This window comes from Aspergillus chevalieri, chromosome 1, assembly GCF_016861735.1.
Source record: "Aspergillus chevalieri M1 DNA, chromosome 1, nearly complete sequence".
In the NCBI taxonomy this organism is placed as follows: Eukaryota; Fungi; Ascomycota; class Eurotiomycetes; order Eurotiales; family Aspergillaceae; genus Aspergillus; species Aspergillus chevalieri.
The window spans coordinates 225,874-679,311 of record NC_057362.1 but is presented as its reverse complement, the minus strand read 5'-3'; the positions used below and the strand labels follow the sequence as shown (position 1 = coordinate 679,311).

Genomic DNA, 453,438 nt, shown 5'->3' with positions numbered 1-453,438 from the left:
CACCTTCGAAGAACATGTGCAGCATGTCAAAAAAGTACTGCAAAAACTTGAGGAAGCGAAGCTACGATTGAAGTTGAAGAAGTGCGAATTCCATGTTCAGGAAACCGAGTTCTTAGGACACTGGATCACTACAGAGGGAATCCAGATGGATAAGAACAAAGTTCAAGCAATCTTGGATTGGCCAGAGCTGAAGAACACCAAGGAAGTTCAGCAGTTTACAGGACTTGTGAACTACTACCGACGATTCTTGAAGGACTACTCACAATTCATGACACCACTGTTCAAATTGTTGAAAAAGGGACAAGAGTTTCAATGGGGACCAGAACAACGACAAGCGTTTCAACAAGCCAAAGAAAAAATTGTATCTGCACCAGCACTTGTGCAGTTCGACCCAGAAAAGGAAACCACAATTGAAACCGACGCATCAGACTATGCCATTGGTATGAGGATGACTCAACCAGGACCAGATGGAAAACCACGAGCCGTTGCATTCCACTCACGAAAACTAGTTCAAGCGGAGTTGAACTATGACATCCATGACAAGGAACTGCTAGCCATAGTGGTAGCATTCAAGACTTGGAGAGTTTATTTGGAAGGAGCACAACACACTGTACTTGTGAAAACAGATCACAAGAATCTGACCTTCTTCACAACAACCAAAGAGTTGACCCGAAGACAGGCCAGATGGGCTGAAGTACTATCGCAATACGACTTCAAGATCATCCACTGCAAAGGAAATGAGAATGGACAAGCAGACGCACTCAGTCGACGACCGGACTATGAGATCAAAGACCGAACGATCAATCCAGCGATATTGAAAACCAACGAAGACGGAACCATCAGCTACAACCACCAGGTGTTAGCAGCAACCATGCATACCTCGAACAAACCTTTGGAAAAGAAAATTGTCGAAGAAACACAAAAAGATAAAATGATCCAGGATATGATTGAAAACTCAGCAGAAAACGACAAATTGACCACAGATAACAATGGATTAGTGTACTTGCACAATCTCATCTATGTGCCAAAAAGCATGAGAAATGAGATCATCAGCATGCACCATGACACTCCACTCCACGGACATTTGGGAACAGAGAAAACAGCTGAACAAATCATGAGAAACTACTACTTCCCAAACACGCGAAAAGTTGTTCAAGAATATGTGAAGAACTGTGAAACTTGCATTCGAGATAAGGCAGCAAGACATCAACCCTATGGGAAAATGCAATCCCCGGATGCTCCAACACATCCATGGGAATGGGTTACCATCGACTTCATCACACAGTTACCGACATCACAAGGATATGACTCGATCACAGTCATCACAGATCGAATGACCAAATATATTCATTTGGTGCCAGCCAAAGGAACCATGACCGCAGCAGATATGGCACAGATATTCCTGAAGCATGTCATCACCAACCACGGAATGCCTCAGAAGATCACCTCAGACAGAGACAAACTGTTCACTTCAAAATTCTGGACGACACTCACGAACTTGATGGGTATAGAACACCGACTCACCACAGCCTACCACCCACAAGCAAATGGTCAAACTGAACGAACCAACCAAACGATTGAGCAATACCTACGGCACTACATCAACTATGAACAAGATGATTGGGTTAAATTCCTACCCATGGCACAGTTTGCATACAACAATGCAGAGCACTCAACACTCAAAGTAACGCCATTTTACGCCAATTATGGATACCACCCAGTGCTATATGAAAAGCCACGACCACAAGAGTCCACATCAGAAGCGGCAAATGAGACAGTCCAAAAGCTGAAGAACTTACACCACCAACTGTCAAGAGACATCGATTTCATGAACCTACGAGCGGCTATATATTACGACAAGCACCACGGAGAGGGACCTACCTTGAAGAGGGGGGAGAAAGTATTCCTGCTCCGCAGAAATATCAAAACAAAACGACCAAGTCAAAAGCTCGATCACCAGAAGATTGGACCTTTCACCATTGAAGAAAAAACAGGACCAGTGAACTATCGCTTGAAACTACCAAAATCAATGAAGCGCATACATCCAGTATTTCACATCTCGCTATTGGAACCAGCACCGAAAAACGCCATACCAACGGAAAACATCGAAATCGAAAGCGACGATGATGAATATGAAGTTGAACAAATTCTGGATTACAAGCAAGTCAACGGACGACCATGTTATCTGGTTAAATGGGAAGGATATGATACCTCAGAAAACACATGGGAACCTATCGCGAACTTGACGGGTTGCCACCAGTTGGTGAAGGAATACCACCAGCGACAGCAGAATCGAAATTCTCCCAGAAGGAAGGGGAATTCATCATCTGAGTCAAACTAGGATCATTTGACACAGCGGCAAGCTGAGCAGCTTCTTGTTCATCAACAAGACGCTCAAGCTCTTGAAGATCCTCAGCATTCAATGGATCTCTTTCATTCAACACACCCATAATGTTGGAATCATGATCCAACATCTTCCGACCACGCTCATTTAAGAACTTCCGACGTGTTTTTAGATTTTTCAGCTTTGCAAACAAAACCTCAAGTTGATTTTCGGCCTCATCAATCTGCGCATCCAACATATCACGATCACGATTCAAGGAATCCCATTGAGAATCAGAATGGAATCGGGGTTCACACTTCTTACCCCTGCGGGTACAAGCGGCACAGTTTCGACTCTTTGAATCCATAATACAACAAAAGCCACGCCGTTCACAAAAGGAACAAGGATTGTCAACAGGAACACCTTGCTTGTCAATTTCAGCAGCCTGCTTTTGAAACTCACGATATCGGTTACGAACTGCGGCACGAGACATGATGAGTCATGATAATAAAAGGAAGTTGGGCAGCCAGTGCTTACCTGGGAGATGCCACAGCTTTATGACTTTCGAGGACGAAAGCCTGAAGGAGGGGGAGGTAATGTTACAGACCCCTAAGGCACTAATCTCACGTGATTATGCGGGGAGTCAAGGCAGAATCATTGGACTATAAGCTCTGGTAATAATGCAGGAAGGACAGGGATCATAGGTGATAGTTAACAGGCGCATCACGTGATCAACTACCATATACCATGGCTTGGCATTGGTAGATGGTATACAACTACCACAATCACTACCATCAGAATGGTAGTCCATATGGTATACAAGCGGAGGATATATAAGGACACTCATTCATGCACCTAGTTAGTTCTTCGCGATCAATTCAAGTCTTACAGCATTGGTTACCTTCTAGTTTCTGACTCGTCCGCACTTAACCAACAACCCAGTATACGTACTCGGTTGGCCTTGTTTCTCTACTCGTTACCTTTACCGTTCCTACTTGTTGATTATCTTACGGAGCCTGGAGGGGGCGATATACCCATCAACGACTATTGAACTACGGAGCCTGGAGGGGGCGACATACCCATCAACGCATACGACATACCGAACCGGACCCGGAGGGGCATTGAGCATACGACTACTTGGGAACACTTAAGGTAAGTGTTCAGTCTCGAAATACAACTAACTAGAACCCTAGGTACGACACGAGAGAAGCCAGGTTGTGACACTCTCGTGGCTGCTGGTTTCTGAAGCGGGTAGCTCAGGTTCGGGGAATCGGGAGCCGATAATCCGACTGCACGAGGCTATATGGCGTACAGAAGATGGAGAGTTTAATATACGCCGAAAGGAATAATATTGAAGTCTATGGTAACCACACGTAGAACAAGTGCTTGAGTGCTTAACTATCTAAATACGTGTAAACACCGACCTATATAAAGACCCCCTGGCCTCGGTAATCGGGCCGACTATTTGTCCGATAGATCCTCATCAGTTTCATACACTGCCTCTCACCGCCTACTTTATGCGAACTTGTATCTAACGCCGCTTCAAGGCCAACATCATCCGCAAAAGCAGCACCCGTTATCAATATACACCTTCCCCACAAGATGGACACCCCAGATACTCAGCGCATTGGTCAATTACAACCCATAACACTCCCAGCCTTTGCAGATGACGCGGCATCTCTTGCAGCCCAGCAGAGCTTAGGGGTAGGAGATCCCGCGGATGCAACGCATACATTCCACCCTCTCCAGTCGGACATTGAGAATCTACAGCACCAGCACCGGCATCATCCCCAGAATGCAATTTCTACAGACACCCGGGCTTTCCTGCGACCTCCGCGAACAGGGGAACCTGCTAATAACCTCCTGATAACGGATACCCCGCATCATACTCCGACACAGCAATATCAACAGATTAGAGATAATGATACTGATAACGGTCGATTGGGCCATCTTAATCCCCAGCTCCAGCAGCAGAATGAGTCTAACTTTGCACTTACAGCCGACATGGCAATCAAGCAGACAGACAACGGGAAGGACATGAAATGCATTCCTCATCCGCCTGATCTGGATTCGTGGAGAGAGAGGCTGTTCAATGTAGACGGGACGATTACCCTGAGTGAGGAACAGTATGTCTTCTAACGCCCTAGCACAAAGCACATACCCTGATTGCTTCTGATTTGATGCGTAGATTCTTAACCTACTTCCCTCACATCGACAACGTCTACTCCCACCGCTCTACACAGCGCTACAAGCGCAAGCCTCTCGTCTCGCATTATTGGGACTGTCGACTCAAGGGCCGTCCACCAGGGACACCAAAATCCAACGATCCAAACAAAAAGAAGAGAAAACGCACCGCCCGACAGCGCGATCTCTGTGATGTCAAGATCAAAATCACAGAATACTTTCCCGGCTTCGTCCCGGGATTGACGCCAAATGATATAGACCCATCGTTTCCGTCGGAGTTGTTACCGGGTGTTCATGCGCTGCTTGATCACAGTGGGAATGAGAATGGTAATGATAGGGAGTCGCAGCCATTTGGTATACTCACGCCGAATCCTTCACCACCGGATGGCCATGATGGTTTCGCTGGGGAACGGTTCTTCACGATTCAGCGGGTGAATGGTAATGGCGCGAATGGGAAGAATGATGGCGTTGGAGGCGGTCATCGGCATACGCTGGAAGAGAGCGATCGGGTGAAGAAGAATAGTGTCCAGCGACGGGTTCTGAGTCAGGCGAGGGAGAGAAAGAGATCGAGTCCGGTACGTATTTCGTTTTTCTTTTTGGGTGTCAGTTATCTTGCCCCGGAAGTAGATTTCAATACTGCTCTTGTAGTTCTGTACGGATTCCCAGTCAAGCACAGCATGTTGCAAGCACACGCAAACACAATTCATTCAATTATTCTGATTTCGAAGTTTATGTATACAAGCGGAGTGGAACGCTTTGACGTCACTGCATGGCTTTTTTCCCTCTCCCCGCTTCCCTCCGATCTAACCTTCACACTATGTTCCTGAAACACTTCTGCTTCTTCTCTTTCACAAAAGAATCCCGAATCCCCTTCGGTGCGCTTTGCTTTCTCCTCTACTACCACGTGTACATCCAGTGCCTCTAACCCATCAATCGACGCGAAAGATCAAAACTATGGCTCGCCAACACCAAACGAGCCAAAAGACATACCATACCGAAGCCACCGGTACCGCTGCGCTGACCGCGCTCAATCACAAGAATGAATGCGATTTGAAGTTATTTGGTAGTTGCTTCTGGTGGGTCTAATTGCCTAACCAATTGACGAATTGCGAATCTTCTACTAACAGCGAAATCGATTGCAGTCCATTCGTGCAGCGGGTATGGATCGCATTGGAGTTGAAAGGCATCCCATATCAATATATCGAGATCGATCCATATAAGAAACCGCAGTCGTTGCTCGAGGTGAATCCCCGGGGATTGGTTCCTGCGCTGCGACATGGCGATTGGGGGTGTTATGAGAGTACAGTGTTGATGGAATATGTATGGCTCGCACCGGTCAACTTGAGATCGATTTTCCGTTTTAACATGATATAGCTCGAGGACTTGAATGCCGGCACCCCACTTATGCCGAAAGACGATGCGAAGTTGCGCGCTCAAAGCCGGTTGTGGGCGGACCATGTGAGTTTCCTCTTCCTTGAGGCCCGTTAATAGATATGATTCTGATCACCCAGATCAACCGCCATATCGTTCCCAATTTCTATCGCGTTCTGCAAGAACAAGACCAGGAGCAACAAATCTCGAAAGCCCAGGAATTGCGTGAGGGCTTCACCAAGTTGATTGACGCCGCACATCCCCAAGGGCCATTTTTCTTGGGGCCCCATATCTCATTTGTGGATATTCAAGTCGCGCCTTGGATCCTTCGTCTTCGTCGCGTTCTCAAGCCCTACCGCGGATGGCCGGATCCCGAGGAAGGATCTCGGTGGGCGACTTGGGTCAACGCGATTGAATCGAATGAGCATGTTCGAACGACGACCAGCACAGATGAGCTGTATTTGGACAGCTATGAGCGTTATGCTCGTAAGTTTCCTGGTCGACAAAATCTGGCATCCGTGCACTAACTTTGTTATAGAGAACCGTCCCAATACTTCTCAGGTTGCAAATGCAATCAACTCTGGAAGAGGACTGCCTTGAGGTTCTCCCGGCGTAGCTTTGCCTGTGAATCTCTGGACGCGTTGGGCGTTTGGCGATGTGGGCGGGATTATATGTCGGGATGTGTTCCCGAGACAATTGCAGAAAATAGAATAAACCGTTAGACCATGATGAGCCTTTCCCGTGAATCCTAAGTTGTTTTTGCGCCTCTGGGCCTGAAGCCGCCACGGCCATTGGCATCAGGCCCTCGAGGATGACGATACGGCTGGCGTGGGGACTGCTGTTGGCTACCACCTGCCCGTTCACCGGGAGACTGATTATCCTTTCTCTGTACATAGTTTGAGTTCGACCGAGGAGCATTCCCTGGGTCATAGAATTGTCGCGACTTTGATGATGTTGACGAAGAATCTCTCTTTTCCTTGTTGTTGTCCCTGTTGTTGTCTCTCCCACCACCTCGACTCTTGCCTTTCCCTCGGCCCTCGTTCTGCCTGTTGGGTGGGGTTGCGCTGCGAGGGGTCGAAGTACCGGATGTATTGGCAGACGGACTCCCAAACAACCGCTCTCGGACTTCCTCGTACTTGCGCTGTCTCTCCTCCAGGCTCCGCATTGCAATCGCCTGACGCTCTTCGGGAGTCGGCTCAGGTTGTTTCTTTTTCTCGTCCTCTTCATCGGACTCTTCGACTTTGTCGTCCGCGACCAGAGCCAATCGGGCCATACCGGCTGTCGCTGTATTGGGTGTTGCGGCACTCCGCGAGGCGGAGGCTTGGGGTTTGCGACTGAGGACAGTGACGGTAGGTTTGAATTCTTGTTTCAGGGGGACGTCGGATTGGGCTTCGAGGAAATGGAAGGTCTGAGGTTGTTCTCTGCTATTGGGTTAGAATTGCGATAGACCAGACAAATTGAATGTAGATAGACATGATATAGATGCTCAAAAGAGACGTACGCTTCAGCCCATAATTGGCGGTTGAATTCGGCCTGCTGCGCTCTGCGCTGTGCTTTGGTGACTTTGGACGAGACTTTCTTCTCCGGCGGAGGCTGCTCGTCGAGAGTCTATACCGGTTAGCACTCATGCTTGCGATATAGAAACATATATATATCTTGAAGAAATTAGCAGAAAAGAAGCAAGGTCATACATCTGCCTGCTTTTCCCAATCATCATCCCAAACATTGTGACCGGCAGTGCTCGCGCTCATGATGGCAAAGGCTGAAAAGATGCAAGACGAACAAGAACAAAACCAAAAAGAATGAGTATCGCTGTGAAATTAAAATAGTAGAGTAATTGTCTACCCAAAAATGAATCATCACAGGACCGAAGACTGGGCGTTCAGCAGTGGTGGTCAAGATTTTATGGGGAGTTTCCGTTTCAGTTCGGAATTTGTGAGGTTACTAAGTGGTGGACCGGACCAAGCGCCGAAACAAGCAGTGACTGCGACGACGACTACGACAATAACCAACATCAACATTCTTTTCTATCCAGTGGTTGACACCACCTATCCATCATGCCGACAGGTGAGTGTCTTCATTAATATGGCTTCATTCTGGATTCTACCATCCTCTCTATACGCGCCTTCGCAAGCAGCGTTCTCTTCCCCGCATCATCACCAACCAGGCATCAACTTACCACCAAGCCAGAAACCAAGCACCAGAACCCAAAGACAAAAGGCATAACCAACACTAAACACGATTACAGATTACGACGGTGACTCTCAAATGGCCTCCTCCCCCGAATCCGGAGCCCGCACCCCAACCATGACCAACCCCCCGGGCATCCACTCCTCAGAACTGTCCCCACCAGGGTCCCAACAGATGGAAAGAACAGCAGACCTCGGTGTTTTTGAGAGGAGAAATAGCGCTGCTACGGCACAGGGGAAACAGCAGAAGGTCAAGCCGGGGGAGTGGAAGAGTAAACGGGCGGAAGATGAGGCTCAGCGGGCAATGGAGTTTGTGGTGGATAGGGATTTTAGTTTGAGTGAGTCTCCCTTCCCTGTGCAGCCACATCTATATCTCGGCTTTTGCTTCTGGTGCTGGGGAGTTGGGAGGGGGTTGATGCTAGACGGAGGCTAATACGGAACAGAGGAATTCGGGGACCCGTTTGATGAGAGGGATATGGAGGAGAAACTGCCATGAGATATTACAGCTACTTGGATGGATACCCAGCTACGCACAGGGTAGACTGGCGCAATGAACGGAGGATTGTAACAAATGGGAGCATGGTGACGGCGTTAGTACTTGGTTGTTACTACGGCTTATGAGACATGATATGATTTCGACATGATTCTCTCTCAGACTACGACAGTTCATCCTTGAATATGCATACAGTCAGTTGACTTGACGACTTAGACCTGGATGGTCAGAAGACTGGAAATTCCTGGGGTTCGACTGCTCGTAGATTTGGTCAGCCACAATCGGCTTACAGCGGCCATTCTGTCAACACTATAGACAGGAACCGTTTTTCTTTATATGGCAATTCCTTAGCTGCTAAAACACCATTGAATCATTTTAGACTATTATTCCTTGTATACGAGTGGTGCAATACTGTATGCGAGGTACCACTGAAGGCAGTTGGCACAGCAACGGCGGGCCCAAAAGAAACAAGACCAACAACTCCGGATCTCCAACTCCAACGTCACGTCTTTCACTCGCGACTCTATCTTTTATCAATTGTGTTATTCCGCATCCTCAGTTCTGTTCCTTATGCTATATTATAGTTCATCTGCACTATCATAGTCTGCCCTTTCTCGCAGCATACCACGTCTCAGTCGCGACATTCCTCGCGGTATAAGAAACCATGCGCAATAACGCCGGGCCATCTGCTTTCCTGCCTCCGCAAATATGGTTGGTTTACTTTATTTTATTCTGTTCTATGCCTTGAAGCACATTCCTCAATGGTTATGGTTCTATTTCTGTTCTGGAAGGCAGCAGGCTCAAGAGGGACTGGACTCTGCTTCTCCTAACCCCTATCATCCCATCCTTGCAAACCCAGAACCGAAGTCCTACAGAAGAAAGACAGGCCACAACTGACACCTCGCGTAACCAGCTCAACCCAAAAGCAATCCCAAAGCGAAGACCGATTCCGCTTCACTCCCGTCAAACGCGCCAGCACCCTCCCCCGCCTCTGGGATCGCAAGCCCTCCACTTCCTTCCTGAGCCAACAATCTCGCCCCCGCAAAGTCTGGAAGCGCTTCCGCACATCTTTCAATAGCATGAAGTCGCTTCAGCAGATGCCTGGCGCGGACAGGCCGCTCGAGGAGACTCTGTTGGATACGGAGATTAATGTCTCACGAGGTGCGAGCGTGCTGAGGGGTGTTAAGCGGAGGTGCTTGGGAGTTGATGCTGGAGAGATGGAAGGGAGGGGACGATCGTTTTTGGAAACCAAGTGGGAGGGCGAGGTTCGGAGGAGACGTCAGTTAATTTCCATTTTTACTTGTTTGTTATATTTGTTCTGAGACATGCAATACTGACTTTTTCAGGCAAACTCCCTACGTCCTACACCCCTCCACTGGTGGATGGATCGCAGCCCGAAAGTGACCGCGAGACTGGGCAGGAATCCTCCACGTCAGACATCGAAGCGGACTTAACGCAGGATCCCATCGAGATGGACGAATCCGTGGACATCGAACCAAATTCTCCGATTGCTTTTAATCAGGATACGGCCTATCCTGAAATGCTACATGGAACGTCGAGTTGTCAAGAAGTTGAAAGTGAAGAAAGCGACATTGACGTACAACCCCGCGATGGTCAGTCAACCTTGAATACCGCCAGGGAAGTCAGCAAAGAAATCAGCAAAGGTAGCGAAACTACAATGGATCAGTCTGAACCAGAGAAAGAGACTGCGCCTGCCCAAGAAATCACAAGTGCCCAACAAGAATCAACTCTTGTACGGTCGGCACTTCGAAGCTCACTGGATGGGGAGGATGCTGAATTGCTCAACAACTTCCTAACAAAGGCCAGAGCGAAACGGGCCGCCAAAGCAGCGATGCAAGAGAACGTCGTGGAAGAGGTTACCAAAGAAGAACAGATCCCCGACATGCCAACGCCACGATCCCGTCGAGCTCTGGAAGAGCTGGACACCAATTCCCCAAGCCCGTCCCCGCAGAAAGTCCGCCTGCCATCGCCCAAGAAGCCTGAAAATCCTCCCGCAAGCCCGATTCGCAAGGAGATTGCCAACAACCACGAGGAACAGACTGGCGATGAGAAACAGCAATCAAGCCCGGTCACCCGTCGAAGTACGAGAGTTCGTGTACCGCCACGGACGACTACCACCGCCATTCGCAACACTTTGTCGCTCCGTCGCGCCAAGGGGACAGAGTTCGTCTTCCTTCAGAAGACGGAGGCCCAGGAACTTGCTCTAGCGACACGCAAAAACACGCGACAAAACAAGGGTAGCGCGGTGTTTCCCAAATACGTACTCAAGAATCTGGCGCAGAAGCAATCAAAAGAAGAGTCTCCCAAGCCTGTGCCTAGTGCCAACAAGAAAGGGAATCGAGTATGCTGGAATGACGCACGTCTGGTGGAATTTGAAGATGGGGAAGAGCCACAAGCTGCTCCTGCCGAGCGGGAACCCAGTCATGAGCCCTCCGATGTTGACAGCACACAACCGACCAAGAAGGGCAGCGAGAAGCGGAAGATGACTGGTGGTAGCAGTGGCCGTACTCGATCCCAGCGTGCGCAGAAGGGTAACGAAACCGCACCTTCTACTGGCACCCTGGCTCCACCAAAGACTACTGCAACACCCCCAGCTGGACGTGTGCGAAAACTTGGAGGCTCTGCCACTCCTACAAAGCCTAAACCTGCGTCGTCGCCAGCGAATTCGTCATCCAAGAGTACCACCGACACTCCCGCCGGGAAGCGCAAGAAGTTGACTCCCAAATCGCCCAGCTTGTTATCGCCAGCCAAGAACACCAGCAGCGCCCCCACAACAACGACGCCTGCCAGCAAAGTGCCGAAACCGACTAGCCGGGCATCAACAACGTCCGCAGCGAAGAGCAAGAGCATCTTCAAGGCGAACGCTGGGTCGACGCCAATGCCGAAGCGTGTTCGGGCTCGGGCTTAGTCTCACGACGTGACATCTGTTTTGTTTTTCGTTCTGTACATATTGTGATTGTTTGTTTAATGATTGCACATAGTAAACTCGGTGTTTTGTACATATTTGATGGAATCAGGGTATCTATTGTCTGAGTTCTGTTGTGCTACTAGGAGTTTGTCTGGGTACGATCGTTCCTGATTTCAATTGACTTCCAGTTGATCTTCTCAAGACATTGCATCATGATAAGCCTATACAAGCATGACTATGTCTGTCTAAGCATGAAACGGACACCCACCCGCAAAATTCATCCCCCTCAACCCCTCAAAAATCACCTCCATCTCTTCATGTCCCCTCTTCTCCTGCGCAGCAGGTCCAATCGTCCTCAAATCATACCCAGCCTCTTTATATGGACCATCCCGCGTAGGAACGGCACCATCCCCAAACAGTCGTGCGAACATAGCTTTCAGACCCCATCGGTTTTTGAAAGACGGTTCGATGTACCACGGCTGTGCGATCCAGAGGTTTGTAGTGTATAGACCAGTGGTAGGATCTGGGGATCCGTTGAGGGTACGGACTGCTTTGGATTCGGGGCGTGGGAGGGCGAAGTAGCGGAGGAGGAACTTGCGGGTGGTTATTAATGTCTTCATCATGGCGGTTATAAGGATTCCGGGATCGGCGAAGCTGAGCTCTGTTAGTATGTATGTCCAAGATAAATTCAAAGGAAATGGCGGTACTCACTCCATGCTCACACGAACATGCTCATCTACCTTCGTCGCAATCACCCTCTCAACAACCGGCCTCAAAACCCCCGGCAAATTCCACTGCGCCAACTCCATAAGCCTCCTCCCAATCTTCCTCGTCGACTCCGTCGGCTTCGCAACACTCTTCTCATACTCCACCGTCCATTCACAAAGCTCCCTTGCAAAATGCGCCCCATCCCTCCACCCCGTCCCACATGACTCCAAAAACCGAAAATCAATCTCCATCGCATCCCCTAGCGCCTTATGAAACACCCCGATCGCGCATTTCTCCGTCGCACTCAACACCCGCCATTCGTTCTCGTCCACGGAGCGGAAGATGTCGACGACCGCGGAGCCGAGCGTGTGGAGCATGTCTTCGTCGAGGATCTTGCCTGCTTTGCGGTAGCGCGAGTGGAGGTAGTTCATGCGGGAAATGGCGAGGAGATGCTCGTTTGATCCGGGGTGTCTGTCGTGGACTTCCGTTAGGAGGACTTCGGTGTCTGCGGCGCGTTTAGGGGCGTTGCGTTCATTTAGTTGGCCGGTTGCGGTGAAGAGCTTGGTCATTGTTGGAATTGAGCCGGTCTGTCAATTTTTGTTAGCATTGATTTCTAAGAAGGGTGGTTGTGAAGAGTAGTAACTTTGAGAAGAGAAATCTTCATAGCATTGTGCAGACTATACGGGAACTCGAGTTCTCGTAATTCGCGGACGACCTGGTGCGCTTCTTTAACGGTCATGCTCGAGAGAGGGCGTTTGGGGGTTTGGAATCGGGATTGGATTGCTGTGCATCTTTGGTAGCGGTAGTAGCGGACGAGCATTGCGTATAGAGTGAGGAGGGCTGTGGTGATGGCAATTTTGCCATAGCCATCAATGGGGATGGCTAGTGGGATGGTTTGCATTAGTTGGTTCATTTTGGGATTTGGGTCTAACATTGGAATTCCGGGGTAAGTGAGTGTTTTTTATATGTATGGTTAGCTTGTGATGGGTGGATGTTCTGTTGACCGAGATATTGTAATCTTGGGATCGATTACCGAGGTGTCCTTGGGGCTGCAGTTTAATTGATTATGATGATTTCATATTACGGTTGAAGCTCCTGTGATTATTTATCATGAGGGTTACCATCAACCTCGCCATATGAAATACTCGTAGAAGTGGTTCACGTTCATCGTTGCTTAGGGTTCAGCCGAGCGATACCCCATGTTCATTCCATCAACGAATTTCAAACACAAAATGCCCGTACCGGTTTGTATCCTTATCATCTTCAATATAACCAATATAATAATGACCTGCAATCGCATCCTTCGGTGTCAGCTTCTGCACCTTCCTCTTATGTCCCGCCTGAGTTCTCGTCCGACTGGAACGAGCTGAATCATTGTTGTAGAAGCCCATCATTTCGCGCTCCAGTTCATCAGTGTTAATATCAATTTCAAACTCTTCTTCCGTCTTAGGCAGTTTTGGGAAAAGCGTGTTCCACCGCGAAATCTCCCTCTCGGTACTGCTTATTATCTCCTCGGGTGTCATTGTCCGCTCACTGTCTGGATCTGTCTCGCGTTCGGTGGCAATTTCGCTCGCTTCGTCTAGGAATGTATATTGTGTATCATTCGAGGCGTGATGGCTTGTAGCATTGTTGCTAGCGTCCTGCTGGGGATTGGGTTTGACTGCGTCAGGGGTGGGAATTATCACGAAGCCATCGTCTTCAGCGCTAGCTTCACTCTCGTCATCGTCCTCGAATTCATGGTCGATATATTCAGCTGTGTACAGTTGCGGTGTTATATTCTTCAAGTCGCAGCAATCCCTAAGCCGCGCTGTACCGATACGATGAAACACGCCTTTCTCTTCTGTCGATTCCAGGAGCAGGGAATTAGGAATTGAGTCTGAAAACCCATCGTCACAGCATGTGAAAAGAATTGGAACTAGGAAGGTTTCTCCGCAAGGGGCTTCTGACGTGGACCCAGTCCAGGACTGAACAAGTGTATCCTCCCGTGTAGCACCCTCTGGCCAGACGCTCAGATCGAGCGATATAGGAAGTAAGCGGCCTCGGACGAGAAGTCGCCCGTCTTTCACCTGGCCGAAGGGCATGTCATCCTTTTCAGATAAGCCTTCGATGTCAATAGAGAGGCATTTGACTAGATCCATGACGCCGTTTGTTTCAAGTATGGGGCCTGGTTTTATTCCTCTATCTGTTATACCACCAGGGTATGATGCCCATGACCACGATGGGGCGGTGGACTTTTCAGTTGGCATCTCCTTCAAATGCGATGGGGTCCAGAGCAACTGCCGTGGGAGTTGGACTTCCCAGAGTCCAGCAACATAGCGGAAACTCGTTCTGGTAGACAGTATTTTTGCCAGACCAGCAACGGCTATCAAACGGTCGATCTGTCTTGGATATGCAGCACTGTGATTGACTGCGATGTCGGACCAGTATTTGATGAGAGAGTGCGTTGTCTCAAACTCGCTTTCTCCGTAGCACATTTGCTTCGCTTGTCTTAAGAGATCTGAGTTTTGAGAAAGAGTCTTCCTCCGGAAAGTGAATTTACTACGGCCGTGCATTGCTCTGAGGGAAGACCAGATGTAATCAAGTCCCAACTCCCTCGTCTTTGGTTCATGGAGTAAGTTCACGGAGTACGGGTCCTCCGGTTCTGACCACTTTATCACGCCCTGTCGATCATCGCTCTTTTCATTCGATCTTTCGTCAAGAGTCTTCGAGGTGGTGCATTCCCAAATCAGCTGTCGGTCCATGAAATGCACTAGTCGTGGAGCTAGCAGAGACTCTTGGAAAACCCATTCCTTGGCGTTGGATTTCGATTCTAAGGTCTGTTTTGACCGCTTGGCGTAGCCATCCGTGACAACATCGTAGAAGGTCTCCACAAACTTTTTGGGACGTAGTCGCCCCGATGACCAGCTAACACAGCTGGCCAAGTCGATACTATCCTGTCTCCATTCCCCGTTGATCTTCCGGAGTTCAGCTCGTAAGGTACTCCCGTCGAGGGAGATATTCCTTGCAGTAAAAGCGAAGTCTGTGCCATCGGCGTTGACAGCGCCATCTCTGTTTGCGAGACACTCGTTAAGGTCGATTTCCTGAGGTTCCGAAATGAAGAGAGTTGAGCCCCCGACAAGTCTGAAACTTGAACGATCAGACGGTCCCTCTAAAAGCTCCCTCACGTCCACGCATCTGCATCTCCACTCCCCGGATATGGTTCTTAATTCGGCATAGAGAGTAGTTTCTACCAATTCAACGCTCCGCGCGGTAAAAGCAAAGTCCTTGTCTTTGAGATCGAAGTTTCCGTCTCTATTACCAAGACGGGTATTGAGATCAATCTCTGTCTCGAGAACTTGAGGTGTTGCTTCAGCTACAAACAGTGATGCACCTTCTAATCTGAGTGGTGGAAGATCATCTTGCGATATATTACCCCGGACGGAGATTCGCAGAGGTGTCGCCAAGACAGAATTTCTTATCGTAAACAGTCCTCCATTGGGATCGAGCGAGATATCTGCCGCAATATTGAGATACGAACCCTGATAAACTTCACCCATCACTCCTGCCTGGTCCAGCCAGTCCTTTGGACAGTCCTGAATGATGCATAGAGACTCAGTCCAAAAGTATCGAATTCCCAGTTTTCGAGTCAGTTGGATTGCATCTTGAAAGGCTTGAGGTAAATCCGCGACGGTAATGCGCTGCAAGTACTCGTCGTATGTCGCGGTGGTCAGGGATGGAGGTTCCGAAGTGATACCTCCCCAGCAATGACTGAGGGTCACATATTTTGTATCGAACTTGAGATTCTTTGGGAGACAAAGCTTCACCTCGGGCGCGTCGGGCACATCACCTACGTCCAGGATCCGAGCAAACTGATGATTCAACCGAGGTCCTTCTTCTCTGCTGCATAGGGAATGGTTCCTGTTGCAATTCTCGATCCAGGAAGTGATGGTATTGATCGATGCTGTAGTGGATCCATTCTCTGTCTCTATGACTGATTCTCCTGTCAGAGGAACTTGCTCTGGGAGCACAAGTCAGATAGGTGATCAAAGTTAAAGTGTTGTTCTCGAATTACCAGGAGATATGACTAAATACTCCGAGCAATGCTCTCTCAGCTCTTCGTCTGCTCTCTGTGCAAGGCAGACAGCCATATATGAAACGACCTTCCCATTATCAGACTCATAAACAAGGCGATATCGTATAGAAAATGAGTCAGGGTCGACGTCCGGGCTTAATTGGAAATCGGTAAAAATCTGACTATCTCCCTTGGATGACAAAGCATGGGAAATTCGATGGCAGAAGCCGCATCTTTCCTTGATCGCAGCTTCGAGAGACGCGAAGTTGGGATGCAGGACTTGTAGGTCGTCATCATCAAACCGCTGGCGGAGATGGAACGGCGAGATGGAAATCTTGGGATTTTGAAAGACAGCAGCACAGCGATCACAAAGCATATTCCACTAATATTCACAGAATGGTATAATGAATGTTTGTGATGATGGAAGGTGCCTCCTGGATGAGAGAAATAGCGGTGTTTATGCCGGCCTTTGGAAGTGGGATAACCACGTTAAGATGCGCCTCGCTTCCGCCTCACTGGATGATTCTGATGAACAACAGCCATGATGTGTTGTAATTGCTTCATTTTCGTCCACTAGAATTCGATGATAAGCTAGTATTGCATCTTGAGTGCGTGAAACCCATTTCTGTCATTGATTAGAGGTCGTTCAGCCACACGTGACTGTGCCCAAATTGGTAATGTGTGCCTTATGCCATTTTACCAAATGCGGTTAGACCACCGTCACCTGATATGGCTTTCTGGAATTCTCGAATACGGAGCACACAATTCTGGTCCATAGAGAAAAGCTTCTGCGGAGTATAAAAAGTGGCAAACAGACCAGATTCTGTTGACCCCAATAACCAGATAATGACCGGGGATGTTCCCAACCCGCAACTCCGGAAGCGGGCCGAGGTCTGATTATATTATCGCCGGCGGGCGACTGAACGGTCTTCCATATGATTTTATCGAGCTTTCAAACGGCCAAGAGTCTATAGAGTGATCATGACCACCGAAAACAAACATAATCTTCTGAAGCTCCTGTCCGCACGGTCTTATCTCCCGGTTGATGAGAAACCATCGGCAGCCCGAGACTCGGCAAGTTCTTCGACATCTGCAGTCGAAATTATCACTAGTCCAGAGCAGTCGCATTTATTACCAATGGACTCTACTAGAGTCACTCGTCAACGGCGATCGTCCAGGAATGTGGGGAGACCGAGGTTGGATGCACAGGGCACAGCGGTTTTGTCAGAGGTATGTACGAGGCGCTGGAATACTGAAAGCCGAAAAAAGATAATTACCTGACACCACGCAGAGTCGTCGGAAACAAATTCGACAAGCGCAGAAGACATATCGGCTCAAGAAAGAAGCTGCTTTGCAGAATACTCAGGCACGACTCGCGGAACTAGAGCAAAAGATTAATGGGATATTCGAAGCCTTCTCCGATCTATACGATATCGCGCTTGACTCTGACTTGAAGAGCACTCATCCTGCGCTTTTTGATCATTTTCATGGAGTTAAACGTCTCTTTACTACAGACGTGGGTCGATTTCCTACAAGTTCATCAGGACCCTCAAGTACCAGTCGTCAAGGTAACGCACAAAAATGCGCCACATTAGTACCAGAGGGCGATAGTAGCTGCGGCAGAAGCACTTCTCAACAAAATGTCTTCGGGTATTGTCCACTGCCATCCATAAGCTCCCAGTCTATGGAAACCACTCCGGAGACTGTTTCATTGTCCCCTGATGACCACAACGAAGAAGACAGCCAACCCGATAGCAATAACAGTGCCTGGCAATCTTTCGGGAATTTCATTTACACTTACTGCTTCCAGGAGGCCGAGTTCTCGCGACGTCTTCAACGCTATTGTTTGGAATATGCATTCCGCTTGTTCAGCGACCCACGCTCCCATCCGAATCGCATATATCAAGTCTTCCGCCTGGTCCCTTGCATCCAGAATAAAGCCAAGATGTATCCTTACTTCAAGCGGCTTGTTATGGCTGCCTCTGGGGAGTCATTGGAGATCCAAGCTCTCCCTTTCTACTGCATTGGTGGCGCAGGAACGCACTACCCTTTGTTTGATGACACGGGAAATCCAATCTATCCTCCGAAAATGAGACTTCCAAAGAGGCTACTTGGAGTCTTGCCTGTGGTAAGATGTGCCTCCGATGTTGAATCAAATTGGGATACGGATCGGTTACTCGAGGTTTGCGGGTTCGGTGGTCAGTGGCTTGATTGTCGAGACGTGGAAGGCTTTCTCAGTGCTCGTGGCGTTCAACTCGAAGAATCATCCCTGTTTCCGCGAGTGGAAGGCCTCCTTGAAAGAGAATGCCAGTCTGTTTCAGCTGAACCTTCGCACTCAGAACAATCAACTGCAAGCGGCGGAGACCAATCGGAGCAAAATGAACCAGCAAGCAACATATCATCCCCACCCAAATCACTACATCAATACACCCTGGATATTGAAAGATTCTTTCTCTGTGAGTATCTAGTATTAAACTACAGTTTCTTGCAAAATGCCTGCTGACAATGTCAGATCTCCTCCAAGGAATGGTTATTTTAGGCCGCGTGCCAGGCTTCAGACAAAGTGACGTTGTAGCTGCCTTTAGTGCTTCTCTACAACTACAAGTTTCGTCCTGATAGTGATAACTTCATTCCTGTCCGCAAATATCTACAGATTGTGAATATACAACATATGCAGCAGGCTAGAGCTTCGTCTTGCCTCCCTCCGTGTGCGTTGCATCCCACCATGGCCAACCACACGGCGCATCACGAGCCATACTCCCCTTGAACTCCGGTTCCCTCCTCTGAGAAAAGCTCTTAATACCTTCCTGGCTATCTTTCGACATGAGCATTCCCAGAAAGACCTTCGAGTCCAACAAATGGGTCTCTTCTGCGCTTGACGGGCCTCTATACATCATATCGCGCATAACAGTCGTACTCACGGTGGACGTGTTCTTTGCGATATCCGCAGCAATCTGAAGAGCTCTCTCAACTGTCTTCTCCGGTGAAGGTAACACTTCAGAGAAGAGTTGGTTCAGTGACGGGTCCGACGCCTCATAGCTTTCCCCGGTGGTCACCAAATGCAATGCACGCGAAAGCCCCACGAGCCTGGGCAGGAAATACGAACTGCACGCCTCCATAACGAGTCCACGTCGTGAGAAGGCGAAGCTAATCTTCGCATCGGCACTTGCCACGCGGATTGTCGCTGGGAGTGTCATTGTGATTCCGAACCCAGCCGCGGGGCCGTTGATCGCCATGATGATGGGTTTGTGGCAGTTGTACATTGCCAGCGCGACGCGACCTCCTCTACAGAACATTGCTACGTTAGCCCTCCAACACCACAAATGATGGTAAATCAACATACCCATCCCGATACTCATCCATCATTTTCGAAGGATTCTCCTTCAACTGCTGCAGCAATTTCCCAAACCCGATCCCAAGATCCGCTCCCACGCAAAACCCCTTTCCAGCACCAGTCACCACGACAGCTTTGATTCGATCATCTGCCTTGAAATACTCGTACACGGCGACCAATTCCTCGATCATCTGCGCGGTGACGGCATTGAGTCTCTGTGGTCGGTTGAGGGTGAGGAGGACGACGCTGGTGGGTGTCGGGGATGTTGCAGGGACATGGGAGATTGAGATCTCCTGAAATGGAAGGGCGTGGTAGCTTTCTGGGGGTGCCATTTTGAGAATAAATCAATGTGTTTATAGTAGGTTGATTGTACGATGAATTGTGTAGAATGCGTCTTGTAAAGCTGAGATATGGCTTCTATTAAATCTGAGCCTTCAAGAAGCATATGAAAATCCCCAGATTTTCGCGATAATGTAATCAATGAGCTGCTAGATAGCACAGGGTAGCTATTCTCCTTCTCACGTGTTCAGATATTGTAATCAAGTGGCCTTGGATGTTTAGAGCCGTATCGATGTGGAAGACAGGCTATCTATACAATATTCTCCGGTTAGCACAGGACAGACTTGGATATTGTTAACCGTCTCGCTCAATTCGTTGTGCATAATTTTCTGAGGCTACTGACACTCGACATTGGAACAAGGGATTTTTGGCTAGATTTTGGGGGTAAGCAATGATGCCGTGGGCCGTGATTCGGAGAGATGGGCGGGAGCGAATGCCCGTGGATCAATTCCGTTTCGAAGCCAGGCTTGTCTGATTTTAGTTATGATCATGCTGTTAATCTCTTATTCCATCTTGCGGAACAAGGCGACGGGTCTGCATTCTCTCCAAGGAGCTGGTTGAGGCATAGTCTCATGGCGTCTTCTGACCCTGCCAATTTGCCAATTGCAGCTCCTTAACAAATAACTGAAGGTCATATCAGGTTCGAGTCATTTGCCATGAAGAGACATCTGTCCAATGCTTTCATTATTGCTTCGTGCAGTAACGCACCTGATCAAACATCCATATACTCATATCAAAAGCCAGGACTTTTCCCCTTGGAAGTGACAATGTCCAAACACCACAAGACCACACGCACCTTTCCATGCCTAGATGCCGCAGTAGATCAGTTCGTCCGATTCAGTTATGATTTCGTGGGCACGAGCCTGAACATTCAAAAATTCAGGCCATCTGCTCTTTCAGCTACCTCCATGCTGAATTCTTTTCCGATGATGTTGGGACCGCAGGCTTGTAGATTGCTTTTGGTGACTCTTGCGCATTCAAATGTGGTATGGTTTGACAAATACTTTTCTCAGATATGTAAGTGAGTCGGCGATGTGCGACATCAATTGGAACTGTCTTTGGTCCAAGCCGTCGCACATTAATAATGCTCGAAAATCGGATGGCAGTACAAGCCTAAAGATTCCGGGAATGCTCTGTCCAGTGTTTTGGACAAACGCGTCCTTCGCAGTACCACCTGCATAAGCATCTTGATAAAGTCAGCTCTAGATTCTCGCGGCTCTCCCGTATTGGGAAAGAGACCATACGCTCAGCCACAGCATACTTCTATATCAGATAGCGTGGTTAGGTGCCTTTCATAGTGAACTATATCCCAATTCCACCATTCCATGATGGCTTGAAATCTCCAGGTCCGTGCTTTGAGGTGTACCCATCGAGAGACACTAAGGGGTATGAGATGCTTTTTTAGTATGGCCAAAAAATTGAACGTAGATGATATATTTGAATGTTCCTGCTTAGCTTGATCCGCTGCGCTGTCCACCAAGCAACGGCTGTGCCTTGTTGTTTCGCCATTGCAGCAAATTATGTAGTCTTGTGAGGATATGCAAAAGGTCCTCACAATATCTGCTTCCGCCGTGGCCAGTGAAATTTCACTCTCGCAGAGAAGTGCTCATCGATGAACGTTTGAGGACTTGCTGGATCTCATGTTATATTATGCTGCGTCTTTGCTGACTGTCCTCTCTGGGTCCTTCTGGTATCTTCCATGTAGTATAACCGACCTCCGGGGAGTGCCCTCATGTCACGAACGAGCCTTTCCACCTTTCTTCGAACCCCAGCTGACCGATACATTCGAACTCCTCTTCATTACGACACTTGGAGCGGATCGCCCAGATGATCGGATGGGTGGCCTTCGAAATCGTTACCTCGGCTGTGTTCTTCTCACTTCCCAGATCTAGAAGGACGAAGAGCGCTTTATATAGCTAACAGGTAGATTTGTAGCTGCTTCCTTTAATGCTTAGGAGGATTTTTGATTGTCGTAAACTCCACTGGGTCTGGGGTTTTCGATTGCAGACTTTGGGCTGTTATAGTTGATTCCTGAAATTGCTTTTCAGCACAGAATACCGAGAACAGAGAAGCACGGAAACCCCAAGATATCAAAGCTGTTGCTGGCATATGCTTGATACATGCTGTGTTGTGCTAGCTGACATGTGTCTAGAAATCGAATTGAGTTGATAAAAATACAAGGATGCCAGAAAGATGCAGTGGTGTTTGCCCTAATTCAATGGCCACCGTTAACCGAAGATCGCAACCATGTGACTAGGTGTATCTGGAAGCATGAGGAAATTCGATGCTACCATTCCATTGGTCTAAAAGGAATCCTAAGTATCAGATCTACTTTCACTGCTGGGACATATCGCGAATAGGAAGACGCTTCAACACAACTTCATGGCATCCTAAATACCGATGGCTTTGATACAGCAGCGAAATACAAGTTTCAGCGTAAAAATGACGAAGCAAGTTATTTGGATTTACTTGACGGGACAATGGTCTATGGCAGGAATCAGATCCACGTCTGTGGATGACGCGGTAATCCTGATATGCCAGACAGCTTGTGACTGGCATTCACATGCTGATGTGGATTATCCATATCAACGTGCCAACTGTTAGAATGGGGACTATGAAGAAGCTCACAATCTTATCATGATTGACAGTTACTTCCAGCTACAACGCCTCCGCTATGATACTTACTCAAAGACTGATCTTATCAGCAGCAGATATATGATAATCCCTCCTACCAGAGATTGCTACTCGGTGACATACACCCACGCACAAAACACGTGAAACCAAGGCTCTCTACACTCTGTATAACAAACATGCATTTGTTATCTGATAAGCGATATACCCGACCTTAAAACCACCCGCCCAACCAACCACATCAATCTTCAACCACCATCACCCAATCAATTCCAAAAAATGCATGTAACCCGAAGGTCCAAGCACTAATACATCCAAGAGTATTGATGATCATAGGCCGATGGAGTAAGCCGAAAGCGAACTACTGCACGTATGTCGGAAGAACCCCGTCGGGGAGATGGAACCGTTGAGGGATATACGGGACCTGTGTATGGAGGGCTGCGCAGGTATCTGTAATTGATGTGCACTACTATGTTAGATGTTATGCATTTACTTGTACTTGTCAAGATTGGTGTATATGTACGGTGGGTGTATTATGCCCTGTACGTACTGTACCTAAGTTAGCAGGATGTATCCTGTACGACCACATGTATAGTCTAGCGTATGTACTTGGGATTGATAAGGATGATCTGGGGAAATGGAAACGTGCATTCATCAACTCCGTACGGAGACTGACTCCATACTCCCTCGCATACTACAAACTATGTAGAGAATCAACTACGGAGTACAATCGTTCAAAGAGAATATCCCTCAATACCAGTCCTAACAATTAACTGAAATACATGAAATACTAAATACATCCATCCGTAATGGATATGAAGTAGATTTCTTCCGTAGTCGAACCATGTATGTACATGTAAAATGCCGCATCGGTCCGCATTGAATGCAACATCTGCCTAAGGAGTAGAAAATCAGCATACTTAGTCTGATTTGATTATGATTACCGTTGTCCATTGAACATCGCAATTGACTTTGTCGGCATTTTCCATCTATAGCGCCACAATAAACGAGAGGCAGAAAAATAAATAAAAAAGCGCATTAGACATCCATCATACTCTGCACAAACACAAATAACACAATTATGCCAGGCTAATACCCACTCAACGTCTCATACGTTACCCCTTTTGGCCGCTCGGTGTTTGACCTTAGGGCTTTCCCGGGTGCATTCCGGTTTCTCCCGATTAGTTTTGTCTCGCTTCCCGTTTCGGACTAGTGCGGGGCCCTGGTACCATTACGTCATTGGTAAGCACGAGCCAATGGGGAGCAAATTATTATTGGCACTTGTAATCTAATGGGAGAGATCGGAGTTTGTACGGAGATTTGTTTGTTGTACAGGTCAGGTACGGTGTGACTCGTACTTGTAAGATGGACGCCGAGGTACAGCAGGTACAGGGAAGACTGTCCTCCGACATATTGGTCGGATTTGGAATATGTCCTACGATTGATATGGATGTTTACAAAATGAACATGGTAAAGTAGCCCGTAGTATTTATGCTCGAATCAATCGAGACTATTCATCAGTACATACATCGTGATATCATCTAAGCAGAGAGCTGCTTAGCAGTCTCCTCGGGCCACACATCGTAACCGAAGGTGTCCTTCATGTTGACGAAACGGAAGTGACGGCCCTTGGCGACGGCGTTGACAGCCTCGTAGTCCTCATCCGACAGATTAATGCTCTTGAAGTTGGACTCTATACGGGCAGGGTTACCACTCTTGGGCAGCACGACGTAGCCACGGCGCAGACCCCATGCGATGAGGACCTGGGCGAGAGTATTGCCGCCCTTCTGAGCAATGTCGTTGAGGGTCTTGTTCTCGCTGACACGCTCGCCAGTGGTGGGGACCTGGTTCTGCGAGCCGAGGGGCGAGTAGGCGGCGGGCAGGACGTCGTGGTTGAAGCAGTACTGCACCAGCTCATCGTTGGGGAGGAAGGGGTGGATCTCGATCTGGTTGACCTGAGGCTTCACCTTGGCGAACTTGAAGAGCTTCTCGAAGTCGGAGATGTTCCAGTTCGAGACACCAATGGCGCGGGCCTTGCCGTCTTCGTAGATCTTCTCCATTGCGCGCCAGGTGGGCTCGGGGTTCTCGGTCAGGTCGTGGAGGATAACGTACTATACAACTTAGCTTGAGCTCGAAGACCAGCTGAAAAAAGCTGGGTGAAGCTTACCTTGCCATCAGGGCCAATCTTGGGCTGCTCCTGGGTCTCCTTCTCGGCAGCAATGGGCCAGTGGACGAGGAAGAGGTCAACGTAGTCAAGTTGCAGACGCTTCAGCGAGTTCTCGATGGACCAGATGACATCCTCGTAGCGGTGCAGGTGGTTCCAGACCTTGGTGCACACAAAAATGTCCTCACGCTTGACCGACGAGTTCTCCTTGAGGAAGTCGCGGATAGCATCACCGATCTCCTCCTCGTTCTGGTAGAACCAGGCACAGTCGAGGTGTCTGTAACCAGTGCGAAGGGCGTGGAGAGTGGCATTGTAGGATTCACCCTTGGAGCCCTCGCTGGCGAAGGTACCGAAACCGACACCGGGGATGGTGACGCCGTTGTTGAGCTTGAAGGTCTGTCCAGAAGACATGATGATGGATAGTCGGGGGGACGGATATAAAGATTGAAGAAGATGGGATAGAAGAGAAGACGAAAGAGAAGAGGAAAAGAGAAGGAAGTCTGAAAGAAATAACTAGTGGAGAGAGGGGCCTGATGATGTTTGTCCCTAAAGCAGCACCCCGCACCAGTCCTACGGAGTACTACTACGTCTATTGGTCTGGTTCAGAACTTTGCTTTTTGATTGTCCTACGGTGAACCCAATTGATCAGGTTTGAGTCTTTATAACCATCCATGACTTCTCTCTCAAAGTACTGATTTATCGAAGCTCTGATAACTATAGCTAAGTAGTATAGACAAGCTACTCTGACAGCTACCCCTCCATGTATTCCACTTGTACCGTAATGGTATGATGTATGGTAACATGGCATCACCACCAGTATTACAGCCCCACCCGGTGTCTCCATGACATCATGTCTGCAGCGTTGGCGCAAATGGAGCGAGCGTTGGCTCCACTCGGCCGTCCCTTCGATCGTCATTGGCTCCACCGATCTTAGGATGTCTGTCCTCCTGTCCAATCAAATATAGCCATTTGGGTCCGCTTGAGACCTTCCCGTCCACTCAGCGTGCCGCTTGGCTTCAGAATTGTGGGACCCTGACCAATCAAAAAGCCCAATTGGCGGGCAGTGTACGGTAATAACAATACGATAGAATACCAGGCTCTAGCGAGTAAAAGAATGACGATACGAAAACCCGAGGATGATGAGATGTCGGGGCGGGGCCTTCCTATTGCGGACTAGAGCGGTACGGTACGGATACATCCCAATACACCAAGTTGAGGGCTCGAAAATGAGAGAATAAATATCTCTCGTCGCCGTGTTTTTGTCTTTCTTTCTCTCTTCTTCTCTTCTTCTCTATCTTCATCTTCTCTCTCTCGTCTCTATCCTGCTTTTATACACTTTTTGTCTGGTTCGCTTGTCGGGAAACCGGATCTAGCAAGTGTCGTTGAAGTGATATCATCTACTTCAACCCCCTCCTTATCTTTTCAATCAACTCCTCGTTCTCCTTCAACCCCAATTCCTCTTTCTGAACATCATCTGAAATAGCATCATGTCTGACATCCCTCCCGAAGCTGCTCCTTCTCCCCGGGAACACCGTGGAAGTGGTTCTCTTCCCATTCCCAATGACTCAGGCAACACCGTTGAGATCCCTGCCACCCGCAGCTCTATCAGTGATGCTGCTCAGTACATGCACAACTTGAGCTTCACTCCCTCCACCCGGGACCGTCGGGGTTCTCGTAACTCCTTCGGTACCTCTCTGCCCATCCCGAGATCTCCTCGTGTCTCTCGTCTGTCCTCCGTTGTGACCGCTGGAGAGCCCTCGGTCTCTCGGGACATCCTGGCCTCGCAGGTCCAGGACATGTCCAAGGAGAAGGTGGCGGCTGCTAAGAACATGGCTTTCGCTTTCGACATTGACGGTGTCTTGGCCCATGGCAACGACCCCATCCCCCCGGCCAAGGAAGCCCTTAAGATGCTCAATGGCGACAACGAGCTGGGCATCAAGATTCCCTACATTCTCTTGACCAACGGTGGTGGTAAGACCGAAGAGGCCCGTTGCGAGCAGCTTTCTCAGATCCTCGAGGTCCCCGTCTCGACCGACCAGTTCATCCAGTCCCACACCCCAATGCAGGCATTGGCGGAATACTACGACACTGTCTTGGTCATTGGTGGTGACGGTCAGAACATTCGTCCGGCTGCCGAGAACTACGGTTTCAAGAACGTTGTCCACCCCAAGGATATCCAAGCTTGGGACCCCACCATCTGTCCCTGGAGTCACATCACTGAGGAGGAACGTGCCATTGCCAAGCCCCGCGACTTCTCCAAGCTCAAGTTCGATGCCATTTTGGTCTTCAACGACTCCCGTGACTACCAGCTCGACTTCCAACTCATTGTCGACTTGCTGCTTGCCGAGGACGGTCTGTTGTTGACCCGCGCCAAGGACCCTGTTTCCTCGCGTATTCCCCTCTACTTCTCCCAGGGTGACATGGTCTTCCCCACTGACCACAAGGGTCCGACCCGTCTGACTTTGGGTGCCTTCCGTATCGCTCTGGAGGCTCAGTACAAAGCCCTCACCGGTATCGAGTTGGAGCGTGTCGTCTACGGCAAGCCCGAAAAGGCCACCTACACCTACGCTGATGAGGTCCTCAAGTCCTGGATGGAGCAGATCCACAACGAGAACAAGCTCCCCCAGAACATCTACATGGTTGGTGACAACCCGGCCTCCGACATCATCGGTGGTAACATGTACGGCTGGAACACCTGCTTGGTCCGCACTGGTGTCTTCCAGGGTGGTGAAAACGACCCCAACAACCCGGCCAACTTCGGTGTCTTCGACAATGTTCTGGAGGCCGTCAAGGCTGCCGTCCGCAAGGAACTCGGCCAGGACTTCAAGTTCAAGTGGAACCCCAAGGTCAACCCTGTTCTTCACGGCGACGCTGGCTCTGCGGTGGAGTAGACGGGCGAAAAGTTTACGATTTATGCTTGACACAAAAATCGAAAAATCACTTTCTCTGTTTCATGGCGTTGGGTTTTCTGTTTTCTCCCATTTCAAATGCTAGACAGGTTTCTTTTGCATCCAAAGGGTTTGTGGACTACGATATCCGATGTCTGTCGCGGATCTCTGTGATCTGAACGATCAGACGCATGTTTCTCTTCATGGTTTATGTTTCCTTTTTTGCCTTCTTCATGTGTAGTAGACTGGGTCTATGGACAGATTTGTTTTCCTTCAGCTGGCTTAGAAGAATCAACATCAATTAGATTGCATTGGCTTCTATCAATAGTGCTTTCCCGCATCGAGTCGTGACGCCATGGTCCGGATCCGTCCACTTACGTAGCATCGAAGGAACTACCGAGTAGCATTGACGTTCTGCACCAGATTCTCCGGAGTATATCCGTATTACCATACTTTACCAGCAGTATTCCCGACCGAAATTCGGAATCTTAAGCCTAACTCTCCCGAGTCTCGGTAGGAAGGGGCCACCCCGATCGGGAAATTGCAAACTGTCCTCCGCCGTCGGGGCATTGTCCCCCGTTCGTCTCCGTCGCTGTCACGGAACTACGGAGGGAATCCGGAGATGGCCCGAATGATATGCCGATAGCGATTACTTGAGATACGGGGGTACAGTATGAGGCATTTGAGACACAGATGTCACTCCGCGCAGAATACCCGGGATAGTAAGTAGCACGGTAGCCGGACGACTGTGCTAACCCAGATGCGTCCTCCACCACACCTCCTTCTTCCGCAAAGACTCAAAGATAGCCTCCTTGCCAACCCATCCATGTCCCTCACCAGGGAACTCCACCACCTCCGCTACATTCCCACACTCACGCATCGCGGCCGCCATCATCCGCGCCTGCGCAACAGGGACGACGACATCCTCCGTCCCCTGCAACAGCAGCAGCGGTGCTTTGATATCCTTCGCAAAGTAGCATGGACTGCGCCTCGTCAGTTCTGCCTCCCTCTCTTCCGCCCCCTGCGTCAGCGAGAGAAGCAACCGATCAACATCCTGACTCTCGAACTTATACGAGTCCGCCTGCAACGCGCGCACGTCGCTGATCCCGTAGCTGCTTATCCCCGCCGCCCAGGTATCCGGGTACATGTGCAGCGCGCGCAGGGTGAGATACCCGCCCGCGCTGCCGCCATAGATGCCCACGCGGGATTTATCAATCGTCCCATTTTGGACCAGGTAGTCGACGACGCTGACGGTGTCGGCGACGTCAGCTAAGCCCCAGTGGCCCGAGAAGCGTTCGCGGTATTCGCGGCCGAAGCCGGTGGAGCCGGTGTAGTTTACTGCGGCGACGGCGAAGCCGCGGGTGGTATAGTATTGGGTTTCGAGGTCGAAGGCTGGAGAGGCGTTGCCGTTCGGGCCGCCGTGGACGTAGACTAGGCACGGAGGGGGTATGTTGTTGTTGTTGTGGAAATGTGGGTTGCGAGGAGGGAAGAAGAAGAAATGGACGGAGTTGTTGCGGAGGGGGCCATGGAGTTGGGGTGCGGTGCGGGAGGTTGCGTGGGAGATGTATTCGGGTGGTAGGGTGAATGCGGATGCTGTGGATTTGAGAACGGCTTTTCGGGCTTGCGCCTTTGCGTGTGTATCGGGTGTGAGTGAGATTAGTGCCAGCTCTGGAGGGGAGTCCGCTGATGAGCCGACGATTGCAAACGAGGTTGGCGATACGCGGTAGATTCCGTCAATGTCCAGGTATTGGAGATCCAGATCCTGGAATGATGCTGTTGCTGTGTTGACGAGGACGACCCTACTGGTAGCATGGGTTACGGCGGCTGCTACTATCGTCGATTCGTCGAGCGATGTGTACGTCGAAATTCCGAGGTCCCATTCCGCAATGGCCATTTCTGCCCCCTCAAGGCCCTTGAGCATCAGCGGCCTGACTTGACAATCCTCGTCATCTGGACGGATGGAGTACAGCTGCCAGAACCCCGTCCTGTCACTGGCAAACCATAATGCTCCATCCAAGCCCCATTTCGGCTGCGCAATACTCTCGCTCATAGCTTTACCTGCTATCTTCCTCACATTCGCCAACCCTCCATTGCCGTCCCAATCAGCCAAGTAAAGAACGGTCCCCGTCCATGGCATATCCGGATGCGACCACTGAATCCAGGAGACATATCGTCCCGACAGATTGAATTTGGGATGCGCGTAGAAATCGTCCCCTGCAGCAATCACCTTCTCCTCCCCCGTGTCGGTGTTGATAGCCACCAGGACATTATGGACATCATACGCCTGTGTCTCTGGTGTAGCATTGCGCTGGTCCTCCCGAATAGCAAGCACCCACTGAAACTCTGTAGGATGGTGACAGAAATCCGCATACCGGATATCCTGGTCCGCGGCGTGGACGAGCGTAGCCCCGCTATGGGAGCCATTATCACCGTCAGCCACCGCCGGATCCAACTGGTACACATGATAAGACTTTTCATCTGAGAATGTAATCTTCCCATCAGGCCTGATTGCCATGGAACCACCGCCAAGATCATGCACTCTGGCTTGCGCACTTAATCCCGACTCTTTCGGGAGGATGTTGCGGCTTTTGCCATCGTGGTGCTCGATGATTGTGTACCGGCCATTTTCAGTTGGGAGACATTCAATTGAGTAGATGGTGCCGGTTGATTCCTGTTATGTGTTAGTTTGGTGATGGTCAGATCTGTAAGACTACTGACGTTGACGACTACTTCGTGGAGTGAGACACGGCTGTGTGCTAATTGTTCGGCAGTAAGAGGGCTGGTCCAGTGACCATAGGGGACTTTGGTAGAAGGAGTTTCCATGATTGCCGTTTGCGCTTTTGTTTTGAGGGGCTGGTATCAAAACGGACGAAAGATAAAAGTGAGTCATTGCACTTTCGTATGATTAGTAATCAGTTGGTCAATTGTAATTGACTACTTGTGCCTCCACTTTTTCACCCGCCGCTTTCGCTGTGGGTGCGCCACACCGATAGGATATTCACACCGATAGAATAAAAATCCATCTCATCATACCCATCATCTTTACTATTCAATAGACATCGTCTACCATGCCTACTGAACGCGAAAATATCGAAGAACAAATTAAAAATGCCATTGCCACGTACGAACGCGATAAATCACAAAAAATTCGCCCTCTAGCAGAGGCATTTGATGTGCCTTACCAACGGCTCCTTCGACGCGTCAAAGGGCTACCTGGGCGAAATTCTACCAAGCCAGTTAACTATGCACTTGATAAGCATCAGGAGAATGCACTCAAACACTGGATTGAGCGATTAGATCAAGCTGGAGTGCCTCCAACAGCTAAAAGGATAGAAAAAAGTGCCAACTTGATCCTACAGCGTGCCCATACGGACCCAACTATCCCTCCCAAAAAAGTCAGCAAAGAATGGCCATATCGCTTTCTTGAACGCTTAGGACCTGAATATACACGGCTTAAACAAAGGCCAAGGGATCCAAAGCGCCTACAATCTCAGGATCTTGGGATAATTCAGAACTGGTATGATCGGTTAGAGATCCTCCTTAAACAGTATCAGATCCAGCCCCAGGACCTCTATAATTTCGATGAAATTGGCTTTATGGAGGGCCAGGGCCGTGGAGAAGTGGTAATCACTAAATATCCATCAAGAGCGCAACATCCTGGTGCCTCTTTTTCTCGTGGTTTAATCTCTGTTGTGGAGTGTATTTCTGCAGATGGATCGGTCCTTCCTCCCTGCATCATTCTCCCGGGAAAGGGCCATCTAGAGGACTGGTATACGCATTCAGATATGCCAGGAAACTGGATACTGGGCGTCTCACCAAATGGCTATATATCCGATGAAATAGCCTTTGAATGGATTAAACATTTCGACAAGCATACTAAGCAGCGATGTGTGGGTTTAGACTCTTTTCTTTATTGATCACATAGCAGTCAAGGCTAACTATTTCTTATTTAAATAGGCTGGTGTTTATCGGCTGCTTCTTATGGATAATCATGGATCTCACCTCACGTATGAATTCATTGAATACTGCGAGAAGAATCGGATTCTTCTCTACTCCTTCCCACCACATGCAACCCATTTTTTGCAGCCTTTAGATGGAAAGCCATTTAAACAGTACAAACACTATCATGGGCAGGCTGTCACTGAGGCTGCTATACTTGGATGGAGTGATTTTGAGAAGCGGGAGTTCCTTACAGTACTACCAGGTATTCGGAAGGAGACATTCAAGACCCATACTATCCAATCAGCCTTTAGAGATTGTGGAATCTTCCCTTTTGACCCCTCTCCTGTTATGGACGATCTGGAGAAACAAGCAGAGCCCATTCCAGATCTACAAATATGGGATGGTGACTCTACCTCTAGTGGTTCCGCCCAGAGCTCTCCTAAAACCATCAGGCAACTCCGGAAAGAAATCTCTAAGGCTCGGGCATCCTTGGATAAGATTGATGGTCATCTATCTGCTTTATCACCAGGCTTAAATAGGCGTTTGGAGAGGATATTTAGTGGTGGTCTAACTCAGGCGGAATCCAGTGATCAAACAGCCATGGAGTTGGACCGATATCTCAAAGCTGCAGCACACCAATCTAAGCCAAAATCTCGTCGACAAGTTCCTGGACTTAGCCACTCTGGTGTACTATCAGTGCAGGATGCCAACAGGCGAATTGGTGCCCGAAAGAAGGCAGAAGAAAAGAAGGAAGGGCGGCGACTTGGACAGTCTATTAGGACTTCTTTGGCCACCACTCACCGCAGATATGACCGATTGGAGCTATGGATGATGGGAATTGATGAAAATGCCGACCAGGAAACTATTGATAGTATTTTAAACAAAAACCGATGAATATAACATGTGTTATTAGACATCCATATAAGGGTATATGATATTATTATTCTATCGGTGTGAATATCCTATCGGTGTGGCGCACCCACAGCGAAAGCGGCGGGTGAAAAAGTGGAGGCACAAGTAGTGCCCTACATTTTCGAAGCAAGCTAGCATGATTATCCCATCGAAAGTAGAGTTATACTGTATATCTCAATCTTATTGGCCTTCTTTTATTTTTCCTCTTATTGAATGCAATAGAATGTCGCGCACAATCATCTTAGCCAATGAAACAATGACATCTAAACTCCCAACTGAAGTACTCTTTCATATCTTTTCATTCCTCCCGACGCCCTCTGATTAAGACACTGGTGATTTTGATACGCAATGGCAACCACTTAGATTATTCTTGGATAAATGGTGGCCGACAGGTTCATTTACTCCCATCTTACTCTCCCATCTCAAAACGAGGATCATGATTCTTTGAAACTGGAGCGGCGTCTAAAACAAATGGACCACAAACCACATCGCTGAAAATCCTTCCATTCTTTATCTTTAAATGTGCAAAGTGACACTGAGAGGGGATACTGCATCTCGCTGATCAAAGAAGCAACAAGAAAAGGTAATGTTATTCATCAATTGGCCTTGAGAACTGAAATTCCCCCTTGTGATCAAGGACTATTTGAGACAATTTCACTGGACTCCCACTGACCTCTCTCGACCTAAGTATACATTTGGAATTGGCTTGAGAGCATCAAGGAAGCATTTCAACTTGCCCACACTATAACACTTTCGTCTGAGCCAAGTCACTTGGAGTGGCGATATGCTGAATCTGCTGAGAAGCCTGAGATTCAATCAAAACCGGGTCTACTTAGCAGAAAGGAGCGTATCGTCGAGTATCAGCAACTCAATCATCCTGATAAGTGTGAGCAGTTGCTACCTATTGGTTGCCATCAGAACCTCAAGTCATTGGCTCTACCAGTGCCTGCCGCAGAGCCAGATGTGGCAGATCTCCTATTTCTCTAGCTAGCTCACCTCAAAGGAGTGACATTTTTGTTTATTCATGATACACTCTATGCTGAAAGTTACTCCGCCCCTGTGATTAAGAACCTACTGAGTCTACACTGTGGTCCCCTGAAAGAATTGAACATCCGCCTATTCCTAGAAAGGGACTACCGAACTTAAGCGCATTTCACAAATTATCTTACCTGCATCTTCATGCATCCTCTTTTTTTTAATATGACACCTTTTGATGAATCCTCTAATTAGAAGCACCTCATCTTCAGCGACTTGCCATTGACTTCACCAAACACGAGCCGTTCTCAAGAAAAGTTTCGTGGAGTCAGGAGACTTTGAAGATTTCAGCAACGACAGAGCCAGATTTTTGAAACATTTCATCGTTTCCAGAAAATTAGGAAGTCAGGAACCTCCCTGAGACAGATATTTCTCCGATTCGGGCCCGGTACAATTGCAGAGGATAGTATTCTGTTGGAGCTGTGGTCAGCTGATCTTGTGGAAGAGCTTTATGCAGTAGCAACTTCTTATGAAATCTCTCTGACATACGACAAACCGGTTTATGTTGAGCGTAGAGAACTTCCAAGGAGAGTCTTGGATCGAACCCAGTGCATGATATTTGGCCTACTGCTCGAGCGCCTAACCCAAAATGGAGTACATATTGACATCATTAAAAGCAGGTTGGAGCTTTCTTTTGCAGAAGTTGACTCTGCTATTGAGAGATGCTGGAAAAAAGTATACTTTTTACTACTGTTGATGTTGATATATTCGATATTATTGACTATTTTTCCTGAGCATGATTCATACAGTTGGATCACCGGCGGGATTGACTAATTTGCAATTCTTGTACTGAGTCATTCAGAGTCAAAGATATTATCGCGAATATGGCTTAATCACTTCTACTATAACTTCGCATCCATCTTGCTCGAAATACGTCGCGTGACACCGCGCGATGTGGGGTGCTAGCTTACCTGTGTATTGTGTACTCACTCGCCCCATATATTCTCGCATTACTGAAAAGCTAGTACATACGAACATAGGTATGGAGAACAGGACTTCCCATCTGCTCAGCCGTACTTGTGGAGGAATGCTAGCGCCTGGTAGCTTCTTGCAGCTTCAGTATGGATTATCAAAATGAGCAGAAATCATAGGAAAATGTCACATGTTGTAAAGAGCTGGTACCCACGACATATGAAAAGCGTGATCAAGCAGTTGAGACTGGTTAGTCCTAGCCTTTTGGCATCGTCTAACTACTAGTGTTGATTGAATATCTATGGTCATCATAGCTTCATGAATATCGGCTGCCCTGGGAGACCCTTCGCGACAGCGGATCCTAGATTAGATGAATTTCTGCGGCGGACGACGCCTGGAAATAATTAGACCGAATCCTCTAGTTAATGATATCCGCTCCGCTAGACATGGGTATACCAGATCATGATCAAGTCACCTTTGTTTACAGGTAGGTGATTTTACCCCGTTCTCGAGCCTTATCAACTACCCAAACATAGCGCTCTTGTACTTCTTGTTGCTCTGTATACGCCCTGGATTTACTTTGATCATGGAAGACAATCAACACGGGCAGTTTCCAACATGCAAAAATTGTTTCTCAGCATATCACTGAGAAAATAACGACAACCCTATTTGAACAACAAAGCTCTTCAGGCCGCAATGCTGAATATATCTCATCCTGGGGACTCTTTTTTCGCATATCATATTTGTAGAGGCCATATGCGCTCTGGTCGAGAAAACTCAGACCCATCTGAGTTTCTGAAAAGCCAGAAAGAGACGGTGGAATGTTACAAATACATATTTCTATCTCCATCCATTCTCTGATACCTACTCATTTATATAGGTGCTTCTCTCAGATAGTCGAGACACAAGACATTATGAATCATTTTGATCGAAAGGGTGAGGGAATTGACAGCGTGAAGCTATGCGTTCGTATTATCATCAATCTTCGTTGCTATTCTGGGGACTGATTCACTGATATTGCCCCTCCTAGCCTCATGTATCCCGGTAAGCTACTCTCAGCCTTGGCCATACCAAGATAAATAATTTTTTCTGATAATTTTCGACGTTTCTAATGTTCTCGGCATTAAATCCTAAACACTTTTTCCTTTATTTATTTCTTCTGACGATGATGCTCTAGAAACTTGCAAACTCGCTTCGACCGAGATAAAGCTATACAGTATAGCTTACTGTCTTCTGAAACACTGCGGTTGATTTTAGCATAGATAAAATCTGACCATGTGAAGGGAACCGCCGAATCAATTACATTCAATCAATTTACAAGATGTACAGAGCATTAGGCAATCGAATGTTCCTTTGGTTTCTCATATGATGTCAACTCATTTTGGCTAGCATCAAGGCTATCACTCTTGCTGACTCCGTGTTCCACCAAAACGTCACCATGCATTTTATACGCCTGCTCCATCTTCCAGTAGAAGGGACTCGAGGTGGAAAATAGTGCTTCAATCGATTCCAGGGAGCGGTTACTGGTTTCGGGGTAGACTATAGCTATTATTAGCTCTGGTCCCCAATGTCTCCTGCCGTAGCAAGAACGTACAGAGGTAAATTATAGGGATCCAAATCAAATTGAGACCGGCGAAGAGGAAGTAGGTGCGGCTCTGTGAGTGGTCAGCGTCATCTATGACAGGTTTACTTGCCAAGCTTACCGTCATGGCCTCGAACATAATCGGATTGACCAGAGTGGTCATGCCCACACCAATAGCCCACCCAGTGATGCCGAAGCCATTACCCTGGGCTCGCAAGTCGCTGGGGAATATCTCCGTGGGCACCAAGAATGCCACAGTACCCCAGGTCGCAGCATAACTGTTAGCAGACATCGGGTTAGTATAAAAGGACAGCTGAAATTGAATGTGGTCGACTTACCCGATATTAAACAAGAACAACATGGTAATAGCCCCGGGAGCGTACTGAGCAGCCTTGCCAGGATTATACAATGAGCCCTCGTAGACAGCTCCAGCCTGGCATACAGTTAGAGTTAGTCACCGCAATTACCATGGAAGTAGAGACATACAATTAAATTGACAGCAAATAGCACTGCTGCGCCAACCATGAGACAGACACGGCGACCTAGGCGATCGACTATCTGAGCACTTATGATGGTACCGACGATGCCAACCGTGTTGATACCCCCAGCCAGACCGTTCTGCTTGATGGTGCTGTATCCGGCCTGGTGCAAGAGAACTGGAGAATATGTAGTGACAGCCTGTATTTGACCAAGTTTAGAAATAATAATGAATGAATGTTGACCGGGATGCACCTACCGTAATACCTGTCCAGGAGGCCATGATCTGAAGCCAGGCACACAGCCAAGCTCGTCTGCCCAAATTCGGATGCTGCCTTCCACCCTTCCCGAGTAATATCTTTGCAAATTGGATAGGAGAGCTGCGTTGGCTTTTCTCTGCCAATGTAACAATCTCCAAGTATTCCCGATTAATCTCCTTTGGGCTGGCCCTGTGCTTGCAAATGTGCTCCAAAAGCTCACGCGCCTCTTCTTTCCGACCAACTGAAGCGAGATACCGGGGACTATCTGGCAGCACCTTGATGCAGCAGGCAAGAATCAGGGCCGGGAAGCATTGGAACGCAAGTAATAACCGCCATCGCACGTCCGAGTATCCGTTGTTGATGAAGGCGAGACCAAAGGAGATCCAATATGCGACTGATATTCCCAGGTCTGGAAGGTGTTAGCAAGGCACTCGCAAAAGAAGGGCTTCCGAGTCTGTTTACAGTTGGCAATGAAGACGTATCCCAGAAGCCCGCCACGGTGATCAGCTGAAGAGGTTTCCGACACCAAGACAGGAGTGATGCCGGTTAAGGCTGCACCATCACGAGTTAGAACAAGTAAAACAATCGGCCATCAAATAAATAACTCACCTCCGGTACCAATGCCCGTCACCACTCGAGCACAAATCATAAAGTCCGAATTCTGAGCGGCAGACTGTAATGCGCCGCCGACCAAGGCGAACAATGCGCCCATCAGCAGGCCATTGATTCGACCAACTCGGTCAGCCAACCACCCTCCAGCAAAGCAGCCGAAGATGGCGCCCAGGTAGTAGACACTGACAATTCCGCCCTGGTGTGTGGTGTCTGTCACGGTACCATCCGGCTTCCCAATGCTGACCTCGGTCACGTACTTGGGCGAGGCATTAACGCCGCCCATGACGCCCTGGTCATAGCCTTCGAAGAAGATGGAGATGAGCGAGAAAACATGGATGGTGACATTCAGCTGCCGCGGCGAGAGCCGCTTCCAAAGCGTCGTGTAGCCCATGTTCGTTATTGCTCTGTCCTAGTTTATACATCGGAATTATCGGGGGCTCGCGAATCCTTTATAAGGCGGACATCCGTCCCCCGCCGCTAGGGATGGAGCTCATCCTGGGGAAGCGCGGGGAACAAGATTCAGCTCTTATTCAGCTCTCATTCAGGCGTGTAGCCGTTTAACAGCATTTGCTGAAGTGGCAATGAGGAGGGGACAATAAGCATTTTACCGTTCTCCCGTTTAACCTATGCGACCATTTAGCCCTCTTAGCGTTAAGGCTACTTAGAGAGATCGAATGTATACCGCACTAGCGTGAGTTCCCCGCTGTTCGATCGGCGATGGGACTTCGCCTTCCGTTAAATACGGCCTATTCCTCGCTCACGATTCTCTGCGTGCGATCTTGGTAGAGTCGATGGACCCTCCTGCGTAAATCAAATCATGGTTTCTAACATGGTTAACGGCACTGCCAGCCATTCCTTGGATCTGACCGTCCTTGGTTTGAACAGTGGGACATCGATGGTGAGTGCTCTAGCCTGGTTATCATAGAAAGATGAATCTCATGGTGAATGAAGGATGGCATCGACTGTGCCCTTTGCCGCTTCTGCCAGGAGACTCCCGAGTCGCCGATGCACTTTGAGCTTCTGAGGGTAAATTTTTCTCGTCAGTCTCACAAAACACAACTGACACTGGAAGCAGTACGGAGAGATCCCGCTGGAGCCGGTAATCAAGAAGCGGGTGATGAACATGATCCTGCGCAACCAGACCTCGCCGTCTGAGTTGTCAGAAGTGAACGTCATCCTGGGCGAAACGTTTGCGTTGGCAGTGCACCAGTTCTGCAAGGACTACCACGTCGACATTGACTCGATTGATGTGTTGGGCTCCCACGGCCAGACGATCTGGCTGCTCTCCATGCCCGAGCCAGGCGAGACTCGGAGCGCACTGACGATGGCCGAGGGCTCATTCCTGGCCTCGCGCACCGGTATCACCTCAGTGACGGACTTCCGCGTGAGCGACCAAGCTGCCGGGCGCCAGGGTGCTCCGCTGATTGCCTTTTTTCACGCTAGTGCTGCACCACCCGACCAAGTTGCGCGCCTGCCAGAACATCGGCGGCATAGCCAACGTGTGTTTCATCCCGCCGGACAGCCAAGGCGGCGTGAACGAATGCTACGACTTTGATACTGGCCCAGGCAATGTCTTCATCGATGCCGTGGTGCGCCATTATACCAACGGTGAGCGCGAGTATGACAAAAACGGTGAGATGGGTGCGCGTGGTACAGTCGACCAGGAGCTCGTCGACGACTTCCTGCGCCATCCGTACTTTGCCCTAGATCCGCCCAAAACTACCGGCCGTGAGGTTTTCCGTGACACGCTCGCGCATGACCTTATCACCAAGGCAGAAGCCAAGAGGCTTAGTCCCGACGATGTCGTTGCCACCATCACCCGTGTCACGGCGCAGGCTATTGTGGACCACTACCGTCGCTATGCCCCAAAAGACCTAGAGATTGCCGAGATCTTCATGTGTGGCGGCGGGGCGTATAATCCCAACATCACGGCATTTATCCAGAAGTATTACCCCAACACTCGCATTATGATGCTGGATGATGCCGGTATTCCCGCTGGCGCCAAGGAGGCCATCACCTTCGCCTGGCAAGGTATGGAGGCAGTGGTGGGCCGTTCCATTCCTGTTCCCACACGTGTCGAGACTCGTCAAGAATATGTGCTTGGAAAGGTGTCTCCAGGCAAGAACTACCGCAAGGTCCTGCGCCAAGGTATGCTTTTTGGTGCTGGCCGCGATCATCTCTCCCCAGTAAAGGAACTGGTCAACTATGTCGATGGCAAAGTTTTCAACAACAAGTGGTAAATAGTGGTCTCTGAAGGGGAACTTACCTATGATCATTGCAGTTTTCTTTCATGCAATGGGTTCCAGATGCATGATACTTGGGGTGCTCATGTTGTATATATAACATTGATGAATACACGCAGCCGTCAAATGCTTTTCTGAGTTTAGTCCATCCATCATAATACAGACAAATTCTTCAAATGACATTTAGAGCATTTATACCAGTACCTATTCAAAGCACTGTTTACCCTATTTAATCTGAACAAGCTCTTTTCACCATCAGCCCGTCAGATCACTTTCACGCGAGCATTGCGCACTGAATCGCCGCGTACAAGGCAGGCTCCATCTCGACGCACTTCCCCACGGCGAGCAGCGTCTGCTGTATCTCGTCCTCGGTAATGCCGGAGTCGAGCCGCTCGGGGTCCACGCTCCGAGGGTAGAACTGCTGGTCCGCCGCGTCGCGTGTGGGTAGGATGCCGCCTGGCTTCAGGATCCGTCGTATCTCGGCCAGCAACCTGGAGTGGCAGGTCCGACGGCGGCAAATGCCCAAAGACATGAGAGCAGTAGACGATGTCGAACCTACCGTCGGGATAGGCGAGCCCTTCCAGGATGTTGCCTTGAATATGACAGAGGCTGGCCCCGGAGCACCCCATGACCTGCCTGCCTTATGTATCTATCCTCCTTCTCTTTCACAAGAGTCATCCAAGCACATCGTCTAACCCAGTGGTCCGGTGGTTCATACCAAAATTTCTTGGAGTTTCTTACCTAGTCCTGGGGATGTGATCGATCGACATGTGATCCTGGCAGACTTATTGAAATGTTTGAAGACAAAAGGTGAAATGGTCTGGGACAGAATGCGTTTGTCTCTAACCCCAGGGTACAATCGTACGTGTAACAGCAAATTGCATAGGAAATTATTAAATACACCTGCTTTCATGTTGTGCCTAGTTACATATGCCAATCCTGGACCTCATCACCCAAAAATGAAACTATTCAGACGCCAGAGGCAGAAATCCCTCGGTATTGTAAGAATCCAATGACCATGGCCAATCTGTAAGGAGTTCTGGTGGCAGCTGAAACTGTGACATCTGGTCGAGGCCAGCACCAAGCGAGGTTTCGACGGCGGGGTTGCCCTGTGCATATGCGGACGGGACAGCAGGTTCGGGTTTTGCGTCGATGACTTGCATCGCATTACTTGGTGCAGTAAGATCTAGCGGAAGTGAAGTATGCATGTAGCCATCTATTCGATCAACCTGGGACCGCAGTCGTTCGCCAGTACCGGAGGCACGGTGTAGGCCCGTTTCGAGACGTTGTAAGAGATCTGCCATTTCAAGTCTGTATGCAAGAATGTCAGCTAAAACTCAGGTTACCATTTGGCTACCACTGAATAGGGTTAACATGCAGTAATGTGCGAACTCGTGTGTAGGATGCTTCGGACAAATTCCCTTCCATGACCGAGCCGAGGATGTAGCCAATTCCGCCAAGGTGATGGAGCTGGGGATTATCAGTACATTTTACAGAGAAGCATGAAGACTGCACATACCAAAGGGGAGCTGATCGCTTTCAAGTACTCGACAGGTACATTCGAAAACACGCTGAGCAATTCTCCCGCGACATCTCATTTTCGCTCCACTCCAATTTCCTCCGCAGACAAGAGCACCATCCGAAGAAGTTGTAGCGTCGCCTGAATGTTGGCTGACTGGAACCCGAATAAGTCTTTAGACATGTCTCCTGTAGTGGGCGGCGTCTCGCGAAAATGCGATGGAAGTGCGGAGTACATAGTAAGGACTTGATCCATGACCGCCGGCTCTGACATGGATAACGGATTAAACAGTGGCCACACTTGTGTCGTCCCATTAGCCGAAGAGAAGTGGCGTCTATTGCCATCGACCACGTGCTCGAGAATGCGGTAAAGGTCTGTGGTGAAGTTCCAACCACGCAGCCAGGTCATAGGCTGGCGGGAGACGACGGTCACGTTGCTGGGCGGAAGCGGATTCGATTGCGGTGTTACAGGCGGCACGCCATAGCCGTGGTGCGTGATGAACTCGTCGTCTACTTCGCTGGGATAGCGTACCAAGGAATGGGCCTCACGATATCGAATAACGCCACCCCACACAATGGTCGAATAGATGTCTAGCGTATAAATAGACCAAAACTGCCGTCGTGGTCAGTAATGCGGTAGCAGATAAAGGGTATATTCCGTACAAGTCGCCGCCGCTCCTCCGTCTCAATCGGACTCAAGTCTTTTGGCCAGAGCTTTTCGTCATAAAGGCCATCCATCGAAGTCAAGGTGTGGTATAAGCCGGAATACTTCTGCATATTTCTGATCTGGCCGTTTTGAATGCTGGCGATAGCAAGTATGGCACACGCGCGCATATAATCAATACCCTTGACTGCGACAAGGTCCCGAGGAATCGAGTCTCTAGCAGCTGCAAAGAAAGCCTCTGAGGGTGGATCTATGAGCTCTTCTCGGTGCCACCGATTAGAGTACAACGCACCGTCACGCACCCGACCGGAGACCAAAGAGCAAACAGCCATCACGGAGGCAAAGAGCCCTTGATTGCGGAGATGCTCCTTGCTGTTGACCTGCTCTATGAACGACGGCATGTGAAACAAGGGAAATCTAGAGATGATATATTCAGTCAACGAACTCAGCCAGGAGGATTAGAGATTCATCATACATTGGATAGACGATCTCGAAATAAACCTGGACTAAATTCCTTATTTGCCGGTCACAGGCAATGGCAAAGGCTTTCCAAGAATTGTGCAGCGCCCCGTCATCGTCATCACCTTCGGCTGCTGACCAGCCAGACCAGGGATCACCGGAGATCGATGGACGGTATGAACTGCGAGAAGTCGAAGAGCCGTAGGCTCTTCCACCACTTACAGTCGCTGCTGCCGTATGAATACCATGATTGACTGATGCCCTCACAAACTGAGCGTCACGACCACTCGCCTGAGTGCCAGCCTTGACGCCCCTGCGTTTTGCGGGGCGATCAAAGGTGCACGGCACATCGAAGTCCGCGCAATTTTGACAGCGGCCTAACGGATCCTCTCTTTGACTGCATTTGATGCTGCGTCTGTTGCAAAAGTCGCCTGCATTAGGTTGCCCACGTTAGCGAATGCGGGCTTCATGTCCGGGGTTCACAGAGTAGGCAGCCAGGCTAAATAGTGGATAACTCCAGATCAATCAAATCGAACGTTTGGGGACCTACAGGCCTTAGAGACGCGCTGAAGCTTTCGCGATTTTTGCGACATTCATTAGATCATTCCAGGTTGGGTAGAGCGTGGTTTTTGAGTCAAGGTGCGGGGCTTCGGCAAGTTGCACGGGGTGCGTCGCGGCACGGGTAACCTGTCTAAGCAGCACTTAATTATCTCAACGAGCAAGTGTAAAAGAGGAGTCGCAAGTACGAGAGGTTGCGGAAGCGCATCGAAGCGGGGTGGGCTAACTAAATCAGAAAGTGAAAGCCAAGATATGGCAAAGGTACTCCGGTACCTTGCTGGCGAAGCGAGCATATATAGAGGGAGGAACGTTAGGCATTCTGAACCGAATGGGAAGATCTAATAATAGCCGAGGAATCAAACAGTACAGCTTTCAGCTTTGAACATCGGCCAATAACTTGCCATGTTTACTTTTTCTGGAGGCATAAACTAGTGAACAGACCGCATCTGCAACGACACTAGTCCGAGAGACGTGAGACCGAACAAATCATCCTGCCAAAGATCACTGTGTTATTTGGCTTCGCTTGCCTCGGCCAAGTCAGCCTGATGGTTCTCGCAGCAGGGTCAAGATTCCCGAAAACCATTCATCACGGCGATAGAACCAGCTACAGTGCTTGATCTTCGCCAGCGCCTTGCTAAACCCCAACCCACCAATAAGGAGAAAGAAGGGCTGCAATTGCTGATGGCCCGAATGGCCGAAGTCTTCGAGAATGACACGAGACTGGGCTACTTGCAAGAGGCGACAGTCTTGTCCAAAATCAGCACCGAAACGAGCATGGGACAATTATAACGGCCTTTTCCAATGCAATGATTACGCGCCGAAGACGGCAAAATCATTCATCAAAAGCTTCTGCCTAACTTCGATATCGTTCTCCGTCGAGCCAAATTTGCTCACTACCGAAACTGCAAAGCATGGGCTTGTTCTTGATAGCCTCCGGTGGAGACTGGACCAAACTAGTGGGGATGCAGCGTTGGTGGCCCAATATTATCTGGTGTGCATGATTGCGTGTGTGATTGGCACCATGGTCGACCTCCATATTGCGGGTATTGATCGAGAGCATCTTCGTGGCCCGCTGCTAGCAAAACTGAAGAATTCGAGCGATGACGACAAACCTCGTCTGGCTTAGATCCGGGCTATGCGTACCATGGCTTGCTGAAGATCGACGACAATGAAACAGTGGCAAGCATTCCGCCGTCACAACTGGGCTCTTATTCAAGCCTCGGCAAGACTTGCTGGTGCAGTTGCCACACTGGACCCTCAGAAGATCGTGGATGCCATTCCCAGCATATTTCGAATACTCAAGCTATTTTCGGGAATTGTAAACAGCGGCAAGGAACTTCTTTTGCTGTCCGAGAAAGTCGATGAAGCATTTACGGACGTAGTCAGGTCCGACGCCAAACAGAATACTTGGCGTCTTGTTCTTCGTTACACCAGCATGTTGATCGAGGCAAAGGTAAAATTCTGAAAGATCTCCTTGGAAAGAAGCGCTATGATAGCTATGAAGCCTTCTTTGTGGACTTAGTGCGCAGATCGAACAGTCGTGAGTTACAACTGGATCAACTGCGTCAGCATCGTCAAAGAACGAATACAAACTGCAGTGGATCCACGTAGTTGGGCAAACTATGGGCAGACCTGAATGGATTAACTGCCGGAAGAAATCAAGATTTTCATTTTCACGGCTCACTCGCAGTTGGAAAGAGAAACCTACACTGGACTGAAACTGTTTGGCGAGAAAGTGAAGCACAACATAGAAACGCCTGCAAGCTTACTAGAGGAAGTATGGCACAGCAGCCAGTAAAAGCAATATACGCCGACCTCAAGCTCGCGAGGTATCATGAACAGGACAAGCGCCTGGGAATCATCCAATAATCAAGAGACCCGTTAGGCCTGAGGGAATGCTACATTAACCTTTCAATCATCGAGTCCGGCGGAGCCCGGACTGAAACAAGACCAAGTTCTTTCCGAGATTCAGAATTTCCAATCAAGACGATTGAAGGTTGAAGCACCCAACGCTGAGAAAACCGTGGACTTGGCCAAACTGTTCGATGGCCGGAAAACAGATAACGGAACCTTTGGTGGTAGAAGAAAATCCTTATTCGCGGCCGTGCCGGTGTTGGCAAAACAACGTCGTGCAAACAGATTGCCCACGACTTCGTCTATAATGACATGTGGGCTACACGTTTGGAATAGCGTTGGCTGTGGGAGCTCATGTTCCATATTTACGGCTCAATGAGACGAGCAAGACTTCATTGATACAATGTGAGCGCACTCTACCGGAACACAAAGATAGAGGAGTTCTTCGAAAGCAGCTCATGTCCTCAATTGGGAATACGCTAACCATATGTGGCTAGTCTGTTTCCATAAAAAGGGAGGGATACCAAGCACCCGAGCAAGTTAGCAGCCGATTCAAAACTCGTTCTCTGGGGTGCACCTTTGCACTTTTCTATCGCACTGGTTTTCTTCTTCGGCATTGACAAGCCAGGAGTGTCATGGCCTACGCGCGCAATCTGCAAGAAGCTGAAAATTTTCAGGTAACCAATGACCATGAATATATTGCCGATTGTCCGTGCTATGTATCCATTCTCTGAGAGCCCTAATCCCCCGGCATGGGGAGATTGCCATGAGTCTTGAATTAATTGATCATTCAGGAAATGACCCCCGGATTTTCGGCTCTAGCCGTGGAGAGGAAGTCAATTAGAAATGCAAACATGACAAGCCAGTGGATTTCGATCTCTCACGTAACAGTTTCCTCTGGCGCCGTCTTTTCCGGGCATTATTGAAACTAGCCAGCTTACCCCTCGACATTCAGATGTTTAGTTTCTTGTAACCGAAAAGTAGGATCGGATTTGTCCCAGATCAGTGTCATATCCTAGGTCATCGACTGCTCACTTCAAGAGCAAGGACTCTTGAAGCCTCCGCATCCTCCCCGCTGCACCCCACTAGGCGGGGTGGCAAGAAAAACAACATAATCTCTCGACGCGCATAATTAGGTAAGAGAGCACTCCATACTGCATACTAGCACAGTCTCATCTGCGCGATACAAGGGGTAGCACTCTTCCGTAAAATCCCGACGGAGGTCGGGAGACGCCAGATCAACCTGGTAAATCAGGCGATCCCCCGGCGATAAGGGGGTTATTTAAGAGCTTGGCCAAGATTCCTTGCTCAGTCCAGGAGCGGAGAACTGTGTCCCGTTCATCCCCTTGCAGCAGGGGCTGGGATGTGCATCACGTGACCTTATGGTGTCATGTGACGATCCATGTGATCAGCGACGGCGGCGGGGCAGAGACAGCCGATATTTGCCATTGACTTACATGGGGCAATCATTGGCCAGGGGCTGTATTACCATACGAATAGGGAGTAGTACTTACTTAGTGATGCTGTCCTACTTGTGCCTGTATACCGGTAGAGTAGGGCGATTGCTTGTGCGTAATAGAGGAACTCCTGGAGATCTTGGCTCTTGGCAAACGGAGATCCGCTGCATTACAGCACTATGGTGAATAGCTTAATTTAGAGCTCTCTGCTAGTGGCTTATACTGAATCATGTAAGAGGTAAAAGTCCTCTAACCAAGTTACTAGTCACCGGAGCGTGTAGAACTCTGTTACAGTCTGTCTAGCCTGGGGATAGGCTACAGCTGGTAGACAAGGCAGTAGCATCGTTACATAACTGATCTGTAGGATTCCCAAAACGGTTAGCGCCAAGCGGTGCTGGGTCCGGGGTAAGACACTAACCCAATCCGGGCAAGACAGCTTAGCTTGGCCCCCCATGGACCAAGTAGTAGAAATATTTTCGGTTGAATTGCTGAGCAGATATTCTACTATTATATCAATAGCAGTATACTCTGGTATACTCTGAGTATGTGTAGTATATGCTACTGTATAGTGCAGCTGACAGTTGGCATTATGTCATGGAATGCCACGCCACGGATCTGCTGCAGGAGCGTGATTTGCCGGGGAGATCACGGGATCACGCTGTCATAGTCCAGTATTAGAGGGGAAAAAGCAATATTCACGTTAGACTACCGAATACATGATATGACTGGACGGAACAACTATACAAGTACATACAGGCAGTAGTAGGACTAGTAGAGATCGTTCTCATCTCCGACGCTGTTCCGCCGGACATCGGTACTTGGCCCACGGTTCTCCTCTACTTTCCCTTTAGGCTCTCGCAGTTTCTGCTTTTTTTTTTTTTTTTTGTCTGCATTTCCTGCATTTTCCTCGCTCGTTAAGCGAGTTCTTCGTTCTTTGCACTCGATACTAGGCATAATAGGGAATACTACTATAATAGTCTATGCCTATTGACCTCATCCACCCGTTTCCGTGACTAACACTTTCCGCCGCCCCTCTTCGCCCCGTTCGCTTTTTTTTTTTTTTTTTTTTCCCTCCGGTCCTCGTCTTCTTCTCTTGACCCTCACACCACACACTCTTTTCTCTTCTTTTCTGTATTACTTCTTCTGATCTGCGTACGACAACTGGCAGCACTAATAACAACAACAAACACTCCCACTAAGAATCATCCCACTGCAATATAAAGAGTCGAAGCTCCCCTCCGCTTCGCTCTTTTCCCTCCCACCATGTCTTCCTCCGCCGCCCCCTCCGCCACCGTCGCTCCGGCCTGCGATTCCCACCACCACAAACCCTCCTTTTCCCGCTACACCACCGCGCCCACGGGCTATTCTGCTGCTCAGGAGAGTGTTCCTCACTCTCCCCGAGACGAATCGCCCCAGACCTCCAACTGCTCCTCTCCCGACGGTTCGCGCTCCAGCAGTTGCCGCCGTGACTCGTTTGGCTCTATCAAAGAAGACGTCGACGGTAAGTTTCTGTTGGTGGGCTTACAATTTCAAAAGAAGGAGACTAATGGTTTCCGAAGGCGTTGCGCAGTCCTTTGTCGACACCCACATCGACCACCCTCCGAACGAAGAACCACCCAAACCCAACGTCTCGGAAATGCTCCAGCAAGCCCCTGACTTCTGCTGCCCCTGCGGTGGATTTCTGGGCTGGAAGCAAATTCGCCTGGGTGGGAAGAGTCTGAGCCGGAGTTACAGTGATCTCCGGGCGCTCGGGAACCTGCACACTCGCGGTTGGGCTTGGGAGAACCCTCCCGCCTTGAGTGACGCTCGTCCTTCCTTCTCTAAGGAATTGAAGCCACCGCAGAGGCAGCAGCCCCAGCAATTGCAGCCTGTCCAGCAGTTGGAGCCTCAGGAACCCCAGCCGCCGCGCCGCACATCGGCCTTGGAGAGACTGCCTCCGGAGGTTCTTGGTATGTTTCCCCCCCCTTCAATATGTGTGTTAATTTTTCAGGCTAACGCTTGGCAGATGTGATTATCTCCGAATTGGCGCTGGATATCCCTCCCAATGGCTACACGCCGCGGAACGTCGACTTGGTTGCGTGCCTCTTGACCTCCCGCACGTTGCACGCTGCCACCCTCGGTGTATTGTACCGCAACATGACCTTCCCCCACTCGATTGTCTTTTCCAAGGGTCTCAACCATTTGACTCAGTATCCCGCCCTCGGTACCCTTGTCCGTCGGCTCGACTTCTCCCACTTCACCTCTGTCGGTCTGGGTCGCACCAAGCAGATGAATGCCGAGATTCAGAATCTTACTTCCCGAACCCTGCTGCAATGCTTGAATCTTTTGCCCAACCTCCGGGAATGTTTGCTCCAGGAGCACGTGGAAGGTGACATCAGCGTCGAGATCCTGCAGAAGTTGTTCTTTGGTTTGCCCAACATGAACGCCATCGACTTCTGCGGCTGTTCCACCCAGTCCTTCTCGACCCTTTTCCTTGAGGCCTTGACCACCGCCTCGCCTCTTCCCCCGACTCTGCCCAATTTGAAACGCCTCTCGCTCCATGAGTGCAGCAGTCTGTCGGCGGAAGCTTTCGAGCTCTTGCTTCCCCGCTTGGTCAACGTCACCCACCTGGACCTCACCCACACCCTGGTCACCGAAGAGGCCCTTCTGTCCATCCCGAAAACCGCCCGAATTACCCACCTGAGTTTGTCCCGCTGCACACGTCTACGTGGAAACACCTTGGTCCACTTCCTGACCACCCATCCTGCCGTGCGCGGCTCGCTCGTTTTCTTGAATCTGCTTACGGATGCGACCCGCTACCGCACTCTGGACGAGGATCATCTCCACGCCTTGCTTCCCAAATTGCCGTCTACGCTGCGCTCTTTGAACTTGGGCGGTGCCAAGGTCAGCTCGGAGCATACTCGCTTGCTCCTGCCCTTGACCAAGCATCTGGACGAGCTTGGGTTGAGTTCGGCCGATCTGACCGCCAAAGATCTGAACACCTTCTTTACCCCTCCGTCTCCCCCTCCTCCTTCTCCCTTGACGGGAGAGCAGGATGATCAAATGGCTATTGACCAACCTCCGGCCCCGCCGGCATCGGAATGGGCTCCTCCGTCTCTGGCCTATATGGATCTCAACAAGGTTCCCCAATTGACGATTGGCACCATTTTTAACACCAACGCCTGTTCGTTGCTCTCCCAGCAGAGCTACCCCCTGCAGGTCATTGAATTTGGTGACAAGATCATCGCTCCCTTGCGCGAGCGCACCAAGAACACCAAGTCTTCGTCCGGCTGGATGATCCGTGAACTGGGTCGACGTGGGTGGTACGTCCGTGACCCCGACTCGATGCCCTCCCGCTTATCTGACGACGGGTCTCGCTCCTGGAAAATGGGCGCCCGCTGGTGGGGAATGAGAAAGATCCCCGTTGCCGTCGGAGACGTGGGAGGCATCTATGGACATTACATGTTCAAAAAGTGACTTTTCCTCTCTCTCTCTCTCTCTCTCTCTCTCTTTTTTTTTTTTTTTGTTGTCCTTTAATTTCTGCGAAGGCGTTACTCACGGTACGGATTACTTGATCTCTGCTTCTATTACAGCTATATATACCAATACCCTTGCGTTGTGTTTCGCGTCGACAATGGCGGATATGGTTTTTGCTTTTCAGATGAAGGTTTGATTCGATGCATATGGTTTCGTTTTTATACTATTTCGAGCGGATCATAATGGGAGTCAAGCGTTCAACGGAGGAAACAAGGTATTGTGTTTGTTGGCAATGATTTGGTTGGCTTCAGGATTTCGTGTCTTTTGCTCAGCGTGTGCATAGCGGGCGATATCTCTTTTAACGATATGGTTGTCTTTTTACTCATTTCGTTTTATATGATGGTTCTCTCCGTTGTTTTTCTGTTCTTTATATCGTTTGCGGTTTGGAGTTCCCTGGCGTTTAGCGCAATCGGGTTCGACGGTTCATCTTCCACTATGGGACGTGGATTTGTGATTTAACGATTGTGTATTTCTAAATTAACTATGATATTTCAATCCCTTTTTTTATAATTGACTGTTGATTCATGAGTCTTGCCGCAATCAATCGGGCACCTGAACTTTCAGGTATTAGCGCGTTTTGGGCCCCTAGTGGTCGTTCTTTTCCTTCGCCTTCGTATTCTCTTCCTCGTTCATCTCACTTTGGATATTGAATTGTCGACTATAATTGACTGAGCTCCCTCCTGAACTGTGGGCAGAAATTTGTGAATTGGTAGGCTAATGCTTTCATTATCACTGACGGTGTTAACTGCCATTATGAACTGACTCATTGCTTCCAGCTACGGTGGGAGGATTTCGCGAGCTTGAAGAGTCTCAGTGCTGCTTATCGTAGGTTGAATGAGATATGTCTGTCCCTGCTCTTTGTCAATTGAATGTGCATGGCGAACATAAGCCCCGGTAAATCCCATAGATCGAAGCGAACCCAAGGCCTCTTTCTTCTGTTCGGGAATTGTGCGTGCATGGGAATTGGGGCTTTCAATTACTGGCGTTAGCATTCTTGAGAAGATCCCCGAACTACTTTTTTTTTTTTTTCCCGTAAGCTCCGGCTTAAAGAAAATTGACATATATACATACACTGACAGCTTCATCAACAAGTTGAAGCACCCGGAGGTCTTGGATGTTAAATGATCTGCTCGTTTGGGCGGCGGTACCCTAATGCCTCTGCGTATCTTGCATGCGACTCCCCTGATTTACCCGAAAGATATGAAGCACTGGTGACAGGCCATGCCACTCTGAGAGGACTCAGGCTGGCTTGGTCGTGTTGTAGTCGCGATCGAGAGAAAGAGTTACAGGAATCACATCTCGTCAAGGCCTCTTCCAATCTGCAAGTCCTCAAATTGAGGCAACAAGAGGATGATCCAGTGCGAGAGCAGCTATATCTAGAGCCAGGGGATCAATTCCCAAAGCCGCGGTGAATACAGCTTTTCAACAAGGTCATACCGCCCGAACAGGTGCCCATTTTTAGCTCTTGTGTTCATGGCAGCATCTCCGTCATCTCGCTCTGTTGAACTAAGATCTTGATGGAATTTTACCCGTCTTTGCCGATGCGGTGACGGCACAAGCACAAGGCCTACTTTAGTCTACCGAGCTACGAGCGTCTCAAGGAGGAGGGCCCAGCAAGTCAGTAGCGGCCGCCAAACGTTTCCTTGAACGCATCACAGGCTTGACCACATTCATTTGTTATCACTTTCCGTTCGACATCCTGGAAACGTTTGCACATTATCATCAGGGTTCACTTAAGCGCCTCCATGTCCAATGTAGGAGATGCGGCAGGCAAATACGACCGAATCGGCGGGAGAGATTGCAATACCCAGGTCTTAGATACCCAGAAAATCCCCATGGCGAAGTGCAATGTATATTCAATAAAATTGATAGAGTTGTTGAGTGGTTTCCTCATCTCAACAGTTTGGGCCTCAACCTGCCACGACAACAGGGGTCGGTCTATCATGCATTGTCTTCATTATCGCGCCTCCAAAAGCTACGTCACTTAGTCTTGAATATCCCCTTGACTCCAGCAGAACTCCGGGCGGTCCGGAATCCTGCTTGGGACATGACCGGTCAGCGTATTCGCCAGTCCGATCCCCAGCCCGGTCCTGAGATTTCCGCCGACTTCTGTAAGGGAATATTCAATTACATGTTTGGGGAGCAGGAGAGATTCCTCTACTGAACGGTAGCTGGAATTTGCGCACCTCTAAGAATGCTGGTCATCAAAGTTGGAGAATGGGAGTCGTTCAACTATTATTCGAATCGTGCAAGCAACAACGAATACATGTGGATCTGTCGCAGGCTCACCCTTCGTTCACCAACCGAGCAGGCGTGGTTCGTGCATGGCAAGGTCTCGCTGGAGGTCCTGGTTGAATGTTCTAGTGAATGAGTAGTTTAATGGATATGCTGACCCAATATGGTTCTAACAAGTGTCGTTGAACTGCGCGATGCTATCAGTAGGGTAAGAAGTAATACTTCGGCCACTACAGAACTCCGATAAGTCACGTGCCCGTCGCTACAAAGATCCACCCAAGCTTCCGCCGCGGCGACATTTTCCAGATCCACGACGCCAACCATCTTCCAAAGCCGCTCGGAAAGGCTCATCTCATCTGCCTCTCGTGCCTCTCTCTTTCCCTTGGGGCTTTTTCCCTCCCGATGGGTGGATCCGTCAACGCCGCCCTGGACAGTGGAAGCCGTCGACTTGAACGACGATGGCACCTCCGAGCGGGTCGGCGACGTACAAGAAGAAAGATGGCACCTTGACCATGTCCCAAGACCACCAGTCGGTCTCGTGGATTCCCGCGGCTGGTGGTGCTTCGGGGACCATTACGTTGCCTGTTGGCCATATCACAAGTACGGACATTCTACGTTTGCTTCAAAGAGGAATGAATCCCTTCGAAGGCGAACAAAGCTGACTCTTGCTAGATCTGCAACAGACGCCCGCGAGTAATCCCAAAGTCATGCTGAAGATCTTCGTGCAGCCTCCGAACGCCAGCGTCCCCGAACAATACGTATTTTCCTTCACAGCCGGCGCCAACGCGCGCCCCGAGGCTGACGCCATCAAAGACGCCCTCAGCTCCGCCATCCAAGCCACAAAAACCGCTCCGCAGCCTTCAGGTAGCACACCCACACCCACCCCCGGAGGAACTCCCGCACCACCACCCCGCGATGGCAGCATGTCCGCGGCCATGGCCATGGCGAACGCCGTCTCAGCAGGGACGGGTCGCAACGCCTGGGACGACGACAACCGTCTCAAAGCTGACGCAGAGCTACAGCAGTCGCTGTTACGAGCGGACCCGAATCTCAAGCGGATGTTCTTTGAATCGCTCGACACGAAGCCCGAGTCGTTGACGACGGGCCAGTTTGCGTCGCAGTTCTGGTCGACGCGGTTGCATTTGCTGCGGGCGCATGCGATCGAGCGGGGGCAGCTGCGGGGGTCGTACAATGTGCTTTCAACGCTGAAGCCGCGGACGGAGGAGAATGTGACAAAGCTGAATATTAGCAAGGAGCAGATTCAGTTGATTTTCAGTCAGCATCCGCTTGTGAAGCGGGTGTATGATGAGAATGTGCCCAAGTTGACGGAGCAGCAGTTTTGGTCGAGGTTTTTTCAGAGTCGGTTGTTTAAGAAGTTGCGTGGGGAGCGGGTTTCTGAGAATGATGCTACGGATGCTGTTCTGGACAAGTATCTTTTGGAAGATGAGAATGTTGGGCAGCGCGATGCGCATGTTCCTCAGTTTTTGAATTTGGCGGGTAACGAGGTGAATCATAGCCAGCGACGGGGTAACCGACCGGATTTGGATATGAGACCGTCAGGTGTGGACAAGGTGCCTATTATCCGGACACTGAACAGTCTGAGTGAGAAGATTATGGCTGGTGTTGCGCCGGCAGATCGAGATCCTACGGCCCCGGTAGGCATGGACGAAGAGACGTATAATGAGTTACAGCTACGAGATCTACAAGGCGACGAGGAGCAGGGCCGTGTCTTGTTGAACGTCCGGGACCAAAGCCGGTTCTTCACGCAAGCCAAGGACGCAGCAGAAGAGCAGAGCCGGTTGATCTCACAGCAAGATCCTGAAAAAGTACTCGGCGGTCTCCGCACGCAACTCCAGCAACAACTACCAGACGACGGCACCGCACAACTAGGCCGCCTAGTCCAACCAGACGAGGACGAGGACGAAGACGAAACCCGCTCCCGCCAACAAGTCGGCTCCAAGCCCAACCTCCACCAAGCCTCCGCCCAAATCCTCAGCGCAATCCGCGACCGCCGCGCCCAAACCGAAAGCTCCTCCACAGAAGGCACGTACGGCCTCACACCCCCACTCTATGACCGCCTAACCCTCACCCACGCCACAAGCACCGAGTTCCTGCACCAGTTCTGGCAAGCCTTCCTATCCGGCAACGCAGACCGCGCGGGAGAAGTCGCCTCGCTGGTGGAATCGCTCAACCGCGCACTGCAGCGGATCAAGGCCGTCGCTGCGGACGCGGAAGCTGATCGACAGAAGGAGGTTGAGCGATGGAAGCAGCATGCGAGAGATATGCTGGAGAAGACGGGAAGGAAGAAGAGGTTGAATCTGGCGGGTGTTGCGGGTGGGGAGAAGGTGGTGAATCAGTTGTTGGGGCCGACGATTAGAGCGTTGGAGATGGCTTTGGGGAAGTACAAGGAGGCGTTGGCGGAGGAGATGAAGGATGCGCCCGCGCCTGCATAGTTAGATACATACACGCATTCATAATAATACTTTGTTGTCTGTATTCCATTTCTGTACTCCGCCAAACAAACAAAGATATACCCTGTAGCGCAAATACATACACCCAAACAAGTCCATGAATCGAAACTCAATCTCAAGTCTCTTCAAACGAAGTGCCCCGACATCAACCTCGGCCAACTCAACAATCACCTCCGTGGTGGGCCTGTCAATGCGAAAAACCTCCCCCGCAAACCGCTCAAAATTGTAGAATCAGAAGCAAAATAACACTCGATTCCGTGATCTTCATGGCAGAACGAAGAATCACGAATCACGAATCCACAAATGTCGCCCATTAGTCCACGGCTCCTCTTGATCATCTGCAATGCTGTGGTGGACAATCCATGAACATGATCTCCCCTGGCCCGGTCCTGGAGATGGAGAGAGGGTCGGATATATTTAATGAATCATTACCAGGGGTAACTATTAGATAGCCTAATGTACTCCGTACTGTACGTACGTTTGCACCCATGTTTCCATGCATAAACGCCGCGGCACGTGCACAGTGGACCTCAAGTAGACCACCTCGACCACAACAGAACACCGCACTTGTACATACAACAACCGGCCACGGCCAGGCTTTAATTCCCCCCAGAAAAAAAGACGGACAAAAATGTACACCTCCGGACTAACCAACACCCCCATCACCAAAAACCTGCTAATCTACACAATCGCCTCTTCAATCCTCCTCTCCATCCTCGACTCCAAGCATCTCGCGTCGATCCACGTCTCGCCGCATCTCTGGCAGTACGGGCAATTCTGGCGTGCGGCAGTATGGCAGGTCGCTGGCTTTGCGAACTCGACGGAGGCGCTTTTTGCCGCGGTTCTGGTGTATCATCTGCGTGTTGTTGAGAGAGGGTGGGGGAGACGCAAGCTACTGGTACGTATATGTCAATGGCGGTGATATATATGGTTAAGATGCTAAATGTATGCAACGCAATGCGACAGTCCTTCATCATCTCGACACTACCATATACAACCCTACTGCCGCCTCTCCTCCTAGCCCTCGTCATCCGCCCTTTATCTTTCAACATGATAAACTACCTCCCCTCTGGTCCCGTCTCAACCCTCTTCGCCCTCCTCGCCCAATACCACGCCCTAATCCCCCACACCTACCGTTACCGCATCGGCACCTCCACCACCACAACCGAATCACCAAGCAAAGGGATAACCCTCCTCCTCTCCAACAAAACCACAACGTATCTCCTCGCCTTACAGCTCGCGCTCTCCCAGTTTCCGTATATGCTCCTCCCGTCTGTCACGGGGTGGTTTGTGGGGCTTGCATGGCGCGCGGAGGTACTCCCTGGCGTTAGTGTGAATTGGAGGGTTCCAGCTTGGGCTGTTGGGGAGAGGGAAAGGGTTAGTAGGAGGGGGGAGGAGGGGAGATTTGAGGATTTGAGGAGGAGGTTAGAGGGGGAGGTTGCTGCTGCTGGGGCTGCTTCGGGGGTGGCGAGTGAGAATGGGGATGGTGAGCGCAGACAGAGGCAGAGGGGTAGTCAATGATTCTAATGTAATTGGGTTAGCATCTGGCTATGTGTGTACTTTTATTAGCAGTGTGATTATTTTGGTGGCTGTATACTTGTTTAGCCTGTCAGACACTAAAGGGAATGCCTATTCAGCAATTGGTCCTGTAGCTCAGTCGGTTAGAGCGTGGTGCTAATAACGCCAAGGTCGCGAGTTCGACCCTCGTCGGGACCATTTTTTTGCATTTCATCTTTCTGTCTTTCAAGACAGAAAACACTTTTTCTTTTCTTCTTTTCTTATTTTCACTATCTCTGCGCTGAAATTTATGTTGAAATAGCAATATTCATATAACATTCCGAAATGTACATAAATCAGTCTATCAATATATTGTACCCTACCTGTACGACAACTACCTCCCGCTCCGACTCCGCCGCATGCTATCCTTGCATTCGTTGCAGTACCATTTGACTGGTACCGTTAGCCCACATCCATACAGACACGCAATTGTTACAAGCAAAGGGACTGGCTTACCGTTCTTCCCAGGAGGCTTTGTCATCCCAACACACGACAAATGGAACCACTCCCGCGGACAAGCATCATTATCGCACGCAACCATCTCTCCAAAGCTAACTTCGTTACAGTAGCAATACCGCGGCTCGCCTTCTTCGTCTTCATCGTCGCCCTCGTGCATCGATTCTTCTTCCTCAGATGGCGGAGGCGGTACAACTGCTGCGCCCCCGTTCTTCTTGTGGGACCGTTTGGCGGAAGTAGTGGGTGCAGGGTTTGTACTTCGAGTAGGTCGTACGCGTGGTTGTGCGGGTTCGTAGGATTGGAGGACAGGGGTTGATGTTTTGGAGGATCGGCCTTTGGATCCGGAGTTGGACTGGGGCGGAGCTGGCGACTCGCCTGTTTCCACTGATTCCGCAGGCCTGTCTGAGTCCTCGCGCTTGGTACCTGATACTGGCATCCTGGACGTAGTGCCATTGCCCGCGTCACACTCTGTCTCTCTGCGTTGTACATCCGCACCAACAAGTCCAGGAACAACAGGATCCATCTTGGCAGGTGTATCCCTGGAGCTTGGTTTGGCTTCGATGCCTTTATCTACGGCGAGGCCCGCGTTAGAAAGGGCAAGTTCCAGGGTTGGTCCAGGTCCAGGGAACGTACTGTCAGTCACACGGTTTGATGTGGCAGATGATGGTCTATTCCGTCCATTGACAGACTGCGCACCGTTTTGTGGTGCACGTGAGGATTGTGGTCGACTCGTAGTAGATACAGGACTCGTCTTTCGTGGCGCATTGAAGGTCCCGATGACGGGGGGTGGTTCTAATATAGGAGATTCGGCCGCGGTGATACCAGTAGTGTTCCTGCGACACGTTATTGAATGAAAAGGTGATAGTGGACAAAGAACGTACCTCTTGCGTGCTGCGGCCGTACCTGAGTTAGGAGCTCGCGATCTCTTCTTGGCAAGATCTTGAGCGTCCTTAGAACCGGCTCGCCCAGCAGTGCTACCGGCACCGCTCGCCGTTCGTTCCATTGGAGTACTGGATTCTGCAGGTGTTGGCCGTTCAACCTTCCGACGCTTCGTGGTCGCCGTACTACCGGAGACCGCATTATCTGCCGCATGCTCCCCTGTCGCAGCGCCACTTCGCGCCTTGCTACTATGTCCCTTGCGAGAACCAGAACGGGTGTCATCAAACTCAGAATCCGCGTGACCGCGGCGATGCTTGCGTGCCAGGACTGCTTCCCGTCTTGCCTCACTCCGGGAGAAAGCTTCTGCCTCCGCCAATTCTTTAGCTGCCGCTACTTCGCGACGAGGACGTTCATTGGTAGTGGTCTTTGTAGCGGTATTGCGATTCGAGTAGGCCCAGTGGGTGAGGCTGCCCAGGCGAGACTCATCGCTGATCTCACCCGCGATGAACGGGAAGACTGTGTCAAGACGCGCGACCTGACGATCCAGCTCGTCGTTGGCGTTGGAAATCACATGGTTCTTTTCATCTGCGGTCATCATCAGGTCCGAAAGGGTGTGTCGTACGCGATCAAAAAGGAGACGACGATTTTTGCTTTCCGGCGACTCAGGTGGTTGCGAGGGATCCTGTAGATGCGACTTCTATCAGTTCCATTTTTTTTATCGATATTTTTCTCCTGTAGTGTATAATAGAGATCTACCTGACGCATAACATCCTCGCGGATCACACCCGCGACGATAGGCGCCGGATTGGGAGGATGCTGCACAGCCTGGGACTCCGAAGAGACCTTGAGCAGCTGCAGAAGATTCTCTTCTAGAGCCCATGCCTTCGCATCCACCTCTTTCAGCAACGAATTATGACGCCGGAATTCTCGCGGGAGCGCCGTGATGGCGTCGGTGAAATGGGTGAGAGCAGGATAAAACCCGTGTGGAATGGTGGGCGTCGGAGGAGCGTCACTCATCGAGCCATGACCGTACGCAAACGAGGAGCGGCCAAGAGTCTTGGAGGTTCGCGATGGATTCGTTCGTGTCTGGCGTGCCGATTGACGAGCACTTTGGCTCTGAGGGTTGACGACTGAAGAGATCGCAGCCGACATGGCGAGGAAATTTGACAAGCCAGGATCGAACCTGGCTCGCTACAGACTGTAGAATCAGGAAGGGGTAAAGAGCGAAAAGCTGAGGTAAGCTTGAGAGTATGCTGCAAGACAAGAAAAACGAGAGTAGTTGAGAGAATAAGCATGAGATGAAGCTGAGGAGAAGATACAGTGCGGAGAGAAGAGTCACTTTCCCCTTTGGGATATCAGGTGATATCTTGGTGCTTTTGGTGTGTGATGGATGGTTGATTGGTTGGTGGCCTATCGGCTAAGGCTAACTATAACTACCGGGCAGAAAGCGAGGGCGGTGAGGCACGTGACCCGCTGGGTACTAACACCCCCCCTCGAACGAGCTGAAGCCCGGATCAAAAGCTCTAAATACATAGATGATCGCATACAAAATCAAGCAGATCAACAGAAAACCAAATAACTGACAAAATAGTCGGCCAATAACAGACTCGCTGAAATACCGTGTCAAGAAAATCGAGGATACGTAAAGTTGTTGCTTGCCCATCCTCGAGCACTTCGATCTTTCCTTCATCTATTCTCCATCCGAAGTAGGATGTAGATGAATGCGATCCATATTGATGAGGTGAAGGAAATGTCTATGCTTTGGTGTGCTCTGGATCTTGGTAAGTCCATCAGCTGGATTATCCTGGGATCGTATTCCCTCGACGCTAACCAGGGCCAATGATTGTAGTTCCCGTATATGATGATAGCGTACATCAATGTGTTTCGACCGCTTCGTTCCCTCTGTTGACGCCAACGCCTGGGCGCCTTCGCTATCCGTGTGGAGGAGGATAGGTGGGGATTCTGGGGTAGCCACGTCCATTTCAATACACACGCGGCGAAGCCATAAAGCTTCTTTTGATGCCTCTGATATTGCCATATACTCGGCTTCATTGCTGCTCGTCGCAACGCATGTCTGGCGCTTTGATTGCCAGGATATAGGGGATCCTTCGTACAGGAAGATATACCCCCCAATTGACTTCCGGCCTGAGTTAGGACCAGCCCAGTTAGAGTCCGAGTAACCGATTGGCAAGCAGTTAGTTGTTGATGATGTTGAGGCAGGGCCATAGGTAAGGCCATCATTCATTGTCCCCTTGAGGTAACGCATGATGTGTAAGAGGCCGTTCCAGCATTTCTTCGTTGGTGCAGTGTTGAAGCGGGCTAATGTTCCTGCCGCTTCAGATATATCAGGGCGAGTTTTAACTGCAAGCCATTGCAGTTTACCGGTTCCCCGTTGGTATTCACGGGTGATTATGGATCTATCAGGCTCGTCGTCAACCTCAAATCCTTGGGGTAGAGGTGTTGTTTGATGATTAGCGTTGTCAAGCCCAAATGATTGAATAAGATCCTTGATAAACTCGCGCTGAAGTAAGTTGATATGTCCATTGACGAATTCCACTTCCATGCCAAGGTAGTACGTCATATCGCTAACATCCTTGATTTCCCACTCTTTAGCTAGAGCATCCTTCGTCCATTCAATATCTTCGTCGCGTTCGGCGACGAGCTGAAAATCGTCGACGTGAGTGGTGATATACAGATGTCGACGCTCTTGATGGATGAATAGGCCTGAATCGTACGAACATGTACGAAAGCCTAGGCGATGAAGTGCAGCGGTAAGAGTATCATACCAGATACGTGCGGCCGGAGTCAGGCCATATATCGATTTCTTCAACCGCCATACCAGACCTTCGCCTTGCTCAAACCCATATGGTTGCCGCATATAGATCTCATCTATCAGATTGCCATTCAAAAAGGCTACAGCGACATCGAGTTTTCGCAATCTCCATCCGAATGCAGCGGCTAAAGCAAAAAGTAGCCGGGTAACCGCTGTGGATACCACTGGGGCATATTTGCAGTAGTCATACTGCATATCATCTTTCTCAACCAGGTTACCAAGTATTACCCATCGGGCCTTATAGGACCGTTCATCGTCAGGTGGGTAGTCCTCCTTACTATCATACACCCATTTTCCCGGAAAAATCCGCTTTCCTTTTGGGACATCGCTAATTCGTACCAGCTCAAATATCTCTTTGCTCTGCAGTTTGGAGAATTCACGCTGCATGGCCTTAAGCCATTTATCCTTATCCTTTCGCTCCAAGGCGCGTCTCATAGTTCTCGGGATATCACGAGAAGTGGCGCCGGCGACATAGGCTATGAAGCCTTTGGCAGGACGTATCATGATGCCGTCATTGGGTGGATTGTCGTCTGAATAAGGTCGGGTTGGAGGAGTTGTCTCATTGGTCGAGGAAGCGAGTGAGGTAGGTTGGGGAGTGAATGTTGGATCAGTAAGTGAGATATCCCCTTCATCTACCTTTCCATTTGTAACATGGATTATCGAATCCTTGTCAGTATTCCATACTAACTGATTTGTACTTGATAGATTGGCCAAAAGTAGGCCATATGCTCCGCGTGTATCCATCTTGTCAGTTGGTTTCTCAGTACCATGACGATGATACCATATCTTCGCCCCGAATGGGCGATAATAGGAGATATCCATTGGACGGTTCTCCCACGCCTCAGCGGGTATGTAAAAGGGAGATTTCTTGATATTTTCATTCAAGATATTGCCGTCCGGGGTCGGATCGTTAAAAAGAGGTGTTGAGGTGGGCAAATAATTGGCCTTTTGGGTGGTATCCATCAAGGCCTCTAGCCAAAATCGGCGAGGTAGGCTGGAGGCGTATAAAACTGCCCTTGTTCTTTCCAAAATGATCCGAATTCCTCTCTCGCTGACACCATTTTGCCAGGGTGAGTATGGAGCTGATGGCTCTGTCTTTATGCCTGCCCATTCACGTGGATTCTTGAAGAACTCGCCATCACCGCGCAGGTAGGCTGTTTCGTAACCAAGACGTCGAAGAAAATCCATATGGTTACAGATGTGGTGATTGGGATTCGCACGATTCTCCAAAAGGATAGTCCATCTCATCCGCGTCGCGTCATCGGTTAAAATCATGACATATTTGTATTTGCCATTTGCTGGCGGAACGTCGTCATCTGATGGCAGGCCCAGAGTTTGTCCGCCTCCAAAGATATCAACATGTAGTCGTCGACCGGGGCGTGTGGCCCTAGGGGTAGGACCATTACCCAAACGTCGGGTGGTCTTCGCTCGTCGACAAAAATCACAGGTAGGGAGAAGCTTCTTCCCTTGAATATTGATTCGTCCAACTCGGTGGAGGTATTGCAAATCATGCTGATTCATATGAGATAGGCGATGATGCCATGTCTCAATAGATGCTGGTGGTGGCCGGTTTGGCGTCAAATTACGCGCTTTATTTTCCAGCCGGTCATTTGCATCATTTACAACATTTATCACTCCTTTCTCACTCTCTAGACTATCAAACATGCCTCCAGCTGTTGTCCGAGAAATAAGAAAAGATGATGATTTATCAGGGGTGGTTATCCGGAAACGGTAAGGCTTATCGTCAGTTAATTTGATATGAAAGCCTTGGTCTTCAAGCTGGTTGAAGGATAATAAGCGAGTATGCAAAGTAGGGACATGTCGGGTGTTCTTCAACTCTACCATGCGTTCTCCAATTGGTAGATAAATAGACCCAACTCCTTCAACACGGTGAGTGCTGCCATTAGGTAGCTCAACAGATGATGCCACAGACAATGGCATATAACTGGCAAATACGGCCCTATCACTGTGAATAGTCCATGTGGCTCCAGTATCAAATATCCAATCATCCGATCGCTTTGTTGAACGGACTAGATTGACAACACCAGTTGTGCCTGTAATAGGCTTTGATTGATTATCCTCATTAGGGGACGTGTCATTGGATGGAGGGTTCTCCTTTTCCTTTGGTGGACGGAGTTCTGGGTGTAGTACCCAGCAGCGTTCGACTTTATGATATCCTCGTTTGCAATGAGGACAAAGTTTCGATGTCTTTGATTGGTTGCTGGATGGTTTCTGGGGTGAAGAAGGGTCTGATGAAGCGCCTGTGCTGGGCTGACTCTTCTTGTTCCCCCCCTTGGATGGTTGATTATCTGGTTGGGGTATGTGGCCCCAGGGTTCCTGTCGATAAATTGTGTACGACAGTGGTCTGTAATGGCCGGGTGCGGATGGTGTACGACTCTCCAATTGGTCGATGATCGCGGCCATATCCATCTCATGCAACTGATTCTTTTTCGATAACATGAAAAGATGATCCAGTTGGGTACGCATGAATGAACGCTGATATTCACCCAATAGGACTATGCCAATATCATGGCATATTTCTGAAATTGAATACTCCTGGCGCTCTAACTCAGCAGATATCCTCTGCCATTGTCGCATCATCGCGATATAATCGCCTTGCGGCTTCAAATTCAGGAGTGTCTTCACCAAAAGAAGGCGTTTTTCGGCAGGTGATATGCCGTAGATCGTGTCCAATTTGGACAGAATATCGGACGGTGGCTGTGTATGGTCTGTTTGGACCTGATAGGCGATATCTGGCGTCAAACGGTCTAATATCCGTGTATATAATAGCCGTCTGGAGGTATCAAATCGGGTCCGCTGAAGGGGAGTCGCCTTCAGTACGGAGTCCGGTCGGAGTAGGATGTCTCGGGCATCCAAATAGTCAGCATCAAGCAATATGCCTTTTCGCCAGTCGGAATAATTATCTCGTCCGTGCAATTTCTTGGTCTCTCGCCAGTGTGTCTGGGCGAGCTGTGTCAAACGGCGTTCCTCCCTATCCAGCGTTGATTGACCATCCGATCGCTCAAACATTTTGGACAGCTGATCAACTAGGCGGGAGTCTATAGAGGATGTGGTGGCATTCATCTGTGCCTTGCGGAGCTCTAACATCTCCTCATCCTTCTGCTCAAGTCTGCGCCATAGTTCTGCAATGAGCTCATGGCTAGACCTCTTAGCAGGTCGTCGTTCTTGCGTGGACTGTTCACGTCTTTCGGATGCTTGAGGCCTCTCTGGGGCCTTTGCCCGTTGAAAATCTTGTTCTTGAGGCTGGGGGCTTGATTGGTCCCCCCCTCGAATCGGTGTCGATGGTTCCTCAGAGCGTTCGCCCTGAGTATCCTCTTCAATCGGGAATACACCTGGGGTAGGCGCTGTTTGATCGTCAATATCCATCGAATCTGCCTGTTGATGGCTGGTGGACTGGACGGTTTGAGGGGTAGGCACCTGGGTAACCGGCGCCATCTTGGTCTTCTGGGAAGACATATCGATGCAGAAAGCAGTGAAATCGACTGCTATATGATTTAATCTGCGTTGACGGTGTAGTCGATTCAAATCGATTGGTATCGGGCGATTCGAGATGTATGTGAAGTATACCGATGAAAACGTTTTTCGGGGTCAAAATCGAGCGTACGATAGCAATTGATCCTTATAGGCAAATAGCACAGTCTGATAAGCCAAATAAGAATAATTCACTAAAGGAACCAACACGTATATCAGATAGATAATATCGCTCTTCTCTTTTTCGAGCAAGAGGGCTCATAACCTTTTGGTGTGTGATGGATGGTTGATTGGTTGGTGGCCTATCGGCTAAGGCTAACTATAACTACCGGGCAGAAAGCGAGGGCGGTGAGGCACGTGACCCGCTGGGTACTAACAGGTGCCTTGAAAAAGGGGCAAATAATCCGCTGAGAAAGTAAGTTAACTAGTTATTCTATAGTGACGTCATTTATCAAGCTGTACGTCCTACCAGCTGTACTAGTACGATTATTGAGTGCTATAAAACTGTCGATGAATTGACTATCTGCTTTTGTAGCAACATCCAGCATGTCTAAGGACCCAACGATCTCTTTCGGAGGGCGCTGGAGACTGATGATATTTCCATCCCGGTCATGGTGATACAGGGTACCCCTGTTGGTGGATGTTCACATGACAAGAGAAGGTTGCTATGCTTTGCTGTACAATATACTTAACTGCGTTTTCTATTAGCTTACTGTGTTCAAGATTCCAACTTCCCATCCACATCATGGCGTTGTCTGAGCTCCCCAACGAGCTAATCCTCTATACCGCCAGCTTGTTCGAATATGATGAGCATATCAATGCTCTCATCCAGACAAACAGGCGGATTCCATCCCTGCTGAATCCCTAACAGTATAAGCACAATCTCCGACATTATAAGGCCACAGCCCTGACATGAGCGGCTCGCAAGGGCATGGCTTCGACTTTTCAGACGATGCTTGACGCGGGAACTTCGCCAGGGAACACTTACCATGAAATACCGTGCGAACATGTCTTGGTGCACTTTGGACCCATAATCCACTGCGAATCTTGGTCATATATGCAATGAAAAAAGGGCTTATAGAACTGGCAACCGTCAACGAGGGCCAAGCAATTGCGAGATTTTACTCAGAGTACTTCACCGGCCATTGTTAATAAGACAAGCCAGGTTCATCATTATTACAGTGATTATTTTCAAAGTACATCCCTTCATGAGGCAGCTTACGATGGTAACTCATCAGCGGTCCAGTTCTTACTCCGTGCTGGCGCGAATTCGAACTTGACTGACGAGGAAGGGTACGCCTCACTGAATCATCCCATAATGGATCGAGATAATGATATCGAAGTTGCTCGCCTTTTGGTTAATTACGAAGCTTCTCCTTTTCGAGGAGGATTGACGGATCGCAACCGCTGCGTGACATTTACGGGGAGGCGAACCAAAAGAAATACGAAGTGGTAAAGCTCTTATTACAATACATTGAGAATATATGACCGGCGATGATAGTGATAGTGATCGGAATGTACTTTAAGTTATAGCAGCAGAGTGCACTGCTACTTTCAAACTGATCCTTGACAGAGAAGCCCATGGTGATGCAAAATCTTGGGTCTCCCTTCGAAATATCTACACTGGGTTCGCTTCTGCACGTGCGGAAGCTGCACATGAAGGCAATAAGGATATGGTCTACTTCTTCTCGATCATGGCTTTGATCCTTGGCCGGAACCCTTGAGAACTGTTACGAGCGGGACCTACAGCTCCTCAAGGAAATACTGTGGAAAGGTCACAAAGAGATTGTGAAGGTGCTTATTGACAAGAGCCTTACCCTTGAGAAACTATATCATGAACTTTGGGGATCAGGCCTTATCTCTGCATACGCAGTTTTCGCCGATATTCCACCTCTTGTCTGAAAAAGGCATGTTCGACAAACCTAAACTTGGAGCCAAGGAGGTAAAACGAGCTGTGAGACCAGGGAATATCACATCAATCCAGTTATTGCTGCATCATGGCGTCCCGTTGATCAATTCACATGAGATTTTGGAAGATGCAGCAGACGGAGGACCAGACATGTTCAATTTTCTACGGGCAGAGGGTGCAATTTCCAATCTCGCTGAGGATTAGTTAGAGTCTATGCTCCTGCTTGGCTTATGTGCTATCAATCCGGCGATGGTAGAGCATCTCCTTGACCAAGGCTGTGTTCCACGCCGCCTAATAGCCGAGCATAAGCTACAACCTAAGATGTTACGCTCTGATGACAGAAAATGGCATTATGACGGAAGGGCAACGAAGGGTGATTGGATCCCTTCTTGAGCGAGGTGCCAATCTCTTCTCCAGAGAGTAGCCCATGTGCTAGACAAGTACTGGGGAAATGTGGTAATTACAATGATAAAGATGTCATTCGCCTTATGTTGCAGGGGATGTATGCTTGTAGGGAATCTTGAGAAGCTCCGGAGCAGGCCTTACGCATCATTAATAGATTACCAGATTAGGATTTCCTTCTACCAGGATGATTGTTAGTAAAATTTGCGGAGGACTTTTACCGGCGACAGAAATGTCCTGTTTCGTGAAGGATTGGTCAGCACAAGTTTGTCATTGCTCTACCATTTATTTTTCGGTTATAATGCGTATTGGGATTGTTTACTAGCCATATATCATCCACTCAAATCATTTTCAATATATTAGTGAGCTGTCGTAAGGTAAACTCCAGCGTTACAAAAAGAGCCACATGTATGCCTTCCGCGAGAAGGTAGACACTAATATAATCAGATACATTGACAGCTTGAACAATTTGCTTCAATCCATACGTACCAGTAGCATAGACTGTATCTGATAGTTAAAAGTAACGTGCTTACTAGTTATGATTCTCCTATTCCTTGTAGTGAATGCCACAAAAGAGTAGGCGTGGGTTGACCCCAGTCACATGATCCAAGGGCAACTTACCTTCTCAACTCACCAATAGCGTCCATCATAAAGTCATTGTATGATACAACAAAGAAAATTCCTCATAGTCAGTCAGATGTTCCGAGAAAGTAAGCAGTGGATCGGCTTCGGGCAATTAGGGTTGCCGAGACTCCACCGTACCACCGTTGATATCCGAATTTGATAAGCCGATCTTACCCTGCCCCGCTGTGACTCGGCTTAATCTCACCTCCTCCATCTCGTCTCTACTGCTTCTACCAACAAACAGTACAATATGACTGAGTCAAACATATCGCAGCGAGCCGGCCAGGCCGCCGAATCAGCAAAACAAGTCCCGTGGGATGTTATGTCCGATACATGGTCTCCCACCACAAACCCCAACGGCTATGTCAACGTCGGCGTCGCGGAGAACATGCTGATGCATGATACACTGCTGGAGTATATCAACACAAAACTTAGTCTGCCGGCTAAATACCTCACTTACAACGATGGCGCGACGGGGTCAGATCGGCTCCGACGGGCTATCGCGGGTTTCCTGAATAAGCATTTTCAACCGGCCCATCCTGTGGTTAGCGATCATCTAGCTGTGACGAATGGTGTTTCCTCGGCTATTGAGCATGTCTCATGGGCATTTGCGGATCCGGGCGAGGGAATTCTCCTGGGAAGACCGTACTACGGTACATTTATCCCTGACATGTCGCTCCGGCCAAGTACGGCTGTTATACCCGTTGAGTTTCAAGACTGCGACCCCTTCAGCCTCGAAGCTGTGGATCGATACGAGCAAGCATTGCTCAACTTCCAGAATAAGTCCGGTCGACGAGTTCGCGCGCTGATGCTCTGTCATCCGCATAACCCGCTCGGACGCTGCTACCCCCGCGAGACATTGATTAAGCTGATGCGGCTATGTCAAAAGTATCAGATGCATTTTGTCAGCGATGAGATCTATGCGCTTTCCATGTGGGAAAATACAGTCGACGAGTTGAAGATTCCTCCCGTGCGGTTCGAGTCTGCTCTTTCGATTGACGCTACCGGCATCATCAACCCGGGCCTTGTGCATGTGTTGTGGGGCATGAGCAAGGACTTTGGAGCGAATGGCTTGCGATTGGGCGTGATTATCTCACAGAACAATGCGGACCTTCACATGGCACTAAAGGGTGTAACGTTGTACAGCTATTCCTCCTCTGTCTCGGACCACCTTGCTTCCATTATCTTAGAAGACCATGACTTCACTGGCCGCTACATCCAGCAAAATCGACAGAAACTCTCCGAATCATACGCATTCGCTGTCCAACTACTCAAAAGCAATGGCATCGAGCACGCTGCCGGTGGAAACGCCGCTTTCTTCCTCTGGATTAATCTGGGCCGGAAATATCGCGATGTACACCCGGATGATCCTGAAGACTCCGATGTTAGTGATAAAGTAATGAAAGCTCTTATGAAGAAGAAGGTGTTTGTGTCGAGTGGGGCGTTGTTTGGGTCGGAGCATAGCGGGTGGTTCCGGCTTGTGTTCTCGCAGCCAAGGGAATATATCGAGGAGGCTTTGCGGAGGATTATGTTGGCTATGGAATGATTTTTCTTTTGGGTTTGTTACTGTACAGACTACGGAATGATACATTGCACATAATGTGAATATGTAGCTACGTGCTTGACATTTCATCACGGAGGTTCACAACAGTAAAGGATTCCTAGAAATCCTGGTTCTCGTCAGGACTAACTTTAAACTAAATCCTATGAGACTGAACGTAGCAAGGGCGAATCTAAGCATATCGTTGGCTGTAAAGAATGTCTGAAGGGAAATCCGTGGTTGGCTAAGCTCAGCCAGATGCAATCGGCCGGGATGAGACAAAAACCAAGTCCCCGTTCTCCACGGCTAAGAGTCTTGCCACAGCGCCCTCAACATTAGGATTCCCAGGCTATGCTTGGTTAGTTACTGTCTGATAAAGGCTCTTCATTTCACTGTAGCGGGACAACCAAGGCTCAAAGAACAAGAAGTGGATAAAGTTCTAACTGGTAAATTATTGGTACTGGCGTTACAAATAATATATTTATGGGGTTCAGAAGATTGCGAAATGCCTGTATAATGATGGGCTATACAATGACGCAGAAGAGCTATTTGTACAGGTGACAGAGATGTGGAAGCAAGTGTTGGGGCCAACGCATCCCAAAATTCTAACCAGGATGGCCAATTTGGTATCAACATACTGGAATCAAGGACGATGAGAGGAAGGTGAAGAGCTGGTGATGCAGGTAATGAATATCCGCAGCCAAGTGCTGGGGCCAGACCATCCTAACCAACATTGGGAGCGGCGAACGCATTTCCAGAACACCGATACCGACATATTCCATCAACAACCTCAAAAAAAATATTCCCACCAATACACTGTTCATCCATCCTATCGTATATTGACCATCGGTAATCAGACAGGGAAGGATTATTTCCTACCTCTGCAAATACTTTCTTCACCATGTTGAGGGGCCACCAGTACCTTAGCAAGTGCCTCTTCCTATCATCCCTGAGGTGATCAACGATATTATCCAAGAGCGTGTCCACGAGGTAAAGCCCAAAGGTGTGCCGGGTAGCCCTTGGGAAGAGATTCCAGAATCGCTGTCCAAATTTTTACTAACGCCGTGGAGCAGTTGAGCACAGAAGCGGAATATTGCAAAAAGGGTTGCGCATAATGGGAAGTTCACCAGTAAATCCCTTCGTAACGGTTGTCTTACTCCTGTCCAATGGGTCATTAAATGGCACTGAGTGAACTTGCTCAACATGGGCAACCTGGCCATGACTTGGCTGTCTCAAACGTTAGGTCGATGTAGACTCTGGCCCAAAAGTCATTTGTGGTTTGATAGTGAGAGGAGGTGAGCGTATAAAATAGAGACGTGCTCTTTTAATTGACATCACGCATCGAAACTGTAGATGCCATTGACAGGCCCGTACGCTTGCCTGTACTGGAGGGGTTCTCTCGACTAAGGCCTTGGCCCGTCGCTCTACAAAAATGAGAACTAAAGTTCCCTTTGGGAACTGTACCCAAAAACAGCGGTTGTAGGACCAACTGGCAAAGTTGTTCCAGGAGAGTAATCTTGAAGACCGGAGGATTCAGGTGCCGCAAGGCATTGTATAGGTGCAGCACTGCACAGACATGAAGACCAGGATAAGTACACGTAGTGCTCAAACCAAAGATTGCTAATTTTGAATAATGGAAAATGAGCAAAAATTCATACAAATTCTTCGCACGTGAACGAGGTTACAAGGAGGAAGACTTCGGTGAAGTGAAATGGATATATTCCTACACTATATCGCCTGCCAATCAACTAACGCCATTGTTAATAAATCAACCGCTCGGGTAGAGTTTTGTATCGAAATTACGAAAAAAGAGCTGGCCAAAAAGTGATCACCAGGACTAATTTAGTTCAAAAATTTTCTGGGATGGCACTTTGACCTCGATAACTTCATTCAAACATTGAGCCCTAGGAACACGGTAGATCTGCCCTGGGGAAAGCCTACTTATAAGATTTTCTTTCGGATGAATAAAAAGGACGACGGCACATGTTGCCAGGTGTCAGAACGTCCACGTAGGTCCTAAGTTATAATCGCAGGTGGCAGTGTTTCCAAACTAGTTTAGTATCACAGATGGTAAATTGTCAGGGACAGACATGTATTACGTCACATATTTTGCAGTAAAAGTATCTAGTCATAAAGTTTCGTTGTTTCGTTAGCACAAGAAGCGTACGTCCGTCGTTTAACTCTCGGTCCTAACCGCTTTCCCACCTGCAGCTTTATATCAGCTTCAAACTGACCAAGAAGCTTAGCGATGTCTGTTTCTTGTAGGTATTTGGAAATATTGACCATAGAACTGACTAGTAAACTCACAGGCGCGGTCAACTGATTGAGCGGAAGATGAAGAGAAGACGATAGAAAAAGGTAGAAAGAAGTAACAAATAGCAAAGGAATGAGGACAGTAAATGCCTTGGTAGATATCTCGATTTGTCGTGACACCGGGAAACCTCGCGCTTATTGAGGCAGCTATACGTCGGTATAACCACTACCGTGCTCTGGTTGGCCCTTGTGGTTCGGGAATTCTTCAACAATGTTCCTGTTTAATTGAAGTGGTGTAAAACATCCACTCCTGTCATTGAGGAGACAAGTTCTGATATGGTATTTATCGCTAATGGACGAGAATCTCTGTTTCCCACGCCCTACTAACCGTTACCTCAAGATATTTTTAGGGCAGCCGCCTCACGTGATCCCACGGGTAAAGGATTATCCGCGGTACCTGAAACAAGGGGCGCATCAGCGATAGCACAGATAACGGCATTTCAGTTGATGCTGAGTTCTCCAAAACAAAAAAATGCGGTTTCCATAGTCTTTCTTTCTCACTTCCATTCAAATCCTATCATTTTGTCGCTCTTTCTTCCTTTCTGTCTACAAGTCGCTCATTTGTTCCCACCCCGTACATCCAGTCAGGGGAACCCCCTATATACAACTCCCTGAAACAATCAACCCCCGGCCTCGCCTCCCCCTTTTGCGTCGCATTGCATCGCATCGCGTTACGTCGCACCCATCGCGTCCGTTCTTTTATACCCCGGATATCCTCATCGCGAAGTCAACTGAATCCAGATCATTTCAAAATAAAAACAAAATGACATCATCGGCATTAACACTATTTCCTCGCGACGGCGAGAAGCCCGTCAGTAACTTCACCAAGAGTGGAGTGCCGGGGATTATTATCGGGGTGTGAGTCTGGGCTCCATACTATTTGGCCGCTTAGGCACTATACCTCAATAGTTCAGTTGCTAATCCACTCTTTTGCTTGGTTATAGAGTCGTCTTTATCGCACTATGCATCTGCTGCTTCTTCCTCTACCGCAATCGACGACGAGATGCCCGCGAAGCCAAGTCGGCTCGGACGTGGAATGATGATGGGTATGCATGAGCGATTCACATTGGGATCGGGGACGGGCTGGTCGTGGTTGCTGTTGGGATTGTGTATTGTCTGGGTATAAAACTGTACTATGATGGTTTTGTTTTTGTGCGTTATTTGATGTCTTTCTGGGCTGTCGCTTGCTTTCATGTTCTGTGTTTGGTGTTCTATTCAATGCGCCTGGAGCGATTATGGCTTCGATACCACTCTCGATGGTCCGGATTTACAGTATTTGAAGAATGAATTGCTATAATGGATCTTAAAGACGATCATCTTCAGCCGTTCGTCGATCGATTTACTTTTCAAGCATTCTGCAGCCTTGTCGTTATTCCTGCACTTGTTGAGTAGCAAAAATGCGCATGTTTCCTGCACACATCTATGAGAACTGTCCTCAAATTTGACAATGGAAAGAAGTCAGTAAGAAAGCGTAAAGTGAATTTGACACTCCATCACTATATCCAGGTTTTGAAAGCTAATAAACAGGATTCAAGCAGCCAGTCTTCAGAGCCTAGTGTGTATATCACTGAAAAAGTCTGATTGCTAGACTCAAATGCTGCTGAGCTATGGACCAATTTCAGTGCGTACAGGATAAGAACAGATTTATAATAACAGTCGGGACTGCATCACAGACGCCCCTTGCTCGGCTTAGTCTTAGAATCTCTTGTATCTGGCACTGGAAGACGCGGTAGCGGGAGTCCCAGTTCTCGCGCCACCTCCCTCGCTGCCCAAATACCAGTGACGAAAGCGAGTGCAAGACCGCCAGCATATCCCAAATTGCTGAAACCTCCAGCATCGACGCCAGCGACAAGCAATCCCGGTAATATGGTCTTATCTGCAGTGAGGGCGTGGCCCTGCTTGTCGATGTTTATTCCTCCATAGGTGAACGTAATCCTGTCAGCCATGTCAGTATCCATGGATACTAAACAACGCGAGCTTACATACGATGGTTGCACTTCCATAGCGTAAAACGGACCATCGCCCTCCACTAAAGAGGCTGGGGGCAAGCCGCCCCGGCCAACGGGGACGTCAAGCGCTAGTCCATTTTCTCTTTGGCGAACCACTCTATCGTATTCCTCAATCGTACGCTTGGCGTTCACGCAGTCCACGCCCCATTGTGTCAGTATCTCGATGAGTTCAGCAAGCGTAGACGCGGATCCGACATTGCATCCATGCTCGCGAGCCTTTTGGGGGCGGTCGACATTCCCTGCATTCGGGAATAAAGCAGATACACAGTGTTGAAGGCGGGTTTTCTCGCTAAAGCCCGGAGGAATAACGCGTCAGTGTAAAACCCTAACTTCACATAACTAACGAGAGACTCACTTGAACAGCAGGAAGCCACGTCGATTCTCTTGCTTTGCAAGATATTGGTTGATTATCTCATCGCCAGTTGTCTCATCCGCGAAACGGCGCCCACCCTGATTGAGCAGCAAGCAATATCTACTCTCTGTGGGCTCGTTAGATGTCTGGCAAATTATGCACGGGAAATCGCTACTCACGATATTGTGCTAGCGGAAGATAGTCCTTGGGCCCCACTTCATCTGCTCGGAGAGGAGCAGCCATAAGATGACCGTAGTAGGTATTCATGCCCCTACTTGTTCCTGCTCCTGCTCCGATGGCTAGATTAAACCCATCCCCCACAGAGCCCCTGTTCGAACGCACGAAAATGTTGTCCCCGCCCTGGCCCAGATATTTGGCTGTCAGGCTCGGCGACCCCTGGAAACCACCGGTGGCCAAGACAACTGCCTTGGCCTTGATCTCGTAGTATGATGTGGATCGGCCACTGGATCGCACGCGGCGAATGATAGCACCATTGATGCGAGAGCCTGGAGCGCAAGGGCTGTCCTGCAGTTACAGCGTGCCGGTACTACGCCTTCACATCGCTTTGGTATCGCGGCACTTCTGGGGCAACATCTCATGGCAATCCTACGGGCTAGAGCCGTTAGCCTAAGAGAGTCATCGCGCGCAAGAGAACGCCAGCTTGACTCTACGCATGGTTATAAGCATGGCGTTAGTTGGGGGTCACCTGGATGGCAAGTTACAACGCCACAGATGACACCTCGGAGTCCTCTTGTCTCGGATTTGGACCCGTTTCTGACGCCGGCGATATCGAGTCAAGACGGGTTTGTTGGCGACGGCTTCGCTGACTTTTTCCGGGAAATATTTGGGCCAGGCTTTGGGAATTTCTTTTGAACGAAGCAAGCTCTCCGGTCTATCGTGTTTCCCACATAACTTCGGCATGAAAGAGATCGATTAAGTGTTTAAATTGCTTCGAATATTTCCAAGGACTGACCATACCTCTTTCCGAAGGTGGGCGTGTAATGGGTGCGATGGAGATTCTGGGGATAACGGTCATGTCCCGTAGTGTTAGAATGTGTCCATCTTGTTGGCTATTTATGGAATTGAAAAGAAAATCAAAAGAAGCAGCAGAATAGAAAAATCATGAGACTGTCGAGGATGCGGGACTCGGCGCATGAGACCGACGTAAACCGGTCAATAAAAATAGTGACCGAGGTATGTCGGGGAACTGAGGTCTGGGTAAAAGATCATCCCCCGCTGACATATTTACTAGTGATCGGGCATACATACCCATCTCGACTCGCATTTTCAGATAATCTCAATTGGATCAGAATGTCTAAACCGTTGCCGTCCTCTATCGTCAACGAGTTTGGTATTGCCACGCTATCTCTCGGCAACTGGAGAGAACATCGACTGCAGCCCCGCCTCGAAGCAGCTGCTAAAGCAGGTTATCGATGGATTGACCTTTTTGACGAGTGCTGGGAGAAGTATCTTGAAGAGCATGGCTTGCCAGGGTACCAACTGTGGGAGGCAACACCGGCAAACTTACAAGTTGCCCGCAAGCTCGGCAATCTGGTCAAGTCACTGGGAATGCGCATTGCTTGTACACAACCCTTGCGCAAAATCGAAGGCATCAAAAATCCAGTGGAACGCCGCGCGACGTTAGATTTGGTCGCCAAGCGTTTCCCTTTCATGCGGGCTTTCGACACGGATCTTGTCTTTATGTGCGCTAACATCCGCACCGACAACGGAGTCACGTCTGATCTCAATACTGTTGCAAAGGATCTGGCCGAGCTTGGCGACATGGCAGCGGCATTTTCACAGGCAGACGGCGGGCCAATCTTGAAAATTGGCTACGAGGGCCTTTCCTGGGCCGTACGGAACACCTGGTCGTCCTCATGGGAGGCAGTGCGATTCGCAAATCGTCCCAACGTCGGCCTGATTGTCGACGCGTTCAACATCCTAGCCGTCGAATTCGCGGACCCTCATAACCCCGACGGACATGGGCGGATATTCCCCACTCTCGAGGAGTCCATCCAAGTTCTCACAGCTTCTCTTGCAGCTATGGTCGCGACGGTCCCGGGTGACCGGATTTTCTTCTTCCAATGCAGCGATGCGGAACTCGTAAATCCTGCGACAATCCTTCCGACAGAGCCAGATACACCGGCTCGCCTTCCATGGTCTCGAGGTCATCGTCTCTTCCCGCTCGAACAGTCTCGGGGTGGCTATATACCCGTTGAGTTGGTTGCCGCTGCTGTACTTGCAACCGGGTACCGGGGCCCGATCTCATTGGAGGTCTTTAATCACTCATTGAATCAGCCTGGCGAATGCATTCCAGAAGTTCATGCTACGCGCGGAATATGCGGACTGCATAAGCTTATCGCGGCTGCAACGGCGTTGCCTCCTTTCTGGAGTGGTTGGTTAGAAGCTCGGAAAACTGAAGACATGGTTGTCGGGCGGCTGCGTTCCGATACTTCGCGATTATAATTTATCGTAGAAATCGATAGTTATAGAAATCTGTGGGATATATTATTTTGCATTGGGTGCCAAATGTGCCATATTCCAAAATTCTTGCTGCAGACCCTCCTATTAGAAGTCATTACTTGTTCGGCAATAGCTTGGGAAAAGTGTCATAATTCATCAAAGAAAGTCTTATCGACTATCCAAAGCGGCATCATCGACTTTGTCTGAACCAGGCTTTTCAAATAGATAGATAATCTCCCTCAAATAGTTTCACCAGTAGGCTGTTTGGATTAGGGCTAGCCAATCACTACTAAAGCACTGCAGACTTGGGCATGAAGGCAGAGTACTCACGCCAGGACACATGAAATAGACCAAGACGACGGTTCGATACTGGCAGCCAGTGGCCAACTCCATATCTTCCACCTAACCGTTCGAGTCCCAATACTCGCTTTTATATATCTCAGACGATAGTTTCTGTCAGGCACACAGCCATATATCCCAATCAGATTATGTTGGCTAATTCGCTGTGGATTATTGGGGGCGTTGGGTTGTAGAGTATCATAAACACCGACGTGATAACTTTGATGGGATTGGAAGAGGATCGCCAAAAATAAGCTGACCTACGTATCTATCGCCCATTTCCTTGCGAATATTAAGACAAATACCTCCCGCATCATATGAGATGTTGAAAAGAGTAAACTAGCCCCAGCCCAATCCATTGTTCCCAGATATCACTACATTTCCATCATGTTCATACAATTAAGTTATGTATATGTTCCTCGGTACGGCGCTTTGTAAAAGTTATTCATGATATTCTATGGGAAAAAAAGATATAACTACCAAATGCTTTTCCTTTTGCCGGTCCATCGCTGAAATTGCTGCTTGAATAGTGCTGTCGTGGCTTATCTCCCTTTCCACCAAGCCCAGCAATTCATTAAACTTCACAGTTGGCATGCATTCCACAAACACCTCAATCATTCGATCGCCCGGCAGCATTGTTCTTTTCCTTTCGACTCCCCATTCCACAAAGCAATAAAAGGAACGGGATCGTCCCTAGTAAAATGAACGCCACCAGCGTGAAGGCCCATCCCCGACCCATGGCGTTCAGCATGGGATCAATGGCCGCCGATGCCGCGGCCGAAAAGAAAGACCGCACCATATTATTCGCGGCAGTCGCAGCAGCCGGGTGAGACGTATGCAAATCGACAAGCAGCGTGGAGGTGGAAATGAAGCCACCAGTCTGGCCCATGCCGATGAAGAACAGGAGCACCTCGGGCGCCGCGAGGTGCACCCCGTAGTTGACCACCCAGCCAAATGCCAGCACAGTCAGACTGCCCATGATGACTAGTGGGATGGTGATGGCGCTGCGGGCTTTCTCGACAGGGACCGACTCTTTTTGGGACTGTATTTGTTCGGGGGTGGCGTCTGGGCCGGCGCGTTTGGCGGCGCTGCGCCGGTAGTTCCAGTCCAGGAGACGGCCTGTCACTACGGAGGCTAGGATGGACCCGGTGCCTAGCGTGATGTAGCAGAGGCCGATTTGGAGGATGCTTAGGTTGTACTCCGTGGTATACATCTCCGTGATGGACGAGAGAACGGTCATATTGCCACCCATGATGACTCCCGTGACCAAAAGGACGATGATCGAGTTTGGATGGAACACGATCACAAGCGGTTTCAGCGGGTTAGGGAATCGGAGCTTGTGCTGTGGCTTTTCTGGCAAGTCGCTGCTGTCGGACTGGTTGAGACTCTCCGCGGGAGAGGAAGGCTGCTTGGATGCGTTGTTACGGTAGAAGTAGTGAACGAAGGGCTGGTTCCATGGCTGTGCCGGATACGAACCGTCCCCGACGACATTCCGTGCGGTCTCCGGAAGGAACAAGAGGAGAGGCACCAAGAAAACACCGGATGCGATGGTCAGGAACCAGAAAATCGACTTCCAGCCGAGATACTGGGCGAGTAGACCACCAATGATGGGGCCAATGGCTGGTCCCGAGAAGTTTCCTGCCATAACAATGCCCATGTATGATCCTCGCTCCTCTTTGGTGCTGACATCGGCAACGGTCGCCGCAGACAGCGCCACACTACTGCTGATTCCGGAACTTTGTAGACATCGCAGCACAATCAGGGCGGGGTAATTCTCCTGCAATGCGAGTCCAATGTTTGACGCGATATAAATGACGAAGCAGATGATGTAGGCGGGTCGACGGCCAGTTTGGTCTGCAAAGCTGCCGAGAAACATGGGCGCAATTCCTTGGAAGATCTAGCAGATTACCACCGTTAGTTAACCGCATTCTTTGGTTGATATCCGGGATATGCTTAGCATTTACCATGTAACTGGTGACTGTCAGGTTGATCAAGGACGATGACACACCCAGATCCTGAGCCAACGCATTCAAGGCCGGGAAGTAAATCTGGGCCGACAAAGAGGAAAAAAAACCAGCCCCGGCCGCTGTGAAGACGATGTATTTCTTCTGGAGGTTGCTAAAGGAGCTGTAAGGCCGAGGCACGGCCGAAGACTCCGGGTTCATTGTGGTTGAGGTGGTTTGGGCATGGGGAGAAAAACCGAACACGAAGTGAGAATCAATTGTTTGCAACGAGATAGATACAGCTGTTCTCACCGCCCCTTTTCACTGCTTTCGTTCTCTCAATCGATCTTCCATCATTGCGAGGAAAAGAGAAAGAAAAGAAAACAGCTCGCAAGTTGACGTGAAAAAAACTTGGCAGGCCATGGGATGCTTGTTGATAATGATCGGCCTCAGTTTAGGCTTGCTGTGAGTCCTGAAACCCAAAGGAAGTGAGTGAGCAAGAAAATCATTTCTTCCTAGTGATATGATCATCAGTTCGGCTCGGTAGATAGTTATGGACGGGCCTACGGAGGACGGCGAATGGAGCCAGACAGTAACAATCATCATCCATCAAGGTTAGTCAAGGGTATCCTGTGCCTGTCTATGGAACACTGGTAAATCTGGACCTGCCCCATTGGTGGTATGCACTCGGAGTAGCCTGTCCGCTTCGGTCCACTGATCTACGTTTTCGGTAAGTGAGCTGCGCACGTTAGAGCACTATTCCGAGTACTACTACTCGTTATTCCGATTATCAGATCAGATTGATAATTTGCTCTTCAGCCGATGGTACGCAATTCTGGCGCCGATTGCCAGACTTGCGCCCTGATTTGGACCCTGATTTGCATCCTGATCGTCTGAAGACCGTGGGAGGTTGTGATGACCATTCTGTGCGACCAAATACCGACCTCAATATGCCACCAAAAGCAATTGATTTGCCGCTCGAAGAGAGTGCCATGTTCAGCTTGCAACGAAGGCCTATCAAACCAACCAAGTATCAAATGTATTCAAACTCTTGGGGTATCAATTACACTCAGCGACTGCATCGAAGTACGCTCACCCTGAAGAATCTTCATGAAGTAATGAATATTTGATACGGATCAACAAGGATTGCCACTGTTCCATGTTAATGTACGCAGGACCGCCAATCTGATATTCAGGTCGGCAAGGACCTCTGGCATCATCAAAAACCAGTGAGAATGGATGTAAGACCACATTGAACGCCAGTAAAACCTTCGATCCGGATACAACCGCAAGTATGACTACCAAAACGACACAATGTGAAGTTTCAAAAGTTATGGCGATCCGCACTCACCTGCTATAGTAATGATCTCGCTGAATTACCCTAGCTGATCACGATAATTATTAGGAGGCCGCTATGAGTCCAGATTCAAAAAGAAATTCTCACAATGTACTCATGACCCTGACCCAAGTGGATTGGCATGACATAAACTGAAGAATATTTCATCCGGTATGGTGTGATGAGAAACTTGCGCCAGAATAGGGTTAACAAGGTATTGAGAGTTGCAATTCCAGGACCATCCTGAGATCTTCACAGATCCATTATTCTCCGTGTCGGCAATATTTAACCACCTCATCGCCTCAACTTTCAAGTTATCAAGACAATTCAAGCACATCAAGACCGTTTCTCAAAACAAGAGCTCCCCTCCATATCTGACAGCGGCGACAGCGGACACAAGACAAAATTCGCTCATCATGACTGCTGAAATCTTCGACGCAACCTCATCTGTCACCATCATCGGCGCAGGCCCCTGTGGATGTGCCTTTGCAGCGGACCTGGCCAGCCGTGGGAAATCTGTCATGCTGTACGGCCACCCGGACCATCGTGGTGCAATCCCGATGATCGAAAAGAACGATGGCTGGTTGAATGCAAAGGGGGACGACGTCAATGGAAGATACCAGATCAAGACCACCAGTGATCTGTATCTGGCCATTCGACACTCCCCGTTCCTCGTGTCCACCGTGCCCTCGTACGGCCAGGACACCATCCTGCAGATACTGAGCCAATTCAACCTGCGAAACCACACACTCATCATCAACGTCGGTAACTTCTTCTACCTTGCTGCCCGCCAGAAGGTCAACTGCCATGCCATTCTCGAAACCGACATCTCTCCTTACGCCGTCCGCATCACGGGTGACACCGTCTTCGTCAAGGGCGTCAAGAAGAGCCTGACCATCTGGGCCGAGCCACCAACCACGCAGGCCAAGCGTCATAGCCACCAGGCGGAACTCACCCTCCGCCGACAGATCGAGTCGATCTTCTCGCAGCGCCTGGTGTGGTGCCAGAATCTCCTCCAAGTGGGACTGAACAACATCAACCCGGTCGTGCACTGCCCGGCGGCGCTCATGAATGCGGGCTGGATCGAGGCCACCAAGGGCGATTTCTTCTTCTACGCCCAGGGCATGTCCCCCTCTGTCTCCAAGGTGACAGAGAAAGCGGACCAGGAGCGGGTAGCGATTGGCCGCGCCTACGGTTTCGACCTCGTCGACATTACCACCTACATGAACCAAAACTACCAGCACGATCGAGAATTCCACGACTATCATGATTTTGCCATCGGGTCCGTGATCCACAACAAGACCAAGAGTTCCCCGTCGAGCCTGAAGCATCGCTATCTGCTTGAGGACATCCTCTACGGGATGGTCATCTGGTACGAGCTCGGTCAGAAGTGTGGTCTGGCGTCGCCAACAATCCGGGCACTCATCGAGATGGCATCGGTCGTCAGCGGCTTCGATTACTTCGAGCATGGAAGAACCCTGAAGGCTGCTGGACTGGCTGATGCCACCAAGGAGCAGATTCTGATGGCCTTGGGAGGTCCCTTGGAAAACGCCACCAATGTCCTCGCTCCACTCTCGGGCCCGCTTGTCAACGCCAATGGCAGCACATTGGAGTCGCACGCTCCACTGCAGAAACCCCAAGTCGCTGTGTGAGCTGCACTGTCTCCAAACCAGTTCTGGGATAAATTATTCCGTGTAAAAGAAATGTTCTATACCTGTTGGTTTCTCTAGTATATTTTCTTCTCACTTCTTCCTTTGTTCTTACATGTGTTTCGATTTTCTATAATGATACATTGGTTACCAAATAGATGATTTCTTCACCCAGCCTTCAATGTTTCGACAGAGTAAATTGTACTACCCTTGGTAGCCAAGACAATCACATATTGGTGCTCCAGTATTCGGCAATAGTTAGGTCTCGGCTCGTCAATGCAATGAGCAAAAAAGGCACAGAAGAAAAAAAGGAAGTTGCAGGAAGCTATTAACGACAGAGGAAGCTGCATTTCCCGAATTTTGGATATTGAAGTAATCACGTGCACCTTTCCCTACATAGTATTGCCTGGCTCTGCAGTCAGCCACGAGGGGATTCAGTTCTATAAACTACAAGAATATGTTTATCTCTAATGTCAGTTCCATCATGAATACAACTGATACTGCAACTTATATACTCAGGTGCGGAGGAGCGAAGAAGCCGACCGCTAAACAACTTGGATCAATGTATCGGAACAACCTGAAAAATGTGACGGCTGGTATGGCTATGTGCTCTATGAATCGGCGACTCATAAATCATGAAATCCATGTGAACTGATTTCTCAACATCTGGAAACCATGGCACCTTGTCTATCTTGGCTATTGTATGTCTTTGATGGGAGAAATCAATGTGAACACTAGCATTCACTATAACCTAACTCTGCCTCTGAAGACTTTGTTCAAGTCTAGTCTAAACTCCTCTTCCATACCTTCAACGGCAATGGCCCCGGCAACAGATTTGTCACTTCTACCCGATCCTGGTCCCATTCCGGATGTGGGAGTGCAAATCCATACCGGTGTACAGCGCTAGCAAGCATAATAGTTTGCTCCAAGTAAGTGAGGTTCCGTCCAATGCATGCTTGAGGACCACTGCTGAAAGGCAAAGCCAGCGCTCAGGGATGATTTTCTCAGGTGCTGGAAAGATCCGCTCATCGCGATGTGCAACATAGGATGACATAGATACAGTCGTATCACCGGGGATAAGAGTACCTAGTATAACTGCGCCATCAGGTGGTGTGCGACGAGGTAGATTGTAAGAGAAAGGGGGCGTGAGGCGGAGGCTCTCGTCAAGGCAGGCCCGCAAATAGGGAAGATGCTTCACTTTGTCGTAGGGTGCAACGATAGTGTCCACGTCAAGGGCAGCATCGATTTCTTCCTGCAGGCGGGCAAGACAGGAGGGGCTTCGCAGCAACCAGAACATTACGTTGTTCAGAGCAATTGCGGTGGTCGCAGAACCGGCGTCTAATAGAACGCCTACCTCGGATGCGATTTCTCCCCATTCGAGGCTTCTAGGACTGCCATCCTTGCTATTCATCAAGCATTGGAAGAAGTCGTCTACCTTCCCATCCTCAAATGAACGAGCGAGACGTTTCCTTGCCTGGTGGTTCACGAAGTCATTCCAACCTTGGCTTAACCTCCACAGCTCTCGATAGGAAGGTAATAGGCGGGTTGCGTATTTGCTGTTGAACCAATACCATTTGTCTGCGTAGGCAATACGCGTATGCGCTATCTTGGAAGCATGCAGACAATCCCGGAATTTCACTTCGTATTGTACGTTATCCACAGTCTGGGCGGACACGAGATCGTTCCCAGTCCTAAGCACACCTAGTTTCTCCGAGAGAGCAATATTGGCAATTGCATCGATGGTGAAGAAGTTCGTCCACGTGCGGAAATCAAACGTCAGATCTTTCGGGTCGGGAGGCTGGCAGGATTCTGGTAGTGGCGCAGTGCAATGTTTGTCACAGGCTTCGATAAAATGAGCTACATTTTCAGCCACCTTAAACTCCCAGGCTTGCACGTTCTTCATGGCGAATGCGCCTGCGAGCATCTTCCTCTTCCGCGCATGGTCCTGTTTGTCAATGACATTCCCAAGGTTGAAGTGTAAGCCGGCTTCTGTCTGATAGAAGACATCTTTATAGCACTTGGTGCCGTGCCCGTAAATGTCTCTTATTGCATTTAGGTCACCATAGGAAAGTGAGTTGGGACCGATGCGGATGATTGGGTGCTTCTTGTGCATCTCACTGAGCTTCTTCGATCGGATGCCCCCTCGCCATGTCTCCAAGCACCAACCAAGATTAGAAATTCCGCAAAGAAGATTGTAGTTGGGATAACTTCGCAGACGCTTCGGATCACGGAAATAGTCGAAAAAGGGCTTTATAATAAGGTAGATAAAAAAAAAAAGCTATAAGTGCGAGAAAATACATGCTTGGCATATGCTATTATAGAAATCAGGAAGGATAGCCAATCTCGATATCGTGATGACACTAGAAATTGAACCTGGGGAGAAAAAAATGATTCCTTTTTATTTTCCGCAAATATACAATGAGTTTGATGTTTCTGAGCGGTTATTTAGGTCATATAGTACAAATGTATAGGGAAACAGGATACTTACCCTGTCTTTCTATCGAGGAATGGCATGTTAAAATTAGGAAATACTTCCCGCTAGAAGAGTTGTAGACAACATTCTGTCCACTTTCAGCAAGCTGCGCCGTCGATTACCTTGAATGTTGCAACAATGAAGCATCGCGGTTGCATGAGACATTGGTTATCCTTCTTCCTCTGGCCCTATCAATTGATCTACCATGACAAGGCTGTAGGTCGAGAAGATGCACCTACACGTTTGAGTCTGTTTATGATCTGTTATACTCGTTCTTCCCACCTATAATAGCGGATTCGATTTCCGTGGAAGTCAGCTATTCTGGTCATGCGACAAGCGGGGTTTGCCACGGGATCCATTCTTGGGGAAAGTATTCCCGCTCTGAGGCTCATAAAGAGTAATGGCTTTACCGGCTCTTCCTAAATAGCTCCTCCAGTCCATCGTATTCTTTCGTTTTCGTGTTTCATCAGACGGATACGCTCAAAAGCGTTAGGAGGCAGTCCTATTACACGCATGCCATGCCAAAACATGAAAAAGGCAGATTTTTTCCCTGGTAAGTCGGCCCTAAAGTTTTACATTGCCAAGTCTTCCAGACTGGTCCTTTTCTTTGTCTCGCGTGCTTCCTCGGCCTCTGGACTCTTAGTCCCATACGTCCACCACCCTGACACCGGTTGAATCGAATCTAAGCCGGCCTCCTCCGTTAGGGGGCAAGAAGATACTCATATGGAGTCAGTTCCTAATTAAATCCCCTGGGAAAGCGGTGTGGGCCATCGTGGTCATCTGCTCCATGCAGAATCTGTCCGCTGGAAATCGCATGGATTCCGACCATACCGGCCACGATCTTGGTGTATAGATATCGCCATTATCGTTGACCCTCACAGGAACCGACACCATCCCGCACGGGATTTCTTCCGTGTTGACATGATAGAATAGGATGCCGCCTAACGCACAACTCGCCTTATAGCCTGCAAATGATTCCCAAGTAACGAGGCCGACGGGACCATCCCGATATAAAAGCTGACCATCTTCATTCCAGAAACAAAAGGCGGCGATCCAACCGGAGAGGTAATATGGTCGACTTCTGCCCGTTTCTTGGGCTCATCCGCTCCAGAAATTGATGGCTTCGCGCAAAGATGGATCACAATTGGCCGAAGCAGCTTGGCAAAAGTCGCTGGTTCTTCGCCAAATTGGGGTATCTTGTCCAGCTTGCCCACCATCTACGCCCATTCCTCCTTTCATCGAGCAATGTCATCCATTATGAAATTTTCATATGGTAGACACCTTAGTTTATGAACTTTGATGGACTGGTATTAAGAATTGATATACTAGATATCAAAATCATGCCTATATAATAACAAGGATCAAAATTGAAGCATTGGAAACCCGGTCGCACTTCCATCCGCTATCTGACCGTTGAAATTTCTGCTCAAATCAACTTCTTGGGAAGCACTTAACCTACTGTATCAACTGCAGTGCGGACCACCTTAGGAACAAGACCCTCCGGTCGGACTTCAACGTTTGAGATTACCTCACAGTGCGACAACGCTTGGGTAAGTCCATCCACCTATGGAGAAATACCTTTAGGGTTTGCTCGGTGATTCAACCATTTTTCTTTTGTTCCTCCATCGCCTTTTCTTTGTTTAAATCTCACGAGAGAAGCCCTATCCTCCAAGCCAAGGCGATAAAGGGCGGTGGCGTTAAGCTCATACTTCCTGTAGGAGGCGCTTCCGTCTGGCTTCACGATTTATGCAGTTGCGAAAAGTTGAAGTCCTCGGCCAGGCATTTGGCATAGCGTAGGATACCAAAGTCAATAATCAGTATCTTCGGCCTTTGGCTCAACGCCTGTCGCATTGAGTGACAGAGCATAGCTTTCCTTCCCATCTTCAATTCTGATGGTCAAAAGTGATCTGTAGCAAAATGTTAATTGCAAAGATGCTATACTATTGGGAGCGTCGACAACTCGCGCGGTATTAACACCTTTCGGCATCGATTCAGCTGGAGCGGCGCCAAGATCAGCCATAGTGTACTTTGAGTTTCCAATCTCAATACACGAATTATTGTAGTAGATGGGCCGACCAAAGACGTCGTAGTTGTACTGCTCTTTCTTGAGGTTAAGGGCGGCCCAGTGCGCACTGACATCGTAATCGGCTTAATTGTTGGTCATAACATTCCCAGAGAATGGAAATTCCATGATGACTGTATAATAGCAAACACTATGGACTTTCTTTTGCTCGTCTTAGCCAAGGGATTTGTATGATTTTTCGTCACAAATAGCCAGGGCTGATAAATGGACATAAGGTTCCTTAAAGCAACCGAACACAAGGGCTTTCGATCCTGCTTGTAGTAAATGCCGATCACAATCAACTATACAGATCAAATGAGCTTATTGGATCATTGATGGCTGCGGTCCTGCCGACCAGCATCGACGGCCTGAAGAAATAGATCTTACAGATCCTCCATCATTTGAAGCGTCACTGCCGCTATCCAGATGACAGCCTTCGCTAATATTCACTGGAGGAAGGGACAGCTAAGAAGTTGGACTCGTATATTCAGCCCTTACCATTCCCGCTGCCACGGGAAAATCCAAACCTCAACAGTGTGGCTGCCGGACTGCATTGTCGGCTTCTATCGTGCACTGACTATGTGTTCCTGGACTAAGGCTGCGTAAGTCCTGCATTTCAGCTATGCACATTGGATGATCTTTCAGCTCAGTCGTATCTGCAGAGGTTATCGAAAAGGGGAACATGAGACCAAGAGCCCCGAATACTATAATCATGTGACATGCCTGTGATCATCATTAATCCTAAGCTTTGAAATATTTGTAACAGTGACATCGCTCCAACTGGGATGCGAGGATAGTAAAATTGGTCCTTCGCGGCGATGATCGATCCTTCGATTTGACTACTCAGTACCAACTGACAGAAAAGGAGTGATAAACTCGGCATGAAAAACCACAGCACTGATTTTGAGCGGAGCTACATCACTGCAGTGGCCCTGCATCCAGACAAGAGCCAATCATCATAAGGATTTCTGAGGGTTGAAATCGCGCGGCCCTACACGATGTTGGATGACCGCCAACCCTCTCTATTTTGCACTCACCCTGGCTCACCCTGGTCACGACTAAAAAGCGACCTCACCCTCTAACTCACCCGTGAGGCACCCACCGAACGGTTGACCAAACTTAAGCCGAACGTATTTGCACAGTCAATAGTCAAAAAGCCCTATATCTCAATATTTATCTGAAGCCAAGAATTGGGGCGGGTGCGAACCATAGGGGTGCGGAATCTATAGCTTCAAGCACCAGAGATACAGTGTTGACACCAGGGATGCGATGGAATATCCAAAAATGGAAGCCCTTGCGCTGGTGGTGCCCAGAATCATGCAGGTGAGCGGAGACTCACGGTGGAGGTGAAATGACTTAAAAGTGACGATAAATAGTGAGCGCCCAGGACTCTGATTGTATTCTGTATTCATGCACTCTTCTCCTGCCTTAGATTTTCGTTTCGCTCTCTCTGAAGTGGGTATCGCTAAGGGGAAAACGGGAGTTGGTTATCATAGCCTAGCCAGGCCACCGCATGAGGGAATACACAGCTCGTCGTGGACTCACACCCACTTCTAAATAGCTAATACGTATATCTACTGGACACCTCGTCTACTCGGTCCGACTCAAGCATACAGCATAGATGTAAAATAGGTATCAATAGTTATAACTAACGTATTTCCCAAGCGAGCCGCCACCCCAAGCGAGCCGCCAGAAGCTGTATTCCATATAATATGGCACTTTTCAAGACTTCAATATTCACACCGACAATAGACATATGAGAATATTAGGATGTGAATAGTATATATATTGGGCTAGGAATTGGATCATTATTTTTAATTTTTTTTTCACCATTTTATCTAGCTACTTTGTTGTTGAGATATGGCAGGCTTAAAAGTGCCATTTACATGGTATATAACTGCTGGCGGCTCGCTTGGGGTGGCGGCTCGCTTGGGAAATACGTTAGTTAGTGCTCCGGGACGGCGTATGACATAATCAATCAATCAACCAATCAACACACTAACATCACATGCTCACATTCCTTGGCGGCACAGGCGGCAGGTCTTTAGCATTCATCTCTAATGATCATAATGATCATCTCTCATCTCACTACATTCTATTCCCTGCAAGCTTCTTTCTCAACTGACGTAAAATAATCCTGGATGGAAAACTGACACATATCACTTGCCTCTGTGTAAAAAGGCCGTCAGCAACCTCTCCTCTTACAGTGTTGTTTGGTCAGGCAGGTGCATTTCTTGTTCTTAATTTAGGCAAGTGCACTTCTTTTTCACATCAGGCAGGTGCACTTCTAGTCCTTATCTTCCAATGGCCGCCGCCATCACCAGCTGGGTGCTCAACCCAATTCAATCTTTGACAATGTCTCGACCGCGTACTCGTGAGTTATGGTGCGCTTTATCCGATGGTCTTCAGAAGTCATTTCCTGTGGAATGTGTTGCAGACCAAGATAATATCAACACTCTCAAAAAGAAGATCTGGGAAGAAATCAGGGAAAAAATCAAGAATACCATACCTCACTACAGTGATCTCAAGCTCTACAGCCCTGTGGTGCAACTCAATCATGAAGAGAAGTTCAGGATTGATGATGGTGAATTTCTACGTCCACGCCGAATGATCACGACCAACCCACTCTTCCCCGAAAGCAAGGATCCAGATGTGGATATTGTTGTTGTGATGAGCGGAGATACAACTACACGGAAACGGAAGCATTCTGAATCACAAAGTGGTGAGAGTATCTCATTCTCAATGATCTTTTCATGCTTGGAGTTAACAATCAAACGTCACAGTGAATATACCTCAGACACAGTCCATTGCAGTGGATCCGTTAATATGTCCTCGAGAGCATACAGTGTCCAAACTTGCAGCCATTTTGGATGATGTGAACATAGTCCATGTGCGTGGAACTCCAGCCAGTGGCAAAACATGTCTCTCTCAACTTCTGAGGGACTACTATCACAAAGAGGGAAGAAAGGCTTTCTTGATCACAGACTGGGAAAAACTTGATTCTGAAAATCCTTGGGGCAGTTTTATCGAGCTTGTCAAAAAAAATAATAAAGAACTAGAAGGTGCCTTCACCACTAGTTATACCACAACTTCATTGCAATCAGAACAGGATCTTTCTTGGGTTGTGACATCAGACACTGTGATTCTCGTCGATGAGGCACAGAAGACTTACAGTGATACAGTGCTCTGGAACACGATTTTCAAAGCGAGACAGAAGTCTGTCTGTGCATATGATTTTCGACTATGTCTTTTCTGCTCTTATGGCAGTCCAGGCACAGGCCCAGATCAAACATTCTTCACTCCAGTTACCCTTGCCAACAAACAACGCATCTCATTGACGCCACAAAGCCAGCCAGGCTCACCATCTATAGGCTTATTTTACAGCAACGAAGAGTTCAAGGATGTTGTTTCACGATTGATTAGGTTTCTGTCTAAGCAAAAGCAACAATTCAGTTTTGATGAAGATGCCCTGGACTACATATTTGTGCTATCAGGTGGTCATCCAGGAGCGGTTGAATCCCTAGTCAATGTAATTTTTCAGGTATGTGCCAAATTATTTTTTATTTTGATGTCTCCCTCACCCCCTAATAGTGAGGCATGGTGAAGAGCTTTATCTAAGTTGAGAAGCTAACAGTTTCAGAACTACCGCCATGACATCAAACATGGGATTATTAGAACCTTGACGGAAGATCATGTCATCCGGTTCCTGGAGGACACCGCCAAGGTCTTTGATAAGCTTAGTACAGAGTCGGTTGATCGCTCTTTCCCTCATATAAAGAGGTGCACAAGCAAGATTTCGAACATATTGAACAAAATTACAGAGGAAGGAAGTGTTCCCTTCAATCTGAATGATGCAGACATCAGGTTCTGTTATCAGAATGGTTGGATTCACAGGGTAGCTCTGGATGGTGATGATATTGCAGTTCTGCCATCACGCTTACATGAAAAGTAATTCTCACATGTCCCTATTGTCGTTCTGAACTGACCATCTTAGATACATTGAATATTCGATTGGCATGATATCAAAACCCCTGCCTGCCAGATTTGACTCACTACAGAAATTATGCAAAGAGATTCTCAGCAAATTCTCCATCATGAACTTAAGGAACTCAGCTGAGGGCAAAAAGATGTCAACTGCATCACAACCCAGACCTGTGGAAGCACAGTATCAAGCTGAATTCTACAGGGGATTTGTCCATACAGCAGGGCAAGGTGTACCGATATCCTCTGAATGGTCAAGAACCAGAGATGGTCGAGTGGATTTCTATATTCCAGAAAAGAAATGGGCCATTGAGTTGTTGAGAGATCATATTGAAGTGAATGAGCATATCTCTCGATTCAAGGAGGGTGGAAAATATCATCCCTGGCTGGAGGAGAAAATGGTCAAGGATTGGATCATAATTGACTGTGCGACTTCTTTACCAACCAAAGGTGTGTTCTTACCCAGTGTTTAGTTTAATTTATTTCACTAACAACTTGATAGAGTTCTCGGAGCCTAAGCTGTGGCATGCTGTGTTTGCCAATGATTATTCCGTATTGCAGCTGCATAACCATCAGAAAGCTCTTATGATGTCTGTGCATCTAAAGAATTGACAAGAAGCAGGGATGATATGGCTATCATACTGTTTACTTGCGTCTGTCTTTCTCTGTACTTGCTTTGTTAGCTGTAGCCAACTTTTCAACTAGCAAGCAATCAGATGAATTCACCTGGTTTTCTTTATCTTGCCGCCATGACTTCTTCCTTTCCTTCCTCTCCAGGGCCGATATTCTCGTCTTATGGCCATCTAGTTACGATTGGGAATAGTAGCTCGTTTTATCTACTAGACCGAGCCCGTGACGACCATGGCAATACTCTTAGGTCACAAGTAGTCGATGAAGGTAGATTTATGGACTTGTATCTGGAAGTGAACATGAAAGGTCTGGAGAAAAAAAAATTTACTATCGAAAAGGTGCTTATGCAGTCAACTCCATACACTAGGCCTTTGGGAAATAAAACTAGAGATTATAGAAGATATTATCCATACCTCCATGGTTCCAAAACTAAACCCTGATATGAGGGTTGGCCATGGGAGCTCTCAATCCCTGTGGATCTCAGCCTAGCTCATAGGATAGTCGGCTGTGTCCCTGGGAGCCTCGAGCAAGCTCCTTGGAACCAGATTGATCTCAGAAGCGGACTGGAACTTCAACCGAACTTAATCTAGATTATTTGACATGAGACAAAGACATGGCCACAACTGACCGCCATATTGATGATGCCAGCGCCTGGACAGGGGTAGAGTGGGTGTTTCGCACCGGGTGTGAGTGGCCGTGGAGTATCGCACCCCTCTATAGAGCACCCACGCTAGTCGCGCGAGCGCCAAAAGTTGACACCACCTCGCACCCTTTAGGGGTACTCACCCTACTTTTGACCGTACACAAGCCACATGTTAAGTGCGGCAAACCGTCATTTTTGCCCTTTTTTCGTTGCTGCTCTAAGGGTGATGTCTGGGTGAGCACTAGTTGGGTTCAGGTAATTGGGGTGATGCCTTTAGAGTCGAGGGTGAGCGTTGGGGTGATCAGTTGGTGAGCATGGCCTTGCGAAACCAAACAATATTCTATAATATACTGCCGGTTCTAATAATCCATATACCAGCCATTTGCATCGATGACTGCATGTACGCGGTTAGGTATGCTCTCTGACAGACTAACTAATACCCTATCCTCAATTACATGCCACGCCTCTTGGGCTGCCCGAATCAATAATCTTTTAGATGCCTCTGTATTTGGTGCATACTCTAATTCAGGGTAGAGTTAATAGATCTTTTGCTTCATCAATGCCCAAAGATTCTCAATAGGATTAAGATCTGGTGAATGCGGTGGCCAGACCATGACATTCACGCCTAGTTCATCAAGGACTTCTTGTACAATGCCTGCAGTGTGGACAGGTGCGTTATTATGCATGAAGACTTCGCCAGGCTGGAGTAAATCAGGTAAGAAAGACCGATATAAAATGCTGATTATCCTTGCTGTAACTCCTCCACGCTGAGCATCAGGATGCCCATCAAGAGGGATTAAGCCAGTTCTTATAGAGGCTCCAAAGGCAGCCCAAAACATCTGCTTTATGCCTTTTCCACATGGTTTAGTGTGGACATCACCAAGCCTAATTTGATCCGAGGGTTTTGTGAATGTCCATATCGGTCTTTTCCTGATTCCTCTCTCCACTGTACACTCGTCACTCCATTTAACTTGTGCCCAATCATTTGAAGTAAAAGATTCATACCTCTTTGCCCATTCTAGGCGTTGAGAAGCATGTTGGGGTGTCAATTTGGGCCGACTTAATTGTATCCATTTTCGGAGATTGGATTCACGGAGGAGGTTTTGTAGAGAGCGCCTTTTAACCACATGGTCCACTCCATCTAGTAGTTCCTCATATTTGGTATGAGGATTGGGGGTAACAGTATCATGGATATAATTGCGTTGTTCTTCATTCAGCTTGTGTGGCCTGCCAAAGCGTGATCTTGACTGGTTATTCTCACGTTCACGCTCACGTCGTATGGTTGTTTTGATAGTGTTGACAGGGATCTCCGGGTGTTTATCATGAACTTTCTTCGGACCCCATTTGATAGAGTGTAGCTCACATATTCGGGACCGTATTTGGGGGCTTAATTCCTTTCATTGTGGAGGCATTTTGAGGATAGGCGTATATGGCAATGGCTTGTGGTATGTAGGGAGTCTGATAAGTAGGCGGTGGGCAAAGGCGGCGAATAGGGGGGAGGTTCAAACTTTTTTCTCCCCACTGTAACTGGCCGGTTGGGACAACCGACCACCCAATTAACTAAGTTACTCTTTCCCACATATTTACAATCAGATCCAAACATAGCGAAGGGACATGATGGCTATGAAGGAGAAAGATATATCAGGACACTCATTCATGTACTTAGCTTCTTCGCGATCAATTAAAGTCATTCAGCATTGGTTACCTTCTAGTTTCTGACTCGTCCGCACTTAACGGACAACCCAGTATACATACTCGGTTGGCCTTGCTTCTCTATTCGTTACCTTTATCGCTTCTACTTGTTGGTTATCCTACGGAGCCTGGAGGGGGCGATATACCCATCGACGCATACGACTTACTGAACTGGACCCGGAGGGGCATTGAGCATACGACTATCTGGAGACACTTAGGGTAAGTGTCCTGTCTCGAAATACAATTAACTAGAACCCTAGGTACGATACGAGAGAAGCCAGGTTGTGACAAGCGGTTGCTTATTTTTGATGGCCATTCAAGTACCAAACTGCAGAGTTTGACATTTTCTGCAAAGAGAATGCTATTATCTGTCTTTGTATGCCTCCATATACATCTCATCTTCTTCAACCACTTGATGTTGGTATTTTTTGGCCGCTTAAACGCACGTACGGAAAACTAGTCGAGAGGATGAGATGGTGGCTGGAAATAACCACATTGATAGAGTGGATTTTCTGCATCTATATTCTCCTACACGCGATCAGGTCTTCACTGGAAAGAATATATGCAATGGCTTCGCAGGTGCTGGCCTTAAGCCATTTGATAAAGGCCGGGTTCTTAAAAAGATTACTTTTCAACTTCGTACGCCGACACCACCTCTTATTGAAGTTGAAGGGTCAATTTCCTCTGCTTTGCAAACACCTCAAAATCCACGCCAAACTGATCGCAAGGTTCGGAACCTACAGAGAAGTCTTCAAAAGAAGAGAGCGCTTTCTAGCAGTTTAGTCTCTCATATTCAACTTGAAAAGGCAGTGCAGATGGCAATGAATATGAACCTTCTTCTTTTACAAGAAAACAAGGTTCTGCGCGCTGAAAATGAACGAAAGAAGAAGAAGGTAAGGACACATGATCCTCTAGGGACTGATCTCTTTATATCTGTACAGGAAGGTCGTGAGCGCATTCAGCAGCTGGATACACAGCTTAATGCACAGGTTGATGAGCCTATACCTGTAAGTCATTGGCGCGCTCCACCACGCTGCAGTTGCTGTGGGACTGTTGGACATACTATCAGAAGTTGCCCTAGTAAATAGTTAATCACTTCATCTTTTAAATGGCCTAATTAAATGGTGTTTGTGGTTGAAAAGCTTTAAAAATCATGTTGGTTGCGGCGAAGGTGCGCAACTCGGCCGTGGATCACATTAATGCAACTAGAGAACAAAGAACAGTTAAGGTAGATAGAGCAGCGTACATTTGAAAAAAAAAAAAAAAACTAGCATCAAGTTTTCTTCCTTCCTTATTGACACCGTACATCCGCACCATACACCTGAATATAAATACTTCAGCTAACTGGGGGTATATTTTGCCTGCTATCTACCCCTGCGGGCTCATCCAGCGGTGTTGGATGGAGGTTGCCCTTAACGGCAGATTCAAGTGACGGAGAAAGAAGTGGGTGATTATGCGAGACTGGCAACTGATAATCCATACCAAATTGACTGCAGTTGCCGCACCTCGACGTCGTATTCTGGCATGACATGAAGTATCATTTTGTTGAACTCCGGGAATCTGTACTGCTCGGCTATCGCGGCTCGCTCGAATGCAGGAGGGTAAGCACCCGCATGTGCCCAGTCTATCAAACAAACCTTTCCAGCAGCGTCCAATATCATGTTTCGAGGACTGATGTCCTGATGCACGAGGACGAACTTCTGAAAGTCAAATGAGGGGATATTTTGGGGGGCCTGGTTATAATCTTTGCATATCTTGAGTTTGTGGTTAAACCAAGCTTCCATCTCGGACCCAGAATTGAATGGACCGGCACCATAGTCTGTGAAGAATTTACCCCGACAAGGATCCCCTCCAAGAGGGCCGGCTGTTGGAATCGGAATCGATTGAAGTTGTTTTATTATCGCCGCTGTCTGACAGATCACATCGTCCTTTTGATGTTTGGTGAGATATTTCCAACAATCTCCCAGATTTTGGCCCTTGACATAATCCATGACCAAATAGCCTCGTGTCCCATAGTACTCGAAGGGGTCGTCCACCTGGAATGTGCGGTAGACCCGAGGAACTAGGATTGAGGTCCTCGCTCTGACAAACTCTAGAGCTCTACCCTCACTGGGAAGAACTAAAGGCCCGCATTTTAATACTAGGTCGTGACAAATTTGTAGGACTTTGCTTGAGCCGATTTGGTAGAGCACAGGAGCAGTCTCCCCAAGCCGCACTAATTCCTTGTTCGAAACGCTCTCGATATCAACGCCATCGAGCGGGAATATGTTCGTATCGTCCTTGCTTCGGGCCTGCGAGAATGTTAAAATCGAAAGATTTACCAGCTGAGTAGGAAAGCACATGCATCAATGGTTGGAGTAAATGTTGTATCTCCGGGCCCGTCTGGAGCTCGTGATGGGACGTTCTCATCAAGACCGGGCATTGCGCACTGCAGCGGACGCCTTAAGAGTCAGGTAATGATTCAAGTTTCCCCAGACAGGAACGTAAAACTGATAAATGAAAAAAGAAGATAATACTTTCTTTTTTGTCGTGAGCACTCAAGAAGTGCCTTCATCACGGAGTTTTGTGGGAACTAAGATGGTTCAGTAGTAGTAGTAGTAGTAATAATAGTAGTAGTAATTGCTATTTTATATTTTACGTCGGAAAGGCGGTCGCGTGTTTGATGAAGATCGGATATCGGACCGAATTAGCAGAGAGGTTTTATCGTATGGCGATGAGGCGCTCTTAGTTTCAGCAAGCACTCTCTACAGCAGACTCAATACTACGTACATTCTCTACTGCGCGATACTGTCGCTATAGCTCTCGGCTGTCATATAGGCCTCGTACAGTTATCCGGAGAATCGGCACCGCTGCCCCGAAACTTCCTCGTTTCACGTGTCAAAACAGAACACGTGCCGCCAGGTTCTGAAACGGAACATACGATGGGCGAAGCGGAATCGCCTATCTAGTAGCTAAGCTAATTCTATCATACATACTGGCGAGACTCCCCACGGCGTGGCATATATCATATTAAGTTACCTCAATCTAACTACTTTTGCTAGTGCTTGCGAACCCTAATGTAATAGCATATGATCACAAAGACAGAGATGGCTCAACAAGGAACTTGGAAAGCGATCCCAACAAGGTCAACAAACATACAGGCCACAGAGGAACTGGCGGCTTGACCAGGCAGCTGCAATAGCTCCCAAGCACCTAGCAAGCCGTTATTTTCAACTGAAGTCAGCACATGCAGCTATAGGAACATACCTACATCGGATCCAGGTCCGGGAGGATGCAACCTGTGAAGGATGCGGTATATCAAGGGAGACAATACACCATCTTCTCTTTGAATGTCGGAATGGCGACACCAACGAAACAGGCTCTACAAGGACCTAGAGACTGACGGAGTCTTGAGACCCACCACTGCAGAAGAATATCCACAAGGACGACTCCTAGGAGAGCCCAAAGCTACAAGGGCATTGCTACAATTCCTAGCCAGCACCAGCATAGCTCTACCCCGGGCGCACCTACAGCAGACGGCGGAAAGGGCCCGAAGAGATGACGAATGGGGACTGGGAGCATTGGAGGAAGCAGTTAGAACAGGAGAGGGGTAGCAGGGAGGGTAGCCCAAGGCTGAGAGTCAGCCTAGGCCACACCCATCTTGCTCCAAAACACAAGGAGAGCACGGTGCTCAAAAGCCCTGCGCATACAGGCGGTCTGGGGCGAGGAAAAGGATCGGAAAGATGATAGAAGGGGGCTAACGCCTCAGGAACCTATGGGGACAAGAGACTGTAGAATAGCCACTGACCTCGAGTCCACGAATCATGGTCTACCATAGCTCTAGGGCTCGGTATGGACAATAAACTTGATTAAATAATAATAATATGCTCTCATTATCGGTAATTTAGCAGCTGAGTCATTAAGTTATACTTCCCAATTAGGAGGATTATGCACCAAATGGGCCAAAACGGGCGGCCCAGGGCGGCCCAATGCGGGCACCCTGGGTGGGCGCGGGCGCCCAGTGGCCGCCCTATGGGCTCAAACGGGTGGGCGATGGGCGGGCGGTGCCGAGGTCTAGTAGAAATGTTCTTGAAGCCTTTGATATGAAAGAGCATACTCAGCAAGCATACATGTGGATTGAGGACCAAAGTCGGATCAAAGATGATTTCTGGAATCTTAAACTCATTCCTATTCAATTCTGTCAGCCGACCGGCTCCTAAGGAGCTATGAGAATAAGAACACCTACGCAGCCTTCTTCCCAAGGAACCTCTTCGTGAAATCCGGCTTCAAGAAAATGAATAATCGAGGGTGTCTGCCCTCTGGATCTCAGGTCAGGGTGAGCGCTATGTCCTCTCACCCTATGTCCTGATAGCGAAGGTGGAGGAGTGCCCCTGGACGGCTTGCAGTAATGGCTGCGAGCTGACAGAAGAAAAGGATCTGAATGCGCTGCCAGCCGCAGTCAAATGTCATATCAGTAGTGGTCAGGAGAACGCGTGCAAACTCGGCAACATCTTCAATATACATGTTCTTCTTTGGCCGTCGGTCGAGCTCTAGGCCTTTCTCTTTGGCAACAATGGCGATGACCTACATATTCATTGGTGGCTGTTCCTTATCTGGCCATAACAGAAGGGAATTATATACTCACATCCTGCACCTTGATAATTATATCTTTGCTCAGTCCTGGCGCCGTCTCCTGTTTCAGAACAAGATGCCACAACTTCCAGAATGAGTCAAGCGAGGTCTTGTATCCAATGCCTGGGCAGTGCCGACCATTCTTGCCGCGACGGATATCACACCGCCAGCCAAAAAAATACATACAGGAAACGGACTGTCTCATCTGAGTTTGAGATCCATTGCCGGTGCTGTACCGGGTCGACACTAATATGCCGACAATATCTGCCAAGAAGCCACCGATGAGCTTTCAACATAGCCTAAGGGTCAGGAGAGTTACCTACCTATCCCAGTACATGCGGGTCTCATCGAGTTTCTCCTGAGTGCCATCGCTATACCGCTGCTGTCGAAGCTGGGAGACATTCAAGCTCTTTGCTTGGGCCAAATAGTGTTCAGGAGGCAGCTGGCCCTCATCATCGGAGATATCGTCGCTGGGTTCATCTTCATTCAGGACTGCTTTCCCTTTATCACGACAGAATAGAAAAGGGCTTTGGCTCTTATGCTGATTTACTTATTAGAGGAAGATTTGTTTGTGGCTATGTGCAGATGCCAAGTAGTTCGGTGTCTGAGGTTGGAAAGGACAGCCAATGACCATGGCTGTAGCATCATTAGATTGGAAGGATTTCAAAGGATTGAGATTGCTGGGTGATGTTGCGTGATGGCTCACCCTCATCTATAGCGCACTCACCCTAACTCACCCCTGGTCGCGCGACTGAAAAGCGACATCACCCTCTAACTGAAAGCCATCTCAGTTAATATTGATTAAGCTACCGGCACATACGACCATAGGGTGTGGAAAACAGGGCTTCCCGTCCGCTCAGCCGTACTTAAGCCACACGCCGGCCGGTTAGTAGTTGGGTGGGTGACCACCAGCGAATCCCGGCTGTTGTATGTTTTTAATTTTTTCTAAAGTATTTTTTGCCCTTTCTTATCCTTGCTTAAGGGAGATGGCCGGGTGAGCAGGCAGGACTATGCAAAATCAAACAGTACTTATGAAATAAACCGTGCGGGCAAGACTGCCGACAGAAATCTAATCACACTCACCTCGTTGAGGTCTGTCTAAACGGATATCCTCAGTATCCTTTGAGCTCATCAAGATATGCTTACTCACTGTGACGGTCTTGGCTATGGATTCGGCCTGCGATTGATGACGAGCTGGATTGCTTGGTGGATCTTGACCCAAATGATGAAAGGCGGGGCCGTATTATAGAGCTTTCTCTCCGGTCAGACGAATTAGTAGGTTTCTGAACAAGAAGTGATGGAGATGTGACTGTTCAAGTAATGGATAGGCGTCTCTTTGCAAGCAAACTGAAACTTTGAAATGGTTTGTTCTAGTACTGTATATTGCTTGTCTGCTGTCTGCAAGAAGAAGCCAACCAATACTGCTATGGTTGCATTCAACTGCGATGTGGAGTCTATCTTACCGTCATACCTACCCTTATGTCCTGTACGTTCAGTCACCCTCAAATCCTTCCTTTCCTAAGTCCCTGTATTACATACAAATCTTCACTCTCTTAATACGTCACGGTATGTGCTGCTGGAGTAAACTTGACTCGAAGCTCCGGCTTTTCCCATAGCATAAATGATAATTGATCAATCCAACGCTGAGACTCTGGAGCAAGCTCCATATCGAAATTTCAAATCACCCGTGCGAGGATTAGCCGCATCTCTGCATAAGCTAGGCTATTCCAGACGAGTCAATCGTTTTCTCATAAAAAGCTAACAAAAGGGATATAACATACTTGCGGCCGAGGCAATTCCGGGGCCCTAGACTGAATGGTTGAAGGGCATGTCTTTTGCCCAAGTCAAACTCAGGATTACCCAGAAATCTTTCTGGGATGAAGGAGCTGGGCTTTTTAAAATTAAGCGAAGATCGTTGTGTCGCCAGCATTGGGATTCTGACAAATGTCTGAATGCAGCTTTCACGCATTCAAAGGGCAGCTACAGACCAGACTTCCTTAGCAACGTCCTCAAGCACAGCGTCACTGAAAAGGGGATGACTCTTGATGAGCTGGTCGCGAATTCATACGTGCTGATTATCGCGGGATCAGAGACCACCGCCACCCTGCTGTCTGGGGTGACATATTATATCCTGACCGTACCAGGCGTTTTTGACAAGTTGAAAGCAGAAATTCGAGGTTCGTTTTCGTCCGAGGAGCAGATTACCTGGCCTGCTTTTAACCAACTGAAATATACGCTGGCCGTTTTGAACGAGGGGCCTGCGCATGTATCCGCCTGTTCCGTTCGGTTTTCCGCGTACGATTGAGGGTGAAGGTGACTATATCTGTGGGAAATGGATCCCGGGTGGGGTAAGATCTCACCAAGCAAATGTCTTGAATGTAAATGTACATAGCTAACTTTGGCTTCTGTCAGCTGATCTTGGGCTCTCTTCTCGCTCCGCATTTTTGGGGGAACAATGTATCTCATCAGCCAGTGCCCGCCTGGGATTCGCCTGAGCACATTTGCCCATGCCGCTGTACCAAAGTGGCTAAATATCACCGATACCCAAAAATGATAATCGGACGTATCCAAACAGCCGAACGATTCACCAAAGGCAAGATCACCGATGATATCAAATGTAGTGAAGTTATACCACCGGATCATACCCGCCATCGTGCTACCATTGCCCTTTGTTATTTGTTCGCGCAGTCGTTGAACCAACATGTCGATATAGCCTTCGACACCAGGTTCTTGTTTCTGAAGGCTGCCTTCTGAGAAACCATGGGCCAGAGAACGTCGATAGCGAGCATGGTTGTGATCATCAGTGCGAAGAATGCTCGGCGTGCTATTGGGTCCTACAACGACGTGACGCTGGTCTTTTGGTCTTTGTGGATGCCCAGGACGCAGGCCGTAAACCTCTTTCCATGCTTCTGAGTTTATAATCGTGACTTGATCCGGGCTGATGCGAAGGATTTCGCCGTATTTTTCCTGAAGTTCATGCAATTCCATGGGAAGCTTCCCACGCAACACCATACGGGCAAAGAACACAAACGATGCTGCATACAGCTTTGGGCCTGGAATGGAAGACAGAGGGTGAAAGAAGATGTTGTATATGATCTTCCTGGAATAGTAGCAGATGTACTAATTACTTTTAGTGTCATCAGAGATATCAAGACGGGTAGAGGTCACCAACGAACAACAATAATGTTCCAGGCAGCACAATTTCTGGACGATATCCAAGCACACTATATATACTACTTTCCATGAGTCCGGCTATGATGAATAAGTGTTTAATCATTCGATTTTCATAAACACAAAGGTGGCATTCCGAACATATAAATGTTTGGCACTGAGAAACAACAGGGCGGGTTATCGTATTGTGGTCTCCAAACTAACTGCAGGAAAGAATTTATGACTTTTCGACCTTCTTTGAAAAGCCTGAAAATCTACCGAGACTAGGTTTTGTGATAGTGCTGTGCCCGATGTGACTGTTTAGGCACGGTTTGGGGCATCAACGGCGGCGCGTCCGTTGGCGGACCTCTCATTGATCGATACGGGACAGAATCGCAGGGGCAAAATTATCTCGCTCCATTGCTACGAGGCTTACAGAGACACTGCTTGTGTGTGACCGAGCCAGCTGGTAAGCATGCATGTCCAGATTGCATGGAATCGAGTTAACAGCTTCAACAGTCGGCTCCGATGTGGCTGGATCAACCATGGCCGCAGCTAAAACACCAGATGGCAGCAGTTACGTGCTCAATGGGGAGAAGAAGTGGATTACTCAGGGACGCCGGGCGGATCATGGCTTGGTAGCAGCAAGAACCGGCACAAGCGGTGCCAAAGGAATTTCGGTATTCATTGTGCCTTTGCATACGAAGGGCATTTCAAGACGCAAGATGGAGAACTCAGGAGTAAACTCAAGCGGTACAGTATCTTCTTAAATTTCTAGTTTCGAGAGGAAACAATTGTAACTAATTAGATACATGTGACAGGTTCGACATTTCTAGAATTCGATGAAGTATATGTTCCCTCCGAGAACCTCTTGGGAAAGGAGAGCTTGATTCATGAGCCAAGGCTCATTCAGTAGTGACCGAGCGGTCTTATGTGGGTTAGGACCAATCATCACCATAGACCGAAGCACCCTCAGCAACCTCGCCTTCTCCTCTCCGTTAATACATTCAACCCATCGCTCTAGTCTCGCCAGCGAACGTCCAGTAGGTTCCGGAATCCAAGAATCCAAATCAAATATCTGCTGCACGATTTCCGGCTTCCCGTTCTCCACCAAACCAGGAAGAAATGGACCGAAAAGTGCATCAATCTCTTCGATATGATGCCTAGGCAGGCAGTTACATTAGCCCTACCAGTGAACATGCACACCGCATCTAGGAGCTCCGGAAGCAAGGCACCAAGATTTCAGATACCAACTTCCTTGGCCCAGGGTGCTTGTAAGATGACTTTGAGGCTCGTAAAAGCGTCGGTTGTATTAGCTCCGTGAGGTGCTTTGTTTCTCAGCTCGCCGTTCCCCAGTCACAAAGGACAACGTCGACCTCTAAAAACTCGGATGCGTTGTCGAAGTTGTATTCCCTGAGAGTGTAATTGTGCTTCTCAATATATTGGTCGACTATAATGGGCTATCTGATTTTTATCATGATATTGTCTTGCTTCATGTCTAGAAGCAATTAGTATTCGCACGGCCTTCATGACACAGTATGGATGATTCCCAACGAACGTGCATAGTCCACAGCCAATAATAGTTGCTTCGTGATTCTCTTCATTGTGACATTGGGAATTTTGACCTCCTCAAAGGAAAAGCAAAATCCATTCATATCTTCCGCCATAAGCTCCATCACAAGACGCATATGCCTTTCGTACATGAAGTAGTCGAGGCGAATAGAAACATGCCGGTATCTAGGATGATTCGGGTCACTATCACGGAGGCGCTGCAGAATTTCCAGTTCGAAGATACTGTGTTCGCCGCCGTAGCAATCTTGATCCAGTATCTTAACCGCTGTATAGTATGTTTGGTCTCTTGCTAACCAAACCGTCGAATACCACCCCGAACCGAGTTTCTCGAAGATTCGGTATCTGACATCTAGGACTTCGCCGATGCCCACAGGGTCACCGGTTTCATGACCTCTGTAGGGTGTCATCTTGGGATGGACTTGGGTAATGGCGGTTTAGAAGCAAATCGAAAGGTGCGGCTAACAGCTATAATGTGGGTGAGATACCGCGCGTTTCTTTGCAGCTAGATCTTCGAGATATTGGCGTTCGTGGCTAGTTAGGAGGATTAAGGGGGATCTATGTTCATTGAAGTTATACGTCGGCAAAATATGCAAAACAATTCTTGATTCAATTCAACAAACAAACAATGCTAATTATTTACTCAGTATAACTCATATACAAGTACAACCCCAGCCGTAATCAACCAAAAAACCGCTTACTCAGTGTACTTGCAGCCGTTGGGGTTGGTAGACTCGATAACACGAGAAGCAATACCAACGCAGTTCTCGTTACCAGCAGGGTTATCAACACCAGCGGAAGCCCAGATGCTCCAGGCACCGTCGATGCTGTTGGGGCAAGCGATCAGGCTTTTCCCGCCGAACTGGAGATAGTTCTGCTCGCTGACAGACCAGCCCTTCTGCTCGGCGTTCTTAGGAGGCTGCTGGGCACCAGTGGTGTATCCGATCTTGCCCTGGCCTGTACAGTCTGTTAGCAATCATTCATGTAAAAAGGATGGTATTTATATGGTAAGGACATACCCATGCCGGAGCGGTCGACGTAGAACTTCTGGGGAGTAGCGGACTGGTCGTAGAGGTAGAGTTCACTGTCCTTGATGTAGAAGGTAGCGGTCTGGCCGTCCTCGGGACGAGCGCAGCTGGCGTTCTGGGAAGGAAGGCCAGCGAAGAGGCTACTCTTGGCAGCGTTGAAGCCGCTGTTCTGGACGCCGCTGCCGGAGTGGATGGCGAGGACACCGAAGGGCTTCTGTCCGTCGGTAGGAGCGGCAGAGACCGTGGCGGCGGCCGTGGCGGCGAGGATGACGTTCTTGAGCTGCATTTTGAAGGTTGGGTTGGAAAAGAGGGTTGAATGTAAGATGTGTTTGTAGAGGATTCGAGTTGCTGTTAATAGTGTTGATTTGGATGGGAGATACCAGCCTTATATACTTTCGATCGAGCTACCGGATATTCTATGCACCAAATAGGAAAACGTGAAGCTAACCAAGATCGCATGCTATAATTAGTTATAATTAGCCCAGGGTCCCATTATGGACCCACAATCGAAGGTGGGAGAAACGTCTCCAACTGATTTAGCTCAGCACATAAGGGGTAAATGTATAGCGCCCTATGGAGTTGCTAACCCCGTTGAGAAGTTATCGGAAGTACCCCATACTCAAATCGATGTGATGGCCTGATGATCCCGGGTTATGGTGAGACATTGTCTTGACTCGCGGCGGTCTACCGTTGGCTCCGTTCGAGATATTTCCAGGGTTGTGCCGAGGTACTTCCGTCCTGCATCGGAGCAATCAGGTACTAACGGTGGCTGTGCGTTGTCAAGAATAGGATAAGATACGGAGTACGAACTAGTCTAGGTGAAGATCTGTAATGGATAAATCACGAATTCGGGCTAGTCCGACTGAATATTGAGACATCGGAAGAGCCCTGTAGGGAATACCGAAAATACAGAGGTCAAGGAAATAAAGGCCCGATAATATCATAGCTTCAAGATATCGATTGGGCTGATTTCAACGGAGCTACCCCGAAATATCGAATACCCTGTCGGAACGGTGATAATTCACGCTCTATGCCGAATTGACAACATGCCAGAGAATAACCGTTGTTAGCTGTTGGCAACTTTCACATGACCGTATGTCTCAGGTCTATACTTAATAGTTGCATGCATTGGCCACATACGGTATGCGTGGTCTCAAGTACCCGGAAGACGTGAGGCTGGATAGCCTTTGAGCTCCAATGTCGAGTCTACTCATCTCTTCTTACCTCTATCTGAAGATCCTTCTGCAACTAGAGAGTGGCCCCGTCACTTAGAAAAGGACTTTGGACTTAGAACTTTGTTCAGACATTGCTGTCGACACAACATACCGGATTCAAATAGACAATGGATATTGTGGAGCCAATATGGACTATGTCAAGTTTTCAAATTGTCACGCTGTCTCTATCAACAACTGTTGAGCATAGTATAATCAAATCTTGGCTACAGGATCAGAGACAGGTAACGTATACGGGCAGTATATCACTTCTATTTTTATGCAGCTACCATGCATCTCGGCCTGTTACAGAGGAAGTCCCGTAATAACAGAGCGGCTAGGAAAGTTGCTGTTGGCAAATAAACTCCCAAGATGTGAGACAGCAAGCCGCTTTGCTTCACGAAGCAGCCAAAGACGAAGACAGTAACATAGTAAAAACACACCGCCAGCTACTCATTACACAACAAGAAGAATTGCCACACCAGCATATACAGATAGTTGATTGCTAACAGAGCTAGATCCCCCCCTGGAGAAATAGAGACTCGGCTGAAGTAGGTACAGCGAAAACATCTGGCTGGAGAAATCGATACTCCAGAGGCATTGCATTTACCTATATTATCTTTCCACTGCGTGAGTCAGATAATTGTTTGCTATTTCCGCTATTCTTTTTTTGAGATGGTTCTTGGCGAGCTAATCCGAGTAGAGAACGATCATCAGCGCATTCCACAATGTCTAGCATTCAGACTTTCATCGTAGGTTGCTATTATCAGCAACACCCACTTCTTCTCTTGCACGGGATACAAGAAGCTAGTAATCATGCCTAATACGCTACGTAGTCATAAAAGGTTGCATGTTGGTGCATTTATCGGATATGAATTTATCATCACGAATCATAAATGCTTGCCGGCTGGGAAATGAAACGTTATCACTATCGTCTATCTTGCATATTGCTGCAATAAGGTTTTGGAAGTCTAAGGCTCATTCATGTTAGCAACTGCCCGCAGTATGAGCCACTGTGGATGGCTTCATTGCCATATTTTTTGTGTCTCCGCCTCAGATCTGGTTGACGGGAAATCCTTCATTCTTATAAGTGAGCCCATGAAAGGACAAATGCCTCCAAACAGCCGCCATAATTCGATGGTATCATTTAACTCTGATCGCCTACTAACATGGAGCTGCGGATATGCCGTGTGCTGATATGAAGATCCAGCGTAAGAGACAGCACGAAACGGGTGTCTTTCGGGTATAGAGCTATTTTCAGACCAATCTTCCTCTAGATACCACTTGGTTTCGTCATGTTTCCCTGGGTGTCTCTGAATGAAAAGTATAGTAATTCAGTTTATTCTATCAATGTTGTGAATAAACTGAGCGCATCGGTCACTTCCTCAGAATGATGGCAATTGATAGGTATGGTGCCCAAATCCCGCAGGGGTTGTTGTCATAACTCTCAGCATTTTGGCTCAATGACCAGAGCCGGGTTTTATAGGGCGGCTCGGGAATCGCTATTGCCGTTGCACTTCTGTAAATTCTTGGCTGTACGAGAGCAGCCCACATGGGCAACATTCAGCGGTTGTATTGAGCCACGTCTTGTAGTCCAGATGGTATTTCGTCGGATGAAGACAGAACAATTTCGGGAACCCATGAAACAGACAAAGTAGCAACTTTACCCTTCTGGCGATGAGGGAGGTATGCTGGCAGCGGCAGCAGAATCAAGTGTAAATTACACCACAACCAGCCCACTGGCCAGTCTCACTCCCTGCAAATTGTCACTTGATAGTGGGTTCAATTGCGCCTGGTACAGCGAGCGAAACTGCTACAGACACAGTTGATAGAGGGGCCATAACTTCCGGGTATGCGCGAAAGCGTTGTTGCAATGGGTTCAAATGATGATCGTCTGCAGTTCTAGATCGCACGAGCCTAAAAAAACTCCTTAAACTGCATAATAGTGTTGGCCGCGAAAACTTCTGCTTTTCGTCCCGGAACCTCTTCAATATACTCGGACACACCACTTTCTGCGGTTCTAGGCCTTGTAATTCATATTTGAACAATTTGTTTTGACTTTGCCGTCGTGGTCAGGGGTCAGGTTGCAGAAGCGGATGTATATTGTGCCGCATTTATGTAACTTCCCTACAGAAGTCCGCTGTCAAGGCTGTAGGTCTCCAGTAAGCCTGAGACTTCCATGGCGTCTGTTACAGAGAACGGTTTTCGATGTCCAAGCTTAATGCTTGGTGGAATATTTTCGGTCAACAAGCCCGGTCTTGTCCCAGTTTCTTTTTCCACTGGGTCGTTGTGCAGATAAGCGATACCTTCAGTATAGATCCCAGAGGCTCCCATATACAATAACTATGTAGTATCTGCGAAGGCCATTGCTTCCTTAAACTCGCTTTATATAGTTTGTTTCTTCATATATGTTATTAGTCAGTTGTCATCGCGTACCAATCCCCTAGCTTTGTTGAGAGGTATGCCCTCCGTCCGATATGCATCGTTCATATCCTAACTTAACTGGAGGTGAATATTATTCCTTTCTGCTTGTATGATCTACCTCTGGTACAATACTATACCAGGTAATCAACAGTGAGGAAATTGAATGATGCAAGTGTCGTAAGGAGGCCGATGGCGGGCCTGTTATAAGGCTGAAAAGCGCTTGAAAGGGGAGACTGGGGATTTGGTGTCGCTGAATGAAGCGAATGATTGGTGTGAAAGAATGAGACAGAAGTTTGGCTGGTTTTCATATTGGTATAGAGTCTTTGATTTTAGTTTTCATATTCATAATGCATAGTAGCCTTGATACAAGTCTGCAAGACTGCAATATCAGCCAAGGATTCGATGGGGAGAGTTAGAAATGACTTGAAGAAGTCAATTTTTGTTTATGATAGAAGTTGGGACTATCAGAGGAGGAAATACTGAATAGTGAAAATAAAGGAGCTGAATGCCCTAACCATTACAATCAAGTTACGGGATGACTGAGGTCATTTTGACTCGACATCGTACAACCAACTATACGAAAGAACCAGACCAAGCTACCACCAACAGTCCACACAACATGTAAGAATCCCTCCTCTCCATCCTAACTTCCGAGTCCTGGACATACGACCTAGCCGAACCGTAATCTTAGATTCGAACAAGATGGAACAGGACGGGTAACACCCCTCCCTTCCTGCCTTTCTATATCAGTATACGAACAGCTAAACGAGAACAGATGTACTACTGCAAAGAAGCCCACCTCTGGGTAGCCTCCGAAATCATCTGGAAACCTCTCCCCGCAGCCACCACCACCACCACATATCTGGACAATTCACCGAGACGATAATCAACTCAACGCCATCCCACAACAACCCAACCTCCTATTCCATAACCAAACCCCTACGCTACATCCTCAACACAACCCCACCCCCCACCACTTTCACAACATAGAAATAACCCTAACAACGCGCCGCGCCCCAGACCCTTCCGACCCCGCCGCCAACAACCCCCTCAACAAGTCCTATCTCACCCCCTCTGTCTTCTGCCCGAAACCCTTCACAGTGAGGCTTGGAAAGGGGCTATTCGTAACGTCCGAAGTCGCGCATGCTCCGGGGCGGTATCCTAGCACGCAACTGTACATATTGACCACATTATTCTACAATACGCACCATCTAGGTAGAGGCCAGACAGGCGAACTTATAAACCAAGACCATACTCAGTCATACACATGCAACAAAAAATTAACAAAGGACAATGATAGAAAAAAGTAGACGCTAGCCTAGCTCCCACAAAAAAAGGCGTTTAAGATGTAGTAATCAAACAAATGTACTATAAGTATAATCTTTCAATTGCCTCCTTCACCAAACCCAACATATAGAAAACGGAAAAGAAAAAAGAAAAGGGAAATTGAAAAAGTAATGAACTGAAATGAAATGACAGATAGTAGTGTTATGTTACATTTACTCGCCCTTCAGACGGTCCTGGTGGATGGAGAACGCATCCTCAAGGAATTCCTGCTCTTCCTTGATGTGCACGGACTTGAGACCGGTGGCCACCGATGCGCTAGGGGCACGGCCGGCGTACAGGACGTGGCGGCGGTTGTGATGCTCCGTGGCATTCAGCAGGGTCTCGATACGGGGCTGGGTGAAGCTCCAGGCACCGGCGTTCAGAGGTTCCTCCTGAGCCCAGACGATGTTCTGGGCGTTGGGGTAGCTGTCGAGGTTCTCCTTGAGCTGAGCCCAGGGGAAGGGGTGCAGCTGCTCGATACGGGTGATGGCGGTGTTGCGGATGTTGTTGGCCTCACGGTGCTTGAGCAGTGTGGCGTACACCTGACCAGAGCAGAGGATCACACGTTCGATCTTCTCGGGCTCGTCGATAGCGGTGCCGTGAGCGGGGTCGGGGATGATCCACTGGAAGTGGGAGTCGCCAGTGAACTCGGAGAGCTCAGAGCGAGCAATGGGGTGACGCAGGAGAGACTTGGAGAAGAACATGATCAAAGCTACAAACGTTAGCAAATACACTCCCATAGATCAAAAGACGGGACATACGCTTGCGGAACTGGCGGTGGATCTGGCGACGCAGCATGTGGAACATGTTAGCAGGGCTGGTCATGTAGACAACTTGCATGTTGCAGTCCTGGTGCTGACGGTCGAGCTTGTCCTGAGAGGGGTACACGCGAGGCTCCTCGTTACAGAGCTGTAACCAACGCTCCATTCTGCCCGAAGAGTGCTCAGGACCCTGGCCATCGTAACCGTGAGGCAGCGAAAGGACAAGACCGGAGCGCTGCAGCCACTTCGATTCACCAGCAGCAATGAACTGGTCAATGATACACTGAGCGTTGTTGGCAAAGTCACCGAACTGAGCCTCCCACATGACGAAAGCGTTAGGCGAGGTAAGAGAGTAACCGTATTCGAAACCAAGGCTGCAAGCAATTAGCATATATATCAAACATTAGTGATAAAAATAGACTTACGCTCCAAATTCACTCAGCGAAGAGTTGGAAATAACAAAGCTACCCTGGTTCTCGCTAACGTGCTGCAGAGGGGTGTAAGTAGCCTCGGTAGCCTGATCGTGCAAGACAGCGTGACGCTGGGAGAAAGTACCACGCTCAACATCCTGGCCAGAAACACGGACGTGGTAGCCCTCGTTGACAAGCGAACCAAAAGCAAGAGCCTCAGCAGTAGCCCAGTCAATACCCTTGCCCTCTTCAACAACCTTCTGGCGGTTAGACAAGATACGCTTGAGGTTGCGGTGGAGGGTGAAGCTATCCGGACCGTCGCTGACCACTCTAGCGATGTGCTTCAAAAGCTCAGGCTCGACCGCGGTATCAAGGTGGGGCAGGACCTCGGTGGCCAGCTCCTTGGGTGTCTTGAAGCCGTTCCAGGCGGAAGTGAGCCACTCTTTGCTAGTGGGCTGGTAGTCCTTGCTGCGGTCGAAGCTGTCGTTGAGCATTCCCCAGACCCACTTCTTATGCTCGTCAATGTCCTCCTTGGTGAAGCTACCCTCGGCAATCAGCTTCTCGACGTACTTGTCGATCTGGCTCTTCTGCTCGGCAATTCGCTTGTACATCAAGGGCTGGGTGAACGAAGGCTGGTCGGTCTCGTTGTGACCCTGCTTACGGTAGCAGACAATGTCAATGATGACGTCGCGCTTGAACTCGGCACGCCAGTCAGCGGCAACCTGGCAAATGTAGTTGACGGCCTCGACGTCGTCACCGTTGACGTGGAAGACGGGGGCGTCGATCGACTTGGCGATGTCCGAGCAGTAAGGGGTGGAACGAGCGAAACGGGGGTCAGTGGTGAAACCGATCTGGTTGTTCACAACGATGTGAATGGTACCACCGGTCGAGTAGGCGGGGAGAGAGTGGAAGCCCATAGTCTCGTAGACAACACCCTGAGCAGCGAAAGCAGCGTCACCGTGCAGCAACACGCCCATGGCGCTGTTGAACTCGGTCTCGTCGTTGTTGTAGTGCTGGATAGAGCGGGTCTTTCCGAGCACGACGGGGTCCTCGGCTTCCAAGTGAGAGGGGTTGGCAACCAGGGAGAGCTGGACGCGCTTGCCGGACGGCGTGGGACGCTCGAAGTTCATACCCAAGTGGTACTTGACGTCACCGGATCCCTCATCAGAGGGTTCGGTCGAACCGGCGAATTCGCTGAAGATTGACTCGTTGGGCTTACGGACGACGTTGGAGAGGACGTTGAGCCGACCACGGTGAGGCATACCGATGACAATGTCCTTGATACCGTAGTCAACACTGCGGTCAATCAGGGCCTTCATACCGGGAACAAGAGATTCACAACCCTCAAGACCGAAACGCTTATCGTTGGGGAACTTGGTGGCCAGGAAGGACTCGAAGCTGTGCGACCAGATCAAACGGTCAAGGATGCGGCGCTTGTCATCGACGGAGTACTGGTAACGCTGGGGAACCTCGAAGCGGTCACGGATCCAGTCGCATGGCTTGCGATCGGGAATGTGGATGTACTCGACACCGTAGGAGCCACAGTAGATCTGCTCGCAGGTAGCGACGATCTCGCGCAGGGTCATCTTCTTGCGATCGGGGGTAGAGAAGCGGGGTAAGATACCGGGTCCAAGAGTGAACTCCTGGTCGAGGTCACGCTCAGTGAAACCGTAGTGGTCAAGCTCAAGCTCCTTGGGCTTGCTGTAACCGAAAGCCTCAGCCTCACCACGGATACCAAGAGGGTCGATCTTGGCCTTGTGGTGGCCACGGGCCTGGTAAGCGCGCACCAAAAGCTGAACCTTCAAGTGGTTAGTGACTTCGGGGCTGCCGCTCAAGCCCAAGCCCTCACCGGGCATTTGTTGGGGCACACCACCCGTCGGTGTCGGGACGAGAGTCGGCGGGGGCTGGAAAGCCTGGGAGACGGGCATGTTGCCATCCTCCATGTTCTTGAAGTAGGCCTGCCACGAGATGTGGACGCTGGAAGGATCGTTCTTCCATGCCACGTACATCTCATCGATGTAGTTGGCGGTGTTTCCGGAGAGGAAGGAATCATTCGGGTCCTGTTCACAGCCAGTCAGTCGAATTCCACTTTCTCTTCAACCATATCCCCCTTCCCCCAATCCACATAAAAAACCGCAATAAATCGAGGCAAGGTAAAAGCTCACCACCCCCTTTTCCAAATCCTCCGCGGAGGCAGCATACTGTCTCCGGCCATAACCACCAGCCAAACGGTCCACAACAGCGAGAGGTCTCCTGGTCGCGACACCAAATTTCGAGCCGTTAGAATTCCGGGCAACGTTCGAGGCAAGAGAGAAGGATCTCCGGCAGGATGAGCAGGTCGAGCCGCGAGACAAGCTGCCGCTGGCCGCCTTTACGGCTGTGGTCCGGAGCATTGTGCGGGATTTTTTTTCCGTCACGCGCGGGACGATTGAGAGAGGGGAGAGGGGAGAGAGGAGAGAGCTGGCGGGTAGCTCAGCAATGGAATATCAATAGAAAAATAAAAGAGGAATGTCTATTCAACTGGGAAAGGTTAGCAGGGCTGGCTTGGCTGGCTGAGAGTGCATAGTGGTGTCCCGATGATGTATTCTTGCTGCACGGAGAAAAGGAAGACGGGACGTACGGATGAAAAGAGAAAAACACACAGGTGTCGACTAGAACTGCCGTAGCACCTGCACTCCAACGGGACTCATCAGAGAGCAGAACTCTCTAGTTGTTGAAAAGTAAAGGTAGTGGTTGAGAAACCGGAGGTATAGAGAGGGAGAAGGAAAGTGAGAGGAAGAGATGAAACCGGCTCAATCATTCCCTCAGTGTCTTTGCCGAGATCGACGGCTATGACGGCCGTGGCTGAAACTCCTACACTAGCCACATCCTGACTCAGCCGGATACCGACCCGGTTGTGTCGAGTCCTTACGCACGTTTTACGAATCTCACCGGCTGTGTCACCCCCGACCACAGGCCCGGGATTACAATACCATACACTGCACCGCCACAGTCCGGTTATGCGAATTTCCCGCCACGGGTTTTTGCGGATGAGCACGTGGCCAATCATTGCACGAGGATATATGTATTAGACACTATGCTATATACAGCCATGGACATTCAGAAACAATGATATATCAAGAAAAGATGGCAAAATGAGAACGCTGAAAGCCAAAAATAAAATCGAACATGCAAAATGAAACTCATAAGGTCGTAGAATAGGGCATGCAAATAAGGGTATATACTGTATCCATCCATACAGTAGATACAAAATACCATATTACACCGGGCTGGCCGTCGATGATCCATTCCGTTCGAGTTCCTGAACTGGAGATCCAGTCGCACTGCCGCTTCCGGGCCAGATGACATCGGCTGGGATCGTCGGGATAGTCGGGCTTGCATCGGAAAGCGCCGTGAAACTACCCCGGTTCGACGAGGAATGCGGCTGATGAGCAAGCGGGGGTGGACTGGCACTGCTGCTGCGGAGACTGCCATTGCTTCCACCCCAGGCTCCCCGGCGGAGCCTCATCAGCGCGCTGAGTGACATCTCGTCATCTAAATTGCCCAGATCGACTAACTGTGCCAAGCCGGGACTCGACATGGATGCGTTCGAATGGCCCGGGGCATGTGCCGCTGTCAACGAGATAACCGAGTTGCGCGTACTTCGTTCACTTCGCTCAGTGATGGGGGTCAAACTGGGTTCCCGGAATTTACCCCGGCTGCTGAAGCTGCGGGAGATACCTTCCACCCCGCGAGGACCAAAGTATCCACCGTTAGTGAGCTCCGACTCACCGTTCCCGTGGGCGTGGGCGTAGAATCCAAATTCTTGACCGTAGAACCCATCGTCATCGTTCTCCAATGCTTCTGCATTGGCTGCCGCAATAATGGGATCATCATAAAGTGCGTCACAGTCGTCGTAGTCAAAGTCTTCAAGAACTTCTTCCGAGCCGAATGGCTCGATTGCCTGGCTCAAGCGACTGTTGTCTGATATCAGTCCCGGGTGAGACTCTGCTGTTTGTGCTGTCTGAGCTGCGCTCTCCTGGTCCACAGATCGATCACTCATGCTGTCTGTTCGTTCAAACCGGTCATTACCAGTCGCTGCTTTGGTCAGGGCATTGTGCAATGCCTCAAGGTTGTGCTCGGAGAGTACTCCGCCATGGACCTTGGCAGACCCGGCATCCCGTGCTCGTTCAGAAAGAGAACCAGAAGTCTGGAGCCCTGCTCGATAATTGCTAGCCATACTAGGTGCATGTCCCAATGCCCCTGTGCGACATGCTAGGTTTCCAAGACCTTCTTCTTCAGACGATTCCTCGAGGCGAGCTACTTGCTGTTCTCCGCTGGTGTCAGGGGCCGCTTTTTTCTTGCGGTCATATAGGTGACTCGTCTCGTCATCGAAGATCGATTCGTCGAACTTCTCACCCGCATCACCAACATCCGCATCGAGATCACCAAACTCTCCATCATCAAAGTATAGATCGTCATCGTCCTCCAACACTTGTGATGTTCCAGGGTTCGCTCCAAGAGGCACTGGGCCTGGCCCGGTTGAAGATCTTGCATTCATTTGCTGCTGTCGTTGGTTTATATCATTGTTCCCTGGAGTAGTGTTTTCATAAAGAGAAGGAGAGTGGGAGTGAGAAGGATTCTGCAGCAACTCAGCAGGAACCGGAGCTCCTTGCATGGGGAAAGTAGCCGGATTAGGAGCAACAGGACTAGCAGGGCTGCCAATAATCGGAGACAGCCCAGGAGAGAGCCACGACTTGTTCATCATCATAGTTCCAGATCCAGAAACAAGTTCATCTTCATCGGCATCCGTATTAACACCAGGGATCTTCTCTTCGAGGCCATCCATGTCATCCAGAAGATCTTCATCGAAATCATCATCACTGTATTCCTCATCATCAGATCCATATTTGGCCCTGCGCTCTGCTTCCTTCTCCTTGTGTTTCTCTTCCAAAAGCTTTTCCTGGACCGAAGATTCCATGCCAGTCATGTCAAAACTGAATCTAGATGCGTTGCTCTTCAAATGTCGTGGTAGGCCAGACGGCTGCTGTGGCATTTCGACCACAGTATCCTCTTCTTCGTGAACAGGTGGAAGTTCGCCCTTCTTGACAGAATCGGGTGCAGGCTCGGGATCTAGCACAGCTTCCTCATGAGGTTGTTGTGGTGGCTGCTGAGGCTGTTGCTCTTTCTGTTGTTGTTCAACTGGCTGCTCCTCCTTGTGTTCAGGAATTTTTGATGGCAAATTCCTTGCAAACACAGGGAGTGAATGTTCATTGTCCTGGTGCATTGGGTTCATCAACAAGGGCGACTGTAGATATCCTTTGTTTTCAACCTGCAACGCATTTTGTTCATCCTCAAAATGCTCCGTGAATGCAGGAGGATGCTCGTTGTGTTTGGTCTTCTGCTCGCTCGTCCGGTTCGACGGTTCTGGAGCATGTCCATTCTGAGGCGAATCATTTACACCCACCGCATCCTGCGCAAGGACCGGCGCTGTAGATATATTCCGACGCGGCCGTGGTGCAGAAAAATCATGCACAATATTCCCACGGATTCGGGGGTCGTAGTCATCTGGAATTGCAGGAACGAGATTCGGAACGCCAATTTTCACATCGTCAGCCTTGGAACTGGCCATTCGCGAAGACCGTCTCCGTGCCAGAAGCGACATAGGATTCAGAAGATGAAGCATCGCCTTCCCCGACTTATGATGGTGCTCCGACGATCCATCCCGATCTGCATGTCGGCGGCTATTCGACCTTTCCAGCTTGCTCTCTTTGCGCGAAAGCGTTGTCTTCTCCGCAGGAGAAACATCTGGCGAAGTCTTAATCTGAACATTGGACCGCGACGAACCCGACACAGCCGTCCCCGGTGCTGAAGTAGGCGGTTGTTTCTGCCCATCGCTCGACGACGTATTACCCTTCCCAAACGAGAGCCGAAACGGCGAATTCTGCTTCGACGAGGACGAATCGCTTTCACCGAATTCCGCACGCGGGCCTGGACACGATAGCTGCGAGTTGCTCGAGTGCGCAGTCAGCACCGACGCCGCTCTCTCCCGCTCTTCGGGGCTCGAATGAGGACGGGTCTGTTTCTCGAGCGACGACGATGGCACGGTGAGATTGGTCGCTGACGACGATGGCGCCCTGGAGCTACCCGACGGAGCGACCACATTCAACCTGTCCGCCTGTGTCTGACTTTGTTCCCAATGGTTATTCTCCTCCGAAGCCCGTTGGGCCGTATGCGACCCGGAACCGTCAGATTCGCCAAGGCCCATAGATAAATCCAGCGTATTCGGTATAACCGGGAGCTGGGGAGGATTCTCATTGTACTTCGAGGAGGGGGAGGAAGAAGTGGGCTGTTGCTGGTGTTGCTGCTGCGGCACCGGCGACGCACTCGACCGGCGATGGTCCCGTCGCCAGTAGGAGAAAACGGTAGAGGGGGGCATGGTTGCGGATTAATTGTGCGCGCGCAAGGACACCTATAGGATAGGATGAGTCCGTCGTCACTAATGTTTATTTGTTTATGAGAGAAAAAGCTTGCATGACGTCCTGTGTTCTTTTTTTGCTGTCAACCCGATGGTTGGTTCTGCCGTGGGGCTCTCGCTGGATGATACCAGGTCTCGGAGAAAATGAGATACCAAGGGAATTAACCAATGAGGACCAAAGCAGACACTTGTCTGAGGGTGTTAAAACGATGGGATAGTCGTGTAAATTGTACGGAGTAGTAGAACTAGGACGAAATAGAGCTGAGGAGCAGGAGAGCGAACGACGACCGCCGCTGGAATGTTCTTTCCTAATCAGGCGCCGCAAGCGAATCATCCAAAACGCGTGGCCGTCGCAGAACCAGAGAATATTGTCTTATTTCGGCCAATTGTTAGAAATTATGTTCTTTTTCTGCTGCCTGATGTCATTTAGGGTTAATTTGGGGTTGTCAAGCCAGAATGGAAATCTTGTTATGTACTATGCACAACTTCAATGGTCGTTATATATTTTCTTTCTAAGAATGATTTTGTACAACGCAAGATTAATTATAATTCCTGTACAAGGACATCACCAATATGCTACGCTAAACAAACATGCTCAATGCTCAGACAACATGCATCATTACCACATTACCACAATTCACTCCAAATCAATGCTAAGCTTGAAGGCAACAGACAAAAAGAAAAAGGTGTAAAAGAAAAAAAAAAGACCCTAAATAACACTCTGCCGCCAACGGTCAATCATGTCTCGCTGTGGCAGGTCAGGTGTCGATACTCCAATGGTCGTATGTTGCGGTGCGCCAGAGCCCATGCAGTTCCGGTAAGCCATGTTGGGATGCACCATCCCGTTCCCATACGCATCTTGCAGTGAGTACCCGACATGCTGCGGATGTCCATAATTCGGTGGCATCTGCTGCAGGGACATGCGAGAACCGGCGTAGGCGTGCTGTGCATATGGCAGAGCGGTGTGGTGGCTAGCTGATGACTGTCGCTGAGCAGTGACCGGACGCATGAGTGATATACTTCCCATGCTTCTTCTGTTCCGAGGAATGTTGGCGTATCGGCCAGATTGCGGCTTCTTCCTGTCCTGCTGTCGTAGGCGAGCCCGTATTTGTGCTAAAGTTTCTTCTCCGGATGCCTCCCCGTCTTCTTTTCCGTCTTCTTTAAGCTGGCTGATTTCCGCAAAGATCTCGCTAGCAAAATCACTGTTTCCAGCCGTGATATTCCGGTTCTTCGCTCTTAGACGCTTGAGGCGCTGGGCCAGGGTTTCTTCCTCGTCTCCACTTTCGGGACTAGCATTATTCAGGGTATCGGGAAGATAAACCGTGCTGGCATGTTGCGACAGCCTTGGTGATTGATCAGCCGGTTGCTCGCCCCGTAATCGGGCGCGACGTCTGCTTAGGGGTTCATCTTCTTCCAGCTGTTTCTTTTCCAGGAGACCCAGCGGCCGCGGTTCAGCGGGTATGTATGGCTTCTCGGGGTATAGCATTCCAAGGGGCACGTCTTCATCATCATGACCGTTACCACCGTTGTGAGCATCGTGATGGTCCAAGGCGATGGTAGCAGGCCTTTGTCGTCGGTGCTCACTCTGTACCTGGGCAACTGCGTCAAGCTGGAGCAAAGTTGAACGTAGCCCCGCACGGTCAGCTGCCGGGCGATTTCGGTCTTTGAGCTCATGTTTTCGCACCTCCAACTCTGCCATCAAGGTATTTGGAGGACCCATGTAGTCACGGATATCCTCTTCGCTGTGAACCATTCCAACGGTATCACGTTCTTGTTCACTGGCGTCACTTTGTAAAGCCGTGTTTTCATGTGCCTCTGCCACTTCAGCCTCTGTTGGTTGGGGCAAGTGGCCTTGAGATAAATAACTCGGTGTGGAAGTGCAAGGGCGGTCGTCGGGGCTGGGAGATTTCTTGTGGAATCGGAACAAATTTAGCGAACTGCGCTTTTTCTTCTGTCCTGTCAGGTTTGGAGACGGCATTCTTCGATGCAATTTTCTATGCATCCCGGGACTCGGGTTTGGATGATAAACGGGTGCTGTAACTGGCGCATGCACGGAGTCATCGAGCATCCGGTCTAAAGTAGCAATGGGCGATGATTGTGTTGTGTCTGTTCCACGCGGTGTAGCGAAGCGGTCAGAGAGCCCTGGTGTGGATCGTCTATGACCCAGAAAAACAGAGCTCAGACGATGATGGGCGCGTCGTGTCTCCCGTTGGGGGGCCGGTTTGTCAGACAAGCGTGGAGGGAGCTTCAGCGTTGCAGGGACCGGTGCCGGATAGTAGACCATACTTTCTGCCCGGTACGGCCGAGACCGTTTCGCCATTGGAGGTCTTGCCAAAGAAGCTTGGCGCTCGAGACCATGGCCTTTGTCCTGGGGAACATAATGCACCCCGTCGAAATCCGAGAACAGAATTCTGGCTTGTTGATAGGTATCACCGGAGGCAGCGCTAGATGGACGTTCGATATCGTAATGCCCGGGGTAGTACTGGTGGTCGTACTGGATAGCAGCTGGCGGTTGTAGAATCACAGGGGCGCCCTGTGTCTGAACGTTAGACGATTGTCCTTCATATCCATCTTCTGTCAGCAAAGCCAACTGAGAAGATGGCATACGAGTAGCAGAACGGACGGAGCCACGGGGCGATTGAAGATTGATATTACTGGCAATGGCTGAGTTGGCGACCGAGGCAGTCGAACTGCGCCGCTTCTGTTCCAAATCCATCTTGCGAATCTCACTTGCAATATCCGATGAGCCAGCGCTCATTTGTTCTGCGCTCCTTTCCAACCGCTCGACGTTTCCCAAGTAAGCACCTTGTAATGATTGAAGATCCGGAGTCGGATGGCTGAGCGGCACGGGTTTATCACTGGCGGGGGATCGCAGGGTTGGTTCATCAGGAGAAACGTTACACGACGCTGATCGAGACTGAAACTGGCTTTCATTCGGGCTTGCGGCAGCATTGATGGTCGCCGTGTCAATGGGCGGAGGACCCCGGCGGGAACTATTGGATTCCGGCTCGATAGGTTGCTCATAGTCATCGTCCTCCTCAACCATGTCGTAGCTCGCGGAACTCATTGAGCGAATCATAGAAACCAGATTCCCGACGCTAATATCATCCGCTGCTCTGGCTGGCTCGAGATGATTGCCAGCTCCGAGACTATCTGCATCCGACGGCAATTGTTGAAACCCATGACGTTGTTGCGATAGCGCCGGCGATGAACTGCGAGAGGCATCGGAATCGGAGGCATTCGAAGCTACTTCAGGATCATCCTGTGAGACAGCATTGTAAGTCATCTTGGAAGAGTATGCAGATGGTCGATTTCCAGGTTGTGAAGTCGACTGCTGTTGTTCATTCAAGGCAGCCTGGGGGCCAAGACAGATTAGATAGCCCTCTGAAACGAAGCGCCGCGCAAAAGAAAGAGGGGAGGCCAAGGGATCCGTGACGGATCGCAAGGAAGATGAATCTCACTGGATTCAAAAGAAGAAGGGAAATTTTTCAAGGAAAGAAGGCAAACAGCAAGAAAAAAAGGAAAAATAAAACAAAAGGAAAAAAGCAAGAAACAAGAAGCCTTGGAGACATCCGGAGTAATCCCGTATTGTAACTGTGACAGCTATATTTGGACTGGATCTAGTCAATTTTAGTGTGATATTATTAGCTACAAACCAAATTGGCAGCAAGTGCGTTAGACCATCCTATGGCTGAAGAAGTCAACGTCTAAACCTCCGCGGTGATCGAGTCCACGCATTGTGCGATTGCAGAGCCTCCTGGATCAGTTCTGTATTCCTGCTGGATACTAGTTGAGAGACCCTGTATCGACCTTACCAAAAATACCAACGCTCGATCTAGTGGAGAATTGCGCTAAACTATATCTGGAATAGTGGGTATTTGATAATCCAGCTGTTTGCACAACGATGAAAACATCGATATCCTGCGGAACCCTCGATACACATCGTCTAGCGGCTTCTGTTACTCGCTCACCCAGCTGAGGAAATCTTCAGGGCCCTGGTTTTCGTCCATGAAAGTATAGAAGACTGATACTCTGATTGGATGTGAAAGATGGCGGGCAAGGAAAGAAGAGAATGGTCGACACCGGCCATGTTTACGTTGCCAGCAGCGTTTGCCCTTGTGCGGAATGATCACCTGCTCCCTTATCCTTCGTGCCTTCATGAATTTCCCTCTGGCCTTCAGCTAATGCCGCCCCAGGGCCATGCCGCTGGAGGTACACATCTTGCAGTAATCTCAAATCCTCGATTACTTCATTGCTGATCTGGCCAATGCGCATGCTCCGGCTACCGAGCATTGCAAGTGTTCGACGCATGCCGTTAGATTACCAATGTCAAACTTTGACAGGCTAATTGGCTGTAGTCGAACGCTAAGCCGTTCCAGGTATGGTGGCAGATATCCTGCCGGATGGGCAGCTTTTGCAAGGCATTCGTGAGCTTGGTAGTCCCCTACTCCTATGCAATTGGCCTTCCCCGTCTCTCGATTTCCCGCTGACTGAAATATTTCAAGTATAAGAGTAAGGAATGAAAGCAAAGGATAGGTTGCCATATGCCCGTTGGTAGTTTGAGCAAAGCATAGTTATCTTGTCTGGCGAATTCAGTATATATTTGTTTTGATGATGCTAATTCCACGAAGGGTGGTCAGATATCTGTCAGCTCATGGTTAGATTTATGCTACATTCAACTGTGGTTTAACACTTACTGCCTTCTTGTAGGTCGCAACTATGTGAGCGACATCTGTACTAGACCATTTGCAAGCCCAGCATATATCTCCCGAGGCTTCTCTGGTATTTGATTTGTTCCCTCACGAGGGGGTCTGTTGTAATGCAGAATATGTTGCTCTCGCTTGTTCGATTATTGGTACTAATCAATCAAGTGGAAAATTCAAATCGAGCCCATTTACTCTTTTCAGAAAAAAAGCCAAAATTTCTTAGCACTTTATTGCCTTGGACGTACAATTAAAATGACTGAAGGATGCTGTTTGACGTTGCCAAGAACCAGATCGGGAAAGCACACGGTTCCACGTGACACTACCGAATGTGGTACGCGCTGGCAAAGACAACTCGCGTCTTACGAAGAACCATAAAGCAGCAATCCCAACAAGATAAGCAAGATGTCGTATTACGATGTGGATTCTATTCTAACGGATGCTCAGGTAAGCAATTTTTGAATACTGACTCGGTATATTCTGACCTAACCCCTTCCAGAAATTGCCCTGCACATTTGAGCTCGAAGTCCCCGGGCTTGGCATTCTCGAGGGCAATCCGGGAGAAGATGTATGCTGCAGAAAATGTTCTCCCACGCATTCTCAACTACAGGAACTAATATGATGCCTGTCAGCTCAAACCGGGGACACGAATTGACCTTCCATTATGGCTAGGGGAAATGCTTTCCATCGGGTATGGGTCACACTGCCTTGTGCCGTTCTTGTCTAACTGTCTAACTTGTATGCCAGAGCACGGCTGGGGACGTCTCGACTGGTCAGCCTTGATCTCCCATCTGCATTATCCGAGCGAGTGATGAATGCGCTGAAGGCTGACCCTCGGACTGTGGATTTGCGGGCTCTGGCGCCGCATTTTTACAACTTGAGTGAGCGGATCCTCGAATTGTTTGAGGAAGAGGAGATGGTGGATGTATTGAGTAATGTATGTTTTTGTTGTTTATCTTCTTTCCCGTGTTTATTCTAATACGACAACGCTAACTGAGAACAGACGTTCCGAAAGCGGGCTGCAGAGATCGCTGATCATGCACATAATCCTCGAGGGGCCATGGGGGACGGTGTTGAATTCTTACGTGGTCTTGATGAAACAGAACGTCAATGTATGTCAAAATGTCAAACTGTATCCCCGTTGCACAACCTCGTTGTTCACTGACATGCTGTACTACCGCGCATAGTGTTCCGCATTGCCCACGACAGTGCCAAGCAGATGCGCATTTGGTCCGGCGAGGCAAAAAAGCCAAAGACTTGAGGTTATGAGATATGCATGATGAGTTGATTAGCGGTGCTTAATTGGCGTATATTGGCCGGCTTATTATCGTTAGGAATTACATTTGTTTACTGTCAAGTTTGAATTTGGTCTACGATGGGGATGCCGTCAACTGTACAGCGTATCGCCACGCGTAGAACCAAAATTGAGACTCGGGATTTTCTCAATGTCTTTGCCTTGATCTAATACTGGTTCCAGTACATCAAGCGGGATAGACTCTGGAGCTTATACAAATATATCTCGGATCTTAGAATTGCAGATGATTGCAGACCAATTGCAATACGGAAGCTTTCCTGTGGCCCGAATGGGTCTACTCCCGAGTAAATTCTCAAGTCATGATGAAACAGTGGGCCCTCGTGGGCTAATAGGGTTGGTTGCGAGGGGTTTCCCGAACCGTTCGATATCCCCATATCTCCCGCGCAGAGTACTCGAGTGTACTCCGTATTTGTTCTTATAGCCGTGGCAGAGGATAAAAGAACCGAATGATATACATCGCAGTGGTTATAATAATAACAATAGCACCCCTATTCGCGGAAACCCGGAAACATCACTCATTGAACCGTGGAAGCGCCAGAGTCCAGTTCCATGAGTAGTAGTACCCAACCAATGGGTCTGGTGGATACATTGTCCCATTCTGAACTGTTTCAATCAATTTTGATTGTTCTACTCCGGAGTACTGTGTAGATGTTCTACTACTATATCACCCGATTGGGCGTTGCGGCGATCGCCTATCTATGCCCGACTGCAGGTACATAGAGCAGCTCGGATTGATAGAGCTCAACCGAATACCCCGGAGTACTCTGTACAAACCATGTAGATATACAGAACCGTTGGACATTCACTCCATCACTGCACAGTAGAGTTACGACCCAAATTCCACGTCGCGTGGCAACCAGCAAGCGATTGGTAGCATTCCGTGGATCACGGGGTCCGTTCTCTACTCTGTTTCTTCCCACGATGGATCGACTCTGTTGTCCTTCAATCCACACATTCCCACCGTCTTTTCCGTCCTTCTTTTCCTGCTTTCTCTTTTCCTCCCCTCACTCGATGTGTGTCTCTCTTCTTATCCCCTCCTGGAATTTATCCACTTATCATCACCATAATCATCATTGCCGGAACAATTGACCATCCCATCGTGGGCCCCCCCTCACGTTGTGCAGCCGCAATAGTCATTACTGGCATTCGTTCCTGTCGACTTCACCTCACTTACATGCTGTGCTGTGCCCTCCTTACATTCAACTCGCGTCTTGTCAGCCAGGTAACTACCAAGTGATGTGCTGCTCCTAATTTAGGTCCCCTTGGTGGCCACTATGGACAAAAAACAGAGACACGGCTCCTTCTCGGTGTCTTCCTGTTTAGCCGACCCTTCGCCATACCCATTGCATCACACCTCTCGCTGTCGCAGCGAATCGCTGAAGAATCTTCCAAACGGTGCGTTTCACACTTTTTTTTTTTTTTTCCTTTCACTTTTGCAATTCTGATGGAATTGGCGCGTCTTCTCAATTCAAACGTGTAGCTGACATGCCGTTTGCATAGACACCCCGGAATCTCCTCGACCAGCATCCCTTGTTCGCGTGAAGGGCCAGGAACTCGCCATGCAAACTCCTCCGAAGAAGTCAGGTATGCTCGCAGCCAATTCGACTATATATCCTACCACGCGTGACGGAGTTGACAATCGTTCAGAGATGGTATGGGCCAACGATCAATCGCCCACCAAATCGCCTAGCAAAAGAACACCAGGGAGACCCGGAACTCCAGGAACACCAGGGACGCCTCGCAGAGCTGGTACGTTGGCTTTGGTTCAATGGTGGTCGTACAATGCTGACCACGCATATCGTGCAGGAACCCCGGAAGCCAGCAGCACGCTTGTCAATCCTTCCTCCGCTCTCCTCCAAGACCTGCTTAAAGAACAACGTGCCTGTCGAGGTGTGCGGGCGTCTACAGAAGAAATGGATGCTCAGGTGCCACGAACCCCGGATCGTCCTTCCGCCCGGTCGCGGTCGCAATCCCAGTCCCAATCGCAGTCCCAGGACGATACGAGCGATAAACAGAAGAAGTTCAATTCGGCTTTGTCAGCGGGTCTAAGGCAACCGCGGGAGATGGGTGTCAGGGAAATGGACCAGGTTGGCTGTTCCCCTATTCATGTGGATGGTGTCCAGACTGACCATTATTCCCACAGTACGTGTCCAAGATGAATAAACAAAATTTTGATTTGAAATTGGAAATCTTCCACCGGGCCCAGCAAGTTTCAGCTTTGGAAAAAAGGATGGAACGCATGGAGGAACTGGAAGGGGAGGTGAAACGGATAGGTGCATTGGAAGATGAGCTGCAAGAGCTCCGCCATGCAGAAGAGGACAACCAGCGGCTACGTGAGTCGAACGAGCAATTACGGCAAGAGCTTGACAAACGAGACCAGGCAGTTACAGAGGCAGTTGATCTCATCTGTCAGCTTGAGGCAAAAGTGGCTGAACTGGAGGCAGCAAACCCATCGAGACCGTCCACGGCGCCTAGCGAAGGCACGGATGTTGCAACGCCGAAACAGCCTACCTTTGATAACCTGGAGAGGACGACGCCGAAATGTGTTACGAAGCTGGATCAGCACCGCGATGCGTCTCCCGAACGTCCTCACCTCCAGAGCGCACCGTCCTTCCTTCGTGACGAGAACAGAACACCTGCTTTGCGCGGCCTTTATATCCCCAGTGGCAATCAGTCACAGTCAGCTATGAGCGTAATTACGAAGAGTGAAAGCTTGAACTCCATGAATGAGACCGCAGAGCCTGCTTCCCCAAGACTGAGCGCCCTGAGCGAATGCAGTGACCTCATTCCCGAAGAAGTCCCTGTATTAGAAGAGGAAGCCGATCAACCTGAGAATGGAAGCCGAGGTGAGGAATCAGAAGCAGGCAGTTCTGACACGTTTGGACGGAAGTTCCAGGTTCGCTCGCAGGAAAGAAAACGTGAACACATCAATCAATGGATACGACCGATGCCGGGTGTGTACTCGAACCAGAATGGCTCCCCAAGGCAGAAGAAGCGATCCAATGATTCCATGGATCCCCGCCAGAGAGTAAGAATGGATGGTTTGTTTGGAGGTTCGAGGCTTCCACCTACTCCGGATACAATGAGCACCGCACCGCGGAACAACCGGTCGAATGGTAGTATTCAAGCGGCCAAAGGCCGGAAGCAACAGCTTGACCGGCCGCGTTCTTTTGATGAACTGACATCGCGGAGAAGCTCTGACAATAGTGCGCGGACTGGTAGCATGGGCACCAATATGAGTGACACTTCAGGTCGTGAGTTGCAAGCCATTGAAAGACATGAAACACCTGCAATAGCTCCATTGAATTCCATCTCAACAAAGCACCGTCGCCACGCGTCTTGCCAAGAATCCACTACCTCATGGGATGGCACAGACCATCATGGTGAGAATGAAAACAAGAGCAAGCGACACACAGTAAACCTCCCGTCTTCTTCGCCACAATTAACTCCGCAGGATTGGGTTGAAGCGGCGAACTCGACTCCTGAGGAAAAGGCAGGCTATCACAAGCCCAGCAAATATTACCAGAATAGTGCGTCGATGGGTACTAGATATCCAGCCAAAACCAGCTTTGATGTACGACGGCATAGCATGGATTCCGCCATCCGTCGGTCTACAACGGAGCCCACCTTGGATCCTCATTCCCTTGAATTTGCACCTCATCCTGCAGTGCGACCACCTGCGCCTGCACCAGAACCTGCCCGACGGCGAATCAGTTTCCGGCCGCCGTTCTTTAGCCTCTTTGGAAACTCCCGTCGTCTGCAGCAATCCGCTACCCAGGACTCTAGGAGTAGCGAGGAGCACGCACCGGCTCCTGTTGTACCGAAAGCCCGTACCTCGGGGTTGAAGTCAACACCCAAACTTATCGAATACCGGCCGACATCCAGCCGCGCAGAACTAGGCCCTCCTCTCCCGACATACGCTGACCCTGCCCAGCGTGCTCTCATCCATTCTTCTACAGAATCCAACGTAATGAACAATGGCACTCGACCTATCACTTCTAATAGCAAGGAGCACAAGCGCCGCAGCTCCCTTTCAATCATCGGCTGGATGAAGGGAGCAACCGGCAAAAAGTCCGAACCCAGTTCTCCAATCACACCCACACAATCCAACAACGCAGTGAGAAGCAGGAGATCATCGCTACGAATGACCCCTGACATATCAGACTCTGCCAAAGATATGGCAGCAAATACCAGTACCCATGCTTTCACCGGCAGTCCCAATCCCAATCCCGACGAGGCGGGACGCCGGTTGAGATACATCGAACGGCGCGGTCGTCGAGGTTCGCTGATGAGATGAGCAGTCTCACTCGAACCAAATTGACCGCATACCCATTCTTAATGTCTTCTATTTATTTACCATCTACCCTTAACCTACTTACATTCTGTATTATGCACGCCTTGCGATATGATACCCCTACACCTACGCATGTGATATTTTCCCACGAACTACGATAACGATGGCAAGGCCGAACATGATTATGTACCATTTCATTTCACCATTTACTTGGGTGTACGGAAATTTCTCATTTGTCACTCGTTTCACGTTACAGGCCAGCCCATATGGCTGGATTTACTTATACCCTGCAGGTACGGGGATGTCGATATCGGAGTTCTATGTTTATGTTTTACGTTTCTACGGAGTATGTGTGATGTTTTGTCTTTTTACCTGTTTACTCTATTCGAGGATATGGTACGGTGAGCTGGAGTCGTTTCTTGAAATTCCAGGCGTCATGGATGTTATCAAAATTAGCGTACGGTTTAATGAACCTGGGGAGTTCCGCACATCCTCGTCAATCGATCATGCTTACTCCAATGCGTATGTAGAATTTCAATAAATTGATAGATATACCAGTATCTAACTATGTATGATCCAGTCTAATGTACAAATACAAACCCCATGTTCAAATTGATACAGTAGTCACGCCTGTTCCGTCACTTCATCCCAGTATACTTGCGCCATAGCCAATACCATGCCGTACTCCATTAGATCCACGTATGTTATGTTCAGTATTGCTTTTTGTTCCTGTTGGTGTTGCTGTTGATGTCCACAGCACAGTGCGCTGTATGCGCGCTGTGATTATGCTGTGTTTGCGGTGCAACGACAACGTTGGTTATTGTCGAGTCATATTTCGTGTGTATTATGTTGCATCTTCGTATTTACCAAAAGAGTGATAAAATAAAAGAAAGGACGGTTGCGTTCTCCAAAAACGGCCCTAGATTGTCGATGGCACATTCCGATTGCAGGGGAGTCAGAAATGCGCATGCGGTAAGGGGCGGAAATACAAGAGACAAGTGCTTCCCAGGCACCCTTCATGTCAACCCGTTCCCTCCCCACGCCATTTCTCAATCACCAAAATGTGAACACGACAGGGATCTACACCCGCCTCAAGAACATGGCGAGGCGAAGAAGATCAATACCAATTCCCGGCCTCCCCATCAATACCAATTCGTCCCGGCCTCCCCAAGCCTCTTGCCCTTCGGATTCATATTCAGAACCCGTTGGCCGGGGATGGTATCATCCGTGAGCGCAGACTCGAACGTCCCAGAGATAGTCCTCTTCCCTAATAACTTGAACGAGTCATATCTCTCTCCCTCCCCGTTAATAGCCGCCCATTCCGGGGACGACTTCGGACTCGTCCCATCGCCCAGATCGCACCAGCGCGTGACGACGATGGCGTGTCGGAAGTGTATGCTCTTCGGATTCGCGCGGTCCTCGGTGAGTTTGATCTCAACAAGGTACTCGGAGGGACAATCGGGGCAGCGGCGCATGGGGCGACATTTCCCGCAGAGTGTCGTGATAGCGTTGGGATTGTAAATACGGCCGTGGGCGAGGTCCTTTGCTCTGTGCTCGACGCCCTGCAGGCCTGCTGTGGGCCGTGGTTTGGGGATATGGCTCAGCGCGCATTTGCAGACGTTCATGAGTTCGCCGTCGCGCCAGTGCGCGCACGCAGAGAAGAACGGCCAGTAGTCCTCGCGGGAGTAGAGGAGGAGACGCTGCGAGGAAGGCGGGAGGTCTGGCGGCGCGAAGGTCGAGCTTACAACTCGCATTAGCAGACGGCCTTTGCTGACGAGGTAGCGGGAGTGATGGGACCAGCCGTCGCGTTGCCAGCGGCGGGAGAGGGATTCGACGGTGATGCCGTAGTATGGAGAGAAGCGGTAGGCGCGCATTGCGAGCTGGACGAAGGCGAAGTATAGGGTGCGGCCATGGGTGATTCGGTGACGGGGTGCGGGAAGAGCTGCGTTGCGCGCGTTCGGGCACTCGAAGAGCGGGTTGATAACAGTTGCTGGTTGGAGTTTCTCGCGGCCTTCCTGGGTCCGACGGTGGAATTTCGCACAGGGGAAGCAGAGCAGATGGTGCGGTAGGAAGCGGTCCTGCGAGACGAGGAACTCAGCGCGATACTCGCGGTTCTCGGGATGGTCCAGTTCGATCCAGGGCCCTGGACCGAGTCGATTGAACAAGGTTTTGCTGGCGAAGGCTAAGCTGGCTCTATCGGCGGGATCGAGGTTCTCGGCTACCATGCCCCAGAGAGTCATTGATAGACTGGCTATCAATGGCTCTCCTGGTCGTCGGGGGTCATATTCCCAGTCTTCCGCGTCTTGTTCGTGGTTCCCCGTGCCATGGATTCCGAGCGAGTGTATGATCGTGGTGTAGTCGCGGTTTTCTCCCAATTGCGAGTCGATTTGTCCTGCTGCTGCCCGGTATTTCTCCTGATGAGCCTGCAACGGAGCGAGTTTAGGGACCGGGGGGATATCATTGTCGAGCTTCTGTGCCAGGGCAGTTGAGCGAAGGTCCGGAGTGGATGCGTTAGCCTTGCGGAGGACTCGGCGAGACCTCTTGGGCCGGAGAGCGTTGGCAAAGAAGGCCCGGAAGCCCTGTCTGTCGCCGGGACTTTCGACGGACATTCTCAATACGTAGGATGAGCAATTAGAGAACGAAAGACAGCATCCAAAAAGGAAAGATGAAGTCGCAAGAAATTGAAACAGCGAAAAGGAAAAGGATGGATGGTGTCGATGATCACTCAATACGGTAAGATTACGTGTGGTACCACTGTTACAGAGCCGCGGTTCTCCGGCGCCAGAGAAGTATACAAGTCACTACATCATAGAAAAACAAGAAAGACATGGAGAACAGTAAGAATGGCCAATTCATTCACAACTAGAGACATTATTCAAGCACATTAAACACGCTCAGAAAGTCAATTGCGCCAAAATATACAGTGCTTGTCATGCGCTTACGAGAAGCGCTTCTCAACTGCCTTCCAGTTGACAACGTCCCAGATGGCCTTGAAGTACTCGGCCTTGCGGTTCTGGTATTGGAGGCTGTTACTTGTTAACATACTGTCCATACTATCCAACCATGGTAGACTTACTAGTAGGCGTGCTCCCAGGCGTCAATACCGAGGAGGGGCTGGAACTGGCCAACGACGGGGTCCTGGTTCTGCTGTGTGTCAGCCTTCTAATCCTTCCTCTTATCTTCGTGTCCTTTGGGGCCTTACAGCGTAGGTGCGGACGCTAATCTGACCGGTCTGCTTGTCCTTGACGAGCCAAGCCCAGCCACTGCCCTGGATACCAGCAAGAGCAGTGTTGATCTGTGCCTGGAGCTTGTCGAGACCGCCAAAGGTGTTGTCGATGGCAGTAGCGAGAGCACCCGATGGGGGCTCACCACCACCAGCGCTCTTGGGGGCCAAGTTCTCCCAGAAGAGAGTGTGGTTCAGGTGACCACCACCGTTGAAGTTGATGGCGGGCTTAAGAGCAATCTGAGCGGAAATGTCGCCCTTGTGCTGAGCCTCCTGGAGCTGCTCAACGGCGGCGTTGTAGTTGTTGACATAGGTGTTGTGGTGAGCCTTGTGGTGAAGCTCCATGATCTGACCGGAGATGGCAGGCTCCAGAGCACCATAGTCATCTGCATTGAGTAGACATGTTAGACCGTTGCGTAGACAGAATTGCTATGCCATCACGCCAATCGAGGGGCAAATTAAAAATCCAGTGGGCGCCGAGAACATGAGGATCCATCCCACACAAATGATGGCGGGGAATCACTCTTGTCATGTCCAATGGCCCGGGGATCGAGACAGAACGCAATCATAGAAGAAGAAGAAGCCAATACTTACACGACAGGTCAGGCAGAGTAGCCTTGCCCCGGGCAAAAGTCAAGCCCGCAACCCCAGCTCTGGGAGTAGCCGAAGCTCCGGAGCGGAGGGCAGCGCGGGTAGAGGTGCGGAAGAGAGAAGCAGCCATGATGAATATTTAGGGGTATCTTTTGTGTATATGAAGATATAAGTGTGGGAGATAGGGGGAGAGCAATTGGAAAGAAGAAGAAGGGAAAAGGAAGAACGGAAATAAAAAGCGAGCGAGAGCGACAAGAAAGTAACCGGACGAAAACGTCATTGTTGCTCGGGGCTCGGGCTCATGATTTCTCCGCCTTCCGATGGACCGTTGGCCGATATTGACGACGCGGTTACTAACATGCCAAGGCCTCCACGACTCTTCTACTCTGTATGTTTATCTTGATGCTGCCCTAAAGGTAGCGCTATCTCAGAGCATCCACTGGCCATGGAACCCCCCTCAAACTCGTCTTTTGGCGGCCAAAAACGCAAGATTGCCGACATGAGCTCCGACGAGGACGATGCGCGCCCCGCGACGAGCTTTCGCGGCTTCAAGAGAGCTTCATCTCGATCCGAATCGCCTCCGACATCTGGCTTAGGAGCCCGTCGCAATCCCATGATGCAGGCAGCTACCCCCGCTCCGAGAGGTGGAAATGCCACCGGGGGGTTAAAAGGCGCCAACTCGTTCGCCGCGCGCATGATGGCCAAGATGGGATACAAAGAAGGTCAAGGTCTGGGATCTAGCGGCCAGGGTATTGTCAATCCGATCGAGGCGCAGGCTCGTCCACAGGGTATCGGTTTGGGTGCGGTCCGGGAGAAGACGAAACAAGCTCGAGAGGAGGAAAAGCGGGCCGCAGCCTTGCGGGGAGAAGAAGTGGAAGAAGATAGCTCGGATGAGGAACGGAGACGACGGCAAAAGAAGAAGGAAGCGCGCAAACGAGCAGGGGAACGCAGTGAGACGGGCACCCCGGTTCCACGTGTTGCGAAACCCAAGTTCCGTACTGCTCGAGAAATCGAGGAGGATATGGATGGTCTGGAGGTTCCGAATGTGCTCAAGTCCTTGATTGATGCAACCGGAAAGGAGCAGAAAGTCTTGACCTCAACGGCTGGGTTGATGGCCCAACAGGAGTTTGTGAGCTCAGGCGAAGGGGAGGCTGCGAAGATTGCACGACGGGCCCGACACGATTTGGAAGCCTTCGCCGATGAATGGAAAGGCTTGACAGAACGAAAGAAGTATATTGAGATGGAGGAGGCACAATTAGTGGATCAGCTTGACACAAACCAGCAAAAGATTGATCAATTCACGGAGCTGGTTACAACGGTTGGGCAGCTGGAGATCTTCCAGGACGAGAGCATTGCAGGAAAGTTCGAGGAAGTCACCAGCAAACTCGAAGCATTGCAAGTCAAATACAACGATCACATCGACGAATATCGTCTATCAGAGACGGCGGTAGCCGCAATTCACCCTCTCTTCCGCCAGGCAATGGAAGAGTGGGAACCTTTACAGGACCCAACATTCCTACTATCACATCTACGTCGTCTCCAGCCCTTGTTGTCTCGCAAGGGCGAAGACGAACACAGAACTCGGTCATCAACATCACCCTATGAAACCATGATCTACACTTTATGGCTACCCCGTGTGCGCTCCGCACTTCTCAACGACTGGGATGTATTCGATCCGGGCCCGGCCACGACGCTGGTCGTCTCGTGGAAAGAGGCTCTTCCATCCTTCGTATACGCTAATCTCCTCGACCAACAGATCGTCCCGAAGCTAAGCGGCGGCCTAAAACAATGGAAGCCGCGCAGCAGCAGGCGGCATCCATCATCCGAGCACAGCTCGCGCTTTCCCTGGTGGCTCTTCACATGGCTCCAATACCTCGACGAAAAACACACAAACCCCAAACAACCGACAGGGCTTATGTCCGACGCGAAGCGCAAATTCCGCGTTGTCCTGGACACCTGGGATTTCCGCAAGGGCGTCGTCAGCGGCGTGGAATTATGGAAAGCTGCCCTGGGGCGCGAATTTGACGTCTGCCTGCGCAACCATCTCCTCCCGCGTCTGGGTCACCATCTTCGCGAAAACTTCGAAGTCAACCCGCAAGACCAAGACCTGACACCCCTGGAAGACATCTTCAAATGGAAGGACTGGTTCGCGCCCAACGTACTGGGCCTTCTGCTCGTTGCAGAATTCTTCCCCAAATGGCACTACATCCTCTACATCTGGCTCACCAACGATCCCAACTACGAAGAGGTCGGCGAGTGGTTCTCTTGGTGGCGGTCCCAGATCCCGCGCGAAGTCAATGAGCTCGTCATCGTCGACGACGAATGGAAGAAGGGTCTACAGACCATGGACCTCGCCTCCCGTCTCGGCGATCGCGCCGTTACCGAACTCCCCCCACCAACACAACCATCCGCCGTCCCAGAACCCCAACCTCAAGCCAAACCCACACAACCACCAGCAGAAACCCGCAAGCCCCGCGTGGTCGAGGAAGTCGCCTTCAAGGATATCCTCGAAGGTTGGTGCGCCGAACAAGGCCTCCTTATTATTCCGCTTCGCGAGGCGCATCCGCAAAATGGACAGCCGTTGTTCCGGATTACGGCCAGTGCTACTGGGCGTGGTGGTGTGGTTGCGTTTATTCAGGGTGATGTGGTCTGGGTGCAGAATAAGAAGGCGAAGGAGATCTGGGAGCCGGTTGGGTTGGAGGAAGGCTTAGTTGAGAAGGCAGAGGGGAGGTAATCATTACTTGGTAATAGATGCATATGCGATGGAATGGATGTATTGCATGTATATGGATACTTTGATAGAAATTAAATTAAACGGCCCTTGGCATTTGCTTGAATGAGGCCAATTGTGCTCCAAACATTTTTGTTCAAGTATAAAAAGAAAAACTGTCTGATGCGCTCCATGCAATGCCATCAGCCATAGTAGATCTAGATCATTCAATCGCTCGAAGAGACCTATTCACCTTCCCATCTCTTTATACTTATTTCTCTACCAGGCCCTCTTGTTGAAATTGCCCAAACGCCGTATGACGGCACTAAGATTCTGAAAAAGATTGAGGAATTTGATGCATTGTCAAGTGATATGCCTACCAGGTCGCAGGAAGAGACAAACTGTGATTATGTTGATATCTTTTCCAGCAAAGGTATACGGACAAGTCGGCGCCGCCATTCGTCGTTTTTGGTTCTGCCTTTGGAGTGCCCTTTAAATTCCACCCTAGCTGCAACAATTCGAGTCAGAACTCGAAGCCATTATACAGTACCATTTTAGACACGGAACGGCTTATATGATATTGCAGGTATAAGCATAATTGGCTAGGATGTCAGGCTGTCAGTCACACGGTGAAATCCTGGACTAACGATGTTCTTTTCCAACAGTTATTACACATGGGACTATTTGTTGATACACTTCGCCAAACTCCCTCGAATGCGCCTGTGTTGAGAACAGCAAATGAACCTTTGCTATATAAAAAGGGCAAAGGCATCCTACTTATCTGAATGCATGGTTTTAGATTTTATCATTAACAGTCACCAGGAACGCAGCCAATGAATCCAAGTTAGTGATTTTAAACGCTCAGACACAATGCTTATTTGCCCCGCCAAATTAATCCCTGTCGCTCTCTAATTTAGCCAAGACAGGCCAATCCATAATGATGCCGACAATAGTGACGACAAAGATCGAGAAGCACAGGCCTATGACTTTCGTTCAGCCCAGTCTTTCCAATTCAATTCAATTCCTCATAATGGGTGCTGATACGATGGCAGATCAAATACTAAGCCAAAGCAGCCATTCTTTGGCACCGTTCCTTCCGCTGTGCCAAACGCGCGCAAAGAGCTATGGCACAAGGGGGTTTTCGCAATATATAATCCTCAGCTTATGACTACTCGTTAACAGTTCGATACCTAATCTGTGATCTAGCCAATCCGTGGGTATTCGCCATAGAAACAACAAGAACGCAATACACTCTAGCGATGCTACGATATTCTTCTATATCCCGATGAAGTTCTAATTGACATACATCTGATATCAGATCCAAGCCCGATGCGTCTTACTACGGCACCTTACAAACAAGCAACTTCGTCCAAGACGCCTCCCCCGTCCATAATACCTTTCTGGACACAGGAATGGCAGGCAGAGGTGATTTTTCGCCATAACACACTCTTAAAGACAAATTACCAGTCGCGTCCGTAGCCGACCTCCCAAAACCTACTCTTTCTCTGGCGGTAACCACATGGTGATATGTCAATCATATCTGTCCAAAGGCGACGAAACCGAAGATGCAGGTATACGAGGGTCAAACACATCTTGACATGGTATAATGGATCGTGAGAACATACCACCCAGACAGGTTCCACGAACGGCGTAAAGAAAGAGCAAGGATTGTCCCTACAAACTACCACTATGGGCCAATGGTAGACAACATGACTGACTGTCAGGCCTTTTTTTTTTTTTTTTTTGACGACGCGAAATGGGTAGAAGGATCCCAGAAATCGCCAGTTTTACTAGTTATTGGTCTGCTAAAACCATGAGTAAAAGGAGTTGCGTGTTGCTGTCACGCATGGCTGGCCAAATGGAGATCCCGCATTGGACACCATCATATCGTGAATCCTGGATCTTCGGTGTACTATCATCGCAAGACATACCTTTTGCTAAAAGTTGAGTAAAAGGAATAAACAGAGCCATGCAATTGCATTTAATGCCATGTAATGCAGATACATATGCTATGCGAACTATATACATACATGTGCTTGTACATGCTGCAATGCCAATCAATCAAACTCAAGCCATACTTGGTACATACATACATATGCATCTTTGTGTAAATCACTGCAAGTCACTGCAAAGACAGAGATGGAGAAAAAGAAAAATTCAGGAGCAGAGTAATCATGAATCATGGGATATACGCTATGTGCAAAAAATGGATATCGACTCGCTCAGATGTGGAAATTCGCCGTGAAACGCCAGATGCGACTTTTTGGTATCTTTCTGGTCTCGACCTCTGCAAGAGGGAGTGTTAAATAATAAAAGAGATGAGAAATGAAGAGAGTAGAGAAGGTTGTGACACAGGCACCAGGCTTGTGTTGTGATTTTTCAATGGTGTCGTCGGAAGATGCAGTCGAAAAACCCGCTAATGCGGTGTCGACGCTTCGATTTGGGGGCGGGAGGACTTGACTCTGAAGTTTGTCCATCAAGGCCCCTTGAGGTTGTTGGTTCGGGTTGCGGGACGCGCTGGCTGGCTTTGCGACGAGGTTTCTCGGATGTGGGCTCAGGGTTGGCAAACTTGACCGTATTCTCAGAGTGAGGGTTCCCATTCTTGGCCTGCCCACTACCGTTTGTGATGCTTTCCGACGGAATTGCCTCTAGGCCAGCGACGCCGTCGCGGGAGAGGTCGCTCGGGGGCAAGAAGCTGTGTCGTTGAGGTCGTTTGCTCCCCGAGCTCCGTCGATTGGATCGCTCAATGAATGCAGCGCCAGTGGAGTTCGAACGTTTCGCCAATCTAGCAGAGGCCAACGACTTGAGGCGCTCTGACGACAACGGGACATTGGACATGGACACGCGGTGTTTACGCGGCGGGTTCTCCACTGTCTGACCTTCCTTATCAACCGAAAAGTAATCAGGTGCATGTTTGATGGTAGTTGGTGAAGCATGCCTGGAAACAACAGGTGAGGACATCTTCGAGTTCAACACCAAGGCCGAATCATTGTATCTAAAGTTATGCGACCAACCCTCTCGAAACGCGACCCAGATACTGGTGATGATGATCAGGAGGCGGAGATCATCATCCACAGCGATTAGGTTGCGATCTACTGGAGTGTCGTCAGAACCGTCGCTGATCATGGACATGGCGGATGTGGGGAGACTACTCGGGGCAGCAGTGGGCATTGAGTACTGATCAAAGACCTCGAGGTTGTTGCGGGTCATGCTAGCGAGCACTGGATGGCGGCGTGTGTTGGGGTTGATAACGCTAAAGGTGAATCGCTTGGATTCTGGCTGCACAGGCGAGCCCGGGGGAGCGGATACGCGACGGCTCTTCGATCCACGCGGAACCCACCGCAGTGTTTGGACACCCTGGGCCGTGCGTGCAACGAACTCATAGGCACCGTTGGGGAGGGGTGTTGCTTCCCACGCAGGACCACGATTGAAGCATATTTCCGCTTTTCCTTTGGACAAGTCCTCCTCGTTGAGCAATTGGCAAATGGTTGCGACCACCTCCTGTTGTTCATCATCCTCGCTGTCGTCGCCCTGTGACGTCCTATCTCTTGGATCCGCGTCATACAAGTCGCTTGTGACGATGATCAGGTCATTGGGACCAAGACCGTTCTTTCCGCGAAAGATTGTAGGAAATTTGCGCGCGAGTCGGGGTAGGAAGACGGTGGAGGGGAGGACGTCAAGGATGGGAAGCGGACGGGGAGTATGAGACACCTGCTGGAGCTGCAACAGGAGCTTGGGGCGGATTTTGAAGCATCGATGGTGGGCATGACTGGCGGGGTGGGCCAATTGGTAGGAAGTTTTTGGTCGTAGAGATTTTCTGACAGAATGTGAACGGCCGACACGAGATGCGCGAAAGCCAGTATCGACGACGGAATGCTCGCCGTCGCTGGACAAGACGGATTCGACAGGACTCCGGGTCATGTCGCGCAGGGCAGCACCATGGGTTGCCTGTGGTTCCATTGTCTTATATTTATTGTAGATGGTCCCTAGGCTTGGTAAAGAGGAGAGCGCAGTCAATGGTGAGGAGGCTCTGGTGGGGGGATTCGGAGGGGATTGGGGGCCGACGAGATCGCTCTCGTGGGCAGCGGCGGCATCAGCGGTCAATCCGAGATTAAACAGCATTCCTGGGAATCTGACGACCGCAGGGAGGCGAGCATCGATAGACCAGTTGGTTGAGTGTTGGTTCTTGGTTGTAATATGCGTGGATAGTTGTCACTGGAGCCAGGTCGCAGTGAGATAGGGATAGAGCTAGGAAAGAGAACGAGAGACCGAATAAGGAAGAAATGGAGAGAAAGACAAAGAGAACAACTTCTAAGGCAGTGAAGAGAGGGGAAGATCACGTTTCTGGCTGAGTGAAATGCAAGGAATAGAGCAGATTGCAGGAGGGTAAAAGGAAAAAAGAAAAAGAACGAGAAGGAGAAGCAGAGATGATATACGGAAACCACCCCGTCACACTGTACGAAAAAGAAAGGGCGGTATCCGAGGATCCGTCAGCGGTGACAGCACTCCAGAGACTATATAAAAATGAAGGATTGATAATAAGATAGAAAGTTCGATGCTAAATCTTCGTCGCATTTTCACACATGGAAGCCGATCCGTGGAAATGCAGACCGACTGAAGATCGGCAAGGCTAGTCTTATGTCCGGCACTATTTAATTTCACAATTCACACACCGTATTATTGCTCTTATTCTTCCTGTTTTTGCTTAATTTCTTGAGATATAATATCATTAAATGATATAACATGAGAATCCTGTACAATTGTCCGAACAAAACCTGTTCTGTACTTGTACAAAGTCCAGTTAGTAAGAACAGGCATCATCATAACCTCTTCAGCCCCGTGGGTCAGGTGGTCTTGGCCCCCGTAATTTTCACTGGATTTACCGGTCGCCGGGACGTCCGAAAACGCCGGCGGAGGGTTCCAGTGCCGTGGCGGACTGTCCATGCCCCGACTGCCGAGAGCCATACAGCAGTGGCTATTACTTTGAATCTTAGAAGAAAGATCGCCGACTCGCCGACTTGTTGCACCGGTGAATCACATCCGTGCCAGTATGACAAGTTCCCGTACGGAGGCCGGAGACGAGGCACAAACTGTATCAGCTGAAATTGCTCCGGTACTAGGTTTTACATAGGTAGTAGATCAGGAGTAGATTACGCTAGCTGATTCATAACTGAGTAATGTTCGTATAGCTGTATCCTCCGCGATTGGGCAGTCGGGATCCTCGCGGTCAGTGTTCCGTAGGGCTGAGTCTGACGGGGGATCTGTTGTTCATCAGTCGATACGAATACGATGTCAACCTGCGTACTTGTACAGTATGTACGTAGCATCCTTCATACAGGTATCTACAGTGTACGTTGTTTCACTACCCCATACTCATGATGGAATACCACCTCCTGTCGTCGCTAATGAAACGTTCGCCACGTCTTGGCATCGCCGCTATGCCAGGCTGATTTATGCAGTTATGTACTTATGCACTTATGCACTTATGCACCTCTATGCCGAGGTATCCGACCACTTGGCATACTTATCCCATCCAGACATCACATGATGGGAAATATTTGCGCGCTGACATACTAGTCGGGAGCGCTGATTCATTGCCTCACCACTCTAACTTATGATTTAACTTATGATCATGTCGTCTGTAAAGCAGATCGACCGGCCTTCTCTGCTCAACCCCCTTCGGCCGCTCTGGAGTCTGACGGTCGCGTTTGTCCTGTGGAAATCACTCCTTTTTCTCGTCGTCACCGCTTGTCCTGGCCCTGGCTATGATACGTCCACCTCTCTGTTGCCCTATTTGAATCGGTCCCCAACGCGTCCCGCCGCGGATGTCGGCGTCGGTTCCACGCTCCCCCTCAAGTTCGTTCGTTGGGACCCCATTTACTTTGTCCACATTGTCCAGCATGGCTACGTCTATGAGCAAGAATGGGCTTTCGGCTATGGTTTTACCAGCATCTGGAGATTTGTTGCTTCCTGTATGTCACATATTTTATGTAAAAGGCCCAGTCGCTAAACTTAGGCTTAGTCCTCAATCCTTCCGAGGAAGTCGGCAATGTCGCCCAGGTAGCCTGGACGGGCGTCGGGCTCTCCCACTTGGCCCATTATTTATCCGTCCTGGCCCTCTATAAACTTTCGGCCAACGTTTTTGGTCGCGAGACCTCCACGCAGAGGCTCATTTGCTTCCTGTCAGCGGCTCTGCATATCATCGCCCCGGCCGGGGCGTTTCTGTCTGCGCCTTACCCCGAACCTATTTTTTCGTTTCTCAACATCTTCGGCTTGTATCTCTACTCGTCATCGTTCCTGGACGATGGTGCGGGGAGGAAATTACCTCGGGATGCCAAGCTGCTTGGTGCTGCCGTGTCCTTCGCCGTCGCGACCACTGTCCGTAGCAATGGCATTCTGAGTGGGTTCTTGTTTGCCTATGATGCAATTTGGCAGCTTCGGATGGTACTTCTCCATGGTCTGTCTTGGAATGTGGTCGTGCGTCTAGGTGTTATTGTCTTGGGTGGCTGTGTTGTGGCATTGGGGATGGTCCTCCCCCAGTGGGTTGCTTATACGACGTACTGTACGACTGATAGCAGGCCATGGTGCCAATGGACGTTACCCAGTATATACGGTTGGGTACAGAAACAGTATTGGTAAGTGCCCCTCCATGGCTTATAGTGGGGACGACGCATTGATTCGTATCGACAGGAATGTGGGATTCCTCCGTTACTGGACTGTTTCTAACACTCCTCTTTTCCTACTCGCTGCGCCTATGCTCGTACTGCTTTGTTGCGCGTCTCTGTGGGCGTTGAAGATGCCTTGGGCCGCTATCAAGGAGCGGCCAACGACTGTAATCGATCGAACAATGTCTCCTGAGGACACCGATTCATTGTTGATCCGCCTTGCAGTTCCCCAGGGCCTGCTTGCTTTGATGGCTTTTACAAGCTATCACGTCCAAATCATCAATCGTATCTCTTCTGGCTATCCGCTGTGGTATTGGTATTTGGTATGTTTGGTCGTGGACCATGTGGGAGAGTCACCGTCCGCCGCCAAGTCTAATCGCCTATTTGCCATTGTGCTGCAAGCTATGGTGGTCTATGGGCTTATACAGGCGGTTCTATACGGTTCTTTTCTTCCCCCAGCTTAGTAATGGCTGCAGATAATTTGCGGCTTTATATACTAATGCCATGTCATTATTTCCTTCTTTGTACAATTTTTTATTGTGTCGCGTGTACAGCTGCCTGGGAAAAGGGAAGAGAAAGACACTTGTCCATATAGGATTAATTTATATTAGAATGAACTTCTCAAAAGCTCCTACATCACCCAAGCTGAACTGTTCTCTGTCCTAACTCACAGCTATTATACTCAAAACGTGGTTCCGCCCACTGCCTGACGCTGCCGCCGTTACGGTGAAATTATGTCATCAGCCATCTGAACCACGACGTCCGAGTTCACCCCAGACAACTGCGTGTCTCTGCAAAGATCGGATTAAAGAGCCATCAGGAAGAGTCGTGGCTCATGTTAAACAAACATACTAACTTGAGATACTAGCCGGCGATTATATGATTATTCTGTGTCTGAAATCATTGTTCTTCAAAAGCTCTTATCGGCTAGCTGAGCTATCCAGAATCAAAAAAACACTCCAGATCTGCCCATGCACAGCCTGGCAGTATTCAACTGCCTGGCCTCATATCTAATCGGGATATTTCCTATTACTTGAACTTCTTCCATGCTTGCTGTAAGTGGTTTTCGTCGACTACGCTGTTGGACCGATGTTGAACAGGCCTGGATGTTGCAGTGCGCTGACATCTTCTTCACCAGTGCCTTCCTCGAGAACCCTCCACGACACACCCCCTCCCTCCCACTACCACTCCCTAACCCCATCCTCCCTCGACTCCATAAACTATGGCCAACTCAGGCCCCAAAGCAATACCGACCGCCGAGAACTTCCACAACATGCCACGAGCCACCTCCGCTGAGCAACCGGCGGTGTTAAACGGCAAAGGCGAACCCAAAGCGCGAGTCCGTCCCCGTACCTACCCTTACTTCAAATACCTCCCATACACAACCGAAGATGAGCCCGTACGGGAACGGAACCTCCGCGAGATCCTGGACCATCTCTACATTGCGGTGGAGGCGGGGGATTTCAGTCCCGGCGCTGTCCACTGGACTCGGGAGCTCAGAGCATGGTTGTCGCTGAAGTTTGACCCGACTCGGACGGAGAGGATTAATTTAGTGAAACTGTACTATGAGCTTTCGATGGCGCCGGGGATTGATCCGAATATTGCGGAGCGGTTTGCTAGCATGTTTATGTTTTTGACGAAGTGAGTGGTTGCGTGGTGTTTGGTGTCGCGTATGGCAGGGTGCTAATGATGGATACAGGCGGAAGCACTATTTGAAGCCAGTTAAGGATCTGGTTTTAGATTGGAAGCCTTTGTATAAGGAATTGAAGGCTTTTGTCCTGCCCACCGAATCGGGCCTGGTCCACTCGACTAATCTGAAGCGGAACGTCAAGACCCTGACAAAGCTCTGCGCGTTCATCCAGCTCTATATCGACCCGTGCGAGGTGCCGGCCATGCTAGATGAGTTCCTGCCTCACTACACAACATCGTTCTCTGAGGGTGCCTTTGTAGTGGTGGGGTTGATTAACTTGATGCTTCCTACCTCTCCACCCCCAGCCGACAGGGAAGATCTGCTGCCACATCACTACTTGCCGACATATTTCCATCTTTGGTCGCTTGTGGGACGGTCGAGGACCTTTGATACGACGTTCCTGGACTTTTTCTCCCGGTTGGCTCGGGATTGTTTGTCTGCGGATCACGTCCCGCTCTCCGAGTATGGTCTTTTCACCAAGGAGCAGTCATCGCTGATTTTCACGGCTATTCTGAGATTGCTAGAAATTCCAGTCGGACAGTCGACCTCTCCATACAGCGCTCTTGTGGACATCTCCTCCGGGCTGGGTATCATGCTCGACCGTGACTCCCGCAAGCATCCCGTTGCGCATCACATCGCCCGCTGGGTGGTCATGTCCCTCTCGCCAGCCTGTCTCGAATCAGAGGAGTCTATTTTGTCTCAGCTCGAGGGTCTTATCCAGGCAGTGGAAACCTTCTTCCACCCCTCGAACTCTGGCGGCTGGTCCAAGACCTTGTCCCAATTAGTGTACTACCTCGCAGACTTCTTCGTTATGCGTTGGAACCGGGAGCAGAGTGGAGAGATGGAAATGCCACCTGAGCGTAGGTTGACCGAGCCATTGAAGCGCCGCTTCGTGCTTGCTTTGCGCGATGTGATCTTCATGGGTATCTACTCCAAGAGTAGCACGGCAATGAGCTACTCGCTCTCTACGCTGCAAAGCTTAGCCTATTTGGAACCACACCTTATCTTACCAGGTGCTCTTCAGCGGATCTATCCATCTCTACAGGGTCTCGTGGAGGTGCACCGTACAGCGTCCTCGCTTCGGGCCCTTCAGGTGCTGTCGCGGATCATCACCCGCACCAAGGGATACCGCTGTCATATGACAACACTCTTGGGACTTGCGTTGCCTGGCGTTGATGCCAATGATCTTGAAAAGTCTTTGCATGCTCTTACTTTCATTCAGACTGCTTGTTACAGTATCCCCCTGGCCGATCTGACCCGAGGCAGGGATGATGTCAACTGTAATATGCTGGCGATGCAGTGGATCACCGGAGAGATGGAGCGAATGGAAGAGCAGGGTGTAGAGGTCCAATTGAACTACGACACAGACTTGGACGACGAGACGGAGGAGATGATCCTTCGTTCTTCGACATGTGGGTTTGGTGACTTCATCGTATCCTTCTTGGGTCGTGTCTTTACGCTCTTGGAGAACCTTCCCGATGTGTCTCGAGTGCGAAACGGCTCTCCTGAGGAGAATATTGTGAACACTCTTCCGGCGACCTTTATGCCATTGCTTTCGTCTCTCGAGCCTGAATACTATGATATTGCTCTGACGAAAATCATCGACTTCGCGGCAAACCACGTCATTCACCAGGCGCGGGATGCAATGGCCTTCATTTGTAATGCTGCTTGCAAGGTCAATCCGCAAAAGGCCCTGAAGCGCTTTATCCCCCTGTTGACCCAATCCATTCGAACCGAGATTGATGACAACGGTGCGGGTTCGACCAGAACGACAGGAGCGGATGTCCTTCCCCGTGACCGCGGCTTGGTCTGGAACATCAGCATGCTTAGCATGTGTATCGTCCATGTCGGAGATGCTGTCCTGCCGCATAAGAAGGAACTGTTCGACATTGCTGTCTACATGCAGCAGAAGTGTCGCGGTATCCCAACCGTCCACATCTCGAACTTTATTCATCACCTTCTCCTTAACCTTACTGGTACATACACCACCGACTACAGTCTGTACGAGCCAAGCGTTGTCGCTCAAGGAATTGGCCCTGACCTCTGGAGTTATAAGCAAGACCCCCATGACATGAATGTCAAGTGGCATATCCCGAAGCGCGAGGAGATCGAGTTCGCCGTTGAGCTCTTCCAGAACCAAGCCGAGACGGCACTCAAGCAGCTCACGGCGTTGACGAACGAGACGTCTAGCATCAAGCGTGACGGCACCGGAAAGGATTGGTCTGACGAAGTCACCCGGAACCTGGTGTTGCTGCGTCTTATTCTGTCTGGCATCTCGGTGCTGTTCGACTCTAAGGCGGCATCGACGACGAAGAAAGGTGCAGCGAACGGATCTGCGGTGCCGGACGGTGATGTCGATATGGCAGATGCCGAGAACGCGACGCTGGCCAATGGTGCTGGCGATGAAGACACCGATATCGCTCTTGATAGCTCTGATGATGCAACTATCAGAGAGACCTTCACCTACCCTACTGGTTATCCGTTGCAGGAGGATGATCCCCTGTACACCAGGATCCATGACCTTCGAGAACGCGCCGGTTGGATCTTGCACGACGTGCACCGATTCCTGGCAGACAAGCAAGAGGACGATGTCCCCAGTTTTGGTGCCCTGTACTCGGCTTACCGTTCTTGGTTTGTTGATGTTGGAATTGAAAGGTCTGCCCATGTTTTGGATAGGGTTACTCGTCTTCTGGCTGCGGATATCTATCCCTATAAGATGAGTGGTATTCGCAAGGACTACCCGCGTCCGTTGCTTGCACGGAGATCATATGTGTACCACCTGCAACGTCTACGGCACAACGCTGCTCCTAGACCGCGATCGCGTTTGGATGAAATTCTGCTTTTGGATATTGCCGAGTCTTGTGTTTCTTTGTATACGGAGACTCGCCGCAACGCTCAAAGCGCTGGAGAGTCGGCGCTCAAGGCTGTTTGGGGCTCGCGCCTCCTCGTTATCCCGCCTTTGATTGAAGCGCTGCAGAAGGGTGTTAAGGAGAATGACCATGCACGAATCAAGGGTGCACTGTTCTCCCTGCTTCTTAGCAGCGTTGCGAAAACTGCTGGACGGCATTGGAAGTTTGCGCCTACTTTGATCCGGACCTTCATTGACGCAAGCGCGGTCGATAAGCCATCCGTGCAGCGAATTTGCTCGAGTGCCTTGTTCCAGATCATGGATTACGGCCGCGCTATGGAGCGGATGGCTGTCTTGAATCAGGACATTATCGAAGCGATTGCTCCAAAGGGAGATGTAAGCGAGGAAATCAACAAACTGCGCAAGAACATCAACGGCAAGCGTGTGGCGATTGAGAAGAAGAAGGCCGACTTATCGGAGGAGTTGGTCAACCTGGCACGCGTGTCTCACTGGAAGATTGCTAGCCGTGCAGCTACTATTGTTATTACTATGGGACTTCGATTCGACTACGTTGCCAGTGATAACTTTATAGAGCTGGTCACGCAAGGTTCGATCGACGATCATCCGGGTCTGCGGGGTATGTACTCGCAGGCGCTCATTGCGTTGTTCACGATGATCGATGTTCGCGCTATCTGCAGCCATGACTACCAGAACTACATCTTCGGCCATCAGAACTTCCCCTCTAAGATCCAGGTAGCCACCAAACGTGACGAGAAGAACTGGACCGAGGAGTATCTGGCGAGTTTCGCCAAGCCAGAGGCGGAATACTACATCGATCACGATTTCCCTGGATGGCTCGTGTGGTCGGACAGCATGCCCGCGTACAAGTCGAATGTCGCTCGCGACATTGAATACGACGAGACCGAGTGGAAGGTCCGGTCGTACATGGGCAAGCTCTTTGACCGGGCGTGGTTCCAAAAATTTTTCATGTACTTGAAGCAGGAGCCGCGTGATCCTTCGGCGGATAAGTTCCGTATGCCTTGCGCTATGATGTTGCTTTATGCGTTTGAACTGATGATCCGGGATGGTCTTACCGCTGCTACGTTCGAGGATATCAAGGAGGAGATCGAGGCTGTGTTTGAGGATGGTAGCGATAAACACCAGCACCGGGCTACTTCGGAGATCCTTGGTGCCCTGATTAGCTCCGTCACTGATGGTGGTGTCGAAAAGCGGACGCAAATCTGGGAATATGCGTTCCCTATCGTGCGGAAGATCTTCTCAGAAGGCTTGACCCCTGAGAACTCTGGATACTGGACGACGTTCCTGCATATGATTCTGCAATGCCGGGATCCGCGCAGGGCGTGGCCGTTGGTCGACTGGTTGGCTAGTTTCCGGTTGGATTTGGCAACGAATGCTGCGTTCAAGGAGAGTTCCAAGATCAATATGCTGCATCAGTGCATTATTGATGCGGGATGGCACTTCCAGCTGGAGAAGCCGATCGTGGAGGACTTCCTTGCTCACTTGGACCACCCGTATAAGGGAGTTCGTGAAGCGATGGGTCAGACGTTGGCGACTGTGTACCGCACTAGGTACCACGAGTCGTATCCTGATGTTAAGCATCTTCTTGAAGCGCAGGAGAAGGAGTCGTCTGTTGGCACGTTCCCGTACCTTCCTGACGAGAACTTTAACAAGATGTTGCGCAGTATTTTCAGTCAAATCGAGCAGTGGCGGCACCAGAGAACGCCTGGACAACAGACGCCGTCATCCTACACGTCTGGTTGCAAGACGGTGCTTCTCTGGCTGGACTCGACTCTCTCCTCCCATGAATGCACACAGCTTGTCCCCTTCTTCCCGGATGTCTTTACAGGACAGCTCCTGCACATGATGGATGTCAAGGAAGACCCCGAACTCCAGTCCCTGGCATATCACGTCTTCCGCCACCTCCCCAACATCCCCTACCCCGCCGAGAAGAACTCCGGCTTCATCAGCTCGCTCATCCAAATCGGCCGAACCTCACCATCCTGGCACCAGCGCCTGCGCGTCATGATCAACATCCAAATCATCTACTTCCGCCGCCTCTTCCTCGTCTCCCCCGACGATCGCGACCGCCTCTTCGAATGCATTGCCGAGATGCTCCAAGACACCCAGCACGAAGTCCGCGTCGGCGCCTCAGCTACCCTTTCCGGCATGATCCGCTGCTCCCCCGTCTCCCTCCGAGACATCATGGTCTCCCGCCTCCTGGAGCGCTTCACGAAGATCCTCGTCGACAACCCCGTTCCCAAGCGTCGTCGCTCTGGCCCTGCCTCTGCTGTCCCCTCTGGCTCGGGAACGCCCACACCCGAACATACGAAACTCGTGATTGCTCGTCACGGCGCGGTACTGGGTCTTGGTGCGCTGATCCAGGCATTCCCGTATAACAGCCCGCCGCCGAAATGGATGCCCGAAGCCCTGACTACGTTGAGTATCCGGGCGGCTAATGATCCGGGGATTGTGGGATCGAGTGTTAAGGGTATTATTAGTGACTTTAAGAAGACGAGGCAGGATACGTGGCATATTGATGCGAAAGTAAGCCTCCCTTTCCTCAGCCTTATCCTGATTTGACATGTGCTAACTATATCTAGGCATTCACACCGGATCAATTAGAAGATCTCTCCGGAGTTCTGTGGAAGAGTTACTTTGCCTAGATTGCTAACATGACATATTGGATTGGATCATCTGTGCGAGTGTATTCGATCTTTGCATTCATCCCATTTTTATGCTTGGGGCACATCATTAGTGTATAATGTTGATTGGTTATCAGAGCATTGGTTTGGTGGATTGATGACATGATGGACATTGTATGGTGAGGCTTTCTGTAATACTTCTTGCTGCACTGCGATTGATGTTGGTAAATCAGATATAATCGTAAAATACTGCATTTGATTATTTCGGGTTGTAACTTGTAGAACAGAGTACAAGTAGTTTCATACGTGTGGCTGGATTCCACGTGACATCACGTGCCATCGCAGACGGCCACGCGGCGGTCCATCCGACCAACCGCCGGTCTCAGCGCCAACTCTAAAGCTCAGGGAGTTGCTGGGCGAACTCAACCATCAATCGAACTACATCTATTTATACCGTCCATCGATATACCCATCTTACCGCGCTATTGTTTACCCCGTTCTGTCCTGGTAGACACTGGTGGTGGATAGCGGAAACGGCCAGACGTCACCATGGCTCCCAGGGACACCTTCTTCCGTTCGGCGGATATGAGCTTGACGCAGCTCTATATCGCGAACGAGATTGGGAGAGAGGTTGTTAGTGCGCTGGGTGAGCTTGGTCAGGTGCAGTTTCGTGATGTATGGCTTTTTTTTTATTTGTGTTGATGTGAGGATTGGGGAATTGGGCTAACGGCGGTTGTAATAGCTGAACCCCGACACCAATGCGTTCCAGCGCACGTTTACGAAGGAGATTCGGCGGCTGGATAATGTTGAGAGGCAATTGCGTATGTTCTTGTCTTTATACAATATGATGATTTGTGATTGACGGTTTTGAAGGCTACTTCCATACGCAGATGGAAAAGGCCGATATCACGATGCGCTCGTCCACCGAGTTCTCCGACACCCTGGCCGCCCCTCTTGCCTCCGAGATCGACGAACTCGCGGAACGAAGCGAGAGCCTCGAGCAGCGAATCGCCTCGCTGAACGATAGCTACGAGACGCTGAAGAAGCGCGAGGTCGAGCTGTCTGAGTGGCGCTGGGTGCTCCGCGAGGCCGGTGGATTTTTCGACCGCGCGCATACGCAGACAGAGGATATTCGGCAGTCGTTTGATAACGATGAGGCGCCGCTGCTGCGGGATGTGGAGCAGCAGCAGCCGCAGCGGGGTGTTAATGGGGATGCCGGGCAGCAGCACAGCTTCCAGGAGATGAATATTGGGTTTGTGGCGGGTGTGATTCCGCGGGATCGGATTGGGGCGTTTGAGAGGATTCTGTGGCGGACGCTGCGTGGGAATCTTTATATGAACCAGTCGGAGATTCCAGAGCCGGTTGTTGATCCGGCGACGAATGAGGAGACGAGGAAGAATGTGTTTGTGATCTTTGCGCATGGCAAGCATATTATCACGAAGATTCGGAAGATTTCTGAGTCGTTGGGGGCGTCGTTGTATGGGGTTGATGAGAATAGTGAGTTGCGGAGGGATCAGATTCATGAGGTGAATACGCGGTTGGGAGATGTTGGGAATGTGTTGAGGAACACGAAGAATACGCTTGATGCGGAGCTGAGGCAGATTGCTCGGTCGTTGGCTGCTTGGATGATTATCGTGAAAAAGGAGAAGGCCGTGTATGACACACTGAATCGGTTTTCCTACGACCAGGCGAGGAAGACGCTTATTGCGGAGGCGTGGTGCCCTACCAACTCGCTGGGGTTGATCAAGGCGACTCTGCAAGATGTCAATGATCGCGCTGGCCTTACTGTGCCGACGATTATCAACCAGATCCGGACGAACAAGACACCGCCGACATACATGCGGACGAACAAGTTTACTGAGGGTTTCCAGACGATTGTCAACGCGTATGGTATTCCCCGGTACTCCGAAGTTAACCCCGCATTGTATACTGTGGTTACTTTTCCGTTTATGTTCGCTGTCATGTTCGGTGACTTGGGTCATGGTTTCTTGATGACGCTTGCTGCATCTGCTATGATTCTGTGGGAACAGAAGCTGTTGAAGACCAAGCTCGATGAATTGACCTACATGGCGTTCTATGGTCGTTACATCATGCTAATGATGGGTCTGTTCTCGATGTACACCGGTTTCCTCTACAACGATATCTTCTCCAAGGCGTTCACCTTCTTCCCCAGTCAGTGGCAGTGGCCTGAGGACCTCCAACAGGGCCAGGCCGTCGAGGCGACCCTAAAGGATGGATATCGGTTCCCGATTGGGTTGGACTGGAACTGGCACGAGGCTGAGAACTCGCTGCTTTTCTCCAACAGTATGAAGATGAAGATGAGTATTTTGTTGGGTTGGGCTCATATGACCTACGCTCTTTGCTTGCAATATGTCAACGCGCGGCATTTCAAGTCCAAGGTTGATGTTATTGGTAACTTTATTCCGGGATTCATTTTCTTCCAGTCGATCTTTGGCTACCTTGTCTTGACTATTGTCTACAAGTGGTCTGTTGACTGGGCGGCTAAGGGCCAGTCGCCTCCTGGTCTTCTGAACATGCTGATCTTCATGTTCCTGTCCCCCGGCACGGTCGAGGAGCCCCTGTATCCTGGCCAGTCCGGCGTACAAGTCTTCCTGCTGCTGCTCGCTCTTGTCCAAGTCCCCCTCATGCTCTTCTTCAAGCCCTTCTACCTCCGCCGTGAAAATCAACGCGCCCGAGCCCAAGGCTACCGCGGCCTCGGCGAACCCGCCCGCGTCAGCGCCCTAGATGATGAAAACGGCCGCGACAGCTTAGCCAGTGATGGCGACGGTACCACCGAAGGCACCGCCATGATTGCCCAGGACCTCGACGCCGACGACCCCGAACACGAAGAATTCGACTTCTCCGAAGTCATGATCCACCAAGTCATCCACACCATCGAGTTCTGCCTCAACTGCATCTCCCACACAGCCTCTTACCTGCGTCTCTGGGCCCTCTCCCTCGCCCACCAGCAACTCTCAATCGTCCTTTGGGACATGACCATCGGCGGCGCGTTCGAGCAGGAAGACCCTAACACTCGAGTCGTTATGATCGTGGTCACGTTCTTTATGTGGTTCACGCTGACGATTGCGATTCTGTGTGTTATGGAGGGGACAAGTGCGATGTTGCACTCGCTGCGGTTGCATTGGGTTGAGGCTATGAGTAAACATTTCCAGGGTGAGGGGATTCCGTTTGTGCCGTTCAGTTTTAAGACGTTGTTGGAGGAGGAGCCGGTTGATTGAGCTTGCCTTGTGTTGTTTTGTGTTTATATTTTGGACACTCTTTTACTCTCTTTCTTTCTTTCTTTTAGATTGGAATCGATTTCTTTCTCTACTTTCATATGGTCTTTCGTTTGCTGGGTATATATGCTAGCCGTTGACCTTGGCCCCCAGCTATATATTCTGAACCTGCTCTTACCACAACATCCGGTTATCAAGTATAAAATAGCTAGCTGGTGGCCGGGTATGTAGTTTTCCGTCCTTCTGACTTGTTCAAAATATATTTGTTCCCGGTTGAGCAGTGTGACAACACCAAGTCATTGTAATTCTAGTTTAGCCTTCTGCCAGAGACCTCAGTTTCTCCCAAGCTACTCATTCTTTCTAGTCGTGGAATTGAACGGGCAAAGCAGTGTGCTCTTCAGAATCGACAGGATATACGTCCGAGATAGTTGGAGTAAATCTGCAGCCTCTTGGCTGCGCCCTCGCTCACCTTTTGGTTGTTAACGGTGATTGTGCGACTGCTATTTCAGCTCGAACGCCTACCCATATTACGTATCGCTGGTGTGGCTTACCTGAATTGCGCGGGATTTACGGATTTACTCTGTAGACATTCATTGAAACCCCAGTATGCAGAACACGTTATATCCATCCTTCCTCTACACATCAAGAGATCAGCATACTTTCTCACCTCGTCTGCACGTCGACATTGCACCTGGTCCGATTTGCTGTATCCAACTGTATATGCGTTGTATATAAATGCCATTCTTTCCCTTCTTCCCGCCTTCGCCATCACACAAAGACCGCCAAATACTTCTTGCTTCGACCTGACCACGGAAATCTTACAACCAGGCGCTTTGGATAAATTATTCATCTTGACAATGAGTGAGCGAACGGTAGGTTCAAAGCAAGGCTTGTATTTCATACTCTAGGTGCGCTAAAAGTATGGTTTTTTATGTGGGTTGCATATTTCTACGATAACAACGAAATGTAGCTATTCAGCATGACGATGTCCATGGGTAAGTTTTCGCTTTTATCAGGGATTGCCATTTTAGTCCGCTAACATTGATGGACTAAGATAGTGGAAGGGGATACTGGGGCAGATGATTGGGCTGCTCAGGATTCAACCCGTCCCATTGGATACCCGAAGCCGGTATTCTTTGACTGTGCACCAGGCCCTTGAGCACCGAGGTTATTGAGAAATTAAAGAGGCTGGAGGGCGTCCTTGTCAAGTATGTACATCATGACGGGAGAGTATGGGATATTCCAATCTAGAATGCATGTCAAATTGTGGCCATGCCAAGTTGTTCTACATCTTCGTAAAAATTTACTCCGCATTGTTTAAGCAGTAACTCCAGAGTAAGGGGAACCAATCGATTGAGCCCGCCAGCTCAGTTCCGTTTTGGTCTCTTAGCATCCTAAGGGTAAAAGACTCGCTTTAACACTTCGCAGGACGGTTAAATACTACATATTGCGCGATATGGATCGAGAAGACGAAAACATTACTTTTGCAGGTTAGCCTGGAAATAGGTTTCTGGGCTAACCTGCGAAAGGGACGTCTTCGGTCTTTTCGATCGATATTTCCCAATACATGTATTATCCAGTCCGTCCTATTGAAGGAACACATCACATCCCATTTCTTTCACTTCTATAGAAGTGGTAGCCGTTCGCTCGTCATGAATATCCGCGCAAATTGGAACTGACAATCCGGAGAAGCGCATGGTTCCAGCGGCGGCTCCGGGGAGTGGATATTAATCAAAGCGAGATAGTTAACACGAAGCGCTCGTCTGCGATGGGGATTGCGGATTTGGAAATTTAAGACTCAACGCGGGTTTTCGATGGTCAGCACTGCCGTTTTCACTCTCGTTGTGGTCCCGTCATCCCGATCTGTATGAGGGATAGACAGGCGTATTATCCGGCTCGTCATGCCAAACCAGGACCTAAGGAGTCGTTAACTGAGACTGGTCTAGAGCTCTAGCTAAGCGAGGGCGGTGAACCACGTGATATAACCCAAATCACGTGAATCCCACCAATCAGCGGAGGCGGGCGGATAAGCGAGCCACACTGAATTTCGACATCAAAAATCATCCGGAAATTTCCATCCTCGACAGTCGACCACTTCGCCAACGACAGCCGACAACCTCGTCAACCCCATTCAGTTAGTATCCAACTGTTTCTACGACATTGCTCGTATCTTTTGAGGCTGACTATTTATTTCACCAGAAATGTCCAACGTCCAGACCCAGAAGAAGCAGCGCTCGGCTATCGCCGACGTTGTCACCCGCGAGTACACCATCAACCTGCACAAGAGAGTACGTTGAAGAAGTCCTATCTGCATTTTGTCGATCGTTTAGCGAAATCGACCAAACACCCTGCGAATATTTTTCGATACCGGAGAGGTACGGACGGAGAACACAGAACTGGGAGAAGCTGGCTCGATTTTGGGACAACCGAAGGGGAATACCAATTCGAGGAAGGCATATAATACCAGAGAAGGAAAACAAAGCAAAGCAAAGCGGGCTCAGGAAACTGGCTGCGATGCGCTGCGCAACAAAAAAAGAAGAATTAGTTTTATGAAGTCCACCTCTATGGCCGATCGCAGAATACACATTCATGGCATTCGGGCGGAAGACTGATTTCTCTTTTTTTGCGACTTATAGTGCCACGGTGTTACCTTCAAGAAGCGCGCTCCCCGCGCTATCAAGGAGATCCGTAACTTCGCTGAGCACTCCATGGTAAGTTTCTCTTTCCCTCAACCCCTCGATGAGAGCGCGGCAGCTAATCGCCTTACTCTGTCCAGGGCACCAAGGACGTCCGTCTCGACCCCCAGCTCAACAAGAAGGTCTGGGAGTGCGGTATCAAGGGTGTTCCCTTCCGTCTCCGTGTCCGCATCTCCCGTAAGCGTAACGACGAGGAGGGCGCCAAGGAGAAGCTCTACTCCTACGTCCAGGCCGTCAACGTCAAGGAGCCCAAGGGTCTCCAGACCACCGTTGTCGACGACGAGTAAATTAATTGACAATGAATGGACATGAAAAAAGTTTTTCTTCCTGTTCTTGTTCCTTGCTGGACTTGAATAATGGGGTTTGTTGTGGCCGGTCCGGGTCTGGCAGGTTTCTCATTCGGATGGATGTACTAGATACCATTGACAAGAAAATTTGAAATGCACAGATCTTGTCCGAGTGGACATCTTCCCAGGGCATTTGGTCGAAAGAATCTTGATACCCATATTGCTTTCTTTTGCTCCGAGCTCTACCGTAGATTGTTGTAGGTCCGCATAGAGGAATTGCCTTCTGCCACGATGAGCTGCAAACCTTTCGCTATTTCCCCATTTTGCAATGGGCCTGATTGCCTGAGGATAACACATTGTTTGGTTTCTTTATCACTTCCTCCGTCGTCAAGGAGACGACACCATTATTTAGAGCCAGTCGACCGACGAGATATGGCAATCATCGCGTAGACGCGAAGAGCCCTCTTCATTAGTCACTTCCCCTGATTATCCAGGACATTCACTAGAAAAGGATCCTACCACTTCAGCTTGCATTCGAGTACGGATATCTCTTTTACCGGAACAATTTCTCTACTACCCATTTACCTAGCTCTCAGCCTCCGTGGGGGAAACGGGGTTATTTTATCGTATCCGAGAGATTTGGAACAGAGTGCTTCTGGAATACTGCTGTGAAAGACCGTCCCAAAACGAAGCTCTCAGATCTTGTTATCCAGATTTAGCTAAAGGAACATTGACACCATGTAGTTCAACCGTGCAGACCATCTGAGCACCAATAATAATGGTAGACTGGTCTCAACCGGGAAGATTTAGTCTCAATCACTTTTGAGACTTCGCTTACACGTCTAGAAACGCAAAATCAGCTGTAAGACACTTGCGATCTCTCTCAAATTCCTATTACGTCTCACATCACGCAGACATCACGATTCAAACGGCCCATCAAGTTTAGACTATAAGGGCCAGTCTGATGTGTCGAGGTCGTGCTTGACCAAACGAACTGTGACAGTCCTGCAGAAAGTGTTCCAAATATCAATGAATTATGGACAATACCATTCATAGAGTGGATACCAGCACTTCGCCGGAAGGCAAGCTAACAAGACTCAGCGAAATGATGAGATTCAAAGATCATTGCCTTGGGCGAATTGAGCTACATTCTGGACAGCAAAGACTCTTCCCACTGGAAACCCCCTCATGATTCCCCGGGACATTCAGTAAAGCATGGGTCTATCACACTTTAATTGACGATAATGTTCGGCTTCTCCCACTAAAAAAAGGGTTCCTCTATTGGAACCATCCAGTTCACATCCTGCATACGGCACATTTGGGAGCAATCTCTGGCTGTATGGAAAGATTGACATGTCCAGTCTACTAACGCCTACCGACTTCGAATATATCGTGTCTTATTCTTGTTACGAAGAAAAGTTGTCAATTGTTAAAGCCCTGTGTAGGTATAACCACGCAGAGGCCTGCAAAAAAAAAAAAAATTGAACAGTGCCTTCTGCATCGTTGGAAGAACAAAACGGTGGTGTAACAATGCCAGCTACGAACCGAAGAAGGTACATTTGAACCGCTTTTGAGATTTCTCTGAAGGCTACGTTTACTCCGATTCGAGCGAGTTAAGCAAAGGGAAGGAGTCACCACTTGACCCAGTTACAAACAGATTCTTCACCGAACTCCCATCTTTGGAATTATCTGTTCCTACTTGAAGCTGATTTGCCCATCTCCTGGGAAAAGTAACGACAGCTACCTGTCAGCTTGTCGTTCTCAGCAGCGGGACATAAGGCGAGGCGCCGTTTGGACACACAATCGGATAAGAAAGGATACAATGGGTATTCAATAGATACTATTTTAACAGGGGAAGAAAAGAAGTCCCAGGTCACCGATAAATGGGAAGATCAAGAGGCGTTGCTGACCATCATATTCACGAAACAGAGGTCAGACTGGTTGCCACATTCTTCACGAAGGCATCTCTATTTGCCGTGAAAATTTGCCGTGAAAATTTGCCGTGAAAATTTGCCGTGAAAATTTGCCGTGAACCATCCAACGCCCACAAATAGCTGCGTCGTGATGATCCACCGCATGGCTTGATGCTGGAAGCTTAGCTTTGGCAGTAACGGTTGTGCTGTTTGACCGGTTGAACTCTGATAAAGCCAAAAAAAAAAAAAAAATGCATACATCAGGGCAATTCCGGATGATGATCTCTTTCGCGGTGGTTGGTAGGCCAATATGCCAACAAGCCCTGGGATGCACATACAGTAGTACAAAGCGTATGGCAACCATGAGTCTCCCTGTTCAAGTGGGTTGAGATGCTTCAAACGAAAGACTTCGTCTCTCGAAGCAAAAAATGGTGTTAACCCTCATCATTCAATGAATGCTGTAACTGGAACCATATTGACTAGAAAGACATACGCCAGTTTCCTTGATGCGATCCCATGGCATAAACATCTAGCAACTCGCCTTTTGAAGGTACAAACCAAGCAACAGAGCCACCACTACCCAGAACCTGCATTTTTCAAGTAAAAAGCCTAGAGATTATCATGTACTACCAAAACAGACCCACAGCAGTCACGAGGTACGTTCTCCCTCCCCCTCAACTCCCTGCTAGAGGATGCTTGCTGACTGTATAGATACCCGTGCGTTTGCCCATTCTGGCCTCGAAACGCCAGAGACTCCAATAATACTGTGCATTACGGTGAGTCTCCCCGTATCACATTATGAAGACTGAATACTGACTGCATTGTTTGTTAGATCCGGCCCGGAAGCAGGAAATCAACCTGGAGAACCAACCAATCGACAACATGGACGTTACCCACTGTACACTGGCCCCTTTTACCCCCGATGACGAACGCGACACCGAGTAGGTTGTTTAATAACAACAAGACGGACTCGGTTACGCTTGAACCTGCACGGGCGTTTGGAATGCACGTGAAGGGTTCATAGCTCCACCTATGACCTAGGCAAATTGGGGTTTGCTTGTCGAAGTACAATGTTTCGGTCCTCTGGTCTCGAGGGTTTTTCGGGGAGTATTGTAGTCTTCCACAAACATTTCGAGCAATCGCTCACGGACCACGGATATCTGGCACGGGCACACCCCCGAAACCCGAAATTTTGAAAGAACTGAAGAAAACGGCGAGAGACTCGGTGAAAGCCGATGCAGCCCTCGGCGAGACGAAGATTATCACTAGCCTCTGTTCCTCGGACTGTTTCTGAAGTAACCACCTACGGTTAATGAAAGTATCATCGGAAGCAAGTAATCTGAATGTATTCTCAAGAAATAAAAATGCCACATCGCTATGCTAAACTAATTGCGCCTTTCTGAACTCAACGACAAAGACAGCTACACAACAATTAAAACGAAAACGACGATGCTCAAAAAAGCATATATGCTGCAAGCGCCAATGTGCAACATAACTAAGTAAATACATACAAGGACAGGAGGAGGTAGGGTATGTCTCGAGAGGAGAACGTTGAAGTCGGCCGGTCCAAAAAGGGGAGTTGGGAAAGGGGATAAAGAAACGAGACAAGATGACCTTTCAAAGGCCGTATTAGCCAAAGAAGCGTAGGAAGACATGGTCCAGAAAAGAATCTCAATGGTCAGGGTTACACGTGAAAAGAAGAGGCGATAGGTGTGCGACACCGACAAAATGAAAAGCGAAGAGAAACGGAACGCGGTCTGTCCTCGTCATAATGAAGAGCATTCATAATGCATCACCACAAGGTATTCGGTATTCGAAAACAAACGCAAAAGGCTCAAGCCTTGGCCTCCTCCATGGTAGATCCAAGGCGTCCAATGTCCTCTTTCTTCGTCCGAATAGCCCATTGCTCGAGACTTCCGTCAGGCTGGGGAACGGCGAAAAACACACCGGTTCCATTGACAGTGTACTTGATATCCTTCATCAGCGAAGCGTTCAACAGCACCTTGCCGCTAGGATCAGCACGAAGGACCACGCGGGAGCGAGAAGTTTCACGGTTCTTCAGAATCTTGACGAAACCAACACCCTGGCTGTCCCATCCCTCCTTGGCCATCTTCAATCCACGAGCGCGCGTCTCTATGAGTACGTCCTCATTCTCTTCGCCTGCGCCGCCGCGAGCAAGGTCAACCTGGGGCAGAGCCTCAGCTGCCTCGCCGTCACCAGATTCGCCAGCTCCGGCATCAGACGTCCCTGGCGTCGAAGCAGTGCTGGTTGCGGCGGAAGCAGCTGCGGAGGAGAAGATAGAAGAAGTCTGAGTTGAGGGAGCGCCGAATGTAAATCCAAGCGTCGGTTTGGAATCGCCAGACGCCGATGGCTTCGGCGCAGGTGGTGCCCCAAACAGGGTAGAGAATGGCTTCGGGGCTTCGGACGAAGAAGTTGAGTCAGGCTTTGAGTCCGATGCAAACTTGATAGGAGAGTCCTTCTTCCATGTCTGGTCATTCTTGACACCGTTTTGGCCTGCGCCAAAGAGAGATCCGGTACCAGTCGACGAGGCGCCAAACAGGCTTCCGCCAGTGGCGTTTGTGGATGCACCGAAAATACTCGTGGAGCCGCTAGTAGAAGTAGTTGGTGCAAAAAGGCTTGGGGTTCCACTTGAGAGAGCCGCAGGCTTCGGGGTGCTGAATAACGAAGCAAACGGGTTCTTCGGAGTAGCCTCACCCGACTTCGACTCGCCTTCTTTCTCCTGATCACTGCCAAACAGGCTACCGCCAGCGGGTTTCGCTGGAGTAGACTCACTGGTGGTTTCCGTGGCCGCAGCGGGCTTGTCAGAGGTCTTAGACTTCTTCAGAGCCTTGCCAAAGTCACCATCTTCGCTATCATTGGACCCGTCATCTCTGCTGGCAGTGGCGGCCTTGGGCCCCGGACCCTCATCCTCATTGTCTGAGGCCTCTTCAGTATCATTGCCATCGTTCTCCTCAACCTCCGTAGGAGTAGCAGACAAGTGGCTAAAAATGTTGCTGGGTTTCTCTTCGGTCTCACTCTTTGTGTCAAAGACCGATGTCGCAGAGCTCGCGAAGGACACACCGTTCGTCTCATCTGATTTCTTGGAGTCCTGGGTGTTGGTGCTATCCTGAGTGTTGGTACTATCATCCTCCTCGAAGGAAAATCCCTGTCCAGGAATGAACTTAGCCCGCCTCTGCGATTGGGCTTCGAGCTCCTCCCGCTTCTTGCGTTGTTGCTCAGCATCCTTGCGTTCCCACTCAGCCTCATCTTCTTCTTCAGAGTCAAAATCCTCTTCCTTCCGCTTGGCTTTCTCCTTCTCGGCTTGCTTGTCCGCTTGGGTCTTGAACTGCGCAAAGAAATTCGTGCCACCGCCACTACCGAACTTTGGTATCGAGAACGACGGGGCAGCCGTCGGTTCCGCACTCTTGATTTCCGTAGGTTTCAGTGTGAAAGGATTGGCAGGAGCAGCATCGGTCTTTGGTGCTTCGGAGGCGGGCTTCGATGCGGATGAAGGCTGGCCGAATAGCGAGGTAGGAGCGGAAGGCTCCTTCGACACAGCTGAGGTGGGGAAAAGGGTCTTTGCAGGAGATGCGGTCGGTGTGGTCGAGACTGGCGCCACCTTCTTAGACTCAGGAGTGGACGGCTTGAAGGGAGAAGAGACGGGAACCCTAGAAGTCTCTTCCTTTTCAGACTCGGCCGACTTGGAGTTAGAAAAGGTCTGGGCGAAGATGCTCGCGGTAGCGGAATCGCCCTGCGAGCGTTTGGCCGAGGAAGGCTCGCCATCTTCTTCGTCCGCTTTCCTCTTGCTGGGACTAGCGATTTCACTCGCACCAAACAGCTTGGAGGGAGTGCTGGTGATGGAGCTAGGTCCGATGTTCATCTGCGGTGGTGGCGGAGATGGGGCTTCGCCAAAAGGCTTCACCTTCTTCTGAGCTGGAACACCCTGGTCACCGTCTTCATCCCGAGTCTTGCGCTTAGGGGCATGTTCCCCGCCAGTAGGGGCCCCGATTGTATCGCGAACGCGCATATAGTACAGAATAACGAGATCAAAATCATCTTTAGACGGATCAAGCCTCGTTATCTCGCGCTTGAAAGACTCATTTAGAATGCGAACCCGGTTCAATAGCTCAACGTCATCTTTCAAATGCTTGTTGAGGTCAACCGAAAGCCCCTTAGGCTGCATCGTCTCAAGACGCTGAGGGGCCGGCGCGGGAGCCGCAGTGGGAGGTAGCTGGAACAAGGAAGTAGACGGTTGAAAAGCGCTTGGAGGCTTGGCCGTACTGGCAGCAGGCGTAGAAGCCGAGAAAGAAGGTGTGGTAATAGGTTTTGCGGGCTCGCTTGGCTTGGGGGCAAAGAGACCACCACTAAAGGATGATTGGGCTGCAGGCTGCTGCTTTCCCTCTTCCGGTTTGCTTTCAGTGGCCGGTTGAGCTGGCTTGGGCGCGAAAATCCCGCCGAACGGGTTGACTGCGGGTGCCTTCTCTTCTGTAGAAGCCGGTGGCTTAGGCGCAAAGAGGTTGCCTGTCGATGGAGGCTGCGATGCACCAAAACTGGGCTTCTGACCGAACAATCCACCAGCTGCTGGTGTAGTCTCGCTCTTGGAAAACAACGAAGCCCCAGTGGAGGCAGACGGGGTGAACTGGAATGGCGCAGAGTCGCTTGGCTTTTTCTCTTCTTGTGGCTTTTCGGTTGCCGCAGGGACACCTGAGAAGAGATTGCCGGACTGGAAGGGGTTCTGGGAAGTTGTAGAGGCTCCAAATAATGAAGGTGCAGCCGTAGAGGTGGTCATTGCAGAGCTGGTTTGAGTGGTGGCGCCAAAAATGGAGGGCGACGCCGCGCCAGACTGCTCTGCGGGCTTGGCTTCAAAGGTGCATGGTGTTGCTGGAGTAGATTTTTCGTCTGGTTTTGCACCAAAGAGAGGCTTGGTAGGTGACGGACTGGGTGCAGAGCTCTCGGGTTTGCTGAATAGGTTGTTCCCGCCAAAACCGCCAAAGGTAGGAGGTGGCGCGGGCGTTGTTCCATTGCCAAAGATGGACGGCTTCGACGCAGTGCTGCTCTTGGCGTCTGGAGAAGTTTGCATCGAATCATCAGAGCCCGTAGATTGGCTGAAGATAGTTGGCTTGTCCGAAGTGGGCTGGCCAAAGATGTTCGTTGAAGCCGCAGGGGTCGGCGCGGGACTCGAAACACTTGTTTGTCCAAATAGACCAGTGCCGCTAGTAGCAGGCGTGACGCCGGCGGAAGGTCCAGATGTCGCACCAAAGAGACCACCAGAAGGCGCCGGACTTGTTGGTGCAAGATTGAAGATGTTTCCCTTGAATCCTCCGAAGCCACCGCCATCGGTTGGTTGGCTCGGGGCGGCCGTACTCACGGTAGCAAATGGATTGCTGGCTGTTGTGCTAGGTCCCGCGGCGAAATTGAAGGATGGACCGCCGCTTCCACCACCAAAAGAGAACGGCGATGATGCTCCGTTTGTGCCAGGCTGACTCGAACTGGGAGCAGGGCCTGGGAAACTCTGAGACTGGCCAAATGAGAACCCGTTTGTGGGAGCGGGCGGGTTGGCGTTCTGATTGAGCGCATTCTGATTGAGGGAGCCGAAAGGGCTGCTGAAAGGTTGTTGTGGTGGTGCGGGAGATGCTGCAGCAGTGCCTGGCCGTCGCCTCCGAACATCTTTAATTCTGTTTGAATGTTAGCGTCATCCTCGAAAAACCAACAGAAAACACAATCCAGCTAGAGCTGTCCCTAGCGAATGAGGGAAAGGGGCTACTCGCAAAGTCCGCATAAACTCACTTTCTGTTGGCCAACTGCGCAGCGCTCGCCCGCTGAGGCTTCTCCTCTGGTGTGCTCGCCATTAGGAATTCGTTGAGAGAATCCTTATCCCCCTGAGGTCCCTCGTTGCCGCGTTTAGACATCTACTATGGCAAGACCAATGTTTCCGTCTCTAATCCTACTGGAAATGACAGACAACAGCGGTCTTCAACCCCTTGTGGTAGCTTTGAATGGGTATTTTCGAATCACGCGTCTCATGCACAGCAAAAACTCGATCAAATCCTCCTTGTCGTTTTCAGACTGAAGGTATGGTCCACACACACACACACACACACAAACAACCACGTATCGATGGATCGCAAGCTCGTAGGCAGTAGATGACGGAGTGGCAACGTGCGTGGGCGAGCTGTGTCAACAAAACAGGGCAACCTCGATAATTAGAATCCGTCCTCTTAATTCCTGATATCGAGATTATGCGTGTGTTTAGATCGTAAATAAGGTGCGAAGTGAGGGACACGCGCAGGTGTTCACCACGGAATGTTGGTCCGTCGCGAGGATAAACGGGGGGTGAGAGGGTATGAAAGTAAGACAAAGCTGTAGCGCGCGCTTTCCAAAAGGATAATAAATACAGGCGCGTCTTCTTGATTCAATAAAGCCCTCCGTGTGGTGGGAGATGGAGAGTGGAAGAAGGGGGAGGTCGAAGTGATGGGCTGAGGTTGTTGAGTGGGAGTTGCTCGGGACACTTTTTTTGCAGATATGCGGCTCGCGACGTTTTTTTTCTTTCTTTTTTTTGGCGGTGCAGGTAATATTACAGTCACGTGAGTACGCGAAATAGTCTTGGCGGACAGGCAGTGAATGGTTTGCCACTGGATAATGGGATTATAGTGAAAAAAATAATATAGTGAATGAGAGAGAATACTCTACTTTGTTTGCTGTATCTTATTTATTCTGGTCTTGTGGTAGCAAACGGTCAAGTCTTTCAGGGTCTATAGTGTAATTTACGTATTGCCATTACGCATGTCTGTTTCCATGGCGAGCAGCCTTACAGCTTACAGATACTGACATCTCCCACGTTTCTATATTGAGATCGCAAAAGGCAAGGGAGTCAATGTCTAAGGTACCGACGCAGGTACAGACACCAAGGCAGTTGCAATCTCAGAATGAAACTCAGAACGGCCTGCACACCTGTCTTACAGTGAAGAGACAACCACGGGATATATATCTGAACGACATGTAGTCAGACTGGCTGATGAGGTCTAGCGTCACTACAGGAAAATACTATACTATTCCCCCTCAATCTGGGAACTTATAAACAGACAATCATATGCACATTGCCGCGGTTTGGCCAGAAAAAAAGCTCCAGACGCGGGTACTACAACGGATCTCAATATCATCGCGGCAAGAAAATCTTCCTCCGGATTGATAGGCCAAGAACCAACCGGAGAAATTGCAGGACGGGAGCAAGCCTTATATCTGCGGGTCATTTGGCTTGGTCATCCTTGTCCAACATGCGCGTACTAAGAGACCGCATTCATGCTCTGCCGAAGCGCTTCTATATAACCGTGCAACGTTCAACCCTGGGCGGTTGGTCTAAATGGCAATTGGTCATGTTTCTCTTTTGATCGGGGACTTATATCTTCAGATTTTCTTTTACCTAGCAGCGATCGAGTATGCCGATTCTAGCCATCGGTCAATGACATCTTCGCGATAATCTGGTGGTTACCGAACGACGTCAGTGCCTAGGATGTCTACTTGGAATTCGAGGTGAACTGCCGGACGTCAGTGTGCCTCCAAGATACTCATGCGGGTGCGCGGCAATGCTTTGTTTTCTATTGGGCCTCGATGCTTTGTCATGTCTGGAAGTTCGATTGATGGGAACACTGCTGCCGGAGAAAACAGTCTCATTTGTGACTGGCGACTATTTGACGCGTCTTGGGTGCATATGCTTTTTCTGAGTGACGAGGATGAAAACAAAGTAGATATAAGGAGCCGAAACCCCCAGACAATTGCTTCATTCCCTCAAGTCTGAGGACGCGTCCCTATTGAGTACATCGACAAGATGCGCGCTACATTCTTTGCTACAACCTGGTTGCTGCTTACCGGCCTCAGTGCGCAGTTGCCTCAGAGGCCTTCGGACACTGTTGTTTGTCAAGCCCCAGAGACAACCTCAATTGCCGCTCCAGGTGATGCATCGTACTGGCTGGCAGATATCGAACATCAAGGAGTTGCGGCGTTCAATCCAAACCCGTCAGGATATAAGGTGTTTCGTAATGTCAAAGACTACGGAGCCAAAGGTATATTGCCACTCTCACCTATTGAAGAAACATCTCTGACCGAACAGGTGATGGCCAAACGGACGATACCGAAGCAATCAACCGGGCTATCAGCGATGGCAACCGTGTCTCTCCAGAAAGCCGTCGAACGTCAACCACCACTCCTGCAATTGTCTATTTCCCGGAAGGCACCTATGTCGTGTCAAGGTCCATTGTCGATTACTATTTTACCCAACTTGTTGGCAATCCGAACGCACGTCCTGTTATCAAGGCCACTGCCGCGTTTGAAGGACTGGGTGTGATCGATGGCGATGTATACCAGAACGACGGGAACCAAGGCTGGACATCTACCAATGTGTTTTTCCGACAGATTCGCAACTTTGTGATAGATTTGACTGATATCTCTCCGAATAAGGGAGCGACGGGAATCCATTGGCCAACTGGACAGGCAAGTAGTCTTTTCAACATCAAGATTGTGATGAGTTCCGCTCCAGGGTCGCAGCACCAAGGTCTTTTTATTGAGAATGGTATGTTTTCCAATAGGAGGACGTAGGCAGAGCTAACGTAGTCAGGCTCCGGAACTGTACTTGACGATGTCGAAATCATCGGAGGTCTCTACGGAGCAAACATCGGAAGTCAGCAGTACACAACCCGCAACCTGCGAATCTCCGACTCCGCGACTTGCATCTCCCAGATCTGGAACTGGGGTTGGACATACCAGGGTGTCGAGCTGAACAACTGTGGCACGGCAATTTCCATGGTTAACGGCGGTCCTGGCTCCCAGACTGTTGGCTCTGTTACCGTCATCGACAGCGACATCAAGAACTCCCATGTGTTTGTGGATACTGTATGGCAAGAGTCTCCTTGGAGCAACGGCAGCTTGATCCTGGAGAACGTCGCTCTTGAGAATACCCCAGTCGCAGTCCAAGCCTCGAACAAAACCGTTCTAGAGGGTGGATCTAAGACAATCACTGCCTGGGGTCAGGGCCATAGCTATACTCCGGCTGGACCAAAGAACTTCCAAAGTGCCATGACACCTGGTGACCGGCCTCGCGGTCTGCTCGCCAAAGACTCGAATCGGTACTACACCAAGTCCAAGCCGCAGTACGAGAAATTGCCAGTGTCATCCTTCGTGAGCGTGCGAGACGGTGGCGCCAAGGGAGACGGCTCGACGGATGACACAAAAGCACTGCAATCAGTTATCGACAACGCACGACGAGAGAAAAAAATCGTCTTCTTCGACCAAGGCGTCTACAAGGTTACCAACACCCTCCAGTTCCCGCCAGGTATCCGCATCGTCGGCGAGGCCCTGCCCGTGATCATGGCAAGCGGCGGGCCCTGGACTGACATCAACAAGCCCGTACCTGTCATCCAGATCGGACAACCGGGGGACACGGGCTTCTTCGAATGGTCCGACATGATCGTCAGCACGCAGGGGTCCACTCCCGGTGCCACTCTTATCGAATGGAACCTAGATGCAGAGCAAGGCTCGGGCATGTGGGAAGTGCACACGCGGATTGGCGGATTTGCCGGATCTCAGCTGCAGGTCCCGGACTGTCCAACTGTGTCGCAAGTATCGACCAAGTGCCAGGCGGCGTATATGTCGATGCACATCACGAAGTCAGCAAGGAATGTCTACCTGGAGAACAACTGGTTCTGGACGGCGGATCATGACCTCGATGATCCGCATGACACCCGAGTCTCCGTGTATACAGGACGTGGCTTATTAGTCGAGGGCAAGAATGTGTGGTTGTACGTCTCTCTTGCCCCTGGTGTATCTGGCAATGCTAACATGGCGATAGATACGGAACCTCCTCCGAACACCACTCTCTCTACCAATACCAACTAACAAACACCGACTCCGTCTTCATCGGCTTCGTCCAAACCGAATCCCCCTACTACCAACCCAACCCCGACGCCCCCCACAGCCCCTACAAGCCCAACCCCACCCTCAACGACCCCGACTTCACGCACTGCCTGTCCGGAAACTGCAACTCGTTGGGCTTGCGCCTGCTCAACACGCGCGACACAGTTATCTACGGTGCCGGACTGTACAGTTTCTTCAATAACTATGATACCACATGCTCTGCGAATGATAACAACCAGGTTTGTCAGAGCGAGGTGTTTAGCATTGAGGGGGAGACGAGCGGGTTGGTGGTTTATGCGCTGAGTACGATTGGGACGGAGTGGATGGTTGTGAGGGATGGGGAGGGGGTTGTCAGGGCGGGGGATAATCGGGCGACGTTTGCGGATACGGTTGCTTGGTTCAAGCTGTGAGCTTCTATACCTTGGGAGTTGGTGTACTCCGTAGTTTGAGAAGAATGAATCAACTCGAATCTAGGTTACCCCAGATCATCACGTGCTATCATGTGAGCGACACGCGACACTGGTAGAATACCCCGGATAATCATGAATCAATCACCTAGGATAATACCCCGTCATATGAAAGGCCGCCGGATGTCATACAGACCCCGAGCATAGCATAACGCACAAGCAACGATGATCCCGACTACGCGGAGTGGCCGGGGCCTGGACTGTGGAGCGCGAATTGAATACCTAAACGGGATAATCGAGCGAGTGTGCCCTTTAAAGGACAAAATATGGACGGAGTGCAGATCGGGTTCCCGCAATTTCGTTGCTTGTTGGGGAGCTCCGGTGGTTAGCTGGACTCTTGTGTCGCGTGTCCGGTATACCCGGAATGGCCTGTAGTAACTAGCCGGGCATTTAGCTACGGCAGAATCAAGTAAATTGGCTATTTTACATTCTTAAAAAGTGATCATTTAATTCGTAGAAGTCGAGTGTCCGGGGAATTCTGCACAAACGATGAGATCACAACTCCGGTCGGCATGTGAACCGCGCCCCGTGCCGAGGCCCAACGGACAACTTTCGTGTCCATATATAACCCAGCTCAGCTCCTACCACCCATCTCACTCTCATCTATCCAACTACTGTATTAACAAACAACTCACTACAAACAAACCGCGACAATGACTCTCAAGAACGGTACGCCCCCCCTCTCCCCATTCTATCCGACCATTTCTAACAGAAACGCAATAGACGAATTCCCCTCCTCCGCCGCCTTCGATGTAATCAACGCGACGCTCCAAGCCGACGAAAACGAGCGCAAGGACGCCATCTCCAAGGCCAAGGCCGTCGTCGCTTTTAACATCAAGAACGACGCCGGAAAGGAGGAGGCCTGGCACCTCGATCTCAAGGAGAAGGGTGTTGTCGCTAAGGGGGCTGCTCCGGCTGGAGGGAAGGCTGATGGTACGCCCTTTCAATTAATACACACGGTTACCTGGGATATGGTACTGACGATGAACAGTCACGTTGAACCTCTCCGACAAAGACTTCCAGGACCTGGTCACCGGCAAGGCGAACGCGCAGCGGTTGTTCATGGGCGGCAAGCTGAAGATCCGCGGGAATATCATGAAGGCGACCAAGATGGAGCCTGTGCTTAAGAAGGCGCAGGGCAAGGCCAAGCTCTAAGCTATAGATACCCTATTTATATTTATTCGCGTTTTCGTTACTATACGATTTTTTTTTGTTGGTCAGGTGTAATTTAATTGATTGATTGGTTGACTGGATATACTCCGTCGATATCTCGGATATCGAATATCTCGAATATCTCGAATTTATGGAACATTGATTACCACGAAGGCTTCGCAGCCGCATAGCTTCCCTTCACACTAGCACCGTTGCACTTGCCAGGGACCTTCAGGGCCGCAGACGATCCCCAAGAAGAGGGCACATACCCATCGCGTCTCGCGACAGCAGTCAGGAACGACGCGTAGGACCAGGTGAGATCCGGAGCGGAAACCTGTACGCCAGTGTCGCGGTCGTACTCCTCGGACAGGCCGCCGTCAGCGGGAGTGTACTCCTGCACGACGGACAGGAAACCATCTGCGTAGGTGCGCACCGCGCTGGTGATCTTCTGGTAGGTCGGGGTTGCGCTGGGGTACACGCCGGGCTTGATACCGGGGAGGAGATCCGTGAAGAACGGGAGGGAGAGGTTCGTGATGTGGATAGCGTGCTGGTGGTCCCATTGGTGGAGGGCGTCGTAGAGCATTTCGGCGGAGGCGAGGGTTGCTAGGTACCTGTTCTTGTTAGCTGACAATCTCGACTGGGACAGTTCATTATACGTACCAAGGGTTCCCACCCATGAAGACGTCTTCCGGATATCTTCCCACAGCAACCGCCTTCCCAGCAGTCTTACCCTGGTTAATACCATAGATAGCCCGGAAGCTATCAACGAAAACTTTATGGTTCGACAGCGCGCGCGCAGAGCACGGCTGGAAGGTAACATCGTCGCATCTCGCAGCCGGATCAAAGACATGAATAGCCGTGAGAACCGAGTTGATATCAATACCACTCCGACCCTTGGCGTCGTTCGCCGTGGGGTAGTTCGAAACAATAGCAGTTCCGTTCCAGAACTCCTGCAGATGACACAAGAGCGCCGGCGCAACAGTGCAGCCCTCACAAGTTTGTCCCAGCGCTTTAGCGAAGGTCTGTCCCTCGACAAGAGCTCTGTGATGGACGGCGGTTGTAAAGAACGAAGTTCCATTGACTTCCTCCCACAGATCGAATCCAGTCTGGTTCCAGTACTGGCCCACGTACGCGAGATCATTCCGCACGACAGGCCAGACATTCTGCACAGCCTTGTCGCGCTGGCCCTGCTCAAGGAGATGGTTTCCGTATGCGATAAGAGCAGAAGCGCGCACGGCAGGACCCTCGCGCTGGGGACGGCCCCAGGGACCGGTGTATGCGGTCAAGTTGATGTTGAACTTCGGCTCACCGAGTCCCGAGCCGTCGGAGAGGGTGCCGGAGGGGTTGGTGATCGTTTGGATTTTGGCTTGCGCGGTGATGTACTGCTGGATGAGCGGCTCGAGGGAGGTGTTGCCGGTGAGGAACTCCTGGATCAGGGATTGCATTGTCAAGCCGGAGTCGCGGGTCCAGGTGTAGATGTCTGGCACATGTTAACATTCGTTTTCGTTAAGTGTCAATGTAAGTGGATAACGTACAAGGAGGGTTCGTCTCGGAGTTTCCAGCGATAGAAACACCCGGCGCTGCTCCACGGGACAAGTTGCCATTGGGACCGAAGTTGTTTAGTATACCCTGCAGGGCAATGGGCTTTTCGGCTTCGACGTAGCTGTCGACATCCTGGCGCTTCTGGAAGGAAGCGGGAGATGCCACCGCGCTGGCGATGGCGTTGGCGAAAAAGACGCTCTTGAGTAACATGGCGGAAGGTACTCAGAGAACTGACTGTTTGCTTGCTTGTTGTTTGGAACTTCAACAGCAGGATAGCAACCGTTTATATGAATTGCGATAATAAAGATCGTCTGTTCATACATCATAGCCAACAATACGTACACCGAAACAAATACGGCCATGCCAGGGACAACAGTATCGTGACCAATCGGACTGAGCACGAATGTCGCATGTCAACATCGGGATGCCGAGAATCATACGAGAAGTCTTCAACCGATGACCGTGTGGGAAATGATTGCTGTTCTGGATTTAGAATGTAGACTGTGCCGGTGGGCAATGCCCCATGCTTAACGTTTGTGTCAAGGTGTTTCCACAGCGGGAGGTTTCAGACCCTGATTTCAGCTCCGATAACTCTCCGTTCTTTGCAGCGATGGTTATCCTTGTCTATTACCACGATGGAGATGAATCGAAGTATCGTTCGTGTACTCCATAGCCCAGTATCTGAGCCGCACCTATCCTCTAAATTACTCTCATCAGAATTGAGCCATACATAGGAACTGCCTGACGAGATATACCTTGAACTGCACCAGCTCGATAACTGTGCTCTGCAGGAAATCTGCGCATCGACCCCCGGTGGAGACACCCCACAGCAGTTAAGGTTATTTGGCGGAGCTACGCTGAGCTACTTGGAGGAATCTCGGGGAAATTCTACTATGCAGATTCAACGGTAGCACATACGGAATACTCCGTATCAACGCGCGATTTGAGGACACGGGGTGGTTTGAGGGGGTGGGTATGATGAAGGGACCTTTGGGATTAAGGGGGATGCGATACTCTGCAGCATGGTGTTCAATTTGGTAATTGCTCATTTCGATGAGCGAAGCCCAGTGTCCTGTTTACCTTATCTATCGTACCAAGAGGCCATTTTCCTTACAAGTATAGACACCCGACCTCTAGGAATTGGTGACCTACTCTATTAACAACTATGGCGCTTAAGAAACGAATCTGTGGACATACATACGACCATCAAGCATCATACCATGGCTTCTGATGCAGAACGACCGTTGGGGTAAGTATCGACGAGCCAAGGCCCTCATTAGGAAATGATACACCCAGCCATTCTACCAAATAGGACTAGTGTTCGGGAAGTGCATGGAGTAGCCTCATACTCTTGGCGGTGGATTAAGGTGCCTTTCTAATGTTTCTAATTTGTCCCGACACAGTTGGTGCCGGCTGTGTGATCAGCGCTGACATTTAACTATTCCTTTTTAAGTTATATTGTCGATGTAGGCGCAGATATGAGGCTGATCCTTAAGATGCTAGATAAATTGGAGATGCTGACCCTTAGCAGGATTAAGGAACAGGGAACAGTGTGGCAGTGTAGAAACATTTCCATTCAGGACATTCTCCGAACGTCCTGAAGGATCTATGGGGCTTTGACCCTGAAGCAGTAGCTATTATTTTCTTGCCTGCGTAACAAACATGGTTGAATATAGAACAATGTACAAGAATAGACATAATGTACAATTATCACCTATCCAAATCCAAAAGACCAAAAGTAAGCGTGAAGCTGACCAGCAAAGTATATCGCTCGTACTTAAATCGATGCAAGTATTGGTATGATATTCCCTTCGTTTAAAGATTGCTCTGTACTGAGTGGATGGGACTTAAGTGGCCCGCCAATGATGTACACCATGAAAACGTCCAGCTTAGTAAAAGAGATTGTCTTGATTATGATGCCCCAAGTGTGAGTACACAGGTCAGGTGCCCCTTGAAAAAGCCAAGTGTAACTGGCTGAAATAATGCATCGGAAAGGTCGGCCGAGAGTGCGCCAGAGGCTTCGAGGTTCTTGCTACTGAGACTACATAATGTCAAAGGGGATTTTGAATCCTACCTAACCGGTGGATTTTCCAAAGTAATTATCGGTGAACGGTTAGTGATGGTAAATGGGGATAAGTAATACCACGATCGTCTGAGTGGCAGCGATCCTGACAGAGCTGATGCATTGATAACTCTGTGGTTTCTCCCTTCAGATTGGCAAGATGTGTTGAACCTTTATATGAGTAGCGAAATCGTTGTACAGTTGGTTGCAAAAGCAGTGTCACCCCTAGAGATTTCTTTTTGTCTTCCAGACCCTATGCCAAGGATGCGCTAGTACTCAATAGGAAATCGTACGGATCAATGATATTCCAAAATTACCATGTATTATGCAGTACTGTATTCTAAATGATGTCATGCTAGATCTTTGTATGGTTCCATACGCGTGACCTGCATAGCTGGAAGCTTCCATGAAAACTAGTGCAAACCGTGGAACCATCAAAAGCAATCTTCCCTGGCAAGGCAAACCGTCAACACCTTACCTGTTCCTATCTTGCCCCTGGCACCAATACACACACGCCAGGGCTGTGCAGAACACAGAACTAACCAAGCGGTGTACTGTAATACAAATGACTCTGCTTATTATACTATTTGGCTTGTCAGGAACCAGTACTCTATATTGGATGTGCTCCCTTGTTTGAGAGCTAATGCCAGATGTTATCAACTTTAGGATCCTCGGTGGCATATTTTGCCTGGAGGACATGAGCTCTTACCCCTTGAATGGCGACGTTAGCAATCAAGTGAGCGGATGGGAACAAACTCCCTCGTATGCCCCAACCCCTGGAAACTTCGGCCGCGAGCCAACGCCATCTGTATTTTGCCCCTCCCCCGCCTATACGTACGGTGACCCATCTTTTCCCTCGCATCGACCCGCATCATACTGTCTTGGCTTTCTTGAGTATACTGGACTCAACCGGAGAGGAACACACAATGGGGACACTCCTGAATCTATAGCCTATCTCATTGAGTAGAAGGTGACCCTCAATAATCGCTTCTTGGCAAAAGACACTGAACAAGATCTGGTCTTCAAGCCTAGTGCCTACTGGCAACAGATAAAGGAGAAGGCTGAACGTATTGTGCAACGGAAGAAATCTCGTAACCAACGAGTACGGTCAGATGATACGACCGTTACTGTTGCTGTAAATGAGCGTTCACAGCGCGATTTTACTAAGCATTTTGAAGGCACAGATATTGATTGGACCCCTATAGAGATGCAGCTCCTGCGGTGGGAGAATCTATTTCGTCAGGGCAAGAAGCTCAGACTTTTGGTATCCATTAACTATATAGATGACAGCGCCTTATCTTCATCAAGGACGGACAAAAGAGGCAACACGTCAACAACTAACGGAATGCTTCGTGACCTGCATCATCAGGTGATCGCCGAAGACTTGTCGGGACAACCCCCAATCTGGCGTGATGTATATAAGAAGATGCGCTGCCCTGGACCACCTTGTCACCACGAAGGGCAGTACTGTTGGTTGGATCCAGCGGGCAAAAAGCACTACAAAATGAGAACCCATCATATGAAGGCCTTGGTCAAGTATGTGGAGCAAGGTGGTATCCTGGAAACTCATGACAATGTTCCCGATACGATTCGGGACCAACTATATGCGGAAGAGCGGCAGCGCATGGACAAACGACAGAAATCCCCCAACCCTCCTACTGGATCAATGTATCCCCCAATCAACATAAATGTCGCCCCAACCCAGTCACCTCAGCCGTCAAATAATACCCACGATCGTACCGAGACAACCGCTTTTGGCCAAGCCGACCTAGATATCCCTGGGCCAATTGAAGAAGCAGTGGAAGAATATACTAATTGGCACTTGGAAAAAGTGGATACCGAGAACTTCAAAGAGAATATTTGGAAAGCACGGGATATAGTGCTAGAGAATTGTCTTGACCTTGGTCAGCTCGATAATCCGAAAATTGGCGCTGAATTTTTTGTCAAAGAGGGTGTGAAAATTGGGGTTGCCTGCAGATTTGTAAGCGATACCGGCAAGTGGCTCAAACAGCGCAAAAGGAAGAGGGTTACTGAGGATGACGATTATGAGCCCATCTCGGATTAGGCGTTTATAGCGGAGCCTGAAGGTGCATTGGGTCTAATAACTTTCCAAACCAAACAAATCATGTGACTACGCTATAGAGTGGCCCATCAATTTCTATTTAGGGAGTACATAAGCTTATACACAGTACACAAAATCGATTGTCATAGCTTATCGTTGTTCGAGCCGTGTTTATCGTAAAGCTTGTCGTTTACGAATAGTTGTACCTTGATATTGGAACAATCAACCGTATATTCCCTTGGTGGTTCAATCCAGTACATTACAAGAGGACTAACGAGAAAAATGCGAACCAGCTGATTTTAACTCAGACCTAATTAGGTGACGAAATGGTGGGTTTCGACAGTATACACTTCCTCTGGTTCCCATGCTAGAGCCCTCTTTTCCATTTGACCGAGCTTTAGGCTCACAACCTGTTCCATACACTGACTCTCTTCTTCACTCAGCAATCCAATCCTCTTCGCCCATCGATTTTCCTCGGCAACTGTGCAAGAACCAAAAAACCGATGGTCAAGGTTCTTCCAGAAGATTGTGTCAAAAGCGAAATTCTTTCTCGCTGCGTATGTGACCCAAAAATCACCATTTACCCAGCTCTGTCTCATGGGACCAGAAAGCCTCTGTTCCTGTCTTAACCTGCCCCGTTGAATAGCTGTTTCTTCGCGTTCGGTAAGAACTTTCAGGAATGTCTGTAGACGACTTTCAAATGCCTCTACCCAAGCCTCTATTCCATCTGGCCAATACTCGGGCTGTTCAAGAAGCAACCACCATGGAGGTGCATGAGAAAACTCAACCGGTGCTGCGTATGTAAACTCCCAGTCAATGACACCAACAATCTGCAGGTTTTTGTTGACCAGTACATTTGAGGGCCGAAGATCGTCACACCATATCTTAAAGGGTCCGTGGTCATTTGTAGACTGGGTAAGTCGGCCCTCTCTGGCAAGCTTAGAGAAAAGCTGTCTGGCGACAAGCTTACGCCGGCAATCGTTTGCGGAGTTTACTGCGTCATTTCGTTGATGAGACAAATGTGCACGGTGTAATTCGGCGAGGGCATTAAAATAAGAGGATGTCGTCTTAAATGTGCTGGTTGGCAATGTCGATCGTGGCAGAGTTCCTAGACGTACAAGTTCATTCATACCGATTGATAAAGGTCGGCGTCTGACGTCCCATGTGAAGTCGTCAATCTGGGCAAGGGAGCCGATCCAAGGCAGTGATAACTGTGACAGCTGAAGTAAAATGTCTGCCAGCTGTCCGTATAGCATTTCCAACTTGTCAATGTCGATAGACGGATCGAGGATCGGACGATCTTCAATATTGAGCGTCGGCGTGTTCAATGCTGTACCCAGATCCGTGTCGTGGTCGATGTATTCCATCAAGATAAAAGGGCCTAAATTAAGAGGACTCTCGTTCTTTGTTCCCCAATGCAGGATGAATGGTACTGGGATCGAAGTATACTCCTGAATATACCTGATTACAGCCACTTCATTTCTCACCTTTTCCTCAGCGAACATGGTGGCTCCGGGTTTTGGGAAGCGGATCAGTGCTGAGCCACCATCCTCAAATTTCATCCGAAAGGATACATTGAATGCCCCTGCTCGAGGTTGACATAATTCGCTTGGGACTCCCTTTCGATGCTTGACAATAAAATCGCCGATCGCCCTCAGAGTATCGATTTTGAATAGCTCTGCCACCCAGGCATCTGAGATGGTTTCACTTTGCTCCCAAGCAACATCATCAAAACGCATGCGTTTCTGCATCTTTATTATTGGACGATTTGATATCCGAGAAAGATTACAGACAAGGCAAAATTAAATATAGACATAGATTGAGAGGCGGTATATTGCAAAACTTATAGTCGAGTAAGTGACTGACTGGAGAGAAAATGTAGGTGATGGCTTTCCTCTCTTGACAATCTTGCCCCTGAGATGGGCACTTTTTAGTCTCGCCAATAACTTAATGTTGACTGGAACGCTTAGTTAACTGGTGCTTAGTGCTTACTTTACTATTACTAGCGTAGTAAGATCACGAGTCGGTTCATGTGGATGGCGATAGGGGGTAGGTGTAGCTCTGTCCACTGCTGTTGTTCTGAATGCTCCACTGATGAGACATGCCGCCCGCTTTTGGATGGCCACGAAAGGTTTGCCCCTTCAGGTCCGATCAACTCCACATTGAATGCCATGAGGTATATTACGCATCCCAACCAGATACTACTCTCTAGTCTCGTCTTTATCAACCTAAATCTCACAAGAGCCAGGAATCTGGGTGAATCAACTAACAACTCTCTGGCCATGACCATAGAATGAGTCGACCCTACTCCTACTCCTATATCTCCTCCAGCATGAACTCTCACCCCAAACAATTCCCATTCTCGCAAGAACCGAGTCCAAACCACCCCGTACAGAGAGATACCATGAATCACATTAATCCCAACGGATCCTCCATCCCCCCACTAATAATCCCCACTGGAAACCTCACCATAACAACCCCATTTTCCCCCAAATACTCCGGTCTCGCCCACAACGCCACGCCACGCCACGAGAACGTCTCGACATGATTGTACAGATGAAAGACCGCATCAAACGGTACGCGCCATTTCCACCAGATAGAATCCTCGTCCTCATTGATCTCTGCCATCCCGGGGGTCCCAACCCATTCCTCCTCCGCCTCGCGCTGCAGCTGCTCCCATTCGGACTTGGTCTCGTACCGATGTATTACCACCGTGTTATCGGTGATGGACCGTTCGTCCAGGACGGCGACCCACTTGGAGAAGAGACTAATTGATCGTTCGCGCTCGAGATCGCTGATCCGTTTGCGCGTGTATCGCCGGAGTTCGGTGTCAGGCGTGCTGAGGAATCCGGTTGAGAATGGGTTGATTGGGGGGTTGGAGTTGAAGTTGTCCAGGGTTGTTTGGTCGGGGGTGCGTACGAGACTGAAGATGTTTCTCCCGTGTTCCGGGATACTGCTGTCTTGCATGAGCCGGTTGATTACCTGCTCCGCTCTTGTTAGTGGCGATGGTGGGATGGGAAGGTGGTGGAGTTCACACCGAGGCTGGCACCGGGGCGGTGCAGAAGAGAAGGATTCCAGACATGGTGGTTCTTGTTTAGTGCTGCGTAAGTGTAGGATATAGGGAGGAGTGGGATGGACAGAGCTGAGAAATGGGCGATGGTGGGGGGGGTTCGGGGTTTTACGGTTGCTGAAGTACATTTCGGGTAGAGTGTCACTCGGGGGCGGGGCGGGGGCGAGGCCATCAAGGCCCCAACCCCCGGGGTGTTCGGGGGTAGATGCGGCCCCTGACCCTGTCCCTAGACCTTGGAACAGGTTTTGCCCCAAAACCCCCCAAACCAAGGTCACTGTACTATATTGGGCAACTAGAGACTGCACCATTCCAACCATGGTTAGTTTCAGCAATCCTATATAGAAAAGGATCTACTCCCTACTCTAAAATCCATCTGTTTTTTGTATTCTTCATCATTAAATATGTAATCAAAGGGTGTATATATCATTCATCATATATGTGTGGCGGTCCCGTTCAATAAAATATATTGGTAGACTATCTCGCGAAATACTAGCATGAGGAAAGAAGAAAGAACGCTGTGCCTGCCAGCATTGAACTATTTAATGTGCGAGGGGTCCTGGCCCTAAAACAGAACAAAGAAATCAACACAAAGGAATCAAACATGTCATGTAGATCAATGTCTCCTATGACTTGGCTGTCACCTTTGATGCGGATTGCTGAGCCATGTTATGCAAAGGAAAGCCCCATGTTTTGTACGTGGTGCACACCGACCCATGTTGAAGCATCCAAAAAGCTGAATGGACTAACCAATTGATCCCAACAGATGACGTTATAAAGAGACCGATGACAACCGCAAGGCCACTGGCAGTAATACCAACGCTGAGCCCTTCAAGAAGGCGCATCAGGTGCGGGCATCCAAGAGAGAAGTCAAAGTGCCTCCAGCGTCCAATCAACACAGTGGTCAGCAGTCATATACATCGGCAGAGGAGTTCCCCTTTGCGTCGGCCACTCAGGGTGGAAAGCGGTATGTGTTTTTTTCTGTTCTGTGTAGTCGAATTGCTTGTCTAACCGTGTGATCTTTAGAGCGTATTTGTTCCCTGCGCCGAGTGGAGCCCAGAACTCCCTGGGCGGATCATGGGGGGTCTATTCGCATTATGGCATTGATCCATACAGCAAAAACGTGGCCAATAATAACGGCTGTGATGATAATTGGTACAAGATTGTCAAGTTTACGGGTAGTCCGGGGTAAGAGCTCAAGTAAGAGCTCAAGGAATTTGTTAAGGGCGGTTCATGTTACTGACTGCGGAGATAGACCGTATTGCAAGGCGTTCAATAACCATATCAACTCAGCAACCAAGTCCAGTAAGTGCAATTCAGGCACCGAGATCGCGGGCGACTGGGGTTTTGATGTTGCAGAGTATGCTTATGAGTTTACCGGACTGGACTTTCCTTATGTTGGGAAATGATCGGACAATTCTTGGGAATTGACTGTTATGTATAGAAGATTTAGATTATAGGACGCGGCGTTTAGTTATGAATTCATGAGTTTTATCTTTACAAAGAGATGGTAATGATGCTGGTGCACCGGGCAGAGTGGGTGCAACACTTGACTTTCCAGCAGTTCCCAAATTTCACATGCCTAGCAACCTGACAGAGCGGGTGCAAGACGTGACACCCCGCGACACATCTGTTGCATAGATATGTGCCTTGTCTGTTGAGATGACCGCAGCTAGAGCCATGTTAGATGTGACTCATGACAAGCTATCGCAGAGCCCGATGGATGACAATGTCTATCGGCTAGGGAGGTCTCTTGCCACAAATTTTATAATTACCTGTCTTCCGGCTGGCGTCTATGGTCTATATAGTTACTCATGCTATTTTAGATACATGTATATTCTGATATTGACCCATATTTACATGATGATCCGCTAAATAACATAATATGAAACTAATATGTTGATGGGGTTATTTTTTCGCCCCATAACTAGTTAACTTTAGTTAGTGAAGCGGGTAGCTCAGGTTCGGGGAATCGGGAGCCGATAATCCGACTGCACGAGGCTATATGGCGTACAGAAGATGGAGAGTTTAGTATACGCCGAAAGGAGTATGTAATATTGAAGTCTATGGTAACCACACGTAGAACAAGTGCTTGAGTGCTTAACTATCTAAATACGTGTAAACACCGACCTATATAAAGATCCCCTGGCCTCGGTAATCGGGCCGACTATTTGTCCGATAGATCCTCGTCAGTTAGCTAGTTAGCACAGGTTTATCACTGGCCAGTGGCTTAGTGGTATGGACACTAAGCCTGGCTAGACTGCTGGTGCAGACATCACTCAGCAGTTTGTGGGTTCGAATCCCGCCTGGCCCTTGAACCACAAATCTTGTCTATACCAAGTATCTATCTCTCGCAGGTTTTTCCCCCGATCCTGGGCGGGGTTATTTTTTCCCTACGAAACAACAGGTAAATGCCGGATAGATCCCCTATAACTCAACACTATCGCCAACCCAGGTGGTATTGACTTGACTAAAGTATCCTCCCGCGCGGGAGGTGCTTCATGTATAGTAGAAGGTAGCTTAGCTAGATGCCAGGCAGTTCCGATCTGCCCGTTGTATGTCCCGAACCGGGACCAGGATCTTTCCGTGGAAAAATCCGACCCTCGACGTTAAATAGAAACACACACACACACACACACACACAGGTTTATCACTACTATCAATTCAAATGGGCTCGGAGTTCATCTTGTGCGGTTCAAATGTCGCCATACTTCTCTACTTTTTTTTTTTTTAACCTTTCTTTTTAACATCTGATAAAGTTTTTTTTTTTTTTTTCATAACACCGTTCCGATATTTCCCTATTGAAAAAAAAACTCCTCAGTGGCGACCCCCCCTACCTTCTGAGCGAGTTCCTGCACTGCGAAAAACTCGAATCTTATATTTAACTTCACGCGGAATCGATTGATACTACTTTCAACGTTGTTCTCCCCAGTTGTCGCTGACAATCGGAAGGGGGGGTGCAAGGAAGAAAGGGGTGGTCGGAGCCGCGTCTCCGTGGCCTGACCACTCATACAATCACAGACCACGACCAATGCGCCCACGCAGCTGCCATCCTCACAGAAACAGCAGAGCTGAAGCAAATCGCTGACCGGACCCAGGGGCTGCCTCCCAGGGACCTATTCATCCGGTTCATGAGTTCAGTTGAAGACCTTGCAGCAAAGGTGCGCGACCGCCGAAGCAACAATGGCAGCGAAGACCATGACGGGCAGAAAGAGGTGCTCCAACAAATCCAGAGCATGTTAAATAAGCAGACAGAGGAGATGAAAGCTCTACAGCACTCAACACAGACCCCCAAAGTGATCAACAGCCCCCCATCATACACTCCGTCTGGCCATGCAAAATCATATCGGAATGCGGCTCTAGCAAGTCACCTGACATCAACAAAGTCTCCATTGATCTCAGGTTGGATGCAGGGCCATACCCATGGATCCATTGGTACAAATGAAAGACCAAGCACCTCTCCAAGCAGCCCAGCAACCCCATTTCCACTGAAAGCAGACCTGGAGATCCATATCCGGGGCACTGATCACCAAATCATTGACCCATTGCGCCACCAGAAGGAGGCCAGGGTAGTGGAGTGAGCAAACCGAGCCATTAAAGAATCAAATAATGCTATCATTACCCACCGGTCAGTCTCTACAGGCCGCATCCTCCCCAGCGGGGACATTATCCTACGTGCAAAGAGCCTTGAGGATGTGGAACAACTAGCCAAAACAGCGAAAGACTGGTGCCTTGCCTTTGGAGACAGTGCAACTATCAAAAGAAGGACTTATCGTGTTGTCATGAATGGCATTAACTGCCAGCTTGACCTAGCAGCTGCGCCAGCTCGCATTAAGGCTGATAACTTAGGGCGTCTGGCCTCTGCCCCCACAGTGATCACATATACTGCATGGCTTCTTGGCCCCTGGCATATTGCAAAACACAAACCAGAAACATCCAAGCTAATTGTTGAGTTCGATAATGATCGAGTCGCCAACATTGCCATACTGCTTGGCCTGGCACTTGATGGCCGTGACCACCCATGTGAATACTACGGCCAAACTCATCGGATTCAGCAGTGCTTCAACTGCCAAGCATATGGCCACATAGCCTGAAACTGCAAGCGACCTACCTCATGCGCATACTGCGCGCAAAACCATTCCTCTCAGGACAGCCCTACAGCAAGAGACCGCACCAAGGCTCAGTGCTCAGTCTGTCAGAAACAGAACACTAATTGAACTGAGAAGACCTCAGAGGATCACTTTGCCTTTGACCGCAGCTGCCCAGCTCGTGTGGAACGGGTGGAGATGGCACATCATAACCGAGTAAATGGATGTGGATGGTATGAGAGTGCTCTAATCTTCCTTGGTTCTGAAGCCCCCTCAGGGGAGAAACAAGGCCAAGATCCCACCCTGCAGAAGCCACAGAGCACCACACTCAACGTCGCGGCCCAGGCCGACCAAGAAAGAGCAGTAAAAGACCTCGCACAGAAGATGAACCTGAACTAAACAGCGTTATGGCGGATACCCAACTAGAAACAGAAACAGAGACAAACACCCAAACCCAAACTCTGAAGCTCAGGGAGGGCCCTCGCCAGCGGTCTAGAGCAAGAGCTCTCAGTGCTCCAAGCACTGATATTGCTTCAAGAGCACTCAGACAGAATCGAACCCAACGGAAAAGCTATACCCAGCAACATGGTCAAGGGTCTGGTGATGAGCAAAGCCAGTATCACTCCAATGAAGACCCAATGGAGAAAGAACTGTGATCAATAATGGATCTTGAACAAATTCGAATCCTGCAGGCCGACTGCTGGAAATCACGTGAGAAAGTGATGATACACCTCTTTGGTGAGAAAGAGGTGCGCGACCTAGATATCCTGGCTATCCAGGAGGCCTACATCAACAGACACACAGACCAAGTGACCACATATTCACAGATGCTTGGAAACCGCTTTCACCTCCTGATCCAACCTACTAGCAGGGACACTAATGTGGCTAATATGCCACGGGTATGCTTCTTTGTTAGCAAGGCACTGGATCCGACGAAGTGGGCGATCCAGCATCATACAAAGGACCTGAGCACCTTGACACTGCGCACAAGAATAGGCCTCATACATATTCATAACGCATATAATCCCAGCCCTGTGACAGGCCAATCCAACATCTTCAACGCATTGCACAGCGCGCTTGCTGAACATCCCGACCAGCAACATATGGTAGTAGGCTTGATCATGAGATGAAAGTGGTTTCCAAGCATCTGTGAATATGTGGTCACTTGGTCTGTGTGTCTGTTGATGTAGGCCTCCTGGATAGCCAGGATATCTAGGTCGCGCACCTCTTTCTCACCAAAGAGGTGTATCATCACTTTCTCACGTGATTTCCAGCAGTCGGCCTGCAGGATTCGAATTTGTTCAAGATCCATTATTGATCACAGTTCTTTCTCCATTGGGTCTTCATTGGAGTGATACTGGCTTTGCTCATCACCAGACTCTTGACCATGTTGCTGGGTATAGCTTTTCCGTTGGGTTTGAGTCTGTCTGAGTGCTCTCGAAGGAATATCAGTGCTTGGGGCACTGAGAGCTCTTGCTCTAGACCGCTGGCGAGGGCCCTCCCTGAGCTGCGGAGTCTGGGTATGGGTGTTCGTTCTTGTTTCTGATTCGGCATCCGCCACAATGTTGTTTGGTTCGGGTTCATCCTCTGTGCGGGCTCTTTTAGTGCCCCGTCTGGGTCTGCCTGGTCCACGGCGTTGGGTCCGTAACTCTGTGGCTTCTGCAGGGGTAGGATCTTGACCTTGTTCCTCCCCCAAAGGGGCTACAGAGCCAAGGGAGATTAGAGCACTCTCATACCATCCACGTCCATTTGCCCGGTTATAACGTACAATATCCACTCGTTCTACACGAGCTGGGCAACTGCGGTCAAAGGCAAAGTGATCCTCTGAGGTCTTCTCACTTCACTTAGTGTTCTGTTTCTGACAGACTGCGCACTGAGCCTTGGTGCGGTCTCTTGCTGTAGGGCAGTCCTGAGAGGAATGGTTTTGCGCGCAGTATGCGCATGAGGTAGGTCGCTTGCAGTTTCGGGCTATGTGGCCATATGCTTGGCAGTTGAAGCACTGCTGGATCCGATTTGGTCGTGGTATTCGCCGGAACAGGTCCTCATAATCACGTGATATAGATGCCCGGCGTGTTGAGCATACGTTTACAGACCTTTATATGCTAGCTTCTGACCCTAGCAGGTGTTATTCTCTCTCCTTTCCTTATTGAATCCTTTCTGTATATAGCTAGATAATAGCTTCTGGGGTCTAGCCCCTTACATTGAGCTTCAATGGTATGACAAACCGTCAGATACAGACAAACAACTGAAACAAGAGATAAAATCACCAAAAGTCATAGATACTGCAACTAGATTTCATTATGCTAGAGGCTTGAAGATAATGATTGATATCGCTTCGTCTGGCTATTACCAATTCCATCAGGCCCACCACTTCTTTTCCGTTTCCTTGACTTCACCAGTATCTTATTGCCTGATTCATGCCTTATTTCACTTTCACTGACGAATCAGATAAACCTTGATCCGATCTAAGGAACACAAAGGCACCTCTTTCTCTCTCTTTTTCTTTTCCTTTCTTCTACTTCTACATTATCAGATACCTCAACATCATAGTCAACTTTCAGTCCTTAGAGAGCTGTCCAGATACGTTCTCATTTTTCTAGGAAAGGTCTCGCTGGTGGCGCCGGTGATCCGACTGGCCAGAACGTGAGTCAGGATGGAGCCGGCGAGAGATCTACTTGCGCGCCCACTCCCCCACATACTCTACGACGGCGGGACAAAGAGCCCCTCCATAGACAGCAGTCCCGTTTCTGCTACGTTTTTCGCCCCGTGGCCATCGTTCTATGAAGATGTTCGTGTTGCATTGCAGTCCATGGATCTCGATGGGCAAGTTAGCCTCATCGAATCACGCAATGGAGAACGTTATTTGACTGGCAATGAGCCTGGACTTACTACGCGCTTTGTTCGCAATTTATGTGATCCGGTATCTGAAGCACTATCCGTCACCCATCTTCGTCAAGTTATGTTTGGCGACGTTTACTCCATTCGTAAGACAACAATGGAAATACCAGACCTCGTAATGGTGAAACTTGTCAACCCGGAGCAACCCAACAGAGAGACAACCATCCTAGTGCTAGTTGGGGAGATGAAGACCTGGTGGACGCTGGAACTCGAGCTGTTCCCTGTCTCAAGCCCCGCTGAAGACTTGCAGAACTCGAGCGTCCAGTTGGTAAGAGAAAATGGACCGATGAGAACAAGCTGACTAGGCTAACAGTTGCTCAGGCCAGGTCATTCGTTACATGAGAAAATTTAACCTCAAGTACGGATTCTTGAGTACCTACCGAAGCACAATTTTTATCCGACGAGCCGCGGATTATAAATTCGAGATTTCACCTCCTGTCGACTATCGGGCCACGCGCCCTTCTCTTAGAGAATGTTTTATGGCTTTTGCTGCGCTGGCCGATAATGATAGGATTTACACGGAGACACCAGGGTTCAACGCAAGATTGGTAAGAGCTACACTAGGTCCTGGATCTGCTCAGTTATGTAAGATACTGACTCAACAGCATAATGAAGCTCTCCACGTCCGGCATTGCCGGCCTTCAGAATTCGATGCGTGAATCGTTTTACAGAAACCACACAATCCCACAGCACATCCCAACCACTATTTCCGCTTTCAACAGCAGAACAATAATGATTGGTCAAAATGGGGAGGCGAGAGCTTTTGTTACCTGGGTCAATATCTTACACAGCTTGACGCCGAGAAAAACTATCATGGAGGTGGACTTTGCAGGTTGCAAAGCTGTGGCCAAATGTTGGCCTGCAGAGTTCCAAGAGAGGTTGGTGTGTCTTATTACAAAAACTCGGTTATTGAAGCGCTAACTGCATTGTTTGTTGTGAAGTTATGAGTATGAAAAGGCTTTTTATGATGCAATGACTGACAGATACCCAGGAGGTACCGCCTTTTTCCCTTCACTGCTCGCTTATGGCGAAGTCGTCTGTTCGTCCCTCGTGTCAGGCGGAAATGTCATGATTTTCTCTTGGGAGGATGGGAAGCGTTTGAGTGATCTCTGGCAGACCTTGAATCAACCTGATCGTATCTACATACGAAACAAATGCCGGGAAGCGGTTGCGATTATTCGCCAGCTAAACATCTACCTGCAGGATTCCAGCAAAGAAAATGTGCTGTATGACAGGCGTACAGGAAAGGTCACAATGTTAGATTTCGAACATTATGGAATTTGCCCTGAACGACATCTGCGGAACCTTGATGCGCCTGAGCTTCTCACAATCTTTGGACGAAGTGGAATGTTACAAATCAGTGGTGGCTAACTTGTCTTTTTTATATTTTTTTTTGTCTTCTTTTTACTCCTTCCGCTCTGGGTCGTCCATTGAACCGACATGTAAGAAAAAGATTTCTTGCCTGTCTATGTCCTTTATCCTTCCAGTTTGTGTTCGAAGACCCTAAACGTTCAACACAACATTCGAAGTTCTTTAGTTCTTGAAGACGATTGGAAGAGTGGACGGAAGGAGATGAAAAGCTAGAAATTCTGTCTCCTGTTGAGACAAATTACAAACCTGACGGATGGCAACTTGTGAATGGAGATCTTCTGATGCCTGAAGTTGACCCGGACTTTCCCTATTGCCTCTTTTGTTGCTTTTTTCTTGCCTATGCCTTTCCCATAGTTGCTATGTTCTTACGTGTTTTATTTTGTCGACACGAACAGGGACGGCCTACATGGCGATCGATTACCAATGATGGGAAAAGTTGAGACCATCGCTAGAGGGAAGTAGTCGAGGCGGCAGCCCCGGATCTCAGGACTCTGAACGGAGTTGGGCCCAACTCAACATACACCATACATGTACTCTGTACAATAGGTATCATGTCCCGCCGCTGAAATGATGTATGACATAACCAACCGATCAACCAATCAGCACACTAATATCACATGCTCACATTCCTTGGCGGCAACGGCGGCGGCGGTAGTATATTCCGTACGTCTTCCTTTCCAAACCATGCATCTCTAATGATCATCTTGTCCTCATCTTACTACATCCTATTCCCTGCCAAGTCCTTCCCCGATTGACTTGAAATAGTCCTGAATAGAAGCTAACACGTGTCGCTTGCCTGTATGTGTAACAAGGCATCAGCAAGCCTCTTCTTACAGTATTGTCTGTCAGGCAGGTGCATTTCTCGCCCTTATTAGGCAGGTGCAATCCTTGTTCTCGTCAGGCAGGTGCACTCCTTGTTCTCATCAGGCAGGTGCACTTCTAGTCCTTGTCTTACAATGGCCGCCGCCATCACCAGCTGGGTGCTCAACCCAATCCAGTCTTTGACAATGTCTCGACCGCGTACTCGCGAGCTATGGTGCGCTTTATCCGATGATCTTCAGAAGTCATTTCCTGTGGAGTGTGTTGCAGACCAAGATAATATCAACACTCTCAAAAAGAAGATCTGGGAAGAAATCAGGGAAAAAATCAAGAATACCATACCTCACTACAGTGATCTCAAGCTCTACAGCCCTGTGGTGCAACTCAATCATGAAGAGAAGTTCAGGATTGATGATGGTGAATTTCTACGTCCACGCCGAATGATCACGACCAACCCACTCTTCCCTGAAAGCAAGGATCCAGATGTCGACATTGTTGTTGTGAGCGGAGGTGCCACTCCACAGAAACAGAAGTGCTCGGAATCACAAAATGGTGAGAATATCCCATTCTTAATGATCTTTTCATGCTTTTAGTTAACAATTACATGTTACAGCGAATATACCTCAGACACTGTCCATCGCAGAGCATCAGTTGATATGCCCTCGAGAGCGTACAGTGTCAAAACTTGCAGCCATTTTGGATGACATGAACATAGTCCATGTGCGTGGAACTCCAGCCAGTGGGAAAACACGTCTCTCCGAACTTTTGAGAGACTACTATCGCAAAGAGGGAAGAAGAGCTTTCTTAATCAAAAGATGGGAAGGACTCAATTTTAAGAATCCTTGGGGCAGTCTTGTCGAGCTTGTTGAGAAATGGAATGATGAAGCACAGGAAGCTCCCACCACAACTTCACAATCAGAGCAGGATCTCTCTTGGGTTTTGACATCAAACACTGTTATTATTGTGGATGAGGCACAGGCAACCTACAGTGATGATACGCTCTGGAACACAATCTTCAAAGAGAGACTAACCCCTAATGTTTACAAATTTCGACTATGTCTTTTCTGCTCTTACGGCAGTCCAGCAACAGGCCCAGATCCAACATTCTTCACTCCAGTCAAGTTTTCTGACGAACAACGCATCTCATTGACGCCACAAAACCAGCAAGACTCACCACCTATTGGTCTATTTTATGACAAAGAAGAGTTCAGGGATGTCATTTCACGATTGCTTACATTTCATTATGAAGAGACATTCGATTTTGATGAGGGTGCCCTGGAGTATATATTTGCAGTAACAAATGGCCATCCAGGAGCGGTGACATCGATAGTTGATGTAATTTACGAGGTATGTGCTGAATTATCTCTTCAATTTTTTGTTAGTTGAATTAGTTGAACCTCATATTGGGGCATTTTGAGAGGCCATATTTGAGCAAAGAAGCTAACAGGTTCAGGCCTATCGCCATGACATCAAGCGTGGATGTATCAGGACCTTGACAGAAGATCATGTCATCTGGTTCCTGGAGGACACTGCCACAGTTTTTGACAAACTAAGAAGCAAGCCAGTTAATCGCTCTTTTCCAGATATATCAAGAGCTACAAATGGAATCTCAGTCATATTGAGCAAAATTACAGAAGGAAGTATTCCATTTGATATCAATGATGCAAGCATCAAGTTCTGTTACCAGAAAGGTTGGATTCACAGGGTAGCTCTGGATGGTGGTGATGTTGCAGTTCTGCCATCGCGCTTACATGAAAAGTAATTCTCCTCACATGCCCCTATTGTTATTCTGATCTGACCATCTTAGATATGTTGAATATTGGATTGGCAAAATGTCAATGCCCCTTCCTGCCAGATTTGACTCACTACCAAAATTATGCAAAGAAGTTCTGGGTGAATTCTCCATCATGATCCTGAGGCATTCAGCTGAGGGCAAAAAGATATCAACTGCATCACAACCCAGACCTGTGGAAGCCCAATATCAGGATGAATTCCACAGGGGATTTGTCCACCTAGCTGGGCTAGGCGTACCAATATCCAGTGAATGGTCAAGAACTAAGGACGGTCGAGTGGATTTCTATATCCCAGAAAAGAAATGGGCGATTGAAATATTGAGAGATCACAATAGAGTTGATGAACATATCTCTCGATTCAAGGAGGGTGGAAAATATCATCCCTGGCTAAAAGAGAATATGATCAAGGATTGGATCATAATCGACTGTGCGACTTCTTTGCCAACCAAAGGTGTGTTTTCAGTGTTCAATTCAGTATCCATTATTTATTCCACTAACAACTTGATAGAGTTCTCTGAGCCTAGGCTGTGGCATGCTGTATTCATCAATGATTATTCTGAATTGCGGCTGTATAACCATCAGAAAGCTCTTATTATGTCTGTGCATCTACATATTTGAGGATCAGCAGAGATAATATGGCTATTGCACTGTTTACATGCATGTCTTTCATTGTGATATCTTTGTTAGCCGTAGCCGACTTCTCAACTATCAAGCAATCAGATGAATTCACTTGGTTTCCTTTGTCTTACCCCGTCACGGGGCTTCTTCTTGCCTCTCTCTTCAGGGCTGATGTTCTCGCCTTATGGCTACCTTGTTTAGATTGGGAATAGTATCTCTTTTCATCTACTAGACCGAAGCCGTGACAACCAGGAAAATAGTATTAGAGGTTATAGACTCATCTGGAAGTGAACATCAAAGTTTTAAAAAGAAAAAAAAATTACTATTGACAAAGTGCTTATGCAGTCAACTGACTCAACTCCAATAGACTAAGCCTTTGGAAATAAAACTAGACACTATAGAAAATAGTAGCTATACCTCCATGTTTCCGAAACTAAGCCCTGATTTGAGAATTGGTCGTGGAAGCATTCAATCTCCTGTGGTTCTCAGCCTAGCTCACAGGATCATCGGTTATGTCCCTGGGAGCTTTGAGCAAGCTCCGTGGAACCAGATCGATCCCAGAAGCGGACTGGGACTTAACCCGAACTTAACTAGACAATTGACCGCCAGATTGACGACGGCAGCGCTTGGACCGGCGGATTTCGCACCGGGTGTGAGTGGCCGCAGAACATTGCATTCCTCTATAGAAGGACCCACGCTAGTCGCGCGAGCGCCAAGAGTTCGCACCATCTCACACCTTTTCGAGGCACCCACCTAACTATTATCCGCAGTTAAGCCACATGTTAAGTGCGGCAAACCGTTCAATTCTGCCCTTTTCTCGTTGCTGCTCTAAGGGTGGTGCCTGGGTGAGGACTAGTTGGGTGCAGGTGATTGGGGTGATGCCTTTAGAGTCGAGGGTAGGCTTAGCAGCTTACTTGGAACAGCTTCTGCTCAATAATCACAGCATGCACATTTACCTATCTCTATACTATAGTAAGCGCTGACTTCGGATAGCGGACTCAGTTTGCTCCGACCGAGCTTCCTCTTCTCCAATCAGTACTAGCCGTACAAGGGCATTCGGTCCATCCTAACTCCGGCCATCCATCCCTGTCAAACCTGAACGCGTTCTCTTCCTCTGCTTTCGCTGTCTTGCACAAGGCAAAGCGCTATCTTCTCTCGCCATGGCGCGACTTGGGCGCATCGGGTTCCTTGGGATTGCGATTGTGTTCCACGTGGCTTATATCTACTCCATCTTCGACATCTACTTTGTGTCGCCGATTGTGGATGGAATGCGCGCATACAAAGTCGATACCCCTGAACCTCCCGCCAGGCGATTGGTTTTGTATGTCGGTACGTTCATCGCTCTCTCTCCATCGCATGACTATTCCATACTGACCTAAGCTTTGCAGGTGATGGACTCCGAGCCGACAAAGCGTTCCAATTCTTTCCCGACCCTTCAAGGCCGACAAACGATTCTTCAGCGCAGGATGTCGTCCCCATGGCGCCTTTCCTCCGCTCTCGAGTCCTCAAACACGGCACTTTCGGCGTCTCCCACACCCGCGTCCCCATCGAATCCCGACCTGGTCATGTCGCCCTCATCGCGGGGTTGTACGAAGACGTGGCAGCAGTAACAACAGGATGGAAACTCAACCCGGTCAACTTCGACAGCGTCTTCAACAGAAGTCGACATACCTGGAGCTGGGGAAGTCCGGATATCTTGCCCATGTTCTCCGCCGGTGCTGTACCAGGCCGAGTCGAAGATCAGATGTACGAGGCTGAATTTGAGGATTACAGTAAAGATGCTACGGAGCTGGATCACTGGGTCTTTGATCGCGTTAAGAAGCTGTTCGAGGATGCTGACACGGACGAAGAGTTGAATGCGAGGCTAAGGCAAGATAGGATTGTGTTTTTCTTGCATTTGCTGGGCCTGGATACGACGGGACATGCGCATCGGCCGTATTCGCAGGAGTATTTGAGGAATATCCAGATTGTGGATCAGGGTGTGCAGAAGATTACGGAGATTGTTAATCAGTTCTATGGGGATGATAAGACGGCTTTTATTTTCACCGCAGACCATGGGATTAGTGATTGGGGGAGTCATGGAGATGGACACCCGGATAATACGAGGACGCCACTGATTGCCTGGGGGTCTGGAGTTGCGAAGCCGAGGACGGTGAAGAGTGGCAAGGCACCGGGTCATGAAGATGGCTTCTCGAGTGACTGGCAGCTGGATCATGTTTACCGCCATGATGTTGCTCAGGCGGATATCGCGGCTCTTATGGCGTACCTTGCTGGCCTGGAATTTCCGGTCAACTCGGTTGGAGAGCTCCCGCTATCGTTTCTGGGCGCCACTGATGAGCAGAAAGCAAAGGCTCTGCTTGTTAATGCGAAAGAGATTCTGGAGATGTATCATGTTAAGGAGCGCGAGAAGGTGGCCGAAGTCCTACATTACAAGCCTTACTCTGGCTTTGCTAAAACCAACATCGAGAATCGTCTAGCATCGATTGAGGAACTCATCCGGGAACAAGATTACACGACCGCAATGAAGCAATCTGACGAGCTGATTAAGATTGCCTTGCAGGGCCTAAGGTACCTGCAGACCTATGCGTGGCTATTTCTGCGAACACTGGTTACAGCAGGCTATCTTGGCTGGATCGCATTCGCTTTCACGACAGCCGTAGATGTCTATGTGCTCGATGGCAAGATCGATGTGCAGAGGCCACCCGGACTTATTATAACTTTTGCCTCGATCCTGGTCGGGCTTTACAGTCTGCTCATTTTCCAGGCATCACCGATCACATATTACGCGTACGCCTTCTTTCCAGTCTTGTTTTGGGAAGAGGTTTTTGCGCGGTCGAGGGCGTTGGCCGAGGGCAAGAAAAAATTGTTTTCGCAGTTTTCGAAGAGTGATACAGTTAAGTTTGCATTGAACACCGCTGCATATTTGGCATTGCTGGAAGTCATGGTGAGTACCTGAGTTCCAACAATCAACACCTGCTTACGAGTTTCACAGGTTCAAAGCTACTACAATCGACAGGTCTATACGATTGTCTACCTGACCGCTACCGCTTGGCCACTGCTCCACGGTACAGACTTTGTCAAGACAAACTTTTTCCTCTGCACTACATGGGCACTCTCCTGCGCTGCTATGAGCGTCTTCACTCTTCTACCAGCTAACAAATTGGAGGATATAACCCTCATGTACGTAGAGCCCATACAACATATTATCGTATAGCTGACTCTATCTCAGTTCTGTCGGTGGCATCCTAATCCTTCTAGTCGGTTTTTTGTATATTGCGTTTGAAAAGAGACTATTGGTACAGACTTTGCCCTCAAAAGATGGGCTGAGCGCAGCAGATGCCGATGGTGTGTCGAGAGCGATCCTTGGTTTGCAGGTCGGACTGGTTGCTCTTGCAATGCTTGTCACAAGGTCGAGTGTGGCTTCTTTACAGACGAAGCAGGGACTTCCGCTGGGAACACAGATTGCTGGGTGGGCTACGCTGGGTAAGTACTGTTTTGGTTTCTTTTCCTTGCAGCTGTTGCTAGACATTGGAAACGCCAACTGGATGACTTATGCGATACGCGACATCGATTCACATTATTATCCAATATTGTATGCGAGAATCGACATCAACTACTGGCTATGAGCGTATTTGCCAGCAACACGCAATGACTGGGATATGCCTTGACGGTCATGGAGCACCCCTGATGATCGTTCAGGGCACAAAGTCTTTGTACGAGGATTTGGCTGGGTGTATTCTTGATCTTCTGTCTCTCACTAGCATTGTCTACGGCATCGGCTTTGAGATATGCTTCCGAGTGCTGCTTTATATGCCGCCGTTGGCTATGCTACCAAGGGAAATTGGTCCTCAGCAGATCAATGACTTCGTGCTATAACAGCAACCAGGAAAACAGGGTCTCCCCCCACAAGCACGCTACTTCAATCGACGAGAACCTTATAGATTATGCTCAGTCTCTGTTTCGACATTGTGTCTTAATCACAGAGGATTTGATCATGTTTAGCTTACTTGCATATGTGCTTGGAGTCTGTTGCCACGCTAACAACCATGTGAACAGTTGCATCCCTCGTCCTGCCCTTTGCCCATGTCTTGCGTCCACGAAAACATTATCTCCACCGCCATATGATCATTTTCCTCGCACTCGGCCCACTCTTCATCATCCTCACAATCTCCTACGAAGGACTCTTTTACTTCGCCATTGCTATCACCCTCTTCAGCTGGGTCCAACTCGAACACAGAATACATCAACGCTCTAAGAACGGCAGTACCCGCAACATCATGTCCAGCGACGATTCTCGTCCACCGGGCAACGCCAGGAACGCCGCAGCTAATGGTTACGCCTTCAACACCAAAAAGGCCCTGAACGAGGAAATTTCAACACCGCTTGCAACAGCCGCCGAGGCAGCGAAGCAAAGAGAAAAGGCCGCAGAGGGGAACTACAGAAGTCTCATCCTTTCAGATGTAAGAGTCTCTCTGTTCTTCCTCTTCCTGCTGCACTCCGCCTTCTTCAGCACCGGAAACATCGCCTCGGTCTCCTCATTCTCGCTGGACGCTGTCTACCGGCTACTTCCCATCTTCGATCCCTTCAGCCAGGCGGCTCTTCTCATCTTCAAGATTCTGGCTCCTTTCGCCCTGGTTTCTGCCAACCTTGGATTTCTGACCAAGAGACTGAAGCTTCAAAGTGGGAGTCTGTTCACGGTTGTCATGGGCATCGGTGACTACATGACTCTGCGCTTCTTCTGGGTAGTAAGAGATGAGGGGAGCTGGCTGGAGATTGGAGAGAGTATTAGCATGTTTATTATTGCTTCTGCGTTATGTGTTTTTGTTGCGGGGTTAGAGGCTTTGTCGGAGGTGTTTGTTAGAGGTGTGGAGTTTCAAGACGATATGTAGAGTTAAGGGAATCCGCTAGGTATAATGAAGGATACCTAGATAGGCGGACGGTTACTATAACGTAATCCACGGCCGAGTTGCGCACCTTCGCCACAACCAACATGATTTCTGAAACTTTCCAGCTACAAACACCATTTAATTAGACCATTTAAAAGATGAAATGAATAACTATTTACTAGGGCAACTTCTGATAGTATGTCCAACAGTCCCACAGCAACTGCAGCGTGGTGGGGCACGCCGGTGGGTTACAGGTATAGGCTCATCAACCTGTGCATTAAGCTGTGTATCCAGCTGCTGAATGCGTTCACGATCTTCCTGTACCGATATAAAGAGATCAGTCCCTAGAGAATCATATGTTCTTGCCTTCTTTCGCTTATTTTCAGCGCGCAGAACCTTGTTTTCTTGTAAAAGAAGAAGGTTCATGTAAAGGGCTAAGCCCGAAAGCTATTGTTTAGCTATATACAAAAAGGATTCGATGAAGAAAGAAAGAAAGAAAGAAGGAGAGAGGGGGAGAAGCTAGTATATAAAGGCTCGCGTAAATGTATGCCCGACGCGTCGGAGGCGTCCAACGGAGTTGTCGTAGTAGTAGTAGTAGTATTCTATTTAACGTCGGTGTGCGACACGCGCCAGAAAAAGGCCACGTGTATGCGGGGATCCCGGAACGGAATATACGACAGACAGAGCAGGACTGTCTACCTAGTAGCTAAGCTAATCCTAATCCTCTTTACATTCTTGTAACACTCCGCGCGGGAGTTCACATGGAGATTGAGGCCCGCAAAGCGGGAGGATATGACTACTGAAGGGGTTTTTTTTTTTTTGTTTTATTTCCTTCTTCTTCTCCTTTTTCTTTTTCTTTTTTTTTTGCAATTATCGTGCGGGGCAGATCTCTCGGTAGAAGAGGGAGTTCTGCAGCCATTTGTGAAAGTCTCTCGTTCCCGACTTCGAACGCAGAATCTCATCCACCTGCCTCTGGCCCCATGGGTGTTGAGAGGCTTTGCGGCCTTTCCGGCAGTAGTAAAAGTGATGGGGGGACTTTGGACGTCCACAAGAGCAATCTAGCTTCGCATCCTCATGCTCAAAGCGTTCATGATATTGCGCAAAATCGCCATGGCCTGTCCGGGCGGCAAGGAGCTGGCCAAGGGTGGCCCTGGGGAGGGAGAGTTCATGGGGATGTTTGTTTAGTGCAATGGCCAGATCCCTGTACTGCTGGGGTGCATTCTCGGCCCAATAGGACTCAAAGCGCTGCCAGAGACTCTTCTTTAGGGTCTTACCTGCCCAGGCAAGTCTTGTAGGTCCAGGGCTTATAGGGATCTTTTGGGAGCCTGCGCCCTTCTTGGCTTGGGCATCTGCCTGCTCATTTCCAACAATGCCAGCATGCCCAGGGATCCAAAGGACCTGGGCTTGACCTGGTGGAATGGCCTTGCATCGTTGGGGCCGGTTGGGCCAGGCCTTTGCGGTCTTTTGAAATGTCAGGATGGTGCTTTGGCTGGAGCCTCTAGGGGAGCCTTCCAGCTGTCGTACCACCTCTTGGTTATCCAGAAAGATGTACAGATTCTGTGTGTAGGGAGCCTGGGGGCTGCTCCAGGCGGCTTTCAGTCCCTCAGTGGCTGCAGTGGCCTCTGCGTCAAAAATGTCGTGTTTAGGAAGGCGGAGGAGGCTCCGCACAGACTCTTGTTTCTGTGCACCCCAGTATCCATACCTAGGCCTGGACATTGTCGGCTAGGATGTCGTTCGAGATGGCGGAATATGGTCATTTGGAACTGGTTTTCTGTGATTCCTACTAGAACTGTCATTGAAATGCTGTTGCTTGGATACAATTCAAGGTCGTACCTGAAGGACTAATTGCTTAGAATCTATCAATTGTAAGCTTTTGCAATCCTTGGTGTTTAAGTGCTCATTCATCCCTGAAGCACCATTCTTTGTGAAAATACCATGCTGGATGAGTTTACCACAGGCCTGGCATTGGAGAACTGGCTTTCCTGTATGCATTTCGGCAAGCTGAATGAAATGTTTCCAAAGATCTCCACAACATCTGTTCCAATGGGATGTTGAAAATTCTCATCAATTGTTCGACTTATGCATCTTCGACCAATCAGGGTCTATTTCCACCAGTCAAGAAACGAGTCATAGTGGATTGATTGAAAGTGAACGTATTCCACACCATGAATGGTCTCTACGTGAGCGTTCTCTGGGGGTCGATGGGAGGTACGAGATGTGGAAGGAGAGTCATTCAAGACACTGGCAGGGGAGAATGAGGACAAACTATCCTTGGATTGGAGGAGTTCTGGGCTTGAGCTGAAGAGATCGACCCATGAAGATGAAGCCATACTCAAAGTACTGGCAGATGGTAACAGTGAGGACTGAGGAGTCAAGGTCTCAAGGACAGCCTGGACAGGGGTTTCAGCTTCAAAAGACAGGATAGAACTTGGAAGATTTTCTGCTAGATTAGAATTGAAAATTAGAGGATACCATTGCCAAAATCTGTGGAGACTAGTAGACATGGCCAACTGACCACGTCACCATGGGGTTCACTTTTTCATCCCACTTGTAAAGCGATTTGCGATAGATCAGCAAGAGACATCCTGACGCGTTGAAATAATCATTGTTTTACCAGGGCACAACTGTCACAACCTGGCTTCTCCCGTATCGTACCTAGGGTTCTAGTTAGTTGTATTTCGAGACTGGACACTTACCCTAAGTGTCTTCCAAGTAATCGTATGCTCAATGCCCCTCCGGGTCCGGTTCAGTAAGTCGTATGCGTTGATGGGTATATCGCCTCCTCCAGGCTCCGTAAGATAATCAACAAGTAAAAAACGGTAAGGTAACGAATAGAGAAACAAGGCCAACCGAGTACGTATACTGGGTTGTTGGTTAAGTGCGGAGTGCGGACGAGTCAGAAACTAGAAGGTAACCAATGCTGTAAGACTTGAATTGATCGCGAAGAACTAAGCTAAGTACATGAATGAGCGTCCTTTATATATCTTCCTTCCATCCTGGTATATCGTTGCTGTATGGTAGACGTATACTTAAATAATATATGTATACCAAATGGTAGATATCTATCGTTGCCAATGATGAGGATCGATCGGATAAATAGTTGGCCCGAGTAGCGAGGTCAGGAGATCTTATAGTCAACGTGTGCACACATATTGTAGATTAAGCACTCAATCAGCTACATACGCGCATACACGTTCGATAGACAATATAACTCTACCTTCCGCTGGTCCTCTCCATATAGACCTCGTTAGTCCGGAATAAATCGACTCCCGATTTCCCCTCTGAGCTACGATCCGAGAGACCCCGCTTCAGCCAAGACATATACCATCACGTGACTGTGCTGCGGTGTGTGAAATGAGCGGGTAGCTCAGGAATCGGGGAATCGGGGAGTCGATAATCCGGACTGCACGAGGCTATATGACAGAGTATTATCCAATTAGAAGAATATTATATTGAAACCTATAGACACCTTGGTAATAGAATGAGTGCTTAATCTTCGACATGTATGAGCAAGTCGACCATATATATATACGTATAGTGAGCTCGCCACTCGGGCCGACTATTTATCTATCCGGCTTTAATTAAGTTTTCATCATGGTGTTAGTACTGATCATTTATTCTACAGGCGCAGCCTGTGACAACACCCCCTTCCTATGAATCATTCCCTTCTCCTGTAGAGCTCTGAATTCCATGGCGTTGTTCCCATTCATCCAGTGCAGCAGTATTCTCCATGTTGTGCGCAGCGGTCCATTCGGGATGCAGGTAACCAGTCCATTTCACCAGGTATTGTCGCTGAAATCCTCGTCCACGGCGGATCTGTCGGTAGTCTAGTATACGTTCCACTTGGTACTCTTCCTCGCCATCAACAAGCACAGCTGGGGGCTGGTAATCATCATTGCGCTGACTGGGGAAGGGGTCATTTGCTGCTGGCCGAAGCAGATCGACATGGAAGACAGGATGGATACCCTCTGGTGTGTTCAGTCGGTAGGCGTACGGGCTAATCTGTGCTAGGACAGTATATTTGGCCTGGCGTACATCGAGCTTTTTGCTGGGACGGCTCGTTCGGATGTTCTGCAAGTTGAGCCAAACTTTATCACCAGGCTTGTAGTGTGGTGCGAGGTTCCGGTAGCGGTTCGCATATTGTTCCTGTCGTTCCTGGGCTGCTGTCACAGACTGCGCCTGTAGAATAAATGATATGTTATCCGGAGGAATGATGGGAGTGGTTATCTGACTACGTACCCCGCATAACGTACTTTTGCATATTGTGACGGCCTGGTCACGTTGGTTGATTATCACGTGAGGTGTGGTTGTTTGCTTTATTGCTTTGTTGATAAATATGGCGTTACCTCCTTTCTTCCTTCCTCATGTTGATTATTCTCGTCGATAGCTACCTAGGTAGAACCCATGAGTTGGACGTTCCATCATCCTAGTAGAGCGCCGTGACATAATAATCAACATCCTCCTTTTATACCTTAGGGAGAGAAATACCAAAGGCTTCTCCCTTCAAGGGATTCGCTGGTGCCGCAGTTCGGGAGCTGGCCAGGCTATAACAGTGTCTCCATTCAAGTTTCCATCCTCAAGTTCATCCTCAAGTCAAGTCAAGCGCTGCTTCAGTTAAGTTTCTAGAGCTCAGGACTGAAACTTCTGTTGTTGGCATATTCAAGTTCAACTTTCAAGAAGTCCAGTGGTTGCGACTATGCTGGCACCCCTTCAAGTTCTCAAGACTTAAGTTTTTCAAGATTCAAGCTCACGATCCCTTTCTTAAAGATCATGGACCCCTTTCAAGAACTCCGAAACGAATTTTCTTCTACGATCCGCGCCCTCCAGAATGAAATCGAATCCGTCAAAAATGAACCCAAACCACTTCAACGACCAAAGCCATGCCTCCCTGATCCCGAGAAATTCAATGGCCAATCTTTGAAGTTTGATACCTGGCTTGCTTCGATGAAGGCTAAGCTTAGGATTGATGCTCCAGCTATTGGTGATGCAGTGGCTCAGTTCTACTATGTCTATCTGAATCTGGAAAGCAAAGTCCAAGCTCTAGTTCTTCCCCAGTTATCTTATGCAGAAGACACCAACACCTGGGATTACAACACCATCCTTGATCAACTATCTCTGGTTTATGACAACCCCAACAAGGTTCAAGAAGCTGAAGATTATCTACTAGTCCTAAAGCAGGATAGTGGTGAATCTGTGGCAGCCTACATCGCCAAGTTTGAGAGGATTCTTTATGAGGCAAAGGGCAAAGATTGGCCTGATGTCACCAAGATTTCAGCGTTCAGGAAAGGCCTCAATCCTACTCTCCGAGGACGTCTCAACCAGCAGTTGAATCTTCCAAAATCATACACTGATTTCCTTCGTGTGGTTCAACAATTGGGAAGTCATTCTTTCAGCTCAAATTCCACCAATGTTTCCCACTCTCAATCACACCAATCTGGCTCTCACACCAAGTCTGATCCTATGGACCTCAGCGTCATCAATATCAACTCCCTGTCAGCAGCGTCCACCTCCCTAGATGAAAGGAACAGACGACGACAACAAGGATCCTGTGTGAGATGTGGCTCCTCTGATCATTGGGTGAAGGATTGTTCCATGAAGGCACACAAGGAATCCAATAAAATATGGAACCAGCAGATGATTGCAAGGTTAGAGGCAAACCGTCTTGATGACCTTAATGATCTCGATGATTGATTTTTGGAGATGTTTGGACATGTTCATGTGTTTTTCTTTTTCAAGTGTCTCATGTATTGTTGCCTTCTCATGTTTTCTTACCTGTGGGTTGACCATGACATTGAGGACAATGCCTATTGAAGCCGGGGGGTAATGTGACGGCCTGGTCACGTTGGTTGATTATCACGTGAGGTGTGGTTGTTTGCTTTATTGCTTTGTTGATAAATATGGCGTTACCTCCTTTCTTCCTTCCTCATGTTGATTATTCTCGTCGATAGCTACCTAGGTAGAACCCATGAGTTGGACGTTCCATCATCCTAGTAGAGCGCCGTGACACATATAAAGACTGTCCGATGGGGCACCTGTTCTTCTCTTCTTCAACGGAATCTTTTGTATAATAGCTAGTCATTAGCACTACGGGCTTAGCCATAACAACTGGCCTTGAATGGATTCAGCATTTTGATAGATACACAGCTTCCCTCGTGAAGGGTGCATATCGGATGTTATTGCTTGACGGCCATGAGAGCCACCATTCGGCTAAGTTTGACCAATTTTGCAAGGACAGGAACATCATCACCATCTGTATGCCACCTCACTCATCTCCCCTTCTTCAGCCACTTGATGTTGGATGCTTTAGTCCACTCAAGCGGGCATACAGTCGCCAGATAGAAGGACTCATCAAGTCACACATTAATCATGTTACCAAACTTGATTTCCTCATTGCGTTTCGCGAGGCATTCTTTACATCTATGACCAAAGAAAATGTCAAGGCAGGATTCAGAGGCTCTGGTTTAGTACCTCTGGACCCTGAAGCTGTTCTGTCGAAGCTAGACGTCAGGTTAGGGACACCAACATCATCTGACTTGCCTCCGACTTCTGCCAACCATTGGGTTTCTCAAACGCCACACAACTCAACTGAAGCAGTTTCGCAGTCTACATTCATCAAGACTCGTATCTCCAGACATCAGAGCAGCTCTCCGACACCAATATATACTGCCGTTGACGAATATGCTGGCAGGCACTCTAAAAGCTTGGCGCCTGGAACACCAAAATCAGCACCCAAGGAAAACACGTCTTTTTCACGCGTCATTTGACCGATAGGGGCCTCTAGGCACCTATAAACCACCATGGAGGCACAGGAACTCTGTGGTGGTGGTATATCGCACGCGTCACCCCCCGGAGTGGACAACGTGGCCTCCCAGTTCGCGGAAACAGAAGATATGCCAGTCACCCCAACGCCAATCCGTTGGCGATCTGGAAACATGATGCAACCTGAATTTAATGAAGGTAGCATGGAGAGTGCGAGCATGGATGAAAATGAGGGCCAGGAACACTGGCAAACCAGAGGATCCAGCAGGGCCCCCAGCCGGGCCCCCAGCCGGGCCAGTGAGGCCAGAAGCGGAATCAGGCAACGAAAGAGTCTACAAAAGACATTGATTGGAAGGCCAAAGCATCAAACCTCTTTACTAGATGTGAGCAAACACGCCCAGGTGTTGGTGGGTGCTTTGGAAGCAGCCCAGAACCAACAACAAGAAATGTTTCAAATGGTCCAGGAACAGGTACAGGCACACCTAGCAGAGGAGCTGTCCAACTGGAGAGCAGAACAGCAGGTTCATGAAGGACTCTATCTAGAGCGGGTCACAAAGCTGGAACTGGAAGTTAGCAAGCTTCGCACAGAGCTCACAGAAGCCCAGAACACTATCCAACGAATCAAACCAATGAAGCAAGACACACCAACAACAACCAATGCCCAATCAAGCCAAACGAACCAACACAATAGCAGCAAGGTCCCCAAGATAAGGGAAGCAACAAGCCAAAAGTCAAGGCAACAACCCACATTTGCAGACCTAGCTACGCTGCTTTCCACTAGACCTGGAGGGCAGGAATGGCAGGAGGTCACCAAAAAGAAGCAGAAGAACCGGCAAATCCAAGCAGTTGCTGCAGTTAGCCAGCCTGATCCAACCAAGCTTAAGCCAGCCAAAGACACCCCCAAAGAGGCACGGAGATTCCTATTTCGCCGGGAGGGAGGCAAGGCTGCCCCAAGATCAGAGAGAGAGGTTATCATTCTGACCATCAACCGAGCAGTAGCAAAGGCACACTTCCCAGCATTCATCCGGGTAGTGGACGCAGGATATACCAACACTGGAGCGATCACAATCCTTTTGGAGAAAGGTACCCTAGGCTCTATGCTCCTACCTGACTATAAAGACCTATTGGTCACCGCAGCTCGGCAGGCGGATCCAGCAGTGATATCAGTCGAGCTACCTGAGCAATGGTACCGTGTCAAGGTCCATGGGGTCCCAATTAAACGTTATCTCACCTGTGGCCTGGCTCTGGCCCGTGAAGAGATTGAGCTGGGGACTGAATACCAGCTGAAGAGGAACCCAACATGGCTCCGGAGCTCAAAAGAGCTACACACCAGCAACCAAAAGTGCTCAACTATTGTTATTACAGTTGGCTCACTAGAGGAGGCTCGAAGGCTTCTTATCAACGGCATTCGCTTTGGGGGGTCCCGATATAAGACGGAGCAATACTGGGAAACAGGAGTGGATACAGTCTGCCCCAGGTGCTGCCAGCTAGGCCACCGAAGCTTCAAGGCCTGTGGTGACCACCCACCGTGCTGCTTTATATGCGCGGGGCCCCATGAGGGCACTGAACATGTCTGCCGGGTGGTAGACTGCCCAGCCAAACCAGGAACCGCCTGTAAACACATCCCGGCCAAATGTGGCACCTTGTTACAGACCTTGCCGTATCAGCCTCACGTGATGATACAGGGTTAGGATGGAATCATTGGATAACAGTTGATGGTGGATATGCAGGAAGGAACAAGGATCAATTTGATATTTGGCAGACCTATCACGTGATCACCAGCGTATCCGGGATACGCCAAGAACTTATCATGGCTATGAAGAGAACATATCAACGACACGCTCGGAGCGTATCGAGGATCAGACCCGAGCATATCATGGATACGACCAGGAAGGATATATAAGGACACTCATTCATGTACTTAGCTTAGTTCTTCGCGATCAATTTTCAAGTCTTACAGCATTGGTTACCTTCTAGTTTCTGACTCGTCCGCACTTAACCAACAACCCAGTATACGTACTCGGTTGGCCTTGTTTCTCTATTCGTTACCTTTATCGTTTCTACTTGTTGACTATCTTACGGAGCCTGGAGGGGGCGATATACCCATCAACGCATACGACATACCGAACCGGACCCGGAGGGGCATTGAGCATACAATTACTTGGAAGACACTTAGGGTAAGTGTCCAGTCTCGAAATATAACTAACTAGAACCCTAGGTACGATACGAGAGAAGCCAGGTTGTGACACTCAGCTTACCGGAGAACCACCCAGCTAAGGAGATCCTCCCAGTGAGCTTCCGGGAAGGGGATCAGCACACCCAACCTGGGGAACAGACCCCAGGGAACCGACAATGGGCTGAGAGAAACAACCAAGGCCCATGGTCCCTGGGACAACACCTTGCTCGACAACTAGCCAATATTCTACCAGTGGACCCATCTGGGGGCTTTGAGAGCACAACACAGACAACCAGTAGCCAGTTTCCAGGCCAAATAGAGATGCTACCAGGTCCAGAGGCCCTAGCAGCGGCGCAATCTCTCCCTCCAGAGCTAGCAATCTGGTCAGATGGATCAAGATTAGAGAATGGCAAAAGCGGGGCAGGGATTGCTTGGCAAGAGCCAGGAGGAACATGGAGGACCCGGGGGTTCCCATTAGGCAAGGGATATGAGGTCTTTGATGCAGAGCTTCTGGGCGTTGTGCGAGCACTCCAGTTAGCAGAGAAAGTGGGGGATCAAAGACCAGTCACTATCCTGTTGGACTCCCAAGCTGCCATTGCAAGGATGCGACACACCCAGCCAGGTCCAGGCCAAGCATTAGTGATCCAAGCACATGCTATAGCCAAGAGACTACATGCCTGAGGTTGCCAAACCACTATCCAATGGGTGCCGGGACATGCAGGAATAGAAGGGAATGAGAGAGCTGACCAGGCAGCAAAACAGGCAGCCAGTAAGCCACCAGGAAGAGGCCCAAGAGAAATATCCCTGGCCTTCACCTGTAGAGCCCAAACAGAAGCCATTATAGCACAAAGGCAGAGATGGCTCAACAAAGAACTTGGACAGCGATCCCAACAAGGTCAACGAACATACAGGCCACAGAGGAACTGGCGGCTCGACCCGGCAGCTGCAATAGCTCCCAAACACCTAGCAAGCCGTTATTTTCAACTGAAGTCAGGACATGCCGCTATAGGAACATACCTACATCGGATCCAGGTCCGGGAGGATGCAACCTGTGAAGGATGCGGTATATCAAGGGAGACAATACACCATCTTCTCTTTGAGTGTCGGGAATGGCGACACCAACGAAACAGGCTCTACAAGGACCTAGAGACTGACGGAGTCTTGAGACCCACCACTGCAGAAGAATATCCACAAGGACGACTTTTAGGTGAGCCTAGAGCTACCAGAGCGCTGCTGCGATTCCTAGCCAGCACCAGCATAGCTCTACCCCGGGCGCACCTACGGCAGACGGCAGAAAGGGCCCAAAGAGATGACGAATGGGGACTGGAAGCATTGGAGGAAGCAGTTAGAACAGGAGAGGGGTAGCAGGGAGGGTAGCCCAAGGCTGAGAGTCAGCCTAGGCCACACCCATCTTGCTCCAAAACACAAGGAGAGCACTGTGCTCAAAAGCCCTGCGCATACAGGCGGTCTGGGGCGAGGAAAAGGATTGGAAAGATGTTAGAAGGGGGCTAACGCCTCAGGAACCTATGGGGACAAGAGACTGTAGAATAGCCACTGACCTCGAGTCCACGAATCATGGTCTATCATAGCTCTAGGGCTCGGTATGGACAATAAACTTCATTAAATAATAATAATAATAATACTGCCGTTGACCAACTTGCAAGAGGGACGCAAGCAGTAGCTCATACAATTACCTTATTGAACGCCTGAGTCCATTCACTAGAGAAGGCAAATCGGGAACTCAGCAAGCGCCAACGGGCAAAAAAAAAAAAAAAAAACTGTCTGCAACGTGAAGGGTAATTTCGGACAAGGTTTGATTAACCAAAAGGATATTGATGCGCAACTGGAGCATGAAATACGCGAGGAAGGTAGTCGGAAAATACAGACTGAGCCAACTCAGCGACACTGTAGCAGGTGCAGAGGGACTGGGCATAACTCTAGGCCTTGCAAATAATATAAAAAAAGGGTTTATTATATATATCCATGAATAAAATCAATTGATTACTGTGATTTAGTGGTGTAATTGATGCTTGAATGTGAGGATCCGAAGAAAGTGCGCCGTTCGCTTATCGGCGCCGCTCGCTTATCAATTACGTTACAGCTTACCATGTCTGTTCTTTGTACTGGTCAACCTTGGCTGGGAAATGTATCCAAAGGAGAAATTAAAGTGTAAAACACTTCTTCTTTCTTTCTTTCTTTTTAAAAACCTTCTCCTTATTTATACTTTTTTATATTGTGCAGCCTGCTGCACGGATTTGTGTCATGATAATGTAGTTGGAAGACCACCCTGGAAACTCGGAAGTAGGGCTACAACCCGAAAACGGACATAACATTCCCAACCTGAATAGTAGGTAAGATGAAGTCCTCAATGAAGAACGCAAGAATGTCAATTTAGCCAGTAAATCATTGTTCCAGTTACAATCAAACTCTTTTATTGCTTTTCTTTCCATTCCCTTTCTCTTCAAACTCTAGCTATATCGACTCGCTGGTTTTGATCCAGCAACATTATATTTTCCCATCTTTAGTCAGAGCAGGTCGAATATCATTGTCGAGAACATACGCCCTGTATAGTCAGAGCTAGATTTTATTAAAATAATATAATAAAAAATGATGCTAAAGGAGGCTTTCTACCTTCAGAATTTTCGAGGCCGAAATTGACTGATCGTTTACTCGTGGCTTCAAGCAGAAAAAATGAATTGTTGCAAAAGATATAAGTTAATCGGAATTGAATTTATTGCGTCGAAAAATCTTTCGCTGGGTCACGAGCGAATCTAGATCTAGACAGAGTCCTTTGACAGTGACTGTGGCGTATCGAAGTGCCAATCATTCCCGTCCTCGATTTTCTATGCCTCCGCCCATCATACACTTGGGCGAGGAAATCGAGAAAAGCTTTCCTGGATGACGGTCGAGTTTCCTTCCCCACCGACTGATTCTTGATTCTTACTATGTATAAGCCGTATGATCGTCAGCCTGTCAGTCTATGAAGTATTCACAGAAAGTACCCAATTGTATCCATTATTAACCTGACCTGGGTCATCTCCCTTTGCTTTCTCACAGATACTATAACCGCGCATACCATTCATATTCCTCGCTAGACTGATCAGACTGATCAGAATCATGGAATTCTCCAACGCATACTAACACACATCAATCGACGCCCGATACTGCTGGGCAACCTCATAATCAACATCTGTGACAGATTAGGAGAATAAAACGGAAAGGTATTGAATACTTACAAGGTAGCTCAAGGCCCTAATCCCGCATCTTCTGATACTCACCTGTGTGTTTGAAAATCCACTGAATTCGCGCTTCACGCTCGCCCATGTGTTGGTAGTGCTTCATCAGCTTCTCGTTCTTGGAACGATTCCTGTAATAAGGTGAGTCATAATATCTGATGACTTTACCTATGGGAAGTGGACCTGGGACGGGGGCATTCCTCTAGCATGATTTTTTCTCGCTCTGTGGGGTTCCGGATCTGAGGACTGGTGTCTGCGGATGGGGAAAGCTCCTCTTGGAGTGTTTCGTTAGCTTTTGATGCTGTCGTTTTTCTTCGTATTCTTGAGATAGGAGGATGTGAAATGGGAGAATTGCCAGAGGAGTAGCAAGTTTCATGTAGTGAAGCTAGACTGCACCAAGGCATCAAAGTAGCATGATATTATAATGATATATGACTAGGCGCAAAAGTGCAGGCGACGAGGCATCGAAATGCCACGTTTGTCCTGACTGCTAGAGTACGAACACGGGGAAATGAGCCCCAAAAGAAATAGAGACGACGAACAGGGGTCGTCATGATCCGAACTATCACACCTCAATCCACATCTCGATCTCTTCGATTTGCAAATTTACCTTCCAGTCTCCCCTCCAACCAGTAGCACCGTACATCCCATTCTCAGATACACAATGAGACCGCCATTTGCTTGAGACCGCTCCCCAAAATCAGCGAAGCTCCATCCCGTCTTGTCCCAAAAGCAAACACTTGATGGAGAATCTCCATCAAGTGTCCATCCCGATCGACCAGCATCACGCCCCCAGAAGACATCATGAACGGGACTGAGTTGGAACAGGAACGGAGAATTCTCGGGGTTAGACCACGGGAGATGATATCCGAAAATAGCCTTTCGGAAGTTTGGTGAGCTTCCCGGAAATTAAAAGGATGATCACCGGTTCCTCATCCGGTACCTCGGTCATTTCTTCCGCGAGAGTAGCAGCGTTGATTGGCGACGTATTCTCAAAAATGTTATAGAACTTGTGAAGCCGAAGATAAGCATGGCTCACTGTCCCGGATATAATCGCTCCTAATTGGGAGAGAATGGGCAGCAGGGTTGCTATGTGACCTGGCTTAGGAAACCCGTGCTTAATATCTATCTCGCTGGGTTTGCCAAGGGACGATAAGAGACGGTGATAACCAGCGAATAACTCCGGCTGTCCAAATAAGCTCCTTTTCCATTAGGGGAAGTGAATTGGTTTGGACTAACCATTAATTGACTACCCTGGTCAAAACATCTCCCATGTAAACCCCATATTAGGATCCTGAGCGAGCAACACGGCCCAAACCCCCATCTGTCTCAATCTGATCAGTGATCACCCAGTCCCCTAAAATCAAATTGCATCACCAAGACAAGTTTCACAAGATCCCGAAACTCATCCTGCAGAATACTCAGATGATGAAGGCGTTCCGGCTCCTCACCACGAAGCTCCTTAGCAATCACGCGAAACCCATCCCTCGGAGGCTTACCCCGCCCAATCTGCTCCGGCTTCGCAACATTATACAATACATCAAGTAAATTATGGTACATCTCATCTCCATCTTCATCGAAGTACGTCATTGCGAATTCCCTCCGACCTTCCTCACCTAATACACCAGAGAAATCAAACGCTCGACGCTCAGCTTGCTTCCTCGCGTATTCCGAATCGAACGGCAGTTTCTTGCCATCGCGTGTTGTGGCTAGACTTTGGAAGATAAGGCGGCAGGTATTAGCTGGCGCTCTGGATCGAGTGTCAGGACCCTCTTCAAAGATGGGTCTGGAGTGTTCGGAGTCAGTCCAGAGGAGGCTCTGAGGAGGGCCCCGAATATTAAGGTCCGAGATGTAGAGTCATAAAATGGTGCTTGTGAGATGTAGAGAAGGCTGCGATAGATCAGAGCTCCCGCTTTTGTCATGGATGGCGGTAGAAGTCCGTGCTCTGGAGGAATGAGATGAAGGCGGATTGAGTAAGTATTTCCGTTCCATTCTCGTTGATGCAGAGGGATTCGAAGATTTCGTGTAGGCATGCAAGCTCTGAAACCCTGCGAAAGAGTCCGTGGTCCTTTATCTTCCAAGTGAGGGTGTTGAGGATCGCGTCGGGCGTTAGGTGGCCTTTCTCGACGCGCGCTGCGATGCTCCTGAGATTTGTTCCGGGTCCATGAAGGGCTTGAAAGGGGTTTAAAGGATTACAAGTGATAAAGCGTTAAAAGGGACGACGAGAATTTGTAAATAATGGAATCCGAGTTCGGGGATGAGTTGTTGCTTGAGGCTGTGTAGGTCGAGGCTGACGGCGATCTTCCAGAGGACAGCCCTAGAGCATATGAAAATAATTATACTTGGATTTATGGTATCAAAAAGAATTCATTCATCAATAATCACTTATCATTCATTCAAATATGGAATAAATTGGTATCATTCAAATCGCCCATAGACCAAAGACAAAACAAAAACAAAAACAAGAGATACGTTTACAGCATAAACCTGAAACCCCGCTGCAACTGTCTCGCCTGCTCAAGTCCAATATTATTCATCTGCGCCGTCTTCTCCAACTTCCGCCGGTCCCTGCCCGACAGTTCAACCTCCATATCCTCCATTCTCGCAAGCTGTCTGTTCTGGTGCCGCGTGTACTGGTCGAGAGCAATGGCCATGATCGCGGCGAGAATCTGCAGCGCAATGCAAACACCCATCGCGGGCTTATATCCAGGCTGATCCTGGTCACGGTACGTGTAGGGGGTCCAGATACTAGCGGAGTTACCGATGGCGTTGATGAAACCATATGCGGCGGCACGCTTAGCGGGCGGACGAGGGATGGCGTTAGCGATCCAGGAGAAGAAAGTTCCGAATTGGGTGAAGACGAAGATCATGAGGAAAAAAGAGGCATAGCGGGAGCCGAAGGATGTCGTTTCCATGTAGAGGACGTAGCCCACGATGGTGATGGGGATGGGGTAGATGAAGAACCAGAAGCGGTTGTTGAAGCGGTCGGAAAAGTGGGAGTGGGCCAAGGAGAAAAAGACCATGAAAATGTAAGGCGGTGCGACCAGCACGAGCGAGATTATCTTGTCGTCGTAGAGTTGTTCAGTGAGACTGGGGAAGTAGTTCTGGAAACCACTCGCACCGACGATGCAATGGAAGGCGATGGCCAGCATGTAGGTCTTGATGTCGCACAATGCATCTTTGAGACCTTGAATTTGGCCCTTGCTGCCGCTGTCGTCGATATCGACTTCGGCTGCGTCCACTGCTAACCGACGGGCGGCGACACTTCTCATCTCCTCAGAGAGCATCTTCCAGTTTTCGGGGAAGTCGGGGAGGACCACGGTAATGATAAGGCCAAAGGTAACGGTGATCGCGCCTTCGATGATATAGAGCCATTGCCATGCTGTGATACCGCGCTTGCCGTCCATACCATCCAGGATACCCGCTGCGATCAGGTTTCCGAATGCACCGCTCAGCAAGGAACCAGAGTAGAAGATACTCATCCGGAGACCGAGCTCTTTCTTTGTATACCATTTCGAGAGGTAGAAAAGGACTCCGGAGAAGAAGGGGGCCTCTGCATGGATAATATATGTTAGTAAATAGAAGAGATAAATACTAATGCGGGAACAGGGTACTAACCGACGAAACCCATGATGAAACGGCAGGCGACGATACCGCCATAGCCCTTGACCTGGCTGGTCAGAGCCGACACGAGACCCCAAGCACAAACAAAGAATCCGAGGTAGAGCGATGGGTGTCCGACGTAATTCAGCAGCAAGTTGGACGGTCTGTGTCGGGTTCTATCAGAGGTTGCATTTCCGCGTGCAGATGACCAGGAATACTCACGTCATCATGAGAATGTAACCCACAAATAGAATCGAGAGACCAGTCTGGTATTGCTGGTCATTGAGGTGAAGGTCTTGTTCGAGACCTTGAAGCTTGGCGGCCGCATAATTGTTACTAGAGTCGATTGTCAGTGAGAATCTGCAGAATCTCTTCGAGTAGTGACTTACCGATCGATGTAGTTCATGAGATAAACCAGAATAATCAATGGCATAATCAAAATATCGATCCGGCGCACCAGTTTCTTTTCCAGAACCAATTCCTCCGGTGTTAATGCCGTCAATTGGACGGGATCCTTAACGACATCCTCATGAACAGCCTCTCCCTTCTCGAGGGTGCCATTGTCGGGCTGAATCTCCGATTTGTCGTCGGACATGGTTAAAAAATTTCTTGACTCGGATGGTTGGCAGGGACGGATGAAACACGAAATGCAAAATCGGGCCGACCTGGGGGTTTTTATACCTGCACATAACCATCGCGCCAGGGTCTTCAACCGGGAAATTGTTAATCGCTCACTCACTTTCTCTCCACACCCAGCTTGGGCCACTTCGGGGGTGGGTCGCTCCCCGCGTCTTATTCCGGTCCACCGCGGGGTGGACGACACGGTCGTATGGGGATTTAATCCCAATATGCTAAGATGGAGTACGCTATCGATCCGGACATCACCGTGCCGGGTCACAGTGACATCAGGATCGGGCACTTACCGACCTGCACTTGCAGTATTCGGGAATTTCAAACGATTTTTGTGGACGCATGGTCGGCTTGTCTCTCGGAAGGTCCGCGAATTGGCAGGGATCATCGTCTGGGCTGGAGAGTTTATTCCGGACCATACCCGAAGGGGTCTTTCTTTCGCGCCATTGGAATGTCCGATTGTTGGAATGGCAACTGAGCAAGGGCGAATAGCGGGCAGCGGTGTGCATTGTCTTCGGGATGCGAGCGAATCATTCCGGGTTCATGCGGCCAGCTGCGGTTTCCGGAAAACACTATCCGGATGCATACAAGTGGTCGATATTCCGTAGTTTATCCGGTGTTGCTCGGAAACTTTCGTTTCGGGCTGTTTCTCGTGACATTGCGAGCCAGTATAAGATCGTCACATCGTCCGTTACTCCGTACAAAAATGGACCATTGTGCCAGCCGGGTCGTCTCGATGCCCATTGCCCTCCGGAGTAGTCTCACGGTCTCATTAGGTCATAGCATTTATTACACTTCCGGAGTATACGAAGTGTTGGAAATTGGGATGGATCGCGTTTGTCAGATTTTTATCTCTGTTCTCACTACTAGTCCGAATGAGGAAATGGAACAATATGACGGCCCCGTCGCCCGATCAAGAATCTTGAGGAGAGTTAGACTGAAGGAACGTACGACAGGTGCCTATTGACTACTTTGATGACTCTAGTTTATTCACATAGGCTGCATGGAAGCATGCCGGAATGCACATCGGCAGATGTGACAACCAAGCAAAGTTATTCCTATCTGACGCTAGGTTCTTCCTTTCTTTTCCGACTCTTTTTCTGCTACCTGTCCTCCTAGTTACGATTATCATGATTATCATCTTATATCTCTGGTGTTATTGTCTGAAAGATCTTATGAGGCATATTTTCAAAAAAAAAAGCAGTTACCGATCTGAAATCGGAATGTTCCAACCCGGAACGGAAGTTGAATACGGGATGGGGATGCACGAGGATGGTGCGCAATGCCAGATGGCTAATCATTTCGCCGCTGGCAATGCTTGATTGGTTGCTGAACCAAGTAGTGCAAATTGGAAGAAATCAAAAAAGGAGTAGCAATACAGATAGAGAACATGCCAATGGGTTTCAAAAGGCCTATAGTATATGACAGTTACCGTAATTCTCTGCCGTGGATGTCAGAGCCAAGATGTACCAATTCATCTGATGAGCTCAGAGAATGACCTTGATGTTCGTTTGATACTTCTTCAGAGACGCGGATAAACAGAACGACATTGCTTTCGCGATCCCTACTTCATCGGGATCGACATATATGCACCAGTTTGTGCATAAGACCTGCCCGGGTGTAAGAGGAAGCCTGTGTCGAATTGACCCAAAACAAAGTTCAGTGCCCGGGATGGCGAAAAGAATGCATGCCCTCGTTCTTGAGCGGAAATACCAAATCACGACCATCCAACTGAACCCGGGAGACAGTTTTTTACGATAAAATCGGTCTCCACGCAAGAAGTGGGAGCTACGAACTCGTTGGGCGATTTGATTCAGATGGAGGGTCTGAGTCTGAGCCGAGTGGGTAGGATGAATTGAAGGAAGATGTGTGGATTATTCGTATAATATAATATTGCCAGATGCTAGCATATCCTCTCTGTGCTCCAAAAGAAGCGTCATACTTATAGATGCCCTATTGGCTGATGAAATGATTCATGTTGCTGTAAAAGTCTCTCCGCTTATTATCTGCATCTAGCAAAAGAAAACAAGAGAAAACTTAGCAACCGAGCTCCCAAGGACCCCTGGGGCGTCCGAGAAATGTACATCGTCAGATACTAGCCAGAACTCTGGCTCAGCTCTGATGTCCAATACAGCCAAAACAAGACGACCCATATCTATATAAGCAAATTGGTACTCTACCTGCCTCTCAAATTACCTAACAGTCCGCCCGGGAAAGACAACTGCAGCACTATAAGCGGATTGAGCAGAATATAGCCCAGTATAAACTGTTCATAATCAGCCCTGCCCAGTGAGAGAGTTATTGCCTCGCAATCAACACAATCGAGGCTATCGTTTGTCATTATTCGATATATCTATGTTGTTGCTGGATCCTGTACCCTTGGAGAAACTTAAGACTCATGCTTGACAGTTGAGGGAGGAGGGAGGAGTTACGAGTTGGGATGGGAATTGCTAAAATCTCAATATTCAGCTTTAATTTCTTAGTTTCAACCAAGAAAATGGTCATACCAGATCGATTACAAAAAAAAAAAACAACATAAAAAACAGTACTAATAATTATAGCAGCAGACGCAGGATGGAGGGTTTCGAAACACTGATGGTTGTTTGTTCCCGAGGCCAATTAGGTCATATATACCAGACTCCTCCTTCGCTGCCGGAAAATATAGGCGCTGAATGAATGACGTCTACGTAAAATATTCGTACTCTGCTACTTCAACAACTCTCAAGAGCAAATATGGCAATCCCCGAAGTAAAAAGCGACCAACCCTCTATAATTCCCCAGAAGAGATCCGCCTCAGCATCCGACAGTGCCCCGATTCCTAAGAAGCCTGATGTCACTACAAGGACGACTCAAAAGAAATCTTACAAGAAGAAAGATGACTTCGCAGAGTCCAAAGTCTCGAATTCGACTGAAAATCTGACCGAGAGCGAAGTGTTCAGGCGCCTTGAAGCTGTTGGAGCAGAGATGGCCACGATTAGCTGGTATATGGATCTCCCAGAGAAGCTGAGAATCCCGGAAATCCTTTGTTAGTCTTTAGTCTCTTTTTATTGTTTCTGGATTCGAGCTGATACTTTCTAGTGGATTTCAGCATCCTTAATATGCCCAAATGGCCGGATCAAGACACGATTGACAAGTGGTTGGCGCAGGGGCATAGGAAGCCGGATGAGGATAATAACATAGACACGAGGAATGAAGGGCCGGAGGATAAGGAAGATAAGAAATACGAGAATAAGAAGCGAAGGATGAGAAACTGAAGGACAAAAAACGATGGATGATAGTGGAGATGCTATGCAGCAGGAAGAGTAATTAGGATACTCCGATTTATGCTTCGTCGCTTCAAAGAGTCGTTATTGATGCTCTCTGCGCCCTACAGTATTGAATCCAGACAGCTCCTACAATACTACGTACTCAATATTCTTGCCTTCGTACTACTAGGAATCGAGAGTACTCAGATAGAAACATAATCCTAGATATTCTCTTGTTCATCATGGATATCAGTTTTCTACCTTACAGCGCCATGGTAACCTAATTAGGCCATAGCCTGACTTTCAATATACCGATAATGCTGCATTACCCTCTTCATCACCTCCACAAAAAAGATCAAGAAAAAAAGAAAAGCAAAACAACAACTCAGAAATAACCCGCTGTTATGTCTACCTCACCCCAGACTCCGGCGCTCCAGATTCCGAAACGCCGTATACTAGTATTTTAGACAAGGTGCTCATAACAGGACAAAAGGGAATGACCCTGATTTTGGTAAATTACTGATGTTCCCCCTGCTTTTTCCCCTGGACACCTATTGATATTTTCATAGTAGACCCGTATCAGGAGATCTATGCGTTGAAAGACGAGGCATGGGATAATCATTGTGTTTCAACGGCGAGAAAGTAGGCCGGAGATGATCAGCTGTATAAGGGTATGAGCGATGATGAAATTGTTGATTCTTGGATGAAGGGTAGAAATGATTGTACGCTGTGGTCGTTCCAGTCCGGAGTGGAATTTGACTGACAGCATGGGGGTTGTACGCGGTGTCTATGAACGCTTTCGAGTTGCTGGTAGAGCAGAGAAGCCAATAGATACTGCCACTTGGCTACACTGGTTTCACTTATGCTTCATTCGATGATGTCGGTACTGGTCGAATGAAGTTTTGGTCTCCGATCCTTATTCTCTCCATAGATAGAATGTGTACAGCTACGCCATTATCCAAAAGCGCTCTCGCAGTAACCTGTCCATCTGTGTAACGAGTCCCGGTGATTTCCATTTCTCTATCCTCCCTTATCCTCCCTTTCAACTGGCTCGTTAAAGAAGCAGACTACCTCTGTACCCGCGGACGTGGATCGCCGTTTTACCAGGCTGGTTTCGAACCGGACTGACCAAGTTGGTCCAAGTGCAGGCTATGACGGGGATGATGCTTTCAGCTCAGCATAGCATACCAACGGAGACAGTGTCTTGCGTATGTCTTGGTTGTTGCTTTTTCGCTTCGTATGTGTTGCGTGGACAGTGAGGCTACAAATCACCGACATGGGGTAGTTATTTCGTCCGCGGGAAGAAATATAATGAAAATAAATTCGAAAAGAATAAAAAGGGATAAATAGAGACTAAATCCAGCACGTTTATTGTAGTTGTATCTCTCAATATGTGTAGCAGAATATGAACTGATGTAGAAGAGGCAATGCCAAGACAGGGCAATCCCAACTCAGCCTCGAGTTGTACGCGCCTCGAACGGTGACACTCTCGCCCGTTGGTATCCCCTCTTTCCCTCTTTCCCTCTTTCCCTCATTCCAAAAAAAGAAAGAGAATTTTTGCCCAGCTTTAACTACGGGCCGATCCATTGGCTGGCCGTGGTCATACTGGAAAATTCCAGGGTTTTTCCCTGAACGGCCGGCCAGCCTTGCAGCAGCAGCAGCTTCTTACACCTCATTCACCAGGCAGACGGATCACCTGGCAGCAGCTACCTATTTAAAACCATGGCTGACCCCTCCAATGATGCGTCCATTGAGGACATCATGGAGGATCTTCAACTTCACGAAGTCATCCTGCAGAGCCTTGACGAACAGCGCCCGGACGCCGTCGAAGAACGACAAGAGATCCTCGACACCATTAAATCCTTGCAATCGCAACTGGCCCGACGTCGCGGTGAACCATCGCCAAAACCGAGCCCGAACAATAACTCAGCAACGCCAGCTCCTCCTGCCTCCGCGATGCTATCAGCAGCACAACTTGACGGCGCCTACGACGTGAGCCCGTTCGACGACTCCGCGCCACCGCCGCCTCGATGGGGCCGGGACCAGTCCCCCAGCTTCACTCCAGCGCAACGATCCCACGATCTTTCTATTCGGAAGCGTCGATACACGGATGAATCCTCAGACGGCATGCGACCGCGCAACAAGCGAATTCAAAGCGACGCATACCTCCCTCCTACATCGAGTCAGCTTGACCAGTCCACGCAGGACGACAGCGACGAGTACGATGGCGCAGACGACTTACGACAGCTACTGGGTCTGGATGACGAGGATACAATGCTTGCATTTCAAGATGAGCAGAGGAAGGCAGAACAATGGTTGAAGGAGCGGAAGGAGCAGGAACGGCGGGATGAAGAGTATGCGCGGATGCTTCACGATGGTCTGTTTGAGCGCCCGCGGGAACGAACACAAGAACAGCTGCGAGAGCTACCACGGCCTGCGTCTGCTCAGAGCTCGACATGCACGTACTACTCCGGTTCTTCGCTTCCATTTCCTGCGTCCCCCGCTCCGACTCCAGCTCCAGCCCAGGCTCAGGCCCCGACTCTGCCGGCGATTGACCTGACTCGACTCTTCCATCCCGCACATGAATCGTCATCGGCGTTTCTGCGCAGTGTCTCCGATCATCAACCCAGACATTTAATGTCTAGTTTCAATTCAAATAAGGCCCCGCCAACCAATCCCCAACTTCCGTCACTCAAGCAGGAGAATGATGACAGTGACATCCAGGAAATAACCCCAAGTGATTTCTGGGCTTGTCCTCGAGGCTCCTCGTTTGCACGAAATGAGCCACCGGGAATGTGGACTCCTAGCATGGGACTCTCGCCGATGCCTCCATACAAACAGATGAGCCAAGCCTACAACTCTGTCTATCAACCGGCGCCTGGTCCAAGTGCTTTTGAGGCAGGATCTGGTCCTGGCCCAATGTATGGCCCCAATGTCTTGCAGAATACCATGGCAAGGCTCAATGCAGGACGTCAGTTACTAGATCAAGCGGGGAGGTCTGTGTATGGTGGATTCCCGGGCACTCCTTTCAAGACTGAAGATGCAATCTCCCGTACCCTGGACTACGGGTTTAACAACCCAACTTTTGATTCTCTTGGCTTCAATGACCTTTATGGAGACGGTGCAGACCCGAAGAAGACCGCGGAAGAGATCAAACAGCTGCTTGAAAATATCAGACCTGATATGGAGTTATCTAAGCAGAATCGCGAGGGTACTCCGGAGGCCCTCAAGGTGACGCTATTGGAGCACCAAAAGCTGGGATTGGCCTGGATGAAGTCGATGGAAGACAGCGAAACGAGAGGCGGAATCCTGGCCGACGACATGGGTCTCGGGAAGACCATCCAAGCGCTGGCCCTTATGGTCTCACGCCAATCGAGCAACCCTGAGTGCAAGTCGAACTTGGTCATCGCTCCCGTTGCTTTGATGCAGCAATGGAAACGGGAAATCGAGCGACTGCTACGACCCGGGCGGCATCAGTTGTCCGTCTTTGTTCTACACGGTGAAAAACGATCAACGAGTTTCAGAGACCTGAAAGAATACGACGTGGTCCTCACCACTTTCGGAACGCTGGCGTCGGAGTATAAACGCAAGGAACACTATGAGCAGCTACACAAGCAGTCTGGATCAAACGAGCCTTTGCCAACAGCCATTGTCAACCAACTGCCGTGCCTAGGTCCTAAAAGTAAGTGGCATCGGGTCATCATTGACGAGGCCCAGTGCATCAAGAACCGAAACACCAAGGCTGCGCTGGCTGCTTGCCAGCTGGATTCCACGCATCGGTGGTGTATGAGTGGTACGCCGATGATGAACAACGTGGAGGAGTTGCATTCGCTGCTGAGGTTCCTACGCATTCGCCCTTACTCCAACCTGGAACGATTCAACCGTGTAAGTATTGCTATCTGAATATCTACCCCGGAATGATACTGATACAGTGACTAGGAATTCACGAGGCCGCTCATAAAGGGCCCAGAGTCGGCGCGAAACAAGGCCATGAGACAGCTTCAAGTCCTGCTCAAGGCAGTCCTTCTGCGACGAACCAAGTACTCCAAGATTGACGGAAAGCCTATTCTGCAGCTACCCCCGCGAGTTTCAGAAAAGGTGTATGGGATTTTCAGCGAGGACGAACGAGAACTGTACACTTCTCTGGAGACTCAAACGCAAGTCACCTTCAACAAATACCTGAAGGCCGGCACGGTTGGACGGAATTACTCCAGCATTCTTGTCCTGTTGTTGCGACTTCGCCAAGCCTGCTGCCATCCGCATCTGATGTCGGATTTCAGCGTCAACGTCGAGACAAATGCAAACACGAACGAAGTTGATCTGGTCGCGAATGCCAAAGCGTTCCCCAGTGAGGTTGTGATTCGTTTGAAGGATAACCAGGAGCTTGAGTGTCCGATTTGTATCGATGCTGTTGATAATCCTATCATTTTCTTCCCTTGTGGACACAGTACCTGTGCGGAGTGCTTTTCGAGGATCTCGGATCCATCTCAGGCTGTGCGACACGGTGTTGATGGGTCTATCGAGGTGAAATGTCCGAACTGCCGTGGCAAAGTCGATACCAAGAAGATCACCGATCACGTTACGTTCAACAAAGTCCACTTCCCGGATGTCTCTGATGAGACTGAGGAGGTTGCACCTGAGAAGTCCGTTGCGGAGGAAGACCCCGATGAGACCGATAGCGAGAGCGAGAGCGATGGCGAGGATCTTTCCAAGTTTATCGTCAAGGACAACGGCTTTGGCTACTCTGACAAGGACAAGGGCAAAGGCAAGGGGAGGAAGACCAAGAAACCCAAGAAGACCCTCGCCGAGCTGAAGAAGGAAGGTATGCGCAACCAGAAGGCCAAGCGCAAGTACCTCCGCCGCCTCGAAAAGAACTGGGTTTCTAGCGCTAAAATCGACAAAACCATGGAAATCCTGCAGGCAATTGAGGACCGCCAAGAAGGCGAGAAGACAATCATCTTTTCTCAGTTCACCTCCCTTCTGGATCTGCTCGAAGTCCCCATTGCCCGACGTGGCTGGAACTACCGCCGCTACGACGGCAGCATGCGACCCCCGGACCGCAATGCCGCCGTCCTCGACTTCACCGACCAACCGGACTGCAAGATCATGCTTGTGTCGCTGAAAGCCGGAAACTCGGGCCTGAACCTCGTTGCCGCCTCGCAGGTCATCGTCTTCGATCCCTTCTGGAACCCGTATATTGAGGAGCAGGCGATTGATCGCGCGCATCGCATTGGACAACAGCGCGAGGTACAAGTCCATCGGATTTTGGTTGAGAAGACTGTTGAAGACCGAATCTTGGAATTGCAGGATAAGAAGCGTGAGCTGATCGAGGGTGCGCTGGATGAGAATGCGTCAAAAAATGTGTCGAGGCTGGGGACTAGGGAGTTGGGATATTTATTCGTATGTCCCCCTTGCCCTCGTTATTCTGCTTACGCTTGCTAACTGATTGAATTAGGGTGTCAACACTTGATTTACGGCGTTTATATTGGGAGGTTTTCTGAGTTAGCGGCGTCAGTTGATGCCGTTTTTTCAAGATACCCGGTCTTTAGTTTTTATTGCTTTGCGATTTCGGTTTTTCTTTTCTGTCGCTCTTCATGACTAGGGCATGGTTGCTTAGATTTTATGATATGATATCGATATGGGTTATGTAGCTAATAAATTTGTTTCTCATGCCTCTCTTAATTACAGTGGCATTGTCTTCATTTCGGATGAGATAACCCATTTCCTATCGTACTCCCCTCTTCAATTCGTGCGCTTGGCCTCGTCGGGCAACGGAGCAATGCTGTAGCTAGGGGGCGAGCCTCTATTGAAGGATTGAAGACTGTTGTTACTCGCTCTTGATCTCAGATTGCTCTCGTTATGACTTCAAAAGTCTTACGGCTGTATTTACCCGTTCAACTATGCCCCTTGGTAGTGAAAGAAAACTGGTATATATAGCATCATTGGGCTTTCAGAAGCATTAGTTCTCTGTTTCATATCACTAGAGAGCAACAATAGCAAACGAGAAAACAAAGATTACGGTCCTTCTCATCTGCTGGCTATTAGATACCACCTGTTACTCTCGAAATAGAGTGTGTCCACTACGACGGCTATGATTGATTAGCCAAACTCTAGCAACAGTTTAGATATTGTATAATTACAATTGATAGCCCTGGCTATGTTGACTGCGAGGCAATAACTCCCATACGGAGCTGGCATGCTTGAAAAACTGCTCATAAGCTGCTGTCTCGTTCAATCCGGTTAAAGCGTTCCTGTCTCTGCTTTTCGGGTAGACTTTCGAGGTAAGTTGAGCGGTAGGATGGAGAAACACCGTTCGGATGCTTGCTGTCTGCAGTGGTGACGTGGGCACTTGTTTCTGCTCATGAGGGTGTGATACCCTTGTCGGATATGGGAGTGTTTTGTGATTGCTTGGTTAGCATATTTCACCTCTCTCTTACCTTTTTGGGTGAATGCAGATGAGTCCTAGAAGAGAGCACTAAAAAGGCGACAGCGGGAAACTATCGGACCGATAATCCGCACTTTATGAGATAAACTGATTGAAAAGTATACTTTGTTGGTTTTTACACACACAAAATAGTGCTGGGGATAGCTACCATGTTGACTGCACGCTACGTTGCGCAAGGGAGTGATTACCCCTCTGGTCTCCATAGGCTCTAAGCTGGGCTTTGTAAGCTTTAACTCGGCTATTTCTTGCCGTTAAAACGAGAGAGCCTCAATGAAAGTTATGCTTGACGAGGACTTTAGCCGTACCAGGATGTCGACACCAATGATCCCAAATCATCACCTGCCTGTCATCCGACACATATGGAATCGTCTCACTCTACTGTTGCAACTAATATGCCACGCACATTCCCGCAGTCCTTGCATTTCGGACTTATGGTGGAGAGTGCAGGTAGCATACCGTCGTCGAGAAATGATATCCGCCTTGGAGACGTTGTTAGTAAACCTGGTGGAGGACACCCAGGAATTGTGTAAAATCATTTTGGGAAGGTCGTTGCTGGAGGACAGCTGATGAGGATAGGCGTATTGAATAGCCTTCCCCCAACGGCATCGTTGAACGCGTTGGCAAAACATGGAAAGTGCCGAATTATTTGATGATCCTCGCTATTCCGAGTATATGGAGAAGGCAATGAATTTAAAAAACGAGAGGGAAACGATAGTAAACCATAGTCTCCTGTCCACAGTCAAACTGTGGATAACGTGCGATTAGGGTTGCAGCAAAACGTTTCTACGACACATCAGGACAGTCTCGGTTCCTTCCGACTTGAACTTCGAGCATCACCAATCAGGTTATTTACCTTCGGAATACAGAAAATGACCGAGCCATGGCTGCTTACAACTGCCCCTGGCTCTATGAGAGTCCAAAAACACATTGTCCAGTTAAAATTATTCGTTAAGAAAACCGGCCGCATAGGCCACAATACGATATTGGAACGACCAGCCATGAGGACATGCGAATCGGTGCATTTAAGGTTAAGGTATTCAGTCCTGAATGGCTCTTCCGCGAGAAAGTTCTTTTTTCAGCGCGAGCGGAAAGGGACACCGAAAGAGGCGACGGATCTCAGATTTGTTCATTCTTTTGACTTTCGTGTTGCCAGGGAGGGCGGTATTGATGATGACCAGAAATTGACGGATGCGCTGTGATATTTTGTGGAGAAGGAATCAGAAATGACAGAGCAACTCAAGAGAAAAGTCAAATGCGCAGCCGCCTTTCAGAATGTTGAATCCACTTCAGATGGGTGGGCGGCTACACTGGGAGATTTGGTTGATGATGATATGTAGATTTCTTGACATGAAATGGGAGTTGAAGAAAAATCGTAGCAATCAATCACACGGCTTACCACTTATGTCAATTGGCATTTCCTTTCCTGACGCAAGAAGCTTTGAAATATGACAGTACATGGGTCCATTGCTTCCTATGTGGACCCGGCCAAACTGTTTGCTAACCAGTCTACCGCACGTTGGTCATCGCAACCATTCAAAGCAACAACATCGATAGCCAGAGATTCCAGAAAGGGATATCTACACCAATCACATTCAAATCCGATCAGCTGATGCCGGGTCTTGAGAAGTCGTGCAAGTGAAATGACTGGGGTTATTGTTTGTTAAACATTAGAGTGCTGCAAAGGAAGTGAGGTTTTTTTCTCATGTGATACTATGTCACACAGAATAAAAGTAAACAAAGCCACAGGTATCCCGGACGAGCATCGTGACAATAACTGCCAACTAAAGAACAGTACGTGGACAAGGTGATATAATGGTATCATGAAATCTTCCCAGTAATTCCCTTTTCTCGGTCGTTAGTGATCTAACTGATCTCGTCTTGCGCGATTATGGAAGGTTAGCCCGATCCTAGCAACAACAAGATACAGAGTACTTACAGGAGATCGCTATTCTCCGGTGATACATTTGTTACTGAGCCGGCGCCAATGAAAAACTTCTGAAACCCAGTCTCTTTTGCCTCAAGATATCTTAGACGTTCCAATCTCTCCTTTGCTTTCAAGGGAGACTGTTCAAGTAACATGAGAAGTGTTGTATACCGAGAGCCTCTAAACGCTTTCTGGATGTAGCGCCATCGATAGTATTGAACTTATGAGTGAGCTTTGGAGCAAATATAAACTACAAAGAGGGAGAGTACCAAAAACGGAAAGGACAAAAATCTGTTCAGGTTGCTTCGGCTTAAAAAGTTCAAAACTAAAGAAAGAAAGAGCTAATATACGTCTGGGATCGCTGGCCGTTCTACGTGTTTGTGCTTGACTGGTCCGAATCAGACGGCAGGCATCGAGTATGACAAGACCGAGTTGGCTGACATTGTGCTACCAAATGCATCAGGGCATTGGAATTTTTTGTTCTTTGATTTGTGCATCTTTTTTCTTTTTTCTTTTTTTGGAATGCATATTAAGATAACCTAATTCCTATCCCCCAGTGTGCGCATCTCCCTTCTCATCAGCACTGGCCAACCTCGGAATCGTAGGTGTTCGCCTATGACCACTATAGAAGATTAGCCACATTCCAGCAAAAATATCGATACTGATTACACCCCGCCTCTCCCTGAGAGACAGTAGCTCTGATGCTGAACCTGACCTGATTCAGAAACTGTTCATACTCAGTCCTCGCTTGTTCAATCTTTTGTACCATCCCAGCCTCTCTTTCTCAGGAAGGCTTTCAATGGAGGCTGAGCGGTAGACTGACTCAGGCTGTAACAGAGATAATCCATCTTACAATTTGCGAATACAGATATCGTAACCTTGTCCCTTGCGCCGAAAGCCATAGCGGCAGATCTTCGGCCAAGCGAGCTATGGGTGAGTCTAATTGGGGAAGATATTTTAGGAGTGTGGATCCCGCCAGGTACGTGTGCACTTTAATTGGAACAAGATTAATTCGGACCCTAATCAATCTTATCTAGAGTTCGGCCTCGTTTAGATCTTTTCAGGGACCGTTCCTGGATGCGACCGGAGAATTTTTGCTGTCGCGACCTTGAGCTCCAGAAAACGCTTTTAGGTGTCATTCATTGACTAAAACCCTCAGCATTGATTATCGAGACTTCCGCGATTTCCGACCACACAAATTCAATATTCTTTATCTCTATGCGCCTTTAACGATTGCGCGTATCTTCAGATCCACTGGTCATAGTGACAGAGGAAAAAGGACCGGAACTGCCAAAAAGGGAATTCCGGGGTATGGGTCTATCTTCGAAGCCGATAAGGGGAGAAGACGAGTTGTTGGCAGTCAATTCGCCACTGTTTTATGGGTCTTCAAAATCTGAAGCGCTAACCGAAGATTTTGAGAGCAGAAGCCGGCGGATCACGCAAAGGCCAGCGCAAACTTTCCGAACAATGCATTAGAATATGTAACAAAAGCACCAAAAATAAGCCAATTATGTCGTTTCTTCAAGGGCACCTGCGTTCTGGACCAGGACGAGTTCCGCCATGATTCATCGTGAGAACAACCCGCGGCTTCCCGGTACGGTAGTGACCCAGTTTTTATTGAGAATCAGATTTTTTACGGTCTATCTCCCCATGGGTATATAGCCTTCCCCGGGATGGTGGATGGTGAATCGAATACACATCTTTCAACTCTTCAAACACAGCTATGGGCATTTTCAAGAGTGACAAGGAGGCTAAGGCCCCTCAGGTCACCGTCACCTCGAGTCCTCAATCTTCGGCGCCAGGAACACCGCCGATTGAGTCGGCACTGCTGAGCGCAGAGCAGAACGCGATCAAGTTGGAGAAGAGACCACAGTTTGGTCGATTGGCTTCCTGGAGGGGGTCCCTGATTCTGCTGGTCACTTCGGGAGCGCAATTCCTCGATAATGTCTTCATGACGAGCGCGAACATGGCTTTGTCGTCAATGCAGGAAGAATTCCATGAGTCGAGCACGAATCTGCAGTGGATTATTTCTGCATACACTCTGACCTTTGGTGGATTCCTCCTACTGGCGGGAGTCTTGTCCGATCGGTGAGTTCTTCATAGCGCATTAAAGAGATGTTTCTAATAAGTCGATGCAGATATGGACGCAAGACTATCCTTTGTGCTGGCCTGGCATGGCTGTCTCTTTGGACATTGGTTATTGGTTTTGGTACGAGCTTTATCCAGCTCGCCATCTTTCGTGGTCTCCAGGGAATGGGTGCAGCGATGACGGTCCCATCCGCAATTGGAATTATCAGTTCCTACTTTACTGGCCTCGACAGGACCAGGGCGCTGTCCATCTATGCCTCCTCCGGCACGATTGGCTTCTGCGCTGGTCTCCTTATCGGTGGTTTCCTCACTTCCTCCTTGGGCTGGAGATATATCTTCTACTTGATTGTGATCATCACTGGCTCTCTGGGTATTCTGGGAGCCATCGTGATTCCCAAGGATGTTCCCGTCGCAGAGAAACCGAAGATGGACTACGCCGGATCTATCCTGTCTACGGCTGGTCTCATCCTCCTTCAGTTCGTGTTGTCTAGTGGTGGCGACTACGGATGGAGCACACCTTTCATCATTGCACTGCTTGTCGTTGCAGTCCTTCTTCTTGTTGCTTTTGTTGTCCTTCAGCACTACATCAGCTATCCCATCATGCCACTGTCGTTGTGGAAACTGCGCAACTTTGCCGGACTTTGGATTGCTGGATTCAGTATGCTACTCGCAAACTTGACCTTAAGGAAATTTGCTAACGATTTAAAGCTTGCTATGGCAGTTATCAGAACGTCATCTACTACATCGTCCTGATGGCCCAGCAAGTGGACAACCTGAACGCCGGTGACACCGCCCTTCGCTTCCTCCCCATGGGCGCGATTGGGTTCGTTGCCTCGATGGGAACCGGTAAGCTCCTCGAATACGTGAATGGAAAGTACACGTTGCTCGCAGGTCTTATCTTGACTGTCGTTGCTCCCATCCCGAGTGCCTTGACCGCAACAAATCAGGAGCCGGACTTCTGGGTCAATGTCCTCCCTGCATCCCTGATAAGCATTACCGCTGTTTCCCTTATCTTCGTGACCACCAGCACCCTCATTTTGACTACCGTTCCGGTTAACGTCAAGAGTCTCTGCGGTGGAATGGTAAGCCCCCCTCCCTATCTGTGGAACCAAAAACCAAAACTAACGATAACAGCTCAACACCGCATTCCAAATTGGCTCCGGAGTCGCGCTGGCCATTTCCGCCGCAGTCACAGATGCAGTCGACATCTCAAAAGGCCACAGTATCGCGCAGCAATACTCCACTGGTCTCTGGTGCTCTGCCGGTCTTGCTGGTCTCGGACTGATTATTGCGTTCTTCTCGGTTCGCCGAAAGGGAATCGGTCCGAACGATCGGACAGATGCGGACATTGCTGTTTGATTGACTGATCGACTCGACCTTTACGACTATGACTTTTCACAATGATACAACGACAATGGCTACGACAATGCTTTTTACTGCTCGGTTTTGAGCGACGGATTTAATGACTGGATTCTGTATCGGGTTCTCCTCGGATATAATATGGGTATGCGTCGGTCTGCATTGATTCAGCGTGCATTTTCTTTTGTTTTTTGCTTCACCCGCGGCGGATAGACGGATAGACGGCTGAAAAAAAAATTCCATAGATAGATAGATAGATTTCTGGATAGACTTTCCTCTTTTCCGTGATTTTTACCGCAAAAAAAGTCTAATAGAATAATCCTTCAGCTCCGATCGAATCCTCCCTCTCTGCACAGCACAGTCCAAGTATAAAGTACCTTGTAAAGCACTTAGGGCACGTGGGTCCGCAGTGGATCCCTAAAAAAATCTAAAAAGCGGGCCGTTAAAAGTCTATTTCTTATCAATTCTTTATCAGCGACGGGTCTTTAACAGGCCAATTAGAGGTGCTTGTCTGTAATCGGGTGATATTTGTTGTGTGATTGGTGCATGGGGCACATCATTGTTTCTGCAAGTAGTCATAGGGACAAATGAGGACTTGGCTGCGAGATAGTGGCATGTGCATAGGGGGTTGGTCTAGAATGAGGGTGCATGTGGTGAAGGTCGAGGTTAGATTGGCGTCTGTGCGAAGTATGAGATGCAATGTTTTTAACGAGATGTCAATAATTTCTGGGCATAATTTTCTGCTGGTGCATGGTGTGTTTTGTCTTATGATTGGTCCGGTTGATCTAGTACTGATTTCGCAAAGGGATTGCGATATGATGTATCTAATATCTATGCTAGCTAACCTGAGCTGCACTGAGAAAAACTCCGAAAAAACGCACATCCAAATCATAACTGATGAATCCCTCACCCTACAGAAATTCCGACGCATAATCCAACAAATTCACCTTGACCGGCGCTTTGATGGCCTGCATCGCTGCACTAAAATACGGAATCTCCTCCCCCTTATAATAAACCTTATTCCCACTAATATCAATCGTCACATCACCGAAGTCGTCATTGGGAGAGCCGTTGCCCAGTGCTTTGCGGACAAGAACGTCGATGTCGATGTCGCCGAGCACGGTGGTTTCTGTGATGTCTTTTTGGAGGTAGAGATTCGGGATGTCGACGTAGCCCATCGATGTGCCGCTTATGGAGAGGTTGAAGCTCACAGAGCCCTGGATCGTTAGTACTCTGATTGTGAGAGGAGGTTGGGTTGGGGTGGGGCGTACTATCTCTACGATGAAGGGGCTTGGGTTGCGGAATGCGACGGTAGCATTCACGTTGTAGCCTTCTGAAGTGGGTGGTTTTAGGAGGTTGACACTTGTGACGTTGAAAGAACCAGGGGCATCCAGATATTCTTGATACATGTTAGCTCGAACTGTCGACTGGATCTGCGAAACGCATGCAGGTCCTACCTTCAACATTATAGCCTGCGAATCAACTCGTTAGCATATAGAAGTTGATAGCGAATGCAATATAAACGAACCTTTCATAGCCATTGTCTTATGGACATCTAAATGCGCTGTGGGTAACCCTCCAACTTTAAGATCCGGCTTTCCAGTGACCAACACCGAAATTTCCTTTTTGGCTACCGCATCCGCAGCCAACCGTGACAGACACTCGACACATGCTATATTCAAATCCTGATCGATTGTAAAGTCCGAATTACCTCCGAATTCAATCTCCTGGACCGGAAAAACTGCGAATGGTATATCGGAGCCTGAAGCGCGAATGGTCGCGTTGAACGCCGAGAGATGGCCGCTTCCGCTGAAGCCGCCAGCATTGAGGTTTTGCTTCTGGTGGACGTGGAAGGAGTTTGGTGTGGGATTTGTTATCGACAGATCATTGTAGTTGTATTGGTAGTCGTTAATGTATTTATTCGCGAAGTTGGGAACTCCTACATAGACTCTGGTAGGTCACTATTAGCAGGCAGGGTACAAACGTCGAATAAATAAATACTCACAGAGGAAGAACAGTAACCAGCACAACAACACAAAATCCAATAACATAAGCCCACCACCACCTCTTCATATGCGTCTTAAACCGCTGAAAAAAGGGCGGCTTCAGCGGCGTCTCCGTAACGTTCGTCCGCGAATTATTCGACTTCTGCCCCAATTCTGGCCCCGACATTTTCAGTCTCTCGCTTTCTGCCGGCGTCAACATTGAAAGAACAAACCCATCGTGCGCTTATTCCGCAGTCCTCGCGTTCATTTTTATCCTGAATCATTTTCCCCACGGGGCCGGATCGCAATGTCGATCTTCACGTGTGCTACGTGATAGACCGCGGTACTGGCGATCATGCTGGTTGCACCGGCTGAAGGAAGGTGGTGGTCATCAGGTCCCATTTCTGAGATTGGGTTATTGTGTTACTGTTTCGTTGGGAATAAGACTGCGAGGTGGCGGGATTCACCCTGGGAGAAGTTGCATTCATTGCGTAGATGGTGTTGTACAGGGCTGGATTGATTCCTTATCTATGGGACTGTATGATGCAAGGCGATATTGTGCAGACACGATCTGACGACTCTTGAGTCAGATGAATTAGGCCTGAGGATGTCACAGTCTTCAAGGTAGGAGGTGACTTGTAGGCCGGCTCTGCCAGGCTTCTGACCACGACGCGTTTTCCCACTGGGGGGAGTGTCTCAGAGTGTATACAACGGAGTTTCTGCATGATACCGAGAGTATGCAAAGAATATAGAATAGCAAATGGAGGCACTCAGGCGACTAGATGATCTTGAGAAGTTGTTGGGGGTTCTATGTTTATCAGGAAATAGCTTATCGGAATATGGTTATCCGATGGTCGCGTCGGAACAAGACGCTCCGGATACGATAACCGAAGCGCCGCGGTCCATTCCCATTTGAGCCATTGCGACAATTAGTTTTATTTGGAGGATCTCCTAATAATTTACATTTTCTAGTCTAATATAGGTACAAATATTAGAGTCGGACAGTGCTCAATAGCCAGAAACAGGCTCGACCATGGATCTATACATTTGTGCTCCGTAATGTGCTGGACCACCTTTTTTTTTAGGTTATCATAAACATCCAGAAAATTGCCAACGATACGATGGAAGGAGCTGATAAGTTCGTCTCTTGCGGACACAGTCGCAATCCTAGGGAAAACTTAGTTCGAGTCTTTTATAACAAGCCTTTGAAGCACTACGTAGACATGAGCTTTGATTCAGTGAATGTTGCTGCTGAGATTGGAAGATTGTCGACTTACCTGGCAGAGAAATTGAAGAAATTCAAATCGGGTACAGGTAGTAAAGCCGTGAATGGGCCTTATGGGAGTCAAGGCTTATCAATTCATAGCGTATGAAATGAAATGAATCGAGATCATCTACCTTCAAAACGTGCCCAGCGGATACATCGGAAATTGTCCATCCCTGTCAAGCAGAAACCCCTGCAGAATAGCATCAAGATCTAGGTTAGATAACTCCCAGCTCGTTTGCGAGAAGCCATTCTCCGCGAAAGTCGTTCCAACAGCCTGGGTTTTATCAGGCGTAGACACGGACTCATATTGAACAGTTTGTAGCTGGGCCGAGTCTCCGACCATATTCCCATTCATTGAACCATTGACAGCAATACTAACACCCAAATGATCCATGAGCCTGTCGAGATTCTGTCTTGCTTTTACTGCCGCGGTATAAATATCTGTTTGATCTTCCAGGGTCTTCAAACAGAAGATAAGGGATTGAAACGAGACTGAGCCTTTTCCTTTGTGCGCCACGATCCGGGCGTGGATGGTCGCGCTCACATAAGTCGCGTATGATAGGACGTATGGCGCGCTCCCGATCGAATAGTGCTGTGCATAGTCGCGCAAAATTTGGACGGTCTGGTTAGCAGCGGCTGTGCTAGCTGTGATGGATTCATGGGCTACTATAGAGCTGCTGTGACTGTCCGTAATGAAAGGTCGCTCGGAGAGAATAACGAGGGTGTTACAGAGGGCTCTGTTGTCGAGGTTAGTGATGCGCGCTGGGAAATGAGGAGGATTTACCGACAAAAGACAGTGGGCCTGGGGTAAGACAGAGCCAGGATCCCCTGAATAGGCAATATAGTCCATCTGGGGAGGAAGGGTTTTTCTCCATTGGCTCAGGTCGGATTTGATCCTTTCGCAGACGCTCATCTTCTGACTTAGTTGAGTATTCGGAGTGGATTCAGAGTAAACCTCGCACATCAGGTGCTCAATTATAACGGATAATTCGCACAGCTTCGTTAGCAAAGTCACATTCAATGATGGAATGCCCAATTGATGACGGTTTGTCGTGTATGATATGCTGTCAAATTGTTCGAGCTCATCATACTCGTCAAGGAACTTTAAAGGCGTGTTAAAATCTCTTTTTCGAAGGAGTGAAGGTCGGCCCTGGAGGAGGCATTGGATCTTATCAATCGCTAGTAAAATTGATGAGTAAATAGAGTCTGAATCCAATTATTGTTAAGAACTTACAATATGCCCCCCAAACAACCCGCTTTCGAATCTCTAGCTCCTCTGCAGACGTGTTGTTTGCCGAAGGTAACACATGCAGACCAAGATCAATAATCATATTGAAAGCGTTCCCAGCGTATAACCACGATAGACTTCGCTCGTCGCATCTCGAAAAGAGTGCATTCGACATGATTAGGAGAGCCTGTATAGTAGTGATCTCGCTTTTATCAAACTTTTCGCGCAAGAGCTCCACAAATCGCTCTCGATATATCAATCCTGCCGTGTTTATGTCATCTGGATCCGTGCGAACTTCAGGCCTGAGAGAATGTTTGGAGACAACAAAAAAGATAGAATTGAGCAGTAATTTTGAGAAGTAAGGACCTCCGCACGCCATGTCGCGCATGAAAACGGGGCGATGGATGATTTGCGCGGTATAAACTTGGCGGCTCCAATAAATGGAGAGCAGTTCCATTCCGATGCTAGGATCTACTCCATCAAAGTCGAGGCGACCAGCTATGAGATTCAGCGGCTCCAGTTGCCCTTTGAGATGGTTAGTTCTCGGCACTAGTGGGTCTTTTGGAGAGGTAAGCTCACTCTGCTTCGCAGTTTGCGCAAAGAGTAGATTTTGAGACCACTCGTTCGTGGCATAGAAGTCATTGTTCTGTCCATTGCGTTGCTGGGGACTTGGTGTTTCATAATATGCCGTGCTCGTTGGACCGTGGTATAGAGAGACATTACTTCTAAGATCACCTGTGGGTGGTTCTACGGGAATATGAGAGCCGCGCGTCCCTATGTTTGCCAGTTTCCTGATACTCCCCTCAGGACCAGGCATTGGAGAGTCAACTGAGCATGGTGGCTGCGGGGACGCTTGCTCCACGGACGGGCCAGGAGCAGGAGCCCCATATCCCGAGACTGGTGTATCTCCAGTCTGGAGGCGCTGGCGAAGGAATGCATTCTCCGACTCCAATCGCGCGATTCTTTCATTTGTCGGTCTGCCATCATCACAGTCAGCAACTGCATAACGAAAACATCGGACCCGATACTTACCTCGGCTTATGTTGAGCAGGGCCTTGCTGGCAGTCGATGCCTTTGGCTGTGCAGTTGCCACAGGTTGGTTTCACAGCATCGCACTTCAACTGTTTCTATTAACAATAGTGCTGCTAGGTAGATCAACCGATGCATCGTACCTTTTTCTGACGGCAAAAAGTACACGCTGCCGATGCACGGCCGAGACTTTGTCTTTTCGGCATTTCGCTTCCGGCCTCGATAGAAGATGGATTGTGACGGGCACCGTATCAAATTTTCATTCAGTGAGGCACTGTAGGTATTTTGATGTGCATGTCTATGCCATGATGGAAGTTCTTAATAAGAGATTGAGTAGTTTCCCGGAGGCTTGGGGATTTGATGGTGTGGGGTTGACATCCCGGACCGAGCAGCGGACTATCCGATTGGTTCATAGTCATGTGATATCATTGGTTTAGACGGGCCCCAATGTACAGACTATCTATGCGACCTTTATAATAATCTGTCACTACTGTATACTCCTTATTGGCATCATCCTACAGCAGATGAGTGAGAGCTCATAATATACCTTCCGGACTGCTCAATTGATATGAAAAAAAGCGTAAAGTCACCCCGAAAGCAGAAGAGACAGTCCAAATATATAACTATTCCACATTAAAATACGTGAGTCATTATAAACAATTATAGCCATACAATTAAGGAGCAGGACTCTCATTCCCACTCTGCTCAAGCTTTTCCCCTTTCTCACCAACCATCTCATCCGACCCCTGTGTCGTGCTCGCTAATTCATTTGCCACCCGGACTGTCTGGAATATAGAAAGATCTTGCTGGAAGAGCTCTTCAAGTCTCTCCAGACTCTGTCCCATTGTCTCCGGGTAGAAAAAGAAAACAGTCACGGGGAATGCGAAGCAAAGAACTGTATATACGATCCAGTACTGATAGCCTATATTCGTCATTGCGATTGGGGTGATCATCTGCACGACGAAGTTCCTGCATACGGTTAGCATAGCTCCGGGCGGGTAGGAAAGTAGGTATGCATACCAAAGCCAGTGGTTCGCGGTGGATATCGAAGTCATGGCAACACGAAGACGAAGAGGAGCGACTTCCGTGCAATAGAGAAAACTGGGCCCCAAGAAACCGATGGGAAAGAAGAAAGCGAACAGGAAGATGAAGAAGGTCGTCCCGATGGCAGCCCCGTGGCTTTCATTTGCATATCTGTTTGTGATCGCTATGGACATCATGCACAGCGTGATACCAGCGCCACTGAACAGAAACAACTTCCGGCGTCCGAATCGATCAATGGTGAAAAAGGCGACAAACGAAGCAACGAACTTCCATGTCAACATGCCTGCCGCAAGCACCCGGGAAAGATCAGCGGTTAGGCCCAGACTATCTTGGAAGATTGTCGTGCAGTAAGTGCTGATTGCGTTCGCACCGGTCATTTGGACCCAGAATTGTAGACCGATGCAGAGCATGAACCGGTAGAACAGTTTGCCGTCCTTCATGGTGAAGATGTCTTTGACACTTGCTGCGTTCTGGACCGATTCCTCGAGTGATGCTTCGATACCGGCAATTTCGTGTCTGATTTCCAGATGCTCAGAATCAATCTCCTTGATCCGCGCCAGGATGAGAGCTGCTTGTGTCGCATGACCGGCACGGACGAGCCAGCGAGGCGACTCAGGGAGGAAGAAAATGGACCCGATTGGCATAAGCGAGAAAACGCATGGAATCGCCATGGGTACGCGCCACGAGACAGAATGATGGTCGATATAAGAAAAGCCGTAATTTATCCACTGGCTAATGGCATAACCGCTGGTGATGAAAATACCATCAATAACAACATGTGCTCCTCGATCTGCTGCGGGAGAGCACTCAGACTGCCAGACTGGGACTATCGTGCTTGTGAACCCAATACCAATACCCGTGATGATGCGTCCGACCAGTAATTGAGCGAAGCTGAACGAAGTGCATGAAAGAAGCTCGCCGATAAACGTGAGAAGCGCCCCGATAAAGATGGCTTTTCTCCGGCCGAGGAAATCTCCGATGGAAGTGCATATTAACGAGCCCACGGCGCCCCCGAGTGTGAAGCAGGAAACGTAGACGCCCTGCATGACGGACTTTTGCGATTCAGTTTCTCCGGTGGCATTGACTGTGTCGATTTGGGGAAATAGGCCAGTCCAGCTGTCGAAGCCGAGTAGTCCTCCGACACCCACCTGATTGTAACCGAACAGGAAGAAACATGGGAAGACCACGAGGATGACCTGGGCCAGTTGTAAGAAGTGCCCACTAAGCATGATGGGCAAATGTGACGGATTGTGGCAGAAAATCTAGAATAATACAACAGAAGGGTTTATCCAGAGAGTTGATCTCTGGATGGTGACGGTTATATAGGGTTCTCTTTTGGATACCCCAGATGAATAAGACTCTAACACCGCAAGACTCGGATGTGCCGCGAAGGGAGTGTACACCGGGGACTAATCGGTAGGATAATATATATGACCCAGATTTTGACAACCTATTAATGGAAGAATCGCGCTCCTTGCATTATCAGCTCCGATGCTAAATGCCAATACTACGGTAGACCCCATGCTGCTCTGAAACATCGTCGCAATCTATTCCGAAGTACAGTTGATCCAATAAAACTGATTGATTCTTTATCACAGACCAGATGGAAGGACAGGTCCTCTTATATGACTGATGAGATATGCCTACGAGTTTAACTGCTTCATCAGAGGTCACATTAACCGGACTACACACAGTAGTAGCAATTATATCTTCATGCTCTGCTTTAGTGATTACGTTGACATGGGCCCATGCGTCGGCCATATGGCGGTAATGCTGTATGTGCTGTATGAACTGTGGAGTTCATGCAAGTTTATCGTGCATGCAGATCGACCAAGTCACGGTGTCCGAGACCCTGATTATGCGGTGAGCGAAGTCGAACATGCGGTAATCTTTAACGTGATATACCGTTGTGAATTCTACTCTCAGATAATATTGAGCACCAAAGCGAAGGTATTGGATATCACATTTTCCCATGAGTTCTGGTGAATTTTGTACTGTACGGCGGTAGTATACTGCGTAGTCTCGCTACGGAAAGGAGAATAGCAGTGGGAGGCGGAGCACTGCACCATGCAGATTCTACCTGCGGTCACAATGTGACTGCAACTTGTCAATGTGCTTTCACACCTTTCTCAGCGCATCCATTTGAATGAATATGGTGGGAAACAGCCATCCCCATACATGATGACGAGTGCTCCAGATTCATTCTGGATGATATGTCAATGTAGAGATGCCAGATCGCTTCACTCTGCCCAACGTAATGGTGTGTAAATGCTGCCATATATGCCAATTCTATTATACATCGAATGTGTGGTGATTTCTTCCGCCGATATGAAGCTAGAGTAGTAGTGTGCCCGAGATAACCAATTGTTTGATGAGATATACTTCTACACTACACTGACTTCTCAAGGAGGGCAGTAATTACAACCATTGCATGGAGTAAGCAATATTTGTACCATTTAGAGCCGAGCGCGATGATGAAGTGTGTTTGTCGACCAATACAAAGTAGAAATTGACCCCCGGGTGTATGCAGAACAACTCGCATACATCTAATCTTGCATGAGCTCAACTCCCTTGCATCAAGATTGCGTCTATCTACTGTCTGTGGTTTCCTTTCATTCTGCAATCCTTATGAGTTGGTTCTGCACGAGGGATGCAGGTGGATAAAAATGGAAAGAGTGAGGCTTGTCGAGGGCGAATGGGAATGGTTCTGCTCTCTGGTGCTTGCACTCACTCATTATTATTCGCTACTGTAGAGGTAAATTGCGATAGCCTTGCAAATCACAATCCAGAACTCCTGTCAATTACATCACACAATTGAGCGATTGAATTACCCATTACTGCAATGCAATCACCTTGGCAGTATTTCCCGATATGTCAATCCAACACGATGCTCATGTTCCGTATATATGCATTTCGTCACATTACACCGCAAGAACACCGACGTCATGTTCAGCCAGCCCCATGTCCATTTTTTCCTGCTTAGAAATTCTGGAGGCTAGCAGCAGAGATGCGGTAAATATGCTCACGCTGGCGAACAAGACGTTTGTCGGCAATTCCACGGAACACCGATACGAATGTCTTTGTTGGTGCCATCTACCATTAGCGACGTAAGGTAAAGGCAATGGTGCTGACTCGAGGACTAATATGGGCAACCATGAGTAGATAATACATGAGTAGGACAGTGAGACGCATAGAGTCCGAGGTCTCACTTTCGCATATGCTTTATGTGTCCACACTTCAATCAGGAAAACGTATACGAACATACACCACATTAAGTATTGCCAATAACTACTGACTCCGGAGAAAGATACTACAGAAACTACTAGTACAAAACGTAAAAAAAAAAAGGGTAAAAAACACGGAACAACAATATATTTCACATGAAGTTGATGTATGACATTGCAGCAAGTAGAACTCGAATTTTGTGGGACACAGAGGATAAGGTTGTCAATAACCTCCAATCGAGCCCAGATTTCCCTCCCTGGGAGTGACGAGGATAAATCTCAAGAAGCCTTTCCTCTTTTAGGGGACAACAGATGTTTAGCCAGGACAGTAAGGACACTGGAAGGCAGATCCAGGCTCATAGACTGACATAAGATGCTCCTCAAGAGCCTTCAGGGTGTGTCAGGAGGCATCGCCGTTAAGTTGACGCCATATACTAACGCCCACGCTTATATGCGTTCTCATGCTGGCCTTGACTAAGTTTCTAACTGAGACCGTTTTTAATTTTTTTCAATATCCCAATTATGTGCCACCTGGTCTGTAGCCCATTAAGATGTGTCCATCAACTCCAGAACTCTGAAGCAAAGAAATTCAGTAGACCCTTTCCTTTAGCAAGGCAGGAAACTCAAAAATATATCCTTCGGAATTTGATGCCGCCAATAATTATTGGGCACACTCCAGCAAACACATAGAGAGCCTCCCTGATATCTTTTCCTTCAAGGTATCCCAAAATGAGGAGCTAAATATCAAAGAGAGTCCTACGCTGCCAAAATAATGTGCTCAGCTTAGGTGGCTTTTGGATAGATCGCCAGTCCCTCTTGGCCTGCTCGAAAGCATCCCGCAGCTCTGGAATATCCACTAAATCTCTCGCCGGATACAGTCGACAGCCACCATGGATACCGGCCTGTATAATTTCCCGTAGCTCGTCGAGACTATCTTCATATTTATGTGGAAAATTTCTTGGGTCACCATGCTGATTGAAGAAAGAGCCAAACGTCTGATTCATCCAGGAATAGCCATTCAGCATAACTGCAGCTAATCGACCATTGTGAACGAACTTCTCTGATGAATCTTTCATTATTTCGTCGGCATCAGTGACGATCGCAAGTTCATTAGAACGGAAATCCATCCGAGCCGATCCTTGCTCATGCCTCAGCCGCGCAGACCCTTAGGAAGCCGGGGCTACGTTCCGCCATGATTGGCCACTTTTACTCGAACCTCACCAATAGCTCAATCCATGTTGGCGACCTTGGTAAGCTCGTCGCAACGTGCGTGTTTCTGTTTACCATGGACAGGGCGCTTGACCCCAACAAATACCGCCCCATTGACCTCACGACTTTTCTCGAGACCTTCCTGAGTCCCTCCCTCTCTTCCTCCGTAATACAGCATATAGACGCGTCACACGAGCTGAAAAAAGCACTTGAAAGAAGAAAGTCTCTTCTTTAATCACTTCTCACGATTCGATGACCCTGTCTCGCAAAGACTTTGGAATGAGCATATTTCAGAGGGGCCACTATCCTGCCATATTTTGGCTATAAAGGAGCAGATATCATCTTACCGATCCATCTTTGCGGTCGGGACGAGCCCTCCTACATTCGCAGAACGATGTATTCGGAGATAGTTTTAAGAAAGAGTCTCGCCGTGCATGCGAGGATGCCGCCACTCCCCTTGGCCCTCCGGTTCCACACCTCGGTATCCTGATGTCGCTACGCTCCAAGACCGACCAGGAGAATGCGGAAGTCATCTACCCCTTTGTGAAAACAACCGATCGGGGGACCCGCCAGAGCAACAAGCCGAAAGGACCTCCCAGGGTGGTTCCGACGTCTCTCGGGCTAAGTAAAAGTCTGTATCCTGGCGTGGCGTTTCCGGGAGAAGCCTATGGTGTCGCCGAAATGGTACGAATCTTCCAGTACCTGCAGGATCTGGTGGAGTATAATACCGATATGACTATGGCCAAGCATCTGATTACTCTACCATGAGAGGCTGATTCCTCTGCGCCAGCAGGCACGTGCGGTTGCTGGCAACTAAGCTGATACTTGATTTTCTTTTTCCTTTTTCTTTTGTCTTCTTTCTTCTAAGCTGTACCTAGAATGGCATCTCCTAATAATCAAGCAGCTGGCGATTGTTCACTATCACCGACGTACCCATTCCAGTAGCCCCCTCACTTTATCTCCTCCATCTCGCCGCCGGAGCGATGCGATAAGAGCCCTAATTTACATCTCTTGGCGGAGATACCGATTAACCCGCCAAGCGATCATTTCCTTTCACTTCTCTTATCTGATACGAACGCAGAAATATATTAAGCTATAGATACGAGGTCGGGCATTCGGGGAATATGAACGAATCGCGTTGCTGACGTTCCCCACCTTTTCTAAATACGAGCGAATCGTATCGTTTCCCACATTTGGCGTTGTCGTCTAGTAAGTCCGGGTCTTCCTGCCTGTATGGAGGATTCCGAGATGGATAGGAACTACATCTGGGTTCCGAATGTGTCAACGGAAGGGCGTACGTGTTTTTCTTGGGTGTGTGCTGTGATTAGGATTATGACTAGGAATTTATTTGTCCAGAGAGGCCGATAGCGGGGGTGAAAGATATGGTTGTGGTGCGTCGAGGCGGCGGTATATAATGGCCGTCTAACACCGGAAATGACGATGACAGACTGCAAAGATCAGGCAATTTCTCTTTATTCTGCTCTCGAGTCCAACATGAAAAGCCCCCTGCATCATGCCCTCTTAGGTCTAGGGCTATCAAGCCTCACCCTCGGTGCCGTCGTACGACGCGACGTCGAAGTCCTCCGCTTCTCCAACCCCGTCGGCGTAACACCCGACTCGTTAAACAACATCCACGTGGATATCGTGGATAAAACCTTCGAAGGACACGTGCGCCTCGTATACGGTGACTGTGGCATCGAGCACGCCGGCCAAGGACACCATGATATCGGAAGCGTGTTTATCGAGCGCGATGCGCACCCGGAACGGCTCGTTTGGATTACACCTTCTGATGCACCACATTTGCAATGTTTACATGCATTCTCGGAGTCTGTACTGGTAGGCCGCTCGTCGCCTATCAGTGTTGAGTCGCCGGTGGACAAGCGCGAGAGTCTCGCGGACTTAGCCGACATGGAAGGACCCTGGTTTGATGGCGTAGCATACATGAAGTCCAAACAACAAGATGCGGCCGTTGTTTCTAAAGCGAAGAATACTTCTGTTGCTATTATTGGTGGCGGCATGTCCGGCCTTATGACAAGCCATCTTCTCGAATCCGTTGGCATCCACGACTGGCATATCATCGAGTCCTCGGAGCGAATCGGTGGTCGCATTCGCACAAAATATCTCAACAATTCGTCGCCTGAGGATTACACATACCAAGAGATGGGTCCGATGCGGTTTCCCGTGAGCATCACGTACGCGGATATGAATGAGACGCTGCAGATTATGGATCATCGGATGGTGTTCCAACTCGCTGGGGTGTTAAATAAATTGAATGCCAAGTCGAACAGAACTGATTTGCATGTTAATTTTATTCCCTGGATTCAGAGTAGTCCGAATGTCCCCGCCGATAGCGGTGGTGTTCGTCTTCCTGATGGCCGGATCCCGAGTGCGGCAGATGTTGCTGCCAACTCTTCGCTTGTGTATACAGCAGCGTCGTCGAATGCCACCGCTGCAGACGATGCAGAGGCTGCTGTTGACGGCTACACGGATATGAATAACCGGAGCACGATTCGGAACTTCGCATCGAACATGTACAAGATGCACAAGCAGGCTGTTGACAAGGGCTTGTTCCACTGGTCTGAGGCCGGGTACTTGCGGTACGCACTGGGCTACGACGCGAATATCTCAGACTATGTAGCCGGCACAACAGACACACCGATGTGGCTGTACGAGGACGTCTACTTCGCCGCGACGGAATGGCGCACAATCGACAAGGGTCTCGAGTCCCTGCCGCGGGCATTCTACCCACACGTCTCCGACAGACTGACCCTAAACCGCACGATCGACGGCCTCGTCTACAACGAAGCGTCTGGGAAAATCGCTGTCGCATGGCGCGACGATCCCTTGTCCATGACACCCTTCACAGAGGAGTACGACTACGCCGTCGTCGCCGCGCCATTCAGCAAAGTCCGTCTCTGGTCCCTACCCCAATATTCCTCATTGCTCAGCCGCGCAATCTCAACCCTGAACTACGGTCAATCATGCAAAATGGCACTCATGTACAAAACCCGCTTCTGGGAACACCTCCCCAAGCCCATCTACGGCGGCTGCGGCACCGTCGACATCGCCGGCGTCGGAAACGTCTGCTACCCATCTTACAAAATGAACACCACCGGCCCCGGTGTAATCCTCGCCTCCTACATCTCCGGCACAGAAGCACGCTCGACCGCCGCGCTAACGGACGAAGAACACGTCGCACTAATCCAGCGCACGATGGTCGAAGTCCACGGCCCCATCGCCGCAGAGCAATTCACTGGTATTTATGATCGACAGTGCTGGGAGGTTGATCGCCATCAGGCTGGTGCATGGGCTTCGCCGCTTGTCGGGCAGCAGGAGTTGTATTTGCCTGCTTATTATCAGACGGAGTATAAGAGTATTTTTATCGGGGAGCATACGAGTTATACGCATGCTTGGATTTTCTCAGCGCTGGATTCGGCGGTTAGAGGGACGGTGCAGTTGCTTTTGGATCTGGGGCTGGTGGATGAGGCGAAGGGAATTGTGGAGGAGTGGATGGGGAGGTGGATTAAGCTGTAGATTAGTGGTTGGGGGTGGTTTGGATATAAACTTCGGTCCTGGTCTTGTATATGTGCATAAATGTGTGGATTATAGTTATATGATTAACTTAACGCTAGATTATATTAAAGGATTATGATGTCTCCACTATACCACTTCACAGACTGCCACGTCTAAACTAGCGCTCTCCGTCTTCAGCCATTCCGCAAAGTCCTTTAAACCAGGATGCACTTTCTTTAACTCCGAGATGTTGGCCTTATATCCTTCATCATGGAACCACTTGAACATATACCCCATATCCTTCATTGAAGCCATAAACATAGAGCAAAGAAACCGGAATGTCCGCGGAACGGACTGCCCAGTATTCGCCTCGAATACCTGCTTCGCCTGCGCATACGTCAACTCATCCCCTGCCAACGAAACGGCTTTCCCCTTATACCTCAGGCTTTAGAAATGCGTCTGCTGCAAAATATCCAATATCACTAGTCGCGACCAGTTGAAGTGGCTTTCCCTTCAGCGCCATATCAAAGGATGTCATGAAGACTTTCCCAAAAAATCCAGGGACGAGGTTCTCATAGAAAGCGGTGGGACGGAGAATTGTCCATTGCACTTCCGTATTCTTGGTCTTCTCGACGAGATAGTGCTCGATGTTATGCTTGTTGATAAAGTGCGGAACTTTGGTGGGATTCTCAAAGGAGTTTGCTCCGCGGTCGACGGAGCTATATATGAAGAATTTGACGTCTTGTTTGAGCGATTCGTCGACTAGGGCTTTGCCTTGGGGTTCTTCGGAGGCGCTGTTGCCGATTGCCACCTGCATCTTGTCAGCTTGGACTTGCCAGATCCTGGGTAGAGGGTGTCAGCTTACCTGAACACTAAATACACCCCATATCAGGTTCTTGGTCAAACTGCGCGCATTCTTGAATATACCCGCTGGATCGTTCAAGTTCCCTTCGACGAGCCGGATGTTGGGTGATAGCCTGGAGAGGCGTTGTGCTGAGCCGGACGCTTTGTTTCGGGTGACAGCTAAGATCTCAAAGGGCGAATTACGGGAGACTAGATTCTTGATCAAGGAGCCGCCTTGTTTCCCGGTGGCGCCTGTAATGAGGACTGCGGCCATGTTGGACATAATCGATATATTTCGGGAGCCGATGATATTGTTGTCGATGAACGACAAGGAAATGTTTTGTGAAAAAACATCATGTCCGATAGCTGCAGACGACGAGCTTTAAATATTAATCGTTTTAGCATATTATTTTCTTAATCGAATGCAAGCGAAAATTTGGAAAGGTCAGTTTCGCCTGCGGCGTGCATTATATCATCGTCGGAGCTTCGGGGTTGAAATAGAGCCCGCGCTGCCGCGCCGACAAATGCGTCGGAATAGCCAAACCCGGGGGTTCAAGGGCGCTTGATTGATAATAACAGATCCACAGATCTAAAATTGATGAGTGATCTACAAATATGTTATATTTGAAACTCCGAGGCCGAGGAGTTGATGTTGACGTTTTGTTATAAAGTTGAATAAATGTCCCTCCCGTATGTGGCGCAACTTTTAACAGCCATCTCTATCCAGAACGCAAGGACTGCATCGAACGACATTGTTAATCGAAATGTGCGATATTCAGAATCCCTCAGCAACTCCCAACCAACGAAGCTGACAGCAATGCAGCCGCAAGAAATTCCGCTGTGACAAGATCCAACCGTGTTACAATTGCTCAAAGTCACAGCTCGACCGCATCTTCCCCGGACCCAGGCCGCGCACCGCGACGCAAGAAACGTCCGTTGAAGGCTGAGCTGATTTCGCGATTGAAGCGTTTGGAGGACGAGATTAAGGGGTTGAAGGAAAGTACTGAGGTGGCTAATAGAGTCAATTGGTGTTTGTGTTCCTGGAATGCGGTGCGCTTGGAGGAGAATGGTGCAGGTGGGCAGCGGGAAAGATTGATTTTTGGAGGTGGGTTTAGTCGGTATGTTATGCATGATGCGTTGGTTAATGTTGAAGACCAGGTACGTCGGTATCGTATACCAACCATATCGACTTCCAGCTAATAGATATTTGGCAGATTCAAGAACTTCACGATGACATCGAAGATTCGCCAGAACAATTAGTGGAAGGCAATGGTGAAGAGACATGTAGCGCGTTTATTTTCTGGATATTTATCCAACGCTAATTCCCTCTGCGACTATCACCCCAGTGCCGTGCAAAGCCGATCCCTTTTAAATATCCACGAAGAACGGATGACACCAATGGCTATGATCTTCCACAAACCCAGTACCCGAACATTAATCTACAAGGCCTCAACAAACGCGGAATATTTCGACCGGACATCCGAATCTTTGCTATATACTTCGCAGCTATCACCAGCTTGAAGTCATCCGAATGTCTTCACCATATTGGCGAGGAGCATACCACAGTACATCAACGGATAGGATTCGCCCTCCAGCAAGCACCTTCCCGAGCAGACTTCCTTGAAACAAGTAAGCTACACGTTCTCCAAGCCACAGTGTTATTCCTTACATGTCTCCGTCGACCGGAAGATGCGGGACCCTGTCTGCGGTCGTACTTAGACTAGCACGAGCACTTGTATTGCATCGCGATGGTACTAGGTTTGAATTAACTCCATTTGATACTGATATGCGACGGCGACTGTGGTGGTATATCTACTTGTTGGGTTCAGATATGCGAGTACCACGGCCATTGGCAGCGAGATTGATGAGGACAGTGTCGATACCGAGCTACCATTGATTACTGACAATGCGGAGATATCTCCAGAATCCAAAGAAATTCCCAGCGCACGTACTGGCTTCACGGAGATGATATTCTGTCTCGCGCGATGTGAATTGATAACCCTTAATTGACGACTTGCCCGTACTTCCTCGAGCCTTCCATTGGAAAAAACCCTTCAAGAATTGGACAAGATACACACCCGTATTCACGAGAAGTATCTGCAATACTGCGACATGTATGTTCCGACCCAATGGGTGACAGCTACTGTCCTCCGTCTAGCCATCGCCCGGTCATGGCTCATCGAGCATTCTCCTGAATTGACATCCGAAGACTCCCCACCCCTAGACACCTGAACGCACGATCAACTCTTTTGGACGGCAGTAAAGATCACAGAGTTCGCGTGCCTCCTCAAAACTGATGAGAGGACTGCCAAATGGTCCTGGTTGTTCACGGGGTATGTCCAATAGCATGCAATTGCATTCATGCTTTCTGAATTGTGCAATCGGGAGAAGTCTCCGGAGAACTTGCGCGTATGGATGGTTGTAGAAGGAGCTTATAATAGGTGGAAGGAGAGGAACTTTCGGGAAAAGGGTATTGTATTGAAAGCGGTTACGCGGTTAATGGAGAGTGTTGCTAGGAGGTATGGACAATCAATGCCTGTGGTAAAAGGTTTTTCTTTTCTTTTTTTTTTTAAGAAGTGGGTATGTCAATTGAGGATCGTAATACTAGTGTGGCGTCTATGATCTTGTTCCGGGATTTTTTTTTTTTTCTCTTTTTGCGCGATGGGAGGACATAATATGGGAATCGAGAGTTGTACAAAGTATGCAAACTTATACATTAAATGATCTAAGCTACTAGATATTCTATCCCATTCCATGGCCGACAAGAAAAAGGACGTCACCAGCTGCTCGCGCGGTCACTTGCACATGTAACCCTCATAACCAACTGGCTTCACCTCGAGATACTGGGCATTGCCAAGTTCAGAACCAACCAGCGTCTACCGTTGATCTAGTAATAGAAGAAGAACCTGGAAACAATCTAGTCAGCATTCTCATCGTAGAAGGGGATCAGAGATTTACAGTGACATGTATCCATAGACATTCTGCGGGTTGCTGGGCCACAATTCATGCATATGCTTGTAAAGAACATCCAGAGGACCGAGTCGCTCGAAAGTCGCGGGCACTCCGTAAACCTTCTCGAAGGATCGAAGAATTGGGCGATTTCGCGGATGTTGGCACAGCCACCAGCAACTAGCCATACGGTAAGTAGCCATAAAGAGAAGTTGATAATGAGTGCCACTCACACTTTAAGATCCCAGAGGCCTTGGAATTGGCAACAACCGCAGCAATGAACCTCGCCACATCGTCGTACGTAATACCCTCCGTAATCTCGTCACCTTCTCCCCAATACCGAAACGTATTGCTCTCGGGATCAAAAATGTTGAAGAATGGACTGAACACAGGCTCCATAAACCCACCAGCCAGAATATGTAAACCAGCAACATTTTGCTTCGTCTCGAGATACGCCTTGACGTGGATCATCGGATCCTTGGGGAACAGCTGGCCCGGTTCCAGGTTGGTGTAGTCCAGCGCCCAGTAATTAGCGACGTATCGGGTGACTGATGGCTCATCGTCGCAAGCGTCAACGAGGAGCTTCTGTCCGTCGACCGTGCTTGTCGTCACCGAGGTAGCAGCAAACGACTACATCGCTACTCTGGACGAAGGAATGGATGACCTTGTTGTCGAAGGCGTCGCCCTAGATGAGCTTGAGCTTGGGGGATAATCGTAACGCTTCTGGAAGCTTGGCGGGAATGTAACAATAGCCTTTTATGGTAGTGATGTTGTCATTTTCGAGGAGGTGCGCGACGAGGCGGCGGGCGAATTTGTCCGTAATTCCTGCAGTTCCGACTCTCATGGTGTGAGGATTGGTGAATATGAATTAATGACAGTATAGAGTTTGAATATACTGGTAGAATATGAGCATTCGTCGTAATATTTATATCCTCTGGCTGAATAACAGCATGGTTGTAGGGCGATATTTAAGGTCGGCCGCTCGGGGACTAAAATATGCCCGAAACAGAAAGACCATGACAAACTGCGCAAGAACATATTGTTTTCAGTGTTAGGAATTGTAAACGGTTCTCAATAATTACATCTATGCTATTTTCATCTCGGTGTACCGAATATTGAGCAATAAACCGAGTTTATACAAAGCATGTCACCGTTCCCGGTAATATCGAAGGTCAACCGTGCGTACACCAAATCAACAGACCCCAATCAATAATTAGTCCAATTACTCCCACTACCCAGTACAGCCTGCCCCTTTGCCAAAGACTTCGACGGCTCCTCGCCCAGCCACTGCGGCTCCAACCGATCCAGATTCGCCTCAATCTCCCAACCCCGTCCACCTTCAACATACATAGATGTCCCATTCAACTTCTCATCTACCACCAACCCCGCCGTAATCCTCGCAACATCCAGCGGTGAGTTAGTCGGAAGACCCGCCTCCAACCAGTCATTCTGGATCCCCTTCACCATTCCCGTGGTAGTCATCCAGGGACAAACGGCGTTGATGCGGAGTTGATGAGGTGTAAAGGAGAGATACTGGCGGAGAGAGCGCAGAATGCCGAGGACGCCGTGCTTGGATGCTTGATAGACAAATAGGCCGGGGGATTCTTTGAAGCCAGCAATTGAGGAGATAAGGGTGATGGAGCGGTCTGTGCCACTTGGGCGGTTTTGGCGGAGGTAGACGCTCGCGATGCGCGAGACGTAGAGGCAGCCGCGGAGGTTGACATCTAGGACTTTTGTAGTCGCGGGCTGGATATATTAGTATCTGTTTACGCAGTTGAAGGGAAATAGTCACTTACTTCCCGGACATCCTCCAACGTCAACGCCGGGTCGAACCAATTCCCGATCTCCTGGATCCCTGCAGCAGCGACGACATGGTCGATGTGTCCGTATATCTCCAATGCAGCATCAAAGAGACTCAAGATGGACTTGTAGTCTGTAACATCAGTTTGCCGGAAGAGAGTTCTTGGCTTGGATGAGGATGATGCAGACAATTTCTGTGCGAGTTGGTCACCCGCAGTTGCCGCGGTGTCGCCAAAGCAGACGTATGCACCGTTCTCGCAGCAGAGCTCAACAAGACTGGCTCCAATGCCGTTTGCTCCACCTGCATGCATAGTTAGTGAATAATGCTCGCTAGACTAAAATTGACTGTTCGTACCAGTGATCAAAATGACCTTATCCGCCAGAGACTCTGGGGTGACATTGGGAATGAACTGTGCCATACTAAGTCAGTTTTTTGTGACTATCTCAACTTAGCCAGATGATTTAACTCCGCAACTGAATAGTTATACAATCGACATATACCCCGACAATATATGCCGTGCCCGCAGCTGTTGAGTATTTTCCGGTTCGCGGGGTATGCTAGGGGGTTTTTCCGATAGATCCAACCAATCGGCAAGTGTGACTGACCCAGTGGAGCAGAGCTTAAACCTGCCCCGTCCTGCGGATATCGACCGCTTTCCCTTTCCAGGTCATTCTGCCGCGATAAACTGTCACGGACAGGCACCACTTTCCCATTTGGGATAGATATGCCCCGGTGTATTTCTTCAGGAAGTTTCGACCCCTCAACAGAATAGGCGAGATCCTCGGTCATTATATGAGGAGAATTGATCAATTGCGATGGAGATCCCGAGCATACTTAAGCCTCGTTATCGGCAATGCAATTGCATCCCTGCAACGAAAACAATCCTGCAGAGACCGTGAATATGCGTCTCCAAACCTACCACCACTCTTCTTCGACTAGGGGGCTGTCCAGCATTACAACCCTTATTGTCGGCGTCACCGAGTCTGTCCTAATTGACCCGCCCTTCCTCATTCAAGATGCTGAATCCGTCGTCCGCTGGGTGAAGGCCACCACAACAACCCCCCTCAAAGCCGTCTTCGTGACCCACCACCACCCCGACCACTTCTTCTCTGCGAACCCCATTCTCGATGCATTTTCGTCCGCGAAATTTTACGCGGCACCATTCGTCCTCGCGGGAATCAACAGAGAGTACGATGATAAAGTGAAATACTGGCCGTCGATTTTTGGGAAGGAGAGTGTTCCTGAGACTCCACGAAAACCGGAGGCGTTTCATTTTACTTTCTTTGTCTTACAGGGAAATCCAGAGAGTCCGGTTATGTTGCTGGGACCGTTGCAGGGGGATTCGGTTGATCATACCATTTTTTGGTTGCCTGCGGAGAGGACGGTTATTTGTGGGGATACGGTTTATGGGAGGAGTACGCATGTTTGGTATGTTGCCATTGCCAATGCCAGATGGATTATGGATGGCTAACTGTGTCCAGGGTCGAAGAAGTTGAGACGCCAGCTCTGCTTGAAGCGTGGAATAAATCACTGGATGTCATTTCATCTCTCAACCCGGTCAAGGTCATCCCGGGACACCTTGAGCCGGGCTGGGAGCTCGATGCGCAAGCTGACCTAGCGCACACCAAGAAGTACCTCTCTTTATTTGCTAATAAGGTGACGTATGCGCCGTCCAAGCCTAAGGTGCAAGAGCTCTATGAGTATTTCCAGAACGAGTTCAACCAGTGCAAGGAGAACTTGAACTTCTTCTTGGGACACTTGTCGAATCAGTTTGGTGAAGGTGGCCGGGTCTGGGAGGAGAATAGACATCATGCCGTTGATAAGCGGAGGATTGAGGATTTGAATGGCTTCTGCTTCTAGTTCTGTTATTGGAGAGACTGTGCATCCTTTGATTTATTGTATTATTCCAGATGTGGCTGTATTGAACAATTAGTGCTAAGTATCGAACTACATCTTCCATCGCCAGGGTGATCCCATCATTGCTTCAATCCGTACGATAAAACACGCCACCGTAGCTGCGAACAACAATACTCCGACCGTTATCCCTGCTCGCTCGTAGATGATAGACGAAACCAGCGCCTTTGACTCTGGGATCAACAGTCCGGTCAACGGTGTCCCAATCAAAGCACCGATGCCACGGATGAGATACAACGAACCATTAACGCTGGTGTAATTCTGCGCGCCAAACAGCTCAATCAAGGAGGCTGGAAACAACGATATATATGCACTTGCAAATGCACCGTACAGTACCGTGAACGTAATGAACAGTCCGTCCGCACTAGATCCTGCAATAGTCGACTCTTTGAACATAGACGGAAGCCAAAAGGCAAACACAGCGATGGTACTGAGTAGAGTCGTAAAAGCCAAGGCATTGATCCGTCCGTACTTATCGGCCCCATATCCAACAATGATACGCGAAACGAAATTCGATGCATTACTGACTGTGATGAAGTTCGTGGCTGTTGTGTTGCTATATCCCAGTGCCCTGGCATAGGCCGCGTAGAAGAATAAGGGCGTCGAGTATCCGGCTGATTGAAGAAAGCATCCAGATGCCTGAGCGACAAATCGTTTCGTGCGTGCGACACGCCAGTTTATGAGCGGAATTTTCATCCATCCATTCACCCGACTTATACCTTGCGTCTGCACGCGAACTTGGTTTTGGAAGTCCGGCTCCCATCCTAAGCTATATCCCGCGAGCGATACTAGAGTTACGGAAACGCAACCCGCGATCCTCAATGCATTCCTGAATCCAATGCTGTCAATGATAGCACTGAGGACCGGTGGCCAGACCATTCCACCGACACCGGTGCCGGAGATAATCACTCCCATTGCCAGTCCGCGCCGTTTATCGAACCACGTCGGTGCGACGGCCATTGTAGGCACGTAGGCCATACAAGTACCTATTCCCAATAGCACACCCTGGGTCAAGGTAAAATGCCATAACTGCTTGCTGAAGCTGGCGAGAATGAATGCGATACCGAACACCCAGCCTCCGACAATGATAACTGCCTGCGGGGAGTACAGTTTAGCCCAGACCATCGTGAATGGACCGCCCATCGACATCAATGCGATCGCTAATGTACCGATCAAGTTAATGAGAGCCGTGGAAGTGCCGGTAAACGGTGTATTTGCTTGCGCAGTCATTTCCTCATAGAGTGATTGCCATACTCCGAAAGTGAAGATGAGCGCGCAGGTGGTGAACATCACCAGGAAACCGGCTGCTACAACCATAACATAGCGCCTATAGATGATGTCTATATTAGCATTGTCTATAATTCTTGGTGGTATGAAAAAGCGACAGAATACCATTTTCCATGTTTGAGCTGCGCCCGCTCACGATTGGCAATGTTCTCACTTGGTTCACCTCTGTCGTCCTGCAACTCGACTGGTGTCTTGGCTTTCATTTCTGTCATGCTGTATGCCAAGAAACTTCATTGATCAAGATCCCTATCAGGTCAGAATGTCAAATCCGCATGCAAAAAAGAATAGGGAGTGACAGATGTGGGGAGCCGGGTGATCAGGAATGGACCACATCCGACGGCTAAATACATATCCACGGTTTCCCCAAAGGGCAAAGATTCAAGTCGACGGCATTTCGCGTGGAATGAAATGCCTTTGGGTCGAATAAAAGCCATTCGCGCAATATGCGCCGTTGTAGTTGATGGAGACGACATTTTCGCGTACTCTCGGCCTCGGCCGTCTTTTCCACCACCACGCAGGGAGCGCTCTGCCGGATAAGGCTAGGGCAATTGCATATAACCCTAACAGAAGTTGCATTGAGAAACAGCAAGGTCTCAACTTTCGAGAACCGAAATGCTTCGGATTCACTCCACTGTCCGGTAGTGAGGTATTGCACTTGCGGCCTGTCGGGGTTGGTTTGCGGAGGACGAGCTGATCGCCGCGTGCTTGGTGCGAGAAGACCATGAAGACGAACGATCGTAAAACCATTCGGGATATTGAAGACTTCGTGATGTACATCGGTATAATCGACCCCTTCCACGTCCCACATCCTGGCGCGCTACTGACTGTGATCATCTCTCTCCTGGGAAGGCCGGACGGCTTGAGACGACAAGTGTATATCGAGCACGGAAGCCTCATTGTCTGCTAACTGTATCCTCGAAGCTCTGTATTCTGTATTCGCTCCGAAAAGATTTGCGGGACGCACGTCGCGCATTCGCTGGACACGGCCAGGCTCTTTATATCTAGCGTGAGGCTCGAGTCAGCAATTTCAATACTATAATCAATTGATTGTTTCTGCTTCTAAGTTCATAGCAAATCGGACGTACGTTTAGATTCGTGTGCTAGTTTGCGGTACTCTCAGTATCGAGTGCTGTTTCAGTTGTATGCTGCAACTCAGCCTTGGTGACAACGTAATCTTTCCAGGAAGCCATCCATGCCCAGGTCTTCCTACAGACCAACCACGGCCTGGCAGATACAGCCAGAGATGTTTACAACAGCCCTAGCATTTGAAGGGAAATTGTCGACCCTGGCAAACTGAGCATTTCATGTGGGAATGCAGAAGCACCATCCTTCATTTCATCATTATGGGTTCAAGCACCACCTTCTACCCTTTGCCAACAAGGTGAGCTGGCAAGCAAAGCCAGTTGCAGAAATCGAAGCCAAGTACAAGCGCCAACTAACCTCCAGTAAGCCCGACACTTTACAAGATAATGAAGAATTCGATCCTTGCATCGCCCCGGCATTCCGGCGAGCCCGTGGACAGCCAACCTAATAATGCCAAATCCCACGGTAGTTTTGGCAAAAGGGGAATAGACACTTCTACATAGTGAACACGACTTCTCCATATGAGTCTTTGGGATACAGGTGCTCCCTTAGTTTGTGATATACATGTGATCCAGAAATCAGAATGAAGCTGTCGTGTAAGACCTTGCGAATATCTCCATATAAAATCAGTTCAAAACATGGCGGCCGCCAGAATATTTTACCGCCCCACAACTCCAAACCAGCATAAGCCCAAAACAGCCCCCATTATAATTGCAATGGCGGGAGGCACTTTGAACCATGCACTCCCTGAATATGTCACTGCTGCAACAACCACCCACCACGGTTCCTTTGCGAGACTCTGTCCATCGCTCCTTTCAGGGGTCAGGTATCCAATTTCCCACAACCGGTACACAGCTGTAAAGACCAACCCAACTGCAGTGGCATTCACTCCTCTTAGAAAGTCGATCACGTATTTCCTCCTCCGCAATACTCGCCAGAAGCTCTGGATTGCAACGGCAAGCGTGATGCCCGGGAAAAATATTCCTAAACCACCGAGGATCGCACCCAGGATGGTTGGAAAGCGTGAATTTTGTAGTGCCAGCGCCCCCAAGAAGACAGCGAAGTTGAAGTTAGGACCGGGGAAGGCTTGGATGATGGCTAGGCCAATCAGGAAGTCTCTACTGGAGACCCATCCAGGATCGACGACGTAAGAGCGCAAAAGGGGAATGACAACAGGGCCTCCACCGAAGATAACAGTGCCAGCGAGGTACATATTGGCAAAGAGGTCCATTGTCAGCGGCGGGTTGGCAAGCTGGTCTCGGGCAACAAGGATCCCGATGAAGGAAGCTAGCTATGTTAATGTTGACTCCTGAGCAATTGATCGGGTGGGAAACATACCAAAGAAAAGACCCATGATCACAAGGCCAACCCTGATCCGAATAATGTGCTGTTGCGAAGGATTTTCATTGGATTGTGTTGGCCTTGTAGCTTCAACTGAGGTTTGTGGCAGTCCTCCATTTCCAGGATCTGTCTTCCTCGATCGCGTTGTCTCACTTCTTTGCACTCTGGTTTCCTCGAGGGGTACAGACTCCACATCTGTGGGATTGCTATTTGTCAGTTCTGGCCCCTGTGGATGAACATGTCTATTCTTCCAAGCAATCTTTGCTCTCCCGATTTGCTGATATAGCCATCCATCCCATAAGGCTGTGAGAAAACCGCCCATGATCATCAGAACAGGGAAATACCACAGTGCATTGTAACAGAGACCAGCACATGCGCCAAAGATCACAAGAATTCGGGATAGTTGATCGCGAATAGCCTTCTCGGCCAGCTGTACAGCCGCAAGAGCAACGATTCCTACTGTGGCAGCATTAAGGCCAGAGAGTAGGGAGTACGCCGCTTCGGGAAGCGTTTCACTGATGTTCTGGACACCGAGCGAGAGCGCATACATACCAATTGCGCCGGGAAGACTGAACGCCGTTAGCTAAATTTAATCAGGTAGCCGGGTTCGTAGTCCAGAATCACCTCCAAATGAAAAACACAAGCATAGCGGGTATGAATCCTGCGTGTAGAAGGGCCAGACAGAAAATCATCTTCGTGCTACCGGGACCCGGTAGACCCTGACAAATAGCAAAGAGTTCTTGATACTACGGGATTGTTAGTAATTCCTTCACGTTGGACTACGGACGGTAGTTTGTACCGTCTGCTCATCAACCCATTTTTCCTTGCCGCCCTGTCCTTCCACAAACCTGGCATGCAGAATCTGGAAGTGCACCGGTGGCCCTCCAAAGGCAGTGAAACCTAGATCCCATGTGCGCAGAAAGACGTCGACCAAGCGACTTAATAAAGATTTTCGCATCCCATCACACTCTCTCGATTCCCTGCGGTTGTTCAATTTCCGAATTAATGAGGTGAGGGAAGACAGACACCGCGAAAGTGGCGGCGGGAGCAGCATATTGTTTCTGATCATTCGAAATGTTCGGTCTGCGATCAGAACGACAAGCATGTGTTGTTGGAATATAAGGAGCAGTGGTGTTATGAAGTTTTATCGTACCTAGCCAAGACCACCAAGACTTTTAGTCAACTCCGACATCGCACATAACCATTCATAATGTGAGAATCAAGCACGTGTCGTACCACGATATTGGGAGCATCGTCGAGATAGACGGTTTTGCAGCGTGTCAATAACTATACTAATAGTATGTTTCCTACTCCTATGTAGTTTTTCCGGGCGTATTTCCGGGGCGTAGTAATATAATAATGTGGATAAGCCCACCGCCACCTCGCACAAAATGGTACAGAACAGACCAGATCATTATCATTTATTCGGTAATATTTCCGCGCATAATACACAAAAAACACAATATAATGCAAATTGATACTACACGAGCAAATGGCATAGTCTCTTGTTGTACTCTCATGCAATCTGCATCCAATAAAAGGTGACCTCGAAAGATCCATCGGCAAGAAGCTTGAAGACAAACTCGTTTGCTATTGTTTCAGGTCACATCACCCACTCCAGCGTACCATATCTAGGATATCCGCGTATGCTCAATGAGCTTCATAGTTTCATACAGGCCTTAATCGGTCATGTCAAGTGTAAGGGCTAAAAGCTGGAGATGCGCGTTAGTTGATGGTCACGTTTCATGCAGATGAGCTAGCGCAAGTTTGTTGCACCTCGCCCTTTATGATCGTGATAGATCTTCGCATAGTACTTTATGACGCTGTATGTGGTAGTTCGCTGCTGTGAGAACATTTATAGCGTAATACTGACGGCCGCCAGGAAAACAAGACTCAGGAAGTACATGCCATATAATTAATACCAGGCAGTATAAGAGCATTAACTGAGCAAACGATGCTGTGGCGATAGACGATACTCAGTTCCGACAGCCCTTATTGACAATGCATATATCGTCGTGAAAAGGGAAATGATTCCGGTAGCATAGGAACTCTGTGCCTGTTGCTGAGGTAGAACATTTCCGACCCGTTGAGCACTGTAGACGGGGACTCTCCTAGCAACATGAACCTTGCGAAGAGGATTATGGGACTGGGCTTCTCACGCTTCTATTTTCATGCCCTAATACTTCAACATAGTCGTAACCGCGTATGCTGCAACTTACTTACTCATGGTATTGTTATCTAACACAAGGTAAGGCGGGTGTGCTGGCACCGATTTTGACTGAGTATTTATTTTCTTTTATTCCGTCTTAACAGACATGGATCCCCTGAATTACAGCTGAATGCGAGCTGCATATTTATTCTGAACTGTCAAGCCACTTTCCTAGTATTATACATTGATGTTTCCGAATAATCCAGTTTTGCTTTCCCCGTCCCTTTCACCACACGCACAAATAAACAGTAACATCGCCAGCAAATAAGCTATCACTTCTGATAATCCTTAATATAATTCGTCCCCGTATTCGGATTACTATACTCCCGGTGCACCTTCGCCGTCCCATCATCAAACCGATCCACCTCCCTCAACTGATACGTCCCATCCGGCAACATCCTTTCCCGATGATGCTTCGTCGAATTCTCCGCCCGATAATCATAATGCTCATCATACGCTCCCGTCACAGGGTCATACGCCGTGTGGCCACCGCCATCCTGCACGGCAATGTTCGAGTAGTCAGAGGGGTCATAGCCGCGGATTCCTGAGGCGGTGGCGGTGGCTGGGGTGGAGTAGGGCTTTGGGTCGGACGCACCGCGCAGGCCGTAGTCGGTTATGGCGTCGTCTTCGTAAGTGCCGTAGGTTGTGTCGCCTGTGTAGGCGGTTTGGGCGGAGTTGTCGATGTTGTTGATTGTACGGAAGGTGGTGGTTGAGTAGTCTGTGGGGTCGGCGGTCATTTTGTTTGTATTGGATTGTCTTTCTCTGGTATGTGGTTTTTATTGCGGCGTCCATTCTGTTCGTCTAGATTCCAGTGGTTCTTATAGACATGTGTGGCGTTGTGTATACAGCATGATCTGCCACTGACATCAGAATAAACTACAAACAATCGCCTTCGATATCAGAGTCGATATTTGATTCGAGCTTGACGCTGCCATTGTCCATTGGATTACCGACCTCGGAAATCAGGCGTCATTCGTCCTGCTCAACTAACTTCAAATGATGCGGTGGTGAGCATGCGAGTCCGATGCTGTTCGCTTACCAGACTCAAGTCCGTGGTTCCGACAAATTCACCCACGGCATTCCTGTAGCCTAAGAAATCGCATGTAAATCACATCATCCAAGCAAGGCCTGTCTCTGCACGATAAAACTATACATAGAAACCCCTCCACGATTAACACTGATCTGCGAACTATACCAACCTGCGGTTCCGGTCTCCGCACAGCACACTGCCACATCTGCACTCGCTGGTGCCCTTCAAGAAGCCGAATTTACTTCTGCCTTCGACACTGCCGCTCCTCGTATGCGTATCTGTACCTGTACAGCGTTTGATTGCCTGTTAGAAGACCACCGGGTCTGAGTAAGCGCGATCCGCACACGTCATGCCAAGAGATCCCAGCATCTGCGGGGAATACCAAACGTCATGCCAGTCGTGCTCCACGTGCCTTCATTTCCGAGGTTGCCGGCTTATATACCTCCCAACTCCCTCCAGATAGATATTCATAGATTTATTATAATCCATAGAGACAGACAGGAGCCAAAATGGCCGAGAACTTCGCTCTCGCAAACCGCGTCCGACATCTCATCGTACAACCCTCCGACGCCGCGCTCGATCCGCCGGAGAGTTATCTGTTTGTGCAGGATGGGCTGATTATCTCGTGCGGTGTGATCTATGCGATGTGTTATTTATTTTGTATGATTCGGGCGTATAGCGATAGGACGCTGCCGGGGAAGGATTGGGGGAGCATTCAATTTCTGTACGTCTTTTCCACATACTAAATTAATTTTTATACACGGGACTAATGGCGAGGCGACAGCGCCGGATGCATGGCCTACGAATTCTTTTACGCCTTCACAACGACAACAACGCAGAATGAGAAGCTCTGCTTCCTAGCATGGTTTGAACTGGATATCGCATTTACATCGCTGGTCCTGCGCCGTATATATGGCCCCGAGCAACGGAAGAAAATCCTCCGGAATATGGTCTTCATGTTCACTGCTGGTGTCGCGGGTCTCTACGGATTAACGAAGCTCTACCCCGACGAGCGCGAACAGGTCACCGCGTACTGGACAGGTCTTGCACTGCAGCTCCCGATTGGGTATGCTTGTTTGTATTTCCTGTGGAGAGATCAGGATACCGCGGGGCATTCTTTGGAAATTTGGTATCCTTCCTTTCCCATACTCAACTGGCTAATGAAGAGGCTTGCTGATAAGGTGCTTAGGTTGACGAAGTACATTGGCTGCTACACAGCCTACGGCGTTTTCTTCTGGCGATACTGGAACATTCCGCAGAACTGGGAGTATGTGGGGTCGCCGTTGAGCGTGGGGATTATTATACTCACGTTGATTCCGGAGACGATTTATCCGTTTGTTTATATCAAGATTCATAATGAGAAGGAGAAGAAGGAGAAGCTGCAGTAGTGGGGCCCGGACTGGAGTGAACTGCATTGGGTTGGACATATGCTGAGTTGAATGAGTGATGTTTATACCCGGGATGGTGTGCTTGAATGGTGTGAAATGTTATTTATGATAGTGTTCTGCTGGATATAGAGGGTTTTCTGTATAGCATTGAACCAATGCAGATACGGGTTTCTTCTACCATCCCCTTCACTCTGGCTTCGATCACCGAGGCACAACGCCTCTGCACCCAGTGAATCAATCGCCTTCACGAAAAAGTGGGATTAGAGTCATTAGACTAACAACACATACCAATTGATGTCATCTCCAGAAAGGCCAATGTGGACCTCGAAACGAAATAAAGAATCAGCAACCGAACCAGACTAGTCCGCTCGCCACTGTCGATAGAGACAGCCCAGCCCAGTCCATATTCAATCTGCCATACCGATCACCGGCATGATCACCGGTAGCTGCCCCGGAAAGCTTGCGTGTGGGATAAATTTCCTGTCCTGAGGTCAGTCTGTCTCTACAGCAATGTGGATGGGATGAGTTTCACGACGTATTTGCAGGGCTGGCATTCCTACACTCATGCTGCTACCTTCGGCTCCCCTCTGATACGAATGAGCACAAGAGCGCCAAAATTGGTTGCTCGTCGTTAGCCGATTTGGGGAGTTTACCATCGAGCACCTGTGGTAAAACACCGGTACTGCCAGGATCAGGCGCAGATGGCATAAGGAATCCTACAATATGCATCAAGAGGAACGATTGTCTACAAGCGTCTTTTTCAACCTTGTCGTCAAAGAAATACTTTCAATGCAATTTCATTGATCTCAATTCACCATTATCAGCTCATGCAATTATCGAAGTAAATTTCAAATATCGAAACACCGCTCATAACCCATAACCAGAGACTCATGATCCCGAAAAATAGCATAGTATAATAAAGTGTAGTGGTGTATCACGCTCTAGCGATATCGACATTCGTCTAAACCGTATGAAGTTGTCCCGTTTACCGACCAATAACAGAAGGACCCTTGTTGACATTCTTATCAGCTTGGTGCGCGGAGTTCTACAAGCACATTAGCATTAACTCGTATAGATCCTCGGGATAATAGGGGTGAACATACAACAGAAGTCTGATACTCCCCTCTCTCAAGAATTTTCACCATAACGTCGTCTTCATTCGAAGTCCCGAATTCGCTCTCCAAAAGGCCCTTGCTAGCGCCGTCGAGGAGGCCCTGCGCTCCGTGTCTGTTGAATCCCACATGTTAGCCTCATGCTTCACCGCTAGTGTACAAACGCAATCCGGATACAGGGAGGAGGCTACCTATGAGTAACAAAAATCTTCCACCCGTTCACGACCTGGGCAAGGGGGATGGAGCGGTCATTGCGCCAGTTGTTGAGGGCGGCGACGTCGTCGACGAAAACGACAAAGTCATCGTTGGCGCCCTTGTAGAAAACCTTGGAGTTTGCTTCGTTGCCACGAGTCATTGTGGTAGTGTGTAATGTGTAATTGGGATGTTGGAGGAGGATAGAGAGTAGAAGAGAGAATAAGTAGAGGAGAGCACTGGTTAAGTGTCGCGTGAGGTAATAGAGTATGACGTCACCAACGTATGATGGGTTGGAAAGACAGCCAAGTCAAGGTGGTGGTATAAGGAAAATATAAATTGGTGAATTAAAGTCTCTTAATAGAATATTTTGATTGAATGAATCTGAATTGAACGAGAGTCGCCGCGCCTCTAAATAGGGAGCTGTTCACTGCTGCTCGCGGCAACGACGTCATCGGCCAAGCTCTCTCCACCAAAAACAGCCGGATGGAGATATGACGCCATACAACAGTGAAGAGGGTCTATTTACTATGATACCGCTAATAGTAACAGTGCAGCTATCCACCCTCACATCATAGCTTCAGGTGCCCCGTAAGCAACTCCACTGTATTGCAATCCTTAGAGAAAGAATGGAATCGAAGTCCTCCATACAACAGAATATACTAAGAATAATCGCCCGGTGTCCATTGGGAGAAGAAATGACCATTGCATCATATGTTTCACGCATCACTCCTGCTCAACGATGAGCCTGTTCGCTTATGTCTCCTGGGCGAAATGGTGTGGAAAAGGGACCCGAACGATTTCCAGGTAGGACTTCCAAGGACGCCGTAAGACTTGGATCCTTGACTGGCTGTACGAGTAGCCGATGTGGTTCTTCTTGATACTTTCCCGAGCTTGAGGGTGGCTGGTAGCTTTGCTTCCGGGGAAGCTTCCAGAAGAACAACTCCTTTTTCATCGTCATATGGGAACAAATCTTGGAGTGGCTGTGGTACAATGTCGCCCATACCCTTCGACAGGGAGTTAGTAAGATGATCATCCGTTCCGGTTGGCGTATTCACGATCTTGCTTAGAGACGCAGACCGCTTTGTGTATGTCGCATGGACACTGCCCTTTATCTTCTTGTGTCGTTTGTCCTGGTACCCTAGCGCCATTCCAGGAAATGGGAGCACGTCACGGGTATATTCGTCGGAAATAAACTGCTCCAAGCGAATGCGGTCTTGTCGTCTGGTCACCAGGGTCAGAGCTCCTTGCGGTGGCATAACCCTCGGTCTTTCAATTTCTCCTTCAGCAGGCGGTACTACTTCAGAGCTATTGGGATGGTGCGTTCTCTCGATGATCACATGTTGGGAGTTGTGGTTGGTGCGAGATGTCGACAGGGAGTGAACAGACGATTTCCGACCTAGAGGATCATTCGAGTGCTCAAAGGGTTCCACATCGAGCGTCAAAACGGAATACTTTCTTGGCTCAGGAATTGGCTCGACCTTCTGTGTCGACTTGACGATTTCAGACGTCCACTGCCTTTCTTCCGCTGCCGTGGACGCGCTCAAAACAAACTCGTAATGGTCATTCTGGTGGTGGAATACCAGTTTCCACGAGAACAAACATTCGTAGCAGCTTAGGCCTGCAGTAACATCAGTATACCGGCTGGGGATGATTCGAAAGTTGCGTACCTTTGCCATTTCTCAAGCAATCGATTTTGAGATCCCACACATAAAGGCATGCCACTGGTTGGAGCTCGCGGGACTCTTCCGCATATTTGGCAAGGAGAATGTAATGATCAAAAAGGCTGCAGACCATATATGTACCTTTTATGTGGTCTCCGGATTGGTAAGTCACATGTAGAACACCGCACATAACCATTGGTCCTAGCTGCTTGTAGATATCTCGCAATGTGTCCTACAATTGAAATAACATTTAGCAAATCTGCCACCACACCGTGTATGAAAGGGATTTACCGATTGAAAAGGTCCCAGTTTCTTTTGTAACTCAATCGTTTTCCGTATTCGACCCTCGTAGGCGACATCACCGGTGGCGGAATTGACTTGGTCTCCCAGAGCTCTGATTATGCCCAAAGCTTGTCGGATGTCGTGATCGGAAGACGGACAGTCGCTACTGGGCGTACAATCCGACAATTGCTTGAGCATAAGGTGATACTTGCAGAACCGCTGTATTGGCTGAGTTTCAGTCAGTATCGTTGCACATATCACTGAATGGCAGGGACAACCTTGATGAGAAGATCGTCCAAGGTCATGGACCTGTTCTCTTTCGGTCTTCTGCTCTCCATCGGTGTTACTGATCTTGATAGAGCCTCAATCCCTTGATCAAAAAGTGCCCAGTTCGATATGGACTCTCTCAAGAGCGATATATCCTGTTTTAGTAGTTCCTTATTGTTGCAGAATTTCACGTAGGCCCCAGCGGCTGTCGACTAGAAGAAATTATGAGCAATGCAACATCACATGAGTTACCAGTACTCACCAGGTTTTGCATCACACGTGCAACATCCCGAGCTTCAGTAGGATCCGCAGCTATCAGCTTCACACGAAGATTGAACTTTTGTTTCAAGTTGCGTGTCCTGAGGGATCGGTTCTGCAGGCTCCTGAAGCCTCGTAGGCTTGAATGCTTGGAAAGCCCGCCAGAAATCAGATTGGTAAGCTCAGCATCGGTGGTGGCTGACTTTGGCGGCGAGACATTCTGAAGCTGGGCAAGGAGGTGTTCGTGGACTTCGCGGAGCTTTTGGACATTATGATAGACCGCTGGTCTCGTTTCGAGAAGGGATAGGATCTAAGAAGACAGCAATTAGATCATAATTGCCAGTATTGTTATCAGGGTTTGGAACGCACGTCAGTCAGGGCCTTGAGTCCCAGGACATAGTCTGACTCCGAAGTGAGGATCTCTTGAATAACCTGCCGTCTCTTCACGGCGCGCCTTTGAACATCATCATAGATGGAGGGACTGCGGACTGGTCTCAGGCCTTCGATATCCGTCGACCTCCGTTCAATCGACCTCCGGCGCTCAGAACTGGAACTGCGATTGACGGTACTTTGCGTTGTCCTTCTCGACCTCACAGCACTTTGACTCATGGCGCTCAACGAGTTCGTTTTGACCGTTCCTAGTTGCGAAGAGTAGCCTGACAACTGTTCCCATTGTTGATCCTGGATGGCGTGGTATGGCGACAGAACGTGGTCGAAGCTATGGTCCCGTGAATCATTGTCCCGTGGCTTGGTTGGTGGATCGTCGTGCCAGCCTTCGACGTACTTCCGGGTCTGGGGTCGAGGGGGTTTTTTATTTCGCAGGTAGTCTATGAACTTCTTGAAAGTGCTAGGAGACCATGTCGTATTCACTGGTTCCGGCTCCTGGACTTCGGGGGCATCCACCAAATTGGCGTCTGATTCGGTATCCTCGATCACCACAAGGGGATTTTGTGAACCGTCGTTGTCGTCAGACTCCATCGTGGTCCATCTTCAAGTAGAAATAGTAAGAAGGATGTCCGTAAAGCTATCAAGGATGAAGGAAGTTCGTAGCGTAGCGGGAGAGATGACCGGCTACCCATATTGGGAAGCCACAAAGGCACAGGGTGGCATTGCCAGCCCAGTTGGAAGTCGCACCAAAAGCCAGTTGGGAAGTAGCGACCACGCCCGAATGCATACAGAAAGCCATTATGAGCTGAACCGTTTTAAAAGGATCAATGGAGTCGTACAAAATGCATACTACTATGAGTGGCAAAATATATGCACTGACCTTGTTTTCATCAGCAAAATATGTCATAAGATAACTGTAAATATCCAATAACACAGTATTGAGAAACAGTGACCTGTAGATAAAAAGAGATTGAAAATAATAAGCAGTAAATCCAAGCCACTAGATTCACTCTATATACAGTCCGGATGACATGCCAAGCTAAAATCCCCCAGATCTGGTAGACCCACTGATTTCTCTAGCTATCACCATATATTACCTCTTCTTCGCTCATCGTTTCTCCTCTTTTCGTCAAGTCATTTCTACCACTGGTATCTCTCACTATCCTTAGGATGGGTATCTCCATGGAAGACAATATACACGCTCCCACCGTTTCCTCCGGCGACACGTCTGGAGGGGCAACACCTCCGAAAAGCAACATGTTTAAGCTCTCCGTGCCGGACTTGACGCTCAAGAAGGAGTTGATCGAGCACAAACTGTCGACTCTCAGCAGAGTGCTTGAGTCGGTGAGTTTTTGTCGCTGAAGTTCGCTGATTCTCAGGGAACGACAATATTGACAGTACTTCAGCATGGTGTCAATATGGATACGCCGTTGACTACCGAGGATGGTTTCCCGCGCAACGACATCGACATTGCCCAGAGTATGCTTCTTTCTTTAATTTTTAAATGTATCGCAGCTAATGAGATGAAGTATGGACTACCCGCGCCCAAATAATCCACCTGCGAAACGACCACAAGGAGGTTATGGCGCATATCGAGCAGCGCGTCTACGAACACTTCAAGCAGTACGAACAGACTCACTTCACCTCACCTCCCGCATACACGACGATCGCAGCTACTGCACCACGCGCTATCCTTCTTGACGATGCTACTCTGACCGCGGGTCCGGCTTTCGCAAAGGTTACCAGTGTCGTGTCAGGAAGCCCGGCAGACCAGGCTGGCTTGGAAGTCGGAGATACCATCAAGAACTTTGCGGGCGTGAACTGGACCAACCACGAAAACCTCAGCAAGATCGCGCAGGTTGTTCAGAAAAACGAGGGGGTAGGTAGCCCCGGTATTTGCCTGAGGAGGGGGACTGCGGCAATGGTGTGATTCAGAACAGATCGGCTGACACATGGTACAGTGCGTCATGAACATCAAGGTCTCCCGGAAGGATGAGTCCCGCGAAGGTCAGACTAAAGATGAGTTGATGCAAATCGTCCCTCGTCCTGGTTGGGGTGGTCGTGGCTTGCTGGGCTGCCACATCGTTCCGATTTGATCGCCTCGCTTATCATGACCAATGGTTCTGGACGGAATATTCAAAAAACAGTATATTAAAAAAAAAAAAAAAAAAACAGTGACGAGGCTACTTTTGTTATGAGGAATGTGACATGGCTCTGTATTAGCTTTTCAGGATAACGATTACTACGGGATTAGTTTAATGATTGTTCTGCAAGGACCGGCAGGGAGTAAGGATTTGGCGTTCGAGTTCTAGGCGTACTGAGACAGCACACATGAATTCAGTCACCGAGTATTGTTGGCTAGTTACTCATTCCTTTATTATTATTGTACTGCTTATTATGTCGTGTCTATTTCGTAGTGGTACTTCGTAGCGTTTCCATCTAGGCTGACATTCGGACTGCACTATCCCGCGGGGCCTTTGTGCCTGAGGTTATGGAGCACGTGACCCTGGCGGTGGGCGACCGAGTCGGGGCAAAAATTCCATCACCAACAAGCGGTCTTTCTCCCTCTGCATTTCTTCCTGGCTTTCGCTTCCAACTCCCCCCTTTCTTCCATTCTCGATCATCGGTCGCGTTGAAAAGTCGACTTTGATCTTTTTTTACAACCCTTTTTTTTACGACTGTCGTTTTTTCGTTTCTTAAAAGTCACATAATCCATCATGGCTGAAGGCGCGCAGGCCCCACCAACTTTCAAGCTCGTCCTCGTCGGTGACGGTGGTACTGGAAAGGCAAGTATCGTTGAACTCTGCTGTTGATTCTCTCCGACTTGATGTTGCTCTTGTGTCCTGATTCTCATTTTGGACTACTGTTGCCCCGTCGTGTCTCTCCCGTTTGCCTCCAGTCAACAAAAAATTTGTTTACCCGAGCCGGTAATGCATATCAGTGGGTTTTCAATCACTAACATGTCGAATCTCTACAGACCACCTTCGTCAAGCGTCACCTGACTGGTGAATTCGAGAAGAAGTACATTGCGACTCTCGGTGTCGAAGTCCACCCTCTTACTTTCACCACCGTATGCCCCGCCATCCCAACCCAAAAACCCCGCTCCGACCGTCCCACTCCCAATTCGTTCGTGTCGACTAACAAGCATTGCAGAACCTGGGTACCATTCAGTTCGACGTGTGGGACACTGCTGGCCAGGAGAAGTTCGGTGGTCTCAGAGATGGTTACTATATCAACGGCCAGTGCGGTGTGATCATGTTCGATGTGACCTCCCGTATCACCTACAAGAACGTTCCCAACTGGCACCGTAAGTTCTTGATATGGCAAGTATATTGAATAAACACCGCTGACTCTTCCAGGTGACCTCGTCCGTGTCTGCGAGAACATCCCCATTGTCCTGACCGGTAACAAGGTCGATGTTAAGGAGCGTAAGGTGAAGGCCAAGACCATCACCTTCCACCGCAAGAAGAACCTCCAGTATTACGATATCTCCGCCAAGTCCAACTACAACTTCGAGAAGCCTTTCCTCTGGCTTGCTCGCAAGCTTGTCGGCAACCCTCAGCTGGTAGGTCTGCCCTTGCATATGCGTCATGGTGTCTTAGCTAACGGGAATCCAGGAATTCGTTGCCGCCCCCGCTCTTGCTCCTCCCGAGGTGCAGGTCAACCCCGAGCTCCTCGAGCAGTACCAGAAGGAGATGGCCGACGCTGCTCAAATGCCCCTCCCCGACGAGGACGACGCCGACCTGTAAGCGGCTGGTTAGCGCAAATCTTTGGGGGATTTTCTGTGGTTCTTTCTCGTGGCTGCGATGCTCCGCAACCTACTAGCTTCGTGACATAAAGCCTCGAATAACGAATGCAACGATGGCGGTCGGTGGATCGGCCCGAGGATGTTTGGCACGATTATGCATTTGATTTTCCTTACAAATAGTAGTTAGACACATTTCAATATTTTTTTGCTTCTAAACGACACGAAAAGCAAGTCTGAGCCGGTGGGCTAAATCTAATCTTAATCTGTCTTATATCTACAATAGAATTGCCTAGGTGTATAATGCTAAAGTGCTTCAATCCAAAGACACTTCACCGCGGAATACTTGACGTAACATTCAGGCAGGGGACAACAAACACCCATAGGAAAATCCAACGACAAAAATGTCACCTGATATCACCTGATATGCATACTCGCTGAGGCATAATATGTATAGATCTATATTGCTAAAGCAACAGTCAATGTATATCTATACGATCGAGTCTACAAACAGGTCTATGTCTAGTCCGTACTATAAAACTCACAACCCTCCTCACCAACACCAGTAACAATCCGCCCCTGCTTTCCCTCCTCCCTCTTCCTAACAACCCAACTCCCCAATTCCTCCCAAACAGCTCTCTTCTCCCCAATACTCATCCCAGCCGCCAACCCACTCGTCGTCGTAGCCACAAACACCCTCGCTCCACCCCACCCCTCACAAACCCCCATATTCTCCCCCTGCCCCTGCCACCCATACTTAAACTCCTCCTTCTTTATTCCCCTTCCATGCTTAACCCTCCACACAGCCTCCCAGATACTCTTGCCCACAAGACACACAACCTCGGGTTTTTTGTCTGCGACCTTGGCCTCGAGAACGGGGACGCCGGCGTCCATTTCCGCGCGGGAAAGCATACTCGCATCTCGCGTTGGTCGCTCGACGATATTCGTGTTCCCGATGTTGTATAATTCCGGCAAGCGGTAGGTGTCGCTTGGTGGGTGGCGGATATCGGTTATGCGGGACCAGTGCAGGAGTTTCCAGAAGAGGTTTGAGGGGTGGGCGTAGGCGTGGCCTGTTGTGCCGGTCAGGATGCCCGGGTTTACGCCGACGAGGAGGAGGGTGAGGTTGCGGGGGATTGTGTCGCGGAGGAGGGACCGGGATGCTGATGTTTGGGAGGCGGTGCGGGAGCCGCGGCCGCGTTTGGTTGTTGTCGTCGTCGCTACAGTGGTTGTAGACTGGGAGCGGGTTATGGGGAAGGTTTGTGGTGATTGTGTCTGTAGTAAAGAAGCTGAGCGCGAGCGAGTTATTCGCGCAGGAGATTCCTCCGGAGTGGGAGTCGCCGTGGCGAGTCTAGGTCCTTTTCTTCGCTTCGACCGCGACGAACCATCTGAGCCGTTATCATTATCAAGTAAGTCATTTTCAGACTGCTCCTGCGACGACGAATCCCGTTTCAGGGTATCCTTGACCGTGCTCGAGCCATTTGATGCGACGACATTCTTCGTATTGTGAAAGTATTGATTCAATCGGCCGTTGAAGCTGGTTATTTTATTCACGGGGACATCGTTGTCACCGTGTTTTTCATTTCTGTGGCCGGTCTGAGCATCCACTGTCATTTCCTGTGAAATGGGTGTTGTAGAAGAGAAAATGGGATGGTTGGCTTATCGCAGGTTGACTTGGAGCCGGTGGCAAGTGGCCGTATCGGGTATAGCGCAGTATCCTAATCCCGATCGAGTAATACGTCGGCCATTTGACTCCTACGGACCATACATATACTTAGATGGGTGAAGCCGGCGAGAATAGTTGGAATTGTTCACTCTCGGAAATAACTATTGCTTCGTAGCAGAGCGAGCTTGGTTAGTGATAAGGTTATGTTGAGAGGCGCGAATGTTGGTTCCAGGTTTTCCCCGATTCTATCATATAGAATAAAAATGTGACTTCATATGCGCGCTCATTCTCCAGGCTCCCTGACATTGGCCAGAATCTACTGGTAGTAGTTGAAGATGAATCTATGGATCTTTCGTCAATTCCATACGGTAAACCGACCTGTAGTCACCATATGTGGCCAGGAAGTGCACGCGACGAAACTTCTTGACCATCACAGGTGTGGTTCTGTTCGGGCTGGTCGAGGGCTCTCAGAATGAGGCTGGAGAAGTACGCGGGTGACTCGGCTGGCGGGAATGATCCGTCGGGTAAACTGATAATACCAGTTGGAAAAACAATAGCAGGAGATTTCAGAGTTACTCACATCAGTGAGGGTCGCATTCTGGACAGAGTTGATGCTTGATTCATCAATGATGTACTTGCCATACTCGCGCCAGTTCCAGTACAATTCTTTGCTCAACGGCACAATGTGTGCTGTTTAGTAATACTTGACGTTGACAGCCCCGTCTCGCGGATGTAGAAGGCTCGCTCGGACCCTGACTCGAACGGGAGGTTTCTCGACCACTGATCTGTGATTCGAATCGTACCTTTCTTAATCAGAAACTGGCCATCGTCTATGATTTTTATGGTGGGGCATATTGCTTCTGAAACAGTGTCATACTTCCCGGTTTGCAGTTTCGATCTTTGGACGACTTCAAGTGGGGAAGGGTATATAGACCCTCCCACATTCGCCAGAATACACTGGCGGTAGTGCCAACGCAAAAGCCACATTTCACGATATTACCGTCTGCATTTTGTCGGTCTTCGTCAAAACGATGACGCGGAACTGGCCTGAAAAGGAACATTGGTTGAGAACACTGGTAGAAGATTAGTTTGTCTTTCTTCACATTAGGGTTGAATAAATGCTCGATAAATTAACCCTCGACAAGATCCCATGCTGTGATGAGTTGATTTCGCAGTTCCTGACAACGCATGTAATTAATGCACATACCCATATACCCCAAGAGCTAGAGCTCTGCAGTTTGCGCTTCTTAGCTTCGACCACCACAATGAGATTGGTAGAACGAAGTTCGCATACCGGGGACTATAGTCTGAGTATTTGTGCAGCAGAGTATTTTGACATAAGGCTCCATCTACCAGGACAGTGTTGAGGGGCTCTGTATTTCAGCTCCTTTCAAAATATCATTGCGATCCACTTCCCAAGAGAAGCTGATAAGACGATAATTACGGTGAATGCAAGACAAAATTGGAAATTGAAGCTTCAGCGTGTAACGTATGTTTGACACTTGTGCATTTTGAAGGGAAGGCGCTTCGACTCTGGGTTTCCCCCCTTCAGAACCATCGCATCGCATCGCAAAATACAAGGGCCTGATCTCATTCCCACTGAATTACCTAATTCGGAGAGGGTGTAGCTATAGCAAAAGGGGCGAGATTTAGCGAACGGGGGCATATTAGTTATGCATCACTACCATAAATAAGGTTAGACGCCACTTGTGAGTCTCCAGGTTCGGTTTAGTGTGATGCGTTATAGTTCAAAAAACCATTATGATTTTACTCTCTTTCAACCAAGCATCCCTTTCACACCATGCCGACGAACAACCGTTCCTTCTTTCGCGACATACACATATACAACGGTATATCTGGAGAACTTATTGGTGAACTGAAACAAAATGGCTCTGTCACTGAGACTGTATTATTCTATATGTTGGATATCCTGCTTGTCACAGATGCATCACTTGAAGTCAAACATAAGAGGTTCAGGAAGCATTATTTCACCATCAAGCAACGCCCTGGAGCGTGGTGTATATGATGTATATTGCGACGGTAAATCCTCTTGGCCACAGTCTACGTAATGGCCAGTTTGATTAACTTCAAGACGGGCTCTCTGGAAACAACCAAAGAACGCTGGCACCCCCTTATCTACTCGTACAGTGCAAGCAGCGGATACGATGACATCTTTCGAGATGGCATGATTTTCCGGTTGGTAGTGACATTGTCATAGGTACAACCCTACGTCCGGCCTCATATTGTTAAAAATGCGGTCACCGATATTCGATATCCGTTGTCTCCTTTGAAGAAAATAGCCCTGATCGCTATGGCAAACGAACGTTGGGTCCATCGAATTGAATTCTTCTCAATAAGAAAACGCGAAGATACGTTCAAAGGAGGAGTTCGACAAAATGGGACCTCTCCAGGCTCATGAACTCTAGGGGTTGTCCCAACAATGATTGGGCATACTACGAAGCAGACACATCATATCGCGTATTCCTGTGTCGAGGAAGGACTATGCGGGTCCAATTACCGGCATGCCAGACTAAAGGCCACAGCAAAGTCCATTCAATGCAGGAATGACACTATGCCGAGGCCTCCGCACTAGTTTATTAGCACCTACTGGCCGGATCTCATAATCTCCTGGTAGTGTTCTCAGCTCATGTGTTCTAGTGGACAGGTATCATAATTTATGAGAGATCTATCATAGTGACGGCAAAGACCGTGCATACTTGGCACTATCGCCAGAACTTTTCCCGCTGACATATTGCCAGACGATGGCCTTGATCCACTCACAGTTCGTTTTCTGGTTTTGGTACAACGAAAAACAATCGGGGACACGTTTGCCTTGAGTATTGAAATACTCTCAAGCAATATCTTCCACCATTCTGAATATTTACATACGTGTTTCGATTGACTCCGACATGGTGGCATATCATGCCCTGGAAGTAAGCTGCCGAACTGCCCGTGATACTCGTGCCAGTGGAAGGATAAAGTCAATAATCCAAGCTGGAAAATCAGGACAGGTTGGTGTGCTAGATAATGCCCCCAGATTACGTGGGCTTGGTTTATACATGGCAATTAGCACAAGACCGACACACGACATACTCCCAATGAACGATTGACCAAAAATGCAATGCGCCGGTATATCCGGCAGTCTATAATCTCCAATGAGACCGACGACTTGTCGAGAGATTTTTTTGACGACTTAGAAGGCTTTTGGAAATGAGTCGACTTTCAATGCTGGGTTAAAATGGATAATTTAAGATGAACCAGGCACGATGGACTTTAGCCCAATGGCGGCGAGAAGGGAAGCATGGGCAAACCCATAAAGCTGCGCGTGGGAGCTTGGACTATCGTATCAGAATGACTATGGTCCTGAGTATGTTATGGACGGAAGTGTGTGGATGATAACTTAATGGGTTTCACCTCGGCCACGATATAGCACATGGCAACCAGAGATTCAGTTATCTAGTTGGATGAGCATTTGTCTTGAATGATGAAATAAGTAAGATCCACATAATGTGAACACATTGCGTACTAGTATGCTACGCCTGCCGTCCGCATACTGTAAATCTCGTCGAATCGCCGTCGCACCGGTAGGATAATAAAGTCGCTGGATTGGGTATCATAACGTGTGCATCGTAAATCATAAAAAATCCAAATACAATCAACATCTTGTATGCAAATCAACTGCTATACTCCAACGATCTTCCTCCTTGGCAACGTCCACGGTTCAGCACACACAATCTGCCAAAGTCAGCATCTTGAGCTCATCAACAATCAAGAAACCAAGAGCTAATACATACCTCCCCCTCCGTATAGGCCCAAAAATAAACCCCCATGCCCACCAAATAATAAAGCGCCGGATGCGTCCCCTGATAAAGCAGCGCCGCGAACATCGCACTCAACGGATACACAACAAGTCTCGTCTCAATACTTCGATGCGGAAACGTCCCCGCGACAAATTTCAACGGCCATTCCCATGCAAGTCCGAGGAGGCCCATGAGTAGGTTGAGGATTTGGAGGATCGGGGCGGGCTTTACGGCGCCGTTGAGGTTTTTCGTCATGAAGTCCCAGAGGATTTTGGGCCAGATAAATCCTTCGACTGCGCTGCCTATTTGGACTGGGTGTGAGAAGTTAGTATGTGATGGTGATCCGGTTGAGAACCTTATGGATGTGGACGTACAGGCTGCTGCTGTGAGAATGATTAGTCGTGCCCAGTGGTTTTTGATGAGCCTGCCCATCGCGACTGTGTTTCAAGCAAAAGGAAGATCGAGAAAATTAGACAACGACAGGACATTCGTTCGTCACTCGAAAGTATTGCGAAGTCGATTAGTTTTTTTTGTAGTGTAGAGCAGGTGTGCTTAACCAGTCCCAGCTGGAATCAATCGTGAGTCGTCTTGGAAAGTGGATTCATAAATCGAGGTATTATAGCAAATTGCCATACGAGGACAGCGTTATACAAACATATTTGGGCAACATATGCTGAGAAGAAAAGCGCGCGAGGGGAAGAATCGCAATAAAAATACCTGAGTCCTCAACATCCACATCTGCAACGGCGCTGGGGATTTCACTTCGAACCGCTTTCGCTTTACGCGCCAATCACTTTGACCGCGCAGCCCGGGATACATATTTTTCTTTTCTTAGTTAGTTTCTTCACAACATAAGCACTTGAAGCCAGTGATTGGCTCTTAGTCGCTGGGGTGAGCGCACGGATAAGGAGAAAGCAGGCGATTCGGACGCACGCTGTATATAATGTGTCTATCAGTTCTTTTTACGGACCATGCTGTCTGGCCGGACGAATGAGGGGTGCTATAGCGACTCGACTAGGCGTGATCGACTAGCAGTGATGCAGAAAGACTTTCGGAGACTGGCCTAGTGGGCGGACCTTAGGGATTATCATTGGAGAGTCAACTTTTCTTATTTTTCTGTCTATTTTTTCCCTTCAAATCGCTATGCTAGCAAAACATGCCGCGAAGCGGCCGAATAGCGATCCAAGGTATCCAAAATTATACCCGGCTCGACCGTCATTTCCTCAACGATATCGGACATGGTGGATAGTGTGACGACATCTCTGACTGAGTTTGCTCTTCAGATCTTCCGTGATAAAGTGTGACGAGACGCCCGTCTTGCAGCAGCGCCGAGCCAAAACTCCAATCTTCGCATGTTTGTCAGTGTCTCGGCCGACCATGTCGCGGTTAAACCATGAAATCTCGGGAATTGACAGCAGAATATAGACAGGGGATACCTGATATGATGCTATGTTTGGCAGCACACGGGATGCCTTATTAATTGACATGCCCATGCCCATGTTGAACAAGGCATTTTGTACTCCGGTCGAAGGAGAATACCATCCCGCTATGAGCGATGATTGGTCAATGCTGTGTGATGGACTGGCGCTTGCAGAACGAGTATCATTGGCCGAGGACAGAGTCAATGCACGCGAGAATCACCAGCCGGCCATTCAACGTCCGTATCCTCCGATGCACCGAATAGGATTGATTTGCCAAGCAGAATGACGGCCAGAGATGGCCTCAGAATTGTCGAGTAGGCCGGAACCACATGGTCTTATGTTTTAGGATTGCTAGGATATGGGAAGTCGAGAGAATGGCAGCCCGGCGTTTGCCCGTTGGCAGCCTCGCAAAGTCAGACGAGGCGAAATGGTCAAATACTGAATCAATCAAGTCCGGAGCAGCGCGTCGGAAACAAACAACATCCTTTAAACATAGCAAGGCCAAGACCTTGTCTCATAGTCACCGGCCAGAACATCATACGATGCGATAGACAGAACACGAAGACAGCAATATCCACAAGGCCAGCAGGAACAACCTTATACGCTCAGGACACACCGCCAGCCAGTCAATCCAACGATGCGTAATTCCTGCCCACAGTGGGCGTTGGCGCTGTAAATAGCAGATCCCCCCTCATAGTCGCCCTGACCCCCTGCAGCCATAACCACATTGCCGGAGACGCTCGAGAACCTCACTTCTTTCATCTTTCCCCATTCGGTTGCCTTGCCTTCCGTCTCTTCTTTTGTTGTGTTTTTATCTCGTCTGTCCGTAATGGCTTGACCTCGCGATGAGCAATTCCAGTCATCTCATCAAATCGGCCCCGTATGTCGACTGACTTACCAGTTTTTTTATCAACACAAAAAGCTTGGAACTATTGCATATGCATCGCGATATAAGATTAGGCACGCGAATTTCGATCAAAGAAGAAGAGAAGAAGCGACCAGAAGCCACCTACGTTTCTCAACAGCTATCTCTGATAGTTGGCGCCCGTCCCTGGTGAAGGCGACGGCCTTCTTGTTGTACGATATTATCAATTCAACAGCTGTCTCTAACGATTCATTTGATGGGTGTCGGATTGAAGGCAAAACTTTCTACGTCTGAAACGACATAACAAGCACGATATTCAAACAGATCTCACGGACCAATTAATACGTTAATTACTGTTTCCCTCTCATCATCGCAGGTCGATGCTCTGATTCCTTTTTGGACTCGCATAAGATACCCAACATCGCATCGTTTTCTTTTTCATGGCTGTCACCACGGAGCAGCCCTTCTGGGGCACCCATTTTACCTCTGCTAAATTACTATTCTATTCCCTTTTCTGGAGCGTACACATTGCTCTTTTGCCCGCTGGATGGTATGTCAAGACCTTTTTTCCGATATTGGCAGTCGCTTATATTTCCCAGGTACATTCAAGCATCAGACTCAAGGTTGTCTGCGCTCAACACATTACGATACTCCGTCTGGATATCGAGAGGCTCAGCTCTCGTGCTGTCACTCGATGCCACGCTAATCATGCTGCCCATGTGTCGGAATATCCTGAAACATATCAGGCCCCGGATTCGATGGATGCCGCTTGACGAGTCGATATGGTTCCATCGGCAAGTGGCATATGCCATGCTGCTGTTCACTGTTATCCATGTTGCTGCTCACTATGTCAAGTAAGTCGACGGTCTCGCAGAAGAGATACCTTCATCTGACAATAGCAGCTTCTTCCACGTCGAGAAACATCAGATTCGACCTGAAACGGCCGTTGAGATTCATTTTACCCAAGCAGGAGGGATTACCGGTCATGTCATGCTGATATGCATGATGCTTATGTATACGACAGCGCATCATAAAATTCGGCAGCAATCATTCGAAACATTTTGGTATATGCACCATTTATTCGTCCCGTTCCTGCTCGCTCTGTATACGCACGCCACTGGTTGTTTCGTGCGGGACACAAAGAATCCGGTATCGCCATTCGCAGGCCAGAAATTCTGGAACCACTGTCTAGGCTACGAAGGCTGGAGATGGGAGCTTGTCGGAGGAGGTCTTTACATCCTGGAAAGACTCTACCGCGAAATACGCTCCCGACGCGAAACCGAAATCACCAAAGTCATCCGCCATCCATACGGTAAGCCACCCTGCCTTCCCAAATCCTCCAACAACACGCTTCTAACAAGCGCAGACGCAATGGAAATTCAATTTCGTAAACCAAGCATGAACTACAAAGCTGGCCAATGGCTCTTCCTCCAAGTCCCCGAAGTCTCTTCCACCCAATGGCACCCCTTTACCATCACGTCTTGCCCCTTCGATCCCTACATCAGCGTACATATCCGGCAAGTCGGAGATTTCACGCGCAGCCTGGGTGACGCTCTCGGTTGCGGTCCTGCGCAGGCAAAGGACCTCGAAGGCCTCGATCCAATGGGAATGTACGAAGTCGCGCTCCAAAACGGACAAAGTATGCCGAGACTGCGCATCGATGGACCCTACGGAGCGCCTGCGGAGGATGTATTTGAGAATGAAATCGCGGTGCTGATCGGTACGGGGATTGGCGTTACGCCGTGGGCTTCTATACTGAAGAATATCTGGCACTTGCGGTCCGCGCCGAATCCGCCGCGTCGGCTGCGCCGTGTCGAGTTTATCTGGGTGTGCAAGGATACGTCTAGTTTCGAATGGTTCCAAGCGCTGCTCTCCTCGCTCGAATCCCAATCCGCCACCGCAGCCGCACACCAGGGCAGTGCTGAATTCTTACGAATCCACACCTACCTCACGCAACACCTCGACGACGACACAGCGGCTAACATCTACCTTAACTCTGTGGGACAAGGTCTCGACCCGCTCACTGAGCTACGCAGTCGGACGAATTTCGGACGCCCGGATTTCGAACGACTGTTTACGGCAATGAGGGATGGGATTGTTGATCAGACGTATATGTCTGGGTTAAGTGGGAATGGGAAGGGTGGGGGAGGGTCGACGGATATTGGGGTTTATTTTTGTGGGCCGAATATGGCGGCGAGGGAGATTCGGGAGGCGGCGAGGGGTTGTTCGAGTAGGGAGGTTAAGTTTAAGTTTTGGAAGGAGCACTTTTAGTTGTTTGCGTTTGCTTTATGAGATGGATTCTATTGTTTGTTTGGGCTGTGTTTGTCTGGTCTATCTTGTAACTATGTTATGTGTCGTAGATGTCAATAAATAGCGATACCACGACACCACTAGAACTATCCAGATTCAACGGAGTGGTGATTACACCTGCATCTCCTCATCACTCGTAGCATCCTCCGGCATATCAATCGGCAGGTTAACAACGCCCTCCTCCTTCCTAGCAACGATCTCATCCAACACCCCCTCAATATCAACATGAACCCTCAACTCCTTCTCCACAAGCACATTATAAACCCTCCTTAACTCCTCAAAGCCCATCCCTTCCTCTTTCACCTTTGCCTTGCCACCCATACTCGTACGGTGGTGTTTGACAACATCAGCGCGAAGATGTGTAAACGCCAACATAACCAACTCCTTCGACCAAGGACATGCACGGAGCGCGCGGTAGAAGATTGCTTTGGCGCGGTTGATGTTATCCCGGGAGAGTTCAAAGAGGATGTAGAGTTTCCAGAGGGTGAGGTTTGAGTGTGCTCCTGTGTTGCTTGTGTTGGTGGGGCGGTCAGGGTTTGATGAGTCTGAGGTTGGATCGGCGATTGCTTTTTCAAACGCTGCGCGGACGGAGTGTAGTGTTGAGCCTGCGTAGACGGGGCGGTTGAGTTCGGTGTAGATTGAGAAGAGGTGTGATGTTATGGGAACTTGCGTGTTCAGGATGTTGTCATGTTTAGTTGCCTGGGTCGTGGCGATGGTGGTGATATCGCGAATGACGCCGCGGACCCGCTCTTCGATGCGGTTGCGGGATTCGTTCCAGGCGAATAGAGAGAGGAAGATTGTGTTGTGCGGGTGGAGCATTATGCTTTCTGTTAGGAGGGAGCGGATATGTGAGGGTTTGTAGGCGTTGCCTTGGCGGATGTGGTGGTAGAGGAGTTTTGCGCGGGATTGGTGGAGGAGTTCAAGGGTGAAGGATTTGAAGGATGAGTCGTTTGCGGGGAGCGTACTGAGCCTTATGAAAGCGACGTTATAGGGCTCGAGAGATTTCTCAAGGTCCAGCGAATGGGTCAGGTATGAGAGAATGGTTAGACAGTCTGTGTAGGCGACATAGACGTTTGCTTTACGAGCAGCGAGTGCGTGTTCTTGGGCGTCCGAGAGAAACTGGGGAGAGTTAGAATAGATCCTGGTAGTAGTAATGCTGTTGACTTACATTGTGCATTTTCAGCAGGTTTGTCGCGCCGAATGTCAGCAGTGGAACCTCCGCCAGCGATTTTAGATGAACACCCTGCTGAGGAAGAGCAAGCAGAAGATGAGAAGCACGAGCATTATCGTGAGCTTCTAAGCACTCCCAAATCCATGTCCGCCAAAGGAGGCCATTATCGACTCTGTCTTGATCCGAAAAGCTCTTGCTCATGGAAAGTGTGGTGGCCCAGACATGTTCCGCAGCCGATGTATTTCCAGATCGGCACTCCATGACCGCATACGCGTTATATAGACGCAGGTTTGAGGATCTCTTCTTCAAGAGCGATTTGGCGAACTTCTTGGCTTCCTTGTTATTGCATGCAAATTCTAGCCCGAGCGCATATTCCGCCAGGTCATCCTTTGCGGGATTGATCTCGACTAGTAGTCGAAGAGCCCTCCGTACCCAGTCTGGGTCTATGTCGGATTGGGTGTTCACAGCGGCCTTAACCCATGAGTCGAACGAGGAGAACCAGGTCTGCTGGTTTCCGAACAGTGTGTCGATCGTCTGGATAAAGTTTGTATGCGGGAAGGAGAATGGTGCGGCCGTAGAGCTGTCCGTGTTGGTCTCCCTGGGGAACCAGTCCTCAAGTCGAGATTCCACGCCGCTCATGAACTCGTTTCGCAAGAAGTTGTCACCAACCCACCGCTTTGTTGTCTGCACATTGCTAGGCGATGTAAATGGTGGCAGGTGGCAGAAATATAGAAAACTGTCGAGCAGCACCTCTGCGATATGTGGTGTAGTTGGATCCCAGAATATCGATAGAATCTCCCAGAGGTCAGAGGAAATGATCACGCGATAGGGATCGTCGTCATCCAATTCATCCAAACTACGTGCTGGTAGTCGCGCTTTGCCAATCCGTTCTCTTTCGGATACTGCCCATGATTTGAAGACCGATTTTTGAGAAACTGATTCTGTCGTCGAGGGTCCTTTCGGATCTATGGAAGCGCTACTCCCGCTCTTCCAGCCTCTGGCACCGGGCTCACCAATTCGAGTGACCTCTGATTCCCAGAATTCCATGAATTCCGACAGCACTTTCTCCCGGTCAGTGTGCACGTTTGAACCCTCCGGTTGGAAGAATGTCAATTCAAGAATTGCCTGCCAGAGTGCAACTGCATGCTCTGCGAAGCCAGATTCCCGCATAAACAGTGTCATGCGTAGAAACAAATAGTTCTGAACGTACACCTTTTCGGGGCCATCAGGGCTGGATTTATTTAGTTTCAGACACTCAATAAAAGTGGCCAAACACCGTTCATAGGTGAAGTCCAAAAATTGTGTTTGGCGGAAGTCGAGATATCTGACCCAGAGGCTGATGAACTGAGAGTTCGCCTTCAGCGTAGTCTGCCATCGCTGCAAAAGCTCCTTGGTGTCCCACAATTTTGCGCCCTCTTCCAGCAATCCTAATAAGAGGCGCTCCCTGCCAGAATTTTGCCCGATTTGTTTCAACCCCTTTTCGTATAACGACATCTTGATATCTGCCAACCCTATTCGCTCTGCATAGGTTAGAGGACGAGACTCCTCGGCACCAGAAAGAACCGCGCTTTGATGGTCAATTAACCGGAGCCATGCACCTACATCCGTAGGATTCTCTTGAGTCTTCCGCGTTAATTCCGCATTGGTCTGTTTGATTTCATCATTCAGATCAACCCTAAAGCCTTCACCATCGGAGTCCGTATCCGACACTGCCTCCACTTCGCTGGGTATATGGTCTTCGGGCTTGGCTTTGCCGTGTATCGAACGGTATGCGAATTTCTCATCATCAGATTCCACCTCCCTTAAATGATCCCTATCCCCTCGATGCGACGAAATGTTAAGCGACAGGTAGTCTTGCTCGTCCGCGGTGGATTCCGAGATAGGTTGTGGTCGCACCCGAAGGAGCTTGCCTTTCTGCTTTCTTAACCCTGCGAGTATATTCTTTGACTTCAGCTTCCCTGAGTCTGCAAATTCGGCGGTCGTCCTAATCACCAACGCGCTTCCTTCCGATGTATCGCGGTCGATTCTGTGATTCCGGGGGAGACCAAGCACGCCGCCACGACCGAACCGTCGATAGTGCGGGACATTATACCGATGTATGGTGCCGTAGACAAGGTTATATCGGTCGCCTTTGCGATCAATCACGAACAAATCGGTATCCTCATCCTTGTTCTCCTTCACGACGGGTTGAGAATCGGTTTGAGGCTCGGATGCGACATCTCCGCGATGGCCGTCCCTCCTGTGAGAATGGCGATGTTCTCTTTGCTCTCTGCGGCGCTCCCTCGACCTAGACCGCTCGAGATGGCTCCTGTGCCTTGAAGAATGATGCCGGGACCTTTCAGTTCGTCGTGCGGACTCGCGATTGTGGCGCTCGGAGGACCGATCAGCTTCCGGCGGCGGAGCTTGGGGGAATTTGAAGCTGGCAAAACGAGGGATGGGCTTCTTCTCCTGGGGGTCCATGAGTGACTAAAAAAATTGACTAAGATTTTGCAAGCAAATATACTTACCTGGCCAAAATCCATACTGGCGCGGGCAGTAGATCGAAGACAACGCGGTGATGTCGTCGCTGGCTGGAAAAACTCCGCTCCGAAGCTCTTTTTGGTTGGAGGAGAAAAAAAAAGTTACTCCGAGCTTCAAATAAATCTTTCCCCAAACACCAAAAACGCCCAATCGCTGCGGTACCCTGGGAATTTTGAGGAATTTTTGTTGCAGAGGGATGGGCGTCTTCTACTTACTGTGATAATTCAAAAATAATTCCTCACGATGGCTTCGTCCCTCGCCGCCCAGCTGTCGCAAATCGCGGCCAAGTCGACCAACCAGTTGAACCTCAAGGCGCAGAGAATCGCGCATTCGCAATCCCTTATTTTCGACAGGAAGGTCGCTGGCTCGCAAGATTTTGATACCGTCTTCGAAATTTGCTATGAAGGTTTCCAGGAATTATGCCAGTTGGACTCCCGGTATACAGCCTTCGAGCGCACGATTTTCAGCGAGCAGAGCAAGGCGGAGGACCGGACTGAGATGACGGCTGCTCAAAATCAGGAACTGGACACCGTGATAGAGGCTTTTCTTGCCCTTGTTGGAGGGAGATTATTGTTGAGTCCGGCTGTCAAGGCCATGGACTGGCTCATCAGACGATTCCGGTACGATCATAGCTCAAAGATGCTTATGCGCAAACTCTTCCAAACTGGCTGGCTAACTCGGGTACAGGGTACATGAATACAACACAGGAGCTGTTATTTTGACCTTCCTTCCCTACCACACCACGCCTCTCTTCCTCAACCTGCTGTCGATCCTTCCCGAGACTCTTCCCCCGACATTCAAAGTGCTTAACCCTTACAAGAGAGGCATGATCAACCCGCCGCGGCATCCTCTCGTCCACAGCGCTACGACAAATAGAGCGTTTCTGACAGATCTCAGCAACTATGTTCTCCAAACGAGCCGTATACGAGCACATCACCATGCGCTTTTGTCGTTTTGGGCAGGTATCATGACAGAAGCCGTTGCCGGAATGTTGGATGCCGCACGCTCGGGCCGGAGAGGTGTCGAAAAGGAAAAGCACGAGGATATCATATTGCGGGTGCTCCCGGTATTGAACGATGCCTTTACGATGAAGGACGTTTCGGAATTGGTCATTGGCTGCTACATGGTTACCGTGGTTTTGGCGCAGAAAGCCGCTCTGCAGGACGAGGTTCTCGACACATTGATGGAAGCGGTTGTCGGTTCGTGGACAAAGGAAACGATGAATTCCGGTCTGGTCTGCGTGGCCGTTCTCGCGCAGCAAAAGTCCAATACGACCATCCCGAAGAAGGTGTTCAAGGAAATTCTTCGCTTGGACAAACCGGTCAAGGAATTGGCCGAGATTAGAACTCAGTACCCGTCGTCCAATCTGCTTCTGGGAGTTGTGGCCAAGTGCGTCGAAGATCTGACCAAGCAAAAGGACTCCGCGCGTCTCGACATGCTGTCCGTTATTTTCCAGAACCAGCTTCTCGAAGAATCTGATATGAGCAAGGGAATGAGTATGGTTCTCCATGCCGCAAGCAATGCGCACAAGGATGGCGCAATGCCCCTCGATATCCAGACTCGTCTCTCCGACATCGTGCAAGTGTTTGGTCAGTCTGAGTCCCTTCAGCCGATCTTCCAGCGCGCCATTGCGGAATCTAATCTCGACAAGACCGCCTTGGAACACAACTTGCAAACGGTCATTGAATCTGCTCCTGAACCCAAGGCAATCGAGGATGTGGAAATGGGAGATGCAGAGGAAGAGCAGGACAACTTCACACCAGCCCTCGAGTCTCTGTCCAAGGAGAGCTCCGACGGAGCTTCATTCTTGAGTGCGCAATCTGTTCCTCTGTTTGATGCCCTTGTCCAAACATTTGCCCTCGCTGCTGGGTCTCCGGAGAAACTAGATTCTTTCACGAACCTTCCCGTCCTTGACAGATCCAATGCGACCAAGTCACCGCGTTTCCTCTCGTTCTTTGCCAGAGTATTCACGGGCCCATATCCTATTGGCACCAAGGTTGCTGCTCTGAGCACGGTCTCGTCCGTCCTTGAATCGGCTTCTGACTTGGATTGGCAAGCTTTGTTGCCTTTCTTGCTTATCGCGCTGGCTGACCCATCCGAAAGAATCCGACGGGACACTGCTGGTGTTTTGGCTATTGCTGGTGGTGCCTCCAAGAAGGGCAAGAAGGATGACGGCAAGATTTGGGCACAGGATAGCATCTATGGTCAAAACAAATCTAAGAGCATTCAATGGATTGCCGGTCGCGATATGCAGAAGATATTTGAGCGCGCTTTCCTTCCCGGCTTGGAGGAATATGTCCTTGACCCCGGCCATGTGAGCAAGGTATTTGAGAGCACACTTCGCTCTACCGGCAAGGAGTCGGGTGCATCCGACCTCAAGAAGCCCGTTAGATTGAGCCTTTTCACCTTCCTTTGTTCCCATGCCGTTAACGTCCCGCTGTTCGCACCAAAGGTTGCATTGCTCAAGCTTCTCAACAACATCGACAGAGCAGGCGGTACAACCCGTACCAAGGAACTGCAGCCTGTGTTGGAAATGTGGCGCGACTTGAATGAGACCGATGCCAAACGCATTTGCGAAAAGGAGCGCTTGGCTGTCTCTGAAGTGGAGGAGCAGATCATCCTGACCGTTACTCCTAAGGAGAAGGATGCTGTTACGCTTCTCTTGTCCTACGTGACCACCGGATCCGAATCTCCGAGAACATCCTTGGTTGTCGCTATCTTTAACCGCATGAAGGACATTTGGTCGCGTATCCCCGAAGACCGCCAGTTCGAGGCTGCGGAGAAGCTGTTCGAGATCTCCCTTGGGTTGTCAGCAGCCGAGAAGTCTCTTGCTAGCTACTGCAGGGATGTCCTTCGCAGCGTCGGGCTTTCAGGAGGCATTCTTCTCAACTTCTTGCACCAGATTCCTGTCTCCCTTACGGATGTGGAATCCCTCGGACCCGCCCCCAAGAGAAGACGCACAAGCCAGAGCAACATGGTCGCAATGACCGTTAAGGACGAAGCAGGACTGAGCAAGCTGATGGACAAGATGACATTCATCTTGGAACTCGTCGATAGCTCGACTCCAGAGGCCCATCCGGAACTGGCAGACGGTTTGTTCCAAACCATTGCCGCTCTTCTCCAGTTCAAGTCGCAGATTCAGTCTGGAATGAGCTACCTGCTCAGCCTGGCACTCGGAAGCCTTTTGGCCATCGTGAACCGTTCGAGACAATCAGGCAAGCCACAATTTGATACCTCCGTCATTCGTGCCGATTTAGTCGTGGACTGCGTCCGCACTACCGAGAGTCCTCAGGTGCAGAACGCTGCGCTTCTTCTTGTCGCTGGGTTGTCTTCCATCGCTCCTGAACTTGTGCTGCACAGTGTCATGCCCATTTTCACCTTCATGGGATCCAGTGTTCTGAGGAAGGATGACGAGTACTCCGTCTCTGTGATTGACCAAACTATTGACCAGGTTGTTCCGGCTCTCATTCAGTCGCTGCGAAACCAGAAGCGTGATGTCGTTTCTGGTACTTCGGAGTTGCTTCTCAGCTTCACTGCTGCTTTCGAGCACATTCCTTCGCACCGCCGTCTGCGTCTGTTCCACGCTTTGATCACCAAGCTTGGTACCCAGGATTTCCTTTTCGCTGTTCTGGCTATGCTCGCCAACAGATACGCCGCAGACAAGGATGTTTTGACTTTGATGACTGGTCTGGTGTCGGACGCTACTCCTACTGTCGAGCTCACCACATACAGCAAGTACTTGAACTTGGTCACCGACTCCCTCTCCTCCAAGCCAAGCATCTCCCAGGTCCTCCTCGGTATCGGCGGCGATGACGGCCGTGAACCACCAAAGGTTGCAGTCGACCTGCTCCGCGACTTGTCTTACCTCTTCAAACACTCCTCCCTCAAGGTCAAGATGGCCAAGACCTTTGCGTCGGAGGAAGACAACGCCCCCGCACAAATCCGCGGCCTGTTCTCGCGCATCCTGGAGCAAACTCTGTCCATTGGCGACTCCGCGCAGAACATGAAGCCAGTCAGCCAGGCCGGTGGTGATGTCCTGGGTGCACTCTTCGGCACCCTCTCCCTCATCGATTTCCTGGATACCATCCAGGTTCTCCTCGAGCGTCCCAGCGATGACCTCCGCCGCAAGGTTCTGCAACTCTTGGAGGGCCGTCTGCGCCAGAACCCCGAGCGCGACGGTGCGTCGCAAACCCGGATGCTCGACTTCTTGCCTACTTTGGTCCGCATTATCGAGTCGTCTCCTGATACCCTGCTCAAGCACGCTGCTGTTTCCTGCGTCGACCGGATAACCGACAAGTACGGCCGCAAGGATCCCTCGAAGGTCATCGACGCCGCACGGGTCGTTGCCAGTGGCGCATGTATTGGCCAGGAAGATGGCCGCATTCGCATTATGGGCGTGTTGTGTCTTGCGTCAATGGCTGAGGTGCTTGGTGAAGCTATGATCCCGGCACTTCCCGAGACACTCACTCGGTCGTTGGCGCTGCTCGAGTCTAGTTTGGAAGAGGGCAAAGAGAACTTGAGATTGCACGATGCAGTCTTCTCGCTGTTCTCCGCGCTCTTCGTCCACCTTCCATTCATGATCTCCGCGTCTCATCTCGACAAGGTCTTCCTGCTTTCCTTCAAGTCCGCTGAAGCCGGTATCGAGGAAAGCAGCGACGAAAGCCGCCAGGAAGCACTTCGCCTAATGGCGAGAAAGGTTGACGTCGCCGCTACATTCGGTGCCATAGACCGCAATTGGTCTCAAGCCGTGGCCGCCGGTCCAGACGCCACGCGCGAAACTCTCGAATCCCTTAGCCTGGCCATCGAAAAGCACCCCAAGTCCGCAATCATGAAGAACCTCCCCGTCCTCTCCAACGTCCTTTTCAAGGCCTTCGATCTCCGCCGGGAACAGCTTACCTTCGCCGGAAAGACCTCTTTCGACCTGTCGGATCTCGACGAGATCGAGGAGCTTCTGAACGACCTTACGATCAAGATGATCTACAAGCTCAACGACACTACCTTCCGGCCTGTGTTTACGAAGTTGCTGGAGTGGGCTACGGCTGGATTGTCGAAGAAGGATGCGCAGGGTAATCTGGCGCGGTTAACGACGTTCTACAAGTTCTTGCAGGTTTTCTTTGGCACCTTGCAGTCGATCGTCACCGGCTACGCGAGCTACATTATCGAAAACATCATCACTGTCCTCCAGACAGCCAAGCCGACGGACAAGAACACCAAGCCTCTCTGGTTGGCCACGATGCGCATGCTCCAGCATGCCTTCGAGCATGACCAAGACGGTAAGCTCCCTCCCCAACACAATTCATCGACATAGTCACTGACGAGTATAGAATTCTGGCAATCCCCCTCACACCTAAACCAAATAATCTCCCCCTTAATCTCCCAACTCTCCCACGCAACAACGCCCTCCACAGCAACCGTGATTGCCACCGAAGCCATCCCCGCCATAACCGAGCTAGCCACCGCCGCCGACTCCACCGACAACCACAAAGAAATCAACACCATCCTCATGCAATATCTGCGCCCCTCCTCGGGCCTGAATGCAAAGAAGAAGGCTGGCGGCGAGAACCCGCATACGCGTGTTGCTGCGCTGAAGGCTGAGCAGGCGCTTACGGAGGCGCTGGGCGAGGAGTGGTTGGCGTTGTTGCCAGAGATGTTGCCTTATATTAGTGAGTTGATGGAGGATGAGGATGAGGGTGTGGAGAGGGAGGTGCGGAAGTGGGTTAAGCAGATTGAGGGTGTGTTGGGGGAGAAGTTGGATGATATGTTGACTTAGTATTTCTTGGTCTGGGGTTTTGATGAGCGGTCATTTGAAAAAGGATATGGCGTTATGTTATTTGTGAAAAGTGGTTTGTGGGTTTTGTATAGAATTTCATATATTGTTCATATTCATGATATATATTTGTCCCTCATGACTTTGGTATCATAACCAACCCATATAATACAGTCATCACATCAAATCGCATCGCACATCATATTCCTGGTATAGATATCTACTCAGGAATCTTATGCTCCTCAACACCGGCATCCCACCGATACTTAGAAGCAGGATGATCCGCCGGCGGCCCAGACTGTCCCTTTTTCCTGTACACATTCTCCCGATACGTCCCCTTGGGCACAGCGTAGTCCTCGTGGAACAGGCCTCTCCGGCGCAATTCAGGGATGAGCAGGTCGATGACGTCCTTGAATGTGCCAGGTTTGACAGCGTATGCCTGCCACACGTTAGCAACGGATGATATTGGCATATGGTAAGGTGGGGGGACGCTTACAATGTTGAAACCGTCAACGTCAGCCTCGTCGACCCATTTCTCCATTTGGTCTGCGACTTGCTGTGGTGTGCCGACGGCTGTTGCGCCGAGACCGCCGACGGTGATGTGCTCGCCGACTGTCTTCTTTGTCCATTTGGGGACTTCAGGAGTGGCCTTGGACCAGCCTTCGACGGCAGATCTATACCTCTAATCAGACTGCGTTCAGGGTAACGGATTTGGTAAGGGAAGGACATACCGAATAGCATTACTCTCGACCGTCCGCAACTCCTGATTGTCGCCGTATGTGTCGAGATCAATTCCAGTCCACCCACCAAACAGCGCCAGCGCACCATCAATCGACCCCAAACTCCGATAATACGCAAACTTCTCTTTCGCCTCCTCCTCCGTCTTCCCCAGAATCGGACACAAAAGCGCCAAGAATTTAATACTAGCCGGATCCCTCCCAAACTGCGTCTTCGCCATCTCCCTAATCTCCGCGATATTCTTCTTCACCACAGACGGGCTATGCCCGCCCACGAAAATCGCCTCAGCATGTTGCGCAGCGAACGTCTTCCCCGCCTTCGAGGTACCGGCTTGCAGGATCAGTGGCGTGCGCTGGGGAGACGGCTGGCAGAGGTGCGGACCGGGGACTTCGAAGTATTTGCCGACGTGGTTGATTTCGCGGATGCGGGAGGGTTCGGCGTAGATGCCGCGCTGGCGGTCGAGGACGACGGCGTCGCTGCGCCAGGAGGATTCCCAGAGTTTGTAGGCTACTTTGATGTATTCTTCGGCGACGGCGTAGCGGTCGTCGTGCTGTGGCAGTTAGTACTGGGGTATTGGCCTAGGGCACAGATGGACTTACGTTGGGCTGGTGGGCGTAGCCCATGTTGCGGGCTGCGGAGTCGAGGTAGCCGGTGACGACCTGTGTTGTCAGCTTAGTTCATCTATACTCGGCGAATATACTTACATTCCATCCGACACGGCCCTTGGTGAGGTGGTCGACTGTCGACAACCGACGAGCAAGGTGGTATGGAGGTTCATATGTTGTTGTCACTGTGACACCGAAGCCAATGTTCTGAGTGGCAGCAGCCATAGCCGGGACGACTGCAAGGGGTTCATTAACAGGCCATTGAGCACCAGAGACAATAGCGGGCTCGAGGTTCCTAGGGCCCTTGTAGACATCATAACCGCCTGCGTCATTAGCAAAGTATACTCAAGCGAGAAGGGGAATTGAAGGGACATACCTAGGACATCAGCGATGAAGATACCATGAAATTTGGCTGATTCGAGTAATTTGGCTAATTCAACCCAGTGGTCAACATCATTAAACCGCCACGACTCATCCTCGGGGTGTTGCCAGAGACCAGGGGACTGGTGGCCACTGCACATTTCCACAAAGGCATTGAGGATGAGCGACTTGCGCCCATTGGCCGGAGTCTCGTTTGCAGTCATAGTTCCTTCGATTGAGAATTGTGAAAAGAAATTGCGTGATACAAGATGTAAGGGCGCAGAGGGCGGTTGTTATATAGGATGGCCGGCCCAAAGGATGTTCAATTAGCATGCGGATTGGGAAGGAAGTCCCCGGACGGTAGTGCCTTGTTATGTATGCTGTGTCTGCCGTGTTGTATGTTTCCTGATATCAGGCCAAGTCGCAGGAGGGTCGATTATGGCGGTTGTTGCGTTGCCTGTATAGCACAAAAGTGGGCCATGATGACGCGATAATAGAAGCGAAGATGATCGTGCGGAGGAGAATTGGAGGAGCAGAGCCCAGTTAGAGCGAGGGATTCCTAATCGTAGATCCTTTGAGCTTGAACAGAGAGATAGCCCAAATAAAAGTTAGTAAATGGTGATATTATTGTCGGGTTGCGTGCTATAACCATAGTACCCTCCGAGCGAGATGCTTCCGGTATACTCTCGGTAACTCTACAGAGCGCTTTGTACTGGGAACAAAGTAACTTAAAGTTAGAAACTTACCACGTCAAAACCATGCATCATCACGCAATAGTCCATGCATTCCCGCAAATCCTCCCCATCTGTGCGGTTCAGCTCAGGCCAAGAACCGTGGATGCGGTCCCTTGACCATCCACCCGAAACCCAGATTAACCACGCTTATTCTGTAAATCATATAGCTCGGTTTCCCTAGTGAGCACCTCATATGCATTATCCATTATACCACTGTGGAGCCCGAAAAGGAATTACATGGCGTAGAGTTCGATCATGCCCTATTCACGGCTGTTGGAGATGGACACCGAGAGCCGGGTAAGCCCTGCTCGCGCGGATCTGCCTGCAGGGAAATCATTTAAGGCTAAGCATCTGGACGAACTGTCCTGTCTTTTTTTCTGGGTTGCTTAGTGCTCTACGTGTTGGACAGACAAGACAAGACAATGACGGGTCTACAAGCACGCGCTGGTGGTGCTAGCATCACGCCGCCGCTGCCTCAAGCGGCTGGTTATGTGGTTGTTGTTGTTTTGGGTTTGGTTGTTGCAGTTGGTATGCTGCCCTCGACTTGGATTGATTATGGACTTGATACTAACAGCGCAGTCATGATGTACGTGACCAAGATACTGAAGAACACTACTGGAGAAGACAACAAGAAGACGGAAATGTATGCCTTGCATCCCTACCACTCGGGATTCCCACACTAACTGGTACAGGTTCATGACAGCAAACCGAACAGTCCGGACGGGTTTGACTGCATCTGCTGTGATTTCGGTATGCCCACTGACCGATCCCTACAACCTGGTACTAACAGTCGCAGTCATGGCTTTGGACAACGGCTATCCTAGGATCTTGCTTTACAGGCTACGACTACGGTGTATCAGGACCATTCTGGTTTGCTGCCGGATGCAGCCCTATGATCGTCTTCTTTGCCCTCCTTGGTATTTCCTGCAAGAGAAAGATCCCTGAAGCGCATACTTCTCTGGAACTTGTTCGGATTCGATATGGTGAGCTCTCGTCCGGACCTATTCTGGATACAGCGGCTAATTGTTATTGTGTAGGAAAAATCGCCCACGCCGTCTTCATGATCCTCTGCCTTGTCAACAACATCTTCGCCAGTGCCAACATGCTCCTCGGCGCTGCTGCGGTCATTGCAGCTGTTTCGGGGATGCATATTATCGCAGCGACTTTTCTGATTCCAGTTGGCGTGACGGTGTATACGTTTGTCGGTGGTATCAAGGCTACGTGAGTCTCTCACCATATCCTAGGTAATAGCATTCGTGTTTTTTACTGACTGTCTGCAGTTTCCTGACCGACTACTTCCATACGGTCATCATCCTGGCTATCTGCTGCTACTTCTCGGTCAAGGCATTCACGAACGATCAAGTGGGATCCGTTGGGGACCTGTTTGATCTCATCCAGAAGGCTGGGCAGGCGCATCCTGTTTCTGGGAACTCGCAGGGATCGTACTTGACCATGACTTCGAAGAGTGTACGCCTACCTATCCCAACTTTCCATTCTTGTACTGACGAACTAGGGCATCCTCTTCGGCATCCTCCACACATGCTCCAACTTTGGCCTCGTTATCGTAAGTCACCTCACCTCGATACCCAATACCTGCTAACAAACCAGATGGACACATCCTACTTCATAAAATCCTTCTCCGCCACCCCCCGCGCCGTCGTCCCCGGCTACGCAATCGGCGGCATCCTCTACTTCGCCATCCCCTGGGGCCTAGGCACCGTAATGTCCTCGCTCGCCATCGGCCTCGAATCCCACCCCTCCTTCCCAACCTACCCCCGCCGCATGACATCCTCCGAAGTCAGCGGCGGCCTTGTCCTCCCGTACGCAGCGATCGCAATCGCAGGGAAAGGAGGCGCGACGGCCGTACTTCTCATGACATTTATGGCTGTTACGTCGACGCTTAGCGCGCAGGTTATTGCGGTCAGCTCGATTTTGAGTTTCGATGTGTACCGGCTGTATTTTAAGAAGGGCGCTAGCGATCGCGATATTATCAGGGCGAGCCATTTGGGGGTTATTTTCTTTGCCGCGTTTGCGGCCGGGTTTAGTACTATGCTGCATTATGTTGGGATTGATCTAGGTTGGACGTTGTATATGCTTGGTACGTCGTCTCTCTTACCCACCCTAATCCTCATCAATCATGACACCCACTAACAAGACGCAGGAGTGGTAACATGCCCCGGCGTCTTCCCCATGGTCTTCACCGTGCTATGGAAGCACCAATCCAAAGCCGCCGCCATCCTCTCCCCAATCCTCGGCATCGCCACGGGAATCGCCGTCTGGCTCGGCACAGCACACCACTTCTACGGCTCCGTCTCTGTCTCCGCGACAGGCGGACTACTCCCCTGCGTCTACGGAACCGTGGCCTCAGCCTTCTCGCCCATCCTCTACTCCGTGCTGATCACCCTCGTCAAGCCGCAGAACTACGACTGGAGTAACTTCCGGCAGGAGAAACTCGCGCTGGAGAAGGTGGAGAGCGATTTGACGAATGTGCATCATGGGGAGAATGACTCGCCATCTGTTGCGCGGGAGCAGGAGAATAGGGTTGAGGTCGAGCAGCATCGGAATGAGGAGGATGGGGCGCAGCCGGCGCCACAGGCTAGCACTGCTAAAGAACTGAAGCGGTGGACGCGGATTGCTGCGTTCTGGTCTGCTGCTACGTTCCTGGGACACTGGGTGATCTGGCCGTTGCCGATGTATGGGTCGAAATATGTTTTTGAGAAAAAGGTACGCCCCGCTCCCCCTTTAACCTATACTCCTCTTACCAAGCGCATACTAATATGCTGATCAGTTTTACTACGCCTGGGTAATCGTCGCCATAATCTGGCTCTGGATCACCATGCTGGTAACAACCTTCTACCCGATCCTCGATGGCGGATGGCAGCAGATCCGCGAGGTGTACAACGGGTGGAAGAATAACAAGCGCGCGGCGATTGACGGGACTGTGCCGGCTAGTCCGCCCAGTCCGGAGGAAGTCGAGGTTGAGGGGAAGGAGACTAAATGATTTTTATATTGGATATGGGGGTGAGGGGTGGTTTGGATGTAATGGGTGGATATAAATAGGATGTATATGTTTTGGAGTGTATAGGGGTGGCTGTTTGTTTTTCGCTGTATACCCCTGGAAAAGGTATGTTAAGGTTGGATTCATAGATAGTTATTTTGTTAGTGTTTAATGTTTCAATACACCGTTGCTAATGTTTGCCATTGCGTGTTCGAGTGATGGTGATCTACTACACGGGTAGACTATTGCTGATGGAACTGTCATAACCTGTATACTTGGTCTGTGAGTGATCGACCAGACTATTTCTATAGCTCGATGTCAATCAAATTGTCCGGCAGATCCCCCGTCTACTCTAGAGTACGAATTGTTGAGTGCTAAGCAAGAACCGAATGCTCAATCCGGAAAATGTTCAAATATGAAAGATAATAATATGTACAATAAACGACTTTTATACAAGGGTATATAACCATCCAAACCAAACCAAGCAAACTCCAATGCAATGCAACACAACCCAATCAACATAACCATTCAAACACAAACACTCCTCCTCTGGCTCTCCTCAGTCCCAGCCCCAACAACCCTCGGCCGATAATCCCCATACGCCGGCGGCGCGACAGCTAACCCCGTAACATCCCTCGGCGTAAAAAAAGCCTCCACATCGACATCCATCTCAGAAACGTTAACCACCTCAGCCGCATTCTTAGCCGGGATGTTCTGCGGCGAACAAGTCACCTGGATTGGTACTTTCAGGGACACAGCGGAGCCTAGGAGGCGCGAGGTGTGCGGTGCGTGGTAGGAGATGGATAGGTCGAGGGAGTAGGTCCGCGAGAGGAGACAGGAGTGGAATGTTGGGACGAGCGTTTTGCTGGTAGGGGGTGTGATGGGGATGATTACGGAGGCTGTGTAGTATGAGCCGGTTGTCGAAGAAGCCGAAGTCGAAGCCGTCGAGGCGGACGATGTAGAGGATGAGGAAGAGAACGAGTCCCGACGGGAATGCTTCGTCCACGACGCAGACGCAACACACCGCGTCGACAACGGTACACTCTCGATATACACGCCGCGGCCAAGCTGCGCCCATGAACTCGCCCTAATCCCGGCAGGGAAATCGCGCCACGGCTGCGCGCCGTAGAACGTCGACGCAGTGACTTTCGTCCACACGGTCCCAAGCTGTGGCGGGGCCTCGTCCTCCGTCACAGGCTCGAACCGCAGATCCAGCGTTGCTACCGAGTTCACACTCTCCTCGCCGCCATGATTCGAAACGAGAGGTTTCGGCTGCGCCGTCGAGACAACAAGACGGCCGCGCTTCGCCCTCGTCCAGCCGCGTCGGAGATCCTTCTCCTTCCGTACGCAGTACCCGTCGACTTCATGGTCGGGGATGTTCAACGGTGGCTGTTCCTCGACAACGGGCGTGATGCGGACTTTTTGCGTGCCGGACCCGAGGACTTTTCTCTTTCCGCTACCGTCCTTCTTCAAGACTGCGGTCCGGATGAAGTACGCGACGCGACACATTTCTGGACACAAGTCATCGACCAACGCACTCTTCCCGTTCCGCAGGGTTACCATCGTATCGCCCAGCGTCGGTGGAAGGAGTGTATGCGCGTGCTCCAGGTGGCCGTGGTCCTTGGGGTGGTTGCATGCCTGCGGGAGGAGGCGGTCCGGGACGACGAAGGTAAATGGGAAGACGTAGGTGTGGCCTGGCTGGAGGATGCGAGGAGATGGGTAGTGATCGATTGGTTGGCGGAGTTTGAGGAAGGTTTGGTGAGCGCCGCTTTGGCCCGGGACGGAAGCGCGTTCGACTGTTGTCCTTGACGTGCCTTTATACTCATTAGCATCGGTGTAGTATGGAAGATAGGGTAGTATGGAAGATAGGGGAGACATACCCTCGAATGTTATGTCAAGATTATCAAACGGAATATCATGGTCGACAGTGATAGTCGCAGCGCCGTCGATGCGGTCTCCGGTGGTATAGGTGTTGACCAGGTTCGGTTGTTGGTTTTTAAGGGCGATTTGGATTTTAGGACGACGGCGGAGGTCGAGGTTCACCATTTTGATCCAATTGCAGTCTGTATTTGCTGGTCTGTGTACAACTGCAGTACTTGACGGAGGGCTTGTATATATACGGGATTCCGATCTAGAGCTCCGAGAATAGACGAGGCCCACTCGGATGGGGTACGGGTAGAGATGAATACTACTCCGTAGTTGTAGGAAAGTAAATCAAATGATCAATAGAGCAATCAGAGAGAATAGAACAAGAACGCAGCCTATATATACACCCATGTACGGAGTACAAAGTCCTCATACCGAACACGCCCTGTGACATACCTCCCGAGTCACCAATAGACTTCAGGATCCTCCTGATCGACGGGTCCTTCGTCAGCAGCAGCAGAACCTCCCACTCACAGCGCATTTTTGGACCCGTGGAGTCCCTGCACCGCGGCTTTTTTCACGCCCTGTCGATGATTGATGATTCGCGCCCTACGCTCTGTGCTTGCTCACTGTGGTCGACTCGCCGTTGGACCGAGACTGGTTGTGAGCGTCGATCGTGAATATCATCCCATTTTGTGGTCTGTACTTGCACTTCCCGCAAGATGCTAGTGTGCGATGCACTCTGCATTGGCCGTGGCGGTCGTGGTGTTTCTATGGGTTTTGCATCTTGCATTCTTGGATACTCGGTACTCGTCACCGAGACTAGACTAGTCTACTGGACCGACGACAATAACCGATTGTATCCCGGGCCCGATCCAGAATTTTCCGACCGTAGCCGACTCGGTCTGGCGATTTTCTTTGTGAAATTAAATGGGAAATAAGTGAAAATTTCGACGGCGATCATGTCATATATGGCCAGACTGACAACATCCATCTGACACAGGGGATGCCAGCAGTGGAATGTTTTCGAAAAAGCAAGGAGATATGGGATGATGCACGTTCTATTGATCACTATCGGCTATAGACTGGTCACTACCCCTGGGCATACTCTCTATTATGTCTCGACGGATTAATTACGATCGAATCCGTGGTGTTCGGACTAAATCGTACTCAAAGATCGTCGGTTTTCTCTCGTCTCATACCTGTCACTTATGGTTAAGTATGCAGGCATCCAGCTCTAGATCTTCTGATGGACACAGAGGGCCGAGCGAGGCAAGAGACTCGTAACTACGCAGAACAGAACAGAAGGACTGATTGAATTAAATGTATTATACGGGTATCTACTAGTACGCGACCCGCGTCCGCATATCCTGTTCTTGTTAGCTTCGTACTTTGTACTTTGGGCTTGGTGCGGTGCTCACCGATATCTTCCGCTCGATCTCCCTGACCGACCGATCCAGTTCCGCCGCTATCATCATCTTCATGTCATTAGGCAATAAGAAATACCGCTCGCACAGGTCCCCATCAATAACGCCCTTCGCCGGCGCGTAGTAGCTCCGGTAGATCAAGTGGTCTCGTCCCGCCAGCGGTGCATCCTGCGCGGCCAGCTGCATCTCCAGACTCTGGAAGAAGTCAACGTCCTCCCGGCTGATGAACGGCACCAACATCCCGATTGTTCCCTGGAACCCGGTCCATACCAGAATGTCCCGGCCACCGGCCACCAGCTGCGAGCGCTGCAGGCTGGTCGGGATGTCTTGGCTGTACACGTGCACCATCAGCTCTAAACGGTTGGCTGTACCATGCAGGTACCCGCGCTCGTGCAGCAGATGCGCCCCGGAACCGTCTTCGTCTGATTCATCTGACGTCTTCCTGGGACACCGCACCAGCCAAATGTTGCCGAACTTGTCTCCGCCTGCTGTCGTCTCGTAGTCCACCATGGTCGTTGCCGTGGTCCATCGTGGCACGGAGTCATCCACAAACGGAATGAGAACGTTCTCCTGGTACTTGTACACAACGTACGTTACACTCTCGCGAATGTCGCTGACCACAATACGACTTCCTTGTGTCTGCAGATCGACAATCATCTTCGGAACAACCGGCGCCTGACATTTTCGGAGCAGTTGCTTCATACCCAGATCGTAGATCCGGAGAACCGGGCCGATACCCGCAGCCAGACGGCCTTGGAATGAAAGAAGCGCTAGCGGCGGCTCCTCAACCTTGGTCTTGTGGATAAACTCCAGCTCCCGTCCATCTTCCTGGAAACGGTAAATGTGGATGTAGCCACCAGACGATGACGGCGGGCTGACCGACATGTCCTTAGCAGTACCCACCACAAGGAACGTCTCATCGTCCTGGCTTGTAAATGGGACCGCGGCAATACTGACAGCAGCTTCATTGTCCTCGAGGTCGATGCTCGAGATCACAGACTTGGTTACCACCGGGTCGACCACTTGGACGCATGACGCCCAGTGTCCTGTGGCACGGGGGTGTCCAAAATCCTCCGGCGGTGGGACCGACACATCGGCATCACGCGACTGTGCATCTTCCACCAACCGTTGTTTGGTCGCTGCTGCCAGTGTGTTGTTGTCCGATTCGATGACGTAGAACAGCGGTTGCTCGGGGTGCTTCAAGAAGCGTCTGGGGGTGTATGTGAGAGGGATCGACTCTTGCAGCATGTTGTTGTCCAGGCGTTCAATAGAGAAGATCCTGTTTGTAATTAGCATTTATCCCGAACAAATCATCTGTAAACAAGTAGCTGTGAGGTCGATCTCAGCAGGAACAATTGGAGATTAAAAGGCTATAAAAATCCACATGGGCCTTTCGGAGTACTTTTTTCATCATAGATCGACGGATGGATAGGAAAAGACGAAGGAAAAAAAAAAAATACGTACCTTAAGTTTTGGCCCTGAATACCGACCATTCCCTCTACACACTGCTCGCTGGAAAAGTTCCATCCCCACTCAAGACCAACATAGTCCAGAGGAGTGAGCATGAAACCCTTCGTCTGGATTTCGGAGTACCCCAGCCATGGCCGGGAGCTCAGAGCTAGAACAGCTGTCTGGCCCTTGACAGAAACGCGGAACAGCTTAACCGGCTTGACACCAAGGAACCGTGTCCGAGTGTCAGAAAGCTCTCCCGTCACCTCGTCCAGGACGGTCCGAAGATAGACACCAGAGTACAGACCAATGTGCAAATACAGAGTAGTACCACCCGAACTCGAGTCAGCCATGGACATGATATTCAACGCGGACGGAGCGGAAGTCAACGCCTGCACAGACTTGTTTTCCAACGTCGAGTCAGGGTCCAAACTCAAAATGCGGACTGTCGAGTCGTCACACCCGACTGCCAAAAACGAGCTGCGAACACGACCTTCGGGAACCTCGCCCAAGCTGAGAGCCGTGACGGTACCAGACATTTGCCGTCTCTCATCGTATTCAGCGAGAGTTCCATCGACATCCATCTCGAAGTAGACAATCTCGCCGGAGCTCAACGCCACAGCGACCTGGCGCTCATTGGTCGCGGCTGCCACGATCGACCGATGCTGCGGGGCAGGCCATTCGTTCACCCGTCGGTCCGCGAGAATGTGACGAATGCCTCGAGGGTGGATCTGAATCAACGAGTCCTCGCCAAGCTGTTGAACCGCCAGCGTAGGTGCCGTGGAAAGGAACCCGGTATCCGTAACTTCCTCCACGGTTTCACCAATACTCAAAACCAAGGTACCGTTGGCGAATGAGAGAATAATGTAGGCATCGAACTCGTCCGTTCGAGTAAGCTTTGTCGTCCAGACGGCCGACGGGACACTAGGGAGCTCCGACTCGACGATCTCCGAAACTTCCAATCCATGCTTCAGCGTTCTAAAGCTGCTGTGCCCTCCAGTTCCGCACACTGCGTAGATTTGTGGTGCGTCGTCCTCAAACATGTTGATGACTTTGCTGTCGATCAGCGGATTCAGAGAGTTGATAGAATCCACAAGATTGAGATTCTCCGCACCCCTGAGGTTAAAGTAGACTGGCTCGTACGGAATGGTGGGATCTGCCGGGAACGAGTCACTGGTAAACTCCATCTCCTCGTCATCATCACCCAATTTTTCGAACTGGTAAAATTGGTGATTTCCGGATTCGCTAGCAACGTAAAGGAAGCCGCTCTTGAGGATCAACAGATGGGAAGCAAGCGGAACGGTGTCAAAGTATTTGATCTTCAACCTCTTCACTTCGCCGGTGAGCTGACCATTGTCGTCTTCCACCATGTCGATCGTGACCTTGAAAAGATCGCCGTCTTCGGACTGCAAAAGGAAGAAGAACGCGCCTCTCATTTTGTGCATCACACCGGCCGTGATCGTACGCTTGCGCTCTGGGTTTTCGGTAGGGCCTGAGCGACGGGGAATGGGGACTCTGAACGCATCCTGGTTCGAGTGTCGGTAGGTAATGTTATCTTCTCCGCATACCAGCACACCACTGGGACCATCCGCCCCTCCGGGCACCTGGAAGAGCATGTTTGCCGTCCGATCAACTGGGTCCGACCACTTGCGAACAACATGGTTCAACCCCAAATCGAGCTCGTAGTATACTAAAGACTTTTCAGCCTCTTCGTATGCCTGGCCTGTCGGATCCTGATCCGACTCGCCATAGTCCATCTCGAGAGCCGCAAAGACGGGGTTTTCATACCCGACGTCTAATGCCACCATCGCGAAGACCAACGTCTGTGGCTTGTGGGCTTCGAGTGGCGAAGAAATCGTCAGCTCGGCCTGCGAGTTCCGATTCAACACATAGACCAGCTTGTTCTTCTCCACGGAAGCGATCATGCACGCTCTACCCTTCGGATCGGCCACCAGATACTGACCCGGGACAACACGCCGGACGCCCGACTTGCCAAAGGTTTCGAGATGGATCCGGCTAAACCGATTTTGCGATGGCACATATTCAATGATTGTGATGCGGCCCGAATCAGAGCCAATGATGATATAATCTATAAACATCATGTTTGTTCAGCACACGTTCAACGACCAAGGGCACCCAGCGTCAACGTCGCCGACCGGAGCACGTCCCACATTTTCCCGGAGAGGGGAGAAGCGCAGTTCGCTAGACGGGGATCGTGCTGCCCGCGGAAGCTTGACGAATCACTAAGTTGCTCTTTTGAAATTTGAAGGGTAGGTGAGATAATGCGACAAATACATACCTTTAGAACTTCCGGCCAATCGGAACGCAGCCAAGGTCCGAATGATCCCAAAGACATCCTGTGTATAAAGCGGAGTGATCTTGCCCTGGGTAGGGTCGGGACGGTGAATCGTCAACTTCGAGCCCGAGGCCGTGACAATCTGCTGCTCCTTGGTCCCAGCAAACTGACCTAGAATGGCTTGGGTGATCGCAGTCGGGGGCTGGATCGTCAAAGAGTACATAAACATATGCGACGTGGTAGCCATGATGGGCGATGTGAGAGCTCAGAGCTTCGTGTTGTCTCTTCCCAATCCTGAACACACCAAACGCGGTAGGTTACGACGCGATTGCAGTCAAAATCGACACTAGAATGAAATCAATCCCATTGCTGCCGGCAAATGAGAAGGGAAAGAGGACTCTCAGGACCGAGTAGTCCTCACAGAAGATAATGGGGGGAAGGAGTGGTTGGGGTGAGGAAGCAAAGGACAGAATCAAATTGAGGTGGAAAATTCGGGAGCTGTGCGAGAATTGGTGCGTTTGCACTTTTTGCACCAAACTGCACGAGTGGCCACTGCGCCCACCGCAAAGGCGGACCATGGGATTCTGCCACCTTCTGTAGATGACTTGATCAGAACCGTTGAACAGCGTCATTCCTCTTTCTCACATCGACTGTTAGTCAATCTGTGGATACTGCTATCTCTACTTGGTCCCTTTCAGACATACTCCTTTAATACCTCTATCTTTGCTCATTCCTTCAATTTACTACCTCTCTGACCTCGCCCCGCATCATGGCTGATGATAGCGCAACGGCGGACGAGACGCCCGTCACCTTCCACATCAAGGCCGCTGAAGCTAAATTCACACTTACTCTTCCTCTCTCGACACAAGTTTCGCAGTTAAAGGAGAAGCTGTCAACTTCGGAATACGCGGATACCCCGGCGGACCGTCAGCGCTTAATCTACTCCGGCCGAGTGCTCAAGGACAATGAGACACTGGCCACCTACAAGATCAAGGAGGGTCACACTGTTCATATGGTGAAAAGCGCAGCCAGCAACCAGCGCCAAAACCCTCCTGCGCCAAGCGCATCGACCTCTGCGCCCACTGATGCTGCCGCTGCATCGACTGCTGCTGGTGTTCCCACAAATCTCGCAGCTGGCACAGGGAACAATCCTCTGGCCGGCTTAACAGGTGCTAGATATGCTGGATTTGCACAATTGCCTGGTGCAGGGATGTTTGGTCCTGATGGCGGGGTATGTCATTCTCAGTACCCGTATTATGGTTGTCTATGCTAACGACACTGTCATTAGATGGGCCCTCCTCCGGATGAAGACAGCATGCTTAACATGCTCGAGAACCCTCAAGTCCAGTCCTCCCTCAACGAAGCCCTTCAGAACCCTGCAATGATCGATATGATGATTCAGCAAAACCCCATGTTGCGCGACATGGGTCCCGCCGCTCGCCAGATGATGCAGAGTCCCGAATTCCGCCGCATGTTGACCGACCCGGGCTCGATTCGTCAGATGATGCAGATGCAGAGATCGCTTGGACTTGGCAGACCCGGTGGTGGTGGCGGCGCGTTCCCCGCTCCGGGTGTCACCAACACAACGCCGGAAGAGAACCGGGGACCTGAAAGCACACAAAACAACGACGGTGCTGCGCCTCCGCCTGCTTTTAACCCCTTCATGCCCGCCGGTTTGGGCGCAGGAAATCCCTTCGCGGCTCTTTTTGGCACTAACCCCAACATGGGCGCGAACCCTTCTGCGGGAGCGACGACAGCAGGCGGAGACCAGCCGGCTTCCGCTCAGAGAGCGACAGGAAGTGCTTCTGCGGCTGATACCACTACCGGAGAAGGACAGAACCAGCAGAATGCACAGAACCCGTTCAGTTTCCTGATGAACCCAGCCATGTTTGGAGGACCGCAAGGCCAGGGTGGCGTCAACCCATTCAACCCGCAGCAAAACCCTTTTCTTCGAGATCCGGCCATGATGTCGCAGATGATGCAAGCGATGGGAGGACAAGGAGGTGCCGGTGGTCCGGACCTCAATTCCTTGGCGGCTCTGTTGGGAGGCGGCGGACTTGGTGCTGCTGCTGCCCCCCCGGACAACCGGCCACCTGAGGAGCGATATGAGCAACAGCTTCATCAGTTGAATGAGATGGGATTCTTTGAATTTGAGAGGAACGTGGAGGCCCTGCGCCGTGCGGGTGGGAGCGTCCAAGGCGCTGTGGAATATCTGTTGAGCAATCCTTCGTAAGCGTACTCTGATTCTCTTCATGCTGCATCTTATCCGGTTTGGCGGTGTTGTTTCCATTATCCTCCCTGTGAACTAGTTGAGCTAGTTTATTATTTTTTTTTATTTTTTTGCCTGTATTCTTCGATTCATGGGATGGTGAACGTATCAGAACAATAGCAATTGTGTCCGATAATACTACACTTTCAATACGTTTTTGCGCTGTGGACTGCCCTAATGACAACACTCAACCTGAGACTGGAATGGGGCTATCCGAACCCGCAAGCGGAAAGATATATATAACAACAAGCCGCATTCTGCTTCTTTCCCTTTTCCAGCCTTTCTCGACACTGTTTATTGTGTCTTTTTCTTCTCTTGTAGGCACTCGATTGCCGATTTCGCTCGTTCTGGAACTGTTAATCGGATTGTCGCATTCTGGACCGGTGCGATCGTCACTACTCCGTACTTCGACAGTGCTTCGACAATCATTCTCGTTGATCTCGGTCTTTTTTTCTTAAATTAATTATCTTAGAGCCTTTCCTCAATAATTCTAACTACTAACTATATTGCACTATATCAGATCTATAGTGGTCTCTAGTTAAGGGTGCTGCTTCTGCTCCCTAAGGCCGCGTATTGATCGTCCCTGTTTCGGATTCCGCCACGTCGAACCAACTTCGTCATTGCAAACCACCCACCCGCGCATGAGTGTCTGTAGCGTGGGTAGAGTTCTCCCCCTTCCGCTACACACACGATGGCGTTGAAATGCTTCTTGCGTCCCTGGCAGTGGACGCTGTGGCTGCTGCTTGCCTCTTACTGCCGCGCATTCTACATCCCCGGTAAGCTTACCTCGCCCTGTGCCGGCAGTCGCACCGCGGGCACCACTCGACTAACGACGTTTCTCTCTCTGCGATACAGGCTACTCGATCAATCGGTATAACGACGGCGACAGCATCCCGCTTCTCGTGAACAAGATCTTCTCCGACTTTACACAACTCCAATATGCCTACTTCGACCTCCCCTTCGTCTGCCCCCCGAGTGGGCGCACACACGGCGGCTCCCCCTTCGGCTCCGGACAGAGTATCTCGTTAAACTTGGGCGAAATTCTACGCGGAGACCGGATTATGACGTCTGATTTCGAACTGGCGATGGGCAGGAACGTTGAGTGCCAACCGCTCTGTACGCAGGAGGTCGGGCGGAAAGACGTCCAATGGGGCCGTGAGCTTATCAGGGATGGATACGTCGCGGAGTGGATTGCGGATAACTTGCCTGGAGCTACGAGCTTCGTTACTGTCGATCGGAGTCGAAAGTATTATTCTACAGGGTTTAAGCTTGGGTACCAGGAGATTTCACCGGAGGATGGCAAGCGGAGATATTTCCTGAATAACCACGTTACTATTGTGATTCGTTGGAGGCAGGCTTCTGATGGACAGGGGAAGGTTATTGTTGGGTTCGAGGTCTATCCGAAGAGTATTACGGCTAGCGATCATGAGGAGAGTGGATGTCCGAAGCAAGTTCATGATCCCCACGCTGGATTCGAACTGAACATTCCGCCGAACTTGTCGAAGTTGAAGGAGAAGTACCCCGGATCGTCGTATCTTCCTGAATACGATGAGGATTTGGAAGACGGCGCGACACTGAAGATACCGTATACCTACTCGGTCTACTTCAGGGAAGAGAACGGCGTCGACTGGAATAATCGGTGGGAGCTCTATTTCAACAACCAGGAAGAAGGCTCGACGACTCATTGGCTGGCCATTCTCAACTCATTGACCATCTCTGGTGTCCTTGGTGTTGCGGTGTATGTGATCTGGAGCCGGACTATTCAGGGCGACATCAAGGGCCGCGGAGATGGAGCGATGGACGACACAAAGATCAAACTTGGTAGTTCCAAAGGTAAAATCCAGGGCGAAGGACTCTTAGAGCAAGGAACAGATGTTGAACGTGATGCCGATGCTGGTTCTGATGACGACGAATCTATCGAGGACGTGAGCGGATGGAAGCTTCTTCACGGGGATGTTTTCCGCGTGCCTGAATATAGTGGGCTGCTTGCACCTCTAGTTGGCTCGGGAATGCAGCTCATGTTCGTGGTCTCGGGATTGCTTCTGCTCAGTTGCTTGGGTATCTTAAACCCTAGCTTCCGAGGTGGATTCGTTAGTGTTGGCATGGGCCTGTTCATCTTTGCGGGGCTCTTCTCCGGTTACTTCTCTGGGAGACTGTACAAGACCTTTGGTGGTTCGAACTGGCGCAGGAATACTTTAATTGTACGTTGCTTCCCCGTTTTGTTCTCTTGTTCTTCGCTAACCTTTTAGACCGCACTTCTCTTCCCCGGGTTGACCTTTTCCCTCGTATTCATTCTGAACTTGTTTACCTGGGCTCAAGCCTCCAGCACAGCCATTCCATTCGGGACGCTAGTTAGCCTAGTAGCCCTATGGCTCCTCATCCAAGTACCCCTGGTCTACCTCGGCAACTGGCTAGGCTACGTCCGCGCCTCACCCTGGGAGCACCCAACCAAAACTACCTCAATCGCGCGCCAAGTCCCCATCCAGCCCTGGTACCTGCGTAGCGTCTCCGGCACCCTCCTAACAGGCCTAATCCCCTTCGCCGTCCTCTTTATCGAACTCCTCTTCCTCTTCCGCAACCTCTGGCAAGACAAATCCGGTTACTACTACGTCTTCGGCTTCCTAAGCTCCGTCTCCCTAATCCTCCTTGTCACAATCGCCGAAGTAACCATCATCGCCACGTACTCACAACTCTGCGCTGAGAACCACCACTGGTGGTGGCAGAGTTTCTTGACCGGCGGCAGCAGCGCGTTCTGGATCTTTGCGTACTGCATCTGGTATTACCTATTCAAACTGAACGTGACAGGGTTCGTGTCGGGGTTGTTGTTTTTCAGTTATAGTTTCCTGGCGTGTGCGGTTTATGGGCTGTTGACGGGGACGGTTGGGTTTTTGACGGCTTATGCCTTTGTTAAGAGGATTTATAGGTGAGTTTTCTGCCTCGAGGTGATCTATATGTGGAGAGAAGCTAACTCGTTGGAATAGTTCTGTTAAGGTTGATTGAGTGGCCTGGTGCGATACGGGTCGAGTATAAAGTCATTATAGTCCAATAGATTGCATTATTACTTTATGCTGCATATCACTTTGCTTGTCAAGCTGACCGGAAAATGTCATTAGCATTGATTGATCGTGTTTCCTTGCGATAGACTCATCTCCTATATGAATGCTAGGATGTATTTACTTGTAGAGTACAGGAGTTCCAGGACGTGAATTGCTCGAGACCATGCTTTCCTACCATAATACTTTGCTAGCCATCGTCATCTCCCTCCCGTCAGGATGTCCTTTAAACCTCCGTTCCTCTCATTCCCACATGGCTTCATCAATGCCATGATGTATCCTGTGAATCATCTGCTTCTGCTCACTAAGAATATTTTTCACCTATGAGAATCACTACAGAGCAAGCCGGTCAGTCAGGTTTTCACCATATTCCACTGGAAGCAAAACTGGAATGAGCCACAATTTGTTTACAGACAGAAATCGTGGCAGATGCCAGTGAGGAATCTGCTACCAACTATCACCCCAGTTTGTGCGTCTGGTCTCTAGATGTAGGACCACCAATTAATACCGCCTAAAACTCGATACAGGCAAAGAGACTCCAACCGATATACCCGTGAAACGATTAGCAGGACTAGCTAAAGATCGACCATTCCATCGCTCCAGAGTCCTGTCCTTGCTCTCTTGGGTAAGATGCTCAGATTGCGTGAAGGTTAGGTTACAGGTTTGATCTGGTAGCTGACGGGCTGTACAGGGGAAGACTGTGCAGTGATCGTCAAATATTCCCAGACACTCAGGATCGTATGGCAATGTCTCGTTGTTTCCGATAACTCATCAAGAACGACGTAGAAGATGGATAGACTACACGCAACGTTGAGATTATCGATGAGGCTTCTCTCGTCTATAATTTGACCAATAGCTTAACATATCACCATCACTGATGTCTTTTTATGAGTAACTGCATTACAACATTACATGCTACATCTTTGAGGACGGACCACCGTCGAAGGCGCCCTGTGAAGGCACATAATGCCTAGGAATCTGGCTCGCCTTGTAGTCTCGACGCACTTCTATGGAAATGGTGATCGATGAATTGGCTGAGTCTTTCAATAGTGTTATCGAATATGGCATCAAACATAATGAAGACAATACAGCATCCCAATAACTTTACCATTCGAATGCCAAACGTTATCGATAGCTGCTATCGAAACTAATTTCCCAGACATTCTATTGGAAGCGCGTCATAGGATGTGAAAAACGAACTATGAGTATGCACAAGCTCGAGTTGAAGGAGGTCCTGGTAAGTGGAACTATGTATTCACTCCAATCTTTGGGCTGTGCAAAGACCAATTCAAATGATTACAGCGTCCGGAGATTCTACCGGGAAGATTTCACCGAGTTGAAGAAGATTCCTGACATGTGCTTCCGCCCCATGACCTCCTGCTCCCTCCAGTCGTTTTGGAAAGTGCCAGCTCGGAGTCTTATTACGAGATGGTCGAGTACGATGATGAGATCTGGGTGTGAGGCGGCAGACTGTATGTTCAGGTCGTGATAATAGTCAACTGGAACGGACATGCCAACGGTAGCGTCAATGGTCAGCTGGTGGTCTGCCTGGAGCACGTCACATATTATACAAGACTGGAATGAACCCCCAGAAATGCTAAACCCCGGTCCTTAGACCAGCTAGCTATAATATAACTAGCTTGATCTGCTCAGATCCAAGAATAGATAACCTCAAATGCTACTCAGCAACCGCATCAACCTCAACCTCAACCAACATCCCCTCATCCACAAATCCACCCACAACAACCATTGTCGCCGCAGTCCCAACTTGCTCTCCGCTATCCTTCCCTAGTACTTCCCTGAACCCTTCACCAACGGGTCCGCAGTCCTCGTGATGCGCCACAAACATCCTCACCCGCACGACGCTCTCCGCTCCCTGGCCTCCCAGAGCTTGAACGGCTTTGATGCACTCATTCCGCGCCACACGTGTTTGTTGTCGCGCATCTCCAGGATAGAAGATTTGAGGTGCCGAAGGTGGAGAGTATGGATCGACGGCTGTAGTTCCGGAGACGAAGATACTGGAGCCATGGCGGACGGCACGGTAGTAGCCGAATTTATCTTCGAAGGGGGAGGTTGTTGCGTGCAATTCCTTTGAGGAGGGCATTTTGCTGTAGAAGGGAGGAAGATGGAACATGTAGATTCTGAGGAATGCAGTGCTTTAAGAGGGATCTTACTCGAGTAGTCGTCGGAAGAAGGTAGTGAGTCATTGCACTTATTGTAATGCCTGTTCTTATGCGCCAATTCAATTCAACTCATCGTTATTCATTCACTATATTAACCTGGGTCAATTGACCAAAAGGCTCCGCGATATGTGGCTCAGTAGAAATTAGATCTCCAACAATTCATCATGCATGGTTGCTGACTTCGAGTTCAGACATCCAGGGTGCAAATGTGCAGAGTACAGAGGTCTTAAGAGATATTATCTCAGTTTTCCAGAGCAGATTATCTGTGAGGATATCCATTTGCTTCTTCTAACCGTATCATCTCCTGTCATCTGTCAACGTCGCTGTCACCTTATCTCCGCCCTTCCGTCCCCTCCCGCATGTTCCGCTGCGCTGGGCCAAGCCAAGTCGATCTTTGATCTACATGTTCCAAACCTGTTGTTTTGTAATTCGGCGAACGGTTCGGCATTCAACAGAAAGTCATTGATTCATGGTGCTCTGGCCAGAGCCACTGAAATGCACTGTTGGTCTCAGAGTTTGGGTGAAACTCACTTGAGGGTACGATGATATCAGACCAGGAGTATGGATATGACATAGTATAGTTTTGTCATATTTAAGTATACCCAGCTGTTCCCTACTTTCGATTCCTAAAGTATCAATTGCAAACACCCCGGCACTCCAAACACAATGGCCGATAACCCAGGCCCCTCCTCTCCACCCAACATCCCTTCACCTTCAACCAACATCCCCCCGGGCCCAGATAGCCAAATACCCGCCGAATTGAAAGAGCAGAACAGGGGACAACAAGCTTATGGACCCGCGAATCTACATCCGACCCAGTCCTCCCGCCATGGAGCGCTGGTGTCGCAGGTCCCGGCGCCCCAGTACATGAAATTGGCTAACCCGGGTCCATTGGGTTTGCTTTCTTTCGCGCTTACGACTTTTGCACTGGGGCTGTATGAGTGTGGTGCTGGGTACGTCTTCCTCCCTGTACATAGCTTGTCGTTGGTAGGGGCGGTGCTAATTGAGCAGACTCCCGCATTCCAATCCTCAAGGAAACGTCGGTCCCAACCAAGCAATCTTCGGTCTCGCAGTCTTCTTTGGCGGTACAGCCCAGTTAATTGCAGGAATCCTCGAATTCCGCGTCGGAAACACCTTCGGTTCAACAGTCCACTGCTCCTACGGCGCCTTCTGGCTCAGCTACGCCATGTTCCTCCTGCCCTACCTCGGCATCGAAGCCGCCTACAAAGGTGACCATAGGGCATACACGTTTGCCCTAGGAATATTCCTAATACTGTGGTGCTTCCTGACACTATTGTTCTTAATCGCGGCTTTACGGACGAACGCGGCAATCCTGTTGGTGTTTTTCTTCCTGACGCTGGCATTTTTCTTCCTCAGTTTGGCGAACTTCTTGGCTACGGAGCATCCTACTGCTAGCTTGAGGACTAATAAAGCTGGCGGCGCGTTTACGGTTATTTGTGCTTTTTTTGCGTTTTACGCGAGCGCTTCGGGGCTTATGTTGCCGGAGACTACGTTTGTCAGGTTTCCTTTGGGTGAAATCCCGGTTGGCTAAGTGAGGCGCCCATGGATGCTTGCGGTCAGAAAGCTGCGGTTATTACACATTGGCATTGCATCCGACGGCAGTGCAGGGTTGCAGTTGAGCAACGGTAGAGACCGGCCTGGAATAATCCGATTACTCGGGAGGGAAGCAACTTGTATGTCCCAGCTAAAGCACGGAATAGTTAGGCTCTTTTCCTTCCTTCTTTCTCAAATACTTTGCATTAGTCTTAAACAAAATCTATCTGCTTCTAAGCGAACTATGCTTCCCAATGAATGGACACTATGATTCGATCTCAAACCTGCGATGCAGCGCTCTTCGTGTTCAAATCAACAACCCATGCAAAGGTGCCCCTTGAAGACTGGCGCTGCCGTAATTCGTCCCATGCAGCGGATGAAGCAACATCCTCTGCTACGCGCCAGATCCTGTGGCAACTAAACCCTCCAATAGATCTTACACTGCCAAATATAGCATACCCATCTGTCACCCCGCCAACAACAAAACCAACGATATGGAAATACGAAGGGTGCGAAGCGCATCAACAAAAGTGATTGCCCGGCATTGGACAGAAGGCAACCAATGCCTTTCCGGAAGCAGACCCTGAGACCCTGTTAAAAATCGCTAAGTGAGAAGCGCGAGACTGAGTTCAGCCCCGAACCGTGTCGCAATCCTGAGCATTTCGAACTCGACTCTTATCTTCCCCAATCATGCCATCGCTCTATCTGTTGGTGTGTTGGGAGTAACCAATTGTCTGGACCGCATGTTGAACGACAAAAGCAATTGGCAGTATGAAGTAAGGCCGTGGTGTGTTACTGCATTAAGGACCAAGCATATTGATTTGCAGCTGGTCTCTCTTGAAAATCCCAGCGCAACGGGCAGGAGGACCGACCTGACCTGTCTAACTTCTGTCATTTCTACTATCAATTCCCTTGGTAGGATCTCGGTTTATTCCGAGACCTGCCTTGGAGGACACTGTACAAGTACACTCTTTAGACAGCAAAAACGTGGGCCGAGACAGGATTTGGAATGAACAAAGTACTATGCATGATTAAGTCCATGTGATTCGACTGTTAAGGGGGTTTAGTCCGCCGTACCAACAGGGGAACGAAGCCTGGCGCGATCCCTGTTGTGGCTCTTCTTTGTCTGAAGTGCATAACCGCCTTTTCTTTTGGGTATCCTCCTCCTCTCATTAAATGAAGCGATCCTCAATCCGATATGTTTGGCTATATTCCGTGTCAACGCTTATTCTTATTGGGCCTACGGTTGCTGTGGGGCTGAAGTGGTTGAGAAAGAAGAGTAAGCGCGACGTGACTGGCGATGTCTAGGACGGTATGTACTACTATTTAGTTATTGTGCAAGCATGCTAGGGTTTCTAGCCGGTATGTACGTCACCTTATCTTGAATCAGTTGTGTCTTGCGTAGCTACTGTTGTGAATTTTACGACTAAACTTCCGAAGTATCCAGCCTTGTATTCTGTAATGGCGTTCTGTAACTCAACAATAGCAAAGCAAACTAGTCACACTCCGCACACGCTGAATGGCTGCCCTAAGTAAGGGATGCCATAGCCTTGCCTTCCTCCAACTTATAGGAAGTTTCGGTAAAGACGAGCATTGTCCCTGAGAAAGAATGATATCTACATCTTATCAATTCCAACCCTAAGCAACACCTCATTCTCGAACCGCCTCCTCCCAAGCCCCCTTAACCCCCTCATAGAAACCCCCATCCCTCAGAACCGCCCACCCCACCAAACCAAGCACCCTCCCCACAGTCACCGCCTCCCCAAATGCTCCCTCCGTCCCCGCCGCCTCCGCAAACCGCGGATGATGCATGAACACGCCCTCCTCCGCCGGAATCGCAAACATAGCATGCAGCGTCGGCACGATATAACTCACGTTTCCAATATCAGAGGATCCGGTGAGGACTTGGTTCGAGGGGTGCGAGTGGAGGACTGTGTGGTTATAGGACTCCATGTGGGTTTTGTAGAGGGCGCAGAGCGGCGAGTTGGATTTAATGTCGGCGTATAGCTCTTTTCTGGTCTTTGTTAGCATGCAACATAATACCTTAGGATAGACGGGGAACGCACTCAACAATCTCAACTTCACACCCCGTCGCCAACCCCCCGGCCTCAATACACCCCCTCACCCTCCCCAACAACGCATTCAACCCCTTCAAACTCGGGCTCCGAACCTGCCAATACGCCCTCGTCCTCCCCGGAACCACATTCGCCGCCTCCGGCGTCTCCAAAAACGCACAGTGGATCCGCTCGTCGGGCTTGATCTGCTGCCGTAACACAGACACGTTGTTGTACGCGCTGACCAGCGCGTCGAGAGCATTGACCCCGTCCCAGGGGTTTCCGCCGGCGTGCGCGGTTACACCCGTGAAGGTTACGTGGAGTTCTTTGCGGGCGTTCATGAGGGGGCCTGCGATGCCGTCGGAGATTATGCCTGGGTAGAGCTCTTTGGGACCGGGATGGCTGCGTTGCAATCTCGTTAGTATAACCATGTGAAATTCAAGCCTCGATGAAACTCATCAAAGGGAAGAAAAGAACAGGGAAAAAGGGAAAAGGGACGCACGCCATCAACGACCCCGCAACACCCTCATACGCCCCTTCCTCCACAAGCCTCGCCTTCCCACCGCCGTTCTCCTCCGCCGGCGTGCCTAACAACTGCACCCTTCCTTCGCCCCCGAACTTCTTGAGTAGCGCAGCAAGCCCCAGAAACCCAGCCACACTACTCGTGGTGATCAAATTATGCCCGCACGCATGTCCAATTCCCGGTAGGGCATCGTATTCCGCGTTGAAGTTTACCATACGCCCACCCGTTCCGGTGCCTGCGATTGCTTCGAAGGAGGTAGGCAGGCTGTAGGCGTGGCGCGTTATGGTGATATCTGGGAAGAGGGTTGGGTGTGTGGTCGGGAGGGATTCGAGGAAGGTGCAGATGGAGTCGTGGGCGTGATGTTCGTTGTATGCTGTTTCGGGGTTGGAGTAGATGTGGTGGTTTAGGGTGCGGAGGGCGGGGGTTAGGATGTCGAGAGCTGAGTCGATGGTGGTTTTGATTTCGTTGGAGGTGGGGCTTGAGCGGATTGTCATTGTTGCGGTTGGTGTGAATAGGATATTTTTGAGTGAATTGTGTGGTAATCGAGCATTGCGATGTTCTTATAGCTTCCCTGGAGGATGTATGCGGGGGCTCGGCTACATGAGGGGAATGCAGGAACTGTTATCAAAAGATAAAGTTTATCGGCTGTTGGGCCTGTCACGATTGAGATGCAGATGTAGATTGGCATCTCGGCACTGGGCCTGCGCGGAAAGAAAGGGAATGATTCCGCGGTAGCATCTCTATAAAGGAAATACGACTAAGGTGAAAGGACGCTGTATACATTTCGGGTGTTATTCTCAAATACTGTACACTAACATACAAAGCACAACCGTATTAACTCATTAATATCCCCCATATGAAATAAATGCTCGCTAGCAACGCCAAGATAGCTGAATAACATGACAAATTCAACATCGCAAATCTTTTAACCTGAAACCAAGCTAAACGGCGGCCCCCATAGCGTTGGCAGCCTGCTGCAACACTCGGGGCCACCGCGAGATCAACTCCACATCATCAAGAGCTCCCTTGCCCTGGTTCCGGATGTAGGTTGTGCTGGGGTCCACGCGCGGCTCGTAGTCCCAGATGGACGGTGTGCCCTTGATCAGCGCGGAGTACACCAGACGCCGACGGCGCTGCGAGCGGAGCACATCGTCCTTGATTTTCGCCAGGTCCCAGCGGGCGTGCGTCTCTTCGCTGAAGTAGGCAAGCAGCCTGGCTGGGTCCGTGGTGTCGGGTAGCGGCCCGGGAAGTTTGGCCGGGCTGGGAGTGCGCGGTGGAGATGGGAAGGGGAAGGAGGAGGTGTTGCGCTGAGGAATGGGAGAGACGCGAGGTGTCTCGTCGGGTGTGGGAAGGGCAGCTGCCGCAGATTGAGTGGGTTTAGCGGGCTTGGGGGTGACTGATGGCTCAGTCATACCGGCGACCAGGTTGACCCTCTCGTGAGGGTCGGATTCCAGGTCAAAGAGCATGGGCGGGTCGATCAACGAGTAGACAAACTTCCACCGGCCGCGACGGATCATCACGACGGGCGACTGTGTGCCCTCACCCATGTACTCGCCAAGCACGGTGTCGGTCTTGGGACCGCTGTGGTCATCAGTGAGATGAGGCAGCAACGAGACACCGTCCAGTGGCAGCTCGTGCACAAGCTCGCCACCGACGAAATCAACAAACGTCGGTAGAAGATCCATAGTGGAGACATTCTGCGACACGCGCTTAGGAGCGAACTGTTTGGGGTAGTGCACAATGAAAGGCACACGAGCGGAGTTCTCGAACCAGGTCATCTTGTACCACAAACCGCGCTCGCCAAGCATGTCACCGTGGTCACCGGTGAAGACAATGATAGTGTCATCGCTCAGACCGCAATCATCCAGAACCTTGAGCAGCTTGCCAACGTTGGTGTCAACGTATGTGCAAGCGGCGTAGTAAGCACGGCGAGCGGCCTTGATACGCTCCTCAGGCATCTCCTTGCCCCACAGGTCGATACACTGCAGCACACGCTGCGAATGAGGATCCTGCTGATCCTGGTCAAAAGCGGGGGTCTCGGGCAGCGGAATGTCCACATCCTCGTAAAGATCCCAGAATTCCTTTGTCATGGCATAAGGGTCATGCGGATGGGTCATGGAGACGGTCAGACAGAACGGTTGGTCCGTCCGCTGGCGGACGTGGTTGTACAGGTATTGCTGAGATTTGTAGATTACCTCCTCATCGAAATCGAGCTGGTTGGTGCGAACGACAGGGCCAGCCTCCATGACAGAGGACATGTTGTGGTACCAATCGGGGCGGATTTTCTGCAATTGTCAGCACTAGTCCACTCGCTCGTTCCAGACTCTGGTCACATACCGGCTCATCCCAGTTCACGGACCAGCCGTAATCACCAGGGTAAATATCACTGGTCAAGCGCTGCTCGTAACCATGCAACTGATCCGGCCCGCAGAAATGCATTTTCCCCGCCAGCGCAGTGTGGTATCCTTCGCGACGGAGGTAGTGAGCGTAGGTGGGAGTGTCGGCGGGCAAGTCCGCAGCGTTGTCGTAGGCGCCAATCTTGGACGGCAGCTGGCCCGTCACCATCACAAATCGCGAAGGTGCACATAGCGGCGAGTTGCAGTAGGCTGAGTCGAAAGTCACACCTTCTTCTGCGAGACGGTTGAGGTTGGGAGTTTTAATGGGGGAGTTTTTGTCATGGAAGGCCAGGAGAGGCGCGGCCATTTGGTCGGCCATGATGTAGAGGATGTTGGGTTTTTTGGCGGCCATTTTCAGTCACCTCACTGATGCGATAAGACACAAATAGTAGACAGTATCAGTATAGAGGTCAGTATAGAGGAGGGGAAGAAAGAGAGAGGGAGATAGAGGAGGGGGGTAGAAGATGATAAGGAGGAGAATCAAAAAGAAGAGGTGGAAGAAAGACAGGGTCACTTAAACTTTCCGCCGAGGACAGGCCGAAGTCTTATAAAGATCGGTGGAGAAAGGGAAAAAAAAAAAAAAGGATTATTAAGACCGCAACAATGGAACCATCGTCGCCTCCAATGGTGTGATTGCTTCGATTCTTCTTCCATCTATCAGATCGTCAGGAGTCACAGGACTGAGCACAAGCAAAGTATGGGGGACTGATTGTGCCATCTGCATGCGTATGGCAAACGGCGTGGGCATCCAATGGCGTTGTACATAGATTATCTCTATCTGCATGTCTACTATATTTTAATCACTCAATCCCTCATTCTAATCCTCCCAGTATAATATCTCTGCTATGTTTGCTTTGCAGAGACTGCTATCTGTCCTCAGAGAACCCCATAGTATCCCCGTATTCACTAGCCGCTAATCACGCCATTCCCGACTCGGCAATCATTCCCCGCCGAGACATCCTATTGGTTCGTGACTCGATTCCCAATCCGGTGTTCTGCTCCACTTGCTTATCGCTCGTTCGGATCGTGTTAGTCATGGTTTGCCACTGTGCTGATTGGTCCGGCTGAGGCGGATGCCAAGAGTCACGAGACACATTGAGAGTCAATGTGAATTCAGTAGAAGTAGTGTATAGACAGTGAGAGAGTAACCCCGGCAGGATTCAGAGTCATACTCTGGTGGTAAGAAGCTAATCTGATACCAGATCTTCATCTCCCCACATGAGCAATTCGCCCGTTTGAGCACGCCATTCGTCTGACGTATTCTCATCCCAGTCCTGTTCGCACATACCAATCCGCCAACCACCGACACGCCATCGCATCTTCCACGCTGTCATGTCCGCCGCGCCCCTGTTGAATCTGCGCCCCCAGGATCGTTTCCGTCAGATGCTTCAACGATCGTCCGCCTGGGGTTCCTTCCTTCTTTTCCGGCTCTGCTTCACTCTTCTTGGCCTCGGCAGCAGCAGCAGCAGCAGCAGACCGTCGCCACCCCTCAACTACAAACGTATCAATCACTCGATCATGAATCCATCGTAACGCCATCATATCACTCTGACCCCCATGCATCACAACGATCGTCTCCCGTCCGACATACCGCCACACCAGTGCGCGCGCCGCATCCCGCCCGCCCATTATACATTGCTTCCGTTTTCGCGCCGTCTCGAGCATCCCCCGGGTTACCCCGGAGTATCGAGTGTTGAGATGTTGTAACCGTACACGTGGATACACCAGCGAGTCTATCAGGATCTCACCCGTGAAGAAATCCACCAGGCTGATCCGCACTAGCTCCGGCTCGCCGTAGATTGATACCCCCATTTCGCAGTCCAAGGCCACCGCCATCCGGGGATCCCACCATTTCATTGGCTTTGTAGGTGTCGCGTAGAGCATCCATTCCGTTTCCAATTCTCCTTTGGCATATTCCACGGGCGTATGTCGATCCATCTCGACACAACCGGGGGTTGAAACATGCTCCTGACAGCAGGTAAAGTGCTATATCCCGAGATTAGATACGTCAGTTCAGAACAAATAAAAATTCCAGACTGATTGATTAGAATTGAACCTTGTCCATAACCCGACCAGTATGAAACTGACAGACGGCTGTTTTCCTTTTCTTGCCTCCTTTTTCCTTGCCCTGTTTATCTCCGGCCGCTTCACTTTTTTCGCCCTTGCCCGTCTCGTCAGTCACCTCTCGCACGGTCACCGTCACCCGCACACCCCCATCCTTCCTATCCTCGTTGTCCTCGTCATTCTCCGCGTCATCCGTCTTTTCGTCCGTAACTGTTGATCCATCGATCTCCTGCATAGCATTCTCACCTTTGTCCTTTTCCCCCGATTCTTTCCTACTCTTTCCCCTGCGCCTGTCCCTCTTTTCATTTCCTTCACCTCCACCGCCCTCACCGTCCCCATCCCCATCCTCAGCTTTCTTCTTCTCATCCTTCTTCACCGACTTTCTTGTCCGTATCCTAGCTGTTCCTCATCAGCACCACTTACCACACCACCAGTTATCATCCAGTTAAAAGAAAACAAACCATGACAATCCCGGCATCTCCTAAACCCCAAGATTTCATCCTTCCCTAGATTCTCCAACTTGTATCCCTCAATCTTTAGGCTCTCGGGAGTCATGACAAAAGCACGCATTTTCGTAAAGTAGGCATCGGAGTAGGCGACTGGTACGGGCGCTGGAGTTGGAGTTGGGACTGGGTTTGGCTTTTTGGGGTCGGTTTTGGTGGTGGTGGTTGTCTTGCGTGGGCGGGACATTATTATTGTTGTTGTTGTTGTTGTTGTTGTTGTTGTTGTTGGTGGTGGTGGTGGTGGTGGTGGTGAGTGTTGTTTTGATGTTACTGTTTTCGCATACGTAGTAGACTGTAGGATAAGTGGGCTCTCCGTGTTCTTTATTTAGGCGGGATCTTCGTGTATTGTCAAATCAACAGTAGTAGAATTTGGATGTAAACGGTATAGAAGATGGACTTGAGGGATAAATAGGGGGTAAAGAGGAGATGGAATCATGAGGCTGATGAGTTGGTGGCAGGTGAGGTTACCTGATTTGGCATTCACATTGCATGCAGTACAACACATCTCGTTATACATGTGTCTATCCGTAGCTGTATCCCGTTACATTCAAGTTTTAGTGGAAATTTCTACCGAGATCTAAAAAGTTTAGTTAAAGCTAGGACGACATTTCTTACATGGTTGATATTCGAAATCTGAAATAATTTTAGCCTCATACAAAGGGATTGAAGAACGCGTATCCTGAGTTTGGATTCAGGGCTTCAGCCTATCAGTCCCATCTTGTGTTCCATAATCCCTCAATGCCCTCGCCTCAAGACTCCCTCCAGGACACTCTTTAACGACCGGTTTCAACCCAATCCGTTCTTTCAAATATGCTGGTCAATGCACGGCATGATACCCTTTGATCTCACTGCCTTGTGCATCTTCAATCTCGCTACTCCACGGATAAATTCCACGCTTCGTCTTATCCCATAATGTGATGGATCCTCAATATTCCACGGTGGCTTCGTGCCCCAGAGTCCTTCTGCGTCGTAGTAGATGCTCAATGTTTGAATGTTTGTTGCTTCTGGGCTGAGTTTGACAAAGAGTCGACACCATCGTTGAGCAGTGTGACGATAGTCTAGAAAACGGAAGAGAAAAAGATCTGTTATCGTTATCAAGAGGGCATCATTGAGAGTACTTAATTTCTGCAATCTGGGATCAGTTCCATCTTTAAATCTATGTCGAAGGCACCGAAAAACATGTATGGCGTGTCATATATAGTGTAAGATGAGTCAATAGGAAAGCTGAGGAGGTTCACTGTTAGGTTGCCTTCTATAAGTAATCCATTACTTACCCCGCTTACCACTCTGACCAAAGTACATTAACTAGAGAGTACGGAGTATACACTTACGGAACCTCTTATTTGAGAGCACAATATGACAAACACTGCCTTATTCATATCAAAACATTGCACCAACTGTCTAAACAGAAGACACGATGGTCATTCCGATGCTCAGGTTGGGGCAGGATAGGCTATTCATATGTCCTAGCTTCTCACTCTACGGCTCATTGGCGTAGTGTACCGGCCGTGAAGCCCGCGTATCAGCCCGCAAACTCAAAAGATCCGGACGCGAATAATGCCCAACAACATCCAGAAACTGCTTCGCCTTCAACTTCCCCCTTAAATCAACGTCTGCATACAAAATCCCCTCCTCACCCGCCCCCAACACCTCACACAAAGGCTCCCCATCGAATCCGAAAATCTGCGAAAACCCACCCCCAGGAAACATCGGATACCCCCAGCCGTCCACCCCATTCATCTCCGCATTACTCCCCGTCATAATTTGACTACAAACAAGCACGCAACACGCACCCTCAAACGCCATCGTCTGCGATAGAGTCCGGCTCATCGTCCCGCTGGCCTGATAGCTCCCCTTCTGCTTGATGGACCCCAGTGCGTCCCACATTGCAGGCCAGCTGGCGACATGAATGTCGACGTCTTGTGAGTACTCGTAGTAGCGGAGTAGTGGCTGGCTGTGTTCCCAGCAGTTTAGGGCGCCGATTTTGCCGAGGGGCGTTGGAATGACAGTTTGCAGGGAGTCGCCTTCGCCGGTTCCCCAGTAGGCGCGTTCAATGTGAGTTGGTTTGATTTTGCGGCGGTTGTGGATGATTTCGCCGGAGGGGCTGATGAAGGCCTGTTTCGTTTCGAGTAAGCGGTTGCTACGTCACATTCAGTTTAGGTGGTTATGTACCTGAGAGATATACATAGAGCACTTATCCCGCTCACTGTAACCCAACACAACAAACAAGCTAGCCCTTTTCACTGCAGCGCAAATACGCGCCATCTGCGGGGAATCCCTTGACATTGAGTTCTGCATGTATTCGAGCATGAAACCGCTATTGTCAAACGGCGATTTTGCATACATGCTCCTTTGTCAGTCAGCTACCAACATTGCCCGTATTAAGCTTAAGCCCTGAATTGAGAAAAAACATACCAAGGATACCCAGGGATGAACACCTCAGGGAACCCGAGCACCTGGGCACCGTTTGTCGCTGCCTCTTCGATGATGGAAATGGTTTTCTGGACACCTCCTTCGAGGTCGTTCCAGACGGGCTCTGCTTGGACGGCGGCGACGCGTACTTTCTGATCCATTGTTGTTGAATTTTCGGGGTCGTGGTGTGGTCAGGTTTGTAAGGTTGAGGATAGACCAAGGACTGGCGAGGTGATTGAGCATTTATAAGTGCTGTCATGAGGGTGAAAATTGCGGGGTTATGTTTATCCTAGCTTGCCGCGGATGGGCATCATCCTTGCAAGTCTGATAGTACTTTTGTTTGGGTGTTATAATTGAAGCTAAGCACATGTCTGTATACCTTGTCCCCTGGAATTCCTCTGTCCGACTATGTAACCTCAATGGAAAAGGTCTCGAGACCTTACACCAAATGGTAGTCACAAAAAAGGCGCGGGATTCCCATGATTGAGAGAAAGCGTGCATTGGGTTCCTGAAGACCCACGCGAGCCACAGTTCATCAACAAAGTAAAGCCCGGTTGAGCTGCTGCAAGACTGACAAGTATGAGCCTGCGCGATGTGCCTAACGTCCTTTCATTGAATTCTGCTGGGCAAACCTGGTCAATAACAGCTAGACAACTAGATCAGGTACGTAGCCGTGCTGCTCAACATGGAGCGTTCCTGCTGCTACGAGGCATGGGCAGCAACCCTGGCATCTTTTTTTTTTTTTTTCTCTGAAGATGCATAGATCTGGGTTCGATGTGTTACGATTCCGAGATCTAGCCTATTCAACGTTCTGCTATTTCGAGCGGCAATCTACTGGCCGGTTTTCTGGTCCTCTTGGGGTACACTTGTTGCGTTTAATTATCATTGGCCGGATATAGTATCTAATAATGATAGTCTTTATCGTATTCGTTCTGCCATGTGATTTTCTAACACAAAGCGACGCCGGAGAAGGCTTCTATTCTCGGAAATGGGCCATGATGGAGCTATAGCTCCCTTGATTCTATGATGCTCACTAGCTGCATATACCTTAGCAATTGGCCATCCAGGTCCCCTTAGGGAGATAGTGACAGAGCGCATCTTAATACCCTAAGATATCGCCGGGCGAAGCCTGCCAATGGGTCAGTCGATTCCCGTCTGTTTCACTCCGAGTGGATGCTGTAGAGCCTGAGAGCACATATGAACAAATCTGCGACACGCTCAATGTCCAATTGATTATGTTTGTATCCCGTTAACTAGTTTTGTCAAGTCCCCGCGACGCCCTAAGCCGAGAATTACCGGATTTGGAAAGCGCCGCCGGTGCCCTGCCCTATGGAGTTGGCGATGCTGTACTTCTGAGTAGAATGCTAGTTCACGAAAAATGATAAATAGCTCGAGGATTCCCTCAAGAATTTGAAATCAATCTTCTCTGAACATCTAATACATCTCTACCGTCAACATACCAACCGCCCTTCAAAACGCACCACGACCATGGACCGCCGTCTGAAAATCGGAGTTGTTGGCCTAGGCCGAATGGTACATCCCTCACTCCAATACTCTCTACTATCTCGTGTCTGACATCTTTCACAGGGCAAACGTCACGTCCACACCCTGTTGTACCGCACTCCCCGGGCGCAGGTTGTGGCCGTATGCAGCACGACTCCCCACGAAATTGCTTGGGCAAAGGAAAACGAGGAATACAAGGAGTTTGGCATTGAGGCGTATGGCGACTACAACGAGATGCTATCTCACCCAGGCCTCCAGGCAGTCTGGATCTCAACCAGCACGGATGTTCATGCGAGCCAGTCTTTGGCGGCGATTGAGAAGGGCGTCCATGTTCTCTGCGAGAAGCCTTTGAGCACTGATCTCGAAGAGGTATACAAGCTCCATACATCTAATCGCTACTTAAATTTAACAGTGACAGGCGCAATCCGTCGTCGATGCAGCCAAAAGCAAACCTTCCCTCAAAGTAATGGCCGGCTTCTCCCGCCGCTTCGACGCCTCCTACCGAGACACCAGCGACAAAATCTTCAGCCAACAAGCCATCGGATCTCCCTTCATGGTCCGCTCCAACACCTGCGATCTCCGCGACGACTCTGGTTTCTTCGTGAAATACGCCTCCCGCAACGGCGGGATCTTCGTCGACTGCGCGATCCACGATATCGACCTCTCCCTCTGGTTCCTGGGGAACCCGATCCCCAAGGCCTGCTGGGCTGCGGGAACCCTACAGCATCACCCTGAACTCAAGGGTCTGTCCGACGTGGATAATGCGGTCGGCATTGTTGAGTTCTGGGGCGGCAAGATAGCGTATTTCTATTGCTCGCGCACGCAGGCGCATGGGCATGACGTGTGTACTGAGATCACTGGCACTGATGGTAAGGTTATGGTGAATGTGGTTCCGCGGAAGAACAATGTGGTTCTTGCGGATAAGTTGGGGATGAGGCATGAGGTGCAGCCGGAGTACTGGGAGCGGTTTGAGGATGCGTTTGCGAGGGAGGCAAATGAGTTTGTCGATGCGGTCGTGAATGATGGGCCGGTTCCTGTGGCGCTTGAAACGGGTATCAAAGTTATGAAAATTGGGAGGGGATTGCAGCAGGCGTTGTTGACGGGAGAGGTTGTGAGGTTTGATGAGAGGGGGGAGCAGGTGCAGGCTTCTAGACTTTAGAGTGCCCATTTGGCTTGCCAGTCTATATGAGCTTGATCTGATGCTACTCTCCATATAACTCCAAAAATTGACTTCTTTGATTCGAGACAATTCCACTATGCGGGAATTCCTACCTAAAGTAGCAAAACGCGGGGATCTCCACCCCCGCAAAATACCATAAGCGACAACCATCGCCGGTACAATCCTAACACTGATTCTTGATAGCGACAACTATTATGAGCAATGCCAACAGCCAAAGCACCTTGTCTCAATTGCCGCGAAAAACACCTAAAATGTACAGCATAGTACCAACAACCCAACCCCATATCCCGTGCTAACAGGAGTACTCGAATACAGGCGACAAGCAAAAACCAACATGCAAGCGCTGCAAGGCAAAAGGCCTACAGTGTATACATGCTCCCCGGAAGATTAACTTTCGGCACTGGTCGATGAATAACTTTGAGACGCGGTTCTCGGGGGATCAGACGTGGGTCAATAGTAAGCCTAGGGATTGGAAGGCTCCGGTGCGAGTAGAGTCGTCGTCGTCAGGGTTGGAGATGCCTGCAGTCTCGGGCTTGGTGGATGGACAAGCTTCGTCTCAGGGGCTGTTTGGAACTTCAGGGAGTGTGATCGATTTGGGATGTGTCGATCCATTGCTCGTACCTGAGGGGAAAGATGATCGTTTCCAGGCTGGGGCTGTTGACCAACCGCACCAGATTTTCGATGAGAGTACAGGGTTGGAAGAGTTTAATCCGCATACCGTATCACCGGGGACTTTGTCCACTCTGTCTTTTCCTGTTTCGTCCGGGACGAGTGGCGAAGACGTTCACTTTGGCCCACCTGCTGGGTTTGATATTGGCCAGAAGAACAACTCTGAGCACGGTGTTGTGGATTGTCCAATAAGCTGTGAGGAACAACCATATTTTCCAGTTTATGCCAGCATCCAAGAATCATGCCTTCTACGCTACTTTATCGAAGAGCTATCTCCACTGGTAAGCTAAATACCTAACCCCTACCTCTACATTTACTGACTGGTACAGTTTGATCACTGCGACGAAAGAAAACATTTCCAACTAGTAGTCCCCTTCCGGGCGCAACACTGTCCAACGCTGCGCAATGCACTCTTTGCAGTATCATCCCGCCATCTCGTTCGACGACCACAGTACATGACACCACATGGCGTGCTATATCACGACCAACTACTTATCAATCTAAAAAGCTCAACTGCAGTTGAATACATGCTGCAATGTATCCCGGGCCTAGTGCGATTCCCCGAGATCCAAGACTCCATTGAACAGGAGAATATCATGGCGGCCGCGGTTATTCTCCGGCAGTATGAAGAGATAGAAGAAGACATGGGAGACAACGAGGAGGTGGGAATTGAGTTCCGTGAGCAGGTTAATTTCCTGGCTATTACGCAGACTATTATCGACTCGATGATTTCTTCCCCGCTGAATCAGTCGCTTGCGACGGCGGCTTATTGGATCGCTATTCGACAGGAGGTATATTATGCGCTCACGAGGGAGCGAACACTGAGCATGCGTTTCAGTCCGGAAGACTGGCAGAATGCGTCAGTCGCAAATACCCTGATCATGCTTGTTGGTGAGGTTGCTAAGTGGTACTGGGGAGAGAAGTCCCCTGAGGAATGGGGTACAACCCTCTTTTCTATTAACTTTGCTTTGTCCTCTATCAGACTGGACTAACAATATACTACAGAACGACTTAACAACCACCAAGAACATCTCATGCAAACCTACAAAGCCCACCTAATCCCAATCCTCTCACGAAAAGCAGACAAATCCAAAGGCGAAATCTTCCCCACAGTCTGGTACACCTCTGACGCCCAAGTAACCGCAACGCAACACCTAGAACTAGCCAGAATGATCCTCATCGCCGAAAGTCCGCACCTCACGTATGTCCTTTTATCTCTCTGGCTTTTCATCATATCATACTAATCCATGACACTTTCAGGAACGCACCCCGCTCCCTCCACCGTAAAGCCGAATCCCAGGTCCGCTCGATAGTCCTCAACGTCTGCGGAATTGCGTTAGGCCATTTGCGGTGTCAGCCGGCACTAGTTAATGCTGTGATTGCTATTACGCTTTATGGGGAGTATTTTACGGAGCAGGAGGAGAGGGATGCGCTTGTAGGAATTGTTGAGCGGACGAGGGGGTTGAGAGCTTGGCCTATGGAGAAGCCGTTTTTGACGTTGAAGAGGAGGTGGGAAGTCGCGGATTGCGGGGGGTTGTGATTTACTTTTCGAGAGACAGTAGTGCTCTGCTGTCAATCTGGCGCGATATATTGAATGAAATCGAATCATATATTGTTATATAGGCTCATCTCTATTGCATGAGGTCCCTGTATCTCAGGCCTCATCACCCTTTCGAGAAGTGGCATTCTGCTGCTCCGCAATTACATCGGCGGGAATACGCTCTGGTGTTGTATTCACGAGCATGATCATGGGGAGTATAGCGGCCCCGAGAAGGGCGAATGTCACACAACTGTTAAATAAAATTAGTTGGGTTCTGGCAAGGATGTATGGGTGCTATGGAAAAGGTAGAACGTACAATCCAGTAAGAGGGTCACTTTCTGTCTGGGTATTCATGCCGTAGGCGATCGCTTGACCAATAGCTTCGATACATCTGAATGCAGCGCCATTACGAACGTTTTCTGCATGGTCATTAGCAATCCATCATCCCTCCCAAAGCCTTAATGCTAAAATTAGATACTCACCCTGTGCATCCGTCGCAAACGACGACAGCAGCCAATACATATACGACTGCGACAATGGGCCTGTCGTCTGCACAAAGAAATACGGCAGAAATGACGAAGGATACAGTCCGTCGTCCCAATCAATCTTGCCAGGATCATGGCGCTTGAATCTGGTCTGCATGATAATGGACCAGATATACACGCCGATGTTGAGGATGACGACAGTGTAGAGACCAACTTGGGCGCGGCGGCGCTGGCCAAGGTATTTCATGTCGAGGATGAAGCCGAGGCCGAAGCAGCCGATGCTGGTAAGAGAAGGCGAGGTTAGTTGGTGTTGCGAGGATGGGGGCTTTGTTGGACTTACATGCAGAAAAAAGGTGACACTAGAGAGGAAAGGGCTCGGGCGCGGACGGAGAAGTAGGTTCCTAGGTAGGTGGACCAGCTCCCGCTGCATTTGTTAGTTATTCCATTCTTGTAGCAATAGCCTATGGGACCGGCAGTGTGTACCTGTAGAAAAATGACCACAGCGCCCAAAGAGCAGAAAGCACAATGAGCTTCGAGGTTATCGTCTTCGCAATGCGCCTAACTTCCTTCTTGGTGGTGAGGGTCTCTGCCATGACAATTTGTGTACCATCATCTCGGACTACGCGTTCGAAAGGAGTAATCATCAGCGCGAATGGAAAGCTAGACGGTAGAATTAGCATGGATTGCTTGCTTGGTCCCTCGGGATACTCACGCGATGCACTCGATGATCACAAAGGCAATGTAAGTATCCGGAGTGACACTGGCACTGGCCCCCTTTACGTGGTTCTTTGACAGACTTGGTTGCCATTAGCTAGGCCCATCTATCGCAGAAGCTGAGAAACTCACTTGATTGCACCTCCAACCAGCTGTCCGAGATTCCGCGCCACAATCCACAGAGCCAAATACTTTCCACGAGCGCCCGTAGGTGCAAGCGTCATGATGGCACCGGCTTCAGCGACATACCAGCAACCGGTGCCAATACCGGCAATGGCACCGCTGAGGATGAGATACTATAGACACAAGTTGTCAGACCCTCTGCGTACTCTAGGGAGCTGTTCGTTGATGCCGACGGCAACTCACCCATTGGTTTCCAAACTTGCTGTTGCAGTAGTATGCCGACCCCTCGATAGGAAAGGACATTGAGCCGATGACCAAAGCCCACTTAACACCGAGCTTGTTCACGATGGGACCGCCGAAAAAGCAAACTAGGACACAACCACTCCGTCAGTACACCAGAAGTGATGAAGGGCTGCCGGGATACACACCGAGAGCAAGCATGGCATATCGAATTGCGTTCGCAATGTTTGAAACCTGAGGAGTTGCGAGACCACCACCACCGAGACCTGGAAATGATTAATTCCGTATTCAGGCGATTTCAACCCTGATGGCACACTCACCAGTTATCGCGTCAGACATGGCTGGTCCACAAAAAGACTGGACGCTCAGAATCATCATCTGCGTCAAACTGTGCTGCCATACTCGTTTCCACAGCGGGACTGTCGCCCTGTACAGCTCCATGTCGACTCCATGACTGTGATTGGTTGTATCGGCTGGCGAGGCAGGATCCTCATTGCGCACATTGGGAGAGGCTGTCTTCGTATCAGTCATTGCGAAGATATCGTACAGGCACAGCGAGTATACGACATCTTGAGGGGCATGTTGGAAGCCGATTTATTTATACACCCGGCATCGAATTCTGGGGAAGTATAGTTAGCCTCGAAGTGTGGAGCTTATCTCCGCACTTCGAGGTTCGGTTATCTTGAAGCTGTTCCTCTAGACATACGGAAGGTCCACACGATGCTTCGCTATCTTGGCGATAGGTTCGCAGATGGTGATTGGTCGGGTTATCATAACCGACTAGTATCTGGCATCTTGATCGAACTCGTGCTCTGTTGTAGTTCCCGGAGGTTCTCACTTCGCTATCTATTTTGCCGACAACGCGCTTGGAATCCGATGCTGATAGCGGCAAAAGTCCGAGTGTGTATGTCTCTATCTCCAAGACGCACTGATTTAATTGAATTGTCTACTGATATCACGCAATTAAGTATCTATCCTAACACTATCTGTCTCCATAGCATCAACGATATCCTCCTTGACAATCGGCTAATCTGACCAGCTCATGACTGAAAAGAATACAGCCCCTCCTAACGTGTACCTTGGCCTTGCTGCTCCATCTTCTGTCGACTGTCAGACAGGGTCTCGTCTCTGTGCGCGCTCTTTTCCATCACGGCAATGGCTTCGGCTCCATATGATAGGCCTGGTATGTCCACGACTTGAGCCTGCTTTTCATCAGCACAGAGCAACGAGCATACGTAAGAGTCAAGTGTGGGGACAAATCTGAAAGCCTTCACCAGGTGATCCCCCACAATGGACGGCACAATTCCGACTTCTTTACGCTTGGTCATATCCCTGCTCCCCGGCAACGAAAATCACCCCGGAATTAGATAGGATGATACATCTCCTCGTTCAAATCGTTATAAAATGCGGTATATCCGCAACCAGGATAATCAATACTTGTTTCTCACATTCCCAGATCTAAAGGAGTTTCCTTCCGGTGACGTTTTCTCAAAGCACCCAACCAAATCTGCGAATTGTAAGCAAGAGGACAGTTTAGATGACAATATCGTCCTAGCTGTGGAACGGAATGTTGATTCTTGGGCATTCAAGGAGCATGGTGAGATGCATCCGGCTGTGGAATCCGCGACTGTGATTGGGGATGGACGGCCACCGGTGTTTGAGACTAACCTGGAACGAGGTGGAAATGTGGATTGGAATAGTGAAGTTGACAAGGAAGTCTCGTCTATAATACAGAAAGCAAGCCAAGGAGCAAGTATGAGCAGGTGCAGAGGGATATTATGATTTTTGGTGAGCCCGGAGAAGCCCCTCAGTTGGAAAGTTGGCTGTAGAAGCTGTATTATGGCTGTAATGATACTGTGATAGAGCCGTACCATAACGCAACTATATGACCAAGGCAGACTATTTCTAATTGGGACTACTTGTAGACCTAAGATACAAAGCAACCTGAGGGTATCGCATGCATGTCACAAAACAAACACCTTTGGATTCAGCATTACTCACGTCCACTCCTTATTCCCATACCCTTTGTACTCCGTAGTCGATATCGCTATAAACAAAGGGAGCACTTTAGCGCGTCTCGGCTTGTAAACTGAACTCAGGGCGAGATTCTGATTCTTTGTAGACTTCTCCATGGTCAGAATAGGAATCAGGTCGTGGTCGAAACCATGAGAAGTATCGTAGTGATCGGGAGTGTACCGACGTCTTGACAGTAAAAATTTAAACCGGTTTTCAATTCGCCAGTGGCTATCAACATTTTCTGTGTAAACAAAAAGCAACATCTGGGTGTTGTATGGTCTTTTCACCCCAGACAGATGGCGTGTTGGAGATGGTTCTGACAAGCCAGTCATGACAGCAAGTGAAAGGTGCGTTTTATACAGACCGTAAGTGCAAGCATGTACCAGATTCGTGCTAAACAAGTTGTAAGTAAGTAGAGACCCCGCTGGCGCTGTAAAGACAAGACTCAAGAGCTCTTTGATAAGCTGCCATACGCTTAAAGTCACTAGCGCAAAGATCCACCCCAGACATGCACTACCGCAATAGAACGCTGATAGGGCACGAGAAACGGAGTAAGAAAGGCATTGCTCAAAGGTGAATCAAGCATGCCGCTCACACTCCACTACTCACACGAGCTATATATTTAGGGAGTGAATGACTATGCAATCTCACCCTGCCAGTCTACTTGTACATACAGGTTCGCTAGCGGCAGTCCATCAGAGCCATATCGGGGCCTCAGAGTCTCTAACAGATAGCAATCATCTAAATCGTTCCCTAAATAAAATGAACTATCAAGCCCTGTCAACCGAACGACAATACAGTATGGCAACCTCGTTCCCGCACTCGTACGGACATCCGAATCGAGCCATGGATACGAATGCGAGCCCAACCCTACGACCTTCGTACGTAGATCATTTCAAGCACCTGTGTTCCAGATAAAATTGGTAAAATCTCTGCCTATATCTATAAAAAATACCCTTTAAAATAATTAGGCGGCAGTAATTATACGAGTACGAATGCGGTTCTGATGTACTCAATAACCCCATACCTCCGCAGATACATACATACAAATAACCTATATCATCTTTTATACTCTAGTTACTATCATGTCTATCGATCTCACCTCGCAAACTCAGACTCAGTCATATACAACCACCAAAATGAAAATGCGCCTCCCCTTGCCCCTCCCAACCCCAATCCCAACCCCCGCCCTCAAAAAAAACCTCTACATCACAATCGCCTCCCTAATCCTCCTAACCTTCGTTCTCATCATCGCCCGCATAGCCGATAAAGGCACCCCCTCCACAAGAACGAACACATGGGGTATAGCAGTCGTACGTCCCCTGCCCTCCTCTCCCCCTCAACCCTATCCCCTTCCACCCCCCCAACCAAACTTTTATACTAATAAATATGGCACAGTGCATAAAAGCAGCCCTCTTCCTACTCTACCAAACCCTAACAACCTACCATCACAAACTGCGCAAATGGGCCAGTTTGAAAGCGAACATGACACTGGATATCATCGACACGGTGTTTTGGTTCGTGCTGTTTGTTATTAGTATTATGGGGGCTGTGGGGGGGAGGAGTGCTAGTAGTCAAGCCTTGGGGGCGGTTGTGGCGGGGTTGGCGCTTGTGCTTTGGTGAGTTTCTTTTTTTCCTTACTTGTTCTTCTTGGGATTGAGAATTGGGAATTGGGGGGAGGGTGGAGCGGCTAACGCGGACGGTTATAGTGGGATTGTTGGGTTTTTGTCGGTTGTTTGTGTGAGGGAGTATAGTGTGTGGAAGAGGGGTGGGAACGCGAATGTGGATGTGGAGGCCGGTGTAGAGGGTGATTATAAGGCTGGAGATACGGTTTGAGGATAAATTCGAGTTTGTCCTTTGATATACATTTATAAATTTCATGTGTTACGAGTGGATGAAGGTTAGGGTCATGATCATCGTTCAAACCATCCTGTACAAGCGCTATCAACTTTATGGAGTATGTATTTGTAACGTTCAAATAGACAAACCATCCTACCTTTGCGTCCTCATAAACTGCCTATACAGAAAAACCCATACAGAAACAAAAGAATCACTCAAGCGCATAGACCGGTGCCTTCGCCAATACATTCACCGGCCCCTTCCCGCGTACTTCGGCGCTAACAAACGAGGCAAATCGAATCCTCGTTGGTCCCACGACCGCCCCGTTGTTGTTGTTGTTGTTATTGTTGTTGTTGTTGTCATCCTTACTCTCCTTGGCCTGTGTAGCGGGGGCAGCGGGTGTATTCCGCTTCCCCATCAACGACCCAAGCATCGACGTCTTCTTTTTCTCAGGCCCCGCTGTCCCCGGAGCCGGGGATGATGTGGGAGAGGGCGATTGCGAGGAGGGAGAGTCGGGATCTGTACTGGCCGTGGGATCTGTATCGGTCGACTGGCCCTGTCCAGCAGGGTCTGTAGACTCGAGATCCGGACGGCGCACGTTTTCTGGTTTCACGTTCGTTAATGGCGGGACGCCTGTTTCGGGCTTCATTTGGCGGTCGTCAAGGATAGAGCCTGGCAGTGGGTATTCGACGCAGATGTCGCGGGATTCGAGGGGGATCTTCTCTGCGACGCCGACTGCGTTTTCGACGATTAGGCGTGCGCCATTGTCCATGCCTACGGGTGGGGGAGTGTTGAGGTGCATTTCGAGAGAGGCGACGAGTTTGGTGACGAGGTGGTCGACGAGTTTTGCGCGGTTTTCGTCGGCCGTGCGGCCGTGGAGTTGGGCGTCGCCTAGTCCGTCGAATGTCGTGCGTCGCCAATTTGAGATCTTAGCAATGGCGTTTTCTTTATCCTCTTCGGTGATGACGGACTTGGAGCCGTGCTGCTGGCGGAGGTTGTTCTCGATGCTCTTCAATTGCTGGCTGAAGGTTGATTCGAGGGATGGGTGGAAATGGCGATGGAAGATCTCTTCGACGAGCCAGCGGCTGATGAATGCACGACCGATAGCTGTCATCTCTTTCATGCCGACGGTGTGGGCATCATCGTTCACGTAACCGATCAACCAATGTGGGAGGCTCTTCCAGTCTTTGCGAATGGAGAATGCAAGGTCTTTGATGGCGCCGTCGAGACGGCCAAAGCGGTTGGCGTATTCGTTGTCATCGAGAACGGTGCGGGACACGGCCATGCGTTGGTGGGCGACGGTGTTTTGGAGGTGTTGCACTTGGGCGTCTTTCTCAAAGTAGTAGCGCTTTACCTTGGAGTATTTGGCCACTGTTTCCATTAGTCCATGGCGTAAACTACACAGCAATATGGGGCAGCGTACAAAGTTCCTCATGCTTCTGCACCAACGACCGCATGTCACCCTCCTCCTCTCGTCGACCCTGAGCCGGACCGGGGGTACTACGTCCCTGGTCCTGGCTAGTCGACGAGTTATTCTTCGAATCAGCCAGATATGGCGATTGGCGACCGGTCTGATTCGATTGACCCGCGGGTCCAGCACGGTCGGCAGCCATGGCCTGCAGAGATGCCGTGTCGCTATGAGCAGATATCAACGAGGTCGCTAGAGACAGCTGAGAAGGGGGCCGTATCGACTGATGCGGCGATTGTGGTTGTGTTTGCGTCTGGTTCGACCCGTGTTTGCTAGCTTGTACTTGTAGTTTGTCCGAGTCGGCGGTGCTCGTGCTGGTCCGATGTTGAATAGATACAGTATCACCCTCCCGTGCGGCTGCGGCTAGTTGCTGCGAGTCGGTTGCTGTCGTCGAAATCTCCGGGATTGATTGGGAATTCAATGACACATCGTCTTTCGGCGCTGATCGACGCGCTCCTCTGGGGGCTGTTGTTATTGTTGCTGGCCGCGAGCGGTGCGACTTGGACAGGGTTCGGCCCAGGAAACTAGGGATGTCTTTTGCGGTGGACGAGGGAGGGGAAGATGCAGTCGAGGGGGGTTTCTTCGTTGTCTGATGTTTTTGCAGCTTGCGCCGGTCGTCGTGGTCGGCGTTGCGCTGTCGGGTCAGCATCTGAATCGTAGAGACAGGGGAGATGGTAGAGGGGCGTACTGGTTCGGGGTCCTGGAGGAGATGAGCGGTTTGAGTACGGCGGATGGTAGCAGGTTCTGGGATTGGTTCCTGGAGAGCTTGTGCCTGAGAGTAAGAATGAGATTGAGATGGTCGATGGAGGGGCTGTTGTCGGTCGGTGCGGAGATCTCTACTACGGGAGTCGGAAAAACGATAGAAGTCAGGATTGGAAGACCCAGAGCGAGTGTTCTGCTGGAAGGAGACGGTCGACAGTTGCTCTGCTGAGTGGATAGTCAGGGCAGATGCTTCGGGCTGGTGTTTTTTTCTCTTGAAGAAGGGCATGTTGGGGGAGAAGAAGGAGAGGAAGTGGACGGAGGAAGGAGGATACGGGATATGGATATGTGCACGGGGAGAGGACGGAGCGATGATAAATACACGACGATCAGACAATTATATCAGACACGATTACAAGTGCTAGTGAGAAGATATAAATATAGTGGCGACGTGAGGCTGAAGGTTATCACGAGTACGCCTCGCTAGCTAAGCTCTAAACTATTTAAAAGCTGTCCTTTAGCACACCCCGTGAGTCTTGCCCGTCTGGCCCTGCAACGAATGCTTCTCGCCCTTGTAATCCGGATGGTTATGCTGCGACTTGTGCGAGTTGGTCCGGATATACCTGTTTATGTTAGCGCTGAGACAGTTACAGTACTAAAGGGAACTTACGAAGTGTACTTGTCCACCATCTTCTCGTCCATCTCCTGCAACGTCTTCATACCCAACTGGATATCCGTCAACAGGGCTTGGCACCGTCCCATAGTGAAATCCTCGCGGACGACCACACGCATCAACTTGAGCTGGTTGCTGTTCGGCGCCATCGTGTACGCCGGCACAATCCATCCCCGTTCGCGCAGCTGGTGCGCCAACGCAAATTCATCATAGAGCCCGGACCGATCCGCGGGCAGACGGAATGCCACGACGGGCAGTCCATTGCCACTACGCTGGCTGATGATTCTGAACCCTTGCTCTTCCAGTTGCGCAGCAAGGTAGTCCGCGATCCTGGTGATGTTGAGCATGATGGACCGGTAGCCGTGCTTACCCAGACGGATCATCTGGTAGTACTGGCCGATGACCTGCGAAGCACCCTTGGAGAAGTTCAGGGTGAAACTGGCCTGCTCTGCGCCCAGGTAGTTGATGTTAAAGATCAGCTCCTGGGGAAGGTATTCCGGCGAGCGCCAGATAACCCACCCTACACCGGGGTAAACCAGACCGTACTTGTGGCCGGAGACATTGATCGAGACGACACGTTCCAGACGGAAGTCCCAGACCAGGTCCGGCTTGACGAAAGGTGCGACGAAGCCACCGCTGGCCGCGTCAACGTGGATGGGAGTGTCCAGTCCGCGCTCGATCAGGAGGTCGTTGATGCCCTTGACATCCTCATACTCACCAGTGTAGGTCGTGCCCATGATGGCACAGATACCAATGGTGTTCTCGTCGACGAGATCCACAGCCTGCTGGGGGTCGATGACGTACCGCTCCTCGGTACAGTAGACATAGCGCTCCTCGATGTCAAAGTACCGGGCGGCCTTTTCCCAGCAGACCTGAACGGCACTGTTCATAACGATGTTAGGCTTAGAAGTGTCTTTACCCTCAGCCTTCCGCTTGTTCTGCCAGGCCTTCTTCATGGCCAACGTGCCCAACATGATGGCCTCGGAGGATCCGATGGTCGAAGTACCCATGGGATGTTCATTCTCGCTGGTGGTGGGGGCATTGAACATCCGAGCGATCATGTTGACGCAGCGGTTCTGGATCTCAGCGGATTGGGGGTATTCCTCGTAGTCGATAAAGTTCTTGCTGAAGGACTCCGACATGAGTTTTTCCACCTCATCTTCCTGTTTCTGTTAGCCACTCCCCATGCCCAGGACATTATACTCGATCATACCATGTACGTGGTGACGAAACTCGCCAGACTACAACATTAACGGGGTCCTCAATTGATCTCAGGAGGGGACATACTTGAGCATCGGGTTACCATCCAGACTCAATTCATCCTTGATCAACCGATAAGCGACATCACGAGGCATCTCTCGCTCCGGCATCTCCAGACCGGGCATCTGCTGAATGGCAAACCGGCTGCCATACACACTGGAGGCGTAATTGTCTCCATCCCGAACCCCGCCATCATGCACGGGAGTATCGAGCTGAATGTTGGCCAACCGGCCGGCAGCGTCCTGGTCGGAGGGCTGGTTTTTCTTGATCTGAGCGAGATGAACCATTGCGCACTGTATGAAACAGAATCCTATGTAAGAAGGTAGGAGAAGAAAGGAGAGAGGGGAATGAGGGACCCCTCAGTCTGTACTTGTACTCGGAGTATTCAGCTAAACCGGCCCCTCCGGTCCAGACTTGGCTTCAAAGCTTAGCCTTGAATATGGACAAGTGAGCAGCGGCCACGAAGCAGTCAGAAATCCACTGATTGCTTGATTCAATTCTCGCAGTGGATTCCATTACATAGTGTTTCGGATATAAACTGCAGTAACCAGTCATTGCCCTCTGTGCCGTCCGGTGTTTTCTCTCCGAGCAATCAACCTACGTCATGGCCCCACGGCATGTGGAGTGTGGCTTGTATTTTATGGCTGAATTTGTGGCTGAGCGTATACAATGATGAATACGTACCCGAGTCGGCTGTCACGGCTTTTCCTAACAGCACAAACACCCATCTAAACCTGCACAACTTGGATAACACCATGTTGGCCGGAATTATGAAAGTCTTCAGGTGCATTGTCCGCACGGTAGGCACCATGGCCCAGGAGCTCGCAACTTTCAAACGCGAAGAGCAGGAGTCTTCTAACGAATTACGAGAAGAGATTGCAGCGATTGTTAGAGATGTCAAAGTTTTGAAGTCAGAATCACCATACTTTCAACGAAACAAGCATCAGCCAGATCGGCGGTTACCGGGGGAAGTTGATGACCAACGCAGCCAGAGTCGTGGGGATAATAATATTGTTGAGAATGGGGAGTGGCTATTGGTCTGATCTTGGATACCTTGTTGGTCGGGGTACTGGAGAGTCTGCTGGCCTGGTGGCCTTGGAATTTTAATGCCTGGGGGGAATATCTTGAGATCTGATTTAACAGTGATGGCTACGTTGAAAATTTAGTTTCAATGGCAATTAAATCTCCTTTCCAATATTTTCCTCTAAGAAAACCCAAGAGCTTTAATAACCACTATTACCATTACGCTCTCACATACACAATCCCACTAAAGGTACACCTCGACATGTCAATCAGAACGGACCAAGAACAGATCCAAGGTATGGGCTCTCTATCACAGACTCACTCGACCAACAACACAGGGGCAGGAGTCTTGGAAGAGATTGACAAGTGGGCCGCAGGGATCGACAACAAATGGACATTCTGGCTCAATGGGATGACCGAAACCGGCAAATCGATAATTGCCGGAAGCAGTCAGGATGCTCGAAGAGAATGAGGCCCTGGGAGCAAGCTTGTTCTCCAACATGACAACAACTACAAAGGAGACAGTCGAGAGTATGTTTCTCGGGGGACATTCCGTCACACCCAGACATCCATATGAATACCAGTAATCTGCTATCCAATGTGAACAATGGATCTCGTAACAGTAACATGGTGTTTGCCGTTTATATCTCGACTTGTGATTTTGCTCAGTCAGGATGGGAGCGCATGGGAGTACCGCAATAGGAATGGACCGAGTGATTATCGACAACAGCCCCAGGATGGCATTAGGTGCGCAGAGGGGGGAAGGGGAAGACCGTATAGGGCATTATCTGGGAAACCCAAGATGAGGCCATCTCACCTGTAAGAATCCTTCCAAGTGTGATTGATTTGACCACATGACTAATAGGCAAGCAGTCTAGACGGATTGGTATAGTCGGCTTCGCCTTTCCACAGCCCTTCCGCCATTATGCCATTGACACGAGATATTCCATTGTTTCTTACTCGGAAAGTAAGTTTTCTAGTGGCTTTCTGGCTAGGATAGTAGCGATTGCTATAATCACACAAGTCGAATCTTTCGCCGTAAGCCATCATGAGGATGAATTTTGTCGTGACTGTTTTATTTCAGGGATGGTAAAACAGCAGAATTTAGCTCTGAGATGTGGCCATATTGCTTTGAAGCCGTCGACATTTTCATTCTTGGAAAGCTGGGCCTGGTGCAGATATGGAATAATCGACATAACGATTCCATTGGCCTCGCCAAGAATCAATTCTGATTCTGCTAAAATGTCTGAAATGGGATCAGGTTCCCGAATCATAGATTTTTGCTTTGATCCACGAACGACAAAGATCCGAAAGACCAAAAGAATCAGCTGTTGTGGAGCCCAGGATAACCTGGAAGAACTTTATGCCCGTCTCATCGAGGTGTCCATGAGTGTAAACATTATCTACAAAAGAACAGAAACTAGATGGTCATGATCCTTTATAGTCCAGCAGAATCGATAGCTCCACTTACCTACAGAGTACCAACTACTGATTAACCTCATGATACATAATATCCCGCCTGGCACCACCATTAAACCAACCCAAAGGTCCCAATCGCTGATTCAAGCCCAATCCCACCTCCTCGTCTAACTCCGGCGACTTCAGCATTCTCGCTGATTCTGGCGTCTGCGGCGTCAAGGGTACGTCAAATTCCTGGACATTGAAAACCGCCTTATTAGGGCTCCGGCCCTGGTCCTATCCATTTTTGAAAGAGATGCTTGCGTCAGTGATGTGATTTGGGAGGGGATCCAAGCCCTTGATGCCTTCTGCGTTAAATACTGTCGATATATTTGTGATTCTAGCCGTTCGGAGGATGGCGGAGAATTTAGTGCTGTAGGAGCCGTTGTTGAAAAAGTAGATTATCACGCCTAGGATGACGCTGAGCATTGAGACTCCGAGGGCGGTTCCGTAGGAGGTCCATAGGACGCGTTCGGTTTAAGAGTAGATGTTACGATCGGCGGTCATGGTCACTTTCACGTCTGGCATCGGCGAGTCGGTGTGGTTCGGTCTTGTGTCGCATTAACTGGTCAGTCTGGCTTTTCAATTGATTGAGGCGAAGTGGATGGAAGAACATACTGGAATTGGTCCGAGCTCATCATTGAAATTGTGATACAGTCAGCAGCAAAAGCAGTTTCACCACGAAAAACACCCTTTATTTCGATTTGCAATCGAAACGCAGAACCCTCTGCTCAAGCTCCTATTCCTTATTAGCGTTTCTGGGCGCCACAGCCAAGGCACTAGCCATGAAAACGGGTGGAGATAAAACAGCCCATCCAAATGTTGTACAGACCGTAAGTTAGTTAACTATCATCGGGTTTACTGTAATAGTAGTGGAGAAAAGCCAAAACAGTACCCTCGAGCGCATATATGCGTGCTTCGCTATAATGTTAACTCTGCTATCCATGATTGTTTACCTTGTGTATAGTCTATTCCACGTTCGCTCCTACAATATGAGTAAGCTTCAAAGGCTGTTGTAGATTCGAATCATTGGTTATTTTAACCGCCAATCAGAATACAGTTTTGCTTTCAGCCTCACTGGACGCCTACCCCTCCTCAAAAAGAAAGGATTGTGTTTTTTATCACTCTTCACAACAGTACTTGTATTTCCTAAAATCTGCAAAACTGGTTGATTATGGATCCTCTTTCTGGTGCAGCGAGTGTTATCGCAGTTGTCCAATTAGCCGCAGCCATCACACAAATATGTGGCACATATCTCAACAAAGTCAAAGATGCAAAGCGAGATATTCAACGCTTTCAAAAGGAGGTTATCGCCCTGTCCTGCGTACTGCAATCCCTTCATGAGCTCCTCCATGGACCGAATAGCGCAAAGATTACTGCTGCCGAAGACCTGGTCAATAATATTACAACATGCTCTTCAACCCTTACAAAATTGAAGGAGAAAATCGAGCCGGAAACAATGCAAAGACGAATGAGGAGGTGGGGACTTCGAGCCTTCAAATGGCCGCTGAACCGGTCAGAGGTAGATGATGCGATCAGTGAAATTGAGCGGTACAAAACAATGTTTAATTTGTCCTTGCTGGTTGATCAAATGTAGGCTCTATAATCTAATCTCTTCGTCATAAGAGATATGGGACTAACTTTTACTTTGATTCAGGACGTCCACCAATCGGATTGATCAAAAGATAGGTCTTGGCAGACTACAGATCGCAAAAGGAGCGGCATTCGACTCCTATGATAATCAGCATGCTGAATGTCTTCTAGGAACTCGAGTTGACCTGCTTCAGGAAGTCGAAGACTGGGCAAAATCACCAGACGGAAAATGCATATTTTGGCTGAATGGCATGGCTGGGACTGGAAAGTCAACAATCTCCCGAACAGCTGCAGGTTGTCTTAAACAGCAACATCTGCTTGGAGCGAGCTTCTTCTTTAAGAGAGGTGAAGAGGACCGAGGAACAGCAAAGAAGTTTTTCCCAACCTTGGTAGAGCAACTGGTTACTAGTATACCTCACATGCTCCCAAAAGTCCAAGAGGCAATTGAAGATGATCCACATATTTCAGATAAGGTGTTAAGGGAACAATTTGAGAAGCTTCTTCTTGAGCCACTGCTTAGAATTGAACAGAGTGAAGGGATGAAAACCAGAGTGATTGTGATTGATGCTCTGGATGAATGTGATTCTGAAGATGATATGCGGGTCATTCTCCGACTTTTGCCACGAGTCCAAAAGTCAACTTCAATGCGACTCCGCTTTCTACTAACAAGCAGACCTGAGTTGCCTATTAGGCTAGGCTTCACAGAAATCACCGACACTCACCATGAATTGGCTCTTCATGAGATTCCCACGCCAGTAATAGAGCATGATATATCCTTGTATTTTGAGGACCAGTTCTTCCATTTAAGACAAGATCGCTCGTTTCCACCAGACTGGCCTGGAGACACAACCGTTAAGATACTGATTGAGAGAGCCATCCCCTTATTCATTGCAGCTGCTACCTTATGTCGATTCATTGGCGATCCGAAGTGGAACCCCAAAAAGCGGCTTGAAGCAATTCTGACAGATCAGTCAGTTTATGTGTCCAAGATGGATAGTACATATATTCCTGTGCTAAAGCAGCTTCTTACTGGCCAGGATGAGGAGGAATCGAAGCAAATCCTTGAAGATTTTAAGGAGATAGTTGGAGCTGTGGTCAATCTTGCTACCCCACTCTCAATCAATGCCCTCAGCCAGCTGCTGGACAGAGGGCGAGATGATCTCAAATGTCGGCTAGATCTACTCCACTCAGTCCTCAGTGTACCAAACGATTTCGACACACCCATCAGACTTCTCCATCTGTCATTTCGAGAATTTTTGCTGAATAACCGGAAAAGCAAAAGCGAATTTTGGATTGACGAGAAAGGTGTAAACAAACATCTTACAGGACAATGTCTCCAGACCATGCAGCGCAGTCTGAGAAAAAATATCTGCAATCTACCTAATGAGGGCACCCAACGCAATGAAATTGACAGGGATTCTATTCATTGTAAAATACCTCCTGAATTGCGATATGCCTGTCGATATTGGGCTCAACACCTATTACAGAGCCAGGAGCCAGTCACAGAGTTGATTGGAGCTTTTTCATTTCTTAAAGAGCACTTTCTTCACTGGTTGGAAGCAATGAGCATTTTAGGATATATGTCTGAGGTAATAGTGACTATTAGGAGACTAGAGTCACTTATACAGGTTTGTCCCCCTCAAGGGCTCTTTGTGGTTCTTATTTATACTAATGTATACAGGGCGATAAGTATTCAGAAATATCAGGGTTCCTTTACGATGCGAGACGCTTTGTTCTTAAGAATCGACAGATAGCTGATAGTGCTCCGCTTCAGCTTTACTCCTCAGGGCTTATTTTTGCTCCCAAGGGCTCAACAATTAGAAAACAGTTTCATAGCGAGTTGGCGGCTTGGGACCGACTGCCACAGGTTGAGGAGAATTGGAGTGCGGAACTACTGACCCTTGAGGGCCATTCTAAATGGGTTCAGTCTGTGGCCTTTTCAACTGATGGTCTGCTTGTGTCTAGTTCCCATGACAACGGCATCAAGCTCTGGGATCCCAGCACAGGCGACCTGCGGCAGACCCTTAAGGGCCATTCAGAATCAGTTCAGTCTGTAGCCTTCTCACCTGACGGCCAACTGCTGGCATCTGGCTCTAATGATAAGACCATCAGGCTCTGGGATGCCAGCACGGGTGACCTGCGGCAGACCCTTGAGGGCCATTCTAGTTCAATTCGGTCTGTAGCATTTTCACCTAATGGTCAGCTGCTGGCATCTGGCTCCGATGACACAACTGTCAGGCTCTGGGATCCCAGCATGGGTAACCTGTGCTGGATCCTTGATGGCCATTTAGATACAGTTCTGTCTGTAGCCTTTTCACCTGACGGTCAGCTGCTGGCATCTGGCTCCAATGATGGGACACTCAGGCTCTGGGATCCCTGCACAAGTGACCTGCGTCAGACCCTCAAGGACGATTTTGGATCAGTTCTGTCTGTGGCCTTCTCACCTGACGGTCAACTGCTGGCATCTGGCTCTGATGACATGACTGTCAGGCTCTGGGATTCCAGCACAGGCGACCTGCTCCAGATACTTGCGGGCCATTCCAATTGGGATCAGTCTGTGGTCTTCTCACCTGACGGTCAGCTGTTGGGATATGGCTCCACTTGCAGGGGTATCAGTTTCTGGGATTTCGGCACAGGCGAACAGCATAATATCCCTGAGGTTAATCCTGAATCAGTTCTGTCTGTGACCTTCTCACCTGACGGTCAACTGCTGGCATCTGGCTCTGATGATAAGACCATCAGGCTTTGGGATCTCAGCACAGGCGACCTGCGGCAGACCCTTGAGGGCCATTCTAGTTCAGTTTGGTCTGTAGCCTTCTCACCTAATGGTCAGCTGCTGGCATCTAGCTCCGATGACACGACTGTCAGGCTCTGGGATCCCACTACAGCTGACCTGCATCAGACCCTTGAGGTCAATTCTGAATCAGTTCTGTCTGTGATCTTCTCACCTGACGGTCAGCTGCTGGCATCTGGCTCTGATGACACAACTGTCAGGCTCTGGGATCCCAGCACAGGCGACCTGCGGCAGACCCTCAAGGGCCATTCAGAATCAGTTCAGTCTGTAGCCTTCTCGCCTGATGGTCAGCTGCTGGCATCTGGCTCCGATGACACGACTGTCAGACTCTGGGATCTCAGCACAGGCGACCTGCGGCAGACCCTCAAGGGCCATTCTAGTTCAATTCAGTCTGTAGCCTTTTCACCTAATGGTGAGCTGCTGGCATCTGGCTCTGGTGACAAGACCATCAGGCTCTGGGATCCCAACAAGGGTGACCTGTGCCAGGTTCTTGAGGGCCCTTCATGGGTTTGGTCTGTGGCTTTCTCATCTGACGGTCAACTGCTGGCATCTGGCTTTGATGATAAGATTATCAGGCTTTGGGATCTCAGCACAGGCGACCTGCGCCAGACTCTTAAGGGCCATTTTGAACCGGTTTGGTCTGAAAGCAATATTCAGCTATCTATTTTAGAGAGCCAGTGGATCTGCTTTCGAGGCAGGAGGGTTTTATGGCTTCCACCGCACTATCGTCCAACTTGTTTGGCATTTAGAGCAGGTATGGTTGGTCTTGGTCATTCGTCCGGAAGAGTTTCCTTCATATCACATTTTGCTTGAGTGGTTTCCGTAGAGTTCTTATAAATTCAAAATAACACTCTTATATATTCTACTCTCTTTCTATTAGGCTTTGTGACGGCTCAGCTCAGTGCCTTTATGGACGTTCATTGTCAACATGGCAAACAATGCCATGAAAGCAATCGAGACAAACAGCTGCTTAGCGAGGCCACACACAACCATATATAAGGCTTCTTTGTGTAAATAGACTCTTCTTCCTTTTCTTTTCTTCTTCAGATTCGATATTCTCGTCGATGGCTACAATAGTCTAGATAGGAATTCAGTTCATTATTATCTACTATTCCGAGCTCGTGACAGGCTTGGGGAGAGTGGGAATTTTATACATTACTTTCTTCACTAGCAGAATAATCGGGATGTTTCCACTCGTTTCTACGCAGTTTGTATCAATAGATTAAATTGCGACTTTCCTTCCAAGTTTTTGAGTCAACAGAGGCTCGCATCTTTTTGTTTTTGTTAAGGGCTAAGCCCGTAGTGCTAATGACTAGCTATCACACAAAAGATTTCGTTGAAGAACAGGAGAACGGATGTCCGATCGGACAGCTTTATATACAAATGTACGCCGTGCGGGGTAGGTAGTCTGGTAACCCCTCCGATCATCTCTCCGAATAACATATCATTTATTCTACAGGCGCAGCCTGTGACAACACCCCCCTCCTAAGAATCATCCCCATCCCTCACAGGGCTCTGGCTTCCGTGGCGTTGCTCCCATTCATCCAGTGCGGCGGTATTCTCCATGTTGTGCGCAGCAGTCCATTCAGGATGTAGATAACCGGTCCATTTCACTAGGTATTGTCGCTGAAATCCCCGTCCACGGCGGATCTGTCGGTAGTCCAGTATACGCTCCACCTGGTATTCTTCCTCGCCGTCAACAAGCACAGCTGGGGGCTGATAGTCGTCATTGCGCTGACTGGGAAAGGGGTTGTTTGCTGCTGGCCGGAGGAGGTCAACATGGAAGACAGGGTGGATACCCTCTGGTGTGTTCAGTCGGTAGGCATACGGGCTAATCTGTGCTAGGATGGTATATTTGGCCTGGCGCACATCAAGCTTCTTGCTGGGACGGCTTGTTCGGATATTATGCAGGGCGAGCCAAACTTTATCACCAGGCTTGTAGTGTGGTGCAAGGTTTCGGTAACGGTTGGCATATTGTTCCTGTCGTTCCTGGGCTGCAGCTAACTCACTTTGAGCGACCTCCAATGCATTCTTGAGTTTGTCAGCTATTCGTGCACCTGCAGACCCACTGGATGATTGTTGGAGTTCTTCAGTGACTGGTTCAACTAGTTGAAGTGTCTCCAAGTGGAACCCATGGTCAAGGAAAAAGGGGCTGAACCCAGTAGAAGCTGCAGTCTGGTTGGCAATTGCAAGCTGCGCCATAGGTAGGATTTCTGACCAGTTGTCCTGTGCAAAGTTGCAAAAGTTACGGAGATAGCTCTCAACAACTGCATTCATGCGCTCTGTTTGCCCATCAGTTTGGGGGTGGTAGGCAGTGGATAGGCGTCGATTGATCTTGAGGAGGCTACACATGCGTTCCCAGAGTTCACCCACAAACTGTGAGCCGCGATCAGAGGTGATAGCAGCTGGGGAGGCCATGGTATGCCACAACATGCTGCAGGAACTTTGGTACAATATAGTCACTTCCTGTCCTTGCACAAGGGATTAGGATAGTCCCTTTTGTGAGGCGGTCTACTATCACCAGGATAGCACTGTAACCATTTGACTCTGGCAGTCCTTCTATAAAATCCATGGAGAGTTCACGCCATTTGCGATCTGGGATAGGTAAGGGTTTCAGCAGTCCTTGTCGTCGATCTCGCCATATGTTGGTAGCTCCACATTGGTCACAATTCTTGACAAAACGTTTCACATCTGCACTCATATTGGGCCAGAAAAGTTGTCGAGCAAGTAGACTATATAGTGCAGTGCTACCTGGATGCCCAGACAGTGGGGAGTCATGGGCTTCTTGCATTAATCTTGTTCGTAAAGGTTCATTATTGGGAACCCATCGTCGTTTGCGAAAGAGGATCCGACCATCAGAGTCTAATTCACATTCGCCAATTGAGACCCGGATTCCCAATTCAGGAGGGAAATGAGGTAATCCTGCACGGATGGCATCACAAAGTATGGGCATAGTGGTATCCTCAGCTTCTGCATGGCTCCATTGCTGTTCAAGATCTGAGGTGGTGTTTTCATTTTCTGTAGTTCCATTACTAGTATGGATTGGTAGGATTTGAATGGACTTGTCGACCTGTACAGCTGACACACAGCATATGGTGCATTCACTGGTCTCAACAAATGCATTAGGGTCCAAGAGGCGCTTCTCTCGCATCTGCAGTCGTTCATCACCTGGGTCATTGGGCATGTCTTGATCTCGGCGAGATAGGGCGTCAGGAGTAAGGGCAAGTTTCCCAGGTCGGTACTGGAGGTAGAAGTCATAGCGGCTCAATATATCTGCCCAGCGCATCTGTCGTTCATTAAGGCGTCGCAGCTTCATAAAATAGCGGAGATTCTTATGATCAGTGATGATGATGAACTTGGGTGTGCTAATGAGCTCTGATTCCCATTCCTTCAAACAATTGATGATTGCTAGCAACTCCTTGTCATGGATCTCATAGTTGCATTCTGCAGGTGAGTTCTTTTTTGAGAAGAAGGCACATGGGCGCAGTACCCCATTGTCATCATATTGGGACAATACACCACCAGTAGCCCAGCCAGAGGAGTCAGCCTCTACCACTGTAGCGCGGTCTGGATCAAATTGCGTTAAGATAGGTGCAGTGGTAAACATCTCCTTGAGCTGGTTGAAAGCCTTGTCAGCGTCTGAATTCCATGTGAATTTTGCTTCCTTCTTGGTGAGTGAAGTGAGTGGTGCTGTGATATTTGCAAAGTTTCGTATGAACCGTCGATAAAAATTGGCGAACCCTAGGAAGGAACGCACCCCCTGTACACTGGTTGGGGCTGCCCAATCCTTGATAGCTGATAATTTGGCAGGGTCCATGCGGATGCCTTTGCCTGCCTCAATAATAAAGCCCAGGTACTTGGTGGATTGTACTTCAAATTCGCACTTGTCAATATCAAGCTGAAGACCAGCATCCTTGAGCCGTTGCAGGACTTTGGAGACTTTTTCACAGTGGTCCTGAAGGGATCCAGAGGAGAAAACTAGGATGTCATCTAGGTATGCAGACACAAATTCATCAAGGAATTCCTGTAGAGTCCAGTTCACATAGCGTTGGAAGGTGCTTGGTGCATTGGCGAGGCCGAAAGGTGTGACTAGCCATTCAAAGAGGCCAAAACGTGTGCGGAATGCAGTTAACCATTCATATCCCTTCGCAATGCGGATCTTATGGAAGGCGGCAATAACATCCAGCTTGGTAAACCATCTAGCTTTTCCAATACGCTCCAAAGTCTCATTAATCAGGGGTAGTGGATATCGGTCCTTCTTGGAGATTGCATTAAGGGCACGATAGTCACAACAAAATCGCAAGCCACCCCCAGGTTTCTTGACAAATAGGACTGGTGCAGCTGCAGGGGAATCACTAACACGTATGAACTGCTTGTCCAAGAGTTCCCGCAGGGTTTTCCGCAGTACAAGGAGCTCTCCCCGGGACATGTTGTATAGTGGACCCCAGGGGGGTTCAGGTGTGCTTCCCTTCTCATCCTTCCCTACTAACTCAATTTTGTGATCCACCTGTGGTCCACGGTGTGGGGGCAAGGTGTCCGCCTTCTTCCGTTCAAACACTTCTAACCAGGCATGATACTGCTTGGGTAGCTTTTCTCTAGGGTCAGAGTGATGTTTAACCTCTAGGGCCTTCTCAATATCCCGCATGCTGGCAGTAAATATCTGTACACTATGGTTTTTCTTGCGGCGATCCATCCAGACCCTGAATGATTGAGCGCTGACCTGATGGATCTCCATGTCTGGTTCATGCTGCAGCGAGGGGACGTGATCACCATTGGCCAGACGTAGAGCAGGTACACCCAGGGGGCTGTGTGCAATAATGGACACTCCTTGGTGGTAAAGCCAAGGTAGGCCAAGAATGAGGTCTTCACCATCAATGCGGGGAACAATGTATGCATACATTTCCTGTTGTTTATTCCCACCAACGTCCATAGAAAAATAGGCGACTTCTGTGATTAGACCATCTCGTGGACCATCAAATCCTCGCATGCTCCGGGGGAGATGGATATGCGCTGTAATCGGTGACGTGAGGCGTAGCGTTCAGATATGATACCATATGTTGTACAACCAGAATCTGCTAATGTTTTGCAATTGCTCTTTCCATTGACTAAGGAGCTAACTAGCAGTGGGGGACCATTGAAGTGAACGTTTTGATTGAAGGTACGCCAATATCTCTGTAACCGATCTAGCTCTGACTCCTGTGGGCGACTTTGCACAGGAGTTAGGCTTTTCCCGAAGGTACATCAGGCACTGGTGTGGCTTGAGTGTCATCCAGGACAGCATCTGTGACATCCTCTGCAGTGAATTCAGCAACCCTAGGTGTAGGACGTTGTGCAGGGAGAAATGGGCACTGGCTAATCTGATGACCAGCAGAGCCGCATCGGAAACAGCATCCCTCCTGCTTCCGGCGCTCAATCTCTTTGCCACTGACCCATCGAGCCCGCTTGCGTTGGGGGTTTCGGGCACGAGAAATGGTGGGCTCCCAGTCCATGGGGTCTCCTTGGGTAGAAGTAGCTGTGGGGGAGGTTGCTGGAGGAGGAAACATGGGTGTAGTTGTCCGTCGATTAGGGGGACGTCGGTGTTCTGCAGAGCGCTGTTGGTATTTCTGATGCCTATCATAGATACCCTGGAGTTGAACACAGTATTCGCTAAATGTTTTGCAGGTAGGCGCGTTAACAAGCCGATTGAATATATCATCATTGAGGGTGTTTTCCAACCAAAAAATCTTCATATTGTCGGGCTGGTTCTGTTGGCCAGCCTCCATCAGATAACGGTCAAAGGTTGCAAGCAGTTCATTGATGGTTTTGTTGCCTTGTTTCAATGTGCTGAGGTTGTACATAGCCTTCCTCTGGAGCTCCTTATCCATATAGTTGAAATCAAGATGTTCGAAGAGTTTGGTCACTGTATCGTCGTTTACCATAGTGGGCGAATCAGCGTTGGCAATCATCCATGGAAGAATATGGCTAGCTGCATTGCCAGACAATCGTCCATAGGCATACCAGAGGCATTCGTAAGGACCTCCCAGGGCCTTCCTGTCAACATGGAGCTTCGCTTTCAGGAGATGCTTGAAGTTCTGATAGGAAGCAATATCTCCCTTAAACACCTCAGGATCCGGTAGGATTTGTCGGGGGCGCTGGTGCACACTATTGCTATCATTGCTTTGGCTCATAGTGCTTGGGGTCTCCTGTGAGTCTGTAGTTTCCGGTTCAGCGCTCAGTGCGGATTCTTCGTGATCGCTAATGGTAGGGGCTTCATATGTGGGCATGAGTTCTAGCCAGTTGCTGTTGTATATAGTAGAGCAATAGTTCTTGTCGTCGTGGTTATCGTCGTGGTTATCGTCGTGGTTATCGTCGTGGTTATCGTCGTGGTTATCGTCGTGGTTATCGTCGTGGTTCTCGTCGTGCGTGATTATACTATTCTCGGTCGATCCCACTATCGCACGATTGAGCCGCCGATAGGAAAGGAAAGGAACGAAATCTAATGTTAAGGGCTAAGCCCGTAGTGCTAATGACTAGCTATCACACAAAAGATTTCGTTGAAGAACAGGAGAACGGATGTCCGATCGGACAGCTTTATATACAAATGTACGCCGTGCGGGGTAGGTAGTCTGGTAACCCCTCCGATCATCTCTCCGAATAACATATCATTTATTCTACAGGCGCAGCCTGTGACAGTTTTTACCCATCACACCACTTAGCACTATCTTACATTACACCTAGTGGCCGTTTTAGCTGCACCTAATCTTACGGCTAGCGTCTTGGCTGTAGCACCCAGAAACAAAAAGAACAGTGTTTTGTGGTGAAACTGCTTTTGCTGGTCCTTGTATTCTGGAACAACTCCACCAGGACATCCGACAAGGAAAGTGACGTGTTTGCTGGCTGGCTGGCTGGCATTCCATTCTCGGAATTGTTCCATTGATTGTTTGAGTTTATGGATGCATAGAGAAAATTCAGCTCCTTTGTTCTTGCTAATGAAGTCAGCATGACATTTGTACTCTCAGGCTGTATTATTGTCTCATTAGCACCATACTTCGTCCCGTTTCCGTTAGCTTGGCGAGAATCAGGTTGGCGTGTAGTTCTCTGATATATCTCTCCAGAAAGGAGGTCTGCAAGTTCGTCTATGATGGGCACGTAAGAAATTTTTTCCATTTGGTCAAGATCATTCGTTGAGGGATTCCATGTTCATCCACTGCGACATGCCAACAGGCTCCATTTCTTTCAAGACCTGGAGATGTGGTATCCGAATATCCTGCTGGCCATTGATGTAGGTAACGATGGCTTGATGAGATGCGTTTTGCACTTTACAATTCAAAGAATCACCGCATCCAACACTGTGCCATTCAAATTCCTTCTCTGTGCGGTCACCCTGTTCCGCCATATGAGGAAATGTCGCTATGAAGATGGATGTAGGGTCGAATTCTTGCATCTCGGGTGTCTCAGCGGAATTGCCTTTGTTGATGCATAAGCTATATGTGCTATTTGCAGAGTCCTTCTCAAACGGGAGGGTTGTATCCGTGTAACTAATGTCGGCTTGTCATGCCAGGTACCCAAAGTGAAGGCCACACGAGCCAGATCTTTCCGATTATTAGCACCAAATGTACTGATATCGAGAATTGCAGACTGCACATTCTGCGTAATAGTGCTGTGTGTCGCTCTGCCTGATGTATACGCATCTTCCTATCATTAAGCGCCTCGAAAATTGGCCGCCCTTCGTCTTTGATACTTTCACCGCGAGCCATCAGGTTTCCCATTTCCTGTCGTTTCTCTCTCTGTGATCAGAGAGTCAGCTAATGCTCTTGTTTATTATGCCCGCACAGTGCTCACAATTCTCTCATTGTACCAGTAAACGTCGAGTTCTACAGGCTCCTCAATATATCGTCGTCGACATGCTCACATTTCAGTGCGGTCCCAAAAAATTCCAGTGTCTACAACGAGTTGATCGGAGGTTTGATTGGCATAATATTCCCCTGGATGGCTGTATTGAACAGGATACGTTGAACTTCCGGTTTGCTAGTCTGGTACATTAATTCGGGGCGATTGCCCCACTCGAGCAAGGTAGCAAACTCAAACTTCTGGAAGTCAACACGAGGAACTCTCATGAGCGTGGTGTTCGAAGAGCATGTCATGTGAACGTTCAATGTCGCAGGAGTAATAACAGTCGCCACGCGCAGAAGCCATACGATGCAAGCAAAGTAACATGCTGAACGGGTAATGTCGCCTTAGAACATATTCGAGCACCATGAATCCATTCTTCAGAGCAGAGAAAAGATCGTCAATCATACCGATGATTCTTGTGCGACCTTTGATTGCTTTCCACGCGATGTGATCAAAGACGGGTCGACACAGCGATTCCAAGAAGGGATTTGACGAGCAATGCGAATAGAGTGCCAATTGAGACGTTGAACTGCTGGTCTGAGATACTATAGAGGGAAGCTATCGATGACCGAGGGTCACTGTCAAAGACCGGTTTACCGTTGAGGCTGTGCTAGAAAAAATGGCGCACTTATTGCAGAAGAGCTGCCAATGGGCGCGGAACATCGTAAGTTGAGTGGGAACCAAGCCATGTTGCGTTGTTGAAAATAGAACGACGAAGGGGAGAATCACTACCCAGCAAGAGGGGAAGATAACCGATCTTATGGCGTACGTCTTGAGGGAATAGAGGCGTTTTTGGGGTTGGTATCCAAACAAGGCTGAAGTACATGATAAGCGACAGCCAAAGAGACCACGGACGGTGACTTGGCTGCATGGAACAAATGATACAAGGATCGAGGGACAGCTAATCGGGTCAAATTAAGACGACGGAAAAAGGCAAAGGGAAAGAGGGAGGGAGATCAAAACAACTAGACATGAACTTCATATACTTCATGTACTTCATATACTTCATATACTTCATAGTACAAATGAATGGTACACACCTTCTTTCCGAGGGAGAAAGGATATGCTAGTCGATGTTGGTCGATACACCGAGTCTTCGTTATTTCTTTGATGTCCGGGTCCTTGAACAACCTCGTTAAACACGACCTCAATGATTCCAAATAGACCGGCGGCAAAGATGCACCGTGCTTTTTCCTACCGTTGCGAATTTAAGGGGAAGCTTATCCGATGGTTTCCTTATGTAGCACATTGCATAGGATCAGCTGGAAAAGGAAATGTTCGTGATTATGGGCATTCCTTCTAAATATCGAACTTGCGGGGTATCATAGTAGTTGACCGAGGCATCCGTCAACTTTCGCTATTACAAATTTGAAAAAAAGAAAAAAAAAATCATACCAAACACAACATTTTCTTCCACCAAAGCACAAATGCAGCCCGCCCTATCTCCAACTCATCCTTATCCTCATCATCTATAGGCTCCGGCAACGACTTCCGAACCACAATCGGCCTGCGCAAGTGGTAAAATGTCTCCCGACAGAACGGACAGCTCCCATCTTTTGTACACAGCCATTTATCTATGCATTGTTTGTGGATGAGGTGGTTGCAGGGGAGACGTCGAAATATCGAGTCGTGGGTCATGTCGTCGAAGCAGAGAGGGCAGGTTTCGGGGAATTGGCCGTCTAATTAGTTAGCTATCAAGTGTGGATCTTGGTATATATGGAGAACTAACTATCTTCTGGATAGTCCAGGCCCAGGAAGCAGGGCATCCGGGCTTGTTCGACATCTCGGGCATGTAATGGTCCCTTTTCGGTTTTTGAGGGGACATAAACATCGGGATCGGACATGGTATAGATTGTGGAGACAACTGATGAAAAAGGATGCATATAGAGGCCAGTAAGGTGATGTCAATATATAAATATGACAATAAAACCAAAATAATGGTTGAATCGAATGACGTCTGAAGTTGAAGTTATCGGGGTTTCATAGACTGTTTCGACCGGGCACTTGAAACCTTCTATCTACATCGACAGCATCGGGTTTCAATGGCCTTTTTATCAATCCCTCGAATGAGTCTTTAAAATTCTCCTGCCGGGCTTCCGAATATCGCGCGTCCGTTCGTTGAGGTGGCTCGTATGGTATGCATGGCGGCGATCCCTCGGCCAACTTTCGGCGAACTGGCTCTCGGTGGCCAGACCTGTCATTTACAAATCGACTGTGACTCAAGTATGCCGGAGAATAAACTGAGGGATTAAGAGCCAACAAGAATGCATGTGAAATTTCTGTACGTGTAAGCGGCACGTCAACCAGTTCGCCGAGTCTGGACAGAGTATACTCCGGAGTACAAGTACTTTGGTGGCTGTCAAATTAAGCTCCCGGGCGATTATCTGAATATTGCTATTTATTGCCCCATCACTTCCGGGTAACCTTCCGATTCCGATTTGGAGATAGCAGTGGTCTGTGCGATTGAGCAGTAAGGGATTGATCTGAAAATGGCGATTTGAGACTGCTAGATTACACCCCAAATTCCCTGGCGGGATCAACCCCTCCTAACCCATAAGGTCTGCGAATTGCAATATTGAGTCAACCCAGCCAAGCCAAAATCAACCCATTCCGCTATACTTACGCCTGCCAAACGGAGCAGTCGGCCCCAATTCAAAATGAGTGTTCAACCATACAGTCCCAGCTTCAGCTTCCAATTGATTCGCCATAGCAGTTGCTTTGTCAGCATCTTTAGTCCAACAGAAGGACCCAGTTCCGTATCCGTCGACGCTGTCGGACTCGGACCACTTTAGGAGAGGGAGGATGGGAGCGAAGTGTTCTTCTGTCACGACTCACAGTCGTCTGGTGGGTTGTTGACAATGACGGGGCCGAAGAAGAAGCCGGGAGATTCGGTTGGTCCACCGGTTAGGGCGAGTGTTTGTTTTTTTTTTTGGGGGGGGGGTCGCAAAAGCCATCTGGGTCTCAGTTAATGCCGTCTCCCATTTAGAGTGGTTCCACGAAAAGAGACGAATTCGTCTCTGAAGGTGTCGTAGATATCTTCGTGGACGTAGGGACGCTTTATCGCCATGCATCGCTGTCTTGAACATAAGAATGTGCAAATGGCAACCTATACCCATACGTCAAATCGTTTTATCTGTTCAATGCGGGGCCGATACTAACCTTGGGAACAATAGCATCGATATCCACGTCGCTGCAAATAATCACCGGCTCGTTCCCACCCAGCTCCAGAGTAACTCGTTTAAGCGTCTTTGCACAACTAGCCATGACCTTCTTCCCCGTGTTGATCGACCAAGTGGAACTGATTTTATCAATTTGGGGACGCTCCGACATCATCGGACCAAGGGTATCATCGCCACTCAAATGCCTGCACCACCCCCGGAGGGAAGGAATCCGTCCCAATTCGGCCAGCTTCAAACCGGTGCATGGCGTGTACGGAGGCGGCTTGAGGATGACTACATTACCAGTGTACACTGCAGCGATTATCCTGCTCGTCGCAAGAGGGACCGGATAATTCCAAGGTGCAATGGCGCCGACAACGCCTAGAAGTACATAGCGTTGAATAGCTTTTCTTTGGGAATTATCCTCATTAATTTCTCGCCGGAATATCGACTTCGATCATGTTTCTGACAAGATCTTTTGTCCGTTGGATTTCCGTCTTAGCCTGGCTCAGCGGCTTCCCTTGTTCGAGGGATAGTAGCTCAGCAAGCGCATCCTTGTTAATCTCCAGGTCGCAGAGAAATGGGCGTATCCTGCATTTCCGTTCATCAACAGTAGTGAAGGCGCGTCGTGCGGCATCGACTGCTGTATCTAGGTCATGCTTGCTGGACAAGGGGACACGTGGATTCGGTTGGTCGTTGCTAGGAGTAACGGCATTATGGATCTGCCCTGTCTCGTGTTGTCAACTGCCTTGTGTTGTCGATTATCGATGGTGTTATGGAATTCCTAGTCGAAAAGCGCAATGCAATATTCATATTGCATTACATTATATTGAAATAAATCAGCTTCACACTGACAGTATTCTGGTTCCAGGTGTGAAAGGCCATTGTGAACTGAGCTGGTTTATATCCTTCTGAGCGTTGCTTTTGTGTAACACTTTGATTCTCCTGTTAACAAATAGGGCTGTCAGCATTGTATATGTGTTATATCCGGCTTAACTCCGACAGTGCCTTACCGAACCATGCTGCCAATCGAGAATCAGGTCTCAGGAGACGGTTGTCGGAGGAGACGTAGTTATCTCCGATTTGTATTAATGGGCCCGTCATTATTTATGACAATCTGCGGCAGCCTATATAAACACACTAAAACCATCACCGGATAACAACTGCCTAGAGTAACACTTGAAATGCAGCCCTTCAAGCTAAACCTCCCCAACGGCGCCCAATTAACCGGCATCCACAATATCCCACCATGCTCTTCATCCCTTCTCAAATATCGCCCCCTAATTGTCGGCCTTCACGGCAGTACTTATGACTGCCAGTACTTTGACGCCAATGCCTCACATTCAGCATCGATAACGAGTTCTGCACTGGGAATACCATTCGTCGCAATCGACCGTCCTGGTTTCGGTGGGACAACTTCCCTTCCGCCAACCCCCGCGATTTCTAGCTTCTTCCAGGAAACCGGCTCCTGGTTACACCATTACACTCTACCGGCATTATGGACTGAGTTTGGTGTCCCAAATGAGTGCAACTGCATTGCCCTTCTCTGTCACAGCCTGGGGGCAATGGGTGGCATTGTCGCTGCCGCTTTACACAGCCAAGATACGAAACAGAACAGAACCTCGTTATATCCATTAGGAGGCATCATCGTCTCCGGAATCGGGGAACAGCTACTCCCCGAGATGAAGGAAAATCCCGTGCCTTATGATCTCCACCACCTACCCACACATGTCACCTTTCCGTTGGAGATGAAGGATAGTCTGATGTTTCGTCCGGGAACCGCCGACCCAGGGATTCTAACGAAAAGTGAACAACTGAACAGTCCTACACCGTTTGGAGAAATTGACAGCTTGCGCACTGGGTGGGTTGGTAGATGGCAGAAAGAATGGGCTTGTTTTGTGGTGGCGCCGGTGATGTTTGGGATAGCGGAGCATGATTGTTTTTTTGAGTCTGGTCAGGCGCATTTGAGGGAATGTATTGGGGCTTTCGAGAATAGTGGGCGCGTGGATGGGAGTGTTATCAAGGGAGCACCGCATTGTATGGAGTTGAGTTATTGGTCGCAGGGGTGGTATGCGCGGTGTTTTGGGTTTGCTGTGGAGTGCGCTGTTAGTCTTGAAGCGGACAAAGGATCATGAACAGATATTTTCAGACTAGATAGAATAGATACAGAAATTTTGTCACAGAGTCTCTGCAACATTATACACGAGCTTCTCTCCGCTGATTTTCCCTTCCTTCATCAATCTCAATCCCTCCAGAACACCGTTCAACCCACCAAGACAAACCCTAGGGGGATGAGCTCTTAGTTTTCCCTCTCCAAGCAATCTCTCAACAGTAGCGTAGAAATTGTCCGCAAACTCCCTGTCCACAGAACTGGCAGGAATATCCCTATCACCGAACTTGAACCCTTTGCCGAAAGCCGTATAAGCTACCGTGAGCCGGCTATTAACATTCTCGCGCTCAATAGTAATGGGTAAAAGAGTACTATAGTCGCCACCTTCGGTTGATAGCACACGCTCACAGTATTCCGCGCTAGATTCGGTTGAGACTGTATCGAACACCAATTTCAGACGGTTCTGTGTATGCTCCTTGATTGCAGTGGCGGAGTCCGGGTCATGGTAGTTGAAAACTGCATCAGCGCCCAATCCCCTCACAAGGTCGAAGTTGTGCGGTGAGCAGGTCGTCAACACCTTGTAGCCAGATAACTTGGCGAGCTGGATTGCCAGGGTTCCTGTAGCGGTTGAGCCGCCGTAGATGAGAATCGGCGTGGTCTCATTGGGTCGGGGAGTAGGAGTAGGAGTAGGAAAGCCCATCTTCAGACTCTGATAAAGCCCTTGTCCCACAGTAACTGCACCCAGGCCCAAAGTAGTAGCCTCCTGGAAACTCACATGGTCCGGGATCCGTAGTTGCAAGTCCCCAATTGCCACGATGTACTCTGCAAATGCACCGTCTTCCGGTTGGACAGCATTGCAACCGTGGACAAATCCGCAGACTCGGTCTCCTGGTTTAAATGTCTTGTTGACACCTTTCCCTACCTCCTCTACAATCCCTGCGTAGTCACAACCCACAAGCACACCTGTGGCAGATCTGTGTTCGATAGATTTCCAGTCTGTTGGGTTCAGGGCCACGCTGACGGTTTTGACGAGGATGCAGTCATGGCGAAGTTTGGGTAAGGATCTGTTGGACACCACGGTTGCTTGATTAGGGGCGGTAATGACGACGGCTTTTTGGGCTGCCATTGTTGTTGGTACTGATGATATTCTGGGAATTCAAGGGAAACAGCATTGAAGTTGGTTATATAGCTTCATGAGGATTAGAAATTCAACATAGGAAATACTATAAGTGAGTAAATATGATTGGCTGAAAGACCGTCAGCAGTCTGCATTAGCGCTGTTAAGCGGAGTTTACTACTCCTAACTCCGGAACGATAACCCTAAAGGAGTAAGGTTGGGCACTGGATATTTAATGAACGTGCTCCAGATTGCAGAGCAAGAATTGATCAACTAGACAGTTAGTAGAAATGGCCCGAGTTCTTCTCACAGGCGGTACCGGTTTCATCGGAGCTCATATTCTCAATGAGCTTCTTGCTCGCGGGTATGTTTCCTCAGTTTCTCGCTTCCCTTTCAGTTTCTATGTCTAATATTACCACAGGCACACAGTTCTAGCAGCCGTGCGCTCCCAGCTCAAAGGCCAGCAACTCCTCTGTCGGTATACCCCCGATGTGGCGAAGCGGATATCTACAATTATAGTAGAAGACATCACCAAAGAAGGCGCCTTTGATCAAGCTCTTCAAGCAGCTCCATTGGACGTCGTGATCCACTGCGCCAGTCCCTTTTACTACCGTCCCAATAATCCCGAGGAAGATATGCTCCGGCCCGCTATCCGTGGCACAGTTGGTATTCTCGAATCTGTGAAGAAACGCGCGCCCTCCGTTAAAAGAGTCATAATAACCTCTTCGTTTGCGGCCATTATCAACTTCAATTCCCACCCGCCGGTTTACTCTGAGAAGGTGTGGAATCCAGTGACTTATGAACAAGCACTGAATCCCGCTCTCAGCTATCCTGGAAGCAAGAAACTGGCTGAAGAGGCTGCTTGGGCATTCATGAGGGACGAGCAGCCCTCGTTTGCGCTCACCACCATCTGCCCACCGCTCGTCTATGGTCCCGTTGCCAACCGTCTAGATTCTCTCGACAATATCAACACATCCCAACTCCCGCATCCGGGATATCATCCTCGGCAAGTTCAGTAATGCCATCCCACCGACTGTGTTGTACTTATGGGTTGATGTTCGTGATGTCGCACATGCCCATGTCCAGGCTATCGATATCCCAGAAGCAGCCAATGAGAGGTTCTTGGTTACCGCTGGACATTATGATAACAAGGTCATTGTGGAGATTATCCGTGAGGAGTTCCCGCAACTCAAGGAGAGGCTTCCGTCGAGGGATCTGGCGGGAGATTTGCCGACGGATGTGTATAAGTTTGATAATTCCAAGTCTGTGAATTTGTTGGGCGTTAATTATCAGTCTTTAAGGGTATCTGTAAGAGATACTGTTGCTACGCTTCTGGAGCAGGGGAACGTGTAGCACTTTTGTACATAATTCTTGGTTGGAATGTAGTGAATGCTCATTTGCTAACTTGCTGAATTTATCCCTTCTTCTTTCTTCTCCCTCATCTCCTAATTGTTTTCTCCTTGATAACTGCCATTCAACAAAGTAGTCAAGGATGGTTAAGAAGTATTAGTCTTCCTGGCTATTGCTATTTCATCCAACTGCACGAACTTCTGATTACTACTTTAAGGTCGTCCAATCAAAGGCCTCATCCCATGCTTTTCCCGGAGCCTGTATTTTATATGAAGAAACTTCTTCGCAAACAATTGGCCACAGGGCTTATACTGACATCAGTGGCCTTAGAGTGAATATCGAGTTCTCAAGTGAATCTACACATCTCCCAATATGAGATCGAGCATAAATCTGCTAAAATGTATCAGTCCACCACATGGATTCCAGGATGGTTATGAAAGCCGTGTTCCCAAGCGAGGAACTGAGAAGCAATAACTATCTCTAGTCACCAAATTGAACTGTCATTGTTTTTCCAATTTGTTTCTGTGACATCTAAAACTCACGGATACAATTTGCAATATCTCAGTCTTGAAATACACCTCATGGCATAGTTTCAGATGTCGCTAGCCCTCTGGCTGGATTCTGATAATCGGACCCTTCTTTTTTTTTTTTTTTTCGAACCTCACCCGAAGGTCTCTCCTGCGTTTTTTACGAGCGAGATTGCGCTTGTGGGGTTGTGCACCGCATGATTAGAACTGCGCAGAAATTCACGATTGCCATCGTGCCTTCGACGTTAGTTGGTCATAATTGTTGCTATCTATCGTATGGCCACGCTTCTCATGGTCTTATTTTATCCTTTTTTTGTCGCAAGTGACGAGGGACGAAAGGAAGCGAGAACCTGGTTCAATCAATGGAACTTGTTAAAAGAAATGCAATGAATATCTACAGACTAGCAAATATGTTAAGGTCTGTAACGACATTGCAGACTGATAACCAAGCCAGCAGTTCGCAAATTTGACTTACCGAAGTTATAGTATCCGACCGAGTGAGAGTCTTCTTCTACGAGGATCACAATTTCAGCGCAGAACGACAGCACCGACTAGCCTCGCACTGGAGAGTGTCCCTTGTTAGCTGAAAAGGAAACTGGTCATACTTCGACAGAGGCGGGCATAAAGCCGCCATATCAAAAAAGGAAGTCGTAGTCGACTTCTCGGCTCGACAAACCCTCATGCTTACAGAAGGAAGTGGTACTTGCTTGAACAGGAGGGGATTCGGCACTTTCCATGAAGGATATGTATGTGCCACGCTGACACCCTCATGACAAAGGGAAGGCCACGCATCTTCCCTTCGAGTGGGCCACTTCCGGATAACCGCAGTCCATTAAAAGCTCAATCACAGCTGCAGCAGGGTTCAGAGATCCCGTAGAACTCCTTGAATACCGACAACACCATGCGGATTCCGAAGCAAGATGGGAATTACTTCCCAACCAGCGCAAAGAACATTCGTGCGCTTATGGTTGATTGAAAACATAGACCAAAGTGTTTACTTTAGAATGGACAATCGAACCACAAGACTACTGTGTGTGTGAGCAATTGTCCCCATATCAGGCTGAGTCGTTTGAATCAGTCAAACTGTCCGTCTTCAAGATATGGAATAATTGCGAAATGCAAGATGAATCAGTGCATATGATGGTCGATGGATGAATTCTCGAAACAGGTTTGCAGTAGATTTAAGATTGGTGCATTAGCACGGCTTCTATATCGGAATAGGACGGGGCAAAGTACAGAGACGTTGCCAAAATCAAAATAGCAAATACATGTCTCAGTAGCTGGAAAGAGAAAGAAGAGAAAGATTAAGAAACGACATGTTTCTTATTCAGCTCTGTGTCTGAAGATAAAAGAGTCACTTCTCACAATATTATACAGACACAATAGCAACACAATCCCAGCGCAAAGGCCCTTTATACACGAGATACCAAAATGACAGGAGAGCAACGACTTTCAAGCATTTACATTATCACCTCATCTCATCTCACTGCCACTAACAACTCTACTCATCCGGTTCGATATCACTAACATCCTCTAATCCCTCATCCATAGCATCGGGGTTCAGATTCGATGAATCAGGCGCAATGCCATCCTTGTGCTTGTGTTTATCATGCGAGACGGTCCTCCAGCCTGATGGGGTGGAGGGATCTTTGATGTATTCGGACATGGGGAACTATTCACTTCATTAGCAGTGTCCATCTGGACAGTGGGATGCTGCACTTACGTAGTGATCGTTCTTCTTCATAGTAACTACCCACGGGACATTATCGAACGTCACCGCGCGAAGCCGGAAGTACGTGTTATCTGGGATCTTGCTGACTTCCTTCACAAAGGTGTCAAGGTTCGGTGTTGAGATACCATTTACCGCAGTGACGAAGTTTGTCGGCGCAAGGCCGTATTGGTAGGATGGGGATCCGCGGCTCCTCGCACTGACGTAGACCTCGCTGTGCAGTTTCGATATCTGCTGTCGAACGGCGTGGTGCGGTTTCTGTAGTACTGCGCCGCAGAAGACAACGGCGCGATCGGTCTCGAGATCTTCTGTCGGGACTGTGGGAACTTGGATGCGGAGTTCCTGGCCATTGCGCACGATCAGTGCGTCCAGGATTTCCTTATCGTACATGATGTCCAGCTCGGAGACGCGGGTGATGAGCTGGCCGTCTAGGGTTAGGATGATATCGCCTTCCTGCAACGGCTCGGTTCCTGGAGGAGGATTGAAAGATGGGGGTGGGACGTCTACCTTGCGCACCATGAAGAGTTGGTGCCGCGAGCGGTTCGTCTCGGTTACTCTCTGGATCCATTCTTCGGATACGCCCATGATGCGCGCTTGGCTCATGTGGACGACGTAGCTTTCCATGTTGAGGATGCGGAGCTTAGGGATGATGCCCTGCGTGATCTTGTTCGTCACGGGTAACAGCGACGGCGTCGCGAAGCCGAGATGGTACTCCACGTCTTTGTGCGAACTGGCGGTACGTTCACCGAGATAGTTCAGCCACAGCGCCTGGATCACTCCGTCCTCGCCAATCAGAACACCGTTCGTGCACTGTCCGCTCAGTCCCGTGTCCACGGTGATAGCGTCCAAGTTAATGGCACGATACCGCGGCGCAGAGGCGTTGGCGGGAATCGACACGGTCGTGATATCAGTTACTGTCGTCTTGGACACCACGATACGGAAGTTCTGGTTGAATCCGACGAAAATCGTCTCCTGTCCCTGCTTGATGCACTCGGTGCTAAGCTTGGCACTCTTAACCGGCGCCTGCACGAGTTTCGAATCGTACTGAATGATGGCGTAGTTCTGCAACGGATGTAGGAAGATAACCTTGGCAGCAACGATAACCGAATCAGCCACGGTGATGTTAATGTCACACAAATCATAGGGCACAATCGCCCTCGAAACAAGAACCAGACCGCGCTCGGCATCAAGAACCAATCCAAAGCCCGTCTTCTTGCTCTGCGGATATCCATCGATCTTGAGCGGCATCGTGCATGTTACCCGCACGAAACTGCGCACAATCTCCGCCGCAGCCGGCTGCTTCACGCCGTCGAGTTGGATAAAGTCCGCCTTCCTGGGAACAGGTGCAGGGGCCGGGATGGGATCTGCTAGGTCGGAAAAGTCCCAAAGGCCGGTGTCATCGTTACGAACGGCCAGGCGCATCTTGGGATGCCAGTGTCGGTCAATATATACAATGCTGGTCCCCCGAGTGTGGAGGTCGCGGATATGGCGGTAGGAGACGACCACACGCGAGCGGTCGGGGATGTTTCTCATCACTTCGACAAATTCATCCAGGTTTCGCGTCGGTTGCTTATCGATGGAGTCAATGAGCCACCCTGACAGGGTGTTCTCGAGCTTGAAGGAGCCAGCTGCCTCGCAGACGTAGACGCCTCGGGTAGCGATGGCATAGAGACGAGCTTGCTGGTAGGAGAGATCATGGAAGGTACCACCTGCTACAGATACAAAGCGATCAGGAGTGATGGCATGGAGGTCACCTACTCCGCATTCGACCTCCACGTTCTGTCCACCTCGCTGCACCAGCAACTTCACCGACCCCCCAACACTCGAGTCGAGGATGTCGTCCAGTCGTATAAACTGCGTGAGAAGGCTGCCATTGACCTGCAGGAGCACATCTCCTTCCTGCAGTTTACCATCGCCAGGCCCTTCAGGGAGAATAATCTCCGCAACCAGCATGCTGGTCTCGGACGGTGTCGTTCGACGGACGGCAGCCTCCCATTCTGGGGTCAACCCCAGACGACGGCATTCGTCGAAAGGCTTCAGGATCCATTGTGTTTGGATCGTACCGCGAGTGACGAAGGCACCTCGCTGGATACATTCCAACGCCCGACGAGGTCGGTCCAAGGGTAAGAAGTAATCTGTTGCCGCGCCATCTGCGCGACCACCAGCCTGCAGAGCAATCGCGTGGCCATCAATGTTGACCACAGGACTGCCGGAACTGCCACCACTGGCAGCGGCTGCTGCTTGGATATAGTTTGTGTTGAAATCGCTGTATCCCTCGCCATATTCGGGCGCATTGCGGTCCAGTCGACTGATCACACCGGATAGAATACTCAGCTTTTCACCGGCATCGTTACCCACAACCCGAATCTCAGAGCCTACTCGAGCAGCCGCGGGTTGAAGCTTGAGCTCTGTAAGCTTCATATACCGGATCTTCTTGGGGTCGAATTGGAGGAATCCAAAGTCGTGCACCGGATCTCGATATACAGGACGGACGTCGCACTTCCAACAATTAGCACAATTCTTACACCAACAACCTTTTGAACCTACCTCCTCGTGATTATCAAAAATCACATACCCCCAAAACGGCCCCGAGCAAACAACATGCCGATTCGTCAAGATATACCCACGCTCCGCATCAACCACAAACCCCGTAGCCTGACTACTCATCGACAATTCCGTATCAAACGAACAAGTCTGACAAAAATGAATCGACACAACACTCTTCACCACATTCTCAATCGTCGCCTGCCACTCGGGCGAATCCGCCGACGTTGACCCAATCGCATGCAGCCGGCTCGCGTCTTCTTCCGTCTCGTAGTCGCATATTGTCCCGTTTGGCGGCGCGCCATCTGTGGAGGTAGAGAGTTCGGGTTTCAGGTGTTTTGCAGGTCGTGTGTCTGCGTCTGCGCTGGTGGGCGCGGCTGCGGAGCTGCGCTTGCGTTTTGCGCTGAAGTCATCGGCGCCGTTCATAGCTTGGTGCTGGGTTGGACGGGGGAGGGGCCGATTGGGGGGTGCGGTAAGGGATAGCGCACTAGGACGGCGAGGAGGGTATGCGAGAGCACTGGAATATCGAGCAGGGGAAGCTGTTGTCAGAGTGTACGAGGATACGCTCGAGTTGTAGCCGGTTGACTGCAGAATCTTCTTCTTTGTAAGCGGCCGACGGGGAGACCGGGGGGATGCCCACGACTGGGTAATGTTGGTAGGGAAAGTGGAAGAATGGGACGAATATCGAGAGGACCCTGAAGACGAAAGGGAAAATAGACGAGGGGAATTGTTGAAGTGACGGAGGGGTCTAAGGTGGTGGTGTCGGTGATGAGAAGACTGCGGCACAGTGGCAACAGAGAGACTCTTTTTGCACGACGAGTGTAGAGCGTACGACATTCACATGCAGTTCACTGCGAGGCGAAGGAGGAGTTACATATATATATATAAGAAAAAGAGCGAAGTAAGACTATTGACGAGGTGGCCAGGATGGGGTCGCGGAATGTCTGAAAAGGGAAAATGAGAGCAAACAACTCGAGGCCTGGACTTGTGCTCGGAACCACTTCTGACATGCCCCCAAAAGCAATCACGACTAGGATATACCAAGGTCTGCGCTTGATAACATTGCAGATTGATTATTGTATATTTCTTTTTCGGGGTTATTATATGGTGGTGGTGATGACGACACTACTGAACTGCCTCATACAACACTAATAGAGTAATCTGTATATACTCTTGACGTCGATTCAATCTATACAATATAGTACACAACTGATACACGTACAATCCTTGTTCCTCGTGGTTATAATGGCACCCGACCATTGGACTTGAACCTTTATGAGGATCACACCAGTTTCATCATGGTAATCGTACAAGGGACGTTCTTTTTTAGCGACCAGTAATTCCAAAATAGAAGAGCGAAGACCATTCGTTGTTGGTCCAAGACTGATGGACTTCATGCGGTCCTAGTTTTGATCGCAGACCATCGCCGCTGACGGACTTGCTTAGATGCCAACCGTGAGCCGTGAAGCGCAATGGATGATGTCCCTTAACTGGCCATATGCGCACATGTCCTGCCAATTGACAGAATTATATACCGTTTTTGTTATCCAAACCGTCTGTTCATAAATCGCAATTGACAATAATGCGTACCAACTCAAACCACAGACTCCGCAGCCGGCGACGGACTAGGTTTCCCATTACCAGGAAGACCCTGCGGACTTGGCTGCGGCGTCCCAATCCCACCCTTGTTGGGCCTTGGGAACAACTCATTAAGTTTGTTATAGACCTCCACCATAGACGGCATATTTGGAGGCGGCGTCATAATAGCAGGCGCTGGCGGAGGAACACCGCCCGACTTCTTCGCCCGGTCGGCGATAGTCGCAAGATAAGCAAGGTTTGCTTGTAACCGGCGCATGCACTCGATGTATTCGGGGCTGGGTTTTTGCGCGGGGCTGGCGCCCTGGTCGGATCCGGGGGAGGGGTTCGATTCCTGCGAACCCTGTTGTTGAGGGGGTGCTCCGGCCTTGCCTGCGACTTGGAGGTTCACCACTTCTTGAAGCAGCATCGAGTTCAGCTCCAAGAGGACGGCGACACGCGCTTTCTCCCGGGCCGCTGCGGGACCGGATTGGGTCGCCGTTTGCTGGGGTGTTCCTTGGAAGGGCGCCGCTGACTGTTGCTGTTGCTGTTGCTGCTGCGGCTGCGGCTGCGGTTGTGCTTGTTGGGTCTGTTGTTGCGGTTGTTGCGGTTGTTGCGGTTGTTGTGGATGTTGTGGTTGTTGCTGCGGCTGCGGTTGCTGCGGTTGCTGCTGGAAAGGTCTCTGCTGCTGTGCAGAAATCATATTATTCGCCGACATCGAGGCCATATTCTGCGAAAATGTTTGCGCTACGGTCGACGGGGGATTTGGTGTCGAAGAGGAAACCTGAGGTGGGAGGAAATGGTTCATGCTCGAGGGAACAGGAGGCTGAACGAAAGGTGCTGTAAAGTTCGCGTGGGGTCCTGCTAAAGGGCAATCTGCGTTAGCGTCTTTGTTCCACGAGTCCGACGTTTCTGAGCGTTACAGCTGCAATAACGGCACGGACGCCCGACATATTGACCCTCTCACGCGCAGTGCCCAGTAGTAGTCCTTGTAAGCGCAGTGGTATTACATGATGCTAAGGGCCTGCGCGTAAAAGAGAGGGGAAAGAAGCACCAATATGCACCATGCTAGTCCGATTTCCAATCAAACCAGACCACCCGCAGGGCACATCCTGGCACCGTGCCCGATGCGAAAAAAGAAAAAAGAAAAAAAAAGAAAGAAAGAAAGAAAGAACAGAAAAGAAAAACAGGCCAAAGACCCAATACAAGACAACAGAAAAAGGAAAGCCAAAAGGAAGATCCCAAAACGTACCGGACGAGTGCTGGGGAAATCCTCCAGCGGCTGGCATGATAGCTCCACCGGGGCCGCCAGGTTGCGAAAAGGGTACCGCACCGAAAGAATGTTGCTGGGACGGAGTCTTGGTCTGGGGGAAAGCGCCGGGATGAAAAGGAAACTGCTGGCCGTAGTGTTGCTGCTGGTGCTGGGTCTGTTGTTGGCGGTGGCTCTGTAAGACGGGATAGCCGGTGTTGGCGGCCGTAGGGGCCGATGTCGTGGTAGCGTTGGGATCCATTTTCTTTGATTGCAACCCGGACTAGGACAGAAATGAATAACCAGCAATAATCTTCCAGTGGGACGCCTCGGTCCCGTTACTACTCTGTAATTTTCTTTTTTTATTTAGGCCAGCGTTCTGCACACCGCACAGTGACCGATGTTCAACGCTGACTCGCCGGAAGGGAATCCAGGGGGGCCAATCCGGAAGAGACGCCAGCAGGGAAAAAAAAAAAAGCGAGAGATCTGTCTGACAAGCAAATAACGAGGGACGAGAGCCCGTGATTGGCTTAGAGCAAAAAGAGAGCAAGGGCAAAAAAAAAAGGAGTTATGCTGCTGTAGCGTGCTGGATCTGGGCAATAATCACGATCGACTTGAGACTCGGACAGACGCGATCAACGGGGCGGTGGAGTTGTTTGGATCAATCAATTACTGTACCGGTTGCCTTCGTCGGGGGGGAGACGTTGTTATTAGGGAAAGGTGAGAAGAGTAAAGAATGACTGAGCAGCAGAAGAATGGGAGACGGTGGTGATATTGGGATAATGCTGAGAGGTTGAAAGTCGAAAGGTTTGCAGATGTTTTGTATGTTTTGTATGTGTTTTACTGGTATTAACACTGGTAGATGCCGGTATGTTACCGTATGGTATGGTATATTGAGATACTTTACATACACAAAGAAAAATCGTATCAATGCCTGAGGAATGAATATACATTGAACGGTTACAGCTAAATAACTATAGAAGATCTCAGTAACCCGGCTAAGCCAGGTTCCGGCGCACTATATCCGTTAGCACAAGTCAAATCACAGGGGAGACAGGAGCTTACTCTTCCTACTCTTCCTAGCACTGGAAGAGCCTCCAAGCGCATTAAGGATACCATCATACGCCTGCTTCTTCTCATATTTCTCATCCCAAGGACAAGCATCCCCATAGCCAGAGAAAGTATCCGGCACCCACGAGTACTTATCAGTCCAATCCCAAATAGTAATACCAACACAGCCCTCCGTCTCCGCACAAGCCCCAACAAGACTCGCATAGTCCGTCGACTGCTGCGACAACTTATCGCTACTCGACGGCATCTCCATACGGACATCCATCTCAGTGTATGCAACTTCGACATCCAATGCCGTGTACGACTTCAGGTTACTAGCGAGGTCTTTCTTGCTGGGTGTCTGGCCGACGGTGAAATGGCCTTGGAGACCAACGCCATCGATCTTGGCGCCATACGACTGCACCAATTTGACGATGTTCCCGGCGGCGTTAGCCTTGTCACCGCCGTACTCGATGCTGTAGTCGTTATAGTAGAGTTTCACGTCTGGGTCGGCAGCGGCGGCAGCTTCGAAGGCAATGGGGATGTAGGCTTCGCCGATGTGTTGATAGAAGACATTCTCGCGGTACGAGCCGTCGTCGTTGAGGGCTAAAAGCATCAGTAAACATGAAATTGCTATACAGCGTCGGGTATAGGAGACATACCTTCATTAACAACATCCCAAGCATAACACCTCCCCTTGTAATGACTAACCACCTTGGTAATATGATTCTTCAGCGCCTCCGTAAGCGTCTCATTTGTCCAAGACCCGCCAGACACCCAGCTAGGCAACTGCTGATACCAAACCAGATTATGGCACCGCAGTTTCTGCCCATTCGCCTCAGCCAAGTTGGCAATGGCATCTCCCTTCTCGAAGCTGAAGCTGTTCTGAGACGGCTCGGTGGCGTCCCACTTCATGGAGTTACCGGGGGTGAGCTGGCCGAAGTCATCAGTGTTGTTGAGTTGGGTCATGTAGGTGTTGTCTGTGAGCTCGGGGTTGTCGGTGGCTGTTCCAAAGTAGTCGAGCCCTTTGGCTGTGGCGGCGGTGTTGAGGCCGGCTGCGTTGGTGCTTTGTTGTGTTAGTATATTGTATTTGCATTAAGGGTGACAGAGAAGGAGGCATACAGTTGTGGCAGGAGGCTAGCCGCCAGGGCTGTTGCGATGAAAGATAGATGGACCATTTCTGCGGCCCCAGATGTGTGCTATGCTTGAACAGATGCGAGAAGAATACCATCCAAGCACCGAGTAGGCCTTTATATGCACCAGAGATGACATCCATTATGGATCGATCGCAGACCCTGTTCCATATACATGGACAGGTTCATCTAACCCACACAATCACGGACCAGCCTGTCAGAACCTATCAGCCTAAACAGTTCAAGATATAAAGGCAATATAGATTTATCCGAGAATAGAATCGAAAACACCGGTGTGCTGCAAAGAGATAATGTTGAGTAAGCGATCCACCGTGTCTCGCTGTTGTTTCAAGTATAAAATGGCAGAACAACCACTTTAACCGTGACATGCTCTCATTTGAGAGTTTGATTTAGATTTCTCCCTTATTCCTGTCAAATTTTTAAACGTATGATATTAACCAGGTGCCTATCCGTATATCGAATCGGAATTGAGTCTACTCGAGGAGCATCTCCGAATTTGCCTAAAAGCACGGCCAAACCGAGGTGGTATCGTATCTCATTTCAATAGTCTAGCAATGCTATGCAGGGTATCCATTCATAATTCAGCCGAGTATTTATATACACGAATCTGCAGCTCGCAGTCACGCAGTGTCAACTGTATCGCGGCGATAATGCCGCGACTCGCTGTGGTGTTGCCGGATAATACCATACCTGCGCGGCAAAATCGCCATCGCAGGTGAGATGGCTGCTATATAGTTTCCATATCGGACAATTTCGTCATTTCATGTCAAGCCACATTGAAGTGACTGATTCAGCTTCCACTCTCCTTTCTGGCCTTCATCTCCGAGATGAACCTCCCAGTCTTCGACGACGGCACCACATAGATCGTCACCAGCTCATCGACAACCTCGACCTTGCCTCCGCTCAGGATCTGCAGAAGAGGCAGCTTCTTACCAGCCTTGATCAACCCACCGGTAACGGTCTGCATATAGCACTCCACATTGTCGATGGTGTATTCCTTCTTCGTGTCCCACGGCAACGGGAAAATGTAATCCAAGTGGTCCTCAATAGAGTGCATCTCCGAAAATGCCTTGATGAAATCCGACTGCGCATCCGTGGGGTACAAGAACACAGCGGGGAATTCGAGGGTACTTTCAGGCGAAAGAGGGTCAGGGCTCAAGCGTATCCCCGCATCCTCCATCTCTGGCGGTTGTCCTGTCTTGCGGGTGCGGATCTCTCGAGCCTTCAGAGCGACGCTGAGGAGTTGTGTTTCTTTGCGGATTCTGTCAGCTTCGGCCTTCTTCTTGGCTGCGATGCGCTCCAGTGCGGCCTTGCGTTCCGCGATCTTCTTGGCTGTCGCTTGGATGGGTTTGTTTTCGGGATCAAGCTCGAGACCGCGAGAAGCGGCGTCTTCGGCTTCGGGAATCTTGTCGAGGGCGTATAGCGCTGTTGAAGAACGATAGAATGCCTTGGTATTCCTGGGGTTGAGCTTGAGGGCAGATGCGCAGTCAAGAGTACACGAGCGGTAGTTCCCTAGATAGCATACTAGTCAGCCGGCCATTGTTATCCACGTCGCGCTATCATCCATACTCAGTTCCAAATGGCACAGCGCGCGGTTGATGTACGATGCCTCCTCCGCCTGGCGCAACAGCTTTGCCTCCTCTTCAGGATCCTCTGGTTTATCCCACTTGTCCTCCTTGACTAGAATTACCGCGATCGCTTTGGTATAGAACTCTTTCGCATCGATCCACCTCTTCTCTCTGGCCGCTTCGTTTCCTTGTTCGCGAAAATTCTGCGCAACTTCGCCACGGGTACCTTCGTTCTGCAGGGCGTGGAGAGCATCAAGCATCCAATTTTCGCCATCTATCCAAATCACATGTTAGCTAATTATCCCTTAAAGCCCATAACGCAAAAAAAAAAAGGAAAGGAAAGGAAGAAGAAACTCACTTTCATCTCCCGCCTGGCTAATATCCGTCATGAACAAAGGCGTCTTATTCATCATATCCAACAACTCCTCCTTCGTATGCGATTTGACCGACGCCATATTCGGTGGCATCTTTGGCGCCAACGGATCCATCGCCTCGAGCTCCTTCATGCGCTCCTCATTTATCGGGAAAGGGATCTGGTCCGCGCCGGGCGGCATGCCGGGGAGGTCTGCAGCGGGCTTTGGCTGCTTGTTGAGATCGATGGACTCATCGAAGTCGTCGGGGAGCTCTTCGATTTGCGGCATGGTGTGCAATGTTCTGTTTTCCGGTGTGGTTGGCTGGAGTGGGTATGGGTAGGTGAAAGTGAAGCCTTTGACCTGACAGCCCACGGTACAAACAGTGCAAACTCGAGGGGTAGGGCTAGCCCTCTCTGGACCGATAGGGAAGTATGTATTTCTGCAAGGCGATGTACCCCGTATGTACCCCGTACAGGTGCTGGGTCGTTATTCTATAATTTACTTTGTTGATTAGCCCATGCTCTACTGCTAGGATAAGTCGCAGTTGACTATCCATACCCATCTGGCATCGGGCCAACACCGGGATGAACATGCAACCCCGCAGCGCGTCGGCCATAAAGCCGATATACCACGGCTACTTAAACATACTTGAGATCTCCTAGAAAGCGTCTTCATCAATTCTGAACTCTGGATAAACACAATACACCAATTGAGGCTCAAGGCACCATGTCCAAAACATTCAACATCCTCATCCTCCCTGGCGATGGCATCGGGCCCGAAATCATGACCGAAGCCATCAAAGTCCTCAAAGCCTTCGAAACCCCAACTACCCAATTCACTCTCCGCAACGAGCTAATCGGCGGATGCAGCATCGACGCCCACGGCAAATCCATCACCGACGGCGTCAAAGAAGCAGCGCTGAACTCAGACGCCGTGCTTTTCGCAGCCGTCGGTGGTCCCAAATGGGATCATATCCGGAGGGGCCTTGATGGTCCTGAGGGGGGTTTATTGCAGTTGCGGAAAGCGATGGATATTTATGCGAATTTGAGGCCTTGTTCGGCAGATTCGCCGAGTCGGTCTGTTGCGAGAGAATTTACTCCGTTTCGAGAGGAGATTATCGAGGGGGTTGATTTTGTGGTTGTTAGGGAGAATTGTGGAGGGGCGTATTTTGGGAGGAAAGTTGAGGAGAGTGATTACGGTATTCTTGTCCCATTTCTTTTGGTATGCGCGGATGCTGATAAGTGTAGCAATGGACGAATGGGCATACTCCGAATCCGAAATTCAACGTGTCACCCGTCTAGCCGCTGAAGTAGCTCTCCGCCATGATCCCCCATGGCCGGTGATCTCTCTCGACAAAGCTAATGTCCTCGCATCATCGCGACTTTGGCGCCGGGTCGTCGAGAAGACCATGACGGAGGAGTATCCCAATGCGAAACTGGTGCATCAGCTGGCTGATTCGGCATCGCTAATCTTGGCGACGAACCCTCGTGTCTTGAACGGTGTCATACTCGCAGACAACACATTTGGCGACATGATCTCAGACCAGGCGGGCTCTATCGTTGGAACATTGGGCGTGTTACCTAGCGCCAGTTTGAATGGCTTACCGGGTAATAAGCAAGTGGAGAGGTCGTATGGACTGTATGAGCCGACTCATGGATCTGCGCCTACGTAAGTCACCCTTCACCCTTCCAAATCATTATTGGTTCTGATTATGTAGAATCGCCGGCAAAAACATCGCCAACCCCGTCGCCATGATCCTCTGCGTAGCATTGATGTTTCGCTACTCGCTGAACATGGAGGCAGAAGCGCAGAAAATTGAGAATGCGGTTCGAACGGTACTGGACTCTGGGATCCGGACCGGGGACTTGGGAGGAAAAGCTAGTACAAGTGAGGTCGGGGATGCGATTGTGGCTGCTTTACAGTAGATTTTGTATTCTTTTGTTTGTATACCCTTTATTGATGTTGTTCTTTATGATAATGCATCCGCAGAATCTCTACGGAATAAACCCGTTTGTAGACGGCAGTAGCCCTCAAAGCAATAGGCAGTGCTTTGTCTTCATAAAATGCATTTTTACTCCATATACAAAAAGAACGAAGAGCTGTTAGTAAATCCCAGAATAAAGAGTCGCACTCTGTCATAGGCAGTTACCCGATATAGCACTTAGGCAGGCATTTGCCTTTTCGTAGGACCTATATAGCCCACCATCCCATCCTCCCAACATGCCCTAACCACTCTCTCTATCTACATTTTACAACCATCTACACTCAATCTACTCCTCCAAAAGCAAAAATGCCTCGCCAAAAATCCCTCTCCCCGGGAAGCTGCACTCTCCGCCTCACACATATAACCTCCCTCCCCTCGTCCCAAAAGACAGCCCTCATATCCTCCATCGCGAACGACATGAAGGCAACCTTCATCTACATCGCCAAGCAATCCGAAGCCGGAAACCTAGACTCCCAAAATACAGCGCCACTTGACAACGTGGTTGCTACAATCAGGGACACCGCTGTTTCGGAACGACGCATGTTGGAGAAGAAACTTGAGAAGGCTGAAAGACGGGTTAGGAAGTTGAAAAGGGAGCAGAAGTGGATGCACAATGAGGTTGGGGAGGTTTTGAAGAGGGTTGAGGTGGTTGGTGGGAAGTGGAAGGAGAAAGTTGAGAGGTTACGGGGGAAGGTGGAGGGATTGCAGAGGGAGTTGGTGTCGGGGAGGGAGGGAGTGGTGGAGCAGATGGAGGAAACGATGGAACAGAATGAGGGAGAGGATAAGGCGTAAGCTGGAATATTGATTTGTCTTTTCAGCTGTTGGTTCAATGGACATAGATCTAGAACTGACAGCATTCGTGTATGTTTGGCTCAGGGACATGTTGGTGTACACCTTAATTAATTGGTTTTCATTTCTTCTCTCCTTTGAGGGGTCTTATAGATGGCAAAACATAGAGCAAGCATTGACATTACTGTATTTCTGTTCAATCCCCTTGTCATTCCTTGACAACTTCAAGAGCTTCCATAATTTGCGGGTCATGAGTGGCAGATCGCATCGGGCCGGTCAACCTATCCTTGGTCATAGCTACTTCCTCAGTACTGGGGATGGCGATATAAACCGGTCCGGGGTAATGGGTCCGTGACTAGCCAAGAATGAAGTCTATTTAATTGTTTTGCGGGGTTTGGGATCTAAGTGGCTACATTTCACAATGTGGCCGGAGCCGCGTAATAACAATACGCTCTAGTTAAAATCGAATGGATGGTATGTCCTTACCCCGAGTGGAGACACCCCAAGGTATGAAAGAGAGATGAGCACAGATATGTATTTTGATTGGTGAAATGATCAACTAATCATGTCTATTTACCCAAGAGAGTTCCCCAACTCTTCGGCCCGAGCCGCTGCTGCCTTGACAGACTTATCCACGATATCTTTGAAACCCAGAGACTCAAAGGTCTGGAGCGCGGCATGCGTAGTGCCGTTAGGACTGGTAACGTTCTTGCGCAGCTGGGCAGGTTCATCTGATGATTCAACAAGCATCTTGCCGGCACCGAGACATGTTTGCGTAGCTAACCGGGTAGCCTGCTCTTCTGTCAGACCCAGTTGAGTGGCACTGGTAATGAGATGTTCAACCATGGCGAAGAAATAAGCAGGTCCCGATCCTGATCAGCGTTAGCTTGGCTTATTTTCCCCTATTGTATATTCGTCAACTTACCAGACAAACTTGTCACCACATCCAGCAGCTTCTCCTCATTCAACCACTCAATGGTCTTGCTCACACTTCCGAGAAGCGCATCAACAAGCGCCCTCTCATCATCCGTCACATCCTTGCTAGCAAAAGCACCCGAAGCACCCTCGTTAACCAGCGCAGGGGTGTTTGGCATGACACGAACAGCATGCGGTGTCCTTCCATCACTCGTCTTAAGCCATTCTTCCAAGCTCCCAAGAGTAATTCCTGCAGCGATGGAGACAACAACTGGCAGAGTTGTGCGCTGCGACCAGGCCTCACCGAGCTCCTTGCACACGCCCTTGGCGACTTGGGGCTTTACGGCAATGACGACAAGATCCGCTTCTTTTCCGGCTTCGACGTTAGAGGTTGTGGTTTGAACTCCGATGGTTGCAATCTTCTCGCGGTTGACATCCCATGGCTCCGAGACGGTGATGTTCTGCTTGTTGGCACCCTGTCCCACAAGTCCTGTAATAATGGCTGAGGCCATGTTACCACCGCCAATGAAGGCGAGCTTGCTCTCTTGAAGTGACGGCATTGTTGTACTGGTGGTTATTGTAAGTGATTTTGATATCGCAAGTGTACAAATTTCGGAGGGGAGAATATCTTGGCGGCGGGAGGCGGGGTAATGGCGCGGCAAGCAGCGACAATACGCGAGCGTCTGAAAAAGTATTAGAGAATTGAAATGTGAAATGAATTGATTTGTAGAGGCAGATAGGACAAGATAAAGAAATCAAAATTGTACTATTTACGGAGTAGTGACACACCGAATGACAGAATGATGATAAAAACAGACAGAGATAGAAGGCGGTGAGACAGATCTTCCGTAAAGGGTAATTCCAAGAGATGAACTAGATGCCTATCTACGTACCTTTTCATGTGGAGATCTCTCCGCGTTTTAATGCGGGGAACCCGATCAAGGTAGCTAATATGTGCTGATGCCGGTATATTTGTGGTAAAAGGCCATTTTCGGTGAGTATCTCTCTTCGCTTTCTATCGGTCACAGGCACTGCGTTCTTTCGAATCAGTCTGAGTAGAACTCAGGTATTCTTGAAGTCAGAGTACTTACTATGACAATAACAGGAGAATGCTACTTGCGTTATTATCATACCAGACATCCAAATCACAATGGTGATCTCTACACGAACGCTTAGTTCAGCCACCGGGCCGGTAAAGATGAGAAGACCATTGGTCTGCCATCCTTCTGCTGGATGCCCTAAGTCTCTCATGGTGGACCAGATCCGGGTGGCCCCGGCCATGACCTGCTCATCCAATAGCTACTCAGAATGATGGCCTTTTCCCGCAGCAACAATGTCCTTCATTGCCTTCATTGTATTGCATCCCTCCTTTGGAGGAATACTGTCCCAGATGTGGTCATCTGGTTTAGGAGGGGTACGAGCTTGACTGCTGATCGCGTCAATTTCCAAAGGAGGAATACGGTATGTGTGAGGGAGGGGAGAAAATTCAAGCGATGTGTTACCTCACCGCGCATGGGTAGTGGCCAAACTACTTTTATTCCGGAGCTTTCCCTTGCCTTGCAGCTTTTTCATTTATACAATCTAGGTGCCTCCTCCGTTTTCATATTTTCTTTTTATCCTTCCTTCTTTCCGCTCTCCCACCGCCGGCTTTTGTCCTACTGACCGTTTCTGTTACAAGCGGACCGCATCATGGCGGACGACACGATTCACAAAGTCACAACGAAATCATCCAGCGAGTCTGCCTCGGATTACGGCGAGGCTAAAGTTCACCAATCGAATATTGGCCGAAGAATATGGGACAGCTTCAAGCCAAATCCCAATTCGCTTACGAACACCGCTCCCGGCGCAGACGTTGAAAATGCTGCTGAGAATACAGCCAATTCTCCCCTGGAGCGCCGTCTCAAAGGTCGCCATATGCAAATGATCGCAATCGGAGGATCCATTGGTTCGTATATCCATTAAAACGAAGTTTCATAAGCTTTTGTACGGAGAATTTTACCAGAAATTTGCGCGGCTTACTGGTATACCTCCGTACAACGTCGTTAGCAATTGACTAACTCTCTGCCCAGGTACCGGCCTATTTGTGGGCTCTGGATCTGTTCTAGCCACTGGGGGCCCAGCGTCTTCACTCATCGCTTACGGACTGATCGGTTTCATGATGTACTGCACCGTGCATGCCCTGGGTGAAATGGCCGTTCTCTACCCCGTCGCCGGCTCGTTTTCGCACTATGCCACACGATTTATAGACCCGGCATGGGGTTTCAGTATGGGGTGGAATTACGTAATGCAGGTATGGGCTTTTGCGATGGGATGGATTCACTTGTTCCGCCTATGCGGAACACGGAATTGCAGCCCATAGTGAAGACCTGGGTCTTCTACTGTATAGAGACTAACACCCTTCTGCAGTGGCTCGTTACTCTTCCGTTGGAAATCGTTGCTGCTTCAATAACTGTCGATTACTGGCATCCCAACGTGTCAAATGCGGCGTGGGTTGCCATATTTTGGACATTGATTGTTCTGATTAACCTATTCGGTGTCAAAGGCTATGGAGAAGCAGAATTTGTCTTTTCCTTAATCAAGGTCATTGCTGTGGTTGGTTTTATGTGAGTATCCTCCGGTGTTGTGCGTGTATATATCCCGGGCTGACCGGAGACAAGCATCCTTGGCATCATCCTCAACTGTGGCGGGGGCCCTCAGGGTGAGTATATTGGTGGAAGGTACTGGCAGAATCCAGGGGCCTTTAACAATGGGTTCAAAGGTCTTTGCAGTGTCTTTGCCAAAGCTGCATTTGCCTTTGCAGGCACGGAATTTGTTGGCCTAACTGCTGCTGAGACTGCCAATCCACGCAAATCTCTCCCAACGGCCATCAAGCAGGTCTTCTGGCGTATTGTTCTCTTTTACCTGGTGTCTCTCACCATCGTGGGCCTTCTGGTGCCCTACAATGACCCGAAACTCATGTCCGGCGACTCTGATGCTGATGCCAGCGCCTCACCATTTGTCATTGCGATCAAGAACGCCGGCATCTCAGTCCTCGACTCTGTCATGAACGTTGTAATCATGATCGCAGTCCTATCAGTCGGCAATTCTTCCGTCTATGGATCCTCACGAACCCTCGCAGCTCTAGCAGAGCAAGGCCAAGCGCCCCGGTTCCTGGCCTACATCGACCGCAAGGGCCGTCCCTTATGGTCCCTGCTTGTTGTATCCGCATTCGGCCTTTTAGCCTTCCTAGCCGCCTCCGATAAACAAGCTGTAGCCTTTGAATGGATGCTAGCCATCTCCGGCCTATCCTCCATCTTCACCTGGGCCTCGGTATGCCTGTGCCACATCCGCTTCCGCCGCAGTTGGAAGTTACAAGGGCACTCCCTAAACGAATTACCATTCCGCTCGCAACCAGGGTTAATCGGATCATATGCTGGATTCATCCTGAACTGCCTGGTGCTTGTCGCGCAGTTCTGGGTTGGATTTGCGCCAGTTGCGTACGGGGACATGACTGCCTCGGAGAGGGTTTATAATTTCTTCTCCGTGTATTTGGCTGCACCGGTTGTGTTGGCGTTTTATATTCCGTATAAGATATATTATCGCACGCCGTTTATTCGCGCGAAAGATATGGATTTGCATACTGGGCGCAGGGATCTGGATATTCAGTATTTGATTGAGGAGGAGCGTGCTGAGCAGGCAGCGTGGCCGATGTGGAAGAAGGTTTATAAGGTCTTTTGCTAATTTTGTACATAATAGTTTTGAAATTGCAGAATCGGAATCTACCTTGCGACTCAATATGCATCTTTCTCATCCGGCTTTTGCTTCCCGGCGATTGCTAGTCACATGAATCGGAACTCTTTCTAAGCATATCTGGAGGTTGCAGCATCCGTGGACATCCAGGGTCTGGTTGTGGCGAGATATATCTCGGTACTCCGTACATAGTATATGGAGACGATAGAGCATCTTCCTTCTCTCACCACAATTGAGATTCCCAGACAATAGACAGCATAAGTGACCACAGTACACATTATCCTATACTTCAGAGTCATCGTCCCTTCCCCCGTATTTCATCTCCATACCCCGTGATATCCGTATTCGGCAACCCGATTACCGAGGTTCCCTCGACCAATGAGAAGGCGTCGGTTTCCGGTCATACAGAAAGTGCCTGAGCAACGCGCTTTGAACGCTGCAAGAACAGGGATTGTGCAGAAGCATATGATTAGGCTTTATAGATCTAGAAGTCTATATTAGCAATCCTCTGTATCTATTGTATCAACTGCATTTATCACTACATAGCAGAGCACTGCATAGTAATGCTTACTGTACTAACGTAGTAGTAGCACTCCGGTACCTCGGCATTTGAGACCCGCGGATCCACGCTTCATGTGGAAGAAAGGAAAAGAGAGTTATCGATGGCGATTGTCCTTTCTTCACCCTCTCTCTCTTTTAACTGAACAATTTCTCTATTATAAACCCTTCCAATTCTTATCCTGTTTTCTCTTTGCTCTCTCTTGACCACTCAAAGATACCTATTGTTATCTCTCGGCCGATATGAGCGCCCCCGGAGACTACGACGCGGTCCGCAAGGACATCGTCGCTCAACTCAAGAAACCAGACTACGATGACGGTAGCACCGGCCCTGTCTTCGTGCGTCTGGCCTGGTAATTCCATCCCCATCTTTCTCACCTAAATATATACTAACGCGACGATCGCAACAGGCACTCCTCTGGCACCTACGACCTCGCAACCGACACAGGCGGCTCCAACGGCGCCGGCATGCGCTATGAAGCCGAAGGCGGCGACCCAGCCAACGCTGGCCTCCAACACGGCCGCGCCTTCCTCGAACCCGTCAAGCAGAAACACCCCTGGATCACATACTCCGACCTCTGGACGTTAGCCGGCGTCGTGGCCATCCAGGAGATGGGTGGGCCTGCGATCGCCTGGAAGCCCGGCCGCACGGATCTCGTCGATGACAGCAAGGTTCCGCCTCGTGGGCGCTTGCCTGACGGTGCACAGGGCGCAGAGCATTTGCGGTTTATCTTCTATCGGATGGGGTTTGATGATCGGGAGATTGTTGCGTTAGCGGGGGCGCATAACCTTGGGCGTGCGCATATCGATCGGAGTGGGTTCCAGGGGGCGTGGGTGAATAATCCGACGCGGTTTTCGAATCAGTTTTTCAAGTTGTTGCTGAAGTTGAAGTGGACGAGGAAGACTTTGCCCAATGGTGTTAGTCAGTTTGTTTATGCGGATCCGGATCTGGAGGAGGGCGAGGAGCCGTTGATGATGTTGCCGACTGATGTTGCGCTGATTGAGGACCCGTCATTTAGGACGTGGGTTGAGAAGTATGCGGAGGATAAGGATTTGTTCTTTGAGGACTTCGCCAAGGTGTTTGCCAAGCTGATTGAGCTTGGTATTCGCCGGGATGAGAAGGATGCTATTGTCAACACTGACAATGTCAAAGGTGGATATGTTTCTGCTCCGAAGAAGAGTGACACGGCTACAGGGCCGGTGCGCGCCAAGTTATAATCTTTTTGTTTTGGGTTTCGGTTTTAGAGGTAATGCTAGATATACAGGTTGGGATACTAGATTTAGAATACCATGTTTGCTACAGAATATAATGATTTATCAGTCTACTTACCCAATTCTATGCACTACAATGTCAATTAGAAATACAAAGAAACCACAGCAAACTCAACCCCTCTCCTTCCCCTTCCCCGGCGAAGCCCTCCCTTTCTTCTCAACCCTCCCCTGAACAACCCTCCCCACCACAACCTTCCCACTTTTCCCTCCAGTCTCCCTCCCAGGACTAATCCTAACAACCCTCGGCTGCGTATCCCCTCCAAATGGCGACATCCGAATCCAAGTATCCCACTCCGGTGACGCCTTCCTCTCCCTCTCCATCTCGCCAGTCATCCGCTGCGGGCCCTCGGCCTCCGGCGGCGTCGGAATCCACAAAAACCCACCCGGCGCATACCACCCCGGTCCAGGCGCCCTGCCCGCTGGTCCAGCGATGCCGGTGAGTTCGGGGTCTGCGCTTGGTAGGAAGGCGCTGTTGCTGAGGTTTAGACGCTGCGTTATGGGGATGCTTACCGGGAGGATTGTGGAGATTTGGAAGGGGGGAGTGGATGTGGTTAGGGTTGCTTGGGGGTCGATGCTGAATGGGTCGTTTGGGGGTGAGAGGGGGAGGGGGAGGGGGAGGGGTAGGGACAGGGTGGTGGCCTCTTCGATTGAGGGGAGTGGTGGGTGGGGTTGATCTTGGTCTTGGATCTGGGGTTCCTGGAAATAAGTAGAAGTGATAGCGATGTCGTCTATGGTAATAGGTGGATTATAAGGGGTAGGAATAACCTGGAACCTATCCCCAAACGTTGGCAGAATAGGATTCCACACCTTACCTTGCACATTACCCTCCCCCGACTTGGCCCACGGAACATGACCCTTTAGAACCGGCACGCCCGTAACAGACGCATTCATCATCCCACAGACCGCCTGCATAGCACCATTCAGTACCTCCGGCGCCGGATCAAGCACCCGCTCATAAACAAGTAAAGGAATCGTGCTCCCACGGAACCAGTCTGGCGGCACCCTCTCGTCAGCCCGATACGGCCCAACACCACCAACAATAGCCCCCGCGTTCTGCATCCCATCGTATATCTTCACCGCGCCCTTACCGGCTTCCCCGCAGTTCTCGTCGGTCCAGCATACGCGGAAATGGTTGCTGTGCATGTATATGCCGCCGAGCCAGCGGTAGGTAGCGGCTTGAGGGACGCCGTTGGCGTCGAGGTAGGTGAGGGAGAAGTCTTGTGTGTGGTTGTTGATGGTTACGCGCTCGTCGAGGGTGACGACCATGCGGAGCGGGAGGGTGGTTATTCTGCGCTCGCGGGTAACTACATCTGGCAGATTGCAGTTGCGGCAGGGGGATAGGGAGCCTGGAGCGAAGGGGCGGGCGATGACTTCTTGGAGGGAGACGCCGTCTTTGTCGTGTGGGTGGACGGGTGGCGTGACGAAGGATGAAAGGAAGGAAGTCGAAGACGATGATGAAGTCGAATTTGTCCCGCGACACGGACAGTGCGTTATCGTCTCGACGCAGGAGAACTGGAACTGGCGGATGTTAGCCGTAGCCGCGGCCCAGACGCTCCAGACGGAGTTGAACCGGCCGACTCTAACGGCGGGTGATTCCTTAGCGAGTACGTTCCAGAGAGAGTCGCGAAGGGATGCGCTTTCGTCGCGGGAGAGCACGTCCCAGTTTGCGTCAGTGGCGTCGATGAAGGCCTTTCCTGCGCGGGACAGACGGGTCTGCCAGCCTAGTTCTTTGCGGTCGTAGACTGTGGACCCGGCGTCCAGGAACATGCCTACGACGATTGCACAGTCAACGGCGCACGAGTTGTTGGCCCAGACGGGGCCGCGGCCGCGGTAGGGGAAGGGATTTCCGGTTGGGCTGAAACTTACTCCGTTAGTCATTGTATCGCCGAGGGCTACTTTGGATGTAGCGGGGACGGATGCGACGATTGATTTGTAGAGGTCGTCTTCAGACGTAGCGAGGAGCTGTGGACGGGGGGATCTAGGTGCTGCGGTTGGATCGCGCTCGAGGTCTGCGTAGGCGAACTGCATAACGGCTCTTTCGACTGCTTCGAACACGGGGTGGTGTTGGACGGGCGGGAGATGGATGAAGCTGCCGACGTCGGTGGAGCTGGATGTAGGGTCAGCCATGGTCACATCTTGCATTTGGGCGTCGCCATCAGCGTCACCGTTTCCATTACCATCAACGTTATCGCCATTGCTATTACCATCCTGACCTGCATTGGAATCACCCTGCACATTCCAAGAACTCACCAACATCCTCTCCACATACACATCCGGCAGCAATCCCAACGCATACCCGGGCCTCACAAACCCCACGCCAGTCTCCGCATCAAGCGCCGGCGGGTCCGGATACCACCTACTAATAGGCACCACGCCCACGGCAACAGCACAAGAAAGCAATCTCGGCCCGGCATCCCTCGTAAAGTCACAAGCCTCAGCCCAGCTTTTCGGCTTGTGCCTTTCATCCATATGATGGAACAATTTCATCAACGCGCGTAGCATCCGGGCACTAGTCGTGCGGCCGTAGATGCAGGGGTTCATGCCCCAGAAGTGGAAGGTGAAGACGGCGTCGAGGACGGGGCGAGGGATGTTTCTGGAAACTTCTTCGGGGGTTGTTCCCCAGAGAAAGATTGGGCGGGGAGGGTCGGGGAGGGTGCTTAGGTTGAAGGGGGGATGGTTGAGGGGTGGGTTTGGGCGGAGGATTAGGGGGATGTTGGGGTTCATTTTGTTAGCTGATAGCTGATAGATTAGTGTGGGTTGTAGAGAGGTGTTTTATACAGCAAGTTCACACTTTTGAAGATGATGAGCAGTGACACCGGATATCACGATGCTTAAGTATTCGACGAGCAATGCCAGGCTATTGCCTGGACGAGGGAATGGCATGAAAGAAGTATCAATGGATTCAGATGAGTTCTCGATCCATAGAAAGCATAAAATGGACCATCTTTCAGGACAGGACGCCTTTGTTCTGTTATTGTTCCTACCCCAGGACAAGGAGAAAAAACGAGTTCGATAGACTTACGTCGACCAACTCCCTTGAAAGAGAGCGCTTGACATTCATTGTACGGTATTTGCTTTGTTCATTGTCTTATTCAAACACGAGCAATAATGTCAATTAATTTTACTTCCGAAGGTAATCCAAAACAAGCAGCATCGATGAATAAAACTATTTCCATACAACAACTAGACAAAAGAGCATAATAACCAGTTCTACGCCAAAGCAGGGCAACTGCATCACGTGCGCTGACTAACCAAGCCACCAATTTAACCCTTTCGGTCCTAGCGCCACTCCAAGCGAGCCCTCAGCGCACCATACCCGAACCGGCTAGCGCGATGCTTACCCGATCCCACAATCGGGGAAAGCAAAGTTGGTAAAGCCCAGCGGCCGACTTTTACCTCCTCTCCTTCCATCCCTCTCGCTGTCGACAACCTATCGCGTACCGTCGCGCCCATCGCCCATCATGTGTACGTTGCCCTCGTTGCTCTCGCTGCTGTGATTTCGCTTTTTATGGCTTTGTTGGGAAATTTGGGTGGTGCTGTTAGAATATGGAATTATGGACATACGGACGGAGGATATCGATATTGAAAAGGAACGGAAAGCTGACGGTTGATGATACAGCGCTCGTGCCCGACGAGAAGACGAACTTCCAGTACATCTTGCGTCTGCTCAACACCAATGTTGACGGCAAGCAGAAGATCATGGTCGCCTTGACCCAGATCAAGGGTGTTGGTCGCCGTTACTCCAACTTGGTCTGCAAGAAGGCCGATGTTGACCTCGCCAAGCGGTACGTCGTCCGAACATAGGATACATGAATTTGCATCGATATCTACGGGAATTCAATACGGCACAAAACGGAGTTCACAAGGAATGTAAAGCTAATATAACAACTCTTGCAGCGCCGGTGAGCTCACCACCGAAGAACTCGAGCGTGTGGTCACCATCCTCCAGAACCCCACCCAGTACAAGATCCCCACATGGTTCCTGAACAGACAGCGCGACATCGCCGACGGCAAGGACTCCCAGGTCGTCTCCAACTCCCTCGACAGCAAGGTCCGTGAGGATCTCGAGCGTCTCAAGCGTATCCGCTCCCACCGCGGTCTCCGTCACTACTGGGGTCTGCGTGTGCGCGGTCAGCACACCAAGACCACCGGTCGCCGTGGCCGTACCGTCGGTGTCAGCAAGAAGAAGGGCTAAATTATCTCGTCTTATTTCTTTTTTTTGTGTACGACATTCGAGAGGGTCATATCAAAACAATTCAATTTTTTCAATATCAAGTTCCTTTTCGTGCTTTGTCACTCGTCGGTGTGATTTGATGGGTTTTCTGTTACGTTGGTGTCGACGGGTTTCATAGGGCTGGGACTGGGATTTGACTGGGACCTGTAGAATGGATTAATGACCCGGTCAAAAAGCGAAATGCACCTTTATGAATTAAGATTTCCAAAACATACTTCTTTACTCGTCTCTTGTTCTATTGTTCTACGTGTGGCTGCAGACGATGGCCTCGTGTCCGGATCTCCGTAGTCTAGGCCAACTCGAGCTCTTTCCATACAATTTACTGGCCATGAGTCTGGCCTTATCGAGTAGGCCTCCGTAAAACTGTTTTACAGTAAGATACAGTTTCTGTATATTCTGCTGTACCCTGGTCGATATCATGGAAATCGGCATCTTATCTTTACAAGTACATTCGCCATAGTACGCTCCGATTATATCAAGTCTAGCCCGGTCGGAAGTCTCCGATCCAGCACAGAGCACAAAAGTACATCTACGTGTCAAAGGCCTCCTTATTATTGTCTTATCAATCCATCGATTCATTGTAGCTATTAAAGTCCGAACGTATCTGTAGTAATGACATTCAACCATATCTGTAGCCATCGTTGCAAAACCAAACAGACAAAATCAAATCAAATGTGTACATGAGCGAGTATGACAACATTCAAGGCAATATCGCATTATTGTCAATGCCGTGGTCTAGCTGTACTGCGACCAGCTTAGAACCACTCACCGCCGAGCCAGCGGTTGAAGAACTCCAGACCGGCCTCGGGCTGGTCCATCGGGACCATGTGGCCTCCGCCGTAGAGACGCATGAAGGTGAAGTTGCCGTGGGACTTGACCTGGCCGATCTTCTTGCCCTTGTGCTCGTGGTCCACGACCTCAATGTCCTCCAAGGAGGCAGCGGCGTACTTCTCCTGGCCAGGCCACTCGAGAGCCTCGGTCCAGGCCTTGTTGCCCAGCCAGTTGCAGATGAAGTCAGCGTCACCGGCATAGATCAGGACAGGGATCTGCTCGAGAAGGTCCGGGACCAGACGGTGGTAGGGCTTCATCCAGTCACCATGGAGCAGGAAGTTACGGTTGATGTCAAAGTTGCACGAGTCGTAGCCCTGGACCTCAGCACCCACGGCCTCACGAACCTCGGCCTTGTTCAGGTATTCAGAGACATAATCCATGCCCTTGTAGCACAGGTCGGTCCCGGGATCACACTTGCTGCGGACATCGTAGACGTTCTGTCCAGTTCGCTGGTAAGGGCCGATGAGGGCGTTGTTGCAGTAGATCGAAGCAGGAACGCACAGGAAGGAACTCTCAGTGTTGTAGCACGTCTCAATCAGGGACTTGCAGCGGGGCAGAGCATTGTCCATGGACTGGCAGCTCGACTCGTCCAAGACAGCCGGGTAGCCACCATCGCCACAAGCCATGGGACGGTAGTAATCGTACTGAGTGAGACCGTCGGTGAGACCGTTACCAATCAAGACGGACTGAAGGTTGATGTTACGCTTCTTGTGAGATAAGATCTCGGAAGCAAAGACAGGGATGTAGTGACCAGCATACGACTCTCCAGCAATATGGAAGTCCTGCTTCGCATACTGAGGGAATTGCTTAAAGAAGAGGGTGAGCAAGGCATAAACATCCTTGCCAGCAGCCACCGTGTCACTGACAGCCGAACCACTGTACGAGTATCCGACGTTGACAGGTTGGTCAAGAAAGAGAACGGAGGCGTTGGAGTTCCAGGCGTAGTCATTGTAAATCGGCTTGATATTCTCACCGATGCTGCTAGGGCCCAGCTCCAGGAACAGACCAGTGAGAGACGAACAGCCAGGGCCACCGTTCAACCAGAGAACAACGGGGTCATTCTCAGGGTCGTTGCGAGATTCGAAGAACCCTGTCAAGTTAGTACTGCACATATCAGGAAATAACCGGACCACTCACAGTAGAACAAATGCTTGTCATTCTCATTGTCATCCAAGTACCCAGTGTACTGCTTAACACCAGGATCAATCCCCAAAGAAGCAGGATCCGCCTTCTTCACCCTGAGATCATACGCCTCTAGCTTCCCATCAACCTCTCTCTCCTTCTCACCCTTCTCATTAGCAACCCAAACGCCCTGAACATCCGCACCACGAACAATGTGGTCCCAATGGGAGTCCGGACGACGAGTGTGCTTCTTCGGCAGCGAGAAGAGGGGGTTGTGGCCCATCGTCTCGGGAAACTTGGCCGAGACCTCATCCCAGAGGTTGCGAGCCTCGTCGGACAGGTTCTCCAGCTGCTCCTGGAAGTTGTGGAGCGGCTTAGACAGGGTCTCTGAGAAGCTCTCGGAGGCCTTCTTGGGTGAGGAGAGGATCTGCTGGAAGGGGGCAGCCGCGGTGGCCGCACCGACCAGCATGGTAGCTGGGAGGAGTCTCATTGTGTTATTTGAGCTCGATTATTGATGATTGTGAGGATAGATGATGACCTGGCTGGGTAACGGGGGATAACACGACAACCAGGCACGAAAGGACCTTGGCGGTCTAGATCGTAGGCAGCTTATCAGTATCTAGGCTTCCAGGGAGTAATGGGTAGGCAACATACAACGTAGTGAATCACAGATAGATGGTTGACTGATGGACCATCCAGTGACTGAATGGAGGATGAGAGATGAGGAAAGGAAGAATGAAAGAGAAGAGATGAAGAAAGGAAGAAGAGGAGGTCAGATGATGAGATGGACGCCGGATCGGATATGACGACTCCAACTGCATGCCCGAGGGTGATAGGAAGGCAGCCAATCAGCGCTCTGGGCGGTGGCAGGGCGGATAAACAACGCATCCGGCTGAGTCAGGCCTGCGTCATTGTATGATTTTTTGTGCAGCAAGCAGGCATCCTTCTACGAAGCACTGTCAACAGAGAGTGATCGCACGTCTCTAAACGCTAAAATGCCTATCAATCAACCCTCCAACCAGATCAAATTCACTAACGTCTCAGTCGTGCGACTCAAGAAGGGTAGCTCTCCTCCCCCAACATCATATCACAATGACAATCCGTACTGAATGAACAGGCAAAAAACGCTTCGAACTAGCCTGCTACAAAAACAAACTCCTCGAATACCGCTCCGGCGCCGAAAAAGATCTCGACAATGTCCTCCAAGTCCCCACAATCTTCCTCTCCGTCTCAAAAGCCCAAACCGCGCCCTCCGCCGAACTAGCAAAATCATTCGGCCCCGACATCCCCCAAGACGAAATCCGGCAAGAAATCCTCCGCAAAGGCGAAGTCCAGGTCGGCGAGCGCGAGCGCAAAGAGATCCAAGAGCGCGTCGAGAAGGAGATGCTGGATATTGTCTCGGGGAGGTTAGTCGATCCAGGGACGAAGAGGGTTTATACGTCGGGGATGATTTCGAAGGCGCTGGATCAGTTGAGTTCGGCGAGTGGGCAGCAGGCGCAGGCGCAGAGTGCGGAGGCTGAGAGTGCGAGTGAGGAGGGGAGGCCACAGCAGCCGCGGAAACCGTTGTGGAGGGGCGTGGATCCGAATAAGTCGGCGAAGAGTCAGGCGTTGGAAGCTATGAAGGCGCTTATTGCGTGGCAGCCGATTCCTGTTATGCGGGCTCGTATGCGTCTACGGATTACTTGTCCTGTGAACCTGCTCAAACAGGCTATCAAAGCTGCCCCTGGGGCCGCCAATGGCGGCGCAAACAAGAAAGAGGAACCATCTAACGGTGGGGGACCATCGAAACCCAAAAATAAGAAAGGCGGGAAGGGCAACAAGAAATCACGGAAGGGCGATTCAGACGATGAACTCGATGCACCCGCACCACCTGCAAAGGAATCGAAACAATCCGCAAAAGACTCCGACGCAGAAACACCAACAAAAACACCCGGCACAGTCAAGGACAAGATCCTAAGCTACATCGAATCCGTCGAAACACAAGAAGTTGTCGGCGGAGATGAATGGGAAGTCGTGGGGTTTGCGGATCCGGGAGCTTACAAGGGTTTGAATGAGTTTGTGGGCAACGAGACTCGTGGTAGAGGTAGGGTGGAGGTTCTGGATATGACAGTTACGCAGGAGGAGTAGACAGACACATTTCTCTCTGCGTTGCTTGTTTCGTGTGCTCTGTTTGTATAGAGCTGCGCGGATGTATATCTGATGAGAGTCATGATTCGTTAAAAGTTAGATATCCTTCAATTCATTTCGTTTTCTACGTTTACAACCTGGTCCCTCGGAAGCCCTCCGTGTTCGTACTCGTATCCTTCCCAACTATCCAACTAGCCTCACCCCGATGCCCCTCGTACTCGTAGAACTCCATCGAACCCCTCCCCGTCCTCCATGCAGAGTAGCATTACTCCGTACTAATCATCTCCCACTAAACAAGAAAGACCAAACAAGGAGAACCAACCATTTCTGAGTCTAGACTATGCCGTACTAAATAAACTACACCAACTAGCGACAAACTTCGCCCGGTCGATCGCGATTGGCACGTCATGTTCTATTCGACCAACGAGGGCTGCTATTGTCTTGGCGAGGGTGATTGTTACCGAGAATAGAGAATGGGGATGGTAGCTGGGGCAGAGGATGGTCGGTGCGAGGGGGGTTAATACTAGTATCTACTTATCTATGCACGGATACGAAGTATGGGGTAAGATGATGAATACTTGAAAAAAATGTGTAGATTCAAGTACGGTCTAAATTCTAGCATAGCATAGATACAGCGAAGAGAATTGCGTGGCAGTGATCGACTCGGACCATGCATGCATGACTGAAACAAAAGAAACCTCCATCAGGGGTATACACGCTCGAATGCATACACAAGCAAAAACAAAGCAAACAAAAAAGCCAAAGGGTGCTTGTCAAACGACAAACAATGCAATCAACGCCTGTTCACGCCTTTACCGGATCTGAAGCGGTACAGTAAGTCGTAAAAGTAATGCCCAGATTTCAGGGTTGGGCATATCAGTCGGGATCTTTAGTCGTAAAAAGAATAAGCGTACACCAGTGTCCGCGGGAATAGTGGTTGGTAATGTCACGAATAAAGCATGTAGTTGGTTAATAAATCTGGACTGCGTTCAACGCTCGTGTCAGATCTTCAGGAGAGAATGGCATGTAGGTACCGGCACCCTTGGGTGACATGGGCGGGGGGGATGCGGTTCGTAAGACGGGAGAAGTGTAACGAATGGTTTCCTTGATGTTGCATATCGAACCGTCTCGGTGGTTTTCGGGAAGCAGGGTCATCATTGAGCCGCTGTAACTATCGGGATCGACCATGGTGGAAGATTGCGAACCCCCATCGGCCTGGCGTTGGGTGTCTTCAACCTGAGTGACAGTAGGAGAGGCTAATTGGTCAATATCTTTGATAAACAAAGCCAAGTGCGTAGAGAAACTTACTGTCCATGACATCTGCATTTGGAGCAGGCTCTTCTGTCATTTGATCAGGGGCAATCTCCTCGTTTTGCTGAGGTCGACTTTGTTGTGGCAGTCTCATGTAGTCGGGTAATGAGGTACATGGGGATAGTGAAAGATCTTGCGAACGCGGACGCTCAGCCATGGCTGTCTGGAAAGACCACGCTGCCAGTTGTTTTTGGTGCTCTGGATCGAAGGGTCCCTTGAATTTCGACTTGGGAACCTCACTGCGACGGTAGTATTCGATTTTGACGCCATTCCGGTTGGTTTTGGGAGCCGGGAGCGAGGAGCGGCGGAAAACTCGTTTAACTCTGTCTCGAAGGGGCATTTTGAAAGTGTCGTGTCGTCGGAGATGGTGTAAAGAATGATAGGTGACAGGATATAGGGCGAGTCGAGTCTAAACAAGTTCGAGACAAGAACGAATAGCGTCAAGTCGGAGCGTTTACGGCAGAGCAGTCCCAAGCAGGGAGACGCGGGGGAGTGTGTGCAAGCACGGGCAAGGAACGATGCAGCGGGAATCCCGTGGGATCATCGCTGTGAGTATACAGTAGTGTATAGAATATGGGGAGGGGAGAGTGTCTTAGGAATGAATATAGAGAAGGAAGAGAGAGGGAGAGAGAACACACAGAAGGAATCTGGGCAATAAGAATCAGAATAGTAATCGGGCGTAGTCATAATCCCGCATTATCCTCGATAAGCGGGCGGAGATTCCGGAGTTACTCTTTACGGTACAATACAGTATCCAAGCTGCCCCATATGGTAACCGTCCAAAGTTACAATACGCCTATGCAACATTGTGGGATGTTGCAATGGCCTTAGCAATATGATACTAATATTACTACATATATTCCATATATACCTGTATATTTCCTACTAAAGTATGGAACAAGTATCTGACTGTACTCCGTCTGTACGGAGTATCCGTAGAGACAGAGTATAGAGAGAACAGGTGGCAATGCAGAGAAGAATTCCAGAACGGCCAGCGCATTCCGATCGGCAAAGCCAGCAGAGAACATCCAAGGTACCGTACGTTATCGTAACAATACCAACCATGGATGGTCGACGAAGACTAGAACTCCAACGTCACTTTCTCCCCCTAAACCGGTTTAGTCCAGTGGGTGTCAATGCGGTCTGCCCCGCCAGCGCCTCCACTCGGCACGCTGCTTCCGGTACTTTTCTTAGATCTGGTACATATATTGATTTACAATGAAGACTGCTAACAAGGCCGGCTGGCCCAATGGTAAGGCGCTTGACTACGAATCAAGAGATTGCAGGTTCGACCCCTGCGTCGGTCATTTTTTTTTGTTTGTTTTTGCTGGTCTATTTTCTACCACAGCGTAGCTGTGTATAATAGTTGTGTATAAGTCATGCGATGCAATAATATGTTGTCTCCATCTGGGGTACTCCAGATATGACCTGTCTGTCTGATTGCGGTGTGCGTGAGACATGATGTCACTTATATGTTTTATTTTATATGGGGTTGCGTGTCGATATATATTCAGCCTGTTATTCAGCCACTCTTATGCAAGAATCATCTGGAAGACGAATAGAACAACATACACGGTCTTGGCACCCGAGAAGAAACCCAATGCAAGGATACTTGTAAGGTAAGAATGCACTGGCAAGCACTTGGCAGCTGTCATGACTCTATCCCTATCGACCTGAACGCGAAAGGATGATGTAATCCTGTCTGACAGCGTTCTGTCATGGAATGGACATAGAGCTGTGTTCTCGGCCTCACTTCTATACAAGTCAGACATACAAGGATATAAATCGGATAGGTTCGCAGAGCTAGCATGACCCACGTGGACAACCAATGAGTTCTCCTCGTGCTGCTGCAGGCACGCGACCGGATCGCCGGATGCATAAATGACGGAACTTTCAGAGATTGATGAAGACATATAAACAGCAGGTACAGGCACAGTATAGATATAGAATTGATATATAAATACAAGCAGAGCTGCAGAACCAATTCATGCCCCCTACTGCGTACTCTGTACATTCCAGTCGTGTGGCCGGCGAACCGTTGGAACCCTGTGGTCTGGACGCGCTTGACTCAAGAACACACAATGAAGGCAACAAATGCAAAGATTCTATTTTTATTGTGTTCAGGCACTTAGAATAAAGATATCACTCTTCTATAGCTATACAGTTCTACTCTCTACTCTCCATTCCACATACACAGTGCTATACTCAATCCAGCATAGACCCCGGATTAACGTTCCCCGAAAACAGAAACCAAACAACCCCATCCCTTTCTTCTTTCCTTTTTCCTGTCCTCCTCCTCTCTTCTCCCCAGCTTACTTGCAACGCCCTTCTCCCTACCGTTGCTCGTCGCTTTTGAGTAAGTCGCGTCCCCGTCCCTTAAAATCCTCTCCGGACTTTGCTTTTTTCCTCCCGGTCCTCACTTCCTTCTCTTCTGTGCGCTTCACCACGCGACACCACACAAACCACCCCCATACGTGGCAACTTGACAGCCACCTTGATCGCTGTCGTGTCCGTGCGTTATCACTGCAGACCTCCAACTGATCACCATCCAGTTCAAGCAATATGCCCAAGAAAGGTGGAAAGAACAAGGCCAAGTCTAAGGCCAAGGCCGCGGCCGGCGCTGCGGCGGCTGCCCCCAAGAACGTCGCCACTGATGTCAAGGAGACTTTGTAAGTCGCGCGCATATGCGCTATGAATGTCGAGAGAAACCGCAAGGACACAAGCTAACAATGTCGTCTGTAGAACCCCCGGTCACCAGGTCGAAGAAAATGTCGCAAAGGCTGAAGGCGAAGTTGAGAAGACAAAGGAGGCTAAGGACGCGCCTGCTTCTGCGACGGCCGATTCGACCGCCACAGTCGCTCCTGATACCACTTCGAAGATCCCTACGGCCGCGCCTGAGTCAGCGGAGGTTGAACCGGTGAAAGAGGCTGAGAAGACCGTGTCGGAACCTGCGCCGGAGCCTATCGCAGAGCCTGAGCCGGAGGTCGCAGAGGTGGCCAAGAGGGACAGTATTCAGGAGGCTGTGGAAAAGGTGCAGGCTTCTAAGGAGGGTCACATTGGATCTCTCGATGGAGGCGACTCGGAGGGTGCAGGTAAGAGTACTTCTTGAAATTCGCGTTGTGCTTATACTAATGGAGGACAGTCGTCCTGCCTGAAGCGACTGCCAAGGAGTCGACATTGATTTCCGCCCCTGATGAGACCATTACCAAACCCACGGAGACAGTAGAGACACCATCCGCTCCTGTGGCCGAGGAAACGACAGCTCCAGTTACAACGCTTCCCGAACGTCCCAGAGACACCACTCAGCCCCCTACCGACAACATCGAGGCTATCCACACCAAGCGTCCCTACGAGACCCCTCTGTTCACCAAGGAGGAGCAGAAGCCTCCCAAGATGCCCAAGGTTGAGGGAGAACCGGAGGCTGAGCCTGCCGGCCAGGTCGTTTCTGGCCTCACTTCGGACGAAACCAAGGACTTGCACAAGGAGTCCAAGGAGATTGCTACAGGCAACAAGGATGTGGCTGATGTGAACGCTACCAAGGAAGCTCCGGCCGCGGCACCCGTTGTCGCTGCCCCTGCTGCTGCGCCAGTTGCTGCTGAGCCCGCTGCGGCAGCTGCAGAGACCAAGGCTGCTGAAGCCCCAGTGACGGAGGCGGTCCCCGCCCAGCCTGAAAAGGTGGCGGAACCTGAGATTGCTGCTCCTGCCGCTGCTCCGGCTGCCGAGCCTGCTGTGGCCCCTGTTACAACCGCTCCTGAGGCTGCCAAGGAGAAGGCTGCTGAGGCACCTAAGGAGGCTCCGACTGAGGCTGCGCCATCGAAGGAGGCTCCCAAGGAGGCCGTGCCGGAGACAAAGCCGGAAACCAAGCCCGAAGCCAAGCCTGAAGCTCAGCCTGAGACTAAGCCTGAACCTAAGGCTGAAGCCACTAAGTCCGAAGCCGCCGCCGCCGCCGCACCCGGAATAGCAGCACCCGCTGACAAGGCCGCGATAGCCGCAACAGCTGATCAAAAAGCCGCCCAAGCACCCGAACCCGTCATCCAAAAGCCCGAACAGGCCAAGGTGGCCGCCGGCAAGGCAGAGCAATCCGCTCGCGACAACCTCGCCAAGGTCCAGCAAGAAGGCAAGGATAAGGCCGAACAGTTGAAGGCTGAGAAGGCTGAGAAGCGCAAGAGCGGGTTCTTCGGCTGGTTGAAGAAGAAGGTCAAGGGTGATAAATAGGCTTAGCCTCTTCCCCATTGATCTCCGATTTCCTTTGTTATCTCCTTTGTCATTTGCTATTTGCTTTTTGCGTTTCTATTTATTTGATGCTCACTGCCCGGGGTTATGATACCAAGGTTATAATCATGGCAAAAGATTGATTTGATTTACCTAATTCGACGAAGACAGACACAGAGAAAGACAGAAAAAAAAAAAAAAAAACACTGCGACACGAGCATGGAACGCAACTGACTGACATGATGTATGATATGGCTGGATGGAATGGAATATATATGTACCTATACGAGCGGGTATGCGTCGCATGCTATGCCTCTAGTGCTATTGTTTAATTGCTCAGTGTCACTATTATTTTGGGGATAGTTTTCTTCTGTTTTTGAGTACGATAGTAAGGTTCGGTCATCTTTAGTTGAGTTGATATGTAGGCGTATGGAGGCTGGTGAAGAATGGTAGAGAGAAAAGCGTGTTGACAATGTCCAGAATGTTGCCTCCGCGTACTCTATAGTCGGCCTATGTGAACAGGATTCAACCCGCTTCGCTGAACATCATCAGCGTTCGTTCCATGGTCCATTGCAAATTTTCCATGTATTTTGACGCCCAGAGACTCGTTCTTGATACAGCTCCTCCGAGCTTGACCCTATCAGCGAATGGAACGAACGACACCCTGACGGGATATGCTTTAGTCCGGACCTGGACTGGCCTCGTCCCCATCATTGATTTGAGTATCATTTGTTGCTTGGGCAACTTGGAAAATTAATGGCCCAAGATGAATGAATGCATGTCATTGCCGGTGGGAAAGAATGAGCCAAGCCGTGGCTTTCATCGTATATACAAGACACTCTGGCCCGACCGCGGCCGGGATTTTCTGCGTCCTGTTTCGAACGAAGTCTACTAATCCCATGGTGTGCGTACGCCAACGCGCAATGTCGCTGGTAAGCAACACAGAAAAAACCTTGCAATGTGCTTGAAGAAAGATCGGATGAGATTGATTGAAAAGGCTAAAGCACCTGATAAATGTGGTTGTAGCTGAGATATCGCTGATTAGATCCTTGGGTTCGTTGCGTGGATGTCATAACAACATGTCGAAACACAACGTCAGTGTTAGTTCAACTTAATGATTTTGGGGAGATGCTGGACATCTTCTGGCGAGAGTCTTGGGGATTAGAAATTAGACATCCAATGGTCCAGACAGTGGTGTCAGGCTACTTTACTCAAGCAGATTTTATGTGGCATCTGTATAGGATGATCATTATCATTGCAGACAACCATCTGTGCCTATATGTAGGCTACAGTTGGTCTTGTGCTTCTAAGCACTGCGTTGGAATTAGTGAGTATGCTCTCAATCCAAATGTGGTAAACTCATGATGCGTGGAAAGGCGTGCGTATATATAACAGTTGCCCATTGCTGGAAACCATCCCGCTGGTTGGTCCGTCCGTATGTGTATGACGGTTCCGATTCGCTGCTGGACGTCATCTAGCCATGCTGAAAAGCTTATATCCATCTTTTGGAGCATAGAAATGAGAGATTATCAATCGTCAGCGGTATACGGTATACCGCTATACGACATACATCGGATGGAATATACGTATCTATTTCCTCAGGTAGTCTCTCGCCTTTGGGGTATTCTCGCAGAGCATTGCGGCGGTCGTTAGTCTCTTATATTTGTGTTTTTGGGCTGCGAAGTACGTGTTCTCTGTGGCGCTACCAAGGGTCGTAAGCGCAGTAAGAAACCAGACGGACACTTAGGTCGTCTGAACACATTCAAAATCTGGATTTGAATAATCCGGTGCCGCTTGTATACTTGGAGACTGCAGTGTCGCAATGTAAGAGAGAAAGAAGTCACGTATCGCATCGAGTCAGATGTTCAACACGCCTTCACATCGTTTCAGAAAGCCTTTGGCATTCATTGAGGAACTGGAGAATCAGCGAGCGCAATAATGCAGCTATACGCGTCAATTATTTGTCATTCGAATTGAGAACGGACGGCACAACGGATATAACGGATGTCGAAATAACTAGATGAGAGCGAATTTCATAGCTGAATCACTCATGGCAAAAGTAGGATATCGGTGAGACAAACGTCGATACGTGAGATGTATCAAAGGCCTGTAGGCAGATCTGAATCCACAGCTCAAGCTCCATCTCGCTTTCGCTTTTGGATGTAACTCGCGAAGTTGCCTTTTCGCAGGGTATATCGGTTTTCGCTTGATCCTAAGCTCGATCGAAATAAGAATGTCAGCGAATTTTGCCCGAATATAAGGCAAAGATAAAAAATTCACTGGCACTGTTTGCCTTCCTTTTTAAGGCAATCGAACGGACTTGGCCAGAGCTTTTCTCCTTTTCGCTGTGTAGCATGAAGCAATCCTCAGCTCTGAAGACGAATGATATTGATGGAAAGATCAGGGTGCTTTCATCTTGGAAACAATATTCAACCGGCCGAGATAGCGTTATCCTGGGATAGTAGCAGAATAGTCTTGAAATGAGGAATTTCGCTGAGAGGCAATAAGTAGCCGGCGCATAAAAGGAGTATCTGATTCTTCGATGTAGTATGTAGTGAGGTCCTCAAGGGACGAAGGCCGAGCATTTCACTCATTTCCATTCCTTAACAACGTTGTAGCGTTCTTTTCAAATATTGACCGTCGAGAACTGACTTCCAGATTTAAGACTCCATTTGAACTCTCTCTTTGAAGCATAAAGATCCGATTCTTTCGAAAAGACGTAGACGCCGTTCAAAATTCTGCCCATCCGGGATCATGAGCTAGGTCAAAATGAGTCAGAAAAGGCATTGGCTTAGTGACCCTGCAGATAGGTCGTCAATTTTCTTCCAAGTCTGACAACCATAATTCCAGACCCAGAAACTTGCGCGCCTTGCAAAGGCGGAGCAACTGCCCCTTTTCCAAACCGTTAATTCATGGTCGTTGGCTGAGTGCAGAGCACACTCTAAACTTTCTATGCTTGCGTTAGCGCCTCCAAGCCGGCCTGAAACCACTTTTTTTTTTTTAATCTAAACTCCACAAAGAAAAATGCTGTAAATAGATTTGGATCTGCCCGTGGACAGTATAATCCGTGGTAGCTCTTGCTTGAGGAATGAGCATTCTCATATCGTATGTAAGATAGAACGATTAAATGAGAACAAATCCCAAAAGATAGGTAAAGCTGAGCATTCTGGATAAATGGTAAATGATGGAAGAGAAAAAGATGGAAGGTGGTGCAAGCTCAGTTGTGAATTTCATATAGCCTCTCCCTAACTCTACGGTAGATTTGAAAGACTTACTTTTCCCTTTATGGCTGAGCAGTGAATTATCGTTGTAGGGTTGCTTACCTAACGATAATAACTTCAATGCACAAAAGGGCGTCCGAACTTTTGGGTAACTCTTATTTCGCGGACATCGTGACATAAGATCGTACATCCTGCACTTGTACTCCTTAATAACTCCAACACTGGCAAAAGAACAGGGCTAGGTGGCTTCTAAAAAAACCACACCAGCTCATCAGGGTGGTAAACCGCCTCAGCTTGATCTGTCCCCGGCCGGCCCCGAAGCAAACTCATGAGACCAAGACCAGCGAAGTAAAATCATGTCCCGTGCTCCATAGTCGCGTGATCGCAAAAATGAGCCGTGCAGAACTTGAGGAAAACTTATTGGCCCTGGGTGGCACACTTGAAGGTTATGGTGCGCCATCAAGGGGATCTATCGATGTGTGTATTAATGTGCTAATTTTTGATCCTCTTAAAGAAGGAGATGACTTGTCAGACGACGTAACTCCTAATCTTGACTAATAAAGGCAAATTTAAAGATCCCAGGAGGAAGTACAGGGCCGGATATATTCAGAAGATGAGGCACCAGCTCAGAAGGATAAGCCGCCTCAGCTTGGCCTGGCCCCAGAACGGCCAAGTTGACCAGTTGGATCTACAACTATAACAAACAAAGTGGACATTATGTCAAATACAGGTTTCCAAGAGCTTATGAAATTGAGCCATGCAGGACTTCAGGAATTTTTATTGTTCCGAGGATATGAGCCTGAACATGATGGTATGTCATTAAGGGAATTATTATGTGTATGACTGGACTAACTGCCGATTATTCCGAAAGATGGCAAGCCATGGCCGGAAGATGAAAAGTCTGATCTTGACTATAAAGAGAGAATGATGAAATATATCGAGGAAGGAGAGAAATGACCGACACTGCAGGTGGTCCAGGATTACAGGCCTATGTGACTTATTGTTTAATCGATCAAAGCACTTAGCCTCACCATTTCTTTCTCAATGGGCGAAAAGCCACCTAGTCAATCAACCGTCGTCGCCCTCTAAAATCTTGATAGATCTAGACTATCATTTACTTCGACTTCAATTTCTGCCTCAGGAATGTCTATCCCTTCCTCTGGAGATTCTGTCTTAGGCCAGACATTTCCCAGACTTTTTTGGGATCGTCTGCTGCAGCTTCCGATGTTCTCGTTCTAGAATCGTAAAGATCAGTTGTGGATCCTCATCGTGTTGATGACTGCCAGTGTTACTTACTAAACAACATACCAAGGGGAGGAAGTCCTTGGAGCGAAACCATTCACAGCCTTCTCCAATGTGACATTCAAAATAGAAACTGCCTTTTTAACAATGTCAATAGCCGGACTCTAACTATGATTGAGGGTTGGTTATACAATTCTTCTCCGAGTTATGGTAAAATACTCACCTGAGTCCCTGGTCGCCGAGTTTAGGACCTGCATCCTTGGTTCTAAAATAGATCATCTAATGTAGAGGGTCAGTATCACTGCACGATTTACAGAGGCCGACTTTAATGATGGCAATGGATGGAAAAGGCATGAAACCGGTCTAGTTTGACGATTATTCGGAGATCTATAAAAGCAGGTCATTGATATTTGGGTGTACTTACCTTCCAATGGGTGCAGCTACCGTCTTTCCGGTGACTTGCGCACAGATCAAAGAGTATCATGCATACCTTTTCACTGCTGGACACGTAAAGGGTAGTTGCCGATCCTGATACTTGTACTCCGTACAGTGTCCGGACGAATCGATTTCAGGGGTGAAGCTCTATCATTTCACTCCAAAACACCCACAAAGAAGCTGAATATGGCGCATCTGTTATTGTAATATGAGAGATGAACTGTGGACCTGTGCGCTCCCGTTGTATACGGTCATTGGTTACCCGGGACACTTGTGGGAGAGCTGAAAATGCCCCTCATCTACTCTGTCATGGATGATATAAAAATGCCGTAGTGTAACTTATTCTGCTTCTTTCCTTTTTAGTTACTTTATTTATTCCTAAAACCACAGTCTTACAGTTGATTCAATCCCAACAAACAAAATGCCTGTAAGTATACCCCCGATATCACCCGCTTCTATGAATATCCAAGTAACTATCAAACTAGACTGCATTCGTGCGTTTGTAATTCCCATTACAATAGTCAACATCTATGGCCCGTACAGTAATACACTAATTTATTCCTGTACAATAGGTTGTTCACATCCGCACCATGGATCCTGGTCCTTGGCGGCGAATTTGGAGAATGGTAAGTATCTCAGCCAACAAAAGAAAATTGGAGAGCAACTGTCTAATCAGCTCTTAAATATAGTGAAAGCCCTGTAATTGACGTCGTCGGCAAGGCACTGTCTGTCATGGATGTCACGTTGGAGAAAGCGATCGACGCTCCAGCTCCAAGGGCTTTCCCCCCCTTGGTACGTTGTTCTGTAAGTTATACCAGCAATTGCTTGCTTGATTAGTAAATAGAAAGCGTCAACTAACTTTGGTTAGTGCATAAACGTCAGAAGAGGTTGATGAAAATGACTTTATAGAAGTACTGGAACATACGGAATCTCCAGAAAAGGGAGAACTGTGCCCTATGCAGAATTTCAGATCTACGCAGATGATGATCTGGATATTTGAATTGGTTGGGTTGGCATGATCGATTTGGGCCCATATGTAGCATGTCAGCCATGTCGGAATATATACATCTGCTCTGGATGCACAATCTTTGAGCCGAACAGACACTAGAAGGCCGCCTCGCTTGTATTTCCTGCAGCAATGATTGACTATTATGCTATCGAACTCATTATTCTGAAAATTGAAAGCGTTGGTAGATTTTTTATTTATGGATAAGTGAAATAATAATAGATATTAAAATAAGCTGGAAATAATATTAACTAGCATCGTTGGTCTAGTGGTAGAATTCGTCGTTGCCATCGACGAGGCCCGTGTTCGATTCACGGACGATGCATTCTTTTTTTCTTAAATTTTTTTACCCCTTGTTTACTCAATTCCCTCATTTCTTTTTGAGACGAATCCAAGCTGATGTGCAGAATGAAATGGAATAAAGATGAATACAATACATTGTAAATATCATCTAGAATATCAAACCCAATAAACATGCAGTGACCCTAAAAACTGCAGAAATAACGCCAACCAGCTATGCCCGGTAAAAGGTGACACGATACGCCAATCCCAAGATAACTCTGAAATCAACCGAACAAAGAATGCAAATCAATTGGTATCAAAAGTCCACCCCCCATTCAACCGCAAACGCTGCCGCTCAGCAAGATCCTTCCGAATCTCATCCTGCGTCAGACGATCGGCACCGGACCAATTCGCGCTACTAGTCCGTTCACGGAATTTCTTGATCTTCTTGTCCGCCTTGAAGGTTTCCTCGAGCGAAAAAGGTGCGACGGGCCCGAAGATCGAGTCGACTTCCATGCCTTCTTGTTGTCGGAGGAGGTTCTCGAGTTCCCTAGGCTGAGCCCACTTGGGCACAGGGAGCATTTCTGCGTCGGAGTCTTCGTCTTCGCTGTCCGTCGCAATCTCGGGCAGGGCGATGTTTTCGCCACTGGGGTATTTCGGTGATTGTTTGTTGGCGGCTTTTTGAGCGGAGCTTGGGCCTGGTTTGGGTTGTGCCGCGTTCGAGGGCTCTGCGAAGGGAATCTTGCCGCTAGCATACTTAGACATGTCCAGAGGATGCGCGGGTCTCTGCGGTTGGGCGGTCTTGAGGATCGAGGAGCCGGACTGGGGTGCTGTAGATGTGCGCTGTCCGTTAAAAATGGAGGGCTTGGTGGGTTCCTGGAAACAGTTAGCATACGAATACCAGTACGGCAGATCTTTTGCGCTCACTTTGCGGATATTGGATTGGCGGATCGGAGGAGCCATGGCCGGACGTACAGACGGAGGAGGGTTGTGTTCATCCTCGGTCCTTCTGCGCTTAGGATCGCCAGGCTGAGGTATGATACTAGGCTTGGGAGGTGCAGGACGGTGACTGGCTTCGTCATCCATGGCCCGCTTAGGTGGTTTGGCGGGATTTGGCTGCGGGGTGTTGATGGACCGACCAAACGGCTGAATCGAACCCAATCGCGAAGCCGACCTGGACGCTTGCGAAGCTGGCCTCTCTGGCTGTTGCAGCATGCCCTGTAACAAACGAATTAGCAAATTGCGACTACATTCAGAGTGAAGGTTACTCCACTTACCGTATCACCAGGCTGTTGGCTGCCCTGCCTTTCGAGCCTCCGTTGATTCTCCAACCTTCGTTTTTCAATTGCCTGCATGTGAGCAGCCTTCTTGGGGTCCACAGACGCCTGACGCTCGCGACGCTCAGCCTCTGCACGGCTCCGGAGCTCTTGACGGCGTGCTTCTTCCTGTTGCTGAGCGGCGCGTTTACGTTCCAGCTCACGTCTCTGCTCCTCTTTGCGTCGCGCTTCACGTTCCTCCTGTTCCCTCTTTCGCTCACTGGCAAGTTGAACCTTGCGCTGCGAGTTACTGGACACTGAGCTCTTGAGGCTGTTGTTGGAAGATGCCGTATGTAATGAGTTATTGCTAGCCTTCTTCTTGATTGTTGACGGCTTCGAAGCAGAGGCGGGGGTAGGTGCAGCGGCGACTGATTCTTGAGCATTTGAACCGGATGCCATGGGTATCTGTCGAGAAAGAGCACTACCGACACGGATGGAAACCGGTTGAGGCTTTGGTTTCTGAAGAGTCTCCCGAGTGGGCTTGACGGGACGACGCTCATTTTGTTTTTGCTGGGGAATCGAAGAAGGCGCTGCGGGCTTGGAAGCGGTTTCGTAGGTGGGTTCGGGTTCCTTGGATGCGTGTTTCTGTGGTTGTGGTATTTTCTTGGGACTCGGTGCAACAGAAGCTGCGCGCTCTTCACGCTCAAGTGAAGCCTTCTCCCGGGCAGCCTTGAGTTGAATTGCCTTTTGCTTCTCCTGTTCTCGGGCCCTTTCTTCTTGCTCTTCCCGCTCACGTTCCTCAACCTCTTGCTGCCTGCGTTTCTCCTCCCGTTCCGTGGAGCTGCGTGTCCTACGACCTTCCGGCCTTGGTGGTGTGGATTCCTGAGCAGGCTGAGGTTCCTGGCGGCTCAGGCTCTGAGGCTTGATGCGCTCCTCAGGCTGCTTTAGTGACTCAGTTGGCGACGAAGCCTCGACCCTTGCTGCAGCAGAAACGCTGCCAGCCGTAGAGAATAGACCCTTGGCGGACTTCATAATCGATTGTAGTTTCCACTTAGATGCACTCAATGGCGCATCCTGTGGCTTGGGGGAACCTGCTGGAGTGGTCGACCCTCCACCGGTTAAGTTCGACACGGATACACTCTTTTGGTGGTTTGGGTGTTGCGGAGGCGTGTACAGCGGTGTCGTGGATTTCGGACGACTCATCTCAGCAGTGTGATCCTCATAAGGTTTCGCCATTCGGTTACCACCCATGTCAGGGCTACGGGCCGTGTCATCCTTCTCAAAGGCCTGGTTACTTTTCTCCATGATGTCCATAGTCCGACTTTTGGCCAGATTGGGACGCTGAGGAGTGTTCACAGAAGGCTTGATCCATTCATCCTCGTCAGTCGCCATGGGTTCAGGGGCCGGGGTCTCGCGCGATTTTCGATCAGATGCCTCGGGTTTTGCCTCTGTCTTCGGCAGGTCAGGGTAAGTCACCTGTGCAGAGGATAAGCCTGACACGGATGGAATTGACTTGGTGGGTCGTGACGGCTGAAGTTTGCCCAGCATGCTGATCTTCTCATGGAGTCTTTGCGTGGAAGACTTGTTGTGTTGTTTGCTCGCCCTCGTCTCAGCATCTGTTCCATCGCGTGTCAGTTCCACATCATCGTCAACGTCCATTTTCTCGCCTTGAGCCTGCGATGCGTTCTCCTCCAGAGCGGCTTGAGTTGTCCTGTGACCTCCAGTTTGCCGCCCCAAGAAGCCGGAGCCGATATGGCTCGTTCTGGAAACCCTTGCACCTCCCAGGCTCTTCTTTGTCAAAGGTTCTCGTGCAGGGAGCGACGCGAAAGTCAAGCTGCTCTTGCGGATCGGTGGTCGTTCAGGAGTCGAACCATCTGAAGGTGATCCGATATCATCATGGTCGTCAAGGTTATCAAGGGCCATATCCTCCTTCTCCATCTCAGCAGCGTCGTCTTCTTGTACAGACCGAGATGGCTGCGTTGCAGGGGTGTGCACAGGCGACGATTTGGTATTCTGAACTGGTCCAGGTTGAGGCTCAGGCTCAGGTTCAGGCTGTTGTTCGGTTTCGGGCTCCTCTTCTGATTTCGACTCGAGATCCTGTTCAGGTTGAGGCTCACGCTCCTGCTTCTGCTTTGACTTCGGCTCGGGCTTCTGCTCATGCTTCCATTCTGGCTCTTCGGCGACCTTTTTCTCTGGCACCCGTTCGGGATCTTGTTTCTGCCCAGATTCAGACTTCCTCGAGACTGGCTTTTCTTCCGGTTTTTTCTCCTTGAGCTGCAATTTGGGAGGATGCACTTCAACTTTCTGTAATGTCTTTGGGGCATCGTCCGCAGGTTCCATTGTCTCGCCGCGCTGGCGATTATCCTCCTGCGCCGAATGGAACGAGGATTCTGTTGTGCGTCGATCGACCAGGTCGTGTGTCTGGGGCGGCTCTGGGGTAGGCTTTTTTTCTTGCAAAGGGTGTGTCGAAGCTTGTGTGGATGTCTGCGACTCTGGCTGTGTCTGTGTCAAAACCACATCGTCATCATCATCACCATCATCGTCCGTCATGCCATGATAGCCTGAGTCGGTGTTATATTGGGGGAGCGAGTTCAGGTTCTGGCTCAAGTCAGGGTAATGGGGTTGCGGCGCATTTTCTGTTGTAGGCTTGGCGTTTGTCGTCGGTATAGGAGCAGCAGGCTTCGCGGGCGACCGTTTACCGGTCGGGCTAGCGATGGACTTGTTCTCTTTCTGGTTGTGGGCAGTCGAGAAGATTTCGCTCAATGGCTGAACGGAGACGTTAATCCACATAAGAGGTAGTGGGTATCAATGGGAAGGGGACCGGGCAACTTACCACTCGAGATTCCTCGAAGTTCCGCTTGCGCGCAGTGCGAGGCGTCTTACCTCGTAACTTTCCTGGTGTCTTAAAAGCCTCTGTGAAATTGCTGTTTGGTAGTTAGCATAAATTCGCGAAGGCATAGGATTCCGCAATCACAGCGCACAATTGGTTGTTGTTGAAGATCTCTGCCATATGCTCATTCAGCCAATCCATCTCATGGCTCACGGGATATTCCACTTCCTCCAATTCCTGTTCCACAAGCTGCGAAACATTTTCCTTCTCCGTAGAAATCCATGCGGCAGAGCCAACGGGCTTCTGGCCTCTCGCGCCGGCACTAGCCATGGGATGTAAACAACGCGATTTCGGCGGCGGGCGATTCGTTGAAGAGCGTAAGTATCAATTCGGAAAATTCAAGGGCAGACAGGCTGTCCTCGCAAGTAGTCGTCCCTCAAAGGCGACAGGGACATTGAACTGTGGCAGTTGTGTCGGGTGGGAAGTTGTCGTCGAGGTGTTGGTGGGCAGTCTTTCCGGAGTTGGAAGAGCAAAACAAACGCGTGATCGTGATCACGTGAAATAATACATCATCAGATGACACCTCAGGCAGAATTTATCTTTCCACCTATTGAGCACTTCTCTAGACGATAAGTGTACACGTTTATGTTTATTTGCCTCTTCCGAAGAGAATCATCATGCAAATGCAATGGTACGGCCCGTCAGCTTATGCGAATTAAGTTACACATGGACTGAGACACACAGGCTGCACCGTGACTCCCTGCATTCCTACACATGTCTGACCTGCTTGTAGTCTATCGAGTTCATTGTTTACATGCTATCTAACTAGGTATATGATGTCTATGAGTAGAGACTAACACCAGTATAACTTCCTTGGTCCTGCATAATGACGGTCTTTCCCCGGCCAACACGGTATACACTTCCTCCCAAATCGGCCACGATAACCTCCTTCTTCGCATTCAATTTCAATCCGATAGGCTCATGGAATTGACGCGCCAGAATATTCTTATTCTCCGGACGGACCTTATTGCCGGCAACACTAATGCTATTCAACGAACATCCGGTCGGATGCTCGCCCCGATCAGTCCAGTACAGCACCTGATTCTCTCGATCCAGCTCAAGATCAATAGGCTCAGGCAAATTATCCAGAAGCAGCTCAATATCAGATCGATTTGCCGCCGTCTGGCCACAGGGGATCTCCATTTTTGCGCGGAAGATCCGGCCCTTTCCGGATTTGCTGGGGCCCTTTTGCGTCCAGTAGATGTATCCGCAGGCCGGGTCGACGGTGATACCCACGCACCACCGGGTCATGTCATCCCTCTCGGCGGGGTCTGACGTCGATCCCGTCTGCACGAGGATGCAGTGGTCGCTTCCGTCGTAGTTGCACCGGTGCACACCCATGCCCTCGCGATCACAGAAGTATACATGTTGATTGGCATCATCGACGACCAACTGCTTGGGAGTATGCACGGCACCAAAGGGGACAATGGTTTGGACGCCAGAGCCGTCAAGATTGGCAGAATGTACCGAGCCGTCATGCGTAGAGGTGGCGCGGCCCATGTTTGTCCAGAATATGCGCGATGTGCGCTGCGAGATGTCGATACCGTCCGGCAGGGATTGGCCGCTGACTAGCGCTTCGACGGAGTTGGAGGATGGTGTAAACTTGAGGATCCGGCCAGCGGTTGGGATGGCGCTAATGTCAGGGTTGTTGGCGCCCAAGCCGACGTCTAGCAGGTAAATCGTTTCGTCCGCTGTGTTGTCCTTCTTGGCCGCCGGGTATAACCCGCCATTCTCGCTCTTGAGACCTAATTTTCCTTGTTGGATGTAGTTTTCACGCAGCCAATCGACGGTTTGTTTGCCCTCCAGACCTCGTTCCTGGATGTAGTTGTCTTCGATAAAGGCAACCGTATCCAGCCCAATCTGGTCCATCAACCGACATGGTGGCTTACTCGTGGGCAATTGGAACATATTCTCCCACAGGAGGTCAATCTCTTCGGGTGTACTAACATCCTCAGCGAGAATAGTGAGGATCTCACGTTTCACAGCAGCCCAAAGACGGTTGAAGATGAACCTACACAATCAGCAATTCGCAATTAGCGAGAGAAAAAACAGCAAAAGGAACATACCCAGTAGACTCCTTCCTAGCCGTAACAGGCACCATTCCACACACTCTCAACACCTCACTCAATATTCCAAATAATTCCTGCTTCGTCTCACCATCCGTCATCAACTCAACCGTCCGAATCGCCGGCGGCATAGTAAAATGCATATTCAACGTCATCTCCCTCCTCTTCTTGTCCAATCCCTCCACCATTAACCTCGACTTGAACGAGCTACTATTCGATGCCAGGATGCAATCCGCTGGTGCAGATGCAACCACCTCAGCGAACGTCGCCTGCTTCAACTCCAGCTTCTCCGGTACGGCCTCCACCACGAGCCAGGCATTCTTCACTGCGGGTGCAATCTCCGTGAATATCCTCAGCGAACCTGGCGATATCTTTCCTTGCTGCGAAAGGACAGCTGTGAACGAGGGTAGTTGGGTGTGGATGAAGGATTCCGCGTCGGATAGAGCTTGTTTGCTGGGATCCCGGATGTGCACATTATACCCGCCAGCGAGGAAAACGGCGGCGATGCGGCGGCCTAACACCCCTGCGCCGAGGAGGACGATTGGCCGTTCTTTGGATGGGGTGGTCATTGTTTCTGCGAAGGATGATTTCGTAGATAGTGGATCACACTGAAAACGCTGATGCAGGGGTATCCTGCCACTACAGGGATCATGCTATATATACTCCATACACAGTATACATCATATACATCTCCGGCTATCCGATGCCGGTATCCGGTTTCCAAACATCGACATCGACATGATGGTTACGGCATCGGACTGTTTCGGACTCGGAACGGAGACATCTCGGAGAGGGATGTAGGGCTTCGGTGCGGATCAAGTGGAGCTGCTACCGTGTATATTCGGCATGGCGTTTCAGTAAACATATTTAGAAGAACTTATAAAATTACCGGTTAAATGTTTAGCACTATCCTCGAGTTGGAGTGTATGTACTCCGTGCAGCGTATGCGCTTGTAGTAAGAGCAGAGTATGTGGCAACGGTGAATGTGAACAGGCAACATTCATGAGAATTATAGTGTATAGAAATAATAAAATTACCATTTAACCATCAGGAACTAGTTCCATGATGGGGGTTGCGTGCTCCGTATGGTGTATGTGCTTTCAGTGTGAACCATAAAGGGTTAGTTATGTAGAGTACATGCAACTTCTACGGCGTAGAAAGACAGCATAACTATGTGAAAGTAATGTACAATTTCTTTATCTCTAAAAATCTATTCTACTATTCTATGTTATGATCTAAAACAAAAACACCTGATCACCCCCCTTAGCCACAGCCCCCGGCATTCTCCATCCCATCCCCTGCAACGCCTTCTTCATAGCCGCCAACATTGGCGGCGGGCCACATAGCAACACCCTGTTATCCTTCGCCACCGGTGCCAGATGCTTCTCAATTATATCATCGTTGATGAAGCCCTTATACCCCGTCCACTTGTCATCAGCGTGGCTCAGCACATAGCGTACCTGAAATTTCTCCGGGCATTTCCGCGCGAATGTATCTAGTTCCGCCCGGAGCAGAATATCATTCTCCGTGTTGTTGGCGTAGAGCAAGGAAATCTGGGTGTTGTCGCTGGGATCCTCGCAAATCGCGCGGATGAGCTGGTACATAGGTGTGATACCCGTTCCGCCAGCAATCATACCGATATGCTTCGCGTACTGGCGAGAGTATTGCATAGCGCCCTTGGGACCACGGATTTCAATCGTCTCACCAAGCTTCATATCCTCAAGGTAGCGAGTCATCGCACCGTTCGGGTAGACTTTGATCAGGAGCTCGATACGGCCTGTATCGCTGTTGTTGGAGACGGGGGTGTATGAGCGGGAGACGGTTTGGCCGTTGATTGTTGCGCGGAGTGCAATGTGTTGTCCTGTCGGGAGACCTAGGATGTCGTCCGGGTTTGGTAAAGCGAAGACAAAGCGGTAGACGTGGGGTGCGACTTCGTCTTTGCGTGTGAGGGTGAATGAGCGCCATTGACGGGGATCGAGTACGTTGGGCTTTTTCAGGGGTACGTTTGTCCGTGGGAGTTGGATAAATTGTGCGGTTTGTGCGTGACGTCGGGGGACGTAATGGGTGAATTCTTGCTGTACGTCCAGCTTACTGGAAGCCCAGACCCCTAGCCCCAAAGTGACGGAAAGCTGTGCGACGGTTGCAATGCATGCTCCCGTCCAGAACTGTCCGGACGTACTTCCTGGTGTCCCCTTTGGTAGGGAAATGGAGAGTAGCGATTGCAAGGCCTTGTCGAATGACCACCCGTTGCGATAGCAGGAAACCGCAAGGCTTCCGACAAGCCCTGTTAGACCGAGTTTTACAATCGCATGGAGTGTTGAGGATGCGTAGGAAGACTTTTTGACGTCAATAACGGCGGATTGCGAGACTTGTTCGAAGTTGGGGCGGTAGATTTCAACGGCTTCGGCTTGTTCCTGTGGAGGAAATCTGTCAGAACAGCTACAAAAAGAAGCAGGCAATGAGAAATACCTCTGTCGGGAGATCACCTATGTAGTACGGGTCCAATTGTTCTCTCGCTTCATCGGAATGGCCGACATCTTCAAACGCTTCAGTAGCATCGGTACCGGCCGCTTCAAGGAGGACATCCTTGCCTCCGGGGTGATCATCTAGATATTTTGTCACATCATAGACTGGATATGTTAGAAAAAAAGCTTCAATTAATTTGCGATGCGAGAACAAACTTTTGTTATGAAGCACAATCCAGACATCGTCTGGTTTGGTGTGCTGCTGGACTTGCTCGTAAGTAAACGACGGCATAATGTCTACACCTTCCTCCTTGAGGTTGCAGTGGTTGCAGTTCTTTTCTTTAAAAGACTCTAGGTCATTATAAAATATTTATATATTGATCCCGTCCGATTAACCGTTGTCAACAGCTGACTATTTACCGGGCGGATCTCGTACGAACTTCGCACGCTATAAGATCGTGGAAACGACGGTTATCTGGACTCCAATTGGATACCAAAGATATGTTCCGAATTGCCGTTGCCTGCCACGGCTATCTGATCTACCGGACGAGATTCGTACGAGTCTCGGATATCAGAGCAAATGCCATCTCGGGTGGCCGATGGGTACTTGTTCGGATTAAGATGTTTTATCCCGGTACTCCACTTTGGAGTATAAAAACATGTCACGGTGCAAATTTATTTCAGGGTCAAGAACTGACAAGGAAAGTGATATACCATCATGCTGCAGTGTCAATTCTACCTCGTGGGCGATGACATCGCCACGGCGAAGATACTCGAGATAGACTCGCGATGGAAATTCGAGGACTTGCAACGAGCAGTCGGTGTTGTTTTCAATATCGCACAACCAACAGGTTTGTTTTTTGTCCCAGCTTCCATGTTGTTGAAGACTGTAGCTGACCGGACAGGCATCTCCTTCCATAACGCCCAGAATGAAACCTTCACATCCGTACAAGATGCCCTCACAGCCCAAGCACCAGTAGGCCTTCGCATAGACGGCAATGCCGTACAATCACCTCAAGGACCACCGGGCCTTCCCCTCGTGGGCAGTTACTATGAGATCTACCCCGACCATTTGGGCAACCATTATCGGTTGTTCCGCAAGTACGGCCCTGTCATCAAGACCACCAACATGGGAAAGACGATATACCTCACAGATGACCCGAAAGTTGCCGCCGTCGCTTTTGCAGAGTCTGCGTACATGACGAAGAAGATCAACGAGAGCCATCCGCTCTGGGGTGTCAAGGATAACACGGCCATCTTCATCGGAGACACAGAGACAGAGAACTGGCGTTTGGCGCACAAGTTCCTTCCTCCGGCTATGGGTCCCAAGGCTGTGCGACATTATACTTCGCTCATGCAAAATTGCGCGCGCAAGTCGTTACCAGTCTTCGATGAGCTGGACTCCCGCGAGGAATCCTGGAACGTGTACCAGTATATGGTGAAGTTGGCTTCGCAAACGATCAGCTCTTTTTCATTAGGTACCGATTTCGGCCACTTCGACTCTGTCGATTCACCGCTGCATCCGATTGTCACCAACATCGCCAGCCTACTCTCCTTGAACAAGAAGATCACCTCCCGTGGCGAATGGTACCGTCACCTGCCCTGGGGAGACCCAGCACGCCTACGCCAGGTCCAGCACACGATTTACTCGCTGTTGCAAGAAGCCATCGATGAGGTTGCCGTCACGTCTACGACCAAGGATGCTCCTATGAACGAAGCTGCGCTGTCAGCATCTTGTGTGGTCGATTACTTGCACCACGCCCTTGACGAAAAGGGCGAGCGTCTCCCGAAGGGTCTGATCCTGGCAAACATGCTCATTGTTACCGGTGCCGGTTTTACCACAACTTCTGCTCTTATGTCATGGTTAATTTACTGCCTTGCCACGTATGAGGGCACCCAAGAGCGCCTCTATCAAGAGCTGGTGGAATTTGGCATTGTCGGACCAAATGGGGAGCGCAACCAGACGACCTGGACACCAGACCTTGCACATAGCATGCCATACCTAGACAAGTTTGTCAAGGAGACACAACGACTGCACAACGCCTCATTCCAGCCTGGCCGCACAACGAAAACAGAGGTTATCCTGCCCGGTGGTTACCGACTACCACCGGACAGTGTCATTGTCCCCGCGCTGTATGCTATACACACGAATCCCAAGGTCTGGCGCGATCCGCTTCGCTTCGATCCTGATCGATGGGACACGCAAGAAGCGAAAGACCGACACCGGTGCGCATATGTCCCTTTTGCCACGGGGCCGAGGGGCTGTATCGGGTTCAACTTCGCGTTGCTGGAGGTTAAGGTCTTGCTGTCTGAGCTGGTGAGCAGATATGAGCTTGTTCGGGAGGGTTTGGATGCGGTCGATTATGACCCTGAGTTCCAATTGATTCGGCCTTTGAACTTCTATGTTCGGGCAAAGCGCCGGGTTTGATGATTAGCCATGTGAATAGAATAGACATAGACCGAAAAGATGCAATTATAGATAATAGAGATCATAGAATAATGAGTCATGCTTCCGTCTCGTGGTAGATCTCTCTTAAGGCTTTCAGCGCTCGTGAATATGGTCCGAAATGCCGCACGTTTGTATCAGTGTCAACCCACTCCGAATCCCTTTCTTCTTTCTCCAGAACTACGATAAGCCGTTGAATAATAATCTTTGACCTGTTCGTCTCCTCTGGTAGCATCTGCTCCGCGGTTTTCAAAGTAATTGCACAGCTCACCGCGTTATGTACAAAAGCCCAGGACCGACATACACTCGACGAGAATCGGTGTAGATCCAAGAAGCTTTCGATTGGCCGTATAGCCTGCTGCACACAGTCTTGTATAGTATCAGGAAGGACACTAAATTCCTGTCTCGCGGAATCCAGATACATCCAAGTAAATCGGCAGATTGTGTAGCCAAGATGTATTCCCAGTGCTAATCGTTCGAGATGCTGCTGCAACGAGATGCAGCGGCTTTTATCCCTGAGGAATGGCGCAACGGTATGCCAAATAGATTCTAGCTCCCTTCTGGACTCAAGTGCGCTTTCCATGGGAGGATGTGAGTCCCCTGAGTTTTCCAGTTGCGTACGATCGAGAATAATTTTGCAAATCGTGAAGACTGACTCTTGGAAAGTGAGACCTTCTGTGTAGGGCGTAAGAGGAATCGGGCAAATCCCAGTTATGGAGCTTGGAGGACGGTCGTAGGTTAAGGATAGGAATGTATCTTGCCAGATGAGCATCCACCTATGATAGTCAGCGAATGTTGGCCTTTGGTTACCTATATAACATACCAAAGCCTATTTCGTTGATGTTGTTCCGACGCTGACAAAGAAAGTGATGGTTCGTGAAGACCAATACTCTGGGCTAATCGAATCGTTGCACCTACTATTGTCAATGTCTGTACAGGGATCAGACCAGTCGACTAACCCATCAGAATCCAAGCGCTGTTAGTATCCAGGTTGTTTCGCAAACAATGACCAATGAGAGCCATGGCCTGGATCTGGTCAAGGTTGGTATTATTGAAGAAGTTAGACAAGCGTAGGCACTGAAATGATGAACAGACTGCCTCCGTTAGATTTTGAACCTCCTTCAATTCGAGCGAATACATACCGAAAACCCTGGACCTGAGATCCCTTTCTTTAATCAGGTCATCCGAAAACTGTACACCGCTTGCTAACACAGCAAATAGCAAAGCCAACCAAGAACTGTTGGGTTCCTCAACATGTCGGTTCGTCTCCCTAGCAGATGCTCGCTGGTCCAGAAACGCAAACAGAGACTGACTAAACTGGTCTGCTGTTACCAAAGTCGGGTAGAAAGGATACACAGCCGATTGGTAAGTTTGCCAGTATCTAATTACACAGTAAGCACATCTATCCCTCATGTTACTCGTAGTATAGCAACGCGTGATAAAGCATACCGAATTATATCAGAATCATCCGGCAGAGTCTCACACACATTCTGCGCAGCCGCATCCATTCCCCAAAGGTTCGTAAATGGATACGCTCGCGGCACAAACTGATCCATCATGGCACTTTGTAGCATTACATCCCCTGTTGTAGCAGGCTGTCGACAGCCCAGGACCAGCGGGGCATCCGAGCGGCTACCCAAATAGATAGTGGCGCCCGTGGCATCTTCAACATAGTAGCGCCCGGGAGATTTGCTTGCCAGCCGAGTTGACGTACGACTAGATACTTGCCCTTCACTAGATTCACGAACTCTTGATGGTGCTGGTACCGAAGCTGTGCGGAGATCGGCCTTGAGTGAAGAGATCTGCTCCTCGATCTTCTCCAACCGAGAAATTAAAAGATTATTATCTGTTGAATATTGGACTTGGCGGTCCTCAATTATGCGGTTTCTATACCAGAGGGGTTAGTAAAACCAATTCGACCATTTTCCTTATGGGCCACTTACAAGGATGCCTCTATATCGAGCCTGCCGCTGGGGCTTGGTTGTTGCTGAATCCCTTCCTCTGGCCCGGAATTCGGCACGCGACACAGCTCTGGGTGATTGCGCTTGACGCAACTGGAACAGGGGACCTGGCCATCGCATCGGACCTTCCGATGGCGACATGGAAAGCAGGAGCGGATGCCGCGGACTTTGCGTTTGTTCTTAAGCAACTCGCGGACTAGGCCGGTATCATAAGGGTAGAGGTTATCCGCCATAATTCACAGATTCAACGATCTCATGATGTACAAGGGCTAAATTGGCTAGCAACAATCGACTATCTTTCAAGAATAAATCGAAGAAATTGATAGGTTGTCGTTGTAGATCATTGAATGCCGGAAGAGCACGTGATAAATATCTGAGTAATCAAGAAGCTAACCAAGAACAGAAAGAGCTGCAGGGTTTAGGGCCAGGGCCCTACTGGATATAATACGCCAGGTCTCCTCCGTTCTTCTCGCGGATGGTTTTTCCATTTCCCATAAACCGGAATCGGTTGGAACTCCGATAATGAAGAATAAAGTCTTCCGTGCGGAAACTCTCAAGCATCTCCTTGTAGTGGATAACGCTGCCCGCATACATGGCTGTCACCCTGCCATCTATCTTACCATTCTTATACCACGAACGACAGCCACTGCTCCATGCGGTGCCTTTCATAAATTTCTGGGTGTAGACATTATAGTCATGAGTAGCATCTGAGCGGACTTGCACGGACCTATGCTTTCGATCAGTTTAGGTCTAGGATTGAATGGTGAGCACTCATACCGTATGTCTTCTGTAGCAATCTTCCGACACCAGCGGAGAATATAATCCGCCATCCAGTCCATGGGAGACAAGACGCTTCCATGACCGATAGGGCAGTTGGGTCCATTGAAGATGAAGTAATTGGGCATATTTGGGGCGCAGATACCGAAGTATGCTTCGGGACTCTCTTTCCATTGGTCCGCCAGACGGATTCCATCCTTACCCACCAACTCCCAGAACGGGGAAAAACTAACATCAAACCCTGTCGCGCAGATTATAATGTCGAACTCTTCAGAAGAAGCTTCCGCTGACAATTCCCTTGTCCGTGATCCTTTGAATTGGACTCATCTCAATCGTCACATTGGGCTCCGTAAGAGCCTCCAGGTAGCCGTCGCCAGGAGTCAATCGACGACAACCGACAGTCCACTCTGGAATTAGTTTCTCAAGCAAGTGCGCATTCTTGTCACCTCCAAGTCGTCTCTTCATCTCTGCCGTGAAAGCCGCTTGCGCAACTGCCTGTTGAGGACCGTCGTTGAGAATAACGTTACCAAAGAAACTATTGAGTTCGTGCTCAAGTGTCTTGCGCAGCGTACGTAATTCGTCGGGGTTTTCTCGAAGCCGCTTCTTCTCTTCCTCGGTGTACGTAACGTTCTGCCCATCATCCGATTCCAGATTCGTCGTCGCTAGGCCGGGAGAAATCCACGTTGGGCTGCGGATATAAGTCACAATGTGCTTGGCTGTACGCTGCATCTGTGGCAAGATTTGGATGGCAGACGATCCATTGCCAATGACGGCGACTCGCTTTCCAGTCCAGTCGAGATTGGTATCCCATCTTGCACTGTGAACGAGGGTTCCCTTAAACGAATGTAGGCCCGAAATGTCCGGCCATCGCCAGCGGTTCAAAATCCCGGAGCCATTGATGAGTATGTCTGCTGTATCCTCTGCCACTATACCTTCTGATGATTGAACTTTGATCTTCCAGCGACTGGTGTTGTCATCCCAGATGGTCGATGTGACGGTTGAGTTAAACCGCACATGCTCATCAAGGTTGTATTTTGTCGTCGTCCGGCGAATGTACTGCCAGGTCTCGGGGCCGGAGGCATAGAGAGCACTCCAATCGGGATTGGGCTCAAACGGGAACGTATAGATGTGCGCGGGGGACTATCTCAGTTAGCCTTGCTCCACTCTTTTTGTAACACAATAGATAGGATAGACATACATCACATGCAAGTCCCGGATACCGATTCTCAAACCATGTCCCTCCGACGTCGGCGTTCTTCTCGTAAATGGCCAGATCGACATAGTCATCCATGTGGTATTCGTGTTTGTATTTATACGCAACCATCAGACCGCATATCCAGCGCCCACGCAAACGACGCGAATTTTTCGCGGCGTAAAGACCGGCTCATTGGCGATGGGAACCCAGTTGGAGGCCTTGGGGGCTTCATTGGCTTTGCCGTTGGATTGAGAGATCTTGGTGGTTTTCTGACCCATATTTGCATTAGTACTACTAGTATGTCCGTTTGAAATGTATGAATCAACGATGTCGCCGCCTGAAATCAGGAATACAGACCACTTATTTAACACAATCCATCCTGGTCAGTACCACTTGTAGTCCCACTCAGTGCAACTGTTCTGGATTGATCTTGTTGATTGCTGCTGAGGGGTAATGCATTGGAGACCTCTCAACTCTACTTATTCCATTGCAAGAAACATCATCTCGCATGATTTTCATGTTCAATACAAGGATCTGAGCAGATAACATGCAGTTCATTTTCGTTGCGTATTTCTACCGGGGCAAGATTACAGTGTCCACATGCATCGCTCTACAATGATGTTTGATCTCTGGCCAATGAGGGGAATAGCAAATTCCCCGGCACAGCTGAGCAAACATGGACTTTTCCTAAAATGAAAAATGGAAAGAGGAGAGGAAAGCGGGGGAATATAATTGATATGACTCTAACGGGCGCTAACAGGTAATCTGCATAAATGGTACTTTTGCATATTCTTTATCTGCATCATTTGTGATTGGCACTGTACGGCTTTCTTACATTTAAACGAGGGTCTTGAATTATCCCACCCAGAAGTATGTGCTCTTCAACTGGCTCCACGTAGAAATACGCTCGTGAAAGGGTTCTCTGGTTACATAACACAGAGCACTAGCGCTTGGATGAAATCTTTCAAATGCCCTCTGCAACAACTCCCTTGTCACATAGCCACTCTGTAGTTGTTCTCAGAGATTAACGAACTATCACAAGGTACCATTTCTTCCTGCCTTCATTCTAGTTGAATACCTCTGATAGGCAGACCCACAGTTCTTTGTACATGATGATTTCAGGTCTGTCCGCTTGTGTTAGGTATTCCCTCGTGCTATAGTCAGTTGTGAGTTTTACTACCGTGAATGAACACCTATTATGGAGGCTTTCTGGTCTATCCATTTGTCCACCTGTTCCTCGCCTGACTCACGAGTTCTGCTACTTCTTAGGCCAAAATTCTCCCTTCTGACCTGCGTGGTGTCCAGAAATTTCGCACGACGGCGTTTAGACTAATTCAAATGTCAGCTTGAAAACAATTTGTACAGCACCCATGCCTCTAGCAATACATGTTCATGATCCTTCTTCTGGGATCATTCCTGATGCTTCACATCCTAGATATTGGGATGGTGGGATATACGGTTCTGAGCTGAGCTTCTGATCTGGACCGCTTCAGATTCTCTGAAGTGCTGTTGTAACAGTTTTGGACAAACAAGTCACTGGACGCTTGAGATAACTCTTCGAATAGCTGAGCTTTCTGGGATTCTCTCCTGTCGATCAAAGGAAAGTTAGTCCAGCGCGCGACCTTGTCCTCACTGCTAGAGATCACGCGGTCGAACCCCCCGTATTTCCAGAATGGCGTAAAAAACAAAAAGCTGTACCAGGCTTCCTTCAAAGCGTGCTGTTTTATCTCTATTCCTGGGAAAATAGAGCTAGATTTGAAGCCCTAGCCATGGCGCTCTCCAGGCGCTAGATTTCTGACCATGCTCTAACATGCAAGTTATCCTGACCGAGCGTCCAAAGGCCGTGAAGGATTGACTATAGCATTTCCAATGTCAATTATTTCGTGCCAGTAGAAGGCTCTTTAGTCGGAAATTTTCCTGCTGAATCCTATGTCCCAAAGGACATTGACTTCGCAAGCATGGGTACTGCGCAGGAGTCTGCTGCATCACAGTGCTGTCCAGTGGCCTTCATTCTCAATGGTTTTTCACGTGCTACATAGTCAAGTCATTGAAGACTTGGGAGGTATCCATAGCAGCCATAGATATTTGCTCCAATCATGACAGTCTGCTGTTTCGTTTTTGGTGAGAAATGTATGCAAATGGGATGATATGCGCTGCCTCCAGGAATGTGCGCTTTCGCTTGTTTGGTTGTCATATAACCAATTACAAACGATGAGAGGCTTCCGCGCTTCCTGTATTGAAGTCCGTAGACTTGGCCTGTGCCACAAATGGCATAGCGAGGATCGCCGACGTCCATTGCAGACAGGAATCTCGTTCCAGATACTGCACCAATTTATAGACCTGTAGTCTATCGTGCGTCTCTTGCGTAGTAGAGACAGTGCGCTCTTTATGTGCAATCTTGTTTGCAAATGGGACAACCAAGGATGGTCAGGGATGTCCATTATAGCAGGATATACTAGCAATAGTTTATACTGACGTATTACCAAGCGGCAGAAGAGATATGGGTAAGGTGGAAAAGGTTGATGTTCACCGTTGTTGATATCGTGCTAATAGAAGCCCAACCTGTTACTGGCTTGGGAAGGACCGATGATAGTAGCTTCTCAATTATCGCGGTTTGTTGCTCAGTCTCTCGGAACATTCCGCTTGAAAAGAGGATTATATGAGCCGCTTCATCTTTGGCTCATCTGCCCAGGCTCTGAAGTCGGCCGCGAGACATAGAGCCTGCAAGCAGTCATTCATATGCCGTCTTCACAGCCGAATTTGTTGTATATCTACTTGACAGCATTGGGATGCTTTATTTTGGTCGTTTTTTTGCCCGGTTGTTTCTATGGATATTGAACGGATGCTCTGTCAGTTTACACGGCGTGTCATCTCATGTTCAACGCGCCCCTACAATAGGAAATACCTAAGCTTCTTCTGTATGGGATTCTTCAGAGTTCCTCATCTTTGTCGGTCTCGCAATGGTTATCATCACAGCTGCGCAGACCCTTCCGGTTTCTTCTTGGTGAAATCATCTTTGGTTCGTGTACTATATCCATTGTGATTATGGTATACGGGTCCTGAGGCATTTTGCTGTCGCGTAATCCTTTTTCGCACAAGCCGAAATGCATTCAGCGCTAGAAATCCGAAAGAGCGACTAGTCTTCTTCTCTTGGACAGGCCATAGAGGTGTAGAGTTGTTTTTGGTACTCGTCACGGCTGTTGAGGCCAATCCCGTGTAAAACTGCAAAGGAAACAACCAGAGCAAACGCAATTAAAGCCCGTCTCTCCCATCGATCAAAATCATACCAAACGTTTGCGATCTGCTGTTCGGCGGTCGTTTCTCGCTTGCTTATTCAGTGTGTGTCACATAAAGCTGCCAATAGACGGTGTTATGTGATCAAGTCGGATGATAACATCTCTCAATCCCTCGAGGAACTCAAGAGCAACGTCGCGCCGTGGTCACTCCGCTATGAGTGATTTGTTCCGCGTCCCGCTGAGCCATTGGTCGTACACCGTCGATTCCGGCTCCGAGATAGCGGTACCATCCATTGTTCATGTTTCAGCAGCTCAACTCAACTCGATATGAAATATGAGGTATTTTCCAACGTTTCCCAGGCACAATGTACCATATCCTTGACCAGTGAGCAAGGCTTAGCAGCCTGATGTAACATGTCACATTTCACCGCAGGCATGTGCATGTGCAAGGTCCACGTCCAGGTCAGTCGGTGTAAGGAGACACAGATGCAGGTGCGGAAAAGGGCCAAGGAAGCCAAGGAGAGCCAAGTGCGAAGCCAAGTTTAGGTAGTGATGAGGTGATATTCGCGGGTATGATGGGAGTTTGGTTATTTTGATGCGAGATGGTCTCATTTAGTGAATGCTACGCTATGGATTATATCGATTCCAGTGATTGTGTGTAAAGAAATGCAGAAGTGGTATTAAAATATGCTAATTGAAGTGCAAATGCACAATCCAGAACCCAGAAGTAAAAGAACTTTTTCACCCAGTATGCAAGATAACCCAGTATCCCAATGCAAATATGGTATGGTCGTTACGGCATCATATAACCCACCGGAAAGCGCATGCTCTCCAGGATTGGGTACCCCCATTCCCATCCGTCGAAGTATCCAATCGTGCGTTCGAGGTCGGTCTCGCCCAGCCATGCTTCCAGAGTGTCTTCGTCGACCGTGACGCGAGGACGGGTTGCGAAGACGACGCGCTCCACGATGCCGTCGCGGTGCCAGTGCTGTTTCCAACCGTGGGTTGGTTGTTGCATTGCTGGCATTGTGGGAAGGACGCGTGCTATGTCGGAGACTTCGTATTTGTCTGCGGGGTAGAGAAGAGGACATGGGTCTTTGATTACTTCGACGACGTCCATGAAGGAGGATTTGGAGGCGATGGCGTTGTGGGCGAGGAGGTTACGGCGATATTCGTAGGTTGGTTGTTTGAGGGCTTTGTAGAGGAAGCAGGGACCGAGGGAGACGAGGTGGTTGCAGTAGTCGCTGTAGCTGTAGTTTGCTGTTGAACATTAGCATCACAAAATACCTAGTGTCCAAGTAAAAGAACTTACCAGGCTCATCGTCACCCTCACTAGGATATAAATCCATCATCTCCGCCGGTAATGAATTAGGCCGGAGAGCCTTCCATCGTGGATCAGAGCGCGGAAACTCGCACGCAATCTCATCAAACATCCCCTGGTATTGATCCCTCACGAACATCCAAACAGAGCCGAACTCCTCAATCTCCCACGGCGCCATCGTACCAAAGAACAGATTCCAGATCTCATTCGTGGTAAAATTGCGGTACCAGGTCGATGACTTGCGGAAACGCGACTGCCCCGTCTCGTTCTCCGGCACCCATTCCCTCGCTCCAACGATATTATAGTATGTTTGTAGTCGACACAACGCGCGAAGAATCCGAGCCCGCTCCGTCTCCGTCAGTTGCAAAGGCAAGCACTGCTGTTTCCAGGTATCCTGATCCATCCATGGTGGGCATGGTGCACGACGACAGTACGCCTGGACAATGGTATCGAGCTTGTTGTACAGATGCAGCAACTTGATGCTCTCCTCGATGCTAACCGGAGCACCAGCAAAGGGATCTTTGCGGGAGAGTTCGAGCTCCCGGTGTCGCCGGCGACGGTCCAGGAGGGAGATGATCTTCTGCTTGTTGGCGGAGACGTCGGCATACAGGCCTTCTGAGCGGACCGCTGCGACGGGCTCGGCCAGGTCTACGAGGCCATAATGGCAACGAACCAGGTCGTGAAGCAGAGCTCTTCGGGCCAGGAGGTAGGTGTGGTGGTAGGTAGGGGAGGCAAGGACGGCGTTGTGTAGAGACTGCTTGTCCAGGGAATGGAGAATATGGATGCGCAGCTCCGTAGGTAATGATTCGAGAGACATGATGATAGCGACTGTGTTTATCTCTATGTACAGATATCCAAACAAACGAGAGTAGCTGGTAAAAGAGGTAACGTGACCATAGTAGGCTGATTGATAGTACTCTAACCCAAAACAGAGGGGAGCCAAACAATTAAGTACTCAACGAACATCCGGCAGTATGGCGCAACACCGCCCTGTGATTGGTCCACCGCCAGCCCTGTTGATCCGCGGACCCCGGACCCACTCCTGATACCAGTTAGGTAATCCGGGCGGTCAGCCACCGCACTAGTCCCAGATCGGGCATGTCTGGAACCTTCAGTGGTGGATTCGTTACTTAATGATGGGGTAACAGAAACCCTACATTGGTGGCCAGTGATGTCACGTCCTGAGGTCATCCTTGGCATTAGTCACCGCAGTGGCTGTTGTATGAGTGATTTTATGCTTTTATTCCTCTTAGAGTAGTACAGTTATGCAGACCGCTAGATCACGCAATGGAAATTTCTAAAGAAAAGGGGTAGTCACGTTACCGGTTCCTGGATCTGGGGCCGGCTGGTTGCCGGGTTGGTTGAGTCAACTATTAACTGACACGATTGACGCTCAGGATGGCGTAGTGACTGTACTATGTGTATACTATGTATAGCCAGGGGTCACGGGAAAGACACGTGGTATGTTTCTCGTGGTATGTTCCTCCGTGGATAACCGCTCTAGTACGCCAACTGAGTGTCCATACTTGTTTTCTGTATGCAGCCTCGGTTGAAATACCCGCGGGCGATCTCGATAACGCTCCCGTTTTGCGGGGTAGTACGGGGTAGCTACTCATACAGCAGTCTCCATTGGCCCTCAAACCCAGCAGATGCATCGTCAATCTGCTCCTTTCGATAGTCAATGCTCTTACCCCAAAGAGAAAGAGTATCCAGGCTCTCATTTTTGGTCATGTGTTGGCAATTGAGTTCTGGCGTGGATCATAACACATTAATTAATCCCTCAGGTCCTCATGTGACTATCCACCTAGGGCTAGTTTCAAACATTACTATGACTGCTGACTCCATACTACCTGTAACTTTTCCACCGTGGACACCGTCGCCCAGCCTAGGTCTGCCTCCACGCCTCGTAACAAGTCGACAATGACCTGTCTGGTCTCCTGCGTCTCAAGACACTGCCCCACCGCAAACAGCAGCGGAACCATGTAAATACGCACCTCGCCATGCGGCCGACTCAACGCAATCCCACATATCTCCCGACATCGGTAGTCCACCTCCTTGGTCACCTCCCGCAGCGACGCAAGCCGGTCAAATGCCGTACCAGGCGCGCTCATGACATCCGGCGGCCGATTAAGTAACAGCCCCAACCGCCCAAAGTGATAATGCTGCATTGCTGCAGCGCAAGACGTCAAACTAAAGAAAATCTCTGGGAACGGGAGATAGCTGATGTCCGACAAATTGGACATATCCCGTGGCCGTTCGATACGCAGGCTCGGCCGGAAAGTCTCAGGGATTTTCTCGAACCAGCTCTGGAATTCGAAGCAGAGGTTTAGCCACATCGTTGTTGAGGGCTGGGCGTGCTCGTCGGACTCGGTCCATTGGGCGAGCTGGGAGCGGCGGTAATCTGCCAAGAAGTTGACCATCTTGTTCATGAGCCAGATTAGTGTGTTGGCTGCTAGGTCTTCTGGCGTGAGGCGGATGGTGTCGTCGAGTAGTTCCAGCTCGTTGACCTGGATTCCGGCAGTCTTCCATAATGATAGATTACTATGCTTGAAATGTGTTGGGATGCGGTTAAAGTACGACGCCAGGTAGTCTTGGCGGGCAAAGTTCCAAAATGCAGCTCTCTCGCCTTGCGAAAACATCGGGGGCAACGCGGGCGAAGTCGTATGTAACTGTAGTAGTAAATCAAATAAAGATTCGATACCAGCAAGGTGCCTGTAATCTGTTAGTCTCCATAGAATGACACATCTAATATCCGAAACGCACGTTTGCCAATCGTCCCCCGGCACATCCAAGAGCCGATACATGGTAAGAATGACACAAGTAGCCAGCAACCCTTCAATATCGCGTAAGAAAGTGTCCGCATCGGATATATCCATGCGCACGAACCCTGGTTGCTGACCCAAATATCCGTTAACCATCTCAATGGGAGATTCCAAGATCGCAGAGCTGGACGGTGCGGCATAGCTGACGGTGATTGAATGTCTCATGTAGGCAAACGCAAGGTAGTAATAGTTTGCTCCTTTGAGAGTCCAATCTGTCTGTGCTGCATTTGGGTAGATCTCCATTGTTGCTGGGCTTGTGAATATCCCTCCAGCCGCGGGCTTCTGCCCCTTCATTCTGCCCAGGTGCTTTGCCGCGAGCGCTGCCATGGAATACTTCAAGAAATATTTGTTGAGTGCACGAATAGGTGCATAGACGGCAAAGAATTTGGAAGAGTCCGATAAGTCCAGCCTAAAATGCCGTTAACAAAGTGTCGCAAGCACAAAGGATTTTAACATACCAAGGACCAAGGTACTCCGAAAAGTATCTTGTAAGAAACGCAACCTCGTGTTCCGTTCCTGTCATGAGCTCGGAAAATACGTCGTTGAATCCTTCCGCATCGTTCTGAGTTTCTGAACTCTCGGGCATTTCTGAACTTGGAACGCCAGGTGCCTGGCTGAAGTCTGTATCCGGAGTATTTGAAGGATGGGAGGATCCACTAGTGGGCAAATTTGGGTTCTCAAGCAGGCTCCTCGTATTAAGCTCATGCCCAGCAGGAGAGAAGCCTGTGTTCAGAATACTCTGATCAATGCTTGGAATAGTCACAGCTGGACGATTAGGCAGTACGGCCGTCCCAGTTTGGATTTGGGAATCCTGCGCGACTCCCTGTCTTGACGCATCGGGAGTGCCCTGTGCCCCTTGTGAGGCATCCGAGTCGCGGCCCTCGACCCGGGGCACTTCAGTCATCGGGGTTATCGTTTGCAGATCATTTCCATGTTGGTCAACTGGCGTCTGCTCCTGTAATGGGTTTTCTGCTTCTACTACAGCTGGGACCTCGTTTTCCTATCGCCATTAGACAATCCCGGAGTACTTTTCCGTTCACGACAACTTACTTTATGGGCGCCAGATCTTTGATGATGTTCTTGATACGGAGCATATCGACGTCTTATTGTAGCGCCCTGGTCAATGAATTTGCGTGTTTGGACATAGCCCGGGCATTCTACGCCCGCATTGACGCAGCGCTGACAGCTTGGACGAGCTTCATCACACTGCTCGTTTTAGCATGGACCTTCAGAGGAGATAACATAATGATATAGACTAACCTTGAGATGCCTCTTCTTACATCGCTCGCATGCTTTATTCGAAGGCACTCCTGGCATCCTCCCGAGCGATAGACAAATGGATCGACAATGACGTTGAGATTAAGGAGGGGTATAGCCGCTGCTGTTGTCAACGCCAAGTACCATCATTCCAATCAACCACTTTCAGACATTAAACTGTCAAGCTGTCAAAGACCAAGACCTTCGGGAAAGAAAAAAGAAGAGACCAGAAAATGCGATGTTGCCCTGTCTGGACGTCCTTGGCGTCGATCACGGGATCGAGATCACGGGACTTGCTAGCTTCGGAGTTATCTCGGCTGTCAGTTCGGTAAGCGCTCCTTTACTTCTTCCACAACCGTCAACATGTCCTAAAGCGTCATATGAATATGCTTCGAACTCCTACAGATCTTAATCCTAATTATAATGCGCCCGGCCACGCAGGCCAGGGTAGACTGTTGAACAACCCGACAGCGCCAGCGACGTCGAGGTTAACGTCCGCCGATCCTGTACACGGCGCTTTGACGCTGTCAGAGACGGATCGGAGTAACATCTACTACGAATGGATCAGTGAGTTCCCTGTCCTAGTACAATTTCTAGTACGTATCTTGCTAATGCACTTGCAGGGCTTGGAAAACCTCACAACATCGTTTGTTCGCAATGCCGGAGACCGGACCAGTTGCTGCTCTGCGAGACATGCTGTAGATCATACCATACAGGGTGTATCCCATCGAGCGAAGTCACTGCATTCTCAGGGAAGTTCCATTGCCCTTCATGTAGGAACAAGAACTGGGACCGTCTTCCCCCTCAATTCTCAGGGCGGTCATCACCGAACGCATCCCGAAGCACGACTCCTTCGGGCAGGGATAGGAGCAGACGGAATAGTCCTTCGCGGCTGGCCAAACCCAGTGGTCACATATCTCCAATAGCATCCGGTACTCCCCTAACTGGTCTTCCTGGCTCGTCAGGCCATACTTCCCCAATGGAATGGCAGGGTGTGCACGGTGCGGGGCAACAATCCGATAAGCTATCTCAGGCTCGATCCTTTCTTATCGAGAATGGTGCGGCCTCCCAAGAGCACAATCCAATGATTCTGTATCAAATAGCCCATATGATGGAGCAGCTTGAATCTCAGCAACGTCTGCTACAGGAAACGCAAGAATTGAGGGAAGAGAATGTGCGTCTGCACCACATCAACAGAGAACTCAGAGCCCATGCACACTCGAGGTCACCACATGATTCTGCAGTGAATTCTCCTATACCAAATATACCAAGGCCGGTGGCAGATACGAGTGGGAAGTCATGGGATCGGATTGTGATGGACTTGCTTTAGTCCCTATGTTGAGTCTCCCATGCTTGAGCCATACGGTTAAACTAATGACGGACGGTTAATTGTCACAGAATAGCTGTTGAGGTTAATATTTCTCGTATATGGCCTTAGTATTTAATTTTCATGATCAATCATCACAACTTGGGGTATATCATTCGAAATCTAATCTAATCTCTATGGCCAGCATGAGTCCGTCGAAAATGCATATCAAAACGACACAACCAGATACTGGTAATTACCACTCCACACGATCGTCATACACCAACTGTACATCACATCTCTCGTCTCCTGTCCAAACCCGACCAGGATCATTCGATAATGCCACCGCCTTCCTAAGGTCCGATATCATTCCCGGAGGCCCACTGGCCATCACTCTTATCGGTCCAGCAACTGTCCTAGAGACGAAGTTACCAAGAATTGGCGCAAGGTTCGGGTGTGCTGTGTCGGAGTTCTTGATATGCTGGACCATAAATGGCTGGTCATCTTCATTCGGAGATGGTTGCCCGCAACAAGAGTTCTCAACGGTCTTGTCAGAGAATCCCTTGTCCATCAGGTTGGCATTAGTGGATTCGGATGATGTACCGTCACTTGAGAGCTCCTCTCGGGTAATGAAAATGCGAATTCGCAACGAGGGGAAGATTTCCGCAGCTTCGCGCAAAGTGTCAAGCTCCGTGCTGATCCATTGCATATCCGCCTTCCGTCGAATAACCCAGACAAATTCCGTCAACCCTTTTCTGCAACACAATTGGTTGCTCGCCGCCAGCGACATTAACACCGGCAGAATAAATGTTATTCCCGTGCCGCCAGCGACACAGAAGAGATTAATGTCGTCTGTTCTGATCAGATCAGTGTCGGCTATCGACTGTCCGTACGGACCTGAGAGAAGAATCTCCGTGGTTCTTCCTCCGTCCAGTGACGATCCTGATTCCGTCTGGGTCTCGCGGGCAATCCCTGCCAGGTCCTTGGTCAGGCCCTTCTTTGCCCTGATGATGTACGAATGCGACTGGCCCTGTCCCTGCGGATTTTGTACTGGAACACTGCTCGGTGTCATCGGGTGCGACTGCCAAACACTAAGTTCAGGGAAACATAAATAAAAATGTTGACCGATTTCCCATGACGGATAGTCATGCTGGAAATCCAAGCGGACCACATCTCCATCCTGACCATTATGGAAAGAAATCATCTTGGCCTTAGGGACCAGAACACTGCCACATAAGGAATAATTCAACCCTGCACTACCCGCGCAATGCACGACGAAAACACGCACGAATCGTATAGTCCTATCTAACATCCACACGATAAGCGACGCGATCATCCAGCATCTCAACTTATCCCAGTGTCCCCAGCAAGTCCCAACATATACCATGGCGATAACATAATGCGACTTTCGGAAGAATTCATATCCAGTCAGTCTGATGCACCATTTCGTGCTATGCAGGACAAGAAAGGTAATGCAAATCATTGCAACAATACCGGAGATGATGTACTGCTGCGATATGAACTCATTCCACTTCTGCGGCTGCGGCTGATACAGGCGTCCTTCCACGACGGTCCAGCCGATCGTGTGCAAAGCGGACTGGATATAGATTATCCATCCCAGCCAGCGATGCAGGAAGTTGAAGTGGTGGTATGGGATGCCAGTGATCAAGGAGAGCAATGACTCCCTGCTGCTGAGAAGCAGGGATAGCGGCGTCAATGCGTATGCCATGACCCCGATCCGATCAGCCCAGGGGCCCAGTCCGACTCGTGTCGTCTGCAGTTTCGTTCCTTCGACGGGGCTGTACCATGTTTTGTATGTGATTCCGACGAATGTGAAAATGGTGAGGTATCCGATTAAAATGACGAGGATGAGAATGTTGAGTCGGGTCGTGTGTCCAAACACGGGCGTCAGAGATTCCGGAAGAAGATAGCGATTCGATGCGGCGGTGACAAATCTCCAAACACGATATACCGTGCTCTGTCGCTCATTCGGTTGCTCGACTTCCTTGGTCCCGGCACCGGTAACTCGTCGCGAGACCGGAAAATAATTAACCACAGCGCAAACCAAAAGAACACCCCCAATAACCGCCCAAAGAATAGCGCTATATATCATCGACAAATCATGCCCCCCATACACAGCATCCAAGTACGCGCAATTCCCCGGATCGCTAGTGCACGGCAATTCCCGGGTGAAATAACCCCAGTGATGCTGCATAATACCACCACCGGAGCCGCTGCTGCCATGACGCGGGGAGAGCATTGCGGGAAGTTGGACTGGATACGAAGTACTTTCAGACTTCTCGTACCCGCTTGGATATATAAGGTCTTCGGTTATATCACCGGTGGATGCCAAGCGGGTTGCCAAGAGGCCGGCGGAGCGGGACCACACCCGGTAGAATCTCGGGTTCACTAGAGCTGCTTCGAACAGTCTCTTTTTAAGAGATTGGGAAATGCATCATGTTGATTGGGTTATGTTTATCTATTACTGGCAAGATATTGGTCAATTCGGGCCAATTGGCGTGGGAATTTGAGTGAAATCTCCCAAATGCAGAATTCTATCTGATGCACGTCATCTCCGCGATAAACCCTAATCAGCTCAAACACGCTCAGGATCCACTCCGTCTAGAACGCACTGATATCAGTGCCGGATCGGGTAATTTGCCCAACTGACACCATCCCGACTCTTACTGCGGACGCCATCGCTCAGTACTGATTCGAGGCAGCGGTCTGGGAGTTGAATGGCTATGGCAGTAGTCACCAAGCATCGCTGAGTTCGGGGGACTATACAAACTGAAATGAAAGAGATGCTGCTCCATAAACCTCTGTTCCATTCTTACTGTTCGGCTCATTGTTCAGTTTGACATTCGATAGATTACTCAGAACCTTTGAGAGCAGCATCGTAGAAAAGGGAGAAGGTGACGACACCAAAGAAAACCTTTCCTATCCTCCAAAAGGATAAAGAAGCCGAGTCGGAAATCCCGGTGCGGAAAAAAAAAAGAAAAGGCAAAAAAGAGTGGTCCCGACGAGGGTCGAACTCGCGACCTTGGCGTTATTAGCACCACGCTCTAACCGACTGAGCTACAGGACCTTCTTGTTGGATGACTGGTTGCTTTGAAATTACAACAGCAAAGACAATACTACCGGTGTGATCTCAAGTTCATCCTGATTCACATTCTTTGTGAATCGATGGAATAATTTATATCTAGTAGTTAGAAGCGAATAGATAGGCGCAACTTTTTTTAATTCCACTTTACCCAAGCATTGTTGCAAGGCAATATTCCTACGCCACGCTCGGATATATATATTGGTTATATATAACGATATTCGACTGTTTAGTCCGCAACATACACCCGCAACAGGTATAGTTACCGCCATCCATCCTCTAAACCGCTGGCCTCGAAAATCAACAAAAGACGGACCAAGCCTGCACACCTCCCATAGCAGCAACTACCGCCCCAGTCACATAAACCCCATTCTTCGCATACCACCCCGAACTAACCCACATAATCCCCGTCATCAAGCCCGCAATAACCCTGTTTAATGGAATATCCAGAAGCGCGGGATTTTCGGCCCAGGTGTAGTTGATCAATGCTATTACCGTCAGTGACTATTTAGAAAGGATCGCAAGTTGGGCAAGGCGGGAGGGGTACCATTCATGATGAAGAAAAGAGAACCCTGATACCAGCCGATTGTTCCGCATGTGTAGGCTAGACGAGGGAGTTGGCGGAATTGAGGGAGGGTTTGCCAGTCTTTGGCGTTGAGCTGGTGATGTTAGACTGCGGTAAGTGACGATGGTGGTCCGGTGGATAGGGGTTTTTGGCTTACTGTGTGGCCGAGGGCGATGAAGAGCCAGCCTGCGGCTGTTGCCTTCAATGGATTGAGCGACATTTTGCTTGTAAGAACAGTGTTCGAAGAAGATATGTTTATACAAAGTACGGTTGTAAATGTAGAAGAGAGGTTGACAAATTGCGACTGAAGTTGATTTACGGAGTACAAAAGCCGAGGTTCGGGTAGATTGCCTAATCGGGATAACATATGGACAACTATCCCTTGTATCCTTCGATCATCACCTTGATCACACTTTCTTTGCCCTGCCGCACGAGCTCGAATGCATCCTCCGCCTGCTCAAATACATATCGATTGGTCACCAGTCTCTTCACATCGACCTTTCCACTGGCGATTAGGTCCACAGCAGTGGGGTAACAGCCTGTAGTATATCGGATGGAACCACGGATAGTAAGGTCCCTGATACACGCCGTAGTAATAGGAAACACAACATTCTAAAGTAAACCGTTAGCTTTCATAAACACATAGAAGAATTGGGGTACCTACCTCCTTCCCCATCCCAGCCTGCACATACATTCCCCCCTTCCTACACAACTGAATCCCGGTCTGAATACAGCTCTGCGCTCCTGTCGCCTCAAGAACAACATCCGGGCCATCCCCAAGCCCAAACTTTTCTTTGATCATGCATGCCACCTTCTCACTCCACTCACACTCATCCACGTCCTCCGGTTTACTCGGCGGCAGAAAAACATCATCAACCCCAAACTCCTTCGCGAAGTCCAATCGCGACGGACTGACATCAATTCCAATGACTTTGTTTGCCGCATACGCCTTGCATACTTTTTGGCAGAGAAGCCCGATAGGCCCGCACCCGAAAACCACGACTGTCTGGTTAGGACGCACGTTTCCGACCTTTGTGATTTGCGCCGCTACAGCGACCGGTTCGACCAGTGCGCCTTCTTTCAGATCCATATGTGCTGGGATTGGGTAGCAAAAGTCAGACTGCGTGATGTAGTATTTCGACAATGTACCGTCGTGCGGTGGTGTTGCGGCGAAGATGGTGTCGGGGCAGAGGTTGTATGAGCCGGAGCGGCAGTAGTTACAGCTGCGCTTCTATCAGTACAGTATAGGGCTTGTTGGAGAAGGGGTTGGGGACGTACTGTCTACATGGTACGCCAGGCTCAATGGCTACTCGGTCTCCTACTTTGAGGTTCTTCACGGCCGGACCGATTTCGACGACTGTGCCGGAGCTTTCGTGGCCGAGGACGATGGGGGATTCGAGAATAAAGTCTATTTTTTTTATCAGTATTGCTTCAAATTCAGGTATCAGTAAGTAGATGTACCTCCGATTCTCCCCCGTTGCCAGTAATGAACATCACTACCGCAGATGCCCGTTTGGGCGATTTGCACGCGGACATCGTACGGATCTTTGAGTGTGGGTACTGGCCGGTCCTCGAAGACGACGTCTTTGACGGCACGGAGGACGAAAGAGGGATTCGTTTCCTAGTAGTTCAGCTTAGCGGTGTTTAATCAAGAGATATTGAGCACATACAGTCATGTTGGCTCGAATGATTCCTTAGTTATAGAAAGGAAAACATTGAATCTAAATACCCGACGTACAACACTTTCTACTTGCTGTCGTACCCCGCAAACTAAAACTGCAAGGAGATATCATCCAACATACACATGTATCACCCCGGACATCCATCTCCGTCTGGAGCACCCACCCCGACATCAAATCCACTCGTACAACTAAACTACCGACAAGTATACCCCCCATCAACCACAAAGTCTGCTCCCGTGGTAAACGTACTAGCATCACTCGCCAAATACAAATATACGCCCTTCAACTCTCTCGGATCCGCATCCCGTTTCAACGGCGTCAAACTATACCACTCCTCCTTCATCACACTCGGACAATCGCCGCTAATTGCGGTATCTATGTACCCCGGACTGACGCTGTTGACGCGCGCGAAGGGGGCGAATTCCACGGCGAGCGATTTGGAGAGGTGGATTATGCCGGCTTTGCAGGCGTTGTAGCAGGCCTATGCTTTAGTTAGAAAGTGTATGTCTTCCAAGCGGAAATGGAGGGGATACTTGTTGCTGTGGCACGTTGACAGCATGCCCCGACATAGATGCAGTGAAGATTACGTTTCCGGATTGTTGCTTGCGGAAGATCTCGCCCGCTGCTCGGGCGCAATAGTATGCGCCTGAGAAATCAACATCCACCACGCGGTGCCAGTTCTCCAGACGGTCGTCGAGACCTCCAGCTTTGGAAGGGATACCGGCGTTGGCGATCATGACATCCAGACGGCCGAAGTCGGCAACGACAGCGTCAGTGGTAGATTTCACCTATGCATACGATTAATTCTATGCATAGAGCCCAGTAAAGTAAACAAACCTGGTTGAAATCTTGCACATCACACCGGTACGCCTTGGCCGCAATTCCAAAGTCTCGCGCGATAGTAGCAGCTAGGTCTTTTGCCTGGATGGACTGGTTATACCACAAGGCTACATTGGCACCGGCTTCGGCTAGCCCTCGAGAAACCTGGTATCCGATTCCTCCTGAGCCACCGGTGATGATAACCACGCGGCCGCGCATGCTGAACATCTCGAAGATGCTGTCGGAGACGGGAGGATTGGGGCGACGGATGGTAGTCATTGTTTTGATTATAGTTCTTTGTCGTTCTGGGATACCTGTATTCTAGGCATTTTCTACCAGTTCTTATAGTTTACCATCCTATCGCAAAGAGTATAGAAACGGACGGACATCCGTGCCCGTCCGTCCGGACAACGGAACGGACGACCCCCTCCATACTCAGACATCAAAACAGGGATGCCGGCAAGTCCGTGTCAAATCATCAACAAAGATGACGCTAACCCCCGCATCCGCACGAATCCCCACGGGGTAAAGTCTCCACCATATATACTGCTTATTTCTCCGATGCATGCATAGTGACACAGTGTATGGTGTAACATTGAGCGAAGCCACCATGAAAGATCAAGATATTGTCGGCGAGGCGCTTGCCTCTGTACTTCCGCAGTACAATAAAATTTGGTTTCGGGTTCCGCATCTCCTTCAATTGAATTTAATTTTGATGATTCCGCTGCTCTCTTCTGCGGTTGCTGGATACGATGGTACATCTCCCGTTCCTGCTCCCCTGGAATGCTTGCTAACGGAGCAGGATCATTAATGAATGGTCTTCAATCTATTACACAATGGCAGAAATACTTTGGTAATCCATCCGGCGAGATCCTGGGCGTCGTTAATGCAGCGCAATCCATTGGGAGCGTTGTCTCCCTCCCGGTTGTCGGTTTTCTGTCTGATAAGATCGGAAGACGGTGGACTTTGTTGTCGGGGGCTGTTACCATTGTTATTGCATCGGCTATTCAGGCCGCGTCGGTGCAGTATGGGATGTTTGTTTTTTCACGGTATGCTCCGTTTTATTAATCTCAGGTGCTGCGCTGACCAGCATCAGGGTACTCGTAGGCATCGGCTCAATGCTAGTCGTCCAGCCCTCACCAATGCTCATCACGGAACTAGCCTATCCGACACACCGAGGGAAATACACCAGGTATTTCATCTTTCCACCTTTCGAGAAACTCCCAGCTAACGAGCAGCGCCTTCTGGACAATGTACTACCTCGGCGCAATCGTTGCCTCCTGGACTTCCTACGGTACCCAGAAACATCTAAACGATGACTGGACCTGGCGCATTCCGTCGATCGTGCAAGCTGGATTTCCTATTATCCAGATTGTGCTTTTTTGGTTTCTGCCTGAGTCTCCCCGGTATGTCCACTATACCACTTGAAGTAAAGAAGGCTAGCTAATTATTAGATGGCTCATTGCAAACGGCCATACCCAGCAGGCGGAACAGTTACTCGCTCGCTTCCACACAGCAGGCGATGTCTCGCACCCGTTGATCCAATTCGAAATGGCCGAAATCGCCCGGACGATCGAAATGGAACATTCGGCTTCCACGATGCGCTGGACGGCACTTGTCGACACACCCGGGAATCGCAAGCGGACTTTCATCGCTGTATGCGTTGGGACGTTCGCGCAGTGGAATGTGAGTCTATCACCATTATAATCGGAAAGGGTTTAAGATTAACAGCTTCAGGGCGTCGCCGTGGTCTCATACTACCTAACCCTCGTCCTTGACACAATCGGAGTTACAGATTCCGACACGCAAACACTCATCAACGGCCTACTACAGGTCTTCAACTTCGTCGCCGCCGGCAGCGCCGCCCTCCTCGTCGACAGACTAGGCCGTCGCCCGCTTTTTCTCTGGTCTGCGCTGGGTATGCTGATCTCCTTTATTATCTGGACAGCCTGCTCTGCAGTTGTCAACGGCGACGATAGCAACCAAGCTGTAGGCCGCACGGTAATCGCATTTGTATTCATTTTCTACTTCCACTATGATATCGCATATACACCGTTACTGCTGGGCTATCCGACTGAGATATTCCCGTACTCGATCCGGAGTAAAGGCGTGACGGTTGAGTTGTTGGCTGTGTATTCATCGCTGATTATACTAGCGTTTGTCAATCCGATTGCGCTGGATCGGATCGGGTGGAGGTATTATATCTTTTTCTGTTGCTTTGATGTGCTTGTGCTTGTTGTTACTTGGTTTTGCTTTCCGGAGACGAAGGGGCATTCGCTGGAGGAGATTGCGGAGGTTTTTGATGGACGGGCGGTCGATCTTGATGAGGAGAAGGTTGGGAAGAGGGGGGTTGAGCATGCTGAATATGTGGATTGATGATTGATTTGGTTATATAGTGCGTCTTTGTTAGTAAGTGTATAGTTTGTCAATGACCATATGTCCAATACGGAATGATTGTCCTGGATAACCCAACTAAATGCGCAGCAGTAACACAGCATACCTGAATTATGCGCAGGACAGACACGGACGACCGTGTCCGTGTCCGACCTCAATCATCGGATGCCCTGACCGGAGCTCGTCCGATGCGGGGGCGGGTAGGCGGGGCTAGTATATGATGATAAGATGATTGAGAGCCTTCAAATAAACATCGTATCGCTCTTCTAAAGAAAGCAAGCTATACGAAAATGGTCCTCCATCAACCTGAAAACAAACACGTCTTTAAGGCATTTGACCTGAGTGGCAAGGTTGCTGCTGTTACGGGTAATATTCGATGTTCCTACTTCTATAGGACCAGACAGTGTTAACAGTAATAGGCGGTGCTCGTGGTATCGGCCTTGAAGTTTCGAGAGCGTTGGCAGAAGCTGGTGCCGATGTGGGTATACGCAAGAAATTGATAAATAGTAGCTAACGAGCAGGTTGCTCTAATCTACAACACATCCAAAACCGCCTCAGACACCGCCGCATCAATCGCATCCGAGAACAACGTCAAAACAGCCGCATACAAAGCCGACGTCGGAAACCAAGAGGACATCGAAAAAGCCGTCCAACAGATTGCCACAGATTTCGGAAGATTGGACATCATCGTTGTCAACTCGGGTATCACGTCCAGCATCGCGGCGGAGGATTACTCTGCGGAACAATGGAGGGATATAATGAAGGTCAATCTTGATGGCGCTTTTTATACTGCTCAGGCTGCGGCACGGATTTTCAAGAAACAGGGATATGGGAATGTTATTTTCACGGCGTCTGTTAGCGCGACGTTGGTGAATGTTCCGCAGAAGCAAGCTGCGTACAACGCGTCGAAGGCTGGTGTTGTGCAGATGGCTAAGTGTTTGTCTGTTGAATGGGTCGACTTTTGTCGTGTTAATTGTATCTCGCCTGGTTTTATCGCCACTGATATCCTGGATATTCACCCTCAGGAGTGGAAGGAGAAGTGGTTTGATATGATTCCGGCAAAACGGATGGCGCAGTCATATGAATTGAAAGGGGTATGTATCCCTCGTTGATCATGGGCAATCACTGACTGCTATAGGCTTATGTGTTCTGTGCATCCGATGCTTCGAGCTATATGACCGGTGCGGATCTTGTTATTGACGGTGGATATACACTGCCGTAGGGCAGTAATGGATTGTGAACTTGTGCAATCACGCATTATCATTCTAGACCCGGCAATTGATTCATAAAATCCATAATCGTCGATTCTTGTCTGTAAGGCATTAGCAATCGCAACTGTATCCAACGGGCAAAAAACGTACAGTATAGAGTCCACCCCATCAAGCTGTGCCATCTCCAGCGTCGGCCACATCAACGGATACAAACTCGCCAACTGAGTCTGCGGCGACTCTTCCGTAGGCCGGCCCAATCCATCCATACTCGGATCAAGGTACGTCCCACACAAGGAACGGATAACACCCAGACATCGAAGAGCCGTGGGATTAAGCTGTCCCATTGACTCGAGGACAGGCATTGCCTTGGATATTTGGTCTCGCCAGCTCACGACCAGCGGGCTTTGGGGATCGTTTCGCAGACATATCACTGGGATTAGGATTGCTTGGAATAGGAAGTATAGGCCGTACCAGCAGGCCATCATGTTTTTTGAGTCTTCTATCCAGAATGTGCAGATGAGGTCGACAGATTCGCGGGCTGCATCGAGACACCGTTGGACAGCAACGTCGACATACGGATCGTTGTCTTGGATGCCTTCTGATGGCCGTATCATAAGCCTGCTCACCAGGAATGGACGGAACATGAGGATGCGAAAGTTGCGGTATCGCCATCGTAGAATGGAATGACACAGTCGGAACTTGGGCTTCTGTGGTGCGTCTTGGGCGAAGAATGGCGGCAAGCTTGCCAGCCAACCACCGATCAATTGGTCGTCCATTTCGACCAAGCTGGTCGCGGACGGGAATGGAGAGGAGATGATTCGAGCGTAAATTGGGCTAGTTGCAAGATGGAATGTTGACTGGGCTCGTAGGTGGGTGTAAATAGTCGTTTCTGGTGCTGGGCTCGGGCGTTGTTTCGAACCAGCCGTGATGTCCTGCAAAAATCAGTGCTTCATTCCTCATTAGTATTTAAAAAAAAAAAAAACTAACACTGTCATGCACGTTCATCGGCAATTCAACGTCAATTCCATCATTGGGAAAGTCGAATGGCCTGGAAAACGTGATAATTCCTCCCACGTCAAATATGTACAAGCAATACCAACAGCGCCGACGCATCTCGATAGTTAGCAAATTCGCCTCCCACGCCGGGAACTCTTTGTGAAGGCCAATCCCCATCGCAATACGTCTGGCGAGACCCATGTAGTTATACCCCGAGTTTGGCTTGTTTCTTTTCTGCAGGTAGTTGGATATTAATGTTAGAGCTTGGACAAGAAGCAAATTCCCTGTTTCCAGAACATCAATTGACAATCGTGCTTTGGCTGCCTCGAACAGTCCAATGTCAACATCGGTAGGGTGCGTGGCTGTTGTGAAAGCGCCTATAGCGGCGATCACGAAAAGCAGTACTTGCCAAGCATTGGTACTGGGTCTAGGGACGACCTCCATGAACTGAGCACGGAAAGTAGCTTCATGCACAATTGGATATGAGCAATGATAAAGTTGGAAGTATGCATCAACAAACGGCTCGAGCTGGGATAGTGAAGTCAATACAAAAGATACGGGAGGTTTGGGCTCTTGCTGTTGATGGCAGTATGTATCGACTTCTTCGGTAGATCGAGAATCGGTCATTCGAAGTAGAGCAGCACCTGACGCGACTCCTATGTACGATCAGCAAATTTATACACACCAAGCTCCGGGGAAGTAATACCAAGGTAGCCCCCTTCATTTGAGCGACTTGTCAAACTGGCCATCCCATCGACAAATCTGTCACCGCTGGCTTTACCAGTTCGTTCATCCCATTCAAAGCTACCAGACGAGGGTGGCGCTTCCAAAGACAGTCCGGATGTAGTAACAGAATGCGTCTCTGACTCGCGGGGACAACCGTTTGTCCGACAATATGGTGTTCTGCGCGAGGCCGGAGAGATAATGGGTCGGTTAGGGCTAGTAGCCGTGGGTCCACTTGAGCTTGTTCGAGTATTGACCTGTGATGGAGTCTTATAATTTCGTGCCGGATTTCTTTCAGGTGGTGGCCGATTATCTGTTCTATCAATAGCACCGTCTGTTTCGTCTGCGGTCGAGACCTGCCTACTAGGCGCAACCACCGGCGACACTAAAGTACCATAACTTTTCTCACGCATGTCACAATTAGGCGATCGAATACCTTGTGAGTCAGAACCACACTCAGCATAACCGGGACCTGCATCCTGCCTTCCGGACTGTAATTGCCGCAATAGAATCTTCGTCCGCGCAAGCTCCTCTTCCACTTCCGTCAAATGCCTTCTAGTAAGAGGCGTCTTGATCTGTCTTTCATAGACACATCGCCGACCAAACTTGCTGCATAGCAGACACGAGGGAATAATCCGATTGCACTAGGTTGCAGTTAGCGCTGAGACGGAGCATTATACGAAGACCGCAACTTACTTTAGATTTCCGGCGCCGACATTCGTGGCATGCTAGTTCTGCTGTGCGCCGGACATTATCTGTTCGCGTTGTGTCCATGGTGTGCAATGTTTTTGAATGTCTACTCTTTTGTATGCGGAGAGAAGCGCGCCGGAGATGTCGCCGATCAGTTTCCCTATTCGGAGTGCATATGCGGAGATGTCCCCCACTACGGCGCTAAGCCTGAAATGGCAGGGCCGGCTACACAACATGTTCCTGGTCACCTACGCTATATTATACTCGTGTTATAATATCAGCTGCCTATTGACTATCAGCATGAGCTTCTCTACAAGTATATAAAGTGAATTTTGCAGGGTGCTGTGTATACTCTGTAGATTCTCCCAGCATCGAGGACCCTTTGTCTCCAGACGATCCACGCGAAGCGCCGGGATGGATCGCATCCACAGTACCGAAAATAGTCATTGGCATTTGAACATATCCAAAACGACGATTTCCAATTTTGGAAGCTCTGTTGTGTACTTTTGCTCGTTCATGCAGATCTGGACTAGTCTGGGCTTTGTCCTTGGGTCTGTGCTACTATCTTTGGAGATGGATGACCAGTTATGATTCACATCTGCTGATCAGACTCGCAGCGTCTCTACTCGCATGAAACGAGTTTCACTCGTCGCCTAGATGTCTGATAAGATAAACTGGCGCTTAGAGAGTCTGTATGGACAGAGTCTGAGGGTCGAGTATAGTCTTGGAATAGACATAAGAGGGCGAACAAACATGGTGAAAATGGACATCAACTCACCTCAATTCAGAATATGAAACCATCATGGCAATTGCAGAAAAGAAGCTCAATCTCCTCAGCCTTGACGGTGGAGGCATTCGTGGCCTCTCGTCCCTCTACATCCTGAAACATGTCATGGAATCGATCAATCCTGAATGCCCCCCGAAGCCGTGCGAATACTTCGACATGATTGCCGGAACAAGTACCGGAGGGTAAGTTTACCCACATTAGGGTTAGCCAATGTCAACCTGACATTCATTCACAGCCTAATTGCCATCATGCTCGGCCGCCTAAAAATGGACGTCAACGAATGCATCGACGCATACAACACCCTCGCAACCCAAGCCTTCACCCGAAAAGCCTACCTGCCCATTACCATAGCCGGTCAAGTCAAAGAGCGATTCGACAGCAAGCAACTAGAAGCCGCCCTCAAAAAAGCCATAGCAGACAGACTCCATGACCAAGACGCACTCTTGAAAGACCCCGACACCTCATGCAGAGTTGTTCTCTGTGCCACCCGAGGAGGAACGAGCACAACAGCTACCTTGCGGAGTTATCGCAATGAGCGGGAGTGCTCTGAGTTGTATAACACTGTGAAGATCTGGGAAGCTGGTCGTGCTACGTCTGCGGCGTCTTCGTTTTTCGATCCGATAACGATTGGTCCGAATGGACAGCAGTTCTTTGATGGTGCGACGGGGGCTAATAATCCAATTCGGCATTTATGGATGGAAGCTAAAGATATCTGGTCTGATGCGCCTTTGGAAGATCAGATTGGTAGTATAGTGTCTATTGGAACCGGTGTTCCTCAGATGACGAGATACGAAACGAAGGGAATAGCTGGTCTCAAGACGCTGAAAGCTTGTGTCACGGAGACGGGATATACAGAAGAGGAGTTTGCACTCGAGCACTCGGATCTCGTTGCGAATAATCAGTACTTTCGTTTCAACGTTCCTGGCGGACTTGCGGAGATTGGGCTTGAGAAAGTGGCCAAGATCGATCTTATTGTTGGCATTACGGAGAAACACCTCGCGGAAAATGTCGTTCGGGAACGAGTGAAGGCTTGCGCGGGTTCACTTAGCAAGAGTAAGGGCCATTCAATCTCGAAACGACCTTCATCAAAAGCTTCCGCTTGGGAAGTTACGGGGTTAGTGCGGGCTCAAGTGCAAAGTATGTGTTCGATAGCCCATGTTTGAGCTACATTTTTCTAAATGAATGAAAGACCACAAAGAGAGCTACGAACTCGAGCACATCACGCGCAACACCCACGCACAGGAACAAACACAAACAACTGATGTCCGTCAGCCATGTTCCCGAAATAAGAAATTCTTCGGTCTATTCGGAAACAAGAAAACCCGGTAGCCGCCTAACGCCCATGTCCTTCAATTCATCATATCCTGTTACTCTATATCCCATTTGATGTGTTTCATGTCGTCCAGTTAAACTTGTGGAATGCTTGTGGAGTCCATTAGTCCGGCTTGTAATAGGTCAGCACTAGCAAGTTAACTAGAATTAAATTCTTATGTTTTTCCCTGTATATAACTAATGCCCAACTTTTACTAGCACATGTCATGGAACCTGTTTGGCCGGTTCTGATATATGCTTTGTCTCTGGATGGGATGCGGTATGATATCAGGTTTACTGTAAGGCTATGTATGATACAATGGCATTGTTCCAGACAAAGCATCGCGTCGGAAAATAGATACATACTTGACGGTCTAGACACAATAAAGTTACCGAGCATATTTCGTGACATCAATCTACATCACTCAACTCCGCCGACACCAAGTCTCGTGGATATGCAATGCAAAGCGAGCCATTGCCACCAACACCTCAACACAATGCTATTCAACATCATCCACCCAATCCACAACGCCCACCAAGCAAGAATCCCCGGAATGCTAAGCCCATAAGCATGGATCTCGCGTGTCACTAGCCAACGTAATCCATGGCACGAACCCCGCCGATCCATAATTAACTGAGACGTCAAAGCTTGGCCTCTTGGCGGGAATGTCTGGGCTGAATTTGGATTCCGGGGATTTGAATCGGGAAATTCCGAGATCGATGGACTGTACTTCTACTGTACGGAGTACATGCATAGCGTGTACGTGCGGGTCGGAGAATTCTGCTGTGGAGTCGGAGTCATGGAGATATACTATGTGGGTATCTGGGAAAGGAATCGTGCTGAGAATGGGTTGCATGTTTTATGTGGATTATGTATTATTACAGGGCACTATAATGCAATGCGACAATGACAGACAATGCAAAACAAAGAAATGCGAAAAATGCAATGCGAACTCCATCCATCCAACCAGTCCCAGTCCCATCAACCGATCCAACCATTAATATCGTATCTCGTAATTAGCGAGTGTCGTGCCGTAGCAGTGTATCGCGCGCAGCGCAGTGTGGTGTGTTGTGTGTGGGGAAAGCAATCACCGCACAAGGTAAAAGTAAAAAGCACCCTCGCTCCCAAAGTCCTTACTCTCCATGACACCCGCGATCATACGATCGTTGACCGCGCGGAAGTAAGTGATCGCAGGGAGATCATCGAAGATCATAGCGGTGGAGATGAGGTTTTTGTATTCCATGCGGCGGAGCTGTTCTTTTATTAGCTTACATTTCAATTGCATAGTTAGGGAGAGGGGAGAGGAGACGTACGCAAGCACCCCCAAAATCAGTAGTAGCTTTTTCACCATCAGCCTTGTCGATAGCGACAGGCTCAACGTCCTCCGTCGATCTGAACACCGCACCCCGCCAGTGCAAGCTCTCCAATTGCTCCATGAACTTGTGTCCCGTGTTCAGCGCAATGCCGCGCCATTCTCCGGATCCGCGGGTCAATGTCTCAGGGGCGACGGGGAGGAGTTGGTCGAAGACAGCGGCGAGCTGCGCAGGGTCGATTTTCTTGGAGGCGGCGGTTGTGGTGAAGGCGAGGAATTTGCGGGAGGGAGTGAAGCGGCGGATGGAGCGGGAGCGGTGGTAGTCGAGAGGGAGAATGGGGAATGGGATTGTCATTTTGGCTGTGTCTTGGATTGAGGTGTCTCAGTTGAGTTGAGTAGGGTATGTATGTCTGAGAAGAGGGAAGAAAGAGAGATGTCTCAGTATAAGTATGAAAGTCTGAGAAGTATGGAAGTAGAATGTTCACTGGAATGCAATAGAGAAGAATGCTGAAATGACGGCTCGATGACTGTATTTATACATCACTACCAGACCACACATTCCGCCACCCTTTTACCATTGTCTACAAGTCCTCCGTACAGTCAAAAAATCACTCATTTCCTGATCAAAACCTGATGGTCATCTGCATGGAAATCGATGATAACGGCACATCCCACCCGCAGCCAATCAAATGCTCGGCATCTCACCCGATCGGATGGTCCACCGTCCCGTCCAGACCAGGCCGAGTATCCGAGCGCGGTTAATCGGCGTCAGGGGATTTTCGTAGTAAGTATTCCGTAGTATTCTCTAGAAAAAATATATGCATACACTAAAAGCCGATTACCCGAATTATAAAAAGAACAAAGAACATCCCGTCCACCCACAGTGGTCGTAATCCTATTGCAATAACTCAATTGAATTTGTTATCTCCCGCGGAAACTCACTACGCGGTCATCTGCCTGAAAAATTTTCATATCCCGCTCCCTAAGCTAACGGCAAAGAGTATCCCGCCAGGTTAGGCCAGTTATGTACAGTAGCAGTACGGATTTCCGATCGGAGGATAAAGCCGATTGACTGTATTGACTCACTCAATGTACAGTGCCAGGCCGATGCCGCTGTGGCAAGGCGCATTGACCCATCACATCAAAATCAAGATTTTGCTTGACACTTCAATTCCGCGGAACAAACAGGGTTGTGACAGGGCTGTACTTTAAGCCAACCCCTGTCTATCAGCCAACGCGGTCACATTCTCGTACGTGGTCGCCTCCACGCCATCTGCCGTGTAATCCAGTATATCCCTCATCACACCCACGCATTCACTCATCTCACTGGTCGGCCTTCTAGATGCAAGCCCTGGAAAAAAGCGCACGACAAAAGCACTCCCCGTTTCACATCCTCCCATTTGTATCTGTGCTCAGCAGGCATGGGATGGACAACCTCTCCTACCCTGTAGCCAACAACATAAAAAAAAAAAAAGCCAAATTTAGGACAAAGAACAAAAGAACACATTATACGCAAACCATTCAGCCAAACGAACCGAGTTTCTGTTAATAGTCAGTCGCCTCCTCTTCGATGTTCTCAGCTGTATAGTTGAGCATCTTTCTCAGCAAGTCGATGCTGTCGACGATACCTGTTTCTGAGCGGGTTTATTAGTGAATCCCAGCCCAGGGAAAAGATCGGCGTTGAGACCGCACGACAAAACAACCGCGCTTTTTAGGCCATTCCACTTGTACGTGGGTGTATCGTGAAGGCCGTACAAGGGATTGGGGTAGACAAAATAAATCCTTGTGAATACATCAGATAGGAGGATACAGGTTGTACCCATCCTGGTTGCATGCAGACCTGAGAACCTCAATGATCAACGAACAATCGGGGTACTGGTAGATCCGTAGTCGGTCCAGCTGAAATAAACGACATATTTGAGACCTTTGGCAGGTTTACGAAATAACGTAAAACTTCCCGATACCATTTGGTCCTACCAGCGACGTGTATGGTCCGCGATAAGTTCGGTGATGCTTCGTTTTTTCTTGAATGTTGATTTCTGAACTGGGACGAGTTTCTTTTCCGGATCGTTGCTTGTAGAGTTCTAGCGAAGAAGGTTGCTTGCTATTGAATGATCAAAGAATTTAGAAGCTGGTTGAGTGAATGGAGAAGGAAAGAAAAAGGTAGCCACGACAGGTGACGAAATCAATTTACAGGTCGCTATATGCGAAGCACAATATTCCAAGCATGTATAACAATCCATCCAGTGTGTACATTAATGCAAGATCATTATCAACATAGCAAATCATACCTCCCAACATGATACAGATGCCTGCAATATATGCAATCCAACTCTATACAAAGTAAATAAATCACTTAGCTTCCACCTCCCCCTGACTCCCTGACACCGCACGCCGTCCCCACCCCCAGAATCCCCCCGAATTCACCGGCTCAGTCTGCGCCTTCGCAATCCCCGGCCCCGTGCCTACACCTGATACTAAGGATAAGCGTGACTCGCCAGACGACCGCTGCTGGCCGCTGACCATCTTGCGTAAGGATTCCATTTTGCCCTTGACTTCCTCGAGTTCCTGCTTAGCGACGGCCTCGGCTGTCTTGGCGTTGACGAGTTCGAGAAGCAGGGATTCCTCGGGGGCAGGGGCGTTGTTCTCCGTTGAGAGGACGGTTTTCAGGCCCAGACTGCTGGAGCGCTTGCTGAATGTTGATGTGCGGCGGGTTGTTTTCTGGGAATTGCTGCGGACCAGTTTTAGTTCGCGCAGGCCACCGCTTGTCGGGGAGTGGTCACTTGCAGGGGACCAGGGTGTTTGGTCGACTGGTGTTTCGGGTGGTTTTTCAGAAATAGGTGTTTTTATGGAGCGCAGTTCGCGGACCATTCGTTCTAGGCGTTGGCGGTCGCGGTAGCCGTCCTGGATGCGGCTGCGTGCTTCGCGGATTTGTTCGCGGAGGGAAGAGCCTTCTTGTTCTTGTTCGTCGATGCGGCGGGTGAGGTCTAGGCAGCGGCTGGATTCGACTTGGTGCATTTCTTTCCAGCGGTGGAGATCGTCGCGAAGCTGTTGCTTTGTTTGGTCGTTTGTTGCGGATTCGGGCTTGGGGGTGGTATTGTCTGCTGCGCCGAAGCGTTCTTCTGCTTTGGTGAGGAGTTCTGTGATTGCAGGATCTTCTTCATCGCCTGAGCGCTCCTTGACATGGTGCAGCAGCGATTTCGCTAGAGATTGGTCCTCCTCGCGCTCTTCTCGCTCCAGTTGCAGATCCCGACTGAGGTCTGCGTGTTGCCGTTGCAGGTCACTGAGCGCCATCAGCAAGTCCTCGATCTGCGTATGCAAGTCGCGGTCCTTGTGAGGTGTCATGGCGGATTTCGCACGCGGTTTCTGTGTGGGTTCGGCGGACAGCTCTGTCGGGGCTGTGCTGGCATCGGATGCAGACTCAACTGAGTTGAGGGTGGAAGTCATACTCTGCTTCGATGTCGAGCGGCGGATTGACGAGTTAGATGTGCTGATGCGGTTAGGACTGAGTTTGACGGAATTGTGCGTGCTGCCGTTGGAGCCGGCCCAGAATCGGCCCAAGAATCGGGAAGCCGCCTGCTGCATCTGGGGGAATGAGATGCCGGTTGGGACGCCTTGGGATTGGTTGTAACTGGCTTCCAGGGTCTGCAGGCTTTCCTTGGTGACTAAGGAAGTGAGGGAGACAAAGTCGTTGACCAGATCATCGGCGTGGCAGGCATATCTACACACGTTAGTGGGAGTCCTTTTCAATCGATCACACAACTTACGTATCCCACAAGCTTCGCGACAGCAGAAGCTGCATGACGTCCTCAAACTCAGTGCAGGCCAAGATCCTCTTTTCGTTCCGCTGCATTAAAGACAGGGCAACTCGCATCAACGTCTCACAGGCTCCCTCGAGGAAGATGATATCGTAGATCCGGAGCAGCATAGGCAACGGACAGGCGACTGCAAAGAACGACAAGAACCACTGCGACACGTAAACCGGTTCGACATGGAGTGACTCGAGGTGGCCAAACAAGGTCGGGCTATGGCGGGCAAGTAGGTTCTGAAATTGGTAGACGTGAAGATGTAGACCGGAGAGATCAGGGAGATAGCAGTTCCGCAGGTTGTAATGCTCCATCAGTCTAGAACGGTCAGTCAAACTCCAATCACACCCAGAAAAGGGCGACCCACCGAACCAAAACACAGAATGCCTCTGCATCTGTCATGTGCATCAAGAGAGGACCCACGACAAACCCCAGACCCTGACAGTATCCAATCTTGGTATCGTAAAGACTAAAACACTTCAGCACCCGCGCCAGCATCTGCTGACCTTCACCATTGGGATCGCGAAACATCTCCACGTTGGGAAAACTCCGCCCAATATCCTTCCCAATCAGCCCCTCATATGGACTACTCTCCCCGCATAGTCGCTGGTACTCAACCAGTAGGTTTTGGTCTCTTGCGCCAGCCAAACTGGGCCACACGACCCCTCGCAACGGAGGTGGCACTCCGCTCCGGATCTTGTTGGTTGTCAAGGTCGGGAGACGCTGGGCGGTCTGATGATAATCAGATACCAAGGCGGCCCAGAACTCGAGTTCGGTCATGGGAGGGGGAGGAAGCTGGGAGTATCGGATGGATGAACGTCGCGAATCGTCCTTGATCAGGCGTTTGATGTGGTGGAGGGACTGCGATCGCTTTTTGGTGTGCGAGGATAGGCCGGATTTGGGATTTGTCGCCAACGCGTTGTTTTCCTGTTCGAGTCGCGCTAGGAGTAGAGCCGTGGACTTATTTTGTCAGTACGGTTTTCTTGAATTGAACACTGTGGATAGATGAACACACCTCATCCGCATCCTCTCCCCGCGGTTCCTGTTCCTCGGTTCTGTCCAGCTCAGCCCAATCGACCTCGTCATCCATTCCTCGATCACTGCATTGAGATCGCCTGGAGGAATTCCCGGCGTCGGATTTGGCGCCATTGTCGCTCTGGGTTGGTGACACGGGGTCGGCGGGTGCTTGGGGGATGTTGAGCAAGCGCCATTCAGGCTGGGTGTGTTCGGAATCAGACTGCACTTCGGACAGAGGAACCGTCACCATCGAATCAGTATTCGCGCCATCGTTTTGGTTGCTTTGGCCGGTTGTTGTTATCGGTGTAGTGGGCGTGGTTTGCTGGAGGGGGGCGGAGGTCGCGGCGGACGCGGAGTCGGAGGATTCCATGGTCGTGATTAACGCAGGTACAGCAGCAGTAGGAACATGAGGATAGCTGTATAATTATCTCGATGCCGCACCACTACAAGTAACAATAACAATATTCAACACACAGAGAGAGAATGGTTGAAAAGAGGAAAAGAAGGGTTTCACCTCCTGACAATAGACTTTAGGGGGATACAAGTGCTATGGGGACTCCTAATAATTACTAGTCGAGAATCCGACGATCCTGTCAATAATGCCGGCCTGTGCATTCACTCTACTGTTGTACATGGTGTAATTACCGTTATCCCTGAGCATTGAACTACTACCAACATATATAGTCCATACAGACTACTCGCACTCCTGTCCAAGTAGTACTTGGCTGTACCCTGGACTCATCTCCATACACAGAACGGATACGGAAGACGTCGATCCACCGGGTTGTCTGGTTCTGATCAGGGGGAGCCAAGGCGGATATTCTCCGCCGCGTCTCGACTACTTTATGTACAAATACCAGCCTGGACTATCGCTATTCACACCGTAACTTGGACAGTTTCAACGAGATTAGTACTATCGGTTATTGGCGCCCATTGGCCCATCTATTTCCGTGCATTAATTGGTGGTTACAGGTCAAGTCACGAGACTGTGGGTAACGGGTTCTAGAAAAATCGCCAACGGTCAGAAGTATCGTTACTGTACTATGTAGAACATACGAGTAGATCGGTTAAAATAGTAGTGTTGAAAGTAGTGAATACTAGCGAGCCTGCTCCATCCGTACATCATGTAGAATTACAAAGTGAATGGTAGACGGGTTCTGGGCGTCCATAACATTGGATATATATCCTGACTCGCGTCGGTCTCGACTGATCCCAGACGTAGTACGGAGTATATTTGGCACAATTAATGTGCATTACCCTTACAGATACTTTGTAGCCTTATCAGCACTCTGTAAATACAAGTACAATCCCGCATAATAACTGAACACAGTCACTTTATCTCTATGTGTTTTGATAACACCTTCCCTTTCGGGCCACTCTGTTTGGAGATTTCCCCATCCGGCCAATAAGCGCCACTGCGGCCCGGAACAACATGGCCCCGCCTGGCTTGCCCGCAATTTTCGAGGCGCGTCGCAGCCCAAGGCGATCAACAATCAACATCCACAGCCGCGCTGTGAGGAATTGGTCTATCATCCGCCAGTTCCTTCGTTGCTTTAGCTCTGCTCGCTCTGCTGCTGAGCATGTGGAGCGTTGCTTGTGTCTTCTAACGCATCGGAACGGTACTAACCATACAGCTCTTGATCCCCTTATTCTCTATCATTCGCTTTTCCTACGATCTCCTCACCACCCCTCCGTCTTTCCCTTCCTAGAAACCATCCTTCACCATGGATGACGACTCCGTGTTCGATGATTCCATCATGAATGATGAAGAAGGATCTGACTTTGAGCCTGCGCCGGTAAGTTTAGGCATTAGGAAACCATGTGAATCGCTGCCATGTACTGATGTTGTCGCGTCTAGAAACCCAAGGCCAAGGCCGCTCCCAAGAAGGCCCCTGCAAAGAAAATGACACAGTCCACCCTCACCGGAAAGAAACCAGCCGCCAAGCCGACAGCCTCGAAAAAGCGTGCCAAGCCAGACAGCGACGACGGGATCTCTGACGGCCTGCCCTCCGACGATGACGACTCTGCCATGTCGCAAACTCCTCCCAAAAAGGCGAAGAAAGCCCCTGCTGCGAAAAAGGGTGGCTCCAAGCCGCTTGCTGACGTTGAGAATGAATCGATTGGCAATGAAGACGCCCCCAAGGACCAGAACGTATCAGAGAAGTACCAGAAAGTGAGTTTTCTGTTCCTTGAGGCTCGTCAAGTTGCATGGCTAATAATCTGCAGCTTACACAATTAGAACATATCATCAAACGTCCGGATACATACATCGGGTCCGTCGAACGCACTACGCAGCACATGTGGGTATACAGCACCGCGTCCGAGGGAATGGAATACCGAGAGGTCTCGTTCGTGCCGGGTCTTTATAAGATCTTTGACGAAATCGTCGTCAACGCCGCCGATAACAAACAAAACGACAAGGGCATGGATGAAATTCGCGTTACCGTCAGCCGTGAATCCGGCGAGATCAGTGTCTGGAACAACGGTCGTGGTATCCCCATCGAAATGCACTCCAAGGAAGGAATCTACATCCCCGAACTGATCTTCGGTCACCTGCTCACCTCCTCCAACTACGATGATACCCAACAGAAAGTGACCGGTGGTCGTAACGGTTTTGGTGCCAAGCTTTGCAACGTCTTCTCCACCGAATTCACCGTCGAAACGCAGGATTCGCGTCAAAAAAAGAAGTACAAGCAGACTTGGACGGCCAATATGACCAAAATGGGCAAGGCCAAAATCACAGACGCCTCCAAGGGCGAGGACTACACCAAGGTCACCTTCAAGCCCGATTACCCCAAATTCGGCATGGAGGGCATGGACGACGACTTTGAGGCCCTTGTCATGCGTCGTGTTTATGACTTGGCGGGAACTTCCAAGGTCGCTGTCAAGTTGAATGGCAGCCGTATCCCGGTCCGCAGTTTCAAGAAGTACATGGAAATGTTCACCAAGGCTATTCGCAGAGAACGTGGTGACGATGGCCCCGGATCCAAGGACGAGATCATCACTTGCAACCCCGACCCGCGCTGGGAGATTGGTTTCGCCGTGTCAGATGGCGCCTTCCAGCAGGTCTCCTTTGTGAACTCCATTGCCACGACATCGGGTGGAACCCATGTAAACTACATCGCGGACCAGATCTGTAACCGGTTGGCCGACGAGGTTAAGAAAAAGAACAAGAAGGGTGCCACGCTCAAGACTGCCCAGATCCGGAACCACATCTTTATCTTTGTCAACGCATTGATCGTCAACCCGTCCTTCAACTCGCAGACCAAGGAACAGCTCACCACCAAGACGTCGCAATTTGGCAGCAAGTGCCCTCTCGAGGAAGATTTCTACAAGAAGATCCTCAGAACCGAAGTCATGTCCAACATCCTGCACTTCGCCGAGCAAAAGGCGGATCAGATGCTGAAAAAGAGCGATGGCGGTCGCCGTTCCCGCATCAACAACCCCAAACTGGTCGATGCCAACAAGGCCGGCACCAAGGACGGTCATCACTGCACGCTCATCCTTACCGAAGGTGAGTCAGCCAAGGGTTTGGCCATGGCTGGACGTGCCGTTGTCGGTCCGGATCTGTTCGGTGTTTTCCCCCTGCGTGGAAAGCTGCTCAACGTCCGTGATGCATCGTTCGACCAGATTTCGAAGAACGCGGAAATCCAGAACATCAAGAACTTCATCGGCCTGCAGCACAAGAAGGAGTACACCGATACCCGCAGTCTTCGTTACGGTCACCTGATGATCATGACCGATCAGGATCATGATGGAAGTCACATCAAGGGTCTGCTCATCAACTTCCTTCAGGCACAGTTCCCTAGCTTGCTGAAGATTCCGGAATTCTTGATTGAATTTATCACTCCCATTGTCAAGGTCTGGAAGGGAGACCCCAAGAACCCTACTAAGCAGCGCTCCTTCTTCACCATGCCCGAATATGAGACTTGGAAGGAAGAGCATGGCCACGAGCGCGGCTGGGAGCACAAGTACTACAAGGGTCTGGGTACTAGCAGCACGGAGGATGCTCAGGTCTACTTCCGCGACCTGGATCGTCACCTGAAGGAATTTCACACCATGCAAGATCACGAGGCTGGGCTCATTGAGTTGGCCTTCTCGAAGAAGAAGGCTGATGAGCGTAAGGAATGGCTGCGCCAATTCCGTCCGGGTACCTACCTTGACCACTCTGTCGCCAAGATCACCTACACGGACTTCATCAACAAGGAGTTGATTCTGTTCAGTATGGCGGATAACATTCGGTCCATCCCCTCGGTTGTGGATGGTCTGAAGCCTGGCCAGCGTAAGGTCCTGTATACCTGTTTTCGGCGCAACCTTAAGAAGGATATGAAGGTCGTCGAATTGGCGGGTCACGTTTCGGGTATGACCGCCTACCATCACGGTGATGCCTCATTGCAGCAGACAATTGTCGGCCTTGCCCAGGACTTTGTCGGTTCGAACAACATCAACACCTTGGAACCCAGTGGAAACTTCGGTAGTCGATTGCAGGGTGGTTCGGACGCCGCCAGCGCTCGTTACATTTACACTCGCCTGTCGCCTTTCGCCCGGCGCATCTTCCATGCGCACGACGAGCCGCTGCTTACGTATAACGAGGATGATGGTGCGAAGATTGAACCTGAGATCTACATGCCGGTCGTTCCCATGATTTTGATCAACGGTTCAGACGGTATCGGTACCGGTTGGAGTTCCAACATTCCGAACTACAACCCCGAGGACGTGGTCGAGAACCTGAGGCGGATGCTCGATGGTGACGAAATTAAGCCCATGATTCCTTGGTTCAAGGGCTTCAACGGTGAAGTTACTCCGCTTGGCGGGGACCGGTACAAGTTCAGCGGTGTCATCAAGGAGACCGGAGACAAGGAGGTCGAGATCACTGAACTGCCAATCCGTACCTGGACTCAGGACTTCAAGGACAAGCTGGAGGAAATTATCAAGGGCGACAAGACCCCATCGTTCATCAAGGACTACAAGGACTACAATACGCACACCAAGGTCCACTTTGTCATCCAGATGGACGAGAAGAACTTGCAGGCCGCCGTGAACCAGGGCTTGGAAGACAAGTTCAAGCTCTCGAAGACCCTCGCGACGACCAACCTGGTCGCTTTCGACCCAGAGGGCCGAATCACCAAGTACGCCACGGTTGATGACATTCTCAAGGAGTTCTACACCATCCGTCTCAAGTACTACGAGCGTCGCAAGCAGTACCAGCTCAACGAGATGCAGAGGGAGCTGGACAAGCTCACCAACCAAGCGCGTTTTGTCCAAATGATCATCGACGGTGAACTAGTCGTCTCGAAGAAGAAGAAGAACGTCCTCATCGGTGAGCTGAAGAGTCGTGGATTCAAGCCTTTCCCCAAGGTTGCGGAGGCGGTCAAGGCTGGTGAGGCAGAGCCTGTGGTTGAGGAGGAAGAAGAAGAAGAGGACGCGGGAGACGTTGAAGTCGCCTCCAACGCCTACGACTATCTGTTGGGCATGGCTATCTGGTCCTTGACCCAGGAACGCGTTGACAAACTGCGTAAGCAGATTGGCGAAAAGGAGATGGAGATTGATGACTTGATCAAACTGTCCAAGGAGGATATCTGGAAGCGAGACCTGGACGACTTCATCAACGAGTGGCGCTTCCAGCTCGAGGACGCAGACCGCCGCCAGCGTAAGATCTCTGGTATGGGCCGTCGCACATCGATGAAGCTCATGACCGGTGGTCGTGCTCCCGCCAGAAAGCGCAAGGCGGCCCTTGGCGATGATCCCGACGATGAAGACTTTGCTGCGCCCAAGTCCAAGAAGTCTGCGGCTGCTAAGAAGACCGAACCGAAGGGAGGTCTGCTAAGCTATTTGCAGAAGCCGGCGGCCAAGCCTTCCCCTGCTCCGAAGTCTGATGACGAGGGCTCCGATGACGACTTTGCCATGGAGGTAATGCCCAAGAAGAGCCGTGGAGCGCCCAAGGCCAAGCCGGCGCCAGCGCCAGAGCCGGAGCCGGAGCCAGAGCCCAAGGATGAGGATGAGGACATGGATGATGAGCCGGTGGTGGCGAGTAAGGGTCGCGGAGCTTCCAAGTCTGCGTCCAAGTCTCCTAAGGACGAGGATGAGGATGAGGACGACGACTTTGTCGATGCGCCCGAAGAAGCTCCTCCCAAGAAGGGCCGGGGTGCGGCTGCGTCCAAGGCACAGCCCAAGACCAAGGCCAAAAAGGCGGCCAGTGATGACGACGATGTCTTCGAGGTGGAGGAGCGTCCTAAGAAGGGTCGAGCCGCAGCAAAGGCGAAGCCCAAGCCGAAAGATGATGAGGACGAGGACGAGGACGAGGACGATGTCTTTGAGGTAGAAGAGCCGCCAAAGAAGGGTCGCGCGGCATCCAAGGCCAAACCCAAGCCGAAGGATGATGATGACGACTTCTTGGATGACGATGATTTCGCGCAGATCACCAAATCCGAAGCCTCCAAGACTCAGCCCAAGCCCAGCCGAGCAGCCCGCAAGCCGGTCAAGTACGCGGGTCTAGATGACTCGGACAGTGACTTCGGAGATGACATGCTTGGCGATGTCAGCAACATGGTCAAGGGCATCGGAGATAAAGCGGGCGACGACTCTCGTCAGTTCTTCTCCGAGCGGTCTCGTCCGACGAGCAGCTCCGGTCTAAAGGGCTTGCCTGCGAAATCGTCGCCCAGACGACTGTCCTCCGAGTTTGATGCCGATGAGACGGACTACAGCAAGTTGGTGCCTCAGAACTCGCCTCGCCGGTCGATCCAGGTCAAGCCCAAGGAGTCATCCAAGCTCGAGGATGATGATGAGGAAGACGAGGAGGAGCCCGTGAAGCCTGCGCCCAAGGGCAGAGGGGCCGCTAAGGGTAAGGCTGCTGCTGCTCCCAAGGCTCGTGGCCGGCCGAAGAAGGACGCTACTACCGCTGCTACGAAGGCGTCCGCAACAAAGCAGACGACAATGTCTCCTGCAGCCAAAGCCTACCAAGCCAAGCAAGCCAAGACCACCAAGAAGAAGCAGCTGGCGGACGACTCGGACGACGACATTGATGCTATGGCCAATGACATTCTGGACTCGCCGATGGCCAACAAGGGTGACGACGAATCGGAGGAAGACGAGGCACCTGTGCGCAAGCCGGCCGCTCGACCTTCGCGACGTACAGCAGCTACGAAGAAGTCGTATGCGGTTGACCCGTTTAGCGATGAGGAAGGGGACGGAGATTCGGGCGACGATTTTGATGAAGATAGCGAGTAGTGTTTGACCTTCTTTATGTTATTTACTATCATATTATGGTTTCCTTTGTCTGTATTTAATCATTTGCTGTATCTACTTACAAGTACCCTGTCCGTCGGATTTGTTCATTGATCTGTTCACATTCTATACCTCGGAGTAGTTGCCCTACTCCGGTCTTATCTCGGAGATAGCTATCCCGTGCCCGAACTTCGAACTCCGATCCGAATCGGCCAGAAGTCCGAGCCGAGTCGGCGTTTGCTTTCTTATTTGCATTTGCGCTTGTTTGTCGTTTGCTATTGCTGGGCTACACCATGCTGACAACTAGTCTATTTGCAGTTTACAGAGTAGAGCGAAAGACAGCGGAAATGTCGGCGATGTACTCGGAGCTGTCAACGAGAGCAACGGAGAATAGAGATCAGACAAGCTTTTTCAGAGTTCAAACCCGTTTAAACCTGATAACAAAAACCAGGGCTCGGCCCACCGAGATAAAGATCTCGTCCGAGTCGGCGCCGGGTACCCATATCCATTAATCAGCTCAGAATCTGATCCAGTTTTTATTCCTTCTTTTCTTCTTCTTGTCTGCCGTCAGTCAGTCTATCTTGTCTTGCAGCTCATTCAGATGCCGTGGACGCAATGCAGGCCTACCTCCAATACCGGCGCATAGGCCAAGCCGTGTAGAAGCAACTCGACGACTATCCCGAACTAGCGCATCTCCCCAACTCGCCTCAAGAGCAGGGACAACCTCACCAAGCCGCAGAACAACCGGAGACAGACACAAAGCGCGAGTTCTCAAACCTGCCCCCAGGCATCCAATGCCAGCACACCGACTCCGGCACGATATATCTAGTAACCTGGACCGACGAACACGACACGCTCAGTCCGCAGAACTACACCCTCGCTTCGCGACTCGCGGCGACACTCAACGTAACAGCACTAGCGTTCGTCGTCGGCGCGGCATCATCGATTGAGTCGGGGGTCTTACCGCAGAACGCAGCTGCGTTTGGGGTCAGCGATGTCGTTGCTTCGCTGGCCACGGGGATTTATCTACTAGGTTTCGCAGCGGGATCGCTGGTTTCGGGACCGTTGTCTGAGGTTCTTGGACGGAATGCCGTGTATGCTGGCTCTCTTACGTTATTCATGATATGGATCATGGCGTCTGGGCTGGCGCCGAATATCGGTGCACAACTCGCGTTCAGGTTTCTGGCGGGGATATTCGGTTGTCCACCCCTGACTTGTGCGGGGGGTACGGTTGCCGATTTATGGAATCCGCTGGAGAAAACGCTTTTGTTCCCTATGTACGCCATCCTCTCCTTCGGGGGCCCTGTGCTGGGCCCCGTGATTGCATCGTGGATGGGACAGGGTGTTTTGTCGTGGCGGTGGACGAGCTGGATTATCCTCATTGCGTCGGGGCTGGTAATGGCGACGGTCATCCTCTTCCAGCCCGAGACGTATTCTCCGCTTTTACTGAAGTGGAAGGCTCACCAGCTGCGCATGCGGACGGGCGATAGGCGCTTCCGCGCGGCGATGGAGCTTGAGAAAACAGCGCTGGTCACGCGCATGGCGGGTGCTTGTTTCCGACAGTTCGAACTCACCATGCACGAGCCTATTATCCTGCTGATATCGCTGTATATGACAATTATTTATATCGTGCTGTTTACTTTCTTCGATGGGTATGAATATATCTACACCGATGTGCATGGTCTCTCACAGGGACTGACGAACATCGTCTGGGTCGCAATGTATTGCGGAATTATGCTGGTTGGGCTGCTTGTGCCGTTGGTATATCGGTGGACGAAGCGTGAGTTTCAGCGTGCTGCTGCGGAGGCAGAGCCTGGCGCAGACGGGAAGAAGAAGGTTCATACGAGGCCGGAGAATAGGCTTTGGTTTGCTATGATGGGGGCGCCGTTTATTCCTATTGGGTTGTTTTGGATGGGTTGGACGGACTATGTATGCCCTCCCCGCCTTTACCCTTTTCTCCCTATAACTCAAAATACTGATAAGCGCAGAGCAACATCTCAATCTGGTCCCCCATAATCGCCAGTGCCGTTTTCGGCTTTGGCACGATCACCGTCTTCATCTCCTCTTACATGTATGTCATCGACAGCTACGATATCTACGCTGCCTCAGCGCTGGGCTTCATGACTGTATCGCGGTACGCGGCGGCGGGCGGGATGACGGTTGTCGGTGTGCCGTTTTATAAGAATATGGGGGTTCATTATACACTTACGATTCTGGGGTGTATTAGTGCGGTTATGACGGTTGTGCCGTATGTTTTCTATAGGTGGGGGCATGTTATTCGGGGGTGGAGTCGGTATGCTGTTAATCAATGATCCCATTTTGGCTGGGCTCGGCACTCCATGCAGAGGGCAGAGTGCGGAGGATAGTGTATGGTGGTGAGTATTGAGGGGAGGGTTGACTGGAGATTGGGTACGGGGAAAAAGCATAGACTAGACACGATAGATATAAACCTAATGTAATTAGACTAGACTAACTAATACCGAGATGATCCAAAACAAAGCCAACAACGCCTCTATCACTCATATAATCAATCATTACAACATAAGCATAACCATAACACATTATTCTTAACGGTCAACATCACCGAAGGCCAGGCAACTACGCAACTAAGCAGACGCCCGCCTTCTTTTCCGACTCTGTCTCTGACTGTATATCTGTTGTTGCTGCTGCTGATAAACGCCCACCAACGACGACGCCGGCGGCACCGACACGTCCTCATCACCATCACTCTCGCCCTCATACTCACTCCCACTCGCATCCTGCATATGTAAACTAAGCAGCGCATGAGCAGCCTTGACTTCCTTCACTAGCAGCGCGCCACGGTTACCATTGCCGCTGCCCTCGGCCTTTCGTTTCCGGTTCGTACGCAGCGGTTCATTGGCCGGACTATCGCTGTACTCGCGGTCGTCTTTGTCGATGTCGACGAAGGAATAGTCGCTCCACGAGCTGCTGATTTCGGAGTACGCGGTTGAGGAGGTTTCTTCGTCGGTTGTGCTGGCGCTGGGACTGGTAGCTGTGGCCGTGGAGTCTTCGTCGATGGTGCTTGTGTTTGTGGTGGTTTTTGCGGTGATGGAGGCGAGAACTTCTTGTGGTGTGGGGATAGCAGCACCTGTATTAGTAGTGGTGCCGATGCCAACATTAGAAGAAGTGTAAACATCCGCACTCCTTGGCGTATTCACCGGCGTAAACGTATTCCCACCCCGATACGAGCCGATGCTCACCGGCGACACGCAATACACGTCCGAGTACTCATCAACACCAGAGCCATACCCGCTGCTATACCCACTAATCACCGTCCCAGTCGTAGACGAACTAAGACTGCTAGCATGTTTCCTGGACCTTGGAATGGCCTTCTTCCTCGCGACGAAACTACTCCCGGACGAAGAGGTGGGTCGGAGGTTAGGACTGGGGGTGTGGTTGGTGCTGGTGCTGAATGGTGACGAGCGAAGCTCCAAACTGCGGTAGTAGTTCGCTGTCTGCGTGGCTCGTTGGATAACAGAGCGGTCGATGACCATGCGGTTGAAGCGGGTGCGGTCGTGCGGGTGGATGCAGAGGGATGGGAAGTCAGGGCCGAAGAGTGGGACGAGGACGTGTCGGATTTTATAGCAGAATGTTGCTGCTAGGGCTTTGGCGGCGTCGAAGGGGACCCAGTATCCTTTTTTGTTTTGTTAGTATTGAGTGTTGAGTGTGAGGGTGGAGAAAGAGGTTAGGTACCTTGTGCTTCGGTTGCGCCGCCGGTGATGCTGTGGGATATCTCCGGGAGGCCTGGGTTTGCTTTCATGGCTTTGCCTATTGTTGTCTGTGATTGTTACTATAGGTCGTTAGATGGGGAGATGGGGGAGATGGCATACCTTTGAGTGCCCGTTGCTCTTGAACAGGTGCGTCATCCTAACAAGCCCGATATTGTAGTCCCACATCACCCACCACGGCTCCTCACTCTCAGCCTGTCCAGGTAACTTGAACTGGTAGTAAAACACTATCACAATCAGCACATACACACACCACACTGCCAAACCAGAGCACAAAAAACTCACCCTCAAGCGAATCCCTCCCCGTCAAATGCTGAAACGTTTTCTTATCACTATTGTATGGCACATGCCAAGGCCTCTCTCTAATATTACCACCACCCATAGGCTCCATCCGAAACTCTCGATGGATACTCGCCAACCCGTCATCGCGCTCCTCGTAGGGCGGATACCGTAGTTCGCCGCGAATAGGGCCCTTTTTGCGTGGGAGGCCTTTGGACTTTTGCTTTTTGTGGCTGTGGGTAGGTGCTGCGTCGGGTTTGGGTTTTCGGGGTGTTGGGAGGGAGGGGCTGGGTAAGGTGAAGGGAAATTGTTGGTCTGGGAGGGGGTTTAGGAGGGACTGGATTGTTGACATGGTGGTATAGGTTGAGAAGGGACGATGACGATGGACTTCAGCGAGAGGAAGGGTAAGATGAGGTGGTAAGATGGAATGAGGGAAACCGCAGGGACGTAGAGAGAGACCACGACGATGCCGTTTTAACTCCTAAAACAGGACGAGAAAGAAGACTTTTCCAGAAGAACAGGAAACCAGAGACAAAACAAAGCGTCAAAGAAGACTAAAAACAACGATGAACAAGACAAGACGAACAAGACGAACAGATGAGAGATAAAAAGATCTAGAAGGAAAACTGCAGGGAGAAAACGAGATATGTACTTCGTACCAAGACTGAGAAGTCACCGGGACTGTAAATATACCAAAAAGACAGGACAGTAATTATTACCGTTTCATAGTGTGCTGGGGGTAGTCACTCCAGGCTGTGTTCTCGCCTTTGTCAGGGTAGGATTCTAGGATGTCCTGCACGGGGCAACAGATTTTCTCCTCAAAAAGTGGATCTGTGATAGTATCTGACAGGGAAAAAATAAAAATAAAAAAGACGGTGGTACTTCGTTTGTCCAATGTCCATTTGCAGAAAGGAAACGCCACCCAGAATGCAGAGTTTCTTCGAGGCAATGCACTGACAGGGTTGCGGTGAATCATCAAGCCCGTCTGGTTGGAGACGACCAGGATGTGCTAAATGCAAAAGTGCAAATGTCTTGAACGAGAAAGCCCAACCTCATCTCACCGGTAATCGGTCCTTGAACCAAACGAGACATCACGAGGTTCCTGAAAATCAAAACGAGTCCTTGCCCTACTTTGGCCCGGCCGGGAGTTTATTCGGTTAATCAAAACTCAATCAATGTTCGACAATACCGGTTTTTGTGACAGATTCCTCCAAACCATGTGCATGCGGAACCGAAAGGCTGGTCATCATCACCGTTATCGTCTCCCCCTCAATAGATGACGGGACGAGCCACCCATTGCCTTAACTTCGAGGTCCCCAATTGTGTTGCACTGTGTCATCTGCAGATACCCACGACCTGAATACAACACTGTGTCTTTTCAGAGACATGGTAGATCACGTCTTAGGGACCTTTGTATGCATTTACAAACATGTGGAGCCTTGCATGGCTCGAAAGTCGGATTCTGATTCAGCTGATCCACGGCCCGCAGATGCAAACAAATGCAGTAATCAGTTTGGCAGATGCAAGTGCAAGTCCCAAAGGCTGTGGGCGCATGGGTGTCGGAATCGACAGGCATTGGCGCGGTATCGCAAGCTATCGTTGTATCCTGTGACCATGACCTTGACTTTTTTTTTTTCGAAAAATCTTTTTCTCTCCTAGCAGTTACCACGTTTTTCCACCGCTTACTCGTCTTCGCTTTCTCATTTGGGTATGGATTTTCCGTAACACCCCCTCTAAACTCGATCATAGTAGCACCAGCTGTTAGACCGGAACATATTAGCCCTTTTTCCCCGAGCACGCATGTAATAGGCGGACGGAACGGAAACAACGGCGCTTGCTCCTGTTCGTTCGAAGAATACAGGCATGCAGGCTCCAAAAAGGTCTTAGACACGGCAACCTGCATGGCGCTCTGTTTCTTGGTATGACGGAACCGCGATTGACTCCTACCAACGGGACGATTCACTTCCGATAACGAAGCGGGGACGGAAGAGTTTCCTGTGAGAACTCCGGTTACCCCGGCCGGGGAGGGGGGGGGGAACCCCCCTTGTTCGATGATAGCATAGAAGCATTTCCCAATCCATCAATCCATGTTGGACAACATCCGGCTTGAGTTTGACTTTCAAACGGCATGAGCGTTACATAGTCCCAAAAGAGAAAGAGTAGAGATCATTGCCTGTTCTTTTCCATTGGACTGTATTGTAATTCACGCGGTCATTATTGCCTTTCTTCAAGGAAGACAGCCATTGATTCATGTCTACTACCCAATAGATTGCTTCTTTGACATGTCCAACCCCCCAAATCACACAAACAGATTCAGATTGTGTAGAAGAATAAGAAACAAGACGTGCGAAAGCGTCAAAGAAAGAACCTTCCATACAGGCTTCTCTGCAGCTGTCCGACACGTTCGTTGGTGCAGCGATTGAACCATGATTTCTTTTTTGACTGGGCAAGTCATGTGGATCTCCCAAGACAGTCGGCTCTTGAATCATCCGGTGCACACCGTCGTTTTCTCTTATTTCTTGATGATGCAATGCAATCTGCATTCTGTCGTGAAAGGGAAGGACAGAAAACGGTCCGTGTAAAAAGTGATACTGTTGCTCAAAGTGCGACTATCCTGCAATGACACAAAAACGTGCAATACCATATTTCAATTAGAGTAAGGAAAGCAAAAGCAGTATTCTTTGTTGACAGACGGGTAGAGTGCGCCAACATCGAGACAGACGGACGTCCAGAAGCGCGCGAGAAACCCGGTATCCGAGACATCCTTGGTATGCCTTCGATCGTGAATTGAGGCGGTAAACAGAAGCCTATCTCACTTTCTCTGTTTTTTAATATTAGCTTGCCTCTAGAATCAGCCCAGTCAAAGAGAGAATGCTGAGGGTAGGCTGAAGCACCAGTTGGCAGAAACCATGAGACATTCTAATTAGGGCCAGCTATTCCTGTTTAGGTTAATCGAGAAAGTCCTCTCGAGGAACATCATCCACAACGGAAACAAATCATTCCGGCCCGGTGGACTTGACAATCGGGAGGCATGGATGGATGGGAGGTCAGGTCAGGTTCAGGTCGTTATCTACCAGGATAATACTAGTACCACACATAAAATACTTAGTCAGCTATACATGACATGCATTCATTATGCACAACATCGCCCAATTTTATGCTGGACAGATATCTCGGAGCAGTTTTTGCTTCGATTCCGATGCTACAGTACGTTTATTACTCTATCAATGGGTACCCCTGAGCACAGTGACCACACTAAGCCGAAGAAGACGTCTGCTAATAATCACTTGTACGAATACACAGGAATCTATCCTTGCCCCTTTGTCGGGTTCCTAAAACAGTTGGGAGCACTTGTACGACTCTCTCCCATGGGGAATAGGGGTGTCATTATCGATTATGTTGCTTGGACGCAGGAACACACGAGTACACACGTTTTCACGCTATCCGACCTGGTGGACCCGAGGTCACGCCGGAGACAGATCGGGATTAACGAATGCGCAGCTGTGTGCCGCAAGGGATGCTGGATGACACTTGGCGATTACGACGATGCCGTCGGCGAAATGGGTGTCAGCCTCGAAGCTCGCACAGCCTGATGGTGCCGGCCGAGGCTCAAATCGAGCATCCCGGCGACCTCCCCGGCCTCCATTCGGGTGCAGTTCTAGAGCTTAGCATGTATTCACAGCAGGACTGTTGCTTTTTTGGTATCATCTTTAGAATAACTTCTGTATTCTTTTGGCTTTTTCCTGCACTATCCCCGCCATTCGGAAACCCAATCGGGCATTTTGCATAAAGGGGTTCGAGGGCTGACATTTGAATAAGAAACACAGACAGAGAAGCAAAGAGTCCACACATAACAAAGGCCCCATAGAAAACAATAAACAAAGGGGAAGTAAAACATACACACGAGAAAGTTAGAGACGAAAGCAAAGGGAAACAAGAAGGGAAGACGAAAAAAATACAAAAGAAATAAAAGCCCTTTTTTCCATCATACAAGCACTGTCCCTCCTTCACCAATAGCAAAGGTTTGCTGTAAAGGGAAATGTTGCACCACTTCGGACATTCTTGACCTACCGCACATGATCCACCTCAATGCTACTGCCATTGAACCACCCAATTTCCCATCATTTGTCAAACAAATACTAACAGTTTTGATGAATTCGCAGATTGCGTACCACCTAGGCTGCCAAGAGAGGCTCCCTCTGTTCGATGGATTCGTACACGGGTTCTTCCTTCGGAGCTTCGGGGAAGGCGGATGGCTTAAGTTCGGGCTCGGCGCTGGGCTCCTTCTTGATCACAGGGCTAGAGACCTTTCTCAACTCGGGCGATGCGGAACGCGGGCGGGGAGTAATGAAATCCGAGGCCTTGTTGCTGTAGTCATCCAAGTACTGTTTGACAATACCTGTCGCGTGGGCCGCTCGCTCTTCGACCAGGTCCTTCAGCTGATTGGCATGGGTGTTGACGATCGACTGGGCTTCTTCGATGTGAGCGTCGATCACTTCACTATGGTTCATGTAGGTGAGAGGGCCGAAGTAAGCAATGGTGACGACGATCAGAGACAAGCCCCAGAAAGGAAGGAATTTGATCAACCAGTAGGCATTCAAAGCACCGAAGAAGGCCTGCAAAATTGTCAGATCGTCAGATCGTCAAATCGTCCTGGACACCCCGGATAAAGAAGCATACCGCAACGGTGTGAGCGATGTTCTCAACGAATAGGACACGCTGGAACTCGAGAAGTCCAAAGTCAAGGAGCTGCACGAGGTCTTCCAGGACAGCTTCGATGGTCTCCTTGGGGACAGTGTAGTACTTGCGGGGACGGAACGAGCTCGAAAGACCCTGACCGAAAGCCAATCTACCACCAATCTCGAATGCCGCGGTAACTAACCCCTATCAGTAACCGAACCCAGCACACAATGACAAGGCATCCACGTACATCCCAAAGCGACGTAGGCCAACTTGAAGACCCAGCGGAGAAGAGGCAGGTAACGGGCGGCGAAGATGAAGGTGATAACACTGATATACGAGGTGGCCGTAGCGCGAGGTTGCTCCCACTGCATGTCATGGTTTAGCTCGGTAGTTGACACGGATCACATGTGAACACCTACGCTCAACAGGCTGTACAGCAGAGAGTGGTAGTCTGTGTTGAGCGATGATTAGCCAACGCCATTGCAGCAGCGGTGTCTTTCCATCACGTACAGGTCAAGGGTTGTCCGGTGGAGGCAGTGCTCGAGGGGGTCACTTTGGAGTTCTTCAGGTCACGGAACTCGTTTCCGGCGCGGGATGCCTCGGTCTTGATGTTGTCCATGATGGGCCCTACAACCACGGTTTGTCAGAGTGCTTCGCGTACAGCAGAGTCCCTTATCTGTATCTCGTACCGTTGGTAAAGATGTCTTTCGCGTCTTGGATTCAGTCAGCCTGTGTCACATTCACTCGCGAGGACGTCGGGTTTAGGACAACGTGGTTTACTGTGGTTCAAACAACCCCAGTCAGCACATCCATATGTAGCTCTAGCCTGCAATATAGGAGAACATACCTTACTGTTCCCGTTGGGGTTGGGATAGCTAACGTCACCGGCGCTGGTCATGATGTCGGAGAGCGGAGGTTCAGGAGAAAAACAAGAGAAGCTGCCCAACTCGAAGGCGGTGAAATTAGGATTAGAAAAAGCAGTAGAACAACAAGTGAATACAGAGTAGAGAGCGTAAGAAGAGAGTGAAAAAAAAAAAAAGGAAAGAAGAAAAGGATTGGGACGCAGTGAGATGCGGCTGAAGAGGAGGAGAGGAGGAAAGAGGGAGGAAGATTGTTCTCTTAGGGAGGCGCCGTGACTTTTGTGATGCAATCCGTCCGCTGTCGCGTGCTCACTCTGCAATTGACACAGCTACTATTACCATTGAATTATTCTACAGAGTACACTGAATATTCTGGCATATTAATTTTACATCTTAATTTTATAGCTTGACGACCCTTACAGCACACGTCCGCGATTTGATCTTGCAGCAGCCCAATGACACGCACAGTGATTTACTTCTGGTACACCACAGTACCATGGCTCAGAGGACAAGAGCACATCAGGATGCTCTAATAATGAGTTCAGCTGAATCAATGCCTTGTTGAGACAGGTTTATGTGTGTTTGTGAAGTCTATGCATATGATTCCTCGGTCTATTCAATAACCGACGGTCGGTATTGGAATGTTGCATTGCCGCTTCATAGTCTTATTGTGGCATACGGAGTACTCTGTACAGAGTAGCTGGCATGCCTTATCAGTCGTTAATCTCGGCGCTGATATCTAATGGCTTTTCTTTGACAGCTCATTCGGTTATCTGGCACTTGCACTAATGCGGAAAATCATAAACAATGACGGAATAACGAACACCTCCATATCGACAACCCGGAGACTACCCAGAAAACACCCAGGAGGTAATGAATATAAACTAGCCATTGATGTACAAGCTTTGCAAGAATTCTGCTTGCATTGTGCCCAGCAACAACTGTACGTCCGGAAATAATTGCAGTTCTCCCCTTGGCCCTTCTGACTGGCTATTATTATTTAATCAAGTTTATTGTCCATACCGAGCCCTAGAGCTATGATAGACCATGATTCATGGACTCGAGGCCAGCAGCTATTCTACAGTCTCTTGTCCCTATAAGTTGCCGGGACAACACTCCCTTTTATAATCTTTCCGATCCTTTTCCTCGCCCCAGACCGCCTGTATGCGCAGGGCTTTTGAGCACAGTGCTCTCCTTGTGTTTTGGAGCAAGATGGGTGTGGCCTAGGCTGACTCTCAGCCTTGGGCTACCCTCCCTGCTACCCCTCTCCTGTTCTAACTGCTTCTTCCAGTGCTTCCAGTCCCCATTCGTCATCTCTTCGGGCCCTTTCTGCCGTCTGCTGTAGGTGCGCCCGGGGTAGAGCTATGCTGGCGCTGGCTAGGAGTTGTAGCAATGCCCTTGTAGCTTTGGGCTCTCCTAGGAGTCGTCCTTGTGGGTATTCTTCTGCCGTAGTGGGCCTCATAACTCCGTCTGTCTCCAGGTCCTTGTAGAGCCTGTTTCGTTGGTGTCGCCATTCCCGACATTCAAAGAGAAGATGGTGTATTGTCTCCCTTGATATACCGCATCCCTCACAGGTTGCATCCTCCCGGACCTGGATCCGATGTAGGTATGTTCCTATGGCTGCATGTCCTGACTTCAGTTGAAAATAACGGCTTGCTAGGTGTTTGGGAGCTATTGCAGCTGCTGGGTCGAGCCGCCAGTTCCTCTGTGGCCTGTATGTTCGTTGACCTTGTTGGGATCGCTGTCCAAGTTCTTTGCTGAGCCATCTCTGCCTTTGTGCTATAATGGCTTCTGTTCGGGCTCTACAGGTGAAGGCCAGGGATATCTCTCTTGGGCCTCTTCCTGGTGGCTTACTGGCTGCCTGTTTTGCTGCCTGGTCAGCTCTCTCATTCCCTTCTATTCCTGCATGTCCCGGCACCCATTGGATAGTGGTTTGGCAACCTCGGGCATGTAGTCTCTTGGCTATAGCATGTGCTTGGATCACTAATGCTTGACCTGGCCCTGGCTGGGTGTGTCGCATCCTTGCAATGGCTGCTTGGGAGTCCAACAGGATAGTGACTGGTCTTTGATCCCCCACTTTCTCTGCTAACTGGAGTGCTCGCACAACTCCCAGAAGCTCTGCATCAAAGACCTCATATCCCTTGCCTAATGGGAACCCCCGGGTCTTCCATGTTCCTCCCGGTTCTCGCCAAGCAATCCCTGCCCCAC

The 453,438-nt window shown here is 49.6% G+C and overlaps 152 protein-coding genes and 4 non-coding genes across 156 annotated transcripts, besides 3 other annotated features; 70 read left to right on the top strand and 86 right to left on the bottom strand.

The window, feature by feature from the left end:
* Window positions 1–3,925: 3,925 nt before the first annotated feature.
* Window positions 3,926–6,478, top strand: ACHE_10228A (glutathione S-transferase family protein; the record flags this gene model as incomplete). Its single annotated transcript, XM_043276942.1, has 7 exons — window positions 3,926–4,449; window positions 4,512–5,082; window positions 5,453–5,583; window positions 5,650–5,827; window positions 5,882–5,965; window positions 6,019–6,364; window positions 6,417–6,478. The coding sequence occupies 7 exons, from the start codon at window positions 3,926–3,928 to the stop codon at window positions 6,476–6,478; spliced, it is 1,896 nt and encodes a 631-aa protein (XP_043131348.1).
* A 148-nt stretch (window positions 6,479–6,626) lies between these two features.
* Window positions 6,627–7,629, bottom strand: ACHE_10227S (uncharacterized protein; the record flags this gene model as incomplete). The annotated part of the gene is made up of 3 exons (XM_043276931.1): window positions 6,627–7,299; window positions 7,380–7,486; window positions 7,570–7,629. The coding sequence occupies 3 exons, from the start codon at window positions 7,627–7,629 to the stop codon at window positions 6,627–6,629; spliced, it is 840 nt and encodes a 279-aa protein (XP_043131347.1).
* Window positions 7,630–7,935: 306 nt separating this feature from the next.
* Window positions 7,936–8,563, top strand: ACHE_10226A (uncharacterized protein; the record flags this gene model as incomplete). The annotated part of the gene is made up of 3 exons (XM_043276920.1): window positions 7,936–7,945; window positions 8,127–8,405; window positions 8,511–8,563. 3 exons carry the CDS (start codon window positions 7,936–7,938, stop codon window positions 8,561–8,563), a joined length of 342 nt encoding a protein of 113 aa, XP_043131346.1.
* Window positions 8,564–9,224: 661 nt separating this feature from the next.
* ACHE_10225A (uncharacterized protein) lies at window positions 9,225–11,489 on the top strand (the record flags this gene model as incomplete). The annotated part of the gene is made up of 3 exons (XM_043276909.1): window positions 9,225–9,271; window positions 9,474–9,838; window positions 9,907–11,489. The coding sequence occupies 3 exons, from the start codon at window positions 9,225–9,227 to the stop codon at window positions 11,487–11,489; spliced, it is 1,995 nt and encodes a 664-aa protein (XP_043131345.1).
* A 245-nt stretch (window positions 11,490–11,734) lies between these two features.
* Window positions 11,735–13,131, bottom strand: ACHE_10224S (uncharacterized protein; the record flags this gene model as incomplete). The annotated part of the gene is made up of 3 exons (XM_043276898.1): window positions 11,735–12,143; window positions 12,201–12,784; window positions 12,841–13,131. 3 exons carry the CDS (start codon window positions 13,129–13,131, stop codon window positions 11,735–11,737), a joined length of 1,284 nt encoding a protein of 427 aa, XP_043131344.1.
* Window positions 13,132–13,408: 277 nt separating this feature from the next.
* On the bottom strand, window positions 13,409–16,624 carry ACHE_10223S (uncharacterized protein; the record flags this gene model as incomplete). The annotated part of the gene is made up of 2 exons (XM_043276887.1): window positions 13,409–16,194; window positions 16,249–16,624. 2 exons carry the CDS (start codon window positions 16,622–16,624, stop codon window positions 13,409–13,411), a joined length of 3,162 nt encoding a protein of 1,053 aa, XP_043131343.1.
* A 605-nt stretch (window positions 16,625–17,229) lies between these two features.
* On the top strand, window positions 17,230–18,864 carry ACHE_10222A (uncharacterized protein; the record flags this gene model as incomplete). The annotated part of the gene is made up of 3 exons (XM_043276876.1): window positions 17,230–17,478; window positions 17,540–18,704; window positions 18,761–18,864. 3 exons carry the CDS (start codon window positions 17,230–17,232, stop codon window positions 18,862–18,864), a joined length of 1,518 nt encoding a protein of 505 aa, XP_043131342.1.
* Window positions 18,865–18,929: 65 nt separating this feature from the next.
* Window positions 18,930–19,914, bottom strand: ACHE_10221S (uncharacterized protein; the record flags this gene model as incomplete). The annotated part of the gene is made up of 2 exons (XM_043276865.1): window positions 18,930–19,533; window positions 19,592–19,914. 2 exons carry the CDS (start codon window positions 19,912–19,914, stop codon window positions 18,930–18,932), a joined length of 927 nt encoding a protein of 308 aa, XP_043131341.1.
* A 4,179-nt stretch (window positions 19,915–24,093) lies between these two features.
* gldB (putative glycerol dehydrogenase (GldB)) lies at window positions 24,094–25,127 on the bottom strand (the record flags this gene model as incomplete). The annotated part of the gene is made up of 2 exons (XM_043276854.1): window positions 24,094–24,663; window positions 24,720–25,127. 2 exons carry the CDS (start codon window positions 25,125–25,127, stop codon window positions 24,094–24,096), a joined length of 978 nt encoding a protein of 325 aa, XP_043131340.1.
* A 1,076-nt stretch (window positions 25,128–26,203) lies between these two features.
* Window positions 26,204–27,607, top strand: ACHE_10219A (phosphatidyl synthase; the record flags this gene model as incomplete). Its single annotated transcript, XM_043276842.1, has 1 exon — window positions 26,204–27,607. The coding sequence occupies one exon, from the start codon at window positions 26,204–26,206 to the stop codon at window positions 27,605–27,607; it is 1,404 nt and encodes a 467-aa protein (XP_043131339.1).
* A 748-nt stretch (window positions 27,608–28,355) lies between these two features.
* On the bottom strand, window positions 28,356–30,427 carry ACHE_10218S (uncharacterized protein; the record flags this gene model as incomplete). Its single annotated transcript, XM_043276831.1, has 2 exons — window positions 28,356–30,275; window positions 30,323–30,427. 2 exons carry the CDS (start codon window positions 30,425–30,427, stop codon window positions 28,356–28,358), a joined length of 2,025 nt encoding a protein of 674 aa, XP_043131338.1.
* A 245-nt stretch (window positions 30,428–30,672) lies between these two features.
* On the top strand, window positions 30,673–32,440 carry ACHE_10217A (transposase; the record flags this gene model as incomplete). The annotated part of the gene is made up of 2 exons (XM_043276820.1): window positions 30,673–31,494; window positions 31,562–32,440. 2 exons carry the CDS (start codon window positions 30,673–30,675, stop codon window positions 32,438–32,440), a joined length of 1,701 nt encoding a protein of 566 aa, XP_043131337.1.
* Window positions 32,441–35,738: 3,298 nt separating this feature from the next.
* On the bottom strand, window positions 35,739–37,727 carry ACHE_10216S (sugar porter family MFS transporter; the record flags this gene model as incomplete). The annotated part of the gene is made up of 8 exons (XM_043276809.1): window positions 35,739–35,944; window positions 36,000–36,060; window positions 36,109–36,265; window positions 36,326–36,420; window positions 36,474–36,665; window positions 36,724–37,133; window positions 37,187–37,276; window positions 37,334–37,727. The coding sequence occupies 8 exons, from the start codon at window positions 37,725–37,727 to the stop codon at window positions 35,739–35,741; spliced, it is 1,605 nt and encodes a 534-aa protein (XP_043131336.1).
* Window positions 37,728–38,153: 426 nt separating this feature from the next.
* ACHE_10215A (uncharacterized protein) lies at window positions 38,154–39,576 on the top strand (the record flags this gene model as incomplete). Its single annotated transcript, XM_043276798.1, has 4 exons — window positions 38,154–38,234; window positions 38,288–38,362; window positions 38,412–38,835; window positions 38,903–39,576. 4 exons carry the CDS (start codon window positions 38,154–38,156, stop codon window positions 39,574–39,576), a joined length of 1,254 nt encoding a protein of 417 aa, XP_043131335.1.
* Window positions 39,577–39,853: 277 nt separating this feature from the next.
* Window positions 39,854–40,111, bottom strand: ACHE_10214S (uncharacterized protein; the record flags this gene model as incomplete). The annotated part of the gene is made up of 1 exon (XM_043276787.1): window positions 39,854–40,111. The coding sequence occupies one exon, from the start codon at window positions 40,109–40,111 to the stop codon at window positions 39,854–39,856; it is 258 nt and encodes an 85-aa protein (XP_043131334.1).
* Window positions 40,112–40,544: 433 nt separating this feature from the next.
* ACHE_10213S (uncharacterized protein) lies at window positions 40,545–41,007 on the bottom strand (the record flags this gene model as incomplete). The annotated part of the gene is made up of 2 exons (XM_043276776.1): window positions 40,545–40,890; window positions 40,958–41,007. The coding sequence occupies 2 exons, from the start codon at window positions 41,005–41,007 to the stop codon at window positions 40,545–40,547; spliced, it is 396 nt and encodes a 131-aa protein (XP_043131333.1).
* A 166-nt stretch (window positions 41,008–41,173) lies between these two features.
* On the bottom strand, window positions 41,174–42,813 carry ACHE_10212S (uncharacterized protein; the record flags this gene model as incomplete). The annotated part of the gene is made up of 4 exons (XM_043276765.1): window positions 41,174–41,710; window positions 41,761–42,178; window positions 42,237–42,651; window positions 42,771–42,813. 4 exons carry the CDS (start codon window positions 42,811–42,813, stop codon window positions 41,174–41,176), a joined length of 1,413 nt encoding a protein of 470 aa, XP_043131332.1.
* A 4,539-nt stretch (window positions 42,814–47,352) lies between these two features.
* ACHE_10211A (Leucine Rich Repeat domain protein) lies at window positions 47,353–49,545 on the top strand (the record flags this gene model as incomplete). Its single annotated transcript, XM_043276754.1, has 3 exons — window positions 47,353–47,590; window positions 47,649–48,038; window positions 48,095–49,545. The coding sequence occupies 3 exons, from the start codon at window positions 47,353–47,355 to the stop codon at window positions 49,543–49,545; spliced, it is 2,079 nt and encodes a 692-aa protein (XP_043131331.1).
* Window positions 49,546–52,298: 2,753 nt separating this feature from the next.
* TFB1 (TFIIH subunit TFB1 family protein) lies at window positions 52,299–54,293 on the top strand (the record flags this gene model as incomplete). The annotated part of the gene is made up of 2 exons (XM_043276743.1): window positions 52,299–52,440; window positions 52,513–54,293. 2 exons carry the CDS (start codon window positions 52,299–52,301, stop codon window positions 54,291–54,293), a joined length of 1,923 nt encoding a protein of 640 aa, XP_043131330.1.
* A 649-nt stretch (window positions 54,294–54,942) lies between these two features.
* On the top strand, window positions 54,943–55,832 carry dscB (the record flags this gene model as incomplete). Its single annotated transcript, XM_043276731.1, has 2 exons — window positions 54,943–55,209; window positions 55,278–55,832. The coding sequence occupies 2 exons, from the start codon at window positions 54,943–54,945 to the stop codon at window positions 55,830–55,832; spliced, it is 822 nt and encodes a 273-aa protein (XP_043131329.1).
* Window positions 55,833–56,202: 370 nt separating this feature from the next.
* Window positions 56,203–58,355, bottom strand: ACHE_10208S (putative PHD finger domain protein (Ing1); the record flags this gene model as incomplete). Its single annotated transcript, XM_043276720.1, has 4 exons — window positions 56,203–56,261; window positions 56,325–57,157; window positions 57,206–57,885; window positions 57,960–58,355. 4 exons carry the CDS (start codon window positions 58,353–58,355, stop codon window positions 56,203–56,205), a joined length of 1,968 nt encoding a protein of 655 aa, XP_043131328.1.
* An 8,358-nt stretch (window positions 58,356–66,713) lies between these two features.
* On the top strand, window positions 66,714–68,009 carry ACHE_10207A (putative aminotransferase; the record flags this gene model as incomplete). The annotated part of the gene is made up of 1 exon (XM_043276709.1): window positions 66,714–68,009. The coding sequence occupies one exon, from the start codon at window positions 66,714–66,716 to the stop codon at window positions 68,007–68,009; it is 1,296 nt and encodes a 431-aa protein (XP_043131327.1).
* A 3,070-nt stretch (window positions 68,010–71,079) lies between these two features.
* ACHE_10206A (uncharacterized protein) lies at window positions 71,080–71,372 on the top strand (the record flags this gene model as incomplete). The annotated part of the gene is made up of 2 exons (XM_043276698.1): window positions 71,080–71,174; window positions 71,261–71,372. 2 exons carry the CDS (start codon window positions 71,080–71,082, stop codon window positions 71,370–71,372), a joined length of 207 nt encoding a protein of 68 aa, XP_043131326.1.
* Window positions 71,373–71,983: 611 nt separating this feature from the next.
* ACHE_10205S (uncharacterized protein) lies at window positions 71,984–73,271 on the bottom strand (the record flags this gene model as incomplete). The annotated part of the gene is made up of 5 exons (XM_043276687.1): window positions 71,984–72,251; window positions 72,303–72,614; window positions 72,681–72,804; window positions 72,857–73,197; window positions 73,258–73,271. The coding sequence occupies 5 exons, from the start codon at window positions 73,269–73,271 to the stop codon at window positions 71,984–71,986; spliced, it is 1,059 nt and encodes a 352-aa protein (XP_043131325.1).
* Window positions 73,272–73,988: 717 nt separating this feature from the next.
* On the top strand, window positions 73,989–75,143 carry ACHE_10204A (sugar phosphate isomerase/epimerase family protein; the record flags this gene model as incomplete). Its single annotated transcript, XM_043276676.1, has 1 exon — window positions 73,989–75,143. One exon carries the CDS (start codon window positions 73,989–73,991, stop codon window positions 75,141–75,143), a length of 1,155 nt encoding a protein of 384 aa, XP_043131324.1.
* Window positions 75,144–76,089: 946 nt separating this feature from the next.
* Window positions 76,090–77,644, bottom strand: ACHE_10203S (uncharacterized protein; the record flags this gene model as incomplete). Its single annotated transcript, XM_043276665.1, has 2 exons — window positions 76,090–77,376; window positions 77,444–77,644. 2 exons carry the CDS (start codon window positions 77,642–77,644, stop codon window positions 76,090–76,092), a joined length of 1,488 nt encoding a protein of 495 aa, XP_043131323.1.
* A 1,530-nt stretch (window positions 77,645–79,174) lies between these two features.
* Window positions 79,175–80,410, top strand: ACHE_10202A (uncharacterized protein; the record flags this gene model as incomplete). The annotated part of the gene is made up of 1 exon (XM_043276654.1): window positions 79,175–80,410. The coding sequence occupies one exon, from the start codon at window positions 79,175–79,177 to the stop codon at window positions 80,408–80,410; it is 1,236 nt and encodes a 411-aa protein (XP_043131322.1).
* An 841-nt stretch (window positions 80,411–81,251) lies between these two features.
* On the bottom strand, window positions 81,252–82,520 carry ACHE_10201S (uncharacterized protein; the record flags this gene model as incomplete). The annotated part of the gene is made up of 1 exon (XM_043276643.1): window positions 81,252–82,520. The coding sequence occupies one exon, from the start codon at window positions 82,518–82,520 to the stop codon at window positions 81,252–81,254; it is 1,269 nt and encodes a 422-aa protein (XP_043131321.1).
* Window positions 82,521–87,246: 4,726 nt separating this feature from the next.
* Window positions 87,247–89,535, top strand: ACHE_10200A (crinkler effector domain-containing protein; the record flags this gene model as incomplete). The annotated part of the gene is made up of 5 exons (XM_043276632.1): window positions 87,247–87,664; window positions 87,726–88,483; window positions 88,583–88,890; window positions 88,937–89,373; window positions 89,426–89,535. The coding sequence occupies 5 exons, from the start codon at window positions 87,247–87,249 to the stop codon at window positions 89,533–89,535; spliced, it is 2,031 nt and encodes a 676-aa protein (XP_043131320.1).
* Window positions 89,536–93,339: 3,804 nt separating this feature from the next.
* ACHE_10199S (aminoglycoside phosphotransferase family protein) lies at window positions 93,340–94,310 on the bottom strand (the record flags this gene model as incomplete). Its single annotated transcript, XM_043276619.1, has 2 exons — window positions 93,340–94,179; window positions 94,233–94,310. 2 exons carry the CDS (start codon window positions 94,308–94,310, stop codon window positions 93,340–93,342), a joined length of 918 nt encoding a protein of 305 aa, XP_043131319.1.
* A 2,508-nt stretch (window positions 94,311–96,818) lies between these two features.
* Window positions 96,819–97,040: a sequence feature (Protein overlapping with rRNA (ACHE_10198S, BCR82796.1) was converted to a misc_feature.).
* Window positions 97,041–97,205: 165 nt separating this feature from the next.
* Window positions 97,206–97,211: a sequence feature (Protein overlapping with rRNA (ACHE_10198S, BCR82796.1) was converted to a misc_feature.).
* A 108-nt stretch (window positions 97,212–97,319) lies between these two features.
* Window positions 97,320–97,325: a sequence feature (Protein overlapping with rRNA (ACHE_10198S, BCR82796.1) was converted to a misc_feature.).
* A 3,850-nt stretch (window positions 97,326–101,175) lies between these two features.
* Window positions 101,176–101,628, bottom strand: ACHE_10197S (uncharacterized protein; the record flags this gene model as incomplete). The annotated part of the gene is made up of 1 exon (XM_043276597.1): window positions 101,176–101,628. One exon carries the CDS (start codon window positions 101,626–101,628, stop codon window positions 101,176–101,178), a length of 453 nt encoding a protein of 150 aa, XP_043131317.1.
* A 287-nt stretch (window positions 101,629–101,915) lies between these two features.
* Window positions 101,916–102,532, bottom strand: aspf34 (cell wall protein PhiA; the record flags this gene model as incomplete). Its single annotated transcript, XM_043276586.1, has 2 exons — window positions 101,916–102,175; window positions 102,238–102,532. The coding sequence occupies 2 exons, from the start codon at window positions 102,530–102,532 to the stop codon at window positions 101,916–101,918; spliced, it is 555 nt and encodes a 184-aa protein (XP_043131316.1).
* A 4,848-nt stretch (window positions 102,533–107,380) lies between these two features.
* On the bottom strand, window positions 107,381–110,771 carry kgd1 (alpha-ketoglutarate dehydrogenase KGD1; the record flags this gene model as incomplete). Its single annotated transcript, XM_043276575.1, has 4 exons — window positions 107,381–107,919; window positions 107,969–108,342; window positions 108,394–110,438; window positions 110,544–110,771. The coding sequence occupies 4 exons, from the start codon at window positions 110,769–110,771 to the stop codon at window positions 107,381–107,383; spliced, it is 3,186 nt and encodes a 1,061-aa protein (XP_043131315.1).
* An 866-nt stretch (window positions 110,772–111,637) lies between these two features.
* ACHE_10194S (uncharacterized protein) lies at window positions 111,638–114,796 on the bottom strand (the record flags this gene model as incomplete). Its single annotated transcript, XM_043276564.1, has 1 exon — window positions 111,638–114,796. The coding sequence occupies one exon, from the start codon at window positions 114,794–114,796 to the stop codon at window positions 111,638–111,640; it is 3,159 nt and encodes a 1,052-aa protein (XP_043131314.1).
* A 748-nt stretch (window positions 114,797–115,544) lies between these two features.
* ACHE_10193S (uncharacterized protein) lies at window positions 115,545–118,121 on the bottom strand (the record flags this gene model as incomplete). The annotated part of the gene is made up of 1 exon (XM_043276553.1): window positions 115,545–118,121. One exon carries the CDS (start codon window positions 118,119–118,121, stop codon window positions 115,545–115,547), a length of 2,577 nt encoding a protein of 858 aa, XP_043131313.1.
* Window positions 118,122–119,943: 1,822 nt separating this feature from the next.
* On the top strand, window positions 119,944–120,799 carry psf3 (DNA replication protein PSF3; the record flags this gene model as incomplete). Its single annotated transcript, XM_043276542.1, has 6 exons — window positions 119,944–119,985; window positions 120,038–120,106; window positions 120,171–120,229; window positions 120,286–120,475; window positions 120,542–120,650; window positions 120,726–120,799. The coding sequence occupies 6 exons, from the start codon at window positions 119,944–119,946 to the stop codon at window positions 120,797–120,799; spliced, it is 543 nt and encodes a 180-aa protein (XP_043131312.1).
* Window positions 120,800–122,127: 1,328 nt separating this feature from the next.
* Window positions 122,128–125,150, top strand: ACHE_10191A (uncharacterized protein; the record flags this gene model as incomplete). The annotated part of the gene is made up of 4 exons (XM_043276531.1): window positions 122,128–122,248; window positions 122,354–122,602; window positions 122,660–122,940; window positions 122,997–125,150. 4 exons carry the CDS (start codon window positions 122,128–122,130, stop codon window positions 125,148–125,150), a joined length of 2,805 nt encoding a protein of 934 aa, XP_043131311.1.
* A 1,139-nt stretch (window positions 125,151–126,289) lies between these two features.
* ACHE_10190S (uncharacterized protein) lies at window positions 126,290–127,756 on the bottom strand (the record flags this gene model as incomplete). Its single annotated transcript, XM_043276520.1, has 1 exon — window positions 126,290–127,756. The coding sequence occupies one exon, from the start codon at window positions 127,754–127,756 to the stop codon at window positions 126,290–126,292; it is 1,467 nt and encodes a 488-aa protein (XP_043131310.1).
* Window positions 127,757–128,085: 329 nt separating this feature from the next.
* sod2 (superoxide dismutase sodB) lies at window positions 128,086–129,091 on the bottom strand (the record flags this gene model as incomplete). Its single annotated transcript, XM_043276508.1, has 4 exons — window positions 128,086–128,173; window positions 128,224–128,291; window positions 128,350–128,756; window positions 128,965–129,091. 4 exons carry the CDS (start codon window positions 129,089–129,091, stop codon window positions 128,086–128,088), a joined length of 690 nt encoding a protein of 229 aa, XP_043131309.1.
* Window positions 129,092–129,406: 315 nt separating this feature from the next.
* Window positions 129,407–131,695, top strand: ACHE_10188A (putative G-patch domain protein (TFIP11); the record flags this gene model as incomplete). The annotated part of the gene is made up of 1 exon (XM_043276497.1): window positions 129,407–131,695. One exon carries the CDS (start codon window positions 129,407–129,409, stop codon window positions 131,693–131,695), a length of 2,289 nt encoding a protein of 762 aa, XP_043131308.1.
* Window positions 131,696–134,050: 2,355 nt separating this feature from the next.
* Window positions 134,051–135,793, bottom strand: ACHE_10187S (uncharacterized protein; the record flags this gene model as incomplete). The annotated part of the gene is made up of 1 exon (XM_043276486.1): window positions 134,051–135,793. One exon carries the CDS (start codon window positions 135,791–135,793, stop codon window positions 134,051–134,053), a length of 1,743 nt encoding a protein of 580 aa, XP_043131307.1.
* A 1,504-nt stretch (window positions 135,794–137,297) lies between these two features.
* GPI18 (DUF409 domain protein) lies at window positions 137,298–138,800 on the top strand (the record flags this gene model as incomplete). The annotated part of the gene is made up of 3 exons (XM_043276475.1): window positions 137,298–137,643; window positions 137,694–138,306; window positions 138,362–138,800. The coding sequence occupies 3 exons, from the start codon at window positions 137,298–137,300 to the stop codon at window positions 138,798–138,800; spliced, it is 1,398 nt and encodes a 465-aa protein (XP_043131306.1).
* A 758-nt stretch (window positions 138,801–139,558) lies between these two features.
* On the top strand, window positions 139,559–145,558 carry ACHE_10185A (proteasome activator BLM10; the record flags this gene model as incomplete). The annotated part of the gene is made up of 3 exons (XM_043276464.1): window positions 139,559–139,977; window positions 140,036–145,439; window positions 145,496–145,558. 3 exons carry the CDS (start codon window positions 139,559–139,561, stop codon window positions 145,556–145,558), a joined length of 5,886 nt encoding a protein of 1,961 aa, XP_043131305.1.
* A 528-nt stretch (window positions 145,559–146,086) lies between these two features.
* Window positions 146,087–148,776, top strand: VPH1 (H(+)-transporting V0 sector ATPase subunit a; the record flags this gene model as incomplete). The annotated part of the gene is made up of 3 exons (XM_043276453.1): window positions 146,087–146,212; window positions 146,280–146,358; window positions 146,411–148,776. The coding sequence occupies 3 exons, from the start codon at window positions 146,087–146,089 to the stop codon at window positions 148,774–148,776; spliced, it is 2,571 nt and encodes an 856-aa protein (XP_043131304.1).
* Window positions 148,777–150,974: 2,198 nt separating this feature from the next.
* RPL31 (60S ribosomal protein eL31) lies at window positions 150,975–151,756 on the top strand (the record flags this gene model as incomplete). The annotated part of the gene is made up of 3 exons (XM_043276442.1): window positions 150,975–151,061; window positions 151,410–151,484; window positions 151,550–151,756. 3 exons carry the CDS (start codon window positions 150,975–150,977, stop codon window positions 151,754–151,756), a joined length of 369 nt encoding a protein of 122 aa, XP_043131303.1.
* A 2,534-nt stretch (window positions 151,757–154,290) lies between these two features.
* Window positions 154,291–154,614, top strand: ACHE_10182A (uncharacterized protein; the record flags this gene model as incomplete). Its single annotated transcript, XM_043276431.1, has 3 exons — window positions 154,291–154,325; window positions 154,381–154,445; window positions 154,502–154,614. The coding sequence occupies 3 exons, from the start codon at window positions 154,291–154,293 to the stop codon at window positions 154,612–154,614; spliced, it is 213 nt and encodes a 70-aa protein (XP_043131302.1).
* An 889-nt stretch (window positions 154,615–155,503) lies between these two features.
* ACHE_10181S (RanBP1 domain protein) lies at window positions 155,504–159,578 on the bottom strand (the record flags this gene model as incomplete). Its single annotated transcript, XM_043276420.1, has 2 exons — window positions 155,504–159,344; window positions 159,457–159,578. 2 exons carry the CDS (start codon window positions 159,576–159,578, stop codon window positions 155,504–155,506), a joined length of 3,963 nt encoding a protein of 1,320 aa, XP_043131301.1.
* A 1,916-nt stretch (window positions 159,579–161,494) lies between these two features.
* ACHE_10180A (glycoside hydrolase family 55 protein) lies at window positions 161,495–163,985 on the top strand (the record flags this gene model as incomplete). Its single annotated transcript, XM_043276409.1, has 4 exons — window positions 161,495–161,729; window positions 161,777–162,235; window positions 162,281–163,460; window positions 163,511–163,985. 4 exons carry the CDS (start codon window positions 161,495–161,497, stop codon window positions 163,983–163,985), a joined length of 2,349 nt encoding a protein of 782 aa, XP_043131300.1.
* Window positions 163,986–164,695: 710 nt separating this feature from the next.
* ACHE_10179A (SCP2 sterol-binding domain-containing protein) lies at window positions 164,696–165,197 on the top strand (the record flags this gene model as incomplete). The annotated part of the gene is made up of 3 exons (XM_043276397.1): window positions 164,696–164,711; window positions 164,766–164,975; window positions 165,034–165,197. 3 exons carry the CDS (start codon window positions 164,696–164,698, stop codon window positions 165,195–165,197), a joined length of 390 nt encoding a protein of 129 aa, XP_043131299.1.
* A 160-nt stretch (window positions 165,198–165,357) lies between these two features.
* On the bottom strand, window positions 165,358–166,946 carry ACHE_10178S (glycoside hydrolase family 15 protein; the record flags this gene model as incomplete). Its single annotated transcript, XM_043276386.1, has 3 exons — window positions 165,358–165,805; window positions 165,855–166,674; window positions 166,730–166,946. The coding sequence occupies 3 exons, from the start codon at window positions 166,944–166,946 to the stop codon at window positions 165,358–165,360; spliced, it is 1,485 nt and encodes a 494-aa protein (XP_043131298.1).
* A 2,495-nt stretch (window positions 166,947–169,441) lies between these two features.
* ACHE_10177A (uncharacterized protein) lies at window positions 169,442–169,765 on the top strand (the record flags this gene model as incomplete). The annotated part of the gene is made up of 1 exon (XM_043276375.1): window positions 169,442–169,765. One exon carries the CDS (start codon window positions 169,442–169,444, stop codon window positions 169,763–169,765), a length of 324 nt encoding a protein of 107 aa, XP_043131297.1.
* A 537-nt stretch (window positions 169,766–170,302) lies between these two features.
* Window positions 170,303–170,863, top strand: ACHE_10176A (uncharacterized protein; the record flags this gene model as incomplete). Its single annotated transcript, XM_043276364.1, has 1 exon — window positions 170,303–170,863. The coding sequence occupies one exon, from the start codon at window positions 170,303–170,305 to the stop codon at window positions 170,861–170,863; it is 561 nt and encodes a 186-aa protein (XP_043131296.1).
* A 311-nt stretch (window positions 170,864–171,174) lies between these two features.
* ACHE_10175S (phosphotransferase family protein) lies at window positions 171,175–172,611 on the bottom strand (the record flags this gene model as incomplete). The annotated part of the gene is made up of 1 exon (XM_043276353.1): window positions 171,175–172,611. One exon carries the CDS (start codon window positions 172,609–172,611, stop codon window positions 171,175–171,177), a length of 1,437 nt encoding a protein of 478 aa, XP_043131295.1.
* A 658-nt stretch (window positions 172,612–173,269) lies between these two features.
* On the bottom strand, window positions 173,270–173,942 carry ACHE_10174S (uncharacterized protein; the record flags this gene model as incomplete). Its single annotated transcript, XM_043276342.1, has 2 exons — window positions 173,270–173,842; window positions 173,898–173,942. 2 exons carry the CDS (start codon window positions 173,940–173,942, stop codon window positions 173,270–173,272), a joined length of 618 nt encoding a protein of 205 aa, XP_043131294.1.
* A 2,204-nt stretch (window positions 173,943–176,146) lies between these two features.
* On the top strand, window positions 176,147–176,241 carry ACHE_t10005A. The gene has a single exon. It is a non-coding gene; the product is annotated as a tRNA-Ala (tRNA).
* An 817-nt stretch (window positions 176,242–177,058) lies between these two features.
* On the top strand, window positions 177,059–177,508 carry ACHE_10173A (uncharacterized protein; the record flags this gene model as incomplete). The annotated part of the gene is made up of 1 exon (XM_043276331.1): window positions 177,059–177,508. The coding sequence occupies one exon, from the start codon at window positions 177,059–177,061 to the stop codon at window positions 177,506–177,508; it is 450 nt and encodes a 149-aa protein (XP_043131293.1).
* Window positions 177,509–180,668: 3,160 nt separating this feature from the next.
* ACHE_10172A (uncharacterized protein) lies at window positions 180,669–181,572 on the top strand (the record flags this gene model as incomplete). The annotated part of the gene is made up of 3 exons (XM_043276320.1): window positions 180,669–181,181; window positions 181,240–181,461; window positions 181,519–181,572. The coding sequence occupies 3 exons, from the start codon at window positions 180,669–180,671 to the stop codon at window positions 181,570–181,572; spliced, it is 789 nt and encodes a 262-aa protein (XP_043131292.1).
* A 1,668-nt stretch (window positions 181,573–183,240) lies between these two features.
* On the top strand, window positions 183,241–185,514 carry ACHE_10171A (uncharacterized protein; the record flags this gene model as incomplete). Its single annotated transcript, XM_043276309.1, has 5 exons — window positions 183,241–183,655; window positions 183,717–184,450; window positions 184,557–184,861; window positions 184,911–185,347; window positions 185,405–185,514. 5 exons carry the CDS (start codon window positions 183,241–183,243, stop codon window positions 185,512–185,514), a joined length of 2,001 nt encoding a protein of 666 aa, XP_043131291.1.
* Window positions 185,515–186,674: 1,160 nt separating this feature from the next.
* On the top strand, window positions 186,675–190,403 carry MCD4_1 (GPI ethanolamine phosphate transferase 1; the record flags this gene model as incomplete). The annotated part of the gene is made up of 5 exons (XM_043276298.1): window positions 186,675–186,843; window positions 186,903–188,458; window positions 188,507–188,694; window positions 188,744–188,997; window positions 189,571–190,403. 5 exons carry the CDS (start codon window positions 186,675–186,677, stop codon window positions 190,401–190,403), a joined length of 3,000 nt encoding a protein of 999 aa, XP_043131290.1.
* Window positions 190,404–203,909: 13,506 nt separating this feature from the next.
* ACHE_10169S (uncharacterized protein) lies at window positions 203,910–204,161 on the bottom strand (the record flags this gene model as incomplete). The annotated part of the gene is made up of 1 exon (XM_043276286.1): window positions 203,910–204,161. One exon carries the CDS (start codon window positions 204,159–204,161, stop codon window positions 203,910–203,912), a length of 252 nt encoding a protein of 83 aa, XP_043131289.1.
* Window positions 204,162–205,045: 884 nt separating this feature from the next.
* On the bottom strand, window positions 205,046–206,769 carry ACHE_10168S (uncharacterized protein; the record flags this gene model as incomplete). The annotated part of the gene is made up of 4 exons (XM_043276275.1): window positions 205,046–206,124; window positions 206,190–206,338; window positions 206,397–206,510; window positions 206,564–206,769. 4 exons carry the CDS (start codon window positions 206,767–206,769, stop codon window positions 205,046–205,048), a joined length of 1,548 nt encoding a protein of 515 aa, XP_043131288.1.
* Window positions 206,770–209,537: 2,768 nt separating this feature from the next.
* Window positions 209,538–210,058, top strand: ACHE_10167A (uncharacterized protein; the record flags this gene model as incomplete). Its single annotated transcript, XM_043276264.1, has 2 exons — window positions 209,538–209,829; window positions 209,883–210,058. 2 exons carry the CDS (start codon window positions 209,538–209,540, stop codon window positions 210,056–210,058), a joined length of 468 nt encoding a protein of 155 aa, XP_043131287.1.
* A 1,713-nt stretch (window positions 210,059–211,771) lies between these two features.
* ACHE_10166A (uncharacterized protein) lies at window positions 211,772–215,519 on the top strand (the record flags this gene model as incomplete). The annotated part of the gene is made up of 3 exons (XM_043276253.1): window positions 211,772–213,934; window positions 213,989–215,449; window positions 215,505–215,519. The coding sequence occupies 3 exons, from the start codon at window positions 211,772–211,774 to the stop codon at window positions 215,517–215,519; spliced, it is 3,639 nt and encodes a 1,212-aa protein (XP_043131286.1).
* A 4,622-nt stretch (window positions 215,520–220,141) lies between these two features.
* Window positions 220,142–221,865, top strand: ACHE_10165A (MFS transporter; the record flags this gene model as incomplete). Its single annotated transcript, XM_043276242.1, has 4 exons — window positions 220,142–220,506; window positions 220,557–221,164; window positions 221,215–221,588; window positions 221,641–221,865. The coding sequence occupies 4 exons, from the start codon at window positions 220,142–220,144 to the stop codon at window positions 221,863–221,865; spliced, it is 1,572 nt and encodes a 523-aa protein (XP_043131285.1).
* A 911-nt stretch (window positions 221,866–222,776) lies between these two features.
* Window positions 222,777–224,037, bottom strand: ACHE_10164S (DUF3712 domain-containing protein; the record flags this gene model as incomplete). The annotated part of the gene is made up of 5 exons (XM_043276231.1): window positions 222,777–223,082; window positions 223,137–223,264; window positions 223,323–223,337; window positions 223,394–223,815; window positions 223,871–224,037. The coding sequence occupies 5 exons, from the start codon at window positions 224,035–224,037 to the stop codon at window positions 222,777–222,779; spliced, it is 1,038 nt and encodes a 345-aa protein (XP_043131284.1).
* A 1,213-nt stretch (window positions 224,038–225,250) lies between these two features.
* Window positions 225,251–227,580, bottom strand: ACHE_10163S (uncharacterized protein; the record flags this gene model as incomplete). The annotated part of the gene is made up of 6 exons (XM_043276220.1): window positions 225,251–225,854; window positions 225,906–226,296; window positions 226,352–226,870; window positions 226,925–227,322; window positions 227,378–227,466; window positions 227,518–227,580. The coding sequence occupies 6 exons, from the start codon at window positions 227,578–227,580 to the stop codon at window positions 225,251–225,253; spliced, it is 2,064 nt and encodes a 687-aa protein (XP_043131283.1).
* Window positions 227,581–228,048: 468 nt separating this feature from the next.
* ACHE_10162S (uncharacterized protein) lies at window positions 228,049–229,647 on the bottom strand (the record flags this gene model as incomplete). Its single annotated transcript, XM_043276209.1, has 2 exons — window positions 228,049–228,343; window positions 228,395–229,647. The coding sequence occupies 2 exons, from the start codon at window positions 229,645–229,647 to the stop codon at window positions 228,049–228,051; spliced, it is 1,548 nt and encodes a 515-aa protein (XP_043131282.1).
* Window positions 229,648–234,345: 4,698 nt separating this feature from the next.
* Window positions 234,346–236,385, top strand: ACHE_10161A (flavin monoamine oxidase family protein; the record flags this gene model as incomplete). Its single annotated transcript, XM_043276198.1, has 1 exon — window positions 234,346–236,385. One exon carries the CDS (start codon window positions 234,346–234,348, stop codon window positions 236,383–236,385), a length of 2,040 nt encoding a protein of 679 aa, XP_043131281.1.
* A 126-nt stretch (window positions 236,386–236,511) lies between these two features.
* ACHE_10160S (nucleoside-diphosphate-sugar epimerase family protein) lies at window positions 236,512–237,481 on the bottom strand (the record flags this gene model as incomplete). The annotated part of the gene is made up of 3 exons (XM_043276187.1): window positions 236,512–236,751; window positions 236,804–237,175; window positions 237,230–237,481. The coding sequence occupies 3 exons, from the start codon at window positions 237,479–237,481 to the stop codon at window positions 236,512–236,514; spliced, it is 864 nt and encodes a 287-aa protein (XP_043131280.1).
* Window positions 237,482–237,886: 405 nt separating this feature from the next.
* ACHE_10159A (uncharacterized protein) lies at window positions 237,887–238,529 on the top strand (the record flags this gene model as incomplete). Its single annotated transcript, XM_043276175.1, has 3 exons — window positions 237,887–237,897; window positions 237,987–238,365; window positions 238,422–238,529. The coding sequence occupies 3 exons, from the start codon at window positions 237,887–237,889 to the stop codon at window positions 238,527–238,529; spliced, it is 498 nt and encodes a 165-aa protein (XP_043131279.1).
* Window positions 238,530–240,124: 1,595 nt separating this feature from the next.
* Window positions 240,125–240,792, bottom strand: ACHE_10158S (uncharacterized protein; the record flags this gene model as incomplete). Its single annotated transcript, XM_043276164.1, has 3 exons — window positions 240,125–240,336; window positions 240,390–240,757; window positions 240,788–240,792. The coding sequence occupies 3 exons, from the start codon at window positions 240,790–240,792 to the stop codon at window positions 240,125–240,127; spliced, it is 585 nt and encodes a 194-aa protein (XP_043131278.1).
* A 49-nt stretch (window positions 240,793–240,841) lies between these two features.
* ACHE_10157S (uncharacterized protein) lies at window positions 240,842–241,000 on the bottom strand (the record flags this gene model as incomplete). The annotated part of the gene is made up of 1 exon (XM_043276153.1): window positions 240,842–241,000. One exon carries the CDS (start codon window positions 240,998–241,000, stop codon window positions 240,842–240,844), a length of 159 nt encoding a protein of 52 aa, XP_043131277.1.
* A 362-nt stretch (window positions 241,001–241,362) lies between these two features.
* On the bottom strand, window positions 241,363–242,375 carry ACHE_10156S (putative 3-hydroxyacyl-CoA dehydrogenase; the record flags this gene model as incomplete). The annotated part of the gene is made up of 3 exons (XM_043276142.1): window positions 241,363–241,902; window positions 241,953–242,257; window positions 242,312–242,375. 3 exons carry the CDS (start codon window positions 242,373–242,375, stop codon window positions 241,363–241,365), a joined length of 909 nt encoding a protein of 302 aa, XP_043131276.1.
* A 435-nt stretch (window positions 242,376–242,810) lies between these two features.
* On the top strand, window positions 242,811–243,817 carry ACHE_10155A (MBL fold metallo-hydrolase; the record flags this gene model as incomplete). The annotated part of the gene is made up of 2 exons (XM_043276131.1): window positions 242,811–243,385; window positions 243,439–243,817. 2 exons carry the CDS (start codon window positions 242,811–242,813, stop codon window positions 243,815–243,817), a joined length of 954 nt encoding a protein of 317 aa, XP_043131275.1.
* Window positions 243,818–243,904: 87 nt separating this feature from the next.
* ACHE_10154S (uncharacterized protein) lies at window positions 243,905–245,370 on the bottom strand (the record flags this gene model as incomplete). Its single annotated transcript, XM_043276120.1, has 2 exons — window positions 243,905–245,198; window positions 245,264–245,370. 2 exons carry the CDS (start codon window positions 245,368–245,370, stop codon window positions 243,905–243,907), a joined length of 1,401 nt encoding a protein of 466 aa, XP_043131274.1.
* A 1,529-nt stretch (window positions 245,371–246,899) lies between these two features.
* ACHE_10153S (putative chromate ion transporter) lies at window positions 246,900–248,687 on the bottom strand (the record flags this gene model as incomplete). Its single annotated transcript, XM_043276109.1, has 4 exons — window positions 246,900–247,528; window positions 247,580–248,151; window positions 248,207–248,328; window positions 248,382–248,687. 4 exons carry the CDS (start codon window positions 248,685–248,687, stop codon window positions 246,900–246,902), a joined length of 1,629 nt encoding a protein of 542 aa, XP_043131273.1.
* Window positions 248,688–250,063: 1,376 nt separating this feature from the next.
* ACHE_10152S (uncharacterized protein) lies at window positions 250,064–250,528 on the bottom strand (the record flags this gene model as incomplete). The annotated part of the gene is made up of 1 exon (XM_043276098.1): window positions 250,064–250,528. The coding sequence occupies one exon, from the start codon at window positions 250,526–250,528 to the stop codon at window positions 250,064–250,066; it is 465 nt and encodes a 154-aa protein (XP_043131272.1).
* An 802-nt stretch (window positions 250,529–251,330) lies between these two features.
* ACHE_10151A (uncharacterized protein) lies at window positions 251,331–252,209 on the top strand (the record flags this gene model as incomplete). The annotated part of the gene is made up of 3 exons (XM_043276087.1): window positions 251,331–251,545; window positions 251,606–251,950; window positions 252,011–252,209. 3 exons carry the CDS (start codon window positions 251,331–251,333, stop codon window positions 252,207–252,209), a joined length of 759 nt encoding a protein of 252 aa, XP_043131271.1.
* A 985-nt stretch (window positions 252,210–253,194) lies between these two features.
* Window positions 253,195–253,676, bottom strand: ACHE_10150S (SBDS family protein; the record flags this gene model as incomplete). The annotated part of the gene is made up of 3 exons (XM_043276076.1): window positions 253,195–253,254; window positions 253,313–253,436; window positions 253,513–253,676. The coding sequence occupies 3 exons, from the start codon at window positions 253,674–253,676 to the stop codon at window positions 253,195–253,197; spliced, it is 348 nt and encodes a 115-aa protein (XP_043131270.1).
* A 556-nt stretch (window positions 253,677–254,232) lies between these two features.
* ACHE_10149S (putative Rho guanyl nucleotide exchange factor) lies at window positions 254,233–256,962 on the bottom strand (the record flags this gene model as incomplete). Its single annotated transcript, XM_043276064.1, has 6 exons — window positions 254,233–255,134; window positions 255,184–255,409; window positions 255,469–255,687; window positions 255,738–255,938; window positions 255,989–256,294; window positions 256,354–256,962. The coding sequence occupies 6 exons, from the start codon at window positions 256,960–256,962 to the stop codon at window positions 254,233–254,235; spliced, it is 2,463 nt and encodes an 820-aa protein (XP_043131269.1).
* Window positions 256,963–257,541: 579 nt separating this feature from the next.
* Window positions 257,542–258,467, top strand: NAS2 (putative 26S proteasome non-ATPase regulatory subunit Nas2; the record flags this gene model as incomplete). The annotated part of the gene is made up of 4 exons (XM_043276053.1): window positions 257,542–257,715; window positions 257,778–257,850; window positions 257,901–258,250; window positions 258,333–258,467. The coding sequence occupies 4 exons, from the start codon at window positions 257,542–257,544 to the stop codon at window positions 258,465–258,467; spliced, it is 732 nt and encodes a 243-aa protein (XP_043131268.1).
* Window positions 258,468–259,088: 621 nt separating this feature from the next.
* GSP1 (Ran family GTP-binding nuclear protein) lies at window positions 259,089–260,120 on the top strand (the record flags this gene model as incomplete). Its single annotated transcript, XM_043276042.1, has 5 exons — window positions 259,089–259,157; window positions 259,349–259,441; window positions 259,525–259,678; window positions 259,731–259,936; window positions 259,989–260,120. 5 exons carry the CDS (start codon window positions 259,089–259,091, stop codon window positions 260,118–260,120), a joined length of 654 nt encoding a protein of 217 aa, XP_043131267.1.
* Window positions 260,121–260,638: 518 nt separating this feature from the next.
* ACHE_10146S (mismatch-specific DNA-glycosylase) lies at window positions 260,639–261,727 on the bottom strand (the record flags this gene model as incomplete). The annotated part of the gene is made up of 1 exon (XM_043276031.1): window positions 260,639–261,727. The coding sequence occupies one exon, from the start codon at window positions 261,725–261,727 to the stop codon at window positions 260,639–260,641; it is 1,089 nt and encodes a 362-aa protein (XP_043131266.1).
* Window positions 261,728–265,540: 3,813 nt separating this feature from the next.
* On the bottom strand, window positions 265,541–266,011 carry ACHE_10145S (uncharacterized protein; the record flags this gene model as incomplete). Its single annotated transcript, XM_043276020.1, has 2 exons — window positions 265,541–265,890; window positions 265,954–266,011. The coding sequence occupies 2 exons, from the start codon at window positions 266,009–266,011 to the stop codon at window positions 265,541–265,543; spliced, it is 408 nt and encodes a 135-aa protein (XP_043131265.1).
* A 2,294-nt stretch (window positions 266,012–268,305) lies between these two features.
* On the top strand, window positions 268,306–270,136 carry ACHE_10144A (putative NADPH oxidase (NoxA); the record flags this gene model as incomplete). Its single annotated transcript, XM_043276009.1, has 4 exons — window positions 268,306–268,415; window positions 268,465–268,719; window positions 268,768–269,177; window positions 269,232–270,136. The coding sequence occupies 4 exons, from the start codon at window positions 268,306–268,308 to the stop codon at window positions 270,134–270,136; spliced, it is 1,680 nt and encodes a 559-aa protein (XP_043131264.1).
* A 150-nt stretch (window positions 270,137–270,286) lies between these two features.
* Window positions 270,287–273,868, bottom strand: ACHE_10143S (uncharacterized protein; the record flags this gene model as incomplete). The annotated part of the gene is made up of 3 exons (XM_043275998.1): window positions 270,287–271,294; window positions 271,344–273,794; window positions 273,854–273,868. 3 exons carry the CDS (start codon window positions 273,866–273,868, stop codon window positions 270,287–270,289), a joined length of 3,474 nt encoding a protein of 1,157 aa, XP_043131263.1.
* A 241-nt stretch (window positions 273,869–274,109) lies between these two features.
* Window positions 274,110–279,636, top strand: utp10 (snoRNA-binding rRNA-processing protein UTP10; the record flags this gene model as incomplete). Its single annotated transcript, XM_043275987.1, has 3 exons — window positions 274,110–274,486; window positions 274,554–279,139; window positions 279,191–279,636. 3 exons carry the CDS (start codon window positions 274,110–274,112, stop codon window positions 279,634–279,636), a joined length of 5,409 nt encoding a protein of 1,802 aa, XP_043131262.1.
* Window positions 279,637–279,853: 217 nt separating this feature from the next.
* On the bottom strand, window positions 279,854–281,560 carry ACHE_10141S (LLM class flavin-dependent oxidoreductase; the record flags this gene model as incomplete). Its single annotated transcript, XM_043275976.1, has 6 exons — window positions 279,854–280,072; window positions 280,130–280,307; window positions 280,365–280,921; window positions 280,971–281,030; window positions 281,076–281,299; window positions 281,353–281,560. 6 exons carry the CDS (start codon window positions 281,558–281,560, stop codon window positions 279,854–279,856), a joined length of 1,446 nt encoding a protein of 481 aa, XP_043131261.1.
* A 932-nt stretch (window positions 281,561–282,492) lies between these two features.
* Window positions 282,493–285,071, top strand: ACHE_10140A (sodium:solute symporter family protein; the record flags this gene model as incomplete). Its single annotated transcript, XM_043275965.1, has 10 exons — window positions 282,493–282,598; window positions 282,650–282,713; window positions 282,763–282,820; window positions 282,867–283,053; window positions 283,108–283,291; window positions 283,351–283,537; window positions 283,584–283,634; window positions 283,679–284,168; window positions 284,232–284,794; window positions 284,859–285,071. 10 exons carry the CDS (start codon window positions 282,493–282,495, stop codon window positions 285,069–285,071), a joined length of 2,103 nt encoding a protein of 700 aa, XP_043131260.1.
* Window positions 285,072–285,596: 525 nt separating this feature from the next.
* On the bottom strand, window positions 285,597–287,114 carry ACHE_10139S (arrestin (or S-antigen), N-terminal domain protein; the record flags this gene model as incomplete). Its single annotated transcript, XM_043275953.1, has 2 exons — window positions 285,597–286,882; window positions 286,949–287,114. 2 exons carry the CDS (start codon window positions 287,112–287,114, stop codon window positions 285,597–285,599), a joined length of 1,452 nt encoding a protein of 483 aa, XP_043131259.1.
* Window positions 287,115–288,277: 1,163 nt separating this feature from the next.
* Window positions 288,278–292,353, bottom strand: RSE1 (DDB1/RSE1 family protein; the record flags this gene model as incomplete). Its single annotated transcript, XM_043275942.1, has 4 exons — window positions 288,278–288,304; window positions 288,356–289,640; window positions 289,826–291,899; window positions 292,110–292,353. The coding sequence occupies 4 exons, from the start codon at window positions 292,351–292,353 to the stop codon at window positions 288,278–288,280; spliced, it is 3,630 nt and encodes a 1,209-aa protein (XP_043131258.1).
* Window positions 292,354–292,875: 522 nt separating this feature from the next.
* On the top strand, window positions 292,876–294,339 carry ACHE_10137A (ubiquitin domain-containing protein DSK2; the record flags this gene model as incomplete). Its single annotated transcript, XM_043275931.1, has 2 exons — window positions 292,876–293,337; window positions 293,395–294,339. 2 exons carry the CDS (start codon window positions 292,876–292,878, stop codon window positions 294,337–294,339), a joined length of 1,407 nt encoding a protein of 468 aa, XP_043131257.1.
* A 727-nt stretch (window positions 294,340–295,066) lies between these two features.
* Window positions 295,067–297,375, top strand: ACHE_10136A (transmembrane 9 family protein; the record flags this gene model as incomplete). Its single annotated transcript, XM_043275920.1, has 4 exons — window positions 295,067–295,151; window positions 295,231–296,576; window positions 296,625–297,298; window positions 297,357–297,375. 4 exons carry the CDS (start codon window positions 295,067–295,069, stop codon window positions 297,373–297,375), a joined length of 2,124 nt encoding a protein of 707 aa, XP_043131256.1.
* Window positions 297,376–299,106: 1,731 nt separating this feature from the next.
* ACHE_10135S (YjgH family protein) lies at window positions 299,107–299,532 on the bottom strand (the record flags this gene model as incomplete). Its single annotated transcript, XM_043275909.1, has 1 exon — window positions 299,107–299,532. One exon carries the CDS (start codon window positions 299,530–299,532, stop codon window positions 299,107–299,109), a length of 426 nt encoding a protein of 141 aa, XP_043131255.1.
* Window positions 299,533–300,277: 745 nt separating this feature from the next.
* Window positions 300,278–301,163, top strand: ACHE_10134A (acetate uptake transporter family protein; the record flags this gene model as incomplete). Its single annotated transcript, XM_043275898.1, has 2 exons — window positions 300,278–300,564; window positions 300,623–301,163. The coding sequence occupies 2 exons, from the start codon at window positions 300,278–300,280 to the stop codon at window positions 301,161–301,163; spliced, it is 828 nt and encodes a 275-aa protein (XP_043131254.1).
* Window positions 301,164–302,815: 1,652 nt separating this feature from the next.
* Window positions 302,816–304,236, bottom strand: ACHE_10133S (M20 family metallopeptidase; the record flags this gene model as incomplete). The annotated part of the gene is made up of 3 exons (XM_043275887.1): window positions 302,816–303,179; window positions 303,232–303,621; window positions 303,722–304,236. 3 exons carry the CDS (start codon window positions 304,234–304,236, stop codon window positions 302,816–302,818), a joined length of 1,269 nt encoding a protein of 422 aa, XP_043131253.1.
* A 447-nt stretch (window positions 304,237–304,683) lies between these two features.
* On the bottom strand, window positions 304,684–306,490 carry ACHE_10132S (putative choline sulfatase; the record flags this gene model as incomplete). Its single annotated transcript, XM_043275876.1, has 2 exons — window positions 304,684–306,027; window positions 306,080–306,490. The coding sequence occupies 2 exons, from the start codon at window positions 306,488–306,490 to the stop codon at window positions 304,684–304,686; spliced, it is 1,755 nt and encodes a 584-aa protein (XP_043131252.1).
* Window positions 306,491–307,401: 911 nt separating this feature from the next.
* ACHE_10131S (putative RNA exonuclease) lies at window positions 307,402–308,892 on the bottom strand (the record flags this gene model as incomplete). Its single annotated transcript, XM_043275865.1, has 3 exons — window positions 307,402–308,124; window positions 308,195–308,601; window positions 308,664–308,892. 3 exons carry the CDS (start codon window positions 308,890–308,892, stop codon window positions 307,402–307,404), a joined length of 1,359 nt encoding a protein of 452 aa, XP_043131251.1.
* Window positions 308,893–310,184: 1,292 nt separating this feature from the next.
* On the bottom strand, window positions 310,185–311,278 carry ACHE_10130S (carbon-nitrogen hydrolase family protein; the record flags this gene model as incomplete). The annotated part of the gene is made up of 3 exons (XM_043275854.1): window positions 310,185–310,820; window positions 310,878–311,055; window positions 311,121–311,278. The coding sequence occupies 3 exons, from the start codon at window positions 311,276–311,278 to the stop codon at window positions 310,185–310,187; spliced, it is 972 nt and encodes a 323-aa protein (XP_043131250.1).
* A 1,327-nt stretch (window positions 311,279–312,605) lies between these two features.
* On the top strand, window positions 312,606–313,779 carry ACHE_10129A (Gfo/Idh/MocA family protein; the record flags this gene model as incomplete). The annotated part of the gene is made up of 3 exons (XM_043275842.1): window positions 312,606–312,650; window positions 312,705–312,989; window positions 313,039–313,779. The coding sequence occupies 3 exons, from the start codon at window positions 312,606–312,608 to the stop codon at window positions 313,777–313,779; spliced, it is 1,071 nt and encodes a 356-aa protein (XP_043131249.1).
* Window positions 313,780–316,123: 2,344 nt separating this feature from the next.
* On the bottom strand, window positions 316,124–318,102 carry ACHE_10128S (uncharacterized protein; the record flags this gene model as incomplete). The annotated part of the gene is made up of 10 exons (XM_043275831.1): window positions 316,124–316,259; window positions 316,326–316,428; window positions 316,492–316,775; window positions 316,835–316,918; window positions 316,978–317,154; window positions 317,207–317,290; window positions 317,341–317,504; window positions 317,575–317,699; window positions 317,760–317,837; window positions 317,892–318,102. 10 exons carry the CDS (start codon window positions 318,100–318,102, stop codon window positions 316,124–316,126), a joined length of 1,446 nt encoding a protein of 481 aa, XP_043131248.1.
* Window positions 318,103–320,726: 2,624 nt separating this feature from the next.
* Window positions 320,727–321,423, top strand: ACHE_10127A (uncharacterized protein; the record flags this gene model as incomplete). The annotated part of the gene is made up of 3 exons (XM_043275820.1): window positions 320,727–320,900; window positions 320,986–321,206; window positions 321,297–321,423. 3 exons carry the CDS (start codon window positions 320,727–320,729, stop codon window positions 321,421–321,423), a joined length of 522 nt encoding a protein of 173 aa, XP_043131247.1.
* A 214-nt stretch (window positions 321,424–321,637) lies between these two features.
* ACHE_10126S (uncharacterized protein) lies at window positions 321,638–323,882 on the bottom strand (the record flags this gene model as incomplete). Its single annotated transcript, XM_043275809.1, has 2 exons — window positions 321,638–322,797; window positions 322,850–323,882. 2 exons carry the CDS (start codon window positions 323,880–323,882, stop codon window positions 321,638–321,640), a joined length of 2,193 nt encoding a protein of 730 aa, XP_043131246.1.
* Window positions 323,883–324,110: 228 nt separating this feature from the next.
* Window positions 324,111–325,813, bottom strand: ACHE_10124S (glutamate decarboxylase; the record flags this gene model as incomplete). The annotated part of the gene is made up of 4 exons (XM_043275798.1): window positions 324,111–324,216; window positions 324,264–325,429; window positions 325,480–325,507; window positions 325,554–325,813. The coding sequence occupies 4 exons, from the start codon at window positions 325,811–325,813 to the stop codon at window positions 324,111–324,113; spliced, it is 1,560 nt and encodes a 519-aa protein (XP_043131245.1).
* A 522-nt stretch (window positions 325,814–326,335) lies between these two features.
* ACHE_10125A (uncharacterized protein) lies at window positions 326,336–326,569 on the top strand (the record flags this gene model as incomplete). Its single annotated transcript, XM_043275787.1, has 1 exon — window positions 326,336–326,569. One exon carries the CDS (start codon window positions 326,336–326,338, stop codon window positions 326,567–326,569), a length of 234 nt encoding a protein of 77 aa, XP_043131244.1.
* A 2,612-nt stretch (window positions 326,570–329,181) lies between these two features.
* Window positions 329,182–333,207, top strand: ACHE_10123A (uncharacterized protein; the record flags this gene model as incomplete). Its single annotated transcript, XM_043275776.1, has 4 exons — window positions 329,182–329,600; window positions 329,665–330,767; window positions 331,197–331,228; window positions 331,282–333,207. 4 exons carry the CDS (start codon window positions 329,182–329,184, stop codon window positions 333,205–333,207), a joined length of 3,480 nt encoding a protein of 1,159 aa, XP_043131243.1.
* A 4,406-nt stretch (window positions 333,208–337,613) lies between these two features.
* On the bottom strand, window positions 337,614–338,657 carry ACHE_10122S (C2HC-type zinc finger protein; the record flags this gene model as incomplete). Its single annotated transcript, XM_043275765.1, has 2 exons — window positions 337,614–338,040; window positions 338,110–338,657. The coding sequence occupies 2 exons, from the start codon at window positions 338,655–338,657 to the stop codon at window positions 337,614–337,616; spliced, it is 975 nt and encodes a 324-aa protein (XP_043131242.1).
* An 893-nt stretch (window positions 338,658–339,550) lies between these two features.
* Window positions 339,551–339,817, bottom strand: ACHE_10121S (uncharacterized protein; the record flags this gene model as incomplete). Its single annotated transcript, XM_043275754.1, has 1 exon — window positions 339,551–339,817. The coding sequence occupies one exon, from the start codon at window positions 339,815–339,817 to the stop codon at window positions 339,551–339,553; it is 267 nt and encodes an 88-aa protein (XP_043131241.1).
* A 1,733-nt stretch (window positions 339,818–341,550) lies between these two features.
* On the bottom strand, window positions 341,551–342,149 carry ACHE_10120S (uncharacterized protein; the record flags this gene model as incomplete). Its single annotated transcript, XM_043275743.1, has 3 exons — window positions 341,551–341,565; window positions 341,662–341,945; window positions 341,996–342,149. The coding sequence occupies 3 exons, from the start codon at window positions 342,147–342,149 to the stop codon at window positions 341,551–341,553; spliced, it is 453 nt and encodes a 150-aa protein (XP_043131240.1).
* A 1,703-nt stretch (window positions 342,150–343,852) lies between these two features.
* Window positions 343,853–344,309, bottom strand: ACHE_10119S (uncharacterized protein; the record flags this gene model as incomplete). Its single annotated transcript, XM_043275731.1, has 2 exons — window positions 343,853–344,151; window positions 344,276–344,309. The coding sequence occupies 2 exons, from the start codon at window positions 344,307–344,309 to the stop codon at window positions 343,853–343,855; spliced, it is 333 nt and encodes a 110-aa protein (XP_043131239.1).
* Window positions 344,310–344,608: 299 nt separating this feature from the next.
* On the top strand, window positions 344,609–345,559 carry ACHE_10118A (uncharacterized protein; the record flags this gene model as incomplete). The annotated part of the gene is made up of 1 exon (XM_043275720.1): window positions 344,609–345,559. One exon carries the CDS (start codon window positions 344,609–344,611, stop codon window positions 345,557–345,559), a length of 951 nt encoding a protein of 316 aa, XP_043131238.1.
* Window positions 345,560–345,601: 42 nt separating this feature from the next.
* Window positions 345,602–346,660, bottom strand: ACHE_10117S (zinc-binding alcohol dehydrogenase family protein; the record flags this gene model as incomplete). Its single annotated transcript, XM_043275709.1, has 1 exon — window positions 345,602–346,660. One exon carries the CDS (start codon window positions 346,658–346,660, stop codon window positions 345,602–345,604), a length of 1,059 nt encoding a protein of 352 aa, XP_043131237.1.
* A 281-nt stretch (window positions 346,661–346,941) lies between these two features.
* GRE2_1 (methylglyoxal reductase (NADPH-dependent) gre2) lies at window positions 346,942–348,004 on the top strand (the record flags this gene model as incomplete). The annotated part of the gene is made up of 3 exons (XM_043275698.1): window positions 346,942–347,015; window positions 347,073–347,661; window positions 347,738–348,004. The coding sequence occupies 3 exons, from the start codon at window positions 346,942–346,944 to the stop codon at window positions 348,002–348,004; spliced, it is 930 nt and encodes a 309-aa protein (XP_043131236.1).
* Window positions 348,005–350,029: 2,025 nt separating this feature from the next.
* On the bottom strand, window positions 350,030–353,638 carry ACHE_10115S (putative nuclear serine protease HtrA2/Nma111; the record flags this gene model as incomplete). The annotated part of the gene is made up of 3 exons (XM_043275687.1): window positions 350,030–350,200; window positions 350,252–352,756; window positions 352,805–353,638. 3 exons carry the CDS (start codon window positions 353,636–353,638, stop codon window positions 350,030–350,032), a joined length of 3,510 nt encoding a protein of 1,169 aa, XP_043131235.1.
* A 757-nt stretch (window positions 353,639–354,395) lies between these two features.
* On the bottom strand, window positions 354,396–355,887 carry ACHE_10114S (uncharacterized protein; the record flags this gene model as incomplete). The annotated part of the gene is made up of 2 exons (XM_043275676.1): window positions 354,396–355,240; window positions 355,629–355,887. 2 exons carry the CDS (start codon window positions 355,885–355,887, stop codon window positions 354,396–354,398), a joined length of 1,104 nt encoding a protein of 367 aa, XP_043131234.1.
* Window positions 355,888–356,623: 736 nt separating this feature from the next.
* On the bottom strand, window positions 356,624–357,853 carry ACHE_10113S (putative endo-1,4-beta-xylanase; the record flags this gene model as incomplete). The annotated part of the gene is made up of 4 exons (XM_043275665.1): window positions 356,624–356,643; window positions 356,691–357,281; window positions 357,338–357,741; window positions 357,798–357,853. The coding sequence occupies 4 exons, from the start codon at window positions 357,851–357,853 to the stop codon at window positions 356,624–356,626; spliced, it is 1,071 nt and encodes a 356-aa protein (XP_043131233.1).
* A 766-nt stretch (window positions 357,854–358,619) lies between these two features.
* Window positions 358,620–360,038, bottom strand: ACHE_10112S (HSP70/90 family co-chaperone CNS1; the record flags this gene model as incomplete). Its single annotated transcript, XM_043275654.1, has 3 exons — window positions 358,620–359,341; window positions 359,399–359,671; window positions 359,756–360,038. The coding sequence occupies 3 exons, from the start codon at window positions 360,036–360,038 to the stop codon at window positions 358,620–358,622; spliced, it is 1,278 nt and encodes a 425-aa protein (XP_043131232.1).
* Window positions 360,039–360,476: 438 nt separating this feature from the next.
* Window positions 360,477–361,675, top strand: LEU2B (3-isopropylmalate dehydrogenase; the record flags this gene model as incomplete). Its single annotated transcript, XM_043275643.1, has 3 exons — window positions 360,477–360,948; window positions 360,998–361,418; window positions 361,468–361,675. The coding sequence occupies 3 exons, from the start codon at window positions 360,477–360,479 to the stop codon at window positions 361,673–361,675; spliced, it is 1,101 nt and encodes a 366-aa protein (XP_043131231.1).
* Window positions 361,676–362,040: 365 nt separating this feature from the next.
* Window positions 362,041–362,526, top strand: ACHE_10110A (uncharacterized protein; the record flags this gene model as incomplete). Its single annotated transcript, XM_043275632.1, has 1 exon — window positions 362,041–362,526. One exon carries the CDS (start codon window positions 362,041–362,043, stop codon window positions 362,524–362,526), a length of 486 nt encoding a protein of 161 aa, XP_043131230.1.
* A 570-nt stretch (window positions 362,527–363,096) lies between these two features.
* ACHE_10109S (pyrroline-5-carboxylate reductase family protein) lies at window positions 363,097–363,998 on the bottom strand (the record flags this gene model as incomplete). The annotated part of the gene is made up of 2 exons (XM_043275620.1): window positions 363,097–363,395; window positions 363,449–363,998. The coding sequence occupies 2 exons, from the start codon at window positions 363,996–363,998 to the stop codon at window positions 363,097–363,099; spliced, it is 849 nt and encodes a 282-aa protein (XP_043131229.1).
* Window positions 363,999–364,746: 748 nt separating this feature from the next.
* GAP1_1 (amino acid permease) lies at window positions 364,747–367,158 on the top strand (the record flags this gene model as incomplete). The annotated part of the gene is made up of 5 exons (XM_043275609.1): window positions 364,747–365,023; window positions 365,117–365,383; window positions 365,508–365,728; window positions 365,845–366,041; window positions 366,096–367,158. The coding sequence occupies 5 exons, from the start codon at window positions 364,747–364,749 to the stop codon at window positions 367,156–367,158; spliced, it is 2,025 nt and encodes a 674-aa protein (XP_043131228.1).
* Window positions 367,159–367,968: 810 nt separating this feature from the next.
* ACHE_10107A (peroxidase) lies at window positions 367,969–368,943 on the top strand (the record flags this gene model as incomplete). The annotated part of the gene is made up of 2 exons (XM_043275598.1): window positions 367,969–368,078; window positions 368,136–368,943. The coding sequence occupies 2 exons, from the start codon at window positions 367,969–367,971 to the stop codon at window positions 368,941–368,943; spliced, it is 918 nt and encodes a 305-aa protein (XP_043131227.1).
* Window positions 368,944–369,108: 165 nt separating this feature from the next.
* Window positions 369,109–371,721, bottom strand: ACHE_10106S (uncharacterized protein; the record flags this gene model as incomplete). Its single annotated transcript, XM_043275587.1, has 1 exon — window positions 369,109–371,721. The coding sequence occupies one exon, from the start codon at window positions 371,719–371,721 to the stop codon at window positions 369,109–369,111; it is 2,613 nt and encodes an 870-aa protein (XP_043131226.1).
* Window positions 371,722–372,458: 737 nt separating this feature from the next.
* RPS18 (40S ribosomal protein uS13) lies at window positions 372,459–373,192 on the top strand (the record flags this gene model as incomplete). The annotated part of the gene is made up of 3 exons (XM_043275576.1): window positions 372,459–372,462; window positions 372,617–372,782; window positions 372,895–373,192. 3 exons carry the CDS (start codon window positions 372,459–372,461, stop codon window positions 373,190–373,192), a joined length of 468 nt encoding a protein of 155 aa, XP_043131225.1.
* A 794-nt stretch (window positions 373,193–373,986) lies between these two features.
* On the bottom strand, window positions 373,987–375,674 carry cp3 (carboxypeptidase C PRC1; the record flags this gene model as incomplete). Its single annotated transcript, XM_043275565.1, has 2 exons — window positions 373,987–375,152; window positions 375,200–375,674. The coding sequence occupies 2 exons, from the start codon at window positions 375,672–375,674 to the stop codon at window positions 373,987–373,989; spliced, it is 1,641 nt and encodes a 546-aa protein (XP_043131224.1).
* Window positions 375,675–376,179: 505 nt separating this feature from the next.
* On the top strand, window positions 376,180–377,311 carry ACHE_10103A (guanine nucleotide exchange factor SDO1; the record flags this gene model as incomplete). Its single annotated transcript, XM_043275521.1, has 2 exons — window positions 376,180–376,246; window positions 376,302–377,311. The coding sequence occupies 2 exons, from the start codon at window positions 376,180–376,182 to the stop codon at window positions 377,309–377,311; spliced, it is 1,077 nt and encodes a 358-aa protein (XP_043131223.1).
* A 969-nt stretch (window positions 377,312–378,280) lies between these two features.
* On the bottom strand, window positions 378,281–378,962 carry ACHE_10102S (uncharacterized protein; the record flags this gene model as incomplete). Its single annotated transcript, XM_043275410.1, has 2 exons — window positions 378,281–378,567; window positions 378,620–378,962. 2 exons carry the CDS (start codon window positions 378,960–378,962, stop codon window positions 378,281–378,283), a joined length of 630 nt encoding a protein of 209 aa, XP_043131222.1.
* Window positions 378,963–379,857: 895 nt separating this feature from the next.
* Window positions 379,858–379,929, top strand: ACHE_t10004A. The gene has a single exon. It is a non-coding gene; the product is annotated as a tRNA-Arg (tRNA).
* A 1,255-nt stretch (window positions 379,930–381,184) lies between these two features.
* ACHE_10101A (uncharacterized protein) lies at window positions 381,185–382,837 on the top strand (the record flags this gene model as incomplete). The annotated part of the gene is made up of 3 exons (XM_043275299.1): window positions 381,185–381,291; window positions 381,365–381,714; window positions 381,765–382,837. The coding sequence occupies 3 exons, from the start codon at window positions 381,185–381,187 to the stop codon at window positions 382,835–382,837; spliced, it is 1,530 nt and encodes a 509-aa protein (XP_043131221.1).
* Window positions 382,838–388,992: 6,155 nt separating this feature from the next.
* On the top strand, window positions 388,993–389,063 carry ACHE_t10003A. The gene has a single exon. It is a non-coding gene; the product is annotated as a tRNA-Gly (tRNA).
* Window positions 389,064–389,326: 263 nt separating this feature from the next.
* On the bottom strand, window positions 389,327–393,436 carry ACHE_10100S (uncharacterized protein; the record flags this gene model as incomplete). The annotated part of the gene is made up of 5 exons (XM_043275188.1): window positions 389,327–389,896; window positions 389,948–390,238; window positions 390,298–393,042; window positions 393,110–393,200; window positions 393,258–393,436. The coding sequence occupies 5 exons, from the start codon at window positions 393,434–393,436 to the stop codon at window positions 389,327–389,329; spliced, it is 3,876 nt and encodes a 1,291-aa protein (XP_043131220.1).
* A 510-nt stretch (window positions 393,437–393,946) lies between these two features.
* On the bottom strand, window positions 393,947–395,801 carry ACHE_10099S (uncharacterized protein; the record flags this gene model as incomplete). The annotated part of the gene is made up of 2 exons (XM_043285407.1): window positions 393,947–395,177; window positions 395,233–395,801. The coding sequence occupies 2 exons, from the start codon at window positions 395,799–395,801 to the stop codon at window positions 393,947–393,949; spliced, it is 1,800 nt and encodes a 599-aa protein (XP_043131219.1).
* Window positions 395,802–396,467: 666 nt separating this feature from the next.
* On the bottom strand, window positions 396,468–397,989 carry ACHE_10098S (uncharacterized protein; the record flags this gene model as incomplete). The annotated part of the gene is made up of 3 exons (XM_043285296.1): window positions 396,468–397,646; window positions 397,702–397,862; window positions 397,914–397,989. The coding sequence occupies 3 exons, from the start codon at window positions 397,987–397,989 to the stop codon at window positions 396,468–396,470; spliced, it is 1,416 nt and encodes a 471-aa protein (XP_043131218.1).
* Window positions 397,990–398,415: 426 nt separating this feature from the next.
* ACHE_10097A (cytochrome P450) lies at window positions 398,416–400,125 on the top strand (the record flags this gene model as incomplete). Its single annotated transcript, XM_043285185.1, has 2 exons — window positions 398,416–398,548; window positions 398,603–400,125. The coding sequence occupies 2 exons, from the start codon at window positions 398,416–398,418 to the stop codon at window positions 400,123–400,125; spliced, it is 1,656 nt and encodes a 551-aa protein (XP_043131217.1).
* Window positions 400,126–400,201: 76 nt separating this feature from the next.
* On the bottom strand, window positions 400,202–402,337 carry ACHE_10096S (Zn(II)2Cys6 transcription factor; the record flags this gene model as incomplete). The annotated part of the gene is made up of 6 exons (XM_043285074.1): window positions 400,202–400,919; window positions 400,967–401,057; window positions 401,103–401,237; window positions 401,286–401,524; window positions 401,593–402,030; window positions 402,087–402,337. 6 exons carry the CDS (start codon window positions 402,335–402,337, stop codon window positions 400,202–400,204), a joined length of 1,872 nt encoding a protein of 623 aa, XP_043131216.1.
* Window positions 402,338–402,536: 199 nt separating this feature from the next.
* Window positions 402,537–403,009, bottom strand: ACHE_10095S (uncharacterized protein; the record flags this gene model as incomplete). Its single annotated transcript, XM_043284963.1, has 2 exons — window positions 402,537–402,831; window positions 402,882–403,009. The coding sequence occupies 2 exons, from the start codon at window positions 403,007–403,009 to the stop codon at window positions 402,537–402,539; spliced, it is 423 nt and encodes a 140-aa protein (XP_043131215.1).
* A 142-nt stretch (window positions 403,010–403,151) lies between these two features.
* Window positions 403,152–404,172, bottom strand: ACHE_10094S (flavin-containing monooxygenase; the record flags this gene model as incomplete). The annotated part of the gene is made up of 2 exons (XM_043284852.1): window positions 403,152–404,021; window positions 404,080–404,172. The coding sequence occupies 2 exons, from the start codon at window positions 404,170–404,172 to the stop codon at window positions 403,152–403,154; spliced, it is 963 nt and encodes a 320-aa protein (XP_043131214.1).
* Window positions 404,173–408,105: 3,933 nt separating this feature from the next.
* On the bottom strand, window positions 408,106–409,450 carry ACHE_10093S (uncharacterized protein; the record flags this gene model as incomplete). The annotated part of the gene is made up of 2 exons (XM_043284741.1): window positions 408,106–408,572; window positions 408,625–409,450. 2 exons carry the CDS (start codon window positions 409,448–409,450, stop codon window positions 408,106–408,108), a joined length of 1,293 nt encoding a protein of 430 aa, XP_043131213.1.
* A 1,009-nt stretch (window positions 409,451–410,459) lies between these two features.
* On the bottom strand, window positions 410,460–412,772 carry ACHE_10092S (Zn(II)2Cys6 transcription factor domain-containing protein; the record flags this gene model as incomplete). The annotated part of the gene is made up of 4 exons (XM_043284630.1): window positions 410,460–411,864; window positions 411,914–412,455; window positions 412,506–412,661; window positions 412,716–412,772. The coding sequence occupies 4 exons, from the start codon at window positions 412,770–412,772 to the stop codon at window positions 410,460–410,462; spliced, it is 2,160 nt and encodes a 719-aa protein (XP_043131212.1).
* Window positions 412,773–413,092: 320 nt separating this feature from the next.
* On the top strand, window positions 413,093–414,042 carry ACHE_10091A (PHD finger protein; the record flags this gene model as incomplete). Its single annotated transcript, XM_043284519.1, has 2 exons — window positions 413,093–413,279; window positions 413,336–414,042. 2 exons carry the CDS (start codon window positions 413,093–413,095, stop codon window positions 414,040–414,042), a joined length of 894 nt encoding a protein of 297 aa, XP_043131211.1.
* A 232-nt stretch (window positions 414,043–414,274) lies between these two features.
* On the bottom strand, window positions 414,275–416,278 carry ACHE_10090S (ferric reductase family protein; the record flags this gene model as incomplete). Its single annotated transcript, XM_043284408.1, has 1 exon — window positions 414,275–416,278. The coding sequence occupies one exon, from the start codon at window positions 416,276–416,278 to the stop codon at window positions 414,275–414,277; it is 2,004 nt and encodes a 667-aa protein (XP_043131210.1).
* Window positions 416,279–417,032: 754 nt separating this feature from the next.
* ACHE_t10002S lies at window positions 417,033–417,106 on the bottom strand. The gene has a single exon. It is a non-coding gene; the product is annotated as a tRNA-Ile (tRNA).
* A 315-nt stretch (window positions 417,107–417,421) lies between these two features.
* Window positions 417,422–417,906, bottom strand: ACHE_10089S (uncharacterized protein; the record flags this gene model as incomplete). The annotated part of the gene is made up of 3 exons (XM_043284296.1): window positions 417,422–417,609; window positions 417,669–417,780; window positions 417,844–417,906. 3 exons carry the CDS (start codon window positions 417,904–417,906, stop codon window positions 417,422–417,424), a joined length of 363 nt encoding a protein of 120 aa, XP_043131209.1.
* Window positions 417,907–418,061: 155 nt separating this feature from the next.
* Window positions 418,062–419,362, bottom strand: ACHE_10088S (NAD(P)-dependent alcohol dehydrogenase; the record flags this gene model as incomplete). Its single annotated transcript, XM_043284185.1, has 5 exons — window positions 418,062–418,298; window positions 418,351–418,909; window positions 418,965–419,094; window positions 419,148–419,307; window positions 419,357–419,362. The coding sequence occupies 5 exons, from the start codon at window positions 419,360–419,362 to the stop codon at window positions 418,062–418,064; spliced, it is 1,092 nt and encodes a 363-aa protein (XP_043131208.1).
* Window positions 419,363–419,561: 199 nt separating this feature from the next.
* ACHE_10087S (uncharacterized protein) lies at window positions 419,562–420,466 on the bottom strand (the record flags this gene model as incomplete). Its single annotated transcript, XM_043284074.1, has 3 exons — window positions 419,562–419,849; window positions 419,902–420,156; window positions 420,206–420,466. The coding sequence occupies 3 exons, from the start codon at window positions 420,464–420,466 to the stop codon at window positions 419,562–419,564; spliced, it is 804 nt and encodes a 267-aa protein (XP_043131207.1).
* Window positions 420,467–420,797: 331 nt separating this feature from the next.
* On the top strand, window positions 420,798–421,255 carry ACHE_10086A (uncharacterized protein; the record flags this gene model as incomplete). Its single annotated transcript, XM_043283963.1, has 2 exons — window positions 420,798–420,942; window positions 420,990–421,255. The coding sequence occupies 2 exons, from the start codon at window positions 420,798–420,800 to the stop codon at window positions 421,253–421,255; spliced, it is 411 nt and encodes a 136-aa protein (XP_043131206.1).
* A 183-nt stretch (window positions 421,256–421,438) lies between these two features.
* On the top strand, window positions 421,439–422,563 carry ACHE_10085A (uncharacterized protein; the record flags this gene model as incomplete). Its single annotated transcript, XM_043283852.1, has 3 exons — window positions 421,439–421,593; window positions 421,642–421,873; window positions 421,925–422,563. The coding sequence occupies 3 exons, from the start codon at window positions 421,439–421,441 to the stop codon at window positions 422,561–422,563; spliced, it is 1,026 nt and encodes a 341-aa protein (XP_043131205.1).
* Window positions 422,564–422,871: 308 nt separating this feature from the next.
* ACHE_10084A (SDR family oxidoreductase) lies at window positions 422,872–423,803 on the top strand (the record flags this gene model as incomplete). The annotated part of the gene is made up of 4 exons (XM_043283741.1): window positions 422,872–422,947; window positions 423,001–423,059; window positions 423,103–423,675; window positions 423,720–423,803. The coding sequence occupies 4 exons, from the start codon at window positions 422,872–422,874 to the stop codon at window positions 423,801–423,803; spliced, it is 792 nt and encodes a 263-aa protein (XP_043131204.1).
* A 38-nt stretch (window positions 423,804–423,841) lies between these two features.
* LAC9_1 (lactose regulatory protein lac9 and GAL4-like protein) lies at window positions 423,842–426,285 on the bottom strand (the record flags this gene model as incomplete). The annotated part of the gene is made up of 5 exons (XM_043283630.1): window positions 423,842–423,893; window positions 423,943–424,724; window positions 424,780–425,444; window positions 425,495–426,155; window positions 426,208–426,285. 5 exons carry the CDS (start codon window positions 426,283–426,285, stop codon window positions 423,842–423,844), a joined length of 2,238 nt encoding a protein of 745 aa, XP_043131203.1.
* Window positions 426,286–427,003: 718 nt separating this feature from the next.
* On the top strand, window positions 427,004–428,317 carry ACHE_10082A (uncharacterized protein; the record flags this gene model as incomplete). Its single annotated transcript, XM_043283519.1, has 3 exons — window positions 427,004–427,170; window positions 427,224–428,125; window positions 428,178–428,317. 3 exons carry the CDS (start codon window positions 427,004–427,006, stop codon window positions 428,315–428,317), a joined length of 1,209 nt encoding a protein of 402 aa, XP_043131202.1.
* Window positions 428,318–429,568: 1,251 nt separating this feature from the next.
* ACHE_10081S (uncharacterized protein) lies at window positions 429,569–429,967 on the bottom strand (the record flags this gene model as incomplete). The annotated part of the gene is made up of 1 exon (XM_043283408.1): window positions 429,569–429,967. One exon carries the CDS (start codon window positions 429,965–429,967, stop codon window positions 429,569–429,571), a length of 399 nt encoding a protein of 132 aa, XP_043131201.1.
* A 1,997-nt stretch (window positions 429,968–431,964) lies between these two features.
* Window positions 431,965–434,805, bottom strand: ACHE_10080S (putative GTPase activating protein (Evi5); the record flags this gene model as incomplete). Its single annotated transcript, XM_043283297.1, has 4 exons — window positions 431,965–433,333; window positions 433,380–433,736; window positions 433,786–434,378; window positions 434,434–434,805. 4 exons carry the CDS (start codon window positions 434,803–434,805, stop codon window positions 431,965–431,967), a joined length of 2,691 nt encoding a protein of 896 aa, XP_043131200.1.
* Window positions 434,806–436,159: 1,354 nt separating this feature from the next.
* TOP2 (DNA topoisomerase 2) lies at window positions 436,160–441,662 on the top strand (the record flags this gene model as incomplete). The annotated part of the gene is made up of 3 exons (XM_043283185.1): window positions 436,160–436,231; window positions 436,294–436,608; window positions 436,662–441,662. The coding sequence occupies 3 exons, from the start codon at window positions 436,160–436,162 to the stop codon at window positions 441,660–441,662; spliced, it is 5,388 nt and encodes a 1,795-aa protein (XP_043131199.1).
* Window positions 441,663–442,778: 1,116 nt separating this feature from the next.
* Window positions 442,779–443,971, top strand: ACHE_10078A (uncharacterized protein; the record flags this gene model as incomplete). Its single annotated transcript, XM_043283074.1, has 2 exons — window positions 442,779–443,588; window positions 443,648–443,971. The coding sequence occupies 2 exons, from the start codon at window positions 442,779–442,781 to the stop codon at window positions 443,969–443,971; spliced, it is 1,134 nt and encodes a 377-aa protein (XP_043131198.1).
* Window positions 443,972–444,265: 294 nt separating this feature from the next.
* On the bottom strand, window positions 444,266–446,039 carry ACHE_10077S (putative APSES transcription factor Xbp1; the record flags this gene model as incomplete). Its single annotated transcript, XM_043282963.1, has 4 exons — window positions 444,266–445,314; window positions 445,374–445,458; window positions 445,511–445,635; window positions 445,694–446,039. 4 exons carry the CDS (start codon window positions 446,037–446,039, stop codon window positions 444,266–444,268), a joined length of 1,605 nt encoding a protein of 534 aa, XP_043131197.1.
* A 3,823-nt stretch (window positions 446,040–449,862) lies between these two features.
* ACHE_10076S (uncharacterized protein) lies at window positions 449,863–451,268 on the bottom strand (the record flags this gene model as incomplete). The annotated part of the gene is made up of 7 exons (XM_043282852.1): window positions 449,863–450,303; window positions 450,368–450,564; window positions 450,618–450,735; window positions 450,790–450,821; window positions 450,881–450,997; window positions 451,060–451,083; window positions 451,223–451,268. The coding sequence occupies 7 exons, from the start codon at window positions 451,266–451,268 to the stop codon at window positions 449,863–449,865; spliced, it is 975 nt and encodes a 324-aa protein (XP_043131196.1).
* Between the last annotated feature and the right edge of the window lie 2,170 nt (window positions 451,269–453,438).